This window comes from Onychostruthus taczanowskii, unplaced genomic scaffold (assembly GCF_017590055.1).
Source record: "Onychostruthus taczanowskii isolate IOZ18803 unplaced genomic scaffold, ASM1759005v1 scaffold14, whole genome shotgun sequence".
Taxonomy (NCBI): Eukaryota; Metazoa; Chordata; class Aves; order Passeriformes; family Passeridae; genus Onychostruthus; species Onychostruthus taczanowskii.
In genome coordinates this window covers 14,196,446-14,730,585 of record NW_024498573.1, presented here as the reverse complement: position 1 = coordinate 14,730,585, position 534,140 = coordinate 14,196,446, and the positions used below count along the sequence as shown (strand labels likewise).

The 534,140-nt window shown below is 41.2% G+C and overlaps 1 protein-coding gene across 2 annotated transcripts; it reads left to right on the top strand.

Moving 5' to 3' along the window:
* The first annotated feature begins 56,804 nt into the window (after positions 1–56,804).
* SLIT3 (slit guidance ligand 3) lies at positions 56,805–528,634 on the top strand. 2 transcript variants are annotated; one of them, XM_041397819.1, is made up of 37 exons: positions 56,805–57,066; positions 57,248–57,499; positions 77,970–78,041; positions 80,573–80,644; positions 100,845–100,916; positions 293,195–293,266; positions 318,054–318,125; positions 338,979–339,050; positions 343,367–343,530; positions 358,394–358,535; positions 372,468–372,539; positions 377,380–377,451; positions 386,722–386,793; positions 398,640–398,783; positions 401,222–401,385; positions 414,690–414,840; positions 415,980–416,054; positions 423,797–423,940; positions 426,343–426,486; positions 431,451–431,614; positions 433,773–433,905; positions 442,402–442,470; positions 443,530–443,601; positions 443,781–443,852; positions 449,197–449,268; positions 453,710–453,873; positions 457,691–457,815; positions 473,256–473,353; positions 479,396–479,535; positions 492,209–492,302; positions 497,164–497,301; positions 502,001–502,241; positions 504,247–504,377; positions 518,468–518,622; positions 520,808–521,093; positions 523,212–523,420; positions 525,445–528,634. In XM_041397819.1, exons 2-37 carry the CDS (start codon positions 57,315–57,317, stop codon positions 525,681–525,683), a joined length of 4,563 nt encoding a protein of 1,520 aa, XP_041253753.1. In that variant the 5' UTR covers positions 56,805–57,066; positions 57,248–57,314; the 3' UTR covers positions 525,684–528,634. The 2 variants fall into 2 exon arrangements, with proteins under 2 accessions (XP_041253753.1, XP_041253751.1); XM_041397817.1 differs by having other exon boundaries at positions 525,442–528,634.
* Positions 528,635–534,140: the final 5,506 nt, after the last annotated feature.

The window sequence follows — 534,140 nt, the reverse complement described above, 5'->3', positions numbered from 1 at the left end:
GCTATTTATGCATTTCAGCAAAGGCGTCGGCTCTCACTGGTTACGAATTCCATAACTTTTCTGTTCGTGAGTTGTCAAAGCGCTGTTTGCGTTACACCTCGTGTTTCTCATCGATCTGCCAGCTCCCCCTCCTGAGGGGATGTGCCCTGCTGCCTGCTCGGCCGAGCCTCTCCCTCATTTCTGTGCAGCTTTGCCGGCCAAGCCGCACGGCAGGTTAAGCACAGCTGTCAATAACTTTCCGTTTTCTGTCTAACTTGCTTTAGTTTCTGCTAGAGCTCATCCTCACTTCCGTACCAGGAAGGGATTTTAGAGTGCTGAAGTGTCCGCTACTCGCAGGTTTCCTAAGCAGCGAAGATCTGAGTGATATCAATAAAGACCAAAATCCACCAGCAGAAGTGTTTCAGCATGGCTGTTGGGGAATCCAAGCACAAGTGTCTACGTTTTTGGGGTTGTTTTTTTTGTTGTTTTGGGTTTTGGTTTGTTTTTTTTTTCCCAAAAGAAAATCTTAGCAAATTTTACCTTTTAAGCAGTGATTAAATTTTTAATCTGTTCTGCAAGATTAATATAATTTTGTATTTATTGTTCTACTTGATGTGACATCCCTGACAAAAGCCACTGCACGTAAATGTGTGGTAGCAAATTCTGCCTTTGGTGAAACATCAAGTAATGCAAGGTTAAATTCAAGCAACAGGCTGTAAGTAGATGCAAGGATAACAATCCTATTTGGAGCAACTGAAACAGAAATAGATGTCCTAAGAAAAAAGGGGCTTGGAAAATAAGGAGTGTCTAAAATTTGAGAGAGGGAGCCAATAAAACACTACTGCTGTCAAAATTATGCTACTTCTACTTTCCTGTCAAAATGGGAGTCTAGTTTTTGTCAATAGAAATGGGATTAAAAATTAAATACAGCATGGTCTAGACAGGCAAGAATACCAAGTTGATTAAAACAGGGACAGGAAACGAGACAATCCTGTTCTTCTAATCCTGATTCTGCTGCGTTCACTGTGTGATTAACCACTCCAAATACCCACAGCTAAACCCCCTTGTTTTAAAACAAGGAAAGCAGTGACTTAATTAACAAATCCATATAACTCCACTGACAGGAAGTGAGCATATCTCAGGAAAAAATAAAATACGTTGTAAATTCTAAGTATTAACATGGTTACTCCATCCTTGTAGCCTGCTAAATCGTAAGAGTTAAAATAGCTGCTGCTTCCCCCTCTTTGGTTCCAAAGTCATCTATGCTAGCTGATGTTTAATACATGAAATATTTTAGCAAACTCCCTAATATTTTCCTCAGCTTAGAATTTTCATTTATGCTTTAAAACAGAGTGGGGAGCTTAGATGCAAAGTAACTAATTCATGATGTAAACAATCCGTTGCCTTCAGAGCTGTTCTCTTCCCTTGGCTGAAGTGGCGATCACTGGGACAGTTTTTCAGACCCTGTCTACAGCTTGTGAACAGAACGCGCAGGCACGGGCTGCCAGCAAGCTGCCGGCAGCCTGCCAGGTGCAGTGACCGCCTCGCCGGAGCACTCCCTGCTGTTACAGTGTCTAACTGATATACACCGGCATTCCTTAGCGTTGAGGCTGGAGCTCACGCCAAGAGGCTCTGAGGACATGGAATGACAAGGTCATTACGTCCAGTGGCTGTGGTGAATATGGCTTTATGGAAACAAAGTACTTTGGTCCTACTTATCTATGACAGGACTGTCACTTTTCATGTTTCTTTTCAGCTTAGGTTATATTTTAGTCCCTAGCTTGCTACTGTAACCGTAAATTTACTGTTAGGAATATTTTTTCCGCTGCTTCCAATCCCAACAACCACTGCTCTTTAGAGATTCTACAAATCCTGTAGCTACTGAAGCATAGATGTTTTTTAAGCGTGGATTTGCATATTTTGTTTATTGACATTTTGTATCAGCACCCTTAATTAAACCTGTGCGCTGCTGACCCTGTATAAAATGGAAATCCATGGTTTGTGAGTCTTCTCTACCAGCAGGCAAGAATTCCACATGAGTAAGGGATTAATTGCAGCAAGTAAATGTGTTGGTGGGTTATTTTTTTCTCTGAGGAGGAGGCTTGTTGCTTTTATCTGCATAAAATCCAATGAGTTTAAAAAACCCTCTTGGTCTTTCCCTGCTAATTGCCCAGGGTAGCATACGAGCTGACCAATGTTTTACTGACCCACGGGGTCTGGTGAGAAGTGCTGGTTGCTTCCCCTCGCTATGGCACAGCTGACCCAGGCTTCACCACAAGAAAAACTAACTGGGGCATTAGAGTGTGCTTTATTTGTTTGTTTGTTTGTTTTTACATGTTCTTGCTCTTCATTATTTAAGAACACTTAAAGCTGCACAACTTAAAGCCACGTTATTTACTAGTGCAGCTTTGTAAAAACCCAGGTTCAACTCTATCCAGATTTTTCAGCAGGTAAATATGAAAATGTTCTGGTTTTTTTTTACCAATACCTGAGTTGTTCCGTGAGGAACTTGAGTAGCTCAGTAATTACAGCAACAGATTGAGGGCCAGTGACTGTTTCTAATCCTCTCTAAACTATTAGACACTGACCTCATCCAAATCACTCCATCTCGCTATTTCAGTCATCTTAGCAAAACACATCTTTACTCAGCATTTTTCTTACCAGTCTGACCTTAAACAGCCTTCTGTGGCCACTGCTGATCACTACAAAAACCTATCAAATGGGTGTGAGAGTTACAAAAACAAGCTCTCAGGTTTGTAATTCCCTTATGAAAACTTTCCATTACTTTTATTTAGATTGGTCATGTTTTATTGCTTGTTGGAATGGGACACGAGCCTCACAATGAGCTTCCTGGATTAATGTAATTGAGGAACCCAGTTATGAAAATATACTTGCTTCAGTGTGCAATATATTCTTAAAAGAAAGGATAAAATTTGATGCATCTTTAATATTTTCCAAATACCCAGGGTTAAAGTCACAATTGCAAGATGTTGCTAAAAACAACAAAATAACAATGCAAGTTTTCTGATACCCTCGGGGAGTTGATTTTGTTGTTGGTTCGTATCTGGTAACTCAAGCCATCAGTCAATCCCAGAACAAGGTTGCCAAATCCACGTGCAATAGAAGCAGGAGTGTAGGGTGACTCAAAGCTATTTTAACTTTTCTTTTAGCACTCTCTCAGCCACTTGAACTTTACACCCCGCATAAATGCAGATATCCAGTATCACCACAATGGTGGGTCAGAACCCACACCCCTTTTTTCCTTATATTTTGAGTTTACTTGACACAGGTTCACATTCAATTTGTTGCACTGATATCTAGCTAATTCAGTGTACAAATGCTGCTCTCCTCTGGCAGCAGCATCAAATGAACACATAAAAGCCACATTTTGTGATGTAAAAGTATTTATATAGGCACCATCACCAGCACTTCTGATTGCACAACCACAAGCTAACCCAAACAACTACCATTCTCTGAGACGCCTTATAAATGACCCGCAGTGCGGGTTTTTCCGTGCCCGCTGATAGCGGACTCTAACGCAGCCAGGGTCGCAGCCGGCGCTCCCTTTGCCGCAGGTTTTCATTCCCGGTTTTCATTCCCGGTTTTCATTCCCGGCAGTGCGAGGCGGTGCCGCGGCTCCGCGGTCTCCAGCCCCACCTGGCGGCCGTCCCGCGCCATTGCGGCTCCCGCTGCCGCTTCCCGGCCCGGCCCGGAGCCGAGCGCGGGGAACCCGAGGCAGCAAATATTAACGGGAGAAATTCCCTCATCAGCAAATATAGCTCCTTTGGAGCGAAGATGTTGTTCAAATTAATTGCCGTGGCTGCACTTTCCCCTCCCCTCCCGCTAAACAGTTGGACAAAGGGATGGTCTTGAATTTTAATGGAATTAAATTTCATCCAGATCATCAGCTACACAGGGGGTGATAACTTTAGCATAGTCACTGTGAATTTCTAATCAAATTGAGTAAAAAGTTTAATCAGCTTTGCCAGCTGGAGGTCATTAGCTATTTTGCCATCAATAGCTTTCACCTGGAGCTCGTTTCAGGGCTGCTATGAAAGAGCCTGATTTCCCTTAAAAGTGTGATAGTTTAGGTGTGCTGTGTTGGTGGTTACAAAAAGCGTGGTAATTTTTTTTTTCTAATATCTCTTTTGTGAAAATATGTAGCATTCATTTGTGTGAAATATGTTAAGGTGCAGGCCTTTCTTCGTTTAGCTTTTCTTAAGCAGTATTTTAAAATGTGGTGTGGTATGACTGTATTGGAGTTCTTGTAAACTTGTGTTCCGTGGATTTTTAAAAAATCTATTATGGAACTTTGAAAATGCTAGTTATTGGTACATATATTTGATGCTTACAACAACAAAGGATTCAAAACAAAAAAGGAAAGTAAAATGTATTAAATTTTTAAAAATCTATTAAGTTAAAAGTTCACTGCAACAATATTCAATGGCTTAAAAAATGTATTTTACTTTTGAGGTCAGTTTTTATTAGAAGATGGTGTCATGAAATGTTCAAGCTAAGATTGTTATAAGTTATCTGTATCTTATGCTATTTGTAAGTGGTTTTATTAATAATGGCCATGGCTTAATTTAGATCCTCCATAAATAGTATTTTATGGAAATGCATTAAAAATTATCAGTTATATTTTCTTAGGTAGAGTCTGTTGCTCTACAGAAATTAAAAGATGCAACTGTAGAATACTTAGCTGCTATTGTGTTTTTGAAGTATTATTCTGTGGTTGAGTATATTTATTGTAAGTTGTAATAAGAGAGTAATGAATTGTTCAGCTTTGTTTCCCTTCTAGGTTTCCATTTTTTAAGACTGCTTTTAACAATTACTTTTTTATCAAAACTCTTGATTTTAATTTTCACGCCAAACTCTGTCCTACTCCATCCCCCTTGAAGGGTGAACTCAAACCCTTTATTACCTAAACCTAGGGGATGCTTTCTGATTCTTGAGGGAGCTTGGCTGGTCCTGTTTGGGGTGAAGCAGTTCTGCTCTGACTGTAGAGCTGTATAACATGTCATGAAACCACCTAAATCAGGTAGAAATTGCTGCTTTAGGAGTTAACTAAATTAACAGTGTCTGGTTCTATACAGAAGTAGCAGATGCAGAGCTTGATGGCTTTCAGGGAGTTTTCAGGCCAGTAGGCACCAGTTTTATCTTCAGCTGCTGCTTCCCTGCCAGTCTCCAGCTCCATCTTTACCCACAGCACTGGCCAGTCTCATTCTGGGACTGCTGGGCTAAAATGACCTGACCTGTTAAGTCTCACCACAAAGCAGATAGTTTTTTCCAAAGCTTCTGGAAAATGTTTGTTAAAAACCAAACACCCCCGCCCCCCCTCCCCCCCCAGCCTTTTTGTGGTGGTTTTGATATTTTTTTTCCTTAGTGTAATTGTTTTCCCCTTATACTTACTTTTGAATGCAAAATGAAAAATAAAAGCAATGAAGTGAACATGATTGAATAAAATGGGGCAGTTTGGAGAGATGAAACAGAAGGGTCTAATCACTTAAATATGTTGCTTGTTCTTTCTATTTGCTTAGCATGGTAAAATATTCTGACATCAAGAATCCCAGATTCATTTTCTATGTAATTATACTAATTAATAGCTTTACTGGCAGATCCACAGCTTAGAGCCTAGTTTTAATTCTAAACACAATTGGCTTTTATTTTATTGTTAAATATTCATGCTGTATCTCAAAATATAAAGCTATTTCATCTTGAGTGCATGGTGTCACAAAATGCCTCAGTGAAGATGGTTTGGAACCATATTTACTGCTTTGTGTCTGTGATTTTGGTACTTAATAATAGAATTGATCTGTTTCCACAGACAAATTGTGCTATTGAATGGCCTAAAATATGTGCTCCAAAAAGCTTCCCAGAGAGGGAACTTAGTGTGGCATTTGATGAGAAGTAGTGTGTCAAACTTTGCAAAATCTTGCTTTAGCCAAACTCAGCCTGGATAATCTACTCAGACTTAGGTGGATTCACCTGAAGTTTTTAGGTTTAAAAGTACCTCTTGAGCAAACTTATCACTCTATACCAATCCTGCTAAAATAACAAGTTGCATACATATTCTTGTTTAAGTCTTAACTTGGGCAACATTAACTAAAAAATGCCAGTGTGACTTGGAGCAAATTCTCATAGAAAATCTCAGCAGCCATGGCTCGTAGATGTTTCCTTAAATTAAGGAGGAATGTGAATAGTTCTGAGCACTAAAACACTCTTATGATATTGCTTCTAAGGATTGATTCAGAATTAGGAGAGCAGCAAAATAACCATGTTGTTCACTCAGGGCCAATTTTTGGTGGACTGAGTCTGCCCAATTATAGAATGGCTTAAGATGAATTGCTGGGGTGCTACTTTCTGCTAATTCAGTGTGAAGGGAAGCAGCTCTTGTTAGATTCTTACTAGTGATGAGTAAGGTGAAAGAGTAGTTCAAGTATAAATGGGTGTAATAGAAAAATGAAGTGAGAATGTAGGGATGTACTTGGGTTCTCCCATGCTCCTTATAAACTATGGTGTACTCTGGGTAGCTGGGCAATAATACTATCAAAGGGTTAATTTCAACTTTATTTCATTATGTTTTATAACTTTTGAAATATTTGCTTATTGCTTTTGTTATATTTTTATCTTGGGTAGTACTAAATTTAAAAACCCCACATATTTGTGTTTTGAAGCTATTTGTTGAACTTCTCAGTAGCCTTGGCAAGCCCTAAGTGTGGTAATAATCCTGTGACAGGCACTGCAGCCTTTCTCAGGTGGTCAAAACAGAGCACTGAAGGTGCCTTTTCAAGGGTAACTAAGCAGCACAGTGAAAAGCTTTGGCTATTTGATCTTTAGCAGCAATATTCCCATACTAAACCCTGAACTACAAATTAGGATACTTATGCATGTCTTCATTAAATAACTGTTTATTCATGATCATAGCAATGAGAACACAGTTAACTTCTGTTAGGCATTTGAGGTCGAATGCTCTTTGTATTTTAATTGTTAACAGATTTTTTCACACTGATTATATCAAAGAGTAGTAATATTAAAATTATAGTAAGCCTCTATTTTTTCCTGTGGTATGCAGAATGCCTTTGTAGTCTCAGGATCTGTTTTAAATTGTGTGTGCTGATTTGAGCAGCTGGGATCTGGCTTTTGTTTAAATTATCATGTTTAGATGAGTAATAGGACTTCAGAAATACTTCTGAAAATGGCAATTTTAAGACACATTGCTGATTTGAGTAATGAACCACGGGGTGACACTGTCCTTATCCAAGTGAAAAGGTCAGATTTTCTTTGATACTGTGATAAATGTTGGCAATTACTGATCTTGATTTCTCTTAGACATGGCTTCATATTCAAAGGGGTTATGAAGAAGGCTTATGGATTAAGGTTAACAGCAGGCAAGGTATTTTGACTGGTAAAATAGCAGAGACCTGTTCTGTGATCTGATGTGTCCAATGCAGGGAACTTGGTTAGGAAATGAGGGAGGAGGAGAGAGAGGGATGGATTCCTACAGGAAGGCTGCCTGCTCAGTTGGGCTTTGTCTGTCCCCATTTCTTGTGAGTGATCTAAAACTAGGATACATGTTCCACTGGACTTCAGTGTGTCATCAAAACTTTTTATTTTCTCATTAGCAGGGATTTTTATGTCTGCTGATTATGAGGTTTGCATTAATGATGTTTAGTTACAGTTGTAGTCCCTTCTGATGCCATGGTATTTGTTGTATCTGGGAATTATTTAGATTAGGTGTTGTTATGGCAGGTTTGTGCCCTGCCTTTAGACTCTAATTTATTGTATTTTATTATTCAGTGTTGAGTGGGGTAAGACTGCTCTGCCTGTGTAGTTCTGTGCTACTCAGCTTTCAGTAACTTCAGAGAGAAAGTCTTCTAATACAGTTTTTCATGGAGAGACCACTAATGGGAATGAAGTTAAATCATGTTTCTTTTCAAAAAAAAATTGTACAAAAGGAACCTGTTACTTCATACAGAAGAATTGCCAGCCGAAGTCTCACTGCAATTTAAATTCTGCTGAACCAGATGAAATCATGAAGAAAGCATAGAATGTGCCATTTTTTCTGCACAGTGCATCATCTGTCCAAGATGGTGAGAGAGGTGTGCTTTCCCCAAGTAACTGAAGTTCAGTGTGGTTTGCACCTCAAGTTGAAGGCTGTGTTTGTCCCTTGTGCTGTGAAAATGTTTTCCCTCTCTGCTGTGAAAATGTGGCAGGGTGGATCAGAACCTCAAGTTGAAGGCTGTGTTTGTCCCTTGTGCTTGAAAATGTTTTCCCTCTCTGCTGTGAAAATATGGCAGGGTGGATCAGAACTGATACTGTTTATTTTCTTGTATCAATTCAATTGTATATTTAATTTCTCCATCAACTGAGTCGTGCTGAAACTGAAGGGCTTGGCCGTTGTGTTGGCGTATCAATTCAATTGTATATTTAATTTCTCCATCAACTTTGAGTCGTGCTGCAACTGAAGGGCTTGGCCGTTGTGTTGGTTCTTTCCTGTTCCTGCCTGGTTGCCCCTTTAACAATTTTAGTGAGAGATTTCTGTAGTTCCCCAGTGACTTAATTTAATTTACCACTAACCATGATTAGCTTTAATCATGATACAGTGTCATGTAACTGGAACAATTCCTTGCTGATTGAATGACTGATTATGAAGATAATGTGGTTTTTTTCTTATCACATCTTTCTAAGCTTTGCTTCATTGCTGTATCATTTCCCACAAATCATTTAATCAAGTCTAAATCACAATACATGGCAGGTAGTGTTTTTTCACAGTAAATAATTATATACCACATACAGTTATTAGAAATTTTTCCCTTGGATTTTATATTCTAATGATGTTTTAAGTGAATTCAGGCTTCAGCAATAGCAGCTCAGAGGTTTTGAGAGTTGTGTTATGTAAATATTTTATGTGAGCTGAGTAATGCTTTGTTTTGTGCTCAGGGTTCACATGTGTAATCAGACAATAATTTATCTGCCATTGATTTGTTCCAAAACATATTCACAGACTAATCTGATCTTTTCTGATCTGCCTTGGAGATGCAAGAATATATAAATGAGGGAGAAGAAAGAAAAAATAAAATGTGTTTTGTATAACAAAAACAATTGCTGCTTTTTGCTGTTATCTTACAAAAAGTATTGGAAAATAAAGTTGACTTTCACAGGAATTAAAGCCTTTATTTTGCCTTGAGGTCTGTTCAGTGATGTAAAGTATTATTTTTTTTTATTTGCATAATTAATTAAAAGGTAAGGTTATCAAAATTGGAGATTAAAGCTTTAATCCTTACAGACAGTAAGCTGGGCCTTTAATATCCGGCAAGGTTATCAAAATTGGAGATTAAAGCTTTAATCTTTACAGACAGTAAGCTGGACCTTTAATATCCATGTCTTGTGAACTTTAACTGCAGCTGGTTTTTTTTGGTTTTTTGTTTTGGGTTTTTTTTGGTTTTTTTTTGGTTTTTTTTTTTGTTTTGTTTTTTTTTTTTTAGAGATTTGCTTGGTCCTAAAGTGTTGTTTCATGAAGTGTCATAGCCTTGTGACAAAAGTTAGACTGAAACAGGTTTTATTTGGAATTACCATGAAGACTATTCCCAAAAGCTGTTATTATGCAAGAGGCAGAGGGTACTTCTGATACTGTGACTTCATTGGTGTCTAAGGATCCTTCCAAGAGGTACATCTAAAAAAGACTTATTTGTACCAGGCAGTGACAGCTGCTGAAATGAGGAGTTTAGGTCTTCATTGCTTCTTTGGGTTTCTGTGGCAGTGAATGCTGCGCTGTGCACTGGCTTTGAAAGCAAAAACTAATTAAACCCTGATGTCAAAGAATAGTCATCAATTGCCAGGTTTAGGGGAAGAGATGATTCATTTGGCTGCTTCCAGTGCCCAGCCTGGAAGCTGCTCATCAGAAAACTCCCATCACTTCTGGGGGGAAAAGTGTGCAAGTCCTGTAATTAATTCCAGCAGACACTCATTACCTAATGTCTTCTGCTGAGGCTGGTTTTTACACACTTAGCAGATTTTAACATGAAGATTTTAACTCTTGAGGTGTAGATTCTGTACAGCTGACAAGATGAATTTGCTGAAGCAATTCACTCTCTAGACATTGTGATCTTGGAGTATTGCAATACCTTATCAAGTTAGATCCTCTTCCCTTTTTAGCTTTGACTACAGTTTTTCAACACCTGTATTTGAGAATTAAAGCCCTTTTGGAAACTCTACACATTTCCTATCCGAATCTCTGCTCTGCTGTTCCAGTTTACTAGTTGAAACCTATTGATACTCAGTATCTGCAAGAAATTTGGGGCCTGAAGGAGCAGACACTTCATCAAAGTTCTTTATACTGAAATTTTTAACAGACAAATTTGGTCTAGGGATTTATTTGTTATTTTAGATGCTTTGGCACTAGACCTTGCTATTGCCAGACCCTGCTTTTGCCATAATTTGGGAAGATGGGCAGCCTAATCTGAGCTTCCTGTATTCAGCCATATCACTATATATGATCTATATGAATATTTTCTGTCTTGTGTTACTCTTCAGTGTATTCTTATGGTCTCAAGGTTTTCTGCTGCTGCTGATTAGCTGGACAGTTAATGAAAAGTATCATGAAGCTCAAATTCAGAAACTTTTCAGCACAAAATGTGAAACTTTAATAAAAGAAAATCAATGACTATTGTATTGCATATACAAAGTTAGCAAATATTTTAGCTCTAGTTCAGTATATTAGAAACCTGAACTAGAAAAATCACTCTGCTTAGAGCTGGCTTCAATCGTGGGAGATGGATGCCTCTAGAAATACAGTGATGAGAGCTCTGCTGAGTATTGCTTTGGTTCCTATAGTGAGAGGATAGGCTGCATCTACACTTCCACTGGAATACTTCCATGAAGTTGGTATTGAAAGACTATTAGATTATTGGTACTGGGAGTTATTAGATTATTCTCGATTCTGTCCTCCTGTATTGCACAAGTACAGTACGCTACCAACCAGAAGAACAACACAGATTGTCTCACTCTTAGGTAGTACTTAGGCTCTACCTTTAATTTAGCAGCTGCCATGATCTTAGGTCACTTATATAAAGCAATTTTTTTTTTTTTTGATGTCTAGCAGAAGCAGTTTTGGCAGTTTCTTCCCAGTTTGAGGAAGCAAGCCCAAATTAAGGCTTTTCCTTAGGCAAACTTTTCGTGTGCTGGGCGGAGCAGGAAGACTGATCCCCTGAGTCAGTTGTTTACCACAAGTTTTCCTTCCTTGGAGAGCACTTGTGCTGACTCCTTATACACCTTTGTAATGATAGCTACTTATTCCTGCTTTTCCTTCAGGGGACTAGAACGAAATGAGCTAAGTTTTAGGCAGAAAACTGGCAAAAGTTTATGCAATTAATGCTCCTTCCAACAGAATATGAATTAAAATGAATTGGAGCACATTGGGTTTAATCTTCTTGGCTGACATCTTCAAACAAATGAACTCTTTGAGACAGTTACATGTTGAGCACCTGCCTCTCCTCAGGACTCCTAAAGATCTCAGCCTTTAGTGCAGTCACATCCTGATGGAAGATGGCTGCCAGACAATTTCTTGTTTGCTGAATATATATTTTTTTTTTAGCCCATTATGGACAGCTAATATCCAGCACAGAGGTTGTGTTATCTCTTAGAGCTGCCTCCTCTGTCTCTGCATGTAGTCATCTTGCTTCTGGATTTGCGGGTGAGTAAAGCAAGTTAAAAAAAATCAAGGCAGAAAGCAGCTGGAATTTAGGTTCATTAGAAACATGATTTTGTTCTTGAGGGTAGAAGAGCAGAAGACCTAAAAGGTATCAATATAGCAGACTTGTCAGGGAAAGGCATTCAGGTTATCAACAATTAGATTATAGTGGAGAGTGAATGAGAAGAGAATTTATATTTAAGTTACCATTCATCATTTGTTAAAGTTTTTTAGGTACAGAAACCGTCTCTGAAGCAGTCTTCAAAAGAGAGCTGTTTGGAATAAGGAAGATACACTTTATTTTGTAGGCATTTGGGACATGATGTCAATTCTTTATCTTCTTTATCTGCCTCTGTCAGGGGTGGGATTGAAAGTGCTTGAGATGGTATTTTTTGTTCAGGCTCAGATGTTTATTTTTTCTTATCTATATCCCAGTCTTACCAGCTGCGAGTTCTACAGCATTTCACTAACAAGCTACAAAATGGCCCCTTATCTACCTATACAAGGTATTTTAAGGAAAAACTATCCAATTAAGAAATGACACCTAAATTATTTTTTACTTTTAATCCAATAACTAATCACTTATGTCCCACAATGTGGGCTTTTCTGTCCAATTACAAAATACTACCCAAACCCTTGAAGAAGGACCAGCCACCACCCTAAACCCTCCATTTTAGCCTTGTGTATGTTACTATATTCTAAAACCTTAAACTCTAAGTTTTCCACCATGTGATATTGACACTTCCATCAAACCACACACCCATAATTCCAGTGCTATCATTCAATTTTGAAGCATTCTCCATGGCCTCAGGTCAAATATAGTATTCTCTTGAGGGTCTGTGCCTTTCAACACAGAAATTTTAAAATTCTCAGCATCCAGAGTTCCAACAACTTGGAATGAGCAAAATCCATGTGTAAATCTGGATTAACTTTAGCACCAAGCTGGGAAATATTGTGCTAACACTGAGTACAGTGCTTGTATTAGCAAACCTATTTGTTAATACTTTTAGTAGCTTGTTGCTGTGTGTTTTTACACCAGCATGTTGTGTTACCAAAAGTTAATGAACAGCTGTGTTTATGCACAGGCTGGAGATCTCTTCAGTAGTGTTGCTGGAGTCCTACATGGTGTTTATATTTCTGCAATTCTGAAGTATTAGGGATCAGTTCATCCTGACAGTCTGTCCACTCCAGTTTTCAGTACAACACTTTGTTGAATGCAGGTACTAAAGGAGGGAAATGAAACTTCTACTTTTCAAGAGCTGTAAAATGAAGGATGCTGAATGGAAGCTGAGGTTTGTACCCAGTCTGTTTAAAGGGTTCACTCGCTACCAGTGATGTTTTCAATGACCTTCACAAGTGAAGTGCATGGGTTTGCCAGTCAACATGGAAATAATCACCAACTGAAGCAGCAGCTCAGCTGTCCTCTGCCTCAGATTGTTTGTTTATTCTACAGAAAGTGATGTGGCTCTAGTAACTAACATGGAAGTAAAACACTTGTGGAAATGGATCTTTTGGTCAAGCATTGACGTACCTCATTAAAAACCCCCACAACTTATTTTTCAATATTAGATATACAAGCAGGGCTAAGAAACTGTATTAAATATCCAGTGGCTTTGTGTTGCAGGTGGTTTTTTTTTTGTTATTCTTCCAGTTAAGGTATATTTTTGTCAGAAATCTGTGTGTACTGTGCTTTTCCTTACTTACATAGCTTGGTGTGAAAACAGCAGTCAAATCCTGAATTGAGTATTATGAGATCACATTTCATGGAATACCTATTTGCTTATCACTAAATAGATGAATTGCATTAAAATGTTGTGCTATGGCACCATTTAATTTTCTCTGAAAATAAAGTGAATAAAGTTGAAATGGAACTGCTCAGTAAGATCTTTTTCTTTCAACTGCATGCCAGAAACACAAATGATAGCTGTCCATCAAGTGCATCAAGTATGACCTTGGTGACATGCCATGGAGATGGCTCTTGGTACTGAAATTTCATGATGACCTCATATATTGGCTAAGGAGTTGTTCATTAGGTCAATAGATTGCTTGAGATTGTGACTGAATGATTGCATTTATTAGGAATTCGGGAATCTCTGGGTGTAATTGCAGAATATTTTATTGTATGTTAGTCAGTGAAGTTACAGTATCATCATCAGGAGTCAGTGAAACTCAGGTCAGTTCACATTTTATCTTGCCCACTGTTGGTATGCACTGATCTTTGTGCTGCTGCTGTAAAGGAATCAGTTTAGGGATGAGTTGGGAAGATCCACACAAGTTCAAACACATGAGTGGTCTCACTGCACACACTCAAGAGGGTTAAAAAGCAACAAGAGACCTGCTGTGGTAAAAGTCTAAAATTCCTTTAATCTACCAGGAAGTTGTGCTCCACCACACTGCAGGTGTGCTAGAGACAGGTGAAGAAGAAATCAGTATTTTTCATGGGCTCTGTGCAGTGGGGCAGTATTGGGGGATTAATCACTCCCCAAAGGCTTCATTTTAGCTTTTTCTACTGAACAACAGAAATGAGCTTGTTCTTGGGGCAGGATCGCAAATGCTCTAAGGTTTTTCTGCTGTCCTCACAGATTTGGGCATTTGGATATTCCTTGTGCACCCATAATCCATGTGGAGCCTTCAGTGTTTCTCCAAGAGCTGCTGTTCAGTGAAGTATTGGCCCTGAGGACAATGTTTAGCAGTTTGTTCCTCTGAAGGCCCAGTAAAACCATGTTAAGCTTGTTAGCTCAGACCTTTGATAATATTTTGTACTTTTGTCTGGAAGCTAATCTGGAGATAGGGAAGTGAAAGGAAAGTATTTGGGCCTAGTGCAGTTATGGTGGACACAGGATTTACACCTTAGCTGCCGTTGAAGGGTTTCGTGGCAAATGCTACCTTTAGCAGATCTCTTTTTGCCATAAAATCACCTTTAGATTCAGAACTTTATAGCTTGGAAGAGGTTTTTGTCTGCCTTCAGCAATAAAGCTGAAGCAGTGTTTTTACTGAAAGGCAGAAACCGAACATTGGACCTCATGTGGAATTTTCAGCTGTTTTACTGAACCTGTCAGTATCTTTTGAAGACATAATCAAGTATTGGTGGTGGTTGGCTTTTGGGTTTTTTGTTATTGCCAACAAGAAGCCAAGAGCCAGTGATATGTTTGGCATTGGTAAACCTGTCCCACCTAAACAGCATTAGCTGAATTTCCATCTCTGGGCAAATAATCCTGAATTTTAGGCAGCAACTGCTGCATAAAGACAGCATTTCAGAATGTTTTGTCACAATTACTGTTTCTTTGGCATCTGTTGATTATTCTGACCATAAACCAAGCGGGAAGAGAGGGCATATCCTAGGTCATTCTGGAGAATATTCTGTGAAAAGTCATGTCTGAGACATGTTTGACTAAGACCTATCATGGAGCAATATAGGAAAGCACTGAAGTTCTGTCACAAGGGGAGACAAATATAACTGGGGAAAGGTCATGTTTTCATTATCCATGATATAATTTCTCCTTGATCCTGTGAACTCTTGCAGTTTCCAAATAGAGCGTAATTAGAAAGCATGTGGACATCCATGTGGTGTAATTGAGAAATATGTTTAGAAGAATAAATCCCTACCAGCTAGCTTTTTTAGCTGGTGCTTTGAAAATCTCTAATTGGATTATTAGCAGATGGTGCCATTTCTATTGTTTTGCCTCACAGCAGTCTTTTCTGAAAAAGGAAGAAAAAAGTGCTTTATTTCTAATTAGAGGACTGTTTCATCTGGAAAATGTTGCCTTTAGTAATCTGCCTCACAGCTATTGTCAAATAGTGCTAGATAAGGATTTCACTGATTCACAGATCTTTTCTGGAGAATATGGATTATAACTTGTTTCCAGGGACAAGTTCTCTGGTACTTACATTGAGAAATGGTGCCACTCCAACATTTGTGCTGAAGACCCTGACACTGACTCCTTCTGAAGATGGAATGTAACTGAACTTTATTTTCTTTTCTTGTATCTACTTCACTAACAGCTGAAAATACTCTTTCATTTAGGAAATAAGCTGTCTGCCATATTCAGGCACCAAATAGCTCAAACTATTTCTGTTGTAAGTTCTGTGGAGGTAAAAAGTTCTGCTTGTAACTAATTAATCTTCCTGTATGCTGTACAACTCATCATTTGCTGTTTGGATATACGTAATTAATCTTAGCAACTGGAGCATGACTTTGCAACGAGACTTGGGATCTATCCTCAGACTGAGATCTTGATTTTATTATGATGAGAGCAAACAAGCAGAAGTTTAATCTTGAATCAGTTACTTTATTCACACTATATTTACTGATCAATTTCCATTTGCCCTATAAGGCTTGATTTTAATTTTTTTGTGTGTGTAATAAGTCCATTTTGACTGTAAATACATAGGTTCTAAGATTTTTGATAAAGACAGGTAAGTTTACTTGTCAAGTTAGAGCTAAAAGTTCTCCTGTGTTTGGAAAAGCTTTTGTTGCAGAATGCTGTCTTTATGAAAAACTTCATTAAAGTTTTCTCAGGGAAGCAGGAGATTCCTGTAGCTAAGATTTATAAGAGTTGAGAGGATGTACAGTTGCCACTAAAGCAGCACATGAAGAGCAGGCATTCCCAAAATCCTGAACTGACAACCTAAATTTTCTAAATGTCAAGGTTAATTGCAGTAAAAGTTACTTAACTGAGTGAGAGTCTGATAGTGTACATGGATGGGACCTTTGGGGTCCTGACAGCATTTAGCATTTTCTGTCCTTTCTAAACAGTGGCAGGACTTGGATGTGTTGTTTGGCTCTGCCAGTATTGATGTCTGAGAAGGTTGTGGTCGTTCCTCTTGCCAGTTGGAAAATAACTTGGAAAACAAATGCAGCTTTTAAATAATTCTGCTAGCGTTATTTCTTCCAAATTATAGCTTTTTGTGTTAAGGATTTGACCTGTTTTGATTATATTTGCTCACCAATTCGGCCACCAAAACTGTTAGAAGTGAAATGCAAATACTTCCACAAATTTATATTGCTCACATTTAGTCAATCACTTGTAATGATTGTCACATGGATACAGCATCAAGTAGTTATAAAATATTGCACATTTAATCAGATGCACGTAGAACCTGTTGCAGTGTTTGCAATTTCTGTAATGGATAGGGAAGATGTATTTCTTTTCCAGTCCCTTATATAGATGTATTTTGCAATGAAAAGGCAACATTGCAAATTGCGGTTGTTTACTGGAGCAATATCTTGATAAAGCTGGAGAGGAAGAGCTGTATTCAAGTTAGCCTTAATGGAAACATATCAAAAAGCCTGCAGTTTATGATATTGACCAATAATCTTTTCTAGGCATTGTTACAACTTTCTAACCTCTGTGTCTGGGACTAGTCTCAAAAGGAAATATAATGATTCCTTTTCCTTTAATGGTTCTCTGGTGGGCTGTGAACTGTGGAGTTTGTGCTGGTGGTTAAATGGTCCTCACTACCTAGACACTGGTTTTTACTGTGGAAAGGCACTGCTGTCGTGTCCTTGTCTGTACAAAACACTTGGCTGTTTGGCTGCAGTGAGATCCTTTGGTACATCCTGGATGCAGAAGTGGAGTCCAGGGCCTGATCTCTACAGCATCTGCTCCTGGCAGCAAAATAGAGTTCTGAATGATCAAGGTCAAGCAATGAAATACCACATGAATGTACCTAAACAAAGCACCTGGCCTTGAGCTGGAAACCAAAGATTTAGAATTTGGATAAAATAAGTGAATTTTATTGTTGTATGTTTGTGAGCTTTTACTGTTTGTAATTAAGAGTTACTTTAGCTTGATGCTGTCATGTTGTCCCTTCTGAAGGATACAGTTATATTTCTGTTTTGGACAGCTGTAGTAGTGACTTCATTGCCGCAGTATGTGTTTATGGGAATTATCAGGCTTGAAACCTGTTATGAGGGTTTTGTGCCTTGGGTCACTGTCTAGTTTTTCAGGACGTGTGCTGGCCTCTCTGGGGTGATGCTGCAAAACTGGCTGTTTGATTTGGATCCTGATGATTTGGAATGTCCTGTTTTAATGGGTTAAGCAAGCAAAGTAAGAGGAAGTCTTGAACTTGTTGAATTTGTCTATATGTACTGGAGTTGCTCAATGTTTCTTCTAGCCAGATCCAAAGAAGGGCTCTCACAAAAGCCAAATTTCACCAGTAGGCATTGCACTGAGTGCCACTCCAGCTGTGCTTAAATATCAGTGCTCAAAGCTGCTGCACATTGCCATCCCATTTGTTGAGTGACTTTTGCAGTCCCCAAGAATGTATTCTAGGCAAGAGAAGTAAGCTAAACATGTACAGAACACAGACTGATTTTTCTTTCAGGAGTTGCTAAACACTTGTCAAAAGAACTTGATGCTTTTCCCAAAGAGAAAAGCAGCTTCTTTTAGGTGGATCCCTGGGGTAAGTGGTGGAAGTAAGGGAAGTGAATATCCAGTGGGAAAAAAGGGTAAGAATGAAAGAGTAAAGGGCAGGCTCAGAGCATAGGTAATTCACATGTACTCCCTCATGCATGGTGAGGGACTGGGGCTGAAGCAGCTGTCTGTGCAGAGCAAAAAGGAATCTGAGAATTATAAATAGAGGATTTTTTTTTACATGCTTGGTTTTGTCCTGATATTTTTCTGATGATATACTATTGTATTAAATCAGTCAACTTATCAATTGCCATTAAGGAAATCAGTTCTCTCAGAATCCTGTATCTTCTATCAGCCTTCCCACACTTCAAGATGGGGATTTCATTTAAGTTTGGTAGCTGGAAACACTTCAAATCTAGACCCTGTTGTTGTCAAATTCAGCCTAAATTTTTGTTGGGGGAAAATGCTTTTGTAATGATAATGCCATTAAAATGTTAGTAAATCCTAAGTTTTGCATTACTGCCAAAAGTTTGGCTTTTACTGATGGAAGAGGAGGCCTCTTTCTATAGCCTGGTTCTTCTACTAAGTCTGTGTATTTCAATAAATAGTTAAATTTGGTTGATTGAAATCTCCTCCAAGTCAGGGTGAATGGTTTGCCAGGGTATTTGTGGCAGACCTTAGCTAATGTGTCTCAGTCACTTTTTGTTACGGGAATAAAACTTTCAAGTGTTGATTTTCTTCTTTATTGGTCGATTAAAATTTCTGAGTTGAAAGAAAATTGTTGATCCTTTGTAGCTGCTGACATAAAACTCTCCCAGTGTTGTTTCACTGACTCTGCTTTCTGTAGTGGTGTCTGCTTCAGAACCAGCCTAATTTCCTGGACTAGAGCAAACTTAGAAGATCATTATCCAGGCTGGCCTTGCTACTGCTACACAAACAGGGTTATTATTCTGCGTAGTTTTTCCTGTACCACTTAGATTCCCCAGTTCATGTGAATCTTCATTCTAGAATCATTAAGCACTTTTTCTCATGATACAGAAATCCAAATTTTTACCCAAGAGTACTGGCTCTCTGTTCTTGGCAGTTCACCACACTATTTCCAGTATAATTTTAAGTCTGATGCAGATCTGGTGTGAATCTTAAAGGGTTGAAATCTTTTCACATAGGAGCTTTCAAATATTTGAATCCTTAATGGGGTGAATTCTTTTCAAGCAATCCAAACTCCAAGAGCTGAAAAGTGAATCACAGACAAAGGCAGATAAAGATATGGATGTGTGCCTGAACGAAAATTCTGCTGAGAGCTTATCTTCTGCCTTCACCTCTATGAAATTGTGCCAGTAACTTGAACAATGAAAGCTTTTCTTCCAGCAGTGAAGTCATGGTACTATCCTCCAGCAAAAATCACCTCTTCCAGGTTCTGAAAGCAAAGCTCACTAGTATGCTAAGTTACTGAAAAGCTGGCATAGCAAAATTAAGGTGTAAGACCTGATCAAGCAGTTTGAACCAAGTCAAAATGTTCAGCTGTATCTGTAGCTGCCTCATCTGCAAGCATTGTGGTTGTGGAGAAGGGCTTGGAGCAGACAAATGGCAAGAAAGACAACACCTGGGTTACTTATCCCTGTTCCTCTGGGGTATTTGTGTGGGATAGTAAAGCAGTAGCTGTGTTCTAAAAGAATTCTTGATATCCATTCATGTTGTTTAAGTAATTAGCGGTGGTGCACCACCAATTATCACTATGCTTGACCCTCATTCTGTGCTAAATTTCACAACTGACTCCTTTCATTGTGGTGTGAAATTCAAGGAAAATGCCCTAGTACCTAGTAAATCAGGTACTGTTCTGCTCTCATGTTTAACAAGCTTTATTTGCCACCTCCCCAAATCAAAAGGTTACAGCACCTGTAACTGTTGCCAGAAATGTTAAACATCTTTTCAAGTTCTGCTTTTCTGTTTTTCAGAGTGTGTCCTTGCTTTCTGATCACTTTTTAATGTCATCAACTCCCATGGGACTGGAACAATTTTTGTGTAGCAGGCAAAAGCCAATCTGGAGACAACAGGGTTGCATCTAAAGCTTTGTTTTAAGACAAGGCCCAATAGATAGCACTACCTGTGCTTTTGAAGCTTTATCTTGCTTAATCAAAATCCAGGCAAGATGAAAATGTTTTTTCCATGCCAGATGCCCTGACTGGCAGATGTCTCCTGATCCTTTAGGGGGCTGAGTGGGTTTTGTCTCTCTTTTTTTTGTTGTTTTTGTTTTCCTCACAGAACTCTTTAATCATAGCAAGTGTGACTGAGGTCTCAAACACATAATACAGAAGTGTTCCAATGCTTATGAATTTTTAAGATCTTATCCATCTTATGAAAATGTAATTAGCTCTGCCAACTCCTGAATTTTCCTTCCTTGGGTTTTCTTTTATGTTAGTGGGGGGTCCAAAGCCATTTGCCTTTGTGTGTCTGTGGAATGATCTTTTCATCAGGGTTGGTAGGTACTGGCTGTGTTTCATGAGACTGAAGCCTTGACCATGCACAAAAGGAATGCCATGGGCAGGGCAGTGGCATACAAAAGGGTTTAAGGAGGTGTATAGAGCCTGGTGAGCTAGACTAGACATAGTAGGGTGGGGGAAAATTAAGATAAAAATAAAAAGATCATATAAGCATGAATTGTATTAACTTCACAAGAAGTAATTTACTGTAGGGCTCTACTAAGAATTTATCATGAGTTCTTCAATTTCTGCTCCAAACTGGCTATGTAACACATAGTGTCAAAAACACTGCATGGACCATAGTGAGATAACTTAAAAAAAACCCAAAAAACCAACAAAGCCAAACCCAAAGCAAAACATGAAAATCAGTGGGTTTTAATCATGTTTGTTCACAGCAGGATTTCTGGTTTGTATTCCTTGTTTCAGGAGTGGACTTGTGCATGGAGCAAGTACTTAAAAATAGGTAACTGGGTGAGAAAATAAATGTGTGCTATAGCTGCTTTAAGCCTGGAAGGTTTTGCTGTCATCAACTTTACAGATAGATTGTTTAGCAAAATTTCCACAACGACATAGCCCTCAAAGACTTTTTCCCAGCTCCCCTGCTCCAGGTTATGCAGTAGATAACCTGCAATTCTTTTGCAACTATTGAACCCTGTGAAGGGACTGTAACCATTTTTCACCTGTTCAATATCTGTACAGTGAGTTTAAAATCTTGATTCTGGATCATATCTAACCTACCAGCCTTCCCAACATTAGGTACTTTTATCACTGACTCCTCTCAGTTTATATAAGAATTTCTTTGCTTTCATAGTTTCACTGATTTGATACTTGCTTGGCTTTGTTGTGGTGGTTTTGGGTTTTTTTTCATTAGAGTCTGGTACCAAGTCCTTGAAAAAACTTTGACACTGGCCAGGTTCTAATGGAAATGTGAAGGGGAGAAACAGAGCTCCCATCACCACTACCTCATCTGAAAGTGATAATCCATAAATTTATTGCTAACCAAAAGGAAAACAAGCCCTTCAGTTGTATTTAAGCAGCCTAAATGCCAGCTTTGCTAGCAATGTGTCATGGCTTTGCTGTCCTGCTGCCCTTCCTTTGTGCTACCATGGACAGTTTGCCTCTAAAATTCTGAAAGGCACAGGATGCTCCCAGACCCAGCCTGCCACCACCTACAACTGGGGCTGCCCTGGCAGTGGAAGCACCTCCTGCAAACTGACATCAGCAAACTGGGGTGCTGAATTTTGTTTCATAGGGAAAAGGGCTGGGGTTCATGTCCAGGGGCTCGTGGGCCTGAGTGGCCTTCTGCCTCCTAGAATTCCCAAGGGTGCAGGATGTCTCCAGCCCCAGCCTGCCACCACGGCCATCAATGCTGTGCTGCATGTCCTGGGCACACACATGTCTAAGGCTGGGATGTGACTGATGTGCTGTGACTTTGTGTCCAGCGGTAGACTGGTAAAATAAGAATTCATGGATTTATAAATATCTATAATGTACAAGATATGTACAAACAAGCTGCTCAGTGCACTTGTCACACACAAACTCCCCAATTCTCTGTAGCTTTTTGAGATCACCTGGCTCGTAGTGCCCAGTGAATGCCTTTGGGATTACTGGAGATGGAGGCAAGTAACTCTGAGGACAGTTTCTGCCTGCTTAAATGTATGATAATCTTCTGAGTCCCATGATAAATCAGTGCTGTCACAGCTTATTTGACATGGCATTGCTAATAGAGAAATAATCTAAGTGACACAGTTTGTCATCTTTACAGATCTTTTTGACTATGAACAGAATTTCAAAAAAATCAAGGACTATCTCAGATCAGGACCCACAAGAAAATGTGTTAGACAGGTATCCATTATCAAAGCTATTTTTGCCAAGTGTGGTCTAAATGGGATAGTAGAGATTACTTAATGTACTATATTAGGTCTCAATTATAAATGTGAATTACTCTGCTTATTTTCTTTATTCTAGCCAATATCTGTAAGTCTGTGCGTGGAAAATCACAGAAATTAATGTACATGTTTAGCTGGCTCTGAGGAAGGTTTTGACTTGGAACAACATTATGTAATATACCTTCAACTGTCATAAGTTTTACTTCCCATTTCATAGGCCAATTTGAGACAGTTAATAGCTAGTTATCTTAGTTCTGTTCTTCTATTTACTTTTATTTTTACCCAGCTGCACCTTACTGTCTCACTCCCCCAACAAAAAGAGAAAGTCTTTTGAATTTAACTTTCTGTTGATTGTTTCCAGGAAAGGAAGATTGATCCCAAATTACTTATAAACATGATTTCATCAAGGGCTGAACTTGTCTAATGACAAAATAAAACTTGGGGCGTAGTTTCACTGCACTGTTATGAGGGCTTTAATTCAGAAAAATACTTTCCTTTAATCTTTCTTGCCTCAACATGTGTCCTGTTCTTCCTCCCATCATTTTTTAAAATCCTGATATAGACTTATATGCAATATCCTAAGTTGTTAATATGTTAAAGTTTTGATGAAAGGAAATAGTACATAAAACAATTTGTTTTGGCAAGAGTGTGTGCCAAAACCAAGCCCTCCCTTGATGTGTCAGTAGAGAAATAAACACAGGAGGGAGAAAAAATGCTGGAGAAACAAACACAAATAGAGTTTGGATATAGAAACACTATAAGTTTACAAATAGTATCTATTAAACAAACATTAAGACTGGAAAGTTAAACAAAATTAAGTTCCCCAGATACATGAAAGCCCTTACTAGTAAGCCTTAAAATAAAACAGAAGATATGAAATTGAACTGATGAGGTGATTGTTTCTCTTCCCAGTTTGCATTTTTGAAAGGCTTTAATACATGAGTTGCTCATATATTGGGGAAAATCCAAGGTTCTCATTTGGGCTGTGATTATAATTTTCCTGTCTTGTCTAGCCATGAGACAGCATTTGGCTTTGTGGAGTACTTGGAGGACAGAGGTTTTGGTTTGTTGCTTTATATTACAATAATTTGCTTACAAATCAGGCTTTGTGGCCTGTTGAGTGTGTGGCTTCTAGAGACTTATGTGTATCTTGTAGGAGTGTTGGGACACATAAAATGAAATAACTTCTAGAAAAGGTCTGGGGTCATGTGAGGCTCTCCAGGACAATGCAGGTGCCTGGAGAAATGGTGGAGGTGAGCAGTGAGCAGATCACCTCCCATGGACAGCGAGCCAGGCACAGTCTGAGTGGCCTTGGCTGCTTTGTGCTTACAGCTTTCAAGCACAGGCAGAATTCTCTCCAGAGCTCTGCTCTGGCACAGGCTGCAGCACAAGGTGCTGCCACTTTACCATCAGCACCTCCGGGTATAAGGCACTGAGTTTTGGGGTGTCAGGGCAGGTGAACTCCTAAGTCTGTGCTTTGAGCTGTAAATGATTTGACATTCCAATTCTAGTCCTTGAAGGGCTTACTAATGCACTCCCCATTAATACAAACAATGTGAAAACACAGAAAGAACCCCTAGTTTAAGTGCTACAGATATAAGGGTTATCACAAGAACATTGCAAAGCAAATCAAAAGAAAGAAGCCATTTCAGCATGATGGTCTCTTTTCTCTGCAGAAAGATGTGATGCTGTCAGTTGGTGCCAGAGAGATGTAGTAACCTTAGTTTGCCAAATTAATACCCTGGAACTTACCCCGTTGTTTTCTATAGGATGTGTAGTTCAAGTGAAAACATCTTTTCCAGTTTTGAACACTTTACAAGTGATTGTAAAGGAATTGAATCTTAGAGAGAATGCTAATTGCAAATATGAAGACCAAAAAAATCCCAGGAGCCTGGCTCCTCTCTGTACATTCCTTGTGCAATAATGTAACATGACTGATGTGGATTTAGATTGCTGGAATTAAAGAAACCCTATGCAAAGGGTTCATTTAAAGTTCTCAAATGCTTTGAACAGTTCTTTAGCTTGTATTCCAGCAAGTGTGGCTGCAGCATGTCAGCCTTTTTGGAGACTGGTAAGTAGCATGTGACTGCTCCATGACCATCAGCCATGAGACCCTTGCAGTTCATTTTTTACTGACTGTAGGTGTCTAGTAGGGTTTTGTCACCTTGGTTTGAGGGATTTGCAGAATTGAGAGTTTCCCCTGGGGCCAGCAGTGTTGAGGGAGGGGAGGAGAGTTGTGCCTACATATCTGTTATCATGATAGCATTTAAGCCACCACTCATTCATGCTCTTGAGAGGACTGTCTGAGATGTTCTCACCTGTTTTGCTTCTTGGGCAGATACAGGTTTAAGGAAAACAGGCTGGTTGGCTATTTTAGGTGTATGGCTCCTTTGGTTACTTCTCTTTAAGAGCTACAACTTACCTGGGAAAAACTCATTAAATTATTGTCTTGCTTTCCACAGTGTCTGTACAATACGCTAGGAATCACAGCACCAGGAATTTTCATCTGTGCAAAAAGTCCTGGGTATGTACCAAAAATCCCTGCTTAAATGAGCTGGTTTTTTCTGCACAAGGGGGAAACTGTGATCCTGCCTAGTTTTATACTCATTTGTGTATTTGCTGTTGGGGTGCCTCTCTCCCTAAAGTAAACTGAACTGAAATGCTCAGTTAGGACACTTCACTGCAAGAGTGGAGCCCTGAAGGGATGTGAGGGAGGGAGCCTTGCCTTCTGGGAGGTATGGTGCCCACAGAAGGGTTGTGAGATCAACAGGAAGGGCTGCTCCAGAAAAGGGCCCCAAGGATGGATCAAGCAACCTGTAGATGTACCTTGAGCAAAGCTTTTCAGTGTGACATTCCATCCCCACCCTCCCCACTTCTCACTGCCAAAAACAAAAGAGCTTTCTGGTTCAGGACTTTATTAGAAGTGGTTTGGAACTATAAACAAAGATTGCCCTTTTTGATTTCTGCTGTGTTGAGGGAAATACAATAGTGTGATGTAACTATAAAGAGAAGGGTGGCATCAGATGCCAGATTCCATTATCTTCCCATGGAACAATATGTAGGCACTGCAGGTTTTGGCTCCCTGAGTTGAAAGTGAGATGACTCATGTAAAATCTTAGCCTTAGGAGTCTTGTTCATTCTGATAATCAGTAACTTAATTAATGCAAATCTCTGAAAACTAATGAAAAGCAAACAGAACTGTATTTGATTTACCACTCCTGTAACTGCCTCTCCTTGGGTAGGAGCACAATTAGTCAGCTGCACTGCAAGATGCAACAGGCTGAGTTGTGCTTTCAGGGAAGGTGATCACCTAGAGTAATTATGAGACTGTTAACAGATAGTAGTCCAAACACTTCTCCACTGATGATAATGAGAGAAATTGATCATCCACCTGTTTTCTTGTGCTTTAATCTGTGTATGACTTGTGGCTAGAGTGGGTTTTTATGGCAGTTGACCTAAAAATGGTCAACAACTGACCAGGCACATTTACCAGCCGTTCATTCCCACAGCTGAATTCTTCCATGTGCTGGCTGCTGACTCATTTGTTTCCTGGGACTTATCAGTTTCTGATGAAACTAATAGTGGTAGAGGATGGTATGAGATTTTGATGTGGAAGACTCAGTTTTAATTGCTGCTTTCACCAAATTAATTATAACTTAGAGGTTTTCCTTAATTTAGTTTTATTTTAAGGCTGCTCTATTGCAAGTTCTTGATGCTGAGCTGTATTCCTCCATCTATAAAAGTAGTGCTTAACTATGGAAAGAGAGCTACAAGATTTCTACTTTAGGTTTGATAGGCATCTTTAAAATAAGAATAATTGTTCAGAAGATTTTTTTTTTCAGAAGTATAAAGCATAAGAAAACCTAGACAGATGATATCACAGAGTTTGAAATCACCACACTGGCTCTGGTAGGTGCTTTTTACATGAGAATTGGTTCTTGACTGATCTTAGCATGAGATTGGTTTTCCTTAAATTCCCACCTTTTTAACCTCTGTTAAGAATTTAAGATAGATCAAATACATAGCAAGTCTGTAAAAAGTGTTAAAATGTACTTTGAGGAGTGTGTCCCACCTAACCCTGACCAAAAAAGGTAAAAAATCCTTTTAGTGGTGGAAATGGGGTAAGCATTACATGATGTGTGGGAAAGGAGCAGTGAAAAATCATTCTCACAGGAGTAATAAAGTGTCATCTCTTCTAATGCTGCTGCTTCTGTCACTTTGCACTGATATAGAAGTACAAGAGAGACACAATGGGCTTAAAACATTTTGGTGTCTGCAGCCTTTGTGGCTGCTGTCCTGCAGCTGGGGAAAGTACACAGCATAATAGGAAAATATTCCATCTCTTAAATGAATAATGTAATTATAGAATATCCTGAGTTGGAAGGGATGCACTGGGAACATCAAAGTCCAACTCCTGCACAGGAGAGCCCCAAGCAGCCCATCACACTGCCCTTCCATTAGCCCTGCTTTAGCCATTAACATGTCTTGGGAAGTTTGCCAGCTCTGGTGCACAGTCAGAGAACTGCACACATGACGTGGACTTTTCAAGTGTTATTTGCAGTTCTTTCTTATGAGGTCCTAGTCCCTGCAAAATGTACAACAGCTATCACTTCAGTTAGTTTTGCAGATAGCAAAATGTCATCTCTTGTGTGGATCCATCAACTGCAGCACTGCCAGAATACTAATGTTCAGAATTCATTTGCTGAAGTGTTAGGAAACAGTCCCTGGCTCCAGTGTCCTTCATTTTTTATTGCCTATCTTGTTTGGAAGCACAATAAGCTCAGGCTTGGCCCCTGTTATCAAATTATTATACGAGATATTGACTGAGCAAAATGTTCTCCTTTTCTCTTTGTTATTACCAAGACAAATTTTGTATGTATTGAACTTCTGTGCAAGTACTGATAGAGACTTTTTTTCCCTGCAAACATCAGTTACCCTGGGATAGATGCTGCAGATAAGAACATGAGCTGATGAAAAACAGTAGTGTGGAAAAAAAATTCAGTAATGCAGAAATGGTGTGCTCTCTAGGAAGAGTTTGTTTATTTTTCAGTTATTATCAATGCTTATCACTTTCTACAAGAAACTGATTTATTTTTAGATAAATAGAATGACAGCAGTGGTTATTATCTTTGTCTTTAATATATAGGTTTCAGAGGTTGCGTGTGGCTTTCAGGGAGTTGGAATGGCAGTATGTTGAATTGTCAGATGTATTTTGAGTGGGTTTTTTTCTGAGTCACAGCCTCTGGGGGAGGAGGACACATCCTTTCAGCTGGAAAATCAAAGGGAACAAAATGCACATAAACACTTAAGGTGTGACCCTCAGGATGGATCATGACACAGGGTCCTCCTTTGGCCCCCTTAACCCCAAGTCACTTATCCAAGGTCATTCCAGTTTCTAAGAACTGCAAGTATGGGAATAAACTGCTAAAATCCTCCTTAGGATGGTCATTTATAGCTTGTTGGTCAGGAATGCTGCAGGAGAGGAGGGCTTTAATGTCACATAAAACTCTCTAACAACAGTCAAGATGGAGCTTTTAACTGCTGGAATTTGAGCATGGGCTGAGGAAGTTTGGAGAGGTCAGGTCAAATGGACAGGAAAAAAACATAGCTGCTTGTAACTCCATGGGACTTAGTAATTTTAATACCCTCCTCTTCTCCCCCTGCTCAGTAAGGGGTCCATAAATAATTCATAGCAAGTCTTGGGGACATTATATTTCATAATATTACTGGATAACTATACTTTGTGCAGTTAATTCTGAGCTAAATAGATAATTTACTTGTAATCATTTTACACTGAAAAGTTGATGTGAATCCTTATTCTCAGAAGTCAGAAATTCCTTCAGTGCTTCTTGGAATGACCACGATGAAGTAAATGCCCCTTAACTCAAAGAACAGACGTGGATCCATTTGGCCCCAGTGCTGGGAATTCTGGGCACTGTGTTATCAGCCTTTCCTGCTGGTTACAGTAGCTGAATATTGCAGCTTGTGTTGAGAAACTTGACTCAGAAAAATCAAAACATTTACATGACTTATCCCATGCACCCAGTGGGCTCCTAGATGTCCTCCCGTCCCCAAGTGTGCCAGTGACTGAGGTGCAGAGATTTCACTGCAGTGCAAAGATGCACCTCTTCTGTTTGCACGTGGATCAATGTGCAGAATGACAGTGCAGGGCTTTTCTGATGCTCCCTGCAGCTAAAATGGATTGTATTGACTGCTTCCACTGTACCCACATAGCCAAAACATCTCAATGGGAGGGACAGGAGACACAGCTGAGCTCTTCCATCACTTCCCTGGGCAGGTTGTCCCTGCCCTGATCCCCCTCCCAGCCTGGACACCAGCTCCATCTGCCCCCTCTGCTTTTAGGTTTCTACACAACATTTAACAGAGGAACTTGGTTTAGCTTTTGCATATCTAAAATCCCATAGATTTTATGTCTGTGAAAACTGGTGTTGATCCAGAAGCTTTTAAGGTTTAGTTGGTGTGGTCCGGAGCTTAAAAATGCTATCACAGGACATTGTCCTCTGTAACTAACAGTATAATTCATGAACTGTTATTAAACCTAGTTTTCATATTGAAAGGAACAAGAAACTGAATCCCAACAGCTCCAGAGTTCAAGCAATTGGGTAAAATATAAAAGATAATTTTAATATATAGTCTATGAATTTTTTTTTTCTGAAATTTTCTCACTCAGACCAGAATATACACAGGTCAATTTAAAGAAAGCATTTAGGAGCTGTCTGCCACATGCACTCTAGTGATGATTGCAGTGCTGGCAACTCCCATTCCATGGAAGGATCTGATCAGATGATCCTCCAAGGAGTGTGTTGCTGATGGCTCTGGGCAGTGTCCTTGGATTCCTGCTCTGAGCTCTGGCTATGCTCCTCTGCAGAAGAGTCATTTGCAATTCTCTCTTCCTTCATCACCTTCAACAATCTCACCAGTGTTCCAGAATTTTGGCTGTGCTTCATCTTAGTGTCCATTTGTTTTCTTGCAGTCTGTCACTTTAATGCATAGCAGTTAATAAAATAACAAAAATGTCAGAAAGAAAAATACAGTATGAGAGAACTGAAAATGAAAATTGAAGAATGAACTTGAGCAGATTCTAAAACAAACACACTGCCAGCAGAGAATTGAACAGCTCCCAGGATGGGGCAGGGGCATTGGGAGCTGAGCTTTCTCTTGGGTTGTTTCTGGGACAGTGTATTTAAACCAGTCACACTGGAGATCACCAGGTACATTCTCTCTCAGCTGCCCAGACCATGGGGCAGGTGAAACACTAAAGCACTTGGACTGATGGAAGCTGGGAAGATCCTAGATTTCACTGAACTCTTTGTGCTGTGGTTCCTCACACAGATTTTTCCTCCTTTGCAGATTCAGCGCTCACCGAAGACACTTTTGCTTTACTGGTTTTAGTATGTTCAAATCAAAGTTTGATACATCTTAGATCATAAGAACAAACTGAACAAATGTTTTAAGCAATTTAAATGAGCATCAGCACCATTACAAACGAAGCTCAAGGCTCGGTGGATGCTGAGGCTGGAGTTCATCTCTCCTTCACCTTCAGGATATAATATTGCCAGTAAATACAGAGGCATGGAGGCTGTGACTCAAATGCATCAGAGAGGGTAGGTAGGTTAGGAAATTACTTTGAGATAACTTGGAGGTCAAGAACAACATGAAATGTTTATTTTTGGGGGTCAGGAATTGTGATTTTTCAGGTACAAATGGAACCAGCAATGCTGGTGATCCCTATGGAGCTGTGGCTGCTCCAGGTAACAGCTCTGAAGTTTAAACCTTTAAACAGATCAGCAAAGGTATAAAGGTGTCCAGATGAAGCTATATTATAAAGTTAAGTATAATTTCCCATATAGAAAGTTAAATTCTTGGTAGCTTTCAAAAAAAACTTGTCTGAGAACTCTTCTGTGGTGTGGTGTAATTGCTTTTTATGAGAGCTGACACACTGGCTGCGCAGGAACCAAATTAATTTTAGAAAAATGGCTGTGTATGAATGACATCAACTCTGTCTTGCTGTGGAATGGATGTCTCAGGGACTTAATGGATGGAATGTAACAGCAAACAGAGAACAGGGAGAATTATGAGCTTTTATGTTTTTTGTAAATATGTGAGCAATATTTTGAAAAGCCAATTTAGTACTCCACTGAATATTGATGTTAGCAGCATTATTTGAAATCATTCACTTTATTGTAGTAGAAAGTGACAAACCATTTAATCCTACATTGTGCAACAGAAAAAGCATTATCTAATTTTCATCTCTCTTTTAAATTGTCCTTAAGTCAAATAGTTCAGTGCATGTGTGCTTGCCCCACTCAATTTTATAATCCATTTAAGATAAATAGAAAGCAAAAATGCTTCTGTGAGATGTAGTTGTGATGACTGGAAGACCCTGAACTATGGCCAATTTCTATAGCTCAACTGAGGTCAAACAGTGTGAAACAGTCAAGGCAGCACTTGATCAAATTTAATTTAACATAGACCTGTGCACATAGAGGGCACTGAAGGTTTAAATGAGTGAAAATGTTACAACTGAAAAGCTCCCATTGGCTGGAAGCTGCAAATGAAGTTTATGTTTGGGGAAAGGAAAAATAAAGGACAAAAACTTAACTTTCCAACCACTGTCTAAGGCAGGACTCTGCCAAACACTGATCCCTCCCTGAGCTGCACGGGAGCTGCTGCCTGTCTTGAGGGAGGCTTCAGATGCACTTTGGAGCACCTTGTGCAGAGGTTTGTGGCTCCTGCTGCTTTATTTCATATATAACACTGCTGCTGTGGAAATTGGGAGCTCAGAACATTCACCTGGATGGAGGTGAAGGTGTTTCTTTGAAACCACCCTCAGCTCTAACTGGTGTGGGTGCCAGATTACAGGGACAGAGAAGAAAACTTTTTGGTTTCTTGTACCACCTGCTATGTGAGAAGTAACAACTAATTTACACTACTTCATTATTGTTACTAATTTCAACTTTTATTTTAATAGATGTTTATTAAAAGTGACGATTCTAGCGGTATTATACATTCTTCATATTAAATATGTAAGCTCTATAAACAATGAGAGCACTGAAGTGACCTTACAGAGATTGGCAGGGTTTTTTTGAGGTCTTCTCTGAAATGGATCACTTTCCAGCTTTGTACCCCTCGTCTGCAAGGCTGGAGTTCAGGGTTTCATTCTGCCATGGCAGGATAGCTGTGGTTTGTGTCTCCTCACAAGCACGATGGGCAGAGTGTTCTTCCAGCCGAGACAGAAATACTGAAAACCAGGAAGATTATTGCTTTTTGGCAAGTTAGTAGTTAGTGTAGTGAATGGATTATAAAATGTAGTACAGAAGTTTCAGAGGATTAACAGAAGCCTTTATCTTGGGATTTGGTGGACTGTGTGAATAAGTAGCTGGTAATTTCATTGTCAGGCCCAACAAAGTATTAAATGAAGTGTTTAGGTTATTAAAAAATACATCAGTGTCACTGTGTTTATTACCCAAAGGTTTTACTCGTTCTCTTGTTTTGGAGAGGAGATTTTGGCTCTGGGCATTGACAAAGCTTTGGAAATATTCCCTCAAGTTCTGAGCCTTAAAGATTCAAACAAATGGAGAGCCACAATTCCATATCAAACTTCAGCCTCAGATCTCACTGAGATCATAACTGATGTCAGTGGTCACTAAGAAACTTTGTGAGATGAGCATGGAAATGTAAAATATTCTTAAATAATACCCAAACTCAGTATTTCTGATGGCAAAACCAGGCTCTGCTTAAGGGACAGCAGATATTTTTTCATCTCCCATAATTCCAGTGTTTAACAATACCCCAAGAAGAACCAACTGCTTGTCTAAGGTCTTCTTATCCTCCAAAGAGGAAAAATAACTTTGAAGCTGGGCCAGGAAAACACAAAATTGGTTTATATAACACATAGGTAAAATCTACATGGGGCAGCTGTGGTTTTGGACTTCATTTTATCCAACTTCTATTCCACTTTTTCAGTGGGCTGGAAGTCTACAATGCCACTTGGGAGGTCTGCTTCCACCTCCTGGCTCTCAAAGTTTAGGTAGGACTGACCTTTAAATGCAAACACCAAAAAAAATCATAAAGATACATGGCCACTTCAAATGCTGGCCTACTTTTATCATTTTCTCTTTGATATTATAATCTGTCTGTTAAAGGCAGACAGAGTAAGAAGGAATTATTGAACACTTATTACCACATTAACAATAAATAAAAACGTGTTATCAGGAAAGGAAAATCAGTATTTTAAATAAGGCTTGAAATAAAAATAATTAAGGGTTTATTTCTGCTGAATTCATAGTGGTATGACTGTAAATTCTTGAAGCTTGTAGTCTTCAGCTTTGAAATTATAATAATCTATGAAAAAAATCTAAATTAAAAGAATCTGCCCTTATGCTGTACTGATTAAAAAAAAAAAAATCTAAATACTCAAAGCAAAAATCCCACACAAACTCCATACCCGAACCCTAAAGGTTGTAGTAGTGTGTGTATATATATGTATATATGTTTATACATATATGTGTATGTGTATATAAAAATATATCTAATAGCTACAAGTTAGGACATTGTGTCATGTTCTCAAAACTAATAATAATTTTAATAATAAAATTACACTGTGCCTTTTTCTATTCCTAAACCCTTCCAGAGGTGTTAACTGTGTGCCTACATGCTGTTCCCTAGTGATAAACAACTCCTGGAAATGGTATTTCTCTCCCCATATTGGACTAATGTTCCTTAACACTAGTCAAGAATCTGTCACGGTAGTGACAAAGTAACTCCTGGTGCAGTGCTGATTATCCACCAGGCAGAGAAGGAACTCTTCTGGTCTCTCCTGACATAAGCCCTGGTGTGTTTTTATCTCTGTTACCTCTTTGTGTGCTCAGGTTTCCTCCCCCCAGGCTACATCCCACTCAGCGAGAGTGACCTAAGCCATATTTTGGTGCTTGTTCTCCTGCCCTCTTTGGGGTGGTTCTCATTTCTCTCAGGAGCCTGGACTATATTCAGGTTAGGGTGGGTGAGGGTGTTCCAGCAATCAGCTGGTTCCCTCACTGCCCTCTCAAGAGTATTATCTCAGGGTTTGTAATCCACTGTTGCCCCTAACTATTGTTCCCTCATTTAGACTGAGTTCTTGATTAATTGTTTGCAGGAATCTGGACTCATCATTTCTTAATAGCCACCATATTTATCCAGACTATCTGGTTAGTTTTGCATATTGGTATTGTTCTTTTCATTAATTCCAGATATTGCCAGCAGCATGCTTATGAAGTATGTTTGATTGCATAGAATTGGTTGAATGAAAACAAAAATAATTACTGTCTTGAATAATATTGGAGCTATGTGGAGTTCCTAAAGAAAGATATTGTGTTAGTGGGGCAAGAGGTACCCAAGGGAGTTTCAGAGCTCTTGGCTTAATTGCACAGGGGCAATGCCTTTAAGTTGTATAAAGAATTCATAGGAATTCCTATCCCAGGTGACTTTCTCAAAGATATTTTGTGCCTTGGTAGCTTGTAGACTGTGGTGCCCAGGCTGAATCTCAGTAGATTCTCCCCTATCTTCTTACAATTCCTTTATCTCTAAAAATACTCTCTCTGAATGAATGGTATTGCAAGAAAACTCTTTTCTTGCAGTTTGCAGAGTTTCTGTGGTTTTGAAGCTCTATTCCACATATTCTTACTAAAGGATGTGCAGTAGGTATTTCCCAGTATTCTGTAATTTACCTGCCATCCCTGAGGGGTGAATTGTCACCACTGGGTGTGACACTGGCTTCTGAGTGAGATCCTGCTGCCCTGACAGCTTTTCCCTCTTTTTTAGATTTCTGAAAAACATCCACATTGCTTTGTTGTGGCTCCTACAGCTGTTTGTGATGAGGAAGAGACTTTTTTTTTACTTCAAGCTAATAAGTTAATTAGATCTTTAAAATTATTTTCAGCCTGGTTTAGTTCATGTCCTGAGGCCACAGGAAGAAGTGCTTAGAAATCAATTTATTGGTTGCTGATTAGCCCACACCCTCAAGTGTAAGCAAAGTTCACCTATTTACATGTTAGTTACTTAGCAAGTTACCCTGCATCCAATTCCTTTTTCCCCCCTCCTTTTTCCCCACCTTCTTTCCTGCCTTTCCCCCACACCCCTTTTTATCCCCCCCTTTTTCCTTCTTTTCCCCTTCTTTTCCTTTTTTCCCCCATTTCCCCCCTTTTTTCCTTCTTCTTTTCCTTTCCCCCCTTCCCCCCTTTTTTCCTCCACCCTTTTTTCCTTCTTATTTTCCCCTTCTTTTCCATTCACCCTTCCTTTTCCCCCCCTCCCTTTTCCCTCCTTCCCCCCTCTTTTCTCCCCCCTTTCCCCCCCACCCCTTTTCTCCCCCTTCTTTTTCCCCTTCTGCCCTTCTCTCTTCCCTGCCTTTTTCCTCAGTGTTTTTCCCCCATCTTTTCCCCTTTTTTTTCCTTTTCTCCATTTGAGGATTTAGGTGAGTCTCCTCTTCCTCCTCAGTCCTGAGAATATTGTTCTTGCGATCCTGCTGCGATGCCTGTTGGGGGAATGGCTCTTTCCTATCTTTGGGCAGGATTTTCAGTTTAGACCAGCACATTTTCTCTGTCAGGTGCCTCAGGGCAGGGTTTGCCACAGCCCTCACGGTGTGTCACCACTGACCCCCAGTTTTGCTGCCAGCCCTGTGTTACTGTCTGGTTTTGGCAGTGACACAGCTGCCAACCTTGGCCACGTTTCTGTGAGCAGCTGTAATTCAGTCTACACAGATAAATCACCTTTTAAAGAAAAACTGGTTTGAAGCTTTCAGCTCTCCCTGGTGGATTTTTCCTCTACCATTCTAATTATCTGAAATAGGCTAGAAGTGTAAACATAAAAATAATCCTGTCAGCTCTGAATTCCTGATTCTCAGAGTCTCTGTTGAGTAGAACAAAATTATTTCTGGGTTAAGATCACCTGAGGAAAAAAGTTTAATGCAGCCTTTACTGTCTTGAGCTCCCTGAGCATCCTTTCAGTTTCTTATTTATAAAATTGGAACAACCAAGCACCCTGAATCTGTTACTTTGTTTTGCTCCTATCAATTTATAGAAACTCAAGAATTTCAGTTGCAATGGCAATTTGGTAATAACAAATGCAAGGAATAATATTTTCCATTGCCTTTGTTTAATTTATTAGCACATTTCAAATTGTGAAATGTATCAAATAATGGACTTACTATGGAAAAGATGGATAAATACTGCTACAGAGCAAGAACAGAAGCATAAATATGTATTTACAGGGTCTCCATATCCTAAAGTGAGCCTCAGAGTAAAAAGGTAAAGGAAGTTAGGAAAAGGGAGGTGCTGGAAGACCAAGGAAATGGTTGCAGCAAGCTGCCCTGGATCCGGGGAAAAGGAAGCAATTGGCAAGGGATCAAAGTTTCTCAGAAACTGTTAAACTGTCAGAAAACCACAGAAGAAATAGTGAGTGTGAATACTTTCAGGGTTTAATATTTTGGGGTGCTTTCTTCTTTGCTGACTTTGATTTTATGTGTTTTCCAAGATAATAAATTTTCGAACTGTGCCGGTTTACAGCCACCTTTGGATCTCAGCTCCTCCTAGTTCTGGTACAGAGTTGGGGAATGGGTGCAGTGTGTGTGCATCAGTCTGAGAGACCACAGATGAGCAGGGTGTACCTTGGTACAACTCTGTTCTTGTTCTTGTCTCGCACTGAAAAAGATTGTCCTTTTTTGATTGGATGGATTTTGTTTGGGTTTTGTTTCTGTGGGGTTTTTTCCATCCCCATGGAACACAAATTTCCTATAGCAGGCTTGGTGTAGCAGCTAATGAGCTTAAAACTGGATAAAAGTGTTCTCAAAATTAGGCTCACAATTACAGTAAACAACAGGGCAATAGAAAGCTTTGCAGCACTGGGTGATGAGTATTCATGACTTAGGAAACACAAGGAAGTCCTACATCTATTAGAATGTGAAATTGATTGATTGTTCACAACATCATGTTAGAAACCCCCACCACCCTCTGAATCAGCACTGAGTGTCATTTAGCAGCAGTGCACTAGTTAAACTCCCAGGCAGTTAATTAACAGAAACTTTATTTTCCTGTTCAGTGAAATCTAGGATGCTACCATAGAAGAGAAATAAATTTGAGCTCAATTTTAGTCTTTCTTTTTTCAGCAGATAACTCAGTGTCTCAAAATTGGTTCTTGATTGTTTTAATCAAGGTTACTTTTTTGATTTCTGCAGGAAATTGCTTTTGGTCCTGGTATTAAACTGTCAGTGATGTGCTACTTTAGCACTTCATAAAGGAAGTAAACATTTGTCTTGCAATAAGTAGTGAGAGTTTGTGAGTGCCAGCTGGCTCTTCTGGGCATTCCTCAGAAAGAAAAGGGAGCTTGAAAGAAACAAATGACTTTTTTTTTTCTTTCTCTTTATCCAAAATGTACCAGTAACACATGCATCAGTAATTAGAGGAATGTAATGATCTGAGAACTTTGCTACTTTCCCTGACTGACTACCTGGTGAGCATGTGAGGTATCTTAGATTATGGAAGCAGGAGTATATTGGCCAGTTATATTGAAATATAAATGCTGAAAGAGTTAAAAAGAAAACTTATCAATTGCACACACAGTAAACATTTGGTGCAGGAGATGCTCAGCTGTCTGTGTCGGATTATTTTGGGTCATTGACCAAAATATGTGGAGAAAGGAGAGCAGAGGTGCTTGGAGGAGCTACAGATACTTCCTGCTACCTACAGTGTCTGAATTTGTGACTGTCACCAATTCACATTGCCCCACTCCCTGTGTGTGGTCTCATTCCACAGCAAAAATGAGGGGACTCATGCTCCCCAGTGAGCCCAGAGAGCAGGAGCCATCCTGCCAGGAAAGTTCCTCAGCTGAGAACTCCTCCTGCAGACCTGGCAGAGGGATGTGGGATGAGGTCAGCCTGTTCCCAGGCGGCTGCACCAGCTGAGAATGGAAACAAAATGGTTTGAGCCAAGTGACAAGGGCAGCCTCCCCTGTGTGCCCCCTCCTCCCCTGAGTGCCTCACCTGCCCATGGCACCCAGCACTCAGCTCTGTGTGCAGTGGGCGTGGGGATGTGCTTGGTTATGTGAGAAATGACTGTTCACTTTGAAAATTTGAAAAGGTTTATTAAACCTTGACAAAAGTACAACAAAAGGACTACATAAGGAAAAAGTTGCAGCACTGGGAACTGCCCTCGTGGATACCACGAGGCTGGTTGATCTTCAAGATGGGTGCTCAGTCTTTTATACCCCTGGGGGTTGCATCAGCCAGCCCTGGCCCCTCCATAGTCCGTCAGTCAGCTCTTCTTTGCCATTTATCAGTGGAGACTGCTTTCTTGTAGCTCGTTTGGAGTCAGGTGTTGCCATGGCCTCCCCCTAAGCACCAAGCTTTTCCATTCCCCACTGCCCCATGCAAGGCACACACGTGCAAGTCTTCTTCTCCCTGTCCTAGACAGCCCAGGCTGTCTGATGGCAACAGTACAGGGGGAAAAGGGAACTATGGGGAGAACAGAGGACATCCAAACTGCAATAACATAACTATACATCAGTAAAGCTTTTCTTAATACTCACACAATAGTTATCTTTTAATTACAAGAGCCAATCATCTCGATATCCATCTACAACAGCAGGAAGTTGAGATTTGCTGGGTGAGAGACCAGTTTCACTCCTTCCTTCCTTCCCAGCAGCCCCAGGCACAGGGTGGGGCTCTGGTGGGGCAGTGCCAGCCCGAGTGAGGCACAGACACAATCCAATATTCACCTGTGCAGGACAAAGCCAGCGGGGCCAAACCAGCACCTGCGGGGTCGGGCTGGGATCAGATGGGTCTGAAATCTGCAGGGCTGGGCAGCGCTGGGTTCCCTGCTTAGAGCAGGTGGGGAAACTGTAATTTTTAATCAAAAGATAATATGTAGCCACGTATTAGCTACATGAGCTATATAATTTGTAGCTACAAGTTTTCAGAAAAGATTAGTCTTGCCTCAATCACACCTTAAAAATAGCCTATTATGGCAATAAATCACATGGGACTCTATTTTCTTCATGGTGGAAAAAAAAGCCCTTCTTTACTCACATAACTCCTTTTTACACAATTTTACAGACCTGTGTGTGACTCCAGTTGGTCAGTAGCTTACTTTTACAAACCAATTATTTATTGGTTTGTAACAAGTTGTTCTGTATTCCTTGGGCACTCAAACCTCCAGTGTGTATGTGCAGGAAAAGTTGTTTGTGAGAGATAGTTTTAATTTTTCTATCTAACAGTGTAAAAACAGTTTATAGAGGTGCTGGTTGTTTTTCACCCAGGAATAGATTGTTATGCTAATGAACTGCTCACACCAGGATTGCTTTCACATGGGAACTTGCAAAGGGCTAGCCCGACAAGGCCAGCCACTGATTTTAGGAGAGCAGCCTTGATTTTATGAAGCCTTTCTTTATGATTTTTGTACCTTACTACAATACCTGTGATCAACAACTGAAACTGAAGTTTTCAGTGTCCCTTCAACTGTCACATTTGGGACACTGTCACCACCTGCAGTCCCCCACTGTTCCACCACCTCTGGCATTTCTGCAGCTTCTTTCATGGCTGGAGCAGCATTCCTTAGATGGAATACTTGGAGACACTGATTTATAATGTCACTTGGAGGAGCTGAATGACAGTCTACACTCCTGAAGCAATAGCTCTTGCTGTCACTTTCCTCTGCAATCTGCTGGGATAATTTCTCATGCCCAGACTACTGTATAAACATTTTTGATGGGAGCATCCATCACTCATTGCTTGTTTAGGTGTTACTAGACACTAAAAAAAAATAAAAATAAAAAAAGAAAGATATTTGTCCTAGTAATTAATTAGAATCTCCTTAAATCTTAAAACGCTGGAACTTTATTGAAGTTGGTGCATATCCTGCAATGGGATGTGGCTGTATGGACTTTACCAGCATTTTTCAGTCTATAATAATCCAACTGGTTTTAATATGAAGTTGAAATTTCCCTCTATTTGAACTTTGAAGTATAGCTTTAGGAGTATATTTAAAAGTTCATGTAAGAAGTAACTCCATATGCAGTGTGTCCATAAAAACCACCAGTGATTCTATTAAACAGAATTCCATAGTGTGTTATCATTCACCCTGAAATTTGATAAGCACACTGAGAGTTTTTCAGTGCAGGAAGGAAGGAAGACAGATATTTATAAGGAACAATTAGCACAGTTTTACCTTGTGTGTTTTTCAAAAGCATCATTAATGAATAATTTTTTTTTTTTCAGTAACTGAACTTATTTGTTAACAAGAAAAATGAGAATAGTATGAGCATTGTTGGAGGAGGTTTTATTGTTAGGGGTTTTTTTCCCAAAATGAGAATTCTGCATTATCCCTTAAGTGTGTGATGTTTACAATTTCAGATAGTTATCTTTCACTTTGGAAGAAGTTTAAGGCTAAGACATCTGAAAGATAAGCCAAGTTTGCCCTCCTTATTTCTTTTTAATAACAAACCCAAAGACAATACAAACATGGTTCCTATTTAAAGATTCCTTTTGCTGACTGCTTTGGAAGCAGCTGGTTTAGGGGGTGAGGCTGGATACCTTAGTGACTTAACAACTGGCTTCAAAGGAAACTCAAAAAATTCTAACAAGTCTGTCCTCTCCACAGTAAGTGTGTGGACCCTGTTCATCCTGGTAGTGAATGTTCCCTGGCTGGTCCAGTGAGGGTGTTTCTGGAATATTTCCCAGGGTTTCTGCTGTGTTTGTGCATTGTTAATAACAATTGTTTGAGATTTAATGTAGGTATTTAAGTCTTATCAGAAATCATGCTTTTATTATGCCAAATAGTTGCTTATGACTACAAGAAATTCCCATTTGAAATTGGAAGTAAAAATTGTCAAGTCAGGAAGTCCATGAAGACAGGCTGACAGACCTTGGTCAGTCCTGGAACTGGAATTAACAGATCCAGTTTCTGGTGGCCAGGATCAGTATGGGACAGCCTTGTACACCAGGAGAGCAGAGAAACAGGGCTCTCTACTCTGATTAGTTGGTTCAGTTTAAGACTCATGTAGAAATGTCTTAATTTGACAGGAGAAAAAGTGGACTAAAATAATGACAAGCAAGTGATGGTTTTAGTTTAAAATTTCCAACACCTATTCTGCAAATTCAATGCCATAAATGAAAGTCTACTAATACCTGGTCCCTTCTCCAGACAAGTTTTTCCTATCGGGTAGATCAATACATCTGAAGACACCAGATCCTCAGCTGAAAGGTGTGTGTGAATAATGAATGCAATGCAGGCATCTGATCTAGTTTGAATTGTGTATTTTGGAAAGAAATCACCTTACCATAACAGGTTGGGTTTTGTTGGTTTTGGTTTTTTTGCCAAAAGAAGTTACCTCATGGCAATATTTAACCACGCTAATTTTCTCACTCAGGATGTCATTGTCATTATTTGATTTTGGTGGTGTTGCTATTACAGAAGATGTTGTCTCTAGTAATATAATCAATTAATTTTACCTGGGGGCAGGATTTAGTGCTAAAGCTGAGCCTTTCAGTGGCTGTTTTGTTCTTGCACTCCGAGAATTGTGCCGTTCTGAGGTCCCTCCTTGTATGATAGATTTTCTTTCCATGAGTGTTGGAACAGGGAACTGATGTGCAAAGCTCCTGCTGTGCGTTCCCTGAATTTGTCCTTCTGCATCACTGTTCAAGGATTTGTCATCCTGCATTTTGCTCTTCTGCTCGTTCACCTTGAGGCATCTCTGCTCCTTGGGTCTCGCCTTACTGCTGTGCTGCTCAGGGGAGAAGTGAAGAGCCTTCTCTTCTGGGCTGCTGTGCAGCTGTGGTCAGGACAGATTATTTTAGCAGGAGCAGTGTTTGTGCACCAGGAATTAGGATCTGTTGCATCCATCACAGGGGGCTCCCTGGGGAGTCCCCAGAGGGCCCCCAAGGCTGTGAGCTCTCTGGGAGCAGCAGGCAGGCAAAGAGGCTCCACACGGCTTCTGAGGTGCTGATTGATGAGGGTTTATTGGGGGTCCCACCCCCGGGAACAGCATGGTTACTGAGGGGGAGAGGGGGGGAGAGCCTGGGAGAGAGAAGGGCCAAGAGAGAGTCAGTCTCCCTCGCACAGCTTAACAGGGAGATTCAAAGTGGGTGCGGAGTAAGACTGGGGCCAGTGGGATTACAGAGAGATGGGACTTCAGGGCAGGAAGACAGCTTGGAATAAACTGTACGTTTTGGAGGAGTGAGACAGAGCATACCACGTTTCACCCTTTTTTCGTTAGAAAGAAAATATAAAGAGAAATGTGACAATTAAGAATTTAAAAATTGAAGAAGTAATTATACAGTTTTGTAGCATCAAAATAAATACCACTGCAGTGACGATTATGTTTTAAACAGCCTATTTGACTTGATGTTTGCTTTTGGTGACAGGCAGCAAAGATAAAATGAGCATTTAATTGTAATAAATGGGTTGTGTAGGTCCATAAGGATCTTTCTGTAGCAGCTGTCCCCTGAACATGAGCTCCCGTGAGGCTGTGGAAGCTCTGTGCTGCTGTACCACGTGCAGCTCTGCAAGGAGAGGCTGCAGTGAGGTGAGGAAGCACCAGTCCAATGGCTGGGGCTGCTGGAGCTGTGGCATTGTTCTGGGAGCAGCCTGAAGCTCCAGAGAGGATGCACACAGCAGCAGCAATCCCACCCTTCACTTGGGGCAGGAAATCCTGAGTCACGCGTGGAAAGGACTTCTCCTCTCTTGCAGCTATTACAGCTCATTCCTAGAAATGTCCTGGTGCAGAGTGGATCTGTAAAATCTGAATTCGTGGCATGCAGCTGAGGCCTGGGTCTGAAGTGTGCTGGTGTCTGTGGGAGCCACAGGGGTTGCACATTCAGGCAGATGGGTTTGGGCGTGTGCTCACACTGAGAGCGGGGCACAAGGACTGAAAACTGCCAGCTCTGCCTTGGCGCTGCTGCCTAACCTTGGCATTTCTACATTCAGAATGGAGAGTCAGCTACAGTGAACCAAGTCTGAAGGAGGTTTGTGGCATGAGACTAAAAAAATAGAAATGGAGGCAGCAAGCTGCTGTTAGCAGCATATCAAATGCTGAATTCACTCCTGGACTTTGTGCTCATCAAAATGCTCCAAAGGGAAGATAAACCCTGAGCTGGGAGGGCCCTCTGTGGAGGTGGGAGTAGCTGTTGGAGGCAGGAATTGAAAGGGACTTGGAAAAAATATCTTTTCCTGAAGTTCAGTGAGCCTTGTTGATAACCTGTGATAAATCAGTAAAGATCTGTGAAAAGGGGTGGCTGTTCACGATTAGTGAACCTTGTCGTTACTTCCATAAGCCTTTAAAGGCTAAATTCCAGGTTTCCATTTACTCTCTATAGTTTCCTGAATATTTTGATAAAGAAAAATAATCTTAAATTTCTTATATTGTATCAATGTGATGAGCACTGATCACAAACACTCTGTACTGAACACAATACAGTAGTGAAAATGACCATTGTCAGGGCAGTGAGTGCATAAGTTCAGGAACAAGTTGCAATTTCTGCATTTTTTCCCTCCTAATATTGGATGAAAATAACTTGGTGGAAAGTGTGAAAAGATCTAGTTAAGGTATTGATTTTTATTCTCATGGGTGATGCATTGTTTTTATTTTTACATTGCATCTGAGGGCTTTGTTTTTACAGGGAATATATAAAAGGTAAATATCTAAAAGTTAAGCAATAGGCAGTGAAAACTACATTACATTTTTCACCCAGGAAGACATCAAAAGCTAATCCAGATGGGTGCTGAAATAACTCTGCAGAATTTAGTGGTTTGTGCATTAAGTGGGCTAAGCTTCTTCTGCAGCTCAGGAGGACTCTGAAGTGATTGTGCTGCAATTTTGGAAACAACTTTCAGATGAGTAATGGTTCAAGATTTATTCTTTTTGTGTGTAAAGATAAATAATGTGCACATACAGGTGCTCATTAGTTTGATCCTAACATTTTCCAAGTCGACACAGTTACAAAGCAGGTAATTTAGATGCAATGCACTTTGAATATCTTGTTCAAGGAAAGCTTTAGGTATCTATTATCTGAGAAGCAATTTGTAGCAATGAGTTCAATTTGACAGATGAATGTTGAACTGGTAGTAAAATGATGATAATGGAACTTTAACAAAGTGAAAATCAACTTTAATAGTAAAAAAATAAAACAAAAAATTGCCACTAAAAAAAAAAAAAAACCCAGAAAGCCGCAAACTTTCTTGTGATTTTTATGAACTATTTTTTTGTTCCTTAAAGTATTTGCAGTCTGAATAAAGGCAGTCTTACAGATGTTGGAGGTCTTAGTTTCAAAGAAGTTGAAGGAAACTATGTCTCCAAGATTTGAAAAAAGAGTGAAGTAATCAATAATTACAACCAAAATATTTGCATTAAGCAGACCCAGAACACTTAAAGATTTTGGCAATAATTCTATGGAATGGGTCAAGAGGCCTACTGCAAAATCTGGGTGTTTCTGTGTCTGTATACACAAGTAATACCCAAAGTATACAGCTTAACATATTTCATCCTGGTTGCATTTCTTCTTAGTCTGCATTTTGTAACTCTGCTGCTCTCTAAAAACATTCCCTGTCATTTCTTGGAATGGCTCGATTATAGCCAGTGTACTTAAGAATTTTAAATGAGACTTTATGTGTAATAAACGTCAACAGGAAGAACAAATCTTTTCCTGGTGTATAGTCACAGAACTTAAGGACTGAGGAAGAAAAATCCCTAGAGTTCTAATATGTACTTATTTAGAGGAGTGATTTCAGAAGCTTGTTTTGCACAGTTAAAGATCTCTTTCCACAAAGATTTTTGAGGCAGCAATAAGATGATTGAACAGTGCTTTCAAATATTGAATTTAGTCTTTGTAGTGTTGCCCAGCTTTAAGGGCAGGATTCTTCCAGTTCCTTCTTTCTTTGGAAGATGATGATAGGATGGTAAAAAGAAAACTGAATCTGTGGTACCTCCTGAGCTTAGCCATGGTCTCTCTTTCACTTGCTGTTTAGATGATTGCTCTTTAATATTTGTACATACTGAAGATACTGCTGAGTTTTCATTTCTGAGTTTTCCATGTTTTCTTTTTGTCTTGACAAATAGTCTGTGCAGTTGGAGCATAATGAACTTCTTGGTATTTGGTTTTGCAGCAGCCTAGAAGGCAGAGAAGTTTCTTTCAGGGGTGAAAATTCCAGCTCTAATTGCATTGAATTCAGCCTTGCTCATGTCTTGGAGCTCAGCAGCATCTCCAGATGGCTGTCCTGAGCCTTCTGAAAGAATTGCAGATTGGTTCAGAGCTGCAACCCTTATTGAGGCTGACAATCCACTGTGGCTCCCTGTTACACTGTGGGTCATCTTTTCCAGTAACTTCTCTCTCTGGGCTGCAGTGAATGTGAAAATTCCAGATGTTACAACACCTAAAGCCCGTTCTGGAGGTCAGATAAAAATAATTCCCAAGTGCTCCATGATGGAAAGCTGAGGGAAACTGATGGTCAGGTGTGAAAGAATGGCTTTGTGGCAGCAGTGTGTGGTGTCAGCATGGGTAACTTCATGAAACTTTATTTCAAATACAGTGGTTTTAGTTCATGTTTGGAGGGCTAAATGTACACAGGAAGCCCTTTGCTCTGGGTGTTCTCACTACCTGTTCTTCCCTCTGTAACTTTGGTACAGAAACACTTTGCTTTTTTTTGAGAGATTTAATATTTTCTAAGGAAAAAAAAATGAAGCACAGCAGGGCATTGTAACCAGCGTACATCTCCCTAAAATGTTACTAAATATGCCTTTCATTTGAGCTTTCAGAAACCTCTTTCTCTTTTCAGTCCATTCTCCAATAATGCTTTTTTCATCACATCAATCAAATCACAGGAACAGAGGATGGGACAAGGCATTGTTGGCACCAGCCCAGAATTCAGGAGCAGCTTGTTCTAACCAAGGTCAGCAAGGGAGAAGTGAGCCCCTGCCTACCTGGGGCAGGGGCTCACTTTAAATCTCTTGCTTTAAATACCCAGCTTAGGGAGCAGGGGTGGTGTGGGAACCCTGGATGCTGAGAATTTTAAACTTTCTGTGCTGAAAGGCACAGACCCTCAGGAGAACACTGCATTTGACCCGGGGCTGTGGAGAAGGTTTCCAAAATTGATTAAAGCACTGGGATTACAGGTGTGTTGTTGGTTAGAAGTGTGATCTCACAGGGTGAAAAAACTTAGATTTGGGATTTTAGTATATGGTGATATATGGGAGCCAAGATGGGGAATTTTGGGTGTGGGCTAGTTGTCTTTTTTGCACCTTCTTTCTTCCTTCTTCTTCATGAATCTGGGTGGTTTTCTCTAACTGGGTGAAGGATGTCCACATTGTGGTGATCATAATTGGGTTAAAAGCATAAATAATATACATGTCAACTGTTTGTTGGGTAATTGGGACTTAAACAGCCTTAAACAGACACCATTTTATGTCACTTTCTTGACTTTGTTAGAGACAGCTCCCATCTTGTGAGTTTGTAATAGATAAGGATAAAAAGCTTCAGAGTGAGGCTTCAAAAACAATGTCTCCTGAGTTTTATTCACCCTGATCTTGGAGCAAGAAAGGGCCTGAAATTCCAAGAGGGTGGCAGCGACAGCAGGGGTGACCCAGCTGCAGGAGCAGATTGACCAAGAATTTGGTGACTGTGAGGGCACAGAGATGCTCTGGCATTGCTGGGAGTGTCTTTCTGAAATGTCAGCAAAATGAGGAATAGCAGTGAGGATCAAGGTGAGCCCCTGGAGGGAAACCTTGCAGTCTAACTTGGCTGAGTGCTGCCTCAAAATACACAAGGTACAAAGGCACACTTCCTGCTATCTTTATGTGGGCATGGTAAATTTGACATCACTAAAAAGTGGTGGTATTAATTCCTCATGCCAGGCTCTACAGAAAGGTTTGTGATCACAATGGCTCAAGCTGGCTGGCCTAAAAGCTGCATTGAGAGAGAGCTACTGCCACAATACCCACCAGACTGGATGGGGATTTGCATGTGTCTAGGCTCAAGTGTAATTTTGAATTCAGGATGTATTTTGTACAAACCTTATGAGTTTATGTTAGCTGAACACTGGAAAGTGGCATGAGAGAGAAGTGAAGCTAATGTTGAGTTTGAATAATGGAAGTTAATGCCATAACATGGAACCAGCCAGAGCTGTTGGCCTTTTTTGGGCAGTAGTAATTTTTGTCCGGAGGAAGAGACTCAAGGTGTCAGTAAGCAGTGATGTTACAACTAACTGTAGTCAAAATATTTGACTATACTCCCACTGGATATCTTGTTCTGATTAAAAAAATAAATAAAAAAAATCTCCAATCGATCCCAACATCCTTTTCTGTTCCAGGAATTGACCTTTGCCCCTGCATATTTATTCTGCCTAATTACAATGGAAAGATTTCCAATTCTAAATGATGGGTCAAAAAAAAAAACTTGTTTGTGTGAAATGGAGAAGAGAACAGTTTAGACTTCCAATTGAAACTTCAAAGCCTTTGTTTGACATTTTCTAAATCTGTCTCCTGGCTGTTTTAGGCTCTAAAAATGCTACTTCAATAATTAGATTGCCAGAAAAATTCCCACTAACCACATAAATTTGCACTTGATGCACTTGAACCTGTTCCAGGTCGCCTGTTTACAAAGGACAAATTCTGTCCTATTTCTGGAATTACTGCTTACATTTTGGCACAAGGAAGCAGTTGTATGACAATAAAATAGTGGAGAAATGTTCATCCAAAATGCAAACTGATCAAGAGTGACCAGAAATCCAGGCTTCCTACAGCAATTACTTTCCACTTTGTTAGTTTATTGTAATGTCCAGTAACAGAATAACTCTATTGCTTCCTTTTTGTGGTCGTATATTTTGGATTTAGTTCCCTCAGATGCTTAATTGTTTAGTCACTTTCTTGGTTACTGTCTCCTGTTCCATCTACTTCAGGAGAGTTAAATGCCATGGCCAAGTGGCCCAGCTGGTATTTTGTGCTCACCAGCTGGTGCAGAATGAAGGCAAAGCTGTCACAGCACAAAGAGCCCCGACCTGGGAGCTGCGTCCCACCCAGCCTGCCTTGAGACTCCAGATAATTTTAGTAAGGAGGGTAATATAAAAGTGGATCTTTATTTGAAGGCCTTCAGGGGCAGTTATGGAAAGATGTCCACAAAAGCCTTCAAATAAAGATCCACTTTTCTATTCCCTCCTTGCTAAAATCATATCAAATTTCATTTCTAGATTAGGAAAAAGGCAAAAGGCTCAGTGCTGAGCTGTGCTCCCTGAAACACAGAACTGTTGGGGATGGTGTGGGAGGCAGGGGCAGTGCATCCTGCAGAGTGGGACCAAAATTCCACTGGCCAAGCTAAAATGAGAAGGAAGAGGCATTAAAAAATCAGTTTAATAATGCAAGTGAAAATAACGATTGGAGGTTGTAAATAATTATGTTTGACAGTAGTTATGGAGGGAAAAGGCTTTTGCCAGATATTTAGCTGTTGTATTGAAACTTGAAATATGTTTTCTGCACAGCATCTTGAAAAGAATTCCATCTGTGATGTGAATTTTGATTTTCTCCATGCTTAAGGGTAAATGATTGTCTATGACAGACACTAAAGAAGGTACAAGTTCCAGTAAAAGACATTTTAAAGAAAGGGAATAATAAAGTTAAATCTTTTAGACTATTCATAATGAAATAGTAATCTACAATAGCATTAGCATAATTTTAGTGGTATGGAGTGGGTTCCTAAGGCATAAAACCTCAAGCTTAGAAATCATCCTGGCTGTGAAGCCAGGGTTTAGAGTCACTATAGGGCAAATTGGCATTTTGACATTCAGAGACCTTTTTCAAGAAGTAAAAGGTTAATAGCATAAGGCCTTTTCTTTTGTAAATTTTATTCTCTGTGAAGAGGGTTGTTGAGGGTGAATCATAAAATGCTTCAGTACTTCTTGAAGAGAAAATGATAGAAAAGCAATTAGATTATGGAATCCTGAGAGTTCACATATAAAGTTACATAATTTCAGGATTTTTCTCCTATTTCTTCCACAGAGACAGTGAATGATGTCATAAAATTAAACTGTGTTTGAAATCAGGCCTACTGCTTGCCACCAGCAAAAGAATCTTTATTTTCCAATTCTGTTCTTTTCTTTCCATATTCTGTACGTTCATTAAAGGAAGCACAGTTGCCCTTTTAATCCCAACGTTCCTAAACAATTTCCCTTGAGAAAAGACAACCATGATCACAAGGCAGTTTTATTTCAAGGCCAAACACATTATTTACTGGTCCTTATTTAACAACGAATGTTAGCATTTAAGGCTTTCATTTGTACTTTAAACATGTTTAAACTCTCTTAATACTTCAAAAGTTTGAGCAGATCAGTCCTTTTGTTTGTGAAAGTGGAAACAAGATTGGAAGTAAAACTTTGGAGTCTTTTGTGCCCATCAACCTCATTAAACCAACAGCATCTGGTTTCCAATTAGGAACCACATTGAATACAGACTGCTCTCATTCCAATGGGTTTTACCAATTTTCTATAGCAAGTGCAAGACTGAGCTTGAAATCTTCAATTCCAACGCCTTAGAATAACCATTATGGAGTTTATTTCCAAGTATTGCCTTGGAATAAATTAGGAATTGCCTTGGAATAAATTGAGGAAGGCTGTGCAGCCCGGAGACCAGCCAAATGCTTTCTGCTCTGTGCAGTGGTCACAGTATTGTGCCGATGGTTTTGGTTTCACTGGGAAATTTCTTGTCCTTTTTTTCCCCCTGGGGGTTGGGGATGTGGAATTAGAAAGCCCAAACATGCAGGAATCTACAAAATGAATTAACTAGATATGCAAATCTTCTCAAGTGGAAAATTCCATAAAATGCTCTCAGATCCTTCATTCTTTGGTGTTCCATGCCTTGTATACAACATGCAGAGCAGATATTGAAGAATACTGTTAAAAATACTGTTCTACAGCCTTCCAGATCAATGTACATACATATGTAAGCACTTACAGGGAAAAGTTGGAATTTTTTACAGTACTTTGCTTTCAATTACCATATCCATTAAAGGCATCCATAAGGGAAAAAAATTTTTCTACTGTCAAAGACCACAAAATGTTCACATTAATAAAACATTGCATATTTACAAAATACTTTTAGTTCTTTATATTTAATGTAGACTTTAACTTAGACAGAAAAAATAATTCTTGAAACATGCTTTGAAAAGCTCAGACTGCTCTATAACCTGGTGTGTATTATAAATCTTTACAAACTACTAAATGGGGGCCAGAAGGCTGACTTGCCAAGGTCATAGCCCCTAAGTAACACAAAAACAAAATCCAGGTTTTCTGGTTCCTGCTTTAAGCACTAGATATTTCCTCTCTGTGCTCAGAAGAATTTTTAATGTGACTGTGTTGGCAAAATGGGGATTTAGCTGCCTTAGCTTTGCGCTGAACATATTTTTTAACTTCTGACGTTATTGAACTTTTCGAGTCCATGGTAGGAAACCACTCTGTTGTGAGTAGGTGAAGACCTACACCCCTGTTGCCAGCACATGCTAAATGATATTTTAACTTCTCTTGCTGCACCTTTTGAAGCAAATATTCTAGGAAGGCACTTATGCTTCAAAACCAGACAGTTCTGCTCGACACATTGGTCATGTGAAGCATCCAGGGTGAGGTAATGGAACATTTCACACTGTGGCAGTGGCACTGCTCTAAGTGCAAGTGCTAATAACATTCAATCACAATACACGTGTGATTTATTACAGCTTTGAATGCTTTATTTTCTCCAAAGATGCCAAAACTTGCAGCTTAGTTTTGTCCTCTAAGACAATGCAAGGTAATAAACACTTTTTCCATGTGAAAGGTCATTATTTAGGGTAAATCCTGCCCCATCTTTCTGATTTGGGTTCCAAACAGAGGAAGTAGTCAAATATTTAAAACTTTAAATATTTAGCTTATAAAGCTGACAGTCTCTATCCAAAGTTTGGAGTTGTTAGCTCTTGTCCAAGAGAAGAGTTCACTTCTGGGCCTACAGCTCTGAAGACTTCAGCATTTAACACACTTCAGTGGTGGAGCAAGAAGCCTGTATTCAAATTTCTAGCCATGATTTGTGCCCCTCTGTTTGGGGGTTTTAACAACTGCTGGTGTAGACAGCCATGAATAATGAATAATTGCCTTGAATAATGAACTATGTCATGTATTAGAAAAAACAAAACAAACAACAGAACAAACCCTAAATGTCCTCTGATGCAGAATCTCTCAAAATTGCTTAGTGACAATTTCTAGCTGAGAAGAACAAACTGAATCTAAACCAGTCCTTCATGTGGTAGTGAAGGTCATGGGTTGTGCAGTTTGACTCTCTGATGTGTCCTGTAACCATTGCCAAGGCTGCTATGTTCTGTATCCAAAGTAACACCCTCAAACCTGAAAGGATGCCACGCTGTGACCTCCTGGCCCTTTTATATGTTTCATAAGTATTGAAATTATTTAGATTTTCCAACTAATTTCATACTTCCTTGCAGGATTATTATACTCTCTGTAAATAGAAGAAAATTTCTTGAGTATTGCCTGCTACATGCAAGCCATGTTCATATGGATTGCAGATTTAAGAACAAAATGCTCATTTATTAAGAGGCTTTTCTGTGGTAAAAGCATATAATAGTAGTGTTTGCTTCTTGTCTTTTCCTTCTTTTGGTCATTCATTTACTCAAATGCTGAGCATGAAGCAGAAAAAGCTGTAGCAAGCTGTGTGTGCATGAGACAGGTAACTCAATAGTTAATGCTCCAGAGCTGATGGAATATATGGCAGGGTGAGCAGCAGAGGGGATATAATGTGGAAGGCTTGTTTCTGATATAGGATACAAATCTAATACAGAAAAACTTAATTTAATTTACTAAGCTTTTAGTGGAACTACTTTTTGTTTACTTCATAAGCTGTAATTTAAAATTCTTTAACACATTTAAAACATTTTCAGCAGCTGTGAAGGTGCATGATCCCATCTCTGTGCTGGCTTTCTGCTACTTCCTACTGACTACTGAAGCAATAGCAGATTAGAAACTATAATAAGGAGCAAGTGAATTTAATACCATCCATTATTAGAATTAAACTGACAGAATAAATGAATTCCAAATTTCAAGGACAATTGCAATTCAGTCTCTGAATCTAAGCAAGAGAGAAAATAGATAGTTTAAGTTTCATTCATGATCTCTTATATAATTACTGTGCATGAGAGTTCTAAGTGGAAGAAATCCCATTTAAATTCTTTGTTGTTTAAAGTTACCACACTCTTTTTGTCCTACACGGTGAATCCCAGGTGTGCCGGGGGTCAAGTGGCAGAACCCTTCTGGCACAGAGCCATCTTCTCCCGGTGGGAGTGGATTTTTGACTAAAGATGTGCAGGTTGCTGATATTTTAACCTGTTTGAAGGGCATATAAAGCTTCTTTCCTTGGCTGGACTTTGTAATCCCTTTGCTATTTCAGAGGAAGCAGTAACCTTCAGCGGCATCTTGGATCTGATGACTGTTTTAATTTCATAGTATTTTAAGAACTTATTTCAATACACACAATATTTAAAAACGGAGGCAGAGGTGCAAACATCGTTAACAAAGAAAACAAACGCCTGTTTTCTCGGCTGGCCCGGCGAAGGACGGCGGGAGGCTCGGGGACAGCGGCGCGGCCGCGAGAGGGCACCGCGACCCCGAGGCACGGCCCGGCCCGGCCCGGCTCGGCACGGCGGCACCGGGCAGCTCGCACCGAACCCGGCCTGCTCCCGGGAAACCCCAGCTCCGGTTCCTCGGCGTGGACAGCGTGCCCGAGGCTTTGCTTCATGTCCTTTTTCGGCAATGTGCTCGGAGACTTTATTTAACTCGCCGTATGTCGCCGCTGCCCCGGTGTTTGCATCACGGGCTTTAAAATCGGGCGGGGTTTGAAAGGCACACATCAGCCTGCGATGTGTCTGATGTGCTTGAGAGCTCCTCTTGGAGCTGTTCAGAGTGACTTATGATAAGATTCAAGGCTTGATTCCTTTGAAGTGATCAAAATTAGTCATTTCCTCTCCACCCTCCTGGCTGCTGCTGGTGGAAGCTCTGCTCTGCTGTGCAGGTACTCCTGCAGCACTGATGCTCTTGTGCTCTTCAACCAGAGTGCCACATGCTTGGGTTCCTTCAGTAGGTCTTACTTGTTGGCCATAAACTTTGAGATTTCAGGACTTCATCCAGCTGACCGGTTCCCATCAGGCCTCTAGACAACTGACTATTGTGCATGCTAAAAAGTGAGCATTTGGGAGCCATCAGCTGTCCTGCACATGTGCAGGCCACATGCACAGCACCACTGCAGCGAGCCCTGCCCTTCTCAGACAAGCTACACAGCGTGTGCCTGTGCACAACTGCCCAGGAAGTCCCCAACAAGGGACACGGTGACGTTATGCATGACACACCATGTAATTTATCTTGAAATTAACTGTAAACACTTGTGCTTGCGTGTTTTGCGAAGAATGTGTTGGAAGCTCAAAATTGTCCAGATTTCTATTTTGGTTTTTCTTTTTTTTTTTCCCCCCCTCCTTACCTCTCCCCAAGCAGCTGCTGTGATGGTTCTGTCTGGTTCTGCCCACCCTGCTCCCAGAGCTCAGCTTTCCTAGGCTGGTGTGGAGGCTGCTATTCCAAGGCAATGTTGATGGTGGATTCTCAAGAGAAGGCAGCTATAGAAGTACTTAGGTGGCAGCACTGCTTGAATGTAGATATACTCTGAACATCTGCTTAGTAAATGTCATCCCATGCTATGGGGAAAAAACTAAGCTATTTTTTTTCCTTACTTGAAAACAAATATTTATATATTAGTCAGTTTTCAAAGATGTTCTAAGTAGTGAACTACTAATTTACTAAGAGAAACTATATTTCCTTGTAGTATATTTCTTGTTGCAGAAGCAGCAGGCAAGATTTAAATCCCTGCTGAGCAGACAGCACACCTTTGATAGTAATCTTGTTTGTAAGGGGTTTTACATATATGGAAATGTTGGTAGTGTCTAATAGTCGAGGAAATAGTACAGATAAAAGCTGTCCAGCTTTAGATGGCTCCTAAAAATAACTTGCCTCAGTTTGTATTTATATTAGGAAGAAAAACTTTATTTATTCAAATTATCCAATAATTTGTAGCCTTGTGCAGTTTTGTGTTACACTTGCTGTGCTGACCTCTGCCAATGCCCTAGAAAGAGAATGAAGAGTGACTTGTTTGCCAGCCTGTGGCAATTGCTGTGAGCCAGGAGCTATGGGATGTGTGTGAAGGAAAACCAACAGAGTTAACACCCTGCTCCACTGTGGTGTGTCCTGAGATTATGTGGCCATCTCCCTTTAAGAGCTGTTTTAACTGGAATGCAGGAGAATGTGCCTCTTAGCTTTTATAAAAATTAAATATGTTTCAAGGATAGGCTCGGCTTTTGGCTCATCCGTTTTTCTGCCATTTAATCAGGTTCACTTGTCTTTCAGGGAAATTTTATTGTGAGGGATTACCACTGAAGCATGGAATATGTCAACTGCTTTGGATGGCAGTGTTGAAGAGGCTTTAGGGATATTGTTTTTTGCTATGATGTCTGCATTGCCTATAATCTTATTTACTGAGCATCCAACTGCTTCTGTACCCCCATCCTGAGGCGAGGGGTGTGTGCCTCTCCTTAGGGCTATCTTCAGGGCTGGGCAGATGATTGCTAGTGAACTAGAACAGGAAAAGAGCCTTTCCTTGGAATGATGTTGCCTGGCTGCCAAGGGAAGTCAGGTTCCAAGGAAAGTATTTTCAGTGTCAGAATGAGCTAAGGGCATACCCCATCAGTCTGTGCAGAGGAGACTTCAGAGCTTTGCGAGTACTTTGTCTTCCTAAGCAGTGCAATTTCTGTCCTGCCTGGTCTGAACCAGCTGTTCCTTGTTCAAGAGCTGATCTCTTGTAGGCTCACACTTGACAGAGCGTGCTGGCCTCAGAATAGATAGTGCTGAGTGTCGGTGACATGCCTGGAGCTGGCTGTGCCTTGGCCTCTGGAGAGGGAAAGGAGAGGGACACGGCTCAGACCCCCCATTTATCACGGCTGCTGTGGGCACTGAGGCTGGGCAGGCCTCTGGGGCTTTGCCACTTACTTCTGCTCACGCTGGTGGTCAAAGTCATTCCCCACTGCCTTTTGATCTGGAAAAGGAGAGGTTAATTTGGGAATCCAGGCAGGGTGATGCATGCCTTCCCAAGCTTTTGGTCTCTCTGAATTTGGGATGGATGAGGGGATAGTGTTTTCTAATCTTTTCTGAAACAGCATAAAGCTCAGGGGGTGACAGCCAAATCCCTCTGGGCATTTTCCAACCTCCTGTCACTTGCCACTGAGCTCCAGGGCTGGATACTGCTATACAGGGGCCACTGCACTGAGCTTTGGGTTCTCTCATAAGGGGTTGAATCTCAAGGCTTGATTAAGGTGGTTTCTATAAACAAATACAATTTTTCATGCAAATAATTCACTTTTATGTGAGAAAAACAACTTTCTTGCTTTTTCAGGCAAAGACAAGGAGGTTAACTTGTGGTCTTGCTTGTGCTCTTTGACAAATTTGCCTTCACAGGGAAACACTTGAGTGCCAAATCTTTGCTCGTTACAGAAGGCAGTAGACAAGTAGCTGCTTTGCTGGCTGTGAAGGGGGACACTTGACTGGTTTGGGCAAAAACAGCTATCCAGGAGGGCAGGAATGGCTCAGGTAATTCCAAACTTCAGTAATCAAAACATGAAGAAAATTCTGTCAGAAATGAACAGGTTATTTGGGATTGCTACTGCAAACTGGAAGGCCACATCCATAGCTTGTGGTGAACTACTAGCTACTAGCCCTTCACTTAAAATACTAAATATTTGTAGAAAAAAGTTGAGAGCATGTTTTGGGCACATCTGAGAACCTGAATCCTAGTGTAACTCAGCCATGTCAAATCTTTGGAGCATTGTGAGGCTTTTGTGGTAATGCTGGCCATGATCCTGATTGAAAACTTCCTTACCCACAGGATCAGAGCCTAGACTCCATAGTCATGGACCACAAGCCTTGTGATGCAGATAAAGAACAGATTATCGGTGTTCCCAAGTAAGTTAGTCATAAACCTGTCTTTTGAACTATTTTTAAGTCTGTGAAATAAGAAACAAGGTTTATTGAAACCGGCAGATGTTCATGATGTGGATCCACCAGCTTTATTTTGGGTCAGGAGGTCACTGTGTGTATGATGTACTACAGGGCAACCCTACCTGCTGAGGAGCCAAGACTAACCTTAAAAAAAATGCCTTGAGGCAGGACTGGCCACTTTCCCAGCGCTCTAGGACTTTGGGGGTGTGCTCCTTTTTTGGCCCTCTTTAGTTAAAATATGTGAGCCTTAAATCAGAACAGAATGACCACGCACACGGACCCTGCTTTTGTCTTATTAAGCACATTTTTCCAAGTTTCAACTTTCGGTGCTGAGCTTTAGCGCTCGAAGCCCAGCAGTGACCCCGGCGGAGTCCCGGGACTGGACGCGCTCGGGCTGCGGCGGGACAGGGACGGTGCCGGTGTGCGGGGAGCACAGCCCGGGTGTTCCCGGAGAGGGACAGGGACGGTGTCGGTGTGCGGGGATTACAGCCCGGGTGTCCCGGAGCGATGTGCGAGAAGGTGTCGGTGTGCGGGGATTACAGCCCGGGTGTTCCCGGAGCGATGTGCGAGAAGCACAGTCCGGGTGTCCTCATGTCCCCGGAGCGATGTGCCGTAGCAGCAGCCCCGGTGTCCCCGGCGGTGTGCGGGGAGCACAGCCCGGGTGTCCCCGTGTCCCCGGCGGGGAGCACAGCCCGGGTGTCCCCGTGTCCCCGGCGGGGGAGCACAGCCCGGTGTCCCCGTGTCCCCGGCGGGGAGCACAGCCCGGTGTCCCCGTGTCCCGGCCGAGCAGCCGCCGCCAGGGGGTACTCGGGGAGAGCGAACGCGGGCAACAAAAGGCGGCGCAGCCTCCCCGGGCGCAGGAGCAGCGCGGAGCCGCTGCTCTCCCGTTCCCGTGCTCCAGCCCGCACATTCCTTCCCGAAACCCGAACCGGGGCCGGGGGGGGGGGGCTCGCCCCCGCTCCGGGAGCCGAATCCCCCCGCCGCAGCGCCGGGCGGGAAAGGGAAGAAGGGGATGCGAGGCACCGCCGCGTCCCCTCCGCACTGTCCCCGGGCCGGCCCCGCCGCGCGCTGCCCGGTTCCCGTCCCTGTCCCGGTCCCCGTCCCGCTCCCCGCGGGTCTCGAACTCGCGGCTTTGCGGGCCGGGCCCGGGCGGGCGGTGACGTCAGGCGCGGCGGCCAATGGCGCGGCGGGGGGGGCGCGCCCCGCTCCATCCCCGCTCCGCGCTCGGCAGCGGCGGCAGCGCTGCTCCGGCACGGCTCGGCACAGCCACAGCACAGCCCGGCACAGCCCGGCACGGCCACAGCACAGCCCGGCACGGCTCCGGCACAGCCCGGCACGGCTCCGGCACAGCCCGCGGCGGGGGCGGGCCCGCGGCGGAGGGGTCGCTGCGAAGCCCCGGCCGTCCCCTCCGTGGGTTACCTGCCCGGCCCAGGTGGGGCGGTGCAGAGCGGAGGAGGCTGTTTTTGGAGGTTGCCGCCGCTCCCGATGGATGTTTTGTGTGTGTTTGCCTCCGCTCCCGGGTTCTCTTTCATCTGAGGACGCATCTGGCTCGAGCTCTGTTAAACTATCTGCCTTCTGGTACCGTTCGTAGATAACAGAAAGAAACCTGAGCCCGAAAGGCAATTCCCCACCTTCTTCCACCTAACGTGACCTTCTCGGGCGCCTTTGAAGCTTTGCTGGTGCTCCGGCGATGATGGCAGTGGTGGGTTCCCTTGGGCTGTACTAAGAGCCTCTTGTTTTCTTTTCCCTTTTTTCTTAGAGGCATTTCATCTTTAAGGGCCGGCTGCTCGCGCTCACTTTTATACCCACTGAAGCCATCGAGAACCATGTTGTGTGGTGGGAGAAGCGCGTTTCTGTGCCTCGGAACGATCCTGAGCTTTTGGAGCTCCGTGAGTTGGATGCCTGTTGGAGGATGCCCGCATAAGTGTACGTGTATTGCTTCCAACGTGGATTGTCATGGACTGGGACTCAAAACTGTGCCGAGGGATATTCCCAGGAATGCGGAGAGACTGTAAGTAAAAAAAAAAAAAAACCCGTTAAGGGCTTCTCGAGCACTTGTAGGAACACCTGGGACGAGTTTCCCAACACCTGCCTATCAGTGCCGAGCACTCGGTAACAGGAGTTTCAGCAATCCAGCACGGATTAATGTTTTCAGGAGGGAAGGGGAGGAGCTTTTCGGGACTTGCGGCGCTCCTGCCGCCGTGCCTTTGTACCAGCGATCGGTTTCAGAGTTTCACGGTAACTTTCAGCTGCCGCCCGATCGGGTTTTGCAGTGACTTGCTTGAAATGGAGTTCGGAGCTGTACCTGGAGTGCTCCCGGCTGTAATCACTGTCAGTGCAAACAGCAATTTAATATGCAATTAGAAACCTGGATGTTTTCACCTGGCGGCTGGTAGCAGTTTCTCCTTACTTTCTCAGCATGGTGATTTCATCACCATGGAAAACCGACTGCTTCCATAAACTAATTCAAACGGAGAAGTCACATTAAACAGCCTCTAATTTCTGTTTTAAACTGCTGCGGGGAAGCTGGGTATTCAATTTTTAATCTGCCTCAGGGTTTATGATAGCAACGTAACGCTGTGGGGAGCACGGAGAATAATGAATGTGTTCGTAGCAAATCCCCCGTATTGCAAGTTCTCGGGAGTTTTTAGCTGACTGTTTTTACTTGCTCACTGAGTTCCTAGGGAGAAAGCTGAAAGCAAAGTTGAGTTTTCTGATAGAGTTCTGGCACTCGCTCGGTGCAAGGGACGGCGTCTCTGACGTGCCTTAATGCATAGCAGATGGCACAGCTCAGAGTGCCCGGTGCGAGACAGGGACACGGCCGGGGGGATGCTGGAGGGACACGGCCAGGGAGGGGTGTTAGAGGGGCATTCCAGGGGTGATGTTAGAGGGACACATTCATTCCAAGGGGGAGCGTTAGAGGGACACGTCCAGGGAAGGATGTTAAAGGGACACAGAGAGGGACACGTTCATTCCAGGGGGGATGCTAAAGGGACACGTTCATTCCAGGGGGGATGTTAAACAGCCCCGGCCGGGCTCCGCAGCGCTCCGGGGTGACCCCAGGAGAGCGCACCCGGCTGTGCCTCCTGTGGGTTGGCCCCTGACTTAAAATGTTTTTGAACTTGTAAGCAAATGCTGTAGATTGTATGGCCTGACTTCCTGTTTTATTTCCTTCTGGGTCATAGACTTGGGGAAACTTCACATTCTCAGGCAGTTTTTCCTCCGAGGAAGAAAGCTGGATGAGGTTACTAAGCAAACAAAGTTTGTGTGCAAAGAGCACTCCTAAAGGCTAAGTTCTGTCCCAGAATGAAATTTTATAGAATGCTTGGCTGTTTCTAAATGCATTTTATAGCGCTGAGAGCTCTTAAATGATAGCAATATGCAGCTTTCTTACTACACTATTCTACAACCTTTAATGTTTTGTGGCCATATCAGCCCTCCTTTTAACCTCAGCTGTGTGAGCAATAGCTTTCAGATGTCAGTGCTATAGAAACCTTAACTTCTGTGTCTGAAACGGTGTGCTCTGAAATTGGTGGATACCAACCTGGCATTTCAGAGCCAAAAAATGCCCAAATCTGGAACAACAAATCCCACAACAAGCCAGTACCAGGGGAGCATGCCAAGAATGTGTGATAACATGGGTGGTTTGTGAGCTTCACTGGTGAGGCGTGTGAATGGTTTAAAGAGTTAAAGGCTAGAATTAAACTTTTAAATTGCAGGTTAAAGTGATTCACAAGCACAAGGTTAGTTGGCCACCTGAGAACCATTTCATAAATGGTAATTTGTTGTAGCTGGAGTTTCAGGGGGGGCTGATTTCATGTTGTTACTGAGTTTCATTGGCGAGAACGAACATCACAGAGATGTGAACTTTCCTTGCCTGCTGCAGGAAGCTGAGCCAGAAGAAGGCTTTTGGCTTTGGCAGGTTAAGTGTTAAAAAGAATGAAGGAGAGCATAATCACTGTCTTGGTCTTGTTCTTTTTTGGTGTTATTTACAGATTTAAATTTTAGATGAATGGCTTCGAAAAGAACAATAGTAGCGATTTCACAATATTCAGTTTGAACATTTAACCTCAGAGATACCACCACTGATAAATGTGAAATGTAGCTGTGTTGGATGGTTTGTTTGGGGTTTTTTAACATATATAAATAGTGTATTGTTGGATCATTCAGTGGCTGAAACCTTGTGGAAATAGGATATAGAAGGTCATGTGGTAACACTTTAATCTGTATTTTAAATATTGTTTTCAGTTTTCATTTATGTAATTCCATTTTGAGCCTTCCACTGTTTTTGTAGCGTCCAGCAACATCTTCATTACAACTGTTTTAAAGCTTGTATCAGTTTCTTCAAATCTAGATTTCTACTAATTGCACCAACTTGGGCTTTCTGATGTAAGCAGTAGAGAGAAAAAGACTCTATTCCTCTGAGTGTAAATTCTGCTCACAGCTGAAACATCAGCCAGCCACAGGATATATCAGAGTATCTCATTCTGCCCTGTGGTCCACAGCAACCTGTAACTATTTATGACATAACAGTGGGTTGATGTGTAATCTTCTTACTAGTATGTTTAGCATGTAAATAAGACCAAATTGATCATATCTGAAATCACAAAAATATTTTTAATCTCGGAGACATGTTTATATGTTGGGAAAATAATTTTAACAAGTTTCTTGATGGCCACACACGAAGTGCCTTTTTAAACTGTTGTGCTCTGGAAAGGTATTTATTTCTCTCTGCATTCTCCTGAGCTAAAAATTCCACATACCTGTTCAAGTCGGAAACTTTTTGCTTTAATTAGTAAAAGATCTAATAGCACCACTTAAAATATTTTGCCACCAAGCTTTTAGAGTTATGTTTGGACAAATGTTACAGATTGTTTGGGCTAATGGAGCCAAGTTAAATATTATTCAAATTTGTGTTAATATGAAACCCAGGAAAACTGAAAATATTAAGGAAACAATGGGAAATATCTTCAGGGGAAAAAGAATTTCTTATTGAGACGTTCTATTAAATGAACTAGCTTTGATTACTGATTTTTCCTGAGAAATGAGATGCATGCTTGATTTCTTTTTTTTTTTTCCCTGAACACTTTGAAGGGCAGTAGGTTTGTACCTGTGATTTCTGCCTTGAAGGAAATCCACAGATTAACCAGTGATCACAGAAACAGAGCTATAAAACAATCCTCTACTTCTATTTTTAATTTTTACACAGACTGATCTTTATAGTAACTTTGCAAATACAGCAAGTAGTGTTAGGTTTGTGCTGCAGTTTTTACCTTGTGATTACATTCTATGATAGTCTTCTAATTGTGTGGTTGAGGTGGAAGCTTTGGCTCACCTCTCATAAAGAGCTAAAAAGAGGTGAAAATTGTCCTGCTGCACAACGAAATTACTCGGTCTGGAGAAAATAAGTGGTGAAGCAAATCCTTGTCACTTCCAGGAGTGACTTGCAGTTATGCTTGCTCTGGAGAAGGAATGCTCAGCATAGCCATCATATTCCATATTTGCAGTATGTCCTCATGTTGCAGAATGTGATGCTCCACAGGGGTCCTTGAGCAGGATGGCAGAGCTGCCCTTGTAGTTTTTGTTAGTATTTTCTGATCCCTTCCACACTTGTGAGCAACTTAGCACCTCACCAAAAATAGAGGTTGATAGAATTTTTGTATTTTGGAGAAAAACTGATAATTTATTAGATAACTTCTGGAGTGGGCATAGCAATTCTTATATTTTGTCTGGGCAACTGGTAAGACATTTGATCTAATAAAGGAAGAAAATTTAAGACTATGTAAACACATCCATGAGGATCCCAAATATTTTACAAGTATTTTACCTTTCTAAAACGTTCCTTAGGATTGCTCTATCAAACTCCCATAACCAGAATTTCCTTAGCTGTGCTTCAGTTATTGGATGTGATTATTTCTACAATTTCTATAATTTCCTTCAGTGGAAATGTTTTCTATACGTGTAGAGTGTCATATATGTGGCTCTTTATGACATTTAATAATGCTGGTAGCCACATTCAGTTTGAGATGATGCAGAAATGCAGTGAGCAGATCAAAGCCTGACAGCTGAGCTCCTCAGCTCTGAAAGGAACCAGTGATACTGAGAAGCTGCTCAGAAGTCTTCTGGGTCAGTGTCTGCCTCCTGCTTGAATGTGAAGCAGGAACCTTTGTGATTTTCCTCCCATTCCTGCCTGCTTATCTCCTTGTCTGTTAGCAGCACATTACATATGTATAAAAGCTTATTTGGGGAATTTAACCATGTTTGAGTTCTTGATGAGTTTGTTTGGTGGCTTAGGCTCTTGTTTAATTGATAGCTCTCCTGTGTTAGTCATTGCTTTGTTTTGCCTTTCATTTGAAGGATTCTTTACCTTGCTAAATTGATAAAGCTTGCAGGACTAATCTGTTCTGTGCTTTGTCTGAGCAGCTAAATTGAGTGTGTCCACATTTAGGTGCAATTTAGAAGCTTAGTCATCTGCTTACTCCTGAGTTTTCATGTGGTCTGGGGTTTCTGTTACACAAATATATTATTATGGTGGTTTTGGCCTAGGTGCATGGAGCTGCTGAAGTTGCACTGGCTTGTAATAAGTCTTCAACTTCCTCAATTCTGTCTCCAAATTAAATCTAAGCTCCTGTCTTGAGTGCTTCCATATTCCTGCAGAAGGCGATGTTAAACACATGCAAATATAATTCTGTGACTCTTGCACTGACATTCTGCTGTTCTAGAGTTCTTCCCACTAGGGGTTACCACTCATTTGTTTGTAGTAATTGTCTCCAAAACCTTGCATGGAGCATTTCTCAGATATTTTTTTCCCTAGGTCATGTGTCAGTAAGTGGATGTATGTGGCTTTAACTTGGAAAGCTTGCTCTTGGAGGGACTGATCCTGGGAAAACTCCACTGGGTTCTCTGATTTTATGGGGATACTTCCCTTTCCTAGTGTAACTCTGACTAGCAGTGCTTGAGTGGATGTTGGCACACACCTGGGCAGGATCAGTCTGCTGCTGTTAAATTTGTGACGTGGTTTTGAAGTGATGGGAGCAGGAAGGAGGATGGAATTAGCTGGTGTAAATTGGTAGCTGCAGAAGCAAGCAGTGGCCATTGTCATGTTGCCTGTATTTATTTGCACAAATTTGGATTAGGTTTTGAGATGAAAGAGACCAGGCTACTTCCTGCAGAACTTTTTAATGAGCTTCTCTGAGACTATTTACTTTTATTCATACTCTTACTTTTGCAGCTGAGTATTGATTCATGCAAAGGAATTAGGCCAAAGGAAAATTGCCCCTCTAAAGAGCAGCTGTTTTTGTATCCCTGGAATCTGTGCACTGTATGGGTTTGGGGAGCCATGTAGCCAAGAATACAGGTACAGCTTACCTGTAGGGATGTGAGGCCAATAAAAAAAGTAAATCCTGATGCTCTTCTATTGCCACTGTAGTTTTATAAAACTGTTTTACATTGTCATTTGACCTTTACAGTGAGAACTACCTGTCATCTTTTGGAATGTCACTGCCAGGGTACAAACATTTCCAGTTGTGTTTAAAACAAAAGTAGCTTGTCCTGCATGGACACTGGCTCTGATATTAGTTGTCTGTGTTTTCAAGAGTATTTAGGCTAGTCCTCAACCTCCACAGAGAAGAGAAAAATCATTTTTTCACAGAAATCTCACAAGATGTTTGGAGATAATGATGATAGGGGAAAAGGACTTGGCTCTAATAAGGATATTCAGTGGGTCATTTCAGTGACTGCATGTGAAGAAGTGAGTTTGTTTACTGCAGAGACTGTTCAGAAGGCTTAAATAGGATGTGTTCCCTCCCAGGAGCTAACAGCCCAAATGACTTTAAGCTTAATTTTCCCAAAACCCTTGATCAAGTTTGTGTTGCTTGATTTCCCACAGTGTGAAACACCTGTAGGAATCCACTCACACATCTTGTGGTCCCACAGCTCTCTGAAGGGGCTTCTCTTTCCCTGCTGGGCTTAATTTCCATCCTGCAGGACAAAACAGTGATGTCTGTCCTCCTCAGGGAGGAGGAGACCCAGCAAGTGTCTAACTTCAGGTGAGGAAGGAAAATAAGTTTGGGGAGAAAAGCCAAAGTGAACCTCCGAGTACAAAGCTTTTCCAAGAAGAATGATGTTGGCAACACGATGGAGAAGGGCTGACTGCAAGGGACGTGGGGCACTGTCCGTCTGTCCGTCTGAAGTTCCTTCAGGCACTGTCCATCTGTCCGTCCTGGTACAGGGTGTAGACGGAGCAGTGTTCAGAAAATGTTATCACAGTTTTATATCTAGTTTTAAAATAGTTTTATTCTCTGTCCTCTTGTGAGGTCTGAGGGACAGCTGGTGGGAATGTGCCTTCTGTCCTTGGCTCCTTTCTGCTCTGGGGTCCCAGGAAGCTTCCAGAAGCTCTCACTGATTCACGTGCTGTAGCACAACCCAGTGTGGGTTGTGATCTGGCACTGCTGTGCTGACTCCCGTCCCTCTATGCTCACCAACAGTTTGCCAGTGTAAAGCAGTAGCAATTTTACTTTTTTATTTGTTGTGTAAGTCGTTAGGATAAGAAAAGGCTGGGTTCCAGTCATATTTGGGTTGCAATATGGCCCAGGCTGCTCTGTTTTCAGTATTTTTCAAGTCTTTCCTCCAGACATCTGTAATGCATAATTTCCAAGTTTGTTTTCAGTGTTTTCTAGTCAGACATATCATCATTTCAGGTCTTGAATGGATCTTGTCAATAGCAAGAATGCTTCTTCCCCATTAGCAAATGGCCTTGTAAGCAACTGACACTTTGTCTAATGGTATTAAACACATCAAAGATAAGGGGGCAGGTCTGTGCTCTGTACTCAGTAAATTTCAGATTGAGTTGAAGGCCATCTCCACAGAAAAGAGAATTTAAGAGGCAGATTCTTGCCTCTGCCAGTTATTTTCAGCCTCTTTTATTTTTTTCCCCCTGCAACTGAATCTGGTCTGTCAGTTGTCTCTGTCAGAATAAATTTTTGTATTTTGCTTTTACACCATCTGTTTGATGGCTGCAATATATGATTTTAATCTTATGATTGATAGATTTCTGGAGCTTTTAATTAGATTTTTACCTTTCTATTTGTGATCTACTTTTTTTTCTAAGACCCTAATTTTGTCTCTCAGGTAGAAATGAGACTGTAGCCATTGCTTCAAATCTGCTTTGCTGTCACTGGTGAAGGGAGCATTTACAGTAAACATGAGTATGGTTAAAATGAGGCAGAAAACCCAGTTTTAAAGCTGGTCTTGTCTTATCAAGGGTTTTGGGAAAATTAAGCTTCAAGTCATTTGGGCTGTTAGTTCCTGGGAGGGAACACAATGAATTTCCATTGATCAGCTTTCAAAATCTATCTGAAATTTGCTTCTAAATTGATTATGGAATTGGTGTTCCCAGCAGTTCATTTTACCTGTTTTCCTCAACAGCTGCAATACTGTTGCAGAAATTATTCTTACCTTTCTGGCAGAGGGACTCCTCGGGAGAGTCCTGTGTTCTTCCTGCCTGCAGGATGCTGTGCCTGCCTTTATTCCTGCTGATTCCTGGAGAGGGATCAGCCTGCTGGAATTAGCACCAGGGTGCTGCAGAGAGCTCTCAAACACCTGTAAATGCTGTGGGAGTGCAGGCAGCACTGAGCATTTTGGGACACCCTGTCCCTGGCGGTGCCTGACCGCCCTGTGCACAGTCAGTGTGGTTTGGGACAGCAGTGTTGTATTTCATTAGTTAGAACTAATGTTGTATTTGGGAATTAATTGGAATTAATATTGTATCTGGGAATGAATTTGAATGAATGTTGTATTTGGGAATTAATTACCCCTCTTCTGCAGTGTGGGGACACCGTGGTGACATTGTTCTGTCCCTGCATCCCGGCAGTCACCCACAGCACAGGACACAGGAGCTGCCTGCAGTTCTTCAGGGTGCTTTCTCTGTTTGCTTTACAGAGACACAGATTGGTGATTCTGTTTCAGCCAGGGCTCTGTGGAAGGGGTCTGGAGGTCGATGATTTGGAGATCAGTAACCCATTTTTAACAGCCTGTCAATGTGCCTGTAATGTGGGGAGGATGGTGCTGAACTCCGTTTCTGATAGATTTATTCTTTTTTCCCTTCCCTTCTGATGCTGTTTCTTGAGAAGAGCAGTCCTTGTTAAAAACAAACAAACAAAAAAACCCCACAACCCAAAAAGCTCCCCCCAAAAAAAACCCCAAAGCCACCAGTTTGTTTTACAAAACTTAAAATTTACTGTAATTTTAATTCTATCAGTTAAAAATACAGAGTGCAAGGTAGGCTGTTGGATTGAGTACAGTGCCTGCTGTACTCACAGTTCTGTTTCATCTGCTTGTCTTCATCTCTTTGCTCTTTTTTCTTTGCAGAAAATCCCTTGGGAAATCTTTGTTTGTGCAGTGCTCAATATGAGGGAATTTTGAGCTATTGTAAGGGTGCTTCTAGGCATGATAACAGAAATGGTAATAAATTTCATATTAGTAGAGCTGAGGTTCTGATCTCCAAAATCACAGCACAATCAAATGCAGCTTTTAATGTGTGTCTCCAAACTTCATTTCAAGAGCTGGATTCTGTCAAGGTTGGCTATTTCACTATGGGCAGAGAGGGACAGGATAGAGGGGAAGACTGTGGAAATCAACTTTCTTGTGAAATGTGTCAAAAGACAAGCATTTAACTCTTAGGAAGGTAACAGAATGAAGGTGCATGCTAATAGTTAGAGGACTATTCCTGAATCCTTGGTGGGTTTTTTTTTTTCCGTTGTTTTTTCCTTTTCTCCTGTGGCAGGTAAGAATGTGATAATTAACTGGTACAGAATACAAGTGTTAGTGGACTGTGAGCTATTACTGGTGTACCTAATAAATAATCCTGAAACTTTCAAAGGATACCATGAGTTGTGAGCCTTCCTCACTTTCTCAGGTCAGAGTAGAACCAAGTATTTTAAGGCAGTTTAGCAAAACTGTCCCTCTGAATTGTCATCGCTGACCTTTTCTCTGGGTGTGCACTGGACAATATTGAGCACTTCTTCAAATATTTTAGCAGCTTTTTAAGTTCAAGTAGTACTTGGTTGTCTGTCTGCCTAAGAGGGTTTTGGGCGTTAGCATTAAATGCAGTGTCATATGTTACAAGATACCAACCTGATGAAAAAATTTTGACTTGGAAAAGTTTTTTGCACAAATAATTTGTCCCAAAATAGAAAATATTCCAATTCCTAACTTCCGTTTTCCTTTGAAGATTACAAAAGGCTTATCCAGTAACGGAAGACTCTTCCTTAGAATTTTATATTGTGTTCCTTGGGAAGGGCTGTCTTATTCAAGGTGGAAGAACAAAGAAATCCTGCATTGTTGCCCATTCCCTATGTAAGAATATAATTTAACTTTACATTAATGATTTTTCTGCTCTCCCAGTAAGGAAACAGCAGTTTGCCCATTCTCTCTGATTTAGGATAGAGTGTGTAGCACAAAAAGTTCACATAACAGATGTGATCAAAGGACATCCAGCCCATTAAAGTAATCCTGCATGTGTCCACAGCTTGTCTACGGCTATGGAGACAGCAATGTTTAATTAAGGCAGTTGTGCTGTTTAAATATGACTCTGAGAAATTTCAGCAAGGAGAAGATGAGTCCAGAAAGCAGTTTGTGTCTTGTGCCTTCCTGTTTGTCCTGAAGCTTGTTTTGCCTGGACTTTAGTGGGAACTTAACTTATGGATTTTCTCCAGTTTTGTCTTTTGTCTGTGTGATGGTTTTGTTTAGACTGGGGAGGCATTATATTAGGAAGGCTTTTTTGAAATGCTGATTTTGGCAAAATCTGGATGAAACATCTTTCTTTGGGGAGGGCAGCAGTGGTTACAGCATCACTGAGCAATGTGGGAGCCTCTGGGTCACAAGCTCGTGTGAAATTGCAGGAGACTGGTGAGAAGAGGCCCTGGCAGTCTCATCCTCTTGAAGTGGTAGAGCTGGTTAGAGGTGGGGTTTGGAGAGCACAGCTGGGCACAAAAGAGAGCTCATTGTGAGGCAGTGGTGCAGGGAGGCAGTTGTGCATTTCTGAAATGCCTAGATAAATGCAGCAGGGAGCTTAGTTGGAGACCAGAAAAAAAGAGGTGAAAAAAAACGATGGAAGGGAAATTCTTGAGCAAAGAGAACTTGTTTTCCAGAAGTGGAAATAGATACTGAGAAATAAGGCCCTAAGGGGGAGGCTGGTTCTTCTGAGACATGAAAACACACATCTGGATATAAGTTTCTCAGATAAGAATGTGAAAGTGTAGGAAACAGCCCAATGATCCTTTGGAGCTTTGAGTTTTAATAGATAACATGTGAAAAGGCAGCAGAAGATAAGGAGCAATCAGAAGGGTTTTATGGATTTTTGGGGGTTTGTTTGGCATTGGTTTTGGTTTTATGTTCATTGTTTTCCCTCTGGAAAGTTTTTTAGCTAATTGCTTATGAAGTTTTTTAGAAGATGAAAATGGATTGTTCCCAGTTAATCCCAGTTAATGTTAACTTCATTTTATAGAATGGATAATTTCCAAGCTGGTTCTTCCATAGCCCTCATGTATGCAGCAGGGTCAGTACAAAGTGGTTTTATAAGCATGAGGAGTTTCAGTAACTTGAAACATCAGATTTCTGTGCAAAGGCTTTAGGAAAACTTGAGTTTTGTGTTCATTTAGCAAACTCTGTGAAATCAATTCAGCTTTACTGCAGCAAGTAAAAAACCAAAAAGTGGGATGAGAATGGGGGACAAGGAAGGTGGGAATCCACTCAAGAGTGAAGAAAGTTGCTTGTAAATTGGTTGCAACATCTGGTTGCTAACATCAAGTCAATACAACCTTTCCTTCAAAATTCATTTTACATATTAAAACTGTCCTACGCATTTTATTGCAGGGTTTTGGCTTCCTCTGCTCCTCAGTGGCCTCTGTAGACATGTTACACTCAGTGTGGTGGTGCTAGGAATGAATAGGGTTGGTGAAACTGGATGCTTTTTACATTAAAAAACCAAAGCCCTGAACAGCAACAAAAAGAAAAACCCCAAACATAAACAGAGATCTCTCTTACCTTTCCAGGAAAAGATCTGGGAAGGGTTTCTAGTCTGTGCATGTCTGAAAGTGAGCAGGGTGATGAAATCAGGGCTTGATTTTCATGCCAGGCTTCACTAAAATAATTTGTTTGTTCATAGAGTGTCTTTCCAAGTTATCAACAATTTACAGCAGTGAGGAGCAGGTGTGAAATGTTGCAAATCTGAAATATCAGGGTGTCTGCATTAGTGGAGAGCACCCAAACACTGCAGCTTCTTCACTGTGATCTATTCAGTCGCACACCACACTGTTAAGTGAAATAAAAATAAATTAAAGCAATGTGTGTTCTGGGGAAGTTTGCAGCAATGCTTTTTGCCCAGATGAGTCCATAAGTGTCAAACACCGAAGCACATCTCTGTTGATATCCTGATGAGGCTGTCCATGTGGTAGCTGAGTGAAAATATGAGCAGAGAACGCTTGACATGGTCTGATTTCTGCCTTTGTGGCAGGCTGAGCTTTGGAACAACTGGTCTGGTCTGGCCACCTGAAATCCCTGGAACCAGCTGCTCCTGCTGGACATGGAAGAAGAGCCCAGTTGGAGGGGTTGGGTAGGAATGGCTAAAAAGATCAAGAATTGAAAAGAAGTAAAGAAGTGACCTTTTGTCTGTGCAATTGTTAACCTTGGGGTTTAATTTTTAGTATGAATTAAAATGATGTTGAGCTAATCTGACACAGAACTGTACTTGCTGCTCTTTGTGGTGTGCACATCCTGCCTTCTTCATATTAAACCATGTTTCTGTAGCAGCTGTATTTTAAAGTATTTTCTTTTTTCTTTTTATGCTTCGTATTTAAAGTTTTCTGCCATTCCCTGAACTCCCCCCAAAACAGAAGACAGCAAATACTTGTTTTACTTTTTCCTTTGCAGAAAATGTAGACTCATGGAATCACTAATGTTGGAAGGGATTTCATGAGATCTCCTGGTTCAGGCTGTGCTCAAAGCAGAACATAGAATTCAGACAGAAAATGTCTGTTTGGGTCTTGAACACCAGAAATTGCCTCCTGTAGTATTTTCAGTGACTTTTCCAGTACCACCCTGAGGCTGATGCTGAGTAGCCTGCCCTTTGCCATTTTGTGCTTTTTAACCTTCTCAAGGCAGAGGTGACTTTTGCCTGGGCTGTATCAGCCTGCCCTGTGCCCCAGCAGCTGTGTCCTGTCTTCTGCAGGCTCGTGCAGGTCAGGAGCTCTCAAGGGATGTTTGACTTGATCCTCTGCCACTCCTGGCTTTCCTCTGCTCTTGGGCACAGAACATGGGAGGCTGTGCTGGTCAAGGCTCTGAGCACCTCAGACTGTCACTGAACCATCACATCTTGTTTATTATTATATTATTTTAGTTGAGGTGTTAGGGCACGGGTTGGACTCGATGATTTTGGAGGTCTCTTCCAACCCAGTCATTCTATGAATTATTTTACAGCTGATGCACTGCTGGGAGCTTTTCTTGGTGACCCTTGCCAGCTTGAGCTCCAGATGAGCTTTGACTTTGCTCAGACCATCACTTGAGGTTTGGGCAGTGTTCCTGCAGCCCTGGGTGCTGTTTGTCCTCTCCCTGCTGTGCTGGAGCTCCATCACCTGGTGCCTCTTCAGCCCAGGTGTGCCCTGGCCCTAGAGGAAGTGCCAGGACAGCCTCCACCCCTGCAGTGCCTCTGTCCTTCCCCAGAGCACAGGTGACACTGCCAGAGGGATCTGGAGCACATCAAGAGCAAGTGCAGACTCTGGGGACAGAGGTGAAGGACACAGAGTATAAAATGTACTGTTAAACATTATGCTGTCAGCATAACAATTCCTTTATGTGGGTAATGAAACCTGTGCACTCTAATTATTAGACAGGAATTCCTGCAGGCTGAGACAAACATGTATTTCCTTGGAAGAAGCAGAATACTTGAATTACTCAATCCATTATTCTGCTTTCTGTGGGCCTTGGTGTGACTTCCACTGCAGTCTGCTGTAGGGAATTCAGCCTGGAATTCAACTGCACAAGTTGCAAAAAGTGAAGGGTTTTTTTCTCCTGGATATTTCTTAACATTTGTAGTTTGCCAACTATTTTTTTTTTCTTATTTTTATAAGGATGAGGGCAGAAGTGTGTTGTCTGCAAGCAGTTCCAGATCGTTTGGACACTTAATGTGTGTTATTAACCAAGCACCGCTGTAATGGGCTTAAGAATGGACAGCTTATTCACAAAATTAGGGCACTTAACCTCGAAGGTCCGTTTTTCTCATTGTTCAGACAGAAAGAAAACAGTCTGACTCATACCTGAAAGCCTTCTCTAATCAGAAGAGAGGATCTAACCTTTTTTGAATTAAAAGCTGTCGTGTAGGTGTGTTACAAAACTATGATGGACTGCAGCATGGGATTTGCACACTCCAACTATTGTGTGACTGTTTAATTGCTGTTTAAATTTTCCTGAGGACTGAAAATATCCAGGGTCACACACGTGGTATGCAACAACTACAGCAAAAATTCAGCACTGTTGAATAGTGAGTTGGTTGTTACTCTTGTGTAAGATGTCCACGTTGTTGGATCCCAGTATTTCTGTGTGGATCTGTGCAGTCCTTGTTTCTGAAACTATGCAGAATATTTGGAAAGCGCTGCTGGTTGTAGCAGGGCTTGTCTTTTTCTCTTAATATTTTCCCACCTGTGCCTTGTCCTTACTGCAGATCAGGGAAGGGGGTCCGCAGTCTCTGAGCTGCTGGTTATAGTTTGCAGTAGGATCTCCCCTTAACCTTTCTTTAATTTAAGTTCAACAAACCCAGGTGTCTCAGCCTCTGTTCAAATGTCACCAGACAGCTTCCTGAGAGTCTCCTTCCTGTCCTGAGAGCCTGCACTGACCCAGGATTGCAGATGGGCTGTCAAAAACCTACAGGACAAGACAGCAGTGAATTCTTCCAAATTCTCAAGCCCTCTGTCTGTGGTTGAGGTGGCCTTTGCTGCTCCAAGGGCCACTGCTGGGGTTTTGGGGACAGTGGGACTCCAGGAGACTTTGCTGCAAAGCATCTTCCTGCTCATGCAGTGCCTCACCTGGGCTGCTTGCATGAGTTTATTTCCTCTCAGGTGGAGGGCTTTGAATATTTTCCTTCTATTGAACTAAATGTTCAGAGAGTGCCAGTCTTTCTAGAGCTTAGTAGAAATAAAAATAAATTCTCATGCTCCTTTGCAAAGTCAGCTGATAAGAAGAAAAAAATAACTTGAGTCTTACAGAGATGAAATGTACTATTTTTTAAAAATTGGAATTACCTCAGCTGAATATGATTTTGAAGTTTTAGTCTTTAGAAGTGATGTTCATACTTGCCCATGTGATTTGGAAACTGGTGGAATTTGTGTATTTCATAAAACCCAGTCCCAGGAATTCATTTCCTGCATTGCAAAACTTGAGATGAAAATATGTTCAATCTGAAGATATGCAGATTGTGCTGCCAGAGGGCTTCAGGATAGTGTTATAATTGAGTAGTTTATCACAGTAACTTTGAAGTTCTTGGATTGAAGGCAAAAGAGAAAATTGCCAAGTGCTTTCTGTTGGGAATTATGGTCATTTAAGGTTAAGAGGCTGGTGGCAGTTCATGCCCATTAGAGAAAATTAGCTGCACAGCAGAAATCCTGGAAAATGGTTAAAATAATTAAACAGACACTGGGTGTGTGAAGACTGGAAAGGGCAGCCAGAATCTGCTGTGTGGGTACATTCACACATGGGAGTGCATTTTTGTCCCTTTCCTGGTCCTGGCTTTAGCATGTTCTCAAGCCAAGAACTAAAGCACTCCTAAAGAGGGGAGGCTTTACTGAACAGCTTTTTGCCTCCAGCCCTGCAGACACCTTTCCTAAAAATCACGAAGGTTTTCCTCATGGCTTTAAGTTTCTGGAGTGCAAGAGACAGCCAGGTCAAGGGTGAAAAATGTATTGCTGTGGAAAATGCAGGTTTGTTCCAGCTCAGGTGCTGTTGTTACCTGGGGTGGTGACAACAAAGCACAGAAAATCTTCCAGGGGATGACTCAGCTGCCACTCAGGATGCTTTGGGCTGACAAAGTCCTTTGGCAGTGCGGTGACACAGAAAAAGCCTTGATTCTCAGAAGTGAGGGCTGCTTTAGTTACTTGGAGGAATTGGGCTAATGAAAAACATCAGGAATCTGGATTAATTCATTATCACTTGAATTTTGGCTCCCATGTTTTCAATGTAGATTTGCCATATAAAATAAACCCTTTGGAATGTGGTACAGATTAATCATAGCAAAGGATGTGTGCTGTCACTTCAAAACAGGTGCTCTTAAGTTTCTTGGGAAATTATTTTTCTTCTATTTTTCATGAACATTTGGAAGTTGCATGAATTGTGTCCCAGGTGAAGTTTGTTTTGATGGGAATTGTAGATGGTGTGTTGGATCCTGACCTGTTTTTAGGGGGAACAAGAGAGGTTTTTATTAGTTCCTAACTTTGTTCTGTGACACACAAATTTTATGCATTCCTTCTTGGAAAATAAAAAAAATGAGGTGAAGAGAAATTCATCTTCCCTGTAGATTGTGGGGTGTTGGTTGAATCAAGATTCCTTTCAGAGTGTTGGGTTCTGGGCTGATTTGTTTGTCCCTGCTTTGAACTGGTGTGTGGCAACCACTTTGAGAATGTAACAGGAACAGAAACTCAACTTTGTGTTTGAGGTTCTGTGACTAGAAATGAATATTTACCTTACTTAGGAAGCAGCTGGACAGGAAAGAATCCTGGTGCTGTTTAACTTGGGTAAGAGCTGTTTTTTGAAGTGTATGGCAGTTCATTTTTCCTTAAATCCAGTTTCCCTACTGCTCTTATTGAATTCTTTATTGATGTAAATGAAGAAATATCTGAGACTGCAATTAAGTTTGGTGCTCCTTCTCCTTAGATGGCAGGTTATTTTTGTTTTCCATGGGTTTTCATTTTAGGTTAAAGACAAATAATATTAATTAGACAATAGATATTTTTAAAATATTGCCCATCTAGGACTTTTGTTTGTCACTGAAATGCAAAATCAGCTACTGCCATGAAATTCTTGGGCGTCAAGGATCTTCAGTTTTGTTGTTAGGAATGCCACTGTTTGCCAGATGGGCACCTGAGAATTCTCTGAAATAGAGGCAAATTTATTGTTTTTGAGCAGTCATTGATAATAAATGGCTTTAACCAAGTGCAACAACTGTGTTCCTTCTAGAATGGGCACTAAATTTAGGCAATTTGTTTTCTGACCAAAAGGTAACAGAATTAGGCCTGAAGTCTGGTAGTTTTTCAGTTTTTCAGAAAAAAATACTGTTTTTTTTTTTTTAAAGCACGGAATAGAACCTTGTCTTAAAGCAAGCACAGCATTTGCAGTAAGAACATCAGAATGAGTGTGTTTTGTCTGCCCTTGAGCTTGTGCCCATGTATCACAGGCTGCAGAGCCAAACCATGACAGAGCTGTAGAGAGAGAACTGGTTTGTGCTTTAGTTAAGAGTCTTCAATTTGGCTTCTCTGTGCCTGGAAAAGCACAACTGGGCAACCAGAGCTCTGAAATGAGCAGCTGATTAAAGGACCTCAAACCCGTAGTCTTGAAGATGTTGAGGAATTAAGTTAGGGATTGACCTGAGTATGTTTAAGATTCACAATTATGATGAGGGCCCAAACTTTATTATCCAGTTATCTTGGGTGTTATAATAGAGAGGGGGTTCAGATGGTAGCAGGATAACCTCTGACTAGAATAGGAACTTGTAGTCTAGTAGTGTTGCTTTGAATTTTTACATCCTTGTATATAAAAGGATTTGAACATTGTGTAAGGCATTTTCATTTGTACATACCTACAGAATTATTGAGCTGAAGATTGTGCAAGACTTCAGCATCTGATTGCTGTTGTTATTGGCTCTCCTGTAAGAGCTGCTCTGCTCGTTGTGGGGGTGATGGGGTGTCAGCTCAGTCCTGACTCTGTGCATCAGGGAGGGAGGGAGGCTCCGAGCTGTCCAGGGCGAGGGGCTGCGACTGCCAAGGCTGCAGAGCCCGCAGGGCAGAAGCACAAAGTGTGAAGAGACAAGTGGATTTACTTCTCCAGTCATGAACTTCATCCAGTCCAAGGAAGAGGGTGGGGGCTGAGACAGCGTCCGGATGTTTTGGAAGAGTTGAGTGGCTAAACAGAATAATTATCAACTGAAATTTAAGTACTGTAGCAGAGGAAATCTGTGCACTCCTGGGAATGCTGGTGCTTTAAGACATTGAAAACTCTGTCTAAAATTCACTTGATTGTCTTTAGAGAAGAATGAAAGATGAAGCAATTCAGAGGAATTATTGCAATGAAGTAGGATTTGCTCCAGTTGCTCCAAGCATCCCTGTTTGTAATAAGTGTGTATGTTGTGTGAGTCAGTCTTCTGCATCTACAAAATATGTGTTGAATTAAATTGTTATTAGAACATAGCAGGACATGTTTATGAGTAAAGCTCCCTTAATAGCTCATCTGAACTCACTTTCATGATGTCTTGTACCATTCTAGTCCAATTCATGTTTCTATTCTCACTGAAATAATTCCTTCCACTTCTCTTTTCTTAAAGCTACCACTGCAGCTGCACTGTTCTTAGCATGCTTTATCCTACAAATTATAAAAGAAATTAATAAATTGACAAGGCAGACCTAATGTCAAGAGCTTTACCAATATACCAGATGTAATTTCTGATTTCTTTTTAATAGAGTGATAATCAACTTTGCTGCTGACACTCCAGAAGAAACCTGCATTCCTTAGTGGAGTTTTCTTAGATGTTTTTAATTGATTAGACTATCTTATTTGAATGTGAAATGACCAAGAGTAGTAGCTGGTCCTGTGGGATAGATGTGTTGAGTAGGATTCAAGATCTTCTTGGCCCCACATACTACTCAAAATGCAGGAATTCTGCAAAATAAGAATATTATGCAGAATTATTTCATCTGCACATAGATATGTGTTGAAGTGAAATATAAATAAATTTGCCTGCATGGTATTATTTTCCTCATATCTTAGACCCAGATGATTTCTTTTCCAAGAAATCTGTTTAGTTCCAAGAGTCCTTTTGAACACTGATGTGTTTGAAAGCCAACCAAGATTACATGTTAAGGTTTAGCTCTTTGTAGTTGAAACCCACTAGTGAGCCCATAATCAGCTGCCAAACTTTATAAAGGAAACATAAAATATTATGTTGCCCACAAATACCAGCTGTAAACCACTAATGTCTGCATTAGTTCAGTAACTTCAGAGTCACAAAGTTTAATTGACTAATGGGGTAACCTGTGGCAATCTGCTGCTTTGCAGCAGCATTAGACCTACTGTGAACAGGAGGAGGAAATTTTACATAGTTCATCACAGTTTTAGTCTGTTTTTCTTCAAATGGCAGATAAGCCTTGAGGCAGAGCACGCTGGAAAAAGCAAATGTGCAGAAGGTAAACACTGTTTTTTAAAACAGACAGAGGCTGCAGTTAGGGTTTGAGCAGAGTGAACTTCATGAGGAATGTTTCTCTTAAGGTTAGGGAATGGTGCAAGTAATTGGAATAACAGAAATGGAAACCTTTCACTTAGACACTAAACTCTGTAAGTGATTAATAGGATGATTGATATTGTGTATACAGGATAGGCTGTGCCAATCTGCAGGAGGAGAGGAAAAAGCGATCTCAAGATATGTGTTGATCAAGGAATGCTGAAGTCTTTCAGAACAGAGAGCTGCAGATTTCCCCAGGGGAAGAATGTTGAGTGTTCCTGGGGAATCGTGCTCGTGTGTGGGACTGCTGTCTCACACTGGGTGTGGTGGGGAGGTTGCTGTGTGGATGGCAGGAGTGGTGGTTCTGCATGCACTTGAAGCCAAGTAAAGCTGTGCTGGGATCAAGTCTTACCAAAATACACAAAAACCGGGGCCATGGACACTGTGTTGCTCCATGTCCCTTGGCTGGCTCCTCTCTGCCTTGGGGGATTCCAACCAGCTTAATGCTGTGTTTTGCTAGAGCTTCTCTGAGATAAAGGGAAAGCTTGTGATGGAATGCCATGAAAAGCAGATGGGGACCAACATGCAAGTCAAACACCGGCTATTTACGCGTTGCTTACTCCAGACGTAATTCTTTCCAGTGTTTCTTGCAATCAGCTCACTGGCACACCAGTGAGCAGTTAATGATGCACCAGGGTAGAAGAACTAAACTCAGAACAGAAGAGAAAATTAAGCTGGAAAATCTGAAAGATGTAGGCACTGATTCAGAGGTATTCTTGGGGAAAAGCACGAGTGAATCGAGAGGACAAAGACAAAAGGAAGAGAATGGCTGGTACAGGCAGTGGAAGTGCCCTGTACAGGCTTGGTGGTTTCTTTTCTTCAGTGAGCCTTTTAAAACACAGCTGACATAAGTCAAGTAGGGGTACAGGCTGTCTTGTTCATATAGCTGAAACATAGGGACCTTTTTCCCCTAATTTCCTTATATTTATCCTTACTTTCCATCTGTGCTTTCCTGACAGGAGAATGTTTCTTGAATTAGAGAAATGTCTCGTGCTAAGATGCATGAACTAAGGCCTATATTTGTAAAATCTGTTTATAATCCATTTTATGACTTAAGGATTTTATTAGTATTATTTTGATGTCTGTCAATAACCATTAGAATTAGATTCCAATATTCTTAAACACTTATTTCTGTGCTCCAGTGCATTACGTACTGCTTCAATCCAGTTAAGGTCTTGCTTGTATGTTAGACTCATAGAAAGATTGATGTCAAATGTTCGAAAAAGTTATGCCAAAAATATTATACATTTTGTGTCTACATGCCATATTTTTGATGGCATGAAGAGCAGAAAGGAAGACCAGCTGTTGTCTTGTCCCTGTTGGATAGCACTAGGTCAGGGAGAACAGTGCGGACAGGACTGAAAACCATGAAATATCTACAGCCAAGTAACAGGGCGTGCTCAGCTGGCAGGACTTCAGGGGCTCTTGGCAAAGGCAGGTCCAGAGGGGAGAAAATGGCAAACCAGGTCCTGTGGCACAGTGAGTGTTCCAGTCAGCTGGGTAGGAGCACACTAAGGACTCACTGAACTAAGCTGTCCTCTTTTCATGCTCTGTGTGGCCAAAGTTTCTGCAGCAGGTTGGACTCACTTGGGTTTAGAATAATTTTGGGGCCCTGTACACTTGTTTCAGTTGTTTTGTGCTAATTGGGTCTTGGCTATGTACAGTCTCTTACAGAATTGTAATCTCAGGGGGAAAGAAGCACATAGTGAGCACTGACACTAGAACTAAATATGGGAGAAACTTCATCTGTGAGAACAACTTAGAGGAGGAGGAGGAGGCAAAATGCATTGTGATTGATGACTTGCTTTTTTGAGATTTTAATGCTTTTAGTGTTTGTTTGTACAGTTTGAGCAGCTGGTAGGTGCTCCAGTGATGCAGATACTTTCTGCTAATGGAATTTTGGGTGTCAGTTATGGTGTCTGAATGCTGCTTGCTTTTTCCTCTGCAGGGATCTAGAAAAAAATAACATCACCAGAATCACAAAGACGGACTTCACAGGGCTGAAGAATCTTCGTGTCTTGTGAGTACAACACAAAACTTGTCTGGTTTTTACGAGACTATTTTAGGGTGCTACTACTTAGAATTTCCATAATTCCAGGGATCAAATTCTAGTAATTTTGGCACATTATTGAGTTGTTGGTATTCTTTTAGACCAGACAACCTCAACAGTTTGTCATGTGAAACAATAAATTTTAGTTCTATACTAAAGTGACTGTAATTTCAGAGCTGTTCAGTTGTTGCTTACTAGCTTTGAATAAGTCATGTGCTAAAGATTTTGGTCTGCTTTGCAATCACTCATGCATAAATCACTTATATTGAGACATTAGCAAATGGGACTTGCAGGTTTTGGCCACTGTGAGTCCTATTAACAGCATTCCGCATAGTCTTAAGCAGAAGTTGATCAAGAATAGCTGTAGAGCTGGAACACAAGGAAACTGGTGAGGTTTTTGGTCTATACAGTCATAAATGCAAAGATTTCAGCTGGTGCTGTCTCATGAGCTCAGTATCTGTCAAGAGCTTAACCATACCTGTAGATAGGCCTTGAACATCAGGCTGCAGACTTTGTCATCCCTGGGTTCCTGTTTTCTCTACATGAACCTCAAACAGCACTACTGACTTAGTGAGGAAAAGTTTTCCTCTGAGTATCTTCTGAAACAAACCCCTAAAGCTGCAACTGCTGAACTGTTACAGTTCTTTAGTGATAATTCAAGTAATATTTAAGTCCTGCTAAGGAAAAGGTGAGGCTTTGCTCCTGCTACCTTAGCACTTGGGAACAAGTTGTCATATACTAAGGAAACACCTCAAAGCTATGGGAAGACTTTTTGTTCTTGTGGTGTTTCTCTCATCTCTAGCAGAGGAGTTGTTTAGATTTCCTTGGCTCCCATCCCGGCTGTCAATACCATTTTGAGAGTCTATTAAAATACATGTTCTATACTATATTAATGCCAGTAGTTGTTTCAGTTTGGTTGGGTTTTCTCAGTGTCACACATTGCTCAATGCTGCTGCAGTCTTTTATGCCTTCAGGAATAACCAAAATGAACAACTGCCACCTTTAGAGCTTTTTTGGTGCTTTTGTGCTGTGCTCATTTCAGGTTTTTGTAACTCATTTGCTCAGACTTTGACTAGCATGGTGTCTGCCACAAAAGTCACTGGAATAAAACATCCTTCAGATTTTTCTTAACTTTTCTTTGGCGTCTCTTAATAATTCTGTTACTAAACCCCTATTTTTCCTTTTTTCCCTCCCTGCCCTGTTTGCTGGGGGGTACAGTGAGGAGACAGAAATCTGCAGCCTGTCCCAGTGTTCCTAGAAAGGTAGCATTATTCTGTTTGCACACATCAGAATAAGGACTAGGAGCAAGTGACCTGGAAACTCATAACCCTGTACAGCAGAAAAAAATCCTCCAGTCTCAAGCAATCCTCCAGTCTTTTCCTCATGTAGTTTTCCTCATGTCCTTTAAGCAACATGTGTCTCTCATTCACGTGCTGGAGTTTTGTAGTTTTATATTTTCATTTTCTTGGTGTTACCTGTGCAATACTCTCTTGCTGTCTGTGCCCTCAGCTCCTATCCTGTCACCAGCTCTGAGCATCCCCAGAGCACTGAGGGCAGAGGAGTGGCTGTTGAACAGACAGGAACAGTGTTTTATCCTAGTTTTCCCTGGGTCCAGACTCTTCAGAGGTGTTTACACAGAATGTTCAGAGGTGTTCAGTGCTCTCCCAGCAGCAGGGATGGGTGTGTGCTGGAGGGAGGGAAAAGGTCACTTCAGATGGGACTGTTGGAATCTCTCTTCCTTGGCTTCCACTTCACCTGTCAAGAGCACTTCTTTTGGCATTTCTGAATGGCAGCCATCCCCTGCACACTGCAAATCAGAGAGAAGTCAGTGTCCTTTGCTTGTAACTTGTCCCAGTGTTGGTGTCAGGTGGAGAGAAAAGCAGGATCAGCCACAGTGGAAAGCTGGCCTTGTCCCAGGTGTTCTTGCTCCCTGTCCCAGGTGGTTTTACACCCTGTCCCAGGTGTTCTTGCTCCCTGTCCCAGGTGGTTTTACACCGTGTTGCACAGTGGGTGTAGAGTTGGGTCACAGCTGCTGTTCCTGAGGGTGGAACCCCTTGGGAGTGCTCACAGAGGATTTGCTCCAGAGCAAGCCTGAAATCAGTGCAGGGCAGAGTCTGGACAAAAACCACATTGCCACTGAGCGGGTTCCTGTTGTGGGCTGTAGAATTCAGTTCTCTCAATTATGGCACACAAATATCCTAGAAAGATGAGGAATGTCCCCTGGATGTAACCACCAGCCTCCAGACCAGCACCTTTCTGAGCAAAATGTGGTTACAGAGGTTTAGGAACCAAAATATTTACCAAATGTGGAGGTCAGGAGGAAAATTTGGAATCAATTTCCTGTTAGTGACCAAGAGAAACAGTGCTCCTCTGCCCTGATTATTTCCATAATCTCCAATTAAAACTGGTATTGATACTTAGGTGAAAAGCATTTTGATAATATTTGAAGTGGGGATGCTTTTCTATTTTGTTAAAATTAACTGGTATTTCTGGAATTGCAGACACTTGGAAGAAAATCAGATCAGTGTGATAGAACGTGGAGCTTTTCAGGATCTGAAACAACTTGAAAGGCTGTAAGTATCTGTATTTATACCTATGGAAAAGCTGCACATTTTCTGCCTCAATCTCAATGGTCATCCATAATATATAATGATAGTAAAATTAACTTTCTTTAAGAAAGAGAGAGATGAGTACCCACCTAAATTAAAATAGGCTCTTAAAGACAGCTGAATTTACATTACACGATAGCTAATACTTGAAATTAAATGTGGAGTGACTGCCAAGAAAATAGAGCTGGAAGTGAAACCAGAGGCTCAATAAGGCCAGAAGGACATTACCTGGTCAAGTCTTGAAATTGGAATGTGGGGGAAGGTTTTTTTTTAATAGTAATTTCATATTATTATATATTTTTGTATTTTATATATGTCTGTGCTGATGGAAATTTAAATTTTCTCCTTTGAGAACTACAGTATTTCTAAAACTGCCTTTATATTTAATTTTATGATTTGCTTCATTTCCTCTGAAACAGCATAATGCCAGTGTTAGCAGTGGATTCCAGGGTATCAAGGAGGACTCAGTGGAGGATGGATTGTAGAGTTCCTCTGCTTTTGATAGCAATTAAATTAATTTCTTTTCTTTTTTGGAGAAGGTGAATGTAGGATGTCTCTTAATCTGGAGTCAGTTTGTAGGAAACTCCTGGCCCTGCAGGAGTATAAATTTCACTATTAAAAAGGACAAAGTTAATTCTGCACCCAATTGCTGCTCTTAGCTGGGTGTGCTCCTGTTCATCGTCATTAATTCTGTCTGTTTATGGTGAGAGCAGAACAAAATCTTTGTAAAACTGAAATACCTTGGAGAATTGTTCTTTGTTAGAGGTAGGTGACCAGAACAATATCCCAAGCTGGTTTGGAATGCAGGCTTTTTATGCTTGGTTGGTAACTGTTATCTGCAAGGCATTTCTTGTAGGATTTGTTATTTTCCCATTGATATTTTCTAAAGCAGCTTTCAAGAGTTAAGTGCCCACCAGAAATTATTCAAGAGAAGTCTGGAGTATTGAGCTAATGCTGTGCTCAAGCTGTTTCAGATGCTCTCAGGATTACATTTGCATTTGAGTTGTTTAATGAGTGTGCTGAACATTTAAAATTAATTTACCCAGTACTTTTGTCATGAATCTGAAAGCTCCATCTATGGCAATAAGGGAGATGAGTTTTAAATCCTAACAGATTTGCACCTATATTCAATTACAAGGTACTTTCAGGTGCAGAGTTTTGCCATAGCTGATTTGTTTCAGAAAAAAAAAAAACAACCCCTAGTTTAATTTTCTAAAATTAAACATAGCCTGACATTGTAGAATAGTTTTTTCACATTATATATCATTGTGAAGAGTCAGTATCCTAAGTACCAAGTCCTAGTTTTAAGCTCATTTTATGTACATGTGAATACATACGTAAATAAATCTTTCTCATACCTATATTTAGATAAAGATTCATGTAGTTTTCTCATACCTATATTTAGATAAAGGTTCAGGTAGTTATATTTTGAAAGAGTTTTGAAAAACTTCCAGGAGAAAGGCTGACTCTTGGTAGCCAGAAACAAAACTCAAGTGTCGTCTGTGTGTTTCTGCAGAGCCTGCTCTGCCAGCAAATGAAAACAATATATATTGTGAAAGCAGAAGGCAGGAAATATGATACCTTTAATAGTGTCTCTTTAAGTCTGTGATGTTTGAAAGTCTCAGCTTTTTTTCCCTTCCCTGTATGAGCTCTTAACTTGGCCTGTTCACCATACTGCATCTCTGCTTCTCTTTTAGGATTGCCTGTCATTAAAATATTTCCTAATGAATGTAGTATGAAAGGGAGGTCTGGACACTTGCAAATTTTTGGTATTTTAGCTTAAATCATTTTTAGGACAAAACTATAAATCTGTTTTTTTTGCTATGAGAAGGCTTTGGAGAATGGACTGTGGAAAGTTTGGCGTAACTCACAAAGGCTAAATTGCAACATTTTAGGTAATATTAAAGCTATTTTATTAAGTATTGTCAAACATTGCAAAATGTTAATGAATAAAGTATGTTGGTTGCATTAAAAAAAAAAAACCTGGCTTTTTTCCATTTAATTTCTTTCAAATAACAAATAAAAATCACTTACATTGCTTCAATTCTTGGAATAATGTTCTTTTTTGATCTATTGAAGTGGATGCAAAAGTAATCATTAACTTATTTTTAAACAAAGCAGCTGTACTGGGTCAAACTTTAAAGAACAGGAGTAATTTCTATTCCTGGCAGAATACCACATATAAAGGTTTTCATTCAAAGTAACAGGGGGAGTATGTTCCACTCCTCATGGTAAGCTTCCAAAGGGCTTAGGCTCAGGTGAATATTAGAGCTCATTTTATTTTCACTTGTCTGGACATTGAAGCACTTCCATCCTTATTATCTGAACAAATTAGCAAAATTTTGTTTGACTTGTCCTGTAAAGTAAACTTCAAATAAAATGTCTTTAGAGCTGATACCCACTGCTGCTAAATCTGCCATGGGGGTGGCCCTCCAGTTATTTAGATTTACTCTGATTTTTTGTTTTTGGTGGGACATTAATGCTTCAAATGCAAATAAAGGAGGGTATGGTCAGAATTGAATATTGGCTCAATAAAATCTGGCCATATCAGCTGAAGAAAGAACATCATGCAAGGTATCTTGAATTGCCAGACAGCACAAAGATGAGAAATGAAGCATTGTGGAAGTGGAAGGTAGAAACCACTTCAATTTTTGGCATGTTTGTACTCAGCACTTGGAAAATGAAGGACTCTAACCCAAAATTCAGTGTGTTTGATGTAAGTAAGTTTGCTGAATGCTGAGATCCAGAATCCTGAGAAAGACCAGTGGTACTCACCACAGTGGAAAAGCCAAAATGTTTCCAGTGCTTTTATTGCAGCAAGGTTGTAGAGCTTTATTCCAGAACATAAAGATTAGTGGTGAGGTACCTGACCCCTATTTTGGATTTTAGCATTTCACTTTTATGCTTTGCTATTAACACAGTGTAGGATTTTAAGATAAATGATTATGAAATGTCACGTGCCAGGAGGATCAAGAGGCAAATTGGTGGGCCTGAAAGATGAACTGACATTTCTTCCAGAGCCAGATGTATGTCACACATTTATGTGAAAAATGAGGCAGGATATAAGACACCAACAGATCCTGACTTTTCCACGGCCAACTGCCAGAAATTGTCACGTAGCTCTGTAATCTTCAAAAGAATGGACTTTGGCTGATGGCTGCTTCTTTCTACTCAAATTAGTGTCTTTAGCAAGCATAAAAGATCTCAACATCTGAAAACACTAAAACTGTGTTTTTGTTGTTTAGGGGAGGGGGGAAAAATGTATAAGCGTGGCCAAATCAAATCTTCTCAAAGTTGGGAAAAATAATTAGCTCTAAGAAAATAGCAAAAAGCTAGAATCCAGATTTTAACCCTGGTATGGTTTTGGTTGGGTGTGTGTGAAGACACAGGTCAAAATGGAGATTAGGTTTGATTTTTAACTGCAGTGATGCTACTGTGCATTGAGTCTTTGTAAGCAGCTTCCCAAAAGCTTGATTGAGGTATTAAAGTGTATTTATTTGGCACAGTGTACTGTAAAATTGCTATTAGTGACCAAAGATGCTAAGGAAAAGAATAATTTGTTATGTAGTGCTTCACAATCCCTATTTCATAAATTGAGATTGGACAGGCTTTAAATAAATCATGTAATACAAAAAGCATCTTCCACAATTACCATGCTGAGTGGAGAGGTTGGTAGGTGCTTCAGAGTAGCTGGGAAAGAAATAAAAGCGTTGGGCAGCTCTTTGCTGCTGTAAACAAAGGCAGTCCTTGGCAGCATGGAGCAGACCCTGGTGTTTACACAAGGGTGAGCACTTTGGGTGTTCCTGCTGGAGCTGCATGCACTGCACGTTTCAGAGGCCACAAGGAGCTGTGAAGATGTCACACAGGTCGAATTTAACCATTTAACCTTTCAGAAAAAAAAAATTCCTTCTTGTTTTCAGTCTCCATTTTCCTGTGGTGTGATGGGTGACACATCCCATTGGAAATCTGTGCTCGTGAAATGCTGATCTGGAAATGCAGGAGAACAGGGATGCCCTAAAGGGGATTTAGAGTTGTGACTGGGTATTTAACTGGTTTTAGCAGTAGTGTGTTTCCCTTTTGCTGCTCCAGCTGCCCAGGTGGGTTGGGTTGGTTCAGGACCGGGTGTGCTGCCAGCCTGCCCAGGGGCTGCTGGAGCTGTCTCTGCACCCTGGAGTGTGGATTTCTCTGCTTTCCCCCCAAAGACAGCAGCATCCCCCTGGCCCCCGAGGAACTGGGTGTGGGATATGTCAAAACCTGAGCTGCACTTCCCTGCTTGGCAGAACTGCTACTGCAGGAGCTGCCTTCGTGGGGGAAAACAGTCCTGTGGTGTCTAATCCCAGGTCACAGGCTGGGTGCCAGTGGTGCCATCTTTTGTAAATGGGGGAAAATTGTTTCTGTCAGAGACCACTTGGAAACTGAACCACTCCTTGTGGGAGCTGGCAAAGAGTAAACAACACTGAAATTCAGGTTGGGACACTTGGAGGTGTGCTCTGGTCTCCTGGTTAGAAGGACAGATGAGCACTTAGTTCTTGTGCTGCCTGCAGCTGTGAGCTGAGCACTATAAAGTTCTTTGTTGCATTGGCTGATGCCTGCAAATTTAAGCAATACTTACTGATATTGGTTAATATTTAATTAATATTGTTGATAACTTTTTTCCCCCACATCCTCTGAGAAATTATTCCAGTCATAAAAAAAACGAGTCCTGTAACCAATATCTGAAAAAGCAATCTCTCTTACTTTGCATTTTCAAGCCAATTTAGCATTGCTTTTCAAATGAGTGTGTGTGTGACTGTTTACATTGTGAGAAGATCAACATGAGGAGCCAGAATGTTTTGGGTGGGAGTATCTGACAGGGTGCTATTGGTTTTATTCCTGGATGCTGATGGGACATGGAGAATGGAGCACTTGGTGCTGCAGAATTTTTACAGTATTATTTGAGTCCCTTCCATTTGTTTTTACTCTCAAGTCTGGGGTTTGTTCAGGGCTTCCCTTTCAGACAACATCTCTGAAAAATACATGGTAAATTCATGAATTTATTTGGAGGGACTAATTGTTTTAACTTGCTTGGGTAGGGTCTGACTACTTTGTTCAAGAATTGTGTTGATTTGGAGTGTGGCTCTGCAGTTTCTAGGGGCTGTAATGCACTTTTTGCTGCTTAAGGGTGGGCCATGTCATCATCACTGCTTCATCTGCTGTTTTCTGACCCTGACAGCAATAGAGTAGCAGCTTTCCATGTTCACAATATTCCTCATGTCATTGCCCAGAGTTGCCCAGTTTGATTCTGCTCTGGAGGGAGCTTGGATCCCCTCTCAGTTGTACCCTGGGGGTGTTCACAGAGTGCACAGATCAGACTCTTCAAAGGCACCCCCCAGAGCACACCAGCCCCCAGCCAGCTGAGAAACCCACTGGGAAAGGTGGGAGGCTGGCAGAGGTGTAGAGAGGGTGATGCACCCTTGCCCTGTGTGCTGCATATGGGCACTGCTGGGAATGGGGAGTGGAGCTGGCTGGGCTGGGAGGCTGCCCCAGAAATGGAGATTTGCTGATTTTCACCTGTAGCAAGAAGCTGAGCTGTCTCTTTCCTAAATCTAATTCTGCTCCTGCTGACCTAGCTGACCACCTCTTAAGTATCAGGGATGTGCCGTCCTTTCCATGGAGAGAGCTGAGGTGCTTTGGCAATCCCAAATCAAATTTTAAAATAAATCATGTTTTATCATGCCTGGAGCAGAGGAATTTAATGGTCTTCCAGCTGCCCTTCACCCCTGCAGGAGCTCACTCTGGATATCTGACTATAGAGGAAGTCACCAGTAAGGAATTTCTGTTTCTTATAAGACCTGCTTAACAAAACCCAGGCAAAATCAGCAGCTTCCCTGAGGAATGTGAACTATAGCAAGAAGATAAAATAATAAATACAAATTTTATTCATGAGATATGATGGAAACTGCTATGCAAGATGCAGATGGTGGATTGCTGAGCTGTGTGGTTGGTATTTTACCTTTAGAATCACTCAGGACAATACCAGTAGTGAGGACAGATTAGCTCTTGTGGATACATATGGGGGATTGTGTGGCTACAAATAAAAGGCTAAAATAGTAAAATAGATATGGACAGATGGAATGTGAGCAGTGCACTTCAGTCAGCCATGGGGGAGGAGTGCAGGTATTGCATCCAGTCTCACCTTGGCTCGAGCTGGCAGCTCACCCTCGTTAATTCTTGGAAGGAAGGAGGAAGCTCATTAATTGGGTATTGCTTTTGATTCAGCATTATGTGCTGCTCTTGGCTCAAACAGCCAAAATGAATGTTCCCAGGATATGGCTCACATGCTTCCCTTATCTGTCAATAGTGTGCACTGGCTGCTCTGGAAGATGTCACTGAGATGTATTTTTCTTACACTGTTTTAGTGCCAGTAATTGGGAGAAATGTCAGCCCGTTGTGTGAGTGATGTATCAGACATGGTCAGGAATGATTATTGTTCTTTTTTTGTTTAAAGGAGCTCTCTTTTTGCTGTTCCCACACTTCAGAGATGCAATCAATAAAAAAACTGGGGGAGGAGGGGGATTTGCAGCTATTAGTACAAAAAGTCATTTTTTCTGCAAGGGAATGTTGCAAGATGTCTGGTACATACATTTCCATATAGAGTCAAGATTCTCACAGCAGCTCAGGATGGGAGAAGATACTCGAGTAAGGCCGAGTTCATCCCAGTTCATATGGGGAATAAAGTATTCTATCATTTATATTAATTTTTCCAAAGAAGGTGTTCCCTTATTTTGTTAGTACAGTAGTAGTGACCAGGAATAATAAATAATTTTCTATGTACTGTGAGCAGTAAATGCACATCCCAAAATGAAGCATACTTAAAGCTTTAAGACTGTCTTAACATTTTATCGTCCAAAATACATGAATTTCCCTTTGAATTTGATTGATTTCATATCTGTAGCCACCAGTTTTGTCAGGAATTTTGCACAGCAACTCACTGAATTTTCTTGAAAAGATCTACCACAGGGCTGAGGCAACTAGAACCTTGAAACTAGAGAATTCATGTTATTTTTTAGAAAAGGCAAATAAAAAATTGGTTGTTTTTTTGGTTTGGTGTTTTGGGTTTTTTTGTTTGTTTGTTTTGTTTTTTTTTTACTTAAACTCTAAAAATATGAATTCTGTTCATGGTTAAAACTGAATATTGTGTAACATAAATATGCACCAGAATAACCAAGTAGTCTATATTCACACTGAGACACTTCTTTAATGTCCATGCCTCAGCATCTCAAGGTTAATTAGTGTTTATCTTCTCCTGTCAATAGGGCCTTGCAGGTAGAACTTGTTTATTTTTTGGGAGACGGAGTGGTTCAAGTGTAAGTATAGATCACTACAGGAGAAAGACTGTGGTGAAACAAAAAAACAAAAAAAAAACCCAAAAAAACAAACAAAAAAAAGCTTGAAATGACTTCTAGAAGCAAAACGCCAGAATAACCAAGTAGTCTATATTCACACTGAGACACTTCTTTAATGTCCATGCCTCAGCATCTCAAGGTTAATTAGTGTTTATCTTCTCCTGTCAATAGGGCCTTGCAGGTAGAACTTGTTTATTTTTTGGGAGACGGAGTGGTTCAAGTGTAAGTATAGATCACTACAGGAGAAAGACTGTGGTGAAACAAAAAAACAAAAAAAACCCCAAAAAAACAAACAAAAAAAAGTTTGAAATGACTTCTAGAAGCAAAACATGGCTAATTTTCAGATGCCCCCAGTCTGTGTTTTGCTTGTACAGAAGCCACTCTCCTGTTCAGTGTCTTAATGAAGCTGGCTGTGGTTCTGTTCTAAGTATTTCAGTACTTTAAAGCACATGGTGAAAAGGTCAGCTGATTTTTAGAAGCATCACTGGGTAGAACATGACTTACAGAAGCATAAGGAAAAGCTGAAACATGAAAAAAATGTATCTGAGGCTTTTTTTGGAGGCAGACTTGGTCATTCTGTGGGCACTGGGTACTGGGAAAAGAGCAGTGCTCAGCTGTGTCACGTGCTCTGAGCAGGGTTGTACCTCCCATGAGAGGCATCTGTGGCTTGGATCTTGAAGTTGGGGTTTTTTTCTTTATATTAAAAGTCATAACTTTAGTTTCTGTTGAAATTAATCAAGCATTACTGCAAGCATTGAAGTATCTATTTTTCACACCAGGTGAGCTGGTGTGGTGTGAGTACAGGTTATGTCCTTGAAAATATTTTGTATTTCTTACCATCCAGTTAGAAAAACCTAAAAATTGACTTTTCCTTTTCCTTTGACCCTGGTGAAATTATGACAAGCTGTCAATTTGCCAAAAAAGTCCTGCATTTGCTGCACTTGGACTTTGATGACTGAAAATAGGTGCAGATGAATTGAGGAAATCAGTCCCCCAGTCAGCCTGGCAAAACTTGCTCCACGTGTGTCAGCTGTGTGATAATGTGTGTTCCTGCACCCCAGACACTTTTATGGGAATTGTGACTGATGTGAGGGGCACAAACATTCTGAAATGGTAAAAATTCTGTCATTCTGCTATTGATGAGTGCCTTGCAAGGGGTAGGGCTTGTCCACAAAATCTGGAGGTAAAATGGAAAAAAAGAAGGTAGAAAAGGAGCCAGAGAACCTTGATGAGCTGATGCTTTGAGCACTACCTGCTGCTTTGGGTTTTTACTGGACCATCTTTATTTAGTGCAAAAAAAAAACCAAACCCAAAACCAACCAACCAAAAAAAAATACCACCACCACAAAAAAAGTTAAGCCTGTGTTAGTTATAAATTAGTTCAAAGATGAATCCCTGCTGCTCTTTCTTGTCCATGGGTTTTGTCCAAGAACCCCATTTCTGTGATTATTGTCATGGGACTCCTGTGAAATAAATTTTAAAATGGTACAGCAGCTGTCACTTCCTTACCCTTTGGGGCTATTCAGTGAATGAAGTCATTTAAGGAAACCACTTCTTCTTTGGACGTGTGTGGAGGTGATATTTTCTAATAGGTATGTGCAGTTGGAAAAATGATAGTTCCTAGTTACTGTATTTATGTCCTGTGGGCTCCTAGAGGGCACTAATACCATCACATTTCATGGCTTGCTCTGTCTGTAGCACATAATTATATAGTTACACATTACTCAGCCACTGCTGGACAGCCAAGCTTTTGGTTATGGCTGGTCCAAGGGCAAACCTTTTATTTCTTTTGCAAATGTTATTAAAAAAAAAAATTAAAAATTGGCCCCTCTTTTGCAAGGGAAGCCATTAGCAGCTCTGTCAATAGGCCAGCACAGGAGGAGTCCTAGCACAGGAAAAGTTCAGGGGCAGGAGCAAGGAGCAGGATGCAATGCTTCAGTGAGAGGGTTTGGTTTGCATTAGTACCTCTGACCAGGGCCACAAAACAACGAGGTTTATTTTAACAACATGAAAATAAATGAACCTGATTTCATCAAAAACGTTTTTGTAATAGGTCACTGACCCACAAGAACTCATGGAAAAACAAATTTGGGTCTCATTTATGCAGACAAGAGGTTCTGTAACCGCAGGATTCTTGAGCTTCCGAAAGCAGTGGTTACAGAGCAAGTGGGGTGAGGACACTTCCACTGCAGTGAGCCATAACTCACTTGGAATAGCTGATCACCACTGGACATTGCATCACAGCTTTTAAACGTTATTCTTTTCTGTGGCTTGTTTGTTGGATTTTATCATGGTTTTTTATACTTGGTGAAGATTTATGAGGGTATTTGTTTAAGCAAAACACTTCAGGATTTAGCAGTCATTTCTTCCAGATCTGTAGGAAATGCTTAAGTGTCTGTGTTGCTGTTGGGTAAGAACTGCTGCATCAGTGGTCTGGAGTTATTTGGGTGAACTTTATTTAGCTTAAATAATTTCATCAAAAGGGTTTTGCTTCTTTGAGCTTCCTCATATTAGAAGGATTATGCTGCTTGCTGTCCCAGAAATACCCTAAGTGTTGGCTGAATTTCATGCTGTGGAGCACAGCAATCCTTAAATAATCCTGCTCCTGAGTTAAACAATGATGAATTCAAACTTAAACTCCTTTTGTTCATGGAGAATACATGAATATGTAGGTCTTGAAGTCTCTCTGCCATGGAGCAGATTAGTACAGTCTTGACTTTGCTTTTCCTGTGGCACAGCTCCATTTTGGCTGTGACTGTTGAACTGGAGCACCCCTCAAGCTGCACCTTCCTTCCACATGAAACACAACAAACCAATCCATGTTGGCTAAAATTATCTTTGGGTTAGCATCATGCTCTCAGTTCCTTGGAGATAATCTCTTCTCTGGATCTTTCTGCTTCTGTCAAGGTGTTCTAGTATGAGGTTCCCTAAAAAAAAGAGGATTTTAGGGTTCATGCAGATGTTATGGACATTCCATGTACATTTTCATATTTGTATTTGGTGACTCTGAGTGGAATAGATGTCCTGTAGTATGTCAGGAATACAGGAGAGGAATGGGAGGTGCTGGAACACCTCAGAAGAGCTGATCCCTGCATTTGAAAACCTGGGAAAGCATAAGTGGATCAGAGTAACTATCACAGAAACTGAGCACTCTGTTTTAGGCAAGGTGGATTCTGTGGCTGGTTACTCTGTGGCTTCCTCAGGAGATGCTGTCCTTTGGCTGAGTTGTGACAGGTAATTCCACTGCTGACAGAGTTGAGAGCTGTTTCTATTTGATCTGTGTGAGCAGGGCAATATCTTACTGGTGTTGGCTTTGTCACATTGCACCCAAGTGTGCAGTGTGCTCTTTGTGCCACTTCATCATTTCCTTAATCCATTCTATTGGCTTGGGAGGCTGGAGCCTTTTTTTAAGCATCCAGTTTGATTTCAGCAGGAGATGATCCTTCCTTTTTCCCTGGTTCTGCTTGGCACAGATCCCTGGGAGAAGGAGCACCACAGTGCCCTGAGCATTCCTTACTATATATGGATGGTGTGGGGAGCAGGGCTGGGGCTGCCTTATTCAAGCAGGAACAGGGTTCTGTTCCTTCTGCTAGAAATCACAATAAGAGTTGTACTTAGAAGTTTTCCTGCTAATTGTTCACAGCAATTTCTGACTTCTAGAAATAATATAAACTTTTAAGGATTGTCAGCAGGGGCAGCATGGCTTGGAGAGGTGAATGTTAAAACTTATTTCTTCCTTTCTTCATAGGTTTTCTTTCCTGACCTGGAGAGATTACTCACTGGTGTAAAAAATGCTTTAGTCATGTGTATGATACTGTCTTTACAAAAATTGATGAAATATTAAAAGTTATGGACATTTAGGGGTACTCCAGCAGATTATGTTTCTTGGATTATGTTCCTGTTCTTCTCACAATAGTCAGTGGAGTAATGAAAAAGTAACCCTGTTTTTATCATTCTATATGAGTGTTTTGGAGTTACACAGTGTGAGTTCCTAATTTCTTCTGATTTGAAATAGGAGAACTTTCTAAAAGCTTTTCAGAAACTGAGAAGCAGCTTCAGCAGAGACCGTCTCTGCTTGAGGGTTTATGGATCAAACTTTTTTTGTTTCTTTGAAAGATAGTTGAAAGAAATTAATTTTTGTACATTAAGGTCTTCTGCAGACATGTATAAGCTACTATGGTGCATGTTTGTAACTCAGTAGTTGTGTAAACTTGCTGCTGTGTTAAGAGACTGCACATACATCTCTGCTTGCCTCTTCTGGATTTAAAGGATGTTCTTGCTGTTGTCATTAATAAACACTCTGACAATTAAGAGTCTTTATTCTCATCTTAACTTGGATTAATACTGAGGTTTCTGTCCATTTCTGTATCACTTCAAGGCATTGATTGCACTTTTTGATGATCCCAGGAATATAATTAGGACGTTTTTGGTTCTTCATGTTGGCTTTGGGAAAAGTTGAAATTTAAACCTGTTCCTCCTGCTTCCCTTGCCAGTATTAGTTGTTTGCTTCTAGCCAGAGACCATGTGTGTAGTTCTGTCCTCCATCCTAATGTCAGATTTTTTCATGAGGAGATACTTAGGAAAGAAAAAAAAAAAAAAGGATTCTAATATTGAAAGCTATGAAGTGTTACAGAGCCACAGTTCCTGTGCTGCACAGACATGTACCCTGCACTTCTGAGAGAGGGGAGGTAATCTTTCTCAGCCTAATGAGAAGTTGGTAATAAAGATTATTACTTGTGACAGCTTTGAAAATGTGAACCAGGACCACCCAGCCTGCTAAGTTTGTAATAAGGGATCTCAAAGTTCTAACTATTATAAACAGTTTTCCTTCAAAAAATGGTCCCTTAGCAACTTGCAGTGGTATCTCTCCCAGGTTTTTTGTAAAAGCTTCTGAAATAACGCATCATGTGGATGAAGAAGTTCATTTATCCCACACCATAATCCTGTAATATGGTTGTTCTGGGCTTCCTCAGAGTGCCCTTATTGAAATTCCATTATAGATCGTCTGGCTTTATTTCCTAGGGCAGTAATATAAAGAGGTGATGACAGAAAGTAATGGATAAGGTTGACTTTTTTTTACTGGGTGCTGCATCTTGACTGTTTTTCCTTACCAAGAGGAAGTGATACGGAGCAAAGGAGAAGTTACATTAATGATCACAACGGATTTCTTGACTCTAATAGGATTTTCTGGTGAAACCATTGCAGGCAGTTGGCTGTGCTCCTGTTCCTGCTTCCCAAGCCAGTGCTTCCAAAGAAAAACTTAGTTACTCCTTGGAGTTTAGTAACTCCTGTCTTTCTGTTTGAGTCTTTTATGCATTAAGTCATTTTTATTGCTTATTGGTTCTGCCCAGGCTTGTGATGTAACCACTTCTTCCTTAAAGTAACTCGTAGGAACTCTTTCAACTGCATCCTGTTCCCTGAGCCACATCTGCAAGGATCATGCCATAGAGCTCTTGACAGCAAAGGAGAAAAAGGGACTTTCCTTAGGGCCAAGAGGGAGACCCAGATGTGTTGAGTGTGAAATAAAATAAATGGCCAAGCTGGGGAGTGAACCCAAAGTTACTTGAATAATTTCTGGATATTAAAGGCTGAAGTAGCAGGACTGCTCCTTTAAAGCTACCCATTAAAAAATGTAAAACCACTGTAGTTTTTTGGGGTTTTTTTGCTGGAGAATGAATTGTGTAATAGGCAGCAATGTGAATATGGGTGTTAGACTTGAAAGTTGTTGAACTTTTGTGGAAAGCAACTGTGAGTGCTCCTTACTTCATGAAAAATATGGAGTGCTTTGATCTGGGTCAAAGCTGGCAATGCTCAGGAGAAAGGCAGACAGGATTTGGAGGGTGATGGGTATCACACATTTGTGGGGTCAAAACCAGGTAATTTCTCTATTTGGAGACAATAATAAAATTGTCAGGCTTAAGTCAGAGCCTGTGTATCAGCTTAAACTTCTGGGTGGAATGTGTTCACTAATATTAGTAGAATACTGCAAGATATTGCAAATGAAAAACAAAGATGTGCAGAAGATATTTTTGCTGTGTGATTTTTGCTGTGAGATTATCTAGCAGAGCCAGATCCTTTTCTTTTTTCCTCCATAGCATGTAAATATGGTGATTTCTGCTCAGACCCTGAATATTTGCAGTTTGCCTGAAATAACTGATGTTACGGTATCCAAAATTTTCAAACCGAGTCAGTGGCATAATGAGAAATCAAATTGCATTGGAAAACTGCACAGTTTGCCCAGTTTGAATAAATGATACTTGCAGTGCTTTTACTTTGGGCTTTCATGTTGATTCCATGGGCCATGGGAAGCAGGCAAGTGTCTGAAGGGACTTTGAAGGAAGAAATTTCTCATGGAGTGAGTGGGCATCAGCTCACTGAAACTTTGCAGAAAAGGGAGTTTGGGTTTTCTCTGATTTGTTTCTTATTCAGAGTAAAACTGTCCTGAAGCTGTGAGAACAAAGCATGAAGCTGATAATGCTCTGTCTCAGAATATCTCAAAGTACTGTCTACAGTTATACTTGGTGTGATCTGTAATGTTGCTTCTCAGACCTCTCCTTGTACTCCTTGTATATTAATGAGTTAGAAGTCAAGGATTGTGATTGCACTGAAGTTTTTCATATTATCCCAACTAATTGTATGAGAAATGCATAAGTCTGATGTTTTAGATGTTCTTTTTACCAGGTTGTTGGATTTCTGAACCCTGAAATTCTTCTGAACCTTCTGTCACCTTGCCCTGATGATAATAATATCAATTATTGATATTCTTTTCTGCTAATTGATATTATCAATTGAATTGATATTCTGCTAATATCAATTAGCCCTGAGAGGGAAGGGAGGTTCTGCATGTGAGGGGTGGAACACTGCAGGATTGTTGGAATGTCTTCTTCTTCTTTTGCAGTAGCAAAGAATCTGATTTAGATTCTTGCAAAAAGATTAAAATAGCTGCAAGTTGAGCAATGTTCTCGTTCTGCTTCCATATGCATTTTGTTCCTTTCCATCTATGCTGATCCTGCCTTCAGTAGAGATTAAATTTAGCTCCTCTTTGCTCTTCTTGTGAGTGGAGCTCTGTGAGACAACAGAACCAGAACTGGACATGACCCTCCCAGTGGTGTGAGCATGAGGGATGCAGCTGAAATCAGTGCCCACAGAAAGGTTCCCCTCCAGGAAAAGATGACCTCTGCCTAGAGAACAAATTGAAAATTTTCATACCAATACTGAGGGTGTTTTTACTCACTCAGAAGTTATCCAGAAGAAAAGGAATAAAGCAAAATTATAATTAATATTAAAAAGTGTAGGTCTTTTGCTCCATTTGTTTCAGAGAATGATCCTGATAAACATCATCAATCTTCCTCTAGTCTGGTAGCATTGTTTCTTTCCAGGCTTCAATGGTTGTTTTTCACTCTGTGTTTTAATAATCAGGGGAATCTTAATAGTTAAGTCTCTCTCCTATCCCAGCTTCAGACAGAGGAAGGAATATGATTAGCCTGGTGGGAGCCAGGAAGGCAGGAATTTCACAGTTAATAACTTCTCCATTGTTTTTTCAAGGGCCCTTGATATTCTGTGATTGACACCGAGGTTGTTTCCCTCTCCCCCTTTGCCCTCAGGACACAGGAACCCCCAGGTGGGCAGCAGGCTGCGGGCAAGGGGAGAACCTGGCACTGGTTTGTATATATGAGCAAAATGTTTTTGGGAGGTGAGAGGAAGTGTTGGAACAGTGTGTTTGATGCTGTGTGGAGCTGCTCTAAAGAAAACAGAATAAACCAGAGGGCAGCATTGTATGTGTGGACTTAGAAAGGTCACAAATTCTGTAAGTCTGCAATTTAGGCCATTTGGGTTATAAAGAAAGAAAATGCAGTTTGTAACAGGATAAAACAGTCAAGTGCAGACATTTATGTACTAATTTTATGTGAGAAGTCAACATCCAGTATTAAGAATTAGTAAGCAGCCATTATTAAGAACGTGCCAGTGATACGTAATAATTTCAGAAGTAGCAATGTTTGACTTTTGCACTGAATTCCTGCAGACAGAAGTATGGCCTTTTAGCTTTTATCCTTTACAGCTCCCTAAACATGTTCCAGCAGAGCCACGGTGGCTCTGAGCCTTGGGAGGGAGCAGAGTCCTGCTGTGGTGGGCTCCGTGGAGGTGATGGATGGGCTCCTGGACACCCTTGGCTGGCACATCGAGGGCTTTGTGTGCACTTGGTGCCTGGTCAGCTCTAGTGGGTCACTGTGGGGGCCTGAGGAGCAGGGTAACAAAACAGAACGTGCCAAGTTCTATTTCCTTGCAGAGCAGTGGTTAAAGGAGTCTGGAAGATGGAGGGAGCTGCAGTGTGTGGGGATTGTTGACTGCACAGCCAGCATGTGTCTAATCAGAGTTAATAAATTTGACTCAGTGCAGGTATTGCCAGAGCTGATACGACTCCTGGAGAGCCTCTCTGCACAGTTCTTCAGCTTCCAGGAGGCTTTATTAGTCTGGGCTCCATGCTGTGCACATCCAGAGCTGCTTCTGATCCAGCTCTGGAGCTAATCTGTTCGTGGCATTCCATGATTATGCATCATCCTGCCCAGTGCTCCGAGTTCCTGGAATACTTTGCAGGTCTTATTAGCTGTAAAGTATCCAGTTTGGAATACACTGGAGACTGAGCAGCTGCATTCCCATCCAGCAGTCCCAGGTCCCACAGTGTGGCTCTGTGCCCCAGGTTCCCCCCTGCCCTGGGTGTGCCTGGGTGCTGTGCATGGTCCTGGCTGCAGGGCTGCTGTGCTCCCAGCCTGAGGGAAGAGCCCACTTCCAAGGGTTTCTTTTTATGCTGCATTCCTTGTCTGAACAGTCCCAGGAATTTAGTTTGATAATGACATTTTTTTTAAATTGTATTCTACTGTTAAGATTCACAAAGCTGATCTGACATTCCTCCATGATGTAGCCAGTTACAGCTGCAAAACTGGATTTAAATTCATTTTCCAGGTATGACCTGATGTTGTTTCTATTTTAAGTCACTAATTTAAAATCAGGAGTATCTATATTTGTTAATAAAGTACAGTCCCAGGAACAACATCCACAGAATCATTTCACAAAATTCTGGCTCATTTTGTTTATGAACTTTTTGCAGACTATTTTTATTTCACTGTTCTATGGCTTCACCATTTCCAAGATACTTGTTACAAAATCAAAAGTACTGCTGTCACTAAAATTGGGCAGCTGACAGGATTTAGATTGAGGCAGTAATGGGATGGTGACAGGTCTGGGCAAGCAGAGGGCATTTCTGTTCCTCTCTTGGGGTCATTGGGCGTGGAGAGGGGCTGCAGATCCCCCAGGGTGCCCAGGTGTGCTTTGCACTTCTCCTGAGGCACAGCTCCATCCCTGTGCTGGCATTCCCAAGGTTTGCTCCACCTTGCACTGGAAGTTTCCCTCTCTGTCCCAGAACTGACACTGAGAGGTGAGGATAAACCCCAGTTCTTGTCAAATTATGTGTTAGGAGCTCTTCCACTGCATTTCATCCGTGCTTGGCACCTCTTTGTCAAACCAGAGGAAACAGTGCTTACAAATGGCCATTCAGAACATTTGCTCTTTTCATTAAATAATCTTTAAACATGTCTCTGTCTCTTTTTTTTTGGAATTTAAAAACATCCTGTCTGGTACTTTGATACTTCTGTATTGAGGACTTTCTTAATGGCCTTTCTCCCAAGCCCAGGAAGAGAAATAAGAGGTGTAATTGGGATTTTTTCTAGGCTATTGGTGGCTTTCTGACACATAATAAATAGGAGCATGTTAAATGTATCCTACATCAAGTATGTCTAAGTTTCTACGAGGTGATCTAGTCTTATATTTCAGTAAGTGTTGCAGTAGAAGTTATAATAGAGTGGGTGATGTTCAACAGAAACAACCCACTGTTCATTCCCATAGCTCCCCTGAGAATGAAACTATGAGTAAAATGACTTCTGGTGGAAGTTTAAACTTGAAATAAATCTTAGGAAGTGGTGGAAGGTTTGGAGAGTCCCATAGCTTGAGACAAGACATGGATAGACTCTGGTCTTCAAGTGTTTGGTGTTACATGAATGTGCTTCATTATCAATTAGTGACATAACCTGGCATTAGAGAGCTGCAGACTCTGGTTTGGGGCAGAAATAAAGCTCACCTAAAGCTTCTGGAGGATGGAATGTGTGCAGAAGCACTGACCAGCAGTGCTGGGGGAGTTTGAAAATCAAGTTTACATAAGTTAAGGCAAAGGCAGAATTTCATTGAGTTCTTTGCCTTGATACACAAATTCATTTTGCTTTCTGCTGCAGTGTAAGAAGCATTAAATTTAAAACAATATCATATAAAAATATTAATTAAATTTAGACCCATACGATGTTTGGTGCTAGTGAAGAGCAGCTCACAGTGTGAGCTCTGCAAGGGTCCTTGTGTGGATGTTACTTCATATAATGCTTGAAACAAAATCAATATGGAGGTTGAGATATTAAAATGCTTAGGAGAATTTAAAAGGGCAGCTGAGAACTCAGTCCTTTTGCTATCACAGTTGGGAGAGTGTTGGCCCATATAAATAATAGGAAAAAGTATAAGATGTTCAGACTTCTGGATTAATTTGATAGTAAATTAGAGAAAACTCCTCAATGTTAGGTTTTTTCCCCCATCTGCGTTGCTTGTGTCACTGCAAGTTGTAAATGTTTCACTTCTCAGTGAAACATTTGCTAACCTGGAAATATGATTTCTTGTTACTACATATATTCCCTTGTCTGCTGGTTGGTGTGAAACCTCCTGCTCTAGAAATTTAATCTGATTTTGATTAGCTTCTTTGGCTTAGAACAATAAGCATAAGCTCAGCATTTGTGAAATCCTTGCAAGGAGAGAAAAGAATAACCTTAAAACATATTCCTGGGGTGTTCCTTTGAGATGAGTCAGATGACTTTGGGCTGACAGTGCATAATTATGTGTCCATTGTGAGATCTGAAATGATAATCAGACACAGGAATAAACATTTGACACCGTGTGTAATAGATGCATTTCACTGGCACTCTTGCATTTTGGATGATAAATAAGTTGATTTTGTTCAGTGTGTCTCAATAAATAGTGGTGGCCTTGGTGAAGGAGGATGGATGAGGAGTGCTAAGCCCTGAATAAGTCTTTTTTTTGTTATATTTCATTCTGTTATTCTAAAAGGTAAACATGATTAACTGAAGCAATGACTCTGATGAGGGCTAAGTAGCACATTGCCATCAACCTTGAATTAAATAAAATTGTTTGCTTAGGTATAAAATTGTAAAATGTCACACTGGTGTAAGGGAATCCAGTTTCAAATCTTGCCATGTATTTTCTCAAATGCAAAACTAGCATCTCTCCTATTCTTTAGAAGTTAATTTGCTGTTTTGTCCATTTATCTCAAAAATGTCATTGAGCAGTTGGTAGAAGCTGCAGGAAGTAACTTCAGCAGATACAAATATTGGTTCTCATGTGGTGTGTGCAATGCAGAGTGCTCAGGCTCAGGCAGATGCAGCCTTTGATCTGTTCTAGGTGTCAGAAAGAGAAGTTACAATTCCCCTCTCCTCCATCACCCCTTTGTCTCACAAGACATGTTCATATGGTGGCCATGTGAAAACTCTGCCATATGAAACCCCACAATGTTAGTTTGATCTCAGGAAGGCCTTTCAATTCCAAAAATTCTTGAATTCTGATAGTGAAATTACTCAGCGTGCAAGAGAGCTGGAAAGCAGATATGGGGTGCTAAGCAGCAGTGGGTTTATAAAAGTTCCAGGTGTCTTTGGAGATCAAAACTTCAGCAGAAATAGATCTGCTATCAGAGTTAACCTGGAAGGTGGCTTGGGAACAAAGCGGGCACAAGGGCTCATAGATGAGCTTAGAGAACAACTCAGCTGCCCCTTTGTGCAGTGGGGTTGTTTGTAATTAGCTCAGGTCAACTCCTTATGCAAATAGCGCTCATTAGCACTGTGAGAGCTGGTGACTGTTCTCATTGAAAAAGAATTGAAGAACAGGATTGTGTTTTACAAGCAGAAGTGCTTGCAGATTTTGCAGGGCTGTCACACATTTTAAGGAGAGGTGGCTCATGCTTTTTATAGTTACAGGGCTGGAATAGCTTGGAATGGTTGTTTGCTAAAAACTGGCAAGTTGTCACCAGAGTAAAAACTTGTATAGTGAGTGAGTAAAAGGGACTAATGTATAAACACTAATCTGTTCTCTAAAATGTTCCTGGAAGAATCTTCAGGATTAATATTCTATTTCAAATCACCATGTAGTCATCTGGTTACCCATATGTTCATATTTTCTACAACAGTGCTCAGGTTTTCCAAGTAAAGTTTCAAGAAAATTATTTTTAAAAAGAAATTATGTATACTACAGAAAAAATAGCTAATCTGGGAATAATCTTGGTTGGTCAAGTTACTGAATTTACTGTGCCTACATTTTTTGAAGAAGAATGAAAATCCAGATTTCTGCCAGTAGCTGTTCCTGAAGCAGAGTGAGCTGAGTGTATGATTCTCAGTGGCTATCCAGAGGAAAATTTAAAAGTTATGTTTTTGTACTCATCCATATTAAAACTTTGTGGTGCCTGTCCCTTGGCTCCCCACCTCGTGGATGTGGGCAGGTGCTCTACAAGTGCCACATTTTGGCTCCTGAGTGAATAAAATGCACAAAGCATCCAATGGCAAATTCATAGCATGAGGTTTAATGCAATGGGAGCTTCATGTGCTTATGCACAACAGAATAAACTTCTTCAATTGGAAGATAATCTAATCTATTTTTTTTTTCTTCTGATTATAACTGTTTAGGCGTCTGAACAAGAATAAATTGCAAGTTCTTCCCGAGCTGCTTTTCCAGAACACACAGAAGTTAACCCGGCTGTAAGTATAATCTGATCTATTTTTCTGTGGTGTGTTTCTATTTTATGTTCCTTATTGTGCAGATTCACATGTCTGTGTTTTGACTGCGGCGAGAGGTTTAATTTCTGTGATATTAAACTGCCAGTTAGTAAGGGTTTTTTAGGGGATGTGTTATGTTTGCTTGTGTGTAGCTGTAATTTGGTAGAGCATAAATATCAGAGGGAAGAGAAACCACAGAATTTTTGTGTTCCTCATCTATTCACCAGGATGACGTCAAGGTGACTTATTTTGAACTCTGTAGAGCTGCAGGAACCATGGAAAGTGTCAGGTTCATGTATCTGGTTCAGGCTAGATGTCCACAAAGAGAGAGTGCATATACTTATTTTAAAATAATGGAGGTAGCTACAAATTCTTTAGCTTGGAAAATTATCTTTTCAAGTGAGTCAAGGCTTTGCCAGATAGACCAGCAAAGTTATGGCTGCTGCCTCATCAGGCAGGAAGAGGAAAAATTATGGAGAAGTAAATAATTTTTTTCTTTGAAATATAAAAACTATGTTATAAAATGTTTAGATGACATCAAGGCCCATTTCAGCAGCAAGAGAAGGATGTAATGAACTTGGCATTATTTGGTTTTGGTGGGAGGAGGGAGAGGGTGGTAGAACAATAACTGGATGATTTGCAAAATACATGTTTTTTAAAAGTGTATAAAAATAAAATGGATGAGCAGGTGCCTGTGTAGTTACTATCAAAAAAGAGTCGCCTGCCTTTTCAAAGGAGTAGTCAAAAACTGTTTGAAATAATTTTCTGGGTCCTGCCAAAGTTAAACGTGTGACCCACACTGGCTTTTGAAATTTGGTGAAACTGATCTTTTAATGCTTGAGTTCATTTATGGAAAATCAGATCCTGAGACTTGTGATTTGGTTAGTGAAATTGTGAAGTTATTACAGGGTGGCTGAAAAGTTCTCCATTCATGTGGAGTTTTTATAATTGTTTTAATGCATCAATGTGCAACCCAACCATTTAGACAGTAAATTCTTTTTCCCATGGAAATACAAACCACATGGTGATAGTGCAGATTAATTTTGGAATCAGATGACTTTAAAGAAGTAGGATCTTGGTTTATGTTTAAAAGAGGCAAGCTGAACAGTGCTGTTCAGCTGTTGCAGTGCTGTTGCATAGGTGCAACAAGTGATATTGAAATTTTGGAGAAGTCCTCTAATGAACTTCTTTTGCTCATGAAAAACTGTGCAAGCCATTATTCTACAAATGTAAAAAATATATTAAAAATATAAGCTATAGATGTGTTTTAGTCTTAAAATCTACTTGGAAAAATCTTTGTTGGACTTGTTTTGCAAGCTTTGTCATGACTTTTGAATTCACTAGGATTTATCTGCTGAATGGATTTGCTTGAGCTGAACAATTTGGTTGCATTTCCTAATGTTCTTTTCATGGTTTTGAAATTTTGCTTCTTGAAACTCAACTTGAGTACAAAGTGTGAGCTGGGACATGGTTACAGATACCTTAATCTGGTCTCTGGAAGGTGCCAGTTGTATTTATTGGTTAGAAGAGTTGCTTTATGTGGGTTGGTTGTCTAAGGATATGATGATGCTTTCCAGAGAAAAGCTTTTATAGAGTTTACCTGGATCTCTACAAATTCCAGCTTAACATGTTGAAAATTGCTCTGTGAGTGGTCTCACTGTACCTGGATGTCACGAGAGGAACTCTCTGGTAGTTTGTGGTTTCAGTGGAATGCTGTGTTGATAACTTGTGTGCATCTGTCCTCAGGAGCCTGCACAAAGAGCTGAAGTGAAAGTAGCTGGGGCTGCTCAGTCCCACAGAGTGTGTTTTCCAGTAGGTCATGCAATCATGATACATCATAGCCCGTAACAGCAAGGGCAATAATTTTGCTTTTAGAATATAAGGATTGTAATAAAGTTCCATAGAATGGAGTGATTAATCTGAAGGCTGTGTTCTGTAATGCCTCCCAAAGGGTGCTGTCGGAACATTTGTCTTTATTCACTGACATTCATTCAGCCTTGCTTACTGTTGAGCAGTGCATTAGATAGATCACTTTAACACTGTTTGTCAGAAGAAACTCGCTTTTTCTTTTGAAGATACAAGTGTTCTATAAATACAGTGTATATTATAAGCAAATAAATCTTAGCTCAAGTGAACTGTTACAGTTCCAAGTGTAGTTTGGTTGCATGTTTTTCCATCATGGGATAAGAATTAAACATTTGCTTCTTACTAGAATTTAAAATACACCCATACATATATATGGTTGCTCTCTGTTGTTTCATGTTGCTGTCTTGGTCCCACTGCTGTGGATTCAGAGCTGTTGTTTCCTGCTTCTGCTCTGCCTTGTCTGAATCCAGCAGTGCCCCTCTGCTCTCAGATGCTCGAGTGGAGGGGCGGTGGTGCCTGCATTCCTCCCTGCAGCTGCTCTGACCCAGCCTCTCCAGAAGAAAGCAGAGCTGAGAAAGTGATGAAAGGGCATAAAAGCAGTGAAACAAAAATCCGTAAGACAGGCTGATGCAGGGGTGAGGTAGATTCTGTGGAATTTACGAGCAGTGAATTTAAATTAACATTAAAAAGTGTAGATAACGCTGGTCTTAATTTTAATTTTCCATGGAATAGCTATAGTACTTCTGCTGCCATATTTTCCAGCTCTTGACTCTGAGCTACTCAGACATTACTCCATTATTTTCTTCTTAATAATTATAATCCTCATAAAATAGAAAGTTCAAAAGTCAAATATTTTCATTTTGTAAACTTGCGACAGCTCAAACAATGCAAAATTTTAAAGAACTAAATATTTCAATGCAGTATGTTCAGATTGTAAGATTTGGGTTTATTCATGGGACTGAAGAGCTTCTAGTCTTGTCCATGGAGGAAACAGAGATGAATTCTGTGATTCTGAAGCTGCCCTCTCCAGCAGACATGCAGTGAATGTAACAGTCCATGGCTTTGTTAATGAAGGTAGGAGCTAGACTTTTTTCTAAGATAAAGCTAAATAGAAAGATGACATTCTAAGTTTGGTTGCTTCATGACAGTGTGGAAATTGAGCATATTTATTATCATTGCTAAAATTTGGTGGAGATGGAGTGACTGAGCTGCTTAAATATGAAGGAATTTTGTGTGCTGGAGGGTTTTGGGGAAGACCTGTTAATGTTTCAGGAGTAGGTAAAGGCTGAAAAAGCAGCTGAGGGCTTTCTGTGTGTTCTGTCAGACAGGCTGAAACTGGGGGCTTTACTGGAGGAACCAGCTTTGTTTCTGTTGTTTGGTACCAGCAGAATCTCTTCAGCCCTGCTGCTGCTGGCAGTCGCAATGCAGGACCTGGTTTCATGTTGATGATGTGCTTGAAAAGCTGCAGGACAAACCTGGGGGTTCTCGTGCTGCTCCCTGTGAACACGGATTGGGACAGCAGTGCTGATGTCTCTGATGTCCCCATGTGTGGCACCAGGTTCCACTGCAATCCCCTTTCTGATAACCACTGAAACTGAATTCAGAATATTTCTCAGATTATAACCTCAACCCTCACTTTAACCCCAGGTACCTTTGGCTTTTTTTTCTCCAAGCCTCTCCCAAATTCTGAGCTTCAGGATATCCTTGCATCTTTTACAGGGCTGGTTGGGCTTCTTTGTCACATCTGGTTGATATTACCAGCAGGAATATATATAGTGAAATAAACCTGAAATGGAATGTGAGGCGTCCCACAAAACGAGTTTCTCATAAGGCTTTGAGCCTTTTCTTCTAGAAAGAGGGGCTTTGAGACTCATGGGTTTTGTTTGCTTTGGTTTAGATAAGGGTTTTAAGTTTAAGTTGGATGGTGAATGAACCCTTGATTGGATTCTCTAGTGGAAATGTTTCTCATTGCTCTGTTGCCTTAACTGCCTAGGTTTTAAAGCTTCTCAACTGTTTTATCTGGGATAATTGTCTAATAATTCAAAACGCAGGCAATTTAATGAGAAAACTGAATCAAGGAAAAGACATTTTTAATTAATTGAGAAATAAAAGCATGAAAGATAATTTTTAATAGTTTCAGATATTTACTAATATCTATCCATAAAGGAACAGGTATTTTTAATACAGGTAATGAAATGCACTGAAAAAGTATAATAAAATGAAACATGTAATTTAACAGCTATGAAACTAGGTTTTGATTCTAAGTCAGTTATTTTCTTATATCCAAAACAACTTGTGAAATTTATTTGTAAAGGTTGTAAGCAAAGATTTGTGCCTGCTGGAATCCTGTTTCCTTTGTGTGCAAAGCTGCTGTATAAAATGATTTTAGTGCATCTGCTTTTCACTAAAAGACAAGTATTCTAGGGGTCCATGAGACACTTATTTATCTTTGAAAACCAAAGGGGGAAACAAGCTCATTTTCCCACAAACACCCTGTCATGTAAGAATATATTTGTTTCATTGTTGAAGCCTCTATACCTCAGGCTAGCTGCTAAGTAGTCATGGTAAAGCTCCTTTGTGTGTGTGAAAAAAACCTCTTAGAAGGGCTCTAAACTCAAGTCTTGCAGTGAGAATTAATGCCTCGACCAAATTTATAGCCATGGACCATTTGTTGGGTCTATTTGCTTTTAATGAACTGTCTTAGCTGTCTCTTGACTGAGCGAACCAGGCTCTGGAAACTTAGATACTGAAATCTGACACCAGAATATCAGTATAAGCATAGTGGAAGCATCCATTAGACTCTGAAATGAATTTGTTTACTTTTTGAGTACTATCAGAATCTAGATTTTATTTCAAGAATGAGTGTCTTAGTGTGGGAGCAGAGCCCTGTGATCCTGAGCTGAGACAATTTGGCGTGCCCAATACCTTTGTGTTTAAATTTTCGAGTCGTGGTGTCCCAGTGTTTTATCATATTCATTTACAGTTATTTCTAAAGTAGGCTTAAGTGGCACAATCAGCATCATGGAGAGACTGTAGACAAATTATTTGTTTTAATGAAATGGTATTTTCTCTCAGTATCAGGAACAGCCATTTAGTAATGAGTTTCTTGCTGTTAACATGGTGTAAGTATTTGTAGCACTGTGAGATTTGTCAGAGCTGGATCAGTGGGATGCTTATTTCTTGTCTAGTGAAACATTTTGAAAGTTGATTGACAGATGGGTAAAATAGTGAGTAGGTACTTGCAGCACACAACACAAATTCTGTGAGTAGCCTGAAAAGTAGGCAATATTCAATTTTAGCAGAATCCCAGAACGGCTGAGGCTGTGTGCTGGGCTGACCCTGGCAGGACACGGGTGCCCAGAGCTGCTCTGTCACTGCTCTTCTCAGCTGGGCAGGGAGAGAAAATAAAATGAAAGGCTTGTGGGGTGAGATCAGAGCAGGGAGAGATGCCTGACCTGTGCAGATTATAACCTCAACCCTCACTTCAACCCCAGGTACCTTTGGCTTTTTTCTTCAAGCCTCTCCTAAATACTGAGCTCCAGGATATCCTTGAATCTTCTACAGGGCTGGTTGGGCTTTGTTGTCAGTCTGCAAAGCAGACCTGACTCGGGGATATTAACTTCAGTGACAATGAAATCACAGCAGGGGCAGTGGATTTTTATTTTTTTTTTAGAAATTGCTATTTGCCATCTCTTTCCTTGACTTGTTCTCTTCCTTATGATATCAATGTGTGTGCAGTGTGTGTATTTGATTTTGTGTAAGTACTTTCCTTGGATAATTCCTGGTAGGAGCAGCTGGATCTCGTTAGTTAGCACTCTGGTTAAGAAGCTGCCCTGGCTAGATGTAAATATGAAGGTGTTGTCACTTTCCCTGAGGGACGCTTCTCTGCTGCAGTGCCCAGGGAGTCAGTGTCTCCTGCCTGGGGCTGGATGAGTGCAGTGTGTGTTGGATTTTCCCAAGGTTTGCTTTCCTCTGATGCCTGTGCAGCTCAGATGTTGATTGTAGCCAGGGGTTTGTTGCACATGGCTGTGATTTGCCCAGGATTTGCTGCTGGAAGCCCTCTGAGAAGTGTCACTGGTAACCCCTCCTCGCCAGGCCCATCCTCAGCCAGCTCAGCCCACCAAACCACAGCTCCTGGTCAAGCTCGGCCTCTTTCATCTTGTGGGTGCCATTAGAAGCTGTGCTTGGAAAAGCAACCAGATCATACATTTTCTTAGTGTCCTCTTTCTTTCTCTGTTTGTTCTCTTTCTAGAAAGAAAGCTCTCCCAGATCGCTGCCTCAGAGCTCCGTTATCATTTCCCATTAAAGCAGGATCCTGACAATTCAATTGTTGCAGGAGTGTGAGTTAGGGTGTTGCCATGACAAAAGAGCTTGGGCTTGTAACAGGGTGTTTTTGTGGTTCCATCCACATCCAATAATTGTAGTTTTACTGTGCATAGATCACAGCAGCTCTTTTCAGAAGACAGAAAATAATTACAGTAAGTGTTTGCTGGTCTCTGGGGTGCACTTCTGGCTTGGGAAAGATGTGCATTAGGTCAGGGGCTTGTGCTGCAGATAGCTGGATGACATTTACACCATTTATCAAGCTGAAGTCATTCTAGATCTTCTTTTGGGCTCTGCTTGTAAATAATGTATTTAACCATTTTTTAAAATAAAGTACACAGCAATTTTATTTGAAGAGTCTAAAGATCTTCTGTCTGTCTAAATTAGGGCAGAAGAATAATTAAAAATGTAAAATATTTTAAACTTATTATTACTTTGAGAGTAGAAAGGAAAACATTTTGAAAAGCCAGAAGGCTTCTTCCCCAGTGCTGCTTTTTTCCTCTGTGTGAAATTGGTTGTTTGAAATGATAGTGTGCAGATGTCTTGTTTCCCCTCTTAAGGGAAACAGGCACGACTGGGGAGGAAAGGGTGTTTTCTGTGAAAATTACTGCTGGGTTTTAGTGGCGTCTCCCTTCTAAGGAGGGTTCTATTGCCAACTGCTGTGATCAGGTCATCTTATTGCAAAGCTATTTAAGGGAGTTTGTGGCAAAGGATTATACATTTCCAGAAGAAATGCCACACATGCAGATTAAGCATAAGTCTGCTTTGGAAATAAGTTGTTCTGCTCTGTTAGCTGGGTAACTACTGCCCTGCATTTCCAATGTTTTTTCCTTTGCTACTTGAAGGGTGACATCTTTTCACTGATATTCAGCTCAAGAAATCAGGAGGCTCCAAATTAGTGGGATTAATTAAATTATTTGATAATTATTTGCTAGCCTTAGCCATGCTGCTGGGCGTCCCTTTTCCTGAATGTTGGGATTTTTAAGGCACTCTCAGATATATTCAAGTTTCAAATCACATGGCTTGGAGATAGAACATTAAAAATACTGTTAATATACTGTAACTGGCTGCACAAAGCAATCCTGAACTGCAAAATGCTAACACCAAGAGCAGCCCTGTGAGCTCACTGAGTCCATTCCATGATTGTGCATCAACAGAGCCCTTATAAGTAGTTTCTGATGCTTCTTAAAATTTGCCTTATTAGTACCAAACAAGGAATACTGAAAAATTCAGTGTTTGCTCACAATTAGGCATTAATTCCCATCAGAGTTCATTCTTTTTGAGACCATCCTGGAGGTGCTTAGCAAAATCAGGCTTTTCTGAGCTTCTGCAGCGTCTGCTGCTGCTTTGAGTGAGTCCCAGCAAGGGCAGCTGGGTGGGGGCTCCATGGTCAGTCAGCCACGAGGGTTCTCAGGGTGGCTGTGTGTGCTCTGCCAGCTCTGAAATGTGTCCTTATTAACTGCTTCTGTCTTCAGAGTGATGAGTTTAAATGGGGGAAAAACACTGACAGCTTCTGGTTACCAGGGCTTCCACACGACTGAGCTGTTACGGCTCAAAACACAGCAGTTGTGGGTGGGCATTATTGGCTTGCTGGTTTAGATTAGTCTTCAGAGTTTGGGCTTTTTTTTTGCTTCTGTGAGCAGCAGTCCAAGTTCTGTGGCTCCCTGCCGTGCTGGGTTCTGGTTCCTGGGGTTTGATTTGTGGCGGTGGCAGGGCAGGGAGCTGCTGCTGCTTCTGGTGCCTCTGCAGGGTGGATTTGTCTGTGGCACTCAGGGGCTGCTTGCGAGCCGGACACAGGATTGAGTGGCTGTGGGTCTGCAGCTGGAGATTCATTAGGTTGTACCACTGGTATATTATTACTGGGGGATTCTGACCTGATGGTTTATAGGCAGTTTCTCTTCCGGAAACTGGCTAACCCTGGTAGTCTGTGCAGCTCTAAGTTTGTCAGGGTCAGATTTACTGCATTTGCTTTGTTAATGTGGCTTTTTTGGCCTTGCCATTAGAGCTAGTCAGCAAATGCCAGCACATCACGGTGTGCTTGCACTCAGCATTGCTATATGGGTATTGCATTCCTTGTTTGAAAACTTCCTTTGAATCAGTTAGTTGTTAAGTGAAAGTTTTTTTGCCTTTCCCCCTCGGCTGTGCTCTGAAAAAGCTGAAAAGTGTTTTCCTGTGTGTTCAGTGCTTCAGAGCTGCTGGAGTCTTGTCCGTGGTTAGAATGAGCTGTGGGAAATCCACGTGTAAAATGTCATTACTGCAACTAGGAGACAATGCAGAGTGAATATGACTGTCTTTTCTTTCTGGTGAACAGGAGATTAGAATGCATTTGGCATTATTTTCACACTGAGGCAGTTTCCTCGCACAAAGCAAATGTAGGAACAGATTGAACTGATGACCTGAAGTGCAGACATCTCATCTACGCAACAGGAAAAATCATAATGATAATGTAAATATTTCTGCTGCTTTCCATAATAGACTGTCATCCTGAGGCCAAAGAGGAGTTTACATTCATCGTCTTGTAAAAGCCCTTTCAAATACTTTGGAAATATGTGGCAGATAATGAGAATTTCTTTTAGTGTGTGTGGATAGTAGAAGTAGGGGGCATGATCAATGGTGCAGAGATACTAATGAGTGTTAATTTACAAGTGCTGCATGTGAAGTCTTGATTTTCTTCCGTGTCTTTAAAAAGAAAAGGCCATTTCCCATGAGCAGTTTTGTGGCTGCAGCTCTCCTGGTTGTTTCATGGCAGCAAAACACTGATTTACCTACAGAGATTTATTGCCCAGTCAGGGTGCCCTATGAGTTAAGGGTTTGGTGGGTAGAACGATGCCAAATACTTCCTTGTTTTAATTATCATTTGGTTTTCTTCTTGAAATCTGCGATGTGTACAATGGGAAGCTTAAGTCAGGCTTTCTGGAGCTTTTCCATGTGTTTCACAGGGGTAACAGGCCATGCCTGTTTAAAGTATTTCAGACACTTAAAGGTCTCAAAAATGAAAGCTGCTATTACTTTTAAATGCACTGGGTTTGCTTTTGAAATACAGTCATAAATGATCCAGGATTTCATTTTGATTCCAGTCCCTGCAGTTGGGAGAGCCGTGGGATTGTAGCCTGGGGGTGTGTGTGCCTGTCAGAAGGGTCAGGAGCTGAACCAGGGGATTTGATCTGGAGCTTGACGCAGCTCCATGTCCCCAGTGCAGACTGCACTGTAAAACTTACAAGGGTAGAAAATATTCATGAAACAAAATTAAAATAACCCATGCAAGTCACTAAAAGCTGCAGTGCTGTGAGAATAGATTGGCAAGGCTGGTTTGTCATCATCTTGCCTTGGCTAAGGCAAGGATGTTGTACAAGGTGTGCCTTTGAACTGCTTTTAATTCTTCACTCCGTGTAACACACTGAAAACTAAAGGTCACGGCGCCATGTGTTATACAAAGTGCATGAGCTGATTTTTAATGTTTCCCTTATATAATACTTTGGAACTTAGTGGCATTATTCAAATATACCATAATTGCCACTGTTGAATATTGAGATTTTCTGCAATAAAAATGCAAATACTATTGAGAAAATTGACTGAAGCGTATTTGAAATTAAGTACCTGCCTTTTTCTTTGCTCTGTTAAACTCCCTTATGGGCTGTTGCTAAAGACATATATGAAATGTTTTCTTCAGGAAACAGCTGATATGAATTTTCTCCATTCCTATTGATCTATGAAGGAATATAAAGTTTAATGTTTTGAATGGTTTCCATGCATGGTACAACATCAGTGCTTGGTGAACTGTGAGAGGAAAAATGCTGACGAGAAAAGCATCTGATATGAAACCAAATATTATGCTTATACAGTTAGTTTCTTTTGTTGAGAGAATAATCCTGTGTCCTACCACACAGCTACAGGAATAGAACTGCCTGTAAGTTCTGATAATCATCAGAATCAGGTGAAAAATGAAAAATCAGCCCTGCCTCGCTGTCCTTTGTGGGAGTGAAGAGGGCTGCTGAGTGCCCTGGGACATTCAGTCTCTGAGCCCCAAACAGATTTCTTTACAACAATCATATCCAGAAAGTGACTGTATCTTCAAAAGCACTGGATGGAATTTCTGCTCTTTTCACCTTGAGTTTGTACTGCCCTGCTCTACTTTTTCCCAGTGACTGCTCGATTAACCCCATACCTTAGAATCCCTCACTGGGAGCAGTGCTGATGCTATGTTCTGCTAAGTTTTTTACTAGCGTATTTTCTGCAGAAGTAGCAGCCTTTGCAGTGTCTTGGTGTTATTTGATGCCAGAACTTGCTGGACTACAGGAGGTTTTTCTCTTAAACACATTCCCTTCCTTGGCTCCAGAGGCCTCAGGTTGCTCCTGCTGTCGGAAGGGCTGCGCTGCAAACACCAACCTGGGACAGTGCCTGCCCCTGGGCTGGCTGCCATAAAACCCCTAAATCCCTGTCCTTTGCTGGGTTTGGCGCATCCCTGTGTGAGCCAGGCATCTCAGTCAGCTGTTCTGGAGTTTACCATGGGATGGGAAATGCTCAGCTGTGCTCCAGTGTCCCTGCCTCTGACAGGAGCAGGGTCAGGCTGACCTTGCTCAGGTGGGCTACTCGCTTTGGACTTTCAGGGCAACATTTGTGGAGTGTTTTGATAAAGTGTAATTTAGTTGCATCAGTAATTACAGGCTCCAGAGGGACCATGGTATTTTTTTCCTGACAGGACAGAAAACAAATTTCCCATAAGCCTGGGGAATGCAACATGCCACTTGCCCCAGCTGGTGGTGAACTTCAAAGGAAAACAATGTTTCTTTTTACTGGCCTCGGGTTTTGCACTATTTTATCTTCAAAACTGGCATTTCAATTGCTTGAAGGGAATTATTTTTCTTCACTGCTTGTTACTCTATTTTTCCCAAATGGCATTGCTGGTTTTTAAAAATGAGGACCACCTTACTCTCATGCAGCTGGAGCTTATTCCAGCTCCTCTTTAATGAGGTAAACCCATTTCATTGTGTTTAAATAAGCACATGAACAAAGGGCCAGTGGCTGGCTTGGCCTGTGGATAGCTGTGGCTTACAACAGGCCATGTGTCGGGTGTCAAACTTGGCAAAAATATCAGCTAGACTGTTTTTCACTTTGTAGTTAAGGTTTGTAAATAAATACACTTTTATGGAAAGTGTAAATGATATACCTTTAAAAGTTGAGACTACTTTATTACCACTCTGTTTTTTGCACCTCTCCAAATTCACTGGAGAGAGTCCTTGCTTTCTAAAGAATGAAATGAAAAGGAGAAAAGGATTCCCCTCTTCCTTTAGGGCACATCAAACGTGCTATAAAATATGGAAAAGTGAGGACCTGTCACTCTGGCTTGACTCTGTAGCCTTGCCCTGAAATGAGGAAGGAGTTCAGTTAGCAGAGACTTTCTAAGGCATTTTTGTGAGTGTGCCCCATTGCTGGAGTGTCAGATTGGCAGGAAGAATTCCAGAGTGAGCTGCTCTCCAGGCTTTCAGCCTGGCCTCTCCCTTATGTACAGTGACCTGAAAGATTAACACAGTTAAGAACTGAGGGGAAGCAATTTTTATGTATGAAAATGTCCAATATTAACAAAGAAACAAGCTCTAGCAGCTCCCAGTGAATATTCAGGAGCCAGGGGGCTGCTGGGGATGCTGCTGCGTTGAATGGCCAGTGAGAATGCTTCTGTGTAACTTTAAACTGCACTTTTAAAATTATGCAATGCTGAATTTCAGGCATGTTTTAAGCTGCTGCAGCACTGTGCCCTTGTCACAAATGGCATTTGTGTGTGGAGATTCAGATGGGCCCAACCAGTCATTTAATGATTTTACAGCTTGTGGTGAAGCTCCAGTTAAGGAAAGGAAGTTTTTTCCTAAGTAAATTTCCACAACTGTCTCATGTGCACAGGTTGGGGGGATTAGTTGTAGAAATAGTCAGTGGCTTGTCTTGGATCAGCAGTCACTGGGTTGTTAGGGTTTTTTTCCCCACTAATGTGCCTGCTTTTTAAGGTTTTCATATTTAGCATTATGGTAGCCAACCCCTTTGTTTCTTTTTCATGTAGAAGGAGATTTTTCTGGTTTTCTTGCCAGAAATATAAGAATATATATACAATACAATATAAGAAAGAATGGAGCATATTAACCTCATCAGCATTTAACTGGCTGTGTTCTGAGTGGGAAGTTGAACCATATGACCACAGGGGTCCCCTACAACCTGAAGTATTCAGTGGTTAAATATGTTATTTGCAGTATTTAATGCTAGGGCTTGGAAGCTTTTAGCTGGTTCAAGATTTGGCAGATACTGTGGATGGGATACCAGACTGTGGAGTTTTTATTTTTTTGTCCTTCTAGACAGGATTTTTGTGGGTGCTGGAAGAGCTTGTGCCTAAGAGGTGCAAGGTTGTGCTCATCATCAGGATGTTGGAGTTGAGATGTTGGCTTTCAACTCCCACAACCCTGGAAAGTCATCAGGAGCCAGAGCTGATGAACTGCTGCTGAGGAAAGTCAATTTTAGCTGTGTCCCACCCTAAATTGTGCTGTTTGAATCCACTTTTAACATTGACTTTGGTGTCCTTTTCAGAGGTAGGATGTGCCTTGGTGTTCAGTGTTTTTGCATTTTATTATCTTGCGTCTTATTGTGGGAGAAACTAGTTTGCTTTATCCCTATTGTGAATGTGTCTGGTTTCTGCTTTGCTGAGAAGCAGCTTGTAAAACCAGAGTGGCTGTGCTGGGGTCACTGTGTAACACAGGCAAAGAGATTCTGTTTGAAAACAGGATAAAAAGGAAAAAGGGAGCATAGCAGAGATGGCTCCTGGTCTTGTGGTTTTCCTTCCCAAGGTCCTATTTAAAGTGGACTTGGTATGAATGGAGGATCCAGGTTTGCTACAGGAGGAGGGATTTCAGGACTGGCCTGCTCTGTGCTCACACCCAGTGGTAAAATCTGACAGAAGGGCATGTTGGGCTCAACCTCCCATTATCTAAGAACACAGCCTTTGAATTTAAATGTTATTAACTTAGTTTCAGGTTGCGTCTACAGGAAAAGGTTTGTTCTCTTTCTCATCTTAATCTGATGATCTTGATTTAATTTTTGAATTTATTTCGAAGCAGTCTCTAAGGTAATGTTACTACAACATCAGCAATCTATTTAAATTACAGAAGAATCCCAACTGTTTTTTGAAAAAGTGGTTAGAAGGAAATGATGTCTGAATGTCCACTGGCTTGTGCTGAATTTCAGGCATGTTTTAAGCTGCTGCAGCACTATGACCATGTCACAAATGGGTTTTGTGTGTGAAGATTCATATGGGCCCAAACAATCATTTCATGATTTTGCAACTTGTAGTGAAGCTTCAGCTAAGGAAAATACAACACCACTTCTTGCATAATGATACTGGTGATACTTCCCTCTGACACTGAAGGGAAGGGCTTCTTAAAAGTGTCTTCAGAAAAGCTCAACTTGACTCATTTAATTGAATTACTGAATTACAAACTTTTACTTAAATGTGTAAATCAAAAGGGTTTTTTCAAGTAATGGTGGTTTTTTCCAAAAAAAGTTTTTATGAGTTTTTCTGGCAGCCATCTGTATACAAAATGCTAAAACAAAAATTCCAAAATCTAACATTTGTGTTTTGCAGATTAATTAGTTTGGAGTTCTTGGCTAGTTGGCCAAATAAATGATTTATGCTATGGATTTATGCCATGTCAGGGACAGGTAATATATGAAGTAACTGTTAAATATGTGGATGAGACAAGTACTTCAATTTTAGGAAGATTTATTTTTGAAAAAAAATGAGATATTTAAAATGTTTTTCTGATTTAATTTTATATCTGTAATAAAAGACAAATTCAGTTTGTGAGTTGATTAGAACCATATAATATTATTTAGTGGTTCCTCATTTTATATTTTCACAGACTGAAGACAGACATCACCTCATAGCCCTGCATCTCTAATAGTTCCAGATAGCATAATTATCTTTAATAACTTAGTGATTAAATTATTCTATATTTTGTCATTCTGAAGGGATTGCAAATAATTGAGTACACACTTTACACCATAACTTCTCATAAGTCCATACATCCCACTCCTTACCATGTAGTGGTGATGCTTACTGAGACTAGCACTTTATTGATTAACATTTCATAGGGTTATGCATTTTATAATTCCTAAGAGAAGATGTAAGAATTACAGATGGTATGCAGTGCTCTTATTCCTTTGAATTACCCCAGGGCACCTGAGTATTTGAATGATAGATAATGTTTTTTTGTTTTTTTTTTTGCTTATTGTCAACTATCATCCCTTGCTAAAACACATTTTGAGATTTTTATGGGACTTATGGCTGTTTTTTGCAGAATTTTGTGTAGGTGTGAAAAACTTGGTAGTATTTATTTCACTTGTGAAAATATTGAAGGACAGAAGAATGATCCATGTACTGAGAAGAGGAGCCAGAACTGGCATCTGCCAGCCTGGAGGAGGATTTTGTGGCAGTTGTTGTATTCTCCTGTGGCACTTTGGGTTTTTCCAGGCTAAGTCATGGCCAGAGGAGCTGGGTGAGCATTCCTGATCCAGATCCTGATCTTGCAGTGATCAGGGTGAGTTATCCCTGGCTGGCCAGGCCTGCCCATCTCCTGCAGCTCTGGAAGCTCTGCAGGCACACATTGCTTAACTGCCTGGAATCAGAACTGGCAGCCAAGGCCATCATTATCAACCCTGGGAAGAAATGCAATCCTTTTGAACTTCTGCTGACTGTTGAAACAAACCCCACCCAACCAAAAAAACCTAAAATCAGACAATTAAAAAAAAAATACAGCTCTGTCTTATATTGTTGCCTTTGCACAGCAGAGTCCATGTTCTATGGACCATAGATATATGGATATACATATATATGTATATATACACACCAAGTTACAGAGAGTCAGGAGAGCAGCTGGGGCTTCAGTTCTGCATTCCTGGTGGTTCTGACTTTGACTCTTTGCACTGAACTTGCTCAGGTGTGTGCAGAGTCCCTCTCCTGGAAATCTGACATTGTTCTGCTCAGTATTTCAAACTGTGTTAGGGAATAACTTGCGGAAGCAAAAATACTACATGGAAAAATTTTGCTTCAGTGACTATAAGTTGGATATGTGGACTGATTTTTTTTAAAGTCCTGTTAGAAAATATTAATTATTAGGTAATAAGGCAAAAAAAATTACCTGATAAGGGCAAGGAATTTTGGAATGTGGTGGGCAAGACTCGGTGTCCTGATTGAATTTTCAGTTGTTGAATTAAGTGTTTTATTTAAACAGCTTGAATTCTGGAGGATTGGATGGCATTTTGAATTAAGTAACTTGGTGTGGGTTAGTTTACTGTTAGACAGCACTGGTGTTAAGAGCTGGTGATTTATTTCATTGTAGGTAGCCAAACATCTTTGTGTGCTGGTTGTTCCACATACACATACATTTTACTCACCCTCTTGGTAGGTACTTTTTTCCATCCCTCCTCTTGCATATGTTGTGCTGCTGCTGAGTTGCTCTTGGAAACCATTTCTTAGTATGGACATTGGGACTGTTTTTCAAGGAAATGCAGTGCTTAATAAAAACAGCATGTAATGCAACAGCCCAAATAATTACCAATGTGCATACTATTATATATTCCATAAAAGTGTTATAGTAATGCTGCTCTGTGCCTCCAGCTTGTTGTATTATTGGCATATTATATAAATAGCCAGCTCTGGAGATACTTGGGAATTTTTGAATGAAAGCTTTTGTAGCATTAAAAATCACTGGGTTTGGGTTTTAATGGGAATATTGGGAAAATCAGACACTACTTGAATTGTCTGAAGTCATTACAGAATAAGTGAATTCTAAAAAGACTGCATTGTGATCGTTCCTGTTCCTGAAGTAGTGATGTTTTTTCAGCAGCTGTAAATCAGTGATTAAATAGTCTCTTGGTATAGAGACAGGACACAAAGGGTTCAGCTGTGCCTTGCCTTGAAAAGTGATGGAATTTTTTGGTTAAACACAATGAACTTGAAATGGTGAAATCTGAGTGAGTGATCTAAGTAATTTTGTTGCAATTTTCTTCAACACTTACAATGCCCAATTTTTGTGGCATAATAGAAGGACGCGGATCAGAAATTGAGTTATGGCTCCTGACAAAATGGTTTCTGATATTAATAGAAATGAATAAAATAAATTGGAGCCATTTTTATGAACCACTGAAGAGAATGTGTGATGGTGAGCCTGGAACAGCAGCCAGGCTGGAACAGAAACAAGCCTTGAGTTTATGAGCTTGAGATAAATATTTAAAAATGCCATTTCACTACGTGCAGAGTGTATTTCTCACATTTAAGTTTGGTTTCCTTTTAAAGCGTGTGTCAGATAAGAGCACCTGCTACTGCTGCTGGTGGGCAGGTCTGGAAGCCCAGAGGTGGCCAGGGAATGGCTCCAGGGAATGGCAGCCAGGAGGCAGAAAATGGTTTCAGTATGGGCTGGGTAGTGAGGCTGAGAGGGCCAGTTTTGGAGAATTTCAGCTATGTCATGGGAAATGGCCACAGCCAGACTTGTGATTAGCAGGAGTGAGCAAATCCTCTGGGTCATTGCCAGGGTTCAGGAGGGCAAAACACTGCTGGGCTATCAAATTGTTGCCATACTTTGTTTAAAGAAGAAAGAGAGGGGAAATATAAGTGGAGAAAAAAAAAAAAAAACTAACAAAGAAGCAGATGATTTTGTTGGGTGTCAAATGTGCCATCATTTTAATGTTGCTCACATGTACATCCAGAGGATAGAGAAGGGCTGGACCAAGTGCATTCAAATATTGGAGGTATTGAGGAAATCTGAAAAGTTAATAGCTGCTCACTTGTTCAGAGTTTTTGTCTTTGGATTAAAAGAATTTTCTCATAAATTGCACTGATTTTTTTTTTCTCCTTACAAAATGTACCTACATCAAGGGTATTTATGTATTACTGATCCCAAAATGACTTAAAGCTGATTTTTCTGTGTCTTAAATGCAAAGATATCATGTGGCATATTGAGGGAGTGTGAAAAAGTATTTTACCCTTTTTTTAACAAATAACAACAGTATATTTGGAAAGGACACTAATTAGAGCCAAAAGCAAAGTGGACAGCTGAAAGTACTCTCAGTACCCTGAAATTCATTGGATTTTTCTGGTGTGAGGCATGCTGTTGTAAATACCTGCTGTATTGGTCAGGCCTGCTGAGTGTGGTTTGTGAGGGCACTCCAGCAGGACTTTCCTGGTTCTGGGACATCGCAGCTTTCCAACCAAACTTCTTCATTCATTCACCTCAGGTGAGTAAACAGAGGTGTTTTGTTTTGCCCTCTGTGGTTGCCCCCCAGACCACAGGGCCAGGGCTCTTGAACAGCTCTTGGGCCAGAGAGTGGAGGAGCAATTTACATGTCAGTAATTATGTATTGCTATATTAATCTGATTGTTTGAATTAATCCATCCAGTCTTTTTCTTCAGTAAATGCAGAACACTTACAGGTTAGTGTTTCAAGAATAATACTGTAAATGAGCAGAGCTTTGCAGACTTCTATGCCAAATGCTGTCTAGATGGAGAGTTCTTTCCCACACAGAGCTGTCCTTCCCCCACTCCTCTGCAGCAGTGGGAATCAGAAGCATCACCCATGACTCATGGCACAGAGCTTAATATCTCCTGTGAAAGCTTGGAATTTGTCTGCCTTGGTCCCAGATGTAAATGTAGGACTATTTGCTGACCAGTTGAGAGTTTATATGGGTGGAGGACAGCATTCTAAGTCTTCATGGTGATAACACTGCTGCATTTGGGTTGCCTACAAACCCAAACCTAGGAAGGTGTAAGTAGTATATATAAAGTATTCAGAGTGAATCAGGGTTGATTTTGATACATTTATTTGCAAGGTTAGGTTGAATGTCAGCAGTCAAGTAGGCTCTGGTTAGTGCTTGAGATTGATGGGTTGTCTCTTAATTAAAACCTCAATTTCCTACATGAGAAATCATTCACTCAGAAGTAGCTAAACCAAGTCTAGAAGTAATAGCCAGGTTTTTCCCAGAAATAAAGCTGTTCACTTGAGGTGACATCTGAGTCTGGTTTGGCCTGAGACTTTGGGCTTTAGGTATGTTTGATTCCCAAAGGATAAATGGAATGGATATGCACAAAGTGCATGTTGCTCCGTGCTGTTACCAGTGGCTCCACTGAGGACTCTGTTTGCACAGAGGGACGGGGCCTCAAAGGTGGCTCTGAGGAAATCTCAGCCTCTTAGCTCAGGGATTAACAGGTCACCACAGGAACCTCTGGGCACATACTCCTGGAGACAGAGGCTGAGGCAGCGCTATGCTGTAGTGCTGGCTGTGTTCCAGTGCAACCAAAATATTGCTGGTGCTTTTGGCAAATTTGGAGATGAAGGGGAGGGAGGAACGGGTATGAACTGCGGGACAATCCTCAAAGGATGGTAACAGAGCTACCTGGAAACATGTAGGAATTTCTTGAAGTTTTCAGCATTCTTAAAACCAGATGAAAGCCTAAAAATGCCCAGATGTGTAGAAGAGATTTGCAGTGTGAGTGCACGAATACCATAATGATTGACACAGTCACTTTGAAGTATGTTTTTAATTATGTTGTTTCCATGTAGTGCTGCATGTGAAATGTTTTGATCTCACATAGGAAGAAGAGTTAGGTCTGTAACAGCCGCATGAATGGTGTGAGAGTGCTGTGCAGTGTGTTTCTCTGCCTGGAAAAACTGGCATCTTGTTCCCTGTCATCAGCTCAAGATGCGAAAAGGAAATGTACAACTGCTGAAAGTTGTGCAAAGAATCTGGTGAGGAATCTTCTGTCTTTGAAGATCTCCATATGGGAGGTATTCCATGTTTTGAAGATGACTTGGTTCTTGGGATTCCTGAAGTATTAGGGAGGAATGGGTGTAGCAGGCTTGTGTTTGGCAGCAGTTTAACAGCACAAACCAAATCAGAAATGCATAAATATGGTAAGTTATTGTTCTGTCAAAGCTGAGCACAGTTAGAAAGCTCTGTCCAACTGTGATCTGTGTGGTCTGGCTCCTGGCAGTCAACATACTCAAGTGTAGAAGTTAATGTTCCAGAAACTTATCTGCAAGGAGCTGTCTGAGCTCCTGATGGGCAAGGCTTGTGTTGTCAGAGATCAGATTGTGTTGTCCTGATTGCAAACCATCCATCTTGTTCCTGTTTGCTGCCTTGTTCAAGTCAGGCTAAATTTCCAGACTAATGTGCCTTCCAAGCACTGAGAGTGCTGAGGGTCAGTTGCTGGAGGGAAAGGTGTACTCAAGGAGCTATTTGATGTGAAAATACATGGCTTGAAAATAATGAAAGATTTCTAAAGGGAGAATGGGAAAGAGTAACTGGAGTTCAGAGACAGACTATAAATTGCATCTTTCATGGAACTCCATGCTGGGCTCAGAACTACACCAATAGCAAACAGATGGTGTACCCCTTAAAAGTAAGAAAAGTCTGCTTCTGTTTCAATACAGTCTTTTTTCCCTGTATGCACCTTGCTGTATTTGTAGTTGCACCCTGCAGCACCTCCCCATTGCTCAGCTCTGAGCTGTCACTGTCCTCCAGCCTCCTCCTGCAAACCCTGCTGGTTCATGGCAAACTGGTCCCAAATAGCCAAATAGCCACAGTTTTTAATCAGTTCTGGAAGCATATAGAGCTGCATGATGCAGTTCATGACCCACTTCCATATCAAACTTGATAAAGGGAATTAATTTTCAATAGCAGTTGCTGCGAATCCCAGGAAATGCTTTGTTTGTGTGGCTTTGAGGATATTCTCTGAGGACAGAAGCAGTGTGTGGCAAAATGAGAGAGATTCCTCCCCTCTCCTGCAGGATAAGAGTGGTAAAGGGAAAAAAGGAGATTAAAAAGAGAGGCCAGAGTCAGCTTCCATTCTGAGGCTGGTGGAGCAGGGCTGTTGAGTGACCATGGGAAAAAAGCTCCACAATTGTGAGATTGGGTGACTTTTAGAGTGCAAATCAACCCCTTAGTCAGGGAATTGTGTTTTTATAAACAGGATGCACTAGATTTACTTTTTAGATGCTTATTTATTTTAATACTACTTCAAGATCTTCCAATCTCATCTTGATTTCCTTGGGGCTGATTTGTTGCTGGGTTTTGCTTTGCACCTCACATCCAGAAATCCCTTATTTGGATTTCTCTGTAGGTTTTCTGTATATCTTCTGAAATAAAGTCCCTGAGGGTGCCAGGTGAGAGCTGCTCTCCAAGTAAAAGCAGCAGAAAGGAGGAGAGATGGTGATAATGGACAAACTGGGTTCTGTGTGTGGGTGGTATCTAAAAGCATTTGCCCAGACTTTTATATCATGAGCTGCAAGTCAGTTGTGTGCATTTCCAGTGACTTTATTCTGAATTAAGGTGAGCTGGTAGACACGCAGATTTAGAGCCTAAGTGGTTTTTAGCTACAGTGCTTCTGGTGAAGTTCTGCTGTTTTGCCACAAAGCAGATGGAGCTTTACTAAGGTGTTTCATAAAAATTCTGAGGATGGCTTTGACAGACAAATCAGGAGGAGAATTTAGCACTCAGATGGCTCTAAGCTGTCCCAGGAAATTCTGAGCAGAATTCTCTCTCTTTGGTGATTAAAAAAAAAAATCTCCTGAGAGTAGGGACTGTGAATGTTGGATTCAGAGAAGAATCTGAGGCTTCTCTGTAGCAATGAGACATAATTGAACGTAGTGTTTAATTCACGGGAATGTTTTCTGAGTGATATTTGGGCCACAGGAAGAGAACCAGACTGTGCAAATCCAGGTAGGCATTTTTTGAAGAGTAAATTTGAGTTTTTGTTTGATGTTGAGCATTGACATCAACTAGGCTGGGCCTAATGCTGGAGTGCACGTGTGGTTTTAGCCTTGTATTCAGATTATTACTTGTATTCAGTAAAAGTCTTGTAAACAGAAACTGTACTCCACAGCTTGGCCATCTCTGCTTTTCCTGAGCAAAGCCACGGTGAGTCAAGATCTTCATTTCAAGGTGTGGAAACCTTTTGGCCACGTTTGCATAAAATGATTGAATTTATCAATTCCTTGTAACTTTGTTTGGTTTGGTTTTGTTTTGTTTTGTTTTCATTTGACTTCTTGCTAGTAAAGATTGTCTCACAAGCCTCTGTGTCTCAGTAAATGTTGTGTGAAATTGGAGTTCTGTAAGCTCATGGTTTTCTTTATCCATTCCAGCGTGTTTGGGTGATGGGAATGAGCTGCTGTCCCTCAGTCTGCACTGGGAAATCCTGCCAAGCAGAACTGTTGTGGCAGATGAGAAAAGATTTGCCATTAGGTGTAAAATCAGGGATAAGTTAACTTGAAATACTGGTTAAGTGTGGGGGCAAATCTTTAGGTGCACATGCGGAGTTTGGAGGTGAGTGACAGGGAGGAGGAGAGGTGGCTTTTGTGTAGAGCTCCCGTGCCTGGGTGGGGTTGTGGGGCTGGGTCCATGCAGGTGATCCTCTGGAGCATTTCCATCTGAGTTCTGGCTCCTCTTGGTGGTAGCAGGGTTTAGGGGTAGGATTTTCCTCTGAATACATGGCATTCCTTCAGTGGTACGTGGTATTCCTTCAGCTCCACAGCCTGAGTGTGGAATGAGGAGGTGACTTCTCAGTGGAGACTGACTGGAGGTGTCAGCATTCCTGGAGGTGGAAGTTCTCCTGGAGTCTTACAAGAACCTTAAACAATGATCTTTTCAAAATCATAAATAGATGTGCATTTGTTTTAACAGGCTGATCAAAGCATTAACCTCTGTGGCTGTAGAAATCTAAATTCAGCATCTTTTTGAAACTGCAATGCTAAAATGAATAATTACTTCTATAGTGTTAGAAGTGTTAGAATATTGATGAATGGTTTAAATCTAAGCTGCTTTTGGGAATGTTCTCCAATATAAATGTGAAAATGGGAAAATATTTAGGTGATAAAAAAAGTGCTGTTCTCTCTTGGAGCTTGTTCTGCCTGTTAAGGTGTAAACTGTAAGATTTTGACTTTCAGAAATAAGAAATATATCTGTTCTCACAACTGGGTGTGTAAGTGTTATCTCTGCTATTTCCATTGTGAGTGTTGTTTAGCCTATCTTTGACTTGGTTGTCATATTTATTTACTATTTGTTTTCTGATGTTAGTTTGGACTCCTGATATGAAATGTACAATGACTGTACCATAGAAATGCAAAATCACAGGTGTAGTTACCATGGCATCTCTCTTCTGGGTTAGGAAGTGTGCAAATTTCACTTTGCTGCTTCATTTGTAAGTAATATAAGGCCCAATAAACTTAACATTTTCCTTCATTTACCTTAATGTAAATTTATTTTCCCTTGTCTATTTTATGAAATTCACAGACTATTTATAGATCTGTATCAAACAGATTCTATATACAAGTGTTGCTAGATTTTTTCCCCATTTATTTTTTAAATTGTAATTTCATGTGATAGAAGGTAATCACTGCATTTTTAGATGCAGTCTGTACGTTAAAAATAACCCTCTTAGCTTGCTGCAAAAAGAGATTATGCAGAGAAATAGAAAAGTAAATATAAACTTAAAAAGGAGATGAGATTACATCTCTGACTTATGCTTAGGCATTTTAGGAGGAGGCCTGCTCATCAGCTTCACTTCAGAATGGATTTTTGCCATTAGTGAACTTGTGATGCAGAAAGCTTCAGTCAGTCTTTAAATAGAAAAGAGTGTACAGCTGTTTGGGGTTTTTTTCTCATCCTAAAAAGGCAGACAGACTTTAAAGCCCAGTTCTGCAGCTTCTCCCTTGTTTGCAGAATTATGAGAGGGAGAGATAAGAACGAATTTTGTCTGTGCCCCTTATCAGTGACCCTCCCTTAGCTGATCTCCAAAGAGCTGTCAGACGATTTTCCTGCTGCAATTAAAGGGGGAAGTATTGAGCCAAACGCTACAAGCACGGTCACAAAACACTGCTGCAGGTGCCTGGGGCAGGGAATTCCTGCCCGTGCTGCTCCTGCCAGCCCAGCAGTGAGGCTGAGCGAGCTTGTCCTGTTCAGTGAGGAGCAGACTCAGCTGTACAGAAAGACAGCTGCTGTTCAAAGGCTGGGAGCTGGTGTGAAGCGGTGGCACCCGGGGGGTTCAGGTGGAGAAGGGTGGCCATTCCTCAGAGGTGAGCAGGGATGCAGAGCCTTGGAATGTAAATATTCAGTATAGTTGCTTTTGGAAACCTATGTGTGTTTTTCTTCTGGGCTTTTTAAAATCCAGTTAGCCAAATAACCCAAACAATTTTCTTGTATTTATTTAGGCGGGAAGCCAGCTTCTCAATTTGTCCATATTAACTATCTGAGAATTTAGAAGAATAAATATTCTATGTAGTTTTCATTCTCTTGAAGTATAAAGTATGTTAAAAACCTTCCCTGTAAACGTCCACCTTACGTTAGTTTACAGATCAACAACTTCTAACTGAAAAACTACCTAATTTCAGTACAATTAATTTAGCAGCTCACAGCAAATTAATGGTAATTGTAACATTTGGACAAAAGGGTCTGATTAATCATAAGTATTTTGTGTGCAAAGATTCACAAGCTTCTGTTGATTATAAAGTAGGGGGGAAAAATCAGTTTATTTTGCTGAAATTATTTTTAAAAGCTCTTCATTTAGTGCATCTCCCTTTCCTGTAAAAAAAGCTGCTACTTCTGTCACCTTTTGACTTCATAAAAGTTTCCCAAATAAAGTAGCAGTGTTTATTTGGAAGGTAAATGTTTATTTTTGTGCCTGAGGACAGGATGTGTTTGTGCCTCCTCTTGGTGCTTAGGAGGGGAGGAGGAGAGGAGCTCCTGAAGCCTGGCTTTGGTGTTCAGGAGTCATCACAAGGGTTCAGTCCTGGCACAGCTGCTGGGAAGGGGTGTCTGGGCCTGCTGCCTTGTGAAGGCTGACCAAGAACAGAGACTAGACAGAGCTAAAGAATAAGTAGGGATTTATCAAATGGCCTCAATGAAAACACCTTGGGCAGCACAAAAGCCCAGCCAGGGCTACACCCCAGATGAACCCAAAATGGTCACAAAATGTGTGACCGGTCACGGGGTGTCACACTTTTAAAAGTTCTGCTCCGTTTGCATATTGGAGTTAATTGTCCAATTCCAGCTCCAGCCCATGCAGTCCCATCCTTCTCATTTTTCTCTCTTTAGCCCACGTTGTTTCTCCTCTTGGGCCTGAGATCTGGATCATTTGTCCCTGGTCCCCAGCTAGAGAAGGAATTGTTTTGTCTCCCTGCTATGTGCAGAGAGATCACCATCCCCTAGTATGAAGTCCAGACCCACACACTAAAGCAGAATAGAATCTGCAAAATATAAAAGCTAAAACCTGAGCCATCAGACCCACCAAGTCAGAGCTGATACTTTTGGCTGCCTAAGCCCAGGTAACAACTGCAGGGACCTGTTTGATCCCACGGGGCAGCTGCATGAGTGGGTCAGAAATTCCTCTGAGATGAACAAAGCTACAGAGCACAGGCACCCAGAAATCCTGCTCCAGACAGGAAATAACAGAATATAGACTGAGATACTGGGGATGAAACAGATGTTAGCTCTCAAAGAAAAGTAGTTGAAAAGTTAGTGAAATAATACTTCTTAAGTGAAATGAAGCTTCTTGGTTTCAGTCAGGGTTATTAGTGCAAATAAAAAGCATCTCCTGGCTGGTCAGCAGGGGATGCTGTCATTTACACAGTTCCACCTCTCCTGGAGCCATGGGAGGCTGTTCCTGCTGCATGTTTGGTACCCAGGGGATGCCCAGGGCGAGGGCATTGCCCAGTTCTCACTCCTGGGCAGCAGCTCAGTGCCTGGTGCTGCCAGGGGGATTCCGGATCCCTGCACCCACCAGCTGACTGCAGGAAGAGGGTGAACAGCAGGCAGGGGAAATGGTGCTTGGCTTGTTTGTTTCCCAGTAGCAGAGTTAGAAACTCGTGTGTATTTGACAGTTCTAAGTGTGAAGGTTCTGGGGAATCTTTAAAACTTGCGCTAGCTGGTGGTGTTTAGGCAAGCACAGTTGTAACAGTGAATTTTGGAGTATAAGCAAAATTGGGAGATCACTATTTTATTACAGAATTTGCTGTAATAAAGCAGCTGGTTCCTCTGGGCTTTTATTTCTTCCTGTTTCTATTATTTGGTTTTTTTGGTGAGTGAAATTCCCTTTTTTGTTTGCTGTCCTGATGTGACACCCAGAGCTAGGCAAGCCCCATTAAGGAGATTGGGGCCTTTCTGTACAATTTTACAGGAGCTGGAATGGAAACCAGCCACTTGAGTTGATTACATTCAATTTACATTTGTTGGAGGGTGATCTGACACCTGCAGCATTGATGTATAAAACCTCCTTGGGTTAAGCACAAAGAACAATAATATCTGACTGCTCCAGCAAACTTTATTTACTGTTATCAGGCAACTTGTCTATTTATATATTTATTGAGGCTGCATTTTATTGACATTTTTGCTTGGTGAGGGTTTTGTGTTTTTTTCCAAAGCCATGTCTGTGATATTTGACAGATCTGAATTGTAAAGCCAGATATGTATCACAAATAGCACAGAGCAAATTTTTGCATTTCTAAATATTTATCAGCATTTACATGCAGCTACCTGGCTTTACATCTGTAGTCACAATTGTTATAGGATTCAGTTAAATCAGTAATAATATCAGTTCTCAGATATATCAAAAGATTTTGCAGAGTCAGTTCAACTGTAATGAAAAATCTTCCTTCTGTGTAAGTTACTAATGAAATTCAAAATCTGGCAGTAATTCCAAGATGAGCTGATGTGTGGGTTAGGGGTGAGGGAAAGTTGCCTTGGAAATGAGCTAATGAGCATCTGGCTCTAAATGGGAAATTAACTCTTGCATTTAGGAAATAGGTCAGGCTGATTCAAATGCCATTGTCTGAAGTCAGCCCTTGTTTGTAAATATATTTATGATTCCATGGAAGAATAATTGTTGGGTAATTTGTTTTGGCTTTTTTGTTCTTTTCACACATAGAACCATTTGGTAACAATTTGATCCTACTTTGGTCTTCTGTAGAATCTTTATTTAAACTTTTCTGAAAATGAAAAATTTGGTCTTAGTTCCTCTTGTGGGCAAACCACTTTTTTTTTTCCTATGCTATTAATGGCCATTTAATTCACTATTTCAGTCTCTAGATGAAGACCAACTTTTTTCAAGCAGTGAGAACTAGAAATCCATCCCAGGGTTTTGTAAGTTTGGATACACAGAAGGTGGTGCTTTCTTACAACAGCAGGTTGGATAATGGCACTTTTCTCCCTGTAGAGGAAGTTCTGGCACCTGATGTGCAGGACAGGACTTGAATTTAAGAAATTGCTGTGTTTTTAGCTGCTTGCTGTGAGGAGTTATATTCTGTATGGCCTGTTTGAGTGGCTTCAATAAAAAAGCCTGCATTTTCTTTCCTCAGAGGACTATGAATGCAGCACTGTCATTTGCTGTCTTTGAAATTTAAATTCTAACTGAATGAACAAAAACACACTTTGAGGTTTTTGCACTCCTCTGGTTCTGTGTGGAAAAGTAGAAAGCAATAGAAGGTATGGGAGAAAGAGATGCATGGAGGAGATGTTTTGTTTCATTCCTCTCCTTTTTGAAATTACAGTAATTTGCAAAAGGCTACTCTTAGTCATCAGAAACAGGAACAGAAGTGGCTGGTGACTTGTGTAATACAATTGTTTTTGCAACCTTCTAGTCAAATAAATAAATAAATAGAAAGCCAGTATAAATCAAAACAACCTCCCTCAAAACCCAGATCTAAGAGCAGGAAATCATCTCTGCATCACTCTCTTTTAATGAAGTCACTTTCTGCATGGATCTTCCTAATGGTTGTGACTTTTTAATCTTCCCTGTTGTAGTTGTGGATACTGCAATTGAAGAACACTTCTAAAAATCTGTGCATTGGTTGGTCCTTTAAATATCCAATGCAAAATTGGGCAATTAGCTATGAGCTGTGAGAAGAGCACATAGGGATTCCAGAGTTTTGTCTTTATTCTCCTTCCTCCTCAAGGAGCTGTATAATCCTCCATGAGGAGCCTGAATGTCGTTGGAGTTTTAAAATGAATGGAAGTTCAGTGGTTGTGACTATTTGCAAGTAAATCTTGAGAACACTGTGAACTTTGTGCATGTGGGCATTGGTTCCCTTCAGCAATTAACTGAAACTCAGCTGCCTAAAGCTGTGCAAACCTGTTCAAACACTGTGACAGTGAAATGCTGACAGGGGGGAGATCTCCCTGCTCTCTAAAATTCTGCATTTGTTGTACATGGCTTATTTTCTTGCCAGGTATCACAAACTCACAGCAGGGCACTGTCCAGAGGAGAAAATGCAAACACTGAGTGATTAAAATGAGCAGTGTTGCCTCTGTGTCTTAGAGGCAGGGCAGATTGGGAAGAAGAGCTTATCTCCCATGTAAATTTAGTGTCTGCTCTTCAAGACTGCTCATTTGTTGTGACTTTCATGGGAACTGCTTCTGATATTTGGTAACCAGTTTTTAATAATAAAAACGTACTAAAGGAATTTTTGAAACATGATGTTACAAATTGTCTTTAAAGAAATAACAATTGACTCCTTAACTTTCACCTACTGAAAAAAATTTAGCAATGGAGTATTTAGTGCTGTTTCTGAAGGAAACATGGTCATTCACTCATAGTAATTAGCATTTGTAATGCTAATGTGTAATAACAGCTTCTGCAGGTAAATGGTGCTGTGGGGTTTCACTGACAGCTGTGGTGATGGGTTTGGCATCAGCAGGACTCAGCTGTAGGGATGATCTCTGACTTTCTCTGCTGACACATTGGTAGATGCCACCTCAGAGGCACAGTGATTGTGTCTTTGTTAGAATGAGTTATTGGACATTAAATGATTGCATTGGCATCATGGTTTGTGTCCAGTTAGCAAAGGTGACAGACCCCTGTTACTGGAGAAAGAGCTATAGCGAAATAAAAATACCTCAGGAACAAAACAAAACAAACAAAAAAACCCCCAAAAAACCAAAAAAAACCCACAAACAAACACTGAATCTTTATATTTAGAGTTAAGCTAATCAGGTTTTATTTGTAATAATTTTTAAGGGAGATGCTCAAGTTGAGAAGTGAGAGGCTGAAGGAGTCCTGGGGACTGTTCACGGAGGCTCCACGGAGCTGTACTCAGTGTTGATATATAGCTCCATAATGTGCAGGAAACGTGTCATTTCACTTGGTGCTGCAGGATCAGGGGCACAATCCATCTCACCTACTGTAGTGTGACGAATCAAATCACTGTCTGACAAGATCTGCTGCTTGGGAGCTCTGCAGAGATGAAATGAGGTCTAAATTCAAGGGCATGCGAGAATGATACTTTAGAAAATACCTGGGGATGAGAATTAAATGTACCAAAAGAAGCTAAAATGTTTAATTTTTAAAGGCATATTTGCTGTGTATAGTTCAACAAGTTAATGCTTTCCATATTCTGTGCTCACAAAAAGAAAAAGCAGAATGTGTGTTCTTAAGCAGTTCCTCGACAAGGGCTAGTCCCATTTCTGTCATTAACGAAGGATAATGTCTGGAGTGGCAGAAGTCCAGAAAAAGCAATCCACTATAAAGGCATATTTACTTCAGTCAGAGAATTCGAGCTGTGGTTAAAGTATCAATATTAGCTTAAGAAGGTATTTGGCAGAGAGAGGGTCCAGAACACAACTGGTTACCTTACACCGTGTGTTTTGCTGTGCCTTGCCCTGCTTGTCACAAAGCCACTTTGGAGCAAAAGGATACATCTTAATCCCCTCACTGTGCTCAGCTCTGAGGCTGGTTTACAATTATTTCTGCCGAGCCCTGGTGTTTAGTGGCCGTGTGAGGCGCAGGTGGAGCAGAGCTCTGTCCTGCCCTGGAAGCGTGTCTGGGTGAGGAGGAAGCGGCTGGCAGGATTTAACAGCCATGGTTTACCAGTTCCTTCCTCAAATACAGCATGCCTGAGTGAGTGTGTCACCCGTGGTGCACCATCTCACATTCTGGCTCTCTGTGACACTCCTCTTTGATGGTTGTGGGTTTCCTGTAAATTCAAGGCTACGGCATCTGTGCATGAACTGTTTGCTGGAAGAATTCCTTCCCTTTATTAGTATGCTTGTGTAACCAGTTTCAAGCTATCAACACTCCTTCACACCCTGCCCCCATGTAGATATTTAAAAATAAAAATGAACTCAGTCTTGAAGTGGGAAGCATAAGAACCTTTGTGGGTTATTCCAGCTATGTGAATTTATATGGGGCTGAGTATTGGTGAGATAGGAAGCTTAATTTCCAATGACTCCTTTGGGAATATCGTTCTGCAGGGGAACAGTACTCTGCTTGATCCAGCTAAGTCATGTTCACTGTCAGCATTGCTCATTTGCTGTAGGTGTGTTTCAGGTTATTTTAATGTTTTGGCCAGGTTTTACCTCGGATATTCAGCTGTGAGAGTCTTAATGCAGCTTCCAATGCTGTGGAGCTGCAGTAATTTGTGTTGAGAATCAAAACGTTTTCTGTCTTGTACAGAAACGGACTGTTCTGACACACCCTTCCATGATTTCTAATTAGAACTTCATGAAATGCAGAAATTCTCCCTTGTAGACAGACTATGCAGTCTGATGCAGCGATATGAGAGTGATTGGAAATGTTCTGGAAGCTTTAAGGGGATGTGTGAGTGTCCTGCGTCCGTTCTCATGCTGTCATTCTCAAGAGTTGATTCTGCGGTGAAAAGTCAAGAGAGGTTAATCTTTTCTTAAATGAGATTAAGGCTAGGGAGCAACATGATTCACATTCCAAATATAATTAGCAATAAATGCATGAAATGCACAATTACTTGCTTTGACTGGGATGAAGATGATGGGGATTTTTTGTTTTGTTTTGTTTTTTTTTGAAAGCAGCATCAATGCAATTTTGGAACATAAGCTGATCCAGTAATGCCCTGAGTAAAGTTAAAACCAGGAAACTGCTAACTAGATTGCATTTTGCATTAGTTAACAAAATTTTACTTTCTTTAGGGGTGTGGTTGGTTTTTTTGGTTGGTTTGTTTGTTTGTTTCTTGGCTTTATCCCTTGAAGTTTTTTTCCTTGAGTAATTTCAGGTATGGATTAAATTCAGGACCACTGGTATGTAATGCATCTTCTCTGAGTGCAAGGGTCTTTATAGAAGTATTTCCTGTTAATTAAAGGTGTTGGTATGAAATAAGTTCATCTTGGATATTAAAAAAGTTCAGTTCTTGAGTGCCTTGGCATAAAGAGTGTTTCCACAATGGAAGAAGGAGGGTATTTTAAACAATATCAAGACCAGCAGATTTCCCTTATATTTTCTCCTTTTCAATGCCCAGATCTCTTCACAGTGCAGAGGGTTTTGGGTGACTTGATTAAACTATTAATTTATCAAGTTCAGGATTTTATTTGCCCTTTTTTTCCTATAGTTTTACCTCTCTTAAGCTGATTCTAACAAGAGAATGCACACTATTGCAGTGTTATTTTGACTTTATTTTGTGATAGATGGCTTTGGCATTTTCTAGTCTCATCCTTCCAAACTATTTTGAAAGATTTTGTATTCATAATAAACATCTTCTCTCAGAAACTGATAATAAAGGTCTGTTAAGAGTAGGAATTAAAAATGTCAATTTGTTTGAACAGCTTGTGTTGTTTTAGTACAAATTGTTTGGTGAGTACACAAGGCTCCAGTTCCATCTGAATGGCACTAAATTATGCTGAACTAATTATATTCTTGCTTTATGTAGCCTGACATTTAATTACAGAAATTAAATTCTCTGTGCACACCTCACCCCACGAGTGCATGACATGCAGCTCTCTTTCCTGCAGCTCTTTTACCTGCTTTATCCTCCCATCAACTTCTCATTTGCAGCAGAAATGTATTTTCATGAGAGCTTTTACCTGAGATGTTGCCTTCAAGTTGCAGATTATAAGCCATGTAAGCAATTGGCAGAGGTGCCATTTTTAAATTATTTTCAAAAGTGTGTATCAGTCTTAACTGATGGAGTTGAACTCTTTTCAATAAATTATGATTTGACCTTTTTTGTTCTCCATGGAAACCAGCCTTTTATTAATGCTCCTGTTCTCCAGCAGCTTTTGTGATGTATCTGGATCTGTAAGCAGATATTAAAGGAGAATAATTCCACACCAACACTCCCTTCCCCCCTGCTAAAGAACACCATTTATTTTAAATTGCATTTTCAGGTATGAAAATTGGGACGAAGCATTGGTCAAAATGGTAAATATATCAGCTGAAAGCACTGTGGAAGCAGGGACTGATATGGCAGAATGGAGCAGTCAGTTCCCAAAGGATTTGTCCTGTTGGGAAACCTGGATTTGCCCCTGCAAGGAGCACTCCAGGGAGGAGGAATATTCCAGGGTCTCCCTGAACTGGAATTAGGGCATAGGAATTAGGCTGTATAAAATGCTTTTGTATTAGCTCAGAGTACAGGAGAGAAAAAAGTTAATTTCCTATAAATTGTATGTTATATACATAATTACATACAAATATATAATTGTATGTTAAAATACAAGCAGATCACCAGAAGTTTAAGCACTTAAAACATTATATGCTGTGTTCAGTACAAGTTTTGAGCTGTAAATCTCTGAAAAATCTCTCAGAAAATTAAAACTCAATCTTTGTTACTGTGTTGCACTTTCCTGTACAGTATTAACTTTCAATTCAATATTGGAGCTGGAATTAAGCTCTGAAGTGTGTCTGGAGATCAGTGTGACACATGATGTCCTCTGGGTCTACCTGGAGCCTTTTTAAAGGAGGATCATGATCTTGTCAGCTAAGTTTTTTCTGACATCATAATTAGCTGTCTTTGTTTTTCTGGGTGATGTTTTGCACTTTTGAGATGCCTTGGACTCTGATGCAGACTTTAAACTACCCTCATCTGTCATCATGCAAGAAAGATGATTTGGTTTTTTGGAGCAATGTCTAGGGAATTCTGGAAGTGATGTTCATGAGAAAATAGCTCTGTTCCAGGATGAGCAGCTATTGTCCCAAGGTGCCACTGCAGAGTGAAAGAGACAAACAAGGACCGAGCTGTTGGTCAAACCAACCCGCCAGCTGTTAGTTTGTGACAATTTGATTGCTTCATCTACAGAATCATCAGCTTTACTTGATTGTCAGTCAACACATCATTAGTATAAGATGGTCCAAAGCAGAGCTGTAGCTGCTGGAGAATATTGAAAACAGTACCTGGGATTTGGAGAACAGCCTGAAGCATTTTAGTCCCTTTTCAGTGTTCTTCTGCTTCAGAGAAGCTTTTAGCAGAGTCTCTTCTGTTCAAACACAGTGTAATTATGGTCATCTGAGACAAAACACCAGAGTTAGGTTTGGTTTCCTTTTGTTTTTTTTTGGTTTGTTTGTTTGGTTTTTTTTTTTTTTTTTTTTTTTTTTTAAATGCTGCTGTAGAATTATCTACTTTTTCTCTGTGAATGTCAAAGAAAATGTGGTGTTCTGGGACCTAACATATTGCCTATTAAAAAAAATCTGTGTCATGTCATGGAGTACTTTGTCCAAATGTAGTTTAAAAAGACTGTACCATATTATGTCCAAATGTTGCTCTTTGGAGTGTACAAAATAGAGTGTTCTTCAAGCCTTTTTTGGTAGACTCAAGATCTTTTACCTTTCTGGAAGGACTGTTGCACTCTCAAAAGTGAGAAGCCTGGAAAGCACTTGTGACAAAAGTCTGCTGTCATTAGGCTTTAGCAAGTTAGAGAATAACCTGGAGCACAGAGGGACACAGCAAAAGCAGCGAACATTGTGGGCATGGCAGGGTTAATTGATAAGGTGATTGATGGATTTCCTCAGAGGTGCACGATGACCTCCATGGCTGACACAGGCTGGGGGACCACAAAGCCTTTTTCCCTTTGCCCATTAAAGCTCATGGAACATGAACTTTCTGTGGGACACAGAGCCCAGGAGGTGCTCGAGCACTGTGCTCGGAGGGATGTGCAGAGGCAGTGGGTGGGTGTGTGACCCTGCTGGGGTGGCCATGCCAGGGGAGCCCTGCAGGAGCAAGGGATGGTGTCAGAGCTGCTGGGAGAGGGGGGCTTGCAGGGCTTGGTGCATGGTTGGGTGAAACTGGGGACAAAGCTGGGAAGGGACGATGGCACTGTGTGATCCTGAGGAGCTGGACTGCAAATCGGACTGCAGCCTCGTGGAAGGAGCACGTGTGGATATTGATGAATTGGTGAAGTCACTGACATGCTTGTGGGTGTGAAGCCTTCACAGCTCCCCTTCTGAAGTTAAAGGTGTTTCCTGTGGCTGCTGGAATTCTGCACAAAAATGTGCTAAGACCATGGAAAAAAGTTCATATTTAGGTGGGAATTTTCAGGCAGGTTTACTATGAGATGCACAGCATGTTTGTTGACCTGAGCATTGCAGTGACTGCACAACTCCTGCAGTGGAGTTGTGTAAAAAATAAATTGTGTAACCAGGGGCAAACACTGAGTGCCTGCAGCTGCATCTGCCAGTGTCACACACCTGGGTCTTTATCATGCTCTTACCAGTACTAGGGACCAACTGGTTAATCCTTTTTAGCAACAAATCAGTATATTTAAGCTGAAGTTTCATGTCTTTTGGGGTTGCATTGCTAGGAAGACAATTGTGTTGTGTCTGTTTATTTTGTTATCCAGGTGTGCCTGTTGCTTGAGGAACAAAGTATGGGCTACCTTTTTAAGTAAAAGCAACTGGTAAATGATGAGAGAAATACTGGCTAGCAGAGAAATGGCATACGTTTACCAAACTGCTTTGAGTCTCCTGGAAGGGATTACAGATTCCTGCAATTTATTTAAAATAAACAAACCCAAAACTTATGTCCTCTTTCCTTTCTGTTGTGTGGTCTTTTAATAAGGGACTTTTTTTTTTCTTTTTTTTTTCTGGTGGCTCCAAGGAGAAGGTTTTCTTGTGCTAAAGATTGATTAGGGGGAATTCAGAAGAATAGAGCTCTCCAGTTCAAGTTACAAAATATACAAGGCTGTTCAGTAATTACATTTCCTGGAGCTGCTGCCTGCACTTGGTGCAGGGGTTGGTGTAGAGGACTCTTGAAAATCAGTATCTTGAAAATGTGGCAGTTCAGTGCCTTGAAAGGCAGAAAATTAAGTCTGTTGTGGAGATACAATGGTTATACTTTGTTGTTTTAATGGAAAAGTACCCACACAGTTACGAAATCTTAGTTTTGGTTTGAAAGGATCATAAACTTTCTAGGTCAGAAATGTCAATTAATGCTACAAGAATGAATGAAAGATGCTAAAAGCTTCTCACAGTGGGGCTGTGGCACTCGAGAAGGATAATGACACTGTGGCAGGGCCCTGACTTAGTTGACATAGCACAGGATTGTGTGATTATTATCATGTAGGACATTACTTCTGTGCACAGAATATCCAGCTCTGAGGTTAATATTGAAGTAAGGTTCTGTCAGAAAGTTCTACTTTAAGCATTTTCAGTGATTTAAAAAGAAATAATTTTTGCAATATATGGGTTTGTTTTCTTCATGACAGGTTTCTCAATGAATTTTATTAAAAATATGAAAATAAATAATATTATATATGCTTTAGCAGTGATGCTTCTTTAATTTAAAAAGCACAGGTTATTTAGATGGGTTCAGATTGATAGAAATTTTTCAACAGTAGGTGAAAATCCCAACTAAAGCTGCTTTGACTGAAAAAATAATTGCCTTTGGGCAGAAGGATTTTGAAGAAATACTTAATATATGTTGTTATAACATCAAGAATTTGTGGGTTAAACTTTTTGGCCTGACTTGAGGCTGATTTAGAAGTGCTCAGTACGATGTAGGTGTGAATATCCAGCAGTGCCCTGAGTGGCAGGTGCAGGGCAGAGGCAGAGCCAAGGATTGCAGGCACAAAATTATGAATTCTGGAGTGCAGAGAGAGGTGGGTGAGGAGGCCAGGAAAGGCAAAGGAAACCAAAGGGGAAATGGAGAGGAATTACCAAGTGTGCAGGAGCACAGAAGGAAGGGACAGAGCTGTTGTGAGAGGGTCTGGGCACAGCTGGGTATTTGCTCCCCTTTTGAAATTTTAAATTAGCTCAGAAATTTGCAGTGTGATATGTCATCTTTTTTTGTTGTTGTTTTTGCTAGGAAATAATTTGTGTGAACCAAATAATGTGGGCATTTTGGTATTTGGGTTTGTAAATTGCATGTGAACATACATCAGATTGGTTAAAAAATAGACTGCAGGGCTCCCTATCTCCTTTTTTGCCACCACTCCAAGAAGTCTTGTGCTTTTCCTTTAGAGCACTGAGACCATCAGCTAATTTAATTTGGTATCTTTCAAATATCCAATTTCCAAAGTATTTTCATTGAATGCAACATGTCTTTTTCTTCTTATTATACATTTTTATGGTTCCTTAAGTTTCAGAAATTTAAGAATGCTGCACTGAAGAAGGAAATCTGAGTTTAAATGACGTTACAAAGAAACATTAGCTGCAAAACCAGTGATACTTTTTGCTCGCTTAAGTGGTTTTTGCTTTGGATGGATAAAATTTTGCTATTTAAAAACATCAAGGTTTTAGCTTGCAAATGTTTGAAGTATTTGACAACTGAAGGGAGTATCAAAATATGGGAATGGGATTCAGAGGACATCTTTCTGTGCAGAAGAGAATATATCCTTCAGGCTAGCTTTTTAAAAGCTCAGCTAGAGGATTCCAAGAGATAAAAAATCAGAATAAATCTAGTCTTGCATAAGAAATATCATCTCCCAAAAGACAGCATTCAGTGGCTGAATGCTTTGTAGTTTTATGGTGCCTGAGACCCTGAGGTGCTGTTTAAGCACCTTTATTTCAATTTCTGTGTATTCCAAACTCTCCAATTCACCTGGACTCCACTTCACTAAATCCAAAGCTGCTGCTGCTCCTCGATGTTTTATTGATCAGGACAGGGGAGCTGTTGCCAAATGGGCAGGGAGCAGTAGAGCACCAGTTTGTAGGACCTGAGAGACAAAAAATGCTACACCCTCCTTGAGCTAGATGTGTCTTCAGTTACAGAAAGAATTAGAGTGAAAAGCCCAGTTCTATTTTACAAGCAGAAAACATTATTCAGAATCAATGACCACTGTCTTCATGGAGTAAGGTTACTCTGATGAAAAACCACATTTTCACCCATGTGGTCTCAAAGCAGAGATTTGCACTCCCCCTGACCTGCCTCATGTTGTGGCTAACCTATAATAATTAAGAAGAAATAATAATAATTAATAAGTCATTATATTAAGCGCAACTAATATGAAAGATTTTTTTTTAGTTAGTTCTAACTGGGGTTCAAGAAGAGGAAAAAGCTCTCACTTCTCTCCCAGCTGAGCAAGGGAAGCCTCAGGGCATGAGATTGGTTTTAGCCATGGTGTGAGTGTAGGTAAATAAGTGTTGATAGTGAGTTGGAATGTTCAACATTTAATCATACTGTACTTCCCCTTTTGTTGAATGTTAATGTTTGCCTCTGGGTGCTACAAATTTCTGTTCCTGTATAAATTTTGTAGCAGCCTTTTAGTATACAAGTTTTACATTTTTCTCTTTTTGATCAAATGGGAGATTAAGTTTATTTCTGAAGAAATCAAGGATTTACAGAAGTCTTCTTGGATTTATTCTGTTTATATCAACACATCCCAGAGTTCCTTTTTTTCTCCAGCAAGCAGGTGTTTTTGTTGAAATAGCTAACTGTAGATAGCAGTCCCACTGCAAATGTTAAGGCAAATCATTAAAAAAATCCAGTTTCTGTTAAGTTCTTTCATGCTTTTGAGAGGCTCTTCCTGCTGGAAATACTGGAGCACTGATATACCCTAAGGGCCCCTGCTGTAGGCTTACAGCTCAAAAGGTGAACATTAAAGTCCATTATAACACTTGGGGTCATGAGGGTTTTCTCATGTGGTCTCTGTTTACTTTGGATGCTCCTTTGAGGCTTTTGAGTGTGAAGTAGTGGAAGAAAACATACAAATCCAAATTTCAGGTTGTAGGAGGACAAGTAGCATGATATGGGAGGGTTCCTCTGATGAATGCTCTCTGCCATGGATATAACTGTGAGATTTTGGGGAAATATTTTATCCTGTGAAGCTGTTTGCCTCATTGTCTCTCTCTTTTCAATTTCTCATTATTTTTATGTGCTGTATAGCAGTCAGCAATTTGTATTCTAGATTTTGGTTTTACTTTCATTACATAGCAACATGCTTTCTCCATTTCTCTTGGTAAGCACTGCTCCAGACTCTTTAAAAAGAGGTTGCTCATGCAAAAACTATGCTGAAGTGCAAATCTGGACATATTCAGAGAGCTGTTGGATTCATTTTACTCAAGCTTTCAATTGATTTTAAGGTATGAAAACCTGGGCTTTTATCCAACTGGCCAGGCCTATTGCACCATCTGCTTTTGCAGATATTGCACCTTTCTTTGGATCTGCTAGTGATATATTTAAGGTATTCACAGATGCCGTGGTGAGAGGCACCATTGTGGATGTCATCAGTGATGGGGCAGTGGGAAAGCTCAGGTCTGGTGAGGTGTGATGTGACTGCCTTGTTTTTTAAAGCCAATCCTAAAGAACAGGATGGTTAATTCCTGTTTAGGATGAATGTGTCATTAGCACAGGGACTGAGGGAGAAAAATGAATTTCAGTGTTCCTGTCATGTTAGGTAAAATGATGCTGTTTTGCAGAAAATCAGTGCTCAGCAATGTGTGTGTGAGAATAAAATGTCTTATGCTAAGCCCCAGGAAGTTAGCCCCAAACTGGTATTGGTTCTTCATTTAGGCTTTTTGTGGAGCCCTCTGTGAAGAATTTCCTCTGATTTTGGGACATGTACGCTTTTTCTGTTGGGCTTAAAGCCTTGGATGTGGTGGCCTGAGTGGCTCCAGGGCTGGCTCTGTGCCCACAGGTCCATATGTTCTGTGTGGTTTGACAAGTTACAGTGAATATCCTTCTCTCCTGTTTCTTTTTGCTTGCATCACAATCTCTTCAACAAAACAGCGTCCACTGGTGAATGTTTTTTACATTTCAAGGAAAATACATGGGCCTGTGGGTTACACCACCTTTTCTACCAGGGAGTTTGACACCTGGTGATATAAAACTCCCTCCAAAACATAGCTCTGGTTTATTTGTGCATGAAACACTTGTGGAGTCATCCTGTGCACAGCACAGATGGAAATCTGCACATCATGGAAGGGAAGCTCAGAGATTAGATCCTTGAAATTTTGGGTCATTCTTTGAGCAGCAGGAGAAAGATTTCCTGCAGGTTTATTTGATGGCTGATCAGCTTGTGCCAAAGGATGCAGTTCCCTGAGACTTTGGCTCCGTCTGAGAGGATGGTGCACGGAGAGAGGCTCCCAGGTGTAGTGAGAGAGCACAGCAAAAAAAGAAACAAGAGCAGCAGCTTCTCGGGCTCTGCTTGCAGCAATTCTTGCCAATTGAATAAAGTGCATTTTAAGGTATGAAATCATAGGGACATTCAAAAATGTTTAGGAAAAAAGGCAAGATGTTGTCTATTTGAATTAATATTTAACAAAATATCAGATTATTCTGTTCTCTAAACCTTTAAACTGCGTGTTTTATATGGGAAAAAATGGAGATTCTTAGAGATGCATGAAGTTTAACTGTTAGCTAAACTTCATGGAAGGATCAGCCCTAAGCCAAGGTGAAGCAAGAACATCATCATGAGCAATCTGGGTTGAAAAGAGTAATATATGGATGACTGTGTAGAAACAAACATGATTTATGTCGCTTTGAGCTAAATCACAGTTAACAAATCTCACATCTGTCAGGTGAATTAGAGCTTGTTCTCCTGAGGTGAGTTTGTACCCTCTCAATGGCAGGCATTATTAAATACAGAGTAATCAGGAGAGGCTTGGGTGACCAATGCTTTGTTCATTTACAGCCTTTAACCCCAAATGAGTACATTTGTTGGTTTGTGGATGTGCAGCTCCAGCATGCAGTGCTGCACGATTGCATCTGCAGTCAAGCATGACCTGCAGCCTTCCTGGAATGCACACAATTACAGCACCAGGCCCTGCACATCGGAGTTCTTCCAATCATGACAGGCAGCTTTTCACTTTTTAAAGGAATCTTTTTCAGCAGAGAATATTTAGCAATGTGAAGATCAGTGCAGCTCAGATTACAGATAGTTCTGTAAATGACTGCTCTGAAGGGATGGACAAGCACTGCGAGACCGCTTTTGTCAGATTTGGCAAAATGTACCCTGTGAAATGGGCTTTATTTCACCAACATTTTTGCTTCAGGAAGGAATGTTGATAGACATTCACTATCGCCACTCGCCCATGTTTTGACATTCCCATCAGCTATGTGCTATCTGCAGGGTTGTTTGCTTTCAAATGGTGCTGCTTTTTGGAGGTTTTTCTCATCTACATGTACTTGTATTTTAATTTTTTGGTCTGTAGGGATTTTTGGAGGATCTCAAAATACACAGGTTTTGTTTACATTCAAGCAGAATTTCATTTCGAGATATGTAAACCCTTTTCTAAATTTTCTTCTGACATAAAGTTTCACAATGTATCTTCCCCTGTATATAGGTATAATATGGGTGGCCACTGTGCTTTTCCTCTGTGACTGACAACATCACATTGCACAGATTTGGGAAAGATGTAATGTTCCAGAATTGAAATTTCTTAGATGCACATTAATTTTTATTTGTGCACAAGAATTCTTTTCTAGCTAAACTTCTATAAACCCTTTAACAGTTAATTACTCTTAAGTTCCTTTAGTGTTATGCATGTGAAATTATCATATTTTAACATTTACAAGAGCTTAAAAATTATTTCTAAAATAGGGAGATGTTAAAACTTTTTTTGGGGGAGTGATTGATTAATGAGGAGCACCCATTGTTTTTCACATGTGCAGATTTCTTTGGATTTTAGTCTATTCTCTCAACTTTGGGAAAAACAGGTCTGCTAAATGAGTTTCAGAATCTGATTCCAGGCCTGATTTCTTCAATGCAAGGGATTGGTATGGGAGGAATGCTGTTATCCTGCATTCTGTGGCCTGGAAACCTCATGAGGATTATACAGTCAGAGGATGCTTTTTCCTTTTTTAAATGTTTCTGCACTTCTCATTTTTCCTTTATGATTAATACAGGGAGAAGTTGTTTTCTTGCAGATATTAATATATTCAGTGGCACTTGATGCATGATGTTCCTGGCTTCTTGTGTTAATGATGAGTTTGTGTGTGCTTTGAACTCCTCTAGGATTTGTCTTAATCTCAAGATCTGATGATAACCAAGATCTGACTAGAATAATCAGAATTTCAGGGGAATCTCTGGGAACTGTGGTTTATTTGCAAAAGTGGACAGGAAAGCATTACCCAGGTGGTGCCATTTTGCAAGGATTACTTATCAAAGAAAGGAAGATGGGTTTGTGTGTGAAGAAAAGAAGATCCCAAAAATACTACCCTGAATGTAAGGCAGTCTTGTTTTAATTTCAGTGGTTGCAATAATAACCACGTAAGAAGCATAAAATAGGCAGTCTGTGTTGAGCAGGGAAAATTGTGGGGTAAGACCTCCATTTGTGTAATCAAAGCGTGTAATAGAACTCGATTGTACACAAATTTATACTTAAGACAGCCTTCATTTGACATTCTATTTAAGAGGACCTCTGTATCTGGAAATGGGTAGCAGGCTCGCCCAAAATAAAACAACTTCAGAGAGGATGCTGCTTTGGTAATGCATTCCCCAGCCAGCCTAATCAGAAGCCATAAATCAATAGGCAAATAGGACATGCCACTAATTAGTCAGTAGAAAATTGTACCAATGTGTTTTTCAGCAGAGACCTGTGCCAAAAACTCCTCCACTTGTTGAAGGCATCTTTTCAACTTCAGTGCGTAAAAGACAGATCTGTTTTTTCAGAAGAGAATTTATGTAAATGGTATGAGATTTGTGTCTAACTGGAGTAAACCAACGTATCACTAACTGAAATCAAATGTTTGTAGAAGTGTCTCTGGGATAAATCTAATCCTATCTGATTTCTATTAGCTGATTTGTTTTGCAATTTAATGGCTGTCAAATTTGGCCCTCAATGTCAGAATCCTGTTTAGCCAAATGTCATTGCCAAGGCAATCTAACAAGCAGTGCTCTTGGTAAATAAAATTTGGCAGAAGGTTCATCAGTGCATGTTGTGGTTCAGCCAGCTCCAGTCTGTATTTCACACATGTGTGAATTCCTCAGTGTATAGTACCTCTTATCAAATAAGCATATTTTAGTTCATGCTTGCCAAGTTTTTTTGAAAATGGAAAGGTCCCCTCGAGTTGAGCTCTGCAGCACACAGTATGGAGTCCCAAATACCTGCTCCAGTTCTGTGTGTGAAAGCATGCAAAGACTTTGTGGATGCCAAATATGAATCTAATATTGAAAAAGCTACGAAATAAACATTCTTCTTCTTTCACAACTGTTATTTAATTTAAATTGTGTTATTCTGTGGTATTCTGGTGTCTGCGCCCAGCTGTTAATGAGGACTTTTGACATGCACGGCTGCAGGGGTGATCCCTGAAGGAAATATTTTCTAGTCTTTCACTTTCTAAACACAATTTATGTCTTTCCAGTTGAGATACTTGCATATAAACTGCTATTCTGATGCACATTCTTGCTGAGTCGCTTCATAAGTCTTCTGAGTTTCTTCACAAGAATGAATATGTGCAATCTACATATAAAAATTGCTGCATATGACGAAAAAATCTGTTAAATTAATGAAATTTCTGGAAAGAGCAAGCTGTAGGAGAAGCAGAAAGCTTTGTGAGATATGGGATAACTTTAAAGTGCAATTTCCCCTTTTTTCCCCCCTTTTATTTTTTAAGTTCAGTTGCAAGCATGTAATTTCTCTTTTAGCTGTGTGCCAGAGGATTTTTGACTTTGAAAAGAGTGGACATTTTATTTCTACTTATCTCATGTTTTTGTGAGGTGACAGCACCATGTGATATGAGAGAGTATCTGTGAAACACATTAGTGCCTGAATTTTATCTTTACTGATGCTGAATGTCAGACATGTCCCAATGGAATGTGTGTAGGGCACTTCAGTCCTCCAACAATTCGGCTGTACCACAAAAAGGACAATTATTAAGACTCATTGGAGCCTGAAACTCGTAAATCAAGAAATGTGGAAATTCAGTCTTACAAATACATGGAAATCTTGCTCAAAATGCATTTATTTAATCCTGTTGAAATGAACAAACAAAACCCCACAAAAAAGCCTAACCAAAAAACCCCCACGAACTCCAACCTCAAGTCCATGCTAGTGGACTGGCTACTTCTTCTATCCTCAGTGCAAATATATTAAAAAAAAAAAAAAAAAAAAAAAAAAAAAAAAAAAAAAAGAAGTAGAGACAATAGCTTAGTCCTTTAGTAAGTAATGTGGATATTGCATTTTACTTCCATAAAATAACACTTTTGACAGAATGCAACAAAAGGTGAACTGGAGTGGGGCACTCCAAAATGTGTGGTTTGTTAAAATAATGGCTTTTTTTTAAAAAAATGGGGTTTTTGTGGGGGTGTTCTTCAACTCTAAGAGGAAAAGACAGTGAATCAGCAAAAGTCTCTTGATTTTTTATTAGCTCTTTCCCCTGATGCTTGAAATTGGAGATTGTCTCCTGCCATGACTCAGCTGTGACTCCATCACTGGGTCTGCTGGGCTGCTCCTGTTCCAAAGTCTATTTTAAAAATGTGCAATATCCCAGTGTAGCACGGACACAGAATGCAGCTTGTGTCTGTCAGTGTGTCCCAGGTGAGGGAAGGGAGGTGTGTCCCTGGAAATCCCTGCTGGGATAACAGGAGGGGACAGATCCCATGGAGTGCAGCCTCCCTTGTGCTGAGCATTGCTGAGGTCACTGTTGGCTTAAGTAAACAGCTTGTGCAGGGTATGTAAAAAATTTGGAATCTCCACGCTTGTTTTCCTGCAAGAGAGAGGATTCTTTGAGGATTTTGTTGTCCTCCTTTTGATAAAATGATTCCTCAGTTTGTGTAATCATTGTGCAACTCAGGCTTTTGTAAAGGGGTTTTGTTTATTGTAAGGAAGGAGACAGATGTTTTTTGTAAGAAATCTTTTTTCCCCTCAGTGCTTTATAACATAAAACCACAAAGTTTGTTACTTGGTGCTGTAATCCATGACCAGTTGTGCTGTTTATAACTTTGTGCTCTGGTTATTTCACCAGTTGTGTGAAGTCTTCATTGAGGAAATAAAACAATGCTCTCGTGGCTGTGAGCAATGCTCAGGTATCAACACAGTGCTTTTAGAAACATCTGTAGTGAGTGCTGAGAAGCATCCTGAAGGATTTGGATCTGCTACTTTGGATATGCTATTGGATATGAATTCCTCCCTGCACACCTTGCACCCTTGTTGGTTGTACTGTTGTAGGAAGTGTGGGAATGGGGAATCTTGAGTTGCACAAATGAAGGAGGATAAATTATGCAGCTGGGTTTAGGGAGAAAAGAAATTATTGGTTTTCATAAATGACTGTTTCAGTATTTGGCATCAATGTCTGAGGGAGTGATGCAGGTGTGTGCAGTGCACCCCCAAAGTGCTGTTACAGCCCTCCTGCTCTTCCATCATCGTGCCCATTGCACCATGAGTTCTTGAATGTGCTCCTGGAGCTGCTGGAGATGCTTTGGACAGGACAAAGATGACTCCCAATCTAGTGAAATAATCTCTCTGCCTATTTTAGCAGTGGTATTTTGGGATGGACGGAGTTCCCCTAAGGGCTCAGTTGGAGAGTTTGGCTGTAGAATTGCCATATTGCTCCTTTCAAGAGTGCCGGGAGCCAGTCATCCTGTCAGTGCCTTAATCAGAGCTTTGCATCTCTGTGCATCTGGGACACATTGGTTTGTTTGCAGTGCCTCTTCCAGGTGGTCAGGCAGGGAACCAGCTCCCTGTGAGCAGAAACCACACGTACACAAAGGGCTGCAGACGTCCAGCGTTTGTTCCCTGCCTTCTCACTCACCAAGCAAGGGTAGTTAGAGAAGGACTATTTCTGGCACAACAAGGGTATAATTTGGAGGAATAAACTCATGCTCTATGTTCTAGCCATTTTTTAAATGCAATTTGATGTTTCCCTTAAATATGCCATGAGATCTTTAGCTCTGGCAGGAGATGAATACTATATTCTTCTAAACAACATCAGATACATATGCATCCCCGGATGTGGTAACGCTCGGATTTCCTCCCAAAAATTTCATAGCAAGCAAATGTACAGAGTAGGAAGTGAAAAATATTTTCCAGTGAAAGATTCCTGACATCTTTCTTGCTACTAATGCAAAAAAAAAAAAAAAAGATCTGTAATCACTGCATTTCATGCTCATAATGTAGCAAACATTTAAGGCAGTGATGCTTAAGGTAACTTGTAGGGAATCAAGAAGAAAAAAGATCCCATATGTCATTGTGAAAAACCCCAAATTCCTAATGAGAACATAACACTGAAAAGTGTGGAGAGGTTCGTTCTTTTTCCATTTACTCCCTCAAGGCTCTGCAGCCCGAGTTGTCCAGCCCAGCATTCAACACTCCCATTTTTGCCTCCTGAAGTGCGTCCTTCAGCTGAGAATTCAGTTACAGAATTTCCTATGCTGAGATACTCCCTTTAAAAGGGAATTTAAGAAAGGTTTGGACCTAAATCCTCCTGGAATGAAGTAACAGTTTCTTGGCTTGTAGGTTCTGAATCAAGTTGAAGGGCCAAACTTCTGAAATAAATTAAATCAGTGATTTTTAAAAAAAAAAATTCATAGTTATGTCAAGATCTTTACTGGAATAAATTAAAGGGCAAATCTTGTCTGAACTGCCAGTCTTTCCCAATGCTTATCTTCACTTTTCTATTGAGATCAGACTTTGAGTTGTGGATTTGCCAACATCTGTCTTCAAGCACTGCGGCACAGGTGTCTGCGTGGAGTATTTTGAACAACAGAATTGTATTGTCACACATAGACTGCTTTGTATTCAACAGTGGCTGCAGTTCCAAGTCTCTTCCATGGTCAAGGATCCTCTTCTCTTTCCCAGTTTCCAGAGGGTTTCCATTGCTGCAGTGGTGAGGGTGTTCGCTGCAAAAATCACTTTGGGTTACACAGCATTAGGCAGGGTCAAGGTTCTCAGCTCCATTCCCTCTCTCTGGAGAAAATTGCCTGTAGGGTGTTCTAAGATGTTTTGGGCTTTTTGTTTTGTTGCTCATGTGTTTTTTGGCTTAATCAAACCAGTGGTAGGAATAGTGAGGATTGAATATTGTTTTCTCCCAGCCTTATGTTGCCTTAATATGCTAAGAGTAAGAAAAGAAGACAGAGTATTTTCCAGGTGTACTGCTGGATCATTTCTTGTGTGGGCCTGTGCTTTGAGGAAGGATGAAGCACCCTGTTTGGGCACATCCAGTGTGGTTCTACCAAATAAAAAATCTCCATTTTCTGAGGGACATATTGCCATGTAGTTCAGGGAGCATTCAGGAGGAATGCTTGGGAATAACAGAACTCTGAGAGTTGAGCTAGCACAAATTTCTGATACACATCATGTTTCCAGCAGCTGGAATTGGTTTTGTGGGGTTTTTTTTGCAGAGTAGTTCTCTGCTCTTTCTATGTCCTTCCTTCTTTTTCTAAATGTTCTCTTCATTTTCCCTTTGCAGATTGCAAGAGCATTGAAAGTTAGAATTGACTTTTCAAAACTGCTATTTTTGAATATAAAATTAGGGGGGAAAAAAAGTGTGTTTTCTCCACATCCTCAATGCTTTTGCAGGGGGCAAAAGTGATATAGTTAATATGGAAGAATGGGCAGGCAAACAGCACATGAGGAAATCCAGCAGCTGAGAATCATAGCCCAGATGGGGCTGGCAGGGAGATCCAATCCAACCTGCCTGAAGTTGTGTCCAAACAGACTTTGAGCATCTCCAAGGATGGAATTCCATCACCTCCCTGGGCAACTTATTTATAAAACACCTACTGCAGCTGTTTGTTGTTGCAGACAGCAGCTTAATTGCTGGTTTATTTAGGATAGCAAAAAGTTTGTAGACCAGACTTTTTGGCAACTTTATTATGAAATACAGCTTAGTAAAAATTCTGTCCCTTTTAAATGAATTAATTACAATGAAAACAGATGTTTTTATTTATCTGTGGAGATGAAAACTTGATGCAGGATATTCTTAGTCCAAAATTAATTGACTTAATAAATGCTTGAAGGTTAATGAAAGTATAGCTCTATGCAGCTTTAAAAAAGATTTAAAAAAATAAAGTTATGTGAATCACAGAATGGTTTGTGTTGGAGGGGACTTCAAGGTTTTCTAATTTAACCTCTTTGCAATGGACAGGGATGCAACTCATTTGAACAGATTGCTCAGGGGCCCATCCAACTTGACCTTGATGTGAAGCATGAATAAATAAATAAAAATTAGTTAGTAGTATTTAGTTTTGAAGTTAATAAGCTAATATTAAAGTGTAAGTGTTAAAGTTAGTGTAAATATTTTGAATTGTTTCTTTTATCTGAGTTTTCTTGGAAATGAAAATAATTGTAAAAACCTCTTATATATTGTGTATTTTTCCCCTCATAGCATGTCTGGTGCTGCAGCAAAACTCTTCTGTACAGAACAGTCATTTAACAACCTGGATGTTCAAGCCTGCAAAATGAATGGTGGGAACTGGAGGCATCTTGTATAAAGATGACTGAATTAAGCACCATGCACGGTTATGTAGTTAGTTATATAGGTTATACAGGTAGTTATACAGGTTCTATAGGTTATACATTTAGTTATATAGGTTCTATAGTTAGTTGTATAGGTTATATAGGTTATATAGGTTATATAGGTTATATAGTTAGTTGTATAGGTTATATAGGTTATATAGTTAGTTATATAGGTTATATAGGTTATATAGTTAGTTGTATAGGTTATATAGGTTATATAGTTAGTTATATAGGTTATATAGATTATATAGTTAGTTGTATAGGTTATATAGAGAGACTGGAGTTATTTTTGGAAGAGAATCTTGCAGAAGCAGGATGTGTGATGAGTTGTGAAGGCTGTCTTGCCACGGCTCAGAGCCCAGAGCACTGTGCTCAGCCCCTGCAGTGCCGTGTCCTGCCCTGCTGCCAGGGCTGAGCACAGAACTCAGAGCTCAGCTCTGCCTTCTGCCTCACCTCCCTTCCCCTGCTCACACCTGTCAGAGCTAAACCAGCCAACAAAAAGCACATGGCATGTTTCAGCTTGGTGTGACCTGAGCAGCTTTGTCCCAAAAGGCTCTGGAGCCACATCCTGCAGGAGGGGAGGTCCCTGTGCTTGGAGGGCACAGCTGGCTGCTGAGAGTCACAGCTGAAGGAAGCAAAACCCAGCAGCCACTCTGTCCTGTCTAAACTGCTGTCTGGATCTGGAAAGAACTGCTGTTAGAAGTGAGATGGGCATGATGGGTTTTCTGCCTGGAAAAACAGATGTAAACAAGTGCCAAACCACTGAGTCCATCACAGAAACCTTCCTCTCTGTTTTTTTGGTAGGTGGGGTAGTGGGAGAGGAATGGCACTTCTAGAAATTTCATTCTTATGTCAGATGTGGTTTTTTGTTTTCACAGCTGTGTTCTTCAGGAAGATTTATTTGCTGTGAAACTGAGGAATAGTAGCCTTAAAAATTACCAGCTCTTTGGCAATGTGCACTTTAGTAATGAACCAGGAGCCTGGGCACAGCCTATGGGCTATGAGCTCCCTGATTTCTGTGGGATTCCTGCAGAAGGACTCTGAACTTCCTGCTGGCAGAAGCCTGTGGTTTTATATTGGAACAAAAGGGAAATATCCTGGTAGAAGTGGAGCCTGGGATTGCATTTCAGGCTGGTGATGTGTGTGCAGTGCAGGTGGCTGGTTCCATGCCCAAGTGTTACTTCTGTTGGTCCCTTTATAACCCTGATGTTTTCCTGTTGTATCAATATGTTAGTAGATTTATTCAATTATTCATCGAGGTGATGCATTGTTCTAGAGAGTTTTTGCTGCTGAAAGTTTGTTTCTTTTTTAAAAACTGCTCTGTAATGCAGATGCTCCTTTTGTAATTTCACAATTTCTTAAGCTTCTTGAAATCATACCAGGGTTGTGTTTGAGATTGGCAAGTTTTAAATTGTAGGACTGCCATAGCAGTTTTTGATAGCTGGACTAAATAAAGTGATGCTGTAAAACACTTCTTTCTTTCCAAAAAAACAGTGAGAAGGTAGCCAGACGTTGAATGGCAGTTCTTTTGCAAAGCAGTTATCTTTATAACATGTTACTTAAAAATATGTAAATGTGCTCAGACACTGGCAAGTGTAAATTTAGTGGTGATTAAGTGAAATCATAAGTTATGCTTCACAATATCTTTCAGTCTCTTTTTTCTGCTTTCCCTGGGCAGTAGCAAGTTTTTTTTTCTAGGGTGCCAAGTTTAGATTATAAATTAGAAATGTGTAAGGAAAGAATGTTCCCTGCACTGACTCACTCTGGTGTCTGGTCTTTATTCCAGGCTGTATTGATGACAAAGTATGCTATAAATTTAGAACATCTACAGCCCTGGAGGTGGCAAATTGCTTTCTGCTTTACCTCCAGTGTTTGCATGCTCATCAGGCTTGCTTCTTGACCTTTTCTACACCAAATTGCTCTTCCACAGCAGAGCAGTAGCACAGGTGTTCTCTTTAAGGGAAAAATACAGCCTTTCTGGGGTATCTGTTTGTAAAACTCCTGCTTGCTTCCCTTTGTATTCAAAAATATGCGTTTTCTCTAGTCTGATTTTTTCTATTACTCCTGAGAGCTTATATAATTGATAAAGCTTCTAAATACCATCTAAAAAGTAATTTAAAAAAAAAAGAGGTTTGTGATTCTGACATGTTTTTGTTTAATGAGAGCTGTGTTGGCTAATCAGAAATCACCTCTGTTAAAATTAAATCCTGAAGTAAAACATTTGAACAGTCTCTAATCTTAACATGGGAAGCCATCAGAAAGAGAAACTGGAAGAGGAGCCATGTGAGTGCTGCTGCCTGTGACCCAGGGCTTTGTTCCCTTTTCCTCTTTGGGACCAATCTGCTCACTTCTGTGGGGTGCAAATCCGTGCCCCCTTGGAGCAGCAGGCTGGGCAGCTTCCCTCACATCCTGAGCTTCTCTGGTATCCCAAAATCTCTTATTGTACTAGTTTTTGGGGAGAAGAGGCTTTCTGCATCTGTCACTTGATAGGTTCACAGGCAGCTGTTAAGGAATTTTCCTTCCCTGCTCATTTTATGTTTGTCATTTGTGCAAAGAATTGGCTGAGCTCCCTGAATAGGAGACTTAGACTTCAAGTAGATTTGTGTTAGACTTCAAGTAGATTTTTTGAAAAAACCCATTTTTACCTGAATAATGATGTGCATAAGTGTTGTACAGGTGGGATCTGGGTGAGGGTGGATGCCACAGGGTTCATCAGTGCCTCTGAGAGGTCTGCAATTAATTGCTTTCATTTCCTCTCTTGACTAGATCAACTAGGCAGCAGTGGCTTTCCTCTCAGTAGCGAGGTTCAGCACTAAATTAAACTGTGCTGTTACACACCTAGCTCTGCAAATTATTTCTGCAGTCATCTACAAGTGGTTTTTCTCAAAGGCAAATGGTGAATGTATGAGAGGGAAACATCTCTGCAGAGAGGCTGCTGCAGCAGCCTTGGTGTCCCTTGTGCAGTTTTACACTGAATGAACTCTCAGTAATAATTCTGTCAGTCTTGACCTGGAAATTTGGGTTTATTGCTGCATAAATATGGGCTTGGTTTGGAGTTGTCATTATCTTTGTTCTGGGTAATTGTCTACAGATCGATCAAAATCCTAAAAATAGCAGCTGATAAGATATGCTCTTCATTTTTTATTAATTTGAGGTGGTGCCATCAAAGTAATAATTACATTTCCATGGACTAATTTTATGGAGCTTGAATCTGTAGGTTTTTTTCTTTCACCTTTTTCACCATTTTTGTACTGGAAATATCTTGAAAAACTTTTACTAAATTTAATTCTCTTATTGCTACTTTTTAATTTCTCCACAGATTTGAACACATTTCTCATCTGTGGCATTCAGTTCAATTCCGTGACCTTCACAGACCTTGAAAAATCTTTGAGGACTGTACTTGAGGGTTTTTTCCAATAATTTTATATATTTTTATGTACTAAAATACATTTGTGCTGTTAGAGTATTGTGGTCTATCACCAAATTCATCTGTACAACTTTTTTTGCTAGCCTGACACAACTACTGTAAGCTCACAATGTCTCTTTTTGGCGTGACCTCACATTGCTACATAATCATTTGGCATTCTGGTTTTGATGGATTTAAGCTGAGGGGTTTGTGCCTGGGCTGGAGGGGTGCACAGAATCCTTGGAGCAGCTGAGGAATGTGATCCTGCAGGAGGGAGAGGCTCCAGCAGGCAGTGCTGAGTTCTGCAGCAGCCTGTGACATTTCCATGCCATCCTGACAGTGTTTTGCCTTCCCTGCTGTGCACGGGTGGAGGGCAGAGAGGTGGATAATTAAACTTTGAACCAGTAAACAGAGTTGAGGGGCCAGGGCTTTGAAGAGCAGGAGATCACAAGGACAATTTCCTGTGGGTTGCTTTGCCTGGGATGCAGTTTCATGTGGAGCTCAGCCCCTCCTGGCACCAGCAGCAGCCTCAGCAAATGTGGCACAGGAGCTTCATCCCTCACAGTCCGACTCATTAAGGGCTTTTCCTGAATTGAATGGGTGATTTGTGCTGCAGTGTCATCTGCTTCCTCTTCCAAAGCTCTTTGGTTTTTGTTGTAGCAACAATTCCAAAATGAAATTTGCCTTTATTATATCATCGCTAAACTCATTTAATTGGAAGAACCTACACCCTTTGGATATTTTATCTTCAGGCAAAAGTGGGGGAAAATCAGACTAAAAATATTAGAATTCAGTCTTCCCTTTTGATGCTGATGTGAGTGCTTTAATCCTGCAAATGAAGCTCTGTATGTGGAAGTGCTGCCTGCCAGTCCAGTCCCTCAGCAGGGAGCACCATGGTCTCTGTCAGTGGACACTCTGCCATCCCAGCCCCATCACCCCTAGAATTTCTCTAATTCTGTCCTGCTGACAGAGTGACAGCCCAGGAGTGACTGTACAGACTGAAATACTCAACAAATACTGAAATACTCTCAAACATACACACAGGCTGTATAATTACAGCTATACACACCTGTATGCCCAGGCTTTATAGCAACTCTTGACTGGAAATGTCAGTACTGAAGGTCAGTCTGCCCTGTGCAAATGAACTCCTAATTCTTTTTGGATGCAAGTGGAGAATATTTGATTACCATTGTCAGCTTTGAGCTTATATGTGTTATTCACTGTCAGGAAGCTCATTCTCCAAATAATAAATTGACCTGCTAGAAAATGTTTTTACCTACCTTTGAAATACTCTGTAGGAAAAAAGTGTCTTTATAGATTAATACATGTTTCTTGCTGACTTTGTAAAAGAATTTGAGGGTACACAGTAAACTTTTATTAAGAATTTATGGTTTCCTGGCTTACATTTATTGAGTATTGATAAGAATAATCTCATTGTTTTAACATGGCTCTGTTGGCTTGTATTCTTTTCTCTGCCTCTCATTGGTATTTTTTTAATGAGTCAAAAAGAACCAATATCCCTGGGGAGTGCTTGAGAGCAGAAGGTAAAGTTCAGAACCAGAAAATTGTTTTCTTGTATGGGACAGCACCTGGCTGACCCTTTGCTGTTTGAATGTGGCCTGAAATTCTTTGTGGTTGGAGTGTAAAACCTCTGCCTGCCACTGCCCTCTGGCAATTAGCAAGTCAGCACAGAGCTGGAGATTTTTGGTGTCAGAAAAGGAGCAGTGGGTGGTGGTGGCTGCAAATGCCCTCAGCACTGTCCCTGTGGGAAGGGGGCACAGGCTGCATCCAGCAGGTGACAGGGCATGAACAAGGTGAAGATTGAACCCTGGGATATGTTTTGTGCCTTGCTGCACCTTGATCCAACAGAAAATATCATTTTCTCACTGGCTGGCTGAGATAACTGTCTGGTACCTGGGATGGAGTGAGGGCATTTCGTAGCACAATGACTAGGGGGTTCGTTTTTGTTTTCTTTTTACTTCAAGGCAAAGTGTGACCTTCTAATGCCTTTTTAACCTCTGAGCACTTTTTCAGCTCAAAAGCAATTTAGTGGCAAACAGTAATTAACCTGAAGGGAAACACATCTTTGGGTTTTATTGTATCTTAATATATGGGTCAAATTAATAACACTGCAGAGGTATCATCTGTGGCGTTTGAATATATTAGTAGAAAAATATCAGCAGACTCAATTTGAAATTAATATTTTCAAAGATCTAAGTAAGAAAACTCCTTTATTAGAGGAGTGGTGTTTTGAAAGCTTAAACTTTTTGGTGGTTTTTAATACAATTTTACTCTTTTGAGATGGTGATGGACATCAGATGAAGGTTTGGGGTAATTTAGGTTTTTGTTTGGTTAGTGCCTCATTTCTGATACAATTCCTTTGTAATGTTTCAGAGACAGCTTGTTAGCACAATCTAAATTTTGTGTTTATCAACAGAGGACAAAGATGCTGTTACTTACCAGGGATCACAAAAACCCCACAGAAGGGAATAAATTTTTAACACCCTAGATTTTCAAAGCCTATTACTAAGTCTTCAGAGGAACTAATATAACATCCTCAACCTTGCTTTGAACATAAGAAGATTGTCTTAGAGGGGAAAAAAAAGACAGAACATAGAGATTTGTGAAGCAGCATCTTAGGTTTCAAAAGATCAGTTTAACAGGTTGAAAACAGTGTTTGTAGGACACAGAACTGGGACCTCCATCTGAGGGTGTGCTCAATGCTCCTCCTCTGCTCTGGGGTTTTGTTCTTAAAACCACTTTGGCATCATCTCTGCTGCACAAATGGGGTCTGAAGGTAATAATGGACCAACAGGTCTTTTAAATGACTAATGACCCTCCTAACAGAGAGAACAAGAGGAAAATGGTGGTGGGAGGGCAGAAAGAAGTCTAAATTCACTCCCTGGTTTTTACTACCTGAGAACTCTCTCCCAGGCTGTTTATAAAATATTAGGTTTGCATTACACAGCTGAAGGAATTCACAAAATGTTAAAGCTGTGACTAAACCCAGCCTGTTAGGGTTTTTCCCTTTGGTGCTCAGAGAAATGGGAGTTGGGGGAATTGACAATGAAACATTGCAAGTTTTCAGCAGGAATATAGCTAAGAACTGATATTTGAAATGGGGCGGAAGGGAATTAAACCCAAACGCAAACTTCAGCACCATTACCCCAGCAATGTGTGGAATGCTCTGCTCTGGGAGAGCTCCTTCCCTTTTCACCCCCACCCCATCCTCGGGTCCTGCAGCTCTGCAAAGCTCTGCTCAGGAAAGCAGGGAGAGATGGTAGGAAAAAGCCAGAGCTGGAAACTCTGAAGAAGGGCCTTTGAAAAGGGATCATATTCGTTCTCTGGGCCACACAGCATCAGGAATTTCCAGAAGGGTGAAAGAATTTACGACGTGCAGCCTATCCACGAGCAGCTCCTGCGGCCGGTGAAGCTGGGCGTGTTTGCCCTCCAGGAGGGGCTGGTAGCCCTTGTGTCCTGCTCACCTGGGGCTGGGGGATGCCCCTGGTGATGCCATCCTGGCAGTCCCCATCCTGCTGTGCCCTGTGTTGGTAACAAATCTGAAACCTTTCTGTGCTGCGTCATGGGTTAGCAAGGGTGGCATTGTCACTCACATCACCAACGCTTCGCCGTGACACAAGCCTCCCTCTGAAGCTGAGCTTATTTAATAATATTTGTTATTCATTATTTAATAATATTTGCTGAGCATAGCAAATATTATCCAGGTTCACTGTTTAAAGCAGATTTTTAGAAATTTTGGTTTAATTCATGGTTGCTTTTGATATTCAAGGAGCATGTTTAGTAACTTAATTGAGACACATAAGTAGTTGTAGCAAACATAACAAGTTATACTTCACAGCAGTGGTGTTTCCAAGAATGAAAGACAGAGAATATTGGAGGTGAATCTCCTTCAGTTCACAGAAGTGAAGAACAGCAGCCCAGATTTCATATATACAGTGTGACCCTCTATTCTTTTCAAACTACTTTTTGGCAATCCATCAGGAGAACTGAGTACTTGGGCTTAAATGTCATAAAGGTCACACAACAATCCACTGGCATAACCACTAATAAACCTTGGAATCTTATTTCCAGAGCTCCATTTAACTTTGAGAACAAGACATTTTCCTCCTGTCACTACTCCTTCCTGGCTGAGTGGATCTTTTTCTTCAGCAGTTGTCAGTGACCTCCTGCCTCTCCACAAATGCCACGTTGTTTGTTCTCGTCCTTAAACCTTTGCTCTTCATCAGCTCTAGTAGAATATTTCCACTTTATGACAGGGGTGTTGGGAAGGATTTAGCTGGTCCTTTCAGGATTTTTGTGGTGTCCAGCTCCAGACTGACATCGTGCTGTGCCATCTTTGCCTGCAGAAGGCTCAGTGCTTTCCCCAGAAGGTTCCAGCTGACCCAGAACGTTCCCAGACAAGCGACACGAGTGATCCTGGTTTCTGCTGGCTGCTCCCGGTCCTCCCCTCCACCTGACAGACAAAATCACCTCAAGGAAACAAACATAGCCCCTTGTCAGGCACAGGTGGGGATAGCAGAGGAATAATCCTTCCTTTGCATGTGTTGGAGGTGGGAATGTCTTTGGAGCCATGGCTTTGGTTTGGTGGAACTTGAGAAGGAAGAGATTTCAGTCCCAGAGAAGCAGCTGCTCACCTTTGATTAACCAGACCAAAGCACTGGCCCTTTCAACACACTGTGCAATGTGGAGAGGTCCAAAAGCAAAGCACTAATTTTTCAACTCAACAGAATACAAAGGTCAGGATATTTTTAAGTTCATACCGTAGAGTTTCTGAAATGCTTTGTAGTGAGCTATAACCCTGTGGTTTCAGAACAGAGCAGTTATTCAGGTTTAGTAACATGAAAAGAGTTTTATGAGGTTGAGTATAAAGAAGTGTTTCCAAGTTATGCTAGGTAGGCATATATAATTACTTTTGAGACTGTTCTCAAAAAAATTCATTTCAAATACCAGATTGATAGATAGAAGTAATTTTTTTAAATTTTAAAATTTTTTTCTCCTTTTTTTTTTTTTTTTTTTTTTCCTAAATAGCACTGTTCTGCAGTAAAAGTGCAGTCAGTTGCTTCAGTGATTAAGTATCAGGAAAAGCTCTGGAATGGCTTTGAACATGGGTAAGTTCCTGGCTGTGGACAAAGCTTTTAGGGGTTGTTCCTGTGGACAGCTTCATTAGCTTTACTGGTGAGAGGAGTTTCATTTCAGCACAGGCCAGCCTGAGTGATGCCGTAGGGGATTTAGGCTGCTGACAGAATGGAATTGATGTACAGGATTGAGGTGCTGGTTGGTCAGTATGGGAAAAGCTTTGCTGTGATTAAAAGCATTTTATAAATTGGAAGAATGATGGCTGTTGTAGGTGGCTGTGTGATCACATGAGCTTTATTTCAGAGTGAGATCAGTATTTTCAAAATGTAACTTTTAATTCTAAAATCCTATCCTATATCAAGATTAATTAAGAACACAGTAATTTTGAGTTTCCTCATTCTCTAAGAAATTTTTCAATGGAAGAAGTGAGTGATATCCTGTCACATTTCCTTTTGGTGCATAGGAGTGCTAAGAAATTCTGGGACATAGAAAATGGAATATGTAATTCTATTTCAGTTTTTGGAATTAAATTATGTAAGAGAAATTAAAAACACTGCCTTGGAATTATCAGACTGTCTGATTTGAATCAAAGTAGTTTCATGTGCTGCTGCAAGTATGCTGGAAAGAAAAAGGGAGATAAATCTCAGTTAAGAATAAAATCTGATACCTGGTCCTGCCTTTAAATGTGTTTAAGTGATATATTCATCTTGAGCATGGTCTTGCTTCTGATAGTTTTTGCCCTGTGGTTTATTTTGCAATTGCTAAAGCTATTCCAGATGCCAGAAGTGTCAAACAGACAAAGCAGTGATTCCAGTCGACTTAAATTCAGATTATTGATTTAAGGGGTCAGTAGCAGCATAAAAATATATTATGCATTTATTGTGTGAACTGACATATAAAGTCTTTGAATGGCATTATTTTGGTGACAGGCAAATATTTAGTATGGTTTGAATTCAAAATCCATCCGTTTTTAAGCTGGGGTAGGTAGAAGTGTTTGTAAATATTATCTAAAAATGAACAATCAGAAAGGAGGATTGTCAGATTTTGTTACAGGGCTTTGGAACCAAAGAGCCATTCTGGATTTATGGTTCAAGAGCAAGTCAAACATGAGTTATAGGATGATTGATGGGAATCTAGGCCACGGCTGCAGTGCAAGAACACTTTTGTGGAAAGTCTTTTGTGGAAAAGGTTTTTCACTATCACATGTTTTCCTTTTCTTTCCAGGTATGTTTAGCTAAAGATTTTCTTACACTTGCCTGTGCTCTAGGGTTTTTTGTGCCTTTGAAGGATGCAAGGCTGTTAGCATTGCTACCCCCTGTAATGCTGAGTTAGGGCCTTTGGGGTATACAAATAAAGTAGAAAATTACAAGGGTATTTATGTAGAATTATCTAATACTGATCACTCTTCTCTCCCGAGAATCCACAGTGTGAGAGCACAAACATTCTGTATGAGTGGTCTGCGACTTGAGAGCTGTTCCATGTAGGTTTTCCCCTGAGGATTTATTGATATTAGATGAGGAGCAGGCATTGAAATCACCTCTGGCTAAGGGATCAGCTGGCATGGCCAGTGCAAAGTGCAGTTTAGCCTCTGAGTAATTCTAGCTGTCTGTGAAGTTTTTTGAAATCTCCTTTTCTAAGTGATGCCAGCATTTTAACATCATCATTACTGAGAGCTTGGCCTTTCTATTGCACCCCCCACCTCCCTGACCCCCAAACCTCCGTTAGAATTAAACAAACGGCTTTAGCTTTAAAATATAAACCCATAAAACTAGGAGTATAATGCTTGGAGACCCCCCACCACCACACACACTTTTAATTAAGTGACTGTGTTGTTTCCAGATGAGAGGAAAGATGACTCATTTGGTGATTTAATCTTTATTTTGTACTCAGAAAGTTAAAGCTACATTCTAAGAATCGCTTCAAGTTGCACGTTAGCACCTGCATCGTAATTGGATGTACTGTGTCTGTTCTCAAACTAAAACTTTTCAGTCTGATTTTTGTTTTGCATGTGTAAAGCCTAATTTCTTCAGTCTGAACCTAAAATTTTAGGTTTAATGAAGTTTTAACCTCATAAAAGCAGTGTTTTATCATGGAAAATGCCAGGCTTCCACCAGGAAATTCTAGTTATGCCTTCCATTGTGATTGTAAAAGAGGTATTATTTTAGTCATGAGTCTTAAAATAGAAGGGAAGCCACTTTAATCAATACAATACATTGCACTGGGATTCAGTTTAACTGTGTGGTCATGGGCAAAAATCTATTACTTATAATTGTTCCTGTGCCATTATTTACTTTTCTTCCATCAGTAGCTCCATGTAGAGCATTTCCTTGGCTTACACCAGCCTTATGTGCAGTCTCCGCCCTTGGTGTGATGAAAATGGTGACCCCTGGCAACAAATACCAAACTTGAAATGCTTCAAATGGCTACAAAGCTGCAGCTTTTCCATTGCAATACAGGGATTTACCTGGAAGCAGGGATTGGCTTCTGGGAAAAGCACCGAATTGACTGTACACCTCTGCACAGATTTTAAAACAAAACCTTGATGGTTTTGGTGCATCAAGATACAGTAGGTGCCACATTCTTCTTTTATTAGAAACTAAGGAAAAGCTTTTCAAAAACTTCAACTTTTGCTTTACACCCTTTACTCTTTAATTAGCCTTGGAGGGTGGTTAAACACCTCTTGGTAGTTTTTTGGGTTGACAGTTCTTATTTATCAAGTGCAGTGGGATGGTGAGACATTAACAATCCCCTTTAGATGTCAGGACTTGGACAGATGCAGAAAGATGTGTCTGTTAAACTCAGTTTAGAGGAGAGACATGTAAAATGTTTATTGCACCCTGAAATTGAATTTTTGCATTGGTGATGGCGCACTGAACTTACTTTTCATGCTGTGACTATGGTTATAATGAAAGTTTTAAATAAAATCTCTCAGTAAGTGTGTGTTTTTATATGTGTAGCACAGTTTTATTCTTTGACTCCTTAGCCATGCTGCAGCTAAAGGAACGGGGGGAACATTTTCCAAAATGATGAATATTTCCTGAGTAAAAATGAGATGTTGTTGGGAATGTAGAGAAAGACAAACTAAATCTCTTCTGTTTCCAGCATGCTGTCAGCTGGGCTGAGTCATAAATTCTTCAGTCAACAGCAGTTCTACAAATGCTGGGAACAGAAATGTTAGTCTTGTACAGAGAGTAAAGAGCTGAGACTTGCAAGTGGACTGAAAGGACCATGATTCATTAAAATCTGAGAAAAGTAGAGGTCCACAGGTGAGAACAATATATTCTTGTCATGTGCCCTTTCAGCACAGCACAGACATTCATCATTCTGCTCCTTGCTGTAACCAGTGTGTGAGGAGCTGTGTTTCCCTTCTAGGCATCTTTTCCTTTTTTCCTTCTTCTTTCCCCCACCCCCATCCAAAAAAAATGGCAGTGGAATTTTGCTCAGATATTTGCTTCTACTTCCCTTGTTGAATCTTCCATAAATCTTTATCTGTTGGGTCAATTACAAGTCATTACTCAAATAATTCATTATAGGCTTCAGTAAAGTTAATGTGGTTAAATTATGAACAACTGGAGGTTGTTTTCTTTCCTGAAGTTTTCCTTGAGGCTGGCAGAGTGGTGTGAGGGGGCCACAGGGGCTGGGGGAAGAGCAGCCCTGCAGGAGCAGGGGCAGGGCTGGCTCCTGTCTCACTGACCCAGTGCTTTGGGCTTTGTCTTTACAATAATTCCACCCCTCCTATTTTTATTCTTTGTTATTTAGTCCACGCATAAAATAGAACAAAGTTCTTTCCTGTCTCTTGCTGAAGTAAAAGGTTCTCTTAAAGCAAATTTATTGTGGATTTGCAGGCACAGGGGAGTGGTGCTTCCCAGCCTTGCTGGCAGAAATGCTCCAAGCACGCAGTTCACTACTTGGTGTGACCTAATAGGGAGAAAAAAACATTATTCTCCTTAAAGACTGTCATTTAATTAGCTTTGTAATGGATTTCCTTTAACTTCCTGTGCATGAGAACTACTCCATTGGTTCATTACTATGATTTAAACACAGCTAATTACAATCATACTAAATAATTGTATTCAGGTATTTCAGCATGTTTTGATTCTCATATTAGCAGTTTCCAGGCAATGCATCTCACTTTTGTCTCATTTATAGCCTTTTTACAAATGAAGTGATGGTAACATAAATGTCTTTGTTTCTGTAAAACAAAAGGGAAAATCAATAATGTCATCTATAAAGAATGTAAGTGTACCAGCATTGAAAATGACATAAGGAGTGTGAAATGCTTCTTGTCCACTTCTGAATGAGAATATAATATTCTTCAATAGCAGTTGGTATCTTCAGATTTACTGGAATGGAAACCAACAAACAAAACTACCTGGTGGAATTTCAGTCCCAAAGCCTGTAGGGTACAGACTGACAAATCAGGCAGAGGTTAAATGACTTTATTTTCATATAGTGCTGAAGATAAATCAAAAGTATTTCAAAAGTGGAACAGGTAATGTTTTTTTCTTGGAATGATGGTTACTAAGAGCTAATAATGGATTATGCTGTTGTGTAGAAAACAGAGTAACTAAGCAGAGACTCCTTTCCTGTCCAGGGAAAAAGACAAGTCTGAGGTTGCAAGGAGGCTGTTTGTTGGTGTGGGGAGTAAACTGATGCTTCATAAGTGAGTTGTGAGAGCAGGAAACGGGGGTGATCTCAGTCATGGAGGAGCTGTTCCCTGCCCCTTTGTTCCTGCTCTGTTTCTGTGTGTGGAAATGCAGCCTTGCTCTCTGGGGTTGGGACTGGCCTCTCACACTGGTGCCAAGTTTGTGGAGTCTGCAGATTTTCTGAGGATACTTTCCTCCCGGCATTTTGTAGTCTGAAGATTTGGTTGGGTGGGGATTTGATTCTTGCAATGCCTATTCCAGCTTCCCTGATGTGCCTCAAGATAGTGCTGTCAGGTGGGTATGGTGTGCTGGTCATTAGGATATTGAGGATATCAGGATATTGAGTGCTGGGCTTGGTGCATTTTAAGCGTGTAGATCTTTATGACCACAGATGTGACAGTGATTTAAAATAGACTCAAGTCTGTTTTGTGTTCTCCATAATTTTGGTATGGGAGGTATTCCAGCATGAGCATATAGTGAAAACTCAGAAGGCTTAACTTGGAAAAATCCAAAGCTTTGCAAACTGTGATGTGGCTGAGTCTGTATTAAAACTGTAATATTAAATACACATTTATAGCACAAACATTTGTACTGTTAATTTACTTTGTGTCTTTGTGCTCTTGGAAAGCCTTATATGTGTGAATGCAGTAATGCTGTGGAGTGGGGAAGGCAGGTTCATAAATCTAAACCAAGCCACTTCTAGGTTGCAAACGTGTCTGCAGTAATTTTCCATTTATGCAGAAAGAACAGTTGCTGCACCTGGGATGTGGTGTGGATCCTTTCACTGTACTGAAATTTGTACAAATTGTGCAGATGACAGAGTGGTTTATAAAGGTTTATAAAGTGACCTGTCTCCTGAACTGCCAGAATTGGGCTGCACCTGCAGCCCCTTGCCCCTGCCATCACCCCAAACTACCCTGGAATGCTTTGGTGCTCCAGGGGGAGTGTTGGACCTTCACCCTGCTCACCCCTGCCTTCTAAATTGTGATTTACAGGTTTACTTTGTTCAGAAAGTCTCAGTAAACCACAGAAAGAACAGCACAGGGTGTTGTGTTTTTGAGAAAGACATTGCTTGTTCTCGTGGGCTGCACATTCTCCTTGAGTTCAGGTGTAGACTGGAATGATTTCAGGTGAGGGAGGATGGGTTTAACTTCCCTGCCTGGCAGCCATTCTAACAAACTTTTAGCAGAGAATGCTTGCTAATTTCCCCTGCCCCACTACTGCCCAACCCATGCTCGAACAAAGTTGATAAATAAGAAAACAAATACTTGAAGGAGAAGGAATTCAGGTATTCCTCTGGATAGTGGAAGGGTTGGTCTGACTAGAGAGCAAACAACAAGGCTGTAGCTGATGCTAGAACTTAAACTTCCATCTCCATTTGAGTGGAATCCTCATGGGGAGAAGCAGAATGGTTTGTGGGGTGTGCTGAGAGTTTCCACCATCACAGAGGGGAAGGCAAGCTCCTGACTCTTCATGTGGGACACTCGCTGCAGTTTATTTGCCCTGTGGTTTATACAGGGCTGTTTTTCAAAACACCAAATTGTAATGTTATAGAACAGGCCACATGTTTTTGCATTGCAGTTGTAGTACAGACGTGCCCAACTTTCATTTTTGGTGTATCCATCTTCCTGTGGTCGATGCTGTGATGTGCCTCCATTTTGTGAAAAACTCCTTTGCCCCTTGTTGCAGCAACATGAAGGATAACATCAGCTGTTCAATATTTAAAAAAAAAATGCTTATTTTTTCTGCAACTTGAATATAATTATGTTCAAGTTACCAATTTAATAGTGCTGACTTTCAGAGTAAAACTTAGTTTTACTGTTTCTTTTCTCTGTAGCTTATTAAAACACTGTCTATATTTTCATACACTTAAATCCTTGTACACATTTTCTGATTTTACAGAACAAATTAAAGCATGTTTTCTTATTACTGTACATCATTTTTGTAGTTCTTTTTCTCACTCTATAATCCCAGTGGGATTTTTTTTCCTATGCCCTTCAGTGGCTTATGTAATAAACCCTAAATGAATGAATATGTTGCCCTTTGCTAGTAGATAAAATTAAGGAGATACCTCAGATAATAATTAAGAAGGTGCCTCAAAATATTTCTAGAGTTGAATCTCAAGGAAATGTCTTAATTTTAGCATGCAGTTTGCTATTTTTTGATGAGCTATATGGCCCTGTTCTACTTCCAACACTTAAAGAATGTGGTCTGCTAAGAACAGATGGTGTCATTTAAGTTTTATACTGATTCTACTTAAACTTTTAAATGAAGTCCTTATGCTTTTAAATGTTTAGTTAAGACTTACTGATTGTTAGCAAATTGAGAAAAGTTGGTCACAACTGATTACCTGTTTAGAGACTGAAAGAAGTAATTGTCTCCATTTGAAAACTCTGTAGTCATTAACATCATTAGTGGATTCCTGTCATCTTCCAAAGGAAACAGTGAAGCTGGTTCATAAGCTGGGAATCATAGGTGGACTTGGGCTTTTCCAAAAGCCAGGAAGTGGTAAAACACACATGTGGTTTGCTTTAGTTGGGAAATTAATTTGGATTCTCCACCAGTGAGGCTGATAGAAATGAGAAATCACTAATGTATGTGCTCTGCTGTGACACTGTCAAAACAGATTACTTGAAAGCACAGAAGTGATGTGTTTTTGTCAGCTGTTTGCCTCCCTTTATGCAGCTACAGAAGCTGTTGTTTGTGTAAACTGACTTTCACATATTTCTCAGTTTTCGGAGTTACTAGAGAATATTGTTCATCATTTACACTATTTGCTTGATAACTGCATTAATTCAGCTAAACTTTCATTTAGGGAGCTATGAACATTTTTTAAAAAACAACAACAAAAATCCCCAAACCAAAACCCACCAGAACAAACTCAGAAATCCTGAAAATGGAGTGCCAGTTGAGGATGTGTCTTGCAAGAGATGAGTGAACAATTTCAGTCCAACACTGTGGTAGGTGTGTTCCCAAATGCGTTGCAGCGTGCCTTGGATTGCTTTCCCTGGGACAGATAGCAGACCTTGTGATGAAAGGAAAAAAGGCTGCATGCCAGCTGTTGGTCCTGCCCTTCTAATGCAGTTTCCCTCTCAAAATTCAGCCATCCTGATTAAGATATTTCAAGTTCTTTTTTCCACACCAGGCTGGGCAGAAGCAGTACTTTGTGTGTGTGTTCCCTGCTGTGAAAAGTCAGCCAGTGAAGAGGGCTGGGCCAAGCCCAGTGTCTGTGCAGGGGAAGGGATTATGGAGTGCTCACATGAGAATTTGTGCTGTCAGAGCTCTGATCTCTGGCAGGGGAAGAGGACAGTATATCTGCTGTGAACAATTTCCAAAGGGATCAGGTACTCAACCGTTCCGTCATCATGAATTTGTATTTCAGCTTCTTTCCTAACTCCTAGAACTGCAGAGGAATTTTAGGGGTAGCCTGAAAATTTCCGTGGTCCATGGAGCATGTCAGCACAGCTCTGTGTGCCCCTCAGTGAGAAGCTGCTTTCTGGCTGCAAAAATGTGTCTTCACTGGCTTTTGACAACACAGTTGAACACTATTAAGTGCTGCTCTTTGGGATTTGCTCCACAGTTTGTGGTGTTTGGTGTTACCAAAGACTTTGTAACCATGAAGAATTTGCACCAAGTCATAAGTGTAGAGTTCATTTCAGTAAAGGGGTAGAAAAAAATAATTTGGGGTGACAGAATATGAACCATTGCATTGCCATGGGCATTGTGTGGTTTTGCCAATTAATTAAATGGTCTTTGGTTACATGAGTGTGCTGAGTACCCACCAGGCTGGTGTGGTTCCTTGTGGATTAGCCTTGGCTCAGCCTGTGAGAGGGGAACTGCTGCTAATGAAGAAGTGATTCCACTTAAGGAGATGCAGATGTGCCATGAAGTGTCTGTGAAGCAGCGTGTTCTGTGTTGTTTGTTTGTGTAAATAGAATATGGGCTCCTTTTGAAGCAGCAGAATAAACTTAATCAGCTTCAGAAAACTAATGAACTGACACTACCAAAGGGGCAGAAATATTGATTCAATCACTAATAAGAAAAACTTAAATAATGAAATGTAGCCTTCTATTAATGTGTAAATGAAAAGCAGATGCTGAAGATGAATGAATGCATGGATTAATTTTGGGTTTTGTTGTCAGAATTTATGTTGATGGGAAATGGAGGAAATGTACCCTTACAGAAATATTTTGTAGTGGTTGTTAACACCTTATACTCTTTCTAGGACTTGACTGTTTCGTGCACTGTAGTATAAATGTGTAAGCTGTTAACAGCAGGATGAACATTCAGCAAGTTGAACAAGCACCTGCTGCCATAACTGAATCATTGTTTAAATTCCCACTGCATTTCACAGGTTTAAACCCTGACAGGGATTCAGATTTACAGGGCAAGGCATCACAGGGAACTCGCAGTGCCCTGCCCCAACCAGTTCTTGCACGCTTTGTGTATCCAGGGTGGCTGCAAGGGATTGTGCTGGGGAAGGCTGAGGTGCTGGGAAATAGGGTTGGGCACCAAATGGAGCGGAAAGAACCGTTCCCCTAAAGTTATCAATAATGAAAGACTGCAGTAGCATGAGAAATTCCACCCCCTGCTTGCCCCAGGAAAGTGATTGTAGGAACAAGAAAACTATTTCAAGAACTCCAGGTAGAGGTAAGGCTTGTAAGGCTCTGCCCCTTCCAAAGCTCCATTGTCTCCTCAGCGTTGCAGCTGACACTGGTGATCTTTCCAAATCAAGTGCTTGTTGCTCTTAAGCAAATATACTGTGAGTATAAATAGTTAACCTTTAAAGAATGAGAAATATATGAAATGCTTGAATAGAAATTTAGGTTCATTAAAAAAAACCAAATCAAAACTAAAATAGCCCCTACCTGTCCACCAAGAAAACCCAACACTTGTTTGATTTAGAATGCTTCAGTTTGATATAAAAGTTATTTAAAGCCTCAAAGCACTGGATTTCACAAGCTGCTTTCTGCTTTGTCAGTGGGCTCTTAGACATAGCAGTGGTTTAATGTTTTTTCCAGTGCACAGCCACCTCTGCAGTGGGTGCCAGTGTTAGAAGATCTGGCATGTGCATGAATTCAGCTGTTGAGTGTTTTCTCTATTTAGTTGGCCAAATTAGCTCTATTTGTATGTATTCTATATTTTTCAGACAAATTTCTGTGCTTTTAGAGTCAAGAGCTGACTCAAAGTGGTGAAACAGCTCTTTGTGCTGCTTTAATGACACTTATCTTTGTCTGAGTTGGACATTTTCCTCTGCTGTGGTTTCAGAGCATTGTTGTTTTGTGACCAGCTCTGCCTGCTCTGTCTTGCTTTTTACAAGAGAAGAGTAAAAATTAAATTGGTGGGAGAAGAGTACAAAAATGAGAGTAGACAGTGAGTAAAATCTGCTATTTAGTTCCACATTGTCATGAAGAATCAGGTAGAGACATGAAGGGTTGATGCTGCAGTTGAGCTGCAGCTAATAAAATCATGATGTGCATCAGGAATTCTGTGACTACTAAACCCACACTGAAAAATATTTTCGTTTTTTACCCTTCTTTCAGGCCTTTGCATCTAGAAAAGGAGGTAGCATCTGCTTTAGACTGGGTGATGAGTGTGTCAGTTACCTGATAGCACCATTGTTTTCTTTCAGTTCCTCCTTTAAGCACAAAATGTAATGACTGTGGTTTGAGCCAGGCAGCTTCTACATGACATTCATGTCCTGGCTCTGAGGGATATTCTAATACTAGCATTGGTGTTTAACACCTTTCAGCAGTATTCCTAGGATGCTCTAGATAAATTTTTGCCGTAAATCCATCTTCCACAGGGTAAAGGGGCATGTTAAAGGGGACAGAAACCCTGTGCATGCTATTTCAGGCTGACTGGAGAATATTTAGAGATAAAACTCGATCTCATTGTCATAGGGCAAGAATTTGTCTGATTTATTAATCCACAGGACATAAAACAGTGTCTAAGCTAGGATTTGCCAGACCAAAAGCACGTGGGAGCTGGATTTGCACATGCACACGATTCTCTTCTGCCTGACAGTTCCCCAGTCTGCGTTTCCAGGCAGTTGGCTTCTCTCCCTCCCTCCCTCATTCCAGGTATTGCTTGGCACCCCCAGCCCTCGCAGTGTCTGTAGAACATCCCTGGATGTGGGGTGGGGTGGCTGATCCCATCCTTTCCCCGTGGCCCTGTGGGATCTGAGGGCTCAGTGGGTGTGCTGGAGCCTCGCTGGGGTGCAGAGAGGTGACAGGACACTCTCTGAGGTTATCCTGCAGAACGTTGCTGCTCCTCCTCCTTCCTTCCTCTGGACTCCCTGCTAGAGCAACGTGTTTGACTTTTACTTTGAGGTACTTGATTCTTCCCTGCAGACTTTGTTTAACTCCTGTTACCCACCTGTCAGAGCGAATTTCTCAATGTGTTTTTTCTCTTCAGGCCATTGTCCCTTGCACTTCCTTTCTGTAAATCTTGGTTTGTCATGCTGCCAGTGGAGCAGGGGGTGTAGGAAGCCTGGTCCTGCTGGAGTGGGGCTGAGCCTGTTGTAGCCTGGGCTGGCACTTAATGTTATTTCTGTTTAGTTTCAGTCAGAATAGGGTGAGGCAAAAATAATTCAGAGAAATTTTGTAATCCCCAAAGAAGAATGAAAGATGGGGTTTCATGAACAGGCAACAGACAAGCCCTGAAATCCCAACTACACTTCACTGTTGATTGATTAACTTTGTTTCTGAAACCTATAACTGACATACTAATGCTGACATAAAAGAAATGTTTAAAAAACCAATTTAGGACGTGATCTTTGTAATGCTGATTCACTGTAATCTGTCAGAATGTAAATTGTATACACCCAGATAATCCTGCAATTTGCAGCTCTTCATACTTCTGATGATTTGTTATATATTTCAGAAGCAATACAAAAATCCTATTTGGGTTTAGTTGTATTGCTTTTATTAAGATAATATTTAGAGACTCCAGTGAAGAATGGAGTACCACATGTGTTCAATAAAAATATGGTTTTTGTTTAAAGGAAATAAATTGTAAGAACACCCCAAAGTTCTCAAGTAAACCCTGCCTGAGTCAACTGCTCTGAAGAGAAGGCTCATGTTCCTTCAGCTTCATACCTCGATCCTATGTTTATTTTACGGATGAACAATCACGATGTTACCTTTTTCAAGTTGCTCAATTTGAATTGAATGTCATCTTCAGTAACGTGGAACCCCGAAGAAGCAGCACTGAGTGTTTAACAGCAGCAGCACTTGGGCTGAGCCCCATGTGCAGTTTGCTCACATGATGCTGGACCAGTCCTTCCTAATGTTATTCCAGGAAATACCACGTTCAGGTATGCTAGGAGAGTCTGCCCTTGGTCATGATTACAGTCTTTTGTGGATGTGAAATGGCTTCGAATAACTTTGCCAATTTTTAACTAAATGTTTAAATATTTTACTTTACATTACTTAATTTACTTTACGTTCGTGACTGCTCATACTGTGTGGATTCACTTAATAGGAAACCTGTCTCATCTAATCTGGTGCTGTTCAAGCTTTTTTTTTTTTCCTTTTTGAGTTTAGGAATTCCTCAGTTAACTGCTTTTGTGTGATTGCTGATGAACCAAACATCAATGCAATTAGAGGCCAGAGGTGCAAATGCCCTTTGCCTTGGGAGAAACAGGTTTCATCCATCAATTATAGAGGCATTTAACCGTTCCCAAGGTAATTTAAATGTTTTCAGCCAGTAAGGACAGCTAATTCTCAGCCTTCCAGCCCGAAGGAGCCCTGGCACTGCTTCCCCAAATCTCCTCACATCTCTGCAGGTGGTCGAGGCCCTGGTGCTGACCCAGGCAGGCTCAGACCCATGCCAAGATGTTTCTGAGCACTTCCACTGTTTAGTGAGAAGCAGCTGCTCTTCAGTGTGCAGAAAACATTCATACTTGAACCTGCAGTAATACCAAAATGCTTTCTATTAATCCTTTCCAGTTAATGAAGTCAAGCATAGAAATAGCTCTAAGATTTAGATATAAAAGTCTAGGTATGATACAGCTGACATAACAAAACAAGACACAGGTTTTGATTGAAGCATTTGGGATGGTGGAACAGCAATCCTTACTGTTTTCTGTAGGTTGACAAATATCCCTTCAGTTCAAACACTTCTTTTAGAAATTAACTGCCATAGCTTTTTAATAGCTTGAGTAAAAAATAAAAAAAAATGTATCTCACAGCGTACAAATATTAGGTTTCATTTTTGACTTTACCTGTGTGTAGTTCTAAGAAAGTATTCCAAGTTGAGGACTAAAATCCCAGAACATTCCTCTAGTCTTGATTTAGTTTAGAAGAGAAGTTCCTTGCTTCAGAAGCTGGCTGGAATTCCATCACACCTCTAACTTGCTGTTTCTGAAGCTTAAAAATCTATTAAATTTGTCATTCAGCTCTTTTGTACTGCAGTGCTGTGTCAAGATTGCTTCTTGGTCTCTTCTCTAGTTCTAGTTGCATTGATATTGTAAGAAACTATTGATGTAAAGCCATTGAACAAAGATTATTTTATGTATTTCTTTGGTTGATGTGATGCTTGGATTGCTGCAGGTCTAACACTGGTGATTTAACTGGGACTCATGCAGATATTGTTGAATTTCCCAGTTTATATTTAGTTGGGTTGCCTTGTATTGCAGTGGCTGCCTTTGGAAGTGAGCAAACATCACTCAGCGTGCCAGAATTAATCAGGCAGCAGCGTGGGATAGCCAGGAGTGCTGCACATGAGTGCACCAGGGTGTAAATGGGAATTCAGTGGGCTCTGCAGCTGGAAGAGCCAAGTGTGGCCACCAGCAAGCAGAGGGACTGACAGATGCTTTCAAGTGAAGGTGTTTGACTCTTAGCAGCACAGAGGGAACCATCCAGGATCCCCCAGCTGCTGCAGGGATCTCAGCAAGCTGCCATAGAGCATCCAGTGGGCTTGATAAGCTTTGCTGTGCTTATCTCTGGGATAAAGGGAGGGTGCAGAGGACAGTGGGGTGCTTCACATGTGGTCCTGTTACAGTGAAATGCCCAAAGATTTCAACCCAACAGCAAAATAAATGGGATTTCTACATGAGGAAAGGATAATTTTGCTGCTCTTTTCAAGCACAGTGCTAAAAGTATCAGCGTGGCTGCTGTACCTTGCCAGATCGCTTCCATTAGTTGATGAAAACAGTTATTAAATAACAGGATAACATAAGTGGTGTGAATGTTAAAACTCTCCCATATGAATTTTGTCTGAAAGCAGAGTATTTGCTCAAGCTGATGCATCTTCATTTATATTTCATTTAAACAGTGAAAATATCATACCAGCTGCACCAACACTTAACAGTAATTGTGAGAAGTGCCCAGCTATCTGCTTTGTCTGCTGAGAGTTGAAGGCTGCAGTGAAGTGATGAAATCCAGTTAGCATTGTTATATCCTACCCTGAACATTCAGTGCTATTACAGAGCCTGTGTAGGCAAGTCCCTTGGGTTGACATCTGAGTCCTCCCTTGGCAAGTGATGATTCTGTCTGTTGTTGAGATAGTTGATGTGGGAATGTGGATAAAATTAACTAAATGCCCAAAGAATCATAAAGCTGTAATGCCTGGTTTGCAATCAGATATGGCTGTTGTGTGGACAGATCCTTTTTTTATAAGACATGCATTAAGTACAACATTTCTTTTGAAGATCATTGACTTCAAAATGTATTTGGTTGTGTGTGGTAATTCTAGTGTTTTTGTATACAAAGAAGCTGAAAATCAAGAGGCAGCACGGACTTTCACTGGATCATGCAGTGGGTTATTCTGGCCAGATCACTCAGCAGCTTGCCTGGGAGCTTTCTCTTAGGAAGATGTGGTGTAACTCCTGAAGGGTGTTGAGCCTGTGTGAGCTCTGCCACACTCCATGTACATGTTCTTACTCATGGTAGAACCAATTTCAGAAAACCACCTTAAATTAGGCAAACAATATGCTTAAATAAAAGCTTGACACCACAACAGCAGCAGATAAAAGCAGCAGCTTTGCATCAGGTGGTGATGAAAGATCACTTGCTAAGAAATGCCTTGAAAACCCTAAATAGTCCAGCATTTGGTTGGAATGTCTTCCATACACTCTGAGTTTATCTCCTCAGGCTGCTGGTCTGGTACATGGTTTCAGAGGAACAGATGATAGATACCTGGATGTGTAACCCCAGTGAGTTACGATTTCAGAGCTCTCAAGATGTGGTGAAACCAGTCATCTTTCTTTGTAATTGGCTTAAAAAAAGGTCTCCTTGCACCGTGCACTTGACTTTGAGCTTGGTAGCTGGAAAAAGCCCCTTTCCCTGCCTTAGCAGACTGAATGTCTCCCTTTCCTATCATATCCAAGTGGATGGAATGACACTGCCGTCTACAACAGCCGGGCTGGCCTGCTTGCTGAGGAGTTGGTGTTTTAGCCCTGGCAGATGGTACAAAATAAGGAGGCAGAAGTGTGATTTTGAAGGGGAAATCATTGCTTCTTGGTCACTCAAGCCCCCTTTTCACAGCTGAACTCTGTCAAATGTCTGTGTTTGCAGAAGGGATGATCAGCTGGTAATGACAGTAAAAAATAGGATGCCCTTATTTTCTTCACTCTTACACTTTCTAATGACTAAGGAGGCCAAGGGAAAACCTCCCACCTTGAAGTGCTTAACCAGACTCCACAAAGTCCATGAGTAGGTCCGAGGAGGAGAGACTTGTGATCTTAATCTGTGCACTTAATTGGTTAGGCTGGGGTAAATTTAATGGAGAGAATGGTAATATGTAGACGGCTCCAGATTCCATAAATCTGTTAAATATGACTTGATTCCTTAGTAAAACAACGTGATCTTGTCTTGGAGGTATTTTCTGTAGTTGAGAGTATGAAGATGTTGTAATGAAACACCTGGTGTTCCTTTCACTCCCTAAAGGAGCAAAGATATAGAGGCCTTTGAACAAGGTTCATTTGTTCCTTCTTGTGTAGTGTTTGTGTGTTACTTGTCTTACTGTCATAGTGAAACCAAGTTCTCCACTGTGTGAGGTGGTGCAACAGGGGCTGACATGGGTGTCACACATCAGGGGTGTCACACATCAGGGGTGTCATCACACCGTGTGCCCGTGCCAGGTGAGGTGTTAGGGAAGGGTAATAAATGGTGTGGTGGACAGGGGTGTGTTTTTCTACAGGAATTCTTTGGTGGGATCCGTTGCAGAGGGTTTTCTGCATGCTTCAGAGCACAGAGAGGTGTCTGCCCTGCAGACCACGGTAACAGGCTGGATTGCAGAGGGACTGGGAAAGCCTGGTGCTAAACTGCAGATGCCAGAGATGCTTAGGATGTGACTCTTCTAGTGGGTTCCTCAAGTGATTTCTCATCTGTTGAGTAGGAAAAATCTTCAGATTTTATTCCTTTTTCCATCTTCTGACATATTACTGCTTTTGAAACTCAACTGTGTTGAAATTCAACTGTGTTGAATTTCAGCCTTAGGTGTACAATAAAATTGCAGCTGGGTATAATTAAAATTATCTGTCTTAGGATTTTAAGACTCCAGCTTCTCTTTTTATTCTGTGTACAACTCGGATCAAGGATTTCCTATAAGCTTTTCTGGAAGCCTAATTTCTCATTTTTCTGCTTTGATCAGTTTAGCATTGATTTAATTTGTAATGACTGTTTCCTTTATTGCTAGATTGCAAGATAAGTGTTGCCAAATTAACTTTATTTGTGTGTTTAATTGGAATTTTAGAGATGCCTTGCATTCCTTTGCAGGAAAGGTTTGTCACATGCCACTGTAAGTTGTTAACAGATAGCTTATTTTAAGAACTGATGGGCCTGTCCCTGCCCTGCCTGATTATCCCTGTGCCCCCTTAACTGCTGTGTATTGATTCCAATTAACATGACTGACATCCACCACTGAGGGTGAAGTTAATCAACCAGAGGATCTCCTGTTGTGAATTCATTTCCTCCTCTGAGCTTGTCCTGTGCAGTTGAGCATTTAAAGAGCCTAAAGCAGACAGCGCACAGAAATGTCCAGTCTGGGCAACAAGTCTGAGCCCTGGGAACTGAAATAGTTTTTTAAAAGTTGTGCTGGCCAAAAAAAAGTTGATACGCTTCTGAAAGGTCAAGCAAACCACCTTTTCCTTCTATCTTGATTATTGATTGCTGGAAAAGGTCATCAAACTTGGTCAAATTTCAGCAAATATGTTTTTCAGCCTAGCAGTGACTCAGATGGAACAATAGGAGGTTTTGTTAGTGGTGGTGGTGGCATCAATTTTTATATTTGTGCTTTGGATGGTGAAACATGAACAGTTTTTGGAACCTGGAAGTTTTTAGGGTAGTAGAAAAATAAAGGTTAATGAAGTAAAGACTTTCTTAAGTTGTTAAGATTTATGATGGATAAAATGTTTACATTTATAGAGTGAGTTTGTAGCTGGAAGGACTGAATACCTGCCTGAGCACAAACCAGGCAACAGCACATGTTCAGATTGTCTGCAACAGCCATCCCTCCTTCACCACTGCGCCTGGCCCTACCTGGAGTATGGAAATTGCCAACTACTGGGCTAAAATGTCTGTCTGGTTGGCTTAAAGAGTTAAGAAACAAGTAGAGAAGGAATGGGAGACCTGGAATAATCATAATGAATTGATAACTATCTGGTTTTTCTGTGCCAATTTAGCAATTTGTAGCTGTTAGAATGTGAGCTACCATCTGGCTGCACAGATCTCTCTCTCCTACTAAATTACAAGCACTGGTCCAGTTCCTACTGAAAGTTTGTAACTCTGACAAGCAGCAAATAAAGAGAAAACCCTGCTGAGCCCACAGATACGGCTGATACTCCCCTCTGGAGGAAAAAATTGCTAGGTTTTAATTATTTCCTAGTTAAACACTTAGAAAGCTCAGCCCTTTATATAAACTACAGCTCTGCAATGTTTGTTTTTCTAACTGCATAGCTCCAGTGCACTCATGTAGGAATGATGCTTGCTACTGTAGGATCTTATCTGTCAATGGAAATGCTGCTTTCAAGCGATTTTTTTAGTCTTGACTGAAGCATTTTCGTAAATCTTGACCATGAGGGAGAAATATTCAGCAAGTACTAATGGCCTAGTTACCTCAGTGTGGTTTTATGCATTTTGGCTATGGCTGGTATGGTTTTGTTTTCCCCTCACATCATGACATCAATAATAGCAACAAGCACAGTGATTTTACTTGTACTGTTTTTCTACTTGACCAGACTTAGTGTGTGTAACAGGTATGCAGTAAACAACCATGCAAATATATAAACTTTTGTGTAAATATTATTGGGAGCATATTACACAACCAGCCACCCAGCTGAGTCTTGCAAACTAATTCCTCTGCTCTCCCAGTATTTCCAAAAGGTTGATATATATGATGAAAAATTTATTACATGAAAGCATATTTGTCTCCAGTTCCACATGAAAACTTGCAGAAGTTTTAGGCTGTGGAATGGTCTCCTGTGATTCAAGAGCTGCTTAATTCAAGGTGAATTGTTTACTTGGACTAAATGTGGCCATGCATAAATTTTAAGTTTTGTTATTTCCAGTTAAAAACCGATGTTATATTGAAAAAGGACATAATTTTTCTTGAAACAAGATTTATACCTAACACTGAATGATTGCTACATCAGGATTTGTGAATTAAACACTGTGATGGGAGATAAAAGGTTTCCTTCTTCCTGAAAGTACAATTCAGTACCTGGATACTGAAAGCCAGTCCTGCAGAAAATATCCCTGGTTACCTGCAGCCATTGAGCAGTGAAGATGTGGGTCTTGAAGCATTCCAGCACTTTGTATGTTTAACTGGAAATTTTTATAGTCCCCCTGTTTATTTTAGTTTCCAGCTTATGCCTGGCATGTCACAACAGCAGGCACTGCCCTGTCTGGAGTAGCTTATCCAAGCAATGGATTCCTTGGGGGTGGCAAGCTGAGGATGGGGAGTGAGCCTCTATCTTCCCTTTCCCTGTTCCTCTTGGAGCATGACTGCAGTTATTATGGCTAGCAAACTTTGACAAGAGATGTTAAAATAAAGGCAGCTTGTATTGGAGCTTCCCAGTTCAGAGTAGCTCGAGAGAACCAGGAGAAACAGGCTGGGAGTGTTGGAGAAGGAGATGATGTTTAGCACAAACTTAGGAGAAAATCTCTTTATAAATGGGAAGATGGTAGAACACTGTTGTGTGCAGGTCTTTGTACACTGAATTGAGGGTTTATATTGCAATTAAACCCACCTTTTGTAAAAGCTCTGCAGTCTCCTGTCAGTGCTGCATTCCAGGCATTTCCCTGATCTTTGGGAAATCGAATCTCCAAACGAAACAGGCTTGTGCACACATCTCCAAATTACTAAGGCTAATTTTATCAAGCTAGAGCTGCCACTGTGAGTGTAAGCTGCTCTATTTTAAAAACAGACTATTGCACATTGTATTGCATTGGAAACTTCATCTTAATAGTTACTGCCTGTGAGACAGCACAGAGTGAAGGGCTTGTCATGACAAACACTTGTGATTCTGTTTCAGAAATGCCTGTGTTCCCTAAACAGAAGGAGAAGGAGATTTATTTTTTATGATCGCTCTTATTATTTTGGATGGCTGACTGTTTTTCTTCTCTGCTTGTTTTTGGCTTGCTATGGGCAGATGTAATAAATGATGTAACATTGTAACAGTAGGAAATGACCTTCTGTTCACCGGCTTAGATACTACAAGCACAACCCCCTGAACTGACAGGAGGAGTATTTTCTATTTTGATGAATGGGTTCAGATTTTATCTGGTTTCCCATGGTTACTGGGAAGCAATAGCACAGTTAGCAAAGCACCGGGGGGGTCCTTTGCTATTTATAAGTCCAAAACCTCATCATAAAGATTTCTATCAGAGTATTTCACAAATAGTCTCTCAAAATTCCATCTTCTGAGCAGAGGCAAGTACAGGTGGTGGGATGTTAAAGGAACTGGGCATTCAGCTGATGGGCAATCCATCACTGAGTGCCTTCGTAGCAAGATCTGCTTTCACACGGACAGAGAATACTGGAGAGACATAAATCCTGTTGAGTGATGTCTTCTAAAGCTGAGTCAGAACACATGGTCAATACTGTGAGGCAGTATGATCTTATAAATCCAGGTTGCATTTCCTGGTCATATAGATTCCACATAAACAGCATCCATAGGCCAATTGTCTACCTTTATCTTACATGGTTCAGTCAGAGGAGAGGAAGAGGGAATAATCCTTTCCTTGTGTGTCTCCTTTATTTTTTCCTCCAATTGGGTATAATTGTTTAAATTTGGCTCCTTTTTAATTTTACCTGTTGTCAGGAGAACATGAGAAGTGGAGGGAGAGGAGTGTGGCACTGAGAAGCAAATCTGTTGCACCTTCTGATTCTGTTTTTTCTAAGTGCTTTTTGAGAATTGGGGTAGGAATTGGCTTCAGTCTTTAATTATTATCATTCCTACACTAGCACCATGCAGAACCCGTGGCAAATGCAGCCCAGGCTTCCTTCCCTGTGTGGGAGAAGTTGTTGCTGTAAGGGCAGAGTGATTTCTGCCTTCCAGCCCTACCTCTGTGTTTGGTGTTGGTCTTCTGGAACTGATGGGAAACCTTTGAGGAATGTATTTTGATTAAAGCTGTTGGCTATGTGAAGTTTATTTTGTGTGCTTCAGGTTACATTTTTTGGCTTCGAAGGGGGACTAAATGGAATCCAATGATTTATATCAAAAGTTTAAAGAAATATCAGGGCTTTTTAATTTATAATAATTTTTATTATAATAGTTAGGCAGGTCATTTGTCAGTATTATCAATCCTGCCATTTTCTGTCTATAACAGGCTTTGCAGCCATCTTATGACTACATTTGTATAAAAATAAAACCACAAATACATAAAATGTTTGTAAGCATTACACTTGTAACAGTTGCAGCTGCAGGAGGCAGGCACTGTGCTTGATAAAGTCTCTTTTTAGATCATGTGTCTTTGATAGCTTCTAATGCAGGGAGTCAACCCTTTGAAATAAATTGATTTTTAAGCAATGGTTTAATAATGTAGCTAAGAACTTTTTTGTTATGTAGAACAGTTTTTCCTGGTCTCAGCTTTGACGATTAAATTCATTTTTCATGAATTCACAGTGCTTCAGGCTCCTGTGAAACCTTGCTCAGCTTCTGAGGATTTTTTTTTCCATGTGTGATGTGAATTGTGTAAAGCCTTTCCATAATCAGAAAGGTAATTTAGGCCTTTCCTGACCCCCTTTTTCCCCCCCATTCCTCTGAAGAGAGAAGTTTCAATAGAGTTGGAAATTCTCCAAAGGCTCTTATACAACTGGCACATTCTGCTTTAACATAATGCAATCTTTCCACATTTTCTGTTTTTCCTTAATTAACAGGCGGATGGAAGGAGTGTTAGATTCACTTTCACAGAAAGATTTTATGCAACCACACAAGACAGTGTGAAAAAAAGAGAAGGAACTTCATAGCAAATAGTATTTTTGAAAAGTCAGCTGCATTCTAGCAGAGCGGCTTTCTCCTGCTGCATGTTATACTTCATTGCTGGAAATGTGTGATTTGGTGAGCTGGCTGTCAATAATGGATCAACTGAAGGAGATTTTTTTTTATTTGGCTTATTAAATAGGACATTCTCTGCTGTGGAGTGGGATTTGGGCTGCCCCAGCCTCCATTCCTGCATTTTGGTTGAGTTGCAGTGTTGCTGTGCTGCAGCTTTGAGTAGGTGTTTGTGTAAGGAGGAAAACTTGCAAGTGGGGAAATGCAGAGCCTTTAGCACACAGGTGCAAACGGGGAAGCTTTTCTGCAAATCATCCCTGCAGAAATTGAGAGCTTAAAATCTGTGTACAGCAATGCATGTCTGTGAAAGCAAGGGGAGTGGCTGGAGATGAGAGGCAGTAGGAGTTGGTGAAGTTAGGAAGCATCAGGAAAGGGAATATTTGACAGCTTTAACAGATACTAGTGACAGAGAAGGAGTGAGGGGGAGGGAAAATCAAGACTGGATGGGTAAAATTTTAAGTTGCTTGTTTTTTAAAGGAGTAGGTAGTTCATGGAGCTTAATTGGGGAATAGGAATATGTGTCTGAAAGTCTGTGTTCTGCACAGAGCAGACTGTAGCCAGCCATAAAATAAATTCTATCTAGATTACCACTAACCTCTTTCCCTGCAAAGCTGCAGTCTGTTAATTAAATAACTGGGTGTTGCTAGATGTAGTTCTTCTGTGTCCATAACAGATATTCCTTCTGCAGACAACTGGAAAATGTAAAACAAAAATCCCAGATGGAAGATCTGAAGGGAAACTTCTCAGCAAAATCTTGTTCTAGTGGTTACACTGTGGTGTGGGAGTGCTTGTATGAGTGAATTTCAGTTTAAGGAAATCTTTGATTTCTGTGAAAGACATTCTGGTAGTGTGGAAGGGAAATAAGTTGAACTGCAGATTCACTTTAACTAGTGAATCCAGAACATCCCCTCAGTTTGTTTGTCTAACTTTGCTTTAGCACCCAGATTCAGAATTGGAATTCAGGGGGTTTTTGATCCATGAGATGGTTTTGCTACCATTTAGAGGGACCCCAGCCTAGATAAAAAGGCCAAGGTGTTAATGGAGCTCAGCAGGTTCCTGCTCCTGGGGAGGAGCCATGCCCTGCACCAGGACATGCCCTGCTGGGGAGCAGCCTGGCACACGACCATAAAACACAACGTGCCCTTGGGACAAGGCTGCCACAGGGGAGGAGCATCACCCCTGGGCTAGGGAGGGAGCCTGGCCCTCTGTGAGCAGGGTGGGACCCACCTGTGCAGGGCTGTGAATTGTTTTAATTTAGTGACCAATCATGGTCCAGATGTGTCAAGGCTCTGAGGAGTCACGGGATTTTATTATTCATTCTTGTTAAGCCTTCTGATGTATCTTTTCTGTATAGTTTACTATAGCATTCTTTAATATAATATAATATCATAATATAATACATCAGCCTTCTGAGAACGTGGAGTCAGATTCATCTCTTCCCTCGTCCTGGGGACCCTCACAAAGACCACAAACTGGGACTTGTTTCTCCTGTGCTTCTTGCAGTAATTCACTAGGTGCATCCTGAGTATTCCTCTCTGCCACCCGGGATGGGATGTGAGAGGGTTGGGTGGTGCCAGTTTGGAACAGTTGGTTTATGGTCTGGTAGGGTAAATCCTGGTATAAAAGGATATAAAAGGTTTATCCTGGTAAATCCTGGCATAAAAGGAAACAGTTTACTTGTGCTTGGCTGTGTTACTGTTGAGTTTTGTATGAGGGGTGTGACTGTGGTGCCTGTTTCAGAGGCTTTCAGTGAGAGAGGGTAAAAATGTAGGTATTTGTTTTTCATCTTCATAAAACTAGGTTTTTACTCTTTCCTGAAGTTCAGAGAAACAGCTCTTTCAATTGTAAATTAAATATAAAAACAGAACAAACAGGTAAAATTTAAATTCCTTTTTAATGTATTTTTCTGTAAGATAGTTCCTGAAGATGAGCAGTGCCATCACACTTCTCACTTTTTATCCCTTAATAAGAGGTAACATACTGAGATCATAAGTTTTTTGGGGTCTTTAGAGATTTTTAATCCAACAGCTTTCTGTGAGGCCTCTGTGCATCCATTAGAGACCTCTTCCCTGGCAGAGGGAGGAGCAGGGGAGGTGCTCTTCCAGCTGGACCACAGATGAAGGAATCCCTGGGAGCTCAGTCCCAGCCATGCTCTGCACTAAACATCCCTCTCCTGTCTCAGTGAGCAGGAAATGACAGTGCCAAGGCACAGGAGGCTTGCATGGACAGAAAGTGTGTGTCTACACAAACACAGACTGTGGCAGTGTGAGCAGCATCACACAAAGTATTTTTCTTTTCTTGCAGTTGAATTTATTTTGAAACTTGTAAATATTTCAGTCATTCATCATCCATATAGATACTAAAACTAAGCATTACTGAAATTTGGGTGTATTATTTTGAGACAGAAGGCAGATTAACTACTGTTTTATTAAACCAATATACAGAGATGGTGGAGGTATACACAAGCTAAAAGAAATACTCATTTTGTTGAACCAAGCTGACAGGCCATGATTACAGATCATCTATTTTTGTGATGCAAACTGGAAATTAATATAAACAGTGTGGACCAAACCAGACTTATGTTTTGCTTGTTTTTGATAGGAGCTGTGTGGTAGGGCTGTCTCTGTAAATCAGCCCCAAGATTTATTCAGTGTTGTCTTGTGAAAACAGTCCAAGTTAGTATCCATTTCTGAGAGTAACGTTTTGCTCTTTAGAGTTTTAGCTTTGAGACAGGGAATACCACAGCAGCTTGCATTAATTGTTGAGTGTGATGAAATGTACACTGTGTATAAAATCCAGTGTTCCCTAAATATCAGATCAGATAACAGACACAATTCCAAATATGTAAAGAGTGGGCAAACTTTGATGACAGTCTGATAAATCCTGTGGTAGTTACAGCTAAAACAGGCTGCTAATATGCATCTGAGCTCAGGAGATATTAAACTATATATAGATTCTGCTATTCCTAACAGATTGTTGTTGAGATACCTGACACATTTTTTGATGTTACATGTATTCAGAAGAGCTGAGCTTTACATAATTTCTGGTTAGTGTTAGTTATGTGAAAACATATTAAAATGAGTGGCCTAGTTAGGAAACACTGTCACATACGCAGAAAGGCAGGTTGGAATATTTCTGCCAAAAATACAAAAACTCTCTCAAAACCAGGATTGGGTTCTGTCTTTTGAATCTGGCAGAGTTCCAAACTCAGGGAGAGGTGACCTGTCCCAGCACTGGAATAAGAGGAACTGAGTGTGTTCCATTTTTGTCACTGTCACCTGTCTGTCCAGGCACTGGGAGGGTGGGCAGAGGGACCAGGCTCTGGTAGCTGAACACCAGCCACAGGAGAAATCAAATAATTTGATCAGCCTTTGGCTAAAAGCTGCCCAGTGCAAAGCACCCGAGAACATTGCTCAGACAAACTCCCAGGAGATGTGTGAGCACAGGTGGGGTGAGATCCTTCAGAGGCTCAGCTAAGCTTAAAGGCCAAGAGAAAAGATGGTGCTGGGGTGGGGATTCCCTGCTTTTATGCTCTGGAGTCAGTGTGAGGATGAGCCTGGCTGGGGTGAGGAGGGCAGGACGTGTGCACTGGTACTGACTGATGGGGTGCTTGTTCTTCACAAGGTGCTGGCTCTGCTGGAGGAGCTCAGGGCTTTTGGCTGCACAGGTCCAGCTGCTTCAGGCCAAGATAGCTGCAGAAAAATGTATTATATGGGCAAGCTAGTTCCCTGTAAAAAAAACCTTTGGGGAAATTGTGCAATCATTTCTGCTGAAGGTTTCAGCTTGCTTTGCAAAACCGAAAAGCAGCTGGGAATAGCATTGTCATCTTCAAAATATTTTGTGGTGCCCCTTATCAACTCTGTCCATAATTTCCAGCATTTCACAAACCACTGCTAGTAAATCTGAAGATTATTTTTTAAATATTGTCCCTAGAATAGTGTGTTTGGACTGTGCTTACAGCCAAAGCATTGCTTTGGGTTTTCAACACCTGAAATATGTCTCAGTTGACCTTGCTGTTCTCTTTGGGTATTCAGTTGCCTGTCTTTGATAGGTGATGTAATAGGTCATATGCTGTTCAAGTATTTGTAGGTCTTTACTTCTATTTATTACCTTCTAAACGTTTGCTTGCTGGTTCTGTTCTCTTTGCCAGGGGCTGTTAATCAGAATAGTTTATATTTAACCTTTAGCACAGAGACAGGAAAGTTCCATATTTTTGTTACTTGCAGGACAATACCTGAGGCAAGTGTTCCTGGCCACTCCAGGAGACACATTGCTGAGGCAGATGGGGCCTTGCTTTTCCTCCTGGGTGTCTGTGTCTGATAGAAATGCTGTCAGAGAACCACTGTAATCTATTTCTTGTTTGCTTTGTACACATTTGGGGATGTATGGATTTTCCAGCTCCTTACTGAGGCTTTACTCAGATTAACCAACTGTTCCACTGCTCCTTTGCTGTCTCCCATCTTTTGCTCTATAGAGTGGAATAATAAAGTCATTTAACTCTTGAGAACCATCTGACTTCTGATCACAAAATTGGGTGTTTGTAATGATTCAGCTGGGACACCAATTTGCCGTTGAGCATTTTCACTGTTAGTGTGGTTAATTTTCAGAGAAAAACATCTGCAAATAATGCAATGCGATTGTAGGGCCAGTGAGCAGCAACCTGCTCTGCTAAACAGCTCCAGTCCTTTGCTAGGATCTTACAGGAGATTTATTTGATTTTGTACACCACAATAACAGGATGGAAGTCACAGAATATAATTTTGCAGGCAGCTGTGGGGATGCGCCAGACTGGGACTCCTGGCACAGCCCTGTCCCTCTCCTGCCATGTGCCAAGGGCTCATCCAGGAGGGGCTTCAGTTTTCCAGAGAACCCCTCTGCCTCCCAGGTGTGGGTGCAGCCACCTCAGATCAGCTGCTGTGTCTCTGGGTCTGCTGAAAGGTGGTGCTGGGGGTCTGGCAGGCAAAAGGGGCAAAGCCTGTGGGATCCAGGGTGTCCCTTCACCACCCACCTGAGAAACACAGAAGAGACAACGTATTAAAAGTGTCTGCTAAGAGGAGAAGATGCTGACAGCTCTTGGAGGGATGACCCTGAAGGCCCTGAATTCCTCTGGTGTCTGTGACTGATGACAGTTTTGGGAGGATGCTGTTCTTGACACCGTGGTGGTTTGGGTGTGAGCAGTACACACACTGCAGACATCAGATCCTGCTTGGCTGCTCTGGTTGGTGCAGAAACAGCTCGTGCTGTATTTCATGTCGCAGTGGGGAGAACTTTGCTTCATCATCTTCTCAGTATGATCTCAGAGACAGAAAAATAAACAGTGACAAGACTGCTAGGACTAAAATGTCCATCTTGGGCCTTAGAGTGTGTGGCCCCTGGCGCTCTCCAGTCGCGTGAACAGGTCCTTAAACAATTCAGAGCTGCAGTCTTTGCTCTCTCTGGGTACTCTTGAGCTGTGCTTCAAGTGGTAGTAAAAAAAAAAGCCAGTATTATTCAATAATAAACTGAATTTACTTTGAGTGACAAAAACTCTGTATAAAAGGAACCTGAATTTGGGGAAATAACCAAGAAAAACCTGCTCATGCCAGGATATCCCATGATGCTTCAAGAAAACAAAACATAACAAGGATTGAGTTATAACCTATTGTATCTGTAATTCCTGCTTGAAAGAGAAATTCCTTTTGAATAAAAAGAACATATCTCTATTGAGAAATCAAATGCTTTATATTTACATTTTCTTTATGAAATGAGGAGTGAAGTCATTGCACTACATTCTCTTCTGCTTGACTGACATTTGATTTCACACTTTTTAGTTGACTCGAGTTGTACTTTCCATAAAAAAAGAGATTTGTTTTCCCTTGCATAATTAAAAACTATTTCTTCCTTTGGGTCTTCAGCCAAAGGTTGATGGGTTTATTTTTTTTTTTCCTTTTTAATTTCTTTAATTTTTTTTTTTTTTTAATATTACAGACTCCTAAGACACTAGTTGTTCTTTTTAGGGGTTTTTCTCACTTTCATAGACTCTCAAGTTGCCCTGAACAGAATTTTTGAGAGCAGTTGAGACTGCCATCCTTAAATCATTGGAGCACAAAGAGAGCAGAAGCAGATTACATAAAGCACTTTGATCTCCTTTGTGCCCACAAATTTGGTAGTGGTGACCTAGGCAAGGTCTCACAAAGGCCCTGGACACAAAGCTGAGAAATAGTTTCAAGTTCACACTGGCACTTGGAGCATCAGAATCTGGGAAACAACTGCATTTGAAGCTGGGAAAGCCCACCCAGTTCTTTTTAGCTTTTCTTTTTTCTCCTCACTAGGGAAATATTTTCAGTTTGGCCGTGTGTTGTGGAGATTTTTCAGCTGCTTGCCTTAGCTCAGCACTGCCAGAGCTGGGGCAGGACAGTGCACAGCCCAAATTTGTGCTTCAGAGGGCTTTGTTTGCTTTGTTTGTTTGCTTGTTTGTTTTGTTTTTTCAAAGAGCCAAGCTCTCTAGTGCTGCCCATGAGAGCTGAGTGTGTGATTTCTGAAGGTGCACTCAGGCTGTAACACCCTGCACTTGATGTTTGGCTGGCAGAGGCCAGGAGTGAAAGCACTAAATCCTGCCCTGAGAACTGCTAATGCCTGTTGACATAAATGAGTATTGAGGGTTCTCAGCAGCACTGAACCTACACTGCCACTGCCAGAGGCCAGCTTTAAACAACTCGATTTTATTCCTACTTATGTCCCCAGCCTGGAATTTGGATATGAGCTATTGTTGTTATTTCATAAATTGTATTTTAAAAGGGAAGCTTCCTTGCTTCTGATTTATTTCATCTTCATGTCTGCTGTCTTCACAGGAGCTTCAGCAAACCATTCTCATAAATGATTTCAGATGATTTCAGGGTATTTTATTGTCATTTTCTCTGGTGAACCAGGAACATAATATTCTTAGTCTCTGTGGAGGAATTCTAGGCAGAGCAAATAATTCATCTCTGCAGAATAATTTTATTATTGTTTCTATTGCAGAAAGTTACAATTGCCCTATTTTTAGAAATTACATAAACTAAATCTGAAGAGGTTTTCTAAGAAGCACAAAAAAAGAAGGAATGGAATTTAAAACCAGTACTCACACACTTGGAGAAGGGTTGTATCTGTTTTTTTTTCTAAAGCTAGATGCTGTGAAATGTAGTGAGAATTAAGTGAGTGCAGAATCTCTGCTGCTGTACCCTGTGTTTGGGTTAGGCAGTGATGCTCCATCCCCCTGAACTCATAAACTCGGAGAAAGCCAGAATGCAGTGGTACTGCTGTAAATACAGTGAACTTCAATGCATCAGTACTGGTAAAAACAGCAGAGGGGTTCTGTGGCACGAGTCCTGTTTTCACCGAGCAGGTTTGTGTGGTCAGGCATTTTTACAGAGCTCTCATGTGGAAATAGAAGAACAGAAAAATTAAATATTAACGCCGGCATTTGGAGTGAGCAGCCATGGGTCGTGTTCCAGGAGAGTGTGGAGAAGCAGCTGAAATGTCTCTGTCCCTTGGAGGATGTTGATTGTTGGTAAGAGATGCCCCAAGTGCACCCAGCACGAAAGCAGCTGTGAGCTGTGTGTGTTTACCACAGGCAGGCAGCAGCTGAAACACACACCTGCTTGTTGGCTGTGGAGCTCTGCTTATTTTCATAGCTTGTGGCCATGGCAGAGGCTCCCTGCCAGAAAAAGTTAAATGCAGAATAGCCAGGAATTTAGTTGAACAACAAGCTCTGTCTTCGCATGGTTGAGAATATTTGCGTGGCACAGAAGTGGTCCCATTTGTAATGCTGATAAAATTATAACCAAGCTTATACAGATTTCTCTTCTGATCTCTTCTTGGTATTGGGGTTTGAACAGAATGAGTAGGAAAAATATATGAAGGGAGAAATTCTTGCTGTGAATATTTTTTTCTGATGAAGTAATGTGGAGCACTCACTTGGGCTACTTATTTCCTGGAGTACTTGAGGAAATTTCAGTGCTCATTAGGATTTTACAAACTGTGGAGATTTCCATGAGATTCTTAAAACACTTGTGAGACAGAATGATAAAAGTTTTAATTTCTGTTCTGACAGTCTTACTACAGTTGTACAAGACAATATGAATATAATAATAATAGTATATATGCAATAATCTTAATTGCATATACATACATAAATGAGGATTTATATCAGAATTCAGTAATTGTGATGGAACATTTGAAATGGAAACTACAACTTTTTAATTTGATAATTATTTGATTTTATTTGATTTTTTTTTTATTTTTTATTTTGAATAAGGCCACAAGGCTGATAAAAGTTAACTGCTGTGATGTTGGAGGATATTTTAGGAAATTCTAGAAGTTTGTGTGAAGTAGGGTAGAATGTGCTTTTGTCTTAGCTGTAAGAAGAATGTGATTAATTAAAATCTTATGTGTCTTTCCATTACTTGTAAAAGTGCCAGTGAACAGCCATTGGTGCCTGCAAAAGCATAACTGTTTTGTATCCCAGAAAGCAATTGCCTGCTGCTTCTTTCTCCAATCAGCACTTGTGAATGATGCATTAGAATATGTAATTTTATATGCTCTGGACTGAAAAATGCCAGAAGTAAGTGTTGAGTTTGAGTGAAGAGATGTAAATGACTGGAAGATGCTCATAGTTTTTGATTTGGTTGCCTGGAAGTGTAAAAGTGTAAAAATATTTCCTTTTCTGTGAGGAATTTCCTCATCATTCAGGTAATGCTGTGGATTATTGTATCCCTGTAAATCCATGGCAGGAGACTGGAAATGTGAGCGTTTGGAGCAAGGGAAAATTGCAAGAGGTTGAGCACCGTGAGATGATGGAGAAAAGCAGAGTTGGGCAGGGCTGGTGTAACTGTGCCTCCCAGAGCAGGGTGTTAGACTGAGCTCCCTCCTTCTGGGGGCTTTGAAATGACTTCTCCTCCTCTTTCCCCTTGTAATTTTCCTTTAATCATTCCACAGAATTTAGCATAGATGTTCTCATCTTAAACCCTCTGCTGTTCAGGCCTGGAGTTTGAATAGCTGTTGAATTCATGTAACCCTGGCTGCTCAGCCAGGCCATAATATTTTAGTTTTCTCTCATGCAACAACCTGTTTTCCAGCTTTCTCTCTCTCTGCATGTGCATGCCCTTCCCTGAGCAGTGTGAGGACAGGAACTGGAAGCAGTGTTTTACAGAAACCCAGCCTTTTTTACGGCAGCGCTTTTGCCCTTGTGCCGTGTGGGGAATCCACACAGGAGCTGCAGCCATTTGCTGCCGAGACCTGGATGAGTTTACCTGGTTTCTGTGGTGGGATACAGACACACAAACAACCACACTTTGGTTGAAACAACCATAAATCCAAATTGCACAACTTATAATTGAGAGTCTGTAAACAGCAATTTCTCTCTGAGGCAGCCTGACATTGCAGGCCCCAGCTGGATCCAAGCCCCTGTATCCTCAATCATGTTATCACTTAGGATTGATAGCTTTTGTGTTAATGTCATCTTTAAGAAAACAAGTTGTGGGGTTTTTTTAAAGCAGAGTATTATCTAGTATCCACTTTTTCAGGGAAGAGGCAGATGTGTGAAGCTGAGTTCAGCCTGCCCGTGGGGCTGGCCGAGCTGCAGCGCAGCAGCAGAGTGGGCAGGATGCTGGGGTTTGCTGGGATGTGTGGAGGACGGCTGTGAAAACATGTTCACTCTCCTGTGAAAATGAAAAAAGTTTAATAAAGAAAAATAGAGGACAAAGGTTATTACAGCCAGGCTCATCTTGGCACTCAGCCAAGAGCACCCTGTTATCCTTGGGGATACCCCTTAAACACCTTTTCCCTTACATCAGCCTGCTGCATATGCATAGACCCTTATGCATAGTAAACTTTTCCCCAACTAGTTTACATGTTCCAAGAACTGTTTAGCATATCTTCTTGGGTCCACCTTTTTGGAGCATGTGTATTCCTTGGTTGTGGTTTTAGTCCTTTTTTATTATCACCTTCAGTTTTGGGCCTTGATCCCCACCATCTTCAGACAGTGAGTGCTGCTGGCTGGCAGACCTGTACAGGTGTGCTCATCCTGTGTTCACTGGATGTTTTCCCATCCAAGCAGGCACTTTAACACAAGTATACTTATATCAGCTATTTCACTAAGCTTAATTAACAACAGAAATAAAAACGATAGCGTTATAACAAAGTTACTTTAACGCCGCACATATAAAATCCATTTTAATATTTGTGAAAAGCCAATATTATAATATGAGTCTACAACAGCTGGCATTGCTGTGTCTGTGCCCATCAGAGCTGGGTGCTAGCAGCAGGGATAGAGCCAAGAGACCCAGCAGCACCTGTACAGGTGATCTGCAGCACCAAACAGCCTCCAGGAGAGCCAAAGGGAGCAGCTTCCCAACAGAGCCTCTCCCAGGGCAAGGCAACTGAGCCAGGATCCCACCACGCATCACTCTGGGATATGTTCCACAGCTGGATGGTTTTTTAAAGCTTTACATATTCTCTTTACATTCAAAAATAGTGTCTTGAGTTCAGCATTCATTCAGGTTTATGTAGCTTTGTAAAGATGTTTCATTTTTAAGATACTCAATAGGGTGAGAGAGGGATTTGCAGACAGAAAAGATGAGGGTGGTTTTTTTTGGGAGGAGCTTTTTAATGTTTTTAGCCTCGGGCTATGAAGTGCTGGAAGTGCTGCAGAATTCTTTTTATTTTTACTTATTTTTATCTGTGCGCCAGGCACTCGTCCATGCTCTGTGCCCTGCCAGAAAGGCTTCAGCATTAATGTGACAGACCACCCTGCCCGTGGGTGAGGTGTGTAATTCTTTCTTGGAGCAGAGATCTCGAGCAGAGGCTGCTTGTTATGTCAAAGTGCATGTGGTTTTCTCACACGAGTTACTTGGCAGTCCAGAGAAAATATTAAACTCCACTTAACTTGGAAAGACCAGGAGGTCTTAAATGCATAGTAAAAAATGTCTGCATTTCATTTTTTCTCCACGATCTCTTATGGAAAGTCTTGGCAGTGGTGAAGAGAGATCTTCCCTCCCTCTGAAGTACATCCCCATGTTTCAGTGTTCTAACCTGTCTGCGTCAGGAATGGCTGCTGGCATTTGTGTAAGAATTTTTTTTTTTTTTTCCCATGGTTGCCTATTGAATTTATAAATAGAAATTAAAATTACTGGTACTAAGAAGGAACTAAACTCCTGAATCCAATGTTTGGTCCTGGGAACTACTGGGAAAGGCTGTTCTCCATTTTTGCAGGTGGCCCATGGGCCTGCTTGTGCCACACAATTTTCAAAAAAATGTTTTTCACATTAGAAGTAGGAATATTTTTCAACATCAGTATTAGTATTTGTTATTATGAGGGTAATTTTTTCATTTAGTAGCCTTCATTAAAGGTCATAAATTAAAAATTTTAAAGCCTTTTGCCCATTAAAACAAATAAACAACTTTCAGACTTTAAAACATATTTAATTATTGAAAATCATTGGAAATTTTCTCCTCTGAGGATTTTATTCCTTTAATCAAAATTCCTACTGACAACAATGGAAACTTTTCTTATGTGAATAGCCATTTAAACAAATGCTGAATATTTACCTTTTTACTTTCTATTTTTATAAAAATATTGATATTAGAACGCAGTTTGGAAAAGTGCTGAACTTACAGGTTATTTTAGTCAGAATTGTGCCATTGTGCTCTGAACACTTGTGAGAAAGTGAGGGCTGGGACATTCTCCTGCTGCAGCAGGCTGAGGGAGGAGCTGGGCTTTGTACCTGTGCACAGGGCAAGGATGGGAATTGGGACGGGGATGGGATGGGGATGGGGATGGGAATGGCTGTGTGAGGGGTGGGGCAGATGCCAGCATGGGGAGAGAAATTTCCTGGATTTTGTGTTTTTGACAAAACACAAAGCAAAGGAGGTTCCAGGGAGCAGGGGTCAGGCAGGTCTGACTCCTCAGCACTTCCAGGAGTTCATAGCTTAAACCCAAAATCCTTACAGGAGCAATCCCAGCGTGTTCTTGCTGAGGCTGCACTGGGAGCCTATTGTTCAACAAGTTTTCTGTGCTGCCTCTCCCAGTGTGCCTGGAAAGCAGCCTTAACGTGGAGCTCCAGATGCTTATAGAACCAAACTGTGATTTTGGGCTCCGTGCAGAACAGACAAGCCCCTCTCTGAGCCATTAAAGCTTCTCAGCAGCCAAGCTACTGCAGGGCACCTCTTGAAATAAAATCCTTCATGCCTTGATTAGGTCTTTGTGTGTCACACTTCTTTGGGAAGTTCTCCTCTTGCCAGCCTGGTGTGTTGCAAGATTTCCCCCTCTCAGACCCAGAGAGGGCTCTGGAACTGCTTCTGGAGCTCGGCGCTCCCAGAGCCAGTGCTGAGCCACAGGGCAGCCACCTCTGGAGCCCCTGTGGCCGCAGTGGATGGAGCAGAGAGCTCATGGCTGAAATGCCTTTGGATTCCAATAGCAGGGAGCTGAATTTTGAATCTCAAGGAGAATAATAGGAAAAACAGCTGCAGAATCTCCTAGCACTTCGTGTACATGCACTCATTTTAAAAATGAAAAATTACCATTTCATCAAACTGACATAAAATTGGCTTGTCAAGCACTGAAAATAAAATGTGTTTTTCCTTTATGTCTCATTCCTTTTAGTTTTTCATGATACAGTTCAGTTTTCAGCTTTTCCTTGTAAAAAGCAACCACTCCTAGAATCTTTATGAAAATGAAAGCCATCAATTTCATGTGAATTCACAGCTCCTGAAACTGAGGTTTTTAGCTATCAGCCACCAAGACTTGCTCTGGAGTGGCTGTCTGTACCCAGCAGGTCTCAGAGCAGTCTTACTGTGGGTTCTCTTCTTGCTCTGGATGAATCAACCTGGTTCATTAGAACTGTTGAAAAGCAAACAGCTCCAATATGTGACATGGAGCCAACACTACAGGAGTTGAAATGAGTAAATAGCAAGCAGTTGAGCTTTGATGTACCTAGATATGCCTCTAGGACTCTCCAACTGCCTCTGAATTCCCTGTTTAACCCACTGTATGTGTTTGAACTTATGCAACAACCTAAATATTTGGGTGTTGTATTTTAACCATTGTGTTTTCACTGGGTTTTGGAATATATGCTTTCATATGGAGCATTTGAGCATAAAGTGCAGTCATGTTCTTGATGTGTTGATTGGAAAATGTATTTGTAATCTGCCATAGCAATGATGATGTGTCCAGCTGTGGATATCAATTACCATTGAACTCCTCCTGCATTGTACAAGCTCCAAACACCAGGGCTGCTACAGAAACGGGAAGCATGTTTGTGAACAAGTTATTCCCCTCCCTTTGTCTGCTCAGACTCTGCACCCAGTGCTCATGTCCTGCCCCATCCTCATCCTCTGTGGCACTGCCCTGACATGGTGCCCATGGAGCAGTCCCCAGGACCATCTCCAGGATCCCCACAGCTGGAGCTGTGCAGGACAGGAGGCTGGACTGTGGCATCTTTGATGATGGTTCATTACCTGGGCACCTCAATTCACATCCTGGGCCAGCACTTAATTTCTAATCTCTTCTCCCTGTACTCAGCTGTAGAGGATACACAGGTGGAAAAATCATTAATACAATGCATCCCGTTTTAGGGAACTTTAGTAGATCCTGTTTTAAGCGACTAGGTTTTTTTAGGAGGGAGCAGGTCATTCTGTGGTTGTTAAAGATTTCTGGAACAAAAAGTTCATGTTGCATGGAAGCACAGCTGAAGCAATGGGTGAACTCAGGGTGTTGAGCCTGAGTGGCTGCCCATGGCCCCTGCCAGCCATGGGCTGCTGGAATGTCCTTGCCTTGATGCAAACCTGGGAAAAGCAGTTCTGATCCGTTGCCATCAAAATGAATTCATAAAGACTTGTTTGCTGCCTTCTGTGTGTTAATACTGATGGGATTTTTTTACAAGTATTTCCCAAAACTAGGGCGTTGTATAACACTGGGTGGTCTAACACTGAGGCATGTGATTTTTAACTCTTCCTGGATTTCCTGCAGTTGAAAATGGTTCTATTTGCTTTAAAGCAGCTTCACTTGGGCTTGGCGAAGGTGCTGGATCTGTTATGATATGCACTGCTAAACAGAGCTGCAGAATTCCAGCCAGCAGCCCTGTTTGCAGAGGTGGGGATTTTGTTGGAGTAGAATTTTATTAAATTTACAGAATAAATTTAATTAAAAGCTAGTAATTTCTAACATCTTATTTACAGTGTATACAGATTTAATGCATTGATAGCTTTTAATTTGCACTTGGCAATTTGTTGAAGCAATTTACTTTATAATTATTTCATGATTGCTAACACTTTGTTGCCATGCCACTTTCTGTTGAAATTTTGTTGTAAGCTTTGTGACTCTGATCTTTGTGCCACTTAGTGTATGATAGTTCTTCACACCCTCTTCTAATCTTTGACTTTGTTCTAACTTAGACTTTATCTTCTCTTGCTCTAATTTGTCTGTTCCTGATCCATCTATGTGTGGCCAGCCTAAGAGAAAAAATTCAACTTAAGGTGTCGTTTTGGACTAGTCTATAGCCTGTTTAGATGGACAGCATTTCTGTCCTGTTCTTTACATAGCAATATTATTTCCTATGCCACAGGTACTTTCAAGGGCAGGGGGTGGTCCCCAGTGTGCTCCAGGCTATGGGATTACAGAAGTAGAAAGGACGTTCATGTAGAAATTCACTTGAGTGATCAAGGTACACGTTATGTCTGTGTTATGTCACCTGCTCCCCGTGACAAAAAATGTTCTTCATCCCTTAATGATAAGTTCACCTCGCCTTAATTCCATGTGGACTTCTAGGTTCAGGTCTGGGCTCCCTCACGCAGCAGCAGCTCTGCCCCAGGCCCCAGCTGGTGCTGGAGGAGGCTGCTCTGAGAGAGCAGCAGTGGCCAGGCTTGCGCGTGTGCTGGGGGGAAAGGGAGCCTGGTGGAAAGTGAAGCGAGGCCAGATGCAAGGGCTGTTAAATATCCCGAGTAGCCCAAGTCTTAAAAGCTTTGTTTTCTTTGTAAAGCTTTCCTGCTATTCCTTCAGCTTGGGAAATGTATCCCCAGTGTTGTTTATTGCAGTCACCAGTAACAGATGATGTGTTTGCAGCCAGAGCCAGGCACGGCCCATGGGGCTGTTCCGCTCCTTGGCAGTGACAAGTTTGTACCAGACTTGGGTGAAGATGTGTCCTCCTGCTTAGACAAATGACAGTGTCATTTGGGCAGCCCTGGGCCTTCCCAGAGCTGCTGACCTCAGATAGCACTCCTGCTCCAGACCAGGCTGGACTTGTTTATCTCTTAGCTCACAGGGTGCCTTTTACTACTGTGTCTGCTGCTTGTCTTGAAAAGGAAACTTGAAGTGGTGTTGCTTGCTTTTCCTCTGGCTCACACTTCAATCTCAGCCTTGTTATTCTTAAACATACTTCAGAAAACTGCTAGAAGGCTTGTACAAATCTGCAATGGTTTGTGGGCTTATCTCGGATGTGTACTTTAGTTTGAAGTATGTGAGATTTCTTCTTGCCTGTTCTCCACTAGATTTAAAAGTTACAGCTTGAAAAGTGACTGTTGGTAATGGCAATTTTTAACAGCCTGTGTCCTGGAGCATAATTTATGATGAAAAAAGCAGAGGATTTAGCAAGTTTAAAGCCTCCCTGTCTGTTGCTCTGTTTAAGGCATTGTGGGATAATCTAGCATATGCTTAATTAGTCACTGCTTCAAATGGAGATGTATTTCAGCTTTGGTACCTAATGTCTTTTGCAGACAGCTTAGATAATGTCACCTTGTGAGGTGCAGTGTGTTCTTGTATTTGCTGTGGCTGCAGAAGAGGGGGGAGATGCCTGGTGGTCATTTTGTTTTTGCTGTGGAACACGGATTGTTGCTTGACTGTGTTGCCTGGATCCACGTGCAGGGGTCAGACCGAACTCCTCCTGTCGGGCGTTTTGGTGGCTGTGGGGTGATGGGCTGGGTGTGAGCTCTGGGCCTCACTCTTACACCACAGTGAGCCCTGCTCTTCTGCTCTGCTCAGACAGTTCTGGGGCAGGTTTGTGGGGACCTGGCTCCTGCTGCCCCGCTGCCCTTTGTCCCTGCACTGCGAGGAGCCTGAGGGGCAGGGATGGCATCACTGTGCCCTGCCCTGTGTTCCTTGTTTCTGCTCAGCCCCTGGGTGTGTGCTCTGTGTCCCTCCCCACTGCCAGCACGTTTTGCTTTGCCAGGTTTTACCTTTGCAGAGGTTGAGGGTTCCTGTGGTGGACAGGGAACTGGTTTTGCAGAAGTCGTTCACTGGATGCAGGCTGTGAGGAGAGCAGATGTGTTTGCACCTCCTCAGTGAGCACTGCTGGGCAGGACTGACCTTGCCATCAGCCCAGTTTACACTGCTGAATTCTCCTTCTGTGGACTATTGCTTCCTTTAGGTATCACAATAACACATTAAACACAGAGTTTCTGTTGTAGTGATTTATGCTAAGATAAATTACTCGTTGATACACAGGGGTTTGGTGTCTCAGTTTCTGAGTCTGGTTATTCCCCATGCATTAAATTACTGTGTTCTCTGAAATAAAAGCAGCTGAAATTCAGTGTTTTATTATTTCTTGCACCATTTTGACAAACTTAGCAATGTGGTTCGAAGACTGAAGCTGTTATTTAACTAATACAGATGTGTTTGTTCAACTTTACATATAATAGTCCTGGTTTCTTTCAAGTTCATGATCAGCTTTGCCTCAGATTTAAATATTTTGTTTTCCAGATGCAGGGAGACTGAAAGGTTGGGGTTTTTGCTACCTTGCAAGGGCATAGGACAGAGTGAGGCAGCAGGGGCAGAAGCCTTGTATCAGAATCCCCATGGTTTAAAAATTCTGGAAGCCAGTAGGGTTTTCCTCACTGCCTGTGCTTGCTCATGCACCCAGAAGCTCGATAGTGAAACAGAAGTTTGATAAATAATATAGCTAGAAGAAGAGTACATAAATTCTCCTTTCTCCCCCCATTTTGTAGTGGAGGAATCCTTTAATTCAGGTTTGGATAGTTTCAATAACTGAGCTGAGTTCTGGATTATAAAGATGCTCTGATATACTGGATGCTTCCAGTAAATGACTCCTAATTCTGTCAATTAAGTCTATTTTGTTAATTAGAATTGTCAATGTGTTTAGCTTTTCCTCATCTAATATAAGCATTTTAACATCTGCACTTCTGTATAATGATTTCAAGATTTTTCTTCTTGCCCACGTTTTACTGGACTTTTTGTTAGCTTGATTTATTATCTTCCTAATCTTATTTCAAAATTCATGTGGCATGTAACTTCCTTGGCAAGTTAAATGTCAGGCAAATGGCATTGCTGTGTTAATTTAAATTTAATCAATAGATAATGTGCTGCAGCAGGAACACAGAAGAGCTCAGCAGGTCTCTGACTGGAGATGTGAATTTTCTGTCTTAAAGAATTTTGGGGTGCTGTGTAAGAAATGGATGCTTAATATTTGGCTGGGAGGTGTTGTCATATAAAATCTCTGAAGCCAGTGATCCTCTTTCAGTTAAACTTGACTTAGTTAAAGTGCCTGTATTTTATTATATTCTAGTATTTTCTATCCTGTTTTCTTTTTGTCATAGTTGTTGTCAATATTATAAATAAATCTACCTTTGAGTACAACCCAGCTTGTAATTTGGTTTGGGGAAAGGAATAGTGCTTGTTAACTTGGCTAAAAGCTGTGAGTATGGCTTTTGTAGTCATGAGTGGGAAATGCTCCAAAACCAAAGGACAGAACAGTTATTTAATTTGTTTTGAGGGTGAAATTTGGGGAGTACTATGGGTTTTATTTGAGGATAGCTGTTGGCCTCTACAGAGAGTAAAGGACTTGATACATGGCAGCATGTGGATCAATGTTACCTTCCAGAGGAGATGCAAGTAGGGCAGGATTTTGGTCTGCTTCTGTACTATCAGATTACTTTCTGCCTGTTTTTGATGTAGCTACTGGTTCCTTTTTAATAGCAACTGAGGAGTGAAAGGGTATGGTGGAATAGCTGTGAGTGTTTGCATTTCTATGATTTCAAGTGCCACTCTGATAAAAAAAATGCTAGTGGAGTAACACATTGCCATTGATAAAACAAATAAAAAATGATAATGTGCATGGCCCAACCCTTCCTGAACACAGGATGTAGCAGGTGATCCTGAAAATAGCAAAGTGAATTAATCCAAAAGGAAGCTCTTCTGTCTTAAATTTCACTCTATAACAAATATGCTATGGGGACTTTGTCAGTGAAAAATAACTCTTTGTGTTCCTTTCATCTCCATGAGCTGCTTGCATGTGTGGGAAGGAAGTATGGCTGAGATCACCTCTGAAGTTTTCTGTTTAAAGGTGCAAATTTAGATTACATGAAGCAAATTGGCTGGTGAACTCAAGAATCACAAGCTCACAGAGCTGGTATTTCTTCATTTCAAAGGTTAAAAGAAAATCAGAGAAGCTGTAGCAGAAGTCTTGAGATTTAATTGGATGAGTAACTGTGTCAAAGACTTGGAGCTGGGCAGAGCCACTGTAATAGGAGGAGGCTAAATACTGATGCTGGTACCTTCTGGAAGGTTTGCTATTGAAGTTATAGGTGCTTCTGCACTGAAGGGTGCTAATATAAAGTCAAAATAACAAAGCATAGAAATAACGTATTATTCTTAGAAGGTATTATTGATAGAAATAGAAATAAATACATTGCAAGAGAATCTGTTAAGCTTCTTAGAAGTATTTTTCTTTCTGCTTGTTCTGCCATAAATTTGGCACTTTATATTTCTTACCACAGAACTGCCTGTTGGTGTAGAGAAAACCAAATTCCTTCTTTGCTGGTCACCAGCAACATCCCTCGTAGCAAAAGGCTCAGACCTGGCGTAGGTTTCCACCCTGAGTCATGTATTTAGTAAACATTTAATTCAATTTGGGTATTCACCTAGGGAGGAGAATAAATGAGAGAGGTCAAGCAGCTGCTGAGTGTTGAGTAATTCTATACTTTGGACATGTTGAGATTTTAATAAACATCAAGGTAAATGGTTTGAAATTGGAGCTGGGATTTGAGACTCCACAAAGAAAGGGTTCGTCTTTCAGTTTTAATTACGAAACCAAAGAGACCTCTATCCTCGAGTCCTGCAAGCTGTAGGAAGGTATAATAACCATATTCAGCTTTGATTCTGTATGTGAGAATATCCTTCAGCTACAGATTAAAAAGACAAATATCTAAAAATATGTTAAAAATTGTTTTGGAGGCTACCTACCTACTTCTATAAAGAGCCTGCAGTGTAGTACATGTTCAGGATTTACAGACTGTCTGCACTACCAAGTTAAAAAAAAAAGCAAACAAGACTTGGGTGCTGTGTCTGTGATATCCTTAATCCTGATTATGTCTGTGTATCATTCTTAAATTCAGCCTTTTATTTACATTCATATGTATAAATACTGATTAGGATCGATATTTCCATGTTTATTTTGCATCATTCCCTTTTCTTGGGCTGAGGAGCATGGTTTGGCTTTCTGGTGTCAGCTCAGGATGCTGCTGCAAAGGTCATTGTCAGTCGGCTGCCTTGGGTGTGACAATTTGTTTGCTGTGGCAGGAGGTGCAGTCCCTGGACGTGCGTGGTGCAGAAGCTGTTTGTCTTCAGTTGCAGAAGTGAGGGTACAATCCATCACCCACTGATCTTGTGAAACAAGACTTAGCTGCCCTCAGTTTTGGAGTTTTTAAACAAGTCCCCCCGCTCCCACACTGCCCTTACCCTGGGAAGGAGCTGAGCTCCCTGTAAGCACCTACGGAGCCCTTCACTTCTGCTCCTCCACATCTGCCCCTTCAATTATCCCTTCTTGTGCTTCCTGATGAACTCAGGGTGCTGAAGCCCTTCCTGTCCCACTGACCTGTGCGGGTGCTGTTCCCTCAGAAGTCCCTCCAATGTCTTCCTCGTGTGCCTTTGCTCTGCCTTGCTTTTCCCTGGTGATATATTATCCTTTGCCATCTGAATATCATCTTCGTCTCTCTTTTTATCTTTAGCTGCTTGGAGCCCTGGTGTGTAATTTGCAATTTTTAAGCTACAGTGACGATGGATAGCTTTGCACCTCAGATCCAAGAGATCAGAATGCTGCTGTAATAAAAACTGATTGGAAAATAATTTATTTTCATTTTCTTCCACATGAGATTTATGGGAGCTTCCCAGGTGTAACAACATCTGCCCCATGTGACCTTCAGCTGGAATTGAGTCTCCTTTGGTTCATAGTTCAACCTTGAAGAGATGTTTTATTCAGCTCCAGAATATTTAGGGTAATTCATTCCACCATGAAAAAAAAAAATAAAATTTGCATTTGAAGTTCCCCCTGCTGAAGTTTTTCTGCTTGTAGATTCACTGTGTAGGTGATGTGCCAGTAAGAAAAATCAGAGAGATTTGTCCCTACTTTGAGTTACATAGAAAATACAGGCAGAAAAGTTGTTAGCTTGGTTAAATCTTCATGTATTTTGGTTTGCTATTAAAACCATTATGGCATCTCAAGACTAGCTCTTTCAAAGAATAAACCATTCAAAACACACTTATCCAGACTTAGAAAATCTGTTTAGAGTGCTGACTTTGAAGTATTAACCTTAATTATCTTTCAAAGTATGCAGTAATCAGCAAGTGATTTGAACTTTATTTTGTTTTGCTGAATTGATCCTGTTAAAATACTGCTCTGAGGGGTGATTTGTGTGGGTAGGGCTTTAGTGGGCCAGCAGAGCAGTGAGCACTGTCCGACTGGTCAGACCAGAGGTGTTTGGAGTGTCAGGATGGGCACACGAGCTCGTTTACACCTGCCTGGGGCTGTGCTGGCACCCACAGACACGATACTGAAGGGATTCCACACACACAAATAGGAGCTGCAAGTTTCATTGGTTTTGTCTGGTTTGGGTTTTGATTTCCATATTGTGATTTTTTTTCTCCACAAATATTTGCATCCTGGTTTTGAGAACAAGTTTGTTTTTTTTTTTTTGTTTGTTTGTTTTTTTTTTAATTTTATCTTCACAGGGTCTTCTAGCAAGAAGTTTTATGCTACTATGTGTTTTATCAAAAAAAATTTTTTTTTTTTTTGTTTAGATTCTCTGGAGATTTTAGTTGATGTATTCTAATTCTCCACATGTGAGAAGCAGTAAACAATAGTTGTTTTCTGCTTAGTATTTCATGCAATCTCAGTGTATCCACTGTCCAGCCTTTCTGAGCTGGAAGTCCACAGCTGGCTCTGCCCTTGTTCTGAGAGGATTCCATATTTCTTGAGCTTTCTTGTTGTTGTCTTGGGTTTGGAGTCATGTCACACGGAGCTTCTCAACTTCGATAAAGGCACTTTCCACTTTATCATAGTCCCTATGTATGAGGAGGCTTCCTGCTGCCCTGAGCAATTAACTGATTTTTACAACATTGAAAAAAAATCTGAATCACTCACCAACCTTGTCCCTTCATTTCATGGACATGCTGATCAGCACCAGTGCCCCTGTTCCCCCATCAGTGGGGAGCTGCCCATTTATTCCCAGCTTCTGTGCCTCACTTTTTAATATTATTAATGCACACAGAGACCCTTTCCTTTCATCCTGTGACTGCATAGTCTTTGCAAGTGTCTTTGGTGAAGGGCTTTGCAAAAAGCTTTTCAGAAATTAAAACACACTGTAAGAGAAAGGTCACCTTGAGTAACAGACTTGTTGGCTACTTCAAATACATTTTTGTATTTTGTGGTAAGACTGAATTCCACAGACACCATGCCAGCAGGTTTTCACTGTACTAGGTCAAAATGTGTCTTAATCCTGATTCATGTTAATCCCAATTAAATACCAAGATTTTGGGAGGCTATTTCCTTTTCTCGTTTGAATTGCTTCTGAATTTTGTCTTTGCCTGTGTCATCTTCTGTTTGTTCTCTGCTGAAGTCACTCGAGCTCTGGAGTTGTCAATGCAGAAATGTTGTGCTCATTTTAAAGAGCTAAAAGCAGCTGGGTAGAGCAACATGTGAAGCTTATCCTGAGGTAGTGAAAAACAAAAAATATGCCAAGGTATTTGTCATTCTGAGTCAGAGCTGCTCTTTGAATGACACCTATTGCAGGTGATCTTTCTGTGATTTTTATCAGTGTTGTAAAGCCTTTTCATTTCTGACATTTCCTCTGGTCCCCACCTGGTTTAAGGGAAAGCTTCAGAGTGGGAACTTACTGAAATCCAGTGTAATTATTTCCACATTTCCCCCATGGCTTTAAGTCTCAGGGGCATATCTGTTGCATCTTTACCATCTTTTTGCCCCTCTGCTACTACCCTACGGCTGTTTTCTTGCTTTTGAAATCTATCAAAACAGATAGAGTTGTACTTTTTATACCTTTTGCAAGTTTTTTGTCAGAGTCCAGAATCTGCCTGGATTGGATCTCTTTAGTTTTTAATTATTATTGGAAAGCTGGTATTTCCCTTCTCTGAGATCCTTATATGCATTTAATCAGTCTTCATGCTACTTGAAACACAAGCTTTTCTTTTTTTTTTTTTTTTTGTTTTTTTAATTTATAATATATAAAACTGCATAGCATCTGAAATTACTTCCAATCACAAAATCTAACTGATCTATAGTAGGACAGTTTCTACTGCCAGGACAATTTCTACTGCCATCCTTTTTTGATTTTAGTGTGGTTGCTTGTGATTTTGCTCTTCTTAAATTAGTGATTAGCTGGCACTTGCCTCCAGTCTCCTCTACTGCCTGTTCATTTTGACTCTACATTAAATTAGGATGCTGCAAAATTACTACCTGGAGTGTCCTTTGGTCAACCGAATTGTTTCAGTGGTTGGAAATTTCAGGACCTATCAATTTGGAATCAATGGAAGACTGTATAATTATTTAGATAATTTCATGTCATTTCACTAAACAGAATTATGGTAATATCCCTGTGCAATCTGGCAGTGTACCTAAAATAATACTTTGATGGGCTCTACCAGTACAGCACATGGAGATTTGAGGATCACATGCCCACAAGTGACTGCACCATGCTACCTGTGAGTTGCAAAGCCTCTGGAGAATCCAGCTGCCAGGATCAGCTTTTGTTATTCTGCTGCTGACCTTTATACCAAGAGAAAATATTCTAGAGCAAATTTGAGTCAGGTGTCACTGCTTGGTTAAGTGCATCTTGCAGATACCTTGAGCTTAAAAATAAGAAAGGAATGCAGAAAAGAATTGTCAGCTGCCTGTGCCTTTCTCTTGTGTGGCTGATGCCGATTTTAATGAACTTTTATTTACTAAAAGAATACTCAGGTTTCGTTATGGCTCTTCTTCTAAAAGTGACTTGTTGCTGTCTTGGCTTCCAGCTGCAGCTCTCCTCATTCCAGTGTGAGGTTATTACCTGCTGACCTTTGCTAAGGTCAGATTACTTTGAGCTTTATATCTTCTGTGCTGGAGGTTATATTTGTGTAATCCACAGGTAAAGTTTCATTGCTGTGTCAACATTTGTTTTCAACTGGGCACAAAGTGGTTGCTTGCCTATCAAATAACTCAGGTCAGCAGCTGATTTTCATAAGCAGTAGAGTTACAACTGCCCTTTTTGCTTATTGAGCTCAGTGTGTTTTCCCATCTGATGTTCAAACCAAACTTCAAACTACATTTAAAAAGAGAAGGTTTTGCCTTCTTGTATATTCATGTTTTTCAGACAGTAATTGGAAGCCCTGACACAGAGCTGTCAAGGAGCACCAGGCATTTCCCCTGGGGCTCAGGTGGCCACTGGCTGTGAGGGGATGTGAAGCTGCTGTGTTGTTTTTACTGCAGCCACCTCCTGCACAGACCACACGAGATGGCCTTAACACACATCCCTGTATTTTCCTTATAGAGGGAAAAGGTGTTTTCTGCTTCCTACAGGATTACAGATTTCTCTGTGTGGTCCCCTGGTGTGCAAATAGCAAATATCTGCTGTGATTGCTAAAACAGTTCTATCAAGATTATTAATTGCATAATTAGAATGTATAAATAAGACTTGTCACATGACTTAGATTCTCTAGCTGAAATTGTAACATATGATGGTGTGCTCTGGTAGCGTGCTGTAGTAAAAGCAGTAATTGAACCATCAGACCACAGTTTCCTACTAACATATATTCCTCATAATTATATTTTTCCATGGCTTAAGAGAAAATTCACAAGGGGACAGTCTGACTCTTTGCAGGCCTTGCTGCCTCATAAATCAGTGTCAGCATTTTGACTCAGGGGCCTGTCAACCCACCGAGCTTGTTGTCTCTTAGCGGGTGTCCGTGGCACAGAAAAAGATGAACCAAAAATAGTCCCACAAGTTATGCTTCCTCCAGAAACAACAAGAAATAGAGACATTCTAGGGATCTGGTGACTTTGAGGTTTCTTTGTGTTTCTGGTTCACTCACCAGCCTTGCACAGTAGAACACTGAGCTTTGTGTAGCATCCCCAGATTCCAGGTTTCCTAAGTTATAAATGTTCTGGATTTAAGTCCATGTGGTCAGGAAGGATCAAATGGAGAGAAGAACTCAGTTCCTCCTGCCCTACATGAGGAGTAGGGCTGCTGCTGCTTCGTTCTTCAGCATGAAATCTGCTAGGAGAGGCAGAACTGTGATGCCAAGGAATTAATGAGGAGGGCAGCTTGTGTGGGGGTGGTGAGTAGGGGGCTCTCAGTAAGTAGGGAAGAGAAGGGGCAGAGCAGAGTTTGCCCTCCCTGGGAAGGGGTGAGCCCTGCCCAGCAGCATGCACAGGTCTGGGGCTGGGAGGGGTCGTGGGGCTGCTCGAAAGCCCCCAGGAGCCCTCCCAAGGCTGGGGCCAATGAGCAAACAAGGACACTGCACAGTCACAGCAGAACCCCCAAACCAAAGTAGCAAATTAAAAAAGTCCAGACTAGAGAAGGGGAAAAAAAAGGAGGGGGAAAAGTGCAATACAAAAAACAAAAAACACCCAACCCCAAAATATCAGCAAAGAATATATATTGCTGTAAAAAATCCCATCTATTTTTAACATTGCAGCACAAATATCTAATGGCAAGTATTGGATCTTATTCTTGTCAACAAGAATATTTCATTGTCTAGTCAGTAATTAAGAACACCTTTCACTGCAAGGCTCCCAGACTGCCAATGGTAAATAATTAATGCTAAAGGAGTGTTATTTCTCTAAGTGGTGAGTGTTTGTTTCCTCCTTCTTCCACTTATGGGAGTAGGTAAGCAGCTTGCATCTCACATCAACTTTAAAGATTCATATTCTTTTGGATTAAAAATCAGTTTAGAAGTTTTCAGTATGTAAAATTTCATTGAGTGAGATGGGGAAAAGAAAATGCTGAGAGGAAATAGAAATAATGAGAGGAATTGTATTAGCAAAAGCAGCCCTCACTTTCCTTGATGCAAAATGAGAATATCTCTGTGACTTATAAATTTATCCTGTAAATTGCTGTTCATTTTCTGGATGATTCAGCATTTGATACTTAAATATTTATTTATTTTCTGTTGTCAAACTGACAGAAAAAATATGGTGAATGAAGTCTCCTTTTCTGTAGCTTTGTATTTATTAAATATTTAGGTTGCAGCCCTTTGTTTTGGTTATTTGCACCTCTGCCTTCAGGGAAATATTTTTCTAAATATCCTCCAAGACTCTTGCCACAGCCAGGGGAGACTGGATGTTTTAATGGATGCACTACAGAACACATACAGGCAATGGTAGTTACTTCATGAGCAATGCACTTTCTTCCCTTATGCAGTTTTTAAGTCATCTCAAAGCATTTCTGCTGAGGGAAAAAAGAGATTATTTTTAGATTTTTAAAATGCAGAAGTTCTGGCAAACAAATTAACCTTTCAGTCTTAAACAAGGATATGCACTGTGAAGTTTCTAGAAAGATCTACTGCCTTAAATGACTTCAGAATGGGGTGTCTGAAATGGCAGTGATGGCAAGCAACAGCTTTGCCTTTATACCATTAAACCAGTTAAATTCCAGAATATTCCCTGTGGGTCAATGGGCATGTGCTGGTTTATGGAGCTGCTGTTGTGTGCAGTGGCTCACGGGCAGCAGAACACCTTGGGCCAGCAGTGTTTTGGCTACCCAGCCCCATGGCCAGGCTGTGGAAATGTCTGTCCAGCCCCCTGCCAGGCTGTGGAAATGTCTGTCCAGCCGCATGGCCAGGGTGTGGAAAGCCCCTCTGGCCATGCCCAGGTGGAGCTGGGCTGGGGTGGCTGCCCTGTCCCCGTGCCCACACTCAGCCCCTGCAGACAGAGCAGTTCTGTGTAGCAGTGCCTCAGGACATTTCCATCAGCTGGTTTGCTCTTCTTTCTTAATTTTTGAGAATGTAAGTATTATTCCTTGTGCTGTGCCCCTTACATTTTCTGCATAATTATTTTCTACCTCCTTTGACCTGTAAAACATCCGAGCCCCCTGAGCTGTGCTGGTAACAGTGGACCAAGCTTCCATGCTGTGCCTTTGCCCATGGCCAGATGTCCCCCTAGCAGCCTCTTCATACACTTCCAGACAAGGCAGTTTTAGTGCCTTGTGCCCTTTTTCTGAGGTGTGAAGACTGAAAGTTTATAGATGATGGTAGGTTAGTTGTTGTCCATCCTATAAATGCTGCACTAGACTGAAAGTTTATAGATGATGGTAGTTGTTGTCCATCCTATAAATGCTGTGTAGTGGCCTCTGTTCATCTGATTGTTTGTGCAGCCTTAGTCTTTCCAGTGATCAGATGCAAACACACTTGGAAGAAGAGAATCTCGCTTTCATTTGTTGGTAATTCCTTTGACAACAGTGATCATGATGAAGACAGTGCTTTTCAGATGTCCTAGTGAAAAATGGTCATTGTTAAATTTGAAACCTCAGTCTCATCAGCAAAAATGAAAGATTTTCAGTATGAGTACAGAGGGAAAAATCATATTAAATTGCCTCTTCCTTTCTTTTCCTGTTTCCAAGAGGTCCTTTGCCTTATTCAAGAGATCAGTGACTCACTGAACATATGGCAACAAATCTGTGGAGCTGGTAATCCCTGTTAAAGCAGAGGCAATTTCCAAAAGTTAGGTTCCCTGATTTATGAGGAAGGGTGTTGCTTTCTGCCTTTCTCCCGATGCTCACATCAAACTCCCTGTACAAGAAGGCTTTGTTTCATCTGGAACATTTCGAGCCTGTCTTCTCCCAGTGCTGGAGCAGCACATGTAACATGAATTGACTTTGGCAGCACACAAGTAGCTGGGAGCTGAGCAGTGTGCTCATGCATCAGACAGTTGTTGCAGTGAAAATGTGTTATCCCTCACCCACAGCAGGCAAAGTTCAGGAATTGGCTTAAGCTGTTCTTCCACGTGCTCCTCTGTCAAACACAGGGGTTTTTCTTTGCAGTTTCTGAGCAGGTTGCTCAGTTTGGAGGTGGGAAAGGCCAGCAGCCTCTCCTGCTCAGATAAAAGAGAAACCGGAATCTGTGTGTGATTTGCTTTGGAAGTCAGCCCTCCCAAAGGGGCTGTGATGAACACAGATGGGCAGTGCCTGTGCTCTGGATCCCTGAGGATCACACTGTCACAGCAGGGAGTGCACCTTGCTCATCAGCTCCTTTATATATCCCAGCTGAAGCAGAGGTGTCTTCCAGCTGCCAGGTTGGTTTTTCATGGCGCTATCATCCTCTGTATCTTTCTGGCAGTATCTGTTTAATTATCTCCTGCGCAGCCTGTTCTTGAGCCCTTCAGCTGGCAAAGGCTGTTTATGTGAAATGTAGTTTGTGTTTGCTTCTGGGGTTTGGGTTTTAGAGCAATAACAGCAAAACACTGGGTGAGGTATTTGAATTTAAGAATTATTAGCAACAGGTAGTCCCTCTGAATCAATGTGTTTTGACAGTTTTTTTCCTTTCTTTTATTAATATTTATTGTAGCTTTTTAATAGTAAGCCATAGGTGATAAGCTGCAAGATATGGCTGGTACCCTGATAATCACTTTAATCACCCATTAGAACTGCAGAATCCCATGTAACCTCATAGGCTTGTGTGTGATTGAAAGAGTCTCATCTCAGTTCAATATGAAGTTGTCACTATGTCAGGGTAAAAACAGAGAAAGTGCCTGTGATGCTGAGTGGCAAAACCAGAGTTCTTGGTGTGACCAGTCCCACAGTACAGGAGATGTCACCACGCTGTCACAGTCCCATACCTTGACTTCAGACAGAATCCCCCTTCGCTTGCCAGGCATGCAGCAGAGACAACTCATCTCCCATTCTTAGCCCCAAAAGGAAGAAGGAAAGGGCAGAACCCAACCAGGAGCTCCCAGGTGCTGAGGAACTGTATCCCTGTGGACCAAATCCATCCTGCTGCCAGTTCTGGCTGTGGGACAGGGGTCAGCTCCATCAGCTTCAGACACAGCTCTCTGCACTAGAGCAGAAAAGGATAACTATTGCTAAAAGCCATCCAGTGATGTTGATTCTAATCTCACTGAAGTAACTTCCATACAATTCTTGTCCCTAGAATCAAAGCATTACCTATGAATAAAGCTTTCATGTAGAAGAGAAGAAGCTTTAATGCTCTAATGGATGTAAGAAGCTTGAAAACCCAAATGCTTACAAGTGCCCAGGCTGAAAAAAATTTGGTGAATAAGGTGGTATAAAATCAATAACAGGACCTTTTCTTAGAGTTCTAGCTAATAATTTTTCAGTTCTGTGTTGGTGCTGTTGAACAATTAGCTGACTATCATTATCTTTCATAAGCAATACACAAAGTCAAGTCCCCATTTGTGGGACTTTAAAGATTCTTAGACCACAGTTGTTTCCAAGATAGGGTTGGAGGAGTATCTAGGAGAAATGTTTTGCTAAGCATGAATGTGCAATTATCAGAACATTTATATGTAATTTTAATGTATTATTTAAATTAATTTTGCACATTTTTATTTTTTCAGTGCATCATTCATAAGGCTTTATCTAAAATATTGATTTCTTGGCTTACTATGCTAATTTTGGGGTTTTTTTCATGTGCGGGATAAAGAGTAAAAGTGATTTAATCCTCAAAAGCTGTGAGGAATGTTGGATCTGGCACTGAGAAAATAGTTGGTTTGCAGTGGGAATGGTATGGAAACCAAATATTTCTAATGCTTCCTAAAAGAAAAATGAGCAGCTGATGCTGAGGACTTGCAACTTCCAAACTTTTATCTCAAATAACTATTAAAGTGCTTATGTATTTTGTCAGCCATTTTTGCAGTAGGCTTTAGGTTGGAATAACACATCATACTGCATACTTCACTTTTCCACAGAGAAAGCTCAGAGTGGCAGAGAGTAAAAGCACAGGTAAGATTTGGCTGTGCGTGGGCTGCCAGCCATGGTGTGTGAGTGACTTTAACAGCACCAAGGTGTCTGAGTACAAACCCACTTTGTGCTCTGGATTGACAGTGCTGCTCCTCATGAGCTGTGCTGCATTTCTGCCAAACTAACCAGTGCAAAAGCCCTGCCAGCACCAGAGCACCAGCACACGCAGCTTCTGCCTGAGAAAACACCGAGTTTTAAAGTCCCTCTGTGGAGATGGCCTTTAAAGCTGGGATTGGGAGAATTTGCTGTGCTTCCCATTAACTTGCTATAAACTGGTTTTATTCATTTACTGAGCTCCTTCAGGCAAGCATCACAAGTTGTGTGAATGAAGTTTTACATGCAATTGGACTGGTTTGCTCATGAGTTTTAACGCAGTTGCGATAGGATTTGGTTTGGCTTAAACATATGTTTGACATTTGTGGTAAATCTAATTGATGGTTACTGTTTTTATGGCAGATATCTCAGCCTATTTTTGACCAAAGTGTAAAACTAGTTTGTAGACATCCTTTATAATCTCACTTTTGTACTCCTACAGCCTTATATGGATTATGATTAGGGCAGTTCCTGAAACCGGAATGATTAAATGTTGTATGGAAAAAGATTGATCTTTGCTGTTCTTGCATTATTGGTCATGTTTCTGCACCAGTGACTGCGTAACATATTAAGTATTTTTGTCTCATAGATTTATACAATGTTTGTATTCCTACTAGAAAAGTAATGAGAATATCTTTTAAATGTCTCAAAGCAAATATTAATGTTACCCTAGCTAAGTGTTCCTGTGCTATAACTGCAAAAGCTAAAAATATCAGCTAGGAGGCTTAATACCACTGGGAAGAACACAAATAGTTTTGGTTTTTTCCTCAGTTGTGTCAGTTACTGAGTACAAAAATTATGTTATCTATAGACGTGGTCTCAATGAAAGGTTATTACCTTTCATGGAGAGGTAATTAGATGTCTTCTTGGTGACAGCCTTAATACCAGGGCTGTGCTCAAAGTAGCATGTTATAGGTATTGTGTGAGAAAAAGAAACAATGAGAAAAAAGGAATTTTTCAGTGCAAAAAGGAGTCAGTCCTTATGATGTTTTGTTAAAGCCAGGAGTGGTTAGAGGCTGCTGTGGTTTTTTGACTGAGAAGTCTCCCCAGGCACGTGCTGTGATGACTGCAATGGAGATGGCAGGGCTGGGCTGGCAAGGTGTTGGCTATTACTGGGTGCAGACTTGGCATATTCCTGGAATATTAACTCTTCATTTTTACAACTCCTGTTGTATCTGGCAGGAGGCCTTAGGGGTTCCCCTGTTGGTGTTGCTCAACTCCAGCACCTTTGTTGTTCCTGTGATTAATTTGACAGACCATTGGCAGGCCCGAAGCCAGAGCCAGGGATTTTCTCAGCAGCAAAACATGAGAGTAGGAAAAGAATCCAGGCAGCTTTTCAGTTTTGCTTGCTTTCTCTGTAGTCACTGTATGTTAATGTGCAAATTGGTGTGCACTGAGCACACAGCCATGGTGTAAGTCCCTGTGGAATGGAAATCAAACAAATGTTCTCTCCTAACATTTCCTAAATCTTTGCAAGTGGCACAAAGATTACACTCTTGCTTTGGAATGATGAAATGGTTTCAAGATGATCTGTGGAAAATACTGGATTATAATTTGGGCATTTATTAATTTCTGTAGAAAAATTATATTTGTGTTATTATTTTTCCATGTTCTTTGCCTAAAAGGCGGGTAAAGTTTCTGGCACTTCCTTTGATGCAATTCACACAACTCAGGGAATTAAATTGCAAAAGAAAGGAGGAATGAATGCACTAAATGGCACACATGGTTCTCATGTACCTCGTGGCTGCTTGGCAGTCGTGCATTTTCCTGTGCTAAGGTTTTTGTACATATTGGCTTGTAAGATGAGTTGCTGATTGATTTGCACCTGAATCGCTGGCTGCTGTGAGGGTGTCCCCAGAGGAATGGTGTCACCCCTGTTACATGTGTGGCTTGGAAAAAAATGACTTGCAGGGAAGGGAAAACATGCCAGGCTGGTTTATACAGGAGAGGAAATGCTTCCAAAACTCACAGTGCTCATTCACAGCAGTAAAATATTTCTGTGTCGTCATTTTACTTTTCAGGCAGTGAAATTGAAGTATTAGTAGTGTTATTTTGGAAATAGAATAATTTGGCAGTTCTGGATACCAAAACCTGCAGGAATATGTCATTCAGATCATATTGTCAGTCAAAATCCAGCCAGCTGGATTGGGTTGACTGAGGTGAACTTCTCTGTGTAAAAAGGAAGTTAGTTTCTGGGGTTTTGGGATATTTTTTATTATGGCAAATTATCTGTTGAGTCAGCTTGTAACTGATTGTTAAAAGTTTTTTGAGAACCTCTTTCTGAACTCAAATATAAAATTCAACAAATTCCTTTCAGTTAATTCTCATCAGTGCCAGTTGTTCTAAGTATCTCAAGTGTTGTCAAGCTAAATATCCTTCCTTTGAATTAAAATCTTCATTTGGTTGAACATTTTGTCACCAGAATTTTTAGTTTCTTCTTCCCAGAATCTTTCAACTTCACCTCTGTTTCTGTATTTCATGTTCTGCCTGGACAGGATTTTCAGATGCAAGTGAGGAACACAGATTAAAAAATAATGTAAACTTGGCTACCAAATCATATTCTTTGCCAGTCCTACGATTTCCTGCGCGTGGCTGATGTGTTCTCTATGAAATACTGCCCTGCTTGCTGGCTTGGTGAATCTCCTCCTTTAGCCATCACTTCGAGTGGATATCCATCCTCCCATTTGCCTTTAAATGTGGTGGGAAGAGACTGCTGAGGGAATCAGAGGGTGGCAGATGGGAGCCCTGTTCGTACCTGAAGGTCTGAGCTGGGCTGAGCTTTCACAGAATTTGTATCTTGTGTGTGAGCTTGGACTTGTACTGCTGGCTCTGTACCGCAGTCACAGTGTGGACACAGCGAGGTGACACAGAATTCTGAGCAAGTGAGAATGAATTTTTGAGTCATGTTTTCTCCTGAATCTCCTCTCGGTATTTGGTCAGCTCTGCTGGGGTTTTATTCAGAGCCACACCTCATCATTCCAATGTGGAGGCTGTTTCTTCCCTTTGCAGAGGTGTCCTGAGATGAAAAATGGAAGTTTTTTCTGGTTTTGTTCTGGTGTTACCTCTGAATGCCACATGTATGATTTTAGTATCATGTGGTCCTTTAGGCTTTCGCCTAAGGACTAAATACTCATTCACTGCTTTTGAGTGTTTCTGCGAGTTCTTTTGCAAGTGTGGGTTTCATGGGGTTTATTTACCCCCACCTAGCTGTGTTTCTGCACTTAACCTGTAGGGCTGTGTAGTCTTTCTCGCACCATTTGGACTTTTTGATGCTTTTTGTAAAATGTGTTCTTTCCTTGGGGTGTCATTAACCAAAGCAGTGGCTTTCTCTTGGTCCTTCTGAAGTTGTTTCTGATATTTCCTTGAACCTTCAGTGCAGTGTCTTTAAATAGTTTCTGTGCTGCCCACTATGGACTTCGTGTTTGAACTGCCTCTTTGAACTCCTTTCTGAGAATTCAAGGTGCTCTTTTTCTTACATTCCTGCAGTTTCTGCTTCTGAAGTTAAACAAAAAATCCACTAAGGATTTCAAGATCCACATTCTTACTGTTCCTGCAAGGCCATTGTATTTGAGGCTGCTGTGGTCAGTGCAGCAGAGCAGCTCTGGTGCTGACACTTCCCCAGGTGCCACACTCTGCTCAGGGGGAACTGTTGCTCCTCTCTTTGAGGGTTCCCAGCCCACCTGTGCAGATCTGCTGCTGCTCACACTGATACCTTAGGATTTGAGCTTTTTGTGTTTCAAATCCTGTACTGCTTAGGGTATAACTCTAAATTCCATGTAGAGTGTTACAAAGACATAATTGTCTTCACATTTTGGTCAGATGAAACAATCCCTCTAGGTCTGAGATTCAAGGATGCCCTGCTGCCCTTATACGAAAAGTATAAACAAAAGTGAATTTGGGGGAGCAAACTGGGGGTATATTACTTCATTACCTGAAGCTGTAATTGGAGGATTAACTCCTGATATGTAAATGCACCAAACATAAAATAGTTTGAAAAACTCGTGACCATCTTCCATCCTGGGTGTAGCCCCTTGGGGGCTTTTGACTGCCCAAGGTGTACCTCTTGAAGTCCTTTAATAAATACCTGTTTTTATTCTCTTAATCCAGCCTCTGTTCTAGGTGGCAACTCCAAGGCATGAGCACCCTTGGATGTGGCTCTGTGCTGCCTCCTGGTGTGATGTTTTCCAGTTTCCGTGGAAGGCTCCCATTACTGTTGTGTTTTTTCATCCTTTGCAACATTTCTGCTTTCTTCCTGTATCTACTTAGATGCTTCTATTTTTGGGCTTGCTGTTGCTACCAATGGCATAGCAATGCCAGAAATCATTTAAAAATACCCAGAAGAAGCCATGTCTGGCTTGAACCTCTGGTGCAATCTCTGGTTACATTTCAAGCAGCTTTCAAAAGATGTAAATTTAAGTAAGAGATGATTCCTGCTAGCTGAAGCCAGATCGCAGGACACACGCCTGCATTCTCCCTAACGCAGGAAATAGAATTATCTGATAAATCATGTGTAAATACTGATTGCTGCTGTGCTTCCCCAGTCTCCCTCTGCTTGTGCTGCATGCCCATGTGTGCCAAGCTGTGCCAAGAGCTGTCACTGCTGTCAGTCAGCATCACCCAGCACCAGCAGTGCCGGCAAGTGTTTCCTGTGGCAGCACTCTGCAGAGGGGCTGGGGGAGCTCAGCCTCCTCCCCTCCCCTCCCCTTGTGAGCTGGGGCTGATGTGACAGCAGCTGGGGATGAGCCACCCATGAGAGACACTGCATGTCCATGGGGAAGTCAATAAAAGTGTGATACAGGAAAAGTGAGGATGGGGAGGGAGATGAGTGCAGGAGAAGGATTCCCCCAGCTGTGGTGCAGGGCTGTGGAGCCCTGGGTGTGTGTGCAGGACGGCTGGGCAGGCTGGCACATCATTTAATAAAACTGCTGTTCCCCTACCTGGTGGAGGAAATGCTGCTTGTGTCGTGCTCGGGATGGGTTTTGGTTTGATTTCTGTGCAAGCCCAGCTTGCCCTGCCACCTCCTCTGGGGTGAGATTCTGCTCATCTCTAAAACAGCCTGAGAGCACAGAACAGCTGGAACAGACAGAGGCTTCTTGGCTGACCAGAATAAGGACAGGGCTATACCAAAGGCTTGGTTTTCTTTACAGCAACATGTGATTTCGTTTTTAAATGCTACAATTTCTGGAAAAAAGGTTGAGTTGATTCTGGCTTGTTAATACATGCAATCATGGCCAGTCCTGGTTGCTCACAGGTATCTGCTGCTCTGCCCTGTGTCCCTGCACAGAGAGGAGTAATAATTTTACTTTTCTCTGCTGTTTGCAACTTCTTCTGAAGTTGGGGAAATTTCAGGAGGGACAGACTAGGAAACCTGTGTTTCTGAACATGGTTTTTCTTTTATGGATAGATGAAGGAACTGAGAAATATAATTTGCAATTAAAACCAGAACAAATTTACACTTCCAGCTCCTGATGAGTTCAGCTTTGTATTTAAATTAAAAATATTTCCTTAAAAAGAAGAATCAAAAACTGCATTTTCCTATAAAACATAGTTACTTTTAACTGATTTTAGAGGGTGACACAAGAGGCCTGATACCCTTGAGTGCCCCGTGACACTGAGTGCTCTGTGCCAGCACACTTCTCTGTGGTCCCTGACACAAGAATGGGGGGAGCAGCAGCCATAGATTGCTTTGCCAATTAATAAAATCCATGTAATGAATTTCAAGTTCAAGATGAAAGTTTTCTAAAGGGGAAGAAAACCAACCCACAAGCAAGAAAAGAAGTTGAGAGATGAACCTCATGCTGGAGAAGTCTGTTCATCTCATTATTTTTATAATATGAAACTGGTTTATACTTGTGAATTTTCTTTGCATCAAATTTATTGCAAAAATTTTCCTTTACCCCACTCATATGCTAAGCTGTTCTCTAAGTATAAAATATGTTTCTTTGTAGCATGTTTTTTCATGTATTTTGTTTGTTGGGTAACTTCATAATGCTTTTAATGTAGTTTGTTTGATCTGTTGAGGTAAAAACAAGATGGAAAAATGTGAAAGAAGGGTTGGTATTTTAATCTTCTTTTGCTACTGAATGCACTTTGCTCTTACTGTGCTTTTATTAAGAAAAGCTTAAAAAAAATTGCTAGTGACACAAATTTCCTGGAAGCTTCTCTACTTCTTTGAGGCTCATTATTTTCACTGTTAAAAAAAAAAAAAAAAGAATTACGTGTAAACAGCAGCAGCTTTTGTTCCACCCATCTTGAACATTGGTTTTATATTTTTTTCACATACATTTGTCATAGTCCTTTCTTTTCCTTCAGTGTAAGAACTTTTTCTGGAAGTATATCAGTAATTTTGGAAAGAAGAGCTATTTCTAAGGTAGCCTCCTTGGTTTATTTTTAATATTCCTTGGTCTTTTGGAAATGAGAAGTAAATTGTTCATCAGGGTATTCAGGAGCTGTTGCCTGGATGGAAAGGCATTAGTGAAGGAAAAATGAAGGAAAAGTAGAACTGGACACTTTTTTTTCCTTTGAGCTGCATATAGCATCTTTGTGGAAAATATTTGTGTTTTCGTTTTTATTTGTATGTCTAATTGGTTTAAGTGTGGAGAAATATTTAATTAGGGATTAATGAAAGACCCTTTTATATGACAAATGAACATGCCTTCGAGCTAATTTCCTCTGTTTAAAGCTCCACATTTCTGAACTTTTAATTAAATTTTGAAAGAAGTAAAATAAGTGAATACATTTCTTTATGGAAAGGTATATATTTAAGCCATACACGTCTCTGCATCCTTTCATTCTGTTTCAGAAGGGTTAGCACAGTTCTTCAGGGAATTTGTGCCACATTTGGCTTTTCTCCAACTCCTTGGAGCCACAGTAAGGGACCCCTTACTGTTGAAGTGATTCTGTTGTTTTGTGAAGTTATTTCCATAAATCCAGTTCCAGTTTAGCAGTCAAACGGGAGTTTTGCTTCCCACTGTCCATGCTTACCTCAAATACCCATTTGGGAGGCTCAAAATGCCAGCTCTCCCCCTGCTGCCCCTCTTTGAACCGAGGAGGAGCAATGCAGGACTCAAAGCAACAACTCTTAGGAGCCAGGCTTGGATTTCTGGTTTGCCAACCTTTCCTTGAGATGACAAAAGCAACTGGCAAGGGCTGTGTCACTCACTGCTGTTCTCTCCCACAAATCTCCTCTTTGTCACTGGAGAGCAAAGGGAGTTGGACTTCCAGGGAATCCTGAATCACTGAGGAGGAATTTCAAAGGGATTTTTTAATAGGTGAAAGAGCATTCCAGAGCATGTGAGCTGTGATTGTCCATGTGCACGAGCACTGTTCACAGCCTTGCTCTTCATAGGCCTCTGGAGGAATCTGAGTGAGCCTCAGCAAGCTCATTAGTTAATTCACTCTACAGAAACATTTCTTTTCCCTGCCCCCTTTTCTCTTTCCTTTTGGTTGGTAGGGAAACCCAGGGATCTGACAGTGAACTTTTGGTCTCAATAAAGCAGTTATACCAAGTTTGGTTGGAATTTCTCTGAACTCCACTAAGAGGGAGAAAATGTGGAAAATGCTTCCTCCAAGCAAAATATGAACAAAATGTTGTGATTCATTAAACTCCTTCCTACTTGCCTGCAAGTGAGAACCTTACAGTTATTCAGCTGAATGGTGCATGGCCCTGAGGGGGCAGCGCCAACAGAAAAAGAAATGGCTTCAGTCCAAAGAGCAAAATGCATATTTTCAGGGAAATCAGGAAATTTTGCTTCAGGCACATCCCTACTTGCACAGTGAGTTTGTTATATCGGGATTTTATGTTGCTGTTTGCTTTGGTTTTAAATAAGAAATGAAAGCTGCCTTTGGTGTCACAGAGTGTCTGGAGGGTGCTCCACAGAGCAGAGACCATCTGTCCTCCTGGACACCCACTGAAAATGTTCCCTGTCTGTGAACATACACTAGAAGGTGCACAGGATTGTCTTGAAAAATAAAAATCCCCAACCCAATAACCAAGACCAACCTCTTTGTTATCTGGGGAAAGCCTGCTTCTTGAGACTACCCTGTATTTGTTCTGTATAAAGTTCTCAACTGTTTCAGAAATTAAGCTGACCACCTGCAGGTGAATGTGGTTAATTCCAAGAGACACATGCAGAAGAACTCCTGCAGAAATCACCACAAAGGGATTTTGCATGAGAAGTTAGAAACAGAAAGCTACTGGCTGCTGAGAGGACATGGAAAAAGAAATCCTGATGCCACATGGATCAATTCTATGTTGTGGGAAAAGCATTGACTTGGCTCCAAATGGTGAGCAGAAAAAGCCAGGAGTGCTCCAGGAAGGAAGGAGCTTCTGCAGAGCCCAGGGAGGGAGGCAGGGGTTTGTGAGCAGCACACGGATCACAAAAGCTGATCTGCTGCAGGGGGCTCTTGGCTGGCAGGAATTTTAGCCCCCACGAGCTTGCCAGTGGGGTGAAGGGAAAACTTGGCCAACTTGTAGCTACTACACACAGAGAATGGTGGGATTTGTGTGTTCTCTCCTCACTGGGGGACATCTGATAGATGCTGTTGCATTACACAGCTTCCTTAGAAGCAAAGACAAAAATTCATCCTTGTTTTTTCATCGTTCCTTTGTCTGCAGATCCTGTCAATGGAAGCATCTTTGTGCAGAGTCTGCAGTCAGGTCATTGGATCACTCTTAGTCCTATGCAGATGGGAGTTCTTAGTTTATTTTAAGCTTTTGTTTTCCTAGATGAAAATGATTGTTCGGCAAGTTGAACTCAGAGTTTTAGAATGACTTTTCTTAAGCACATTACAGCACCCACATCCTATTGAATCACACTGTGTAGGCTCTTGGCAGCAGCAACTTCACATCTGTTTTACAATTTTTGAATCTCTCTTAATATAATAAAGATAATGTTTATGAGCCTTTAAAACTGTGGTGTTGGAAAGGGTCGGCTGACTGCTGAAAAGCTGGTGTGATGATGAAAATGAAATAACAAGAACAGACAGGGTCTGTATTATAAAAACATGTCTGACATGAAAACAATGGCTTCTTCTAATCCTTTAAGGCTGTGTCTACGGGTTGTCCTGTAGATGCTGCCTTCAACTTCATTTAACTTTGGCTTGAAAAGGGAAAGACTATATAAATACAATAAGTTGATCTTTGGTGGGATAAGTTGTGGTGCCATGCTGCTATCAAAGGGAATGGGGACCCCAGAGTGTTGCTGTAGGGCATCTTCTCAGCACTGCAGCTGCTGAGAGCATGTCCAGACTCTGCTGAGTTGGCTGTTCATCAGGCAGAGGAGATGAAGACACTCAGACATTCAGTGAGCAGTGAAATGGTAAATGTCAGATAGTTTCAATACGGGTTTTTGATGTGATTGCTAATATTTGTGGGGGAAGTATTATGAATTAACAAAGGCCCACTCTGCTGATGTGCATGGAAGAAATGCTAACTGGGTAATGCAAACCAGAAAGGTGTAATTAGCATGCAGCTAGACTTTGTTAAAACATATGTGAAGGAGTCATTTAGCTTAGTAAACAAAAACAGTTGTTGGTTCAATAAGTACTTCAGCAAGCCTCCTTCTTAACAACAAAATTTCCTTCCCTTCTGTGTTACATTTTCAAGAAAATATTGGGAAAATGTAATTGTATTGATTGTCCTCTATTGATGGGCCTGTTTACTGCATTTCACTTGTCAATTGCTGCAGTCAGTCAGTAACACTCACTTTCCAGTGAACTGATTAAAGAGCCAAGTTAGTTATTCCTGTGCAAAAGGAAAAACTTTTGGTTAAACTCCATGTTTCCCAAAATAAAGTCTTTGTATTGATCAGGCATGTTTTCTAAAAAGAGGGAAATTTTGTGTTCTTATTGGGAAAAAAGTCAGTAAAAATTGTTAGAATGTCCAAATTTGGACAAATTTGGTTGGTGCTGTGCATAGCCATTGCTTGTGGCTATCAAGGAATGGACCTGGAATACAAAACCCCAGGGTTCTTTTTTAAAAAAAAAACCCTTGTGGAACCAGAGCTGAATGTGTTTTCTCTCGGGTGTTTCCCACATTGCAGAATCCATGTAGTTTTCTCAAGGATTTCTCAGTAGCATTTAGAGTGAGCACTGGCCGTAGCACACTTGGCTGTTGCTGTGAAGTTCAGAACTTTTTGTCTCAGTTGCTCTCAGTCACCTCGCTGCCAAAGCAACCAAAGGTTGGATCTCAGAGTGGGTTCAGGGACAATTCTTTACCTTCCTGTGTTCAAGAATTTCTGAAGACATCTCATGTGTGCAGAATAATCTCACAAAATGTTTTTCTCTGCACCAGCTGAAGATTTCATTCTCATCCTGTGTAAGTAGACTGGCAGATGTGTTGGAAGGGTTTTCCCTGAGAGAAGTGGAGCTGTTTTCACAAACAATTTTTATTCTTTTCTTGCATTTTTATATCTGTCTCACTGTCTGAAAAAAGGTGTGATATTCAGTGCTTGGGTTTTACACAACTGAGTCAGGAAAGCTGTGGTTTGCCAGAATGGTTTCTTTCAAGAATATGTTTTTAAAATTACATGTTTTTTCCTGAAGGAAAAATAAAATGTGGTTGAAAATTAAATAAAAAAAAGGGTCATTTGAACCATGAGAGTCATTCTGACAGTGATTTCATGTTCTGTGGCATTGCTGTTAGTGCAGCACTTGGCTCAGTGTTGCCCTGGGTTGGCTGTGTGTGCAGCCATTGCCAGTGTATTTATGTATTTATATATTCAAGGAATGGATCTGGGATACAAAATCCCAGGGTTCTTTAAAAAAAAAAAACAACTTGTGGAACTAGAGCTGGATGTGTTTTCTCTCAAGTGTTTTCCACAAATGTGGTTCAGACTTGGATGATAACTTCTTACCATTTTGAGAAGTTAAGATGCAGTCTATGATTATTGCAGTTCTGTAATGATCATAGGGCACTGTAATTGTTATGGGCTACAGGGGGTCAAGGTTTGGGTATAAACATAATGCAATTGGAAAAGTTATTTGTTTATGGCAAAGTATCATGAGAAGCATCTTAGATGTATTGAAGGTAAACAAACAAAACTGAATCTCTGAGGTTAGCCTGCAGCTCAGAGTCATCATTTTTCCTTGGGATTGCCCAGTTGTTTGGTAAATTCAATGTTCTTTCATGTTATTGGCTGAATTGGAAAGTTGAGAAATGTGAAACTAGAAAGATGTTGATGTTCTTGACATAATGGATGATATAACTCCAAGGCTGAGGCCAGCTCACATAGCAAGTCTGCTCATGTAATTAAAATTGGTTGGACTTGTAGGCAGTTCCTTGGTTGTTTTACAGGTCAGCATCAATTACCAGGTTCTGTTTTTTAGCTTCTTACTTATGTGTGCATAAATACCTCACTCTCACCATTTCAAGAATTTTTGGAGCAAAAGTGTCTGCTTAAATCTTTCTTTTGAATGTATACACCTGCTCCAGCCACAGCGTCAGCACTTGACTCTGGTGTCTTCAGATCCTAGCAGAGGATCTAGCAATGGAGGGGTTTGAAATCCAGAATGAGCAGAACTAAATAATCACCAGCTTCTGATTCTGCTGGAAAAGAGACCATCTGTCCTTTCCTTGCAGAACATTGCAGTTATCAGGAGCGAGCTTGATTATCCTTGCAGAGGGGCTCCAGCCGGGAGAGATCTGGAGCTCTGAAATGATAAATGTTCCTCATTAACAGGTGGCCCCCAACATTTGACACCCCTGCTGATCAGAGGGTGCGTTGCCCATGTTGTGTCCCAGACCACCAGGTGCTAGAGAAAGGAGGTAAAACCAACAGAAATGTATCATTTTTTGCTTTTAGTGGTGGCAATAACCTCACTAAATAAATATTGAGAGAAACCAGACACCAGTTCTTTTCTGCGTGAAGACTTAAAATTTCATTGCTTCAGCTCAGAATTAATAAATAATTCTCACTCTGTGAAGAAAAATAATTCCTTCATGTGGTGGTGGTGGTCCAAGTCTCTCTGAAGATCTGTATTCCAATCACTGATGAATTTCCATTGTTCATGAGCATTGCTCATTTTCAGGCTCAAGGCATAAAAGATCTCCTTCAGAACATGGCCAGTGGTGGTGGGAGAACCAGGTTGTTCCCTCAGGAGTCCCCTGGCTGTGGGAGGTCTGTGGACCAGCACAGCTGATGGGGACAGTGCTGGACTGGAAGCAGTGACCCCAGGAACTGGCAGCTTTCAGGTTTTCTGTATTTGTCATCTCTACTCCGTGTGTCTACAGAGCTGGGTGCAGGCAGGGGCTGCCCCAGCTGCTGGTGCAAATTTCCCAGGAATGAATGAATGAATGAATAATGGTGCAATCATTTGGCTTTTCTTCGAAGAGCAATAAAATGGATGGAGAGGCATAGATTATGTGTGCTTGCATTAAAAAGGAAATTAATTTTTTGAAACCTGAAAGTGTGTTTCCTGAAAGTGTGCTGACCTGTAAACTGTTTGATTTGTACTGCCTGCTGATGCTTCCTGAAAGTCCAGTGAGATGAGAGTGACATGAAAAATTAGAATAGACTAATGGGCATTATTTTTCTATTGTCTTATTAGTGTATGTTAGTTTTTCATTGTAAGATGTGTTTCATTTATGGAATTCGTTGTTTGTCTTTAAATAATTTCTCAATGGGTAAAATGCGTCATAATTAATATCACTATCAGACCACTTGTTTGATATATCCAGCTAAACCAAACAATTACTACAGGACTATTTGTAAATTATAGTAGTGGCAGAAAAATCAATTAGATGCTTGTTGCAAAAATCATTACATTGATTGCATTTTATTTTTTCTTTCTTTTGCTTAATGCAGAATGGGAATGACAAGAACATCAACCTACCACTTTAATAGTTTTCTGTAAGACTAGCAATTATACTTGTTACTGAATTTATGACCTCATTCACAATTTCATTATTTTACATTTCAGTACACACAGCCAAATGCAATAGCTATGAGGATTGTGAGTTTATGGTTGTGGATTTCTACTATGTTGCTGCATTCAAATTATTTTAATTATTCATTCTGAAGTGGTGAGTGTTTCCAAGTTTTAGTAGCTATTAAGAGGGGGAAAATAGAGCTGCTTCATAATTCAGTTGAATAATATCAGATATTTTAGCATCTCAAAAGTATTTGGAGGAGAACTGAAATGCAGTTTAATCGTACTTATTATATATAAATACATAAATGATATTTATTAAGTAAAATTATAAATAAATGTTTTGGCAATAACCACATACTCCTGAATTTCATAGAATCATAGGGTGATTTCTTCCCTTTCCTCCTTCTTGATATTAGTGTAGAATTGTGTGTTTTTCTGAATGACTGAGAAGAATCTGGAATTCACCAGGGAATTCTGCCATTCCTGATGGCACTGAAATCTCTTCGCTACATGATGGAGATTTCTTTTTCACATGCTCAGCGATGGCCAGAGATAAGAGATCTGGGGTTTCTACTTTTTATTTAACCATATGAAGAGGTTAAGTAGACCCAAATTAGTGCTAATTGAGCTCTTATTGCTTCACCAACTGTTCTCCATCCCAAATTGCTTCAGATCTGGCACCTGAAGACTCACATGAACTCCTTTTCTTCTCCTCTACAGTACACAGATAACAGCAAAGCTCTGTGAGTAGCATAGCGTAATAAATACTGTTAAATGGTACGTGAAAAATCAGCTTCTGAATTTCACTACAAAAGCAGAATAATCCTCAGGCAGATGAGCTGTGGACCCCCGTGTGCCCAGATTGTGCAGTCTTCATCCTCAGAGGGTTTGAAGACCACACAGGATAAAGCCACAAGCAGCCACATCTGACCTTGGAGCTGGCCCTGTGTTACACAAGGGACAATCCAGGCTTCCCTTCCACCCTGGATTGTCCTGGGGCTGTAGGGCCCTGAGTGATGAGTGGGAGAAGACATAAACCCAAGTTCTGCTGGTTTTGGAAGCAGTTGCGAACAAGATACTGCTCTGGAAACCCAGACATTTTTTCTGGCTTAAGTATTTTACTGATCCAAAATAATTTTTCCCAGATATCCCTTTTAATTTAGTGTTATTTCTGTCCCTGTGAATACACTTAGTTGAAAGTCATGCAATTAAACTGAGTCATCCACATTAGTCACTCCATTTTTATCGTATGAAGAGATTTCCTTACATTTTCCTTTGCTGGCTTTGTTGTGACCCTCCTGAAATGACACATTTTCATTTGGAGAGAAACAGAAATGGCCAGTGAATCTGGGTTTGTAATGTGCTGGGATTTCAATTAGTTTCTGAACTAATTAATTTCTGAACTCAGAAACTGATTTCCGAAGCAGTCCTTCTCAGGCAGGGTTACTGTCTTGCCTTCTCAGTGCATTTGACTTTCATTATGAAATACAATTTTTTAATCCAAACCTAGTAGGATGATAACTTTTATTTTGGAGTAGGCTTCCAATCCATCTTTCAATTTTTCCGTAAGCTGTCTCCATCTGTTTTGGGAGATGTTTAAAGAATGAGTCCAGTGCCCGATGGTTATCTGCTCTGCCTGAGTCAGGGTAAGGAATGCACAGGCAGGAGCCCTGCTCTGGAATTACAGCACTGGAATGGCATCTCTGACCCTGTGCAGGCTGTGAACCTCACACCACGCTCCTGGTGTCACAGCAGCCACTTGGAATTCCAGCAGGTACCTAATTCTGTGATTAATTGTGCAGAGAGGCAAATAACTGCAGGCAAATAACTGAAGAATTTCTTTCTTTGTTTGTACACTCATCATTTCCAGTGGGATTAAATGGAGAGATGTGAGAATTTGTGATACTCAGGCCACATTCCTGTGTTAATGAGTCACCTTGAATACTTTTGCTCTAATTGCACTTGTACAACATTTTGTTATTCAGTATGTTGCAGTCTGGTACAATAGGCAGTAAAATCAAGTTTTGAAAAAGAAATGGGTAGAATTAGTGATTTAAAATGAAGTGCCATTGGACCTGTGGTTTGGTTTGGTTGGTGAAGGTTTGTTTTGTTTTCTTTTGTTCATTTTTGCTCAGGGTGATGGCGACAGTTGTACAGAAAATACAGTTTGAGTTTTAGTGGTGTTCAGATGGCTCCAAGAGCTGGGTGTTACTCCAGCAGCGAGGTTCAGTGATAGCATTGCCACTGCTGATATCAATATCGCCTTTGAAAGCAGCCAGCCCCAGGAGGGAGACCTTTCAGCTTGGTTGGACTGAAGTATTCCATAGTTTAGATGTTAATATTTCTGGCCACCTCTGAACCGTGGTGCAATACTCATTGGAGAATACAGTTTAATAGAGCATAAAAGTATCAGTGATCATGCACTGTTTATCCTGCACGAGTGAATGATCGTTCAGTGTTTAATACAGAATGTTGTGCATTTGAATTTTTACTCAAATAGCATCAGTGTTTGTTCTCCTGCCCTGGTAATTGGAGAATCCTTGCATTATATGATCAGTTTCAGCAAATATTTATAATCCACTGAAAGATTAATTTCATTTGCTTGCATTTAATGGAAATGATAATTTGTTTCATAGGTTCTGCCATTAAATAGGTCTGGGGGACTTGGTTCTGGGAGGTGCAGAGGAAGTCAGGCAAGCATGAGGACTGCTGTATTCATTTGTGTTTTCCTTTTATATAATTTTGTAGGTGAGTGTTAGTAATCCTCTTTAGACTGGCAAAAAAAATGCATTTCAGATGTTTTTCCTAGCTGGGCAAACTGTGTGGTGCTGTTGGATACATCTGGACAGGGACAGAGCCTGCCCATAGCGTGCTTTCTCCAGAAATCCCTGTTGTGTAGCTTGCTTTAAATTTCTGTTAATGTCATCTCGTTTACATTAACAGTGGATGTATTCAATTCCTTTAGTTCTCTGGATGAATTTCGTTGGATAGAGCCATGAATTTCTTGGGATGGAGCCTGTGTGGCCTATTGCACTGAGCACGAGGTTTATCAGAGGCAGTTAGAGCTGTGCTAAGAGGATCTCGGAGCAGTAGCTCAGCTGATCACCCCAGAGCTCTCCTAGTGTGTGAGAGCCTTTTCTGAGCGTGCCCATAAATATTTCTGTGCAGATGTAAGAGTCTCCTGTGTGTCACGTTGGGAGCACAGTACAGATGTCTGGTGGATCAGTTTCCTTTGTAGCCCCTCTGACTCTTTCACCAGATGACTGGGAGCCTGCTCTCGAAGCCGTGCTGAACACACAGACCAGGGGGAAGCCACTTGCTGAGTGCCTTACATCAATAGAAACAAATGTATTTTTGGTTACTTACAAATGTGTGACTGCTTGAAGAATGAATTTCCAAGGAAAGGGAAGTTGGAATATAGGGATAATGGGTTATGCAGGCTTCTGGCTGGAGACCTTCAGGGTTTGTTTTATGTGTGTCTTGTTTGCATTCAAGTGCAATGAGAAGAGTACAGAGCTTTTTTTATGCTGGACTGTGGCGTTAAGAGTTCACTGAAAATGAATCTCAGGAACACTTTGTCACTGCAATAACATCAAATCTTTTCAAGATCTCTTTAAATATTAAAAAGAAGTTCTGGATTAAAGCCGAACCAAAAGTATACAGAAAATAGAGCAGGATTCTTTTCTTGCATATCTTTTATCCTGGATTTGTTCCACAGTGATTGCTTTAGAAATAAATTTCAGTAATAAATATATTCACATTGTACATGGTGAAAATACAATGAGTTGAAATGGTAGGGTGCAAGTTGAGCAAGTAACCATCTTAGAATTATTCAATTTGAGGAGAAAATAGTCTACACAGAATGTAGACTATTCTACACAGGGATGCTTTTGTGGCTGGGACTGGTTGTTTTAACCATAAGTGATGTGAAGAGTTGCCAAATGTGTTGTTTGTGATTCCCATGCCTTCCCCACGCAGAGTCTAAAGAGAAACAGAAACCCCCAAAGTAAATAAGTGCTGGGTTTGCACAGAAACAGTTGTGCAGCTCAGCACTGTGCATCATCAGCCAGGCAGGACGGAGCCAAGAACGGCATTTAGCAGCAGATGCTGTGAAAATCAATTGTTTTAAGTGGAGATAGCTATTTAAACATCTTATTATAGAACAGGGTAATTGCAATAGATCACCAGATAAAATAATAAAAAAAAAATTTCTCTGGTAATGGTGTTGCCCTCAATCTAATAACGAACTGACAGCACACTCTGTTGGTGAGACCAAGCTGTCTGCAATTTTTCCATGCATAAAGATGGTACATCACAGCTCTTCTGCATGAAAACACGCAGAGTGCTGAGTTTAAGTACCTGATAGGAATATTTTTACAATTCACTGTTAGAGGAAGAAAACACAAGCAGTCTATCAGAGGGAATCAAGCAGTAGGGGTATTGCATGTTGTACCGGTGATCTTTGTGAAATATTTGTCCTCCTAGGTGACAGAAGCATCGTAGAGCCCATAGAGAAACATTTCTAACTGCAGCACTCAGAAATAACTTCTTGTTAGTTTGGCTTTGTCACAATGTGGCTCTTTCATGCAATTCAGCAATACAATTAAATTTCATGCAATGAAGGGAATGAAAAGGAGGATGAGGGAAAGTGCCTTTTTCTCCTGGAATTTTTTAGGAATCCCTGTCTTTGCAAATAATTTCATGGAGTCTAAAGTCAGACTAAACAGTGTATTAGAAATGTATAATTGTATGGAAGACTGCTTCTGCCATGGTAAACAGAGTGGGGATAAAGTTGCTCTTTGTTTGATGTGATTTCTAACCTCACACAGTACATTTAATTCTTCCCAGAACGTACCAGTGCGAGCAGGGCTCTTTTGAAGGTTTCCCTCAATGCCTGTACCCAAATTACAGAGTGGTTACCAGGCACACACACACACAGATACACAGGCAGAGGCACCACAGGCCTGCTGCTGCTGCTCTCTGAACCAAGGGAAACATTCATCCTGCTTTTCTCCCCTGCCCAGCACTCCAGAGCACAGCCTGCTTTTATTAGAGGGTGTCAGTCCTTTCCCTCCTCCTCCCTTCCCTTCTTGTTTTTCTGGGAGGTTCATGCACCATCAGAGAGAGCCCTGATGGGAACGAGACCAGGAGCTGGATTTTGGGGAGCTCTGGGGGTAGGGCTGTAAAGGCACAGAAGAAAAGGGGGTTTAATACTGCTAGGGAACAGAATCTTGGGTAGCAGTTTGGTGGAGAGTTAAAAGATCAGACAATAAATTTACTTAACAGAGACTAATCTACTGGGACTGAACTTCATATCCTGTTTTGGGATAATATATTTCCTTCTGTGCTCTGGAATGAATCTGTCATCTCAAGTCTAATAATGAGAGGCAGAGGATTTTTAATCTCTGACCCCCTTCCATATAATTTAATAAAGGCTGGTTTCTTTATTTTATTTGGAAGCTAACTTATTAAACTTCTTCTTAACTGCTCCTCTGAAAAACACAGTTCAGGATTTTGCGTTTTCAGGTTTTTAAAAATGAAATTGGGGTTTTCTTTAATGGACAACAACAATGTACTTGCAAAATATTTGTTATGGGCCTGGATTCAGAACATGGTTGTTTGTCTCTCAGCATCTCAGCCGAAGTCAGGATGGAAGGCAGAGTCAGGCACACTGTTTGCACATTCTTGGCTCCACATCCTCACCGGATTCCATCCCACTGGGGCAGGCGGGGATGGGAGACCTAAAGCTGGCGTGGGACTTTGTGTAGCAGTGAGTGATCGCTGTGTGGGAAGCTGAGCTTCAAATGTGGTAACCACATGCATAAATAGCTACAAAATCACAATGCTCCCTCTGCAGCAGGCTGCTCCCGGTGTGCCAGTGGCTGCCACTGCTGTGGAGGTGCCGCACCACTGACCTGACAGAGCGGCTTTGCCAAGCCCCTCGGTCCTCTGCAATTAGTCAGGAAAAGCTCTCCTCAGCCTCAGGCAGCCCCCAGACATGCTGAGGTTATAAATCACTCCCCGGGCCTGCTGAAAGCTCTTGCTCCCAAGGAATGTGGTGGCAGGTCACGCCGAGATCTCTCTTCTTGCTCTGCCTGAGGAAGGAAGAGTCAGTAAAATACAGCAAGGAGCAAGGCTGCCTTCCACTGCACAGATAGAAATGCACTGCAAAAGGGGAAAAAAATAAAAATGAAGCTCTTAAAGGTTTGTCTGCAGTTTAAGACACTTAAATTAAGGGCTGGTGTCCCCTCAGGGCTCCTGTGCCAAGGGTGTCCCAGGCACCAGTCAGGCTCCTCCAAGCCCTGCTCACCACAGCCGTGTGTGAGATTCAAGGGACTTCTGAGATCTTGCTTCCTACAGGAGCCTGTTTACCATGGACTTTTCTATAAAAAGCCTTTTCATGTAACTTACTTCAGCTTCTGAGTTTTTATTTTATATTTTTTTCCCTATTACAAAAGTACCAAACATGACAGGGAGGAATTTCAGATCTGCCACAGAGAATTCTAGAGGTTGAATTAGAAGGGGTAGTGCAGGCCATACAAAAAATTTCTTAGATTTCTGTTTAAAAGAAAAGTGTAGTCTTGACAGTGATTAAGAACTTATTTTCACGCTTTTCAGAAATTCCAGTGTAAGCAGGCAGGTCTTGAAACTCAGTGCTGGAGCTGTTCCTTTCCTTTTAATCTTGCAGGTTTCTGTGTCCTGTGCTCAGTTCATGTTCTGAACAAAATGCTGCTCAGGTGTGGGGGCTCGACCACCTTGCAGAGTGATTGCACATTCCTGTGTTATTCAGCCTTTGCCAAAAAAAAGGCTTTAGAAAACATAGATACAGCTAATCCAGCGTGTTCTTCTGAGAGTTTGGATTCCTAGTATTAACACAGAGGACAGCCCTTTGTTTTCAAGCACTGAAACCCAGAATTTAGCGTATTCAGATGCTGGAGTGCAGCTCTTGGTGAAGAGAATGATGGGTTTGCAACAACTAAAGTGGAGCTGTGCTGCTTGATACTTCCCACTCAGTGCTGGGGACATGCGAACAAATGTGGCTCTTCTGAGACTTTCTAGGTGACTTTTTGTGGCTGGTGTAGGATTAGTAAATTTAAAAATTCTTGAATTTAAAAATAGGATCAATTTAGGGATGCCAGTCCTCTAGGGATGGCAATTAAAATGGGAATGTTTTGTTACAATCTTTAGTTTCCATAGTAACAGCAAGTTATAGACTCATCCGATTCCTGGTCTCCTTGTATCCCACTGTTACCTTGTTGCTGAAAGCTTTCCTCTTCAGAGCAAAACCCAATAACTCTTATTTTCCACTAGCTGTGACAGGTCCAGTAATTAGAACAGTAAATTTTGTCCAGTAAATAGGGTATGTACTTAGCTGTGCTAATGTGGTTTTACAGCAGAAGAAAAATGGTGGCAGTGGCAGCTTTAGAACTGATATGAGTATTTTTGTATAATTTAAACAGCATTTATGGCAAAAATTAATAGTTTTGCTTCATCTTGATAAATGACATATTATGGATGCCTCTGTAGTACTTTGTCTTCAGAGACAATTATTAAAATGTTTTCTATACAAAGGACTTCTGCTCTTTCATTTTGTTTTTAAGTGGAGGAAAAAGCAGATAGATGAGAATTGACTATTCATGAGTGGTAATGGGGGCAAAGGTGCAGATTGAAAGACAAATGGTGATTTTTTCCTTGGGAAAGGTGATTTTCTGTAGCACAGAGACAAGAACCCAGGACTAGAACATCTGGAATGTTTGGCATATCCCCATTAATCTTGAAAGTCTATCTTGTGACTTCTGTGGATTTATATTTTCCCTCCTTTTTAGCACTCTGAGTCATTAGATTGTCTGCTTCATTTCACACATTAGGACATCACACTCCATAAATCCAGACAGTAACTCCTATTCTCCTGAATGTGGCTGTTATTTCTGCATTTGCTGTCTGTTTGCATTCATATGCTATTTTTTCCTTCACTTTTTTTGAAGGTTCCAAGTTTAGCTGTTTGCTTAGTAACAAAGACCTAAATCCACATCAATGACCTCAGGGGGGTCTGATGCTTCATTCAAAGCAGGCAGAATTTCAAATCACATTTATGAAGAATTCTCTGAACTGTTGCTGGATGGAAAACTTTTCACACACTCTCCCTTTCTTAAAAAAAAATAAAAAATTAAACAGATGAAAGAAAGGAAAAACAAATATCCCCAGTGGAATGGAAGCACGGCACCCTGTTTCACCTCTGCAGAGTGTCTCTCCAGGTCAGGTCCAAGAGGATTTTAACTGGGCTCCTGGGGCAGGTGCTCCTATGGTTTGTGCTTGTTCTACGAGTAAATAAATTACTTCAGTCTCCAGGACTGTCTCCAGGGCCTTTCAACAACACTATAAATTCTTATTATCCAGACAAAATCGAAACTTATTTCTAGTAGAAAAAGCAGGTCTTTTGTTTCCTTTTTTTTTTCTTTTTTTTTTTCTTTTTTTCTTTTTTTTTTTTTTTTTTTTGCTTTCTCAGATTCTTTTAAGACAAAAGAAGGAAGGCAAAATTGCCTAAAATATTAAGACCTTCAAGCAGACTTTGTTTAGCTCCCTGGCTTGGTCTTCTGGAATTAACTGGGTAACACGTAGGGTTTTTTTAAGAGTGAAAAAATTGCATGTGACTCAGCATTCGTGGTGTACCCTACAAACACTATGCAGGGCTAAAAAAATGTCATTTTCAGTGTATTTTAATCATCTAGGATGTCATCTTAGCATCAAGCTGACTTGAGTGATTCTGTAGCAGGAGAGGAGCCAAGTGGTTTCTGCTTTCTGGTTTTCCCCTGCCTAGAGAGGAGGAGAAGCCAGGGAGGGCTGATGGCTGCCTGGTGCTGGATGTCATATCTGTCATCAGTGACATCTGACAGATGTCACTGCTGCCAGTTTTTCTCTGTAAGACACACTTTGGGCTGTGCTATTCTGCATTTTTAAATTAGTGGAACTGTTTAAATTGCAATAAATCATTCTTCAGGCTGGCCAGAAATAGGAGTTCATGGGCTAAACTGTGAGTACTGGAAAGGTAAAATATTTTGCATCTCTTTAGGAGCATTTTCTTCCAAAGTCTATATTTGCTGTATTCTGGGTGTGTTACAAATGAAGAGATTTGAACATTTTGATCTCTATGTCTAAAGGTGGAAATAAATCTTAAAGTCTGAGCAAGATCATGACTCTAGAGCTGGGCTTCTTTGGAAGTTCCTTCAGCTTTATCAGGGTGTAATGAGTAGAACATGATGTGAAACCATGTTAAATTCTACTTAAATTACAGAATAATGATTTGTGGATCTTTTCAATAACTAAAGAACACAATTGCCTCTTTTACAATGATGGCTGAATGCAAAAACCTCTTCAAACCTTGTGGTACCTGCCTTGAGCTCCTTGCAAGCTGAAGAACTCTCTGGACACCTGGGGTGGAAGAAGGAACTGTGAATTTTGAAGACAGAGAGAGACTGACCTGGTTGTTGCAAATATTCTTGTCCATCCAGAAGGTCTTAGTTTTCTCGATTGAATTTTTCTTTGATTTAAATTATTTTTGTTAAAAATGTGTTCTACATTTATGGTAATCATGAGAAACAGTGCAGAATGTAAATCCCAACTCGGGAAGGGAAGGAAAAAGATGAAGCTATAGCAACAGTGCAAGGCAGGCACTTCGGTGTGAGAGAATGTGATTTATGGAAAGGAGATAGGTAAACACAAATGGCATATAACTTAGTGTAGTTGCTGTAAATATTACATTATTTCTGCAGTGAATATATAGTGAACAGTGAACTCTCTGAGAACTTCCTGAGAAATATTTCAGCTGTAACTCTGTATTTCAGTCACTACTGTGAAAAAGATGCTTTTATTTGCTTTAATGTGGGAACAACATCCATTTGCTTCATACCTTCACAGCTACAGGAGTGAATAAACTTCCCTGAAATAACACAGCTGAAAACCCTGATATTAAGTTTCCCATTGTGGTCCACCTTCAAGTGTATAAAATATAAATTATAGCCAAAGTAGTTACTTTCAGCAAGTTTGGAGGATGTGATATCTGCATTATAGGGAAAGGTGTAATGTGTCCGTCTCTGTCACTCTGACTTCTCCAGGCAGCTTTGTACAGTCACACTTGATCTATCAGAAACTATAGTTGCTGCAAAAGTTATGAAAACATCAGCTAATATTTTACAGACTCGAGTTTATTTTTCCAAGGATTTTACCTTTCATTTATCCCAGAGCCTTTCTTCAACAAACTGGGTGGCAAAAATATCACATTACACTTGAATGATGGCACATTGGGCCTAGCTTTCCCCAAAATGTGTGGTGGATGGCTTGGAAGTGTGTGGCCACTGACTCACAAAGGGGTTCAGACGTGTCGAGCCCGAGCTGTGCCTGCTCCCTTCTCCAGGTGCTGATGTCCCAGGGGTGCTGAGCTCCTGTCCTTGTCCTCTCCTTGGAAGCAAGGGGGTGGCATTTATCTTGCAGAAAACAAATGCCCCAGTGCTGGGAGTTGTGTTGGGATGGTTTGATGAAGGTGTTTCTACATCTCAATCAAACATCCCTCATGAGCTGTGGTGTCTTGTGGGTGGAAGCTGAAAAAAGGGAGGGGGGAGCAGGGGGTTGGCTTTATCTGCCAGGTATATGCATCTCATATACTTATTTACAAGGGTTTTTTCTCCTTGGCACGGCAAGGCAACTCATTATCTGTGAAATTCCACCCACTGTCAATTTTTCTCGGCAGTGTAGGTAGGTAAATATTGTGTTTTGTTCAGAGTGAGATTTCTAAGAGAAAATTGTATATTTGCTGTGAATCACAGATAATTATACAGAAATCTTGCATATTGAAACTTTGAGTTATAGAAGCAACCCCAAAATGTATTTGAATCTTGCTTTTCACTCCTATCAATAGTCAAGACAAAGTTGGGTTTCTTTTTTAACTGCTATGACAAAAGATTCACGTAGAATACTTTTATTGACCACAACCAAGATGTTGTATCCCTAATCTGAGAGTTAGAAAAAGAGTTGTTCATTTTACACACGTATTCTTAGACTGAAATCTGTGTGAAGCACAGATGTTAATTCAAATTCCACAGTGCCTGAAGACAAGTACTAAAGAATTATAAATATTATTATTTGTTGTGATAACCTAATTTTAAAGGAAAGGTTTTAATTTTTGACCATGGAGTAATTCACAGCCTCCAACCAGAATGATATATGGATTCAATTTTTAGTATTTGAAGCACTTGAGGAAATAATTTCAACATTTAACTGTGTCAGTGTCAAAACTATTATTTGTGGAGTCTAATTGGCTTGTTTTTCCATTTGAAAAAAACCCTGGACATATAGAATAAAATATATTTTTAAGAAATATTTATTTTCAGGCTAATTAGGAACCTTTTCTGCAATGGAACCTCTTGTTCTGGAGAATGAGAGCTCAGTCATGGTAGATCATGAGCTCTGAAGTTACCAATTTAATACTGCAAATATTGGTTTGCATTTTGATTTCTTAACCTCGGGAGATAGAATACTCATTAGAATACTTAGGCAGGGTAAGAACTTAAAAATACGTTGGTTTATGGCTTTTGGGTTTTGTTGTGTTTGATGCACACGCTGGGTGCCAGCAGTGGCTGTGAGAGACGAGTCCCAATTTCAGCTCACAGAGCCGTGAGCGCTGCCTTTGACACCGTCCCCAGCAGCCTGCAGAGCTGTCCTGCAGGGAGTTTCCTTCCAGTTCCTCAAGGGGAAGGAGCCCCAGCCTGTTTCTTCTGCTATAAAACCACATTAGCACAGCTAAGTACATACCCTATTTACTGGAAAGAGGGGCAGTGCCAGAGAAACTCAGGGCTGTTCTCCCTCAAAGCAGCTGCAGGAGGCCGGCGCTGCTCTGTCCCAGGAGTGGAACTGGGTGGGTGGAAGCTGGAAAAAGGAAGGGGAGAGCAGGGTGTTGGTTTTATCTACCAGGTAAATGCATCTCATAGACTTATTTACGAGGGGTTTTTCTCCTTGCTGCTTTAATCTACTTGTGCTCAGCAGCATCTGAAGGTGAGGAGCCGTGGTGGCACCACAGGGTCTGACCCCGTTGTCCCATCATGGGTGCAGCGCAGTGTGTCCAGCCCCGTGGGCACACCCGTGGGGCCCTGCAGATTCCTTGTAGAGGACAGCAGTGCATGCACTGGGCTCTCAAGCAGCTGTGGAGCGGACCCAGCTGTGGCTCCTGGTGGGCTGAGGCACTGATCAGCAGAGGGCACCAGATCAACACAGCTGCACCTGCCGGGATGGCGCAGGTTGGCCGGGATGCAGCCAGGGATGCAGCCAGCGATGCAGCCAGGCTTTCATCTCCAGCACAGACCCTCAGTGTGCCTGCTTTGCTGGAAGGCTTTGGGGTCATAAACAGTATTTCCATCTCAGACTGTGTTGTTAAAAAGAAAATCTCATGTGAGCGAGTTGCTCCAGTACTGCCTTTCCAAAGGCTGTGGGATGCCAAGCTACATAGTCACAGCTGCTGGAAGCTCAGATGATCTGTGCTGTCATTTCAGAGACTAAAATTTTTCAGTCATGACTTAACACTTGAAAATAAAACAAAAATGTTTAATTTTTTCTCTCTCTTTTTTTTTTTAAACAAAGGGCCAAACAGCCCAACATGAGATGACTTTGGAGAGGTAGGATGGCATTAATTTCACATTGCCAGAGTTGTTGCGTGAGGAAGGGTATCAGAAAATGAATGAGCTAAGCTTTTATAAGAGTTCCACCAGCTTCTGGATTGTTTTTCTTTAAGAGTTGCAAAGAAATTTAAGTTTATCAAGATTAACACCTGAAAGAACAAGGAAAAAACTCAAGTATTTATTTGGCGAAGGGCTCACAGGTTGTACTGGAAAGTGCCAGCCCTGCAGTGCCCCAATCCTTCCTTCCCTCTCTCAATACAGCAGAATATCCTCAGCTCCTGCTCACTTTTCCTAAAGGCCACAGCAATGTTTTCCTAACATAAAGCTCTGTTTTATGGGGATAAAATGTTGGGGCTTTTTTAAAAAAAAGAGAGGAAAGGCAGAGTAGGTGAAGCTGCAGACCTCAACTGTATTTTTCAACCTATTCAAGTTCACTTTAATGTTTTCACTAGAGTGCATCACCCCACATAATTTCTCCATTTTTTTTATAGCTGTGCTAATGATGTTCTCATTTCTTCTGTAATCTGTTGCAGTCCTACACATTAGATTCAGTGATGACTTTGCAGAAAGCACAGATTATGGTGTTGGCAGGAATTCCCTTCCCTGGAGGTACGAGACATTTGAGTTAGGTGAGGAGGGCAGAGTTTGCAGTTTTTCCTGGCAGTGGTTCAGTGCAGTTCTATATTTATTGTGACTCAAAAAAGCCTTTTATTTAGTCTGTGTATGAAATGCCTCTTGCCTTTCTTTTGGAATTAGTGAAAGTTGAGAACATTTTATATCCTCAGAGATTTTACATTTTTTACTAGTGAATGTCAATGTGGCATAAAATTTTGATTAATAATACCTATGGTAGGGGGAATACAGGGCTTGAGAGAGTTGCAAATTATTCAGGGAGAGCAGGATTAGGGTATCCATTGCTAATCTGTCTACTGCTACAGACCTAGAGAAATCTATATTTGATTTATTTTTTCTGAGAATGATACGAAAAGGAAGAAATAATTTTCTAGGCCAGAAAATGTGAGTATGTTATTGTGATATGTTGTCGTGGAAATGTTTTAAGAGACCACAAATAGTTAATAATACATAATATTGCAGATAATGCATTCGTTTAAACAGTGAGTGATACAGGTCAATGAACTGAAGCTGATGTTAGAGGGAACTGAAAGGAAAATTCATAATTTAAGCTGTGCTGTATGTTTTTCATAGAGCTGAATATGGGCCGAAGTGATGGATACAAGGAAATAGAAACATACATTATTTGTGTAATTCATCCACCTGTTCCTTCAAGTAAATAAGAAAACCTGTTTTCAGTCCTAGGTCAGCCTTCTTTACATAGGTTAGCTTCTGCTCTGCCTCTTTGTCTTTTCAAAACATTTTTCAGATGCTTAATGTCTCAAGAACTAAAAATCCCCCTGTAAACTAGTTGTTTTTAATACCTCATGTTTTTGGTTGTGGGCAGCACATACTCTCAGCACTGGGGCTGAGAAGCTAATCCTAAAGCAGTTTTATTTGTTCTTTCCTCAGTGATTTGAAGTGAAACAAGTCAGTGACTGAGATCCATATACTTCTTAGGGCACCAGTCCCTTATCTCCCCCACTCTCATGATAGAATGTTTACAAATGACTCTGCCTGCCTACAGCACTCAGGCTGTTCAGTCACTGCCTGGGGAAATGGAGCAGTGATTGAAGTGACTGGGGAACCACAATATCCACAACATCCACAATATCCATAATATCCACGATATCCTTCAGGGTCTCTCATCAGCCACCAGCAGGGCCACAGGGAGCACATCAGGTGCTAAGTGTTACTCTTCAAAAGGGTTCTGGGGAGCAGCTAGAGAGCATGAAGTCTTACAGACTTTTTTTATTAACTACTTGTTTAGGAAAGCACAGAGGTATTTTCTGCTGTAGCCTGAACACCACCTCTGAATACCAGAAATGAAATAAAATTCCCTATTTCCTGCCTTCCCAAAGGAACTGCATTACCTATAAACCTTGTTTACCTCTGGGCTGTGATTAACAATTCCCCATAAGAAAGGATTTTGGCTATTCCAAAAAGGAAAGGCAAAACAGTGATATATGTGCTTCTAGTACCAATGTGAGAAGATTAAACAAGGAAAAATATTTATATTTCTGTGATTTCCCATTTGACTTTTTTGTTTGCCACTTAGCTAGTAATGGATGGGATGAGAAAATATTCAAACTGTGATTTTCAGTGGGGAATAACAGTCAGATTTGTACATACTTACAGTACATTTTTACTTTTTTTTTTCCTAACCCACATCTTCATTTCTGTTCCGCAGAGAACATTTATGTACAAGTCAGCTGTTTTTTTAATAAATACCTGAGCATCACTGCTGTGTTTCCTAGAGGATTTTTCACCACCACCACTCTGGGGTACAACTGCCTGTCCCTGACTGAGTTTTGTGTACTCCTGAGAGTTTACATGTGGTGGGAACTTGGAAGGAAAGGTCAGGTCAGTGAGTGAGGTGCAGGAAAATGATGGGCAGCATTCAAGCAGAGCCTCCTCAGGGCAGTTCAGCTCCCTGGCCATCCTAAGTTTGGTTTAGTCAGCCTGGCATCTTCTCTTTCTCTGTCAGAGTATTAAGATCTTCACAGACCTGCTCTCTCATACCAGGAAATTCCTCAAAGTTAAAAATGTGGTTCAGAATGTGTGTGTGTTGTTGTCCTTCTATTTGTTTTGTTTGAGATGCCAAAAATTGGTATTTATTGAGTGCCCAGAATTCAGGTAGTTGAGATGAGATTAATCATCTCTCTCTATACTGAAGTCCAGTGATTTATTAGAAAGAAATTGCATTGACAAGCCGTGAGCTTGTGTGGACAGTCTAGGATCCATTTTTGCTTATGGCTTCCTAATAAACAGTGGAAAATCAACCACTGTTTCAATTCCAAGGGTAGAGCATGTCAGTAGTGAAAAAAAACTTTGCTCAAGGCAAACTTACTAGGTTTTGCCAAGAAGCTTGTGCAAATGGCATTAATTATGAATAGCATGATCTGTGTCATGGAGTATTTATGAAATTGAAACAAATAGACAATACATTTCATTTCATACAAAATCAGCACCAATGTTTTAGACCCATCGGTCAGGTTAGTTGTTCTTCAACAGTAGAAAAATATTCTATTATTCTTTGTTCTTTCTATCCCATAGACAACAAAAAAACCCCCATGAACAAACTCCAAACCAGCAGAGAATGACAAGGGATGGCCCAGTCTTCTTCATAACGAGGTGCCAGAAAATGGAAGGGCTCGAGTGTCTTTTAACCCAGAGCTCATATTCTAAACTTAGATTAAGAAACTTTGTACAGGTGCCACTTTGCAATGGTTTGTTTTGTAAGTGGAAAGTCAAGCAGTTCTGTCATTTGTGGTTTGTGTGCATTTGGATAATGCAGACATATCCTACGTGAGCTGCTAGGCTGTGGTATCAGAACATCTCTGCCTGCAGTCACATGTCGACAGACAAGGAGATCGCTTTCTCTGTGTGATTTTGGAGAGGCTGAAGGAATTTGAAAGTTAGTGGAAACAGCATCTGTCAGCTATTATTGTAGTGTTGTTCTTCCTTGTTTAGCGAGTTGTCAACAACTAAATTGACAGAAAATCAGGCAAATGTATTTCTGTGTACAGTCCTTGACAAGTGGCGGAGGCCCATTTGTGTCTTTTCTTGGCAGTGACATTGTAGGTTCATGTACAAAATCTAAGCAAGTTATCACTTCACTGAAAGACACTGAGTTAAGACAATCAAAAATATTTGCTTTCTGTTATAATAACTATTTAATAATTCTACTGCAAATAAGAACCAGTTGGAAAATAGAATGTAGTAGCAAGATACTTCAACTATCTCTGAAGTGAGCTAAATGCTCCATTTAGCAGTTAAGCTTTTACAGATGTCAGCTGAGGAGAACAAACATCTTCATAATTTGTTTATCACAAGTGAAAGCTGATTTTTCCACTTGTTCATGTAGATATTGCTTTCATTTTTCTGTCTCCATCATGTCCACTTCAAATTATAAGGTGGGATTCTAAAATAACTTCTTTTTTTATGAATTCTTTTGAAGCTTCCCTCAACCTTCCCTTCCCTTAGTCAAGAGAATCTAATAAGATATTGTCCATCTGCAAAGCTTCTCCAAGAAATGCTCTTTTTTCTTTAATTTGCATATAATTTTATTTATATTAAAGTCATCATAAGAGCAATGGAGGTTTTTACTATCTCCTTCAGAGATTTCAAACTGTTTTAGAACTAGATGTGTGCAAGAATTGTATTCAGGGCTATGGAAGAAGAGGAGTTTGGTCGCAGTCTTTTAGATTGTCTGTTCTACTGCACCTTCAAAAACTTTTTTCACCATACATGACCAAAAAGTGTTTTTAAATTCTGGGATTTTCAGAGTGAGTGGGGATTTTAGGATAACTGCAAGAAGGCTTGTAGGAAAGATATGTTAAATATGAAAGAGGTGGGGAAGCACAAATCCCAAACTGTTCCATGCTCCCATGTTCCCTTCTAAAGTCCTGTGTTGATATTGCAAGGAAATTTTTCTTTGGAGTGTAATGTTTACTTGGGGAAGATGGTGTTAAAGGAAAAAACTCCCTTTTTTAGCTGTGACATTCTTAGGATCATTTAGCTGCTAGATTGGGCTGTACAGTGTTTGAAAAGCGGCAGAAATTGCAAGATAAGATCAACTGCTCACCTGGGGAGACTTAGAAAAGTTTCATATTTGAAGCACATGTTCCAAACGCTAGTCAGGAATGGATAGCATTAAATTCTTACATCTGGCACAGAGCTGCTTGCTTTTATGTTGGTTTCTTTTCTTGTTTTATTGTTTAAAAGGATAATAAAACCTCACAATAATATCTCATAATCAGTATAGAATATCTCCAGGCACCTCTTGAATGGTGGCTTTGCCAAGAAGAACATACGTCGTGGTTTATTTTGCCTACAGAAATGCTGAGAGTTTTCATCTGGATCCCCTTGGAAATAAATTTATGATTTGTACCAGTGCAAAAAAAGGAAGAGGAAAATATTCTGCACTGGCTGAATAGATGGTAATTCATTTTGGCTGTGTGGCAAGCAGAATTAATTATCCAAGCAACCTTACACCTTTGGCATGGCTTCAGCTGCTGCATGTTGCCATAGATGCTTCAAAGCCAAGGCTCCTGCCATTTCCCTTTGGTTTTGGAATGGTTCTGTGGTTAGTAACTGGATACAAATAAACTGAAAGTCCACCTTTAAATGAACAATAATTCCAACTCGTAGGCTTTTAGTGGGTTTTAAAGCAAATTTTAGCTGGACTTCACACATACTAATGTTCACTGCTTGTTTTTAGGATTGCAGAAAATGAAGTAAGAGCAAGGAGAAGACTTGAACAGAGGATGTTCAGGTGTCTTCTTGAGAGCTTTCTCTTTGGAATTCTTTGCAAATATTCCACGTTGTTTCAGTTAATTCCTTTTTATTCTCAAATTGAATTAAATGCAATGTTGATGGCAGTGGACCTTGTTGCTGGCAGATGTGTGTTAGCTGGATCATGTGTGCCCTGTTTGTCCATTCCTCTCTGATATTGGCTGTGTCCACTGTTGGTGCCAGGTGCTTCAGCTCAGACTGGTTTTACATTTCTGTTTCTGTGGCTTCTGCTCCACTTTTTTTTTTTACCAGTTCAAATTCTCTATAATTTTCAAAAGTAACTGTTTCCTGAGGACTCTGAGGGAATCAATACCCATTCATCTTTCAAAAATCCTGGTTACAATGCTTCCAGCTGGTGATTCCAGTGTGTTTTCTTCTCTCCAGTTACATTGACATCTCTGAAGTTAGTCTTTCCTACAGGCAGTCTTTAATCCTCCCCTTAGTCTAATGGGGCTGCTTTTAGCTCTCTCTAAAGAAGTTCTTTTTTGAAGCTGTCAGCCAGACTTTTGTCCCAGGAATGTCCACATGGTGTTACCAGGAGGAGGAATGCCATGCTTTGACTGTGATGGTTGGCTGGTCACACTGCCATGTTCTGATATCCTTTCCTGGAGCCAGAAACTGGGCAGTAATTCCAGGACTTGTGCATCCCCTTCTCCTGCATCTCTTTAGGCCCTTTCACTCTGTGGCCCATCTCAGTGAATCTGTGGCTGGGTTTTTCCAGATTTGCAGCTCCATCAGCTTGACTTTGCTTTGCTGTTTGGGTCTAACCACCTAGAATAGTGCACTGCTCATTTTTCTTAAGGTATGAAGAACTTGTCTTTATTACTAAGGTGTTTTTTTACTCTTTTCTTATAGAAGAACTATCTGGAAAAATCCTGAGAATAGGCTTCAGTTCCAAGCAGAGTTGTGATTACTAAGCAGTTGGGTTTTTGCCATCAGCAAATGATCATTCACTTACTAATGTAGTGAACCATTTTAAGAGAATTTGTCTTGTTTGTCTCCTGTTACTGTTGGTTATAATCATTTGTCTGATTCAGTCTCTTAACTCCTAGCAAATTGTTCCCATCAAATTAAATTTTTAATCTATGACAATGCTAAATGCAGTTAATTGTTTATGGAATGAACAATATAGCATAGTGATAGAGACAATTTTGAAACATCAGGTGGCTCTAAAGCATACAGATCTAATACTGCATCACTATATTTCAAAAATCATTACTGTTGCTTTGGAAAGTGCCAGTCGTGGTTAAAGATGTCAGCAAATTTAAGAGGAGGACAGAAAATATCCATTTAAAAATCTTGGTTTAATTTAAAAGTTAATGGTGAAAAGTGTGTAATTGGAATTTTATTTTCCTTCTGTTACACTCAGTGATGACTGTCATGAGAGCAATAGGCCAGACATGGGATTAAAATGGTGCTAGATAAGTAATTTACTAACTACTATTCTGCAGTTCTACTCTTTCTTTGGACTGCTGGCTTGAACTATAAACTTGAGAATTCTTACACCTCTAAGACATTTTACTAAACAAATATTAATTTAATATTAAGGGTTACAGAATGGAAACTATTGCCTATACAGTACTCACAGTATTAAAAGGACCAAATGTAATATAAAAGGCAATCTTTCATAGGAACACATAAATTGAATCCTTAAAGAAATACTTTGCTTCTGATTCTTTTTCTGTAGACAGTTTCGTCAAGCATGCTGCCAACAGATAATGTGAATGCCAAGGTGTAAACATGTCTCGAAACAACCCTTTAATTTGCCATGGGAAGTTATTATGGTGACTGTAAGTTATGTGACTTCCTGATACTAAGTAAACCCAAAATGCAATCTAGACAAGCCATTAAGGAAATAAAACATTGGTTTAATTCTATTGCATTCCAGCATTATGGAAAGACATCTTGGAATTGATTGGAACATTTTAGACTGAATATGTCGACATTGAAATATTATTATTTGCTATAATGCTCAGATATATCAACCTATGCTGAGCTGCCAGCATGATACCATGAGGGATGTTTGTATCTCAATCAGCCTTTCCTGACCCTGCATTTTCCTCTGGTGTTGTGGATCAGAGGCTCATGACTGTGGAATTTTTTCTGTGTCTGAACTGGGGTTTTTTTAAGCAATTACGTCTTCCCAAGATACCTGGGGAAGCACATTTGGTCTGCTTTGCTTTGATACAGGTCTCTACCAGTGCCTGAAGTCCTTGTGTTTCATGAGGAGCAGTCAGGCTTTACAAGGGCTCATGTCATCCATCCTCCTCTTGCACGAGAAGAACCTCCAGAAGGTTTCATTCAGCACAAGGGTGTGCAGCGTAAGGTTTTAGCTGTGATTGTGTTTCCTTCTGTGACTTCCTCACCTAAATTTTAGTTGTGCTGGATGAAATAAACAAATGTGGCCATGTTTAGAACTTTAGGTTGAGATTTTTCAAAACAACTCTGCTCTCATTTAAAATGTGTCAGGATAACAACCTGGAGATCTCTTTTGTGTCTTTTAATTACTGTATTGACTTGTGCCTCGATAATTTTCTTAAGATTTCTGATTTATGATCAGTGAAGATTTTGTGAAAAAGCAGAAGCCTCATTTTTATTTCACACCATACATTTGTCTTCTCAACTTGATCAGTAACAAGCAAACTTCACTCTTGACATTGGAGGAGTTCAAAGTTTAGCCTGTATGTCTTTTTAAGCATTGCATATGGGAAGGAGAATCTTATGTACCTGATAAGTTACCTTTGTTTGAAATATTTTTTCAGGTGGGTTTTTATTGAGGGGTGGTCATTCACTAGAAAACAAAATAATTTTATTAATAATTTTAAAAATTCCCTTGCCTTGGGGTTATTTGGGTTTTGTCTCTAACTAGAAAAAGAAAGCACTTATGCCAGATAGAGCTGAGCTTCCTACAATACTTCCACATGGCTAAAATTGCTAAAATTACTGGGCAATTTTGATAAGTAGTTATTATATTAAAAAAGGGGGCTTTCAAATGCTTTACTGATCAATGGGTAACCAGGGCCATGCCATAAGGAGATTGTAAAGAGAAATGGAGCAGATCTGTCTGTGTGCATTAGGAACTGGTACCAGGTGGCTCAGGAAGAGCACCCAGGGTCACTTCGTGCTGTTCTGGCTGAAGCCCTGGATGCCTCCTGTGTCACAGATATGATACCTGCAGTTTTGGGTTTACATCCACAAGCTGGACTTCCTTTTTAATTCTGTGAAACTGTCTGCTAAAAGGAGAAACGTTGTGTGTGCTGTTAATCTTTCTTGTTTATTCAGGAACTAAAGAAATATCTTGGTCTTCCTCATTAAGATAAAATTGTCAAAACTACCTCATCTTATAAAATTCAGCTGTAGAACAGGAAAATTCTCTGAGCTGGTGTTTTTATTTTCCTGTTAGATGCTTTTTAGTGTCCAGGGTGTATATTTGACTCAATTTTCTACGACTACTCAAAGTAGGAAGCCCTGAGTTATGCTTTATTTGTAAGGTATGAGCAGCCAAAGCAAGGGTTAAAGAGAGTCCTGAAAAAACCTCAGGTTATGTAAAACCACATGCCAAGTTTTTAAAGTGAAAGGCATGAAAACAGGTCATAAATCACTGTGTCTGCAAAAGGTGAAGTCTCCAGAATTTATTATTTACGCAGCATTCTGATTTGCCCACGAGGAAGCTCCTTGTTGGGATAAATTCTGTAACTATAGTGATAACACATTGGAGCTGCAGCTTCCAGCGTGGGACACAGCCAGGAGAGCACCACAGCATCCTCTTGCTGTGCTTCCAGATAGGAAGGGGAGCATTTGTCTCACAGTAATTTATTTTTTTTATGGGAAACAGTACGTAAACCACAGGGGAAAAAAAAAAAAAAAAAAAAAAGGTAAAGAGGAGTTGTTAAAATACTTCAAGGAAACGTGTATACGTCTTTTCCTTATGTATTGCTTAACAGCAAACAAGAGCAAAGACATTGGGTTGTTTTTAAAAAAAAACCCAAGCTTTTGGGAAAAAAAGTTCTTAAATTTCTTTTCTAAAGACAGCTTTTCAAATGTATCTATATAAAAACATGCTGGGGTTATTTTATATGAGTGCATTTGGATCTAAGAATCTTTACAGCTCTGGCTAGAGCCGAACACTTGACGGCAGAGGTGAGATCCCCCTGTGCCTCTCTGGACCCACACATGCTTCCCTGCTCCTCCGAATCCTTTGAGAGGAGCCTGCCAGATGGAGCAATGTGAATCCATCTATATGCATTCAAATTAGTAAAAAATCCAGATTTGATGATGTCTCAGAGGTTTCTGAGTAATCTGAGGGTGTTTTGAAGGTTGTCATGAGATCACCTGGTTGATTTTTACTTGTTGCAGATAGCAGCTCTTTCAGTGCAATCTGCTGGCTCTGCAGCTCAGCTCCCTGTGCTGGGTGGTTCTGTCAGTCCCCTCTTGTGCTGAGTCTTTGTGGCTGTGAAAAAAAGTATTACTCTTCAGGATGATAATAGTCACTGAAGAAAAGCCCATTATTTTGTGACAGACAGACTGTGTGTCTGCAGGGCTCGTTCAGCACTCAGGAAAGAGGGGCTGAATTCTCACCTGGACCTTATGTGGAAGGGACATACGGGGAGATGAGATGGAATGGCACTTGTAAAAATTACTGACTGTTCTGAGCTAGCAGAACAGTAGCTCTGTGATTTTCCTGTGCTTGGCTTGCATTTTGTCTAAAAGTATGAAGTGAGTTTTTATTTAGAATGACACACTCTGATACATCGTACGACAGTAGTTTATACACTCTAATCAGTTGTAGTTCAATCTCAAGGAAAACTTTATCTTTTCTTTGTCTTTGCTAAAGGAAGGTTTCATGTATCAGTGTGTAATATGAAGGCTTGCTTTATTTTCCCCAAAATGGTGTTTATTCTTCTCTTCTCCCTGTAAGAAGTTGCTGTGCTCTCTGGGGACAGCACCAGAACCACTGGTCTGAATTCTTGGGTTTTATCCCATGTCTATTCTTCACTGCATTTCTCCTCAATAACTCATTTTACCTGTCTGTGTTTCTGTTTGTCTCATGTATAAAGTGGGAATAACAACATTGTGACTTTCTTGGAAATAAAGGAGGAATTTCTTTTTGAAAATCAATAAGTAAAATCTCTGTTAAGGTGCAGTCCCTGTTTTCTCACTCTAAATAAGATGTCTTGAGAATTTGCTTCTCAAGTTGGACAAGATGCCTGTGGAAGTGTCTTGTCAAAATAGTAAAAAAATTTGCCTGAAGGTATTTTGTAAACTACAGAGACAAAAAAAAATGTATTTAAAAAGTTTTCTGAGAGATGTGTGGTTTCTCTTTGCAGGAAGAGAAGATAGAATGTTATTCTCTGCCCTCATTAATGGAAGTAGTTTTCAAACATTATTTTTGCCCACAGACACTTCCCCCCACCCCATATTCCCTGATTCTGCATCTCACAGACACTGGTGGCTTTTTCTGAGTAAGCTTTTCCAAAAAAGTGAGATGTAGCAAGCCCTTGGTACAGAAAAATTGGTGTCAGAAATTCATTCCCTGCCATTTCAAGTGTCTCCATCTCCTTTTCTGCTGGATCCCTCCTGGCAGCAGAGGTGGGTGTGGAGGCAGGGATGGATGTGCAGGGATGGATGTGCAGGCAAGGATGGGTGTGCAGGGATGGATGTGCAGGCAAGGATGGGTGTGCAGGGATGGATGTGCAGGTAGGGGTGGATGTGGAGGTGGGGATGGATTGGAGGCAGGGATGGATGTGGAAACAGAGGAGCTGCAGAGTGTGAGCAGCAGAGGACAGCATGAATGGCTCCTGAGGGTGAGCAGCCTGCGCAAGACAAAGGAGAGAGCACTGCAGCTCCCAGGGAAGAGGCAGCATTTCTCAGTGTGATGATGAAGTGCTTCCATGGAGCTGCAGCAGCTACAATAGCACTTCCATCTGGTAACTTCACTTTTATGGAATGCTTTTGCCAGATTTTTCAGTATTTCAGTGAACATGTGTATGTTTATATTGGAGAAACGAGTTTGCTTTAATGTCATCCCTTCCGAGACACACTTGGTAATAAACAACTCCAAATCACACCTTACGTTTTTTATCAGGAGTGAACTCAAAATGTTAAGCTGAATTTCAGGCTAAAGCTATTCATCACTTGAGAATACACCTGGGTTTTTGATAAAATATGTGTATCTCAATACAGGGTTAGTATGGGAAATTCAGGCACCTCAATTTTATCTAAACATGGGATTAGTGTGTGAAATTCAGGCACCTCCTGTTTGTTATTTTCTCAATTTTAGGTCATGATGTCTTTTGATTTCTGTCACTGAAGTGATTAGAGCTGAATGAATTTTCATGCGTACAGGTTGGGGAATGAGAGGAATTGGTGCCATGTGTTTCCCATTGTGGGAACCTTTATGATATCATCGACAGAGAACATGCTCAATATGCCTTCCAGACCTGGCCTGCTATTTAGATTGTGTGATTGCTTTGGACTGTGTCAGGAAAATATTCATATTCCCCTTGGTGCATGAATATTAAAGTATTTAAAGCATTTAGTCAATAAGAGGAAAGATTCCCCCCCAAAAAATCGAAAAAAGAACCTTTACATTCCTGATGACAAAATGTGCAATATCTCATTTAACATCTAGGTCTCATTTTGCCATGGGCACTCTCAGAAGCTCCCTATTCAATGGAGTACTAATGCTCACCTATCCATCCTAGGTACTCTCAGAAAAACATGTTTTTGGTTCCAGTTGCTAGAAATAAAGTCCTCCTTCTGTCAGCATATGGGTAACAGCTGTCATTACCACCAGCCAGTTATATTGTCTGCTGTCCCAGTCCCTTTATCTGTCCAACTCCAGACACTAATTCAGAAAATCAGAATAAATAATCAAGGCATGTGGAGCTGGGGCCAAGTGTTTTTTATTTACAACACCTGTTGCCTTTTGGAGGGTTGGCACACCAGCTTTCTGGATTTCCTAACTGAACTGCATGAGAAGTGTCTTTGCAGGTTTGTTTTAGGTTTGTTTGGGGTTTTTTTGTTTGTTTGGGGGTTTTTTTTGTGTGTGTGGTTTTTTTGGTTTTTTTTTTTTTTTTTTTTTTGTAACTCTTCATTTTTATTTTCATTACAAGGTTAAAACTCTAAATAACACCACACATCTTCAGCAAAGGACTGGGAAAAAAGTTTGCAGTGGGTGGTGCTGTGCCCATTTTCACCCTGTGATACACAGAATTGTGTTCAGCTGTAGTGCTGCTGGGGCAGGAGACATGAAACACCTCAGAGAGAAATCTCTCCTGTCCTACTCCTCTCTAGTAGTTTTTTTCTTTATCAATTTGTATGCTCACTGCAGTTCTCTTTATGAATCCTGGGATTTATTTTTTTTTTGGTGTAAATTTTCAAAGTGCAGTCTCTTCTGGCTGTGGGGAAGAAAAGAAAGGGGGAAGTACCTCTCTTCCTATTTCCTCAGATGTTTCCAAACTTTTAACTTTTTTCTTAATTTCTGCCTCCTGAAACCATGTCAGCTTAAGCTGAGATGTTTTTGCAGTTCCAGATGAAGCAGAGCTGGGGTGTCAGGGTTGAGTGCTCAGTGATCCAGTGAAGGGACTGCTGGCTTGGCCAGGTGTTTGGGGCACCTGGTCCTTGTTGTGTTGGGGTTGTAGTGACCCAGAGCAGCTCAACACAGCCATGCACAGCTGTGCCTCCTTGGGTGTCAGCTGGAAAGAGATCCCTCATGTGAGTTTTTAAAGCACCTAAGTTTGTTATCTTTAGAGGAACTAGTGGAAGATAGGCTTTGGGGGACACAGCCCCTTCTGCAGGTCAGGCAAATTATCTCCCTTTCAACCAATTACTTGATTAGCTAATCAGTAGTGAATAATATTTTATCTGTCCAGAAACCTTGTTACTTTTTTTTTTAAACTGTCACAAAAATTACATTTTGTTTAATCAGAATTCACATCAGTTTTGCTTGCTGAAATTTAAAAAAAGTAGAAAGAGAACTACAGTGTCTAACAAAAGTAATTAGAACTCTAGAGTAATTTAGGCTCTGAAGATGCAATACCTCTCTAAAGCACAGTTAATTATAGTAATTAAAAAAAAAATTACTATTAGCTCTCTTTTGTCATGGGAAAACCATAAACTCAAAGCCTGAAAAATGGAATGTATTTCTTGCAAATGATGTAGATACATACATACCTACATATCATATATATAAAAAGCCATATATTTCATATATATACATGGTCTTAGCATCCAGTTCCAGCTTCTGCAATGGACTGCAGTGCCCACTGTGTGGTATGGCTGGCTTTGCTACCTGTATTAACAGAAGTGAAAAATTCTGCACTTGAGTTCCCAGTGTAGGTGATTTTCTGTGCTATTAAAAAAAATAAATTAATTTTGTGAGAATTGATTGGTCTGTAGGTTTCCAGCTACACAGGTACAGGACAGAAAGGAGAAATGGAAATAACAGCCTCTATATGCATACAGCTATATGCATGTATTTATCTTAATTTGAAATAATTTCTTTCTTGCAGAACAGCCAATGATTTCTCATTTCTGCATGTAAACAACATTTATTAAAAGTTAGAAAAGACAAAATACATTTTGGAGGAAAAGGCTCTTAAAACTCTTAGACTAAATTAATTTTGTTATAGAAAGAACCACTTTTTCTTCACTGAAAGTTTTTGGAGGCTCTGTGAAATAGCTGTTCATGCTTGGGCTTTAATCATTTTAACAAGGATATAGGATGATGTATTGTATGTAGCATGTACTCCATATCTGTCTAGAAACCTACATATTATACTCAAATCCAGAATCCATACAAGAGACCTCTGGATATTCAATTTCCTGGCAAAATGCCTCAGTGGGAAATGAGCACAGCCAGAGTTAAAGTGGCTTCAAAGCAGTGCAGGACCATCAGGCTGAGCCTGCAGCCATTTCAGTGCTGCTTGGGTGGAAGGGACAAGGAAGGGAACAGAGAGCTGAAGATGTTCAAGGAGTCCACAGAACCTGCCTGGTCTGAGGTGCCTTTTCAAAGACCTTGAGTGCCTCTAAGTGGTAGGAGTAAATAAGAGTGGCAGAGTTAAATCTTCATGTAGCGCACTCCAAATGGGATTAAATGTCAACAAATCCATGCTGAAAGGATCTCTCCCTTTGCAATTTCCTGCATTGGAATTACCACACTCTGGAGGGGAAAAACCAAAATGCAGACATGATGTGACCTGGATGTGTGGAGATGCTGTAGATTCCCTGGATGGAGTTTCTCTCCATGTTTCAAAACTCCCTCAAAGATACCAATTTTAGCAAATCCGTGTAGAGAACCACACCTGTGTTTTTCACTGCCCCTAGAGTTGTTCTTTATTCTTCAACCACTGAGACTAACTAGAACAAAATGTAATAATATTAGGGTTTGTTTCTCAATCAATGCCCTGACAGTCCATACAGTACATTTTCTGTGGTGGGCAGCCCGTGGGGGTGGCTGGCAGTGGAGTCAGGCCCTTGGAAAGCTCTGGGGCTCAGCAGCTGTTCCCTGTGGGGCACATCTTCGTACCAGCAGCAGGCTCCTTCTGCCAATGGAGCCCTTCCCCTCTGCCACAGCTCCAAACCTCCCCTGTGATACAGACACTTCATTTTGTGATGGGGTATACTGATTTTGTGTCCTGCTGCTGTGATTTCACCCACTGCCACCAAATCCAACCTTCTCCAACAGTTACAAGCCTGCCCCAAAGGGACAGATCTCTTTGGAGAGCACCACAACCACCCAGGAAGAAAGCTCCCATTTTCTGTAGTCTTGCTAGAGTGTAGTACGGGTTTTTTTCCCAAAAAAACTTAACGAGGTATTTTTCTCCTTTAAAAAATAATTATCTTTCAGATTTCTATAACAATGACAAAAGAGTAACATTTTCTAAATTTAGATGTTTTGCTGTCTTGCTAGGAGCATTCCCCATGCTCTGTGAATGATCATTCCTTTGGTAGTTATGTAACTTTTCTTTTTCTGTCTAAGTTTTTTATTTCAGGTTCATGTTAAATGCTAGTGTGAAACAAGTATTTTCTGATTAAATGAGATGGCTTAAATAATCTTTTTTTTTCCTCAATAACTGAATTGTAATGAAAAATTTGATTCCCCCAATCCTAAAAAAAGTCTGGAATTGTGTTTTTCATTAATAGCAGCAGTAATCCCTCAGGTTTTAGAAAAGTGCTTAAGATAAAAATGTATTTTCTATGTTCTGAATTAGTGTGAAAATGTGCAAATGTCATAGGTTGTTAATTACTTGAAGCTAGGATCCTGGAAGAAGGACAGGAGGGGCTCTAGTTTTCCTTTGATGAAATGAAATTTCATGGTCACCCATAACTCAGTGCTGGGTGAAGGAGGAGGGGGTGTCTCCCAGGTGATAAATTTGCACTGTGTAGCCTGAGATTTATTGGAAGCTGAATCCTGGCCATAGGGTCAGTTTAGGAAAACTCTGCCAGCAGAGCAGTTCTCTGGGCCTGGTACCACCAGCATGATATAATTAAATATGTTGTTTGGCCAGCAGATCAGAGTGGGAGCTGGAATTAGAGTATGAGAGCAGTGCTAGCACAGCCAAACAGGCAGGGTGCAAATCAGCCCTGTTCGTTGCATTCTTCCTTATTTAAAAGGAAAAAAAAAAAAAAAAAAAAAAGGGGAATGGGGGTGAAAAAGATTTGTTCATGTTCTGATTACCTCTCTAAAGAAGGTCTCAGAAAGTCTGACACTTAGAGGAGAGGTAGGAGGGCAAGATGGGGCAGAATGGCAAGGCAAGATTGATCCTTGAGAGGCTCAGGGTGTGGGGGGAAACATGTTACAAATGGTAATAAGGCAAGTTAAGAAAAATGATACCAGATGTGGCTGTAATGCCAACAATCAGCAAAAAAATGTAAACATACATAAAGCTGTAGTAATAAAGCTGTTACAGCTGTAATGTTCAGGATGGAAAGAAAAATGAGGTCTCTCTTTTTATCTTCAGCTCTATCAGGCTCTGCCCTTTCCTGAATCTTGGTTTTCCCCTGATCCACTCTATCCTGTTAAACCTGTGATCCATCTTCATGGAAATTTGGTAGAGACCATTTCCAGTGTTTTGTATAAAAATAGAATGCAACGCTGCCAACATCTTTTACAATGAACGGTTCCATTTATATCAAAGAACACTTTTGAACTCTTCAGCATATTTCACAACCAATTAAATTTCTAAGTGTGTGGAAGCATGTGAAAATTGATCCCAATAAATCACAAAGTGTGAGGGTTCAGACAAGCCCTGTGCACCACTGGAGCCACACATGTGTGTGTGCTGTCTGTCCTCCTCTCCTGGATCACAGTTCCCTGAGCTGTGGTGTCCCCTGATGCTGGCACAACAGATGTAAGGCCACCCAGGAGGCTCCAGGTCTGCCCAGGAATCTGCTTCCTTTGGATTCGTGGCTCCCACAGTGTACCTGACCAAGAGTTTAAATCTCCTGCCTCCTATTCCAGATACACAGGACTCTGCCCCAGAGCACCTTAAAACCTGTTGAGACCTGGGTGGCCATTTTAAGGGCACACCTTATATTCTCATCGGTTACAAAATCTGGGAGTTCTTATACTTTGTTAACTTTTTTTAATATGCAGATCTATAAAACAAACATAAATTTTCAAAAGGCCACAGAGTTTGTGCATTCCTACAGACAAGTGATCCATGCCTGCAGAAAGCTTTGTTTTTCACTGCTTATGAGCTTAGTGATTCAATATTTGATAATTAAGGTGTTTTTTATTGATCTCATGATTCCTTCAAGTTTTACTAATGCAATAGCTCTTGGATCATTTATTAATAATGATGAAAACTTTCAGGACTTTCAGTTGTTCCCAGCATTCTGGGACTCCCTAATAATTGGATCACATCAGCCGAGTGAGTTAGTGCAGTCCTAATGCATCCTGAGTGTGAATGACTAAAAAGTCACGTGGCTGTTTTAAGAGCTGTAAATTTTGCATGTAACTGTGCAAAAAAGTACAACCTTTTATGGTTTGTGGTCTTGAATCACTAAGTTTGTGCCACACTCCTCTCATTTTATGGGCTCTTGTACATATGATTAAAGGAAATATTTTTTAATAAGCTGTTTTGTAAAACTACACTCTGAGCTTGCAGGGAGTGGATACATTTTAATAGTGCTTGGAATTTCCAGTCCTAGTTATTATACAGAGTTGCTCAGTCCTTTCCTTATTTAGTCAGAAAGTTTTCCTGATTATCTGTCAGATGTTGTTCCATTCAGCCTAAGCATTTCATTCACGTGTTCTCACAGTCCTTATCATGGCATAAATAATTCCTGTCCTTTTTTGTCCTGATTTTTTGGTGGCATTCCTTATTTCCACTCAAGTGGGGAATATCCTAATGCCCAGGCAAACCCTTAGGATTGTTCTCATCAGGAAGGACTCAGCTTTGGCTCAGTTGGGAGACTGTGCACTGTTGGCATGACTGCAGCAGGGTCTCATGCCTGCAGTACAGGAGAAGTGCTGCTGTAGAGAGCAGCAACATTGTCTGCTTGCTTGTCTGTGTGTTAGGTGCTGGTTTTGAGTGACACCATGATTTTTACTCACATGGTCACTCTTTCTGAGACATACCCTTTTCCTAAGATGACATGAGATCTGAAATTTGTGGCTTCTACAGGTGTGTCAATCCATTTGTTCTAGTAGATTTCTTTGTTCTGTCTCCTCAGTACTGACTGCATGAAATGTCTTCAATAATTCAAGTTTTTGAGTCATGCTTTGGAAAGAGTCAATTGTCTTATTAGTGATTTAAGTTTCCTTCCTATTACTGCTTCATGCAAAATAGAATCACTGATTCTGTCTGGGACACCCCTCACCCACCTTTCTTCCTGTATCCAAACTTGAACTGTGTGGAAGAGGCAGTCTTAAAACAGGAAAATGCTCTTCAGGAGGAACCAAGGCTTTTGCACATTGCAGCTATGGCCCTGAGAGCACAACATACAGTCTGGCAGGTGCTTCCTACTGCATGGAGCATCCATCTATGAGCAGTGTCCTCTCGGTGCCCCTTTTGCTCCTGTTTGATCCCACAGCAAGCACTGAGTGCTGTAATCCCCTGTGGTCAGGCTTTCACGTCCCCTCTGCTCATGTGGCTGCGAGGGGGAAAAGCTGCGGCACTGCCTGGAGCCCTGGTTGGTCTTGGGGGATGCTCTGCCCAAATCCCTTCTGCTGTCAGTGCAGCATCAGCTGCCCTGCAGTGACAGCCCCATGAGTTTGTCTAGAAATCAGTGATCTGGAGTTGTAAAACAGCATATTTTTGCAGAGAAGAAACAGCAAAATAATCATATAAGAGAGCGGAGATAGATGTTGGAGGAAAAAAACCCCACCCTGTTATAGGATTGTAATGAGCCACTTTTCTCAAATGCTTGTACAAGAATATTCTCCAGAAGACTTCAAGGTGATAAAAGTAATGGCTTCTGGGAGTTGTTTGGTACTGACTTGAAAATAGGAAAAAAAAAAAGCCCAAAACCAAGAAAAAGCTTTATGCAACCCCCCTGAAAAAACACAGCTGTGAGCTATGGACAACATCAAATGGAGTCAGAGAGGAAAACTGCTGTTGTCAGGTTAACTTACAGCACTGAGCAATTCACTGTGATTTTTGTTGATCACATTTATAGTAACTCAGATAAACATTTGAGAGGACACTGTGTTCTCACAAGTACCTCTGCAGTTCCGTGGAACCCTGAAATAGTTGTTCAAGATGCAGACTTTATTTTCAGAGAAGTCAACTGTTTCATTAGGGCCACCCAGAGAGCAAAGAATTGCAGCGACTCCCTGGAAGTGCTGGTTTAATCTGTCTTCATTCCGTGCCAGGCTACAGGAGCTGCTCGTGCCCCACAGGTGCCCAGCCTGCAGCACCCACAGCAGCGCTGGGGAGATTCCCAGCTCCTGCTGAAGAGGCTTTGGTTCCCCCATCACAGCAGAGGAAAATGTGTGTGGGTAATTGAGTGCAGGCAGGAGCCCCCACCAGCCCTTTGCCCTGAAGATAAGAATGAATAAATAAATAGTGACACTATGGTCAGGGAGGCAGGTAGTTCAGAACGGAGGCAAGAAGTCAAGTGTAGGAGTTGTGAAGCTGGTGCAGGCTGGGAGAAAGGTAAGAAGAAAGCGTGGGAGGTCATTGATTCTTTCTTTGAGTGCATCATTCAGTTTCAGTCTGCAGTGAAGGCAAGCTACAGAGTTTTTCACAGGGAGTTTTAAATATGTATCTATATGAAACATCTTTAAAAATCCTCATTCTTTCTTTCTTAATATAGTTTTTAGCCCAAAATGATTCTTTGACCAATACTATAATCTCTCTCATGGCCTCTTATTTTCTCTTAGAGGAATAGAAATGTTTTTGTGGAGTGAGCAAAGTTGAAAATTTGCATTACCATCAATACAAACATAAATATCTGTGCACTTTTCTTGTTTTGGGTATGATATAATGCCTGCACTGGCTCCTCACAGCAAATCAATGTCACTCCAGGACTGAAGACAAGGCTCAGCTCCAGTGGCAGTAAGTGGATGGCCAGAGGTTAAAGCTGAAGCAGTGAGTGATGTCTCCGTGCAGGTGGAAGGCCCAGGTGTGGGTGAGGGCTTGGCTCCAGGTGAGGGATCGGCCATGCCAGAGGAGAGGGACGGAGCCGTGCTCATCCCGCCTCTCTCTCCCCCAGGTGTCACTGTTGGTCCGCACTGTGGGTCCCCACGCTCCATCACCTGTGGGGTACCTGTGGCACGGGGATGTGAGGCAGGGCCTGTCCTGTTAGAGCGTGGGCAGTGTTTGGTGACAGCCACGGAAATACCGCGGGCTGTTTTACTGTTCGTGTGAACATGTAGTGTGCATTTCCTGCTCGATTCAAAGGGTGTTTTCCATCAGTCCCAGAGCTGAGCTGCGGACAGAGCTGAAGGGAGGATCAGGGGGCCATGGAGCTGGCGGTGGGACTGTGCCTGGACCACTGTTCCTCTCCTGTCCTCAGCAGGCTGAGTGCTCCCCTGCCTCCGCAGGGATGTGAGGGAAGCACGACACAAAGGCTTTGTCAGCAACTCTGCCGGTGGCCCCAGGTCCCCACTCCAAGCTGCCACTCGCTGGGGTGGCCCTGTTGTCACCCTGCTCCCAGCCCACCTGGCGCTGCGGCTGAGGGGACACCAAGGAGGGAAGGGGAGATGGGCTAGCGCCCGTGAGGAGCCAGAGCAGATCCGTTCTGCAGTACCCCAAAGCTGGGAAGTTACTTGGCTTCTAGTTACCAAAAACGTAGTGCAAATTAATATTTTCCTAAAGATGGTTTTAATTCGGGAGAGGCCGCTGGTGTCAGTGTGAGGCCGCCCTGAGGAGTGGGGCGGGGAGCGGCCGAGGGCCCGCAGCGCTGCTGGGCGTCCCCTCCAGCGGGGCCTGCTGCCCTAATGAAATAATCACAGAATGCCAGGCTGTTATCCAATTAGGCTGACATTTCACCATCGCTGGCCGCTAACTGGATTAGGGCCATTGTGAAAGGATTAGCTGTGCAGCAGAGCCCAGCGGAAAGAGCGAGGCGCCGGCGCTGGGCACGGCGCTCCCCGCACGGCCGCGGGGGAAGCGACTCGTTACACACAATAACACAAAGTGTTCAAAATCTGTCACACCGGCGTGGAAATCCTCTGCGTCCTTGAAACGGATTTTTGTAATAAATAATTCAGGGTAGTGCGTTTATCTGACGCTTCTCTCGTTGTAATTGCTGCATTGCCATCGGAGCTGATGTGCATTTTCTGGAGTGACAAAATATCCCAAATATTTCTGTATTTGAAATGTTGGAGTTCATTTTATATGTAACAGTTTGTGTGATGCTATGCCTTCTCTCTGAATTAACTCTTCTTAAGAGACATCAGACTGATTAACAATCACTTCAGTAAGTTCACAGCAGGTTCAATATTTCCCAGCCCGATGGCTTTTCTCTTGCATTTTCTTCTCCTTTGTTTCTCGCTTCTTTCATTCCGATTTGGACTGATATAAACACTGAGTGATGGTTGTTATTAACCAGTCAGACTGTGCAGATTTCAATTTCCAGCCTTGCACTTCACTCACACTAACCGCTCTCTCACTAAATGCAGTTCTAGTTTGATTATTATAGTCTTCCATGCATGAGGGGCCTTGGTGTGTTTTCTGTGTACAGCATTTCCGAGGCGGCTGAAGAGCTATTTTTCTATTGGAGTACAAGAACTGCATCAACAACAATTAAGAAAAGAGTAGGGAAAGAAAAAAAAAAAAAAGAGGAAATTAGTTTGTCAGAGTTGAGAAAGGAAAACAGTGCATTAAAATTGGTTTGAAACTATTTCGTTCTGCTTGTCTCTCTCCTGCCAAACCGTACTCTCATTGAAGTCAATGGGAACTTTGCCATAGAATTAAATAAGGACATAATGGAACATTGCTAACGTCACTGCCCTGGCTTTCCCCTCCCCTTCCTAAAATGGTTTTCTTCCCTTCTTTCATTTCTTCTTTTTTTTTTTTTCTTTCAATGAAAGCCGGCATAATAATTATCTGGAGCCATATTTAGTGAGTGTAATTATAGTATCTTTTTTCATGCATGTATTTACTCTAAAACATTAAATCTGATTTATTTTCGTTCTGGAAAAGATTTGCCATTCCGTAGGCAGTACTAGATGATGTTTTTAAATTACATTAATTGTTTCAGCATCTTATGAAGTAAGTATTATACTCTGTGAGGAGGAAAAAAAAAAGGTTAATGGCTGTGAATGAGGTGGCTTTGAGTGCATTGGAGCAGAGGCTGCCAGCCCAGAGCTTTCCTTCCCAGACCTGCGCTGTCACCAGCTTTAGTTCCACACAGTGTCACTTGGATGTGAAGCCTGGCTGTGGAAAAAAATCGAATTGTCTTGAATTTCCTTGGTGGAAGTGTTTGGATTTGATTCACTACCACAAATGGCTTGTTAGCTGTCCTGTCTGTGGAATTTGTACATTTCCAAATATTTAGTTCTGTATAAATATTTGGAAATTTTTGAAGTAAAAGTGCTTCAGCACTTATTTTGTTGTTTAATTAAAAAGTTTGCTAAAATTGAGCTGTTCCTGCTGACATTTTCTAAATGAGATGTTAAATCTATTAGGAAGATCTCAGATCTATTTCATTTCGGTATTCCAGTTTCTGCTGTGGACGCAGGTTTTGAGCTTAACTAAGTGTAACCTTTCAGTCTTTTTAATGGGGGCTATAGTTCACTAGTTCAAATCTAGAAATTCATGGAATTTTCTGTGAAAACTGCAGCTCTTGCTTGTGCTTTAGCAAGGCAAGGTCCTTCCCTGATCAAAGGCAATCAGCACCGAATGTGTACAGATTTCTTTTTGCTGGGTGACTTGCTAAGGGATTGAAGCTGTACTTCCCTTTAACTGCTGTAATGGAATAGGCACAGGAAATAAGACATGCAGAAAGATTTCTGTTGAAGTTTTCCCAGATTCAGCACCTAATTTTCCTTTAAAGTATGCAGCTTAAGCTGCTCATTTTTCCACTTCATGCAAAATAACTCTAAAATAAAGCAGATTTGGGGAAATTCCTCCTCCCAGTGCCAGCCAATGGACCTGCAGCCTTTCCCTTCCAAGCAGGTTACACTTGACCCTTTGGTAACTTTTTTCCTACCTCTCTCCCTACTTTTCTTCTGCCATCATCTCATGGTTTTATGGGTCCTGGCTTCCCCATTTCCTAATTATGTCTATGGAACTTGATCATGATATAAGTAATTGGAGTTCTGATACAGGCTTACAGCATGCATTACAATGTAATATGAAATGTAGACACTTCTGCTCTTAAGTGGAAGTGACAGATCAGAGCTTACAAATTGCATTCATTCATTTAAGGACCGCCTGGGACCTCAAAATTGATCACATGTGTTGTATGGATTATGTAATATTAATTAGAGTGGTATCCAATAGTGCAGCTGTGCTCTTTGATGGTTCTATTAAATCTCTGTTTTCAGGGGTTTGTAATGCAGTTCTGCAAGTCTCTTATTTCACCGCAGGAAAACTTGAAGTATAATTCTTTCTTCATTGAAATTGAGAAGGTTAGCATAGGTAAAATATAAATTCAAGAGTGAATCAAAGAAACAACAACATCCATTAGGTCTCAGACTTCCAGGTATTTTTACACCTGTACTCACCTTTTATATCTCTAGAATGAGCATTTTTCATCTCAAAACTCAATCTTTTCTGTTTGAAAGAGAGGTATTAATTTCTTGCCATGCTACTGTACTGTTAATTTTTTACATAAGCTGATGGCACTTTTGTGTTTTATGATGTATGTTGTCAACTGTTGCTATGTATTTATGATACATAAATATATTCCATAAATATAAATATATACAGTATTTACGAGGAACATATGTGGTCATTATTAGTGCAGGATTAAACCAAGGCGAAGGTGATATGTTGTTTCTCCAAGGCAACATAAAAAAGAAGTTAAATTTTCAGTGTAAGATCACATCTTCATGATTTCTATGCTCAGTTTTCCTAAGTTCACCTTTTCAGCAGTATCGACTTGATGTTAAAATATTTGTATGAGGATGTGAATGTGCTGCCATTATTTTGTGCAATACTTTAGCTGCTGCTGGGTTGGGTGCTTGTACTGGGCCATATGTGATGTTAATGTTTTGAAGTTAATTAGGATTACTCACAAACTTTGCTCTGAAAGTTAATTTCTGCTAAAACTCTCAAGTTGAATTCTAGGGCTGATTTAATTTGCAGTATGAGTAGTGCATCTTCTGATTCACACCTTTAGGCTCCAGTCTGTCTAACAAAAATACTGGATAGTCATAATGCAGAGAAATTAAAGGGCTATACTAACTTCCTACAAATTATATTAAGCATTTAAAAGTAGCATTTGAGCTCTTTAGGATTAAGAGGTTGGCTGGGTGTTGGTGATTCCATCTGCAGTGAGGCTGCAGATGAAAAAAACGTGAAAAAAATTGAAAAAAATTTCCCCTTGGTGTCTAACTTCCAGTTCAGAACGACAGCAAACTGCTCCAGGCAGGATGCTCAGAGCCCTTCCTGTCTGCTGCAAAATTAAGACTTCAGCAGTATTATACATAACGTGATGGATTTGTATTGTTTTCCCCAGACAGTATATGCAAAACTTGTTATTTAAGGCTTACATAAATGTTTTTTATATGCAAAGAAGTTTCGTATTCTAGTAGGTAGGGATAAAAATCTGTCATTTTGGAGATATTTTTTATTTGTTTTGGGAATTTTTTAATGTTTCTCAAAACATGCATTAATATTAATGTTGAAATTACGGGCTACAAGTAGCACATCTCCTTTTGGATCCTGTTTTAAAGGAACAATGGCCCACATTCTCTTCTTGTCCTTCTGATTTGTTATTTATGTATGTTTGATCTGAACTTTAGAGAGACTTTTTATAAAGCAGTTCTTTTCTTTCCAGTTACTCTCAGTATCTTCCAGCCCTGAAGAGCTGCACCAGGCCCCCGTGCACATTGCATTCCTCCCATGTGCAGTACGAGTTATTTCTCAAAGCAATGATGCTTTTTAAGTTTGCAAAAGCATTGCAAAGCAATCTTCAAAGCATTCTGGATCAACCTTACTCCAGTGACATGAAAATGAGATAGTTTTCCTTTTTTTCTTGTTTGTGCACTGCTTCAATTTCAGTATATTCAATGTAATGAAAAATGTTTTTTTGTTTTTTGTTTTTTTTTCAAATTACAAAAGAAAACTTTGGAATGATCCATTAAAGTGGGAGAAAGGTGGAAGTTTTCCACTGGGATCACTTAATTTACATAATGATTAATACTCAGATTTCTTTTTAGATGAAAATATAAAAAAATCCATGTGGATACACCTGCCTTTTTATAAGGATTTTGGTTGTGAGGTCTGCATTGATCCACTGATCCACATATTTATACTGTCAATCTTTGTAGTTGATAGAGACAATTAATTTTGATTTAATCTTTTGCCAAATGCAAAAGATTATCCTTCTGTTTAAAGGAGCTCCTTGATTATAAGTGTGATTTGCATCATCTGGTGAATTAAGTTTTTATATAAAAAAACATAATTAGAAGCAGAATGAGCTCTTACTATCCTTTAGTCTTCATAGTCTTCTGAATTTATTTTGACTTAGTTGTAATTTAAATATTAACAGATACCACCTTTGACTTCTTAGAAAGTAACTTTTTCAAAAACACCCCCTTTGAAAATGCTTTAAAAAAATTACTTGAATGCCTACTGCAGTGTTTTTGCCAAAAAGAAATATCTGTTCTGCATGGAAGCACAAAGTATTGCCCTAAGCTTGTGAAGGGAGAAGTTTCCAGGAGTGCTTTTGTTCAAACATGTGCTTGATGGATTTTATTTATTGGAGCCACTGTAGCTTCCTGCTCTCCCAAACATCAGGAGATCTGAATTCCCTTTATGTCCAGGACTCTGCAAGGAAGAGGTGGTCATCTCTGGTGAATACTGGTGCAGAATTTCAACCCTTAGCTTTCAGTTAATTTCCTCTCTACTTCTGGATAAATTTTCCATCTCTATGAGGAACTTCCATTTCCATGAGAAATCAGCCTTTTAAAAAAAAAATATTTTAAAAAGCTATTAAATAGACAAGCTGGACAGCAGCATTTTGCAGCTGTTGTTATGGTGTGTGATCAAACTGGAAATGTGTGGAAAGGGCTTTTTAGGATTTAGTGAGCAGATGCTTTCTAACGTGCCACTCAACCTCATGGGTCCCCAGTATAACATCGCCGCAGTATTTACCACAGCAAAATGACCTGTTGTTTTCCTGGAACTTTTTCTTCAGCTTATACTTGTCTAAAATGAGTATAATTGTGTGCATTTGAAATCCTTCATGGTTTGTTTTCCCCTCCTTTAAATTCATAATGATGTAATTTCATAATTATCTTTCCTAAATTTCAAAGGAAGGGGCTCCTCTGACGCTGCCCCCCTTCATCAGGGGTATGGGGAAGGTTTAAAACACGGTTTAAAACTGCTCTCATTCCCTTTTTGCAGGTCTTAAAGCAGCTTTGCCATAAAATCTGGTGGATATATACAATTTTTAATCATCTGCCTTAATATGGTGGCCCTTGAATTAAATACCTGCATGGCTGCACCTTTGAACCATATTGTGCTGCTGGAAAATCCACCCCAACGAGGTCTCACTGGAAGTTAGAGTGCTAGAAGGAAATGAAGTTCAGGGGAAATGGAACTATCTACTGTTTGTATGGAATCAAAATGGTTTTGAGGAGTAAAGACTTTCAACTTGAAATGCTGAAATCAAAGAAGTTAGTCAAATAACCTCTTAGTTCTGAAAATTTTACTTAATACTTTTTGATGTCTCAGCACTTCCATTTTCATAAAACTTTTTCTTTCTGCATAAGGACTGAATTTAGTCATTCTATGATTTTGTTTTCCATGAGGCACTTTAGGGCTATTTTTGGAAGAGGAAGTATGTTGATTGTGAGGTGTCAGTGCATTTCCAGTCTGTTTATTTGTTTTGTGGCCATTTTCCTTCACAATACAAGCTTTTGAAGCATCTGAAACATCTGAAGGGTTTGAAGATCCCAGAAGCTCTTAAATACTTTAAGGAACACCTCTATTTTGACTCAACTCACATAAAAAAAATTGATAGATTTGATCAAGAGTAATAGATTTGATCAAGACTAAGACTTCTTTGAGACCTTAGTTTGTATTTTTTATGCCAAGGAGTTTAATTTAAAATAATTTTAAACTTTATGCAGAATAAGAACAATGTTTCAGCCTGGATTAAATATCATGATTTTAGTTCTTAAACTATAAACAATTTTAAAAGAATGAAATAAACTATTAAGTAGTTTATTGTGTCCCTTCCTAAAGGCAGCAGAGAGGAAATGAACCAAAAGAAATGCTATTATTCATGACAAATAGGCAAAGCAACACCACTAAATAATGAGACCACTGCTAGTTAATGGGCAAGCCACTGTGAATTTTAAGATGATAAAGCAAATTATTATACTCATATTTATTTGATTTTCTCGCTGTAACAATTTGAGGCTTTAACACAGGCAGCAGATCATGTTTTACTGTGTGTAATGATACCATTTGTTCTGCTGTCCCTTGTTCAGGGTCAGTTCAAATGCTTCCAAGTTTACCAACCCTTTCCTGTACCTCCAGCTAAATGTCTGGCACTCACATTATCTATTTTCTCTCTCTTGTTAAGCATCCTGGAAATTCAGTGCAGGTGATTCAGGTGTAGGCCCTGCTGAATATCGAGGTAGTTCCATTATAGTAATAAAATCTTTTTTTTGTCACTTTTGTAAGCCAGTTTTGTTAAGAGGAAAATCTCCTATCTTCAACCTTTTTCTGTGGCCAATCTCTTGGGTTCCTGTAGCTGAAATGCAGTGTTTGCATGAGTCACTGCGACACTCAGTGCTCCACCCACAGCTTTCTTTTGATGATGCTTCTAAACTCCCTGCTTGTACTCATCTTTCTCAGGTCAATAAATACTCCTGTGAATAGTGAAAAAAAGAGACAATGGGAAATGATGACATTTCCAATGTTGTTTCCTGGCTCTGTGACAAAATTTCTAATGTTCTTTCCCATGCTCCTCCTGGCACCTGTTATCATTCTCTGTCTTTCCCTTTCTCTAAAATGTGAGTAGCTCAGCCCAAAGTTGCTCCAAGCTGAGCTGGATTCCCTTCCTGACACATCCTATCCCTTCCAAATAGTACTAAGGTCTGTTTACCTGCATGTATTAAATTTAGTACTTCCAGTATCTTCTGCTTGAGCAGAGTCCTTGATTTAGGTAGCATTGTGTATATTATTTATTTGTTCAGAAACTATACCAAGAAACTGAATAGATCATTGCAGCAGAATGGGTCATTCATGTAGCCGCTAAATAATATAATTATTTTATAATTTGATGTTAACTTCACTTTCTGTTAAATATATCAGTCATCTGTAGTCATGTTGATCTTTCAGCTCTGTGGAAGAACATCTCTGTGGGCTGGGAGGTGTTCACTTTAGGAAGCTGACACTGGTCAGTGAAGCAGAGCTTCCCTGGATCAGATCCAGCACCCACAGTGTACAGTTGTGTCAACAAATGCCAATAAACCACCACAGGGCCTTTGCAGTCACCAGGGTTACTCAGGCATTTGAAAATCCTTCAGAATTGAACTTCAGAAGAGTTTTTCAGCTAAGTTCTTCATTTTATGCCAAGAGGCTGGGCACTAATGCAGGGATTCACATCCAGCATCCCTTTGGCTGAGCAAACCCTAAATCACTTGTCCCACTGCCCAGGGCAATTGACCCACTCTGAAGGGACCTGCAGGCCTCCTGCTGCATCCTGAGGGAATATTCAAATATAGTTTAGTGATTTCTCAACAAGTCACACTGGCTAAAGACATATCCTGGTCAAAAAAGCAAGGAAAAAAACCTGAAATGTTTAATTATCAGCGTAAGTGAAGACAAACCCAACTTTCCTGCATGCACTTGTGTCACATACAAGTACTTAAAATTACAGAAATGCTGAACCAGGCCCTCAATAATGGATGATTTTGCTCTTTTCACCTTTAACATTAGTTGAGGGAAAGGGAGTGATAGCTCTGAAGAATTATGTGGCACTTGCAAAATGATGTTTTGTGTCCCCTTCTGCCCTTTACAGTATCACTAAACATTAGGAAAAATCTGAAGCTGCGGGTGTTGGAATACAGACTGTGTATTGGAACTCAGTGGAAGTATACTTTCCACCAGACTTAAGCTGAACTGCATTTTTTAATAACTAAATTAACAAATTTCACTTACTAACTTGGCTCCTAGTTACAGAATTTATGCTAAAAACTACAAATAGCATTTATGCTACACTAAATGGAAATCTTCATCTTGAAATGCCCTGTCTTTTGTAAGCCAGAATGTCCCTGTTTGGGTAAGTAAAATGAGCCTTGCAGACTCTTCTGGCAGGATGAAATCCAGGCTTCATGGGTATTTGAAAACTTAGACTAAAAGTGAATTCTCTAAATCCTTCCTTCCTTTTAAAACCCAAGGACAGCGTTACAATACAGGGCTGCTGAAACATTTGAGCTTTCACTCTAATCTGCACTTCAGCTTTAAATGTCATGAATTAAAGTAATTAAGATTAATAGAATCCAGTTCTGAGCAAGACAAGGCGTGCAGTGAACTCTTGCTTGTATCTTTCATTGTAAGGGATATTAGGAGTACTGAAGGGATTCCCATGAAATAAATGTGTGTAGTTCTACTAACTACTATTTTTTGCTCCTTTTTGAGAGATTTTCTAAGCAGCACAAACTATTTTATATAACAGAAATTACTGTGAAGGGCAGGATGTTAACAGATGTATTAAAACTGAAAGAATTGCTTTTGCAAACTGATTATTTTGCAGGGCAGTTTTTATATCTTTAAAAATACATATTTTTCTCTTTAGCAAGCTGCCAAATATCTCTTAACGTGAGCTTTTTGCAGTGTCAAGGAGAAATTTGGGCAGGTAGAAGGTCTATTCATTGCTTGTTAGCCAGAACGTATCCCTTGCTATGCATGGAAGAGTACAGGTTGTGGCAAATTAAATTTCTAGAAAACATCATGAGCGAAGACATGACAGAAAAGTGCAGTGGTATTACGCAGAAATTTTAGTTAATAATTGAAAGTTGTTTATGAGACATTGTTTTGTGTTACCTCTGTGTGTGTTGCTGCAGTGTGGTTTTATCTGGTAGTTGATGATGCTCTGGGAGGGCACTTGTGTGAAAGCACATTGAAACACATATGAACTTAGGAGGCCCAGTGCTGTTAAGAAAATAAAAATAGTGCCTTGCACATCTTCTGGCTCCTGGAGGATTCAAAAATCCACTGGGTTTTTGAAAACATGGCTGCTTTCAAGTGGTAAAATGAGCAAAGATAGTTACAATCTTTTTTCCCCCACCAAGGGAGCCCACACAGCAGTTATTGTGTTTTCAAGAGCAACAGATTAAGATTTTCTGAGGAGTCTGAGAGTGTTTTCACAGAGGCATTATGGAAAGCATGTTTTACCATGTGAGATTTATAATAACCCTCTAAGTGTTTGGTACGACGGGGGCCTGTTGGATTTCAACAGCAAACAGTGTCCGTGGCAGTGACAGGAGGGGGTGATGTTATCATGTCCAGAAGGCAGGGGTGACACTCAGTGTGGAGCTGGCTGAAGAGCTCTTGGGATCAGAGCAGTCACAAATTACAATATCAATCCTGTCCAGGCAGCCCTGCCCACTGTGGGGTTCAGAGTCCCCAGGGACTGCTGCTCATCTCTCAGTTTGGGAGTAGATATGGGGCTCCACTGAGCTCAGAAGGCAAGGCCTCTTTTTATGACAACTTAACATTCATGCTCATTTGAACTCTGAGAAAACAGCTTTTTGTTCTCAAGTGGACCTTCAGTTCTTGCAAAATCTTCCCCATTACATGAGGTACTAAAGGAAAGGAATTAAAAGAAGTAGTAAAGTCATGACGACTGAACAAATTGTTGGGCTCTGTTCTTGCTTTCCTCTCATTTTCAGGGTATAACAGAGTCAATTTAAATGGAAAAGTGAGCACGTAGCAACTGTTGTGTGTGTTGAGAGGAAATTGTGTGCTTTCCAGCTGATGGTGCTTTCAGGAGTGGGGTGAACCTGTACCTTTGTGTTTGCAGTGATCGCTGTGGGAGGGCCACGGCCTTGGCCAGGGAACAGCCATGGAATTGTATTTCTGTGTGTTGGTGCCTCATGCTGCCTTCATTCCAGGGCACAGGGATATTACAGGCAGGGAAGTTCTTTCAAGGCTCAGGTGGGTGTTTGAAATAAACTACTTTTCCAGTGTTCAGCTCACTCCTTGAATTACATTGGGACTTGAGTTTTTCTATCCTGTTGTCCTACTTTCCTGTAAGACTGCAATGATTCATCAGAAAAAAACCATTTTGTTTTAACACAAAAGAGGTGTTGAATACATTTAGTATATGGAGGTGAATTTTTTTGCCTGGTATTTCTGTCTTGTGGGAACAGTCAGAGCAAAATCTCTTCTTGGCATGGCAGAAGATTAGGCTGTGTTAGTAGCTGTGTGTACTGAGTTGGACCCCTGAGTTATTTCAAAGTAAGCAATAGTTTCTAATTATTACAAGGGGGAGAAAACATTTGAGAAAATCAGTGTTGGATCCTGGGAGCCAAGGCTCCAGTGGACTTTTCCTAGCTCTGTCAGTACTTTGGTTTGCTGCTGTCACGATCCGTCCTGGAGGCGGACAGACACTCACAGCTGCCACTGGGAATTCAGTGTCAGCATTCATGATGTGTGAAAAGTAATACCCATGAATGTTGCAAAGTTTATTTTAATATTATTACAGTATTTAAATGCCTTACATTAGTTGCCTGGAAGACAAAGTATTGTAATTATGATATTTTGATTTTTGCATGTCTGTACACTGAAGAAATCCCCCTTAGCAGGCACAGTCTAATTGTAAATAGCTCTGGAGGGCTGCAGAGAAAGTGGATGTGCAGTAGCAGGAGCGCCAGTGTAATCATATTTTGTTCTTCTGTGGGGTTACTCCTGGGGGAGAAGGAAGTTGGTGATTAAAGTGATTAGGTACCAATATTGTTGTGGTATTAGCTGGCACCCAGACAGTGCTCAGAGCTGTCACTTCTTAGTGGAGCTTTGTATATGATTTACTCAAGGTAGAAGTATTTAGAGTAATTAAGGGGAATAAGAGCTTAGCTCTTTAGGGGTAACAACTACAGAAGTAGCAATAGTAATGGTGTTTTGAAACACATGGTGACAATATGGCCCCCTTTATTTCTGCAAGGGTATAGTTAGAGCTCCTGGTAGTTTCTCAGCAACTGTGTTATTTCTCTAACTGACAGATCTTATGCAATTGAGCACCTTATGCTTAACCTCTGGTTGTATTTCCCCTTATTTTTTCCTGACCTTGAGTAAATGATTGTCATTTTATGTTCCAGCCAAAGTCCTTGAAATGTTCCTCTCCAGAAAGGGACTCAATATCGCTGTGCTGTTCCCTGAAGATTGCTGGGTACTGCGAGGGTGGAAACCATTTGCTATTACTTAATGAAAAAATGTCCTCCATAAATCACCTCTTCAAGTGGAGCTCACAGTGAAACAGCATGAGTCTTTAGCACTGCCAGCACTCTAATAGACTTATATATCCTGGGTACTCATTATTTGCTGGTTGTTAATTATAGAGTGTGTTTAAGACAGGAAATCTGGTGTGCTTCTTAAGGAAAAAGCAGCATGTCCCATCCTACAGATGAGAGGGAGAGGGAACAGGCAAAGGAGGGGAAGGAAATGTCTTTTAGTTTAATTTAAAGGAATGGACTGTGTATTTCACCTGCAGTGAAACCCATCTGATGTTTTAACACATGTAATTGTCTACATGTTTTTACTTTTTACCCCTGAATGTAGAGGCTAGAGGATTTTAAGACCTCTAGAAAGGTTTTTGCTGGGGCAATTTGGGTGCATCTTTTGGAGATTTTGTTTGCTATTATGGTAACAAAACCCCAAAACTCATAGGGTAGATGTGTGAAGGATGCCCCTCAGGGGGGAAGCTGGAGCTTTAAGATCTTTACACAGCTCCCCTCTTATTAGATCTGTTAATCTAATTAAGTGGTTTACTCTGACTTCACACAGGCATGAATCAGAAGCAATTCATCTCTGAAGTAAGTTGTGTGCAGTCATTATCCTGGTGGTGGGAAGATGAGGGCTAAACTCAGTGCCTGTGAGATCACCTCTCCTCTCTGCTGCAGGAGATCACATTCACATGTATGTCACTGGGTAAAGTGTATAAATAGCTTTACAGCAAGGATTGACAACTCAACTTTTCCTTCCTCCAGGCAACTCTTTTTACCGTCTGCTTTCTATTTCTACTTTCTGGAAGGTTTAATTTTCTTCCTGTCAATGGCACAACTTCAACAGGGAGGCCAAAGGGCTCTGCCAGCAGAGGCACTCACTGCTGTTGGGGACTCCCTGTTCTGTCAGGGAGTGGCAGGTTTTGAACCCACTCCAACAGGAGACAATTTCTGATGCTCATTGCCTGCTCTGCAAGCTGTCTTACAGAAGGAAAGCCCTTCTCCTTTGGCTGAAAGGCTGCTTCACCTGCTTGAGAGGGAAGAATTGGAGGGTAAATGGAAGAGACAGGAAAGGTGGTGTTCACTTGGTCTTTGATTCCAGGCTTTGTCATTCAGCTCTTTACACTTGTTATCAATAACCATAACAAGCCACAGGTTACTTGCAAGTAAGCTCATGTGTTCTTGGAAATAGTGAAATGTTTAGCTATGGGGGAATGGAAAACTTACTGCTCTGCTGGAGATGTTCTGTGTGAAGCTGACATACCCATGGGAGCCAAGAAAATAATTGGAACAACAGAGGTTTCTCTTGATTTCTTGCTAGCTAATGATCCTCATTTGTCAGAATGTAGGAGGGAGAGACAGCATTCCTTTCCTCAGGAAAAATCTTTCTGTATCCTGATTTCTGATAATGTGTACACACATTGTCCATTAAATCTAAAATTTTCTTCTGTACATTCCTGGCTCCTCTCAGATCTCATTGCACGTGGAAGGTGCTTAAAACCCAACTTAATCATGCTGGAATAGTCTGCATCCTGTCCAACCCATGTGCTGTGCCTTGGAGCAGAAAGGAGCTGACATAAAACTGTCTCTTTGGCAGATTCTTGTCTTCCTGCAAGATGTGGGCTGTACAGAGTCCAGTGGCTGTATCAGACCAGGAAATCTGCAAAAGAATGGGTTACAACTGGAGTGCTAATTAACACAGGGAGTTCCTTCATAGAGCGATATTATTGTACTGTAGGCTTTAGTAAGGCTAATTGCATGTAATTTGTATCAATAACCTGTCAGGCTTGAAGATCAACAGTATTAGAGAACCTGTGTTAGGAGCCATTATTTCCTTGTGTGGATACCTGGCACCTTTGAAGACATCATTTTTTGGAGATAATTGATGTCATAAAGCCATTATGTAATTTTTATTGATGTATAGATGTATATTTATATTTACATCTATACATTTATATTTAGTATACAAGCTTTATAATTTTGCAGGAGGTGAGTGATTTTCCAAAGCCTTTTTAGTAGGGGCACTGGCATAGCTGGAGATCAAGACTTGTCTCCAACAGAAGTGGTGGAAGAAAACTTTTTGAATTATTAAGAACCTAACTAAAAAAAGAAAAAAAAAAAAAGAAAAATAGATATGGACTTACTGGAAAGAGTCCAGCGAAGGACCACAAAGAGAAGGAGCTGCAGATCTGACTTTAAAGGAGAAGCTGAGAGCTGGGGCTGTTCATCCTGGAGGGTAGCAGGACCTGAGGGAGGTTTTGTCACTGTGTGTCTGTGAATACCCCAGATGGGTGGGGTTCTGATGAAGGGATCAGGCTCCTCTCAGTGGGTCCAAGTTCAATGGGCACAAATTGAAATACAGAAAATGAAGCAATTTGGAAATTGAGTAACCCATTCTAGTTGGCCCTGCTTTGAGAAGGGAGATCCACAAGAGGTTCCTTCCAAACTCTCCTGTGACTGAGATGGCTTTATCTGGTGATTGTCTATCAGTGCAAAGATACTTGGTAGTATTTTCATTGTCTCTTTACATCTGCTTGTTTTTTCACCTTTCAGTGCTGATCTTAGGCAGAAAAATACCAAGGTTGTGTTCTGACCTAAGACTGTAGCACCATGCTGCTAATCAGAGGTCATTCATACCTCCTGCTCTATAGGTTGCTTTTTCTTAAGAGCCCTTCTCTAAACATTTTTATTACTTTATAGCCTTGATGAAGAGAGGGAAGCTTGGCTTGACAGTTCAAGAATGGCTGTTCTGTATTCAGACAGGCACCAGCTGTATAACTGCTGCTGATTACCTAAGATTTCTGTAAAAAAAAATAAATCCCAATTTTGTAGCAATTTTCTGTGGCCTTTGCTTACTCTTCACCTCGGTGTTGGTTTCCAGATGCCTGGACTCAGGTCCAGTGGCTGAGCTGGAATGTGTCTATTGCCCCGATCAGCACCATTACCTTACCTTGTATAAATGAGGGCAGTGTTGGTTCATTTCAGTGGGCAGAGCCAGCTGGGCTGTTCCAGTGGGCCCTAATCTCTATGGGACTGCACTGGTGAGCAATGATGCTGCCAGTGGGAGAACAAACCTCACCCTGTGTCCATCCACCACGCTGTAATCACTGCAGGAATCACTGCTTCCCTGTCCCACAGCCAAGTGCAGTGCTCCTGGCCAATTCCTGGAGGTCAGAACTGTCACACAGCGAGGTGGAAGCCTTGACAGAGCGCAGGGGAAGGATTCTTGATGCTGAATTTGGCACTGGGCTGTGCTGGCTTTGCTGTTTGTTAGTACCATGCAGTTGTGACGTCTGTGTGAGCTACTCGGACCTTTGCCTTTGCAGTGATCTCTCGTGGGGGTAGAAGGCAATGCTCTAATCAAACATCCCTGTGCTGATGTGGGACACTGCTGTGGAGGCTGTCATACCTCCAGCTGTGGCCTCTGCAGTGTGTTACTGCCCAAGGTGGTGACAGCCCTGGGGCAGGTGCTCGAGTGGCCGGGACTGGCAGAGTCAGGGTTCACCCCACTTTGGAAAGCTGTGCCTAAGGGCTGGCAATCCATCGTCATCTCCTAAAGCAACCCTTCTGGCAGCATTTGTGGAGGGACTGTTTTTGGGGCCTGAGTTCCTGAAGGCATGCTGGAGATAAGGAGACTGCAATAATCTGGTGGCAGCAAGGAATAAACTCTGTCCTCCAGTGAATGCAGAATTTGGAAAGATCAGACCAAGTTAGGATTTGAAAATATGCTGCAGGGAGAGAAGATGGAGCAGAGCCTTGTGGCCTGCAAACCCTGCTGGAGAAAAATCTGGTGATTTGCACTGACTGTGGCTCTGTACCTTCCCATCCTACCAACCAGAGCCACAGCGGATTCTCAGTAAATTGAAGGGTTTAGATGAAAATTACTTGATTTTCAACTTATTTTTTGTCGACAAAAATGGCATCTCTCTAAGGGTTTACATAGGTAACATAATCCATTTTCTTCCATTTTCTTCTCAATAAAACAGATTTCAAAAGCTGTCTTGAAATGGGTTTGGATCCAGGCAGTGAAGTAGTTTGCTATCACCACAAGGAGGCTGAGGATCCTTCTGCTTTCTCATGTGCTTTGTATTGTCACAGCCTTTGGAGATTATCCAGAGCGGAGAGAGACTGCTATGTCTGATGTGGCATATACTAATTCTCTGCAAAAAATAAATATTTGTCATGTTCTGGCAAACTCACAGCAAGCACATAAGAAATATGCATTTTCTAACTGAAAACACACTGAACATCAGCTAATGTCCAGCAGGCTCGAGATCTTGTACTTTTAAATTTTCCTCAGAACAAAAACATATAATGAAAAATACTTTTTTTCTGTTTCCAAGTGAAGCAGAGATTAGAAGAAAAAAGCCCTATCTTTCTTTTTTTCCATAAACTCCTCCTGAAACATGCTTAAAGCACTGGAAAAATTAGTAGGCATATGATAAATGGCACACAAGCAGCTGATGCAGTAATCTGTGTGCCTTTCTGAAATAACTGTCTTAAGGGGAACTTTTATGTCGTTATTTCTTAGCCACTCTGGTTATCAGAATGGCTCTGCACAGCAGCATAGATCATGCTTTTATTTTAATTAAACATATCTCAAAGAAGAGCTTGTAAAAACCTAGCTAGAAGTATTTTATAGGATTTAAACTTGAGGTCATTTTGTTCTATTCATCTCATTTGCATTCAGGGGTTTCTCCATGTTCTGTGAGCAGAAAGGTTGTGGGGCACAGGATGGGTAAGGAACATGGGTCGTGCAAGGGGTCTGTTTCTACATCAGTAGAATTCTTTGTAAGGTAGCTGCTGTATAACACTTATATCCTCTTTTGCAAGGGAGAAGTGGCCATTTATTTTAGGAATTTTACCCTTTCATTTCTTAAAGCAGGTTAATGCATTGTCTCAAACACCTTTGGTCTACAAGCTGTGTCTGTATTTTCCTTCATGACAGCCCCAGCCAGCCTCCTCAAACACTAAAGGGTACAGTTTTGATTATGCTGAAACCTCACTATTTCTAGAATCAGCTTTTAACAATGTTTTCTGGTTTATTCCTTGGTAGCAAAGAGGCAGATGAAGAAAGTGCTCAGTTCCTAAGAATTATCTGGGAGACAGAGCTGAGTGCAGTAGTTTCAGTACAAGGTAATACTGAAGTAGATTGGCTCAATGGAGCTTTAGTGGAAGGAACATTCATAAAGAGCTGATCGAGAGAGTGTATTAAATGGACTGGTGTCAGGATTCATTTGTTATACTTACTAGGGATTTGCCTGCTTACTACACAAGTACCCTTTATTACTGTATTGAATTTAGACATCACCCACTCCTTGGCAAGATAACTTTTTTTCCCTTTGTGTGTGCTCAGTTTACTTTTTATTCTCTTCCATCTGCTATCAAACCAACAGCTGATGTACTTTTTTATCAGTGTTGTGATAAAACAGCAGATCCAGAAGGTATTTCAGTGCGGTGATTTCTGTGTGGTGTGTTGGTAGTTTGGCTGCCTCCCTTGCAGAAATCCAGGTAACATTTTACAGGATCAGTGGCTGACATTTGTGACATGAATTTAGTAGGATAGGATCTTGTTAGTTGTATGATCTTTGACAGAGTAACTTCATACAGACCATGTCTTGGCTTTTAAAACAGTTTTTGCAATAGGCACCACAGGATTAATGCTGAGCTGTCTGCTTTCCATGAGACATTTCTACATTCACTTAAATACAGAGAAGGATTCTTTCTTCAAACTACAGCACTGTGCAACCACTGTTGAACTTCAAAGGGCCTTCTATGACAATGTTGAAGGCTGGGACATCACCCACTCTGTGTCCTTCAGGCAAATAAATATATTTTATTTTATTTCTAAACTTGAAAGTTAAAAAATGCATATATGTTTTAAAAACATTTTAGGTGTATCTGTATAGTGTATAAGACAAACAGAAACACATATTTGTTTCACTACAACCACAGATATCCTTCTAACCCATATTATTTTAGTTGCTTAGTATTATAAAATGTGAAATAAATCTTTAAAAACCTGAATATTTTTTATGCATGAAACCTGATCACGGTGTGTACGGTTCAGGAATCTAAATTCTGGATAACTCAGGGGTTCCGGTATATGAGAGCTGATTTTTTTTCCACAAATGGAGTTATATTTATTCTGAAATCTTACAGTAATGTGGTATGATTATTCTTGATTTTTAAAATCTTCTCCAGTGATAAGTGTTCAAGAACTGGCTGGATGTGGCACTTAGTGCCCTGCTCTAGTTCATTGGTGATCACTCAAAGCTTGGACTTGATGAACTCTGAGGTCTTTTCCAACCTAAATGCTTCTGTGATTCTGAATTTGAGTACTCATAACAAGTGTAGGCTTAGATCTGCAAATTTATTAATTTTCCTAAATAATGGTTGCATCTTCATGAAGGGTAGCTGTTCCATGTTTATTTTGAGTGTTGTAGCTGTTTTAGAGCTTCTGCCACTTACAAATCAAATAGGGTCTGTGATGGCATTTGAAATATATCAAGTTTGTATATGCAATCTAGCAGTTAATAGGATATTTATGTATGACCACACATGCAGGTATGTCACAGGTGGAGGGGGAGATGTGGGAGCCAGCATCACCAAGCTGATCCAATCCTGAGCTGCATTTCAATACTCTTGTCACCACCTAATAATGCTGTGCCACACCATGGAGGGCTCCTGCTACTGAGTTTTGGTGCTCTGGGGGCATCTTGTGTGTCAGCAGGAGGTTCTGTGTTTGTGGTGTCATTTGTGCTGCTGCTGCGGGCTTTGTTCAGCACTGCTCACTGCAGGGCCAGCCATGCTCCCCTTCAGCCTGGCTGCAGTAGCAGCAGGGCTGATGATTCCAGAAAGCTGGAATTGCTCCAGCCCAAGGTAAGAGAACACCTGGGTGTGACATTCAGCAGAGCCACCTCTTCCCATGTGAGGAGAAGCATGGCTGTGCTGAAGATGTCTGAAAGAATTCACATTGCTGTTACCTGCAATATATCCAGGATATATTGTTCCACTGGCTACTGGGGCTTTACCACCTTCTAACTAATCTGTATGAAAAATGATTGAAAATGCAAATAGCTTCAGATAGCTCAAGCTGAAAGAGCAGGGAGTTTTTCTGAGCCATTAATACTGTTCTGGGTAGAGGCTTATCTGGCACTGGGTTAATAATGCACATCACAACACTCCCAGCGCCTTGCAGTTCCTTTGGCTCCTGTTAGCAGCACAGCTGGACTCCTACACTGCTTTTACCTTGTTTAAAAAAGAAATCTAATTGGTCATTAAACTGCATTAGCATCTGTAATGAGCCCATCATCCCTTCTCAGCTTTTTTCCTTGCCTGTCTTCAAGAAGCCTCTGTCGGCCTGTTTGATGTGAGCGTTAGCAACGCAGCAGTGTAGTTAAATGCAAAATTTTGTTCTTAGAAATGGCATGATACAATTTTAATTAATCTTGTTGTTTATTCTGATCCCTCAAGATTAAATGAATCCTTTCTCTGCAGTATTTACTAGTGTATGGATTTATTTGAAGTTCCAGTGCTTCTGTGTTAAAATGAATAATTTTTTACTTACTACACTAAAACACGTAGATGTGATATAAAGGCAGTTATATATCAGTCTTCATGTTCAGAACTTTCTACAACTTGAATATTAGACTTTTTCTTACTTATTTCAATATAACCTCATCTTTCTTTTCTGTCATTACCTGATTTCATGTGAAAATTTCTTCATGTGGTTCCCTTTTTCTTAATTCATTAGATTTGGCATGGTTGTTTATTGTATCATCTTGGCATCTGGCTAGTGCAGCTCCTTTGACATAAACAATGTGCTGCAACAAACCCTTATAAAATTAACCCTTTTGGTCTAAGCAGACAGGTGCAGGTACAGCATGACTGTAATACTTTGTCTGTAAAACTCATCTAGCAAAAATAAAGCATTTTTGTGCTCTTGTTAACTTGTTTCCAGCCAATGGAACATTTAACAGCATTTTCAAAGCATTTTTAGAGTTCATTATTTACATCTTCTAGTACATGTAGAAGATTACATCTGCTGTCAAAAGCAGTGCCTCTTAACTGGAGGGAAAAAACCCAAACTAAAAAGAGATCTGCAAAGCTGCAATATAAATAAAGCATTTCAGTCTTGTTTGGAAAGTTGTAAATCCCTGTACTATAACAAATGTTTTAGGGGAAGTTATAAATCCCTATGCAATTGAAATATATTAGAAGTATCTTTATCCTATGGTCGGAGCATAGAAAGTTCTGCATGTTTTTGTCTGTGGTTTTTAGGTTGATTAGGTTGGGGTTTTTTTACTTTCTCTGTCACATTGTTGGGGTTTTTTAATTTTTTTATCTGTGAATTTTATCATTATTATCCTGCCCAGTGAGGGGTTGGGGGTTTTCCTTAATGATTTACAGCTGTTCTGTGTGAGAAGGGACAGACATGCAAACTAAATATACAAAAGATATCTTTTTTAAAACAAAACGCCAAGAAGTGTTAGAGCCCTGCTACAATACTGATACTCCCACCACAGGCCCCATACATATGCATGATATGAGACCACCACGTGGGAGAAGCAATATGAGCAGGGGGGAGAGAAAATGAATATTGATAAAACATGTCACAAACTGTGAACAGCCCACAGGAAATATCTAATCTCAGTGGGTGTGCTTAACTGAGACAGATTAAAATCTAAATCCATGCAGTTGATAATGTTTTTATCTTGAAAGGTCAACTGGGTATTTGACACTCCTGGTCTGACCAGGAACCTTTGTAAAAGACATTGGGGAGGGTGTCTTCCATACATTTTATTTAGAATGGACATTTATGACTGGTCGTTGACCTTGGGATTCCATTAGCAGTAATGAAGGGCAGCAGTAATGCCTTGAGCCGAGCACAGCAAATGATGCATAATACACAGATGAGAGCTCCACGCTGGGCTGTCCCACGGAGCTGTCCCTGCATTCCTGGTTCCAGGAGTTAGTGAAGCAGTTAGTGACACTAAAAACAGTGGCACTGCGTTGGAAATATTTTTAGTTTACGATGTGTTGGAGTTGTGCTTTTTTGTTTCCCTTCTTCCCTTCTCTCCTTTTTCTGCTTCCTCTCTTTGGAAAACAGAAGACAGAGTCTCTAATTCTCTACAGAAAGGAGGACAAACTCTGCCTGCCTGCTCACATATGAGTTCAGTTGAGGGCTGTCAGAAAGATGTATTACCAAGTACAACAAAATATTTCTAGAGTGCCCTTACATGAAAATGTTTTAAACTCCACTTATTTGTAGCGTTTCTAGCTGGCTCTGGGTGACATTCATTGTACCACAAGCACAAGTGTTGAAGGATCACCAATCACAGAATGATTTGTGTTGGAAGGGAACTTAAAGATCCTGTAGTTCAAACCTTCTGCCACAGGCAGGGACATCTCCAAGCTCAACCAATCCACCCCAGTGAGCAGGAATTCAAGAAAAGGTGCCAAGGAGGAACTCAAACTGAAATATAAAGTATGCAGGAGACAGGAGCAGGGAAAGGTAACCAGAGAGGAATCACAGATATTGTCTGTGTGTGTGGGATGGGACTGAGGAAATCATCCTTGTGGCTCTCGTTCTTGTTCCTCTTTGGTGGGACTTGAGACTGGTGAGAGCCCAGAGAACTACAGGAGGATGTGAAATCAGCTTCCTAATTCTATGACTTCCCCATCCCCGTGACGTTGTTTATTTTCTGATAATGAGAAGTCACAAGTTAAACACAATATCAGCAATAATCAGGCTGGCTCATATATGATCAAAGCCCAAGAGAAAAAAAACTAAATCATATTCTGAGCTGCAGACATTCAATTTATGGTAGTGGTCACTGAGAATAGAATATTGCACTCCTTATTTGTCATCATAGTTGGATTTGACCTGAGACAATTTTCTTCTTTCTGGATTTTCTTCCCTATTCCAAATTAATTTATTATTAATGTAAGAAATTTTGTATGTTTGTAGGGCATGGGTGTGGTCTTTTTGTTCTTACTGGTTTCTCATACAATCAAGTATTTTCAATATGTCCCAGAACATGAAATTTCACTTATTTAATATCAGCTTAGTAAAAATATGTATAACTGCATATACTTCAAAGAATATTTTCTAGATAATACTTCAGTCTAATCTTCCTTGAAAGGATATAAAGAACTGATACTAACTGTGAGATTGTGAGCTGCTCTTGAGTGGTGAAGAACAAATGAAGTTATGAGTTTCACATTTGAGTGACTTTTATTAATTGTCTCTCCTGTCTGCACTTGGATATTGTTTGCCTAGAGAAAATAGCTCAGCAAAAATTTGTTTAGCCTAAAGTACTAATAAATTGCATGGTTCTATCCAGTTCACCTTAAACCACTGATTTTTCTTGCCCCCCTTTCCATCCTTATTATGCAAGTTGTTTATGAAATAACAAATTTTTGATAAATCAGTAGAAGACCCAAACAATTGGCATTGTCAGCAAATTAAAACCATAAAGATAGCAGGCATTGAGGCTTTAGAGAGTACAATGTTTTCTTACTGGAATAGGTTGCAAATAAAAACAATAAAAGTTGACCACTGAGCCGTGGCAATGTTGGCAGAAGGATGGAGGTTTTAAAGGTCATATTGGATAAATCTTATTTTTAAATATAAAGTCACCTGAAAATCATACATTTCCTTGGGAAAAGAAAGTTTGCCTTTGGAAATGAGGCTTGCCAACCTTTGTCATTGCACCAAGCTGAAAAAGCAATTTGAAACCCCCTACAGACTCACATTTTCCCTTTCAAAACAAAAGAAGGAGAGAAAAGAAAAGCTGCCACCACCCAAGCAGTAAACTGCACCCATGGTCTGTTCTCCAGTGGCTGCCACCAAAAAACCCTTTCACTGAGTCAGAAGGATCATTTCTGCTTTGTTTTGGGAGGCTTTGGAGCATTGCTGGTGGATGGGCTTTGCTCCCAGCCAGATGTTGTTGGCTTGTCCCATGGCAGAGCTGGGATCTTGAGGAGCAGCATCCCTGTGGGGTTTGGGGTGCCCTGAGCACAGTGTGGAGCCAGCCCCGCCTTAGGACAAGCTCACCTGCTTTAGGGAGGGGTCGCTGACAAGATCCATGGAAGAAAGTGTGAGGAGACAGGAGCAAAAGGCAAATCTTGACCTCTTCTTCCCCACTGAACCAGAACGTCGCACCTCAACCATCTATAAAGACCTCGCTCTAAATTAGGTGCAACTTTTTTCATGTCTTCTCTTGTGGGAGGAGCTAGCTGAACCTTTTCAAATCTGAGCCTGCTGAAGGCATCTGAAGAGCCCTTTTCTACTCACAAACAAGTTTCTGAAGAGAACAGTCTGGTAACCACTTGATGTATCTGTTTAGTATTTTGCCTTTAATGCATGTTGCAAAAAAATTTGAACTTCAAGGTCCCCTGATCACTAATGCAAGTGGAGTTCTTCTGGGCTGGCACTTCTGACTCTGGATCAAGTCCTGAAAGTTCCCATTTGAAAGGAAAATAAGAAATGTTCCCAAGGTTCAGCTTTGCTGTGCTGGTGTTGGGGTGTGAGGCAGAATGGATTCACTTTGGCACAGGCAGGCAAAAGTTGTTACCATGTTATAAAGAGAGAGAAACTCCGACTTTTTGTCTCACCAAACCTTCCAGAAAGGTGGACCACACTGGGTACTCTGCTTTTTTTCAGTATTACCAAGCATTAATCAATCCCTTATCCAACAGACATTGTCTGTATGCATCCTTTGCTCACTTCATCTTAGCTGATTTCATTAAAAGTAAAATATTTAGTATTCCTTTCACACTAAAAATATTTGTTTTAGACAATATTTATAACATATTTTCTCTTTTAGCCTACAGAACGGTACTTAAGTGAAAGTTCTAGCATGACATACTAAAAATTGGTTTGTTACTGTGACTATTTTCTGCATAATTGCATACTTAGATTTGAAGAAACATCTTTTGTCTTTTAAATATATTGACAAAATAGATACTATATATACTCTCTAAGTATTTGCTCTTGACATGTGTGTTTTTAATAATACTATGACATTTAAGTGAAAAGTACCTCTTCATCTTGTAAAACTTAAAACAACAACTAATTAAAGCAGTAGTTCTGTTTTATTTGAAGGACAATTTTTTTTTTTTTAATGTGTTGCAAGCCTTGGTTTAAAGTAAATGAACAGTGTTTTCTGTTTATAAAATGGAAGTGTTGCTTTCTGAGGTCCTAACTGGAAGGTCACTGCAGCAGCTGGGGCGTGGTGTGAGCAGTGGTGCTCTGGGAGCCCAGGGACAGCCAGGGGACCTTCTGTGAGTGGGTTAATTTGGGGGGTTTTTGTTGGTTTTTTTTTTTTTTTAATTAAATATATTGCTGATGCCTTCAATTGCCAGCTGGAGTACTATAAAGCACCAAAATGGGGAGAAGCTTCTCTAGAAAATATTTTCTGACACTTCTGCAGGACAGTGGTGCTACAGCAAAGCTGGGTTTTCTGCAGCTTGTCATTCTCAGAAAATGCTGCCTTTGAGATACTGCTTAAAATATGAAAGTATCCAAGCAGCTGAGTTTTGTGTTTCCATTTGAATCATCAAAAGAATCCTGTGACTTTTTTTTTATTATTATTAAAAGGAAAAAAATCCTGAGCAACTTCTTCAGTAATGAGAAAATCTGCTCATTAGGGTGTTCCAGCTTTGATTCTGCAGTTTCTGTGATTTGGAGTCAGATACCCAAAACTTCAGTCTCATTAACACTGAGGAAAAAACAATCTATTTCTCAAGTGATTGGCTCTAATCAGTCAAACATTTAAATAGCCTAATATCACTTCCCTGTTAAGGATGACTTTTGTTTTGGTTCTGCATAAAGTCTTTTGATTAAATACTTTTCTTTAAATCCATGAATGTCTCGGTTCATCCTTTTCCAGGAAGACCACAGCACATTTTACAACAAAGTTGTGTACCTGGTTTAGAATGAGTACCAAGAAGAAAAATTAAATTTATTCTCTCTTAACCAATAAAATTCTCCCATTCTTCATACATCATATTATTCATAAACATATTCTTACACTTAAGCAGTTGTAAGGGGTTCAGCTTTGCTTTGCATTATTGCTTGAGGTAAAACTAGTCCTGCTTTTCATTTTTAGTGGATGAAAAGCTTGGAAAATAAATGCCTTTTAAAAAAATGCATATATCCCAGCAATTTGTTATGCAGTTTCTTTGCTTCATGGATTCTGCTGTTCCCTAGGAAAACTAAGATTTAAAGTTCTCATGTAGATACTGCTGTCTCTAATAGTGATGTAGTGAGATGTCACACCTGCCAGCAATTTTTTTATATAAAATAATGTTAAATGATGTCAAAAGTAAAAATTTAATAGTTTTTATTTAAATAAAAAATATTACTTTTTCATCTGCCATTTCACAAATGACCGTGAGAATGAAATTTAGGCATAAAAGAGAAAGGGAGGATATTCTGAGAATGTACAGTGAGGTAACAAACCAATTTAATGTCAGTGCAAAAAAAGGAGGAAAAAATGCAGTTCTGAATGTTGAGAGAAGAACAGAGTCCACATCCACACTCCTGTGATGAAGAGACTCATGAAGAGTCACAGCAGACAAACCAAGTGGGAAAGCTTGACTTTTTGGGTTTATAACCTTTTTTAGGCTATCAGCTGGCTGGAATGGGTAATTTTTTCCTGAAGTGTAGTTTAGTAGTTATAAATTTAGCAATATGTAATGAATTGTTATTTCTTTAGTCCAGCCTACCCACTGCTGCAGTAAAATATGGAAAGCTCCACTGGAATTTTCAGGAGGTAACCAAACACTCTAAGTGAAATGATGCCATTCCAACAGAAAGCATTTGGTTGTAGTTCACCTATGTGGAGAAAACAGAGGGTACCAGAATCAAATCAGAAGTTACTTTCTATTTTATTTAAATAGTAACAGTTCAGTATGTGAAAATCATGTTAGCTGAAAAATCAGTTAATGTCCTAGATATTTGTAAAATAATGGGGAGAGGTAGGATGAGGCTTGTACAAATTATTCCTCCTCTTCTTTCCTGACATTTCAGCCCTTGTTCTTGAGGTTGTTTTTTTTTTAAACCTAACAAACTCCTTTATATCAAGGAGTTTATCCTTCACTGTCACAGATGCTGGCATGGAATTCAGCGAAAGAAATCGATTTAATGTTTTGATAAAGGAGAAAAATTAGGTTGGCTTTACAGAGAAAACATTTAGTAAGGATAAGAAATAAAGTCAAAACACAAGGTTTGTCTCTTACTGACCAGAAATAAGACATGAAAAAAGCACATAGCTGCGCCATTTCTTGGTTCTGAAGGACCACTGTCAAGTTGTATTTGGTTTTAATTATAGTTTAGTTAAAGGTCTAACAAAACCTGATGCAGTTCATAGAACAACTAAACCAAATACTTTCTTAAAGTATTTATGGGCAGAATCTCTTCACTTAAATAGGAACCTGAAATTTAAATTATGCAAAGGCTTGAGCTGGATATTACTTTTCAAATGAAATTCTATAGATTGTTCAGCTGAGAGGAAAGGTGAAGGAATAACAAATGCTCTTCTTTTACTTAGGCGTTTCGTGCTTGAAACTCCCCTGGGATGGTTTTTTGTTATTTTCAGTTTTTCTGTATTTTTTACCAGGCAATGAGAGAGAATCACACTTGAGCAGAACTTTCTCCTTGTTTTTGGCAGACAAAAGGTGCTTTTTGTTAGCTCACCTTCAGTCCTGCTGGGGGTGTCTGCAGCAATTGCAGGGAAGGCACTTTTGCAACACTTGCCACTTGAGAAGGTATTTCATTTTTACATGAAAGTCAGGCATTTCTCATGTATAAATCTTTGTCTTAGAATATCCTGAGCTAGAAGGGACCCACAAGAATCACCAAAGTCCAGCTCATTTACTGTAGAACTGTGTCACTGACACAGCTGATGGCTTTGTCAAGGTTGCAGAGCACATTTAGGATGGAGGCAGGAATTATGCCAGGAAATGCAGCATCCAGGTTTGTTTGTTTGTTTGTTTTTTGGTGGTGGTGTTTGTTTTTGTTTTTTGGTTTTTTTTTTTTGTTGTTGTTGTTGTTGTTGTTTTTGGGTTTTTTTGTTTTGCTTTTTTTTAATCCCAGAGAAGGTGGATGCAAAATTGGAAGCAGTCCAGAGCAGTCCAGGATGGGAGTAGAAGTCCCCATTGCTTGTGGTGTAAGATCTTTGCATTTTGAGGCATTTATGCTGTCCTAGTCTGACAAGAAGTCTTTGTAGTAACTGCATCTCTGGGAAGAAAAGTTTTTCTTTGTTTTTCCTTGGAGGAAAGGCATGGTAGTGAGCCTCAAAGGGGAAAAACCCTATAATCATTTAGGCTGAAGTGCTTCTTAATTCAAATGGTGTGCTACTTAGAGAACTTGATAAAAAGGATTAGAACTGGAAAAGAAAGGCATTTTTAAAAGCAAAGCTATTACAGGGTTCATTACTTTATTTATACGTTCTCCAAAATCACATGAATGAAGGGAAAAAATGAGGAGAAAAAATACTGGCTTCAGTTCAGGATGTCAATTACTACTTTTTTTAATCCTCTTTTCACAATTTATTTGACATCTTGAACAGTAGCCAAAAAAGCTATTATAACTATAAACCATATTCATTGGTATAAATCTCATTACATTGAGCAATTTAATTAAGGTATTGACATGCTTAATTGATACGTGCGGGGAGAGACCATTTTCATATCTAATTTCCATACGTTTTCTGCTTTTAAGAAAACTAGCTCCGTAAAAATGTTATAGATTCAGCTAAGCCCTGTCATCCCAAAGGAGCACTTGCTGCCATTTACCTTGATTTAGAGCCAACTACTCTTCTAAGTGGAGCTCCATTAAATGGATCTGATGTATGTCTGACTCAAACATGCGTCAGCTTCTCTTATGATCAATAGTGGAATATTTATATTAATAAAGCACCAAGTTAATTAAATAAAATAGTCTTCTGAGTAAACTTAAGATACTAGGGGATGGGCAGCGAATCAATATACTCTGCCATTTGAACATTAACTATGTGCTCTGAAATTTTATGCTACCTTAGCAAAGATGCTTGCAGTGTTGGAGTCTTGGATGCACAGAAGCCCCCAGGGCAGGAATCTGCTAAGCATCCTGGGCAGGATTTGTTTATCAAGGTAGAAAAAACCAGCAAACAAAAAAACCTTGAGTCTGTTTGGCTTCAGTGACTTTATTCCTACAGAACATTGGAAATCCTTTCTTCTGGACCAGGAGTGAACACAGTCAAATGGGTGTTCTCCCAGTTGCCTGAACTGTTCCAGTGGTGCCCGAGAAGGGGCACATGTGACAAACCTGCCATGTCAGGGTTTATCAGTGGTGGTGAAGAGTCACAGGAGCCCTACAAGGACATTTTAAACACTGCCTTTAAAATGTGTTGGCCACTCGTGAGCATGTCAAGGTCTGGTGCATTGCATGTTTCAGCCCAAAGCATGGCTGTCCTTAGCCTTTTCCATCCCCACGGGCTCTGTCCCCACAGACAGAGCTGGGAGAGAGATTTCTACATGAGTGGGTGACCTTTGACCACTGTGGAATCCTACCCCTGCTGGAGATGCAGTCACCAGTCCCAGATTCACGTCACCATTGTGCCCTGATAAACAAACTCTGCTATCCCTGTGGCACTGGTGCTATTTCTATAACATACGGATGGCCTTTGAAGGAAGGAAGTTCCCTCAGGTACTCTTGCAATCCACAGCTTCCACTTCATCCTACCTTTTATCTACATTATAAAGTTTCAGTGCAATAAAGTAAAAAATGTGGTTTTTAATCCTGCAGCTATAATGAATGCCTCACTTTAATAGCCAAAGAAGATGCTTGAAAGGACAAGAAAATACTAATTCATTATTAATAATTTGTTCAGTCAGTTTAGAACTTGTTCACTGTAAATATGCTTCCATCTCTTTAGCCAGGGCCACCACGACATTGCTAAAAACACGGATATTTCTGGTCCAGAGGCAGTGGTTGTGTGCTGGAGACCTCAGTTCCTGCACTCCTTCTTTACTCAAGGGCACAGGGTTCCCTCCTCTTGGGGGTTAAAGGAACTGAGTTACAACTGAGGGAATTATAACATGTTCATTTGGGCCTACTCTCCTCTTTGAAATCTCCCAGTGTGGGCTGGACTCTGCTCCTTGCTGAGCCTGCAGTGACTGCTGAGCATCCCCTGACCATAACCAGAGGTCAGAAGATTTCATGAGGTGATCATTTGCTGACTTCTGTGTGACAGACACTGCCATGGGAAGTGACAAAATCAGAATGTAAATCCCCAGGGAGCTAGCTTATGGAATAATGTACAGAATTTAATAAAATGATCAGTAGTAGTACTTCTGGGCTATTGCAGGGAGAGGACATTGACATTGTCCTGTGAGTTGGGATTTTGACATGGTTAAAATGCTTCTATCTACCAGGCACTAGGGACAAGCTGAATAATCTCCTTTGTCTTGGAGTGAATTGTCTTCCAGTTCAGCATTTACTAAAAATACTTGGTTTAGATTCTATTTTTCTAATTACATAGAACCTTCTGAAGAAGACAAACGTATGGTGTGTTTGATACTTCCAAATACTCTTCATCCACAAAGAAATAAATGTAGGCTCTTATTTAATATTGCTGATCAAAGCACATGTAGGTTACAGCTGACAGTTGAAAATATTTAATATATGTAAAACTACTTCTGTACTGTTATTGTCCTTGGTAAAGTGTTGGTAATGCATCCCAACCCTAACATTTAGTGTTTATTTTGCCTTTTTTCCTTTACATCATTCTATGATTCAGAAAGACTGAACAAAGAGTGCAAGCTAGAAAGAGCATTGGAACCATATGTGTTATAGTTGTATATAATCTATATCATAATTGTATAAACTTAACAGGGTGGGATAGGTTTAGTTAGAAAACCACTTTCTGTGTTAGCCACAGTTCCGTGGTATTTAGAGTTGTCTTTCCACAAATGTAATGTTCAAAGAAAGGAAGAGTGATTACATCTGATCTGGAATAAAAACAGGTTCCACGATGAATTCCTTTCTGGAACCAAACAAAAACCTATGTGTGTGGAACCAGGATGCAGATATTCTTGTGTATTTTTTGACTGACTCTTAGTTTCTGTCTCTTGATTGTTGGTTTTCCGCATGACATCTGGAAGTAATGATGTGAATAATATCAGGATGTAAACTTTCCAAGTCTTATAATGAAGTTAAATTTCCTTTTCTGATAAGATAAGCCTGTTTTTTCATATGACCCATGAAACCCCTTTAGCTAATTGTTTTTTCAAAAGCTTGCTAAGGAGTTGTCATAAATTGAAAAAACTTTTGGGGTAATAAGTCAAGTTTTACTGTTGGGCATATTTTCTCCTCACATAACCTCTGTTGGACTTTGGAGAAAGTCATCATCATTCCCAGCAGTGATGAAATCAAATCATGCTGGAATTTGATGTTCTTTGATTTGAGAGTGCCTCAACAATGAAACAGCAAAGCATGGACACATTGGAGTCATTGTGCAAGGAGCCACTCCTCCCTCTTCCCTGGTCAGCTCTTTTACATTTAATTCAATTTTGTGTGCTGACATTGTCAATCTGAAATTCAGCAGTGCTTGACAGGGAGTCAGAGGAAAGCCAAGTTCATTTCTGGAAGTGGCTTTATGCAAATGAACTCGTGTGGGCTCTGTAAGGAAGCAGCTGCTGATGAATCAGAGGAGTGCCCTTGTTCCCTCGTCAGCTTCGGGAATAAAGCTCAAAAAACACCACAAACACCTTTGAGAGCTGCACAGCCAGGTCTTCCTTTAAGTATTTTTGTGTGTTTGAGGATTAAAAAATGAGTCTGTTTTCAAAGTAGAATCTGGGTGGATTCAAGGAAATTAATTCAGCTTGTAACTTGTTCAGGCCAGAGTGGTTTGAAAGTGGCAATGAAGTCCTACGAACACTGTTAATTCTTGTGAATTGTCTTGAATTTAGCTGTTTCCAGTAAAGGTTTAGGTCTTTGGTAGTTGTTTTACTGAAACACTCAAAACCCTTAGTAAGTTGAGCAGAATGATTGTGAGTTTAATTTCTCTTTTGGAGGAATTCACCACTTTATGTGCACTTTAGCTGAAAGCTAATTTTGGTTTCGATTTGTGTCATGTTAGCATGTTTATTCTACTAGTATACTTGAGTTTTATTTTCTCTACTTAAAACACCTACATTCCATTTAAATGCCTTTTTCTAAAGCATGGCCTCATTGAATGATAAACTCCCTGTGCATGGAGTGGGATTCTGAAGGTGCTCAACCTACGTGAACAGTCATTGAAAAGAAGAAATTATTGGTTATGTTCCAGTGAACCTTTTTTTTTTGGTGTGGATAAAGCAGGAGAGTGAGGTTTGTAAGGGTTGGTGTCATGCAGCTGTAATGGTCAGGGTGACCTGAAGAGCTGCTGGGTTTGTGGATCCTCCCAAAAAACAGAGAGCTGCTGTTACTTCAACACGTGCATGAATATCCCCACTCAAGAGAGCCACTTTGTGGTATTACATCTTGGTCTAATAAATCTAGATGTCACATCCACACAGAAAAATGAATTATGGCTACAAACCAGCCTGAAGTGGATCTCCTTACATCTGCAGTGTTTCACTGGGACTCCCAGGGCTAAACAATCCATAGCAGGGAAGATACATAAAGGTGAAGCTGTAGGAGAAAAAGACAAGCTAAAATATTAGAAAAAAAGGAAAAGGTGCATGCAACTCCTCTGTCTTTTGTCTTGGGCTTCCTATCTGTTTCTGCAGTCTGCTGAATATCAGCAGGGTAGATACTGCTGGTCCAATATTATAATTTATTTTTAAAACTTTGATTACAGCTCTAGTACCAGTGTGCCCCTCTTGCACAGGTGCACTTTTTACCACAGAACAGAATAAAGGCCCTCTGATAACTGGGGCTGAGCCATAAACAATGCTGTTTTTCTCACTGCAGTGCATTCAAATACTTTGCAACTCATTTCTACCTCACTGGAATGAATGGAAATTCGAGTTGGTTTTACTACCCGTGGATTCTCTATAATTTTTATTACTTTTTATATAGCCACAGGAATATCTGCAGTGATCATACAAACAAATTGTATAATTGGCCTTTTTCAGGAGAACTTGGTAAAAAAACAAATCCTAGATCTTTACACATGTAATTGCTACTTAATCCTAGGAAAATCTTATTTTCTTAGCTGAAGTACAGGATCACAGCCTGAATTAAATAAATACTATTGTGATTACTGTTTTCAGTGTACAGTGTGATTATTAGGTACACAAAAAACATTAACTGGCAGTGGATTTTTTCTTTTAATATATTAGTAAAGTGAAAAAAAAATTAGTATCAAAATATTCATCATTAACAAGGTTAAGGCAGATCAGTCAAAAGAGAGTCTTGCTCCAGATGCTGATCAGTTATCCAAAGACAGTGCATGTTTTATTCTTTATGATTTCACATGTTTATCTTCTAAAATAAAATCTCATCATAATTTAAAAAATATATGACCAATGAACTGCAAATATCTTTTTGTTTAGAAGTCAGGCAGGGCTGTGGAGGCTCCTGTTTCTGTGGGGAGATCAGAGGAGGGTGATATTGCCTAGTGATGTTTAGAATTTGCAAACCCGTAGGATTTCTTTCCAGTACAGTTCAACAGACAAAAGTATAAACCCCCAAACAGGTCAACAGTATAAAACCAGTGCTTTTTAAAATTACCTTAAAATAAAGGTACCTCCATATAGCTGCATTTCTATTTTAGAAAGTATTAAAATTGATAAGCAGTGAGAGAGCTTTTGAATTCACATTGGTTTAGCAGCAAGAAAATATTGACAAAAATAGAAAATGATGGGGAGAATCATTCCTTTCTTCTGATGTCAGGGCTTCAGTTCCCCCTGTCTGAGGTGTGTGGTGTCCTCACTACATCACATGAGTGCTTCTGTCTTCTAATCTCACTTCCAATGCAGTTGGAGCACTGGCTGGTGTGGGAGCATCATTGCCCTGGGAGCCTTTGTTTTGTCAGAGGCCCAGTGGTGCAGGAGAATTCCAGAGGAAAGGTTTTCCTGTCAAGATGGATCTGTCTCCAGTGGTGCCAGAGGCATCTCTGCTGGCAGAACACCCTGCCCACACGGGAAGGTTCAGCGGATGGATGGCACAGGGTGGAATTCCTGATCTGGGACACTGATTGGGAAGGGTTTTCCTGTCTCTTCCCGCCCTCTCTGGAGCACCTGGAGTCCCATGCTGCCTCTCTTTGTGTTCCTTTTTCACCTCGATCAAGGAAGGATTAATTATATTGATACATGTTCTAAAGCACTAAAACCCTACATTAAATGCTGCTAACAAAGACATCTTCTTGTCATGCATTAGTCAGAGCCCTATCCTGTTTGTAGTGGGCTGCTCCTCTTCAGGAGTTTCCTCTGAGTCCGCTGGCTGTTACTTACCAGTTCCTGCTCCCTGACATTTCCAAAATTGAGTGTAAATACTTTGAGGAAAGATTTTACTTTCGTGTGTATGTTCCAAAAGACAAAACAGATGCTGCTTTCTAAAATGAAAGCTCACCATCAGTCTCAGGATGGGTGGTTTTAAAATAAGAGTCTCCCAAATGCTGTCTGATCACTATTTTCAGAGCTTTTTGGAAATGGCAGGAGGAGGGAGGGAGAACTGTACAAGTCATAAAGACAAATGTTGCCTTTGATTGGACATTAGCATTGATTAGTTTTACAGTTTATTTTAAATTATATAAAAATATTTACTCATCTTCTCAGAGATATTCTGACAGTTTTCTTTCAATTTGTTGGGTGCAACAGACAACTGTTGCACTGTGTCTCAGTGAAGCAAGGTGGGGTTTGGTTGTTTGGGGTGTTTTTTGTTTGTTTTTTTAAGCAACCAAGAATTTTAAAAACCTCTAATGAAGAATTAAGTAATCTCAAATGAATATTCTATGTTCTTTTAAACATTTAAAAAGACTTCAGCATGTGCTGTGTGATCCCTGTGGTTATATCAGGAGAGAAGTCACGAAACTGCACAACTCCATGAGCTTGGATCCCTTGAAAGATCTCTATTTACAGATGGTTTTTGAATTGTCCTTGGAGAAGGTGGAAAAGATGATGATAAAATAATCTTCTGCTGAGATCTTTTTCCTCTGACTCCTTAGTGAGCACTCCTCCCAAATCTAGAGGCTCTGGTTCTGCTCAGTGTGCTGCTCTCCCCAAAGGTGTGTGTGACTGGGGTTATGGGGCTGCATGGGGCTTTGGGCAAGTGCTGAACCCTACAAGTACAGAGTTAACATCTATCACTTCACAGTGCAACTGCATCAACACAGAAATCATGGTGTTTATCTTCTGGAGACTTAGCAGCAATGCTTGTGCAGCAGTGCGTGACTGTGTGAAAGCACTGAGCACTGCTTTAATTGGAATTTTGGAGCCAAATTCCCTCCTCAAAACAAACAAAACCAAACCAAACCTGTGTTTCGCCCACAGCCTCCCAGAGCAGGACCTGAGAGCCAGCTGTATTGTATTTAGTAAAACACAGTCACCTTGTTGAGGGCGCACAGCATCTGCAGGACCCGTTCTGTTTTGCAGAGCTCAGATGCTTGTCACCCTCTTTACTCTTCGTGCACTAGTGGGAGAAAGGAATTTTTTTTTCCTTTTAGAAAATCAGCAATGATGCCAAGTTTCCACAGAGTAATGCTTTACAACACTGCTGTTGTTAAGCTCTTGCCTTGTAGCCCATCAGCAACAACACTTTTCATTTTTCCTTCAGACAGAGCTACAAGTGCTGCTTTACAGTAAATACCATTTTTACACTGACCCTGCTGAGAGGGAGAAGCCATTCCTGCACTGAGGGCACTGAGGTGCTGATGAGTGTCACACTTGCCACAGCTTGTTCTAATTACTGTTGGAGGGACCTGATTTGAGCAATGCATTTCCCACCTGGAAGATGATAAATAACTTGAATTCAACTTCCTTATTTATGAGACTCAAAGTTTCTAAATTGTCCTTAATAGTTAACTCAGTTATTTTTTAATCTATCTGTAGAACAGGAAAAACTCTAATCCTTAACAGTTTTGGAAATACTAGGACACTATCTCCTAGGTAAGAATAATATTTAGTTGTTGAAATGCTAAATATTAGTTTTAATTAAAAAAAAAGTTTAAAAGCTGCCATAGAATTTTGGTGGAGCAGGGAAAATCCTTTGTTCCTTGCTGGAAATGAAATGCATAATATTCTGTGCTGGAATTTTTACAGATATAATTAAACTCATTTTCCCCCCTGATTTTCTAGGTCTTTCCTACCTCATTTTCTCTTGCAGACTTTTCCTGTAGATAGCATTGGTCCCCCTGCCCTGTCTGAGTGTAGGAATTCTCTTCCCTCAATTTTGTTCTATGACAAAGCTGACTTGTATAATTCCTCGCTTTATTGACTTGCTTATCTTTTATTACATGTTACTTAGAGATACCTATTATTTTTGGATTATACTCTCTAATTTTCCCCATCTGTTGCTCTTTAACTCCTTAATTGTTTTATTTAATTCAGTAAAACGTTGCAGGATAGAGTTTATGTGTAACATGTTGTACAAATTAAAACTAATTCTAATGAGACAAATTGCAGTGACCAGATTGTGTTAAGTATGTGACCTTTAGTGAAGTAGTTCATCCTAGTTTTAGCCCAGTTGTAAAGAAAATTTAGACTGAAGAATTACACTTTAAAAATGCACAAAAACCTCAGGAAGATTTTATTTTATTTAATTTTAATCAGTGCATTGGACTGAAATGTTTTAAAGCCAGGAATCCTAGTTTTTAAAAGACTGTAAACAGGCTACCAACAGGGATGAATTAATTATCATTTCTCTCAGCTGCACATTCTGTAGCCAGAGCAAAGCTGATGGGCAAAGTGCTAATTTCTTGGCATTGCTGGCAGCTGGCCCTTTTTATAAAATCAGGAGTAGTGTCTTTCATTAGTTCTGTTTTGCAGAGCAGGTGAACAATATTAACTTTCCAGTATTATTCTGGCAAGAATAGAGGATAGGAAGCAGTTTTATTTTGCACTCAAGTCCCATATCCAGTCAAAGAAACCAGTGTTTGTCTTATGGTTTTGTACCAGCTGCTGCAGAGAGCTGTGTGAGCTCCCCTGACTTAGTCCAAGATGCAGATGAATTGTGGATAAGCTGAAATGCTTCTGAAGAAAGGAATCAGCTTTGTTAGGTTGGATTCTTCCTGCATTTTAAGTACATGTGTTAATGGTTAACTCTGTGAGTTTGCAGTTTTGCTATGGAATCAACATACAATGAAATGCTGGGGAAGATACAGGTTTGGCTGTGCAGAATTTGCTCTGGGTGACTTGCTCTTTAAGTCTTTGCATTAAAGTCTTTAGACATTAAAGGCAAGCTGAGTTCTTTATTGGATAACACTGTATGGTGATCTCCCAGCCCATTTGAGTGGGGGAAATAATTAAAGATTAGTGTTCAACCACATTAAATACTTCTTAATCAAGCTGGTTTTCAGGCAGTTGCAAAAAAATAGTCTTTTTAAATTTACAAATCTGTGTGTTAAAAAAGGTTGAGAAAATAACTGGTAAATACTCAAAGGGTGGGTTTTGTTTTTGTTTTTTGGGTTTTTTTGGGTTTTTTTTGGTTTTTTTGGGTTTTTTTGTTGTTTGAAAAGAAAGAAAACCTAAGCACAATGCCATCACTGCTGATTTTTTGGTTTTCATATAATATATGTTATTTTCAATACCTGTGTAATTTTGCAAGTTGTATTTAAGTAGTTGGTTTAATGTTTTAGATCTGTAGTTCAAATGAAGATTCATTCTGTAGATGTTCATAAGGTCTGCTCTCCAATTAAGTGATTTATGTTCTCTTCCTGGCAAAATAATAATAATAAAAGAGTCTTAATGTATTCTGTTGCTCTGTTAGAATGTTGAATTTCCACTTAGGATGCAATAGGCAGCGTTAGAGCAGAAGCTAAAACCAGCACTACAGCAAAGACTGCAGAGGCACTTAGGAAACGTCAGCACTTTTGGATGGGTTTTTTTTCCTTTTCCAATCCTTTTATCAGTGAGGCACTTACAATTCACATTGGAAGATCAAGAAAACAATATTAGACTTGCAGAGGGAGTTCATCTGTGTCCAAAGCATTTTAGCCAAATTCAAATAAAATCTAAGAAAGGTGTTGGCTTGTGCCAACTCTTGCAGGAGTCTGGGTTGGGCTGACATGTGCTGTGAGCCACAGCTGCTGGGTTTGTCAGCTCCTGCCTTCTCCTCTGTGCAAGTGCCAATCCAAGCTCTTTAACATCTCTGTGGCTCCGTTCCCCCAGCTCAGAGAGGAGGATGCTGTTTCCTCTGGGGGTTGTTTGCTGTGGAAGCTGTTGGATGAGTGTTCTGCTGCCTGTCTGGGCTGTCCCCACCACTGCAGTGCACCAGGCTGGGGCCGGCTGCAGGCTGGGTGTGCTCTGTGCCCTGCTGCAAAGCTGTGAAACTGCACAGAACCTGCCTGCATTTATCAAAGCAGGAAGGACAACTGAATCTAGAAATGTTTGCTTAGCTCAACACATCTGTTTGACCAGGATGCAGATGGGCATGTTCTGGTTCTGTTGGGCGCTTTCTCCCAGCACAAGAGGGACTCTTGCAAGGAGGGTGCTGCTGATGGACTGGCACGTTCTGGTTTGTCCTCAGGTCAAGTGATATCAGCTGTCTAACTGCCTCTTAGGGTGAAGGTTTTGGGAAGTCTGATTTTCCCTAAGTCTGGAATTTTTTGGATTTCCCCTTTAGGATACTTCATGCTCCCCCCAGGCACTGGACTTGACTTCCATTACAGAAATAGGGGGCTTGAAACTTCTGTCTAAGAAATAGGAAATCTATTAGTAATCATCACCTTTTTTTTTTCCTTTTCAGGTTTGCTGTTTATTTTTCTTGATTACTGCCATATTTTTCCATCTGCTTTTTAGTTTTTTTTTTTTTGTTTTGGCCTCACATTAATTTATCTGGTTTTCTACGGGTAATATTAATAACTAATATTTATTTTGCACACTATTTCAGTAAGCTTCCCATTATGTCTGCCATGAGAAGCAGGGAATAAAAAACTGGAACTTTAGGATAAACTCAGCAGACAAGTTTCTTGTTAAAGCCTTCTGCTACCTCAGAGCAAATTTTGTGAAGTGCACAGGCTGAGCCTGCTGGAAGTTTGCATGCTTATTAAATGTGCTTAACAAAACTCTGGCACAATGTCAGGAAGCAGAGAAAAACTCCTCTTGACCATCTCAAAACAGGATGATTATAATTGCGAGAAAGCAGTTACAGAAAAAGAAACATTGGTGAATTTTCTTCCATGTCACTAATGCCATGCAGGCTGTCAGTTCTTCAGCCCACTGGAGAGATTTATGGAATCAGTCCACGATCCAGGATATTGAAAGAGGCAGGTTTGTTAGCTAGAAAAGAGAGCCTTATAGAGAATAAAAAGAAGGTTTTCATAGAAAGGTTTTTTACAAGAAGGTTTTCATAGAAAACAGATTAACTTCCTGCAGTCCCTTGGTTTTGCCTGGCTGCAGGTTAAAAGTTGAGCATAAAGACAAAAGCAGAGATCAGATATATAAGTTAGCCCTTGCAGAACACAACAGTGTTATGAAATATTGCTTAAAAACCTGATTTACTTTTACACATGACTTGAAATGCACAATAAAATACCAGACAAATGCAACTTGAGATGGTGGATTAAGCATGGTTTTATTTGACCACACAATTCCACTTTTTCAAGCCCATTTTGTTCTGCTTTGCCTGTGTCTTCCTTTCAGATCTTACTAATTTTTGCCTTGCTAAGCCATTTTGTCACACTTTTACCACAGCTCTGCTGTGCCTCAGTGCCACACCAAAGTGACAGCTTAAGACTTCCTCCTCCTGGGTCTGAAATACCCTGTACTTTGTCTCTTCTCTGTCCGAGTTCCCTGATCATTTGTCTGGGTTGAAGGTCTGTCTTTAAAGAACTAATATTTTGTTGCCAGCAAAATAAAGGGAAGGTGAAGGCAGGGTCAGAGTGTGGATCAGTGTTAAACAAATTGTGAAGGTCACAAAGAATTTTAATCTGACTCGAAAAAGAGACTTGTATCCAGCAGCACATTTTTGTTTGCGCTCTTCTGAATGGACAATTGTGGCTACTCTGAGAATTTGGTGTAGACTGCATGACTGGTATAAATTGAATTAGTCTCGTGACAAGGACATAGTCCCCTTTTTTTCTTATCTGCCTGATGGAAAGCAGAAGAAAGCCCTGCGTGACACGTCTTGACCCACAGTGTCAGTGTGGGCTTTTGTGACAGGCTCTGATTTCTGGCCTCTCATTTGATAAAACCAATTTGGTGGAGGCTACAAAGGAGCTTGCTGAACACTAAACGTACTTACAGAAAAGGGTGTCTGTGGGTGAGTAGAGAGGGCTGCCAGCCGCTCCTCATCGTCATTACAGAGCCAGAGTTTCTTTCTGGAAATGGGGCAGAGCCTTGGAGACACTCACCCCAAACAATGCACTGTGCAGCTCTCTGCAGGCTCACCTTTATTTGTCCTTTTGTCATCACTGAGCCTTCCCTCTCCTCTATTTGGTTCTTTCTTACATTTTTCTCTCCCACTCCTCTGCCTTCCTCTTTTCTTCTTCCATTCCTGTCTTGCCCCACCCTTTGTCCTTTAAACCAGACTGAAACCTCCCCCCCTTTTCTGTGCTGATGGGGCACCCACAGGAAATCAGGGTAAATGCTGTTTTTCCTCAGCATGAAAACATCCCAGCTTTCTGGTTTCATGTCCATTTCCCACCCATTCCTGATGCTCTCCTTCCTACCTCCACTGCACTGCTGGAGGGCTGTGAACCTGGAACTATTTATAGTTCATCAAGGGGAAAAGCACTCAAATGCAGGCTGGGAAACAGGAAAATGTTACCTGCACTCACAATGCAGATCAAACAATTTTTAACGTGCATTAAGTACTAGAAAGACTTTTTGAATTGTGTTGATTGTTGAGGTTTTTTGGTTGTTGGTTTTTAAACAAGGTTAAAAATTCAGTTTTTCCAACTGATACATAGTGCAGTGGGATTTTAATGCAGTAGATTAAGATCTTTTCAGTGTAAATTTAAAAGGCTCACAAGAGAATGATTGTCATGTTTTTCCTGAATATTAACTTCAAATAAGAAGTTGTAATCGGAGCAGGAGTAACCAAATATTTTTGCAGTCTGTAAACAAATAGAAGCATGCTGAGAAAATTACATTTACACCACAGGGTTGTGACTCCAAGGCATGAGATTTGGCTGCAGGTACTCTGACAATGAATCATGGCATTGTGCCAGCATCACCATCACATTTGAGTGATGTTTGCTCGAAGTTCTGTCATTTGTATGAGGAATTCTGGTGATTTTGGTTGGAGAGTCATTTCAGCTCATTCCATAGACCTCTAGAGGAAAGAAACAAAATTGAAAACACCATGTGGTGTAACAAATCCAGCAACATCTACTTTTCCAAGCACGTGGAGGTTCCATTAGCTGATGCAGATTTGAGAAATGTGTTCTCTTTGTTAACACAATGTAATTTTTTTTCTGTTCTCCTTTTCAGAGATCTGAGCGAAAACCAGATAAAAGGAATCCCTAGAAAGGCCTTTCGAGGAATCATTGATGTGAAGAACTTGTAAGTGACAACTTCATTAATATTTGTGGTGAAAACCTTTCTCCTCTTGTTACATCTGGTTGTTACTCTCAGTTTGAGTACCTTGTGTGCAGCTCCGTGCAGCACCAAAGGGACCCTGGAGGTTTTTGTCAGGGTTGCTTTGGTCCTCATGCCTGTGAACACACCTGGGGAGGTTTTGAGCTGAGGAAAAAGAACAGACTCAAAGACTTCACCCCTTCCTGCAGGACTGTCCTAGAGCAAGATGTGCATAGGGAAGATTACTGGTAGAGTTTGGGGATGGAGTTGAAATGTTCTGCTTAGTTGAAGTTTTCTGTCCCATCACTTCTGTCAAAAGTAAATATTACGTACTGTGGCACTCAGGCACAGTGGCTGAGCACAAATATCAGAAAATGAAAACTGCACAAGCTTTCACAGCATGTATTTAAATTAAAATAATTTATAAAAGCCTTTTAAGAGAGAAAACAGGGCTGTGGTTTTTGTGCTAATGGAGCCAGATTGTCCTAGCCTTTTGCTGTAAGGTAGCCTGAAATGTGTGCAAAGACTTTGAGCTCTGTGTTTCCAGAGCTGCTGGAGGCTCTCACAAACCCCTTTTTCTGCACACTCACACTGTAACCCACCCTTGGCTTTGTTGGAGTCAGCACGGGGTGAACTGAGCAAGGAAACAACAGCTCCCGGCTTGGCAGGCTCGGGATTTCCTGGGACAACCTGCAGCCGCTCTCAGAAGCATTTCAGAGCCATTAGAGTTAGCACTGTGTTACCACACCAGTAGCTGAAAACTGATCTCCACTGTGTTAAATATTGGAAGCACTGCATAAACGGTGTGGATTTTTTAAAATTGAGTGGAAGGAACAGCTAAAGGAGATCTGAAAAGAAGCCCTCTTCTACAAACAGTCTTGCAACACAGCCGTGCTATTTTCAGATCTTGCCCCAGTGAAATGCTCTCAGGCACTGATGTGATCTCTCGGACAGCCTGAGAAGGACCAGGAGTTGGACTTGGTGATCCTGATGGGTCCCTTCCCTTTTATCATGTCATCATGAGTTGTACTTGTATTGTGTGATCTTATAGGAACAATGGATGGTATTTTGTTTCAGAAAATCAACCTTTCTCAGCTGTAATTCACTGTTGTTGTCTGACTTCATCTCAAATAACAGTTTGCATTCAGAGTTTGGGTCACCTCTGACAAGCTGTCACAACCAGAACAGGTGTTTTGATTTATGCACCCACTCTCAGTGCAGAAGGATCCAGGGTTTCTCCTTTCCATGAGCTGGTACCAAGGGGTGACTGGCTGGAGTGCTTACAGGAACTGTATAAATGTTGGGATTTCAAGCTTTAACAAAAACTTGTATCTGTTAGTTAGGCAGTAACTAAGTTTTTAAGTTTTTTTGAGTTTTGTTGTAGAAGACACAGTATCAGAAGTACTTCCCTGTAGCTACAGTTTCTGACTTCCGTGAGCACTGAAGTTATCACAGAGTCATAAAATAATTCTTGTTTGGAGTGTTCCTCCAGTCCAGCCTCCAGCTCAGCAGGAGCACAAAGCTTGGTACTCTAACAGATTGCTGTTGTGAGCCATAAGTACTGATTAGTTAGATCAATAGCAGGAGAAGCAGACTTTTCACTCACATCTAGACGTTCTTTCTTGGTAAGAAATGTACAAATCCTGTGCCCAGGGTGGTCCATAGCACTGTTGCTTCCAGACACAGATGAGTGGCCTGAGACTTGCTGAGAAAACCATGGCACAGTCTTGAGCCAACCTGCTGCTGGAAATACATTAAAATTTCTCCAGCAGAAGCTCTAAGGGTGTGATGCAAGCTGCACCGAGTTAACAGTTAAAGCTCTTTAAGCAGTGAGCTCAAACATGCTGATTCCCATTTTCAGCCTGTGTTTGGCAGCCAGGTCTCTCCCTTCTGGGTCCCAGCAGTGACCATGGCAGTGAGCAGGGGCGTTCACTGCCTGAGCAGGAGAATGAGCCTGTGCCTCGGGGTGCCAGCAGCTGCTGGTGACTGTGACACAAAGGTGCTGATGGCACAGCAGCAGGGTGGGCTGTTTCTATGGTTATCACTTTGCAGATTTCTTGTGCTATCTCAGTGTTCTTCCGCTTTATAAAGCATGTTTGGAGAATTTTGGGTACAAGAAATAAAGCTACAAATTGTCACATACTCCCCAGCCCTTTCCAATTTAGATTTAGAATTTGTATAGGGAAAGGCTGACATGCAATGGCCTCTATTTTCATGGCTTGACCTTTAACATGGCCTCACATTCTTCCAGGTTCTTCCAAAAGTGTCCCAATGTCATAGCAAAAAAAAAAAAAAAAAACCAAAAAAACTCTGGAGATATTATAATAGGGACACAGCAAGTGCTAGACCAGATGGAAGTCTCCAGATTAATGCTGTCTCTAACAGCAGCTTGGAAAGCTTCCCTCAGGACAAAATGCAGAGTTGATGCAATAGACTGAGCCAGGGCATAAATTCCTTTTGGACACCAGCTCTGAAACACGCAGCCTGAGGGCTCAGTATAGATTACAGTGGGTGCCATTTGGAAACCCTGTGAGAATTACCCTGTCCCAGCACGGCCATGGCAGTGAGGGACACAGAGTCACAGGTTGTCTCCAGCTGGAGCAGACTGGTGTAAAAAAAATCTTCCTCCAAAGGCAAAGTGAATCAAGAACAGTGAATCAAGAACAAGAATTTGCTGCATATGTGAAGCAAAGAGAGTTTTTGGTGGTGTCCCTCAAGCACCAGGGCTGCAGAGCTGGCTTGATACAGGAAAAAAAAAAATTTAAATTGTTGAAATTATAGGGGTGTGGGGGGGTAATGTTATAAAAAGCATTGATCCAAGATGTTTTTCACTGTCTTTCTTTTTAAATGATAGAAGATTTCTGTCTTTTATCTTTCTCTTAGCAGAACAGTGAGCCCTGGAAAATGGGCTTGGATTAGGGCTGTGGTAAAGAATTTTAAATGTCAGGGAGACCAGTGTTTTTGCACAAGACAAAGCCAAAGCAGAGGCTGGAGTTTTTCAAACTCCTAAGTGGGGGAAGTTTCAGTGTATAAATTATTTTCATATTAAGTGTTTTCTGCTGTTTGAGTACAAAAATCAAAGAATCTGCACACAAATAAATTAATGGGTCTATTTCTAACTGAAATGTAGAAATAATTATACAGCTTTTAGAAAGTTTCACTAGCACATAATGTCCATTACCAGTAGTGAATTTATTTGGGAATTTGGCATAAACTGACACTTTGAACACGTTGTGGAGTAGATGCATGAACTCTGCTCAGTGGCCCTAAGAGCTGAACAGGAGAGGGCAAGAGAGGGCCAGCCTGCAGAGCACACCTGTATTCAATTTCTGTTACTTATTACTCAGAGAACAGGAAATGTTTCTTGCAGGAATCTAGCCCCAAGTAAGCACATTTATTTCAAGAATTACAGTATATGGGTTTGGGTCTTATTCAGCTTTGGGCTAACTCAGCGCTGTCAGCCATGGCCTTCCATCATAAAAATATATAGAGCTGCTTCTTGGATTTCTGCACGTTTCCCCTGCTCCTATCACATCTTGGCATGCAGGGGAGTGTTCCTCTGCTGAGGCATTCCTGCAGTTGCTCAGCCCACCTCACTGAGGGCAGCCCTCAGTATAGTACAGGGATATACAGAGCTTGGTGTTAGGAAGAAAATCCTCCCTGGGCAGGCCCTGCAGCTCTGCAGGCTGTCCCTGGATCCCTGGAGGTGTTCCAGGCCAAGTTGGACAGGGCTTGGAGCATCCTGGGATTGTGGAAGGTGTCCCTGCCCATGGCAGGGGGTGCAACAAGACAATATTTGTGATCCTTTCCACCCCAAACCATTCAATGACCCTACAAACCTCTCCCAGCCAAGGCATGGAAAACAGAAATCCGTGTGCTGTGTGGATGCAGGGAAGAATGCCAGGGCAGCAGGGCAGAGGTGAAGCCACCCTGAGCAAGCAGCCACCGTGTGGGAACACCACTCAGAGCTAGAGCCACACAGAACAGCACAGGCACTGCTTTTTCCATCAAGGGTTGCTGCAGCTTCTTGTTCTTGATTCACTGGAATTCAGTTCCATCCATATTCAGCTCCTGCTTTTTATCTTTCATAGGCTTTGGCTGTAAGATTCTGTACAACTGGGATTCAGGAAGAAAAAAAAAAAAAGTTGACAGGTTCATGTGTCGTGATAATACAGGCTCACAGCATTTCTGTCTGCATGCTCCTCAGCCTCACCTGAGATATAGCTCCTATCACTGCACCTGCAAGAGGCTCTCCCCGCATCCTGGGACCACTTAGCAAATTGTGGGTAATGTCCTCCTTGATAGCCCTAAAGGTTCTTGTGGAGGAAGAAATGAAGCATTTAGATTTGTGGGTTTAAAAATACAGAAATACATCAGCACATGTGTAACGTTTAACACTTCTGCAAGTCAGTACATATTTATTTTCCTAGTGGTTAAATTACCTCTGCAGTGTGGAAAATCAGAGCTCTGTGAGTACTGTAAAATATTGTTGTACCTATTAGTTTCAGCTCCTTATTTGTTAAATGGCTTTTCCTGGAAAATTCTGTTACTTTTTCTGATTGCATCTACTATTAGCATCAATCCATGGGACTTTTACAAAAATTAAACATCTCAGTTGCACATTCAGGTTTTGGAAAAAGCTGAACTTGCTCTCTACATTGAGAGGTATTTTTGCATTCACCTACACAAAATATTAAAATGTTCCTATGTAATTTTTTAAACCATCACAGCTGGCTCTGCAGAGTATATTTGTAGCTCCTGCCATTCAGCCATAGGAAAAATTAAACATACCTGTCAAGTTAAACTAATGAATAAACTAATGAATGAAGGAAATAATGGTTGATTTGTGTGTAGCCATTTCACTAGAAGAAAGCAAGTGATTGTGAGTTATTTGCCATACATAAATATGCAGTAGATCTTAATGAAATGTTACACTACAAAACATAACTCCTTTAGTCTGAGTTCTCCAGGGAAGCTATTATCCAGAGCCCTCTGAAATTCCTGGCTGTAGTTTCTTGACATTTGTGTACAGTATTCAGTGTTTCTCTTGCTGTTTGCAGTAAAATAAAACTAAAGGAGGAAGATAAACAGTTGGCCAGATTTTCCATTCGTTTGGTGTAAAATCTGGAATAAGCCTTCTGAAGCCAGTGGTTGGACTCAAATAAAAGCAAAGAAATGCCTAGAGGAGAACCGATTATCATGTGTTGGGTTATATATTTGCTTTTGTGTCTCTCAATGGACTGAACAATATGTATCTATATTTGATTGTGTGCATTAAAAGCTCAGTATATTTTAAATAAGAATACATGAAAATTTAAGGAAAGTATGTATTTCTATTATGGAACAGATTTCAGGTTGTTTTGACAAAGCACTGGCTAAACAGGTCAGAGGCATGGAAAGAGCTATTTTGAATACTCATTGAAGATAAGCCTTTTGCACTCTTTAGGGGGCAAAAAGATCACATTACTTCAACTGTATAAATTTGTAAATAATTTTCCTCCTCCTTGTCCGTAAATTCACACTGCACTCAATGTATTCCAACAGTGTATTCCTTTCTGCCTCCTGTAATTGGACTTCATTGTGATAGTGACCATAATGAATTCAAGAGAGATCTCTGTGGCCATCACATTTGCTTTCCTAGAAATATCATTGTCATGCAGCATTATTATAACAATAAAATAACAAGTTCCCAACTCACCACCTTCTATGGAGAAACACCACCTGCAGCGTCAGTTAATTTTATGAATACATTAGTTTGAGCTTTTGCCATCTGTTCTACCCCTTATAAGAAATGCAAGAAGCATATATTTCACAATTAACTCGTTAAAAGGATATGATTGATTGGAATGCACACACATGTTCCCTGCACCATGGTTAAGGTCAGATGTGCAGAACCAACCAAGAACTCAGAGTCGTAGCAGAGGACATTTTGTGGGACAGAAGTGCTTCTCTCTTGACATCCTCACCACGCACACAGGACCAGCACATCAAGTGACACAGAGGGGTGACACTGGTTGCTTCATTGCTCTCTTGAGAGCCGTGGCCCAGCCCTGCAGGGGCTCCCTCGTGGTTCTGCTCAGGGAGCTGCTGCTTTCCTGCCTGAGGTCACCAGGTGTACAGGAACCCTTGGCCTGTCTTTCTATTCTATTCTGTTTGGAATCACTAACCTCTAAAATCTACCTGCCCGATCTTTCTAAATGGCTTCCCTTGTCTGTCTTATAGTGACGATAAGAGAAAAAAAGCAAGAAAGCTGAAATGGTGTGCAGGCTGGCTTTGGGCAGGCAGGAAGGTGTAGGGAGGAATTGTGGGTTTTGTGTCCCAGCTGTAGGTGCTTTCCTGTTTGCTCTGGTTCCATCAGGAATATCACAGCTGCTGCAGCCCCCGCCAAGAGAAAGCCTGTTAGGAACATGGAGATGAAAACTTGAAATTTAGTTTAGAAACTGCGTTCTTTTAATCACAGTTTTTTCTCTGCCTCCAGTGAATCAGCAGAGGTTTCTTTCTCTCTGTGCTGCATTGGAGAGGTGATGTGTTCACCATCAGCATCTTCCTTATGGTCTGTGGGAGCACAGGATCCTGGGCACAGGGTCTGTGCCCAACCTGAGTCCTGTCCTTGGGTCCCTTCTCTTGAGAGAAGAGTTTTGTGCAGGATGGCTGAAGGTGAGCAAGGGGTCTGGAAAAAAAAGCTAATTCTTCATTTTTGTAGAATATGCTGCACAGAGGCAGTGTCTTCTGAGTAACTGTGCTGAATGATGGTGCTCTCTGGCAGTTTATTGGAATTCCCATAAAATACCGGGGGATTTAAGTGTTTTTACAGCCCTGAAACTTCTGTGTGTCTCTTCTGACATCATAAGGAATAGTCATTATTCAGAATTACCTTTTTGAGAAGAAAATTTCATAGGATTTTTGCAATGTGCACTGAGGCTAAGAGATACCAGTTCAGCAGTGATGTTGCTAGTGAGAGAGCCAGTTTCAGTCTTGATGGTGCATTTGTGTAAATGCTTGGCATTAGTGTTTTTTCAGCCCTTCAAGGACATTTTAAACCGGCATGAAGTGACAGGACAATGAGGAATGGCTTTAAACTGACAGAGAGCAGGTTTAGGTTGGATATTAGGAAGAAGTTCTTCCCTGTAAGGGTGCTGAGACCTGGCACAGGTTCCCAGAGAAGCTGTGGCTGCTCCTGGATCCCTGGAGGTGTCCAAGGCCAGGTTGGACAGGGCTTGGAGCAGCCTGGGACAGTGGAACGCGTCCCTGCCCATGGCAAGGGTGGAATGAGATGAGCTTTAGTCCCTTCCCACCCAAACTGTGCTATGATTCTGTGATCCTGTGGTTCATGTGGTCCTCTGAAGGGTTTGGTCCCGGTCTGCAGGACATTCCTGTGTTCTAGGACAGGAGCTGTTGATAGGAATGCTGCTGCTTGCATTATTCCCCAGCAGCCTGGGATGGTCCCATGTGCCTCAGGGAGCAGTGGAACAGACGTGTGCAGACCAACATCCTGCAAAGTCTGCAGCACACCTGATAAACACTGGACACCCCAAAACCACTCCATAAGTGTTTAAACCTGTGCCATATTTGGTAGTGTGATCAGTCCCTACTTGTATTTTTTAAACATATTTGGGTTTATGTAATCCCCTTTCTCTTGTCCCTTGCTAATAAATGAAACACCAGGTGGACAAACCAGCACAGCACAATCTTAAATCTGTTGAATGTGCTAAACTGTGACTTGGACTTCATGTGAGATTGATTGCACAGATTGAAAATGCGCTGCTGATTTATTTTTTTCTATTTTTTAAAGGAAAACATCTGCTATAAGTAGGGTGGATGTCTGCTCTGTTCTCTTGTCCACTTGCATTTCAGGAAGTGTTTGTTTTCATGGATGTCTGTAGTTGTGGGCTCAACTGGCCACAAGGGACCTGTCACTGACAACTTATTAAAAGCTGAACCATCACTCCTGAGGAACAGATTTCCTCACTATAAAGGTTGCTTTCCCCTGAGTAAAATGTCAGATAAATAAAAAGCTGAAATATCTCTTAAGTGTCTTCTACTTATAAAATAGAAGTGCATAAGCCAGTAATAGTAGTAGTGGAGGATGTATGTTTGGTGGCATTTAATATTTTTTAAATTTTCATTTTACTGAACTAATCAGAGCTGACTACCTCCATAATAAGGTTATTCATAATTCTGATTTACCCAATTCCTGTATCCTGGATATTCACTTCAGTATATATTGGTTTTAGTATTATTTTTTGGACAAACCACAGATTTTTTTAATGTTTCTTGAAGAAGTAAAACAAACATCAATACCAATTGTTTTCTCCTTTTCTGGAAATGTATTTCAAGCATTATTGAAAGCCTGCACTTTAATTGTTGATACGGTAAAGTCCTAATGCTGATGACAAGAAAGATGAAGTATCCTACACAGGCCTAAGTCATCCTTTGCATCTACTTCAAATTCTGTTCTGATCTTCCCTGTGCTTTATATCTTGCATAATTTATTGCCTTCTCCAGCCTGGGAGGGGTTCCTTGTGCAGCCATCAGCAATGAGCCCTGTTAGTGTTCATCAGTGGGGTTTGAGGAGTGACATGGATGTGCTGTGTCCCATCAGGAACACAACACAGCTGGGCACAGGGATGGAATCCTTTGCACAGGAGACTGAAAAAGTCCAGCCCTCGTGTGTCAGAACCTCAGGCTTGATGGTCACTTTTACAGTTTATCTTTGATTAGGTAAAATCCAGGAGTCTAGAGGTTTAAATTGTATATAACTCACTTACCTAAATGGGACATTGGTGGAATTTTTTAAACAAGATCATAAGCTCTGGGTCCAGAGTTTGATAAAAGAAAACCTCATCCCTAATCCTGAATGGGACCCATTATCTGGGGTTTGAAATCTGCTACAAAAAGTCTGGGTGACTATTGCTATTTCCAGAGATTACTTATCTGCTTACTTATTTCACTGAGGTCTGCTCGCTGCTTTCTGGGCTGCTTATTCTTTTATCCTAATGAAGCACAGATACATTTTGATGCAGCACCCATTGCTGAAGCACTGCCTTTGTATGAAGAATAATGAATAGCAGATTTGGCTCTTTTCTGTTTTAATAGACTTACAAGAGTCTCTCTGACAGAAACAAACTCCAGAAAATACCTTGATTTAAAAATGGGCTATGTGGTATCCTTACTGTCCTTTTGATATAAAACTTGATTAAAATGGAATGTGACATCAGTTGAAGAAGTATGAAAATCAAATTTTCTTTATTACGTACGTGTTTAGGCTAACCTATGCCTACAGTTTATCTTTGTATAATTTATGCTGACTTTGTGCCATGCCTTAATTTTGAATACATTTGTTGAAGATTTCCTGTAGCATTCATCTATGATTGTCAAAAGGAAGTTTTATTCTAAAAAAAGAGATAGTACTGGTTTAAATTATGAATCTAAATAGCTTCATAACCAGAGTGAACTCTGAATTTACATCATTTTTATGATAGCCACACCATTCCAGGTTTATTGATTTTGTCATTTGCTTCATTACATTTAATGCAAACCTTTTGTATGAAATTATTCTGGTGCTGTGCTGGCCACGGAGGGGTCAGCATGTGCAGTCTCTAGCCAAAACAGCACAGCAATATCATTTTAGTGCAGACTCCATGGAGAAAGGGGGGTTGTAAACACTGTCCACCAGCAGAACAAAGTTTGCCTTTTCCACTTGACCTTCCCAGCTGGATGAAGTTAAAACCGCAGCTTGAGTTGTCTTTTTTCCACTCTTTTGTCTCCCCCTGTGTTTGGCTTCAGCTCTTTGGTCAGTGTGACAAATGGCTGTTACTGGCCAGAAAAAGCAGTCTGGGGGTGGGTTTGGGCAGAGCCTGCAGGGTCCCTGGACGTGCCAGGCTGTGCTGGAAACGCCTGGCAGCGCCAGTTCTGTGCCCACGGAGATCTCCCAAAGGAGATGGTCTGCAGGGGTGCTGATCTCCTGCTCAGAAGCTGTTCTCAAGGGCCACTCCTTTCAAGGCAGAGACACTGGGATTCTGGGGTCTCCAGCAGTTCCATTTTGATGGGATTCAGTTCTGATACTTGGTTTTGTGAACAGGTGACAATGTGCCTGGATTTGATGTGCTTTTTAAGGGGTCCCTGCCCATGGCAGGGGAGATGGATCTCGGTGATCTCTAAGGTCCCTTCCAACCCAAGACATTGTGTGAGTGTATGAATAAAACTTCTGGAGCACTTTCTCCAGATAACACAATTATTCTTTTTAACCTAACTTCATTTTAAAAAGTGATGCAAACACTATGCAAGACAGTTGAGTAAATGGATCCTTGTTTTCCCAGAAGGCAATGACTTAGGCTCAAAAATTAATTTCAGTAATTGATTGGGGGACCAGATTTCCTGCACCACTCTTCCTTGACCAGAAAATGAGATGGATGTCCCCCTACTTTTGACCTCAACTCTTACCTCAGCTGCAGCTTTTTTCTTGACCCAAGCCATCAACTCAGCTGCAGCTTTCTGTGTGAGAGCAGAGCTGCCTATTTAAAACAAGCCTGTGCAGCTTCTTTCCACATTTAGAGCCCAGAAGGGAATGATTACATTTCTCATTCAGTGATTCAGTCTGTTCCAGGACTTTGCTATCCTGCAGTTGGTGGCTCCATGAGATAAAGAGTAGAAAAACAAAGCCACCTGCAATTCAATTCAATACAAAATTGATAGGCCTTGAAAGAAAAATATTAAACTGTAATGGTATAACTGTAGTGTAGAGTTTTTTCATCACAAATTGTTTTTATGTGAACATATGCTCACTGTGCTTGTACAGCCAGGGATGTTACACAGTCCTTTTAAACAGCTCAATTGCCGCGTCACTTGAAAATTTCCGCAAAAGCAGCTCAGGTCATGTAAATCCTACATGGATATTAAAATTAAGATCCTCTGTAGGATTTTCTTATTCAAAAAAAACACCAGTGTTTTTGCTTGGATCTGCAGTGTTTTCTTCCTGTGTAAAATAAGGATCTAAATCTGAGTGAAGCACAGAGGGAATTCTCAGGCACTCAGATGTCTGTTATGGGATTAATAGAAATAAAGTTGATTATCTAGGTGCAAATCTGAGAATGGCTTTAGTATAATAGCTTTGAGGTAGGCAAGAATAAAACCCCTTTTGTTTAAGACCAGATGACACAGGGGGAGTGGAGACAGCAGCAGTGGAAAAGGCTGTGAGATGATGGTCTCATTTGTACAGCTGATTTCTGCTGCTGAATATCATTTCCCTCCACTCTTTTTTTCCTACCAGAGGCCTGTGGGATCTAATTTTGCTTTTGTTTACCCTTTGGTAGTCCCATAAATGTCAAAGAAACAAATGAGAGAATTCCATCTTCATGAGGAAGTAACCTCTGCTCCAGTCTTTTGTGGGTTTTTTTAAAGCTCTTTTTGAAGTTATTTTTCCAACTCATTGAGCAGCACAGTAGCACTGTGGTAATGTGCATACACAGCTTGTCCAAGGTGCATTTTCACACTTAGAACTCTTCTTTCTTTCTCTCGTTTGACTAGGGAAAGCAAGGGTTTTGGAATTGTTGATTTGAAGGAACAGCAGAGTTTCATGAATGAACAATCAATATTATTTCCCTGTATCAATTCTGCATCAATATCCTGTCAATCACAAGTTGCTTATGAGGCAGTCATGATACCTTAATGCTAGAATATAGAATGGTGTTTTAAAAAAAAAACCTCAGAAAAACCCCAACCCAAAAGCAAACCTCCAAACCCTAGAATTTAACTCATTTAAAGAGATAATGGGCTGTATAAAACTGAGGTGTGGTGCACAAGAAATCTTAAGGCAAATGATTTACATTAAGATGCTCATAAGCAGTTCTTACTGCATTTCCATGAGCCCAGCATAAAACATCCAGCCTGCCTCTCAGGGCAGCAGAACAGGGCTCTCTCATACACATTTAAAAATGGCATTTTGTGGCATGGGGTGGGAAATGGAGCTTTCTGGTGTGAAAATTGGTTTTAGAAATGAGGTTGACTTTTTTCCCCCCTTTTTTGTGTGACCCTTGAGTAGCCTTGTATGCGAGTTTCACCCTTGAACCTACTTTATTTAGTATTTAATTTATATGCTTAAACTCGGGTCATATGCAGCAACAGCTATTGATTAGGTCCTGCTTTTAAACCCAGTCTTAGAGGGAAGATGACTGCTGCAAAGAGGTCAAGTGGTTTGCCTGAAATCATTCACTAAGAGGGACGCACAATTATCTGAACCATTTGAGCAGGGGGTTGTTGTTGGGGGTGGATTTCTAGTTTGGTTTTTAGCTCTCTGCCTGCAGCTCTCACTGCTTTTCAGAGATGTGGTGCTCTCCCTTCCTGAGGAGCAGCTGAAAACATAATTAAGGGTTAATGTTCAGGCGGGGGGGGGAGAGCAGCCAGCCCTTCACAATAAGTTGGGCAACAAGCAGAGCTCTCAGGACAGGGACTGAGAAGGATGGAGAAATGTCCTGTGAAGCCAATTGTTCAGGTATCCTCTTTACCTCCTTACAAAAAAATTTGTTGCTTTGATTGCAAAAAAGAAAAAAATTTGGGCAGGGCTTTTTTCTGGCTGTTTTATTTCAGTGCTGCCACGTCTCAGTAGGAATTATGTTTTTGAGGTTTTGTCTAAAGGGTCAGGTGAGGTAACTGAGATTGTGATCCAAACTTGCTGCCAGGTCCTACCTGGGAGTCCAAGTTTTCTTGCATGTGGCATCCTTTTTGTCACAGAAGGCTGGCAGAGGAAACAGATGTCTCTTTATGAATTAATTTATGGACTAATGTCAGGAAAAAATACCCATAAAATATACACCACCTAGCAAGGAAATTTCAAATTCATCTGGATTAAAAGTTAATTTTTAAGATTCTTTGATAGTGGCTTCAAGTTTGTAAGGCTTGTAGAATTCTTATTCGGTGACTAGTGAGTAAATGTGAATGAACATGTCAGAATATAAGCATTTATATTTAAGAAATTACAATGTCTAGGATTACTTGAAGGTTGTTTTAATGATTTCAAAAGGAAATACTTTTCTTAAAAAAAATTTAAAAGTAAAATTTGTGGAGAAAAATAATGAAATCTGTAACTTCTACGAAATTCTTTACATAAACCTGCCTCTACAATATTTTCTGTTAATAATCAGAAGTGTAAAAATAATTTAATAATACTGACCATATGTCTAACAGTAAACCATCTTCTATCCATATTTTTGTTTTTAAATTGGGCATGCAGTTATCTCAGGATGCTGGTTTTACCAGTTTTTGATTAAATAATACTTTCACATTTAAATTCATTACAAGTCCTGCATTTATAGATAAAGTACAGAGTTTAAAGTCACTCAAATCCCGTGCAAGATGGAGTAAATCCCTTTGGAGGTGACCTGTCCTCCTGTTCTTCCAGTGTGTTGTTTTGGAGATTATGGTTGTCCCTTGGTCCCTGGGTCTCTGCACTGGGATGTTTCAGCTCCCAGGTCGAGTTACTCCTTGCCCAGCAGTTTATCCCTCCAGCAGATTGTCAGTCCACAAGGAAAGCTGGAAGAGCTCAGCACTGCAGCCTGCTTTTCAGCTCTCCTCAGGAATTAAGCTTCTGTGAGGATATACCAGTAGGGATTTGATGACTTTTCCTTTCAGGCACTGCAGCCCAGTAAAACACCAGTGCTGTTATACATCCTTCACCTGTATCTTTGTAAAGGTACTTTGGGGCTATAATTTCATCAGAATGATCTCTTGCGCTGTGTTCAGCCCTTTCGATACAAACTCTCCCTCCTGCATGTGGATGCTGACAGTCTGGTCAGAGAGGAAGTCGGATAAACTTTCCCAGGCATTGTTCTGGGGGAGCAGGCTTGATTTTATGAAGCCTTTCTTTATGATTTTTCTACCTTACTGCAATATCTCCTGGGTTTTGTTTATTTAAAAAAAGGAAAAGGCCATGCATTCTGATGTGAAAGCAGTTGGTTCTTGTGAGGGTATTATTTCATTAAGGTTATCACAGGTTATCTATTAGATAGGGGGTAAAACACATAAAAACAGATTACAATCAGCAAAACTTATCAATTTCTATCATGCCATTTCTCCATGTTTTATCTTAGTATTATACCTCTCCCAAGGCTAGAGAGGAACATTTTAATTTGGAAATTATATAGGTTAGTGGAACTGGAAGAGATTAATTCAATTCCTGAAATTTTGTAAAACCTCATGGTGCTGCTGATGGCTCTGGGGAGGAGGAATAAATATATTAAAGGGTGAGGGACTCAAATACTACAGCCATCCCATAAATGCCAAGAATAGATGGATGCCATTTGTTTTTCTGAATTAAAAGAAGCAGACCTATGGTTACATGTAGTTGGAAAGAAACTCCCTGGTGAACATGCACAAGAGCTGTCACATATGCTCCGTGCCACGTTCCTCAAGGATACATGGCAGTGCCACATTGATTTGGTAAAACATTGTTTGGGAAGCTGAGGATCTGCTAACAAAAACTGAATGTAGTCATCCAAACATATTGGGTGCTTACGGTTCATATGGGTGTTCAAATAGAACATTTGTTGCAAAGTGCTTGTAAACAAAAATCTGCAGGATGGAATGCTGTCCTTACCTCAGGTGACAAACATTTCACAGATGATGTGAATTTGGTGCCTTGAAAACAGGAAAGCAAAATGGTTTTTTTTGTCAACTGTGATCCAGTTTGGTGTTGATTCCAGAGGACTTTCCAAGGTATTTAAAAACTGATGAAATTACTAGGTGCCTAGATAAGCAAGAAGAACATTGGTTTAGATTCCCCTTTAATCTTTCAGGTAACTTATTTTGGTTCCTACAATATTTTTTGGGTTTTGTTTTACTTTTCTTAAAGATGTCCTCTTTTTTGTTCTAGAAGCTGGTTATCTTTCCAAACACTTGCTCTAGTTAGCTCTTTTTAAGTGTTTTAGGCCTTGCTTTATTAGGTGCAGGTGTTTCACTGACAGCCTAGGTGAGTTTGGGAAGGGCTCTAAACCTGGTGTGGACAAAGGAGTGTGGTGGCAGAGGGGAACACAAGTCACAGAGGCAGAGCTGGTGTGACAACTTCAGAAATATGTCATAGAATGATTAATTTGGATATGAACAGCTACTCAAGGAAGAAGAATAGGTCTTCAAGTTTATGTCCAACTGCCCAACAAACACTCCATGTCTATGAGTGGCCTTAGGAATGGAAATAATGAGGAGTCAACTGCAGGCTGGCCTGCTCAGGACTTGTATGTGACAGAACAGCAGATTTTAGTGCTTATTGGAGCCCTTTGCCACTCTTCTTAGTTTAAGAGAAGCGTTATTTGCTTACTCATATATAAATACATGTATATGTAACTACCTAAATTACTTATATAAGAACACAGAGTGCTCAGAAAAGTGCAGAGTACTATTTTTATAAACTTAGTACAAATATAAATCAGCATATAAAAGCACATAGCAAGATTTCCCTCTTTAATTACAGTTTTTGTAGCACAAGCAGGTAATGCAGTCATCCAAAGCACATATTGTGTTAACTTATTTGTTTGAAATCATGCAGAACACGCAAATTTGGGGCAATGAGGTATACAGACAGACTGTAAAAGTAATTCCAGTGGGACTCTGGATGGGGAACTTGAATTCGTTGCCTTGAGTAGTGAGAATGAAGTTTGATGTGAATGCCTTAAAGGCTTGTGAGGTTCAGGCTGAATTCCAGTGTCTCTCTCACCCTTAGCACCAATTAATCTAAACTCACCCATAATCTCATCTAGAACTGATTACAAGTCAGCCACAGCTCTGACATGCAAAATGGGATGTGATGCTAAGAAATGACAAATGCAAAGACTTAAAATCACAGGATCAGGGCTTTGCATATGCATTGAAGCAACCACTGGACAACAAATTTCAGAGGGTTTTACAGCCATTGCCAGCCCTGTTTTATATCACTAAGAGGGCAACAGCACAGGGCTGTAGTTATGTGGGGTACTTGTGGCTGCTGCTCTTCCTCAGCTGACCTGAGAAATCAAGCAGCAAAGCAGAGAAAGGGTTAGGAGTCAGGATTTGGAGCTGCATGTCATTAGATGCATTGCTGTGTTACAAAAAAAACCTCTGATAATACCCAGGCAGGTCATCAGTGAACAGCACAGAACTGTAACTAAGCCAAATGGTTCCTTGTCTAAGTGATTCAAAACACTTATTTTTTTGTTGGTGAGTTTGTCAGAGGCCGCTTTTACAACAGAAGTTACTAGAAGGGAATAAATTCCATGTCTCAAAAGCAAGCTGCCATTGTCTGATCAGTATAGAAGAAAATGGGTAAAACAAAGCAAAATCCTGGAAGTACACCCTCCAACCCTGTTTTTCATCTGGAGATGCCAGTTATATTCATCTGCGTGGTTCATAGGAACCCACAGCTGTGTTAAAGATTAAATGGCCTGATTTGGAAGCCCTTAAAAAAGCTTCTGAGCCTGTGTTGAGCATGGTCAGTGCTGGAAATCCCTATTAGGATGATTTAAAATTAATGCAGCATCTTGAAATACGTGATTTGTTAACTGTTCTCCAGTGGCTGTGGGAGTGGGTTGAGGAACTGAGTAGGACTATGTTGAGAAAACTCCCCAGTCCAAAATGGGATGTGGAGATATTTACAACTGTGATTCCTTCTCCAGCTTTAACCGGCCATTTTTGGTTTTTTTTAAAAACAGTCTGATAAAACAGGATTTGTTTGGAAACTTATCGGTGTGTTATACTAAGAAACTACCATTTATAACTGCAAGCTGTTAATTGGATAGTATCCGCAAGTTTTTAGTATTAATTTTCTGATTACAAAAGGAAAAAAGTTGCCAAAAAAACCCACAACTGTTTTGCCCAAATTTACCAGCTATGCAGCAGGGCAGACACTCTGCCATATACTCTCCATATTTAGTGGCTTGGTATTGCTTCCTCCTATTTTTTGTCCTGAGAACGAGAAGAACATATCCCAGGTCATTGTATGACTGCGGGTGATAGCATTAATCTAATGTGCTGTGGGATTTCAGAGGGGACAGATGTCTGGAGATTGAATGTCCAGATTTCCTTTTGCTCTGTCATCCCCCTAACCATGTACAAACCAGGCACTTCTGGGCCTTGCCCTGGGCATGTTCACCTTCCCTGCTCTGCACTCGCCCTCTGCCACAGCCCCCGTGCCCCACAATGTTTTGATGTTTGCTGGTCAAGTCCAAGCTTCTCAAAGGCAGGAGAGCCTTCATTTTCCTCTCAAACCTGAATTTTGTAGGTTTTTGAACATAAAAACTTGTCAGCAAGGAAGACCACCAGAATTAACAGGCTCTTTGCCACGTGTCCCTGTTAAATAATCTCACGGTGAGCTCTGTGCTGTGGCACGGGCTGGGCTCATGGGCAGGGCCAGCTCAACCTGCAGTGGCGTCCCCAGGGCAGCAGGATGTCACCCATGCCCTCTGTCCAGCTCTGCAGCCAGGAACCAGCAGAGCACCAGCCCTGCCTCGTTGTGTCACACTGGAGAGTTTCTTGCAGCCCTCTGTCCTCCTGAGCCCATTTTACATGCCAATGGCTCCAAACAAATTTTGTCTGTCTTTGACAGATGATACACTTTTTAACAGGAAGGGATGGAGCATTTTGGGTCTTTTTTTCAAGTTTAGGTTCTGTAATGAATCTGTTACAGCACAGAATGATTTTAAGGAGAAAACCCCAATCCCAGCTGATGCTGCCGCACTGATGGGCGGTAACAGCTCACCTGTGGCGTTTGTTTTCCCTTGGGAATGAGCATGGCTTCTGTGCTGTTAGCTCCACAGAAGTGATGCCACCATGGTGCACGAGCCTGTGTAAGCACTAGCCTTGCTCACAGGGCACAGATTCTGGGTGAGCTTCAGTGCTGCTGCTGTTCTGGGCTCAGGATGCAGCACAGGCAGCCAGAGCCTGCACCTCCCGAGCTGTGCCTCCCTTCCCTGCCACGTACACACGAGGGGAGGCTCAGGCTGTGATGGAAGCAACAGCCGCAGATGGGCAGAGGTCAGGGCTGGAAGGCACAGTTCTACTCCACCTGCAGCAGCTGGGTGGCTGGAACCACCTGCACCTCCTCTGCCCCATGCTCTTTGCACATGACAAATGTCTGCTCCTTGTTTCATTTTAACATCTGCGTATTTTTTCTGTGCCTCGCTTTCAGATTTTCCAGTTTCATAATACTGTCCCTAATGATATGATTTCCTATTAATATTCCTAATCTGATTCCCTGGTGTGATTTCTGATTAATAAGGTCACTGGTTAGTAACATTCTGAACTAGAACTTTCCTTTACGTGTGATGTTTGACACTTGTCAACATAATAAATAATTTAAATAAGTGCAAACCTTCTAAAACTGTAAAAAACACCACAGTAAGTAACTTTCCTTTTCTCAAACACCCATTTTATCTTTCTCTTTTCTTCCCCTTTTCCCCTTTGGGGCTGTGGCAGAGGAGAACAACAGATGGTTATCAGTCAAGAGTAACTAGGGAAACAGCAAAACCTGCCCCAATTGCTATGGAGACAGCCACTTCTGTGCTTGGTATGCACTATTTGTTACATCAGCAACCAGAGAGAGTTAAAAAAAGGAAAAAAAAATGTTCTAAAGCACCTGATATTGAAAGAAATCTTGTGTTTGTGTGTATTTGTCCTTGTAGCAGGAGGAGTCTCCATGTTTGTTTGTCACTCAAGTTTTGCTTTAAGCTGATATTTTGGTTATTTTGTGACAGCAGCATTTTGATTTGTGAGTTAATGTAGTACAAACACTCAGTACAAAATACTTAGTAATTTTGAATAGTCTGCAGAATAATTATTCATAAGCAGTTCTTCCCCTTCAAATCAGATATTCCTCCCTCCCTGAATTTAACAACCTGGCAGCACAGGTTGGGTATGAAGACAGAGAATATGAGTCTGCCCAATTATCTCAGGCAGATGAGCTGTTTCTGCACAAAGCCTCAACCTCAGCTTTTGGCAAAACTGCATCCTTGGGAACCAGAAAAAAAAAAAAAATTTAAACACTTGTAAAAATCTCAGACTGAAATTGCAGCTTGATCACAACAGCTGTATCAATCTTTTATATTTTCTAATATAAGCAAGCTCTTACAGAGTAATTTTAGTGAAGAATAAATAAAGAGTAAAAATTAAAGGGGAAAAAGGCATTAAAAACTATTTTGAAAGAACTTCACGTTATTTCAATTTAATTGAATTTAACATTACCTCAAAGCTCCATCTTTCCCCATTTATTGGGGCTTCCTCATCAATTAATACAAGGATAAGGACTTTAGTTTGGCATGTGAGAAATTTTAAATGGATGTGTTGGTGTCGCTTTCCTTAGATATTTTAATATTCTTGAAATCACATAAGGGCAATTAATGTTATAGAGTGTCTTTCTAATTCTTACAGGTTATGGAAGAACTTAAATACTAGAGTGCAAACTTTACAGGAAAGGGATGATATAGAACCAGCAAGTCTGTATTAGAAAATGAAAAAGGAAATTGAAGGGAAAAATATTGTCCAAATAGGGGTTCTTTTTGGAGATATAATTAGCAAAATTAATTATTTTCTAAAATTATTCTGTAACAATTTACAGTGCATTTACTTTCCTGTGAAATCATGATCAAAATTCCTTTAAATATTTTGGTGATACAATTCCCTAACATGGATACATCAGGTTAAAAATGCAAGTCTTTCCTCAATGAGGAAATGGCACCTCCCTAATTTTTATATCTGCAAGTGTAGGTATAAGCTATAACAGTAATTTTATATCAGTTACAGTAAACCTTAAATATGCAACTATTATAACAATGCTTTTTTAATGCTAAATATGAAATATGAGAAAGAAATTTGAAAAGTATGTATTGCAGTAGTCATTAATACTGGCTTTTATTTAAATATTTAACTAGATTTTGGGCAAAATATAGAAAGAGGTTATAGTAATTTAACTACCGTCACAGTATAATTAAAAAATAGATTAGCACTTGAGCTCTGCAGTGGCCTTGGTAGTGTTTGAAAATGGAAAAAAGTCCCTTACTGAATAAAGAACAAAAACACTGGTAAGAAAGTCCATTATTGTTAAATGTTGATGCTTGAAGGGCCTCTTCTTTGTGACTGTGAGTGTGGCAAATTGCAGAAAAAGTGCTGAAATCTCTTATATAGTTGCTGTGCTGTGAAGAAATCTTGCTAGTAATATAAATGTAGGGTTTTAAACAGAAATTTTTTGATGTTAATTAAAAAAAATAGATTATTTCAGTTTTGGTAAATTTCACCCTGCATGAATCCAATTATTTTGTTTTAGAATACTTCTGTGTTTAGAAAAAAATCTTAAAGCTAGTAACATGATAAAATTATATCAGTTAAAATTACATCATTATATCAATTTTGTTGCTGGGGATTTTTGTCTCTCAAATGCATTTGAAAATTAAATATTCCTTATTGTTGTGAGCAAAACCTTCAAGGCTTGGTATTTAAAGGATTATTTCAAATGGCAAAAGAATATCAACCTTGTAAAATCCTATTCCTTCTAAATAGTATTTGAAATTTAACTCTTATTTATGATAGATAATGCACCAGTCTAAATGGATAAGCCATAGTTACAGTGTCAGGGAAAAAGTGTTTTAAACACTTTAAAGTGGTATTTTAGCCAAGCCATAGATTCTCCTGTGATATAAATCTGTTAGGATGCAGCGTTATTTCTCATTTCTTAGAAAGGTGATTTGTGTCTAAGGTGTTTTGGTTTTTTTTTCTTTAAAACATCAATTTTAAATTTTATCCATCAGTTGCATATAATGTACTCACATAATTTTCCTGCTTTTCAATAAAAACTGAGAGTAGTTATTGAGTCCAGATTAGAGCCAAATTGCAGTAATACATATGGCTTCATGTATTACAGCTCTGCCACATGAAAGACGTCTTTTCCTCCAAAGACTTTTATAAATTCTTGGATTGTTTATAAGCATTTGTCTGTGTCACACTCCACCTAAATCCCATTTGCCCATTCAATATTTTCCTTGCTTGAGTGCTTTGCTCTGTTCTCGGAGGTCTCTGGTATTGCTGTCGCTCTCTCTCGGCATTGTCTGGTTGCTAATTGCCTGTCACGGAGATCTGGCATCCCTGGAGCCTCGGGTGGGGTCAGGGTGGGCAATTCAATCCCAGGGGAGCTGCTGGGTGTCCCAGCCGGGATCTCAGCTCACTGGCTGCTCTGACAACATCACCCAGCCCAACTCCAGGGTCTGGGTCTGCTCAGCTTCACTGCTTTGTGTCTAATGTATGAGAGATTCAGCATTTAACCCAAACACTTCAGCTCAAATCAAAGGCAGCTATCTATGTAACAGCAAAATTTGGAAATGCCACACAGCTCAGTTACTGTGCTTTCATGCATCCTTCAGCAGCTCAGTATTTCTCTGTGAGAACATTTTTTTGGTCAGAGGCAGTCAAATCACTTGGTAGGTTTAGACAGTCTGTGCCCAGTGCTGTATTCCTTCAAAAGGCAGAGTTAATGCAGGTATGAAAAGGGATTTTGTCCAGGTATTTTTAAAATTGCCTCTTAAATCTGAGTTTGTGTTGTCTGACCTTTTAGCACCAGCATGTTGCACCACTATGTGCACAACAACCTGTTTGCAATCTCGAGGAAAAGATTTTCTAGAAAGGCTATGAGTGCTGACAAACAGAGGTGCCATTTCAATCTGAACCAAGGCTTCTGCAGCCCAAGACCATTTTAAAAAATTCCCCTGTAAGCCTGAAGCAGGTGGGGTGTGTCTCAGGCACCTGACCTGTGCTCCGTGTGCCTGAGTGCTCTGTTCAGAATGCAGCGATGGAGAGATGGGAGTGCTGTCACAATGTTCCTCAGGGAAATGCAGGTTCCACCTGTTCTGAAATATTGGGCTTTTTCCCTTTTTTTAAGTTGAAATTTTAACTTCTCTGCATATGATTAATTTTATTCAAGTAAGATGTTCTTCTCAACAAATGCTAGGCATGTCTGTTTGGCCCCTCAAGGAGCTGCGTGCACAGCCTGCGACACTGAGTGTGCGAGCTGGCTGCTAGGCCACATCACAGGGGGTTTGTTTTGGCTTCATAAGCATAAAAAGATATACTGAACACCTTGGCTTTCTGTAAGACTTTACTTAAACTTTCCCCAGAACTTTCAACTTATCACTTTGTTGTGAAAGGAAGACGTTTAGATTTAAACTCTCAAATTTCTAGTGTTGACTGAACGGCTCACCAGGGTGCTGTACAGATGCACAGAAATAGGAATTCCATCTTTACACATAGAGAAATAAATAGGGAGGCAGAGGGTCTTAAAACCTAATTTTAAGACAACTAGCAGTTCTTTTCCTTTTGAGAAGAAATTCTCATGTTTCAATGCAGATCTAAATGTGTTGGGATGATAGATACCAGGAGACATGAGCTCTGTGACAAAGGAGCATTAAACATGTGAGTTTCACCCCAGAGACTGTGAAGAATTGGTTCTGGGCCAGAGAATCAGGGTGTATCACTAATGAATATGTTCCCTATTTACTGATAGTCCTGCTAAGTGTGTGTCTTCTGAGCACTGAGAGGTTTCCCTTGCTGTGATCCTGTGCATCGATCACACAGACTAAACCTGGTTGTTGGCAGTGGCATGACTGGACCTGTGGAAATATGATTAAAATGGTCATTACACTTTTTCAACAAAAATCAATCTATGAGAGTAGCAGTTTTTTTAAAAATACAATACCCACCAAGGAATCCCTTTAATCAGAAGCCTTTGAGAGTAGCACACTGTGGGTTTATTTGCTTATTTCAGTGTATCTGGCAGAAAAATCAATATCATAGTATAACTCCAATAAAAATCGTGTGATATCTAGTACTTCCCGTAGAAGGAGAGGGAGAGGTGATTCTCAAGTTGAGGCTCCATTCCCCTCATCATGTTAATATCTGCCAACCTTCTGCTTAATACAGCTAAGTGTAAAGTATTTAATCATGCAGACAGCACTGTATTTAACTCATTTGAAGTTTGCACCATCCCTTCTGTTGGAGCCACAAATTTTTGTCAATTAAACAGGGATATCAGGACAAATCTTCTCAGCAGTCAGAATTAGGGAGATTTTAGGATCTTTCACAGATGGTCAGAGAAACAGAGAGAACATAAATATGTATGTATACATTTATCCAGATATGTATATATGCTGTTCATGAACTCCTACACACAGAAAAAATCCCTTTTGGAGGATTGTACATCCCACTGTCTGCCAGTATTGGAGACATTGCTGAAGTTTTGCCAAATTCACAAAGTTCTCCAAAGTTAGCGAATGCTATGAGAACCATTAGTTGGGGCTTTATGGTTCCTAAGGCTTTTAGTAGACTTTAGAGTGTGAGTGGGTTTTCCTGTACTTTAACTCATAAAAAATACAGTGTTCATTGATACAGACTGCATCACAAAGGGTAAGTGTCCCATGATTGTCAAAGATGTACATGTCCAGGATGCTCAATGTTAGCAGAACAAGCTCAGTGTTTAGAGGTGTTCGTAAAGATTGTATTTGCTCTGTTTGTGTTTATTGTTGTGTAATAAGAAAATAACTGCAAATGTCTATTTAGACCAAAAATTAAATACGGCGAATAATTGGAAAGTAGTCGGTGAACCTATACAAGCATACTATACATGGCTGTAATATATTTCCTATAGTTGCATACATATATATTTCATAAAAATCAGAAACTACAGTGTAATCTTTGTATCTTTATTCAAGATACTTTACCCACATAGTACAAAAGGTCTCTGCCTCACCAAATCCAAAGTTTATGCTGTGCAAAGGGCAGTAACAGACAGTCAGGAGCATGCATCTATTTTTTCATGAAATGCAGATATTTTACTTGCTTGTGACTGGATATGTAATTTTATTTCTTTAAGTGTAAAATTTAGGGGATCAGATGTCAGAAAATGTAATCACTGAATTTTAAATTACAATTTTAATTCTTTTAAGCAGAGGAGACAGATGTAGCTGTCTTGCTCTATCCACATGTATTGCAAAATACATTTAAATCATGCGCATACAGGGAGACAAATGAGAGAACTCCGCCACCCAAATATTAGATTACATGTTTTGAAGCAAAATAGTGTTTTAAGTGTACATGTGTATAATGCTTTTTGTCACTGGACTGCTCTCCCTGATGCAGTTAGACAGAATCTGTATTTAGTCAGAAATCTTTCAATAGAAAGGGCTACCAGATGGGACCAGTAACAATGCAGAGAGGCATCGAACCACCACAGACATTTGGTGCTTAGAATAATAAAAAGACTATAAAATTAGATTAGTTGAGTCTAATTTGGAATTGGTATATTCCCTATGCACTCTCACAGCTCTTGGGTAGATAAAGCCTGAAGATTTAGTACTGTCAGGACAGAGGACTCCAACTTCCAGTAAAAGAAAAAACGGCATTCTGTGAGGTCACGGAGGGCAGCCCAGTGACCTCCAATGATTTACAGGCCTTTAGCTTAATGAAATTGTTTCAGTGACATGACGGTAAAAGCTCATAATGGATTGGATGCCCTAATGTAATGAAATTACTCCCTTCTGCCTTTAAAAAAAAAAAAAAAAGGCAAAAAAAAAAAAAAAGGCGCAATTAATATTTACTGAGACCTGACAGGCTTCAGTGTGCGGGAGCGTGCAGTGCTGTCAGACAGCCGCGAGCAGCCCCGAGCAGCGTGGCAGCTGAGCAGGCGCTGCGAGGGGGTGGAGGGACACCTCGCTGACAGGGAAGCCCCAACCTGGCGCTCCGAGCCAGCCTTCATCCTCTCCCTTCCTTCCTGCAGGCAACTGGACAACAACCAGATCAGCTGCATCGAAGATGGAGCCTTCCGAGCCCTGCGCGACCTGGAGATCCTGTGAGTTGACTTGGTGCCGGGGCGGTGGGGGGGTGGCTGTGCCCACAGCACTGTGTGCTGCAGTGCTGGCGGGGCTGGGGGCTCTGCAGCCTCTCTGCCCACCTCAGCAGGTGCTATCTCAGCCTTCCCGGGCTGGCGGTGCTGCTAATTAAACCACAATAGACGCCGTGTGCGCTCCGAGGAGCGCGGAGATCGCGGCGCTGGCTGCTGCGTGGAGCAGATGGGTTCAGCAGCATCGCCGGCGTGTCCGGTGTGTGATCCGCAGCCAGAATCCTGCCTGGTGCCGAGCACAGCACGGGTAACAGGTTCATGGGGAGCAGCATTACGAGCTAGGTGACCGCTGCCCTAGACAAAAGCTGTTTCAAAGGTGTTTGGTGTGTAAGAGGGAGGAGAGACGGGTGCTTGGCAGGCTTGTTCAGTGCAGTCATTGGCTTTTGGGGAGGATCCTTCTCTGAGGGCTGAAATAACACCACGTTGTGCTCTTCATGTACCACAAACTTTACGCATAGGCTGTTAAAGCTGCAGCACATACTGAAAAAAAGGTTTTGACAGTGAAAGCCGACTCTACTAGAGAAGCAGCATTTTAGATTTAGAGCTCTGTCATTGTAATGTAAATCCAATATTACTCTGAGCTTGGTATCTGTGCAGATAATTTGCTTAATACTAATTGTAACTTGTTCACTTAAAAAACCTTTTCTAGAATAGGTTTTCACAATATGAACAGCTGTAAAGCTTTCCCTGTCACCTGAAAGTTAATCCTGCAAAGCTGAGTGTCAGTACTCGTGAAAGCACATAATTCTGAGCGAAATGGAGGGGGGTGGGAAGGACACGCGACCCCTCCAAAATTCAAACCCTCCTCATCCACCGTGAGTTAATGGGAGAGCAGCCCTGACCCAGTGCACACCTTCCTACAGCAGGGAGGGCCTGCCTGGCTGCGGCAGAGCTTGCCCTTAAATTACATGGGATGAAACAGCAAATGGTAGGTGGATGAAATAAGCACCTGCCTCAGACACTGCTGGCACCTGGAGACTCAGCAGAGTCACGACATGTCCTGGGGCTCCTGAGAGGAGGCAGAGCTCCTGGATGGGCAGCCCTGTGCCACACCACAGGGATCTGAACACTGGTGATGCACAGGGCTGTTCCCAAGGGCTGGGTCCAGCTCAGAGCAATGCTCAAAGGAGCTCTGCCTTCCGTGTCGGCACAAGCTCAGCTGTCTGAGGGACCTGGCACTGGCCGTGTCTGTCACGGACCTCTGTCCCCTGTCCCCAGGCTGGGACCCTGATGTGGATCAGATAGTATGTGTTGCTCATACTGAGCTAGCAGAAGGTTTCTGCCGAGTTTCTTACTGGGAACTTATGTTATCAACGATATTGTTTGAATTCTATAGTAATGGCACTTTTCAGGAAAAGTAATGTGTTACCACTATAAAATTTTACTTGTCTGTCAGATTGAAAAGTCTACTGTGTGGTGAAAGAAAAGAAGAAAGGAAAAAATAGAACTCCTCTAAAACTGGATTTTTTTTTTTTCCTTTTGATGGACTGATTGTCTGTATCTGCAGAGAGTGAATCAGTCCTCCACTGACAGCAGACTGTGCTATAACTTTCACTAAATAGGCTGGACAATAAATGGAGCCCTTTTTTGCAATATACTGAGTTCTGCAGGCTCTGCAGAAGTTGCTAGGAATACATTCCTTCTCCTCAGGATGTAGTAAATGCTGAATTAGTTTATTTACCTCCCTGTTTTTAATGGGTTACTTCTATGCCAGTTATTTATGGTTGGGAAAAGATGAGATGAGGATATACAAAATAGATCATAATCAGTTATTTAGTACATTTTTAATTTTCAGCACAGACACACTGCTGCAGGAGAAATAATCAATATTCATCCTAAAAGATGAGAAAACAAATTGATAGTATCTATTCCTAAGCTTGTTTTTCTTGCAGTCACAAAATGCATGTTTTATACTTACAACATAATCTGAATTTTTTCCCATGTTTTTCTTCAAAGAAAGTCTGAGAATTTATTCTATCAAAATAAATTTGCTAAATGCCCCAGAGAATATAATATCTTTAGTTGTAAAACAGTCATAAATGTTAAAATTTACAACAATCTGAACCATCAAAGAACATGACCAAATGAAACCAAATTTCAACCTTTCAGACCCACTGTGTATTTTATGCAGATATATTTTAACATAAAATGCAGTATGTAGAAAATATTAAATTATTCTTGCAAAAATAAATCTCATTATCTTTTGAACAGTTTGCCAGAGTACCACATAATGTGTTTCTTCTTTATCTTACTGATTTCTTGTGACCTTTCTGATACTCAGTGTTTCCATTCCTATACTTTTCTCTTCACACATGGCCTGTCTACAGAATTCTGAATTTTGTCTATAACTCGGGGCAGAGCCGTGCTCAAAAAATAAATAATACTTTCTTTAGAAACACTTTGGTTTCTGGATTGCACTTTTCATTCACCTTGAGCTCCTCGAAAAACATGACTGCAAGGAGCTTGGTGATTCAGTAGCTCTTCAGTAGAAAGAGAAGGAATTTTTGTGCAGTTATCCTTCAAAATGCAGAGCACGCCATGACCCGTGTGACTTAATTTCTTCTTACCAACAAGTGGTTTTCATTACCATTCTCATTTTCTTGTTATGTGTTATAAATATGTCCCTGTACCAAGTAATAGCAGAGAGGCAGAGATGAAAACAAGACCGAAATTTGTGCCTAACTTGAGAACTTGGCAAGTGCAGGGAGCAGTGAACTTCAGCGGCTGCTGGGAGCAGCCCAGGGCGCAGAATGCTGCCGCCAACGCCATCGCGCTCTTGGTCACTTCTGTGTTCAGGAGCCTCTGGTTCCCATGACACAAAAAGTGTCCCTGATTTTACAGCCTGACCTACGTAGTCCCTGAAGCAAGTGCTGAGTATTACTGCTGACTGAGTTTTGGGTTAAAAGATGCAAAAATTTTGAGTGTAAAGAGCTTTGGTGCCTTCTCCTGATTGCCTTTGCCTGTGCAGCAAGTTGAAAATAATGTCTGCGAAATGACCTGCAGAACTGATGGACTGAAACATCCTGTCCTGGTAGTTCTGTGTTGGGGCTGGCTTTTTCGTTCTTGTCTCAGATTTTCTGAACAGATTCTCATGAAAGGTTTGGTTTCAATTGGTAGATAAAATAGGACATTTTTCTTGTTAACATAGTTCCTGTGTCCCCCTTTTTATAAGAAGATAAAACATATTTCAGTGGGTTTGGTCTTGCATTCCAAGATGTAGAAAAGTGTGTGCAACAATTGAAACAGCAATAAAATGCAAAATGGGTATGTGTTCATAAATGAGTGGCAAAAGTTTATTAACTGTCTTATGACTCATTATCATAGAAATGCACAGAAAAGTTGAAGAAAATTGGTGGGAAACCTTTGCTAATTAAAGATTTTTTAGTAGGAGAAAGTCTCTGCTCTGCTTAATTTTTACTTACGTCCTGTGGCAATATCTGGCAATAACAGTATTATTGAGAAATATCTGTTACTGTGGCTGTAAGTATGATTCAAGATTATTAAAAAAAACTCAAGACCAAACAAAAAAACCTAATGTAGTCTTAAAAATGATCAGCCACTATTCCTTGTGGTGTGACAATATGCTGTTCATATACTTTGTAGGTTAAAAATTAGTCCATGGTTTTATTTCCAAATGCCCAAAATTATGAAGGATATGAGATAAAACATGTCTAGGGTTCAGAATTTCACCTCCAGTCTCTTAGGACACATGAATAAAAGAAACTAATTTCAAGACGGTTCAACAAGCTCAAACTGGATAAACTAGTATTATTGTGTGCCTGAGCATACTATTGTCATTAGACTGGGAGGGCTGAACCATTTTTCTCAGTAAGAAACAGAACTCAGTTTAGCAAAAGGCCCATTAATTTATTTGTCATTGTTTTGTCTCTCTGGGGTAACAGGAAAACTGTGCGGTGGCATGGGAGTTGTACTGTGTGGACAGCACAGAAAGAATTACAAGTCACTGTTGACAACTTAGGTGGAGTGTTTCCTTTTTTTTTTTTAATTGAAAAAGCTGTTTTTCTCCTGCTTTATAATGCCAGCCAGAGGGTCCAGAGCTTGAATGCATTCTGTTTGTTGCGTAAGATTTTATCATGCCAAGAGCTAATCCTAGGAGGTCTGTGGGTTGTATTCTGTTAGAGGCGACAAATGGGTTCTTGCTGTACAGAGCTAGTACAGAATGATTTGGGGGTTTGTTTGTTGTTAGCCACATTAATTGTAGGTCTTTCATATCATATGGCTGAGTCTGAAAATCCTCCCTCCTGAGTTTCACTTGCTTTTGGAATGAATGAGCACTGACTGCCGTTGAGTCGTAGCCAGATGTGCTCAGGGATCCACCAGTCCACTTTGATGCCTTAGTGTGAAAAATCATGCCAATTCATCCACAAGTAATGATGAAAAAGTGCAAGTATAGTCATCCAAATATATGTGACTTCAGTTCCAAATGAGCCCTAAATGTACTATATTAAAAAGATAATTTCTTCTGATTGCCAAATGTAATGAAGGTAAATAAAACTGCACCACCTTTCCTTTCATAAAAACTTGAAGTAATGAGAGAAATGTAAATTCTTCTGTCTTGTATGCAGAACCTTTTCTCTCCAAATATTTCTGCCACACTCTTCTTCCTGCTCCATGGCAAACCCACAAAACCACAGGGCTGTAATGGCTGTGCCGATGTTTTTGAGCTCCAGCTCAGCCCCGAGCCATGTCGGGTGGGACACTGCCAGTCTGTCACACCAGCCTAGTCTGCAGCCCAGTTCTGTGCCTTGTCTGCTACATCCAGGCATTGTAAGCATTTGACCAGTGGGTAAAAATTGGGATTATTCCTGCCATCCTTGTTTGGATTCAATGTGTTCCTGTTATAAACGATTCTTTGATAAAGTCTTTGACTCTTTGAATTAGTCTGTGCAATTTCTGATACAGATGTCATGGGTGAGTGTGATTATAATGCACACTGCCTTTGTCATAGCAAACTTTTAAGAACTTTTCTGAACACTAATCAATATTTTGTGCCACAGTCAGGATTTAATTGTTCCTAGGGTTGCCTCTTTATGCTGAACGCTCAGTTATATAGTCAGTTTTACTTATTTGCAAAATGCTATTCTGGGCATGTCTTAACTAGATAGAAGATTTTTATTTGCTTGCACAAGCTAGAGAGACAGGGAGCGAAAGTCATGACATAATTCTAAATATATGAGATGTCATTGCTTAATGAAAGTCTGAAAATGCCACACAAATGTGATTTCCTCCTCTATTTTGCTGCAAATTACGATCGGTTGAGGCAATCAGGATCAAATTTGAAGTCTGTAAATCACGTTCCTATAAATGATACCAAAATGCCTAAATACAATAATGAAAATGAGAATTCTTTGTCAAATGATGTGCATAGCTGGTTTACTTATGCTTGAGTACAGTGAAATTTAAAATATTGCAGTTTTTGATTTTTGTTTTTTATGGCTTGGGTTTTGGGGTTTTTTGGAGGGTTTTTTTGTTGGTTTGTTTGGGGTTGTTTTTTAACCCGAGGGTGTATATTAGCTCAAATGTATGTAAACTATTAAATAAATTTAAAATCTTTACTTATTTCATCAGTCAACATGGAAAAATGATGTGTCATAAAAAGTCATTGGCAGTTAATTGAAGTGTGTACCTGCTTGGTGAAATTAGGTGAAAAACAAGGACTTTGGAGTTTCTGGGAATACCCACAGTTATCTATGTTGATCTTGTCTCCCAGACAATCAAGTTATGCCAGAGGAAGTCAACAGCTGGTTTGGCAATAGAGAAATCGTGTGCCCAGAGTACAGAGGTACCAGTAGACAAATGGGAATTTCTCCTTCTCTTCACTCCATTTTTTATTAGACTGTCCCGGTTTCTTCTCTTCCCATTCTTCCTGCCTCCTGTATCGCTGTATGTAAGGGAAGGAGAAAGGCTCACAGAGAACCTGGCTGTGGTTGCTACAAGGTTACAGTTACATAAATAGTCAGAGATAAGATTAACTGCAGAAATGCCTTTTTTTGGGTGAACATGTAGAAAGTGGAGAGCCCCCCCAGTGCGCCCTAGGGAAAGGAGATGCGTGATCAGCATGACGAGTTGATGGAGGGAAGATGGGCTGCATACACGGTTGCTTGATAAGAAATGTTTTTATTTGCTGATGCATGTCCATGGGAGATCTGGTGTCCCTGCTCAAGATGTGGAAATGAAATCTGAGATAACCTCTGTTGTACAGCAGATTACAAATGGGAGGTTGGAAGTACGGCATGGTGAAAGGAACACTGTCCAGATGGCACCATGGTGACAGGCTTTATATCAAGGAGCAGCCGAGACAAAATAAGAGTGGCTAAGAGAGGGTCTCTGAAAATCACTGATGCCTGTTACAGATGTAATGTAACTCTCTCTTTATGGGGAGAATATATTTGCATAAATTCATTGATCAATGATTTTGCTAATCCTGCCGTATTTCAGGCATGTCTTTGCAAATTGATGAACATTTCTATCAGTCCTTGGTCCGGATGCCTAATTATGTTACATATTTAGAAAGATGGATTTTTCCCTTCCTGGAGCATATGTAGTAGTTGAATGCTGTGCTCATTCTCCTTCCCTGCCCCATTAGGTTGGAGGGTTTTTTCCCTTTAAGAATAGCCTGGAGCCATACAGGCTGCAGAACTTATCAAGATAAGAGCAGTGGCAGGTTAGAATTATTAGTTTTATGAATCACTGACCAGTATGCTTTTTAAGGAAGCCCAGTTTTATGGGCTGTGTCGTTTAAGCCTGGTGCTGCAATTGCTGCTCCGAGAGATTCCAAAGTCAAAACTCCAGGAGATACAGAGATTTCTGGCACCCCTTCTCTCCCATGATATTAATTGTTTCATTTGCATGCTCTGCTCATCTTGTGACCTGCCCTCCCTCCCCTTTGACTAATACAGTTTCTTCGTCAGTAATACAAAAGATGTAGAACAAGCATTTTGACTGTTGAAAGTCAAATGAATGTGAACAACTTAATCCAGGGGACACTCAGCTGTGTATTTCATGCTGATGTGCAGCTCAACACCTTAACCAAGAGCTGAGCTGAAGACTAGGAGGGAATAAAATTCCTTGCTGATAAAGTTGAGGTGATGACACACTTCTGAGGGAACATGATGAGCTCAAGGTGGATGAGCAGTCATTTTATGCTGTACTTTGCAGATCATTGTTTCTATGACTCTCCGAGGCAGCTGGATGATGATGCTCCGGGAGCTGGATGTGGTTCTGTTGGCACCAATGCAGCCTCTGTGGCTGGGGGGAGGCTGCATGTGGGTGCATCACAGGTTCCTGTGATATCACTGTCAAATACCCTGGGATATCCTCAGCCCTCCTGTGACACCGAGGTCCAGAGCTGGTGGTCCTCTGGGCTCAGTCACAACAGCCAAAAATTATCAATACAAAAACATTTCAAAACACATAACTGTTTCCTTTCTTTTTTTCTGTGTGCAGCTAAAGACATTGTTTGTGACCAGTAGGGGGGTAGATAGTTTGTTTTTCTCAGAGGTCGCTTTTGTCCCTCTGCTGTGCTAAGTACAACATAGACAAAGGCTCTGAGCTGTAGCCAGTCTTTGTTCAAGGGAGGACCCAGAAGCCTGGAAAGAGAGAGTAAAACTGTTATGGTAGCTCTGAATGCAAGGATTGTTGAGCTCCCAATTGAAGCAAGATGTCAGATATTTTACCTTAAACTGTAGCTGCAGGGACTAGGGTACTATGCAGGGTACATATTACTGGTATTATCCAATATTTTTAGCTAGGACAATAACATTGTGCGTGTAATAAATTAGAAATCAAATCAGTAATACATAGATAGCTTGGAACTTCTTGGAAGTGAAGTAGATAACTATATCTGCACCTGAAAAAAATGCATTGGTAAAACCTGCTTCTGATCTAAAGATCAAATAGTGTCTTATTTCTTGCTGTTCAAAAGGTTATGCATGCAATGTAGGTATATATGTGTGTATATGTGAGGATGAGAGCATTTTAAAATTAAGGTTAAATCAAGAAACATAATTTTGAAAACATAAAAGGTAGGAATAAGATTAATATAAGTTAGATTTTATTTATGTAGCTTATCTAGTCCCAGGCTTGGGAATAAAGAAAATTTAAGCGCTGCTTTTAGGATGGAAGTATAAAATAATGTCGAAGTCATTTGATGACAAATAATCACTATTTCTATGTTAATTAAGTTATCATAAATGAAGCCATTTCTTGTTAACTGATTCAATATTTTTGAAGCAGCATTACATTTCTTTACATTTAGAAAATGTCCATTACATTTCTGTTTTGGGGTGAATAATCTGAACACATTGGTTTTAGTCTTTACGAGCAATGGATGGCCATGCTTGGGATGTCTGCACATCCTTAGAAACAAATCTAAAAATGCTGTAAGACCACCCAGAAACCTTAGTTATAATGTACCATGTTACTCGAGTGTTTTAGAGAAAATAGCTCAGTCAGTTGAAAAAGCATCAATGGCTACATAAAGCCATTGATGGAAATAACATTCAGTTTTGCCATTAATTTTTTTTAATTGTTTGCACCCCCCTTGTCTTCTCAGTGCTGGTGGGGTGAGGACTCTTGGTCTGTAAGCACCAGACTGTCGCTTGGAGTGGGCTTTATTTGAGGGTAAAGAGAAGAGAACACAGCGCAAGCCAGGCTGATGGCGGTGTTGGAGGGGTGAAGTAGCACAGACTGGGCGAGGTCTCTGTTCGCCACCAGAACCTTGGGTTGTGTTTGACAGCAGCAGGGCTTTGCTGGAGAAGGGAGTGTGGGGCACATCCCTGGTTCGTGGCCCCCAGCGTTGGATGTGGCCGCTGCGATCGATAAATTGCCGCAATGCAGCATCTCTGCGACGGCGCTTTGGAGGCCACAGAAGCCCCCGTTGGTGCAGGAGGCGGTTGCGGGCTGGGCGGGCTCTGGGGAGGGGGAGCCCACGCTGCAGCACCCACGCTTCCTACTGGCTCCTTGGGCAATTCCAGTGGTGTCTTAAAAGGGTTGGGTCCATCTCGCCTGTGAGACATCCCGTCTTCCCTTCCGCGGGAAGGGCGTTAGGAGCCAGGTGAGGCGCTCCAGCTGAAACGGGTAGGACAGACCCTCCACAATGGCAGGTATATCTTATTTTGGGTGCATGCTGAGAAATGGTCATGTGTGGAGAACAGTAGACTCCTTTTTATTTACCTGCAGCTCGCGCTTGTAGAATATTCCTGAACAGATCATGGGTGTGTCAGACTTCTTCTGTGTATATTTTATTTTGTGCATTTTCTCTGTGGACTGGAGGTAAATGAAACACTGTGAGTATTTGCTGTTCAGATTGTTATGGTTTCTTACCTGTATTGCATGCATATAAGCAGGTATTGCTGCTTCTCATGGGTAGGTGGAGTTTTGGAGAAACGTAAAAATGGGAAAGATAGGCATTTTTAAACGTATTGACCTTTTTCTTGTGTGGTACACACAAGCACTGTCTAATGCCTTATTAAAATAAAATACTGATGGAAAGCAGATCCCTTTCCAGCTTTACCAAGAAACGTAATTGCCCTTGCCTAGAAACTACATGTAGTCTTTGTTCTTCCAAAGTATTTCTTTCCTCTAAAAATGTAAGTTTTCCTTAACAACTGCCCATACATGCAAGTTTAAATTCACAGAATGTGTGTGTCACACATTCCCTGTTTCATTCATGTGGATTTATACTAGCCTGTATTTTAGCCTTAATTTCCAGCATGGATGAATTGCAGATAGGTGCATGATATACCGTTAGAATATAAAATTATTCCACAAATACCTTTTCAGTCTCTTGCACTTTGAGGAGACAATTTTGGCAGTTAAGGTGAAGTGTTCTCTCTTTAAAAGATTTTCTTGTTTTCCTTCCTCTGCTGTCCAAAGCCAGGAACTGGCTGTGCGGTTCTGTGCCGCACCATGGCCATTGTCCTCTCGCTGGAGCTATGGAAGATCTCTTCCTGCTGCTCTCTCCCAGTGGGAATGCCAATGGCCTTGGGAGCTGAGGCACTGAGATCAGAGTGGCTGCTCTGGCCAGAGCAATAAGGGACATTATTTTGCCTGCAGGACCTGCCGGTTCTGCTGTTGAGAGAAAATTGAACCCAGTGATTCTGGCAGCTCCCTCTCTGTGGATTCCCATTGCCACTTCTTACAAGGTGTTGGTAGAACCTTTTACCCCAACACTTGGCTAAGCTGCCAGCAGTGCCGTGTCACTGTGGGGCTGGTGGCTCGTCCCTCTTTGTTCCCAGCGGGCAGCGCAGGCCCCGCAGGCTCCCGCAGTCCCGCAGGCGCTGCCGCATTGCGGCATTCAGGTGGCCACAGGCTGGCACAGGGACCACCCCAAGGAGACTGAACATGGCCACAGAGCACCAACAGTGGATGCAGAAATCCATTTTTGTCTTACCTCAGAAAAGGCAACTAATTTTTGTCTGCCACTCAGAATGGCTTTTTGTGTTGGTCGTGTGTTACTCAGAGGAGTATGGAAGGCTGAATTCATTGTGGGGGGAAGACTGCGAGAATAGAGAATAGAATAGAATTTTTTTACCATAAAACTGGAGCATTAAGGCTGCAGTGTACTCAGGACAGGACAAATTAAAACACGGCTTTGAAGAATGATACCGTTCCTTTCTGATCCAATGTTAATCAATTTCTTTAGAATGTCTTTTGGTGAAGTCCTGTAAGGAAATAGTAACGCGCAGCTGACTGAATGCTGAAACCTTTTATCTTGGAAATCTCCATCATTAAAAGCCATCGGCTGAACAAATGATCAAAGGTGCTTGCGCCTTTCGAATTTTGAAGTCGAACTGTGTTCGTTTGAATTGGATTGTGTTTATAAAGATATTTGAGCTTCAGAAAGGACTAATCTGAAACAACTCCTTAGGCAGGGACCTGAGAAACTGCTCTATTTTGCTGAGGAGCTGATGCAACCAATATAAGGTTTGTATAATTTGTCTTCATGTTGCTGATTCTTTTTTATCTTTTCCATAAATTCACTCTGGTAGGCTTTCAGACCTCTGTATGCATTGAGAACCCAGTCCTGTTTCCATTGATTTTGTCAGGAGCAGCACAGAATCCATAAACCACAGTTCCTGACATGCATGCAGTTGGGGGACACCAAGAGCCATGTTTGGTATGAGAGATCTCTGTATAACCTAAAAAGAAAAACCAAAACCAACTCTACTTAACAATGAATTTATATTAAAGTGAAATAATTGTATTGCAAATTTATTGTATTAATTCATTGAACAAGAGGTTTTGCAAAATAAATCTACAAAACAAAATTTAGGGGAGATTAAATGGGATGCAATTATATTTTTGATTTCTGTGGTTCCTGCAAAAATCTATGCCTCAATAAATGGATTGCAGGGACTAGATTCACTCCCTGCTGATATCAGCAGTGGGATTTGCTCTGATTTAGCAGACATTGGTCTGGATATTATGACAATTGGAGTAATTCCCAGTGGTTTTAGGCAATAATATCAGCCCTGAAATTTGGTACCATAGAGAAACATCAAAACCACCCCAACAATGCAAAATATTTACTCAGAGTTCACATAAATACTTTTATTTCTTTTAGTCCAAATCAAAATTGTGGATGTAATTGGGGCTTAGAGCCACGACAGGCATTCCCAATACAGTGTACTGAAAATTGTGTAGCTTTTGGGCAAATACCTCAGAAAATTTCTTGATTCAAAAATAAAAAGGAAAGCCAATGTTTCATTTGCAATTTTTGAGTTTAGAAGAAAAACTCATTGGAGAATCCTTCATTCAAGAATAAAGCAGTGGCAGAATAAGCTCAGCCTGCATTCTCTTGTCTTTGCACCAGTGCTTTTATATTTTAATTCAGGCTGAATGGAATTTGTATTTTCTGCCTAGAATTAAAGTGCCATGTAAAAGATTGAAAAGCTGATTGAAACTTCTCTAAAAAGCTTTTTCAACTCTCGCTAGGCATAGATGTTAGAAAGAATTGGGAGACGCAACTGGTACATGTATTTTTTACAGCTGATAGAGGTGATTTGATTGTGTCGGAAAATAGCAATGCCTTTCTGTGCACAGAAAGAGCAACTTCCTCTAGGGGAAGCAATGAGACATTTTGTATACGACCACGTGAATGACATTCTTGATGTAACATCTAACAAAGTACACAATTAAATTTGTACCCACTTTCTCTGTATAAACTTTATTATGTTTCATTTTACTCTATCCTGTTCTCTGCTTTATCTTATTTTGGAATATTTTATTTATTTGGATGTTGGTTTAAGTAAGTAAATTCAGGCATAATTATATGTATGTGCATATCTAAAAATATCTATGAATGATCTATAATTATCTATAATTTATCTATAAATTCATGGCTAAAGGTAACACCAGAGAGGTTTGGCAATATGTTACCAATATCCTTAATTTTGCTTATGCTTGGTTTTTTTCTGGCTTCTTGCCCATTTCCACTGATTCCCAGTCCCAATCTCTTTGGCTGGATAACTTGCCCAACGTTTTCTTCCTTCACGTCCTCTTGTTCCCTCTCCCCTGCTGTTAACCTCAGCTCCTGAGCTTGCCCATCCCAGAGACTCCAGCAAAGGCACAGCCAGACTCCAGGAGAATTAATGCAGTAATTAAAGGACTTAAGTTAATATGCCCTAAAGTCATCACTGTGGGCAAGTGTGAGCATCCTGCTTCTTGCCAGGTGATGAAACAGGCATTTTAAATGAAGAATCTGTTATTATAATAACTCAGTTTCCCTAAAGCCTGATGTTTTTGAAAGGATTCTCACTCCTTCAAGGGTAAAAAAAAAAAAAATCTGCCTTAAACATCTGGCCTTTATAATAAGCTTAAATAGTTAAAATCTGACAGTTATATGCAAATTAAAATTAGCCACAGAATGGGAAGAAGCAGGCAATTGTAGCAGTAAACACTGTCGGCAGTTTTGTGCATAATTCTGTGCTAAGCTTATTTACTTTATTTTTTCCATACATTTCTAAAACAAAGGTTTTCTTCCCTCTGTATCCTTGAGATGTTCATATTTCTGATGTCAGCTTCCCAAGTTAACAGTGCTGGAGCCTCTCACGTTGCTGTGATGAGAACATTTGTGAACACATTGTCAAAAGAGTAATACTAGAACAGAAACCACAAATTGGCAACCAGTTATTTTTATTTCAGTGGCTTCCTCGTGTCACCTGGAGACTATTTAGACCATTATTTGCCTGGGCTAACGTTGTGTTTAAAAATAGCACTTTCCTGGTGCCAAGTCATTTTAGAGTTGGGTACAAATATTGAGACAAACCCCCAGCTGTTATTGCTTGTGCTGCTAATTTGAGGTGTCAGCTCAGAGCTCTCTGCTCCATGGCACTGAATAAGGCCCCTTGTGAGATCATTATGTTTCCCAACAGTGCCGGGTAACGGATTAATCAGTGCAGCATCAGCTGCTTGCATTGTCTGCCCACATGGTAGTTGTGGGCTTTAACTTAAACAGTCTGTGCTGAGATCAAGGAGTGGAGTACAAGAGGCACTCGGGGCTCACCACAACTCAGAGGAGATGCAGTTGAGTTTTGGGCAGTGCCTAACAAGCAAACCTTGAAAGCTGGGGGTGGCTGCACTCAGGGCTGAGGAATGGAGTGCTAAAGCCACTTTGCTTTTTCATCAGAGGCCGTGAGAAAGAGTAAATATTTAATTCAATACAAATTCCTCCTGACCTGTGTGAAAAATAGCTCTTTACAGCTATTGGAAATATAGCTCCTTTTGCCCTGCAATCTGAAAGTTAATTACAAACATTAATTATGGCAGTGTATGAAACTCAAGTCTTGCATTTATTACTAAATATAGATTTAGATTCACTTTTTGGAACTGTTGCTGTTCGTTTTATTGGCTCCTATATGAGGGCTGGAGGGGGTCAGGAGTTGTCTGGGGCAGGCCCATCCAATGTCACTCCTGACAGGGATTCATTTACTATTTTATTACAGGCTTCCCTCCTGGTGGCTGCACACTCTGTAACAACTCATTTCTGTATTTTTCCTGTTCTTATTGTAAGAAACATTTTCCCTACATCTAATGCCTCTGTAACAACTCATTTCTGTATTTTTCCTGTTCTTATTGTATTATTTTCCCTATATCTAATGAAAATCCCGCTTTCTGAAATTTGAACCTGTTACTGCTTTGCTTAACCCCTGTGTGAATGCAAGGAACAGAGGATGTCTTTTTCCTTTGCAGTGACATTTTATGTAGTTGAATGGAAGTTTAAAAGTAAGTGATGTGAAACTGAGGTCTAAGGTAATGGCACTCTTAGTGCTGAATTATGCTGCTGGTCAGCTCCCAAATTCATGTTTCATCTCTGCATTTCAGACAGACCCTGAGGTCCTCCTTTTATGTGCATAAATACTGATGGTGATGTCTCATCTTGCATAGGCTCAAGAGTTTCAGTCCACATGTGCACTGGGAAAAAAAGATTCCTTCACTTTTATTTACCAACACTACACACAGAGACACCCCCAAAGCTTTGAAGCCTTGGTTAAGTCATGTTTCTGGCCAGGGACAGAGTTGTGTTGTCTTCTGAGCTGCACTGGCAACTTAGGCAGACCTGTTCAGCTTTTTTTTTTTTTTTTCTCTCCTCTTTTTGTGCCTCACTTCACCCACTTCTGAGTAGATGTAACATTATCAAAAAAACTATTAGCACGAGAGGCTTAATTATGCTTGGAGATGCCTTGGTTAAGTCTGAATGAATTTCCTGGTCTCATTTAGTGGATGTATAGTTGCACTGGGGATAGGAGCTGGGAGCCACGGCAGTAATCTGGGAGTATGACAGTAATTCACTCCTGGGAACGTTCCCAGCTGCAGACACACCATTTGTAGCTATCCATTGCATGCACATGGATAATAATCTTGCATTAGGCCCAATTACATGGTGTTATGGACGCACAACACGGGGATTACACACCCAGCCAGGAGCGCCCCGTGACAGAGCAGGGGGGTAATTGGAGGAGACAGAAGGAAATGTTGGTTGTTAGTGCTCCCAGTGCTGCAGGGCCTGGCACAGCTCAGCCCCACCAGCATGCTCCCCTTGCCTTTGCTGCTCCATTTCAGTGTCTCACTTTCAAAACCCAGGTTTATTACAGAGGGAGTAACCCAGCACCACCTTTTCATGTGTTGAGAGAGTTCTGAGTGGGAAAAGGAACTGAACATCATTGTTTAACTTAGAGTGAAGCTCACAGACACATGGAAACCTGTGCTGCCAAAGAAGGGCTGGAGTTTGTAGGATTCCTGATATCAAATCCTTTGTGTTAGAAACCTGTAAGAAATCTGCACTGCTCAAACATAAAACACATTCAAAACCAGCAATAATGTAGTGCATGAGATGGTGCCTTTGCAGATCTCTTCCTCCATTTACCTATCTGTAAATGGGTCTGAATATTTCTTTCTAACTGAGAATTTTGCAAATGCTGTGGTGTCTCATGGTCAGCCAAATGTGACATAAAAGCAGCCTGGTGTGGACCAAAACCCTGAAGGGCCAGCACAGCAGGCCTCTAGTAACCATGGGAGATGCTTTTTAAGCCTTGGGGAAAAGTGTTTTCCCAATCTGAATTAAGTTTGAATTAAAATATCTCAGTTTGGTTAGTGTTTTTCTAATCAGCAGCAGATGTGGAATGGGAAGGAAACCAGTCCCTGTTACTGACAAGTAGCAAAGGGCATCTTCAGCATCCAACAGGTTCTCCCCTGCCCCTTCACTTGAATCTGTTCAGGTTGAAACAAGAGGTATCAACTGTGGCTATTGCACTGTACTTATGCATATTATGAAAATACTTTGTACTTAGAAAAATGGACATCTGCTTTGTTTTTTTTTTTCCTTTTGTCAATGATCAACGAGGATACCAATTTTTTTTTTTTTTAAGCTGGGATGTAGCAGGTAGTATTGTCATCAGTTGTGTTGTGTGTTAAACAAAAAAAACCACAACCCTGCTATGCATTTTCCCACTTGAAATGTGACTGGAAAACATTAGGACAGTCACTTTTTACTAAATAGTTAATTTTTCAGATACTTCTGTTGTGTTGTGTAACATTTTCTGTCAGAGGACATCCTTTTGGTACTAAACCAGATTAGAACACGTGTTTATGTTGTCTTGAAAGTATGATTTCAGATGAAGAAGTTGACAGGCATTCTGATGTTTATTTTATGCTCTTAATTATATTAATTGAATTCTAAGTAATGGAAGCAAAATCTTTGTGTGATCTGTGATATACAGAATTGAGATTGAATATTGACCTGGCAGCCTGGGATTTCTGCTCTCTGAATCAGTCCAAGGGACCTGAAAGGTGCTTAGCGTTTCTGAGTATTTAAAATACTTGTACTATTAGTAGGGTTCAAAATATAAGTAATTTCCTTTTTTCTCAAGGCCTCTGCCATAAAAGTTGTGTGATTTCTTCTCTAATTAGGAGTATTGTTTTTTTCTGACTCTAATCAGTCCTATGCAAGGTGAAGAGAGGTGTAAAGGATAATGCATTATTGAAAAAAACCAGACATGACAGTCATTTCTGGAGGCTAGTGATTTTAACGTATTTACATGGAGTCTGGAATTACCAGCTCTGTGTCAGGGAACTGCAGTGGTGTTCACAAATTTGGAGCAAGTCAGAAGAGAACAAAAATGCAACTGCATGGAATTAAATTTGCACTCGAAGTTTGAAGAATGAGATAAGTAACAGTTTTCAAATCGTGACAGGATTGCAGACTGAGCACTCTTTCCTTTAGGAAAATTCTGATGAGTAGGGGCTATAAATCAGCTTTACATTTCAGAAGGAGGAAGGCAGCTCCATGTGTGCCTGTAGCCAGTTTGGGCGGGTGGCAGAGCGGTGAGTTAGGAGAGCAGCTCCTCTGGGGCTGTGAATTGCAGTCGGTGGGACCGGGACAGCTCACAGTGGTGGAGGATGTGCCGCCTCAGAGACTGCTGATCTCACGTTATGCACCTTCCAAGTAGTCCTTGGAGGATCCTTAGGGCTGCTGCAGTCTGCTTCTGCTTACCCTGCAAGATCTGACAAGGATCACAGCCCAAGGTGGGAAGTTGGCTGGCATAAATAATATTGCCTGTAAGCCCAGTTTCCTGAGTCAGCATTTTGGGTGTGAATACTTCACAGGGAGAGGACTCCTGAACAAGAGGACAGTGCTTTGTCAAGGGACCTGTTGGGGTCTGGAAGAGGTGGGAGGTTTAATGCTGAGGACCACTCAGCAGAATTTGTGTCCCCTTATGATGTTGGAGGAGTCAGAAGATTCTGGAATTCCTATTTCTCACAGCTTCCTGGTATTTACAAATCTCTTTCTATGGATTTGAATTTTGGGTGGATCAGTCTGAGGCTGGAACCTTGGAGCAGCCAGCAGACAACTGGAGCATCATTTATTTTTTCCCTTCTTATACTAAAAATGCTGCTGTATTGTGTGTTCACCCCTGCCAGGACACATCTCTTAAAAAAATCATTGCTGGGAAGGAATGATGTGCATGGTGCAAAGCCTTTCAGGATGTCCCTAGAGCACATCTTTACCTGAATACATTCCCCTGCCAGAGTTCCCACTGCCTGGGAGCTGAGTGCTGTGCAGCCAGAGCAGCAGGGTTAAATTCCTGCAGCTCCAGCTGGGCTCCAGTGCAGACAGTTCAGTGGCAATTAGTGCCCTTTGCAGTGTTTGGCCTCCTCTGTTCTGAAATAATTGCTGTTATCATAGATGTTTTATTGCCTTCATTATGGATAACATTTAAATATCAATGAAATAGTATTCCACTAAGTTATCTGTGCAGTAGCTGTCTGCTAGAGTTATCCCTGAAATTTGTGTGTAAAGAGAATATTAATTCAGTACTGATTTAGGATTCTTAGAAGGAGGGTTATATATTTGTCAATGAACTATGGGGAACCTTTGCTTATTTGAAAATAAGAAAGTATCTGAAACCTTTGCAAAACCTGAGCCACTCTCATTTGATATCTTGTGAGCAGAAATGCTGTGTGATTGGAATAATGCTTAGTCTGTTAAATAGAAATATTTTAAGAACTCGTAAAATATTTTTGAACCATCAAGTCATAACGGGTGACCTTTCTGCATGCAGATGAATTGCACTGGGGGACAGGGATGTGTTCTCTGCCCTCAGTGCAGAAGGAAGCTCACTGTCACAGCCTGCTCTGCCTGAATCCAATCCACATCCTTTAGAAATCAATAGAAGAATCTCTCTTGAATTCCTATGGCCCCATTGACTCCTGTAGTGCCATATGTGACTGATTCAGACATCAGCTACGTCTGTGATTTAATGTTTGTGAGCTGACTTCACATGTGGCTTTTATTTATCACTGCATACCTAAAATCTTCCATCCCAGTGCATAACTCATTTTAAAGTAACAGGCAACCAAGGCAGAGGGATGCCTCAGAATTGTATTTTTATGTTTACATGGGGAAAAAATGGTGGTGCAATTATAAATTCCATTCCTGATCCCTGTTTGAACTTCCCAACATGTAAAGAGCAAACACATACAGATACTGAAGGGTGGGTGTGTTGATGTATATATTCATGCGCTCTCAGTGGGTTTGTTCCCTTTCTGAAATTGTTGTTCAGGCTTTTTTTGGCTCATTGACTACAAAAGACTTTGGTTCCATCACTGGGTAAATAAGGTAATGGAGCAGTAGCATTGTATGACAGAGAGGTTAATTTTGCACCCCACCATCTGCCCCAGTGGGACGTGAGCTGTCACTGTGACCTTAGCAGGGACTGAGGCAGAGCTTGCAGCCCTAACACTGGTGCTCAGGGTGCCACAGCACAGCAGAGCCCTGCAGGCTGGGAGGCACAGCTGGCAGAGGGGCTGGCAGCTCCAAGAGCTGACTTCCAGCCCTCCTGCTGAAGCTGACAGTGTTTCCTTCTTCATCTTGCCCTTTACATTTTTAGTAGGCTGCCTTTGAGTCCTTGGGTATTGAGAACCTGAATCCACAAACCCAGAGGTTTGTACACCCATTGGTCCCAGTACTTGGCTGTGTGTTCCTTGTCCAATTTTTAATATCTTTAAGTTTTACAGAGGATCTGGAATGAATACTACGTCTTATGCTACAAGTTATCATGTGCTAAGACTGACAGGTCTTATCAGCCTGGTGTGTGAACGTGTGTGACTGATACAGATCTCTGGCAGCAGATCTCACATGCACATTCCAGATTTTCAAAACTCTGCTTTTACTGACATAACTCTCTCTGCTCACAGATTTGGAAAGGAAGGGTAACTTTGCTTTGTTGGTGCAGTTTGCTGTCATGGGTATGTCAGCCCCCAAGCTGGCTCCAAATTGCCAGTGCATCCATCTGGTGCAGCGCTGTGCTGGAATACCAGCTCTGGAGACTACTTGGGTGCTGTCCTGCCAGGATGCAGCACAGCAGCAGCAAAACAAGCTGCCAGTGTCAGAGCTGCTCCCAGCCTGCTCCTGAGTGTGCCTGTGCAGAGCCAGGGTACCCTGCAACCTCCTGGCTTTGCCTGTGTGTGTCTGTGTCTTCCTGTGTACCCAAAACCCAGTCCTAATAGGGTAAAATCTAATTAGCTGTAATCTGCTCATATTTTAGTTGATGGCTCTGCCAAGGGATTTCTAGGCAGAATTGTAAAAATGGTTTTTGAATTGGCAGATGGCCAAGAAAGAGAGTTAACTCCTGGACAACTTTTCTAGAGCTTTTGATTAAATGTCCTATATAAATACATGACATTGGAATAGCTAAGTAGTTCAGGGAAGGATGAGGTGCTGTTCCTGCTTCAGCAGATATGTATTTATGTGCTCTTCAGCACATACATAAACACACAAAAGCACTGTCTTCTGCCAAAGTGACCCTGTGGAATTCTGTTCCCCTTGCTCCCTGCTCTGCTGCTGTGGGCGCCGCGTGTTTCAAGCAGGCAGGGGCAGGACTGGCCACGCTGGGACACTGAGTGGCCACCAGCCCTGTCCATTCTCATGACAAACTGGGCTACTGTATTTGCAGATTTGATGCTCTTGCAGCATGGCAATTATGCCCTGTTGAAGTACGTTCCATTTCCTGTGCTGTCTTGATAAACTTTATGGCTTCTAATTTGCTGGAGAGTCATTGATATAATTAGGAGCTACACAAATGGGAGCAGCACACTCCATCAGCTGATGGTAATCTCAGTTCATTCTTCCTGAGAAGCTCTAAGGGGGTCCCTCCAGCAGCCCAGATTTTCTCTTTAGGCACAGCTTTGACAGAGCAGCAGCAATGCCTGGGTCAGGACAGCTTTATCATGCTTTATTACAGGCTGCTCCACTCCCCATATATTTTTTCCTGAGGAAGGGGAGGATTGTGAGCCCATCCATCCTTGTATTTCTGAGGAGCAATGGGAACTGTCTGTCCGTGTCAGCAAGCTGTGCTAACAAGCCTGGGAGAGCCAACAGCTCTTTTGGTCACATTACTTCCAAATCCTTCAAACTGCCTTTAAATGCTGTGCCCAACTGTGATGTCCCCCCACTCAGGCTGCACCAGGTTTTCAGACAAAGTGGCAGCTGAACAGACAGGTCTGGATCTGTTCCAGTAATTGATAAAAACTCATTTTCTATACCCCTTGATACCCAGACGTGGCAAACAGTGACCTCCAGCCATCCTGATATTGCTGTTGGTTGCTTTCCCTGAGCAGCATCTCTGATGGTATGTCACAAATTGTCACAGCTATGGGGAAGTGTGCCTTGCTGCTTGCCAAGAATTTTAACAGGTTGTTTCTGTAATTGGTGTGTTGGTGAAGAGATGCAAATAATTGATCATCCTATTATTCTCTTTTTTTTTTTTCTTCTCCTAACAGTACCCTCAACAACAACAACATCACCCGCATTCCTGTTACCAGCTTCAACCACATGCCAAAGATCAGGACTCTGTGAGTATGATCTGCTCATTTTATAATGCAATCCTGATGCTGTAAGCCAACTTTTTGGCTGTTTGTCATCTGTGATTTTCAGTCCCTCAGGCTGCCTCAGGGGCTGGGTGGCTGCAGGGCTGGGGAGCCCCTGGGGAGCCCAGGTCGGGCTGTGAAGGGGGCAGGTACCCACAGCCCTGAGTGCCACTGTTCTGGATCTGCCCAGCATTAAGTAACAGTCAGTCTTATCAAGATTTTGAATTTACCCAGAAAATAAACTGGCTTTTTTTTTTTCTCCCATGGGAAAATCCATAATGTGAAATATGTTCCAAGCTGAAGCATCAGCAAGATCATAAAAACTGCTCAGATGGATCAAATTATTGAATTTTGTTAATATCCTGTGTTTAAATCCCATTTATTCTTTTCAAATTGAGAATGCTAATTTCTGAAACAAGGCATTTTTAAAGAAGATGAAAAAAGCATCTTTCCAGATACTTTTTGAAACAAAATGTCACTTATTCTGATGGATTTTTTTAAGAAAAGCTTCTCTTATATCAAATCCATTTGTTTTTGAGCTGCATGCCATTGCACTGCAAAAGCTCTGTTCTTTAGTAGATCAAAATACAAAGACTGTGAAATTAGAATAAGCCTTTGTATAATTTAGCCATAGCCTACCAAAACCATTTCCTTAAGTAAATTATTTCTTTAAATTCCTTTAGGGAATACACAGCTTCAGGAAAAGTCACGTCTAAACAAAGCACCCCTGTTTTTCCTCCAGATTCTCAAACTCATCCAAGATGTATTTAATTCTAATGGCAAAGAAAGGGAAATAGTAGCTAGCCTGAAAATATTCTGTGCCACTGAAAAAATACAATACTTCAGGGATGCTATGCATGCATGTGTAAAATCATATTAAATAAATTAACAGAACTGAAGAAAAATGGCTCTTACTTATGTCAATCTCTGTAAGATAACCTCTGACTTAAATTTGCATTCTTCATCAAGTGATGACATTATTAGATCTTAATCTAAGCAATTAAATGGAAATGAGATGTTTGTCTTTTAGAAGAGAATGGCTAAAGAAGATAAAGGTGTGGAGTTAAGGTTCCTGGAGTTTTGCCTTTTCTTATTCAGAAAATTTGCCTGGCTTTTCCAGATTAGCCAGTCTTGTCTGTTAGCAGAGCTCAGTGCCTTCAGTGTCTTCTGCCATTTTCCCTTTAGTTTAATTTCAGAGATGGCTTTGTATATAGCTCCCTGGAGACTTACACTGACTAATCCCCCTCTGCTGTAATTAAGGGGCGGGGGGGGGAAAAAGAGAAGGAAAAAAAGGGAAGAAGTCATAAATAGGATTTATAAAGGGAAGCTTTCCTATTGAATTCTGAGAGACACGTTTTATAGAACATGAATGCTGCCCCACTCTAAAAGGATTGGCTGGCAATTTAATTTTGCATCTATGGATAAAAGGACAACTTTAGCAAACTTGCATTTGTATTCATTCACCTGATGTTCTGTAAAGTCATTTTCATCAATATCAAATGACAGGTTTCAGTCTCCAAAGACTGGCAAATAATGCACAGCACCCCTAGCAGGGCAATGTAGGAATTTGTATGAAGATGCTGTTTGGGGGAAGATGTTAATATTCTCTCAAGTTTCTTGCTGGAAATGGATCATGAATGATGTTCCTCATAGTTTGGTGAGTTTACTGTTTCCTTAAAAAATGCTCATCAGTATATCCACCTTCTCAAATAGCCTGACTCTTAGATTGCTTTTTTTTTTTTTTTTTTGATGTTTTTAGTAGGAAATTCATGGTCTGAATGTTCCTTAAGTAGGGATGAACCCTTTTTCCAATCAGCTGAGGCCCAGTGCAATGTGGGCAGTGTTTTCCTTTGTGTGTCTTTTACTCTCTGGTGAGATCCATTAGCAGGATATTTGGGGATGCTCCTGCTGCAGCTCCCTGTGCTCTGATGGTTCTGTGAATGAACAGTTTTTCTTCATGGCTCTCAAAACAATCTGCCTATTGTAGAATGGAGAAGGAAATATAAAAAGTATATTAACCTTCAACACGAGCACTCAGGGGAAAGAAGAAAAAGGGTAAAATGCCAGGAAATTTTGAAGCATTTGAAGAGTTCTTTACTAAAGTCAGCTCTTCTGTGCTAAGATTTTTTAGTTAACTGTCTTTTCTGTTCTTAAGTTTCATCGATTTTTAGCCTTGATTGGAAGTGACAGGAATTAGTTTTTATTGATCTGCTTTCCTTTGCTTGAAACAGCTTTATTTATGATAAAGCATGTTCCCTCTACCTATTTGCTTAATGGTAAGTGTCCTGTTGTCTCTGCATCTGTGAATTACTGCTGAGACAGGTAATTACATTACTTCTTTTCATTTTTTTTTATTTATGGGTAAACTGAAAATGTGTGAAAGCACTTCAGTGTTTTTTGTGTTCCCAGGGAATTGGTTTATAATATTTTTGAAGTACTGTGAAAAGTCTTCTTGAGGATGTATTTATTAATATAATTATCAACAATATATTCTGATAGGCTGCTTTGTTAAGATAAGGTCTCTAAATGATCTCCTCTCCAAGTAGAGTAGCTGTGCCAAAAAACAAGGAGGGCTCTGGTGAGGCAGAGCTGCTGGTTTGCGCTACTGAAACAGAAACCCCCAAAACCCAGATAAATCAATTTAGTGAGGGGAAAAAAACAGCTCACAGAACTGGAGAACTGACTAACCCTAACCCTTTCTGTGAAATAGTGCTTTTCTCAATCATGCCTGCATGCAGGGGGTTCAGGAAATGGCATGGGATGATCTCAGTTCCGGAAGGAAGGAGATCCTGAGTATCACTGTTGATTGCTGTGGTGGGAAGGATGAGAATCTGAGGGCTTCAATAAAACACTGACTCTCTTAGGTTATAACAAATTCTGCCTTAGATTGATTTCTGGCTCGATGATATTTATGTATTTATTTGTTCTTCAACAAAAAGGCAAATTAATGGTTCATAACAGCTGAACATTTTACTAGAAATCCAACTTGCTGCAACTTCAATTAAAGAGCTTCACAATCTCTAAACTCAAGGTCTTCTAGCTATCCTTGTAGAACAATTACATTTTACAGTACTCCCAGGAGATTACTGCCTTTCATCTCTACAGGATAAACTCTCAGTTCCAGATTTGTGGGGTTTTTTTTCTTTTCCTTTATTGTGGCTGTCCACCCCAGACATACAAATCTGGGGACTGTCAGCCCGGGTGCCACTGCTGGGCTGAGCTGCTGCTGTGCTGTAAGGACAGCTCACAGACTGACAGCTCATTTCTTTGGAGCATGGACAAGACTAAATCTGGTGCACACCAATTGTGTGCCTGTAATATTAGTGAATAATGCTTTGTCTAACCATTTCTATCAGGATTTTAATCTGGTTCATGATTTCATTTGGTGCAACACTCCAAATGCATGAGTCATTGCAGGAATGAAATAATTAATGTCCTGGACTTTTGCCTTGACCTGCAGTTTGGTGGCTATTTAAATGACCAAATTTGTTCCCTGAACCCATCATCATTTTACAGATGTGATAATGGTTCTGCAAGTCCTGGCAGGGCACTTCCCATGAGTGGGTCTTTGATGAGCTGGAAATTCCTGTCTAGATCCTTTATACTTGTGTTAAATTACTAGACGAAAAAGAGCATTGATGAGCTTGTACAGGCAACACAGGAACAGAAATGGTTTCAATAGCCTCTGAAGTTTTATTTTGCCTGTCTTTTCCCAGAATATTCTGAGTCAGAAGGGATCTATAAGAGTCATTAAGTCCAAGTCTTCAGTGAATAGCCCATACAGGGATCATACAACCCTGGTGTTATTAGCACCATGCACCAACCAATGGAGCTGATCTGGAGAGGTTCTCTCTCTCCACCTCTCCCCAAAGGATGGAGAAGTGCAAAGAATCACTCACCATCCTGTTCTTCAGCCTGATTCTCATGTTTAGACAAGCCATTCATTGAATTCACTCAGAGATATCACATTGATGCAGTTCTTTCTGATGTGAAATCACAGACAAAGCAATTATGTGGAGCAGTCTTAAATTCTGCATATTTTTATCTCTAGAATGGCCAGCCGTAGGTTGATCACCGTTGAACTAAGTTTTTTGAAAACATTACAAATAAAAGCACAAATTTCTATCTGACCTTTGTATAATATTGAGGCCAGGCAAGCCCTGACTCATCCGTAAACAAGAACCTAGGGTGATCCCACTGAAATGGCAGCAGAGAGCGGGGCAGGCTCGCGGTTGATGGCTCCCGTTGTGGGTTTTGTTTGGAAAAGCCCAGTAACTGTGGCTTTGCTGTGTGTTTTGCAGGCGGCTGCACTCCAACTTCCTGCACTGTGACTGCCACCTGGCCTGGCTGTCGGACTGGCTGCGCCAGCGCCGCACCATCGGCCAGTTCACCTTCTGCCTGGCGCCCGTCGGCCTGCGCGGCTTCCTCGTGGCCGAGGTGCAGAAGAAGGACTTTGTCTGCTCTGGTAATGCTGCCAATCCTCCCTTATCTATCTCATATCTATCTCCTGTGGTGTTTGTGAGGGTCCCCAGGACGAGGAAGAGATGAATCGACTCCATGTTCTCAGAAGGCTGATTTATTATTTTTTTAATATTATATTAAAAGCATGCTATAGTAAAACTATATTAAAAGAACAGAAAGGATACATCAGAAGGCTTAACAAGAATGGATAATAAAAAGCCATGACTGACTCCTCAGAATCAGACACATCTGGCTGTGATTGGTCATTAAGTAATAACAATTCACATGTTGGATAAACAATATCGAGACCATACTCCAAAGCAGCAAAACAGGGAGAAACTGAGGCTTCTCAGCTTCTCAGGAGAAAATCCTCGGCAAAGGGATTTTCCAGAAAATATCATGGTGACAATCTCCTTTATCTATCTCTGGTTTTATGTTCCCATAAAAAAACCAGCATGGAAAATGGCTGTGTTGCTTTTGAATGCAAACAGTGGCAATCCTGTTTGTTTTTGTCGTCGCTAAACTGTATGGGAGGAGATCAAATTGTTGTTTTTTTCAGCTTTGTGAGAATTATTGGATTCCAGTTAACATTTTGGTTCTCAAATTACTTCTTCTGCTTTAACACTGCCAATGATATCAACATAAGAAATCAATTATGTGTGGATAATTTGGTATTTCTCAAGGGAAGAGCTCTACAGCTGACTGGAATACAAAAGAAAGGAAATAGAAAATGCAAATGTGAGTCTGTTGACAAATGATTGGACTTAAGAACGTGAGGAGCAGGTTTTATCCCAGGGACTGAAACAGGGATTCTTAGGGAGCCAACGAACTTTGCTGTTGTACAAGTTTCCATGCTGATAAATGGGGCTGATGATACTCACAAATCATGTGTCTGTATGTTGGGCCTATTCATCAATATCTGGTACTGCACTTGGTTTTGTAGGATTGAAATACATTTTCCTAAAAGGAGAAGAAAAAGAACAAAGGAAAAAATGACAAAAAGTGGAAAAAGAGATCTCTGAGTTGGGTTCAAAGGAAGGATGTGGTGGAGGAGCAGCATGGCAGTGTGTATGCTGTGTGAAAAAAAGATACCAGATGTAAGTTTGGAGGTGGTTTTGCAGCCCCAGTGGTGGCACAAAGGGCTTGTTGTGGAGATGATGTGAGTCTGAACGTTGATAGACTGCGAGTCCTGTGCTGTTCTGTTCCTTATCTCTCACAGCCTGTGAGCCCCAAAGCTTCATCCTATGGGTACATGGATTGGCTGGTGGAAATACAGTAGAACTGCTCGTGCCAGAAATGTTTTAGGAATGCCTTTTTTCTGTCATTCTATTTATATGTGACTGACAGAAATGGTTGCATTTAGAGAAAGAAGAAAGGTTTGACCCCACTCAAGCATGGTTAATTAATGCCCAGCCCAAAGGTGTGCTGAAGTTTTATGGGCACGTGGAACGTGAAGTCGTGCATTGTGCTCATTGAGACATGATATTTCAGATATTTCAGAGTGCTGAGCAGCCTCTACACTGTAGTGGAGATGATAGGCAGAATATCTGATAAGTTGTATCAAAAGTTTAACTAAAGAAAAACTTTAGAAATGTAACAGTCTTGGGAGAAGAAGGATAAAACAAATGGATAAATGAATGAAGCTATTAGCAGAAGCTAATTTTACCAAAGAGGCAACCACAGCTTTTTTTTTTTTTTTTTCCCTCTCATGAAATGAAGTTTCAGATGGAGCATGAGTTCAGCTATTTGGATTTATGATACAGTGAAGTGGAAGAAAATGAGTTGTTTAAGTCAGGAGAAGTGATAATAATTGCTGAATGAGAAATGTAATGTGAACAGAATTCATTTAAATGGGGTTGTCTGTGCAGACTGAGACTTCCAAAAGTGACAAGGTTTTTAACAGTTCCCTGTTGGACCAAGAGGATATAGGCATTCTCTCATGATTTGCCTGCTTTTGTAAAAAATACAAAATCATGAAAATTCAAGGAAAGAAATTTTCAGTGAGATAGTCCATCAATGGTATCCCTGTAACTCTCATTTGGGAAATGAAATGAAATGTGCTGAAAAAGAAATTCATTTGGAGAGCTCATTTTAGTGGTGGATTTAGCTGAGAACTCAGCTTAGAGCATGCTAGTTTCATAAAAACCTACATGGACAGCTAGTTTAAAGAGGATATAAATCTTGCCTTCTCCCCATTACGGTTCTTATACCAAATTTTACAGCATAATTTGTTAATGTGTGAATATGAAGTCAGACTAGGACAGGCGGTGAAGAGCGAACTGCACTTGTCCCTCTGCAATGGAATTTTGTAGGAGTTAAGGTTATGTGAATTACTGTAAACAGCCTTGAGCTGGCAGGGAGGGCCACCTTTGCATCCCAGTTAGGAAGAGCTGAAATTCAAATTGTGAACTGCTCTGTTGAAGTATAGGTTCAGGCACTTGTGTTTTTATGGCGGTGGGAATAACACAGAAGTCAAAAAACCCTCAGCTTTTCCTTCATTGGGAAATGGGCCCCATCAGAGCATTCCAGTTTAAAACAGGTGCTGCTGGATGCTTCAGAGGAGAAAAAGTAGACTCATAATTTGGGGAAAGAAGAAACACAACACTGAAAAACTGACACCTCTTTACTCTTTAAACCTATGCAAAAATAGTGATGTTTTATAATTTTACGAGAAATGTTTCTTTGGAAATAGATTTTGAATGCTACATGCCAAGTGGGAAAAGAAGAACTGAAACAATGACAGAAAAGTAAATAGAACCCAACGTGTCCTGCACCATGGTGTTTGCATTAGGTGCAAAATCTCTCCAGATAATGTTGCTGAAGTCAGAGTTATGTGCAGATATATCGAGGTAAACTGAGTCATACCTGTGTAATCTGGGTGTCAGTCTTTCAAAAATGTTGTTCACTTGGGTTTTACAAATTATAAATTATTATATAAATATATAATATATATTATAATTATATAAAGTATTTTTAAGCTGATTCAGATGGTTTGTAGGTCACCTGTGAGCAGTGGAGAAGCTATTCCAGGTTTCTCTTGTTTGAGCATTTGGCTCAGAGCTGGAGGTGAAGGTGCAGGACTCAACAGTGCACAGTTGCCTGGAGATAGGCTTGGAAATATGTCTGGCTGGGTTTGTGTTATTGAGGAGGAGGGCAAGGGTCAGGGACAGAGTGGGGCTGGGACTGGATGGCTCCTCACCATCAGGGGAGAGTGCCAAGTGCTGCTGGCACTCCTGTCACCCACCAGGCCCTTCTGGCTGGCTCCTTCAGCAAGCTGTCCCCTCCCTGCAGGGGAGTGTCTCCTCCAGAGCCACCTCGGCCAGAGCAGCCTTCCTGGGCCTTTGCCTTCAGGGCCATCTGTTCTGGAGAAATCTCCAAACAGCCTCTTCTCCTGCACGCTTGGTTCTGGAGCTCTGGGATGCCTTAGGTGACACTCTCCTACAAGGTGGGATGGGAAGAAGGGGAAATTCTGTGGCACCAGAGGATGAGCCGCTTGGTGATGTGCTGCACAAAGGTAGCAGGCTGTATTTCACCTGGATAGGGGCTGTATTTCATATGGATAGGGGGTGTATTTCACATGGATAAGGGCTATATTTCACCTGGATAAGGGCTGTATTTCACCTGGATAAGGGGTGTATTTCACATGGATAAGGGCTGTATTTCACATGGATAAGGGGTGTATTTCACATGGATAAGGGGTGTATTTCACATGGATAAGAGTTGTATTTCACACGGATAAGGGGTGTATTTCACCTGGATAAGGGGTGTATTTCACATAGATAAGGGGTGTATTTCACATGGATAGTAGAGTATATTTCACATGGATAGCAGGGTGTATTTCATATGGATAGGGACTGTATTTCACGTGGATAGCAGGGTGTATTTCACATGGATAAGGGTGTATTTCACATGGATCATGGGATCCATGTGATATACAAATCACATGGATGGCAGGCAGTATTTTACATAGGTGGCATGATGTATTTTTCCTCTCTCCACCATAGTTTTGCCATTCACTGCCATGTTGCTGTGATGAAAAGTCAGTGCAGTAAGCACAGACAGTGTCAGTTGAAATTCTACCTGTATTCTGGTCTTTGAGAGATGTTTATTTTTGTATTCCCTTAGGTAGCAGAGAAGCATCTGGGGGTGCTGGCTTAGGCTCAGTACCTCTTAGAGCTTTCTCATGTTTGCCTGGATCAAACCCAGCTTCCTTCCTATGCTCAGATGTTTCACTGTTGGACTGGCTTCTCCTTCTCTGTCTGTGTCTCTCAAACACATTCTCTCTCTCTCTCTGCCTATTTGTCTGTCTCTTGTCCTCCTCTGACCTCCTCATGATAGTAATTTTATTTCATTTTCCTCTCATATAAGTTTTATTATGGTTCTTTGATTTTTCTTCTACCCGCTCCTTACTTACTGAAGTTGAAATTAGCTTATGTATTGATCAGTTGTGCCAAGTTATAATGTGTTTTTTCACCTGGAACAGCTGTAGAGCTTTGCAAACAAAGCAGTGGTTCATGAAGTTAATGCCATCAGCAGCACCTTGGGTTTTTCAGGGCTCTCTATGCAGAAGCCACTGACCCCATTTGGAATTTTTTTTGCAGTGATGAATTGTTCTGGTTTTCCTGAGTATATATGTGAGAATATCTGTGCATCTAAACAGGAGCATTTTGTCTTTTACTGTGATATGTCACATACTTCAGCTGCTAGCCAGATTAGTTCTCATTTTGGCAGTAGCTTGATAGTGGACATTGTTTACACTGGAGTATGAAGATTGGGTAAGATTTCTTAGACTAGACTAGAGACTGATATTTCTAAGGTAGAAAGAAGACTGATTTTTTTGTAAGTCTAAAATCTGTAAGTCTAAAATAAATTTGTAAGTGTAAAAAAAGGTGATTGTTAGTATTTTTCTAAGATAGTTTTCTTTAATAATGAAATACGCATTGTAGAAGAAGGAAGGTGGATCCATACAGTGTTACCTTTTTATACTAGAAACCATTTTCTGTGATTCTTGATCCTTAGTTCCCATTCTGAGAGTGTCAAAGAACGTAAGAAAAATCAAGGTGTATAATTTGGAATTAATAACTTAAATTTCAGTCTGAAATTGACTCGAATTATTACCATATATTGTTACCATAGCCAAGTGTTTTCTGGCTAAGTAAACTGATACTGATTTTGAGAAAACACTGGATTGACCCAAATCTCGGTTGAAGATCTAGATTTTCTGATTCGTGTGGTGAGACTGCAGCTGAGGTATAATAAAGAGGAAAATATGTTCACTTCCTGCTGCTCCATGGTGACTGGAAGCCCTAATAAGGAAGCAGATGTATTTATTTGGGTGAGGTCAAACAGCCTTCAAACATAACTGTTACTCTGGCCAGACCACGGAACTCAGGAGATTGTCTTGCTCCATTTCCTGATAACTTCATAGCATGTTGCTGAGGAGACAGCCGACAATGAGTAGCTAATAAAATAAAATAGCACTCCTCAGGCTTGGCATCTTGATGAGAGCATTCAGGAGATGCCAAAGGAAAAGTGTGTGGGGACAGGAACTCCCCCCATCTGCTCCAGCTTAAAACACCCTGCAGTCTGTGTGTGCACAGGCAGCCATGGCACAAGGGGTCCTGCCAGCACGGGGGATTGGTGCTCCTGGAAGCTAAACAGGGGCAGGGACTGTTTGCTGGGATGCAGGTTTTGCTGAGGAGGCAGGTCTTGCTGGACTGCAGGTCTTGTTTGGATGCAGGTTGTACTGGGATGCAGGTTGTGCTGGGATGCAGGTGTTGCAGTGATTCAGGTTGTGCTGGGATGCAGGTTGTGCTGGGATGCAGGTTGTGCTGAGATGCAGGTTGTGCTGGGATGCAGGTTGTGCTGGGGTTGCAGCTTTTCCTGGGGATGCAGGTTTTCCTAGGGATGCAGGTTTTGCAGGGATGCAGGTTTTTTGGGGATGCAGGTTTTCCTGCAGATGCAGGTTGTGCTGGGATGAAGGTTGTGCTGGGATGAAGGTTGTGCTAGGGTTGCAGGCTTTCCTAGGGATGCAGGTTTTGCAGGGATGCAGGTTTTGCAGGGATGCAGGTTTTGCTGGGATGCAGGTTGTGCTGGGATGCAGGTTTTGCAGTGGTGCAGGTTTTCCTGGGGATGCAGGTTGTGCTTGTGCAGGCAGTGCACCAGGGGGGTTCCTCTCCATGCAGTCCATCCCTCTTGGTGCAGATGAGCTGCCAATGGCCCTCGTTTCTAAAGAGCTGGATAAGCCATCCGGGAGGAGGAGGAGGAGGAGGAGGAGACCTTTGTGTGTGTATGTGTTTGAATGGTCACTCTCTGCCTTGTGGGACTCCCTCATTGTACAGCTGTTTTATTGCTTTTAGAAGGGACCTTAACCACTTCATCTAACTGTGACCCCTTCCCAAAAGAGTGACCTTTGAGTCACCTTAGATGGAGGCAGCTCTTTTCTCACTGCTCTTGCTTTTTGTGACCATCCACTGACCCAGTAAGTGCTCTTACAATGGAGTCTAGGAAGGTTTAAAGACTTTTAAAGCCTTTTGGTAAAAATTGCTGTTTAAATATGATCTTGGGAAATTTTTGTGGAACACTGATGGAATTTTTACCTCCTGTTACAATTTGCTACCACAAACATTTAGTCTGCAGAAACATTTCAGTACTGTGCATTCATTAGTTGCTATTCAAATGAAATTGTATAGGAAATTTGGAGAGATACTAATCACTATTTATCAGTTTGTTTGTTTTCAGTTTCTGTGAAGTTTCGTATTGCAATTCTAAATTTACTCTAGCACTAGCAGTGATGGTGTTTCATACTGTAGGAATTTGCTTCTTGACCTGCTTAGTATGTAAGATGCCACATATGGTGTTTTTCATTTGAGGGACCATCTTGTAAGTCTGAAGGATAAATATGTATTTATTACAGAACTTAATATTTCTTTAAAGACCAAAGCTGAAAATTGGCTTTTAATTACAGTAAATTTAGTTTTATTACCGAAAATGATGTCTTACCTTTCAGTATAATTAGCCCTTTTTTCTGGTACTCTCTTTTCCCCAGAGCAGTATGTATAGCCCTTTAATGCTTATTTAATGATGGCAGGTTGGGGTATAATTATTCAGCCACTGAGCTTTTGAACTGTTGCTGTAAAAATAATAACATGATTAGCTTTTATGTTAATGTCCAAAGCTGGTGGTTTGTTTTATGAGTAGTTATGTTGGTAGCATTTTGGTACAGAAAAAAAATGCTTCATGGCAGTACCACAGCTGTGCTTGGAGCTTTTTCACAGAGAGCAGTCATGTTAAATACAGAGGAGCAGGGCTAGCTTTGAGTATATGGAGCAGCATGTGCATGAAATCTGTAACTTTTTCTGTTTAATTCATGTACGTGATTGGCAACTCATTTATCAATACACAATTAATAAGAGTAATAAAAGTAAGCATAGATCTGCTTATAAAATAATTCTAGAAATTAATAGTGGGCAGATGCAAAGTTGCATACAGACACCACCAGGTTTGTGTGAATTTCTGCTTTATTGACAGTGATATGTAGTGGCATTATACCTGTGGTGGGTTGGCTGCTCACACTCCCCCTCCTCACAGCACTGAGGTGAAACCAGGATCTGCTCCAGCACCTCCTTCGCTGTCTCATTCTCTGGCTTGGCTGCTCCCAGGGCTGTTTCTCACAGCTTTTCCCTCACTCCCTGCTGCCTGGCACCTCTGTGCCCTTCCTCAGATGCCCTGTGACAGGGGCACCAGGAGCTGCATGGGCAGGCTCAGCTGTGGAGCCCAATGGAAGCAGCCAGAGCTGTCCTGGCCTCCTCCCACAGCAGCTTCCCTGGCAGAGCTGGGTACCAACACCTGTAGCCAAACTGAAGGGATCTCCTGGCTCATTGAATTTACCCCTTTGGATGGCAGGCTAACATGTTTAGCTCTGAAGATCTGTAAGAATTTTATTCTATAATTTCCCGACACTCTAAAGAGATTGAATGTACCAGGGGCCTCTTGCAAAGACCAGAGGCAGCAACCCCAGCCTGTCCCAGGATATGTCTTTATTTTCCCTGCCTTTCTTAGCATGTTCCAAATGCCAAAGAATCTGGTCTGTGGAATCCCAAGGCAGCCCAGGGAAGGGGATGGTGACTCACTCTTCAGTTCTTGCCCACTGACCTGGAAAAAAGCATTTCCTCCCTCCAGATCTGTCTGTGGGGAAGCTCATGACCAGACTGGAGCCCTTGGATGTCATTATCAGGAGACATGTCCCACTGTGTCTGCCATCTCTGAATGGCTGTGTCAATCTGTAATGCCTCTGGCTGCAGTGAATCTCACCCTTCTCCTCCTCCTCCTGAAGAGAGCAGCTTTTGTGCCAAGGCAGAGACAGCCCCGTGCTTGCTGCAGCAGGATGCAGACGGGGGGGCAGAAGCAAAGACAAACATGCAAGCAAACAAAATCATGTAGTATTTAAAACTCCTTTTCAAACAGCAGTAAATCAAAGCCCAACGACTGAGCAGTCTTAAACTCTTTCTGTTCCTTCCATAACTTCATCAAACTTCATCCTGGAGCAGTCCACGATGGATCACCTGTTTGGAACTGAACTCCCTTCACTGGCTCACAATTGATCATGACCATTATCTATCTTTTAACCTTGTGCAGGTGGCATCCTTTCACTTAAATAATTTATATTCCTCTTCATTTTTATGCTTGAATATATTTATAAGTTCACAGTATTATTTCTGGACCTATTTTTAAATGTCACTTCATGTGCACCTTCAAGAGTGCTGATACAAATTGTGGAGTTGGCATTAATGAGACGACTGTGCATGGGCACAATTTGAGCTGCAGGAGCACTACATCTTTCAAGACCTTCTGTTAGAAATTTTTTAGTCTTTGGAAAAGCAGCAGTGTCCAAAGCCAGAGAACCAAACGCACACTAGCAGCCCTCCTTGTGGTGCAGTATTTAGAAAGTAAATTCTACCTGCATTAAGGTGAACATGCCTGTGTTGACAGGGTTGGAGAAAGACCTTGAAAAAAAGGCTCAGAGTGGGCACAGGGCATTAGAGATATTTTCAACCCCTCCTTTGGAAGGCTTAGCTGGAATTAATTTCCCTGAGAGAAGACCACTTTTGTCTTAATTTTATAGACTTCAGTTGTCTCAGAGGTTCTGTTTTATTAATCCTTCAGAAGAACAAATTCACCCATTCAACCTCAGTTGTTATGGTTGAGGCTGCTTCTTTGTTCTACTTTTTTCCTTTTCCCTTAGTATAATTTTCTTATTCAATATAATTGTAGTGCTATTATTGTTAATTAAATAATTGCAATATTAGTGCTTTTAGGACAAGGCAGTGTGAAGTGAGGTCTGATTTTCAGTGGTGTTACTTTACTGATAGATTGTGAAACTAAGTAGGATTTTGTACAATAAAGTGGGCTTCATTCATTAAGCCACACCTTCCTTTCAGTGTAGTTGGATATTTCCAGTTTTATTCTTTGATATTTATTTGTAAACTGATTAGTGTTGACTTTTGCCTTACAGAACTGTTGTGCCTATGTGCCATGAATTTTTAACAGATAAATTTACTCTTTGGGAATGTTCAGCAAAGCAGAGAACTTGAATCAAATAATGAGCATTCATGACTGGCAACTTTTTGCATACCATGAACTCAATGCTATTAACATCAATTAGGGGCTTAAGTTACTCATCATAAATCTTAAAGCTGTGCTCAGCAAATAGCTGTTGAACAACCGTAATGGAAATATTTGCTAAAACCATTTGCTGCACATTTGTGCAGGATAAACAAATTCTGTCCATTAGAGGAATATTTGCCCTCAATAAGAAATGTTAATTTTGCATATGGTCAGTTGTGGTTTCCTTGCCCATCTCTCTGCAGGACTCTGTGCTCAGATGTCCCTTTAAACTGGACTGCAAAAATCAATCAGGAGCAACATCTGCTTTATGTGTTTCAGAATAAATTAGTTCATATCACTGGCGATCTAGTGCAAACTATGGCTCATGCAGTGGGAATTGATTTCAGATATCCCAGCATGGTCAGAACTTCCAATGGGTTATTTAATTACACCCAAAAAGGTCATACTATATCCATGGATCTGCAATACTTGTAGTGTTTTGTTTATTGATCAATAATTTTGTGTCTGATATACTTCAAATGATGTAAAGTCAGCACAGGTTTTTAACCAGGAAGTCCTGTCAGATTTATCTTAAAATCCATTGACATGTTTTACAAATAACTAGCATTTTACTGGTGGAAAGGAGCTGCTGCAGAGGTGATTGGATAGGTGAGGAGGTAATAAAACACACTGCCTAGTGTGCTGTAATTGGGTGTCAGTGCAAATGAGATTATTTTGTTTATTTAGTAATTGCAAAATTTATTCTAGATGCCTGTGACATTTAAGGTGTTCATTTATACACCATTACAATTCTATTCTAATTGTAATATTAGTCTGTGTGCTGCTTTTAAAAGAGGCCAATGAGGGACTTACTTGAAAAAAGCATTTGAGTTCTCTGTAAACTTCTGGGTCCTAAGTCTCCGCTCTCTTTTCTCTTTTCCCCTAACCCATAGTCTGTAAATTGAGGTGGTGCCAGATATTAACTACAATAATTATTGACACTGTCGTTCACTGCATCAGGTAAAAAAAGCACAGTAATTTTTGTTCATCATGCTCCTGCCCTGGCTTCCACATTTTGTTAGTGTTTTTCTTTTAGCAAAATGTATGATTGAGTTGATGATTTTTATCTCAGAGAAAAATATAATTAACGTGGTGGTGAGGTAGGGCTGCTGTGTATTATAAAAACAGTCTGCAATGGCAAGATGACAGATTGTGAAAACAACTTCAGAAGGGGAATACTGTAAATGTAGCTGGTTTGTCTGTGGCCATTTCCTTTTGCTGCAGCCATGCTGTGAGGAGTTTACTGCACTTGTGAAGGACACAGAGAGAAATGTTGAAATATTTCTACCTTCCCTGTGTCTTTTCTTTTGAAAAAGTATTGGCAACAAAAGGAAAATTCATTTTTAGGTTTCAGATACCCTTCTTTAGAGGCTGTGTTGCATCAGGACCCTTGATTATCTGTATGCTTATACTCTACAAACCTATGAAAATCATAGCCAAATGTAGTAACTTTATATTCCATAGCCTACATAGACTTGTTTTCTTGACCAGTCTTTTTTAAACAATTCTCCACAACAATACAAACATTAAACTGATTAAACTCCCTTGGATTTTTTTTTTTGTGCTTTAATTCTATAGATCTGCAAACAATGGATCCTCATTGAAGTGAGGCCATTAAATCCAAATCAGATTTGAAATTCTGTTTCTAAGGTTATTCAAGAAACATTCACCTTAACAGATGATTTTTTGTGTGAGAGCTGATGGAATATGTGCTGGATGCCTGTTGAGTGTGCATATGCAATACAGTATTTTGTTATTAGCAAAGGAAAAACATAAACAAAAGCATTTCATCAGGATAATAGCAATTTAAACACAAAATCTTTTTATCATTAAAAATCTCAGAAACTTACAGTCTATATCTGCTTTTGCTTATGAAGAAGAAAGAAATGTGCTTTGGGGACATAGTTTAGAGGTGGACCTGGCAGTGCTGTGTTGATGGCTGGACTCAGACTCCTGCTCTTGGAGGTCTTTTCCAGCCTTAAGGATTCTCTGATTCTCCTGCTGCTATCTGCTTTTTGCTCCACAAAGACTTGTTTCTATCTTTTCTCCCTTTTTAGAATGCTTTATCCAGCCTCTCCTTGCATGCCCTGCCTGTGCTGCAGTGCTGCATCACCCCAGCTGGGGAGGAGCTGGGCTGAGCTCCACTGACCCTCCTGCTGTTGGTTTGGCTGCAGTGGTTTCAGCAGCAGACTCCTGGAGCTCCACCTGGCAGTACCTCAGCTTTTGTGAGGCTGTGCCCCAACAAAAAATGGGTGTGCCACTGCTTGTCCAACCCACAGTGATATGTTGTGGTGTTATAACTGTGCAAAATGCATTTTTTCCCTGGTACAAACCTCTGCAGAAAGCAGAGATGTGATGCAGATCAGACATGGAGATGGTAATGGTTGTGTGGAGGATTTGACCTTGTGGCCAATTCTATACCTCTCATAGAGCAAGTATTGCTCTGAAGTTTCTTCCTAATTTGATAATTTCTCCCTGTCCCTAAAAGCTTGCAGTAGCTCATTTGCACTCACTCGTCCTTCATTTTGTTTTGGCCATTGTACCACAGGGTAGGCGGACAGAGAAAGTGTAAAATGTAGGTGGTCAGGGCCAAGAACACATCTCCTGTTCTCACACAGACACAGCAGAGGGCTGTGTGCATTTTGAGGCAATATAAACTACTTTTGGAAGTAGTCACAATTAAAGTTTTACAGAAAACTTAGACTCCGTGAAAGGCAAAGCTGGCAGTGCTGTTGTGCAGATTTCTGTTAATTTTGCAGCAAGTCTAATAATTGACAGTGATGGTATGTGTGCTCTGCATTTCTATGGCCAGAAAACAAACCCAAGAGAGCTGCTTCTCCTGCCTGTTATACATGTACACATTTAATTAGCGACATTAGTTTTTCCTCTTTAGTTTAAATAGCTACCACTTAACTACTGTGTTAAATGCATGGTCACGTGTATAGACTGTGTTAAGCCAATAATAAGATCTTGAAACTGGAAAAAATCAAAGTTCAGGTTGCTTGATAAATATGAATTTGTTTCTTTGGACCATATGCGTGTGGATTTAGATTTAAATTACATTATTGAATTCTTTTCACAGTAGTTTTTAGCCCAGATGATTCTTCAGGGTGACACTAAAATGGTCTCTGTCTTGAGATGAAAGACTCGTGATGGAGATATGATGGAAAACTCCTTACCTGCAGCTGTCAAGGTGGTTGGAGAGTGGGCTGTAAATGAGAGGGTATTTTAGCAAAGAGGATCATTAGGATCATCTCATGGTGGAAGCAGCTGCCCACTCTCATAAAGAATGTATTTGACCCCTGCTCATGCACAAATTTCCTGTGAGAGCCATTTATTTCTACATGGTCACTACCTCTTAAAATCTAACTTCTGGATGCCTGGATTGGAGCTCTGAGGTCTGGACTGCCAAAATGCAGCCACTCAGAGCTCTGATTAACATCAATGTTAATTGGTTTATCTCTGTTTAAAACTCAGTGCTATGAAACCCAGAGTTTTCTTCTGGTGTCCTGACAGAAAGTCAGGTGATCAACCAATAAAAATGTTTCAAACCCAGGATTCTAATTTGGCAATGTTTTGCCCACAATTGAAATGGTGATCTTATCCTGAAATTCAACAGTATATTGTAACATAAGGCAGTTCTGTCATCCCTGGTTACAAAATTATACTTAAAGAGGATGACAGCATGCTTGAACTTAAGGAAACTCAGACAAATTGAAATTAATTCCCATCAGAATGCAACACCTTTCTAATGGCAGGAATGATTCCCCAGTAATTGTGTTTTGCTTTCCAGGAGGGCTCCCTCTGCATGTGTAAAGTCACCTGCAGAAGTTTTCAGCTGATGTCCTTTCAAACAGTGTCTGCCTTTGAAAACAACGACCCTCAGAGATGCCACTGGGATCTCTTTGGGGTGTTGACTTTTCTGTGCTGTTTGCAAGGTTGTGAAAGCAGGGACATGTGTAGCTTTCTATACAAGCTGCTGTGCAGAGTTAAGAGCTAAGCCGAGCGAGTATGGAGGCATAAATCAAGAGAGGAAATTTATAGGAATGTTGCATTTTTATAAAATTTTTAATTGTCCTGTTGAATATTGAATTATGATTTGGTGCAAATATTTTTTTTTTCTAACTTTTTGTCACCTGTAGTTAGAATACATGAAAGTGTCCATCATGGGTCTTTTCAAAGACAAAAAACTCCAAGAATGAACAGCTTTGTGAATAGTATTTTCATATTTTTGTATGTATTTGTGTTTTGACAACTATGATGTTTTTATTTTTCCACCCAAAAGGCCAGTCTTTTACGATTTTTGTCACTTCTTACCAGCACAAGCCTTCACATTTAGCCATCTGTATCTCAACATAAAGATACTTGAGGCTTTTTGTGTTCCATGTTCTATGGAAATATGACTCACTATAAATAAACCAATAACTGCTACATCTTGATAACCTCAATTAGCATAGCAAACCCATTTTATCTATGGCTAAATGTATGCATATATCAAAACTTTAAATGTAGGAATCATAACCATTTGAGTAAAATTGACATAATTGCTACAGTTTCAAAAAAATGTAATGACACTTAATAAGCCTGAATCTAATGAATTGACTAGAATTTGTATAGAGCAATGTCCTCATGCTACATCTTTGCTCTGTGTGTAGCTTTGTGTCTAGCTTAAGCAAGGGTTTGAAGACTTGAACTCAAGTATTTCTAAATTATTTTGATGTTTCCATTAACTTCATTGTCTAATCTTGAAAAAAACTGGCTTTTTATTCCCAGTCATCACGCCACAACAGGTTACCTCATTGCAAAAGCATAAGTTGCCTCTGATGAGAGTCTTCTCTCAGTGTGTAAAAGTACTCCAGAAGTGTTTGTGTAGTGGAAACTTCTAGACAAAGATAACTTTTGGAAATACTACTTGATCCTAAAGCTTAATTTAAAAATCTTTGAATGAATTGGTATGGTTGAGCATGAAGGTGACCAAGTGTTCATGAGGGGAAGAGATTGATAAAGTGGAGACTGAGGAGGAATAAGAACACACTTTACATGTTTTCTCTGCAGCTGAATTGTAGAATATTATATTCACTTGCAAATAAATTATTACTTTGTATGGTAAGAGGATCTGCAAAACTCACAGCCTGATGCATTTTGTTGTTAAAGCCTCACAATCACTTTTGAAACCACTGAATGTGTTCCTTGTGTCCCAGGCTCGCAGTCCGAGCCCCCGTCGTGCAGCGCCAGCTCCATCACCTGCCCCTCTGCCTGCACCTGCAGCAACAACGTCGTGGATTGCCGGGGAAGGGGCTTAACAGAGATCCCAGCCAACCTCCCCGAGGACATCTGGGAAATGTAAGTGCCAGTCTAACACACTAATCTTTTCCATCTCCCTCCATTTTTATTCCATTTCATGGCCTCCTGTGTGGAAGAAAGGTGTATGTTTTAAAAACTGTTCTAAGTAGTTGTCAGGTATGTTGCAGTTGTCCTCTTTGATTTGTTCTTTTGATCTAAGGGCTCAAACCATTTCTAAATGTAAATTAAGATAGTTTGGTACTGTCTTACCTGAAAGCAAGATAAAGTTCTTGGGGCATTAAGTTCAGATTGTGTTTACATTTCACAAACCCAGAATTGCAGTTCTGTAGTCAGTAAATGAAAATACACAGTCCTTTCTTACTTCTAGTCAGTGCTGTCCCCATGAGATGGAGGGATATCTTTTTAGCTTGGCAGGATGCATTTATAATGAATTAGAACATCAGAGCACATTGTCCCTGCTGATTTTACCTTCTGTATCTTCTGTTCCACATTGTTATTTCTAGTTCTTTACCAGTTTTGTGACTTGTGTTGTGGAATCAGATGCTTTTTTTATAGACTTGTTTGCCTTTACTACCTGTAGGAATTGGAACCATCTATTTCTGTGTCCATGACTTCACACTGCTGTGGTCCTGAATTACTGTTACATTAAACCATTTTATTTGTGGTTAGCCCACAGGGAATGCAGATCAATTCTTTTCCTGCTTAGGTTCTCGTCACGCAGAGTTTTCTGACATCCAGCCAGCTTTTACAGTACACACAGTATAAATTCAAATATTTGTATGGTCACTGGACTCATCAGCTTCTTGTTGCTGTAGCAGTACTGGTACACAGCAAAATTTGCCGTGATAAAGCACAAATTCATAAGATCTTGGAGTGTTCTGGGTTGGAAGCAATCCTAAAAATCATCTGCCATGGGCAGGGACATCTTCCACTATCCCGAGTTGCTACGAATTACATCCAGTCTGGCCTTGGGCACTTCCAGAGGTGGGGCAGCTTCTCTGGGCACCCTGTGCCAGGGCCTCAGCACCCTCACAGGAGGAATTTCTTCCCAATATCCCATCCAACCCTGCCCTCTGGCAGTTTTAAGCCATTCCCCCTTGTCCTGTCACTCCAGGCCCTTGTCCCCAGTCCCTCTCCAGCTCTCCTGGAGCCCCTTTAGGCCCTGGCAGGGGCTTTAAGGTTTTCCCAGAGCCTTCTCTTTTCCAGGCTGGACACCCCCAGCTCTCCCACCCTTTCTCAGTAGCAGAGGGGCTCCAGCCCTCTCGTTGTCTGTGGCCTCTTCTGGACTTGCTCCAGCTGATCCATGTCCTTCTAATGCTCTGGGCATAAGAACCCCAAGGAACATTGAATTCAACTAGTTATTGTATTTCCCCCTAACTCAGTATTCTCTTGTAAGCCAAATTACTCTGGTAAGAACACGATTTACAAACTGTTCTACAAAAATGAAACACACATCTGGTGCTCTAGCACAGTTATTAAAGGTGAACTACATTTCACTCTGTTTCAGTATTAATTAAAGATCTTCTATTCAGCCTTCCTACCTTTCTTCATTAGCCTGGGTAGGCAGAACCTTCTCTCACAAAGCTGCCAAAAAGCCTAAAACTGTTTTTGTTGATAGAAACCCATCACAAACCAGGAAACTCACTTGTCATGGGACATCAAAAAAGCATCATATGATGCTAATTTTCCCTCTCCCACATATGACTCGGAAGTCTGTTGTGTTATTCTATTATTCCTCGAGGTGAAGGACTTCATTGCAAGAATGTTTCCTACTAAGTAAGCAATTTAGGAAAGCTAGAAATCTGTATCCCAGACTTGCTTTTTCATAATTTCGTAAAATAGGTAGCCAGAATGTAGAGAATGCAATTTATTTTTTTTATAAAGCTTCTTGTTCAGTTGGGAGCTGACAGCAGCAGCCAAATTGACTGAGGAAAAATGAGTTATGAGAAATTGAAGCTGAGGAGTACAGACTGTGTGATGAGTGTTACAAAAGAGTCTGCTTACAAAGTAGTTTTGTTTTGCTTTTCAGAGGAGAAATGAACAGTTTGTGTCATAGAGAAACACATGAGAATAAACACAGAAAAGTTTTGCATGACTACTTGGGTGAAAACAAAAGTCATTAAGCACCTGGAGGCATTTAATGAAAAGAAATACCAAAATGCATATGGTATGGTGGTTTGCTGGTACAGGAACAAAACAGTAATTCCCTATATTGGGACAGCATCTACAATAAAAGTAGAGGTTGCAGTTATTTAGAAAGGGTGAGAGAAAATGCATGAAGGTAAATAGGGAACATGGTGTGAGTGCAGAATGGGCTTGGTGCTGGAGAGGTGTAGGGAAGGAGGGGTGATCAACAAACTGAGAGGAGACAAAACCTCTAAAGAATCTGATTTTCTGCTCAGACTTGATCACAACCTTGCAGCCAGTGCCTGTCAAACAGAATGACAGCTCAGCCCACAGAGGCAGCAAAGCCAGGGCGTAGCAGAGACTTCCAAACTGCATGGCTTGGGCTGCTCTGGGCTCAGGACATGGGCTGGAGAGATCCTTTCTCAGTCATTAGTGATTCCCTGGCATAAATCAGCCAAAGGACAGCTTTCCTGTACGTGCAAGTGTGGGCAGTGGGGGTGAGGGCACACAGCCCTGGCTGTGGTGTTTCAAACAGTGTTTGCTCCCACATGCTGCCTGCCAGGATTGTTTGATCCCTCCCAGTCATGTACAGTAACAGTAACCCTCTATTGATCTTTTCTCACCTCACAAACACTCTTCCTCTGCCCCTTCTTTAGAAGGAAGTTTTCATGCTGTTTGTCTGCCTCAGACTGGTGCACTCATTTTTTATTTATCACTGCAAGCCTGGGTATATTTTAGGATGCGAATTCTGGGCAGGTCTTTTCTGAGAATGTTGTACACCTTAAAACAGTGGCACTGGGACTACCACTTGTGCCTTTGTGTTTGATAACAGTTGGTGCAAGACTTTCCTGAGTGAAAGCAGAGCACAGCCCCCAAAGAGAGCACACAGCCCCTCTCCTGCTGCCAGAGGGTGCTCGTGCCTGGAGGCAGATGCTGGAGCAGCAACCAGCAGCACTGGGTGCTGCTTCTCTGGAGGATCTTCAGATTGCTTAAAAGAAGGAATTAATTATTTGCTAAAGCTAGAGGCTGGATTGTGGTTGGGATGCTTGAGAGAATGTAAACAAGCTGAGCCCAGTACAGAAAGTGATGGGAAAAGAAGGGTGAACTCAAATGAGGAAACAACCAAACATATGAGGAGAACAATTCAGAAGAAAAGAAATCAAGACAGGCTGAGCGAAGTGCTGTGAGTCTGAGAACATGAGGAATATTTGGTGAAAAGTCCTGAGATTGGTGCCAGTGGACACCAGCTGTGTAGGGCGGGCTGTGGGGCTGTGGCAGGAGGGCTGGGACACTGGGCTGGGCAGGACAGAGGGACACAAGGAAAGGTGGAGCCGAGGAGCCTCTTCCCACCAGAAAGCACATTTACCTTGGAGAGCCTTCCTGCCTCCTCACCATGGACTTGGGAAACCCAACAACAATTGGAGTGTCTGTCCCTGTGCGTTAGGGACTATCTGGGCACAGATTAACTATTAAACTGCACAGGGAGCTCCTGTTCGGTTTGCACTGCTGCTATTCCAGTTAGAGAGCACTACAGGGGTCTGGGATTCAGACTTCTGTTACACTTGAGTTTCCTTGTGATGGAATCAGTAATTTCAGCTTTTGGGTTTGAGGCCACTCAATTAAATGTTTGGGTTGTTTTTTTTTAAAGTAAAAATAAACAAATTGGAAAATGTTAGAAAATGCCAGAGTTAATGTTTGTAGCTGCAGTCATAATTTGAAGCTTTTGTATGTATTTGTGGCGGTATCCACTTCAACAACAGCACAGTCTCATGCTGCTGTTGAAAGCTTGGATTCATTTCTTGTCTAGGGATGCATCAGGGATGTGTAAGGAGGGAGCCTGTACATATAGATAGGGTCTATTCACTTGTTGCAGAAACAGAAAAATTGTAAAATGGGGCTGTGGGGCAGATAATCTCTTGAATGCTGTTCAGAGAATTGGGTTGTGCCTCTTCTTGCCAGTAGTTTTATTAATTGATTCTGGGCAAGTGACTTGCACAAACTTTCCTTGGGTGGTCACTGGTGATGTAATCTCGGGTTCTGGCTGACTCAGCTGAGACATTCAGAAGTGTTGAGGACTCACAGCTGCAGCAAAAGTCAACAGGCACTGTGCTTTGAACACTTTGTGCTGTGCAGCACTAATTACTCTGAACAGCCAAGTCTCAATCATCTGCAGACTTATAATTCAAACTCCAGAATGTAAAGTATATCCTTAAATTTTGAAACAGATCTGAGATCTGTTCATGTCAAGTTTGCTTCACCGCTGTCACTTAACCTGTGCCATGCTCTGTGTCTGGTGAGATTAAGAGAAATGGAATTGAAAGAGCCAAGACAGAGGATGTAGGATGTACCTGAATCAGAAACAAAGCCCATTTGTTTCAATGCTGGTGCAATTGCTCCAGACAGCAAAGAGGCTGCCAGTCCCTGAAGGAAAAGTGCAGTTTAGGCACCATGTCTGCTGAGATAATAACCACAGCTTCCTCTGACAGCTGAGCAGAGCAAACAGGGGTGGCAGCCCTTCCACCAGCATCCAGGCTTGGCCTAAAGTTAGTTTTAGTCACTTGTTCTGCATGGGTTTAGCTTAGCATTTTCACTTTAGGATAGCTGAATTGCTGGCTGGTGTTTTTGTAAGTATAAGTAGTACATGATTTTGGTGCAGAATTTCTACTCAGGAAAAATTCTAGAGTTGGAGCACAGGAAAAATGAAATGTTGGTTTTCTCCTGGTTCTGGCAAAATGAACACAAACCTAATTTTCTGCAAGATGATCACTTTGTAATGTAATGTTCTACTTGTTCTACGTTTAATGAATGATTTCCTGACAAATTTAATGTCATGAGGGTACCACTGTGCTGGGCACTGTTGCAGACCCAGAGGCAGACAAGTTTGCTGTGTTTTTTGTTTCAGGAATTGTCTCTGGAAGATTACCTTCTCTGTTCTTCAGTACCTGCAGGAACGTGCATTTCAGGCCAGCTAGGACTTCAGCTGGGAATCTTTAGGAAGCTTTTGTGATTTGAAGAGGGTGCTGAACAATTTTTAGGTGTTTAAGTTACTGGTGTATTCAAAATTAATTTTCCTCCAACTAAAATAAAGTCAAAAAAGCTATTATAGAAAGATTGAGCACCAGTAAATATTCGTTATAATAAGAATCTTTTTTTGTTATATAAATTATAAATTAACTACACGACAGCATTTTCATGTTTATTAACAATTGGCTTTAAAGTTCTCAGTTTCATAAAGGCAAGAAGTTTTTCTCTTATCAAGAACATAAATGTGTAGAAACTATAAACTTCATGGAAAAAGGAATGACAGTTTTAATTTAACACTGTTCTTCCTCCTGAAAGAAAATTATAATAATTTTCCTAGGCTTCCAGTAAATACTGCAGCTGAAGCCAGCAGAGTATTTTTGAACACTGCAGTAAACGCTCCATAATTGTCTCTGGTGGCAAGTTCTCTGGCTGGGGAATCAGGTTGGCTCCTGCAGTTGAATCATATAATATGATTTTCATTCACTGCTGTAAATTGGCTCTGGACAGCTTCTCATGTCTAACCTGACTTCTATTTTCTGGATCTCACCAGACAAACTATGTCTTGCATTCCACAGAAGTTTATTTTGTCAGGCCACAAATATGTAGAAGATTTTTTGGTTGAGTTCAAAACACAAAAATAATAAAGAAATAATAAATATCTTAGATTGATAGTCAGTGAAGAAAATATAAATATTTATATAAATATGGAAAATTATAAGAATAAAGGTGTTTTCTGTGCTGAGACAAATTAAGGAAAACAGAAAGCTGCATTTCACAGTTTTAGAAAACAAGCAGCAACAGCAGGGAGTTTCTGCTGCAAGATCAGGGCAGATTTATTTCTTACATCTTTACTTTTATTTCTGTAGTTGTGTAACTAATGTCATCTGCAGGCACAAGAAGGTGGGTTTGTTTCAATAAATGTCTAGATTTCATACACATGGGAATTTACATTTCAGCCATATCAATTTTTACCTTCTTCACTGCTTTTTATAATTGGGAGGTTTCTTTTAGTAAAAAAAAAAGTTATGTACAGGTTAATTTACTCAGGAAAGCTGTGTAGGATTAAACTGAAAAGGTTTGTAGGTTTGAGATTGTTTTGGTTCTTAGTTTGGTTTAGGATTTTTTGGGTTTGTGTGTGTATGTCTAGTCTCTTTTTCCCAGAGACATCACTTCAGTCCAGTATAAACACAATTTAATAATTACTAATAAAAATGAATGGTATAACCAAAAAGACATATATCTTTTATCTAATACAAATTTCACTGCAAAGCTCCTGTGTTGCCAAGCGAAATAAAAGAGATTGCAATATATAATGAGTATATACATTCTTAAAGCTGATTATGAAGAGGAAAAGCAATTACAGAAAATAAAATAGAGAGCATAAAATCACAACTTTGACATAAAATATACTAATCAGATTTTTTACTGGATGAAATACTAATTATCTTTTGGCTAACACATGTTCTGTTTACTTTGCTTAAAAAGACTGTGAAAATAAGAAAGGATTTGAGGAATGTCTATTGTCAAATAACAGAATCTGTTGAGAAAATATTACAGGTGGCAGAATTTCAACTACCAAAAAGCTACTTAATTTTCCTGCTAATTTCTGGTGGTCTGCCTTTTCCATGTCAGTATTGTAAATGTGCAGTAAAAACAGATGTGCAGGATGGACACAGCTCTTAACAATAAGTCTGATTAGAGATTAAAAAACAGCTTTTTGGTTTTTTTCTGTCAGCTTACTTCCATTTTCACTAAAAGAATAGTTTTGTATTACAACTTGACAAATAAAATGCAAATCAGCTTGAAATCCTCAGATCCCTGAGCTAGTTACAGCATTGTGAGAAAATGTGGGAAGCGATCTGGCCTGGAAGATTCTTGAAATAATTGGAAGCCAATAGAGGGTGGTCAGGGTCGACCTCCTCAAGCAATAATTAAACAGCAATGTGATGTGTTTAAGGGTTAGTCTTTCTGGGGCCTCACAGAGCTTCTCAGTGAAGCAAATATTCTGGGTCTGGCTTGTTAAAGACTATCCTATAGGTCTATATTTATCAGATTCAGCCTTTGGTGAATGATTGCTTTCACATGGGTGCTTGAGAAACTGTCTGTATGCCTTCAGAACAAAAAAAATCCAACCTCAAAACAATCCCACTAAAAAATTCCAAAAAAGTATCAGTGAAAAGTGCTCAGCAGAGGTGTGAGTGGGGGTCAGAGCAGATGCTGGGCTGGAAGTGAATTCCAGAATTCTGTGCAGCACCCTGGGGATTGTCTCTTTGGAGCCTTTTGGACTCAAATCCCTGGGTCTGAGCTGGAGTCCCTGGGTACCAGGCTGTGGGCTCCATGTCGCTGCTGTTCACTACACCACAGCTCCTCAGAAACACCAACACTGAACTCGTGTGCTGCTTGAATGAGGGATGGAATTACAGCAGGGACCTGGAAGCTGCCAAATCTCTCCAACCCAAGGGCTCTGCTTCCTGCATTTGTGTTCACAGCCACAGGCCCTGCACAGAGGTGAAATTCTTCCTGCAAACCCTGATCCCAAGTCCACCTGCCCCAATAAAGTCAACTGAGATGGGAAGTTACCTGTCTAGTCTAGAATCAGAGCAGGGAGGAATTATTTTGTATTCTAACCCCAAAACAGCTTCTGATTTACCTTGAACAGCCTCACAGGTGATGGCTCAGGGAGCTCACCTGGACTTTGACGTCTGGGCACAGCCCAGCAGCATTTCTGCAGGCGTGGGAGGGAGCTCAGGGGGAGCCTGCACCCTAATCCAGGGATAAAGAAAGGCAAATACATGAATGAGACTGGCAGGGACATTGCAATGAAAGGTGATGAGAAGGGTCAAAATTTCCCACCACAAATGCGGAGTGTCACAGTGGTAGATGGAGAAACTTTGAGGTTTGGCAGAACAATGCTTCATTCTGGTGTTAATGTGGTTAGAGAGACATTGGTGTTTTGTCAAAAGATGTTTTGTGAAATACCAGTCTACGGATTTCTCTGGTGTTTCCTGATTGTCTGTGCTATATTTAATGCAAAATTAACATGCTGCAGCAGAGGGGATGGATTTCTAATGTGGCTGCCATCACAAATTCAGTGGTTACCAGCTGATACCTGAGCAACTGCTCAGCTACACAGCTGAAACTTCACTGCAGGGTGTCAGAAGATCCTATGTCACTAGCACTGCTTTTAGAATAACACCATGATATCAGGGAACAGATCAAAACATCTGTTTTCATTCTGAAAGATGTCTTTTGGTGAGCAGAATTATCTGTGTAACTTCCTGGGTAGATTTATGTTGACAAGTCACTTCACTGTTGATAGGATTTTGTCTCTTGAAGATCTGCCCTTGGGTGAGTTGTTAGGAAGCAGCCCTGTCTGGAACTACAGCAGGAGCTTGACAGCTAGACCTGAAAATCAACAGCAAAGGGAATATGAAGGGAAACTCCAGTTGTCACCTTTATTAATACACGTGGATGCTTTACTGGCTCTCAGCTCTCCATTTCCTAAGGCAGACTCCATAAGAGGCATTTATAATGTGTATTATTAGTTTTATTTGGAAGTCATTCAGGTGCTGGGATGAAAGGCAGCAGTATAAAAGTCTTGGAGGACCCTCTTTGTTTAGGGGTTTTATAGTGGTGGTAGAGTCTGGCTGGGGTGGAGGGTGAAGGCCTTAACTGTTAAAACAAGCAGTAAGCACAGACTTCTAAAATCCTCCATGTCCTGCCATCCAAAAGCACTTTGTTTTCCACCTGGGGGCTGAGGGGTGAGAGACACAAAAAGCTGTTCCCTGGGATATCTGTCCATGAGCAGTTTCTGAAGCAGCAGGACTGCAGGTTTTGGCCTTGCACTGTGGCTGTTTCCCGTTTTGCTGCTGGATGAGCTGCAAGTCCTGACTGTGACTGCAGGGCAGGATTCCTCCCTTCTCTCCCAGCCAGGGCAGCTCCCATCCAGGGCTGTCCTGGGTAAGTATTTCAGTGCAGCTGCCCAAACCTGCTGTGCACGCTAGGAGTAAAGATTGTGTTTCAGATGAGGAGGCAAAGAAAGGTGTCAGGACAGGGATCACATCCAGCTCATACCTGTAGCAAGAAGACCATGTATGATGATGATTTATTTAGTATGATTTATTCACCTTGAATACTGAAAATACACATGTGGACTTTTCTTCATCAGAGACCAAAACACATGATAAGATATGAGAACCTAAATGATGAGATAAATGTAGAATACTGGTCCAAGTAGGTTTTTATAATCCAGTTGTTTCAGTCCCTGGGTTGATTGTTGTGTTCCCTAGAAATTTCCTCCTTCCTAAACCAAACTGTTCTCCCATCCCTGGCTTCTGTCAACAGGTGCCAATCTAAAATTTGGCCACTGATTGGTTTGACCATAACTTCCCAAAACCGTACTTCCGGGTCAAACCATGACATTCCTAAACCAAACTGTTCTCCCCATCCCTGGCTTCTGTCACCATGGATGTGAATGCTCCTTCTTTCCCCACCCAGTTCCCTGCAAATCTCTGCTTATAGGGCAGGAGGAAAACAAGGATTTTGCCCTTCCCAGCACCCTTCACAAGGCTGTGTGTGTCCTGCCGGGTGCCACAGGTGTGTTTCCCTCTCTCGGACGTGGCTTTGGCTCAGGGCTGTTTGTTCCTGGCAGCCTGAGCCAAGCCAGCCCAGCAGAGCCCAGGGAACAACCTGGCTCATCCCCTCTGTGTCCCAGCAGGGCCTCAGTGCCTGCCCCATGCCCAGGGACGTTGGTGACACTCAGGCAGGAGCTCCTGGCACTGTTAATAGAGCGTGGCTGTCTCATTTGTAGGCTCTATTTATCTGACAGCTGAGAATTATCAGTACTGATGCTTCACTCCCTCTCTTTTTCTCCAAGGTAGTGATTTGTCTATGTTATGGGTAGGTAAGCTTGACAAAACATTGCACATTAGCAGCTGAGACAGTGTTTGAAATGGGAAAATTGCTAGCAAACTGCTCCATTAGAGACCCAAATAACAAATTCTTTCTTTCCCTCAATGAAAGGGAGATAAAGCCCAAATTAATACGTCTGTCTATCTCCCCAACTCTGCAGGGGGAATCACTCTTCAAGACGAATGGCTTCATCACTCCTGAGTGTGAGCTGGCTCTGCAAAGTCCCTGTTAGGCAGAGTTTTTATCCTTTTGTGTTTTGCCATCCTGGGCGTGAGCAATGCAGGCGCCACAGGAGGAGGTGATGAAAAGATTTGCACCTCAGTGAACTTTGAGATGGATTAGCATGGGAATTTGAGTGCTTATTCTTTACCCTGGGATAGTTTTTCATCTTTAACTGCATGGTTTCCCCGGGTTTGTTTTGTTCTGGCTTTTTTCTCTGATATGTTTACTTTTTGCTCTCATTGCTGCAAAGTCATTTTAAAAAAAGTGGGAAGAAGGACTTTATCCTGCCTAGCATCATGTTATTGCAAGAAAAAATGGATCTGAATCCAGTGGGCCCCTCGTACTTTCCAATCTCTGATGACATATTAGAGAAGAGAAAGGAAATTGTTCCTGTCCTTTGATGTTGTTGTCAAAGCCTCTAAAATAAAGCTGGGAGAGGCAGACAGAGCATTGCTGTGTGTGGGAGGGGGGAGATGTGCTTCAGCTCATCTCAGCACTCAGCTGGCAGCAGGTGACATGGCACAGCCACAAGGGCAACAGAGGAGCAACCAAAACCTCTGGGAGTTTGAACAGGACCAATTCACTTTATCAGTTTTGTGAATTTGCCTTGGCGAGTCTCTTAAATAGAGCTGAGTATGAAACACCACAGGAGAATCAAGAAAAATTTTATTAAGTTTTAAGAAACTTTTAATGGGAGGGGAGGTGGTCATTTAAATTATCAAAATTTAGCTTTTTAGGACTGTGTGTCTTGTACAGATTTCTCAAATGTATTGTAAAATTATTTTATAGTATATTCTGGTAATGCCTCCCAGAAAATGAGCTCCCAGATGTTGCTTTGCGCTAGCATAGATGTTTTTATAGTGTATGACAGCACTCCATAGTATAGGGATAGACCATAAAAACCAGTTTTCCAAAGGTCATGTTCCAGGTAACCTAGGTATTCTTCTCTGAAATAAAATGTGGCTGTAAAATTTACACTTTCTTACTTTTTGGAGGAAAAAAAGAACAATATTAGGTAAGACTACTGCTTTTCACTTTATTTTAAAGATGGCATCTCTAGCTGTTTCCCATTGTATGGTTTCTAATTAGGCCTTCATCACCCTGAAATTTCCAGCTTCCCTTCTGGCAGAGCCTAGAACTTCTTGAGATTTCTAATTGTCTATGTACTCAACATGTCATGTATGAGCTAAACGAGGTGAAAGAGTAAAGTATTAATACACACAATGTGTTTCCTCTTATTTTACTTGTGAAACTACGTTGTGTTTTTCAGGCTAGGTCGGCCATCCTGTAACATGCATTTATGTAAAAAGTAAATAGAAGTCAGGTTAGTACTTCATTCTGTTGAAGCACAGGCTTATTTAATGCAGCACTGGACTTGGTGCTCTGGTTTGAGCCCAAGTTGGAGCCCACCAACACACCCTGGTGAGGGCCCATGGTGCTCCTCTGGTCCATCTGCAAGGTGGAGTGCACTGAGCAGAACGTGTCATGAGCATTCCTTAGTCCTTCATTTGCAAAGGGTTTCATGGAATAAAACAATGTCAGGTGCTGTGATGGAAATAGAGCAGCAGATGACAGGAGCTTTGTCCATCTATTTCTGTACAGGCCATCTGCTGCAGATTTTGTAGGAAAGGGTGAAGAGTTCACTAGGTAGCTTCAGAATGCAACTCTCAAATAACTCCTGTTGCTGTCTTCCTCTCCACTTTTCCTAGAAATTTTTTGCTTTTTTTTTTAATTTCATTTTTTGTATTACTTGGGACCTGTGTCTGGCTATTCCAATTCTGAGTATTTTATTCACCGTCTCTGGGGAGAAAACTCTGTGTATATTTCCACCCTTGAGTCGCTAAAATTGCCTGGGAATTTTGCTTGTAAAGAGCTCCACGTTTCCCCCCATCCCTCCGTTTGGGTTTCCCTGAGAGGGCTGCGTGCTGCCCTGGTGTGCAGGATGGCTGAGCCCCAGTTTGCACTCCCAGGGCCAGGAAATCGGGCAGGCATGACCCTCTTTTGTTCCTAGAAGTGCCTGCACAGAAACACTTGGGAGGAGTTAAACACCCGGCTGGCAAGCTGACAAAAAGCCTTTATGGGAAGAGTGTGTGCTGCTAATTCTGGTGACAAACACCCAACAATAGTGGCGTGCTGGAGCTCACAGCAATTTGCATTTCACTGTGGACTTGCCAGAAATGAAATGTGTTATATTTAGACCAAGTGGAAGGGAAATCTCAGACACTAATTCAAATCACAAAACAAGGAATAGAATTAACTCTGATCACAACCTTTAAGAAATAGACGGCTACAGATATAAAAGAGGGCGAGCACATCGGCTGTACAAGCTGACTGAGCAAATATCAAAATATTTATACTTAAATAGCTTCTTAGAGTACAAACGAGCTGGCAAATTATCTTATTTTTAAGGGGATTTTTTTTTTTTTGCTCATGAAAGCACAGATCACCAGAGGGATAGAGAGCTTACACATTTTCTCTTTACTATTCCCTAGTACTTTGCAAACCTTGATTTAGTTCTCCCTTCTCCCATTTCACTTTATTGTCATTCCTGGTTCTAAAGTTGTTTTTTTTTTCTCCCATCTGTATTGCTGCAGCAACTTGAAATTACTGGAGTGCCTCATTTCATCATTCCAATATGTTTTTGCATTTCAATTCTAAGCCATTTTTAACCATAGATTTTTTGCTATTTAAACTGTTGCTTTTTAGGACACTTTGGGGGAAAAAATACACTACATTTCAATAATAAATAAGAGCAAGGTGAAACCACATTTTGGTCTCAGTCCCAACTCAGTAGAAATTTGGCTACCATGGTCAGTGGAATTTGTTGTTTGAGGATCCACTTTTACATTTCTAATGGAGATGAACATTTAAAGTTCATCTGAGGAGAAGTCATTCCTTTTAGCAGGAATTCAGGGAACTTGATGACAAATACTTGAAAGTACTATGGGGAAGGAACAGAAATTAATCTCAGTGGTTTGCTGTAGGCGGTATCTTAAAGCTGCTTACATTTTATGTTAGTGATACATGCATTTATGGTACTTCATAAAGAATACTTCTTTCAAGTCAAATACTAGAAATAAAAACAGCAGACTTTTTATGTAGTCTGGACCATATTTTAGAAAAACTTAAGTATTTGGTAGTTGGAATAGGAAGATGCAGATCTCTTTTTTTGCCCTTAAAACATAAAATGCTCCACACCCTCTTAAAGATGTGAATTCATCTTGCAGTGAATTCACTTTGGTTTCTAGCATGTTCCCATGTTGTTGCTCCTGAATTGGTCTGATTGTGTTATTCATCTGTTTTCTAAGCTGTCCTAGCCCAGCCTAGCTGTCAGTTTAAACAGCTACATTCTATTTACAACAGCTAGTCAAGGAAAGGGTCTGTATTTTCTACCTTAACTTTAAAACATGCCTACTATTCTTTGTTAATTCCATGAGCCTTAAAAGTGCAATTTCCTCAGCCTGTGACATTTCTTCTAGACCAATTTAGCAATCAGAGAGATTATTTTATTTTTCTAAGTAATTTTCTCAGTATTTTTTCTATTTAGTGGACTTCAAAATAAAAACATGTTTTTCATAAGACCCTGTAAAATTGCTTTATGTTTATATAAAATGTGCTGTCATATTTAACATGATTACTGTCCTGTAGCTGTATAGTTAACATGTATATTGCTTTGTCTGTTTTCAGACGTTTGGAACAAAACCTCATCAAAATCATTCCCCCTGGAGCTTTCACCCAGTACAAGAAGCTGAAGAGAATGTAAGTTTTAATAAGACCAACATGCAAGAGCAATCATGAATCTTCTAGTATCATCATTTTAGTATCAGTATCTTCATTTCAGAAACATATTGGCAATTCTATGTTGAAATCACTGGGGATTGCACAAGTCATCTCTTCAGAGTGTAAGCAACAATGGAATTTGGTTCAGGATGCCTAACAGTGCATGAAATCCTTAATAATGCTTAATTTCACTTCCTATTATAAACGATGTGATTTAATTAGTTGTTAGTCTGTTCAGACTTCAAATCTGCTTCCCCAGAATAGATTTGAAGTTCCGTTCCTCTTATCCGCTTCTCATCTGTTTGCAGCACATCGGGGTGGCTGACCCCAGTTATGGCAGGAGCCACGTTCTTGCAGAGCAGTGAGGAGCTCTTTGTAGTGCCTTTGATGTGCTGATGTTGAGATGGTTTGACTGTTTACAAGAAAACAAAGAAACCTGCTGCAGCTTGTTTTCTCTGTCGCTTAATCACCAGTAGATACGCAGATAATTCTTCCTTTTATTACCCCTTGTGTTTTCTCTTTGGATTGAAAAAAATAATAATCCTGGTGTGTAGCAGTGCTGTCATGCAGATAACACGAGGCATTCCCCCAGTCAGGTTTTTCTTTCATTTTTGACTGACACGTGAGAGATGATGTGACAGTTCCACGATGATACAAATCATGGTAAAGCAACTTACCCCTGCTTCCCCACAGAAAGGAGATATTGCTGTTGCCACTGGAGCAGTAACCCCACAAGTCATTCAGGCTTTGTAGATGAGTGCTAATGCTGCTGGAAAAGTGCCTTTGCAGTTCTCCTCTGATGTGAGCAATGCTGGAATTAAGACAATGTCAGCTCATTTCACAGAAGACACTGGATTGGCAGATAGCTTTGGGAAACTGAAGTCAGCTTGCACCATACCACTGATTTAAGGGCAAAATTGCTGTGTTTTCCAGTCCCAGCTTAGCAAGTTCCTAGATCTGAATAGCTGTAAATATGGATCTGAATATTTAACAGGTCAAATCATCAATCTTAGATGGTCTCTATTCTTCTGTCTCACTTTCAATATAGCTGTATGTATTTTTAAAGAAGTGCTGTATTGGATAGTAAGATGGTAATTTCAGTGAATAATGATGGATCCCTTTTCAGTGACCTAAATTGTAACTTTTTTATTATTAAAATCACTACACAGTTCTTTCTAAGGTATGACTAATTTTAGATTTTTGTGATGTTTTACTGTCTTTTCGTTTTTGATTGATGGGTGAAGTGTAGTTTTATGGGAGTTGACCAAAAAATACTCTTTAATATAGATAGCTGCCCTATCCAATGTAGCACTTGCTGTGTGAAATTATTAATGTCAGAATTTCGCAGCAGAATTCCATTAGCAAGTGGTGCTAACAGCTTTTTGGGGTATAATTGGCATACTCATTGAGATCCGGACTCATAATGAAACAGTAAGTTATTGTGCCAGATGATCTGTGCCAAAGCTTAGTTAGCATGACGGGATCTTGTGGGAGAGCTTGGGGCAGGTGTTTGGGCTGCAGAATGTCCCATAACAAACCTGATGTTTGGCCACTTGTTTATTCACCTGTCTCCTTGTTAAACTTTAGTTCCTGCTGGGCAGTGAGGGCCTGAATTGAGCAACAGTTCTGTTACACATAGTTTTATTGAGGACATTTGTTTGAGTATTGAAAGATATTATTGACACCATCTTTTCAAGATTCCCAGTCCTGTTCACAAAAAAATATACTTTGGTGAAAAGATTATGTCCTCAAACAAAAGAATAATCTATCCTTTTCCTTTAAAGGAAGGATAAGTTCAGTATCACTGAAGTTTCGTTAACCTTTCTTTATTTCTGTCACTTTGATTTAATGAATGATGCCGTAGCAGGAAGATTATCAATTTAATTAATGGATGCCCTACTGGGGGTGCAAATGCTGAACATCAATATAATTGTTGTTACTGTTGCTATTAATTACTGTAATAATATTTTATATCATTCAGAGGATAGTATTAGCATAGCCCTGTAAATTGTATTGTGTTTTTCTCCTGCTGGTGAAAAAATATGCAAGAATCTTAGTGATAACAGTCCTCATTTGCAACTCTGTACTCTGTATTTTTATTCTTTACTGAGTATTTCCTGCAAGATAATGAAGTTTCCTTTCCTTAGCTAATTGGGTAACTGAGATTAATTATTAAATTAGATCCACTTGTCCAACATAATCTTGATATGACTTGATATTATTAGGTCAAGATGATAGCAAAAAATTTATATTAATTCAAGTGCTATACTTGCATTTAGCTGCATTTTGCTGTTTAGAATTATCTCTTCGACAGCTTCCAGGATGGGAGAGTTATTTTGGTGATTAGGTTTAGTAAAGGAGCTGAAACATATTTTTGTCTTGGGCTTAATCAGAATTGCCCACATTTCCTGTCTCTGCACTTCTGAGGCTTTTAACTAACAAGTTTGTAGAGCAAGAGTAAGAGCCAAGTACATGGAATAACTTTGAAGGTTGTGGTTGCACCTCTCTAGCTCTGATGCTTGTAGTGGCATTTCATGTTGTCAGACTAATTTTACCACATTTTAGCAGAAAACACATTGAGATTTCACAGGCTTGCCAGTAGCTCTGTGGAGTTGTGACATTTTTAAGCAGTTCTACAAACTAAACCGTGTATGACATGGATTTTGCTGAGTACTCTTGTCAGATGAGAACAGTCAATATTATATGTTGGAGATAATCAAGTAATCTGTTTTTAATAAATGTTAGTCAACAAAGAGTATTCAAGCAATGCTATTAATAGTTTTGTATTTGGCTGCATCTAAAAATAAATCTGTTTTGCTTCAAAACCTTTTACAGTGAAGACATTAAAGCCATACAGTCATGTGTTACTCAGCAACTTGCAGGGTATCCTTGCTCCTCTGGTGCAAAGTCAAAATCAATTTATGTCCCCAGCTGGTGACTGAGCACAGCCACCCTCCAAGGTGTGTGCAACAACCTTTTCAGAGATTTCTATCATGCTGTCAGAGGTGCAGGGAGGGAGTGTGAGGTGACTGATATCATCCCTGCCTGAGTGCAATCCTGATAATTTTATTACATTTCCAGTTGAAGGGGCACACTTCCCCTGAGTGATTCTGAGATACCCTAAACTAAGAAAATGAGCCTTATGGCATCTAAATTGTCCAAATTGTGCAGCTTAGAAAAGCCTCTCTGTGTCTTGATGTAAATGAAAGACAGAATGGGACAATCCCACCAAAGCAGGCCAAACACAGGGAACAGAGATACCAGGACAAAATTGAATCCCTCTCTCTCAGTCAAGTCAGAGGGAGATGGAACCTCCTTATCGGACAGCAGTGGAACTTGGGCTCTAATGGAAAGGAAATAATGTGTCTAATTATCTGCTAATGCTGATTGTAGTGCATCTGCATGAAGTGAGAGTGCCGAGCCCAGCGTGGCGTTCCTGCACGTTCAGGCACCATCACTCACACACTCCTTAGGGTCCAGACAAGGGGAGAGAGCAAGGATGGGAATGCTGAAACTAAAACACTGCTGAAATACTTCAGTCAAAAACTAGATCCCCCTTTTCAGATGTTTGTTGTTGTTCAGCAAACTCTCCTTTCCCTGTGATTTTGGCAGAGTTTGAGGACCTCATTAAAAATTTAACCAACATAATTTATAACTCAAAAGATGTAGGGAATGGAAAACCTCTTTACTTTCTGATTAGTAAGTTCTCATTCAATTGATGTTTTATCTAGAGTCTACTTGGATCCATAGCACGTGCCCCATTGGAAATATCAGTGAAGATGTACATGAAATACTGTACTGCTGCAGCTGTCAGTGAAGAGATCTGATACTACTGACACAAGCTGATATCAGCTATCAGGGAGTGCAGTGAGGTGGCTGAAGGTTGTGTCCCAGCTCAGCACCTGGTTGAGCTGATGGACAGAAAGTCTGGGTGACAGTGACAGTCACGATGAGGCCCCAGCTCTGAGTGCCTGGGTGCCAAGTGTAGTGAGTTGGGATCCTTGTATAAAGTTACTGTGGCACAGTCTGTATTTACCTTCTTTGTCTGGGCTGGTTATGATTCAAATTGAAGAGTATTTTCCAAACCAGGAGCACACTTTACTTTAAAAATCCAGCAGGCAGTACTGAGTCAGTCCCACTCACAGCACAGCCAACGGGTGGAATCTCCCTGGGCTCCCTGACAGGGTCTGCAGTGGGCTGGGGGACCCCAGTGCTGCTGCCTTCAGGGCTCCACAACTCCCGTTCAGCTGCTTGAAGGCTCCTCCGGTGTCTGAACTTCACCAGATCAATGCTGAGTGCGTTTTGTGCTGCTTGTTTTTTCGAGGCTGTTAAAGGCCAGACCTCAGAGGAGCAGTGCTTTGGGACCAGGGGCTGGGCACTGCACGATGCTCTCTGCTCTTACCAAGCTGGCCCTCCGTGCCTGCTCTGCAGTGCTCAGACCACCTTTGTGCTTTGCCGTGGGCTGCCCCTCCTGCCTGAGGAGGGTTGCAGTGCCACCTCCAGTATTAATGGCTTTGGGACGGTTTTATCAGCGTCACTGTTGTTCTTTGTAAAAACCTTTTTTTTAACATCCATAAAATCAAAGCCCTTATTAAGAAGGGTGTTCTCTATTGAGGCTGTGGCCTGTCATACTGGCTGATGTTTTCTGATCCCTCCTAGAATTTGCCTTTCTCTGCCCTTACATAGTTCATAATTTCTCTGAGATAATATGATAATTTACTTCTGTTTTTATATCAAGTGTGTTCTTCAATACAGCTAAAATATTTTCATTAAATTCCTGTTTACTAACATTTTTTTTAATCCTTCTTTCTTTTCACAGAGACATCAGCAAGAATCAAATAACTGACATTGCACCTGATGCTTTCAAAGGCTTGAAATCTCTCATTTCATTGTAAGTAGAAAATAGAACTGAATGGGCATTTGGGGAGAGCTTGCATGTAAGAGGAATAAAAATGATAATGTGCTGTCTGGGGGAACATATGTTTCTGTGTGCAACTGCCAGCTTGTGTGAAGCATCTGATCTTTTGTAAATGAAAAATTTTGTAAATGAAAAATGAAGTTCAGAAAGGAGAACTGTCTACAAGTCTCTCATAAGGCTGCTGACTTCTGCACTTCAAATCAGTGCATTATTCAATCTTCTGTAGCCGTGCACCTGCAGGCTGCTCCATGCACCCACACTCCTCATGGCACACCGAAACCTCACCTTAGGCATGATTGGTGCTGTTAATCAGGGAACAGTTGGGGAAATATTTCCATACTGGATTTTTCTTCTATAGTAAAGAAATTACATTCTCTTTGGAGTTTTCTGGTTTGTTTGATTTTTTGTGGTGTGAGGGTTTTTTGATTGGTTTTTGTTTTAGTTTTTGGGGGGATTTTTTTGTAGTGGTGGGTTTCGGTTTGTCTTTTTTTCTTCAAACTAGTTAGGGAAGGACCAAATCATAAGAAAATGTTTATATGCCTTAGCTGTAATTACTGCTTTATTAAGCTGGAAGGGGACTAAAATATGATTTCATACAGGAGATAAAAGGAAGGTGGGATCTCTTGACAGCCATTTATTTCTCCTTATAGAACACAGAAAACTGATTTAGCACCAAGCTGAATTTACATGCAGCTGTATTTCAGCCTAGGTACCCACAGCACTATTAAAACAGTTGAGCTTTTAATGGGTAAAACGAGCAATATAAGGTCAGAAGCTGCATATTGAGGATAAACTAGAATAGAGTGGTAGAAGGCCCCACGTTGAGAGAAGAGGGAAACACAACTAGAATGATATTTACCTGTGTTAATTTTAAAAACAGTATGGAAACAATTATCTCATTAATATTCATATAACCTAGCTTGGTTCTTAAAAACTGTAGTTTGTTTCTACAAGCTGACATACATTTATTTTCTGAATACTGGGTAATTCTGGGAAACTGAATATTTTTTTGGCTAGAAGAATATCAGAAAGTTATTAAGTACTAAACTAACATGTTGCAGTAAACCTGTGAGCCAGAATGCAGAAGGATTGGCCCTTTTTTGTGCCCTGAATCCAGCTGGGAGAATGCCAGAAGTATATATTAAGTGTTGCTGGTGTTTGTTAAATAGTTCAGGCGGTGTTATTGAACATGCTGTGGAAATGGTCAAATCCCTCACTGCTGTCTGGAAACCATTCAGCAAGAGAGTGACATTTACTGAAGGCTACAGTTTTGGCTTAGTATGAAACTACTGCTGATGCTGCAGTGCTGCAGCTTCCTGGTCCTGGCAAACCTCCTGGCTAGGAGTGAGCTGGATGGGCAAGACATTTCCACTGGGCTTCACTTCCCAAGGCAGAATTTATTCAGCTTTAGCACAGTTAATTCAGATACCCCCAGGTGGCCTCAGGAGTGTGGGACAAAACACATCAGAGTGGACAGAGAGGAAATGAGAATATAAACTGGGCAGGAGTTTATGGTGTTTTGACTTGCAGACAGAAGCAAGTGACATGGCTGTGTATTCTCTGCCCAGTCATCCAGGGCAATATGTTAAATAAATGATGTTTGAATGTGTTCATATCCAAGTGGGAAAAACAGTGCTTAAGTTAATGCCAGTAGGTTATGGCAGGGAGATGAGATGCAGCGCAGCAAAGGGAACTGCCTCCAAGTCTTTCCTTTGCTTGCCTCAGTTTCCCTCCACCACAGACACACAAAGCTGTAAAACACAGTTTCTCCTCTCCTTGGCAGCCTTGTTTCTAGGACAACCCCAGTCTTGAAATTATCAGCCTCCTTCTCTAGGGTCAGTTGCCTGCTGTGTTTTTACTTTCTTTTGGAAGGTTTTGCCCCTGCTGTTCATTACAGGAAGGTCTTACAAATGTTTTCCCTACAGTTGCCAAGCCATGGTTAGATCTCTCATTTTTCATGACTTGTCACTCAGACCTGGCAGGTTCCTCTCTGTAGTTCTTTCAGTTTCTGAGCCCTAGATACCTTTATGGAGCAAGATGACATGCTGGTCAGCAGAATCTGAGTTTCTCTGAAGAAAGCTTCCCCAGGTTTCTACCCCTGAGAAGCAGAGTATCTTTTGTCTGAACTTTTCCACAGCCACCAGCCCAGCTCAGGCAGGCACAGAAAGACAAGTGCAAGAGAAGAGGACTCCTTGGAGGTGCCAGCCCTCCCAATGACACTGCCAGAGGGGAAGGAACAAGGAGGCAGCAATGAAGTGAGACAGTGGCTTACCTGTGTTTTTCCTTTTAGCAGCTCAGTCTTTTGGTGCCCCAGTAAGTTCACTCAGCTGTGTGCCCTGAAGGAACGCTGCTCTGCATACAAGGAACAACTCTTTCTGTTCCTGCACCTCACTCAGGTGTGGTTGGTGCATAAATTTTAATGAGACATCACTGAGGTACAGAGCAGCTGGACTTTGCAACTGAGTTCCAACCAAAAGAAAGGAGGGGAAAGTATTAATGCACAAATGAGAGTAAGCACCTTGGTTGCCATTAAAAATGGAGTGCTGCTGTACAACCTAATATCCTTGTGCTTTTTTTATCTGTTTTTATTCCCATTTTGTGCTCCTCGCTCTGCTCCCTGCTTGCACGCAATCACAGTGCTCCCTGTGGGTCTGGGGAGCCAGAGTGTTCCTCTGGAAGGCAGCCAGCGTTGTTAGTCTGCCTGCCTAATGCAGGCCTGGATTTAGTGAGTTCTGCTCTGCTTTCTCTGAAGTCAGCTTGCCTTGGTGTTTCCAGGCAGAAATGCTTCTCACAGTACTCTGCCTGTTGTACCTGTGTTGAGATGGTAGGAAAAAAAGTGTATTGCAGTTTTCAAACATAGGAATGTTTATAACAGAAGCTGTTTCCTCTAAAATGTGTAAAACTTAAATCTTTTTAAAGTGCTAAGTGATCCATGTGCTAGCAGGTCATACTTTTTTTTATTGCAAATCTATATATTTTCTCTAATAAGAAATTCACCCGTGGGAGTCAAACAGGACGCAAAATGATTTTACTGGAAAGCAAGCATTTCTACCTTGGGTTTTCTCTGCATTTAGCAAAAGAAAGGCAAGTTTTTTTCCTGTAGGGTACTCAAGATTTCTCCATTACCCACATGCAGGAAGAAATAAGTTATTTTCTCTATGCCCATTTTACAATGGATTTTGTTCCCTATTCATATTTTTCTTTGGAACAAGAAATTTCTACTTAGAAACATTAGGGGAAGCACATCACTTTTTTTTTTTTTTTTTTTTTTTTTTTTTTTTTCCGGTTGTTACAGAATAAGGAACTGGAATCATTATGCTTTAAGAACTTTTCCCTTCTTTTTCCTGGGGTTTCCTGGCTTTTCCTTTTCTTCTTGTTGTGCTGGAAGAATTAGTCTTGCCATACAATACTTCCTTCATAAAAGTATGAGAGCAAATAGTATCCCTGCATTGAGAAGTGTGGCAGAATTGGTTGGTTGCAAAGGAATGTATTATCTGAATTTGAAGGAAAGGTTAGAGAAACATTGTTTGTGGTACCTGGTGTTTGTGTTCCATGGATAGCAGGGCTTTTGCAGGAGCTGGAGTGGTTAATAACAGCCCAGAGCATGGGGGACAATAGGAATAGCTTAGTGTTTCAAGATTGCTGCACGCACTTTCTAAAGTAATTTAATTTTCCATTTAATCAACCCAGAATCTGTCTGGTATTGGTGAGAGAATTGTATCCGCATTTGGTTATTGTTAATAGTATCAGAGATACATGTGATTCCTGGGGTCAGTAAAGGTCCCACAAATGCAGGTTTGGAAGGACATGTCCAGACTGTCTGTGGACATTTTATGAGATATGACAAAACAGTCTGAGCCTTCAGGGTGTTAAACTGCATGAATAAGTTTTAGACTATTGCAGAGGGAGAATTCCTTTGGTTTTGTTCATATACTGAATTAAGCTAGTGAACACTTTAAAAGCTTAGATCAGCCTGGGCACAAAGACAAGAGACAGCTTAGGTTTTGACATAGCAGTCCCATTTAGACCATCATCTCCTGGGTGATGATGTATGGGGTGTCATTCTTGGTGATTTGAAATCTGCAATAAAACACTGTCTATTGCAATAGCTGACAAACTTATTTTAAGGTAACAAATTGCTTTGGATAGTTTCACTGTGATTTATTTAGCATAGCTTGTTCTGAAGAAATATGAAATAGTGCAGGGGGAAAAAAAATTACAAGTCTAAGTTTCTTTTAGATATTAGAAATTTATTGCTGTTTTTATCCCTATCAATTCGTCCTCTTCTGAAAACCTGAATTCGTGTTGAGCCTGTGCCATTGTACATAGCTTGGGAAATATAATTCTTCCTAGCGAGAATTGTTTTCACAGTCTGAAGGAAAGTTAAAAGCATTCTGAGGACTGAAAAAGACATTGCATAAAGTCACAATTTGACACTTCAGTAAGAATGTTTCAGCCCAGCCAAAATAAAGGAACACTTAGCTGGAAACCATATGGTCTGAAGTAAGGGATTCTGTGCTAGGCTTTCATACCTCAAAAAACTCTGTGTCACCTTCAAGGGGAAAATCTCTGTATTCTGTGATCTGACTTAATGAAGCAGCTAAATTGCAACTACATTTGCAAGTAAGGAAGCTAAGGAGCAGAGACATAAAAGAAAGAACACAGCAATTATTGTTTCACACCCTTCGAAGGTGGCGTGTTAAACTTCAGTGCATCTTAAAGGCCATGTAGTGGTAAAGTCAGTGCAAATTCCCGCTTTTTAAAATGGTGCAAGAAGTCAGAATGGATAGAGACTGTGAAGAATCAGTGTAAATTTCACGTTTTAGGACCCTTCTACCAAAGGTTTAGTCCATCATTGATTATATTGTCACCCAACATACTTATGGCTACGTGTGCTTCCTGTGCTTTCTTTGTGTGTGGTGTGTCCCAGAATTGCAGATCAATCTATGCAGTGACTGTTTTCACTGTCTGATCTTTATTTTAGAATATCTTGGGTTAAACAGCAAAACTTGAAGCTTAGTAGTAACAATTAATTATTTAATTGGAAATTTAATATCTAATATGTCTTGGGATAGATACATTGTTAGGGGACTATTAAAATATGATGCCAGAATCAGGCTGAAGCAACACAATGCCTCATTTGTGGCTGTTTTATATTTGTATAACTTCTTGCTGCAGATCCATAATGACTCTTTAGGGTGCTGCTCCCAGGGATTTCCAAAGCTTGTGGTGCTGCCAGGGGTTTGTGCTTTATGTGCTGTGGTATTTGTCAGACCCGTGGCTCACTTACTCTCCTAAAGATGAGGAGCCAATGAAGAATCAGGAGCCCACACAAAAAAAACTTAGTAATATTAATAGTAATTTTTGTGTTCAAATTAATGTTCTAATTCACTGGTTCACTGTCTATTGGCAGCAATTGCTGAAGTACTTTTTATTATATGTTAACTTTGTCAGTGTGTTTTTAATTAAAAAAAAAATGCTTTGTGTCTAAAATTTCAGGTTCTTTGGGATAGAAGAAGGGTTGTGTTCCTGTGCCAAGCTTGCACGTTAGCCAGGACACCTGCTTGTCCTGCAACATGTGTGGGGGAAGCAAGTGAACACCATTTTTAGAACTTGTAATGCCAAAGGGCAAATCTCCTAAAATTTACCTCAGCTGGTAAAAGCACTAGAGATTTAAATGAAGTTCTTGAATCAAATTGGTCATGTTTCCTCCTATATGGCTTTTTTAAGTTGGTGTGTGTTTGTTTTTATTTTGTTGGGGGTTTTTTTGGTTTTGTTTTTTTTTTTTTGTTTGGTTTGATGTTTTTTGGTTTGGTTTTTTGGGGCTTTGTTTTGTTTTGTTTTGGTTTTTTTCTGTGGTTGGTTGGTTTTTTTGTTTTATTTTGTGATTTTTTGGGGGGTTTTTTGTTGGTTTTTTTTGTTGTTTTGTTTTTGTAAGTTGGTTAGTTTTTTTGTTTTGTTTTGTGGGTTTTTTGGGTGTTTGGGGTTTTTTTTGTTTGTTTTTTGTGGGTTTTTCTGTGTGTGGTTGGGGTTTTTCTCACTTTGTTTGTTGGGGTGTATGGGTTGTTTTGTTTTGTTTGTTTGGGGTTTGTTTATTTGTTTGTGTTCGGTTATTTTTGTTTGGCTCCTTTTCCCCCCGAGCTGCAGCAGTGGGAGCGTTTTTTTTGTTTGTTTTTTGTGGGTTTTTCTGTGTGTGGTTGGGGTTTTTCTCACTTTGTTTGTTGGGGTGTATGGGTTGTTTTGTTTTGTTTGTTTGGGGTTTGTTTATTTGTTTGTTTGTGTTCGGTTATTTTTGTCAGGGTTTTTGTTTGGCTCCTTTCCCCCCCGAGCTGCAGCAGTGGGAGCGCTGGGCAGTGTGGCAGAGCAGAGCAGCGTCCCTGTGGCTGCAGGCTCCCAGCCCGGCTGCTCCCACCGCCCAGCCCTGCCCTGCCCAGGGCACGGCGGCTGGGTCAGAGCAGGAGCCGGGTGATGCTCCTCGGTGGGAGCGTTCTCTCCTGGCTGGCACAGACAGAGAACTCTGAGCAAAGCAGGTTTTTTGTGCTTTTCCCTGCAGCAAAGGGCAGTGAGAGCTGCACTGAGGAGCTGCAGAGCAGAGCTGCCCTCCCTGTGCTGCCCCGTTTGCCCGCAGCCCTGGCATGGCATGAGCTCATTTGGCTCTGTGCAGTGCTGAACATGAATATGAATTAGAGACAAGTGCCTGAGCTCTCATACTGACTTTTGTTTAGCTGCTAATCTGTTTGAATGCTAATGTGCCACATGCACATAAGCCAAATTAGTTCGGAAAATGCTTATTTTCCTTTTCATGGCTTCTAAAAATCAGAGCTTTGCTTTATTTTATAAGCTACTTTGATCTATTTTGCTCAAAATAATGCAGAAGATGTATAAACATATCCAAGGTTTAAAGTTCAGTAGCACACTACACTATGACCTTCTGACTCTCAAATTAAAAAAGAAAAATTGCACTGAAGGTCTTATTTTGATATTTGCATTCAGTAGTGCCAGAGGACAAGAGTGTTGATATTTCTTTAAGGTTTTGTTTTACCTATACAGCCAGAATAACCCTTAGGCTGGAGTGCCCTTAGTTTTCCATGGGCATTTTGTAAAACTTAGCTTCTCAATTCCTCTTTGCAGTTGTACTGTGCATTATTGATGAGCACTGATGATCCTGCTCCTAAACCAAACTAAGGAAGATATTGCTCTGACATCCCAGAGTTTGCAGTCTAAACTCAGTCTACAGATGACACACTAAAGCTAAAGAAAGCTAAAGAAAGGTTTTGCAGAAAGACTGGGAGGTGAAGAGGAGTCATACTGGGTTCTGTGGGCATTGATGTTTTAACCTTTTACAAATATTGTATTTGCGGAAGTTTTGCTTTTGCTTCTTAATAGAGGTGCACACATCTTTGTGCAGAAAGAAATCTGTGAGTCAACCTTTCACGTGCTGGTTTAGAGCCCAGTGAAATCCATTGACTTGAATGTTCTGTCTAAATGATCCTGTTAAACCTTTCCAAGTTCAGCCACCATTTCTGTCCAGCTTTGGACAGATTATAAAAATCTTCACGTATTGCATTAAATTTTGTTGAAATAGGAAATTGTATGTGTTTTCTGAAGCTAAAGTTAAGAAACAAGCAGAAAAATTTGGAAGCATTCATTGCTCACAAGAAACACTAATGGGAGCAGCACATTACAAACACCTCCTGACTCTGTACTAGATAGAGAAATTGTTAAATTTGTTTGGAGAAAATAGAATGCTGGATGACCCTGAGTTTCTTGAGGAGCACTTCAGTTCCTGCTAAACTGCAAAAGCAATGAAAAATTGGGTTTCAGTTTAGCTTTTGGTATTTAAATGGTGTTACTGTGTTTAGGCTCAGAAATGAGCTGCTCTGGGAAGGCTCCCACAGGGGTGATGGACTCCCAGTGACTGATGAAGAGTAAACTGAAGTGGTGATGCTCTGGGAAGGCCAGGGGGTATTGGAAATGGTCTGCCGTGCTAAGAGTTTCTTTTTCAGCATGTTCAACTCTTCCTAATATTTCAAACGTTGTCAGGCAGGGTAAGCCAGGATTTCAGCCAACATCCAAGCCTCACATGGTCTTTTGATTCATTGCCAGCCTATTGTTCCACATTAAAAAGTGAGGGAAGCAACAAATTTAGTGACACACAAGCAGCAGAGTTTTGGCATTTGCTGGTTTATAACCATTTGCCATGTCCTATGTAGAGCATAAAAATTACATAAATTCTGTTTTTTTCGCAGTTTAAAATGTTTAGGTAAGGCAAAATGTTGTCAGAGGGAGCCTCATCATCTTCCCTTTTACCAGGACTCACAAAAGCTCCTCAGCCACTCTCTGGTTTTTATAAATGATACCGACCTGCAGAAATGACATGAGCTCATACTTGAGCCATGATTGAATCTCTGGTGTTCCTGTCATACATGATTTTGTTCTGATCACTGGTAACACATCTCAGCATAATGGTGCTTCTCTCTTCTCCCTTCCTTCAACTTCTAAAGATAATATATGTGCATTTCTCCATTTAAAATATGAAATATATTTAATGTTAAAACTGAATCATAGATATCGGGTCATATATTTATGGTTGATTAAATATACACAGTGACTCTCATTTTTGTTATTAAAGCTTTACTGATTTTTATAACTAAGCTATACCTAAATTATTTTTGAGTTCCTGAAATATATGTCTATTTCCAGTTCAGGATAAATTTCTTTATATTAGTTCATTGAAATGGTAACAGCAGCTGGTGAAGCTGTAATATTTTATCCAATGATGCCTGTGTCACATTTCATGCCAATTACTGTATCTTAAGAGACTCAGTTATATGAAATTTTATCGACAACCAGCTTGTGCTCTCTGGCTTTTAAATTCAGTATTGCTGGGCAGAATTCTAGGGTTTTGCATCAGACAATGTGCCTTTCAGTGGCTAAAATATTTCTAAAGAGGATGGAAAAAAAATCCTTTAACAGAATGAAAAATATTTCAGATACAGTTTTTGGATGATGTCCAGTTTCTACATTAAAAATGCCTTCCAACACCAGACGAAGCCTGAATCATAACGACTCATTTAATGCCATGTGCTCTCTGAAAAGAAAATGAGATCAGTGGTTAAATGAAATGCCCACAGATCCTGGGCATGGTGCACCATGATCAATAAAGATGATAATGCAGAGATGTGGGAGGACACTAAACTGGGCTGTAATTTAAGATTTATTTTGTCTTCCTGAATCTTTCAGAGTGCTCTATGGAAACAAGATCACGGAGATTCCCCAGGGCCTTTTTGATGATCTTGTGTCTCTGCAGCTGCTGTGAGTATGATCCCTTCCTCTTCTTTATTTTACTGACTAGCTAGATTTACTGTTCTTTCAGTAGTGACATTAATAGAACCACCTTTTCCACTGAAAACTCACTGGGATGTGCTAGTCTGTTGTTTCTGTGTCAGGCAAGAGGGAGGCAAGGGCTGAAAAAACTAAAAAAGGAAGGTGTCAACAGTTTTATAGCAGAGTGTGTATAATGGATAATAGACACAGAGGATTCAAGTGTGGGGAGGAAATGAAAGACTCTGTCTAAGAAAGGAAATTTGGTCACCGGCTGATGCGTGGGTGGGGATGCCATCTGATTGTTTTTACACATTTAGCACTTGTGGTTCAATGTCTGGATCCTTGAGGGCTTCTGTGCTGCAAGAACCTGCTGGGGCAAGTGAAAGGGCAACGTGAGAGCTCTGCTGCAACTCGTGCTCAGTTCCACGTTCTTATGATGTCAGATGGGGCTTAGCTGCAAGAGAAATGATTTTACAATATATTGTTATTTAGGGTATTTTATGCCATGTGTGATTTAACTTGCAGTCATGATCAGGGTAAGATGTATAGAGAGATATTCATTACGCATTAACGGAGCAGAAAAGATTTCCCAAGCCAAATGTGAAATTGCAAATTTCACTCACTCTCGTCTCCATGATCACATTGGGAACCAGTAACTCCTTCAAAGGGAAGGAGTTCAGCCAGTCAGTAGAGGGAGCAGCAGGGAAGTGAGTTTAATGTGTATTCGTAATGTTGTGATTGCCATCATGGATGAGGCACTCCAAAAATAAAGGTGAGGTATCAAAAGTGAGTCAATTCTGCTTTATGTCACATGCAGCCCTCCACCCCAAACAGTAAATCATATTTAATATAGAATCTGAAATAGCTTTTAGGCATGTCACTTTTGAAACCTTTCTGACAATCCTGATGTAGCCAGCAATGAATTTCCCCAAGATTGTCCTTGCCATTGGATGTGTCACTGTGATTGCAGCCTTTGCTGCCCTTATTTGGGATATCAAAGTAAGCTTAGGTTTAGATCAGCATTCATGAGCAAAGCCAGACAAGTAAAATGAAGTCACTGAAATGACTCTCTATGCTGAGTGAAGGACTGCTCAGATGTGTAATTTATCCATAAGACCTTAATTGCAGACTTGGACCGCCCTGTCCCAGAGCAGGGCAGGCAGGAGCCCCTTTGGCTTGGCTGCGCCAGTCCCTGAGCTGGGGCTGTGGGGAGCTGCCCATCACTTTATCCTCACCCTTTTTGGGAGCTTCTTTCCTCTCTCTTGCCCCAAACCTCACAAGTTTTCCCATACTTCAGTGTTTCTGTGCCTGGGCAGTAAGAGAAATTTTGGGGATGATTTGCCAGGTGTGAGGACAATAATTACAAAAGTGCAGAGGAGCTGGGGCTCATCCTACTTTGAGAAAAAACTGTATTTTAAAAAATATGAGATTTAAAAGCATCCTCCCCAACCCAAATATTTTACAGTTGTAACTTTGAAGTGATACTCTTCAAGACTTGGTCTGTCTCATCCAGGACACTTTACAGATAGAAGCCTTCCCAGGAGGAAAACATAAATAAGAAAATCACTCAACACATGGATCACCGTGTCCTATAAAAATATGGGTCTAGAACTTCTGCAAAAGGCATTAAACAATTTTTAACTCCTTCATAGAACAGTGCTAGCATGCATGTGGAGCAGGCCTTTAGTGAAGTGCATATTTAACACAAGATACAATTGTTTTTAGTCAGAATTGGCTGAAGTGATGCCTTGTTATTAAGGAAACAAAATCTGTGTGCCAGGGAGCTGCTGAAAGGTGTTGTGCTTCAGCTATTTAAAGATTCTCAAGCTGAGACAATGTAAGTAGGTTGCCCTGTTTTGGGATTCCCAAAATACCATGACCCTGGAGCCTTCCAGGGTCTTCTTGAGAGTGTTTGTATGTAAAGTATCTTTTGGCAAAGAGAGCATTGAATGATCATGTTTTAAATGCAAACAAATGTCTGCAGCTTTTTGGATTGTAGCTTTGAAGCAGCTGTTCTGGGATAGCTTGTAGTATTTTAATGGCTACTAAAAAAAAATAAATGGCATTTGTTGGTCTTAGACCTGCTGTTGAAGAATTGGAAGAGTGCCCTATGATTAGATCTAATTTAGTGTTCCGTGGACACTAGATTGGATTTCTTCTTATTAGTCTGGAGACACTCTGATAAGAACACTGATTAAGGTATCCTGGTAGCCTGTCTGATTTCCTGAGCTGGAGCAGGAGCAGTTTAGAAAATGTACTGGCTTTGTGATAAAGCAGGACACAGTAAGAAAAAGGGAGTCCTTGTGGGTCCTGTATTATTTAGAAGGAAAAACTATTATTTAGAAAGAAAATACATTATTTAAAAGGAAAAAAAAATACTGTGATATTTCAAAACAGATAATATTGCTATTAATTGCTTTGAATATAACTGATCAGAGTTTATCAGATATGTAATTATTCTTCAGTTTAAATATACTGTCACAATATAGGCCAGGATTATTCTGTATTCTGGCTGAATTGTTCTCTGTAAGGGCCTAACACCTTCAGACAGTACCACTGGTGTCAGGAGCTGGATAGAGGGGTTCCCATTTCAGGCATGGCCACATCTTCAAGTGTCCTGTTTGACTTTGGTGTAGAGGAAATGAATTCAGAACAAGTTCTAGACAACCTGGCTGGCATCAGCATTCCACATTTCTGCCCTATAAGGCAGAGGTGGTAAGCCAGTATTATATTATATTTGGCAAGAAAATAACCAGGCGTGGTTAGATAATAAGGGTTTGGAGGATTTTCATTGAGGGATTAGGGTGTGGTTTTGTTGGGCTTTTTTTGAACCCTATGGGTTTCATTCAAAATGTTGTTTCTGAAGTTTTCATTATAAGTAAATACCTTAAGTAGTTAACATTACCCACAAAAATAATTGCAATTGGATTTTTGTTAAATTGCTGATTTCACAAATCTTATGTGTTTCCTTAGCAGTGGTATCCAACAAAGCAGCAAAAATCATTCTTCAGGTCCAGCTACACATCTGTTCTGTGGAGCAGAAGCTTTTCTCGGACCTTGTAGTTTTCCTTCTCCTGTTTGAAGGTGCCAGAGGAGTGGATGATAGAAAGCTTTGTAGCTACTGTACCCTATCCTCATACATTCTTCTTTTCAGCAGGCTGTATCAAGTGCCTTCTGGGAATTTTATGTCAATTTGGGTTTGAGAGATTTGTGTTGTTTTCCAGAAAGGGATAACTGGTTTTTTAGCTTTTGTGTGTTTTTTTTTTTAATACAGTGACTGGAAACTTTCATTTTATTGGGGGATGCATCCAAGCTGTGAAACAGTGTTTGATTAATTTAATTGTTTGCATTTCTTGCATTTAAATACCAAAATAATGGGCAAGGCTTCAGCTTAAGGTGGACGTTTTGGAGTAACCATTAGCTGAGGATGGTTAGTCCAGGAGACCTTCAACTGACCTTGGACTTTCTAGAAACTGGAAGACATTTAAATGTCCTGCTCACCTGTCCTTGAGTTCCCCTGGAATGTGGACAGGCTCTCACAGGAGCCCCTGAGCTTGCCAAGGTGCTGCCAGTCACTGCAGGGGGGCTCAGCACGACCCTGCAGCTCCTTCCCTTGGGGCAGTCCTGGGACAGATAAACCCAACAGCAGCCACTGATGCCTCAGGTTTAGCTTTTATATTTTTCAGATTCTGTTCTGCTTTAGTCTGTAAGTCTAGGCTTCATATTAAGAGGATAGTGAGCGCCCTCCACAGGGTAGGGAGACAAAACAATTCCTTCTCCAGCTGGGGACTAAGGACAAGTGATCCACATCTCAGGCCCAAAAGCATAAACAATGGTAGACCAAAGAGAGAAAACAAGAAGGATGGGACTTCATGGGCTAATTGTAATTGGACAATTAACTCCAATATGCAAATGGAGCAGAACTGATAAAAGTGTGACACCCTGTGACTGGCCATGCATTTTGTGGCCATTTTGGGTTGTGCTGCCCAAGGTGGATCCATTGAGGCCTCTTAATAAATCCCAACTTCATTCTTTAGCTCCACCTAGTCTCTGTTCTAGGTCAGCCTTCACAAGGCATCACCACGGGCACCGAGTTTGTGATATTTGTCATATCTAAGTAAGACACTTCCCTCCCTGCAACCAGATTAAAACAAACATTCTGGCAGCCTTTTGCTGCAGCCGCTCACCGCGCGCGTCGCGGCGCTCTGCTTCCTGGAACAAGCAGCTACCACAAAATCTCTGCTCTTTAAAGAGGCTGCAGAGCAGAATAATATGAGGGATGAAGTCTCATTTTTCAAATGTCTGGCAAGTATCAGTTTTCAATAAATCCTTTTCCGTGAGGAAATTTACTTTGTATAGTTACTAATCATACAAGTGCTCAGGAGTGTTGATCCTAAATCTTCTGCTTGTGATCCCCATGTTTTACTGAGCAAGAAAAATCCCCATGGTGGGTTCTGTTTTGATGTTGCTAAACATCAGGAGATCTGTTCCTGTGGTACATATATATTAAAATCAGAGGCTTGTTGTGTTTCTCTCTCAAAAAATGAAGCCAGAAGCTGACAGCCTTCTCCTCCACCTAATATCTGGTCATTAGGGAAAACTCAACACTGCAGTTGGAAAGGACCAGCAATCACATTGGTGCCTGGAGTTTGACATATTGACAGATAAAGTGATGTCAAAAGTGGTGACAAATTATCAGTCATCTAACCTGGGTTAAAACTGGAACTAGATATAATATTTGCAACTTCAGCGGACCCTAAAATAGACTTGTATGAAGTGCTAAATCATGTGTGTACTTTCAGAAACTGCTATCATCAGTCTTCCCAAAATTCAACTGGTCAAATTTTGGTTTGAGTGATTCTTATTTTTTTGTAACTTGATTTTTATGCTGTTTTTTTCTGTGATGAGTAAGGCAGATACTTGGTATCTCCAGCTCTTTTCTGGTGAGGTTGCTTGAAAAGTATCTTCATGGTGGATTTGCCAAGTTTGAAGTGCTTGTGTCAATTTGTAATTCTAAACTGAATGCCAGTACTGAAGAGCTTAAAGCAGGATCTACCAATTATTTATTGTGTACTTCTGGGGCTTGATAGAAGCTCAAAGAGAATGCTGTGATGTACAAACTCATACAGAGTATTTAAAAACAACAGAATGTACATCAATTCCAATATTTGGCATTGTATACATTGCACTGTTGTATACATAAATACATTAACCAGCTATGTAAACAGTACAGAAATGTCACAATAAAGAAAGTGCAGTTTTCCATTTGCAAGTCTTTAATAGCACAGTAGTCTTTTCTCTTCCCCATAGTGATCTGGGCTTTAAGTGATATATAAAATCTTATTCTGTGGAGTTGTTAATTTTTCTCATGGAGAATAGACAACAGGCATTAAAAAAAAGGGCCCTTGTGACTGATGTAAGGGGAAAACATTTTCACAATGATGTCAGGTAGTTGGAGTAGGCTGCCCAGAAAGCTGTGCATCCTCTTTCCTTCAAGGTTTTAAAGACCAGACTTTATCCAGACTGGATAAAGCTCAAGGTAACCCAATCTGACCTTGTAGCTCATCCTCTTTTGGCAGCCTGTCAGGGCAAGAAACCACTGGAGCTTCCTGGAACTCTGAATTACCCTGTGATCTGGCGAAATGCATTAACTGTGCATGAATGAGTCATGCTTTGAGTGGGTTTCAGACCAGATGACCTGGAGGTTCTATGCAACCTATGTCATTTCTGGGATCTGTGAACCTAAATTCTTAGCAAAATGGCATATGAGCTTTTCTCTTGATTACTCAAAATATTTCTGGCTATGGCATAGAGATTATGCCACACTTATCCTTCCAGTCCAGCACAGAATGCTCTCTGCACAGACCTGTTTAATAGATTTAGAATTACTTTCCAGCCATTTGCCTCAAGCTTTTTCTCCTTCAGATTTCTGCATTTAGGTTGCTATTGTGATAATGTTACTAAACTCAATAGCTGCTGTTAAAAGTGAGGAAGCAGCATCTGCCAGACTCAGAAATACAATTACAGTCGAGCACTAATGAAGGAGTGCAGCAGCATCTGCCTTTCCTGTGTCAGTGGTGCAGCTTCCCAAACAACTGCTCATCCCCACGTCAGTGTGAGCCAGCAGCCTCTGACGCCAGTGCTCCGAGCTGGACTCTCCTGACAGCAGCTCTCCTCCTTGTTACTGCACACAAACCTAACTCTGCCAGCCCTGAAAGCTGTGAAAATGTGTTTGTTCCCTTGTGCATCTGAATTATCATGTGGTTATCTCGAATCAGCTGTGATCTTACCTGCGGCAGGAGTTAGACACTGTTGAGTTTCAAGTAGCAGAAGTCTGGGTGCTGTGACAACACATGTTTATAATTCTCCAGGTAGTAACAGAAGTCTCACAGAATTGTTTTGTGGGTAGTGTTCAACCGGAGCTGGAGATTTTTGGATCAGAAAAGGAATTTCTGAAATTTCTTTCTAAATTCCCACCAAAACAGGACTGTCAAACTGTGCTCTGTACTTCCTTCTTGACTCATTATCAGCTTGCAACTTTTCCATTTTCATTTACTGTGAATAAATTTGTCATCACCATCATCCAGTTTCCTGAACATGGAGAAGCACTTGAAGCTGGTTAAGCAAGCATGATGATGATTTCATGCTGGTTATTATCAGCTGAAGCACTGACAGACTCTTCAGTGGTCAGTCATCACATTAGAAAATGTAAATTTTAGTAGACGTTTAAATATCTCGACACAGTGAGAGACAATCAAAATGCTCCCTGACAGTCCAGGCCATCTTAAAATGTTCCTGAAACTTAATGTATTATTTTGCCAATAACTAGGCAGGGGCACACACAATTCTGTCTGTAGATGTTGCTTATCATTGGCTGCTGGGATGACCAAGTGCTTGACTAGATATTGCTGTATTGACACTTCAGCTGTTCTCCTATGTAAAATTGTGTTAAATCAAGGATGACACTTAATTGCCTAAATAAATTTCAAGAGAAAATTCTGAAAAATACATGCTAATTTTTTTTTAACTTCTTGTAACAGATACTGTATATTCTAAGGAAAGCTTTCTGCTGAGAATTCTTTTTTTTGCTGCCTTATAGTGCCTCTGAATGTAGGTGAAGCCTGCAACTATAGATAGTTTATAAAGGTCATGCCTGTTCAATTTGTATTCTGCTGCTAGCCAGGCAAAACTGTTACCCAGTTCTCCTCTCCCTTACAAGTCTCCTGTGCCTCTTACATCTGTTTTTTCTGGTGAATTCTCATTTTCCCCAGTGGAGTCTGGCATGTGGGATGTGCCAGCCAGTTCATGGGATGCCAAACATTTTCATTCTCATCGTGTTGTCGTCGCTGTCAAAACACAAAGCTGGTGAAAAGGAAGAGAAGCTTTTCAGTGCCTTGGTGCAGCTTTTCTCCCAAACACTTTCCTTTAGGCTCACTCGTGTATTTAGGGTGATTCCTGCTCTATCCTGGAGCACCAGAGGCCAGCCTGCAGTCCCTGGCATGTGTGAGGTTGTCAGGCTGCTGTTGATTCTCCAAGTTTTGTGGTTATTTCCTGATAGTTTGATTACTTGACCTCACTGAGATAAAAATACAAACGTGGCTAAGGGTAAAAGCCATATAAACATTCCCATTTGCTCTTAAAAAACAATTTTTTCAGTCATTTTGGGTTGGAGTTCAGAATGTTATTTAAATGTTAATCACTTGAAGCTGTGCTTGGGCATATAATTCAATTATGGGACCATCTTAATTATGCAGATGGTGCTTATGAGCAGCTGATACAATTACAGAGCCAATTCAGTGCACATTCATTTCAAGGGCTTAGCTGAAACACGTTATTATTTCAATGTGTGTGGACAAATCCACTTTTTTCAGGAAATGGGCTCATGGAATTGTAATAGTGCCCTGCTCAGCTCGTTGTTCCAATGGTGTGCAAACCACAAGGTTTTTAACCATTCTCCCTTATTCTGTGGTGGTCCAAGGCTTGTGAGAGGTTTCTTCATGTTTTTTACATATCCAGAGGGATGAAAATGGAGACTTGAGTTAATAATCCATCATCCCTCTGGGTAGCAGGCGGTTTTATTTCTACTTGAATATTTAACCTCCTTCTCAATGGTGCCCCACATCTGGAGGCCGTGTGTAAATCTCATCCAATCAAGCTGATAACAAAATAGGAGAATTAGTGGAATTTACTTTCACCAGGAATTGCTGCAAAAATAAATACTGTGTAATTCCTGCTAAAATAGAACTCCACTTTTAATGTTGGTCCTTCTCTTGGTGTAAGTCCAATAAAGGAACCCTTAGTATGTTTTATGGCCTGGTTCAGTGTTTAAGGAAGATTCTGCTTCCTGGAATATGCTTTTCTCATCTGCCTTTCTGTTAGTTTAAAAAAACCTCTTAAAACCACTTTTTAACTCCATGTGAGTCCTGCCTTGTATACTTAATTAAAAATTAGATGCCATTAGTGGAGCTGGGATAACAAAGAAAGAATAAGTAAAGCACTGAGGTTTATAGAGGGGAATATTCATAGCGGATATTTTAAAATAACTGGGAGTTTTGAAAGGAATATGAACCTCAATGATTCTGGCCAAAAGTCATCATCTAACTCACAGTAAGTAGGAGGGAAAAATTTTTAGGGATGATGTATTCTGCTTCCTCAGTTTCTTTTCTCCCCCGTTTCTCACTGATTCTGAGCAGAAATAAGTCATTAATGTATCTCACCATCCACCTCAGATGGCCACACCTGTATTCCTGTTGAGCAGACTGCCTGTGATACACAGAATAGGAGTTGTCACCTCAGAAAAGCTGTTTAGGACCTGAATTCTCACTTCCAAACAGTCTGCACAAGCACTTTTCTGTTCCAAATTACTCTGATGCTTGAAGAAGAGCGTGTGCCTCTGTACTTATGGCTGTATAGAGGATCAGTTGCTCTCATTTTCAGTGTTTGGCTCTAAATAAATATCACAGATTATATCACCATGAACATAGTCATTAAAAATTCATGCCAGGAACCTCGTCACATTGTAAATTCTATTTTCCGGCATGGGGTTTATTCAAGTTTTGTTGAAACTAATGGGAGAATGAATCTGGATGCAGTGTATTCACTGCAGTTGCAGGTCAGTTTTGCTCAGAGGGTTTTTTCAGTGGGATGGATCAGTAATGTAGACTTTGTGCCTGATCTTTGCACAGGAGGGAACAGCATCTGCCCAGAGCAGCTCTGCTGTGCACTTCTGAGGCATCCCAAGAAGACATCCTGGTTACCCACATGTGGAAATACAATTGTAGTTCAGTTGTAAATTATCTTATTGCTGAGACTGTTTTCATTTTTGCTTTATACCTTGTTACCAGTACTGCTTGCAACATAAACCATTACTATAATACTGGGAAAAAAAAAAATTAGCACCTAGCAAAATAAATGGAAGTACATACTTGTTTTCAGTTTTGTTCCTGGGTAGCTCAGGTGCCAAGCCTCTGCCATGGGACAGGAACAGCCAAATCAAGCTGGTGTGCATTCCCTAAAACCAGGGTGGCACCAGTGCAAAAGGACAGGGGGTAGAAACCAAAGGATTTGTAATGCCTGAGAGCATGTTCAGGGACACTGTTCAAAATTCAGTAGCTGGTTCTGCATCCTCCTGTCTTGCTAAGTCATTCTTTGTGGGTAAGACACTCTACAAGGTGGGAAGAGAAATGCATGATGTGTGCGATGTGAGAGGAGGAGATTGCTTTGCTTTGGTTTACAAATGGCTGTCAGAGGCAGCAGGAGGAGATGGCTTTTGCTGTTGGAGTAAAGGGGGAGGAGCTGTTCCTGTGGCCCAATGGGAAAATTACCCTTTTACTTTCTGGGGAGCCAGCAGGACTGTGGATTAGGTGTCATGGAAATACAGATTCCAGAGGGGTCATACTAGTGCTGCTTATGATTTCATAAAATTGTTTTAGCTATTAGTTCATGCAAAAATGTAACCTCATTTATCCTTCATTGCCTTCCTTGGGATTTTGTCTTAACTAATGTCAAACTTCATTTTCCACAACATATAAAGGAGGAAATTGGGGTAAATGGATACTGACTTTCCTGTAGGCTGGGGAGGGGAGTTCTCCTTTGGAGCCCTCTCATTCCAAAGCATTCCTGTTCTCCTGGAGCTCTCCATGCTGCCCAAGTCTGCCTTCATCTCCTGTGTTTCACAAACGCTGTAACTTCTGGCTGCAGCAACGAGGCCCTGCCAAAACAACAGTGAGAGCAGAGAACTGTAATGAGCTTGTGATGTTCCAAAGGTTTCAGGAGTGTTAAGGCAGAGGAAGCATCTTCTGAATCACTTCTTGGAGAAAAGAAAAGCATCACATGCGGCTAGCAAGCTTGTATTTCTTCCTGAGTGGCTGCCCTCTTGTCTTTAGTGGTGTCTGTGCAGTTTGTTGAAAATGGAAGCTCCCTGTGCTGCTGTTAGAGGTGTCTTTAAAATGATGCATTTGCTTGCTGAGGAATAGAGGATATATTTTCCTTTTTGCCTATAAACATATTTGTCTTCTGTTTTCATATTAGTGTGCTGTCTCACAGAGAGCCACATTGATGCAACGTTTAGTCCTTTAAATTCATTGACAAGGGCAGAATTTTGATCTCAGAGAGCTGAGTTAACCACATATACTGTTTGCAGTTTACCATTTCTCTCAGTAGTTCTTGGTAGTAGTCAAAAGATGTGGATTTTGGCTTTGCTAAGTAAATAGGTAATTTCCTGCCTGTTTCCCTTCTAAGTGCAGGATACCACCTATGCAGATGACAGTGACAAATTAAGTGTTCTTGTGTTTGATTGTCTCAGCAGGAGATGCAGCTTGTTGTTGGGTTTGCATATACTTATGGCATGGGGCAGAACTCTGGATGATGATAGAAGAAAACTTGCACAAGTACTGTCCAAGATTTTCTTGCTGATTAGTCCCACCAGCTGGTTGCTGTGTAGTTGTAAAATATATATGGGTTTGGAGTTTTTTTTAATAGTATTTAAGTTGCCTTTGTGCAGCTTTTCCACAACTGCACAGGACTCTGGTGTGACTGGAATTCAGGGAATTGTGGGACAGTAGAAGCTGGAAGGGACCTTGAGTGATCACTTGACAATAGTCTGGGGAACCCTTGCTTAAAGCAGAGCCCCCTTATCAGGTCAGAGCAGGTTGCTCAGGGCTTTATTCGGTGTCACTTTGAAAACTCCAAGGCCAGGGACTGAGGACACAGCTCCTGTGGCAGCCTGGGTCCCTACCTGGCTGTCCTTGGGTGTGAACTGGGTTTCCTTTCAGTAAGTTTTAGATCTTACACTTCTCTCTTTTTGTTTCTCAAGAGAAATGTCTTTTTAATCTTCCATTATCAAATTAACCCTACACTCCTTATCAAAAGATTTCAAACTCCCAGAATTTCAGTTAGATTTAAGACAGCTGCTGTAGAGAAAATTGAAATTAAGGGTTCTTACTGTGGGCTGTGTGTGCGTGGAATAGCAAGGTGGGGAGTAATTTTTATTCCTGTGTATATTAAGCTGAAGGCTTCCTTGAATATTTGTGTAGAATTTTGAGTAAATTGAGAGAGGGCTAGGCATACAACCCCCCACACCCCCCAGCTTTTAAATATTTTAAGATGGCTAGCACTGTTATATGTCTGCATATTCCCCAGGTATGAGAGCACTCTTGTCCACTGTGAGTTTTTCACCTTTGAAATGTAGCAGGCAAATGAAGCCTTTACCTGAGGTTTAGCTTTGATGGCTAGGTTAATTTTTTTTTTTATTTTAGATTTAACCCCAAAGTCCAGTCTATCTTTATTTGATTATTACAAGATTAATGAATTCTAAACCTTTTCTCTGTTTTCAGGCTTCTCAATGCCAACAAGATCAACTGCCTGAGGGTAAACACGTTCCAAGGTCTGCATAATCTCAAACTGTTATCTCTTTATGACAACAAACTGCAGACCGTCAGCAAGGGGCTCTTTGCACCTCTGCGATCGATCCAGACTCTGTGAGTATGCAGGCACAGCACACATGACAGCTCTCTCTTGCCCCACCAAAACTGCTGCCTGTCTTTTCATCTGACATTAAAACAATTTGGAAGAGACATCCATGTAGCGGCCCCTCCTTTTCTCACTGAGAGAAAAGGAGCAAGAAGAAGTGTTGCATCAGTTCAGCAAGGGCAGGATCGACGCAGCCTGCCCTTAGTGACAGAAATGTCAGGGCTGTGTGGAGCTCGGGCTGTTTGTTGGGGAGATAATGTGTGCATTTGACTCTGGATAAGATATGAACAGCACATTCTATTAGGATCATTGCCTAACAGTTTTTAATGAGCCAATGAGTTGGCATCTCTCCTGCCTGGGTCTGAGTCCTGCTGTGCAGTTCGTGACTTCTGTAACCACATTTCAGCTGACATTCCACTTAAAGGGAATGATATGTTGTATTACTTGATCCATTAAGCAAATCCACTAAACAGTTTTGAATTTGAAGGCATTAGAATAGGCATCAGAAGCAAAAATACAGAAATGATTCAATATTTTGTAGAAGGTCTCATCCTAAAGCTGTGAGTAATAAGATAATAAGGTAAATAGTACTCCTTCAGAGCTGGAGTTGGCAGCCTGATATTCCAGTATTAAAATATGTATGTGTGTGTGTGCATATATATATATATACATACTGCAGTATCTGTGCACTTCCATGCTATAGTACTGCAACTTTTGTATGCAAATGCACATTTATATATTTTAATACTGGGAATGCATTGGCTGAATTAGTTGTATAAATGTTTTAAATCGTATACAAAATAACTGACAGCAATGATTTCTTGCAGCTGAGTTTCTGCCACATCCTCAGGCAGCCACAAACATAACTTGAGTTTCCAGCAGATATTTGGCCAGTATGTATTGCTGCAAACCTTTAAGGCATTGGAGTAATCATGTACAAGACCCCCCAGTTCTGCCCCCACAGCTCTACCATGCTTTCTGCTGCTGCAGCTTGCTGTGTATGTGCACACATGAACTGGGGCCACAGAGAGGGTTCTTCCACAGAGGTATGTAAGGTTTGTCAGGTTAAACAACTGGCTTTTTTAATGTTTGTAGCCCTAAGGTGTGAACATCTCCCATTGGTTTCCATAGGGTTTTGCTGGTGGCCTTGCTTAGAATGAACTTGTTTCTTCACACCAAGAGACTTTGTCACAAAGTTTTGATTCATTTTCCCATTTTTAGTACTCCAAGTGATTGCCATCTTCTGTGGTTTTCTAGAGCTGCAAAACCAGACCCAAATTCTGTCTCTGTTTGATTCTTTGGACCTTTCACAGCAGGAAAGATCTAAAGAATCTTGAGTTTCTTCAGGCCCTTTCTGCTCTGTGTGCTCTTCCTTCCCACTCCTGAACAGCCACTGCCCTGTTGCATTTTACACTTACTTTGTTCAGTGGCAGTTTATAAATATAACTGCAAACAGAAAAGAAGTTTTTACAAGTGGAAAACAGTAACAGAGGGTCCGAGTTCTTGTGAGGCTATAACTTTATACCTCTGTCCAAACCAGACTGAAACATCTGTCTTTTCTTAACTTTTTCTTATTGGGGAGCTGAGTCCTGCTCCCTTGGAGGTCAGAGGGACTGATGCAAGTTAGCTGAACTGAGATTAGAGCCTGGCTCTGGGAAAGACCTGGCAAACTCTCCTGATACAGTGCTCAGTTTTGTCAAGCAAAATAAATCAGAACAGCAGCAGAAAAACACTTTCTCTCTGAGATGCTCCAGCAGATTTTATTTTACCAAAGTATAAATGCTCACTTAAAATCAATGCTATGTTACCTATTTCCAATTTCATAGGAAACAAGTTGAGCAAATTTTGGTGAAGAATAGAGTGCAGTTGTACTTTGCCTAAACATTTCATTCTTTAAATTAAAACCTTTTGCTTCAGGAAAAAATACATATGAAGGAAGTACTGTTAGAAATTACGAGCACGTGCAAATATTAATTTCACTCTCTTGAAAAGATTCTGGACCACTTCTGCCTTTGCCCAAAGATCCAAGTTGCTTTACTAATTCACATTTTGAGCTTGCTGATAAAATTTCTTTAAACCAGGATACAAAACGATCTTCAGGTAAGGTGCATTTATTTCAAGAAGCAGCACGTCAAGCTCTCAGGAGAAACCGTAGGACTTGGGAGACAGCAGCAGGTCTGTGTCCTTTAAAGGGGGCTTTGCTATCTTAATTTTTGTTTCCTCTGTGCGAGGACCTGCCGCAGATGTGAGCGCTCACAGAATTCTCCCATTCACGTGCGGCTCCGCGCGGGTTCCGCCGGGCCTGGGGTGGTTTCTTTTTCCAGGAGCCGATTCAATTACTCCACTCTTCAGCTTCGGCGCTGGTGAAAAAAAAAAAAACAAAAAAACAATGATGGAGTACGGTGTCACAGGTCACTGGTGATTAAACATGCCATCCTTCTCGCAGACATTTAGCTCAGAACCCATTTGTGTGCGACTGCCATCTGAAGTGGCTGGCTGATTACCTGCAGGATAATCCGATCGAGACGAGCGGCGCGCGCTGCAGCAATCCCCGTCGCCTTGCCAACAAACGCATCAGCCAGATCAAGAGCAAGAAGTTCCGCTGCTCAGGTAATAATTCATTTATGCAGCCTCTGCTGCGCTCCCCGTGCGGGGATGAGCGGGGCCAGAGAGCCCGCTAATCCAATCTGCGGGACAGTGTTTGCTGTAATGGATATTAGGGAGCATCTTTGGAAATTGAATTTGGGGAAATTGGGTTAGTTCGACAGAAAGGCAATTACCTTATGGATTAAAAAAAAAAAAAAAAAAGAAAAAAAGGCAGTCTATAGCTGTCTTCTCTTAAAAACAAAGAAAAAAAGATGAAAGCTTGTGACATATATTCGTAAAAAAACACTAAATTATGAAATATTTAAGCAAAACAAGGACAATATACATGCATCCATGTGGGAAATGTTATATTTTGACAGGATTGTCAGTTGTATTCAAGCAGAGCTCTTACTGACCTAATGAGAGCTGAGCTCAAGTTTAATTTCCACACCTAAAAGGCTCAGAACAGTGTGAGAGGTTTTCATACAACTGGCAGTGAGCATTTCTGATCTGGGATGGGAGTGAATCTGGGGGTGAAGGAATGGCATCAATTCACAAGCTTTCATACATTCCTTTTTCTAACACCCATAAGCAACACACACTAACTCCAGTAAAATTGCCATCAAAGTTGGTAAGATTTTTGGTTTCAGCAAGCTTTGAATCAAAAGGTGCATAATAATTTAGGCAAAGGTTTTGTGTTGTGAATGAAGCAGAAAAATGTTTCCACCTGAAGTTAACCTGCAAAGTAACATAAACAGCTTTTTCTTAATCTTATCTGTTCTTTATTTATGGTTCAGCTGTCAGCAAAAGGATATTTCTTACACAGCACAACTAAGCAGATGCCTACTTCTTCATGTGTTTTTCCTACTGGTTACATTGGTTATATCTATTTTGGATTACTGCATTTTTGTATACTGTAAAGACAAGCAGGTCTCAGTAAGCAAATCTATTAGTGTGTACTGAGGAGAAAAATGACTGTTATTGATGGAGTACCTTGCGGTGTTTTCTATGAAAATTACTATGATTTTTCTTTTTTTCCTCTGAAAAGCAACATGATTAATTGTGTTCCTGGTGGTAAACGATGAATGGCTCTAGATGGGGATGCAGCATGAAGCTGGGTGGCAGCAGCCCAAAACAAGCCGTTGTGCTTTGTGCATCTCTGCGAGCAACATGCCGAGCTAAACCTTCCCCTTATGGGGGAAAGAAAATAAAGATAACTTCATTTGCAGTCAGCTTTTTTTGGGGCAGGCTTGTTAAGGTCTTCAGTCCCTTGTGACTCAAGCTACAACATTTAAATCAGGCTTGAAATTATGGCATATTTTATCTAGGTTTTTGGATTGTGTCCATCATCGTAACAATGTAATTAGCCAGTAATATTCATATTTAAATAAACTGGAAATGAAAATGCGTAAATACAACTTAGACAGGAAAGCAGCCTGCAGAAACAGATCTGTATAAACCTGTACCCAATTTGCCATTGTTATTTTCTTCTGCTTTTATTAATGGGCTAGAGGAATTAATGTTATGTGTGTGCATGCATGCTTTGAACAAAGGTACAGATGACTGGAGAAGACAAACACCAGCTGACTCCATTTAGGAGAGGTCATAGGTAAGAAGAGGTACAGTGCAGAACTCAGTACCTGGTGATGCTGAGAATAATATTTTGTGTGAGTTCTTATCCTGGGGGTCCTTTCCTTGAGGCATTAGGTTGTTTTTCCCTGGATCTCCAGCTCTACATCTATATCAAAACCACATGGAAAAAGCATAAACCTGACTTATGAAGGAGGAGAGCAGGGATTGAACAGCTTCAGAACAAAGATTTCAGCTGGATGAAAACTAATGCTGTTCAAAAGCTCAATAGAGAAGAGATCCTTGCCTGTAGAGTTTCCAGATGGTGATGAGATACATTGAACTCGACTTGCTGTCTGCTCACATGAGGCAGGGAACATCTAATGGTTTAGAAAATCTTAGCTTGTAAATCAATCCAGGGAACAGACATCCTTGGCACCTGTTCTGCTCAACTTGTCCCTTTGAATCATGGCTGCTTCAGGCTTGGCATTTAGCAGGAATTTTCCATGTTTTCATTTTGAGGAATGTGTTTCATCCCAGGATCTAACACAGCACGTCTCTCTGCAGAAATGTCCATGAGGTATGAATCTTCTTTTAGAGCATTGGGCAGTGCTTTGTGTCATCCAGGGATGACACAATCCCACTGGGATGGCAAGGCTTAGTAACTTGTCCGTGTCCTCACTGTCTTTGGGATTCTCTGTTCTAGTTTCTACGTCTTCTGCTCAGTGTATGAGAAAACAATTTTTCATTTTAATTCTTTTGTAAATGTGCATCTCTTTATCAAAGGGTTCTTTTTTCAGAATCCTGGTATTTTCATGTAGTTTGTGTAATATATCTAGTACATGTCAATGGTCAGAAAGTTGTTTTTTGAGGGGAAAACACAGGGAATGTAAGGGGTTGGTTAAGGAAGAAATGCGGGGGATTTTATCCTCGCACAGTTTTGACCTTTGAGAAGAGCTGAGGATGCACAGAAAGTTTGGGCTCTGTGGGAGCAGAGGTACTCAGGCAGTGTCAGGATCACACCCAGGAGTAGTTAAGCCTAGGAGAGCTTAATACTTTCACATTAGGGAAAGGACAGTTTTAAAGTCATAAAGTTCTGAGGTTGTCCTGAAGTGGTCTGTGTGTATGCCACATTCCTTTTGACAAGGGCACATAGTGATAGGACAAGGGGGAATGGCTTTAAACAGTAAGATGGTTGATTTGGACTGGATATTGGGGAGAAATTCTTCCCTGGGAGGATGCTGAGCCCCTGGCACAGGGTGCCCAGAGGAGCTGTGGCTGCCCCTGGATCCCTGGCAGTGTCCCAGGCCAGGTTGGATGGGGCTTGGAGCAGCCTGGGACAGTGGAAGGTGTCCCTGGCCATGGCAGGGAGGGGGACTGGATGATCTTTAACTTCCTTTCCAACCCAAACCATTCCATGATTCTGTGATCATAAAGGGGACTGTCAGAAAGGACCTTTTATGAGGAAAAAGAAAAAAAAAAGTGACTGTTCAGTAAATTAAAGGAAGAAAGGGAAGTGCTTTTTCTCTAAGAACAGAAGAGAGGAGTGGTTAGCAGGAGCAGTGAGAAAAGCTGAGATGTTTGAAGTTTCATCAGTCTGAAGTGGCAGAGGAGCATCAAGAAGGAAATGTCAAGAGGACACAGAGGCAGATGGGCTAAATAGAACTGTATTTGATAATTAAATGAAACTGTGAAGACACATCTACAAAACTTCCTTCTGCACGCTCTGTCCTTCAGTTTTCATCACAGGTCCCTACCATCCTGCTCAAAAGCATCCAGCCTATAGTACTTACCTTCTTTTTTCAGTTGATCACTTCTTTCAATTGAGGCACTTTTCCCAGATGCTATTTCCTCACAGAGCCTAATGACTCGAGCTTTTACTGATGACAGTGGAGCAACATCTGCAAAGGTTATGAGTGGCCATAGGAAGGAGCTTCTGTGCAACAGGTAGATAATGTACATAATTCTTTGTAAAAGGAGAATTGGAAGCATTATAGCATGAAATGAAGGAACAGCAGGGAACAGGACATATTTTTGCCCAGGGCTGTGAAACAGGCAAAGCTTTTGAATATACCATCAAATATGTTTAAACTTCAGATTGCAATAGATACTATTTTCTGTGATTTTTTGCTTTCCATTTGATGCAGTGCACCACAATAATAACAAATCTCCCCCTTGCCCAACTGTCTCCCCACAGCTATACAATCTGAGACTAAAAAATCTGAGATGCAGTCTTGACAGATAAATCATAAGTAGAGGCTGTGACTAATTCTCTCTCTCTTCTGTTTAGAAAAGGGAAATACTGTCATTTTAAGTGGCAACAGTGACATTCTGGTGATTATTTTCTTTTTGGCTACATCTGCCCACTCTGACCACCTAACGATCCAATGGTGCTTGGCAGCCTGAGGTCACTGGAGGCTCCCATTCTTAATATGAATAAGGGGAAAAAAGATCAACACAAATATCCTGCCCAGAAGCATTTGATTAAGTTCGATACAGAGCAGTTTTGTTTTCTAAGGCAGCACAGGGCTTTAGGAGTAAGGGAAATAAATCTATGAGCAGATTGTGTTGTCTCTGTGGTAGCTTATTGTCACTTCAAGACTTGGCAGGTTCCTTGATTGCTGTGTGACACTGTGTATGAAATAGCTTTTGGAAAGAATTGCCTTTGCATTCAGCTGTATATCTATTTCTCCCTGTGATATGTTTGCATTTTTCAGTATATTGTGCATTTCAAAAGCAATGAAAGTTCCACCTGCTGTACTGACACAAACTATCTCTGATAATGATCAAAGCAATGTGTTTCTACAAACATCACATCACAAAAGCTCTTTATCTTCTAATTCTTAGAAATAAGACTTTTATCAAGAAGATTGCTATTTGGAATACTCTGAAGTGAGCCTGTCTTATTGCTTCCTCCTGCATACATTGTGTCTAACTGCCTTTAATTAGTTACTTCAGTTCCAGACAGTGCTATACAATCAAAAGGACAGGGGAGAAGAGGAGGAGGAAAATGAACCATCTGCCACCATTATTCTCTCCTTTTTGGGCACTACTTCTCATTAACCCAACCCAAAGCAAAGGCAGCCTTTTTGGGTACATTTGGGTCCAACAATGGCATATTTAGGGCTAGTGTCATTTCTGTCATGTTATTCCCAATTATTGCATGGTGATGTAGCTGCTTTTTGTTCACTCATCATTTTTAAGGCATTTGATAAAACCTCTTCTCACTAATTGCAGATTTTCTCCTAATTCTTTATGTTCTTTTCCAGTCTCTGTCTTCATACACGCTCACCTTCCTCGGGTTACCTGTCTGCTTTGGAACAGACTTGCTGTTTCTTGTAATCACCTCAAATTTCCTCCTCTCTTCTCTGCATTGTTGCACCTTTAGAAGCACAGAACTGCCATGGATGGAGTCAGGGGAGCACAGGCTGCATGTCAGGACTTTTTGTCTGTGGCAGTTCACACATTTGTTGTCCCTTGGACTCCTTGGGTTGTCCTTTTCTCTGCTCCTAGGGATGTGTAAACACTCTTTAAGATTTTTGAGCTCTCAAACTGAAAGCTGCAATGCGTTGCTATTCCTCAACCAGTGTTTAAAAGTCATGAAAGGCAGGTGAATTTAACCCAGATCTTACATAATTTATCTGATTGAAACACCTTCCAGTTGTTCCCATAATTTGCCAATCACTCTGATGACAACTTCGCAAATTCCTTTCATTTTTAATAAGCAAATAGTCATTTACAGACCATGGGCTCATGCTCCTGCCTTTAGCATTTTCTGTTTGATGGAAAGCACAGATATCCACCTGCTCCTGCCTGCCTTGTTGCAGTGCTGCAGGGACATGTTTTTGGGGCTGTGATGATCCTGCCGTGGTGTGTGGGGCTCCAGCAGTTCCTGAGCAAGCCCCAAGGCCTGAGAGCCTCTGGGTTTGCCCTGGGTGCTCCAGACCTGCTCAGTTTAGTGGGAAATCTCATCTGAGGCCAAACTCCAGTGCTTTTCTCACCATGGCTTTGCCCTGCTGTGAGGGAAAGGGATAGGAAACACTGGTTATGATTGGAGAAACTGCATTCAGAGTTCTGTCTGTGGTTTGGTTTGGTTTCGTTTTGTTTTGGGGTTTTTTTTATATGTTTTTTTTTTTATTCAGTTAAATTCTGTGTGTTGCACTCCTTTTTTTCCCCCTGAATGACACAAAGACTCTGCAGAACTACCTTCTGAAACCCTCAGAATATACCAAAACTGAGGATATGTTTGTGGTGCATAAGAATTATTGTTATCTGAATGGAAGGTTGTTTAACACCAATAAATCACCTGCAGATTAAATGCTACACAGAATTTGTAATTAGGAATATGATTTTTTCACGGTACACTGAAACTGAGTATATTTGGGCTTTGGTTTGCATGAATTCTTCCTGAAGCTGAAGTCATTGGAGAACACAATACAACTGCTATGACTAATAGTAATGGAGCTGGGTTCCCTCGTACTGTGGAAGTGTTGCTGTTGTTAAATTAATTTGACTGTACTAGATACTGATTATAGCCCTCCCTTTTCTGCACATCCTTGACAGCAGTTCAGATCTTTGTGTTAAAATTTGTGCCAGTTACTCTGAGCCTTCACTAGCCCTTACAATGGTGAAGAGTTCTGGTTCCGCAGTGGGAGGAAGGAGTGGAAACCATTTCACTCAAGGAAGCATAAGCTGAACATGAACCAGGTGGGTCTGTTTGGCAGAGAGTGTGGCTCTTAATAAGAAAGTGAATTGATGTGTTTCAGTTAGAAAGTTTATTTTAGGCTCTGCCTCATTTTATTTTTGAGTTGAAGTAGTCTTCAAAAAAACAAAATATCTGAGCAGCTTTGTTACCCACCAACATCCTTATTTGCAATTACAGTAAAGAGGCACTGGGAAGAGGGAGGTTGACTCTTGAGTCACAGATGCATCCATACCACATGGGCATCCAGATATCACAGTTATCCTGGATTCCCCATGTAGGCAGAGTGCAGGGCTGTGTAGATTCCTCCCTTGAGATCTGAATTGTCTTCTTAATTAACTATGTCAGAAAGCTGAGGGATTGATTGATCTTTTAACCTCAGAAATTGCGATGGGACAAAGTTTGCTGTCCTCTGACGTTGCCATTCCTCGTGTTGAGGTTAGGCTGAGCAGCACCAGAGCTGCTCAGGCAGCACTTCTTGTGTGTGTGGTGGTCACTTGAGTGGGATACAGAAAATAACTGGGGAGGTGCTGGCATGAAGAGAGCTCGTCAGCTAAACCAGTGCAAAGGTGTTGGTGCTGCAATTGGACAGCAAATATTTCGTTTATTCTGAGACTGCAGCAGTTCCCAGCCTGATGGGACAGTTAAAAATAGGGTATAAATTCCTGTGTATAAATTCTTTACAAACTGCAGTTTCAGTGACTGATTATAGAACGTGGATTACAAGAGGTGAATGAACACCAAGAGCAAACCAAACAATGCTGCTTGTGTGTAAAGTATCTAAGGGAGGGGTTTTCATGGAAGCTGGCACATAGCTGGAGATGTATTTCACTTTTCAACTTCTTTTTGGCAGACATTTATGCAGGATGATCTTATGTACATCCAAAGCCTTATGGAATTTATTTAAATGTAATTTATAAAATAGCGTGCTTTCCTGGTATTTCTGCTCTCCTGTATTCTAGGGACATAAATTAGGATTTTGACAGATTTCTTCGTGTGCTGGTACCTCTCGTTCATTGCAGCTAATGATTAGTTTAGGCAGTTATTGTAAGTGGTGTTTAATTAGTGCAGCAAAGGAACAGAGACTTGTTCAAAATATCCTCATGGGGTTTCTCAGGAAGGTGTTCACAGAGCTCAGACTGCATTTGTTTCTAGTAGGACTGAAAGAGTTCATTGACACTGAAATGACTGAATTTATTACAGATATCCCACTTAATACTGTAAATCAGTCTATAATATAAAAGTCTTTGGAAGATATGAACTGTTACTTGTCATTGTTTAACAGAGTACTGTGGATTAATTTGTTTGAAGAGCATGGGCCAGAATTTCTGCTTTATTAAAGCAGTGTAGGAATAAGGATATAGGATTCTACATCCTTCTTCACTGGAGCCATACAAAATTATTGGCAGGAATTCTCTTTACAGATATAATTTCTAAGTAAATGAGGCGTGGATTCCAGGGTTATGCATACTTTGGATTAATCAGGCAAGAAAATTAACGTGGTTTGGTGCCACATTGCATGAGTCACAGAAGAAAATTAATAATCTAATGTTTTTATCAATTCAGACTCTGGTAGTTTGGTGTCTTGTGGAGACTGAAGATTTGTGTTAGGTTCCCCTAAAAAACTGCTTCAGTTTATTTCAGTTTATTTCAGTTTATTTCTTAGACTGCAAAATCAAATTGCCTTACTTTCATTGCTGAACCAAACCCCCAGTGTGGGCTGGCTAAGTTAACACTGTGCTTATTTATTTGCTGAAGTTCCCAGGTAACTCAGTGTTGTCTTTTCTGCATAGCAGCGCTGGGCCATGGCAAAGTGGGGAAGCACAGACCCCTGCTCTATTATCTGTCATCTCTGCTCAAGCACTTGCCTTGTTCTCCATGTAGGTAATGAATAATCTGCTTGGTGCTGACTTTGTTCTTTGGGCAAATCCCTTACTAAGGAAAGTGATTTGTATTTAAAAACACAAGCACTGACCTTCACTGTAGTCCAGCAGAACTCTGTGAGCAGTTGCAGAGGACAGCCCCTTCCTCTCTTATCTGGGAATCCTGCAAGAATATCTGAGATGTGACTCAAAATCACTGTCCACTGGCACAGCTCTGCAGACAGTGGAGTCAGGGGGAGCTTTATTCCAGTGGGAACAGTCAAGCCTGAACTGAATGTTCTGCTTTATATGTCAGAGTTGCAGGAATGAGTTACAAGATCGGAAATAGAAAACGCTCAGCTTCCATCAGAGAATGATGTACAAAACCCAGCAAATATGCTCAGAAACAGAATAACAGAAAATGCTCTCTGTGTCTGCAGTAGCATGTGTGTGCTACTCTGCTGGAAAGTGCAGAGGAAACCAAAACAGGAGGAAAAGAAAAGAAAAGCAGTGGCAATTCCAGGTTGTCAGTGTAAGTGCCACCAGCATGAAGGGCCTCTGGGAGCTGAAATTAGGCTCAAAGGGCACTTGGGGAGCATTTAAGGCCAGAGCTTGGCCAGCAGCTCAGAATCTGCTCTTGGTATGGGCTGCGGTATTTCTACGGTTTCATTTAAATAAATGGAGCAAACCTAAATGGCATTTTTACTGAAAGGAGACACCAGGAGAGAGTAAGTAATAAAAAGCAGCCCAGATTGGGCATTCAGTGTGTGGTGGGAGCTGCAGGTGCTCTCTGGAAGGAGCAGTGAGCACTCCTCTGGTTGTGTTTTCTGTCGTGTCAGCTCTGTCTCTGAACTCGCCCGGGCTCTGTTTGTGTACACTAACCCCAATTGTGCTCCAGGGTGTTCCTGCAGTAGCATAAAGGATGACCTCTTGTATCCAGCACCTTTTTGCATGGGTGGAGTGGAGAGCAGCTCTCCGTGAACCTTCAGCTTGTGCTTCTCCATGCTGCTTCCTCTGAACGCTCCTCTCTCTCTGGCGCTGCCTAACTCTGACTCTGGCTGTCCATGGGGTTTTCCTTTGTGCTTGATCTAACCATGTGGTAGAACAATACAAATGGAACATGGTTCTGTCAAGCACCATGGAAGGCTGCATACTCCCTGCAGCATGGCATGCCTGGATACTTCTGCTGGGGCAGAAGCATCAAAAGGTGAGAGATTCCCTTTCCCTTTCCCTCTCCTCACGGTGGAACTGGTGAAGTGTTGCTAACCAGGCTCCCAGGGAGCCACAGAGATGTTTGCACAGACTTTCCACAGGGCTTGCATGCAGAATAACCATTTCTAAGTAATTAATCTGTTTGATTGCTCTCACAATGAAGGAGTCAGGCATTCTGTTGGTTGATAATATTCAAGGGTGACTCCAGCCATACCTACAGAGATTAAAAATCACGTTTGTCTCCTTACCCTGTGCATAATGTAAGCTGCATCTGTCTGTTTGAGGTGTCCAGTGAATCCTTCTACTTGAGATACACTTTGGATGCCATTTCTGCAACAAGACACCTGCCACTCAGTGCAACTTTTGGACCTGTTCTTAATGGGCTGGCATTCCATTGTGAACAAATATAATAAAAACTTCAGAATAGTCTGCAACGCATTGTTTTTCATCTCTTTAAAATTATATGACTACCATGGCCTGTTTGGGAACACCACTATCCAATAATTCCAGAGGGCAAAGCTGAGTCAGCAAATCCAAATGGGCCATTTTAGCTTTGACAGCTTAGACAAGATCTTCAAAATACTTCTGCCCTAACTGCCCCCCTGCCACAGAGACAATGACTCCTTTTCATAAAGGACTTTGAGAGTCTCATACAGAAGTTTTCTTACATTGAAATATTTCCTTGTCTTGCAAATTTGTTACATCTCTATTGTGGAGCTGTCAAAAGAAGGACTTGCAGGATTCTTAGATTTTATCTGCAGTTACTGATAAAAATTAACACTAGCAATGTGAAGTTATGACCAAAAATTGCACTTCTGTTTTATTCCCTATGAGAATTGTGATCTTGTGGTCGTATGAAGAACTTTTGAGATTCCTCGATTTTTCATTCAAGTGTTAGACCACCTGATCTCAATGGTCAATTTTTTTGGTGCCAAATTTGAGGCAGCTGGATCATTTTCTAGAATGAAGGTGTCAGGTCAATTTTGAGACAGCCTGATTTGTAGCAGAACAGATCCTCCAGAACTCCTTTTAAGTCCTTTGGACAAAGCTAAATATTAAAAACTGAAATCAGGTTTTCTAAACAATGCTTTAAAAGAAGAGAAGAACAAAAAGGTATTTCTCTCTGTTGCCTGTATCTCCATGTGGGTATCAGAAAGGCACAAAGAATGTTTGAGCACTTGGAAATGTGATGTTTCATTATCTCAGTGCTGCTGTTCTGTAGAATGCCACGGTGTGTTTGTTTTGTGATATTAGGAAATCACAGTACCTGATAGTAGTGTCACATTGGTTGTGAAATAAAAATGTTGTAAGAGTAACTAACAAATCAAATAACTGCAACTGCCCTCAGTTACACACAGGCCTTGCTGTTGCCTTGGCTACTTGTTTTACAGCAAGCTCTAATTCTTCCTAATCTGGGGAATTGCTAGAGACTCCCAGGTTGTGTTCTGTCCTGCATCTCTTCTCTGTGGCTTTCCGTGGGTGATTTTACAGTGCACAAGAAGTATTCTGTGCCTGTGGTGGTGAGCTGTGCTTCCTGAGTCCTGTTGTGTTCTCTCAGAGCCTGGCAGTCAGGAGGAATGGATATATGTGCTTAAACAGCTCTGCAAGCAGATGGCTGCATTTCACATTGCTATCCCAGATGGGAATATCTTAATAGAGCAGCCACCTGTCCAAGTGATCTCAAGGCTCAGGTCAAATAGTAAATTTTATCCAGTCTTTGGCAGGTTATTCCTGCTGTCTCTCAGGCTGAGATGGCTGAGTACTTGCTGAGCACATACAGGCTGTTGATTACTTTTGACTCAGTGATTACCTGAGTAACTCTTGTTTAAACTCAAGAAGAAAAAAGAAAGAAAAAAAAAGAAAGAGGGAGAAGGAACAAAAAGTGTGAAGGTGATGTTTGCTCCCTTTCTCTCCTGCTGAGCTGAGGCCTTTCCCCTGTTTCAGTGGTGCTAGCTGTGGACAAATGCCCAGGCAGCATCAGCTTCTTCGAGCTGCTGCAGTGTGGAAGGTTGTGTGCCTCACCATCAGGAGAGTAGGTGCCAAGTCAAAGTGTGATAAAATTCTTTATTTGTTCAGCCAAAAAGCTTGAGAGAACACCAAAAATTTATTTTTCTCCCTCCAAAGTTATACACTGCTTTTTCTCCTTCATAAAGAATTCCACTCACCCATCTCTTTTTTCCAATGGGAAGGTGAATCTTGTATCCATAAGTAGACTAAAAATTTTACTTAATAAATGTTTGCCCTATGAAACTTTACGTTGTTTGTGATTATTTTTTTCAACAAAAGGTTTTACTAGGAAACTTAGTAATGCTTCTTCAAAGTTCAAGTTGGAGATTTCCAAGACACTTTCTGATCGCTGATTGTTGGTGGGTTATTCAAAGTGTACTGTAATTGTAGCAGTTTTGGTTTGTAGCAGTTTCTGGTTCTGATAACTGTTCATCTTTGGTACTGTTTCCAAGGAATCATAAACAACCAAACATTCTGATTACCCAGCTTGGAATGTCTAGGACTGGAAACAAAATGTCAGATTTTTTTAAAAGTATAAGTGTTTAAATGATATGGTGTGGGGAAACTCTTAGACTGTATTTTTATAATGCTTTAAAATGCCCACTGGTCCTAATACTTTAAGTGCTGTGCTATCAGTGAAGTTGTACTTTAGATGTATAATTTATAATAAGCACAAAAACCAGCAAAGAATTTAGCACCATTAGTAGTAAGGTACAAATCTGTATGTCAGTGTTCCCATAATCCAACTTGGAATTACAAAACTAAACCAAAGTGTGGCTGTGGGATCAAAGTGTTAGATTGCCTGTAGAATTGCTTTTTTTCACTGCATCACCCTGTGGAGATAATGCATAACATAAATTGAAATAATAGTGGACTTAGGAAACATCTTTTTTCTCTCAGAAAATAGTACATGGTCATAAAATGAGCAGTGGTGTATTTATCAGTCAGGAAGGGGAAGCAGGTGATGAATGTCATCAAGTCTCCATAACCAAATATCAGCTCGGGTTTCAGTTTTTGGTGATGTTTTTGGGTTCTGAAAACATTTGTTCAGCTCCTCTCTCTGAGAAAGCCTTGTAATTGACTTTTAAAAATTTGGAAACCTTGAAAAATGCTTCTTGGTAATTACAATCCCTGGGTCTTGCACAGGGCTCCTGCAATGGTTCTGGTGCTTCCATTATGAAATACGAAGTGAGTGGGCAGGAGTTGCAAGGTGGGGGTTTGGCAGCACTTTACTTACACACACATTTATTAATCCTCCTGGTTCCTTGAAGCACTGAGATCGGGTTTCCAACCTGCTGCTATTAAACGAGAAAAACCAAACCTGAAAAGGACAGATTAGTTCACTGAGCCTAATTGGAAAAGCATTTCATTAGAATGGGTCAAAAACCCAGTCAAAGAGGTCTGGCAATCACGGTGTAATGGTACATCAGGGAGTGCTTCTCACTAAGTATGCTCTACCCATTCCTTAATTAAAATGAAAATGATTTGAACTGCTATTACTTTCCTTTGCTGTTTGTTTAACATAGTTAATAAAGATATCTAATTGTTGGAAAGTTGACAAAGTTGTCTAATAAAAGATTGCTCTGAAAAACAGCTCTAATAGCTGAGGTCTGAACGTTTGGGACTTTTAAATGATATCTTTAAAAGTCTTTTGTCATTTCAATTCTTTCATGAGATGCCTTTTCCTTGTTGCCGGACTAAATTCCAAATGGGAAAAAAGTGACTTTGCTGGAAAATCCCTTAACAGGTAGGCTTGTTAGACAAGGAATTATTCTGTTAAGGGGAAAGTGAAAAACCAGGGACAAGTCTTGGGAGCAATTTTAAAAATTGCTGAGCACAAGTCCTTGGCAAGTATTAGAACTGTGTGCAGGAGCTGGGGATGACAGGAGGCAATGCTGAGGGTGGATTCCATGGTGCCTCTGGTCGCTGCAGTTATCAACAACTGTTTGCTGGAATATATTTTCCTTTTATTGCAGGCTCAGAGGATTACAGAAGTAAATTCACTGGGAAGTGCTTCATGGACCTTGTCTGTCCCGAGAAGTGTCGCTGTGAGGGGACAGTCGTGGACTGCTCCAACCAGAAACTGACCCGGCTGCCCACTCACCTCCCTGAATACACCACTGACCTGTGAGTGTGCCACTGCCAGGGCTGTTCAGCTGCACTTCTTGCCTTCTCTAATTTTTAAAGGCTGTAGAAGTGACTCAGATAATTAAAGGCACCTCCTACTTTTGTCTCTGTGTGAAAATGAGAAAGCTAATTTTATTTCTGAGTTGCACCACAACTCTCATTTCCTTAGCATTTATGCCAGCTGTGGAGTGAGAAAGGAGCCGTGGCCCCGTGCACCAGCCCTGTGTCCTCAATGCTGGCCAGGCCCAAGCTGTGTCCTTCCTGTGCAATCTACCCTGGAGTCTCTGCCTTTGTACCTGGCCATTTTTATTTAAGAAATGGTTTTACCCATTTGAGTGAATCTGTGATTGGGAGCTCATTGCATCTCAGCATTGCTTGCTACTTGGGTGGAGCAGGTCTTATTAAATTAATGCAACTTCAAGACATTTGAGTATGACAAAACATTTTTATTGCTTAGCAACTGCAGATTCTGGTTATTTTCTTGCACTAGTAGCCCCTTCAAACAGAATTTTATTTTTTTAGTTAGTGTTGTATTTATTGTACTTACTCTATTTAAAACCTCATAAAAATTATTGACCTGAAGTTAAGAAAAAATATGAGAGACATCCAGAAATGCAGCAGAGACTCTATATAGCAAAATGGAGCTGTGTGCTATCACAGAAGGAATTTTACATCCCAAGCCTGCCAAGACAGTGGCCTTCACATTCATTTTGAAGATCAGCAGATTTTTATAGGAAAGTACCTGAAATCAGAGCCCTTCTGGTTACATGGACCCCATCTCCAGCTGTGTGCCTGGCGTAGCAGAATGCACCACAGAGGTTCAGTCAGGCACAGGAGGTTTGTGTGCAGTGGATTAACTCAATAATTCCTTATCCCATGCATTGGGAGATGAAGGAGCTCTGACACTGTCCTTTGGCATTACACTCTTTAAGACATCCTGAGGTTTTACTATAGATAGTCCTCTATGTTCCTTTTCCTTCAAAGCTAGACTCTTTTACCTGTAGGAGTCTGGGGGGGATGTCAAGGAGTGCCTTGCCCAACAAAGGTCATGTTTCTCTGGGTGGCAGCCCTGAATGTCACAGGAATGTATCTACAGACATCTGTGAAGCATTAAATATCTCTTTCTTTGTTCCTCTCAGGCGTCTGAATGACAATGACATTTCTGTTTTGGAAGCTGTTGGACTCTTCAAGAAATTGCCCAACCTCAGGAAAATGTAAGTCTGAGCTGCTTGTGAGAATACATGCAGCCTTGGATTGGAAGTAAGGAGGGAGGGATGACTTTTTGTATTTAAGTACTGCAGTAGTAGAAATCACTTTTTTAATGTGAGTTTAATGAAGCTGAAGGAGTTCCCTGTTGGACAGACAGGCACAGTTAAACCACACTGACAGATGAAGACCCCTAGGCTGACATTTCAGTGGGTTTTTAGGGCTACATATCTTAGTCTTTCGCTCAGAGACTGACAGGAATCCTGTCCCAGAGTTTATTCCACTGTATGCTTATTGTTGGAGATGATTATGACATTTAGTATTTTGGTTTTGTCTCTCAAATGTATTATGTGCCTCCAGCTGTGGTGTGGATGTTTCAAATAGTCAAAGGAAAATAATATTACAAGATATGGACAGTGGCAGCTTCTGGTGATCATTATTGGTTTAGAGAGGAGTATAAATTAGCAAACATATAGATCAGTCATTCAAATGTAGCTGTATAATTCTGCTGACAGTCCTGGCACAGTGCATTGTATATATTTAATAAATGCAGTGTTTTGGAAAGAGAATAATATGTCAGATACCTCTTGATAGTCTTCAAAATGGATCCTTCTGAAGTAATTTAAAGTTTTAACCCTATGGACCCATTGCTAATGTCTCATTTAACTGTTTGCTTTTAGTGAGGTTTTATTGTCTGGATCAAGCTAATTTAGGGAACCCAACCAAACCAGGCAATTTGTTCTGCATTTGTTTCACGTGGTTTCTGCCATCTGGAGCTTCCTGGCCATTTGAGTCCCTGTGAGATCTCGGGGGCTTTGGAGGCAACTGCAGTGGGATTCTTTTTATTTCTGCAAGAGTTTCAGATGCAGCACTGCAGGCTTGGGGTGGGGTTGTATTTGTGTAAGTACAGCCTGTCAGGCTTGGGGAACTAATCACAAACATTTGCCTCATGTTTTATGAATGATCAATAATTTGTAGCTACAGTGCACTCCGAAAATGATGTTGACATTGTTAAGTGCTCTGTTCCCAGTGTAAGTAGATAGTAAACAGGAATGAAAAATGCATGCTATATAAGTGTATACGCAAACTGGAAAGCATCTGTCCTCATCAAACCTTCAGAATTTATGTTTTGAAAATTGGAATAATTTGTTTTTATTTAAAACTTACTGTAGGGAAGTACAGTGCTGTCCCTCCTGTCCTCATCGATCACTCAGAGGAAGGGATGCCTCGACAGGGGCTGTGTTTTGGGCATAAATCCAGCATGAACCCGTTGTGAGAGTATTTTTGAGTTTGTTTCTTGTGAAACAGAAGATTCTTTTATATGTCCTTGGTAGCTGCTGAGATCAGAGGCGTGCAGGAGCAGGTCAAACTCATGGCAAAAGGAAGCTGCACCCTACAAAGGGTCTCTTGCTGGGTTTAATGGCAGCTCCAAGCAGAGGCTCCTTAGGAAATCTTTGTAGCTGAGATAATTTCTTTTGTTCTACCTGATGCTCTAAAGAAGTTTCTCCATTTCAATTAAAGGGATTTTCTGAAAATGGTGGTTTTTCGTATGAGGAGACCGACGTTTCAACCACAACTTTACTCAGTGGCCTGGTCGCTAAAAAAGCCAGATCGAACTTTTTTTCCTGTTTCTTCCATTTGGTGAAAAGAAGGGGTTACCAGGAAGAAACCAACAAACACCCCTTTCCTTCCAGGTTATTATTTGGCCTTTACTAGGCCAAATCCTTTTGCTAATGAAAGGAGGAACCCCTCTCCACCCAGCAAGAGGGGAAATGTGGGAGTGCCTCAGATGGAATTGCTGCTGCTCATGGTCCCAAAGCAGCAGCTCTGTGTGGCAGGCACAGGGTCTGCACTGGGGCTCACTGCTGCTGCTAAATCACAGAGGAAGAACATTGATCCAATCCCCATTTTTTAGTGTGTATAGGGGACAAGAAACATAACTATTATTTGATTGACAGTATTGACTCTGTCTCATCGTATATCCCTTGTCTGCTTAAGTGTTAAAGGCAAACAGCAGGTGGAGGAATCTGTCTGGAAATTGAATTGTTTCCTAGGCTTAAGAAAACAGCCCCAAGCTTTGCAGTGGCAGGGCATTAGCCTAAATAATACAATTTTTTTTTCTTTATTTTTTTCTCTGAAATACTCTTTTATTTTTTTTTTCTGAAATGAATCTGAATATCTGAAATGTATTTGAATGCTTTTCCTCTGGTTGTCTTTCACTTGAGTTAAGGACTACTGACAGATCCATGCCAAGGAACTTGGAAAATAAATTTCATTTCAGAGAGCCATGGTTCCACTGTGGCTGGTAAAGCTCCAGCAGAATTCCAGAGAGAGTCAAAATGATGGGGAAAAAAGGGAAGTGTCAGACCACCTTTGCAACATGTGGTAGCACCAACCCCACCTCTAATAAGTAATTAGCTGCTGTGGTGTAATTTGTCTGTAAATAGTCCTCCTAAGCTGAACCTTATTGTATGATGTGTCAGCCTAGGGTTTAATACATTTTAATGCAAAACAAAATTGAATTCTTGATATAAAAATGTAAAGGTCAGAGATACATAATGCAATGTGATGCCACATTTTACTTAGGAATTAAATAGCTAAGATTACCCTGCTAGTTTCTAAAAGGTTAACATATCTGCATGTGCATTTAAAAAAATAATCAACTTCAATAATTAGCTGCAAAATCCCATGTACACAGTATGGTTTTGACAACCTAAATTTTAGTTTTCTTTGTGTTTAATGCTTTTTACAGTAGAATGAAAAGATTGGTGTAGATTCTTCTAGACAGGTCTAAACCAGTCCAGAAGTAATTTACTGGGTTCTCCAGTGACCTCTGTTTTGCTTTCATTGTGTTTTTACTGTATGGCCTTACCTGATCTTGCCTGTGTGAAGGGAAAGCTGAAGGCTCTGAAGGCTGAAGTCCCATCACAATGACTTCAGGCTCCAAGGACTGCGTTGCTGATATTTTGCAGTGGTTAGCAAAGAGCACTTGGAATCTCCCTGGAGTGCAGGAGAAATACAAGGATGCATTTCTGAGCTCTTCAGGAGTGGGAGCAGCTCCAGGACTTGGACTTTGGGGGTGTCCTAAAAAGGCTCCAGGAGCTGCTGCCCTCCAGCCATGGGAGCTGGAAGCTGCTGCCTTTCACAGGGAATTATGTGTCCAGTGGGAGATCTTCTCACTCAGCACATCAAGGTCTCATGTCAGGTAGGGGGAGAGGGGAGACATCCCTATTCACAGAGGTGAAGTTTTGACTTTTGTAGAAGGAAGCAGTTTATTTCTTGCAGCAACCACCAAATTCAGCATGAAGCAAATGCTGGGAACCTCACCACTCCCTGGCAATACCTCAGCTGTTAATTAGAGAAAAAACCTTCCAGTGTTTGGGGACTCCCATGGCAGTGGGAGCCTGGAGGGGTCTCCTGGCCATGGCAGGGTCAATGACCAAAACCCCCTGGGTATCTGACTCAGAGGGAGCACAGAGAGACCCTTACTTGCTGAAATGGGATACTGACCCACAGGCAGAGGCTGGAGCCCCCACATGCCATCTCTAGAGCTTGCCCGCTCCTCTGTGCCTACAGGAAATCAGTGGCCGTTCCCACTGAGGTCCCATCAGCTGTTTCTGCAGTGAAAAGAAGTCAGCAATGAGCTCACATGCAAAATAGAAAGGTGAACTGCCATACTTGATGCACTGCTGGGGAGAAAGGGGACTGACCTCTTCTCTTGAGAACAAGAGTAATGAAAAATGTTTACCTCAAAACCTGAAAGGGTCATCTAACAGTTCATTCAGTTAAGTCTTGCCAAAGTTACAAAGTGAACATATAATATGGTCTTTATTATAAGAAATGTCAGGCTGTCTTGCCAATAGCTGGTACTGCCAACCCACCTCCAGCATGTAATTGCCTTTGGAGGCTTAATTTGGCTGTAAGTATTTCTGCTAGATTGAACTGTATGGAGTGTCAGACCAGGATCTGAATGTTTTACATGTGAAATAAAATTGAATCATGATAAAGTTTGTGGACTGGAAGTCAGCTTCAAAACCAGGATATCAGGTTTCTGGGGGAGGCAGAAGTGGTCTGTGCCCTTGGAAACAGCTGTTACCTGTTGTTCCTTCCCCTAAGCATGAATTTCGCCATGGCAAATGAGGTTGCAGTCATCTGTCACTTGTTACACAGAAACAGACTTTATTTTCTGGAAACGGGGTTGAATAGAGTGTTGTGCTTTTGGCATTTTGGGCTCATTGTGTTTTTTACAGCAAGGCCATCAATCTGCTCTGCTGGATGAGTGCAGGGGTGTCACTGGGTGCAATTCACTGTGTATCTGTAGTATTTAAGGCTTTCGGTGCCACGCAGCTCCCGAGGACAGCTCACACCATCAAACCCAGCCAGACCATTGGGAAAGGCTGTAAAACCCTCTCAGCATCCTCCAGGGGAATGCAGCAGCACTGAGCTTTTCCTCCTCACATGTGCTTAAAGATTCCAAGCACATCTCCAGCAGACAGAAATATTCTAGGGAAACCCCATTCAGGACAGGCTGTTTTTATGATAAAACTGCAGGGTTGGAGGTGAAACCAAGCAGATCTCTTGTGGTTGCAGATCTCTCTCAGGGGTTTTCCAGATGGAAAGGTGTGTCAGTAACTCGGCAGTGGGGAGCAGGAATGCTGACATTGCCCCAGCAGATACAGCAGGGTGAATGCTTCTGTTAAGTGTGAATAGAATTCAGCTTGCTCTTGAAGTTATGAGATCGACAGAAATAATATTGTTATGAACTTCAGTCATAAAGTAAATAAAATGCGACTGAAAAGTGAGCTGTGTGAACAATGTCACCTTGATAGCTTCTTGATCTCTTATTTTCCTATTCACAGCCCCCCATAAAGCAGACCCAGGCTTTCTGAAAATTTATTTTGACCTCTGACCCAAAATAAAAGTCTGGCAATAGGATTAAATATTATAACCAGGGTAAATCAGGAAGTCCTTCTGGAAAAAACCTTCAGAAGTTAGCAGGCTGAGGTCAGGCTGGCTCCCATTTGGCTCCTGCCAGAGGGCATAGGAGTCTCAAAACTCAGTTTCTTTTCCACTGTCTTCCAGTATTTCAAGAAGAATTCCTGGTAGAAGCTCAGTGTTGCAGGATGGGGCTTTTCTGTAGTGGGAGTTTGCTATAAACTGTCAGTAAGTTTTTTTTCCTGATAAAAAAATTCCTTGTCAAGTGTGATGATCACATATAAAAGAATCTTTTAGAGCTGGGAAGGATGGAGTTAGAGGTCTCAGAGTTGCAGACCAGGCAGAAGGTCTGCAGTGCTACAGTGCTTTCATTTTTTAGGCTTTTTACCAGCTGATTATTTTTCCTGGTAACTCTAGACTGAAAAGTATGTAATTTCTCATGTTTATTATTCTAACTGTTCAGACTTTAGGAGGAAACTTTTTTTCCCCCCTTTGGTGACTGAATGTTGTCATCTACCACTTTTTTTTTTTTGTTGCATTCTGATATGGGAAACTCCAATTCAGGAGGACAAATAGTAAAATCCAGGTTGGCAGAACTTCTGCTTTGACAATACTCCAGGCAGGATTGCAGGACTGTAACATCTTTACCTATTTATTACTGCAGAGTTTCTCCTTTCTCTGCCTTGCAACTTTGATTTCAGCATAATGTTGGATTTTCAAATCTTTTGCGTGGGAAAGGTATTTATAATTGGCTTCTTCTGAGACTGCTGGCATATTTATGGGTAATTCTGTCTTGCTGAAAAGATCAGGCATTATTAACTCAAATGAGCAGAGCTGCCTATCTGCTGAAGTCCTTTGGCAGCAATTAAAATTCAGATGTTAGCACTGTATAAAGGTGCCAATTCCTTTGCAAATGGTGGCCAACTTTTGTCTCCAATATTTGCCCTTTTCTGCCTTCAGTATCTAATAGACCATTAAAATTGCCCCCATGTTTTAATACATGTACCTAAATATCTTTTATATGGCAAAAAGTAACTAATAAACTTTACAACTACAACTGTAGGTCAGTTTGCAATCTGCAAAGTCTTTGTCTATTATAGTAACTGACCCTCCCTTCCCACCACAAACATTTACTTACTTATTCTGTGCAAATATGCATTGTGGCATGATCTTTACCAGGAGGGGCATCTTTGGGAGCATTTATTTATGCCAGCATTCAGAAGAGATGCTGAGCTATAAACATTTCCACTAGAGAAATAGCTGAGCCCCAAAATTAAATGCATATGTCAGAATATCCTCCCTTGACTTGCTTTGACACTGAACATAAACTCTTCATGTGAGCGCTAGCACAAAGCACTAAACTTCTGGAAAGAGAAATTTGCCTGTAAGTATTTCTAGATGTTTTTATGTTATTTTTGGCTGATTGCTGGCGTGCTCCTATTCTTTCTGATCACAAGAAAGCACAAGAGGTGATGGGCCACATGCTGTAGGGCCCACTCTCCGACAGTTGTTCAGCAGACATAAACCAGTGTACTCCAGTTTCCCACATGAAACATATTTCCAAGGCTCTTTTTTTTTAAATTTTATTAAGTGATGACTTCTGAAAAGAGCAAGACCCACATTATTTCTATCTGAGGCCAAGCTGTCCTCTTTCCATGTCTTCTGTCAACTTTTATCCCAGTAAGATTGCCAGCTCTTCTGAGCAGAGTAGCCCAGGTGTTAATCTGATACCTTGTCATTTGTTTTATATCACCTGGAATTGGATTTTGAAACTATTACTCATGCTGTGTCTGTACTGGGATCATTTTTGGAATAATGTGCTATTCTGCATGAATAATGGTGTTGGAATTTAACATCTTCTTGGGAGCAAGAATATATCTTGTACTTTCTCCTTTTTGTTGTAGATAGTAAAACAAAGAGCAATGTTTCCTGTCATAGACCTCAACAAATAGAATTATTCATCATAATCTATATAGGACATCATGGGAGATATTTGAAGGACTCAGGCTCAAAGTTTTAATGTGCTTAAGGCCTCCTATATAAATGTTTTAAATAATTAAATGCCTTTTATTTTTATACATCTCTGATGGCAATTTTATCATTCAGAAATTGTCTGTTCATGGGGGTTTTCACAAATATGAAATATTCAAAAGATTAATTTTGCATTTCAGGAGAACTTCATTTGACTTTGTAGATCAAAGTTTTCTAATGTATAAGCAAACATCTTGTGACTGCATAGGCAGAGTAAATATTTAGAAAATAATGCTGTGTATTGCAGTGGCTGTGAATTGACAATTAAGAGATACTTGTTTCATTTTGAGTGGTGTTTTTTTTTTTTAAGTGTACATACTAAAGTTGGTATCAGATACATGGTACAGTGAACAAAAGTGGTCCATATTTCAATTTGTGACAGCATTTCAATGGCAGTAGCATTGACTCTTGCCAGATGAGCACCCACACCCAAGCACTGTCCATAACTTCATGGACATGAATCAGCTGCTGGAAACTCCCACTTACTGTTTCCAGAGGCATGGATATGAAATAACTACATGAGGAGTTAAAATCTGGTAGCTGCATTAATTTAAGTTATCTTGATACAGCTGAAATAATTGTGGTTTTCATGAGTGCCAGGGAGCTATTTGTAAGAACATAGGAATACCTTTGGACTTCTGGATGCGCTCCTTGCTGGATGAATAGATAGGTCTCTCTAGATAACCACTAAAAGGAACAAATTCTCCTGTCTCCCTCCCTCCAGTGTGATGTTTGGAATAAAACACTGCTGATTTTCTTATTGTCATTGGGTGTGTCCTTCCAGAAATCTGAGCAACAACAAGATCAAGGAGATCCGGGAGGGCGCGTTCGACGGCGCCGCGGGCGTGCAGGAGCTGATCCTGACGGAGAACCAGCTGGAATCCGTGCATGGACGGATGTTCAGGGGCCTCACGGGGCTGAAGACCCTGTAAGTGAGAGAGAGCCCTGCCTTTGTTCCTCTCTGGGCAGGGTGGGAGTGCTCAGCTCAGCAGTGCCTGCTGAAACATCTGTTATTGCACAGCCAGAGCTACTGCTGGGCATTGAGGGTTTCAATCCATCTCTAGTCCTGGGCAGGTTTGAGATTTATGAGCTATTTCTGTAAAAGGGACAGATTTTCACAGGACTGACATGATGGGGAACCTGTCTTCTGTCAAATTTGTGCATTTCCAGTCATTTAATGCTTTTATTATTTTATTTCCTGTCTCTTTGTCTATCGTCCCACTGTTCCTCCACCCAAACTGGAGCTGTGCTGTAGAAAGAAAGCACTTGACTATGTGGGGCTGTCAAGAAATAAACTCTAGGAATCAAAATACAATTAAAATCTGCAATTTATTCATTAGCAAAAGTGCTACTCTTTTTGCAAGGTATCGTGACAAAATTAGTACAGTTCCTACTCAAGTGTAAAAAAAATTCAAGTTTCATTTCAAGGACTTTGTTCTGTGATGACAAATATGGAACTTTTGCTGTTCCATTAACATTTTTTGTGGTTACAGCCATCTGTTCTTCAATTTAATGTATGCACTTTACTAAGGGATTTGAAAATACTGCCCATAGATATTAAATTAATTTTTATACTGTAAAGCAGCCTGTGGCAGTGCTCCTAAACAAAATTCAGCATTTTTTAATAAAAAGATGCTTAACATTCAAGCTATCCTGCTGACCTGACCTACATTTCCCCCAGCTGATAAAGCAGTCTAAATATACACAGCATGATATTTGTGGAGGATTTGTGAGTCTAAGTTTTCTTTCAGGAAGGGCACACAGTGCATGGTGAACCATGATATGAAACCAAAGGGTTTGGCTTGAGGGACATATATTGCTATCCATTAATTGACTTTCTTTCAGCATTAAAATAGTAATCTTTTGCAAAAGAGCTGCATTTGTCAGGGTCATGGTCCAGCTTTTAAAGGCTGTATTTCCTGCAATGTAAGAAATCACTGTGCAGGATACATTGGCATTCAAATTCATCCATCCCATCTTGCAGTTCTGCTGCCTGATACATTCCATATCAGGCAGCAGAAATGTTCCCTGTTGCTCCTGAACCACTAAGGGCCTTATTCTCTCATTTACTGCCTGTTCATTTTAGAGCTTGTGCTCTTGACCTGGCAAAGGTGTGTCTCTTTGCCCTGTGGGTCTTTCCTGACACAGTTTCACCTCAGCTGCAATCCCAAAATCACAGAGACCGTGGTGCCTCTGGTGGTAACTGCACAGACCAGTGATGCAAAAGCAGCACATGGTTCAGCCCCAAACAGGCAGTGTCTGTGATGTCACTGTCAGTGTTTTCCCAGCATATCTAAACTCTCTTTGCTAATTTTCAGGTAGCATTGATGTAGCATTTCAATGGCCAGCTGGCAGATACCAATCTGAGATTTAAATTCAAACTCCTGAGGGAGTCTGAATTTCCATTGTTCACTGCATGAGTTTGATACCCAGGAGTGAACCCTCCTCAGTTTGGAGGATCAATTCACTGCAACAGCAGCAGGAGCTGCATGTATTTTGTGGGTCTTTGGTAGTGTGCTTTAATTACTGAATGATTTTTCACCTAAGTAGGAATATCACAACAGTGCAGTGATGTTTACAGACCCAGATATTGATTGGCATGCAGTGTAACAAATACACATGAGCCTCTTTTGCAATGGAGTGAAACAAGATGCTCCAGCCTTTCAGATTAATTGGACTTTATTGTCGAGTTCATTGTTACCATAACAACTCAGAGAGATGTATCTTCCAAAACACAGCACTGAATCATCTGGTACAAGCACCAAGCAAAGACCATTTTATAGAATAATTACTGGGTTTTGTCTTCAAAATTAATGATGATAATGACATTCCAGAGCTTGTGCCAGGTCTGGAAATCCTTCCTACGATATTCCTTGATTTTTGATGAGGATACTGTTTTCTTCTATACTTTTGCAGTGTAGATTACAGAAAACATCCAGGACATGAGCAGAAGTAATGCAGCCAGTATTGTTATTGTCACACACTTCTGGCAGTCTTTTTCAAATGGTCTCTGAAATACATCTCAGATATTTATTAAATTGAGTCTTTAGTTTTTGTTTCAGGTTTGTCACTACTAATAACTTTAATTGCGTATTGCTTTCAGATGTGCAGTTCCCATTAGCCTCTAACGTCGAGTGGAAGAGATGCATTTTAAACTCACAAAACCATGTTTACATGAATCTAACCCTCCTCTAGCTGTGTTCTACTTCAGCAATCAATAAAAACAGAATGATTTCCAAAGCATCTCTTGATGCCCTTGGTAAAGCACCTCCCATCCTTAAATTATAGTCCCTCCCAGTGGTTCCTAATTCCGTGTTTTAATCCTTGTAGGATGCTGAGGAGCAACTCCATCAGCTGCATAAACAACGACACCTTTGCTGGCCTGAGCTCAGTGAGGCTCCTGTCTCTGTATGACAATCACATCAGCACCATCACCCCTGGAGCCTTCAGCACTCTGGTCTCTTTGTCCACAATGTAAGTTATCTTTTTATGGGATGAACATGTCATGGTGCTGTTCTTCTGTGCTTTCCTTTTAAAAAAGACAATGTTTCAATTTATGTGGAAAACCTCATCTAGGGGAAGAAAACTCCATCCTACTGAAATCGCAGGTTTGGAGGATACAAGGTGTTATTTTTATTTTTTTTTTTTAATTTTAGTTTCAGCTGGAGTGCTGAAAATACTTGGAGGTTGCCAGCCTCAGGCAGGATGACTGTGTTTTACTGTGTCATAGCCCAGTGCAACGTGCAGGAGAAGGTCATGTAAAACCATTTCTGCAGATTCAAAGAGTGTAGCTTATGACACACTCAGCTGCCTGAAGCTCCTTTAGTGTCAGTAGAGTCTGATCTTGTAAGAACTGCTTTCTTGGATTTCATTTAAATTGGTTAAACATCAGAAGTCTACTAGCTAATTCTTAGATTTTCAGAGAATCTGAAGAAAACAAAATAGTCAAGTCTTACTGAATGTGAATTTGAAAATCCCAAGCTAAGCTTTGTTTTAATTCTCTTACACTTCTCAGTCATTCTTTGAAATATTTCCCATGCTTCTTAAATACTTTTAAATGTTTTTTTTAGTATGTCCATTTTAATAAAGTACAGACTGATAAATATGAAAAGAAAGTCTGCCTTTTGTTTCCAGCTGTGAGAGGGGACCCTGGTGTTGCTGTTAATGGAAATTGTCTGCCTTGAAAATACAGCCTAATTGTCCAGTCAAAATAAACTCTCAATCCTATTGCATTTCAGGATTGGAAAACATTCTTCATCATGTTTGGGCAAAGAAGGAAGTGTTGAATCTCAGCTGTTTTGTTGCTGACACTTTCCCTTTGCTGTGGCAACTTCTCACCAGCAAATCAGTTATCATTTTGGCATTAGCTTCGTGCAGCATAAGGAACACAGAATTTTCTTTCCTTTTACATTGTGCAGTCCCAAGAATTTCCTTGAAATTGATGGACAAAGAGAGAAACACAAGCAGATTATTTTTGTTGACTGTTTTCAAGTCCCTGGTCAAAGCAAGTGGCACTTGCTGGAAGCTTGTTGTCACGGTGCTGCAGGCAGTGCCTGCCTGCTCCTCTCTGTTGGAGCTGTGCTTCCTCTGTGGCTCCCTTTGTGCAGGCACTCTCTGAATCAGTCTGTGGAGCCCCTGCCTTGCTTTCATAGAATGGTCCTTGTCATATTTTGTTAGAAAACAGCCCATTTTCTTTTTTCATCTGTGGGAAAAGATTGTTGCGCTTTCTAGCAAGAGCAATTAAAGCTGCTGCTAATTAGAGAGCATTGCTTAGGCACTGATTTATAATCCTGTTGGTTCCTAGCTGTGTCTTGGTGGAAGAGTTTCTTCTTTGACACATTTGCATCCTGTGTTTGATCTACAGGCAGAAAAGGTGTGGTTTTGACTTCTTTAGACCCTGGGTTGAGGCCATGGTGATTTTTGCCATAAATGCAGAATTCAGCTTTGTTCATTTCATGGCAGCACTCCCCTGTAGGTGGATTTATTGGATGACACACACCACTGAAGTTGGATGGTGTGACTGTTTTCCCTGTTCAGCCCACACTTTGGGAGCTAATCGGGTACTGTAATGCTTTACTTGCACTTCTGTCAATGGGAGATGAAATTCATGCAACATTCCATTTCCATTTTTATGTTGGCGTATTTGCAGCACTAAAGAACATTGTTCCCTTTGTTCTTACCCTTTGTGAGTCAGTCTCGTTGATATTCTCAAAACATGGACAGATCTGAAAATAATACACTATCTAATGATTTTCAATAGAGGAAGAACATCTGTTTGGTATAAAAAATAGCAATTTTATTTTGTTGTTGGTCAAACTAGGCACTGTAGCATCTTAATTTGAAGTGCCCTTGCAGTTCTTCACACAGAAAATTCAGTCATATCTTTTAGTCCTTGCACAGTCAAGGGAGATATTTGCAAGCAGCACTGCTTTTCCGTGGATTATTATTAAAATAACTGCATAACTGCATAATGCCAGAATGACATAAAACTATTTTTGTATAAACTTAACCTGAATTCCAGAATATATTTGCAATCTAATTTCAAAAACATCCAGATGTGTTCCAGCATGTTTTTCTAACAGGTCACTAGAATCCATTTAAATAGTTAGTATTCTATTACTTCTTTGTAATTTTGAAGAGGCACTTGTAGTAGGATATACATATTTCATTCCTCAAGACTTCTATTTCCCCTTGATTTTTAAAATATGCCTATGTCCTTGAGTAAACACTTCTGCATTTAATGTTAATACAAAATCTCTGCTAAAAGTTTGATTGCTGTATTTCTGTCTGAGTGGGTAAATCACTGTTGTATGTGTAGAACTCTGATTATTAATGATGAGTTTTCACATCAATTTTTCTTCCCAACATTACTGTTTCTGATTTGAGAACTCCACTTGAATAGTCAGTTTCCTCAGTAAAGCTTTGACATATAATTAGCCTTTCCAGACTTTCAATTCCATTTCAAGTCGAGTAGGAAATCTCTTTATCCATGTGATACTTTAAGCTGAGACTTCATCTTACATTTCTATCAATAGTTGCATCACAGTCTTGCCATGGAGAGAGCATGTATGTAGGGAGGTGTGGGAACTTCATACTGCATTAGAGCTAAAAATTCCTGCTCTGCAGTTGGAAAAGGATACAATGTAGAAGCTGATGAAGTGGCAGAAGATCACGTGGAATTACTGACAAGATAAATTTGTTCTTTTTCTGCCTGGACTGATTTGAATTTCTAAATGGGCGATTTGTTTATTTGTTAATTTTATCTATAGCAATGTATTTCTTTCTTACTTCCCAAGAAAAAGCATAATCCAACTTCTAAACTAAAGAGTCCAAAAATTTTATATCATACATTAACCTGTGTTTGCCAAGAAGAAAAGGAGGCTTTGTGGATAGTTACATTAAGTCAAAACAATCTCACCTCTCTAGACAGGGATAATTGCTATTTTTTGATATGGAACATTTTGTAGATGAAATGTTTGTGAAAGTTTGTGATAAGTCTTTGTAAGATGCTATCTAGATGTGCAAAATGTCCTTTACCCTCAGAGCTGCTGGTTTTCCAGAAACCTGATTATACACACCTGCTGTTTGTTCCCAGTTGTAGATTATTAAATTCTGAGCATTTGTGTCATGGAAGCAGTTCTGTGGATGTGATCTCACTCTCTTCCATCGGTGGAACAAATGGCCTTTGAAGCACTGCCTCACTCGGCGTCGGCGCTTCAGACATTTGGTTCAGGCACTCTGCTCATGCCAAAGTCTATCAGTGTGGAAAATACACAAAGCATCCTGCATGTGGTCCCATTATGGATTAAAGAACATGGAAAACAATTCAGAAGGAAAGCAGCTAGAATTGGAGTATTGCTTTCAGTGCTTTTTTTTTGCACCTTCTTTATGAAAGCTTTTGCGTAACCTGTTGGTTTTCTCACCTTTCTGCAGTGTTTGAATCTTAGTGTGAAGCAGGTGGAGTGTTTTTATAACATTATGCTGAGTTTTCTGCTCCCCCCAATTCTCCTTTCTCCGCAATGTCCATAAGCCTGTGTTAAATCCACATGGGATTAACCCCAGAGCTCCAGGGCAGAGCAGTGATTGAAGTAGGCTGTGCTGCAGTGCTGAGAGCAGCTGTAAATCATATTGTGGCTGTGTGATTTTGGCCTACAACCTACAGAATTTAGGAGTTGCTTTGGGTTTGCTTTCTAACTGCCCCACCTCAATCGTGCCACATGTTTTTGTCTTCAGTACTATTGTTTTCTGAAGGAATTGTTTGGCTGAAGTCCTAATGTGATTTTGACTGCATATTTAGGTTTGTGAAACCATCTTGTAAGTGAAGACTTAAAAGCTACTTCAGCTACCACACCTGCACTTGAAGTGCCTGTTTCTTGCCTTAAAATTCCTTGTCTTAAAAGATATGCTATTGTTTAAAGAAATTTCATTATCGTATTTCTTTCTGTGCTACCAAAATACTAACTCTTGGGCACATTCATACATGATGTGACTATCCCATCAATATTAGTTTAGAGACTTCATTTTCCATGCACAGGCCCTGGCAGCTCATTCTTCTTCCATGAGGCAGCCTCAGACTGAGGCTGTTGATTCTGCCTGTCTCTGTACATAGCATAGACAGCTCTCCCTTTTTACCGGGGATCTCAGCCTCTTTCCTTCAGCTAACTGAACTTAGGAAGGAGCTGCTAAGCCAGGCTGTGTTCAGACTCCATCCCTCTCGTGGAGGTGTCAGATGATTGCTCTGGGGGCTGCACACCCCAGCACCATGCCTGGGCTGGAGCTCTGGATAGAAGATATTTCAGGAGCTGGAGCAAGATTTGAAGCAGACCCCACAAAGTGCACAAGGCAGCAGAGCAGATGCTTTTCACTACAGGTACCCAGAGCTGAGAAATCTTCATAAGTGGCTCAAGATGACAGTGCTGCTTTATATATGTATATATGTAAATGTACAGCACTATCCTTGCTGTTTCAATAGGAACCCCAAATTCAGCTTGCCAGTGGCTCCCTCCTGGCTCTGGTTTGTGTGTGCTGGGACAGAGGCAGAGGGCGGGCATGGGAGTTCTGGGGCAGGTACATGATCGTGGTGAAGATATGCACACATGGGTGCAGTTGGTGAGGTGCATTTTGACTTGGGTGGGAGCTATAGCTTGGGTTGATTCCACAATAAATCCAGCCCTAGTAGCAGTGTAAGTATGTTTAAATAATAATTTTAAGCACTTTGGTTTATAAACATGTTTATATATGCATAACTATATATTTTTTAATTATAATGCTATCCCTAATATAAAACCTGCATAGAGCTTTCCGGATCTGCAGGATGGAGGAGGGATTTCACAGGAACACAGGAAAGAGTCTGGACTTGGAGCCCCTCATCTTTCTGTAGTTATTTCAGTATTTCTGTACGTTCATGTGTAATGGAATTATGTTTTGTTCCCTTTCAGTAATTTGCTGGCTAACTCCTTTAACTGTAACTGCCATTTGGCCTGGTTGGGGAAGTGGCTGAGGAAGAAGAGAATTGTCAGTGGAAATCCACGCTGCTTGAAACCCTTTTTCTTAAAGGATATTCCAATCCAAGATGTAGATGTCCAGGACTTCACCTGTGATGGTAAGAAAATCCAGTTTGATTTAGCACTTGTGGTAATGTTGAGAAGGTTCCTCCCTACCGAGCAGTGCTGCACAGTAAACATTTTGGTCTGGTGGTGGAAAAAGCAGCCACCTAGAGTTGAAGATCACTGTTCTCTATCACTGATATATTTTGATTCTTGATTTCCAGTTTCTGAATTTCTGCTATCTACACCTAAATATAAGAATTCATTTATTGTAGACAAATGCTCTGCATAGTCTAATCCTGGTGTAATCCTGGGCCTTCCTTACTCTTAGTTCACACTCTGAAATCAGTGGGAGCTGTACTTGCTTGGAAAATATCTTAGATCTGGATACTGTTCAGGGTCACAAGTAAAAGATGAATACAGGGAAATTTTAAAAAACCTTAGACATTATTTGAAATTACTCAGTGATGCTTCGTATTTTGTTGGGTATATGTGGGTTTAAAAGAAAATACCCTGACATTTCTTCCATTCTCCAGGTATTTTTTGTATTCTGGTCAAGCAGACTTTAGAGAAACTGGTAAGGAGAACATTCCTTGATGAATGCCCTGCTAACTTGACTTGCAGCTTGTTGAGACCAGAGAGGCTGGAGGTGCAGTTAGTCATACTAAAGAGACAATAAGAGTTCCCTACTTAGAATAAAAATTAATCCCTGTCCTAGTCAGGCAATCTGGCAACAGGCCCAGGTTCTTGAGCTCAGAGCTCAAGAGACCCAGGTTTAGTCATAAAAGAATAATTCACTTTTAATTTGAGAGAAAAAAGCCCCAAAACGAAGCAAAATCCTGGTCCACAGACTGACATTCCACACTTGGGAGAAAAGAAGAATCCTGGTGCACGAAATGTCATTCCACAGTTGGGAGCTCTCTCTGTCAGGCAGTAACTTGGAGTCGAGGCAAATGGAAAGTAGGTGGTGGCAGGGTGTGAAACACAGAACACAGGGGAAAATTAAATATGCTGAAAAACATGCTCTTTCTGCAGGTTTATGAAGGACTTTGAATTTTGTTTCCAGTCATTAAACTCAGTGGGGAAGAAAAGCAAAAAAAATCTACGTTCTTCTGTAGTCTGGTGGTGCCTCCCCAGCCCTCTGAATGCAAATGATTCCTACCCATACAGTCAGGGGTAATCCTGTTATCTTGTACCAGGACTTCCAGTCTTTTTCTTTAATCTCAATGCTCATGGGTGCTTCCAGCAGAGAGAAGAAAGAACCAGATCTGTCTCAATTAGTCCTTGCATCAGTTAGAAAGAAAGAGCAGGCTGGGAGCTCTAGGTCTCAGCTCGGGCTGCCTGTGCTCACGCACAGTTGTGTGCTTCTCCTCCCTGTCATCCCCAGAATGTGCCACTAAGTGTTTCCTTTCACATGCATCGTGATCCTGCAGCAGGCATGTGCCTTATGTTTTCCAAAGCCTGTTGCTTTTGGGGAAAATCCATGCTTTAATGTTCTTAGCTTCAAAGAGTTGGTTTCTACTGCAGAAACCCTATTGTTCTTCAATTACAAGATTTAATCTGCTGTTTATGGACCTTTGAAACCATTTTTGGAGAAAGTTGATATTTTTGAGTGTGCACAGATGGATTGCCAGCAGTTGGAAGTGTGCTGCTTCAGTTTGTTGTTTGCCTGGTTATTGTTGTTGAAAACAATGAAGCTTTACAATTCAGATCATAAACAAAGTGCCAGGCTGACTTTCAAAGGTAAAAAATAAACATCTAAAAGATGAATTTTAAAAAAGTCTTCCAAAAGGAGAGTAGATAGGGAATATCATCTCTCTAGATGAATTTAAGGGCAGTGTCGAGTCGAGTTCTCCATTTCAGCTGGTGTATTATGGTGGGGGAAGGATTTGGGATTCATAAACTGGATTGCACTATAATTGCAGAATTACATTAATTAAGTAGATTCTCCTTAGGGAAAAAAAAGTATTTTAAATGTATTAAATAATATTTTAAAATATTTCTATTCAGTTTATGAGCTGTTCTTATTGCCTAAAGAACTTGCATGAGGGCAGGGTGACCCAAAGCGTTGGATCTAGTGTGAAGTGCTGCGATGGTTACCCTGGATTCAGGGTGCCCCTCCCTGGTCCTTGTCACCAGTTATCTTCAGAGTGGGTGTCTCGGGCTGCAATGCTGATTTCCTCACACTCTGCCTCTGTCCCTGTCCCTGTGCAGGTAATGATGAGAGCAGCTGCTTGCTTTCCCCTCCTTGTCCTTCCCAGTGTACCTGTGTGGACTCTGTGGTTCGCTGCAGCAACAAAGGGCTGCGGATGTTGCCCAAGGGAATTCCCAAGGACGTGACTGAGCTGTAAGTTACCTTTTACCTATCCCCTCTCTCAAAAAGTTCATCAAACTGCATCATAGTGAGGCTTTGTGAGTCCATGGGGGGTTTGCCTTTGACTTTAGTCATCTGTGCTCTGGTGCTTCCCGTATGTTCTGACCATTATTCTTATTCTTATTTGTCCCTTGACTGAATAAATCGCTTTGTAATGGGAACAGAGTTTATCTGTCCTTGTACCCATTAATTCTGGGTGTAGGAACAACTGCATTTATTAGTATCAAATAATCCTGTAGTGCTTCTGTGACAGCCCAAGCTCACAACAGGCAGTTTGAAGGGATGATGAAAATATGTTCCTGAGTTACGCAGCTGTGAGCTAATTATCCTCTGAGGAGATTAAAAAAAGGGAAAAAAGGAAGCTGGTGGTGGAAACGAGGAATTCTTTTCTCCAAACCTCATGAAATGGCTAAAATAACAGATAATTAGATTATATTGCAAAGTAAATTTATCCTAGTTTAGAACCATCTTTCTAGTTGTCTTTTCATCTACGCTTCACTAGGACTTTATAGTGGATTTTCTTTCCATGGAAAGAAAATATCCTGGTGGAACTGCTTGGCTTAAGCAGTTGGCAGTAGAAATACTGAGCTTTTCCCCTTTAGGCCCTTATTCAAATCTATCCCAGGTGAGTCATTACGGAAACTTGTTACAATCTCATCAACATTTCTATGTGAAAATAATTGGTTGAGTTGGTTGGTATGTTTGATGAATTTTATTATGAACTAAAATCTGGTTCTGCTATTTTCTAGTACCAACTATTATTTTTATTCCCTTAACGGGGGGAGAATGGGGTTCACACTGTTTTTACCAGTGCTGTGGACAAATGCAAGGCTTTGTGGGTGAATGAGGGCACTGGAAGTGCCTGGGGTAACTCAACAAGGAAACGTTGCATTAATGAATGCATCCTTGGAACACCATTGACCAGGGCATGGTTAATAGTGAATTGAATTGAATTGAATTGAATTGAAAGGCAATTCCTGGCCTGGATTCCTTTATATTTTGCCATCAGTGTTATGAAGTCTGCAAGGTCATCTCTGCTCTGCTTTTGTTCAGTTTCATTGCATTCAAATGTAACTTGCCAGCAGTAAGGTATCACAGATGTTACTTTGATTTCCACTGCCACACTGAGGAATTTTTATGTTTAAATTTTGCATATTGAGTTCTACTGATACTGTTTGATACCCTGATGACACGGCTTTCGCAAAAAGAGTAAAATTAATCTCACATTCTTAAAAACTGCTATATTTCTTAACCATTTCTTGGCAAATGAGGCAATAGCCTGGAAGTGAGCAGTTTGAGTTCATAGGAGTTTACGTGACTGTCTTCTTCAGTAGGAGCCTCTTGGCTGTGCAAAGCTCCAGTTCAGCTTTCTGCTTTCCATCCAGAAATGTGTCAGCAGAACACAGACAGCCATGGACTGCCTGGCTCTGAATATTTCATATTCTGCAAATATAACCTTTGAATCCATCCCAGCTGTCTTAAAATTCAATCCTGATCTCATTCTCCTCTCAACCAACATAAACTGAGCTCCTTATTTGTATCTGCACCAAAAGATGTGTTGCAGGTACTGAAGCATGAAATTTCATGTGTTTGTGGAAACTGTGACAAGAGTGAAGTAAGTAAATAAAAAATAATCAATCTTGCTTGTCTTTCCTCTGCTTCCAGATTGAGACAGAGATATAGCCCATAACCTGCTGTATCATGCAGGTTGCAAGTTACCAGTGTGAAGTTACACATTTTTATTGTTCTGTGTTTGAGAATTGCCATTGTTGCTGTGATGAGCAGCATCTCCAGTGGAACCCAGCCTCTTGCCTCATCTTGAGGACAGCTGGAACCTGGCAGAGGGAGCCCAAAAGCTTCGTGGGCACAGGGTGGAAGAGACTTGCCCTGTTCAGTTGCCCAAGCCCAGATTCTAGGGTGCCAAGGAGGTGACAAGGACATGCAGAGCCTCCTGTCCCTGTGCCCCACAGCCTGAGCAGGGACAGGATGCACAGGAGCATTTCAGTGCAGTTTTTATCAATGCACCAGTCTGACATTTAGAACCTTCCATTTCTTACGTATTTGTCTGCCAGGCACATTGGTTGCAGTGCTTTTTATTAAACTGCAGAGCTTTTGTGCAACATGGTTTAAGAAAAAGAGCTGTCAGGTATCTGCTTAAACCACTCTCTTGTGGCTGAATGTAGCCTTCTCATAAATTTCTTTAAATTCTTTTAGAGGTCTTAAAATAGTCTTAAAAGGGGAATCCTTTCCTTGTAACAGGTATTAAATAGCACTGTGCAAAAATAAGCATATCTCTTGCACAGGCACATTGGGGAAATGTTACCCTTTCTGGGTCAAGTTTCACTATACACTCAGCAAAGAAGATCCCCAGCAAAGTTTTATTGCAGGGTGGACAGGAGACACAGGCTCTCTCCTTTCAGTGTTCATTCTGAGTTTCTGTTTCAATGTATATTTAGACAAGACATGTGAAAACCATTATCTCCTTCATATTTAGAGCTTGGAATGATAGGAGACATCCCTGTGTTTGGTTTGTACCACCCTTGGGAACAGGGATTACCTTGGCAGGGAAGGCTTCCATCTAGAACACAGTTGAAAAGATCACTCAGTGCTTTTTAGAGGAATGATGATGCAAGAAACTTCTATTTCCCAGCTTTTCTTTGAGAAAACCCCATCATCATGGGCAAGCTTTCTTCCAGCTGCTTGGGAATAGGAAAATATTATGTTGTTTCTTGCAAATTCCTTCACTGTATATTCCTCCACTGTATATTTACATACTGCCTACATTTTTTCCCACTGTTTGCTTGCCCTGAAGAGAAACCTTGGTTTTTTTGAACAGATTCAGTTTTCTGCTCCAGATGTTCAGAAGTAAAATGTTCCTGCAATGAGCTAGTTTGGAACTCAGCCTTGCTGCTGCTTAGTGTTTTAGGCTTTCCGTTAATTCTGGTTTTTTCCCTAAATCTGTTTGAACTTAGTTTCCCATGCTCTTTCTCCTTTTATGTATTACCTCAGTGTGTGAACACTAGATTTTTTCCTTTAATTCACAAAAGTATAGTCTATATCTAATAAAGTCTTATCTGACAGCATCCAGCTGCTTTTATGGACCTACAGCAAATAACATTTTGCACTGGGGAAAAGCATTGGAGGCAATTATGTGGACGGTGTGCACAAGCTGTAACATAATGAGCATGGTGTGTTTTAGAATAAATATGTACCAATCATGTCATCTCTAGACTCCAAATGTTGTCATGACACTGGGCTATAGGATAGCACTGGTGGGATTGTTACAAAAACCTGCATTCATACATCACTGTTAGTGATTATTTTTCCTTCCATTTATATCAATGCAGGCTAACATTTGCATTACTTTTGCCATTTCTCTTTCTCTCCTTACAAACCTTCTCTCTTCCATTTCTGTTCCTTGTTCTGCCTGGTAGGTTCATGTATTTGAAACATCAGTTGTCATATTTACTTGGAGGCATTTACCACCAATCCCAACCTTTTTTTCCAGTTTTCAAGGCACTTGTGATTTCCTTTGACTTGTGACTAAAATCAGTGGCTTGTACCTGGGCTGTGCTACAAATATGCCCACAGCAGTTTTGATAGCTGTGGAATATTGTAACAGTTTAGCACCATTTTTCAGTTTGCCAGTCTTGCTGCTGATCAAAGGGAAACTCTGGAGTGAGATATTTGATGAAAATCATCTGCTTGAGAATGCAAATGCTCTTGCTTGTCTGGCAATTCCCACTGTTTTACACAGTGACCCCCAGCACAGGCATCAGGGGTTTTTCCTTTGACAATAAAGGAGAGAAACAATTAGGTTTCTGTGGTCCTGCTCATTTTCTGCAGAGGGGGATTCTCCCGTTGAGAGAAGGTAGAGTTCTGGAAAGGATATTTTAGTCACAGATGCAAAAGAGGAATTTGCATTTCCAACCTGATAGTTTGGGAAAAGTAAATAATATCAATAGTATCAAATTATGTGTTCAGTGGCCGGTAAAGTTTGGGTTCATATCAGAAAGATGACATTAGCACTAGCAGAGACTAAAATTTAACTTTCTCTCTAACACAGACATGTTTGTTTGTCAGACGTGGAGGTTGTGCTCTGATGTACAAATACAGCAAAACCCACAGTCCAAATTTGCCAAAGCTTATGTAAGATCTATATTTGAACCTAGATGCACACTTATTTTTTGTTTCCTCTCAAGAAACTGTAATTGAAGCTCTTAAAATTCTTGTTTGTGGATGTTTCGTCTTTCCCAGTCCAATTCGTTTCTAGACCACCATCTTTAGGAAATGAAATTTGACTCAAAATGTTAGGATAGTGGGTATGGACATTAATAATTTTGGAGTGTAACTTAATTTTAAAGCCACATAAAATTGCCAAGTATCTTGGTTTTTGTAACGTAACATTCTTTGTGAAATATTGAAAGGAAAGGTTCTGTGCCTTTTCAATTACTGCCTGAGAAGTGATTTCTCTCTCCAGTTTCTCCTCCTAGCATGGATTGGTACTAGTTTGCTTTATGGCTGAATAGGCATCTCAGTTCAAAGAGGATTCCAAGTGACTGAAATTGTTACACGATGCTCCGGCACCTTGGGCTGGTTATATCACCTCCAATCCAAGTGGTTTCAGTGCAAAAATAGACAAGTTGGAAAAAGAGCAGCTGTCATCTTTTATTCATAGTTTTTAATTTTTTTTGTGCAGTGTTGGTGTGTGTGGAAGGTGCTGGATGAGCCCTGGGGCTGCTGCAGGCCCTGTCCCACAGTGCCAGCCCCCCTGGCCATGCTCTAGAAGAAGCCTTGCCAGGTGGGAAGGTGGTGGCTTTCTTTGAGAGCTGAGCATGTATTTTTGGGATTTTCTGGTTTGGTTTTTTTTTTCAATTTTTGCTCTGGCAATTGCTTGTTGGTTGCAAGTCATTATTGAGACGAGGATTCACAGGGTAAAGAAAACACCAAAAGCCTCCAATCTGATATTTAAGCAGAGCCTAGAGACCTTAGGAAGCAAATGAAGTTGTTTTGGATAGCAGTCAGTGTCTATTTTAAGGCAACTGACACTCAGTCTTGACTCTGTATATTAATAACTTGATTCCCAGAATTAAAATTAGACATGTATTTTTCTTCATTCATACCAGAATTTCTTTGCATACCAGGCTCCATGGACATCATATTCCTTTGGCTAAAAACTGGAAAGAATTAAAAATTTAATCTTCCTTCCACATTGACTCTTTTATGGCTATTTTGAGGGTTTTTTTGGCAGAGCATCTGGAGCTTCATCTCTGCTTTTTTATTTATATAGATGTCTTCATAAATACACAAAGTTTTGTGTCTCTGCCCATTTGCCCTCAGGAGTAATTCTTTTATGCACTTTGTCCAGCTTGCAGCCCCCTCCATCCTGCTGAACCCAACAAGGTGGGGAGGGGGTGCCCTGCAGCCCCAGCTCTGACAGAGGCACCTCCCCTGCTGCAGTTGTTTGCCTCAAATCCTGCATCCCAGATCCTCCTGATACTTGGCAAGCTCTTATGCCCTAAAAGCCTTGGTTATTCTAAATTCCCTGCACTTAAATGTTCTTTCAGAATGAATGCCTTCAGCTCAGAAAATGCTGCCACACTTTGGATAATGGGGTGAGAGGTTTAGCAGTGGTGATTTGTTCTTATGGATGCATGAAAAGTCTGTTATCAGTACTTTTTCAGAGTTAAATTGTGTTTATTCAGAAGCTGTACCACTGGTATGAGTATTGCAGTTTTCTGCTAGCACATTTATATAACCATCAAATTGCTGCAGAGCAAGTCCAGAGCTATTCAAAGCAGATCTTCTGCAGGAGTTTAACTCCAGGGGTCTGCATGTCTGGGTTAGTCTGAGTCATGAAGCAGTGAATTAAAACGTGCACCCTTGACTTTTGATTGCCCCAGCAAGCAGATGAGGAGGAAAAAAACTTTGGCTCACTACCATGAGTTTGTTTGAATTGCAGGCTGTTTCATATTGAGATCAACAAAAGAATATCCTGAAAATATGTTCCCGAAGAATTCAACATATTGCAAGAGTCTCCTTTCCTAAAGGAAAATCATATATAACTTCCAAATTCATAATACATGACCTGCTTTTGATTTCCTTTAGAAATCCTTAGAATTTTACATTTGGAATAAAGACTAGAACCTTAACCTGCCCTCTTGCATGGGTTTGAGATTTGTGGTTTTCTGGGATGAAGGGGAAGGCACAGACTCCCAGCATCCTTCTACATCCACAGCAGACCATGAATGGGAGAAAGAAACGTGGTTTGCCCTGTTAGAAATGTGACATGCATGTCTAAATACTGAGAATCTCCTACATAGCAATTTATAGTGGGAAATTACCAAGGAACTCCATTTTCACAGTAATTTATAACAGATTCAGCCAAAATTAAGCAAGTGGCTTTCCACCTGCCCAATGTGGATATCCATGGGAGGTGTAAGTGTGGCACAACCAACCTGTCCTCTGGCCAGTGAGACTCTGTCCCTGCTGTGCTGGCTGTGCAACTCTCACTCAGAGATCATTGGCAGGAGATAGATTAATTAGTTCAGTAGGGTTTTTTAATTGAGAAAGTAATTTCTTTTGGTTATAAGGTCAGAAGCTGTTATTCCCACATTGTCCAGCCTAATCCTGGTGAGGAGTGAGGTGAGCTCCAATGCATGCTCCAGAGTAACTCTTCCAGGATGGGATCCTGTGCATAGGCAGAAGGGATGACTGTGAGCCTGGCTGGAACAGTTCAGTTGGAGTTCAGTACAAAAAGAGATTTGAAGCAGCAGGAAATGTTGAGAGGTCATTAAGCTGAAACAAAACGTGGGGGAAATAATGCCAGCTATAAAATATATTATGTAAGAAATTCTGTTGTTTTTTATAGATGTTATTTTTTGAATGATGTAAAAATAAAATTTGTGGGAAAATATTCTTGGGTTTAGTTTACACAAGTGTCTCTGTGCTGTTACAGTTAATGTAGAAAGGGAACATAGAGCACACAGATAATATATTATTATTGCTGTTTGCTATAGTAAGTGCAGAATAAGGAGGCCTGTTGCCAAAGACAAGGAAATTGTATGTGTGGAATAAAAATTCTTAACATGATTATCGGATTCTGTTTTCAGCAGCAGAGGCAGCACATTAAAGTGTTCTGGTGTCTGTGGGCTGCATTTCCTGGCTACACTTGATTATGTTTCAAAACATTCCATGTCAATTGCATTGCCCCATGTCTACCTCAGAAATATCCCTGCAGCATCATGTAAGGAAGGGAAATATCATTTTCTCTTTCATCCCACCTGTGGAGGGAGGAACGCATTCCTCCTCCACAGAGCTCTCTGAGAAGGATGGGTTGGTTTCCCAATCAGATGTTGATTCTGGAAAATGTCTGGAGAAACATCTTGACAGTGCCATGGTACCACAGTAGTCACTTTCCACTGAAGCCTTATTACTTTGGTATCTCCTAGGAGTACCTAAAAAACAAGGTTAAGGGAAAAAACCTCCAGCTCTGTCTCTATTTTATTGTGATACACAGAGAAATGCCCACGTCCCATTGCTGCCACAGTCAGCTGTGCAGACTGGAGTACCCACGCTCTCTTCTAGGCAAGCTTTTTAAAAGTATTGTGTTTTTTCAGGGGGTTTTGCTGAGTAACTTACTGATCATGTTTCTTAAGTGGAGAAAAACTGTGAGATGGAGGCTCTGTATGCCTGTATGAGGATTTAGGATTATCCCCAAAGGCCCTACCATGCCTGTGTCTGCGTAGAAATAGTTTCAGTGGTATCTCAAACTTCCGCACTGGAAGCACGAGATGTGTTGTTAAATATATTTAGTGCATATAGGAGGAACCTCTGTTGCAAGAGAGCTTGGTCTTTGGTCTTTAATTTATACAAGTTTTCCTCCTGTACCAGCATGCTGTGAAAAGGAGAGGTGAGGAGGGTGTATTGCTGCGGTGGATCAAACCATAGCCATTGGTGCCATCAAACCTGTGGATGTTTGTGTTGATGCTGGAATAAGTGGGACCTTTTGCAGCACAGAGATCTGGGAGTGCAGCTCCTCTTCCCATTCTGGCTGCACAAGGAACTTCCATGCCCAGACAAAGCCTCCCTGGCAGGGTCAGAGAGCAGTCAGCACTGTTAGAGAGACTTGGGAAAGGTAACTCCAAGCTCAGGGCACAAGCCATGCAATTTTTCTCCCCTTCTTCAGCTGCTGTCACAGAAAAACCAAATGGTCATTTCTGTTTGCTGTAGGCCAGAGATCCTTTATGCACTTCCAAGTTTTAAAACAAATAAATCAATAATCTGCTGTCGTGCTTTGCATGTGGGGTAATTCATTTATAAAGTAAAAGCTGTTAGAGTTTCAAAGCAATGAATCAAAGATAATTTCATTAGTGACTGACTTTATATTGTCCTCATTCATGGTGCGGATTGAGTGATGTGAGTTCTCCTTAATGTGTTTGTGTAATTGTCAAATCTGACTTTTTTCAGATATTTGGAAGGAAACCATCTGCCTGCTGTGCCGAAGGGGCTCTCTGCCTTCAGACACCTGACCCTGATGTAAGAAACACGTGGTTTCAATGCCAGGGAAATTGCATGGCTCTTTCTGCACTGCGCTGTTGGTGGAACATAAATAATTGGTATTTGGAGCAGGGGGGGGGAACCAACACCAAACCCCAAAACCTTCTGTAATTTGAATTTGGAAAGAATTTCACAGTGGACACTGCTGCCAATAAATGCTCATGAAGAGTGAGGTGCCTGAGAAGCCCCTTGCTCTGCAGGACCCCGAGAGGACAAAACTCTCACACAGGCTGCTGCAGTTTCACTTGGCAGATTTATCTGTAAAGGTCATTAGCAGAGGAGACACATTAATTTGTGCTAGATGAGGCAGTATTTATAATGCTAAGGCAATGACAATTTGCATAGCTGTTTTTTCTGTGAACAGTCATGCAGATAGAGACACAGCTAGACTTTGTTCTGTAATTTGCTCCCTGAAATACACAGGAGTGAAATTCCCTGCCTGAACTATTTATCAGGAATTTTCAAATGCAGTTGGAATCAGCTGTGCAGATACTCCAGTCCAATGGGCTGGGCAACCTCAGACAAAAACAACATGGATAAAAAACTGGAATCCTTTGTTTCAAGAGTGTTTTTTATTTAGAAACATCCTAATTTTGCTTTTCAAAGGAGATCAATAGCAAAACAAAATGTTCTGGTTGAGTCTAGAAGACTTTTTAAAATGAAAAATGAAATTTTGTTCTAGTAGCTGTCAGTATCATAAGCATATGGAAGTGGGGTGCCTGGAATACATTGCAAAGCAAGTTGGAACTGCAACTATTCAGCAGTGCTTGTATCATTTATTCATTTGTTCTTTTCATTGAATGCTGTATGCTGGAAATATGCCTTAATGTTTCTCAGTCTGAGGCTTTTTTAGAGGAGTCTGATATGGTTTTCCTTTAGAGCTCATTCAGAGTTGGTCAGAAAATACACCAATTGATAATATGTAACTTTTCAATTGCTTCCAAGCATTTTGCTGTGCAGATATTATGTAATCTTTTCAAAGAGGCATTTTTCTTAATTCATACATGTAAATGATATTTTCTCTGTGTGTTTCTTCAGTGATTTGAGCAACAACAGCATCAGTGTCTTGGCCAATTACACCTTCAGCAACATGACTCAGTTATCGACGCTGTGAGTAGCCCAAAGTTTTGATAACAGCTTTAATTGCTTTTCCAACACCATCTAAGCTGCTGAGCAATTAGCGTAGCTCTTGTTGCTTAAGCATGTGGCTTTCCATGCCTATCTGGTTGAATTAGCAGTGAAATAACCAAAGCCAGCCCAGAGTTGTGACTCTGCTCTCCCCTCTGCAGCATCCTGAGTTACAACAGGCTCCGGTGCATCCCGGTCCACGCCTTCAACGGGCTCCGCTCGCTGCGAGTGCTGTAAGTGCAACCCTCCCGTGCAGCTGGGGCCTGGGAGGGTGCAGTGGGCACGTGGCCATGAATTTTCACATCCTTGTGTCAATGTATTTGTGCTCTGCTGCAGTTTGTCCCGTAGAGGCCAGGGCAGGTGAGTGCTAAAGACATGATTACATACTTGCAGGAGGAGTGCAAATTCATTCGTTTGAATTTCCCTCAGGGTTTACATTATGGAGCTTTTCTCTGAAAGCTCTGGTGCAGGAACTGTCAGGAAAACAGGTCTAAAAAAAACTTCACAGAATCTGTTTCTGCTGCCTGAGCAATGTTTGAGTGCTCCTCAAGAAAAGACTTTTCTCTTAGTCTGTATGCGTTTGGTCGTAGAGTGTGAGTTTCCATTGGATGCTTCAGCAAGTGTCTTTATGGAAAACTTCTGTGCATTTTCAGAATATTTTCCATTGATTCAGATGTATGCAGGGAAGCTAGAATGTGATCTGAAGGGAAGTTAGAAGACCCCACACTAAATCAGTGAATAAATCAGGCCAGTGGCTGGGCACCAGTTATGCTGAGATGCCTGTCTCAAATGTCCTTAAGTTGTGAAAAAAATTATACCTCATATTGACTGGGGGCCTGCTCAGAGATATCCATGTGTGGTTTATTTCTTGGGAGGTCCTTTTCTGCACTCCTCCTTTCTTTCCAGTGTAGCTGCTTTCAGCAGCTTTCTGGATTAAACCATTTGTTTACAATCTCTTGTGAAAGTCATCCTCACATTGTCCCAGAGTGTGGGCTGTGGGCCTGTTCCTCACAGCAAGAGCCTCCTCCCAGCTCTCCTCAGGCATCTGCAGGACTAGCTCCTGCTTCTGTCTCATATCCACTGCCTCTCAGGATCAGAAACAAACCTGGCTTGGTTTTGTGGACACCTGGCCCCACGTGCAGCTGTAAGGAAGGTGCAGCAGGCACCTTCCCATGGCCCAGAAGCACGAGCGGGTCACCAAGACTTGCACAGTAGCCCAAGAGGATAAATTAAATAGCTTGTCTGTGGTGAGTTTGTTCAGTGTGCCAAGGGAGAAAGAGCTCTGAACACTGAAAGCTCAGGACAGAGGAGCTGATGATTGTCCTGAGAGCTTTGAAACTTCACATTGATATTTTCCATTAAAAAAAAAAAAAATTAGGTGACATTCAGATGCAGAAGTTTGTGTTAATTTAAAGAGCAGTGGTTGTTGTGTATTGGTTCTATAAATGTGTAAATGTGGAATCAAAGTGTCAACACGGGCAGTGCTGGGACTGTGGAAGCAATAAGGCAGAGCTGCTTGGCTGAGACCTTTCATTGTGGTTTCAGTGGTAAAACAGATATCTCAGTTTCAGCCTCCCAAATTACAAGACAGCTTTGGATTCCCACTTTTCATTAGTAAAAACAAGAAAGATACGTGATTTGGATTTGCTGTTTTAAGTTTGGCTTGGGATCCTGATTTCTAGCACACTGGGATGGTCACATTTGAGCTGTTACATGAATCCTGAAATTCAGCCACAGATTAATATAGTCTGTTTCATGGCCAAATAAATTATTCCATATGGAGTTGTCTTCTAGCCTACTCCTGATATGCATGCTAGCTTGATTAAAGCTGGTGTGGGGCTCTCTACCCTGAATTACAGTGTAGATAAACCATGCCTCCCTCTTTCTAATAGCCACAATTTGTTCTTTTCACTTCTGTTCTTGCAGGCCACATATGGGCAGAAACAGAGGGCAGTATTTTAATGACAACTGTTGTTTTTTGGATTTTTAAAATGATCTGCTAATCAAAAAGTATCTTCTTCCTTCAAGGGAGAAACCCCCTTGCCTTGCACAGAGCAGTGAAATGGGAATCTCTGCCTCTGCTCCCTGCATTTGGAAGCCTCCAGATTGATTTGATTTATTATGGCCCACAAAACTCTGGTATCAGCTGCAACTTTTGCCACGTGTCATCACTGTTGCTACTAAAAATCAATTCTCCAAAGAGAAAATGGTTTCCAAGAGACAATAGGAAATCTGTTACTGTCAGTTTTTTATTATCCAAGCTCTCAGGGGAACTTAAAAGAGAAAACATCAGCAAAACAATTTTCACTTTTTTTAAAATAAAAACAATATAGGGATCTTATTACTTTTGGCTGTGCATGCCTTTGGAGGTAGCAGACCCTTCTCATGAAGGTTCTCCAAATTCTTTTGTTTTCTGTATTTTTTGCCTCTGTAGTAAATACAGTAAAAAAGTGCTTTGAAAATCAGAATAATCATAGCTGTATGATGCACTTCGTCTTGGACAGATATTTCATTTTGAACTCCCTTTCTTAGATTTTTCAGCACAAGCCCAAGTGAGAAAACTGCAGAGTCAACATGTTTATGTTTAAGCCTTAATATCTATCGTTGTTTACACAATCAGGTCTTTAATCTCAGCCTTCACATGGTTTAACCATCACATAACAGCAGCCAAAGGGTGCAGGGGAGCACAAGAGTCTGGAGATTTTTTTTAATAAGCAGAAGTAGGTTTTTGAGCCAAAGCTATTACAGTGAAAAGTTGTGGATTTGTTTTTCAGTTAATTTGTCCAAAGCTATTCTTCTCAGAAACTAAATATAAACAGATTAAGGAAGCTGAGATTGAAACAAATTATAAGTATTAGAGCTCTCTGAATGACCTGAACAGATTATTTTAAAGATCATTGCGTAATCACATGTTTTTATACGTGACTTAGTTAAGAGGCAAAATCCAAAAATCAAAATACTTTCTAAGGTCACTAAATAATTGTCCATGTTATAGTTAGGGGGAAAAGAGATAAAATGACCTACTGAATATTCTATTAACTGCAGATACTGCAGTTTTACTGAAAACTGGTGGATATTTCCTGTAGCTCAAATCTCAGACAAAAGTTAATATGCATGATGATAAAGCTGTCACCAGTAATCTTTGGGCACAAAGTTTTTGCAATACACTATCATTGCTGGGTGCTGCACTGATTTGTCCTAACAGAAGCATCGGGCTGTTTTTTATGGGGGGTTTTTTTTGTGCTTTGTTTTTGGGATTTTTTTTTTCTTTCATCAGAGAATGATTCCTTTATGCAGTCAATTTCTAGAAGCTGTGCTGTTGTGAGCGTGGAGCAGTGGCACTGTGGCTTTCCCTGACATCTGAGCTGTGCTGGCTCCTGCAGGCTTTGGCACTCCTGGGGGCTCCCTGTAGGTGTTTGCCCCTGATGGGATGTGGCTCTGAGAGCTCACATTTCTGTCTTCACAAAAACACATCCATCCCCCTTGTGTCTGCAGGAGCCCAGGGCTGTGGACAATGGGCTGGCAGGCAGGACGTGGGAAGGGTCTGTAAAAGAAAAACAACCAGGAAACCCCAGCCCAAAAGGATATGTAGAATTCATTTCCTTCCCTGAAGACAAAGGAATAAGTTAGTGAGATTCTGTGTTGAAAGAAGGTTTGATTTCAAGAATTCTCAAGTGTTCTGTTACTCTGTCCTCCAGAGGAGATCCACATCACCTTAAATCCATACCCCTGCTGTTTACTGGAGTTCAGACAAGAGGATCCCTAGAAGTTGTGCTTTTGAGGGAGAATATACACATCAGTGTGTGCTTTAACTGTCCTAATATGAAAGGATTTATTTGACCATTTGCTTATAAGGAGATTTGGTATAAAAATGTGTTCCTGATGTTGATCCAAGAGGAAAGATTTTGTTGAACTGTTGAATTCTCTTGCCACTATTTATTATTGTGAGTTTTAAGGGAGGTTTAGCATTTGTCATTTCATTTTAGTTGCAGGAGTGATGATGTTGCTGACATGATTTTTTTATTAAAATGCAGGCATTTGCATCCATGAAACACCTCAGTGTTTGGGACATGTAATAAAGCAAATCCTTCTAAGGTTTTTGATGGGTTCTTACAGATAAATGGCTATGTCATTCTTCAGCTTCTCTTGGATGTTTCCAGTACACCTAGAAGAGAAAATGTACTCCTTCACAGGATAAATGGGACTGATTACAACCTGAAGATTAATATGTCTGTTTACAGAGAATTGTCTTGCAGTTTAAAAGATCAGCAATAAGCTCATTATGAGCTGCTTATTTAAATGTGCTCATTTCATTGACCATTTTGATGACAAGTGGTTGACTAGGTCTCCTCACATCACCAAAATACTCCTTGTTTAATAGCTGTGGGTTTGTCAGACTCAGTTGGTCATTCTGTACAGAATTAGTGAGTGTGTTTTATCTGGAGTTACTGTGTGGGAGCTCATATCCTTCCTGTTCCTGTGCAGATTAATTTCTTGGAGATACACCCTTATATATGGCAAGTTATTATTAATAGTCAAAAACAAGGAAGGCTTAAAGGAAAATTTCAGAATCAGGATGTTGGAAGGCCATCATGTACATCCTGGTGCAGCTGAAAGTGGTGTTAAGGAAGAAAGGTTGCAAAAAACAGATGGGTTTTTTTTTCCACATAGGGCTGTTGTTTGTTCCACGAGTTGAGATTTGGATTGTTTTAAACCCAGTGTTTCAACAATAGGTACACACACAAATAAAAACTGTGATTGTTGTGTCAGCAAATCACGAGGTAAGTTAGAAAATAAATGACTTGAGGGCAAGAGCTGCTCCAAACCACATAGCAGCATTCTGTTTTCCACCCTCCTCTGCCGTGTCTGGAGCACTGACAGGAATTCCCATTTATGCTTCCCTATTGTAACCCACGCACAAATGTGGGTCTTTTCTCAGAAAAGAGACAAAGTGGGTGCTTAAATTGTCCTGGAAACAGTGGAGAACCCTTCCACTCCTTTCAGCAGTCCTGAAAATGCTGCTAAAAATGATAGCTTCTTTGCACAGGGTGAATAAGTCCTAAAACAACCGATTTCAGGTGCTTTCCTTGGTAGCACAGAGAGGTGTTTTTTACTGTAAGAATGGGAAAGTGTGGTTGTATTTACCCTCAGGGACCCTTACTCTCTCTCCTAGGATCTCTCTGAAGTCAATACTTAATTTAACTTTCACAATTCATATTTCCCCTGCTCTGTTTTTGCTGTGCCTCTGGCTAATGGGATTCTGAAAGAATTCTCTGAAAGAGAACACGGGGCTGGATGTGAGGGTCCACTTGTCATCAATACATTTTTAATGGCATAAATGGTATGTCACATTTTTAATTTACAGCAGCACTCACCAACAGTTCTGATTGCATCATTGTTTTCAATGCCAACACCTAGAGGCAGAAGTGATAAAGCATGGAAGTTCGTGAGTTGCGAAACTCACAGAAACTCTCAAAGAATCAAAATTAAATACCCTTTTTAAGCATCCATTCATTCAGTTGCAGGGAGCAGGCAAAATACTGTGGTTTGATACCTTCTTGCTTCTCCCCCTTCTAGGACACTCCATGGAAATGATATTTCCAGTGTTCCTGAGGGATCTTTCAATGACCTGGTGTCCCTATCCCATCTGTAAGTACTTCTGCCTCACTGAATCTCTTGGATTGATGGTTTCAGATTTGTAAAACAGCATATATTAGTAGGATTGTATAGCTTTTTTGGTTTTCATGCTCACTTTTCATAATGTGTTCTGGATATTCATAGTGCATCTGTTCAAAGAAATAAAAATTGCTAGGACCTGTTGTTATTAGTTATAAAAATATTTTCTTAAGGAAAACCAAATGAGCAAGTGTGACAGTTTTCTCTGCTGTGGACTTTGTGTTTAAGGTTTTCTTTCAGCATTGTCAATGTGAAATGCAGAGCATATTATGGTTTAAGAGTGAGGCAGGAAACCTCCCACAAAGAGAAAATATTAAGCAAATGTGAATTCTTTGCTTAATAAGTGTCATATGTTTTGCATGCTGGAATGTTGTCAGTATATGGACTTGTTGATGAATCACTACTACAGACATATATATTTAATCACATGGAAATTGGTCATTTCACAGCATTAATGCTTCATTCCATAGTTTGCAAAAACTATTAGGCATTTCAGCTCTTTGAGGAAATTCCTATTACACTGGTAGAGGGCCAGGAGACTTTCAAATGCAGTGTAGTTGATGAAAGAACAAACAAAGAGCTGCAATGGCTCCAAACTAAACTTGAGTGACCAGAAAATGCTTTTTCAGTGAGATAGTGTGTGATACTTCACACTATTAGATAATTGATGTAGGAAAAGCAATTTTTTGCAGCAGGTTTCTTGATTACTGTCCTCAGTTAATCAGTGGGCTGAGCATGTGTTGGTCCCTCTGTGAAGTGAGTGGTTTCACAGGCTGATGCAGATGTTTTGTGCCCTGATGCTGATGTACGTACAAGCAGATATGTGTGCATTTAACATAGGTTTATATCTATTTATTTTCTCTTTTTAACCTTTCGCATGCCCTCCAGAACACTTTCCTGAACACCAGATTGAGATTGTATTGAAGTGTTTTCTGGGTAGCAGATAAATCCCTGGCAGCTCTATGTCTCTGTTCCTCTATGGACAGTAAAAAATAAAAATATCTTAGATTGGTAGGGACAGAAATCATGAGAGCAACTTGAGCAGAGGAATAATCTGTTTCCAGCTTACACCTTGGTATCATTGGTTTTGCACGCTTGTTTTTCCCGTTCCCAGATTAGTCAAGTCTTTCTGTGTGTTTGGGATTGAAAGTCTGGCTGAGCTGAAGCCCTGTACCAGCTTTTGGGAGTGCAATGACACCTTCCAAACTGGGCATCTGGCTGCTGGGGGTATTTTCAGAACTCCAGGAATAAACAGAGCCTGTTCCATTTGTTTGAATTTCCCTCAGGGTTTACATTAAATGAAGTGGAGATCCAATTTTCCTGGGTAAACTATTCACCTTAGGGAGTGATAAAATCCCCTTTGGCCCAATACAATCTCTGCACTCTTTCTGTTTAGATGTATGTGCTGCCAGAAATGTAAAATACACAAAGCCCAAATGAACAGTAATAAATAGGATCCATAAAATAAATAAGACCTGTCTGGGGTGTAATTTGCACAGTTGAGCAGTTGGATTTTACAGTACAATTGTGCTCTCCGGTTTCTTAAAGAGGATCCTGAAACTTTTAGGAACCACAATGAATTTTTTCCTCACATGCCCAAAAAAGCTGTGCTTACTCAAAACCAAGTCACACATAAGTGAAAATAAATGCATTTTGAGCCCCTTCTAATAACACAGATCTTCAAGGAGAAAGCATGCACTTTGAGTCAGTTTGCAAATTACACAAGACTTGCTACCCATCAAACTCCTAAGGCATGGGAGAACAAAAATTTGTCCTAACTGTGCAAGGTGTGGCTGATGGTAGGATTGGTGTTGTGGCAGGGGAGAGCTGAGTACCAGGGTGTGGAAAGGATGCTCAGTCCTCAAGCCTCCTGTGGCTGGACAAGTGGGATATCAAACTGGCTTTTAGAATTGCAGAGACGTGTTTGTGTAGCATAGACAAAACTATGGATTTTAGTCAGTCTTTTGCAATAGTTTTGAGTTGGTCTGTAAGTGGAAAAACAAAAGTGAAATCTAGATGGTCCAAACACTTTCTTCAGAGCTGTTTAAAGCCTACAGGAACATTTTCACCAAGTTTCTTTTATGTCATGAACATCAACTCACTGTAATGGAAATATCACAACAAACTACATAGCTTTAGCTCACTGAATTTGGAGGTAGGTTTGTATGTGCTGTACACTGCTTTTGTTAATTCTTTATTACTTCATTTAGTTGAATCACATAATTGTCTATTTAAGCCATGACTCTACGGACATTTTTAATCCAGGGCAATTAGAAGAATGGTACAGCACTGCTGTAGGATTGTGTATAATATTACTTTAATAAGGGCCCAAATTACTTTAAAATCTGCTGGGATGAAAGTGGCACCTACACAGTTGGGTCAGGTCCTGCTGTTGCTGTCCTCACCATTCACTGATTCAGTGTCCCAAACACTGCCCACATGCAAACAGATCCCATGGCACTCCAGGGATTCCACAAACCCTTGGGAACAGATGATTTGAGTACAGCAAGTATTTCCAATATATTTCCCATAAACAGCTCAGATTTCTAATCATGCTGAATTATCTTCTCTTTACTCATTTTTTTAACTGTCTATAAAAATAAGTTGTCCCCTCCTCTTTTTTTCAACATTGTCATGGATAGAGTTATTTTAATTGACTTTATTCAGAGTTGCCCCTAAACAAAATAAGTGTCTGAAGAGAAGTATTTGCCCAACATTTTGAAAATGCTTCTGCTGGTATTTCCTTACAGCAGAAGATATTTTTACCTTCTGGAAGTATTTTGCTATAATAGGCAAAGAAATTGAGAAAGTATGTGAGAATTCATGAATGAAAATACAAGAATTATCTCCAGTTCCTAGAAATAAATTTTTTAAAAATCAAAAAAATAACCCCAAGCCAAACCAAACCAAACCAAAAAAATAAAAGGCAAAACTCCCCAAACAAAGCACAAACCACAAACAGAAGCGTGGAAGGATACATTTCTGAAGTTGTCAACAATGTTATTAGTAATAATTTTTAGTGACTATATGGAAAAGCTTTATTTCTAACGTAGTTTATAAATATTAATTAACATGGTAACAAGCTTTCCGTTGTCCTCCCACTCACATTTTATATACGGCAGTTTCTCAACACTAAAAATTTCTCAGCTTTCACTGCTGCATTTTGTTTGACCTTGGACAAGTGAGCCAGTTGATCACAGTTCCAGGGTCAAAAAGTCAACCCAGTAGTTTTTTTCTGTTGTAAGCAATGGATTTACAGGAGGAGTGGATGGGTATTTTTTAATGCTGAGCTGCAGTACACATTTAATTTTGATGAATGAGCCCCAGACAGGGTTTGAACCCATGAACTCTCATTATGAATCTGTCTAGGGCACAGTGGGTTCATTAGTCACTCCAATAGAAATGTATCAACAAATTTACTGAGGTTTCTATCTTAATATCCTGCCTGATATGTTTTTATTTGAAAGAAGCTTGAGTTTACAGTACCATCTTAAAAATAGTTTGGGGCAAATGCAGAAATTTTAAAGTCTAAAATCTGATTTGAATCATTGGTTTCTTTAGTATCTCTTCCTTGTGCTATTCTTTATTTAGTTTATTTTCCTTTCATGTCAATTCAGGTGTTGTACAGCTGAAGTCTTACATTGACTTTGAGCAAAATAAATACAGACTTTCAACATGCTTGTCTTCACATTTTAAACAATTCGTTGGCCTCAATCTGATTTTTCTGAAGTGTGAACTTTTTTTGTAATTGACTGCCTGAAAAGACACTTTCTTTAAGAGAAAGTACAAATTAGTCAAGATAGCACCTAAATTTAAGGTTAAAAGTTTGGGGTTTTTTTGGATAGATGTCCATGAATAAAGGAAAAATTCTGAGAATTATAATTTCACTATATAAATGCATCTTCTACAACTATTTGACCTAACTCAAATGATGGGTCAAGCAGCAAATGTGTTTTCAAAGTAATAAATAAACTTAGCAGACACTGGGTTGCAGTTTGGAAAATGGAGGTATCTTCTGCATATGTGTTTCATCTGGTGAGGAGTCATTAATGTGAGTCATCAGATCCAAACTAAATTACTCAATTCAGGGTTAGAATACGCTTAGGAAGGACAGAGAATTAAAGGGAATCAATGTGATGAATTTGATGAAAGCAATATGTCTGGTGACATTGCTCAAGCACAATTGTTTGGAAAAGGGATTTCTTCTTAGGTGTTTATATAACTTCCCTAACTAATGATGGGAAGAAAGGAGAAGAGCAGGAGATTAATCTAAAATTCTTCCTGAATACTCAACAGGTCTTTGCCTTGTTGGGAAACAACAATGTAGAAATGTAGACTGCACCATGCCTTAGTGAGATCAGAGCTGTTTGCTATCTTTGCCAAGTAACCTGTGCTAATTGTTCTGCACCTCGAGGGCCCTGGGCACCAACCCCCTGCACTGTGACTGCCACCTGCGCTGGCTGTCCGAGTGGGTCAAGGCGGGCTACAAGGAGCCCGGGATCGCCCGCTGCCGCGGCCCCGAAGCCATGGCGGACAGGCTGCTGCTCACCACGCCCACACACCACTTCCAGTGCAAAGGTAGGAGCGTGGCACCCTCTGCCCTGGCCTCCCCACTGGGCTTTGCTCTCACACCCTTGGTTTTGCGCGTTGTCGGGGAGTTGGGGTTGGGGTTTGTTTTCCGAAACGTCGTGTTCCTTGCAAGTTGTGTTTTCCTATGTTTTCCCCAAAGTGCAGTTAGCTGCTCCACTAAGGAGAGGAGAAGCACTCCACTCTCCCCTAAGGCAGGAGAACCATTCCACTCTCCACTAAGGCAGGAGAAGCAGGGAATCTGAGAGCAGTCAGTGTTCCTGATGCTCACACCAGGTTATGTAATGGCATGTTAACATATAGGGTGTTGTTAGAACTTATTAGAACAAATAATTTGTTTTGGCCTGTGACTTAACCCAAAAAACCTGAGAAAATAAGAGGTATTATAAAAACATAGAGCACTGCAGTTCTTATGTACATTTACTTGAAAACTAAGAGACAGAGAATTCTTGAAGCAAATATTTACCAAAGAGTACATTTTCATCTGCAGATCTCCAGACTGTTCCCATCAGTGGTGATTCAGAAACTGCAGATTACAGAAAACATATCATATCTGAATTCTGTGTGCATTCATTCAGGAGAGGGTTGGGGGGCAGCTCGGAACAATTTGGCGTGCTCATTGACAGGAGTGTACTGCTTTAGAGAGCACTCAGACAGATGATTCACTTTTTTGTGGATTAAGTAGCTCATTAGTGAGTGGTGATGATTTAAGTCATATCCGTATGTTGTCGTAAAAAAAGAGTTTTGTAGTTTTGCTTAGCTTACCAGCAAGTGCTTGAAGATGGAGCTATATTTACAGTGGAAAAGATGGATCAGTAGCCTCTCTTAGAAATGGAAATGAGGGCATAAAGCCTGTTTTTATGTCTCTCAGAGTGCCATGCCCATTTACAGTGCTGCCTGGCACGGTGATTTTATAGGTGCTGGAATTAAACTGCTGAACAAACAAATGGTGGTGTTGGGGTGAGTTTAAAACACAGGTTCCCAAGGTTGAGTGGAATTTTATGTCCTTTCAAATATATATTTAATAACTGTAACCTTATAATTTAATTACTTTGAAATGTCAGTCTCAAAACTGTCAGAACTCTGATCATAATTATCAAACCAGAGACTTCACAACAGTCTCTCAAATGTGAAGTACAAATATAAGTAGTAAAAATACCAAATAATGCAGTTGTTCCCATGAAGTGAATCAAAGAAAATAATTGATTTTGTATATTACACAGGATCTGAAAATTAAACCAGGAAGAGACTGGATGTCTTATTCATTCTGAAACTGTGATATATCAAGGGTTACACTGATTTTCTCTCTAAACTAAATATGTGACTCTTAGTCAAGAGATCAGCACATCTGTGATACAGGATATTAGATGTAGTTGTATGCTTCCTATGTAAATATTAGATTGGTCCACTAGAAAGCTCATGTTCTTTCTAATATGCCAAAAGTCCCCATAGCTTGCTTTAGCTGAACAGAAAAGGAGAAAAAAAAAGTGTTGATTTGGAGTTGGTGTTTGCACAAGCAGAAACAGTCGATGGTCTGGACAAGTGGCAGTAAAGTTCAAGAAGCTCTAGGCCCTTGAAAAAATCACCTTTGCTCATGAAAATACAAGTATTTTGAAAACCAGGGCATGGTTTGGCAGTCTCACTGCACCCTGTTCCTATTTCAGGGAGTGCTGAGCCCTGACCCCCAAAACCGTGGGTACCAGCCCCAAGAGCTGGCCCATGCTGGGCTGGGTACCTTGAGCTGCTGCGTGAAGGTTGTGCTCAGATGTCCTCTGTGACCTCCAGGAACCTTTACATTAGGAAAAAAATGTAACAAGTAGTTTAACTTATTCTTGTTAAAAATATGTTTTTAGCCTGTGCCTGAGCAGGAGGTTATGTCTCAGCAGAGCCAAGGAAATAAAAGTGTGTTATGTGCAAGTCATGCAAACTCAGCTCTGCTTTTTATTAACTTGCCCTCCCAGCTATGCAGTAGAGGAAAGGAATGTGCTGGGCTGAGGGCATTTTGCTATATGGATTTATAAATCAAATCCACAAGGGCAAAGTAATGAACTACTTAACTGCTAGGAACTAACACTGTTCTTGTTAGCTCCTACATTGATTAGCTTTGATCTATGACGTAGAAATAAATGGAAAATGTACACGTATTATGAAATAAATAGTAGAACAAATTCTGGCTTACTGACCTCTAGATCTAAAAGAGAACACTGCTGCCTGTCTCCTGAGCCCTCAGAGGAGCCACTTTTGTTTATTCTTTGTATATTTTACCATCAAGACAAATGTAACTCAGATATGTTGCATTCCAGCCCCTGATAGTGCCAGGAATTCAGGTGTGATTTCCTCTTCCAAGGTAAAAGCATGTATGGCATGCAGTTAGGCATTAACACAAAGATAGACTAGGATGACAGCAGTCCATTTAATTTTTGGCATTTTTTTCTTCCTGTGTATTTCTCCCTCATTACTGCCTGTGCACTCCCAGTCAGTCCCTGAGGCACCACCATCACTGCAGGACAGGACACAGCCCAGTGCTGTCACCTGAGACCCTTCGGCCCCACTTCTGCCATGTTCTTGCCCTGCTGGTGCTCTGCAAGCATTCAAAGTGAACAGTGGAGGTTTATAACTCGTGCAGGACCATTCAAAGCAAATCCCTGGCTGGAAGGGATTTTTTCATCCTAGTTCTGGTAACTCTGGAGCTTCACCTCCTCTTGAACATCAAATTTAAGCTTCTTTTCTTCAGTTCTAATATGTTTCACAATTTAGTCCTTCTTACCATTTATCATGCAGTAACAGAAGCTCTATACCCACTTTTGGTTAGTACAAGACCAGTTTTAAATTATTTTAAAAGTTTTTTATTTTAAATTATTTGAAAATGAAATACAATTACTTTAAGGTCTTTACTGCCTGATATAATTTCAGCCACTTTAAAGTGCTAGGTTTTATTTTTTTACATATAAAAGCCAACGAGTTAATACTTATTAATATTTGAAATGTAGCCATTTAAAAAATCACCATGTTTTAACTGTGAATATAACTGCCTAAATTAGCTTTCTGTAAAATCTCAACCAGAAAATATTGATTGACTTGGGACCCCAAATGTAATTAGTGTTGTTTTAGTCTGTGTTTGTTTTCCTGCTCACCTACAAACTTCACTACTTCGCTGGAAGATTTTTGCTACAAATATGAAGGATTTTAGATGGTTTAAATATGCTCATGTTATTTACTTGCATACATTTACATATTTGCGTATTTGGTTTTATTGCACTTTGCTGAGATAGGTCAGTGTTGATCATTCTTCTGGGCAGAAAGGGAAGAAAATAAGTTTCAAACTCTGCTAAAATTAAGGATGGTAGAGCACTTTGCACCTAAATATTCCCATAAGCTTCTAACTAAATCTGCCTTGTATATGGTTTTTATTTATGTTGTTGCATCTGCACTTTCATTCTTGTTATCAGCCATAGAAATGTCAGGTTGCAGTTCCCTGGGGTTGCTGTTGCAGGATTTCCAGAACTGAGAACAGGAAAAATTGCTGAAAGCCGTATATATATATAACCCACTCCCTGGAGGTTCCCAACATGCTTTTTTCAGAGCATATGTTTGCATCTTCAGGAGAATATGAGCATCATTGAGACTTGCCTAGCACTTGATTTAAGCACTTAAAGCCTCTCTGATCCCTGGGAATCCCGTGGTGTCGTGCAGTGCACCTGCAGCATGAGCATTTGTGCCAGTGCTTGGGGAAGATGGCTGTGTGTGCATGGGAGGTGTTAATTCTGCAGTCCAGCTCTCTGCTAACGCTCTGTGTGTGCCTCTGCAGAGCCAGTGGATCTCAGTGTGGTGTCCAAGTGCAACCCCTGCCTCTCCAGCCCCTGTAAGAACAACGGGACGTGCAGCAGTGACCCCGTGGAGCTCTACCAGTGCACCTGCCCTTTTGGTTTCAAGGTATGACTCCAAATAACTACATGAGGAGCAAGGAGCTGCTCCCCATCACTTGTGGTTCTTTAATGGTTGTGCTGTGAGAAGTTAATATTACAAGCACTGGGCTCCAAAGTTCCTTGCTCAAGCAGGTTTTGTGTGACTTTTCAGCTGTGCCCTGCCACAAATTTCATCCTGTGCACTTGGAAGGGCTTTGCTTTGTGCTGTGACTACACAGATCATCCTGAGAAACTTGCTCTGGTTGCTCCTGTTTTGAGCTGGGTGGTTGGGCTGTTGAGTCTCCAGAGGTCCCTTCCAGTCGTGGGCATTCTCTGATTCTGGGATGTAGATATCCATATAAAATGCCAAGTTGGTTTTATCCTCCTTTTCGTTTCTTGTTTTCTGCCAGCAACCAGATCACCATTTCATAGCTCCCAGACAAAGGGAAGGCGGTTCCAATGACAATTCAGGGCCAGGTTGGTCCATGGTGACAGAATGTTGACACCTGGTAGTTTACACCCACCATCACAGGCTGATGAGCAGAAGGGTGACCCCTGATCAGACACAACCCCTAAATCAGCTGGCCCTGAATTCAGAGCACTGATGTCCACAGAAGGATCTGCAAATATGAATCCTGTGGATTCCAGTCATTGTGGGCTTCCTGATAACGCAGTGGGAAATATGGAAAGGGTCATTGAGTAAAGCAGTTTCTTCAGCAGTGATGGATAACGCCCCTTGTTCACCCTGCACTGTGAGAGCTCCAGGACACCAGGGCACTGTCCCAGAGCAGATGTAGCTGGAAATCTAGCTCAGGAGTCAGTAGCTGAAGGATTATGTGTAAGTGATAAATGAGGCATATGATCTGTTCACAGCCTGGGGGGTTTCAGGTGCTATGGCCAACGGAGGCTGCATCCTACAGATTGGGATTTTATTATTGGCCTCTTTGGATACTTCCTACAGTCCTGGTCAGTTGAAACAGATGCTCATAAAACACAGAGTAATAAGAATTACAGGGGAAAAAAGGAGGGCAAAACCAGACATTCATGTGGAAGCAAGCGCAAGTATCTGTGTGTTACGGTTCAGGTAGGATTTAGGAATTAATTGGTTCTGATTATATCACCATTTCCCTTCTCTGTTTTCCTAGGATGCATCCCAGAGTAATTGACAGAAACATTGGGAAAGGGAAAATATAAAGCTTATTTCTTCTATTTCACCCTAGTGCCCCTAGTCAAGAATAATAACAGTTCTCCTAAATAATTGAAAAAGGCATTGGAAATTTCCTGTCATTAGAAACCTTTCTACCCATTGGCATATCAACCAGAAACTTTGCTAGGATTTAAAAGACTGTATTGTCAAAAATCGTTTTGAAAAGAATCCAACTTGGTAACAACTTGCAACTACTTGATAGCAAGCTGTTTATCTGCTCAGGTCTGTAAGAAAATGGTCATTTAAATTCCATTTTTAACATAAATTGTGTTGAATTCTTCAGGTGGGAACTTGAAAAGCAAATTGTTTCAGAGCTAGCAGGTGAACACATAAGTCTTTGCATATACCTTACTCTGTAAGACATGTATCTTGGAGCAGGTATCCAGGTTATTCTAAGTAAAAATATGTTACGAGCATATCTTCTCTTTTTTGCCCTTAGATTTTTGTTTGCTGGTTGTTCTTTTGGCTTTTTGCAGTATTCCTTATTCACTGGGATAGATTAGATAGAAAGTTACTGGTATGGATGCATTGATATTGCTAAAAGTCATGTTTATGAAGGGAAGATTTATTAAAAAGAAAAATCCAGAATAATCCTGCAGTTTATCAGCGTGTTTTAGTGTGCATGAAACCCCAGGATTCATCATTTTCCTTGAAGGGGTTTTGGTAAACACTTGATGTGACTCAGTTTAAACATCTCACAGAGCATGCAGCTTTTCTCCTCTCTCACACACTTTCTCAGGTGACATCAGTGTGTGAATGCAAAGCCCAAAACCACTGTGAGCTTGTAAGCACCAAGCTGCCAGCCAAGCATGGCAAAGAGCAATCAGAGCAGGCATGGCACTTGGAGCTGGGTTTAAAAATACTGGCTAACAGTTCAGGGAGAATTGGTGGAAATTGAATAAGCAAAAAAAGAACTGTGTGTCTTTACCACAGGTTTTTGAATAAAAATGAAATATGACAGGTCCAAATGCAAACCATATGAAAGGAACACTCTATCTACCACGCAGTTCTCCACCAGAGATTCATGCTAATTCAATAACAATACCTTGCTTCCTTCTCACCAGCCAGCACCAAACAGCTCCATCCATCTGGAAGCTATTTCCCAGACCTTGATAAATTGCCCTAAATCTGCCCTCTCAGCATTTGTTTTTCCTTGTTTGATGTAGATTTTAAAAAAATCCTCTGTGGAAGAGTGCATCAATAAAGTGAAAAACCCACCCTTTTTCCAAATTTAAGCTGACAGCTTTGTAATGTTCCCTGTGAGGGGACAGGCATTACATGAGGCTTTCTGGGGTTTCTGTGCTCATGCCAGCCTGCAGAAAAACACAGGGCAGAAAGTCACCTCAGTTACCAGCTGCCAGAGTGGTGCCTGATGGATCAGGACATTCCCCCAGTTAACTGCATTCCCCAAAGCCTGTGGGCTGGTTTTCACTGTCACACTGATGACGGTTCCATCTCTTACTTTTCATGTATGTTTTTGCTATTGAATGTATACTTTGTGGGGCTTTTAGCAATCTTAGTGCTGCCCTTGATGGTTTGGGTAAACTCAAAGTGAGATAAGTCATGGACCACCTGAGCTGCGAGGCTGGAAGGCCCCAGGGGTGTTTGATGAGGACAGAAACAGAGATTGCTCACTCAGGAACGGGCAAGGCTGAGCTGATAATGATCTTTGCTGCTGCTCTTTCCTTAAAATGGGTGATGAAAGTGCTTGTTGGAGATAAAGCGTGGCTGACACAGTGCTGTTGTGGCTGTACTTTGGGGAGAAAGCCCCAAGGAGTGGGGTATGGCACCTCCAGTATCTGGCAGGAGCTCCAGGGTGCCACCAGTGCTGGCAGGAGCTGGCTCTCCATGTTGTAAGACTCATGTTTTCATATTAAACACAGGCATAGGGGTCATTTTCCAGTGGGTTGTTCTTGTTTTGTTTTTTTTTTTCTCTTCTCCATAGCATTCTTTGAATGATGATTTAAATAATATGTGTGGTTTAGATTGTAAAGTCTGATTGTAAGTGGAGAGATGGAGCTTTCTCCTGCTGGAAATGCTACTGGCCACCTGCAAAAGGCACTGAGTGCAGCTGGGGCTGGGAAATAGATAACAGGAACCTACCAGTTCATTGATTCTGTCGAGTGTGTGGCTTGTAAGTATTCCCACTGATATTGCAAAACTGATTCCATGGGTGTTGGAATTCAAGAGATTAATCAAACTTGCAATCAATAAGTCATTGGAAAAAACTTCACTTGAATAACTGTAGGAAAAACTAAGGTGAGTGAAACCAACACTCCATGTATTTTGTCATTGCTTTATTCTGAATATGCCCTTTTGGAGTTTTTTTGGCTGATTTTTGTCTTTTATACTTACTTTTTCTTAAAATTGAAGTAGTAAAAAATAAAGAATAATTTGCTTTCTTTCAAATAGAATTATTGTAGAACAGGGGAAATAGTCTAAAATACATTTTTGTTTTGCCTGAATTGAAAGAACATTGCCAACCCAGAACAGGAAGTGCAGTGCCTGCCTAGGAATGTCCGCAGCCTCTCTGATTGCTCAGGTAAAGGAGCCAGAGCTGCTGGAATGCAGATGTTTGTCACCTCTGGGTTCTGCTGGCACTGAAAGCTGTCTGAAATGGAAAGTGAAGATAGGTAAAATTGGCACATCCCACACTCCAGGCACCAGATGCTGATGATGGCTGTGGCTCTAAATTTTATCCAAATCTATTCACCTCCCTCTTGAGTTCAGCCTGTCCTGACTTTTCTTGCAGACCTGCGGTGTCTTAAGGGTTCAAGTAATTTCACCAATCATCCAGAATGACAGATACAATTGGAAAAATCCTGGGTAAAGCTCTTGGGCTTTGGAGAGACAGCATTCTTTGCAGCCAGACTCTTGTGGTGGGAGGCATTACAGTGAAGCCAGAATGATATTTAGTGAGGAAGCTGGCTCCAAATTTCTGCTAGGAATTTGGCTCTTCCCCCTCCCCATCCCCCACGCCTGGTTTTTGTCCCTGGAAACAAGTTTAGAAGTGGAGAGTCCCAGAGCAGGATGTCTCTGGGAAATGGGGGATTCACACAAATCCCATGTTATGCACTGATTAAAATTCTGTGCCGGCACTTGAGGGGGTCAGTGCAGCTGAGCAGGAGCTGTGGCTGCTCAGCCCGAGGCTGACAGGAGGTTTTCTCAGCAGTGTCCCCATGCCACAGGTGCTGCCCTGGCTGCACCCCTGGCTCCTGGGGTGCAATGTCCTGCCTGTGCAGGGGAAATTTGCTGTTGATTTATTTAAATCAATTTGCACTTCACCACGGCGAGGTTCTGCAGCCTTACACAAATAATGTGGGAGAGCCCTGCAGTAGGGGCAGCCTGGGGAGGATTCAGCACAGAGCTCAGCGTGGCTGTGGTGGTGTGTGCTCTCCTGGGGCCACACAGAGACTATTCCAACGGGGCAGTTTCTCAGTGATGCTGACTTGGGTGGGGTTGAGTGGCTGTAGCCCAGTGTAGAGTTTGGCTTTAGCTGTGCCTGGTTTGTCAGGCTGATCCCGTGTGCAGATGTAGCTCTGTGCTTGTGTTTCCTTGGCTCTGTTAACACACACGTGGGTCCCCATTATTGTGGGAAATTTAGGACTCCTGAAGAGCTGACTAGTATGATTAAGCAGAAGCTGTTCATTGTTTACATTACACACATATTTATACATTCTGCAAGCTAATAAGTACACACTTCTTAATTGGTGCCTTTGTCTTGTTCACTCATTTTCTGCCTGCATTTCTTGGAGTAATGACTGGTTACGGTCCAGGTGTTTCACAGTCCTCTGTTATCCAGTTATTGCTGTCTTGGTATTCGGTTTCTCAGCCTTTTCTTTCTTAATTTAGCACCATTTATGTTTCAATAATCTTGACGAATTCTTGAGGCTTTGCTAACAAACTCAGAAGCAGGCTGGCTGGTGCACACTATGGCCTAACCCTTGTGAATACATTGCAACACCCCATGTGCATCCTTCAGCACACAAATTAATCCCCAAGCTGGAGCTGCAAAGGGAGAAGAAGCTGGAAGGGGCTCTGAGCAGCCTCATCCACACGAGCCAGGAGAGCAAACTCCTCTCTCTACCTCCACATGTTGCTCTGCCCTGGCCTCTCTTCTCTCCCAGTGTCAGGGTCAGGGGACAGGCACTGGAAGCTCAGCTCAGTGCCAAGGTTTCATGTAGAAAAAATCAGTGCAGCAAAATGCTGTTTGTGTGAGGTGGTTCTGCCTTGAACTTTCATTCTAATAAATTCTCCTGGAGTGTGTGTTCATGTGATCTGGGGTGTTTTATTTCTGTTTGATCACTTTAACCATACTGAAAATTCTTATTAATGAGTGTTGAAGAAGCATTTTCCACTCATAGTAAAATAAAAGAGAAAGCCTGTAGGGATGAGAGGTAATGGGTGCCCACATAAAATGAGTAAATCTGTATTTATGTGTGGATTTTTAGGGCAAACACCAGTGTAAGCAGTAAGTGGTTATAATTTCATATAAATCTCGTGGAGCAGAAAAAAAATTCAGAAATCACAGTATTTTCTTCCATATGCTTATTCTGTAAAATTTGCCATGCAGCAGACAGACTTGTGCTACCTGCTTTTTGCCCTTTCTGTTGTAGTAGGTGTAAAGAAAACAGAGAATTACATGTAGAAGAGCATAAAATGAAAGGCTTAGGGAGGGATTACTGCCCCAGTTGCTGGCTGAAGGCATCGAGGCAGGAACACACCCACCACAGGCCCTGTAAAAACCCACTCATGTAGTGTGGCAGGCCCTAATGAGGGCTCTTAACAATAAAGCCAGCTCTGAAGAAGTATTTTGATTTTTGTTAGGCCAGCAAGAAAGCAGATGTTGAGCAGCTTCAGGCATTCCCTGTGTTGGTGCAGTTCAGGGATGGGGAGCTGCACCCACAGGTGGGCACTGACACATTCATTCTCTTGTCAGTGTGGATTATTCCCCCTCACTGTGGTTTTACTACTGTTTTCCTGGTCTAGTTCTAAATGAGTGACCAGACATCCAATCTTTCTTTTCTCAGGGTAAAGGAGAAGTTTTTATTGGCATTTAGTCTGAATTTCAGGCTCTTGTTCTTATGTTTGCCTGGTCCTGTTACACTAAATAAAAATTTTTCTTCTTCTGTGGTTTTTCTGCCTTTCAGGTGATTGCTGGTTCCTATAAATCTGCTTAATCAAGTCCTGTTTAACCAGATCTTAATTTTCTGCATCCCACCATTTCTGCATGATTGAACCAGTTGACGTAGTTGGCCACAGCTGAAAATCCTTATTGTAAATTTCCTTGTGATTTTCTGTCATCTGTTATCCTTGAGGCTTTCTTGGCTCTGAGTGTACTGGATAAAATGGCTTTTGGGTTTCTTTTGTTGTCCAAGAACATGAGCAGAGATTGTCCTGGGAGGTTGATTGCCTTATTTTCTCCTTTCCTTTGGAGATGATGGAATTGATGAAGTTGCTATAAGCAGGCTAAGATGAAAAGAAGAGTGAAGCCCCTGCTGTTAATAGAAATGATCCAATGCCAGACTCATTTGGGAATTAGATTGGGATTAGATTAGTGTGTAGGGCAAGTGCACAAGCACTGCAGGTAAGGTTGTCCCAAAGCTCTCTGACCCCTGTGGTCCCTGGGGTCCCCTCCTCACACTGCTGAGAAGCTCTGAAATAAATATTGTGCTCTTGCCTCACACAGTGGGCATGCTTCACTTGTTCAGTACTCTGAAAAACTCATGTGCACGTTTGATTGTGAAATCACTGCTGCCTGCCTGGGTTACCTGCCAGTCCAGCCCACGATCAGATTGATTTCACAAAGGACTGCTGGTGTCTCTGAGCTGGGAAACCTTGCAGGGAAGCTCTGCACATCTTCCACAAGCAAAATAGATTACAGTGACATTTCTGCTGAAATAGTGTGTATTTCAGGGGGAGACCTTTTATCAGCAAAGAGCTGCTGCTGCAAACCAAATGCCTGCATCCCTAACAAACAGGGATGTGCCAACAGTAGGTTCTTCCAAGGGACTGGGACTCTTCCAGCATCCTTAGCTCTATTTATTTCAGAAACCCAGTGAGCTTTTTGGAGAGATTTTTTAATCACATAATCTCTGCCTCATGTTAGGCTTCATTGGGTTTCTGTTTATAATGAGTGCTCCTCTATAGGCAGGCTGTTCAGTAGCTTAAGCATTAGGCATAGTTAATCTAAAATACAACAATGATATTTCTATTTCCTAAATCATATTGATAGTGTTTTTGTTATCTATATAAATGTCCAGTCTTTATAACTTTCTCTACAGAGGTCACATTGAAAAAGAGGCACTAACTTTTGATAGCCTGAAAGGGAAAGTTTTATTGTCATTGCAAAATATACTTTAAAATATATAGGCACTTAAGTATTTTGAAGGTACTAAAACCACTCTTCTCATTCATGAATACTGGTTTAATTAGAGACTACATAGGAAATATTCAGTGTTGGATTTACATCAAATATATCAAGTTGTATTTCATGTATAGAGTCAACCCTCAGCAAAATTAACTATTTTCAGTGTCCCTAATTTTCTTCTGCATCTCCCAAAATGTTCACACAATGGTCTGGATCAGTCAGTTGTAACCTTGGAAGCTCTAGAGCACCTGTCCCATCCAGTCTGGTGCTCTGGACTCATTTCAGATATGTGCTGTGTGAATTGACTCATGATGGATTAATGACATATCTCCTGTCATTGATTAAAAGCCTAAAAGAACATTGAAACGCAAAGTGCCTATGTAAGGAGAGGTTTGGAAGGGCAATCAGGATTTGCATGGTAATTAATATAATTACAAAATAAACCTCAAATGTCCACAGAGAATTAAATTCCATACTCATAGGAAAAGAACCAGAGTTTTTAAAAAATAATATGATGAATCCTTGCACTTTGACTTTGACAGGCATATTCTTGATTACTAGCTGGAGAGGTAATGGAAGGTGTATTATACCCTGGAGGGTCATAAATCTTTCTGATTGAAATAAAATGAGGCTTAAGAGAGCAGAGTTTGCCTAATTTGCTATAAATTGACAATTGTGATTTATTAACAAGGACAAGGAAGTCACTAAGAAGTGCTGCTGCCATGGCCAATTATTGTTTAATCAGATGCCAGATGAAGCTAGACTGGCATAGGACATAACTGTATAGTGGGCTTTAAATATTGTCTGCATTTTTACTTCTGATAGTAACACTGAGAAAATTTGCAGAGGAATCTGAATCAGCTGAGTGATGGGAGGGACAGCACAAGAACAATATCAGGGTCTCTTCATAACCTGCTTTCTGTGCCATTTAGCAAATAATATTTCTCATGTTTATGAACAGTAGGCAACTCTGTTGTAGTATGGATGTGTCAGTGTAAGTATACCTGTATAAACAGAGATGCTGAACTGAAAAAATAATTCAGATTGTTCTAGGTAAATTTGGATTTGTATTAAAAAAACTTTTATTCCAAATTAGAGGTGGATGAAATAAATTGTTTTTTCATATTAAATTAAATGGCTTCTGAACAGCAGTCCTCAGAAGGCACATTTTTATTAACCCATTGGGATGGGTGAGTGGAGAGAAAGAAGTAATTCACCCCCAGTGCGAGTGGGGATTCGTCCCCGAGGTGTGGGTCTCTGTAGCAAGGTCTGTGTTCAGAAGGAGGAGTGACAAGATTTTTGTGAACAACAGATGATCAAAATCTCTCAACTTCCACCTGGCAATCTGAAAGCAGTCTGATCCAAAATCGCTGTGATATTTTCCATGCCTTGCCAAATAATTTGTATATATGCCTGAGCAGATGGATCTGACGTGGGCCTTGCCAGCTCTTCTGGTTGTTTGACCTTGCCAACGAGCATCAGATACATCTTTTCCAGATTGAGGCTTAGCCACTGTGTCCGTGGCCAGAAAGAGCACAAGCAAGGAAAACAGTATCACCTGGATCTGCTGAAGAGTTTCACATTGCTGTGTGTGATAGCCCGGTGTCAGATGTTTGCATGTATCCGAATATCAGTTTCAAATGGCCTCGCTGGTAAAATAACACCCCTTCCCAATGCTGTGCTGTTTAGCCTTTCCTTTAAAAGATTTTAAATAAATTTTATATTTGGAAGTCAGTTCCATTCTTCACACATTTGACAACATCTCTAATTATTTGGTAGCATTCCCTTCCCCAAGCTGTGTTTGCAGGGATCCATCAAGTCCCTCATGCTGCAGGTAGAGCTGCTGTCAGCCTTGCAGTACATGTAAAGCTTCTTTTTATGGTCCCATTATAGCAAATACTGGGTATCCCTGCCTTGAAAGGCTCTGAAATATACAACCATGAATAGAACTTGAGAGAATTTTTCCAACCAATCTTGTAACTTAGCGTGTTGGCTGTGAGGCTGAATTTATGGTATCGTGTTTCCTCGGTCAATTATGCAAAATTCTTCTTGTTTCTTCTTTGTATTTATGGCTGCTAAATGTGTTTATTACAGAAAAAACTGCGGAATGCCTCATTCTTTTTTCTCAGCTCAATTTTCTAGTGGAATTGAAGTTTATGTGATAAAACTTTGTTCATGAGACATCACATTCCCTTCATGCCCTGGAAAATTTCAATTTACCCTCTAATTTTGACTATTTTTGGCAGAGGGATAAAGGTTTCAGGTGGTGAAAGAAGTCACTGGTAAAAAATGCTATTAGGTCAAAATTAGCATCAGTTTATACCTTATTGGATAGCTGCATGGCACAGCTTCAGGAAAACCTTTGATAAAAGTTCTCACTTTACTAAGCATGAAAGAAGTAAAACTCAAGGGAAAAAGCTGCATTCAAAAGTTCAAACTGAATTCTCTTTCTGTGCTGGGTGTCTGTGTCTTCTACTGCTTCTGGGTTTTTCCCCCTCTCCTTACCTCTTGTCCTGTCCCATCTCATTTTTTTTTCATACAAAGCATCAGGAAATCACTGTTGCACACCACATTTAGCCCTTCCCTCTGCTGTTGGACCTTTCAGGCCTGAATTTAAGGGCAGGTCCCACTGGCACATCCAGGTGTAGCAACACTCAAGTGTGCCCATCAACCTAGATCAGAATAATTCAGAAAATGATAAAATCCTTGCCATGCTCTGTGGGAGCAGAGCACAGCTCAACAAAGCGGCTGCAAGTGTCCATTTATTCTTCATTTCCCAGGATTAGGAGGTCAAAAAGTTAAAGTTGGCAGATACTTGTAGGTTGGAATAACATTCCTGGGTATGCTCATGGAACACAGTGTTCTTCTCACTTATTTTCCTGGGCATTTTCCTTCTAGCATTTTCCTTCCAGCCTGTCATGAAGTGGAAGATTTAGTAAGCCTTTTCCCTTAATGTAATGGTTTCTCATTAACTTCTGACCGGGAAACCCATAAGACAAGTGTTTAAATGTTTGTGAGACTGAGTTGGATGTGGTTGCATTACTCCCACAATTAGGAATGTAAAGGACAGAGTGTGCAATACAGTGTCTTTGTAGATGTAATTTTGTCTGTTTTCCCTAAAAGCTTTAGCTGTATTTAGACCTTGATAATTAAGTTGTTTATGAAAATTTCCTAGTTCTTAATTTAAAGTCTCTATCAACTATATTTGTCTTCATTTAGTATTTTTGCTAAACACATGAATGCTACCATCTGTTCTCCACATACACCATCTAACTAAAATTTATTATGAGCACATTGTATGTTGTTAACAAGTCGAATAAACTTTGGTATTTCTGTTGTAGCGCTCATTTTTCCAGCATGCTGTGAAACACTGTAGTCATTGAGCAGGGCTGTAATTATCTGCAGAGAGGTCTCCCTGTTCACAAAGCAGTGAGGTTGGATAGATTCCTGCCTGTCTGCAGGTGTCTCCCTGGCTGCCTGGGCCCTGTGTCTCCTGCAGTCAGCAGTGATGGTTTTATGCACCAGGAGGTTCCCACCTTCTGCCTGTGGTGAGCTCTGTGCTGCCACCCCTTATCTGTGCCCACTGCTGATAAAAACAGGAGAAGGGTCACATTGGGATGGACAGACTTCAAACCTCTGCCATGTGGGTATGAATGAAACTCTTGGTCTACACAGACAATACTGATCTTGAAAATTAATTGAAAAAATAATTGCAGTGGTTGAAACAGTGGTAAGGCAAATGAGTGCTTTTTTTTGACTGTGTTATCCCTTCTTCTTCCTGCTGAGGGTTCTTATTAGGTTTTGCTACTTGTTATTGGGTGTTTTATTGATCATGATATAATGTTCCCAGTATTGGATCCTTGTAAAAGTTGGAATTTGGCACAGCAGTGCTGAGGAACAACTTGTAGATGCAATAATGCCCAGTACAGGTAATTTGAAACAAAAAACTGACTCTTTCTAGCTATGGTGAATAGTTCTGTTCTCATTCACTGAAGCATGGAGCTGGAGCAGCCCAGATAAAGTCTGGACTAGCTGAGATACTTCAGCTTTAAAAGAACAGCTGGACTCTGACATAAGTCTTATAATAAGTTGCAGAAATTTCCTGTTTCAATGCCTAAACCTTTCCACTACCAAAAGAAAATGAGAGAAAATATATAAAAGTGTTTTGGATCTGATGCCTTCCTATCAGACTAGACAAAAATTTATTGTATCCTGCAAAAGCTCTAGAAGTAAAATACTGCACACAGAGGGACCTTCATCCTCTTTCTGTGAATTGCTGAGACAGTCCTATCTTCTTGCCTGTCCTTGAAACAAGTCTGCACCTCTGTTTCTGCTTCAGACCTCATTAAAAGGCTCTTTAGTCTTGAAGCAAGTAGACAATATTCTCCTTTGTAACAATAGTTATTTCCAGGCAATGTAACTCAAGAGTATTTCCCAACTCACAGATAAATTAATTTTAGTGATGCTTGACAGCAATTCCATTTTTCCAGTAAGAAGTCTTACGGTAAATTGAGACTGGAGAATTGCATTATTCATTTGAAAGATGTTTCTAGAATGTCTTTAGGCTCTTCTGGGTGGTGACAGTCTCATTCAGAAATAAAATGGCCTTGCTTTGCTGTAGATTTATTAGTACCACTATTTTCTGCAGCTTCTCTCCTCTCAGAGTTCCTTGTTTTCCAGGGAACTTCCTTGTCAGAGAAGTTGTACTTGTTTTGTGCTATTGATAAAGTCAGCTTTGAGAAGATAATCCTCGGAGAAGGATTAAATGTTGTTTGCCCATTTATTACAATGAGTAAACTGAGTCAGTGAGACTCTGATTTTCTTAAAGCTACATAGCAACTCATTGTTGCAGTTGTCTGGTTCAGCAGCACATTCTAATGGGTTTCCATGCTGCCTGGGGCCCAAGAAGCCAGTAATTGAGCCATGTTCAGTACAGAAATGAGAGCAGAATTTGTCATGCGAAACTTCATGTGCCAGTGCAAGAGTCTGAAAGGATCTTGCTCTCATTTTAACATTTATCTTTATTAAATTTTTACAAGAACATTCAAATTAACCTGAGTAATTATAGTGGAAGTGATGGGCCTGTTTTATATGGTGTTCAACTGTGACAAAAACCTTCAGAAAAACAGATGCTTTGCTGCTTGCTCTGCTTGGCTGCCAAGGGTTTAATATTTTAATGATACAGGGGTGAAGAGTTTGTAAGGAGTAGAAGTAGCTGATGTTAGTGAAGTACCTATATAACAATCAAAACAATATACAGGAAAACTATAAAAAGCCAACAGCTTCCAGCTTCACTACAAGAAGGCGGTGAAGAGCCAGGACTCGGGGCACAGATGGACGAGGGATGGGCAGCGCTGGAGCGGGGTGGGAGCGGATCAGTGTCACCGTTCCACGGCTCGCATCCGCAAAGCGCTGCGGGTCACACGGTGCCAAAATAAAACCTGCGTGAGCTTCCCTCGGCACCATCCCAATCCTTGCCTGAGACAGTTGGGGACTGAGGATTTCAAATGGAGAAGGACAGGCTGCTTGGCACACGGAGCACGGATGGAGCAGAAAGCCTCTGTGCCAGGCCTCTCGTGAGCGCCGTGCATGCTGCGGGCCCTGCTGCGCTGGGATGAACTCACAGCCAGGCACGGTGGCCAGGGCTCTCTGGTGGCCTTTGGAAGTGTTTCTTTTCTAATACAGCCGTGGAGAAGTCTGTCCCTCTTTCCTTGTATTTGACGGAATTTTAAAATGCAAAGCTGCGTCTCCTCACTCTGGGGAATGCTGGTGACAGAGCCTCAGGAAATACAGCTTTGTTAACAAAGCTCCTCTGTGGTGTTGGATGAAATTATACTATAAAAAGTATAAGATATGTATATACATACATATAGCTGGAGGCCAACAGTATGAGGTTCAATAAAGTCAAGTTCTGGGGCCTGTCCTTGGGGCACAACAACCTCTGCAGCTCCAGGCTGAGGGCAGAGGGGCTGGAAAGCTGCCAGGCAGGAAAGAACCAGGAGGTGCTGGTCCCCAGAGACTGAACATGACCCCATGTGCCCAGATGGGCTGGAAGGCCAGTGGTATGTGGCTTGTACCAGAAACAGGGTGACCAGCAAGACCAGGACAGTGATTGTCCCCCTGTACTCAGCACTGGTGAGGCCACACCTCGAGTGCTCTGTCCAGCTCTGGCCACCATCACTGCAAGACACTGAGGGGCTGGAGCATGTCCAGAGAAGGGAACAGAGCCTGGAAAGGGTCTGGACAGTCCCAAGGAGTGGCTGAGGGATCTGGGGGACCCATCCTGGAGAAAAGGAGGCTCAGGGGGGACCTTCTCCCTCTCCACAAGTCCCTGACAGGAGGGTGCAGCCAGGTGGGGGTCAGGCTCTGCTCCCAGGCATCTGGCAATAGGACGAGGAGAAGGCCTCAAGCTGTGCCAGGGAGGGTTCAGGCTGGATTATCAGGAAAAAATTATTTACTGAAATGGTTGCTAGGCATTGGAATGGGCTGCCTAGGAAGAGGATGGAGTGATGATTTCTGAAGGTGCTCAAGAAAGAGCTGGGGGTGGCACTCGGTGCTCTGGTCTGGTTGTCACGGTGGTGATCAGCCAAAGGTTGGGTTTGATCCCGTAAGTCTTTTCCAGCCTAGTGATTCTGTAATAATCAGTGTGTCTCACTTCTTGACAATGACTTCTCTGTTCTTCACAATGGCCACATATCCTGCCTGTTGCAAAGTACTGAAGTTTTCAGTGGTATTTGGAGGACTGACCCACAGGATGTGTGAGCAAGAGCCAAGCAACAGGAGTGGACAGACCAGACCAATTGAACCCTTTACTAAAGTTCACACTCATAAGCTGATTTGGGTTTTTTGTGCCTTGGTTAGGCTCAAAATTGCACCAATTTCAAGATAAGCACTCTAGAGACAAATTAAGACAAAAAACCAGCTACCTGGACTGAATTATTGTATCTGCCAAGATATTTTTCTCCTCTTGACTGAAGTAATCTATGAGCTTTCCAGCAGATGAGCAGAGATCCACTGCTAGCAGGATCTTCAGCAGGAAGAGCAGAGTGATCTCTTTAACTGCTTGTGATTGCTCAGATCCTTTGAGTATTGAGGCTTTTGGGTGGCTTTACTCCACCCTGCTGTGTCAGTAACCAAAAAGCAAAACCAAGCTCTTCAATGCATTTGCCAGTTTTACAAATAGCGTGTCCTTAGCAGCAGAATATAATGAGCAGAGACATATGTTTGTGCCTTGAAAAAGAAGTTAAAGTCAGTAGCAGTGGAGGTTGCTTATGCTGGTGAGGTTCTGTTAGAACTGAGGTTCTGAAATTTTCTTAAGGGCAATCTTAAAGAATGGAACTCAGTCAATGATGAAATCTTGGTGTGTTGTGTGTAGAAATTCAAGCTCAGCTCCCAGCACACAAAGGGCTCTCCCCCGTGGGTTCTGACTCTGGTAACGAGCAGCATGTGCTCTTGCAGGGTTTAACTGAGTGCCTGGTAAATGCAGTTGGTGAGTGCTGACTCCACATGGGCTTGTGCTCACTGTGTGTGGCCTTCTGCTTACCTTTGGTCCTGAGTCATTCTTTTTATTGTAACTAACATTAAAGTGTGTTAGAATGATGGTGAAACAAGCTGTTTCCTTAAAACACTCTAGTGAAAGACTTCATTACAGTCTTGAACCTGAAGTGATACTGAGATACCCACCAGTCCCGTTGGATAAAGCAGTTGTCCTGCCAAATTCTCACTGAAGTCATGAATAAATCTGATAATCAATAAAGAACATTAGGTGATGTTGTGGGTCTGAAGACCACAGACCTTGTGTAAGTGGTGCCACAAGTAGAGTGAAGGAACAAGACACACTAAGATAACATGAGTCTTACTAACATTGTTTCTTTTGAATTTTCCCAAATAGGGTCGAGACTGCAGTGTGCCCATTAATTCCTGCATTCAGAATCCATGTCAGAATGGAGGGACCTGCCACCTCACAGAGGCAAATAAAGATGGATTCAGGTAGTAGCACAAAGTTCATTTAAAATGAGATGATAAAAGTTAATGTGTTTCTGCTTTGCATTAATGAACTGTACTGGCTACTTTATAGAAACTGCTGCATGTGGCATTTCTATTTGCCATACTAAACTATTGCTTTGGTTTCCTTGGTGTGACATATCATTTCCTGTGAAACAGGCCTCCTTATTTCCTCATAATGCAATATACATTTAAGAGCTTTTGAGCAGTCTCTATGTTCTGCATTGTGTTATCTGTATCCTAATTTTCCTTGGGGCATTTCAGGCTCACATCTAAGCTGTTTTTGTATTTGTAAAGTAAGCATCTGTTGCTTGACAGCCAGATCCAAAATGTTTTCATACTGAAGAATCTTGCAGACAAACAAGCTTTAAAGAAACAATTAAAAAGCATGGGGAGATTGCCACATCTTAAGCATTGTGCCTGCAAGAGAATAACCTCTGCAGATGGATATTGTGGATTTCTGTTTGCCCATATAACAAAGATGTAGCATAGGTGGGGATACTCTGAGAGAAGTCCAGAAATTTTAATGAGATGGCTGGGAGATCTGCGCTGCTGCAGGCACTGCTTCACAGCTAAGAAAATACAAGTTTGAGGCTTTGGTCACTCGTTGTCATTCAAGTTGATAGAAAGTTTCTTTTTAAAAAAGAGCTGCTAGAATTTTCATACATTTGCTCCTCCATGTTTACGCTGTTTATTGCAAAATAAGAAGCAGTAAACAGAAGAAATGCCCCAGTGCTTCTCTCAGTGCCCACCCTCAAGAATTCTCAGCTTCCAGAAGCAGATACAGCACATCACAGGACAGGACACTGGTGATATTACAGTGGAAAAGCACAGGTTGATGGGGATGAAGTGACACTGCCAGGCTCTCTAATCAACAGCAGCAGGAGGTTTCCAGAGTGGAGAACAGGAGCAGACATGGTCCCATCTCCATGAGGGGCAGCTCAGGGCTCAGCTGGAGCACCTGTGGCAGCCCCTGAGCAGAGCAGAGGAGTCTCCTGAGTCAAGATGTGTCAGCAGGGCCATGGTGGTGGGAGAGGAGGGGGAGGCTCAGCAGGTCACAGCACGTCCAAGTGGTCCTGATGCTTGACAGACTCCGTATATTCTGGTGAAACCACTCTCCTGATCTGATCTACCTCCTCTTGATTCAGATTTTAGCATGCCCAGCAGTTTTTGGAGTAAAAGTTCACGTTCAGTTTCTGCTTGAGAGAATTAATGGTCTGGTGGACTTCACTTTCCTTTGTGGTCACTCAAGCTTTCTCCTGCTTGTGCCAATGTAAAACTGCACCATTTTAGAATATCTGGAGTTTGTCACTCAGTACCCATTTTTCAAAAATATATCTGATAGCAAAAATGCAGTAGTAAAACATTTTATAATATCCATAATACTAGAATGAGACCTTCAACATATCTTTTGGACTGGGTTTTTCTTTAGCATTTTTGTTTTGTTCTGTGATAGCAGATAAAGAGTTTTGAATGACCTGATTTGAGAGCTACTTCTGCATTTCTCTCATGAATTGAATGAATTTTACAATTTCAGAGGCTTTGCTTCAGTTCCAAATGAGCATTGTTTTTGAGATCCTTTATAAAACCGCAGGGGTGGTTTTGCTGCTGAACAACATTCGAGGCTTTTTAGGCAAGGGTTCTGCTTTTTATAGTTATTTATATAGTTTCAGTTGGTCTAATAAAAGACACATAAAACCATATCTCATCAAAACCCTGCTGAATCAAATTGAATGTTCAGCATATGCATTGCTCCATTTTCTCCTTGTTCGTCATTCAGTCACTCCATAACCTCTGTGGCTCTGCAGGACTGTGGAGCTTTACCACGGCTTAGGGAAAGGTGGTGTGGAGATGGAACAGTCTGTGACAAGGAAGACACAAAATGCTTCTGAGATTGAACTTGGTTGGGTTGGGGTTTTTTGGTGGGAAATCCCTCCAGTGGATGGCAGCAGTCAGAGTTATGTGCATATAAATTGTGTTCACCAGGATGGGAAAACGCTGCCCTACGTTATGTGCTGTGAGGAAGCGGATGTCAGAAACGTTTTCATGAGAGGCCTCCCTGGATTTTTTTGTTGTGTGGCCTGTAAAAGAAATTATATCTTCTGTATATTCTTTTCTCTAGGGAAATATATTCATACACAAGCCCTGCTGCCAAACTTGTCAAATCTTTACTCTTGTAAAAAGGAAACTTAAGCCAAAGTTCTCTCCCTGTGAAATGCCAAGCTTTTTAACTCTCAAGTTTCTGTGGCCTTATACAAAAAAATTACCATTTGAAATAATGCGAAGATGATGATGTTCCCCCCAAAGACAGGAAGCTCTTAGTTATGACTGAGATTCCAGCCCAACACCCCCGCTGTGCCTAGTGCCCACAAGGACTGTCAGCAGCAGGGGCCTGGGGCACTCAGGTTTGCTCGAATGGCAGATCCTGGTGGGACAGCCAAGGGCAAAGGTTCAGCTGCAGTTACTCCATCCTCTTTTACCCTTGCACTTTTTCAGTCCTGAGTCATTTTCATATTCTCTTCCTTCAAGTAGGGGCGACCTCTGTGTTGAGAAATAGATAAGTGACACGGTGTGGCTCAGAGGGGTGGAAATGTGAAGTTCTTCCTCCCTTTGAATTGCTCGTTCTAACCTAATCTGTGCCTGCCTTGACAAAAGGTTGCCCAAAAAGTCACTTATTAAGGCTGATGAAAGAGATGGCCAGTGAGACAGGTCCTGGTGGTTCAGCACGTGTGCAAGGGAGGCTTTGGCAGAAGCAGAGCTGTCATCTCTGGTGCACACAGGCAGCAGCTGATCTCTGCTAACCTGCGGTTCTGGGACACAAAGGCTCTGGGTTATTTTAACTTTTCTCCATATAAAATTCCCTCCGGTTCCCAGATAGCTTTTTTTAGCATTTTCCACAAACTGTAAGTGCCCTCATAAATGTAAAATCCTGGAACTGATTAACTGCCTAGTGTTAATTCTGCGTAGTTCAAGGAAAAATATTGCACTTCCAGACTTTCAGGCTACTCCATTGGGATCTAGACATAAAAGGCATCTTTACCATGAAATTGTAATATTCCTGAAAGAATTTACTATATCTATTTAAAAGCTAATTTTTTTTGAAACTTGACACACTGTATGGATATCTGTTTTAATAAACAGATGCTCAATTGTTTCATTAGAGTTTATTTAAAAAATCTAGTACAGTAACCTTTAAAAATTGCCAGTTTGGAAAAAAACTTCCAAAATGCTTTGGGTCCAATAGTTTACCCCAAAGTGTTGCAATTTGTGCTCCCTTGAAACTTCATGAGGATAATGGGATGTTATGTAATTCTTTATAGGAAAATACAATGCCAGTTCCTGAACAGGAGGAATAGGGAATTTGGACTTTTATTAAAACACAGCAACTTAGGAAACAGTTGTTTCCTGCATGGCTCCATTGTTTCCAGCATCCACATGAAATGCTGTCTCACACTGCTTCACTACTGAGTCACTGCAGTTTTCATCATTGTCTCTGGAATTAATTTTCTCCCTCGGTCAGCTGGAACCCAAGTTTGATGACCTTCCAGTCACTCAGCAGACTTCATTTTTCTTCTAAGCTTTTTCTGGGATAGTACATACAAACAGTCCCAAACTGCAATTCTTTCAACATGTGCTTCAATCCAGGTCCCAAGTTGTATGTTTTATCTTTTCATTTCAGGCCTCATATCTGGTACATTTGAATGCAAATCACAATCAAGAATTGTACATAAGCAATAATGTAAAGACTCCCTATACTACATAAGGACCAGTAGCCAAATGTCATCAATTATTCTGACATTTCCCTGAGTATGGAATGTGTCCTAATACTGAGCAATTTATGTTAACAATCCCAAATGAATTGTTACTAATGGTATCTGCACTGTGAACCATTACTGTGATAGTGTTTAATAATGTCATTTTTAATTGCATACATCCAAGCTGTCCCAATCCTTTTGTGGAAGGAAAATGGTGTTATGTTCACATAAAAAATCACCAGCACAAAGCCACTCTTGTTGCTTTTCTTTAAATGGAGACAAAAATTTCTGTTCCCAAACTGAGACCTTGTTTTCCAAGTTGCAGCCTGGAGCATATTTTTATGACTGAGTTATAAACCCCTGAAAATGGGGTTTTGTAACCAAAAATCAAGACATGATGAATGTATCACTGTATTTAATTGATGTCTTTAACCCCCTCCCTGACACTTGCATTGCCACAAAAGATGGTGTGCCAGCTCTTCTTTCTGCCTCCTGTGATCCTCTGGCTCTGGGTCAGCAAGAGGACATGTTTTATTAGCAATAATGAGCTTGAGACAGGAAAATAAAATATTCCTTATTGATTTATTGTGCCCTAAATCAGATTTATTGGAGCAGTTTAGTTTTGGTTATTCATGGTGAAGGTTTTCTAACCCTCATGACCTGTGGATGGTCCCTGCAGAATAAAGATGACTCTGAATGTGACCAGTGTGCCTCTTCTATACCCATCTGTGAGATCTTCCTCTTTTGGTGGCTCTAGACACATTCCCTTCCCATTTTTTCTCCTCTTTATTACTCCTTTCTGAGATTGCACCTCATGAGGAATCCAACCCAGCCCTCATGATCCAGCCTGGGACTACTGAGGGTGGATGCAGAGCTTTGTGCCATCACTCCCTTGGGAGCTCTGCACTCTGCTCAGGCTGTGGCACACAGCAGGAAGGGAAGGCAAAGTCCTGCAGCTTTCTTCATGGATACTGAAGAGCTCCTTTTTCTCCAGGGTTTTCCCCATCTCCTGCATAAAGCAGGATAACCACCTCAGGTCCTCTTTGTCTGTCAGAGCTGGAAACAGCACCCTGCAGCTATGTCTGCCTTGGAAATCCTCCTGGTTTCCAAAAGCAGTGGATGGCAATTAGTGTGACTGCTGTAGTGCTTTCTGGTTTTCATCCTCATCAATCAGTGGTGCTTTTTATTTGTTCAGTTTCTTTTCTGCCACCAGAGCCTGCATAAGAAAGGAAATGAACAGCAGAGTGAATGTGTAGTTTGGACTGGGACTGCAAACAGCTCTTTCTGTGACTACTGAACAGCAATGCTGGCACTTCAAAACTGACATGTCAAATATCATTGCTGGCTTCTCAGAAGTCCCTGATATTACTGGAGCACTTAACTCCTGGTTTTAGACTCTCTTTTAGGAAACTCTGCCCTCCACCTCTTCATCACTTACAGATAGTTTAAAATATAAAGATTCTGTTTGTAACTGTAGCTTCTAGATCTAGAGAGGAAACGGAGATTGAAAAAAAATCAAGCCATTCTTCAGCCATTTAGTTTTCTGTCTTCTCTCTAGGGACCATACATTACACTCCCGTGAGATAAAATGTCTAGTGCAATTATTCTTCACTAGTGTCCGCATCCTCACAGAACCATTACTAGCCGTGCCATGGTCTGTGTTTTAGTTGAATTATCTGGGCATCATCAGCTCTTCTCCAAATAGCTGTTGAGGGAGCTGAAATCTTACAGCACTTGTAAAAGCAATCATTCCCAAACATTTCTTGTTTGGACAAATGACAAAGCAGTAATGAGAAGAAAATGCTCATGTCTGTAAACTCGACTCAAGCTGCTGTTCTTTGAAGAGACCGAGGTATCTAAGAGCTGCCAAGCTGTCCTGTGACTGTGCAGTCCTCAGCAGGCAGATGTCCACGTTCTCACAAAAACATTAACAGGGAGGCCAAGGATTTGAATGTTGTGATGAATGTTTACTCTCCTGCGCTGGAGTTGCTTCAGCTAAGGGCCAGAGTTACCAATAAAGCAAGCAAAGGGAGCATGGCAGAGGCTGGCTCCTGAGGATGACTTTTGTCTCATGTAAATAATTACATGACCCCAGGAGCCATCAGACTGCATCTGTCACCAAACACTTGGGGTTAAATTGCTCTATGCCTCACAGCAGCAGTGAATTTGGCTCCAGCTGACTTTTATATGTTTTCATTTCAGTTTTATACCTCAAACCTCCTGTCCCTTTAGATCCAAGCTAACATTTCTTTTTGTTTTTCTTTATCCAAAGCTGCTCTTGTCTTCTTGGGTATGAGGGGGAGAGGTGTGAAATAAACCCAGATGACTGTGAAGATAATGACTGTGAGAACAACTCTACATGTGTGGATGGGATCAACAACTATGTGTGTCTCTGCCCTCCTAATTACACAGGTAAGAAAGGGCCACAACCAGAGAACAGGAATCCATGAGGAGTGCCTGAAGGGAAGGGTCCAAATTAATGTTTATTTAGTGCATGAGCATATAGTTAACTGAAAATCTAGTCCCCTTCTAAACAATCCGAATCTCTTTCTGGAAAAATGTTAATTGTACTAATATTGCAATGTATGTTCTCACAAACATGGCCACTGTCTGAGTCAAAATACTGATGCCTCATTGTAAAATACATTAAAAAACAGTATTTAAAGGATCAGAGAAGTGTCTACTTCAGTGTGCACATTCTCAGTACTGAGCCTCATATACACCTGTCCTGAACCTTGGAAAACCTTGGCTTAGGGGGCATGGCTTTCACCTGAGGTCTCAGAGCTCTGCATGTGTTACACACAGTGAGCCTGACAATGTGCTGCTAAATTCCTGATCTCCATTTCACAGCTGGCTGAGCAAAGGCTCTGTAAGAGGCTGCAGGCTCTGGTGTTGTCTTCAGTGTGAGCCAGGTCAGGGAGCAGGGGCAGCTGCTGGTCTGTGGTCACAGGGCTTGGTGATGGAGTCAGGAATGGGATGAGTGTCTCCAGTACTGTCCTGCATTGCAGATAAATTCCCTCCTAAACCTTCTGCCTGCAGGAGTGGCTTGGTTTGAAAAGACAGGTGTCTGCTAAGGAAGGCAGGAGCCTCCTCTGAAATGGAAAATGTAAACCCCCTCCCTCCCAATTGTTATAATTTTGAAATTAAGGGGCTTTCAGGCAAAGATACTCGGGAGCAGGAATAACAGTTCTTTATTCGTGAGAAAATTAAAAAAAAAAAAAAAAAGCCCAAAAAACCCCCAAAACAGTGCAGTAATACAAAACACCATAAGAAAACTGCCCAAAGAACAGCAGAGAACTGCTTCACAAGCAGGAACAGAATACGCACAACCATTTCCAACCTAAGACAGAGAGCAGAGACTCTCCTAAATGGAATCTAAAAATTGTTTTGCTCAAGGCATTCTGGAGCATTCCATGGACTCATTCACACAGCCCAGCCCACCTGGCTCAGCATGGAGGGTGAGGAAACACCTGCAGGAGCTCCTGCTCCAGCCTTTGAAATGGGGTATGGAGAAGCAATGAAGGGCTTCTTGTAGGCTGGAATATATTACATGTTAAGAGATTTAATGAGGATCAAGCTTGAGTGCCTGAGTAAGGCAGGAGGAAAGCTTCTAGAATTTCCAAACTCTTAAAATACTTTTGTGGCTGATACAAAGGAGGCCCATGGTAAATCTTCAGCTGAGAAAAGCCTTATGACTCAAATGTACATTTATTGGGTCTCTAAAATGATATTTCTGCCAAAACCTAAAAAAAAAAATTCAGCTTAGCAAAGTAAAGAATTTTGCTTGTAGGATGTTGAGCCCATTGTGCTTACTTGTGCACTATTTATGTCAGCTACTCTTGGGTGGTTTCTAACAGAACTCAGTGCAAGGAGGCAGAGTCTTTACATTTACAACAGGATATGGATTTGACCAGCCAAGAAAAAACATATCCAGTAAGGAACTGAATCCAGCATATATGCAAATACACTTTCCACAAGATTATTGCAGATTTTTTTTTTCCAGACAATAAAGGTAGGAAAAAACTAGATTGGGATTTCTTCTCAAATGGCCATCTGGATAATGTCTAGGGAACTCATGTGATAGTCAGAATCAGTTTTGAAATATTTTTACTCAACTTCCAGTGGGTTTTGTTTTGTTGATTGCAGACTTTGTTGGTTTTTGTTTGTTTGTTTTTTTTTTTTGTTTTTGTTTTTTTAACCTGAATGTTGTCTGTGCTGTGCCTCTGTTGATTAGCAGGAGTTTGTCAAATACCAGAGGTCACTGTTGTCATGGGGGTAATATACAATCACACAATAAGCATGTGCTATCATGGTGCAGGCAATAAGCTTGGTTACAATTGGGAAAAAAAATTATTGAAGAAAATAAGGAAATACTTCCAGAAAATACAATATGAATCATAGGAGAAAAAGGTTGCAAAAATAGGAGTGTTGCTTAAATTAGAATCTGAAGAGTTGAAATAGTTAATGTAGCTTAAAATAGGAAGAGTTTGGTGAACTGTGATCCCGGAATTGCCTTAACCTGCTTTACCTACATTTTGGAGGGGGTTATTTCATCAAACCTGATCAGTCCCCTGGCAGGACTGACTGCGGTGCAACTGGCTGGGCTGAAATGTCCCTCAGAGCTACCCCTGGCCTCAGAGCAGGGCAGGGAGCAGCATGAAATGGCTGGAAGAATTGAAGCCATCAGCCAAACAAAAGTACACACAAGCCAAGCAAACCTGAGCAATGGCTTTGAGGGTCCTTATGAGTTGAATCCAACCACAAGAAACGGGGCATCATGTGAAGTTTCTCAGCTGACTGAACAAAAGTGGTGGAAACGCCATGGAAGCACAGAGGGAAGTCATGAAAGCACACCTTGAAATGGTTTGTGTGGCTGACCTGGAAAGAGAGGGAGCTGCTGGCCAAAGAGTTTGACTGAAGTCTCCAGTGACACCCAGGGCATCTCTAGGTATATTCTCTTAGATGAACCTTTTTGTACTGAAGGAATATCTGACACTGCTATGGCAGTATCTATTAAAAACAACAAAGAAAAGGTAGGTGCAGACGAGTTCAGTATTGCACAGAGTATGAAGGCCAAGAGTTCAGAGAGAAAGCAGTTCTCTCCAGGGCTCAGGAGTGCTTATTCCTGTGCTCAGAACTGTGTATTGAGGTACCTGCCTTTCTCTGGTGCTAAATGTTGTGTTACCAAACTGTGTGTGCTCCGGCTTAGCCGGGTGTATGGATTTGATCTCTTTCTTTGAGCAGAGAAAGGCAGGCGTGTACAGTCCAGGGAAGCAGTTTCCCTGTGAAGTATTCTGGGGGACAATGACCTCTCAGTGCCTGAAAGGGCACAAACATGCACAGCCAGACTGTGTCTAGCAGGACAGAAAATGTAGGTGATATCTCTTTATGTTGTACCTAAATATTATCCTTAGTTCTGTTGTTAACAAGTAGTAGACAGAGTAAGGTGGGGTTTTTTTTCTTTTTTTCCTCAACAACATTTGTATGGAAAGTAGAAATTTCTTTGAAAGGTTGACTGGCTGGGTTTTGTGGCTGAACAAATCCAGACCATCCATTTATATCAGTGTAATTTTGCAAGAGTTGTGGGTTCTATGTACAAATGGGATTTCTCAGCTGTAGTTAACCCCCATGTTCAGTCAGGTCTGTCTTGCACTGGAGCTGTTTCTGCACTGACAGCCTGGGATGTTTGCAGTAACCGGAGCTTAGAGGTGCCCAGCTCAGTTCTTGCAGATTCCTGCTTTTCTCCCCTGCCAAGCAGGGAGCCTGAATTCCTCATCACCCCTGTGCTCTTGGATGTCACAGTGCTGGTAACAGGGCAGTGATATTTCAGTAAACTCTGCATTTATAGAACAAATGTATGCTGTAATACAGAAAACAGTCTGAATGCAGGGAAGAAGATCCAAGAGTGTGTCTGTGTGTTGTTCTGTAAGAAATAGTTAGGGTCCCCCTTGGCTAAGTTGAGCAATGGTTAAATCATGATTGTAAATCTTATGTTCCTAAATGAAATACAAATTAAAAATGAATGTGTTGAAAATTTTGACTATTGACAGAGTCACAGTATCCAGACTTTGGTTTTTTCCATACCTTAGTGTGTTCCTGCTCTATCTGCTGTTTGCCTGGTTTTACTTGTTATAGCCTTTTTAGGGAACAATATCCCAAATTATGATGCATGAATTTTGCTTTCATTGGTTGGAAAAATGAAGGCCAAAAATCTTTCTTCAATTAATAAGATTTTGCAGTGTTTTCTTTTAAAATTCTTTGACAGTCTTTCCCCCGACTCAGAGTAGATGAAAAATGGCCAATTTGTTAAGTGTCTGCTGAGGAAGGAATTTCCCACACTCCAGCACCATTTCACTTTCATTTAAAAAAAGAAAAAGCCCACACCAAAAAGCAGCCCACGCTCACACAATAGCCTCCTTCCTAGTTCTTTTCCATCTATTAACTTTAAAACAATGTGGAATTACAAATGGATTCCATGAAGTAGTAAATGCAACTTAAAGAAGACAAAGCTGAGAGGAGGCAGACAGCTGAATGCCTAAGAAAGCTTCAAACCCATACCCACCATCACCAGGTTTCCTCACCATTCTTAAATATTTTCAATATTTGTTGCCTGTGTTTAAATAGCCAAACCAATACTCATGCTGTGTAGCAAAGTCCTGATGGCTTTAATTGTCAGCTGATGTCTGCTTTTTCCTGTGCCCAACTGGTTATTTTAATCCTGAAGCTGAATTATAAACATGTAATTCCTCCAGGACAATCATGCACCCAATCCAGCCAGCTCTGAGGAGTCTGGGGCTGTTTTACAACCTGCTTGGACTTTTGGTGGTTTACAGCTTCTCCTTGCAGTTTTGTAGGCTCTCCTTCCCTTCAAAAAGAATCATAGGGACATTAAAAGAGAAGGATATGCATTAGATCAGTCACCCTGATCTTGCCCTTTTGTATTTTCCTAATCTCTGCCTTTTTGGCTGTAGCATGGCCTGTCCCCAGCTATTGACACAAACATTGTGTTTTCCCTTCAGCTTTGTGGTGTAGGAATGTAGGGCAAAATGCAGAAAGTTTTCCCTTCCATTCCTTTTTCCTGTTCACTTCTGTTACAGATCTCCTTCAGCCCATCACTGCTTTGCTCATAGTCCTAGAATCAAACACAGAATCTCGTCCCTTCAAAGCCATCCTGTCCTCAGCCTCGCTGCCCTCTGTGCATCCATGTGAAGAGGGGCACAGAGGAGCAAATGGGCTGCACCCAACATGCCCTGGGTACTTTGAATGCTTTGGTGCTTTGCCTGCTGGTTTATTTGGTTTTGTTGTTTGCTGTGACTTTTCCTCCTCCTGTCTAATTTTAGCAGAAGTAGAAATATGTAGCACTTACATACCAAAAAAAAAAAAAAAAACGAAACCCTAAAACCAAAAAAACCCAACCAGAAAATATATTCCTATTTGCAAAAGATCCTAAAAAACTTCAACAATGCAATGCCCTCACCTCTTTGTTCTGAAACCTAAAAAAAAAAATAATTAGTGGCTTCCACTGCTGAAAATAGGTCTTTACTAAAATACCCAGTAACCCATGGCCGAGAGAGGGCGGGAGCAAGTGTTTTAAAATAGTTTGCCTCCCTGGGAAAAAGCTACAAGCAGTTTGTATCACTGAAAAAAAAAAAAATCTCTCAAAATCTCAAAAGAAATAGTAATAAAATAAAGCTAGGAACTATTTCTGGTTTGATGTGTTTGGATGAGAAGGCTGAGATCTTTTTTACCTTAGGGGACCTTGTGGTGTGCTGTGGTAGATGGTATCTGAGAGGTCTGCAGCTCTTTTAGAGCCCAGTTCCCTGTTAGTGATTAGGAGCCCTTTTCCTGGAGTGTCCCACTGTGGTAACTCAGTCTGGTCAGAGCCCAGCACCACTGCAGCCAGACAGCTCCAGGGAGAGCTGCACCAATGCAGCCAGGGAGAGCTGCACCCATGCAGCCAGACAGCTCCAGGGAGAGCTGCACCAATGCAGCCAGACAGCTCCAGGGAGAGCTGCACCAATGCAGCCAGACAGCTCCAGGGAGAGCTGCACCCCTGCAGCCAGACAGCTCCAGGGACAGCTGCACCCGTGCAGCCAGACAGCTCCAGCTGTGTGGGGCTTGTGGCTGTCCCCCCCCCCATGCTGGAGCCCTCCCATGGCTGGGCTGCTGTGGCACCCATGTGGCACCTGTGTGGCTCTGTCCCCCAGCCACCCCTGGACAGGCTGAGGGGGATCATGGCACTGAAGCTGCTTTTCCCCCCCAAATTTTTGCTACAGGAGCAAGGAGGTTTGAGGTGGCGTGGTTCAGCTTGTGGTTCCACAGGGATCTGGACTGCCTAATAAATGCTGAAGGCTTAACAAGTACTTAACTATCAACTCCTTTTAAATTTTGGAACTTCAGCCATAATTTCCTCAAGACAGAGAAAATTGTGGTCAGAATTTAGTGTGTTTTCTTCCTTTGTATTTGAAGGAGTTCTGCCTTACATGGAAGTTTCTCAGTTTTAGTTACTTGGCAGATATGAAGTGTACTCGCTTTCTGCATGAAACACAAAAAGGCACCCACATTTCCCAGTTGTGTAACTGGGAATGAGAAGTGCTGGAAGACCTGGAAGGTTTGGGCTTTGTCCAAGAGCCTCAGCCCATTTCCAGCCCTGTTTTATGAAGAGAGAACCACATGTCATTGCTATCAGATTGGACTCTTATCTGACCCTCTGGGAGGAAATAGGACAGCAGCTGGCAGTGCTGCAGCCTGTCTTCAGCCTCAGTGTGGGTGTCCTGCTGTGCTGGAGTGCTCAGCTCCAGGATCTCCTCTGGTCAAACTCCCCTCTCTCAAATGTAAAGTGGCATGTTTGTGCAATAAGATATACCAGAGAATTCCTCCTTGTTCATCAGGACACAGCATGTCTGCAGGAAAGTGGAATGTCAGCTACTGCTGTCCTTTAGGATGAGCAGAGTGAATTCATCCTCAAATGGGATCTCAGAGTCATTAAATCCAGTCTGTCAAGAACCACAGTGGGAAACAAGGAAATCAGTCAGCTCCTGAAGAACTGTGTGCTGTGGATGGGACCCAGGCTGCAGCAGTTCTTGGAGAGCTGCAGCCTGAGGGAAGGAGCCACGTTGGAGGAGTCCATGAAGGGAGTTCTGTATGGGAGTTCTGGAGCAGGGAGGAAGGAGTGCTGAGACAAAGCATTTTTAACAGGCTCCAGACCCATTCCCTGCTCAGACCAGCATTAATCCACAGGGTGTCCTCTCTGCCAGCCCAGGAGGAACATCTCAGATAATGTGTGGCATCTCAGGTGTCACTTGCTGCACTAGATTGTGGAGATAGCTGAACTGATCCTCAACTGATTCCAAACAACTGGAAAATATCCATATGAATAAATACAGCTCAAAAATGTAGGGTGTCCAGCAAAATTAAGCTCTTTCCCAGACACTGTGGTTCTGAGGAATAGTGCTTTAGGCAGGTCACCACCTTGAAGGGGCACTGGAAACTGTCTGGTTCAGTTAATGTTTCACACACTGTATCGTGTGGCATTTGGGATGTTGATTATGATTTTTCTTACTTCAGCAGTGCATAGAACACATTCCTTTTTCGAGATTCTGAAACAGTGAAAGGATCATTATTTCCCTGCCCAGATCTGCTTTTACCCATGCTCCCTTTGTTGAACCTTAAGTTTAGGGAGACTTTCTCCTTGAATCTGAAAAACAAACTACTGTGGGAATCCCAGCATGGGATCAAATTTATGGGTTCCCACTTAACAGGTCAAAATCTGGTTAGTGAAAACTTGGGAGTTTTTAACAATTAAGACAGGATAAAAAGCATAAAGTAACTCTTTGCCTGCTAAGTATTGTGGGCAGTGTTTGTCAAGCAAGAGCAAACTTCAGTGATCATGCAGAATTTACTCTGCTACAGTGCATTTCAGGTGATTTCTTTTATATTTTTGTATCTAACATGATAGCATTTGCTGCTGAAGGATTTTTACAGCGTTTCTCATTTATTCATTGCAAGTTGAAATAGTTTGGAAGTAAAAATTTTTTATTATTATTTTCTTAGATGAGATTTTCATCAAACATCAACAACATTCCTTACTGAATTACTTCCTTGGAGGAACACCCTGTCTGTTCAACCCAACCATTTTTAAGTTCAGTGTTCTAAAACTTCCAATTGGCACTGACTTCTTTTTAATGACTGAGCAGAGAGAAGGGGAAAACAAAACACAGCTAACATTTCTTCCAATACAATTTATTAGATATAAAATGAGTAATCTCCTATGAGAAAAACAACACAGTGTTTTTTATTAGCAGCAAAGAGACGAGTTCCATTCAGACTTACCTGGCAGAGCTCAGAATGTTGCAACACACTATTTAACCACTCACCCTGTGCAGCCTGGAAAAGTTTCCATGCTGTGGATGCAGGCCAGGCTTTCTCCATCCTTCCTTCACCATAAGCACGTTCCTTTTCTCAAGTAATATTGTGAAATTCTCAACAGCATATTTACTGCCAGTTCTGCAGGCCCTACGAAAGCTTCTCTTGCATTAAGGACAGGGATATTTTCTATGTTGTTTTGTCAGTATATTACAACAAAGTATCACCCAACTGGCACATGGAACAAAAGAAAAATAATTTAACTCATTGGTTGCAAATTGCTGCTCTACATTGTCTTTTCAGAACTGCAGTTTCACTTAAAGATAAATAAGTAAAATACTTTTATTGCATCCAGCTTCTCTTTTACTGATTAGGGAGGAATAGTGTAGCTTGGATCCTGGATTTAAAAGTCTAATGGGGCATGAAATAAATAGCTCTCATGACAGCACAGAACGGAAAAAAGATAGATGATTATTAAACTGTGTGTAAAAGTCATCTTTATTGCCCTATTGTTGTTTTGGCTTCGCTCTGAGACGTGGGGAAGGCTACAGAAGAGCCTGAGCGTGTTTCTTGGCAGCTCTTCATAAGCAATGAGCCCTGTGGAAAGCCCCTTGAAATTCATCGTTCTGTTGAAAAATAAGGCCAGGAAAATGTTGCAAGAGGCAAAAAAAAAAAAAAAAAAAAAAAAAAAAAAAAAAAAACCTGTGTTTCTTTAAGACAATGTCAGTGAAGGTGACAAGGGAGGTGGTTTTGAAGGGGCAGAATACCTTGGCTATTGTTCAGGGATTTTTTTCCTCTCTATTTTTTTTCTCTATTTTTTTTTTTTTTGCATGCATTAGCAGCAAAGGGAGATCCACCTGTTAAAGCTCCACCTGTCATTATAACTTGGTTCTAATCTGAAAACTGCCATATTTTGTGGTATATCAGGTTGCTCCCTTCATCTGTTGAGCATCTGCTTGCATGTTACCTATTCTCTTCTGCTTGGATTAAAGAGAATAAGTGTGCCTTGATGGAATAAAAGCATTATTTAGGATTAAAAGAGTTGTTTAACTGATTATAAAATAAATGTAGCTGTGGTTCTCCTGTCTGTTTTATAGAAGCACTTCAGAAACCAATGTGTACCAAAACTGGAGCTGTGATTTGAGAACATGTAGGAGAGAGAAAAATGGGGAGGTTGGATGGTTTCCTACACTTGGGAAAGCATTACACTGAAGTTCTCTCTTGTTTTAGCATGATCAAATATCCTCCACAAAGAGAAGCAGTGCTGCTAGGAGCTGGCCTAAGATGAATGTCCGGTTTGTTTTTAGGTTCACATAACTATCCAGTGAGAAATTTGGACTAGACCTTTAATTGCTGCACAGAGAAGCAGCCCTGTGTCACTCCAAAAAAAAAGAGGATCACATTTTTCCTCTGATACTGACATTAAAGCGACCAATGAATATTGAGCTCTCAGGTCTGAGGGCAGATTTTTTGGCCCAGATAATTTTCTGAGTGAATAAAATATGAGAAAGACATTGTGTAGCTGGTGCCTTGGGTTTTGCTTTTCAAAAAGTGTTTTATTTCCCTGGCATGCCTTCTGCAGCATCTACTGAACATTGGTGGAGCCTGAAATAATGACCAAGAGGTATTTTCTTCCTGAGATGAGGCTGCTCTAGTTGCAAGGCGTTCCCAAGTGAGCTCCCTAATGAGTGATAGATGGGAAAAATAACAGGAAGGATCCTTAAATGTTCCAAGTTTTGCATGAAAAATATCATTTTTTTGGATGCTTTGTTTGGTACCTAGCCTAGAATTCTCCTACATTTTGATAGTGGTGTCTTCAGAATGACACAGTGAGTCATAATATTTGACATTTGGGGAGATTTTTACTGGATCTCTAAGCACTTGTCAAGACTGTTCAGAAGAATACTTTAAGAAGAATTATGATTTCCTTTGAGAGTTTTGATACTGTTCATATTTTTTTAAAGCCTGTTTCCTTTGCTTCAAAACAAAACAAAAGAAAAAATAGAAACTTCAAAAGTATGTATTGACCATTTATAGTGAAAGGACAGTTGAAGGCATCTATCCACACTCTCTTCAGTTATTAGGTGGTCTTCCAAAATTATTTCCAGCCTAAGCTCATTTAAACTCTTTTAATGTCACAAGCCAGTTATTTTTTTTTGATGTTTATTTTCACATAAGTTCCATAGCCCACGAGGGAGATGGGGAATATCAAGATGACAAACTGGCAGCTCTGCAAGCTTTGTAGCAAGATCTGACCTGTTGAGGACTCCCCATGTGTGGAGACACGAGGCTTGACTCCATTTTCTCAGAAGGCTGATTTATTATCTTATGATATATATTATATTAAAATACTACATTAAAACTATACTAAAAGAACAGAGAGAAAAAGATCATCAGAAGGCTTGAAAGAACAGGAATAGAATAGAATAACAAAATCTTGTGACTCTCAGAGTCTGAGCATCTGCATCTGTGATTGGCTCTTAATTAGAAACAACCAACATGCACCAATCACAGATGCACCTGTTGCATTCCACAGCAGCAGATAGTTATTGTTTACATTTCTTTCCTGAGGCCTTCAGCTCCTCAGGAGGGGAAAATCCTAGCAAAGGATTTTTCATCATGGTGGCACTGACCTGTTCATGTTCAGGTCTGAGGGAGTGCTTTTGTTAGTTTTTGGGAGGGTTGGTGGCCTATAGACTTGGGGTTGGCAGTAAACAGACCCATTCCACTTCTGCCACCTCAGCACGTGTCAGCAACAACAACAGCTGTCCCCAGTGTTCACAGCTATAAGAACAGAACATCTCTCATTGCTTTTGAGGAGCAGCGAAGTACAGTGGCCAGCCCCAAGCCCAGATCTGTTCCCTGGTTCCCATGGATCTGCAGTGTTCAGTTTCTTTGGCACATGCCCTTTTCTGATCTGGATACTTTCGTTATGTTTGCACAGGGTTTGTCCAGGGCTGTGAAAACACTTGGCAGCCGTTAACAGTTGTGGCTTCCTGGGATTTCTTGGCTCCAAGTGGAATTGCTTGTCCCGTAGCTGCTGCTGTGCACAATAAACTGCTGTGCACAATAAACTGCAGGATGCCATGCCAGACTGCCCTGGCAGTGCCCAGCCCAGCACAAAGCCAGGAGGGTGTGTATGGCCCACGAGGAGGGGGTTTGTGCTGGCAGTGCCCCCTCCCATGGGTTGGATTCCTGCTCTCATTTACAGTTGACAGCTCTCAAAAGCAGATCTAGGACACATTCGTGTTTGAAACACACAAAACCAATTGAGTAATTTAGCAAATACATATTATACTTCCATTCTAAGAGGAAGAGTCATATCAAGAGCTGCATATCTTGTACTGGGGGGAGGCTGGACACGTGGGAGGAATAACCTGACAGAGCAGTAGCACCTGGGGGAGTTAACAAACCACACCTATCAGCACCAGAGTCATCCTCAAAACTGTGCTCTCAGCCAGCTCGCCAGATCACAGAACTGATAAAAGATGGATGGCTCTGATTTGCATTTTCCATCTGAAGTTTGATCTTTGTGGTTTGCTTGGCTTGTGTTTTCAAGTGTTTCTCTGTAACCACTAGAGTGTAGAGAAACGTAAGGATTTTTGAAAATAGCATTTCTCCCAGGACAGGTGGAGCTGCAGCTCCATGAAAACCTTCCAGAACAAAGCCAGCCCACCAGTGCCTCCCACATTACCCTTTTTCCCCATTCCCATGACCTGTTGCTTATGTGATGGTGTGTACCATGTACAGGCACAGAAAATACAGATAACCTTGAAACCCTGCAGATGTGCTCCTCTGGTGGAGCTGCACAGGGGGCTTTGGGACTGTAGCTTTTGGGGAGTTCTATGTTGAGATTACTTGACCTTTGCTTTTCTTGCAAGGCTTTGGGAGATGTGGGGTAGGTTTCTGTGTGATTTTGGGGAAGGCAAAGATCTCTGTGGTCTTTGGCTGGATCTCAAATCCTGGGGTACTCAAGTGTGACCTAATAATTTAGGACTCAGAGAAGGATTGTATTTAAATAAACTATCACGGGTTGAATGTTCTACAGCTATTAATTATTAAAACTTATACAAATCCAGGGAGGTTCGTGGCATGTTATACACCATACCTAGAAACAGCTGAGCTGGGCTTACATGAGGTAGATTTTTTCTGAAAAGACATCATCTCCTGTGAGCACAATAGAGCTAGTACTTCTCTTATAAATAGTGAATGTTTTATAATTGCATGCAGTCCTAAAGCTGGTTCCTATTATGGAGAGTCACAGAGGTTTTGGGGGGAGGGTTTGTGGGTTGTTGTTCTTTCCCAGAATGATGTCCAATCAGCTTCTTTGGCAGTGTATTAACCATGGCTGAAATATGTGCCCGTGTGAAAATGTTACGGTCTAATAAGCAACTTCACTTTTGTGTCACTTTCTTGCTTTGAAATAAGAGGTTCTGGGTCAGGAGCTGCCCATTTGATCCCTGTCTGTCTCTAAGTGGAGTTAATACGTCAGTACTTTTTATACCAGGCTCTCAAATCCATGTGATAGAAACACTGTGGTCACTGTAGGTCAAAGGAGCTGATTTAATGAAGTCTCATGTGCCCTCAACAAGCAATTTTGTCACTTCCTGCTGAACTACTGAGCTGTCTCCACTTAGGGAGATTGGCCATCCCTGGACATCATGGGTGTTCAGGGTTGTTCAAGCTGTGTTACAGCTTTTTTGCTTTTCCTTTGCCTCAGGTGAACTGTGTGATGAGGTGATTAACCACTGTGTTCCTGATCTAAATCCCTGCCAGCATGAGTCCAAATGTGTTGCCCTGGACAAAGGAACCAGGTAAGAGTGTGTGTGTATGTGTGTATTGATCTCTGCACAGAGGGCACATTCATCCATTGGCTTGACTGGGGTTGTACTGGCAATGAGTAGGGAGCAAAAATCACCAAAATTAACACAAATAATGCAAAACTATATACATTTCAGTTGTCTGTGCCATATTTTAACTTTAATGCATCCATACATACTTTTCTAGCTTTCTGTGGTTTACTGAAAATAATGGATATACTCTCAGAGCAGAGGAATTATTCTGGAATACAGCATGGCAATAGGAGAATTTCTGGAACAGTCACTGCAAAGTACCTTATCCTACATCACAAACCAAGGACAGTTTCCTTATGTGTTCCTTAGGGCACTTATAAATTCAAGCAGTGTTACAGGAGCCTGAACAGATCCAGAGCTGGATGGCTCCAGCTCAGGAGCTGCCTTTTCCATCGGCCTTGCTTGGCTCGTCTGGGGTTTGGTGATGTCTGTATTTGCATTTTCCTGTTGGGAATGGCATTGACTGTGTCACAGGGGTGAGAGAAAGCCTTGTGTTCTGTATGGCAGCAAAGCACCTGGAGCTTTGGGCCCGGGGACTTGTGAGAGGTGCACAGTGGCAGCGTTCAAGGCTTGTCTGAAGAGGGACTTGCAGAGCAATTTAGCAAATAGAGACAGTCAGCAGGAAAGTCCAGCTCTGTGAAAGCCTTCTCAGGAAAAGATCTCTGGGGACAAATCCAAGAGAGTTCAGTGCAGAGCGAGCTGCTCTCTGCACCTTCCCTGAGGCTGTGCTTAGAGCCACAGTGCAGCCCTGGCTGCTCACTGATTCCCTCACGGGGTTCTGCCCAGGAGAGGGAAGGCAGCAGGCTTTGTTCCTCCTGGTGACTTCCAGCGGGGGTCAGATTGTGTCCTGTGAAGCAACCAGCATGTCAGAACAGTGTAAACTGACACACAGCACATTGCAGGACAATTAAAAGAAAATGAACCAAAATCTTACAGAGGGTAGGTATCTCAAGGGCAGCTGACTCTCTGCTAGACAGTCAGGCAGTACAACACAAGCCTTTCTTTTGGGTGAAAAGCCTCCAGACAGAAATGTTTCCAAATCTTGAAGAAGATTAAGTTGTTAAATGATGAGGATGGTTCCTGAACTGATGTGTAGGCACTAGACAAGGAGGTGTGTGCCAGTGCATAAATGGTCCCTGATGTTCTTTCCAGGTTTCATTCCCAGTTAATCCATCATTTGGTTAATCCAGCACCTTTGGTTATTTCAGTAGCTACATCATGTTTTGAAGTGAAGGCTAGTAACTCAAATTGCCTTCTTTTAGAGCATGAAGGGTGCAGGCAGCTGTGGCCCTGAATGGTTTTCTCATTGCTGGAAGCATTGTCATACCTGCCACCCAAACAATTTGAGTAAACAAGATACTTTTTCTCACATGCTTGCTAGAAAAGTGTTCTTCGCAGCAGGGCCACTAACTCTTGAGGGGAGCTAAATAACTGCTTTTAAGTATTATTCTGCTACTCTTTGTTGTGTTGTTCTTCCCCCTATTCATAGAACACTACAGAAAAATCCATTATTTCCTTACTCCTCCTGTCCCATTTTGCTTTCTAGCAGCCAAACTTGAGAGGTGAAGGAGCCTTGAATGTAGAGGTGTCCAAGCATTGCTATTTCTTTCATACTTTGGTGGCACCAAACCGTTCAGAAGTGAGCCCTCAGCAGTTGTGCAGTGATGTAGGGATGCTGCTGGGGCTCACTGAAAACAGCAGCCTGTGCTCCTGTGCTGTAGCTGATCCCCCTGATCTCCTGGAGGTGCAGGATAATGCTCCTGCAGGAGGAGTCTGGCTCCTGTCTGTCCTGTCTGTCCTGTCTGTCCTGTCTGCTTCAGAGGCAGGGAGTGTCAATGGCAGGAGTGCCCTGGGCATGTGAGCAGGACCCACCAGTCTGTCTGTCCTGCCCTCAGCTCTGGTCAGTCTGCAGCTCTGCAGAGGGAAGAAAAAATGACAAAGACAGGGAAAAAAAAATAGGAAGCCAAGTTATTTATTGAGGTGGGGAGGGGAATTCCATTCTGGCCCTGCTATAGAAGCCGTGATTCACGGCTTTAATACTGCAGACATTGAGTGCATGCAGATGCAAATACCCTCAGATAGGCCAACAATTTAAATACCACTGGACATGTTTTAGGCTCTCTGTGATACTGGGAATGTTGCCATCGCTACAAGGCTGTAAGAGAAAACAAGATTTCAACTGCAGTGGTGTCAGATGGTCACTGGGAAATGAGATAACTATCTAATCATGTAAATTACTCTCTTACCAGGATCTGAACATGAAGGTTTCTTTGCCACTTTCTTTACTGCACCAGACTTTTACTGATTGACTCTCAGTCCCTTGCTGGCATGCGTGGGACTGTGGGATAAGGATGGAGTTACCATGCTACCATTCCCTGATAGCACAGACCCGGAGTTTCTGGGAGGAGTCCAGATGAAGAACTCATGGGGCTGAATTTCTCACCTTCTGGACTTCAGGCAGGCATTTTTTGGTAGCTTCAGCTTAGATGTGACACACCAAGAGCTCAGAGAAGACTGACCCAAAAGGAATTCCATGCTTCCATAGCCAAGCTTAGAAGCAAACTGGACTATTTCAGTGTGTCTTTGGCTGCACAGAGCTCTTTGCTTTTGGAGTTAAATTTGCAGATGGCTTTCCTCCCTTCCAGCATGCACATCTTTAGTATGCTGTTACTTTATAGAAGAAGAGTAGCTTTCTATATGCCAGAAAACAAAACAAAAAAACAGCCTTTAACACAATGAAATTACTTCCAAAAAATAACTTCAAGAAAGGAGCATGTTTTTCCATTCACTGTATTGATGTTAGAGCATGATATAAATATACTTTATTATTCTAAAGCTTGGAATTATTACCTGACAGCTTAAAATGCTGATTTAATGCAGCCCCGCAGAGAAAAGTGGTGGTTCTGTCATTACTGAGATAGCCAATACACATCATAAAATTGATGCATGGCAGCCCTGAATAAGGAACTGCACATTGTTCATTATTACATCACTTTATATTAGGACTGCAGGGATCAATAAAAAACAACAGGATTAAATGCTGCCAGTTCCCCTCACAAAGTCTTTTGATTGACACTATTTCCTTGCAGGTGTGTCTGCAATGCTGCCAGAAAATGCTGCCCATTTCTTAGGGTTTGAGGCAGGAACACTTCTTGTTTTTTGCTCTTTGCTCTGATTTGCCATCTCCATTATATTAATCACAGTATTCCCTGAGACACCAAGGTGTAAAATAGCAATTCACCCACGCAGAGGTGGGAGATGGACCCTCCTGTGGCTGCCAGGCTGGTGCTGGGGGGTGTCCTGCAGGGAGGGAGGGTTCTGCATGCTCCTGCCCAGGGACAGCAGAGCTGAACAGGCTGTGCCCCCTTTCCTCCAGCTTTAGCCGGTCAGGCCATGCTCTCAAGGGGGACTGGGGCCCGCATTCTCTGTGTCTGGGCGGGGTGGTGCTGTCACCCTGCAGCCTCTGATGGCCACTGGCACTCACAGGACACTGTTCACCCTGCAGTGTCACCCAGCTCAGCCCTGGGAGCAGCCAGGAGCCACATGCTGTCACTCAGAGCACAGTGATGCTGCCTGGGAAGTGGAAGTGTTTTTTCCTCATCACTCCTGTGTGTCCAGTTCGTCTGAAAAGGTTTTCCACAAGGTGCTCGTCCTGCATTTACCCCGCCAGGCTGCTGGCAGCGGGGAGGAGGAGGAGTAGGCCAGCTGAATAGATTGATGGAGCTGTAGTTTCTCTCCTGATGCCACATCCTCAGCTTTATAATGTCTCTCCTCTTCCAGCTCTCAGTGACTACCACATTGGGTCCAACGACAGGCTCTAGCAAGAGCACAAACCTCTCCTTTAGTGCTGAAATTCTCTGCAGCTCTTCTCCTGATTTGCTTGAAGCATTATGCCTTTTGTTTTCCAGATGTTCAACATCCAGCTGGGAGGACTAAAGTGTGTTTTATGGACTAAAGAGTGTTCATGACTAAACATTGTCTACAGTATAGATTCAAAAAAAGGCTGCTCAGCAATCCCAAAAGATCTGATCCAAGTCAGAGACTTTGGGATGCATTTTCTATTGTCAGGTTATAAACTCTTGCAAGACTTATAAATAGAAATGCTGATGCAGCCTTCATACAGCAAACTCAAGAATTGTATAAAATAAAACCAACAGGCAATGTCTGCAGGTCTGGGTACATCCCACTGTGTTCCATCCCACTGTGTTCCATCCCACAGTGTCACCCCACAGCAGAAGCTGCAGTGTCACCATGGCAAAGCACACACTGCAAAAACAACTTTTCATGGTTGCAGCAGCGTTTTGCCTTGCCAATGAATGGAAAGCAGGTGGTGGTCTCAAAACTTGGTCTTTCTCTCTGAGTTTGCTGAGGTTTGTAGCTTGTTTACAGGCTGTTTCTATTTGGAAGGTGGACCCATGAAGCTGCACAGGGCCAAGCTCAGACACCCAGCAGTGTGCAGGCACTGGCAAAATCATAGTGTGGGGCATCAGAGGCACTGCCCTTGCAGAACACTGCCCCTTGAGTGTGTAAAGATTGTCACCTTTAGCACAATTGGGACTCTGCAGGTTGAACATCCCTCCCACAGACTCAGCCAAGGAGAAGCTGTGGGACGGTGGTGCTTTGCTCGACTGGAATTTCAGCAGATTGCAGAACCCCAAATGCAGTTAGGAGGGACCTGAGCCTTTCCGGTGGCAGGAGCTGTGCTTGATGCTGCCAGGAATAATTGCAAACATCTCCACAGCCCAAATCCAACAGGTGCTAGGCTGCTGGTGTGAATGCCGTGCCGAAAGGAGCCATTAACAGGGATGTTGCTGCCTTTCAGATGCGAGTGCTTGCCGGGCTACAGCGGCAAGCACTGCGAGGTGGATGACGATGACTGCGTGGGCCACAAGTGCCGGCACGGAGCCGCCTGCGTGGACGCGGTCAATGGCTACACCTGCGTGTGCCCGCAGGGCTTCAGGTACGGCAGGGCTCGCCACGGAGCCCTCCCATCCTCATCAGCCTCTCCCAGCGCTGATCTGACACCCTCATCATCCTCTAACAGCACTGATCTGACACCCTCATCATCCTCTAACCCAGCACTGATCTGCCATCCTCATCATCCTCTAACCCAGCGCTGATCTGACACCCTCATCATCCTCTAACCCAGCACTGATCTGATATTCCCCTGTGAACAGGTGCCTCAAGTCCTGTCCCTGCTTAAAAGGAGGTTTTAACAAGTTACCCAGCGATTCTTGCTTGGGAAGCAGCGATTTTGGGGCGGTGCTGTGTGAGTGTGCCTGCCCCAACCATCCCTGCTAACACACTGAGCTAACACCACCCAACATGCTCACCTAAGTTATATGGAGATAAATCCTGCATGTGCAGAGTGAGCAAAGGATAATAAAATTGTGTTTATGAACCCTCCCAACTGGCTGCAAGGAAAACATGAGTCTGAAGATTTTGTAGCAGTGTCTCTGTGCCTTTTGGACGAGCTCAGTGATTCAGGCTGTAAATTTCCAGCCTCTCATTCTGACAGCTGCCAATATATCTGACTCCTGGAAATCTCTGTCTGTCAAAGATAAGTGTGCTCCTCCAAATGGATTCACTAATCATTGCCTGGGGCTGGATACTGGCTTCCTTCCAGCTAAACCTTTTCTGTGTTTGAAATACACACATGAGACAAAGAAGGAGTACCTGAAAAGATCAGTCTTGACAAAGCAGAAATTGCATGAACACTTATAAATCATCTTCTCTGCTTTGTATCTGCAACTGTTTTCATTCTTCTTGCTTTCATCCTTGCTGGTTTGGGGTTTTTTCCTTCCCTCTCAACACACGTTTCTGTTGCAAAGCAGACAGCCTTCCCTGAATAGGCATTGATATATAACATAATGTCAGCCCATGGTTTCACAAAATCAGACTTGTTATTTACAAGGTGTCAGATATCCTCTGAATTTCAAATTCATACCCTTCTCTCCATGTTTCACTCTCTGCTTCAGTCCATTTGATGGCCTTTGGGATCCTGCAGACTGGTGACTGGGATGTAAATCCTCAGTGTTATCTAATTGTTAGAGTTGGGAAATGGGACTGCAAAGCCACGTCTGGAGTCAAGGGTAACTCAAGCCTGTCATCAGATGGGACTGACTGGGAGACTTTTGGTGCAGGTCCTCTGATTTTTTAAGGCCTGTAGGCACTAGGCAGTGATGAATGTGAGGGTTTTTTCCTGGGCAAGCAGAGTCACAGTGTTTGTCAGAGATGTTCTGAGTTGACACAGCTGGGTGGAGCAGCAGGGGTAGGTGGGAGGTTGGTCTGGTCCCTTCCCATTTACCAAAGAGCTCTACTGGCAATTTAGGCAGTGCCCCAGCTTGTCTGGTCTCACACCAGGGGCATCAAGAGCAGGACCTGGAACAGTCCAGTCTTCTCTCCTGATCAAATGAGGGGCTCTCATTCCACTAACAGTCCTCCAAGTAGAGGAAGCAAGCTCCAAAACGCAGCTACCAGCTTAGACAGCACTTCACAGCCCAAAGCAGCCATGGGCAAGCAAAGTAATTCCACTGCCTGTCAACAGCACAGCCGGGATTAACTTGAGTTCTCCTGTTTACTTTCTTTTTTTTCCACTACTCCATGCCACTTCCCTAAATTTCCTGTGCAAGATGCAAGGAAGACAAGGGTCTTTGGGGAGGAAAACCTCACACTGAGCACTACTACACTCCCTCTGCCAAGGCAGACAGCAAGATGGAGCCCCATGTGTTCTCCATGCAGAACAGTCCCTGATCTTGTTTGATTTCAGGATTAAAATTCTGCTAACAAAATATGATCTCATTATTCTTCCCATGACTCAAGCCTTCTGTAGTTTAAAGGCCTGCTGCTCTGAAGGGGGTTCTGAGGTTTGGGCTTTTTCCTGTTAAGATTACAAATGCAAATATGGTGATTGACAGAGTTCAGCCTTCTGATGTTCAGGGTTACAGACTCCCCTGTCCTTGCAGCTGCCTTGGGCACAGTGATGTGTGGCAAGGAGATAACTGTGCAAGTGTTTGAAGGCTGCAAGTGTTGATGAAAAGAGAAAACACGAGGGGTGATCTGACAAAGGTAACTAGGAGACCTAAGATGATGATTAATAAAGTTTTTTGGCTAAGTATCGGGAATCATTTCCCAGCAGTGAGTTTGCAGAATGCCCTCCCAATTATCCAGAGCTTATGCTGTTGTAATAAAAGCACAGACCTGTAATGATTTTATGGTTGTCACTACGCTGTGTGTCAAAGCTATTTGGAGCCACACATTAAAAAGATGCTAAAACTTCAGTCCTCACACAGCTGAACAAATGGCACTTGGGTAATTCTGAACAGTGTAGGTAGGGCCTCATGCACAGTCAGGCTCTCATAACAGCCCCAAAAATCAATAGTGCCACCATGCACACACTCACTCTCCTATTTCATCACTTCCCATTCACTGGTCAGGTGTAGTTGTGCTCCTTGCAGCACCTTTCCTTAGCACTCACCAACTTCTCCCTGCAAGCTGCAGAATATGCTTTCCTCCTGAAAAGTTTTCAATGTTTTCTTCCCAAAATAGCACTCATTTGCCCCCTGCAGATGAAAACATTTTAGAGAATTTGTGAGCCCCGCTGAATAAACCCCGAGTTCTCAAAGCTTCCCTCCAGCAATCAGCCTCACAGTAGTGATGCCTGATAAATGCTGCTCTGGTGGGGAAGCACACATTAAGCTGCAGAGCCTGATGGAAGCACTGCTCCTCTGTGGTGCAGATGCTTCCGAGTTCTCCACTGGGACAGATTGCTGCAAGGAACTCACAGTGATTATTTAAATAAATGAGATTGTACCAGGCAGAATGGACTTGGCCGAGCTATGGAAGTCAGGCTGTGTTCCACATTCCACTGCTGTGGAAATAAATCCTATTAATTATTTCTAAATATATACTTACAAAAAATGTTTAAAATTAAAAAGGAATGGGCCTTGACAGACACTGTCACAAATGTAAGTTCTAGGTGCCAGTATCAGGAGAGCTGCCCTGGTAAAGCCACACACCGGGGGGGGTTCACAGCAAGCAAGGGTGAGCAGGAGTCATACCAGGAGCTTGGGGAATCTTTCAGAGCAGCCCTAAGCACAGACACTCTGGCTTCTTCCAACATTTGCTTTCTGTTAGTGGAGGCTGTTGAGGGTCACATGGATTTTTTATTATGATTATTTTTAACTTCCAAAAAATTAAAATTATATGCACTGATTTTCCTTCTGTTTCCTACTTGCTGCCAAAGACAAAACAAAACAATGGGCATTAGGTAGAACGGAGCTCACAGGCTGGGTTAGCAGTGCTCTGTTCTGCTGGTACCTCTTGGAAGGGATTCCCTTGTTTGCAGAGTAGACTCAAATCACAGATGTAGGGTGGGGAGGTCTCAGGTTTGGGTTTAAATGGCTCACAGACTTCACTGGGAACCTCTGCAGGGCACGGTATGGGTGGAAGCTGTTTCAGCCAGGCTGCAGTGCCTTGCAGAGCAGAAGAACCAGCGCAGAGGGCAGTTCAGACTGCTCTCAGTGTCTGCACTGCCTTGTTCACATCCAGCTCAGGATCCCTGCCAGCACTCAGCTGGGCTCCTTCACATCAGGCAGCAGGCACACCGTGGTTGCACCTCAGAGCCCCTACTCCAAAGCAGAATGGCAGTAATGCCCTAGGATTTCATATTTTTCAGATCCTGCACTGCTTTAGTGTATAGCTCTAAAACTCCATGGCCTGTCAGCTGCTGACATTCATTGAGATAAAACAATTCCTCTCTAGGCCTGGAACTCAAGGACACCTGATTGTCTCAGGCCCCAGAGGTGTAAACAACAGTGAAATGGGGGGGATAACTTGGAGTAAATATCTTCATTACCCAAAGCTGTAATTGGAGGATTAACCCATGATATGTAAATGAACCAAACTTACAATTACCTGAAAAACTTATGACCATCATCCCACCTGGGACACCAGAAACTGATGCCTTGGAGTTGTTAGGAAAATTAATCCACACACACCAGAGGTTTATGTCCAAAAAGGAGACAGAGGAGTCCTTTGACTTTATTCAAATAAAGGGAGAGGCCATGGGGCATTCCCCTGGGATCTCTCAAATTTTTGGAGGATGCAGCCTCCTTTTTATCCTAATTTCCTGGCTGCATTTCCCTTCTCTCTTTCTCCATTGGCTGAGGTACTTGAGAGGTACAGACTTCCCAATATGCCTGACACCAAAGATTTCCCTCTAATGTCTAACCCTCCCTTTTCATTTTTAATTCTTACGGAATTTAGGGGTTTTTCTTCCCCACTGTTTCTTTCATCTTTCAATGACTAATTTCATTTATTAGCAAACCTAAAGCTTATTTGTAAAAGCAAATATCTTTTTCCATTCATCAATCAGTGGAATCCTTCCCATTGCTTCTTTTATCTCCCGGTGCTAGTTTTATCTACCAGCAGACCCACAGCTCGTTTGCAAAGACAAATCCGCTGTTCCTCTCAGAGTGGCTACCTAAAACAGAGGCTACACAAGAGTAACAAGTAAAATCGAGTATTTATTAAAGACCATCTGCTTTTATTCTCTTAATTCTATCCAGCCTCTGTTTTAGGAAGGCATCAGCAGTACCTGAAATAAATACACCGAAGCGGTGCTGACTGAGGCTGTTTGCCTTCCCTTTGCCGTGCAGTGGCCTGTTCTGCGAGACGCCGCCGCCCATGGTGCTGCTGCAGACCAGCCCGTGTGACAACTACGAGTGCCAGCACGGCGCGCAGTGCATCGTGGCGCAGCACGAGCCCGTGTGCCGCTGCCTGGCCGGCTTCGCGGGACAGCGCTGCGAGAAGCTCATCACCGTCAACTTCGTGGGCAAGGACTCCTACGTGGAGCTGCCCTCCGCCAAAATCCGCCCGCAGGCCAACATCTCCCTGCAGGTTTGTCAGAGTAAAGGCTTGGCCGGAGGCTGCATGGGTAAAAATTGATGTTTATTGGCAATACCGGTGATGCTGTGTCCTCTTGTAATTGTAGAAAAATGCGTTTTCTAATCTACTGTTGTGGAAACCCAGAGCACCGGGAATATTTCTCTGTCTGCTCTGGGGTGCCCTGACCCCCAGGGGAGCACTGACTTTGCCCCTCATTCATGGAGAAAGTTTCCTAGACTTCAAGACAGACTAGAAACTGCAAAAGTGCAAAACAGATTATAGAGAGTAGTGTATGTGTATCACTTAGGTGAGAAATTTAGGTTTTGGGATTTTTAGTATGTTGTGATGGAAGCAAGATGGAGGGCACAGGGTGTTGTCCTGGGTTTCTTCTTCATGCTTCTTCTTCCTTCTTCATGGGTTTGGGTTGCATTTTGTAACTGGGCAGAAAAGTCTTCATTGTGGCCTCTCTGGGATCAGTTATTGGGTTAAAAGGGAAAATAATCTAGGTGTCAGTTCTTAATTGGATAGTTTAGTCTTAAAAGACCCTGTAACAAGAGATTGTTGGCCATTTTGTGCCTTCTAATGAAAAGCTGCCAAACTCACAGTAGTGAGACTGTTTTACTGGTAAGAAATAATAAACACCTGAGTCCAAACATGAGCTACCATCTCAAGTGCCTTCAATCTAGACCCAGAGAAACCCACAACTGGTACACCCACAGCTGTAAAGTTTCAGTTTCTGGTGAATTTTCTCCTTGCAATAGTTCCAGTTAATCAGTTTCTTTGCTGATATCTAGCATTATGTGACTGTAAAGACAGAACAGTGAACATGTGTGGATGTAACAGGCTGGCCAGAGAGAGAGAAAGCTAGATAAGTTTTCCCAGAATCAGCCCGGGAGACTTTAGGGAACTGGAGATAAACAGTGATAGCCAATTATTAAAACAACCTGCAGGTGATGTTTTTCTAATATCTGTTTTCTTGTTATTCTCTTAAGATTGTTTGCAAATGGGTGTCTTGTCAATTAGCCAGTCAGGTGAAATGTATTGATTAAATGACCAATCAGGTCCACCTGTATCAAAGCAGTGTATAAAAGAAGCAGTTTCAGTAAGGGTGGTGCTTATGCTGATTCTGGCTGTCTCTGTGTTGTTTGTGACTTAATGGTGACAAATGTGTGACTGCAGGGTTAGAGTGCTTCAAATAGAAGGAAGAGGGCTAAACTCTTCTACGTGGTGAATATTTTTAAGGAAATTCTTGCCTGTATCAGTAGTACCTGCACAACCACAAAAAAGAACAAATGACAAAGGTAAACTGTGGAGTAGCTTGACCTTCAGACACTTGGCTTCTGAGGATATGAAATCCACAGGGTTTATTCACTGTTCACAAGAAAGAAAAGCAAATGTACAAGTGAAATCCACGCATAGAGACATTTAACCTGTAATATGCATGTGTCTCATGCTGCTGTAACAGGTGCTGCTGGCCAAAGTCCTGGAAAAACTTGTGAAGCACTTGTCTGCTCTAAAATCAGTGAAATGTGAAAGAGTGACTGAGGCACCTTTGTGGGCACATATGCTGCCTCCAGAATCCCTCCACACTCTGATTCCCAAACAACCAGGGATGATTCAGGAGTGCTCTGTGTCTCCCTACTGATGCTTCCTACGGCATTTTGTTTCATCCTGTACAACTCTATGTTTAATGTTATTGTGCTTCTTAAAACAGGCTGCTCTGAATGGCCTTTCTGGAAAATATTTTGCTTTTTCAGAAGACAGAAGGCCTAGGATTTTGTTACTGGTCCAAGGTTCAGAAGACAGCTGAAAACTGGTTCTCATGTGATGTGTGAACCCACCCAAGGGCACCAAGACCTTTCTGTGCCTCATGGCTCTTGCTCTCATTGCTGCTCATATATATGATGTATTAAAGTATATTTGAATTGCATGTGATTTTGGTTTGATTTTAAATACAGGTTTATTCCTTTTATTGATCATTCTCAAGCAACCTTACGTGGTTATGAATGTTTCACAGGTAGCCACGGACAAGGACAACGGCATCTTGCTGTACAAGGGAGACAATGATCCTTTGGCTCTGGAGTTGTACCAAGGACACGTGAGGCTCATCTATGACACCCTGAACTCCCCACCCACCACAGTGTACAGGTAAGAGGCTAAGCTCTGCCAAGACATTTGATTGCCAAAACTGGTGGAGGAGAGGTAGGATTTTTCTAAGCAATGTGCACTGGAGAAAAACCTTTTATTTTACTTGGAGGTATCTCTTTTATACTTGTAATTAGATGAGAAAGTCAGAATAAAGACTTAGCTGGAGGCTGCACGGGTAAAAATTGACATTTATTGGGAATACCAGTGATGCTGTGTCATCCTGTAATTGTAGAAAAATGCATTTTCTAATCTACTGTAAAGTTTCAGCTTCTGGTGAATTTTGTCCTTGAAATAGTTCCAATTAATCAGTTTCTTTGCTGATATCTAGCATTAAGTGGCTGTACCAAGACAGAACAGTGAACGTGCAACTGCAAGGTTAGACTGCCTCAAATAGGAGGAGAGCTGAACTCTTCTATGGGGAAGGAAATTCTTGCCTGTATCAGTAGTACCTACACAACCACAAAAAAGAACAAATTACAAAGGTAAATTGTAGAATAGTTTGACCTTCAGACACTTGGATTTTGATGATATGAAATCTACAGGTTTTATTCACTATTCACAAGAAAGAAAAGTAAATGTACAAGTGAAATCCATGCATAGAGACATTTCTGTAGGAAGGAGAGATGTGCTGCCCTTTTCCTCCACTTCCTTCAGCATCCCTCTCCCCTGGTTGTTATTTTCAAGCCCTGTTGCTCCAGTTTGCTCTGAGCACAGATGCAGTTGTGACCACACAGAGCATTTTGGGTTGAGCACAGACTCCTGGCACTGTGTGTGCAGCAGAGCTGCAATTCCCAGCCCAGCTCATGCTGTGGGGAAGAGCATCCTGCTGGAGCAAGGGACAGCATGGATGCCACCACGCATCACCCACCTCCTACTTCTCTCAGAAAGTTTTCTCAGCACTTGCTAACATTTGAGCCTCCCAGGGACTTTTCTTTAGGGAAATGGTGATATTTTTAAGAAAATGAAAACATTCTTTCTGTATTAAAGCAAACTGGATAATACCAATGCAGACATGTTGCCAGGAAGAGCAATGGCTTGTCCCCTCTAGGAATGAAGGAAGTAGTTTGCCCGTGGTTTTCACCAGCTGGATGGATAGGTGTGAAAAACATCTCTGTGTGTGGCTGCTGATCCTAATTGATCAGCTGTTAGGGCAAAGCTGAAGCTGATAAACAGCTTTATGCCGCTAATTAGAACGGGGGCAAAGCTCGTTATGTGCCGGGGTGACAGGTCCGTGTGGATGTTTGCTGGCCATTGTCACCACGGCAGAGTGGGGACAGGAGCTGCTGCCACCAGCACACAAAGAACACTCCCTGGGTCTGCTGCCTTCTGGCAGAGCCGCCGGGGTGGCCGCGGTGTCCTCCTTGTCCCCCGCCCTTCCCAGGGATCAAGGAGGAGCGCTCCATTCACACTGACACCTCATTACCATAAGATTAATGGCCTGTTCTCTACATTTTGTGCACCCTGGTCTGCTGAGATGGGAAAGAAGCTGCTTAATATGATGCCCTTTCTGAAATGTCACTCTAATCTTTTATTAGTTTAAGGAGTGGAGCAAAATGGGATTAGCATGGAGCTCGATGGGAAAAGATTAGGTTGATTGAGAAAAACTGCAGCTAAAGAATGTCAGAAAGGGCCTCTAAATAGATTAAAAGTCTTGTTTTCCTTAAAGGCTGAAGAAGGAGCAGGAAAACCTGCTTGTCCCCTTGCAAACATAGGATTTAAGGGTAGAAAGGCATAAGTGGATCAGGTTTGACCTCTCTGTTTGACTTTTAGCTAAGGCATGTGCTCTCTTTGGCCTAAGACATGACTTCCAGCTTGGCACAGAGTTTTGACAGGAAAACACCAAATAACAGAAAATCCCCCATTTCCTTTTAGCTTGGACAATGGTCAATTATTTCCATTATCCAGGCATTGGCCATCATTTCTAAGTCATGTCACTAATACTTTCTGGATTGTTTAGAGGCTTTCTCAAGGGAAATTAAAGTCTGCTTATACCTGGACCTGATTCCTGTGAGTTTATCTGGACTTTTATTTGCATTTCCTCCTAATCTGCATTTTGATGAAATGAATGGCTGGTTCAGTATGATGGATTTTATCACAGCCTGAAGAATTTGGGAAACTCCTTTCTTCAACTTCTACATTTTCTTTTGTCATTAAAAACAAGGTTGCCAGGAGAACCTGTAACAGCCTGACCTCACCATTGGTAAAACAGTTTGCCTTCCTTGCTGTCTTGTTCAGACGCCTCATTTCAGTTTCAGTCTCAGCAAAAGTGGACTGTTTGCCTTTGCAAAGCTCTGTTGAAAGACTGTAAGATTAATTTTCACAGTCAATATCATGTTCTGCTCCCCTCCAAAGCAGTCCACCTTTTTGGACTAGATGAGCAGGGCTTTGGCTCTTGGTTTTTCCCCAGAAGAGTCTGCCAAAAGAGGAGGAGGCCTTAAAATGCTGCCTGGTGGGAGCTGTGCCAGCTACAGCTGCAGGAAATCTGTCACTGACCTGGTCCTGGCTTGTAACTGAGATGTTTTGCTGGCTATTTCAGGTACTCCCAGGATGGGACGTGGGAAGCCACTGGCAAGCCACATGATCTGTAATTCCTCATCAGAGTCTCCATGATAAGATTTATTAATAGTACTTACAAACAGTAAAATTAGCAAAGTACTTGGCTAATACAGGTAATATCCTGTAGGGATAAGATAAAAGCTGTTACTGCGGGAAGCCAGCAGTAAGTCACACTTGTGGTATTTTTCCATAGTATTCCACAAGGATGAAACACTCTCTGTGTCCCAGCCCCCTGGGACAAAGGTAGGGGAAGGCTTGCAGCTGACACAGGGCGTGCTCCAGCTTGCTGTGAGCTCTGAGAGTGGCTCTGCTGCAGAACTGCTGTGGGGATGATTGCAGGGCAGGGATGTGCCACAGGAGGGGATTGTCAGGAAAGACATGCTCATTTTAACTCCTCTGGGGAAGGCAGGTTGTCCCTGGCTACCAGAAGGAACCTGTTCCTGTATTTTAGTTGCTCCTCTGAGCAGATTGAACCAGAATTGCTTCACAAAGTCAGTCTTGAAAAGCCCAAGATAATTGGCTGTACATTCAGTGTTTGTCCCTGTGGTAGGTTTGGATAGAAAGGTTAAAGTTGACATTGGGCTTCTCTTTCTTTCTAGTCAGGTAAAGGTCAGCACATGTCCAGTGGAAAAGACTACCTAAATTCCCTGTCATTTTTCATCAAGTTAGAGAGAAATACAAGTTAATGCAGTAATATAATATAATATAATGCAATGATAGAACTCACCCTTTAAAAGAAAATATGACTGGTCTTTTACTGGAACCTGTCACTTGTGAGCTGCAGAAAAATGGTTCTTCTGTAAGAGCATTACTCTGACATCCAGGAAACCATTTTTGAAACAGGATTCCAAGTTATTGTTTCTTTTATTCCATTTAATGGACAAATAAGTACAGGAATCTTCTTCTGAATGCTTTATTGCCCTCCTGGTTTCTGCACTGCTCAGAGTTACTCTTCCATGCCATGACAGTGCTTGGTGCCACTCCAACAGTGAGTTCTTGAAATGAAGTAAATCTTTTACACAGATGCTGTACCTTAATTTAAAGATGCCACCTGGTAAGGAACATGCTGCTTTTACTTACTACCACAATCTAATAGTTAAAAGTTTGAATTAACAAAGAGCAGTTAATTCCATAGTTCCAGCATTCAGCCATTGACACTGGTATCTGTTTAGCTGTATTCTATAGGGAGAACTCCCTGTTTTGTCTTTTTTTCCCACATCTGTTCCTTGAGCCAGAGATAAGACCTTACTTGTAAACTTTTCTCCAATAGATTTTATGCTGCCATACAGTCATATTGATTTGGATGCTGAAATAATCCTTCCTAATACAAATGGAAAACAGAACTTTGACACAAACTGCTGATGTAATTCCCTCCAGAGTTCCCAGATTGCCATGTTGCATACAGACTGTTATATCTGGTAAAGAGCAAGATGCAGGCGTCGTTGGTGTAAAATCATATGTTTTCATGCAGGGTTCCCGACAGCAGAAAAAGGAGGCAGTTAGGAAAAGATAAGAATGAATTATATTTGTCTTTCTGTAGAGACTACACCCAAATTACATTATAATTCCTTTTAAAAGTATCCTTGCATAATCTGCTTTCAAAAATGCTACATCATTAAAAATATTCCTTGTAGATTGTATCATGCAGTTCTCATGGTCTGGCTGACTCTTACATAGCATAGATGGATGTTCTTGTGGTTAAAGCAAAAGGCCTGAAATAAAGGAGCTTACATTCCTCCTGTATCTGTTTCACATGTGATGACTGCAAGACGACAAATTAAATCTGGTTCCCTCTGCACACCAAAAAGTAGAGAAAGGCATGAATAATAGAAACGGTGTTTCAGAAATGTGCTGCAGGTCTCTGGAGGATGAGATTCCTGTCCCCCTGTCCTCTAGGCTGTGGAACAGCACAAGGTTCTTATGCTGGTGGCATCTGCAAACTTCTGTGCCCTTCCACTTCCTCAGGCTCTGCCCTTGGCTCTGGAGCCTGAAGCTGCTGGAACTTGGTGTCCAGCACTGTCCCTGGCCATGCCACTGCTGAATGGATGTGCAGAACTTCGGTCCTCTACTCAAATTTCTGCTGGTGCTGAAGTTGAACAGTTGCCTTGGTGGTGAAAGAGCATCCACACCTTCCACAGAGGGGGATTTTGTGCCATTGTCTCTTTAGCTGGAATTGCTTATCTGCAGAAAAGCCTGGGAGGCTTCACCATTAATTCTCTGCCTTCTGGGGAGGAATGTGCTGGAGGAGTGAGAACATTAATTATTCTTAGGATCATTATTAGAGCTTGTCAAACTCAGTTTTTGGCAAAAGTGTCTTTGCAGAGTGCACTGCATGACTGCTCCTGTTCTTCCTAACACCTTCACAGTCTGCAGCCCATGCTGTGCCCATCCCTGGTGGGATGCCTGTTTGATACTCTGGATGGGCTCTAAATGGACTGTTTTTCAGTCATTTCTGTGAGGCATCACTGAGCTCTTTACAATTCTGCATATTTGCAATTCATTTTATTCTATCACACACTCTTATTTTTTCAGGTACCCCTTAGGGATTCTGTATCAAATATAATGAAAGAAACTAGCATTAGTCTCTGACCTGCACAGGAAAATTGTAAAATTTGAATGTACTTGTACATCTTGCATGAGGCAAGGCAAAGGACAGCTTAGTTATTTTTTTTACCTTTATAAGGGGCTCTGGAGTACTTAAATGGGAAAAAATGGCAAGTGTGTGAGTACTTGTCAAGCTACAAACATCACATTTCCCTAGTTTTTCCTGGATTTTTTTTTTTTTTTTCAGTAGGACAGTGAAAATGTACGGTCAAGACTTTAAAATATCATTTAACATTTATTATTAGGTTCAGAATCAAATATTTGTTTCATGAAATATGGAGACTTTTTCCTGCTGAGCTGAAGCTTAGGAAGGGTAAAGTTTTGTCCTTCAGGCTCCTGAAAGACTTAGCAGGCAAAATCTTGTTAAGCTGAATTAATTTTTTTCTTTGTAAATCTGTCCGGTATCTCTTGCAAGAATGACAGTTTCTCATCTCCTCTCCCTCTTGAATGGACCAGCTCATTCTCTTCAGTTCAGTGTCCAAGTACCCAGAGGCTGCAGACCCACACTTCATGTCTCACACATGTATCCACAGGGTGTTTCAGAGTGAGCTTTTCACCAGCAGAAAGCAAAACCTTTCACAAAGGGAGCCAGTGCTGGCCTGTCTCTGGTACCAGGTACAGGCAGTTAAAGCCACTTGTCCTGTGGTAATGACAAAAATAAATTACATTCTCTGAGTCCCAGGGCACCTTATTCAGGGGCCAAAATCTGGAGCTGTGGGTCTAAGCTGCACTCAGGCATCCCCTGTCAGCAGAGGCCAGGCTGGAAAAAGGTTGCAAATATGTTTTAAAGGCATTTTCCTGTTATACCACAGGTCATTGGTCCAGTAGTACATGCCAAAGTTGGTTAATACTGATTGCATCAGAGGATGGCTGAAGTGTTTTCATAATAGACAGTGATGGAATAAACCTAATCATAGTCAAAATGACTTTATAAACTTCCTGAGCACTAATGACTGGCTCATGTCTTGAATTGTGAGGATTTTTGCCTTACAACAACATGTAGCAAGCTAATATGTTTATTTTTTCCTGCCTGTAAATTTCTTGTGAACATGATGAGTAACACAAAGTTTAGATGTGTGCCATGTGTGATAGATTCATATCCCATCTATCCCAAGTGCTGAGCTGGCTCTGGATCCAATCGAGGCAGCCTCTGTTGGAAGCAGCACACACAGGCCTGGAGCTGAGGGACATAGTGGAGGTGCAGGATGGGTCTGTGCAGGATGGGTCTGTGCATGGTTATTTCAGTGCTTCCTCCCAGTATGGAAATGGCACCCACAGCTCAGCAGCATGCCCCAGTGCTGGGGGAAAGGTGGGCATGCAGCTGCTCTGGTGGCTGTCAAACAACGATGGGTTTGGTCCTTTCTGTGGAAGGAGAGGATCCAGCTATAGGTATATTGCTATAGATGAGGTGGAAACCATTTCTAAATAGATATGACTTCTTTTTTTCTTGGGGCTTGTCCTCCAATTTCAAGTAAAGCCCATCATTCTCTGTCAATCTGACAGGATGCCCTGTTAATTGTACTCTGTAGTGGTCCTGCTCCCTGCTGCTAACAGGCAGGTACCTGCATATTTTCCAGACCTGAAAAGGGGATAGATGGTGCAAAGTATTGCCTGATGTAACAACTCTGTGAAGGCACCTGGTGGATTTTTTCATCAGAACCTGTGATTTGATAACCAGCTGAATGGCAGAGCTGTTTTTCTAGAAGGTGACCCCATGCACCTTGCTCTGTTCCAAGCCCTGGTGGGGCCAGGAGCTGTGTCACAGCCTGTCCTGGCGTGTGACACTCATCTGTACCCACGCAGTGCTGAGGAGGACGTGGCACTCAGGCTGCCACCACCCTGCTGCTGTGCCAGGGCCTGCCTTCCCCCCTGCTTTTTGCAGTGTCTTTTTCATAAGGATACCAGATTTCACACTGACCCAACAGCACTGCAGAATCTCGGATTTATTTTTTTTTTTCACTCTGTATTTTGGGTTTTGTTACTTTGTCTGAGGCATGTCACTGTGAGGACACCAGGACAGGGTAGCTCGTGACACCACCATGTGCAGTGAGGAATCAAGGCATCCTGGGAGAGGGTGGGCAGGGAGCAACCTTCTGATCTGTCACTCAGGACCGGCCTTGGACTTGAGGAGTGCATTCCAGCTGTTTTTCCTGCCATGGCACTTGCTTTGACGGATTCTCAGCAGAATGAGGTATCCAGCTCTGCTGGTGTGAGCGCAGGAGACAGCAGCTTCTGCTCCCATCAGCTTCTGCTCCGAGCAGTGGGGCTGGAGGGAGCTGTGGGACATCACCCAGGTCTGTGAGAATCCTCTGCAAACAAGCAATGTTTGCCCTGGCTGGGTGTCTGACCCGTTTATGAATCATCCAGGGAAAGGGGTCAGGATTGTGTTAATTGCATGTTGCAGGGGTGTAAAAAAGGCCCTTGCTTTTCCCTTAGAAGCTCTGTAACACAATGACTTTCACTGCTGGCAGGGGTGCTGCAGGAATTGAATTATGGCTGGAAATTAGATATGCATAGCCTGGCCAAACGATCATTAAGGGAGATACGGTAATCAGCTGCCAGTGTTCAAGGGCTGTAAACACCAGGAAGAGAAAGGGGGTTTATTTGGGTGGTCTACAATGTTGTGAGTAGGAGAAAAGGTATGAAACCAAGCAAATTAAAATGGAGGTATCAAGGAAAAAACTCTTAATGTCGAGTACTCTCAGCCTTACAGACCTAACACTCAAGTCATGTAACACAGGATTGAACATAACAAAAGAGTGTAGTTCAAGCTGAAAGTGAACTTGAGTGCTTTAATATTCCTTTCACCTCTTATTTCCCTAGTCCTGTGTTTCATTAGCATTTTTCATACTTTTTTCTCAACATGTGGTTTTTATTCAGCTCCTGAAGATGATAGTGCTTGAAGTGATGTGTTGTTGTGGCGGTAGCACAAACACCACTCCAATTATGATTTTGCCTTTGTTGCCATGGAGAAGTTTAAATCTATTTTAGGCCAAGGACTGATTATAGCTGGAACTAAGGGTAGGAGGTAAGTGTAGCTTGGAAAGGTGAAAACCCATCAGTGCTGATACCCACAGTCAGCCCAGCACAGTGTGAGTTTCACAGCTCCCAAACTGCTGACATCTCAGCACAGTTCCCTGCAGCTCTCACCTTGAATTTTTGATTTTGGTACCTCTTTTCTGGTGCTGTAACCTCCTTAAGCTCTTTTGGACATGTATTGTTGTTTATTCCGTTCTCAAAGATTATCTAAGTTCAGTGTTCCCCATGGCCTTCATCCCCCAGTCTCTTGCTATCCTTGTGTTTCCTTTGTTTTGTGTGTCAAATGAAGCATGTCCCCATTAAGACAGAGGTCAGGAAAATCTGGAGACTGTAGCTAATGAATTAATGTTCTCATTTGCATAATTGATGGTTATATATCTCCTCAGTGACATGGTTTACTGTGATACTTAAAGCTATTTTTGGTTTTGACTCTTCTGCCCTGCTGTTCTCTGCTGTCTACAATAAAGGTGTATTGCTAGACAGTGAAAAAAATCTGACCCCAAAGCCCAAATTTTACAGGTTCCAATTGAATGCTTTAATCCTTTAATGCATTTCTGTTCACTGGCATATTTATAGTGGCTCAGTTCTAAATCTCTCATGGGTGTTAGAGTAAGGGGAGTCAGTGCTCGAAACATCTGTGTGTGCTTGGGGCTGGAGTACAGGGGAAAGAAAATATATGAGGGAGAAGAGAAATAGCTGAAAAATGAGAGTGGAAATCAGTTCTTTCCTATATTCCCTGAGGTTTTATGTTTAATACATATCCCTTTCCCTTCATTTCTCTGTGTTCTGGAGGCTGAGCTCCCAGCAGAGGCCACGTGCACTGTGTGCAGTGCCCTGTGCAATGGCTCCATTGGCTCACCTTGCTGGAGCTGCTCTGGCAGAAGAGGCCAGCTCCCTCCCACAGGAAATTTTAATGTCTCTTCCACAGAGCCCTGTCTAGTGGCCTTTCTTCTCTGTGAGGGCAGCTCCAAGGGAATAGAAGGTGCCGGACCCAGGGCTTTGGAAGCTGAGCTCTCCTCACATCCCAGCATTTTCCTCTTTTTTTTTTTGGCCAAATTTGATCAGGACCCATGTCCAGCTCTGTGAGGGTAACCTCGGTGAGAGCAGTGTGCTGGACTGTGCAAGGCATGTAAGGCGGGCTGTGAAAAGATGAGTGTGATGGAGGAGAGAGAGCGGAGGGATGCTGCAGAGCCTGAGCACAGTGGGGGGAATGCCTGGCCAGGTGGGTCCTCAGCAGCTGCCAACCACAACCCCGAGCAGCAGTGCCTGGCTCCTGAGGAATCATTTTGTGTAATGGGAAACTTTCGATTCCTTTTGCTGCTTACTTTTCAGGAAGTTTTATTATTAAATTCCTGGAGATCCTTGCTTACACTTTAAGTGTTTACTCTTTAATCATAATTCCTCCCATTTTTTCAACAAGAATTTGTACGAAACTATACAATATCCAATAGCGGTGGCACAAAGTGCTGCGGCTGGAAGTCATCTAAAATTCCCTGACTGTATTAAGGGCTTGGAAAGATCTCAGGAGCGGCACATGGTTTGTTAGCACCTCAAGGGTGCTCAAAGGGAAAGGCAGCTGGTGCGGCTGCAGCGGCCCTTGGGCTCTTCCTGCCGCACCTTTCGGGTGTCCCTGGTTGTGCTCGCACCGGTTGATTCGGTTTCGCCGGGAGCAGGGAACGGGAGCGGATCAGGGAACGCGGCTGTCCCCGCTCGGCTCACGGTGCCACGGCGCCCTCTGCTGCCCGTCCGCGCCGCTGCACCGCGCTCCCGCATTCCCGGTCCTCACCCCGCATTCCGGCTCTCACCCTGAATTCCCAACCACTATCCCGCACTCACGGCTCTCATCCTGCATTCCAGCCCTCACTCCGCATTCCCGGCTCTCATCTCGCATTCCGGCCCTCACCCTGAATTCCCGGCCCACGGCCCGCATTCCAGCTCTCATCCCGCTTTCCCTGCTCGTATCCCGCGTTCCCCGCTCTCACCCCGCACTGCCGGTGTGTCTCCCGCAGTCCCGCTCCCATCCCGCTTTCCCTGCCCTTCTCCCGCACTCCCGGCCTGCACCCCGCCGCGCTCGGGCCGGAGGAACCCCATAAATCCCGACTGACTGGAGGCAGTGCCTCCATGCCGCGGGCGGTTCCAGAAGGAAGAGCCCTGTCGGAGCACCTGATGCCGTGTTTCGGGGAACAGGGAATTCGGGTTTTAACGGGACCCTTCGGAGCGGCGGCTCTGGCCGGGCCCGTGGAGCGGAGCGCAGCAGCGTGCGCTGCTCAGCGCCTGCGGCCGCCGCCCTTCATCCCCGGCCAAGCCACTGTCTCCAGCTGTCTCCGACGATTGCCGGGGCTCCTAAAGGCCCGGCTGCAGAAGAGGCTCTGAGGAGAGTTCGTGCAGCTTTTCTCTCACCACTGGTCTCTCCCCCACGGTTGTCTCCATCTCAGAATCCCAAGGCGTCTGAATGCCTTTCCGTCAGCAGCAGCAGTAAGTGCGTGCTCTCACACAAGTATCTGCTGCTGGCTGGGGATTTCCTGTCATCCTGCCTGTCCACATTCAGCTTTTCTATCATATCTCTGTCTTCTCAAACAGCAAATGAGTGCTTTGGCTGTTCTAACTTTATCTGCTTTACAAAACTGCAGTGTTGGGTGATGGCTGTGAGTTACTTTGTTTCTCAAAGTTCAGGCAGAGATTATTTTAATTCCGGTTAAAAAGTGAAAGAATCAGAACAGAGTAATATTCATCCAGGTATTCCTGCGGACTGGGATCTCTCACTCCCTTTCCGACAGAAATACCAGCCCTGGGTATGCTGAAAGGCATGAGCACCGTGTGGGGTGGCTGCTTCCATCCCCAGGACTCACAGATTTTTGTTTGCCTGCTAGACAAGGCATAATCTGGAAAAAGCACACCCTGTGGAGAGCAGGTGATGAATGCCTGTGAAATCCTGGCTCTGGGAAGAGTCAGTCCTGCCAGATGTGATAATGTTGTCCTCTGACAAATGGCCATAGCTTGGCCTTCTGCAGATAACCATGTGGTTTGTGTGTTAGCTTCAGCTATTGATCCTGCTGGGGAAGGGCTCCCTGTCCTACAGCCATCCATCCCACCTCCACAGTGCTCAGCTCACAGCCCATGGGGTTTGGCTCCACTTCTCCCTTTCACTGGCACTTCTGCACAGACTAACAATTACACATGTGCATTTCCATTTATCTCATACCTTCCAGCTGAAGTCCAAGTGCTTCCCCCCAGGAATCAGGCATTGCAGAGAGCACTGAGATAAGCAGGGAGCACAGAGGGATCACCCAGTCGGCCTTGCTGTAGCACAGCTGCTGCTCGTAAGGCAGCAGACACTTAGCAGAATTCCTGACTATCCAAACACAAAGTTCAAACCAGCTGTTTCCAAACTTACTTGAGCTGCCAGTGCACAAAGTGCTGTGCTCGAGGTGTGGCCCTGCTGCAGTGCCCTGGGTGCAGTGGGGACAAGGCTGCCCCTCCCAGGGCCACAGGCTCAGCCCCTTGGGCAGGGAGTCCAGCACACATCCTCTGCCTCTCATCCTGGCCCACACACCCATGCCCCTGCCAGGGCCCTGGTATAACAACTCTGATCCAGAGTGTCTGCTGGACCAACTGGATCTGCATTTTTGTTCAGTGCCAAGCCTTTATGTTTTTTCTTTAAAACACTTTGAACTGTACCATCAGCTCCAGGTTCTTGAGTTCTCCCCAGGGCTCTCTCCCATCTTGCACGTGGGCAGCAGCCACAGCCCAGTGCTTCCCTGCAGCTCAGGAATGAGGATTGAGCCAGCAGAGCTTTCCTGGGAACCTTGCTGTGGCAGAACTCTCTCACTTATTTATGTGAAGCCACACCGTAAAGGTGCTCCTACACTGCTGCCTGTTACCTTATGACCTGTGTAACCTTACATGAACTTTTGAAGGCTTGTGTGTTCGTGATTCATCCCAAAAACCTGTGGGGAGAGCAGCACTGCAGAGGCACGTCAGCTGCAGTGTGGAACAGCAGTGTGCTCTTCTCCAACAGCACATTCCCAGAAACACCTGCAGTGCTGCCTTGCTGCCTGACATTGCTCAAGTGCAATTGGTTGTGTCAGGTCTACCATAAAACACTATAAAAATGAAACTTCTTCCAGCAACAACTGAATTCGAGTAATCTCCAAGGCATGTAATTTGTTTGTGAAGTCGAGGCCTTATTTCCTTGCTGCAATAGCCTTACTCATCAGTTCTGCAGGACTGCACTAAAGATGAGCAGCATGTCATCTAGGTTGAGAGGTGGTCACATCTAAAAGGTGATTCATCCTCTGAGATGAATGTATCTCTTCCTCTCCACTGACTGGGAAGAAAGTGTGGGTAAATAGCTCAGAGACATTGACCTTGCAAATTTACAAATCACCTGAAAGGATCCTGACCTGTGAATTTTTAACTTCCTGTGAGAGGATGCTGAGCTTATGGGCCTTTGGAATGAGCAGAAACCCAAACTTGACATTGTGCTGTGGTGTGCACCACGTCAGCAATCCCAAATCCAGGCTGTTGTCCAAACAGTATCTCAGGATGCCCAGAGCTGGTGTGTTCTGTCATTATCTACATATAACAGCACCCCCAGCCTGAAGGGAGGAATTTGGGAAAGGGTGCTTGCAGGCAACACTGTGCATGTAGGCAATTCACAGAGCCCACAGGCTGATTCCTGAACAACCACTGCTGTTATCACATTCTTACTGTGTTCCTGTGTGCATCTGAGTGCACGTGGAACAGATACTGTGCCTTTTAATTACACCTACAGCAGTGGGAAAATCCCACCAGATCTAACTATCACCCCAGTTTGAAACTCTCTTTGCTCAAGAGCAGGTAATCCCACCCTTGCCCCTCCCTGCTTGTAGGAGTGCATGAAACCCTTGGGTTGTTTTAGGGAATTTCACCGTGCAGCATTGAGGTTTGAGAGCTGAAGTTTCCCTGAAAATAAAAAAAAAATTATAGCGTGACGCAAATAGAATGATATCACTGCACCCTTTAATGTCTGGGGGGGTGAACAGGAGATGAAGGTGAAGATTGAGGTGCAGACTAGGAGGTTGCTGCAGGCTTCATGCATCTGAAAAATAAGTGATAAAAGCAAAGCAATAAATACACACTACTTTACCATCTTGTCTGCTTAGATGGCTGCCTGCTTCCTGCCCCACCACCCAACAATTCCTACTGTTTTATCCTCAAGTTTCAATCTACACCTTAATGTTTCCCTAAAAGGAGTAGCAATTTGTCATTTTTCCTTGTGTTCAGGTAGGATTGTCTGATATTGAACAAAGCACACTGGTCATTTATAAGCCAAAACTTCCTGAATTCCTCTCTGGCTTTGAGAACCTCAGTCTGTCCTTATTCCTTGGTACATAGTTCCAAGACACTTCTGCTGTGAGGAGATGCTGGTTTCAGAGGCTTCTGCTGTCACCCCAAACTGCAATCTCTCCTGACCCCTGTGAGATAATTTGAGTTTAAACTCCCCATACAAGAAGAAATTATTTCAGCCTGCAGCATGAGCACCAAGCAGTGTGAGAGGGCAGCAAGCTGTGGCTGAGAGCTCAGAATGGATTTTTTGGTAGTTTTGTCCCCAAAGCCAGTGTGTCATGTAGCTACAGACTTGCTTTTCTGCCCTGGAAGAAGCAACTGGAGAGGCTGCTGTCCTGATTAGCTGGCCTCTGAAGTGTTCCACATGTGCCAGTACTGCCTGCCCAGGATCAGCTGAGGTCAGTCTGTACCTCCCTGCTGGAGGAAATGCTGAGAACACCCTGACTGCAAACTCCAGAGCACCCCAGAGCTGTGCTGTGCAAGGTGTACCACAGGGACACAGGATGTCACAGGGGCTGTTCCTTGTTCATCTTCTAATTTTTTTTTTTTCTCTTACTTTTTAGTGTGGAAACAGTAAATGATGGGCAGTTTCATAGTGTGGAACTCGTGATGCTGAATCAAACTCTGAACCTGGTGGTGGACAAGGGGGCTCCCAAGAGTCTGGGAAAGCTCCAGAAACAGTCTTCTGTCAGCCTCAACACACCCCTCTACATTGGAGGTACTGTGAATTGTTCTAGAATTGAAGTTTTAACCTGTTTTCTCAGAAGCAAATCATCTTCCATCCTGTGGAGAGGGCTCTCACACAGCCACCACAGAACAGCCTGTTTTGCATTTCAGCAGCTCCCAGAACTGGCTGGCACCAAGCTGTGATGGCTGAAGTGGAAGTATCAGTGGGAGTATCACAAATTGTCATGGCAAGAAAGCAAATCAATAGTCAGTAGGTTTAAATATACCATAACTGAGCAGTATTTTTGCTGGAAGTTTTATAGAGGTCTAAAAATTGTGGGGAAAAAGGTGCGTGATTCAAAAACATATTAACACACAAGCTGAGAACACCTTGGTTAATAGTCTTCTCATTGGAAACTGAAGCCGCTGTTTTAGACAGATATTAGAATTGCCCAAACCTCAGTTAAGAAATTTTTTCCCATTAAGTACTGAATCTGGAGGGAAGAGGCCAAATGGGATGGGGAACAATGCCCAGAATAATGACTATACCACTGATTAGGTGTCTGGTTACAAGAGACAGAACAAAGGCTGGTCTCTGCCCAATGGATTGTTTTTGCCAGAACCCCCCTAGTTCTATTCTGGACTGAATGTTGAAATCTCTCCCTCAGTGACACGGAGTTCTTGAATTTTTAGTCAGCCTATTTCAAATACAAAAGTCAGCAGAATGGTAATAGAAAGTCTTTGAGCCTTTTCTAATGAGATAATTGAAGCCAATAGTAGAAACTCTTACCAAATTCAGTTGGTGCTGGTCAAGGCTTTTCTTAATAATTTTCTTTAATAACACTTTTCTAAAAGAACCCTGAATATTGCCCTTGTAAAACAGAAAACTGGCTAATCTTGCTTTGTACAGAGCTGAACTTTTATAATTGGCTCCTATTAAGAAGGTCACAGACTATTAAAGAGCATTGTGCATCAAAGATAATTTGCTGGTGCAGAGGCCATCTCAATTTCTCCCTTTAGAACAGCACAAAAGATACCAATCCTGCAGCAGTTTATACACAGGGAACTTGGGAACTAATCCCTTGGAAAAGTTTTGTTAATGGATGAGCATCGTGGATTGATACTAATTTTCCAAAGGTACCTAAAAAAATCTCAGAGAAAACCTGAGGTCTGGAATGAAGGACTGTTGGATACCAGGTTCCATGGTCTCAGTAAAGACTTTTGCTATTGCCTATTAAAATTCTTCTTGCTTCTTTCTAAACCCTCCCTGTTGTTCATGTGCCACCTCTTTGTGTGCATCCCTCCCGTGGAAGCCAGCTGCCCTTCCTCTGCAGGTGGTTTAGTTAAAGTAGTTGCCTAAATTACCCCAGAGCAATTGTTCTGACCTACAGGAAGCTTAACATAGACCTGAACCTTCAGGTGCTCACAGTTTTGTCCATCTCACAACCACATCACTTGTTGTAGCAACTTTCCTCCTAACACACATTTAAACAGGTGCTGGATTTGCTTTAGGACCACCTTTAACAGTGGCATTACTCATAGATACTGAGTTCAGGGCCTCACATGGCTGAAAATGGAAGCACTTGCCTGTGCCAATGCAGCTGTACATCCAAGCTGGCATCAGTGGGGGAGGCATAAAACAACATCCAAAAGAGCCTGCTGGCCATCCAACCGTGTGAACTCTTCCAAGCACTTGAACAAGATGGGAGGGGCTCACCACAAAGCCCTGGCCTGGCCCTTGAAGTGCTCTTCCCTGTCATTAGAGCTCTCCTGCACTACTTTCCATGGGATGCACTCTTAGCACTCCCTCTCTTAACACTGTGACCCAATAAAGCCAAACTGTCTTGTTGCATCCCAGAGGTGGATGCTACCTGCTGACAAATGAAGGCATTCTCAAAGCTTTCAGAAGAATAATTGCTATTAAACTGTATAGAGAGAAGGAACATTATCTAAGGATAAGAACACATAGCCACCAGGCAAAAAAAGTATTTTGCTTTTTCTTTTTTTTTTTTTTTTTCAGTCATGTACTTCTTACAGAAGATTGGGCAAGTGAGTTTATTTTTTTTTTCCATTTCCAGAACAAGGACAATGAGATTTTTCTACCTTACAAAGGCCCTATGCAAATTAATTATTCAAAGATTTTAAGGGGCTGTGACAAAAGAAGCTTTAGCAATTTTAATTTATATATTACCATTTTAAGTGTAAGTGAACCTTCACCTTTTTGCTTTTATCTGAAGGGATCCCAACCTCTACTGGACTATCATCCCTGCGCCAGGGTGCAGATAAGACACCAAATGGTTTTCATGGCTGTATTCATGACGTCAGAATCAACAACGAGCTGCAGGATTTCAAGGATTTACCCCAGCAGTCACTGGGAGTCCTTCCTGGCTGCAAATCCTGTAACATCTGCAAGCACGGGATTTGCCGGTCCCTGGAGAAAACGAGTGTGATTTGTGAATGTCACCCAGGCTGGATGGGCCCTCTGTGTGACCAGGAAATTGGAGATCCATGTCTTAACCACAAGTAAGCTCAAACAAATGCTGACTGGAGAGCAAAAGCTTTACAGCTAATGCATATTTCACATTTCATCTTGCAAAACCACATCTGACTGGTTTTGGAGATGCTGGGTCCCCACACAAGGTTATTGACAGTTGTGAGTCTGCATCTGTGGCAGCTCTCAATTTCCACTTCTTGTTCAGACGTTGCTGACTCGCCAAAGGAGCTCGTGGTCCTGCAGGAGCTCAGGTGTTAATGCTGCAGGTCATACCTTCAGCTGTGACTCTACACATTAAAATACAAAACCTCCTGTTAATGGGCATGGCTTAACCCCAGGAGGTGAGAGCCTGCACGGATCCAGAGCAGAGCAGCCTGTGAGGGGGAGGTACACATTTCAGGGGTTTTCTCTCTGCAGCACTGAGCCCAGTCTTCAAACTTACTCCCTGAAGACCATTATGCACTCCAGTGTGAGCAGTTTTAAATTTCCCAAATAGCTGACTTAAATATTACACTTTGAAACAGCCCTTTAAAGTGCAAGTTTAAAGGATAGCGTGGTGTTGCATGTGAAGGGAGCATGAGTGTAAAGTATTTACAGTTCAAAGGCTCAATAACCACATCTCCATCAGAAACACGGGATGAATAGCTTTCTTATGGCCAATACACAGGAAACAGTCTCGTGCAGAGCAGCAGGCTGCATATTTCAGTGTTGTTTCATAAGCAGATGGAAGTACTTTTGTTTTAGAAGTTCCTTCAGTTGCTGTCTTGGAAGGCGCTTTTCATGAGCACGTACTTTTGACAGGTAAATTGATGCAGTGAATAATCACTCTCAGAAATTTAACCTGGCAAAGGTACCATTTTAAACTTGCTTCTGGTTCTAATTCTGCAAAGTACTGAAGTCTGGAGGTGTTGAAAAGCACCTGACAGTTTACAAACCAAAGGTATGAAGACCCAAATGTTTCCTTGAATTTCCAATGTCAACACAAAGCTGTTGTGGTTGGACAGAGAAAAATAAGGGAGTTCCAGATGTTTACATGATGAGGGATTGTTTCTCTCATAGTCCAGGGAGGGTGAGGCAATCATGAACATAGTCCCTTGCTAAGGAAAGCAGCTGTGTGTATTTTTAATGCTCACACACTGTCCCACCTTTCCTGAATCACTTCAGCCTTTTGGAGCTGGCTCCCTAAAGCCTTGCCCAGTGTATCCAGGGGAGTGTGGAGCCCTGCTGGCAGGTGTCGGCTCCAACACCACAGGTTAATCTCACTGAGGAAATGCACCTGTAAGGATCAGGTAACCTCTGGTTCGTGGGGCAGGAAATACTACTCTGTACAGGCTGTGACTCCCTTCATTACAGTATTTTGCATGTCTGGGCTGACTGAAACTGCTCTTGTAATCTGTCCTTTGTAGTTCAAAGCTTTAAAATTAAATGTACAAAAATTCAGCATAAACAGGGAATAATTTTGAAGTACTAGAAAGAAAATAGAAATAAAAGAGACATGGGCTTATGACAAGTTACTTTATGGGAAAGTTTTTCCTTGGCTGGAGAGAGTTGCTTTCCTCACTGTTCTCAGTCCATATCAAGTCTGCTCCTGTCCCAGAAGTGGGGACAGTGTCAGAGAACTTGCTCAGGATCACCACCCCACCCTGTGGTGTTCCTCAGAAATGGCAAAGCTCACTGCAAGCCCCAGGAGCCAGGGAACCCTCAAGTACAGCTGCCCGCTGATAAGTCTGTGCATAGCTTTGCCACCAGCACCTTCATTTATCACACTGGTTTTCATCACCTGATATTATTTGTACAGTAACTCTGCTCAGGAAGCCTGGGCATGCAGCTTGATTGTTGGCACTTAGTTCCACGTGCTGCTGCTGTAAATGTGAGCTGTCTCATGTGGGTGCCAAGCCTTGGTCTGTGCTCACGGGAGAGCCTAATGTTTTCTACTTAGGTTCACAAATTCTAAATGTATTCTCTGAACGTTATCCAGTATTCACTGAAAACTCACACAGTTTTCTCCAGAGTGTTTGACACTGAGCTGCTGGTTTTGGATTAGTATCCTGGAATTAAATGGGCAGAAATGCCAAAATCCAACATTTCTGGGAAAAAGGAACTTTCACATCTAGCAAAGACCAGCTCTAATGCTTCTGTTTCTCCAGGTGTCTGCATGGGAAGTGCACGGCGGCCGGTGCTGCTTACACCTGTAAGTGCATGGAGGGCTACACGGGCATGTTCTGTGACAAGAAGAACAACTCCTCAAACCCCTGCAGGACTTTGAAATGCAGCCACGGGCAGTGCAAGGTCTCGGAGCATGGGGAGCCCTACTGTGAATGTGACCCCGGCTACAGCGGAGAGCTCTGTGACAGAGGTAGGCTTGGCTGTGCTGCTGCATTGTTGCTTTACACCTGATTTACACCTGCTTTACTGCTCTCTTCCCTGCCACTCAGACTTGGGGAGGAATGGCAAATAGAAGATAAAGCTGAGCCAGCCTCTGCAGAGCAGTACAGGGAGAACAGAACCACATAACAGTAGGTGGCTGCTATCACATAGAGAAACAGGGACATGGAGTGAAGAGTTTTATTCTCTGTCTCCTGAATCCTCAAGGTTTGCTGCTCTTGGGATTTGGGTGGGATGTTTAAAGAGCTTTATGTGAGGTTTATCCTCAGCAAGCAGGGATCAGTTATTTGCACTGCTGGGAAGGGAGGTCTTACAAGGAGGAACCACTCACCTGAAGTGGCATGAAAGATTCTCCTCCTTCCGCTTCGGCAGGTTTCCAGGGCAATCCCACAGATCATGCTAGACTTTCCTACGAGGGCAGAGGCCCAACTCTTCTGCCCTGACCTGAAAAGACTCCCTGGAATCTCACTGAGTTTTAACTGCATCCTTTCTGCCTTTTTTTGTTCTTGTCCAGAAGGAAGGAGCTGGATTATATTATTTTTATTTAGGTTGTCCCTTTCCTGTGCATGAACCACAGACTTACTAAATTTTATATACCCATCACCAAAATGTATCTGGCTGCCGCACAGGGACTGCAGAACTGCACAGACACCTTCAGGTATCCCAGACCACTAGTGTCAACACAGAGCAGGCTGACCTTTGCTCCAGAGAAGCAGACATGGTAAACTAATTCTTATTTTGCAGGAGTGTTGCAGGACTCGACACTCAGCATTCATTAAAACACTTCCAGTCTCCTGATCAAAGCTAGCAGGCCTGCTTGGCCCCAGGCTTGCACAGGATATTACACATTTGTGTACACATGCTCTGTTTTGGTGGCAGGTACAAAGCAGTAAAAGATTAAGGTTCTTCTCATGCCATCTGTTTGTCTTGAATCACATCGTGAACCCAGGGCCACTCGCTGATGTGCAGGGACTATCTGGTGTGAAAAACATGGTCACTCCTGTGAAAATTTAAAAAGTTTAATAAAGGACAATAGGGGACAAGGACCACGAAGTAAAGGCTATTACAGCCACATTCATCTTGGCACTCAGCCAAGAGCACCCTGTTATCCTTGGGGATACCCCTTAAACACCTTTTCCCTTACATCAGCCTGTTGCATACACATAGACCCTTATGCATAGTAAACTTTCCCCCAAAGTAGTTCACATGTTCCAAGAATTCTGTAGCCTGGCTCCTCCTTGGATCCACCTTTTCAGAACATGCAGATTCCTTGGCTGTGATATTAGTCCATTCTTATCACCTCCAGTTTTTGGAGCTTGGCCACTGTCTTCAGACAGTGAGTGCTGCTGGCTGGCAGATCTGTACAGGTGTGCTCATCCTGTGTTCACTGGATGTTTTCCCATCCAAGCAGGAGTTTTAACACAAACATACTTATATCAGCTATTTCACTAAGCTTAATTAACAACAGAAATAAAACCTATATCTTTATAACAAAGTTACTTTAACACTACACATTTAAAATCTGTTTTAATATTTGCAAAAAGCCAATATTATAATATGCATCTACAACATCTGGCAAAATAGTAACTGTCGTAGCTGGGCGTCCCCAGCAGGGTAATAATGAGCATTGACTCCATGATTCTCAGAAGGCTGCTCCATCACTTTATTATACTACACTTACTAAGAAACCCATCGCCCTTACAGACAGTCAGGACACAGGCGGACCCAATTGCTCCTTCAGTCTAAACACCATCACCATGGGCCACTTAAGAAATCACCCTTTGGTAAACAAATCTCCATAACATATTCCACAAGTGCACAACACCAGGTGCAGCAAGTGAAGATAGGAATTGTTTCTCTTTCTTCTCTCTGATCTTCTCACAGCCTTCCCCAGGACGATGCCTGGGAGAGTTGTGTGTTGCTCTCTGTGGCCAGAGAGCTGCCGCCACAAGTTAGCACATTTTTGACTCCTTTCCACCTCTGTTGTCCCAGCAGAGAACCTCTGCCAAGGAGACATCATTCGAGAAGTGGTCCGTAAGCAGCAGGGCTACACCTCGTGCGCCACGGCCTCCAAGGTGCCGCGCCTGGAGTGCCGCGGCAGCTGCGGCGGCGGGCAGTGCTGCGTGCCCCTGCGCAGCAAGAGGAGGAAATACTTCTTCCAGTGCGTGGATGGCTCCACCTTCACGGAAGAACTGGAGAGACACGTGGAGTGCGGCTGCTCAAAGTGCTTATAAGCCATCCTTCGGTCTCTCGCCACTTTAATCGACTCAGAAGCGTTATCGAAACGGGACCTATTTACTTGCAGAGTGAAGAAGAAGAAAAGAATTATTAAGTATATTGTAAAATAAGCAAAAAATAGAACTTATTTTTATTATGGAAAGTGACTATTTTCATCTTTTATTATATAAAGTATCGCACCACTTTGGGTATATGTATCATATAGTGAGCTATTTTTACCATGAAACTTTTTTAACAGTTGTAAGAAAAAAAAATTCAAAAGCTAAAAGGTTAAAAAAAAAATTATATATATAAAGAAAACATAGCCTAACAGGAGAAATGTGGGGTGACTTTATGTGTATGCACAATGAACAGACGTAAAGGTGTTCCAAGGACCCACTGCCAGACTGATTTGGGCTGAAGAAAGCTCCGAGGCCCTGGCTGGGAGTTCCAGGTGAGCAGATCCCCACGACTGACTGCATCCAGGCACCCGAAGAGCCTCCTCAGCCCCTTCTCTTCCCAACACTGCCGACGCTGGTTTGCTCCTGTACAGTGGCCCCGCTTGCTGTTCATGAACTGGTTCCCTGGAGCACACAGGCACTGCCGTAGCTTGAGGCTAATTACATTATTTGACTATTGTAATACTATAATACATTTTTTGCTGTGTATGTTGTATTTATCTGTGTTCATGTTATATTCTGCGGCAACTGTATCTATAGAGCACAGGCAGCTTTATCCAAAAGAAGGGTGCAAAGGGAAAGAAGTGGAGAAATTTATGTTGCTTTGGGTAATTTGGGGGCAAAAATGTGAAATAAGTGCTAAGTGATGCCTAATAAATGACATAGTACTTTTGTGTAAACTCCTCAGCTATGTTATTTCCCAAGTTTGTGCCTTCTTGCTCCCAGTCTTGAGCCCTTTTTTGTATATGAAATGTAAGGAATGCACTGCTACATAGTTTATCACACCTTGACACTTTAACTTGCAAAGGTTGTAAAGAGCATGAAAATACCGCAGGTGCCAGAAGGCACCTGCAACATATCAGCTTTTACTGCCACTGTCACTTGAGCCAGGGTGTGAGCTGGGCCGTGGCTGCTGGCTCTGAGCAGCTGCCTGCCTCCCCACGGCTTTCCAAGCGAGCAGAAGTTGCACTAAATCCATGTGAAGGTGTTCAGCCGACACCTGTCCTGCAGCAGAGGTGTCACAGCTCTGCCCAGTGCAGCCTGACCTGCTCACCAAAGCTCCTCCACCCGCTCCGTGTCCTGCACTCCTGCCTCCCCAAGGACCCCCACCCACCTCAGCTGTGTTCAGAGCAACTGCTGAGTAGGAATTGGAAATCAATGCAGGGATGAATTCTCACTGTGGATGTGAGGGAAAAATTGACTCTGGGAGTGAGTTTGATTTTTGAAGGGTTTTTGACAGGGCTGCCTTTCAGGGTCAGGACATACATGCAAAGAGCACCATGGATACCTTGAATTTTCTCTTACTGTAAGTTTCAAACCTCCCCATCAACAACTGTTCTATTACAGTTCTAATACAGTATCCTGTCTTATTTCTTTTTTTCTCTAATGGAGTAAGTATTATGATCCTTACTTCAAGTTCTCTGTCTCTAAGGAAGGTAGTCAGAGATGCTTCCTAGCAGCCATAAAGTCCTTCTGGGAACGCTTGCTGGTCTCACCAAAAGGCTTTCAGATCCTTTGACTTGGGCTTTGGAAGGATGCACAGAATGTAACCCTGCCATGACAAGTAGAAATGTTTATTTCCCACTAAAGCAGAGAGACCGTCTAGCTATAACACAGCCAGAAAGCTGTAACATGCTTGTTGCTCTGCTATGTCAGTCTCTCCTTAACTGCAGCAGTTCATTCACATTTCTGTTATGACCAGAACAATGTGAGCAGAAGGGACATAACCAATTTAACAGGCATCTCAAAAAATCATCAAAATAAATATCAGTACTGATATTTATGGAGCTGGCAATCAGTGACACATGAAACAATCACTACTTAATGTGCCAGACTCTGATTGATACAGTACAGCTCAAAAGCCAGGGAAAAACTAACCCTGGTTGCAAGTACTGTGGACTGCTTTTTATTTTTAATACAACATCAGCAGCTCATAGCAGCTGGGGTTTGTGATGTATGACAAAAATCACCTAAACCACAACCCACACATTTTAAAAATTCATGTAAGTGACTGCAAACACTTGTACAAATATGTGCCAGGCACTCTACTACCATTAATGTTTCATTCCTGCTTAAAAACATTTGAATTTCTAAAGAAGCAGCTGCTGTGGTGTCAGGCAGAAGAAACCCAGCCTAGCAGTGGCTCACCAGCCTCAGATTTTTAATCTGGACTGCCAAGGCCTGGAGGAACACAGCCCCTCTTGAACCTGTCCAAAGCTGTGCTCACTCTGTCACTTGAGCAGCAGCACTGTGACAAACAGAGTGACATTTACGGGTGGCCTCACACCTGCTGCAGGGTGCTCTGAAAGCAAAGGCCTGGCAAGGCAAAAGCCATCAACATCTTGTTAACACATCACTCTGGGATTTACTTAATCCAAGCCTTGCAGCAAAGGGACCAGCAGCAACTCAGCAAGGCCGGCCCTGTTCCTGGCCCTTTTCTGTCGTGGCACTTCAGTGTTAAATGTCAGGATAAAGAACTAAGAAAATATCTATTTTGTAACCAAATGATGCAATTTTTGTATTCTTTTAGGCAGCACTTGCCACGGGAGAGTGATGCTTTATGTCCATGATTCTCTGACTTGCTGTAGAATTATTTTAAGAAGAAAATAAAAAAGCATTCAGATGTGCCAAAAATGTGTGGTTAACTGAAGTGTAATTAGCTCTGAAAGTTCCTTTGTAACCTTGCCTAATGTTACAATCGATTTCAAGAACTGTGGGTACAATGCAGTAGTTTTTACCTCCAGAAAATTTTAATATAAAGTGAAGAAAGATGCTTACCCTTTAAAAATGGCAATGCAGACTGGTGTGAACTGATGTATTTTATTATTAGATTCTCATTGTGATGTAAGTTTAAATAAATTGTTGGGTTATGGAAGATTGTAACACCTTGTGATGTAGATTATTTCTCTGTGTATTCGAGGTATTGAGTCCAACCATCAGTGTCCACAGGAAATGATGGGGGAACTGCAGACACTCCTCTTGGACAAAGTCAAAGATCAGCTGTATTTAAAGGTGGTATGTACACTAGTTACCAATTTTTGTGGCATCACAGCCTAGTATTTTAGGAGTCTTACATGCACAGGCAAATTAAGCCACATAGTTTTTGATCCTGGGCATTTTCTTTAATTAAAATCTTTATTTGCTACATTTTTTAAACTGTTTGATAAAGACCTGCAGCAAAACCACACTCATTAATTACTGTTAGAATAAATGAAGACATACTGGGAAGGGAGCTGGAGGAGGTAGGGCTGAGGAAATGGAAGTCACAGCCAGCCGTGGATGGAAGGGATCTTGTGATGTCCTGACACACATGCACTCCAAATCTGCTGCCACACCGCTGTAAATGATTATTTGATATTAGTGACTCAGCAGCAACAGACTTCTGCTGTTCATTGCATTCCAGCCTTAGCATAGAATAAAATAAAGCTCCCACCTAGTCCTCTGCCATCCCACACCCATGCCCCTGTGCAACACTCACATATTGCTAATTATGCTTCAAACTATGGCTCCTAAGAGTTGCCTTTGCAGTTCCATACAAAACTGGTGGCAGCAGTTAGCCAATAAAAACACTCAACCTTAATGAGCATCATTAAGTTTGAACTATGAAGGTTAATTACATAATTGTAGTAGATGGCAGCATTTTCACCTAAAGCAAAGCCAGCTGAGCCCACTAAAAAAGCTAGCAGGGAAGTGTTCAAAAATGTCTGGGTAGCAGCTGCCCTGGTTTGCTCAACAGTTTATTTACATTGCTGTGGCTGTGCAGCTTGGGGGTTTCTGAGCAGGCACTCAAGGAACTGCAGCCTGAGGATGCAACGCTCCCGTTTGTGCTTCTGCTTGCACTGCCCCAGGCACCGCTTACCAGCTGTGGTACGAGGCAAACAGTGCTGGAAACGTCTGTCCCACGTTCCTTTATCTTTGTGCTCTCTAGTCGGCAGAGAATAGTTGGATGGAGCTGCTGCTTGCATGGTAGTTGGCTGCGGGGTTTGCGTTGTTTTCTGGGGTCCTGTCACTTCTGGTCTCTGTGACCTCTTTTAGGAGTTACCTCCCCGTTTCTGCTCCAGCTCACACCAGGCATCCAGGCGGTTCCGCAGGCTGGACAGGCGGAGTTGGCTCAGCTCTGCCGAGCCCAGCGTACTCCCGAAGCCTTGGTTTAAGGCCCAGCGAGAAGTCACACTGGCATCGTTCTGTGTGCGCGCTGAGGATGTTTCCTGGTGTTGTCCAGATGTGCTTCAGAACGGGCCCCGCAGCTTTCGAGGACGGCGGAGGTGAACGGGGTCCGCCAGCAGGTGGCGCCGCAGGGCGGCCCGTGCCGCCCCGGATGGGATGGGAATGGAGCGGGATGGAACGGGACAGGATGGGATGGGGATGGAACGGGACAGGATGGGATGGGATGGGATGGGGATGGAACGGGACAGGATGGGATGGAACGGGACAGGATGGGATGGAGATGGAACGGGACAGGATGGGATGGAACGGGATGGAACGGGAAAGGATGGGATGGGGATGGAACGGGACGGAATATTTCAGTGGAAAGGGACTCATAACGGCCATTTGAGCAATTCAGGGCTGACAGAGTCACCGCCCGTTGTTGAGGGCACTGTCCAAATGCCTCAAGCACTGCCAGGCCTGGGGTATGACTGCCTCTCCAGGAAGCCTGTTCTAGGCTTTCCACAAAAAATGCTCCCTGATGTTCTGTATAAATCTCCCGGTGCAGCACTGAATCTTTCCCATGCCTGCTGTCTGGATTCTGGAGAGAAAAGCTCAGCACCTCCTTCTCCATGTCTCCTCCTCACAGGAAGGAGAGTGAGGTCACCCCTCAGCCTCCCTCCCTCCAAAGCAGACAAGCCCAGAGTTCTCAGCTGCTCATCACAGGAGTACATGTATATGTGATACACAGATTTTCTAGGAAGTTTTAAATAATAACTTCTCGGGTTTTATTGATCCTGAGCCACCAACCTCTTAGCATTGCTCACCTGTGATGACAGGAGTCCCTGGTGTCCCCACAACACGGCATGGGATCACCATGGCTATGCCCCAGGAAACTGCATGAACTGGCAGCAGGACAGCCCTGCTGAGCCCCAGGAGAGCATGTGAGACCTGGGGGTCTCCAACACTTCGTCAGCACCATCCCTGGCAGCAGGACAAAGCTCCATGTGCTGGCATATGGGACAGTTTGTGCCCATTGACTGTGGCAGCCTCAGGACAGAGGTCTGACGTCAGTGTCACACGGCTGCTGTTGATGTTGATTATTTCCATGCTAGCACCTTATGGAATAACAACTGATTGTGCTCTTTCTACCCCAATTCTGCTGCTCACGCACACTGAGATAAAAGCACTGCGTGCCTGCAGAGTTCATTACCCAGCAGGGTCTCCAAGCTGGCAGGCACACACCCCACAGCCTGTGACACCTCTGCTCTGTGAAGAAAGCACAGCTGCTCCTCCAAGCACCTTCACCCTCCGAGAGCCCTGCAGGCAGCAAGAAACTCCTCGGGCATGGAACAGAGCATGCAGGCAGTACAAGCAGTAGCTGTCAGTGTGAGGAGCATCACTTCCCCGTGATGCAGGGGGCACCCTGCAGTCTCACAAGGATGAGGAACAGAGCTGGTGTGAGACTTGCACAGCTTTGTATCTTGTTCATACGTGATCTCTTGACCTTCTCCTCTCCCGGGGCTTCTGAGCTTTCAAAGTACAGTGATGCTCAAGGTCGTCTAGGGATGACAGTGCCTTCTCTGAATTGTCTATGAGGTTTGTCCCCATGGCACAGGGAGCACTCCTTTTCTGCAAAAATAACTTTTTACAAGGTTGTGTCTTATCTGGGGAGGAAAAGTGCACATCCTACCTCTGAGGTGTGGGAGGGAGGAAAGCAGGTAAATGACTGTTCAGGGGATAGCTCAAAACTGACAGGAATCAGGCCATTTTCAAAGGTCCAGCTCTCCAGCTAACCTTCCATCAGCAGCATCTAACCAGCTCCTCTGCTGGAAGAAGGGGGGATGTTCGGAGTGATGGTGTTCATCTTCCCAAGTCACTGTCACATGTGATGGAGCCCTGGTTCCCTGGAGATGGCCGAACACCCACCCACCCATGGGAAGCAGAATTCATTCCTTGCTTTGCTGTTCTTGCATGCACACCTTTTACGTTCCCAGTTGAACTCATTCCAAGAGTTTTCTCGCTTTTACCCTTCTGTTCCCTTCCCAATCCCGCTGACAGGGCAGTGAGGGAGTGGCTGTGAGGGGTTTGGCTGCTGACTGGGGTTAAACCTCGACAGGCAAAGCCTCAGCCCTGCCTTTGACACTTCTTGCAGAGCAAGGTTACAGGAACCAAATACCACAAGGTAATTTAGGTGGGGACTTTGCAGCACACGAGATAATATCAGGCTTTCACCTAGCATGTGATAAGAGCAGGCACAACAGGCAGTTCTTACAAAGCAGCTTACACTTCCTTAATTACACACCAGCATATTTTGCATCTCTTAACCTGCCCCAGTTTCTCCTGGTAATGCACTCATTGAACTGTTGGGGGATGGGGGGTTTTAGTATTTTTCTTATTTGCTATGTTGAGGTAAACACCAAAGTATGATTTATGGGACCAAGACACAGACTAAGTTGGTCACACCAATAAATAAATGAATTTCTTATATAGCAATGAAACAATTTTAATTTCACCCCAGTAATAACTGATTTTTAAAAAAAGTCCTTGCCTTCAGGTATATAATTCATATAGAATCCTCTCATCTTGTTTGATTACCCAAAGATACTGCATAGTACTTTAGGACAATATTTATATAAGTGTGTGTGTGTATATACATATTTCTATATACACACATTTGTATTTATATAGCTGATCATATATTCACTTTCAGATTTATTTATTCTTACTTAGGGGCTTTTCCAAGCAATGTGTTGACTGACATACAAATAACTCCAATCTAAAAGTGCTCATAACTTATAAATCAATTGCTCTGAAAATTAATGAGCGTACTGAGCCTCTCACAGACCTGTGTTAAACTTTCAGTTTGAGCTAAACCTCAGCTCTGAGATGGACTAAAGATAGCTGAGCATTGATCTCAGTTTCATTTTTTTGAGGTTTTATTTCACATATTTTGTCTTAGCTGTGACATTCAGATAAAACACTGCAGCTTATTGTGAAAAAAAACCCAAAACTTCAAATTTGCTGACTTTGTTTTTAACTGAACAGCCGTTAGCTCATTCATTATCACAGAGGCCTTTATCTATTCCAATTTTTCACGTGGGGAGATGAGTTAAGAGGGTTTGCTTGACACAATAGGTAAAGTGGGCATTCAATGCATAAAAATTCAGAACTTGCTTCTAAAACCCATGCACAAAATATGCATTTTTGTCCCTGACAGAGTCCGAGGCTGGGAAAGCAGTCAGCGAATCTGCATTGCTGGAAAGGGAGAGTTATGATTTCCTCAGTAAAGGCTGGGTCAGGAACTTCTCTGCCTGTTCCAAGACAGCAGGAATCAGACAGCTGTCAGGCTGTACACTATGTTTTTTCTTATTTTTCTGCATGTATATATTTATTACCAGCACTTCCCAGGGATGGTATTTCATTTCCTCTAGAGTTAGAAGGTGTGTAGGAAACAGTCAGAGTGTCAATGCTGGGAAAAAATGCCTCAGAATTAAGGTAATAAAAAATCTCCCTGCAGATCTGTTTTCCCCATCCCCACCAGAGATGTCTGCAAGACACCGGATAGCTCATTTTGCACCAAACATTCCACACTGCAGTCTGGTGACAGGCAGGAAATTAAAGACTCTTTTTCAATCACTGTGTATATTTATGAGCAAGTTAACTTCCAGGTAGCAGCTAAATTCTTGTATTCCCTAACATGTATGTAAATGCTTGTTTTTAATGTTTCAATAGTAAACTACATTGCAGTGAAAAACCACAAAACCACACCAAAATTTCCTCACTTTAAGAGTAACACACAGGAATTTCCACAATTACATGTAGCTTACAGAAAGAGAGAAGTTCTGCAGCCTTGCTAATACACTGAGAACTTCCTTTAAAGGATGAAAAAAGAACACTTAGAAGACTTCACAGTAAGTTTTCCAAATTCAGATATTTCAGAAAGGAAACATGATAAATGGGATAGGGCATTCACGTGAGAATTTTGTCTTTTTAATGTAAGATTCTGGATTAAAATTAACAATAAATATATTACAGGTTTTACACGTTTAGGATCAGTGGGGGAATGGAGGGTGAAAAGATGAGGCTCCTGTCCTTACACAACAGGTTTGCGAGTAAACCTCGTGCCCAGGAAGCATTTAGTCTTTC

What these genes read in the sequence shown, in the direction of transcription:
- SLIT3 (XM_041397817.1), top strand. Translation starts at nt 57,315, where the DNA reads ATGTTGTGTGGTGGGAGAAGCGCGTTTCTGTGCCTCGGAACGATCCTG. An exon ending in CTGGTGTCCCTATCCCATCT is followed by an intron (nt 449,269 to 453,709) that starts GTAAGTACTTCT and finishes CTGCACCTCGAG; the next exon opens with GGCCCTGGGCACCAACCCCC. An exon ending in CGGAGAGCTCTGTGACAGAG is followed by an intron (nt 523,421 to 525,441) that starts GTAGGCTTGGCT and finishes CTGTTGTCCCAG; the next exon opens with CAGAGAACCTCTGCCAAGGA.